This window comes from Nycticebus coucang, chromosome 16 (assembly GCF_027406575.1).
Source record: "Nycticebus coucang isolate mNycCou1 chromosome 16, mNycCou1.pri, whole genome shotgun sequence".
NCBI classification, from domain to species: Eukaryota; Metazoa; Chordata; class Mammalia; order Primates; family Lorisidae; genus Nycticebus; species Nycticebus coucang.
In genome coordinates this window covers 34831504-35408219 of record NC_069795.1, presented here as the reverse complement: position 1 = coordinate 35408219, position 576716 = coordinate 34831504, and the positions used below count along the sequence as shown (strand labels likewise).

Here is a 576716-nt window from a genome sequence, read left to right as displayed (position 1 = left end):
AATGGAAAGTCTCTGCAGCAAACCTGAGCCATATGAGGAGTGCGTTGAATTTCCAGAACCTCAATTCCATTTGTCCACTGAGAAAATCATGTGTATATTATTTGTACCAAACTTTATTAAGATCTAAGCAAGATTTCCTTTTCTTTATATGATCTTCATTAGTAAGATAGTCTCCCAATAACAAGATGTAATCTCCCTATAAAAGAACTTCTCAGAATAACATATTCATCAAATGATTGATCATTTTTACTTCAAGGCATTTCTGAAAAATGAAACTCTTAGTCTGCAGTTACCCAAACAAATATTCCACCACCACTTCTTTGCTATTTGTAAAGTCTTTTTGAAAGTGCTTTCAAATTATTTCCACCTTTACAATTTCCCAAACATCCAAGGCACTCGTTCTATATTATAAACAAATTGTCTAAAAATACCGAGTTGCATGATCAGTAATGAAAGCATTTTTCATTTATTGTCCAAAGTGCAAGAAAGCACCTAAAATCAGTGTAGGTAATAGAAGAATTCAACTGAAAAACTACTCTGACTCTCAGACGTTACATAAGCAAAGTAGGCAAGATATACTAATAATAGTTCCTACAGTAACCTCGTTTTTATTGATTAGTAGAGTAGTCTTACAAATCTTCAATAATCTGTGGACAAGTTAAGGTTAACCAGGGTAAAATTAAACTGTAAAAAGAAAATTAGTGACCAGTATTGTTAGAAGAAAGACACAAGTACTTCCATGAAGATTTAATTGCCTCATTTCGAGTACTAATCTAGAATTCATGATATTATAAATTTCACAGTAACATATTATTAAAGGCTGCTTAAATTCACAAACTGAGATTTTCCCCATTGTTTTTCATCCAAATGCATACATGCCTATGTTATTTTCTCATTTAAAAAAACAAAGAATTTTGATGGGATCAATGCCAAATCCCCAATTCAAAGTTTGCTATGCTAGCATATAGCTTTTGATCCAGTGATTGCTTTTCTTTGGTATAAATGGTCTGATCGGATTCTAACCTCCATATATAAAAACTACACATTTTATTACTTGTTAAAGTAATATTTAAACATAAACCAGTTAAAGAAGTTAATTATTTTACCCTTCATCCATGAGAGATTTAAAGGAAAGACTAAACTGTTAGGTAAATGAGGAAATTGCTCTTGGTGTTTTCTCTCAAGCACTATGGTATATTTTTAAGAACCCCCTTCATTTGTTGTATATATATGAAATATTCCCTTCACTCATATTGCCCAAACAATGTTCTCAAATCAACAGTTCTATCTTGCCTAAAAGTTACCCTTTCCACAAACCATCTCCAAGTTAGTTTTAATTCTCATTGTTTTTCAAAATTTTGCAATTATCTCCAGGATTGTATTTAATCTATTTGCAGCATCTTCTGAAGCAAAAAGAACAAAGCCTGAGTTCAATTCCCCTTCTACCACACCTCACACTCCTCGAATTCATGGCAATGTCAATGGTAATGATAAATCTAATTGCAAACACCCTTAAAGACTAAGAGGCCATTTACTAGTGTTACTATTTTACAATTTACACACACACACACCATGCAGTCAAAATTTAAAGCAGGTAATCATCTTCAGTAACCCTTTCAGGATACCTTAAATATGCACACACATGCACACGTATATGTACATGCACATACCCAAAAGGTTGTTATCGCTGAACTACATACAAAAGAAAAGTTCCAGAGTAAACAGACCAATCTCACTTAAAATGTCAGGAATTGGCCAGCCACAGTGGCCCATTCCTGTAATCCTAGTATTCTGGGAGGCCAAGGTAGGTGGATTGCCTTGGCTCACGAGTTTAGGACCAATCTGAGCAACAGTGAGACCCCCATCTCTAAAAAGAGCCATGTGTTGTGGCAGGTGCCTATAGTCCCAGCTACTAGGGAGCTGAGGCAGGAGGATTATTTGAGCCCAGGAGGTTGGGGTTGCTGTGCACTGTGACGCCATGGCACTCTATCCAGGGTGACTAGGAGTCTGTCTCAAACAGTAAATAAATAAATAAATAAAATGTCAGGCCCCCTTCCACTCTCACCACGTGTCTTCCTCCTGGTGGCTGCTTGCTTTCAGACTTTGGATCTCTAGGACAGCATAGGAGGGAACGAAGTTGGCTCAAAAGCGAAATTTACTTAAGTTTAAAGTTCAAATTTAACCCATTTGTCATGAGTACTTTGCATGACTAAATCTATTATCTAAACATTCAAAGAGTATTCAAACAGATGAAGCCAAAAGTCAGCAATATCTTTACCTAACAAAACTAAAAAGGTAGGAAATGTTTGTGCCCCTTACATAACATGGGCCAACAATGTGTATGAGTTATTTTCAATTTCTGTTAAGGAAACCAACTCTAAGTATTTAGTAGGCTAGACATTTTTGTCTATTTTCCAATATTAGCTATTGAAAGTCTTCTAAAGCATAAAACATAATAGAGTCCTACAATTCTCAGATTACCTACTTTATTTTTCCATAAATGTCTTCCCCAGATCTTTAGAAATGGGCTCATTTACATGCATGGTTCCTGACTCATTACCCTTTTCAAAATACCACTTAGAATTAGTTACTATTTATTGAATACTTGGTATGGATCAGGTGATTTACATTGAGTATCCCTTTACTTGTCAGAGAAGCATATAACCTTACTTTTGTTTATATCTGAGTAAACTGAGGCTTAGAAGTGTTGAGTTACTTAATTTTTTTGTGCATGGCCATTCAATGTTAAAACCTAGATCTTCTTGAGCCCAAAGCCAAGGCCCTTAATCTCTATGTTAAGAGTTCTCAAACTGCAGCTTGCATTACATGGCTTATAAAAATGTATTATAAAAATGTAGATTTTTGCACCTTATTCCTTGAGTTTCTGATTCAGGGCTTTTGCGTTTTTGACAGGTTCTCAGATAAGGCCCATGCTGTTGATCTTGGACCACACTTTTCAAACATTAAGGTGTTCTACGTTCCACCTCGCCCACAACATTGTATAGCAGTGGTCCTCGATCCCAGCTATATCTTTGAATCACCTAAAAAAGGTTGTCAAAAACATTTTTTTTTTAAAAAACCTCATACCTGAACCCCACAGCAGACACGTTACATCAAGGAATCTGGGGGTAGTACCTTGATTATCAGTTATTTTTAGAAGTTTCTAAGGAAAGTCTAATGCGTAGCTATGGTAGCGAGCCACCTAGAAATAGTGAAAAAAGCATAAAGTTCAAAATTTAATCCTGTGTACTTCCAAACTGTGTGACTTTGGGAATAGTATTAACATCTCAATTTCCCCTTCTGTTAAATCAGGGTGACAACTATCTGTTAATAGTATTGTAGGGGCGGCGCCTGTGGCTCAGTGAGTAGGGCACCAGCCCCATATGCTGAGGGTGGCGGGTTCAAACGCAGCCCCGGCCAAACTGCAATCAAAAAACAGCCGGGCGTTGTGGCGGGCGCCTGTAGTCCCAGCTGCTCGGGAGGCTGAGGCAAGAGAATCGAGTAAGCCCAAGAGTTAAGAGGTTGCTGTGAGCCGTGTGACACCATGGCACTCTACCTGAGGGCGGTACAGTGAGACTCAGTCTCTACAAAAAAAAAAAAAAAATAGCCAGGTGTTGTGGCAGGCGCCTGTAGTCCCACCTACTTGGGTGGCTGAGGCAAGAGAATCACTTAAGCCCAAGAGTTTGAGATTGCTGTGAGCTGTGATGGCACAGCACTCTACCAAGGTGATATAATGAGACTCTTGTCTCCAAAAAAAAAAAAAAATAGTATTGTAGAGATTAAATGCAAATAAGTAGATGATATAGTGGCTGGTCCAGAAGAAATACTTGATTGATATTTTGATACTATAAAGTTAAACACAAGACAAACAGATTATATTTACTGAAATATGCCCTTCTCGGCTCAGAGCCCATAGCACAGTGGCTATGGAACCAGCTACATACACTGAGGGTGGTGGGTTCAAGCCCGGCCCAGGTGAACTAAATAATTGCAACAAAAAAATAGCCAGGTGTTGTGGCGGGAGCCTGTAGTCCCAGCTACTTGGGAGGCTGAGGCAAACGAATCTCTTAAGCCCAAGACTTGGAGATTGCTGTGAGCTATGAGGCCACAGCACTTTACCCAGAGCTACATGTTGAGCCTCTGTTTCAAGAAAGAAAGAAAGAGAGAGAGAAAGAGAGAGAGAAAGAGAGAAAGAAAGGGAAAGAAAGGAAAGGAAAAGAAAAATGCCCTTCCCACCCACCCCCGTTTTTGTCTTGTTGGACTTAGAATAAGCCACATTTCCTGACCCAGGGATAATTGACTAATATCAGGACTCCTACATTTCCTTTCCCATATTTTATCATTGTCAGGATGTCCTGAATTCCTGAATAAAAATATGAGCCTGGTATATTCAGACTTGTAGCACTTAGGGCCTCCTCTTCTTTGTCCATCCTCTATAGTGTCTGATTCCAGAACATTGTACTAAGCACTTTTTCCTTTGTTTTACCTAAGCAGTCTGTCTTCCTGATTCTTTAGAATCCTATTCTAAAGCTCATTCTCTAGGACCCTACCTAGTTTATGTCAACCTCAGGAAGCCTCCATAATCCTTGTGTTCCTTTGAGCCACTGCTAAGGTCCTTCAGCAATGTCCCACTTCACTACTGAATTACCTTGGCAAGGCTCTGTCTGCTTCCCCACGTCAACTGCCAGTATCAACAACTTTGGGAATTAAGAATTGCAATGTTGCACTCCTTGTAATTTGGGCCAATGTCTGCCTCTTGAGCCTGCTTGGGCTAGTTTGCTGGCCTCTGCCACACGCTAGAGAGCTATAGAGAAAGGATTATTATATTTTGACACACCTTCTCTATCATTCCTAGGTTTTCAACATGCCAATGAATGAGACTAATGGTCTTACATATCATTAAATGTGAACTTGACTATTCTATAGGCTGGAATACATAGTGTGTTGACCGAGTGTGTTTTTCAGTAATTTAAATAAGTCATTTCAAACTTGCTAAATAAATCACTTATTTTTTTTATTCAATCATACATTCAGCAACTACTGAGCATGTGTATACTGTGGGCCAATGACTCTTCTAGGTGCTGAGGGGCATATCAGTGAAGAAAACAGACAAAAAGACTCTTCCCTTCACAGAGTGTATACTCTGGTAGAGAGAGACAGATAATGAGAATGAAACATGCACAGTTTATAAACTGTGATGAGTTCTCCTGGGAAAATAAATAGGGACAGCAGGAAAGAAGGGTTGGTGGCTGTTTTTTATGGGACTTTGAAGGAAGTTCTTACTGATAAAGTGGCATTTGTGTGATGATCAGAGGGAAATAAAGAACACATCAGGGTGGCACCTGTGGCTCAGTGAGTAGGGCGCCAGCCCCATATACCGAGGGTAGTGGGTTCAAACCCAGCCCCGCCTGAACTGCTACCAAAAAATAGCCGGGCGTTGTGGCGGGCGTCTGTAGTCCCAGCTGCTCAGGAAGCTGAGGCAGGAGAATCGCGGAAGCCCAAGAGCTAGAGGTTGCTGTGAGTCCTGTGACATCATGGCACTCTACCAAAGGCCGTAAAGTGAGACTCTGTCTCTACAAAAAAGAAAAAAAAAAAAGAACACATCAGGCTGTTCGGGGTCCTCAAACTACGGCTCGTGGGCCTCATGCTGCGGTGTGATTGTATTTGTTCCCGTTTTGTTTTTTTACTTCAAAATAAGATATGTGAGGTGTGCATAGAAATTTGTTCATAGTTTCTTTTTTTTTAATTATAGTCCAGCCCTCCAACGGTCTGAGGGACAGTGAACTGGCCCCCTGTTTAAAAAGTTTGAGGACCTCTGGAGGGTCATGGAGCATTTCAGGTTTGGCCTAAAAGAGAAGCAAGAATGCCCACGAGGCTACTCTTCATTGAAAAAGTGGAAGTGCACTGAGATTAAAGAGAGAGCGGGATTTCAGACCATACAGCCTTCTAGGAGGCATTTCAAACCCATGGGCTTTTCCTCTGACATAGGAAACCATTGGGGAGTTTGCACAGAGGAATGGCAGAATCACTCCTGTCACCACATGAAGAATAGATTATATTATAGAAACCCAAGTGTAGCAGCAGGAAAATTAGTTTAAGCTGCTTTAGCAATAATCCAAATGAGAGGTTACACTGATTTAGATGCTAATAGTGGAAGTGGTTAAAATTGGTTAGTTCCTAAATAGATCTTAAAGGTGGAGACGAGAGGATTTTCCTAGTCAATTCATTATGTGATGCAGAAGATGAAGAAACAAAGGCCACTTCCAAGAGTTTGGGCCGAAGCACCTGAAAAGATGAAGTCATCATTTATTAAGAAAGGAAAGACTTGCAGAGAAAGAGGCTGGAGGGGGAAAATCAGCCTTCAGTGTTGGACAGGTTAAATTGAGATGCCAATTAAGTTACCAAGTAAAAACTACCAGCAAGATGATACTGGTGTTCAAGGGGAAATCTCGGGGTATAAATATAAATGTATGTGCCACACTGGAGGAGACAAAATGAGATCATCTAGGGAGGGATGATGGAGAAGAAATTCTCAGCCTGAGCCCTAAGGCACTCCAGTGGTTAAGAAAGGGAGGAAAACAAAGGTAATATATTCTCCTAGAAGCCAAGGATGAAAAATGCTTTCAAGAGCCAATCATGCCAAATGCTGCAGAAATCACTGGCAAACACGCTAAAGAAATTTTTTGGAGAGCTAGGGGCAAAAGCCAAAGTTGGAGTGTGTTTTTACATTTTAAGTCAGATTAATAAAGTAATCCCAATTCTGTTTTTAATTCAACATTGTCCAAGTAGGCCGGCCAAGGTTTGGCACTGATGTGACAAACAAACAAGATCTGTCAAGGAGTTCATAATCCAAAGAAAAATATTTATTAATAAACATTTTTAAAACTGTTGGCTCAACAGGAAACTAGGAGGATAGATACAGTGTTATGAGTGCAATGAAAAGACAACACCCAGCTTTTTGCTATTTTTGATTTTTCAGGTAAGGATTTTCTTAAAATACACTGCTTTTGTGGGTGACATGGGGACAGCCTAACCTACCAGGGAGAAGCAGTCAGCATGGCACCTACTCTCCAGAAAGATATTTGATGCTAGCACAAATATTACATCTGCTTCTTCTCATTAGATTAAGGTTATACAGCTTAAATAATGTTTAAATATTGCCATCTCACCAGGTTTCAGCTCAAAATAAAACAATCTTCTTGGTTACGTCCAGTGCCGAACCTAAAACCACAGACAGAACACAGATCTGACCCAGGGCTGGCCTTGTTAGCCACCCGTCTCCTCCTCTTGATTGTTTGTTTTTCTCTCAGTCAACAGAGCTTTCCCTTTCAGCTCTTAAGAGGTTCTGAACTTAAGTGGAATCAGTGACTGGGATTTTCTTTCAAGTAAGTATTGCCCTTAGCAAGGGCGTCCCTCACAAGATCAGATCCTCCCTCTGTTGGAATTCCTCACTCTTCAACTCTCTAGCTGTCTTTCCTCTTAGGGGGCCAGGGGAAGGTTAATTGGCAATTTCTCTTTGAATATGAAGCCTATTTAGCTAATTACTTGGGTGTTTGATGTTATTTTTAGAAGGCTGGTTTAGAGAATTCTTTTTAAGAGGTTCTTTTCCTTCCCTTCACTTTCAGATGTATTTTTAAACATAAAGGCAAATAAAATCAGCCTGATTTGATTCCAAATAATTTAATTAAGTAGATAAGCCCATTTTAAGTCTGTAGAAATAAGATCCTCATTTTATAGAGGCAAACGAAATAACTCCCTTTATGTGAGGTTTGAGACTGAGAAACAGGAAACAAGCCTTAAAATATCAGCTCCTAGATATTCCTACCTCGTATCTAACAGAAGTTGAAGGGAACTCAACTAAATGTCACTGTCTCAAAGTCACCTTTCCCGATCACGCTTTCTGTATTATGCTGCCTCCTGTTATTCTATACCACGCTCCCTGATTCTTTCCCACGTATGCCTTATCATAGTGAAGTTATTTTTGGCTTCCTAAACTTGTTTATTATTTATCTCCTCCATCAGAATGTAGACTCCGTGAAATCAGGTGCTATGTTTTCATTATTTTCTTTGTAATTCAGATATTTTTCCCAATTCTTGGAGAATGTTAAGAATTTAATAAATATTGTTGAATAAATGAACTCAAGTAAGTAATGCTCAGGTTAAAATTATGCAACTCCCTAAAATATTTGCTAGTAACTTTTGGGCTCACAAAACACAATAAGTTAAGATATACCTTTTATTAGCATAATTTATTATTTTGTTTCAATTTTTTTCTTTTTCTTTTCTTTTTTTTTTTTTTTTGAGACAGAGCGTCACTTTCTTGCCCTCCGTAGAATGCCATGAGGTCACAGCTTACAGCACCCTCAAACTCTTGGGCCCAAGTGATTCTGTTGTCTCAGCCTCCCAAGTGGCTGGTACTACAGGCACCCACCACAACACCCAGCTATTTTTTTAGAGCAAGCTTTGCTCTTGGTCAGGCTGGTCTCTAACTCCTGAGCTCAGATAATCCACCTGCCTTGGCCTCCCAGAGTGCTAGGATTACAGGCGTGAACCACTGCACCCACCTTTCCATTATTTTATAAATTGTATTTGACTGGGATTTTCTTTGGGGTGCTTTTTTTTAGCTCATTCTCAGTTTTTCTTTCAATAGATTTATTATTTTAGATGATGGATTCCTTACATGACAAACAATTTATTTTATTTTTTATCTTATATCATATTTTTTATCTTACATTACTACATGTTTTCTTATTTTTGCTTGTTTAATTAAGTTACTATCTATTCTTCGTTTTCCTTTTAGGGATATGGAAGTCCTGGTATCCTCTTCCTTCCATTATTGTCTACCTTCAATCTTCACTAATACTTGAAAGCAAAAACTCATTCTCCTACCCTAAAGGCACACACTTTTCTCTACCAAGACACCCTATTTCTATCTGCTGTTTCCACATTATTCCCATAGAAAGTTTTAAAATACCACATATACTCCATTTTCTCTCAATTCCCAGAAGAGGCATTTGAAATAATTCTCCAGCCTTCCATAACCCTACTCACACTCTTAGCTTTTGTTGACATATTCTAGAACTAAAAATACCAAGACTATCAGAATTCCCTTTCCTGTGGGGGAAAAAAAATATTCTAGGCCTCTTAATTGAGTGAATAGACCCCATCGTGGCCAAGAGGACTCCAGAAGAATCATAAAAACTGAATTCTGGGCCATGATGGGATGAGAGATCAAACACCTTGTTATAGCCCTTCCCTCTCTAACCACCAGTAGGCTTCTCTCCTTAGGGTTAAACAGGAGCAGCACAGTTGAAGACTTGCTCCACCACTGATTTCAACTGACTTCATGATTGCTCCTCAGTTTGTGGTTTCTATACAACCACTGACCAGCATTTCTTCCTGATATAGTCTATGCACAGGGCACACGGATGGCCTTTGAGATCATGTTAATACTGCCAGTTTTTTGAACATGTGACCCATAAAGAGGCATGAAGCTTATTTGCACACGTGCACGTTTCCCCTCATAAATATCCATAACTCCTCCTATAGACTATTAAATATCTCTAATTGCCCACCCCACTCACCATAAATTACTGTCCCCTTGAACCCTTTCTCAAAATGTGTCTCTCATCTTTGCCGGAGGCTCCACTTCCAGCCTGTCAGAATGGCTAGCCTGCAAGCTGCAACATTTTATGAGAAATAAAGCTCTTCTTTCCAAATTTATGAGCCTCATAATCTTCAGTTGACAGTTATATGTCCCTTCTGTCTTAACTATACTTAATTAGCAGTTCATCACACATACTCTGAGTCTAGGTTCATCCATTTAAGTTCTGTGAAGCGACAATTACCAAACAGCATTTTCTGCCAATTCTATTCAATTTCGTTTATTTTAAATGCTTAGTCACAACATCCTAAATTAATTGCAAGCCTTACAAAAGGATGAAGCCCTGTGCTTCAGTCCCGGCAACTACATAATGCTGCCTCACTCTTGAGATTAGAAGGACCTCTGGGGACGTGTGCACTCACACCAAGATGTCTACGTAAACTCTGGGAGCAGCCGCTCACACCTCCGTTGCTGCAGGGCTGTTGAGAACACATACCAAGGTACATCTCCACCTCAGCGCCACCATGGTAATGCCAGATTTACCCCAGAAGGTGAATCCATGAGAGAATAAAAATAAAATGCTAAGCTTCTCACCTTCACAACTGACTGAAAGAATTCCTCTTAGACAAGAAGACCCCAGAAAACCTTTAGAAACTAAGTTTCTTGGCCATGAAAAGACAGGAAATCAGTCTGGCCTCAGTCTACCACCTTCCTCTCCAATCATCACCTGACACTTTTCCTAAGAGTTAAACAGAGACCTGCCCTGGGAAACAAAAAAATGGAAGACTTCTGTGCTGACTTCAGCCAACCTCCTGATGCTGTGGCAGGGCTCCCCTCCCTTTTTGTGATTTTGACATGACAGCTGACCAGTTTACACGGCACTCCTTTTGATAAATTACCACTGCCTGTGGACTGGCTCTGGACAGTTTATGGAGCCTGCATACAAAAAGCCTTTATATTGTTTGCTTCACCTTTTGACATATTAAGACTAATTTAACTACATTTTAATGTTACATCTCTAGCCCAAAGTGAACATAGAACGTATATAACATATATGATGTTTGTTTATGATGCATGCACAAGACCTCTTCATGAGTATTCATAGTACCCCTGCCCCAGAATTTTGTCAACCTCTATAAATTCTACCTCTTTGCAGTGGTTAAAAGGACTTTGTACTGTCCAAATTGATTTTAAGAATCATTCAAGAAGATATTATCTTCAATTATGCAATAATTCAGAAGCTTATGATTTTTTTAACAAAAAGGGTACAAATGAGTGGGTCTTATGTGCATATTCACCCTGCATCTTTGGCCATTTCTGCCCTCTTAAAAATATATAGATTTGTGTTAAATAAATACAGATTGCTGGGATCTTCTGTAGGAGCCTGAGCACCATGCTAATAGGAATGGTCTCTGGTTCTTAAGGGAGGCTCTGGGAATGAGACGATCTAAGCCTCAAGCAACATAGTGCTTTAACAAGATCAGATCAGTAGCTCCTTAGTAAGCAGGTGTTGGACCTTTAACATTTGTAATGCATCAGAGTGGGAGTCAAGCCCATGGAGAGGAGCACAGAGCTATCCTTAAGTACATAGTCCTTGTACCTGGGATGGCCCATACCTGTTGTGTAGTGTTTCAATAAATAGCTGCTGTGGAGGTAGCTCGGGGCTGTCCTGCACCTCTGGGGAGTCCGCCTCTGGCAAGCTTGTACTTTCAATCTGAGAACCGTCTGGTTCATTCTGGCAGTGCTGGCATGGCCACAGCGGGCACTGACAATCTTATATAAGAGTTTTCAACTTTGGCTGCACAGTAAAATCACCCCAGACTAAGTAATAATCTCTACGAGAGTAACCTCACCTGAGTAGTTTTGAAAGCTCCCCTAGGTGATGTGCAGCCAAGTTTGAGAACCACTGCTCTATACTACGAAATTAAAGAGAATTTTAAAGAATAAAGATGTGATGCTCGCATTGAGGGAGAAGGGAGAAGGAAAGTAGAAAAACAAAACAAAATAAAAAATCACTTTCAGGCAGAAACCAATTGATCACTTAAAGCCTCCTTGCTTAACCTCTAGGAAATTTTATTTAAATTCATAGACAAGGAAAACTACCTATAAGTGCAACACTGTCACGTACCCGGGTCAGAGAGGGACCTCTAGCGACCCAGTGCCAGGAGGGAGAGTTCACCTGAGTGAAAATGTAGGAAATGAAGAAGAGGGACACAGAGGAGAAGAAAACACAGGTGAGACGAGAGCTAGGAGGGCTCGGGAGGACTGACGCAGCTGATAGCTGCAGCCAGCGCCTGAACCTTGGAAACAGCTTTATTTATACAATGTCTTAACAAGGTTTCTTAAATCTCAGCACATGAGGCAGAGATCAACCTTCAAGATGAAAACCGGTGTGCTTGCTGACAACAAGGAAAATATGCATGAGCTACGTGACTTCTGGAAGGTGGAAACAATATTGTTAAAGGAGGAGAGTGGTTTGGGGGCTCTTCCTGAGCTTTTCTCAGGCTGTGGAGGCCCTGCTGGGCACAGCCCGCTCCCCTCAGCAACCCACTGGTGGCCCTCGACAGATAATATCAGTAGCTGCGTTGGAGGTAGAGTGGGTTGAAAGACTAATCCTTGGCAGAGTCTTGTCATTTTTAAGAGTTGTATTGGGTATCTTGGTAACCCCCTCACCCCGCCCAGTGAAGAAAAACAAGAACAAAAGCAATTTAATAGATTTTCCTCACTCAGGGTCAGATAAACTTGTAAGATCCCTTCCTTGCCTAGACTCCTGAGGCTACTAGGAGTTGTGAGGAGTTGTGAAGTTTTAAGTGAAGAGAGAAAGTCAAGTTGCTAGAAAGAAGCATTTTTAGGTAAGCATTTCCAATAAACAGCCTTAAAAGATCTGAGAAGAAAGTGATGTAATTTACCTTAACTAGTTCTCCCCTTCTAAATAAAATTTCACTTGCATACCTAATTTTGTATCACTAATTTTGCATGTTTTTCTTCGAAGGGAGTTCTTCATATCGATTAAGCTTCAGGCCCTGTAAAATCTGGATTCAGCCTCTCCCATAGTTGGCCTTACCTTCTACAAGAAAAATTATACAGGTGAGTAGAAAACTTAATCTTAGTTGCTTTCTTCTCACGTGTATTTTATATAAAGGAAATGTAATCAGTCAATGAGTGAATCGATAACCTTGAAAATTTCTCACAGGACTCTAAGAGGGAGTGGCTTTAAGTCTCACAGTAACTCTAAGGGGTTGCTTTATCTGTGGTCAACTTTTATATTTGAGAAAGAAAATAACTGATATTTGGTTAAAACTGAGTTATCAAAACAGTACGTAGAATTTCACAAGAAATTTTTCATAGTGAATGTTTATGTTTAAGATAAAACATTGGATATTTTGGAATGTTTATTAGGAGTTCCAAACCTCACAGCACCAGTAAGTGTACCTTAGGAGACACACTCGGACATCCTTTGATGTTTCTCACTCCGAGCCCTGGAGGAAAGTATCTCAGGCTCTTTTGTCAGTCCTATAGGCTGATGAGGAAAGTTAACTTCTAAAGAGGGGTTTTCCAATCCAATTTTTCTGCAACCTTCATGATCTTATTTATTTTTGCTTTAGAAAGAGGTTGGTGGATTACTAATAATTATCCTACAGTTTTATAAGAGAAAAGCATAGCTATGAACTCATCTGATGATTTTATTAACTATTTTAGGTTACATAAAATATATTTTTTATTTTTTTCAATAATTTTTTTGAGTGTGATGCTTCTTAAAGTGTCTTCAGCATGAAATCCAGGCTTCCTCTTGCATGTTTCACAGTAGAAGATGGTTTCTCTCCTTCCACTTTTCTCATTTCCTCTGTTGTAAACCATGCAATCCTTTGTTGATTGTCCATCATTTTGCATTATAAAGTGCACCTTCCCATTGTCAGAAGATAATGGTTTTCCATTCTCTCTTGAATTTTCATTCCATTGTTCACAAGCTGAGCAATGATATTTCTCCTGTAAGAAGGGCATGTCTGTGCTTTTTCTCCACTCTTCTCCTTATCTAATCAGTAAAGGATGTAACTATTCACAACTGTGGTTTCCCTCAGCCAGAATAATAATTTTTTCCACTATTTTTAGGACTTCCTTATAAATCTATAACACCCACTGTACCAATCAGCTCAATCAGCTCTTTCCACTCTTCTCATAAACTTTGAGTATTCTAAAATAACTGTCAGTTTTTCAAACTGAACAGGCTGTGTCTTTCTATAACCAGGGATCAACTGTTTTGAGGGCCAAAGAATGTCCTCAGCATCATCACTAACCTCTTGTCATGGAATGGGAGGCACTTCATTTTTATATCACATTGATAGGCACATAATTCACATTCCTGAAGTTTCTTCTTTGTCAGAACACTTGGAAAATATTTCCTAGTAGCCTTAACTGTTACTGTTCTATGTATTTTCATTTGATGCAGTTCCCAAGCAAGTTGAGGGCTTGTGTAGAACCTGTCAGTGTAGAGGTGAGAGCCTGAACCACTGACTTAGGTGTGCTTGTAAAACTTGCACCAAATGACTTTGAGATCTGAATGGCAAATCAGGAGGAATAAAACATTCTTTTGTTGTCTCGTCATAACAGGGAATGTGAGAAAACACATAACTATTTTCTGAATCATACAGGCAAAAAATTTGTAGGCCCCACTTTGTAGGCTTCTTCAGACTGTAGCACTAGAATTGAATCCTTCCTTTGAAAATTATTGTGCTCTCACCTACAGACACATTTCTTCCAAGGACATAAAGTTCTTTGCATTTATTGTCAATAGGCTCACAAACAGTCTTCACCTTGCTCCCTTGGGTATTCACACTCCCTTAAGCTGTGACAGGAGAAACTAAATGCAGCATCCAGAATATTTGGAAATAACAGACAAGAGAAAACATCCTTGAAGAATGGGTCTTAGTCTGGTCAATCTTGGGTAAAATAGTCAACTAATTACACCTTCAAGTTCAGAGCCATGTTCAGAATTACACCAAAGAGAGCGTTCATTTCTTCTGACAAAACATCCTTTCCCGAGTGCCACCCTGAGTATTTGGTTTGTGAAGCCACCCTCTGTGTTTTTTCTGATGTTTACGTATTTGGCATAGTCACAATTTTACCAGTAAGATCATCTAAGAAAAAGATCTGGAAATATGCAAATTCAGGTTTTGGCCCCTTTGAGGAGGAATGCGTCCCTGTTGTGTGGTAGAGTACGGGAACTTTATAAAGATCATCGTCACCATCGTGATAAACCTTCAGCTACTTGTTACAAATTGCATATTATCATCACTAGCTTCAGATTCACTGGAACTAATATTGCTGCATACAGGAAGTTTCTTCCTGCTCACTTTCACCACTAAACTCTCCTCAATCTCACTGTGTGCTCAAAAATCCATGTTGCAATGTCATCCTCACTTACATGCCTTCTCCCTGTCACTTTCCCACAATACACGATCACCTGTTCACATCAAATGTATGGCCTGCCGACAAGCAGAGAGAGTACCACCTGCACTACCTGTTGGCTAGACTCCATACCATATGAGGGAATGCATCACATCACAGAAATCTTTTAATTATTATAAAAATATTAAATGTTTTGAAAAATCACCTGTCTTATTTGCTCAGCTATAAAATCCAGAGTATTTTCTCTAGATTTAAGTAGTTTTTAATGAGAATAACTATTATCTTCAAAAAAAGTTTCATCATTTGAGAAAGGTAAAAATATCACAGTAATATATACAGAAATAAGGACATAATGAATACTGTGCTTTTAAATCATAGCTAACAAAAAAATTCATCATTATCTGCAGGAGAGGAGAACAATTAGAAAATTAAAAATTATTCTTCTGTATGTGCCCAGTTCTGAAAGTGAATTGCTTATTAAGAGGTTATGCCTTGATTATTGGCCATTATGGTGAGCAATAAGTGAAGCTATTCATAGGTTTCAAATACATTAGAATCTCACATCTTATAGTACATAGGAAGAGTCAAAGATCATCTATCACTTTAATACACTAAACTCAAAATTAAGACATAGGCTTTCTTTAAGTAAAATAGATTATGGAGTTCGATTACAAACAAATGAATAATTTGTTCATTTACTAATTGGTCCATCCTTCCTGTTCTGGCATAAAAACATTGGTCTTTAGGCATAGTTTACAACTTTATCAAACAAGGTCTGAATTATTACTATAAGAATCGGGAGAGATTGGCCCCAGCCCTAGCAGTCTTACATGATGGAACTAAAAACAGGAATTATAAGTGAGGCTTAAATATTTGAAAATATAAAACATGCAATGATTACATGTTTATAATAAATACAGTGGCATAAATACGAAATAAAGTAGAAAGTGTTGACATAATTGGTCATGAAGCCCAACACTAGAAATTTTTAGTGTAAGAAGTCAATTTTGAAAGTATATAGAACAAAAATGACAATTTCAGAATAAGAGTAAAATTTTAAATTAACTATATTTTTCAAAATAACATCATGAATTTCATAAAAATGACTAACAACTGTCATGCCTGCATAAAAGAGAATAAATGGGAAGAGTTCACTTCAGCTTTCTTTTATGATTCGTTTTGGCTGGAGTTATCAAAACACGTTAACAGAGTAGAGATCACATATTTGAAAACAGGCTAATTATTTTCACCTCTTAAAACTAAAAGAAAAAAATCTAACAGCTATAATCTTATTCCTATAAGTTATGCCCAAGACTTATTACTTTTGTATGAATGATGAATCATACCACAATTATCATCAAACAGTACAGTAATTAAAGATGCAGCCCCAGAAGCCACACTGGCGAGGCTGGAGTGCCAGCTCCAAGGCTTTCTGGCTGTGTGACCTTGAACAGGGTCAGTAACTTTTCTGTGCCACATATAAAATAGGTATAATAATATACGCACTTCATAGTGTTGTACTTGGGAGGATTAATAGAACAATTCCTGATACGTAAGTTCAAACAATATGACCTATAGTTTTACTGCTGCTACCACTGTTTGTACCACTATTAATGCTTCTGCTACAACCATGAGAAATCTATTAAGTTGCAAGTATTCCTGAGAATGGAACAGCAACATCTTTCTATTTAGTCCACTAATTGAAACATTTCTTTATAAAGTGAAAATATCAATAATTACTCTTCTTTTGGACCATTTCTAAGCAAGAAATCAATCAATAATTTGCAATCTATCCTCTTGATAAAGGATTGTCTATTCAGAGTTAAGAACTAAAGGGCAAAGAAACTGCCATAGCCATGGAATCTGGGTGATTTGTGGGAGGAGGGAGGGCATTGGGTAGGATCTTACCTAATGTGCACAATTGAGGGGTTTTCAGCACACCCTCCATGGGTGAGGGGCTCTCCTACAACTTGAACTTTACCTTGGAAAAGAGAACAATGTAAATTAAAAATTTGTTTCCTCATATTAATTTGAAATTAAGAAAAAGAAAGTGTAATTTTGAATCATATCTTTATTTCCCACTATTTAAGTTTTAAAACTCCAAGTAAAGAAACCTTTCCTATTTATGTAAGTGTTCACTGAGGTGCAGCTCATATGTTGGGGTCAACAACACTCAATCTGTCAGACGCTGGAGGTCAGTGGATTGGGCAAGGAGAAAGGAGACAGAGTATACTTCTCACACTCACCCACTCCCATCATGCCCAGAATCCTCCTTTAGATTAACAGCTATGAAAACATTTCCAGTTCAATTGCAAATCTTACTATCTGAGATGACTTTCAAAATCCTTATCTTGGCAATTCATGCCCCAGCCTGCCCTTTCAGCTTCATTTCCTGTTATGTAGTTTTCCACTTTTTACTATTTTCTAAACAGCTTTTTTTTCTTCTAGACAGATTTTTTGTTTTGTTTTGTTTTGTTTTTTTTTTTAGACAGAGTCTCACTTTGTTGCCCTTGGTAGAATGCTGTGGCGTCACAGCTCACAGCAACCTCAAACTCTTGGGCTTATGTGATTCTCTTGCCTCAGCCTCCAAAGTAGCTGGGACTACAGGTGCCCATCACAACACACGGCTATTTTTAGAGAGCCTTTGACTTAGGCTGGTCTCCAACCTATGAGCTCAGGCCGTCCACCCACCTTGGCCTCCCAGAGTGCTAGGATTACAGGCATGAGCCATCACAGCTGGCCTTCTTAAATGGCTTTGGTGCTGCTACACCTTCTTATTTCCATGTTGTTTCTCCCATATTTTTCTCTTCACTTAACATGTCCCCCTTTCCCCAGCTCTGACTATATGAGGCCCTTCCACCCTTTGAGACCTCAGTGAAACCCATGAATTCCATGATGTCTGCCCTGACCTAATCTTCCCCTTGCCCTTGTAATATGAAGTATTTCCTCCAACCACCAAGATACACCCCGACCCAAATTCCCAATGAATTTATTTCCTATCTTTTGGCATACATATGACTCATGATATAGTTTTGTTATTTGCTAGATCCTGCTTACCAAATCCAATAAGTATGGTATTATAAATACAGCAAGTCAGCATGGTGTCCTAAGAAATGACAAAATAAACAAATCCTTGGAAATCAGTTTGTGGCAGAAAACCTGGAAACCTATATGCCTGAAATTAGAAAGTGTAAATGCTATATATAGTCTGAATGTTTATGTCCCCCCACCACTAATTTCATACTTTGAAATCCTAACCTTCAAGGTCATGGTATAAGAAGGTGGGACTGTCTGGGGGGATGATTAAGTCACGAGGACAGAGCCCTCATGGGCTCAGTACCTTTATAAAAGAGGCACAAGGGAATTCTTCTACCACTTTCACTATGTGAAGATACAGCAAAAGTTTATTCTATGCCAAATGGAAACAATCTCTCTCCAGATGCTGAATCTGCTAGCACCTTGATCTTGGACTTACCAGCCTCCAGAACTATTAGTAGAAGTGTTAAGAAATACGTTTCTGTTGTTTACAAGCTATTCAGTGTACAGCATTTTGTTATAATAGCCTAAGTGAATTAAGATGATAGGAGTACTGCTATCTCTGCCAAATGAAATCAAAATACAGCCAGTAATCTTTACTCTTAGGTATAGATAATAAAACATTCACTAAGTCAGTAGTTTCATATGAGTTACCTGCTACTATACCGATTTGCTCCAATAAAAAGAATACATCTAGAATAGCAAGTGAAATGCAAATCGCTAGTGGTTATGTTTATGATAATCTACTATCATTCTCCAAAATCAGTTTGACATCTCTGTCAAATAGGCCAATTAACAGAAATGCATCCTTCCAGTCTTTTGTGGAAGCACAAATACACGCAATCTTACTTTGGACATTATATTTATTTTTGTTTTCTATTTGGGTATGGAGAGGAAGTTCCAGTGGCATTTTTTTTTTTTTTTTGGCACTCGCCATGTGATAATATTCTTCATGCCATTTTTCAGGGAATAAATATAGTTATTTTGCCAGTATTTGGCAAATGATGGACATTTAATATTAGGAGCTGACTTCTGGTATAGCCAGAACACAGAAGCAATACTAGGAATGGTGGTTTTGATTCACTCTTACTTCATTGAGGGATGTACTCTGGTATTACTATCCTAGACCATCCCCCCTTCCATATAACTTTTAAAAGCTGTTCCTTAAACACATTACAACATAATATTATTTATCTCTTAATTAGTGGAAAAGTTGTGTGAATGTATCAGTCCTTATTTATTCTGCGCATAATTTTTCGGTTTGGTTTCGTTTGGTTTGGGGTTTTTTGGATAGGAAATTTGAATAAGTTTATTATTATAGAAAAATACATAAAAGTGCCAAAGATTATAGACCTATATAAATTGTTTTAGATGAAAATTTTACCATAATGTTAAGGAAGAAATCATTCTAATGACATTTAAATTATTTGAATATCATGGTACAATAAATGAAGGAAATTTTCCAAATTACATTTGCAAAGCAGATATGCATTGTTTTAAAAGTCTGCCAAAGACAGAATAATAGGAGAAAAACTACAGACCAAACTCATCAAATGTCTTAGAGTAAAGCAAATGTATTCAAGTATACTGGCTTTGCTGGGTGCTTTAGGAAACATAATGATTGACAATTCATAGGGCCTGTCCTCAGGTAGCCTAAATTTAGGGGATCAAATATGAAAAATGACTTTATTACATAGCAAAGTATTGTAGGGTGATCCCTGTGTTACTGTGGAGGCTCAAAATATAAGGACATCTTGGAAGAGCTACTGTTTGAATTGGGTGATGAAGAATCATGGTCAAAAAATTCTTTAGTGCTGGTCTTGTTCTACCCGAGTCCAAATCCCCTCTCTGGGACTCAGTTGTCATGCATTAATTGCTTGTCCTGCATCAATGCTCATCTTTAACACTAGGGTGACCTGAAGAACACAGAGTCATACTAAGTTACTCTCACAGAGACTGAGTACCTTTCTTACATAAATGTAATAGTTTGCAAACATGGTCGCAACTCATTACAGCTCCTCTCTTCAAGGGGCACAGGCCATTTTCAGGTTGTTTGAAGTTAGGCTGGTTGTTTGGTTTGGTTTTACTTTTCTCAGAATATAGCATAGCAAAACAACACATACAGTAATGATGATGATAAAGTAATGTTTTTGATTGGGTTATTAAGAAATAGGCACTATGTTAAATATTTCAGATATGTGAGATCTGACCATTAAGTTCAAGAACTTGCCACTGTGTCCTTTCATTGGCAGCTCTGTGCAAATAACTCAGTAAAGTTTCAGAACTTCAACTTATTAGTGTCTCACAGCTGTGTTTGTGTCAACACGAAGTGGTGTCTTGCTGAGTGGTGTTCATCGTTGTTTCATGTTTTTGTGTGCTGTCATGTGACTGTGAGAGCTTGAATTAGAGCAAAGAGTGAACATTAAATCTCTTAATGTTCATGGCAAGAGTAGAAGTAAAATTAGGGATATGTTACTCATGAAGAAAATGGCAGGGAACAAATGTTTTTCTAAGGGGAGAGAAAGTGTTAATGATGAAGAGAGGTCAGGGGGCCAGTAATAACAATATTGACAAGAACATTGCAGGAATTCATCAAATTGTGCATCAATATCATCAGCTGACTGTGAGAAGCATTGTAGACCAAGGAAACATCTAGAGAAAAACAGGAAAATGTTTGGTGAAAATCATGGTATAAGAAAAGTGTGTGCAAAAATGGTACCAATGGAACTCACCAATGTACAAAAGCAAAGGAGAGTTGAAGTTTGCCAAGACCTTTTGGAGAGGCAAGATAATGATTTGGGCCATTTTAGCACTGCTGATGAAACAAGGGTGTACCAATACAACCCTGAAATGAAGTGTCAAAGTGTGCAATGGAAATCAACCAATTTTCCATGGCCAAAAAATTTCCATCAGTCTAAATCAAGGGTCAAAATGATGTTGTTAACCTTTTTTGATATAAGAAGGATTGTTTATTATGAATCTGTAACAACTGGACAAATAATTAACTGAGTTTATTGTTTGGAAGTGCTGAAAAGGCTTAGTGAAAAAGTTAAATGAAAACAACCTAAACTTTTCACCAACTCATGGCTCTTGCATCACAACAATGCACCAGTTCACACGCTCTGTCAGAGAGTTTTCAGCCAGGAACAAACAACTATATTGAAACACCCTCTCTACTCACCTGATCTGGCCTCCAGTGATTTTTTTTTTTTTTTTTTACCTGTAGATAAAGGAAATATTGAAAGGAAGATATTTTGATGATATTCAGGACATCAAGTGTAATACAACAACAGCTCTGATAGCCATTCCAGAAAATGAGCTCCAAAATTTCTTTGAAAGGTGGACTAGGCACTGGTGTCAGTGCATGGGTTCCCAAGGAAAGTACTTTAAAGTGACCATAGTGATATTTAGCAATGAGCTGTATAGCACTTTCTCTAGGATGAATTCACAAACTTAACTGTCAGATCTTGTAGTATATTATTATCTTATATATTTTGAGGGCTACTACTAATAATAGCTACCACTGATACAGTGTTTCCAGGTGCATGTACTATTACATATATTAACTTATTTAATTATAATAAATATTTGAAGTATATATACACTATTATTATCATTAGTTTATAAATTAAAAGTAATACATAATAAATACCTGAGAGAAAGTTCAAGCAACTTGCCTAAAGTCACTTGATTACTACTAATTGGCTAAATTGGGACTTAAACTGATTCAGTCTGGATAGAGGGGCAACACTGAAAACCAATACATTATATTGCCTCTGAATCCTACATCTAGTTTCCAAAAATATATTTCTGCTCTATTTATGTAACTATTAATGTATTTGCCATGAACTTCCCTACATGGTAATTGTTCTCTCTCTGTTTTCACTGATAAGTTCTTTGAGAACATGATATATAATGTTTAATTTTATATCCTTGCAATTAACACAATATCATTGTTATATTAAAGGCACTCAATAATTATTGTTTTTTAATTGATTATTCAGTTGTGCTCTTGTCCTCCTCCTCTTTGAAAATGAAATGCCACAGAGTGGGCGTTGGTGCTGGAATGGGTGTTCTTGACAAAAAAGGATCACATTATGGAGCAACCATCTCTGAAAGTTAGGCATTGCTAAAGATACACCAGCAAATCTCAATTTACCAACTGTAAAGTTCCAAAGAATTTTATAGATTAATAGATTTAACAATGTAACAGTGTCAGTTTTTAAACCAGAAAACAGTTGCATTATTTTTGTCATTATAGCCAAATTAGATTATTTTGGGATTCAATTTAATATTTGAACATTAATAATAATTTCTTTTCTAAAATTTCAGACTAATATGAGCGTACTAACAATTAGGTTACAATATTTGTGTTAGTTAGCTAAGGTCCCTGTCATACTTGTGTCTCTCACTCAGGAGATGTGCCATATACCCTTACGTTGTACCCAGTAGATGAAAGCACAGCAATCCTCCTCCCTCGTCGCCCTTCCCCATCCCCTTCCTTCTCCATACCAACTGGAAGCAAATTGAGTTTTTTCTAGTGTTGGCGTGTATCAGTTCACCTGCTGGCTTCATATTAGTATTGAATACATTGGATACTTGCTTTTCCACTCTTATGATACTTTACTAAAGAGAATGTGTTGTAACTCCATCCAAGTTAATAGAAAAGATGTAAAATCTCCATCTTTTTAAAGGCTGAACAGTATTTCATAGTATACATGTACCACAGTTTATTAACGCATTCCTGGGTTGATGGGCACTTGGGTTAATTCCACATTTTGTTGATTGCAAATTGAGCTGTGATAAACAATCTAGTGCAAATGTCCTTATGATAAAATTATTTTTTTTTCTTCTAGGGTAGATACCTAGTATGGGATTTTAAATGGCAATATTTGAATGAATATAGATGCAATAGAGGTTTTGATTCAGAGGCCTCGAAGGGCACAATTTTAAATTTATTTTATTTTTATAAATGCAACAGTTTATTAGTATAGATTTATTTTATAAGTTCACATTTATAGAGTTGATTTCAAATTTATTTAAATGCCTAGTATGTATGTTTTGCAGTATGTTTAACCCAAATTTCAAGTATGTAAACCTTTCTCCATAATTTTAGTTGTATTGGTATTTCTAATCTGATCTATTATTACTTAACCTTATCATATACATTTATTTCCAAAAATATCATCTATAATGTTTGATCTCAATCATCACCTACTCCAAAGAACTGAAATAAAGAATGTCAGTGGTATATCAGAGTCAGAGCAAATGTCAATGTCAGAGTCAAAGCATTCTATTATAGACATACTCTTATTTGACATGTGAATGTTACTTTCTTTGCACTATTATTATTATTGCTTAATATTTCAATGCAGCAATTGTCCAATCATTTTTTATAAGCCTTCTAAGGCTAATATGAGTATGGAAAATATAATCACTTAAACATTAATATTTGCATTAATCTTAATAGATCCCATGTAATATTTCCTAACTTGTAAATTGTACCACTTTTAAAAGTTCAAACTAAATAACATTCTTAGCATTGACATTAGCAGTTTATAACAGATCCAGAGGAACGAGACAGATGTCTATTTTCAGACAGATTTAAAAGTATGTCAGAAGCGTGTGTCGAATGAACCTCCTACACACACATCTTTTTTTTAAATACTATCTCAAAACAGAAATAATGCTTTTTATCCTTTGAAGTACAGAAATTTAACTCACAGATTCTCTAGACACTAATAAGTTGGCATAACCAAAATGATCTTTTGATCAGAATGAAGGAGGGGCTGTATTTTGGGTTTGACCATTGGCTGTAGAGTAAATTAAACAAAATCCTGAACATATAAGAGCTTTTATTTTCTCTGTCTGTAGATACAATTAGCAAGGCATGCTGAGAACCTTGAGTGAAAGGAACAAATAGGTGTTATTATTTTTATTGCCTGTGTTAGTTCATTTACAAGTGTAGTAAAATGGAAGGAAATTGATCTGGAAATCAGTAAACCTGTGTCCTATCTGGCTTTCTCCTTGAACTTGCCCTAATAACAAATTCTCTGAGAGTTAGTTTCTTAGGTATAAAACAAATTTATTACTCCTTGATCTGACTATCTTACAATTATTACCATTAGGATAAAAAAATTGGTAGTTCAGATTAAATTTTGCTAAATTAATTTTCTCCTTATATTAAAATAGTAATGATAAATATGTATTGTACATCTATATATTGCATATATATTCACACACAAATACATATATTTGTGCATACCTATATTTGTATGCATATGTGTATACATACACATACGTATTCATATATATATATATCATGAATTTTATAAAGGCATTTATAAACTCTCAAATGTTATATATTTATTTCATTTACTTCAATAAATATTTATTGGATGCATTATATAAGCCTTATTCTGTGTTAGGATTTAGCTACACAGAGAATAAAGACACTGGCCATAGCAGGTGCTAGTCTAGTTAAGTTACAACATTTAAAGAAATAAATAATAAAGACCAAAATGTTTCAAGGTCTATGATAGAATTATTTATAGGCAAAAAGAAAAAGAGCTAACTTCATCATTTGATAGGTCCATGCTGGACACCATCCAAGGCCTTGGTAAAACTGTAGTTATGAAAAGGACTTTGTAATAAGACTGTCTTATCTCTACGCAAACACACAGTATAGATTTTAAAAAGCTAAAGCTCTAGTTTACTAGAACTCACATATATTAAATTGTCCACTCACCCTTGTGATTTCTTCATTGAACCTGGAAACTACTTTTCATCTTACTTACCTATAGCATATATTTGTTTATATATTTATTTTTCCAAATTGTTTAGTAAGTTCCTAGAACATAGAGACTGTTTTATTTATTCTCCAAGCCTAGGAAAATAAATGAATGAATAAATAAATGAATGAATTTTATTTATGACTGTAGAAATCCAAACATGCAACCATAAAGGGAGGAATTTTAATTGTGAATGTTTGACAGAGATTAACGGAGCGAGAGAAGTCCCTGGTGCCTAAACTGCTCCTCAAATCGGAAAGACAATAAACATGTGGGGGAGTGGGGGTCTGGGTGTGTGTCACACATACTCTTCGATGCAAAAAGGGTGGGGTTAACTTTAATATAGTGAAGTGGAAAGAGTATCAGCTTTGAAATCCAGCAGACTGGGACTGGTGTCCACATAGTACAAAACCTTAGGTGAGCTCTCAAAACTTCACTTCCCCTCTGAAATTTAGTCTGAACTAAAGTGGCAATAAGAGGCCTTTGCTATTGCCTTACAAGGTTTAGCCATGACAGTTTAAGACTATTCAAATATTGTACATTATCATTTAAATAATTTATTTTTTATTTATTTTTGTAAATAGTGGCCTTTACCACTATTTTTCTACAAAGCAATTTTCTTTCTTTCTTTCTTTTTTTTTTTAAGACAGAATCTCATTTTGTCACTCTCAGTAGAGTGCTGTGGCGTCACAGTTCACAGCAACCTCCAGCTCTTGGGCTTAGGTGATTCTCTTGCCTCAGCTTTCGGAGTAGCTGGGACTATAGGTGCCCTCCACAACACCTGGCTATTTTTTTGTCAATACAAAGCAATTTTCTTCAAAGCAATTGACTTTGGGACTTCTCCACTTTCCAAAGCAGCAGGAACAGTACGTTTTTTTGTTTGTTTATTTGTTTGTTTTTTCTTGGGTAGAGTGCTGTGAAATCACAGCTCACAGCAACCTTAAAGTCTTGGGCTTAAGTGATTCTCTTGCCTCAGCCTCCCAAGTATGTGGGACTACAGGCGCCCGCCACAATGCCTGGCTGGGTTTTTTTGTTATTGCGATTATTGTTGTTGTTTTTAGTTGGCTCAGGCCAGGTTTGAACCCACCAGTTCTGGTGTAGGTGGCCGGCGCTCTACCCACCAAGCATGGGTGCTGCCCACGTAGTAAGTTTTATGGTAGTATATGCATGTTTCTAATTTGAGTTTTTTGTGATATGAAACTGCATTACAAAAATGAGCATTATTTCTTATAAAGCATGAATGTCCAATTTGAAAATAATCTAATTCTCAAAGTTACATTAGTGATCCATTCATGTATGCATACATGGACCTCAGAAAGCTCTCTCTTACAAGATTAAACAATGAGTTCAATATGTCCCTTTACCTTTTGCACAAGGGCATTCATAATCATTTTGTAACAAAAAATCTAGGCTAGGTACAGTGGCTCACACCTTTAATCCTAGCACACTGGGAGGCCAAAATGGGTGGATCGTTGAGCTCGCGAGTTTGAGACCAGCTTGAGCAAGAGTGAGACCCTCTCTCTACTAAAAATGAAAAACTGAGGCAAGAGGATCACTTAAGCCCAAGAGTTTGAGATTGCTGTTAGCTATAACTCTACGGCACTCTACCAAGGCCAAGAAAGTGAGATCTGTCTCAAAAACAAATAAATAGGGCAGCACCTATGGCTCAGTGAGTAGGGCTCCAGCCCCATACTGAAGGTGGCAGATTTGAACCCGGCCCCAGGCAAACTGCAACAAAAAAATCACCAGGCATTGTGGCAGGTGCCTGTAGTCCCAGCTACTCAGGAGGCTGAGGCAAGAGAATCAGCTAAGCCCAAGAGCTGGAGGTTGCTGTGAGCTGTGATGCCACAGACCTCTACCGAAGGTAACGAAGTGAGACTCTGTCTCTAAACAAACAAGGACAGAAAAAAAACCTACCTGTTTTATATATTAAAATAAAAAAGACTATCATTTAATTTCACTTAGATATCTACAAACTTCCTCACTAATGACATCTAACTAGTCACCTCTCCTTCTGAATTTTTCCAATATTTAATGTCCGTTTCACTCACTGAGGTGTTTCATACAGGAGCCTTGAGTATGTGGCCTCTCTTTGTAAATAGATTGTAAATTCTTTGAAAGTAAGTGCCACAAATATCCTATACCTAGGAGAGTGCTTACAGCCAAACATTTGTTGATTATCTTGGATCATTTTGAAAAAAAACAATCTCATGAATTTTCCTCTCAATTAGTTTCCTCTAAACTAAATTGGCCTTGGTATCCTCAAAGCACTACGCTATATGTTCAGAAGACCAAGAGATAGAGTGCGTGACAAAATCATAATTTAGTAGGAAGACAGAAAACGCCATAAAAAAGTACACTTACGGTGACATATAGTTGTCAAATGAGGGTTTAGAAAGAAAATTAAACCGAGAAAGAAAAATCTATATCAAAAAGATATGTGGAATTTAAGAATGTGAGCTTTTTTTATTATAACTTTGAAATTTGTGCACATGATATTCTAGTTTTACTGAATCCTTGGCTAAGAAAAGTACCTTGGTATCAAAATGGATGAAAAATTCCACACATTCAGGATGTAACAGAATTTTCAAAGACAAATGTTTTTAGAGACACCTACAGATACAGTAATTAGTCGTATTTTTATAACTCTCATTAGTATAGAATTCTCCATATATTTTATTCAAAATATATAAAGTAATCACATGTGATATCAGTAACTGAAATTGAGTTGTTTCATTGTGACTTTTTGACACTCCAGAAGTTTACATAATACTAGTAAAAAATACTAGTAAATTTCATGACTATGAAATTTAAATAATAAACCTATAATTTCCTGAGTTACCAACAATGATAATGACTTAATGCTATCACAGATATATAGCTTAAATTCTATTATTTCATCAGAATTGTAAACCATAAGACTGTCAATAACATAACAATGCCTAGGTAAGACAGTCTTGAAAACATATGAGAAAATTGAAGAATTTAAACTAGCCTTAGGTAAACTGTGATGTCCCAAAGTCGGTGGTTCTCCAGCTTCTCATACCTCCCTCCTAAGAAATTTGAATTATTTCCCTGTCAGAGGCAGATATACTGAAGAAGGAGCAAAAAAAGAGATAGGCTAGGACTCTAGATGTCAAATTGAGTGATCTGGATTTACTTTATTGCCCCAATAGTTCTTTAACTATAGTATCTTGATTCACTATTATATCAATCACTTGTTAATAATACAATCAATTGAAATTTGATTATACTTTTTAATAAATGACATCTAACATGCTTTTCAGTCCCCTGCATTTCAATGTTTTTTTGAATGAGCAGGAGGAAAAAAGCAGAGCCAACAGCTAATGACACTGAGGCTAAGTGTGTCCATGCAGGTTAGGCCGTCCCATGAATGTCGTCTACCCTGCTTGTTAAGGCAGAAAAAAAAAATCGTTAAGAAATAAATATTCCTTTAAGAAATGAAAAACCAACAATTTGTTTAAAACCAAAAAAAAAAAAAAATTTAACGGATTCACATTTAAAAATAATCTGTCAGTATAATGGAGGGCTCATTAAAGAGAGCAACCTGGAAGTTAGAGAAGTTAGGGAAAAAGAAGGTGTCAGTGAAAGATGAAAGGTGGAACCAGACAGTGTGAGAGAAGCTGAGAGATTCAAAACTGATTCATCTGTCATTCATTTTTCTGAGCTCTGGATCAATCCTGCAAATAAGTTCAAAAATAAAATAATACAAGTTTCATAAATAGCTGTTTGCACAGACTGTATCTATTAACTGAAGGTTGCTCAGAACCACTTTTTTGAAACTATTCTTTGGAGTTCAAATCTTATCTGTCTCTTTATTATCACTGTAATAATATCCTCTTTTGTCCTAGTCTTTGCTCTGTAAAACAAAGAATAAAAAGTCAGTTTTCTTATCGGAGTATGTAAAAATAATTTTTTTAACATAAAAAAGAAGGTAACTTAGTTTTCTAATGGGACAGGCAGCTAATTAGTGGAACCAAAGTTCTATTGCCCAAATTGATTTCAAAACATAAAATCCATTCAAGTCATCAAAAATTATTTCACCAGATCATGACAAAGAAGTCTCAGTTGACCTGAGTTCACAACCAAAACGGTATTTAAATTTCCATAAGTAGATGTCTCCTTATTCATGTCTACATTAAAGACTCAGACACATAAACAGAAATATGGAATGCCTTTAAATTTTGTTTTTATTTGGGAATAATTATTATGCAGGTACACACATTTTAGTTATACAGTTTTCCTTTGTAGGCTTTGAGTCAAAGATAAAAGGGTGCAACATTCTACCACAGAGACACTTGCACTTCAATGTTTATAGCAGCACAATTCACTATCCAAAGATGTGAAACATTTTTTAAAATGTCCATTCAGTCAACCTTCCCATGATGATTGTATATCTTCTACTCGAACCATTAGCGTATGGCTGCCAAGTCTCCATTTCTAATGGAAAATACCTTTTGTCTAACATTCTTAACAAATTGAATAAATCATACAATAGTTAGTGTCTATATATACATATATATATACACACACACGTACACATATGTATGCTACGATTTTTCTTTAAATTATTGGTATGATATTGAATAATTGGCCTTGGAGTTATAATTGTAAATAGATAAAGTGCTAGTTTAATATCTCTGAAAATAAGGCCTTGGTGAATTTTTAATTTAACTACTCTCTCTCCAAGTTTGAAACTTGTATTTTAACTTTTAGGGATAATTGTAAGTTTATGTTCAATGGTGATTAATTTGATTATATACAAAAAGGCAGATGTCCCATTTTTAATTACCTGCTTCATAGTTGCATGTTCTTTGGGAAAAAGATTGATATTTAGTTTCATTATTGCTATTTAATAATCTCAACTCATAGGGTCAACTGAAGACAAAAGTTTATGTTTTAACACACTTCATTTTGTCTTTTCTATTAGAAGTAGTTCTCCCTGAGAACTATATGAAACATTTGAAGGTTTTATAATACTTTTTTCAGTTTGAAGTAATTTAAGGTAGGACATTTGGTTCATGTCATAGCACAGTCTTGTCAGAAATTACACTGTTTCGTTCTTGAGTAATCAAAAGTCTGACCTTGACCTTTTCCCCTCATCAGCCATGACCTGGCTGCAGGGCTGTGCACTGGTTATTTCAGGGATGGAGGATAAAGGGAATTGGTATTTTTGTCTCACTCCTTTCCTCCTCTACTCCCCTGTTCCTGTAAATGCTGCTCCTGAATGAAAAGTGGAGGCCAAAATTGGGCAGGGAGTTCTTACTTAGACAGGTGCTATCACAAGATAGTTTTTAGGAACTTGGCCTTACTGATGTTTAAAGCTTTTGCAGACTCTAGAAGGTTAGTTTCCCTGTCTACAACAACTTGAATGTTTGTTCAATATTTTTCCTTGAGATGCCACCTTCCCCCTTTGTTCTCCTCCCCCAGGCATCCACTTTATATATAAACTGCAGCAGTTGGAGTCCTATTGCTTGTCCTGGAAGTCCTGCTAGGAATAAGTGGAAATGGCTCCGGAATGGCACTCCAACTCCTGGCACTCATGCCAGGTGCTCAGAAATCATGAATGTGGATTTTCTAACTTAATTTTTATTAGCTCATAACTGTATACACTTATGGGGTATAATGTGATGATTTGATATACAATGTGGAATGCTTAAATCAAACTGATTAATATAACCATCACCTCATTTATTTTTTGTGGTAAGACATTTATAATGTACTCTTAGTTGTTTCGAAATGTACCCTTGCATTGTGCACATTAGGTGACATCCCACCAAATACTCCCCCTCCACTCGCCCTCCCTCTCCCCTTGCCTCTCTCTGCTTTCCCCTCCTTTCCAGACAATATTTATGTTTTATCATTAGTGTGAATGCATAAGTGGTTCTATATTGGTTTTATAATAGTATTGTGTACATTAGATACTTTTTTCCCATTCTTGAGATACTTTACTAAGAAGAATATGTTCCAGCTCCATCCAGGTAAACATAAAAAATATAAAATCTCCATCTTTTTATGGCTTCATAGTATTCCATGGTGTGTGTGTATATATATATACACACACCACCATTTGTTAATCCATTCATGGGTTGATGGGAATCTGGGCTGCTTCCAAGACTTGGCAATTTTGAACTGGGCTGCAATAAATATTCTGGTGCAAATGTCTTTGTTGCAAAATGATTTTTGTTCATCTGGGTAGATACCTAGTAAAAGAATTGCAAGATTAAATGATATGTCAACTTTTAGTTCCTTGAGACTTCTCCATGCATTTTTCCAAAAAGTTTGTATTAGTTTTTAATCCCACCAGCAGGGTAGAAGTGTTCCCTTCGCTCCACATCCATGTCAACAACTGCAGTTTGGGGATTTTGTGATGTGGGTTAATCTTACTGGAGTTAGGTGATATCTCAAAGTGGTTTTGATTTGCATTTCTCTGATGATTAAAGATGATGAGCATTTTTTCATGTGTTGGTTGGCCATTCGCCTGTCATCTTCAGAGAAGTTTCTGTTCAAGTCTCTTACCCACAAAGAAATGGGGTTGTTGGTTCTTTTCTTATTGCTTAATTTGAGTTCTCTACAGATTCTAGTTATCAGACCTTTATCAGAATCATAACCTGCCAAAATCTCCCACTCTGAAAGCTGTCTGTTTGCTTTACATGCAGCGCTCTTACCTGTGCAGAAGCTTTTTAGCTTGCTCAGATCTCAGTAATATATTTTTGGTGTTGCTTCAATTGCCCCCAGGGGGTCCTCCTCATAAAATATTTTCCCAGGGCAATGTCTCAAAGATACATGGAACAGAATAGAGAATCTAGAGATGAACCCAGTCACACATCATCATTTGATCTTTGATAAGCCTAACAAGAACATACATTGGGAAAAAGATTCCCTATTTAACAAATAGTTCTGGGAAAACTGGCTAGTGACCTGTAGAAGACTGAAACTGGACCCTTACCTTTCACCACTAACAAAAATAGATCCTCACTGGATAAAAGATTTAAACTTAAGACACAAAATTGTAAAAGTGAATGTGGATTTTTTGTGTGTTGTTTTGCTCTTCTGCTAGTGGGAATGCAGTTATTAACATTGGCAAACACTGTTCTCCCTCTTGATGGTGCCACCTCAGAAAGTCTTTAGGCTTTCCCTAAAGAATGTCAGGGCATTTGTCAGATAGCAGACCAGAGATTCTCTAAATTAAGGGATCATATCCCAGTGAAGCTTTTTTTTCTAGATTTCAAGAAAAGGAAGGACTCCCACCCCTTGTGCTTGGGATGGGTAGTAAGACGTAGAGTCCAACACCAATTATTCTTGAGGAAATCTCCCACAAATACTCTCCTCTCCTCTTACTCCACCTTCTTTTTCAGTCTTTTGTTATGGGTACTAGAACCTTCTAAGTAGTAGCTTTTCTGAAATGATTTTTATGTTGGTCTGGATCTCATTTCGGGGCTTTCTATCTATAGAATCAAAATGCCTCTGTCTAATCTTTCAATTTTCACATGCTGTTGAAATAACATTGGTCATTTTAATAATCAAGCATGGTAGTGAAATTTCTAAAGAACCAATAAAAAATAAGATCTTCTCCTTACACAGGCAAACTGCTTCCCATTTGTACATGTATTGAAAGTCCTTTTGCAAAGAATCAATATGGAGATGGTAGATTTACAGTCTTACTTAGGATGGCAGATCAATAATGAACCCCATTGAAAAATGCTTGCCTGCAGGAGAAGGATATAAACTTTTACCTTAATCTCCATAAGACTTTGCTCCCAGGGCCAAGCACTTCTTGTTCACTGTTAATAGCACTCAGTTTTCTTACTGTTTTTGCATGTGAGAGCCACTCTTCAAATATGTACTTAATTAATCCTCTCTTTTAACAGAAGTGACCCTGTTCTCATCCCCCAGCCTCCTTTTCCTATGTCCTGTGTGGAGACTTGGAAGTCATGCAGGAGAGATGTGCAGGAATGAAGGAGATGAGAACAGAGCCAAGAGCGCTTGTAATGTACTTTTGATGGAAAAGAAGTTTAGATTAATTCAGCTATTCTGGCTACCCTCTATTTAGAATTCTTATAAGAGGAAATACTAAATTACAAAAACATAATGAGTCAGATTTTATATTAGCTCTGAAATTCCTGCCCTCTAAATGCATTTGTGAACATCCTATGGATTCCTAAAGATTTAGAACCCTGTCCATTTCCAGTTTTATAGGACTTATTTATTTTGTATCATGCCTGGACGCTTTAGGTTTATCTCTTATGATTGCCTCGACGTTCACAGCTGGAACTTGACTTATTAAAAGGTACCTATTTTTCTGAATACTTCTTCTTGGATTGATTCTTGGAAGGAAGTCCATGATCATTTGTAACTATGCATATTATCCATAATTACAATTTTGAAAATAGATGTTGATCATTTGAGAAAGTGTTTTCTAATGCTCACAATACAGAAGCAATTTCAGTAGTAGAATTGAATCAGATGTTGCTATACAGTGGCTGCCAAATAATTCATTTTAATTTCTTATCTCTGGTTATCTCAGTCATTTCCCAGAAAATTATTTTCTTAGATTGTTTATTGAAAAGATGCAGCAAACATATACAACATAAATAACATAATGCTCATAAGTTTCATAATTACAGTAACTTTTTCTTCATTGTATTCTTGTTCAGGCATGCTGAATCTTCTTTGAAACATTAAATTTCATTGATTGGTTCATGTTGTGTTATTGCAAATATCATTTTGAATTTTTCATGCACTGCAGACAGGATATAGAGGTAAAGTAAGATCCATACTGCATACTTGATTTCCAATTTACCTAAACTTATTAAAAGAAATGCTATAAAAGAGAGCTATATTTTTTTAAAATCCTTATGTTGTTTTCCAGGTCACAGACACTCTGCTCAGCAATGAAATTGCCCTTACTAGTCTGTACAAGATACTGATTACATTTCTTGTGATATTTTAATAGGTTTATCCTCAGAAGAGCTAAGGTTCAGAATTTTGGAGACTTTTATAGAAAAGCAGTTTATGTATTTCCAGTATTTTTTTCAGTGATTCCTAATATTCATTGTTTAAGAAGAACTTCAGATTATCTTTGCTAAGTTACTCTCTATGATATTTAATTATATTAGATTATTTGCCTAAACATCAGACCTCTTCAACCTTTTATTATTCAATCACTCCAGCTCTTTTTTGTAGACTCAATTAAAAGTGAAGTTGCAACAATTCGTGGGACTATATTAGCAAAAGGCAATTACTTCGTAATGCTACTACAAAACACAAAATTATACTTAATGGCACATGTATTTTGCATTGAAAATAATATAAATAAGCAATTCTACAGAACAAGATCCTTTATTTGAATCCATTTAAAAAAATAATCCTTTGCCAGCAGTTATGATACCTGCATACCTGATTCACATGACATCTAATACCAAACCAAATGAAGACCAGAGTTCTGAATATTTTAGCTAAGGCTCTCTATAGGAATACCAATTCCTTCGATTCTTATTTCTATATCATTGGCATTCTTTTTATTCTTATATAATTACTAGATAAATGCCATAACATGGTAACCAAAAATAAATGTAAAGATGCCAAAGTCTTGACTACTATCTGTTTGCCAAGAGCCTTCTTCTCTCAGCTTCCCAATAATCATCATGTCATTGTCATCTGGGCCTCAGCTAAATATGACTTTCTTAAAAAGGGGTTTAGAGGCATTCTATCTAAGATTCTTTCTCCCCTTTCACTTACTCTTTAATTTACCACCCTGTTTTCATTTTCTTCATAGTATTTATAAACACCTAAATATTTTTGTTCGCTTATTTGTTTGTTTGCTTATATGTTTTCTCTCTACGCCAATTGAAATACAGGTGCCACAGGGGCAGCAAACCTGCAGCTTGGTTCCTCCCTGAATTCTTAAATAATAGAATAATGCCTGACTCATAGTAAACTCAATAAACATTTGTTCATTCATTCGTTTAACACATATATATTGAATGAGTGCTTACATTATTAAGCAAACTTCATACCTGCCTATGTTAAGTCAGGCAGATGATTACCCATGCAACTTCTCAAAACCAAGTAGAATTGATAGATAATGTCAAGGTTGTGAAGACTGGTTAAGAATTAGTGTCTGGAACTGCTAAGGCAAATGAAGTAAAGGCCACAAAAAGCACCCAGGTTTTCTTTGGCTTTTATCTTTTAGCATCATTGTTGGAAAGCAGCACCACTAATGCTAAAACTCTTAATATCCAACAGATGGAATTTCCTTACATATTAAACCAGATAATTGTTAAATATCCTAAAATTTTCACTTCAAATGACCTTGAAATTATACTTAATAGTCAATACAAAGTAGATATTGTTTTTTGGGTTTTTTTTGCAGTTTTTGGCCGGGGCTGGGTTTGAACCCACCACCTCCGGCATATGGGGCCAGCGCCCTACCCTTTTGAGCCACAGGCACCACCCATAGATATTGTTTTTATATGGCCACTGCTTAAATGGATGCATCACCTTTAATATAATAGATTATGTTACATATACAATATGTAATATTACAGAAGTAGATAAAATTAGATTTGCTTATTTTCATTTTGTGGAAGAAAAATTGGCAACATCTAAAATAACAAGTTTGTTTTCATTCTGGTCCAGGGTGACTTCAAACCTTTGCTGGGTCCAACTGCATTATTGAGGGAGAAGACTAAGTTGTTCTAATAAAGATGTCCAAAATGTAGAGGTTTAAAATATAGCTTTAATTGTTTATGTCACAGATCCAAGTAAGCAGTCTAGGCAAGCAAGCAGCTCTGCCCTATGAGATTACTCAGAGAGTTAAGTTGCTTACATTTTGATTCCACCATCAGCAAAGTTACTCTCTTCTGGAAGGCCATAGCTAGATACCAGGAGTGCTCACATTACAGCTCAGGAGAAAGGGAAGGTAGAAAAGACTCACATGCCCAATCTCTTAGGACCCATAGTAGGAAGCATCACTTTCACTTCTAGTCATATTGTTTTAGCTAAAATGTAACCAAAGAACCACATCTCGATAGAAAGGAGTCTGAGAAAGATAGTTTCTAGCTAGGCAGCTGCAGACCAGCCACAAGTCTACTCCGGAAGAATGGAAGAAAAGTGTTTTGTTGGACAACTAGCTATTTCTACGATCGGGTAAGGAAAGCACAAGCAGGGTGGTTTCAAGGACTTGAATACTTGTATCCCCCAAATTCACCCTAACCCCAGTGTTGTAGTATTTGGAAGTTAATTAAGTTATAAGGGTACATCCCTCATGAATGGGATGAGTTTGCTTATGGAAGAGACCCCAGAGAGCTCTCTCTGCTACGCGAGGACACACAAGAAGTCAGTGCTTTGCAATAGAGAAGAGGGCCCTCATCAGAACCCGATCGGGGTGGCACCATTGGATTTCCACCTCTATAACTGTGAGAAATAAATTTCTGTTGTTTATTGTAGGAGAAACTCAGCCCTGATCTTTAGCATAAGACTTGCCTCCTACTTGAGAGACCTGGAGAATCACGAGAACAGCATGTTAGCTGTGTGCGTGCAGATCAGAAAACTGGCCTCCAAGAGAAGATGCATGTGTGAGGTGTGGCAATAACAGTCAATTCATGGGTCCTCAAACCACGGCCCGTGGGCCACATGAGGCGGTGTGATTGTATTTGTTCCTGTTTTTTGTTTTGTTTTGTTTTGTTTTTACTTCAAAATAAGATATGTGCAGTGTGCATAGGAATTTGTTCATAGTTTTTCTTTTTTAAACTATAGTTTGGCCCTCCAATGGTCTGAGGGACAGTGAACTGGCCGCCTGTTTAAAAAGTTTGAGGACCTCTGGGCAGCGCCTGTGGCTCAGTCGGTAAGGCGCCGGCCCCACATAGCGAGGGTGGCGGGTTCAAACCCAGCCCTGGCTGAACTGCAACCAAAAAAAAAGTTTGAGGACCTCTGTCAGATCCTCTGAATTCCACAGGTCTCTTGATGCTAGAGGCAGAGGTTGGGCTCAAGGTCTGTGATTCTGCAAAAACAAAGGCAGAGACGTTCTATCTGGCCTTCTCCATCCTCCCCATTCAGTGCTAATGCTGGCAGGCAGCTTTTGTCCACTCCTTCCCATTTTATGGTAATAAATAAGGACCTGAGGTTACTGGAGAGGGCTCCTCCCAGGGTTCCTCAGTCCCCTGACACGGACTCTGTGTCAAGCCTCTTCATTCTTCAAGTCAAAACCCCTCTTCTGGTGACCCAAAGTCCCTTCATCTTATAATCCACATGGTCTGAGGTACTTTGTTTTAACAGCCTTAACTGACTAAAACAGTGGTCTATGAAAAAAGTGCTAGGGATACAATCAAATATGAAAAAACAACGAAGAATGCACTTTCAGAAACAATGTCCTGCAGATGTCCATTTTATATTTAGTTTATATGAATAGTGAAATAGGAAGTTATGGAGTAGAGAAATCTTTTCATGAAGAACCATATTGAAAATCCCTGCCACAATGTCATGTACAAACACATCTTTGTTTGTTCTATATAAAGGAGGTGTGAGGCAAGGCATACGAGACCAAAAAGTCAACTCCCATATGTGAAGTGTGTTTCTTAATAAATACCATGTCATGAACTATCATGTCTACCATCCACTTCTAAATATAACTTTCTGTTACTCTATGAGTTCAGTAGCTTGATCTTTTCAAAAATGTAGCTGTCTAGCATCTTCTAACTTCTTGTGACCCTCTCCCTTTGTTCTCCTGTAAGGGGAACATTTATAAAATCCTAAGAAAAATACATTTTTAATGGATTTGATTTTGATTTGATTATGTATTCTTACTTTTATACTAATATATTAATTTTAAATTACTTGGAAGTACTACATTACAGCTTATATATGTCTACATTTTCCAGCTTACCATCTGCAAATATGATGCTGAGCACAGAGGATAAGAAAATGAATGATAAGAAAACTGCTTTTAGTCAAGAAGAGCATTTTAGTGAAGTCAAAATCATGTGTTTTAATGAAGAAGTAAGGTTTACATGGACTTCTATGCCAAATGAAGGAAGAGAAATTCACCAAAATAAATTGAGCTAACTTTGTTTAATTAAGTAGATGATCTCTGTTTAGTAATAAGTACTTTATTTATAAGTAGATGATCTCCATTTAGTAATACCAAATATACCTTATTTAAAGATACTAAAATTAGACTTTTTTGGTACTGATCATTTTTATTTTTTATTAACCAAGAATGCATTTTAATGTATACCTGTATTGTTTCCATTTCTGTATGCTAAGAATTTTAAAACTATACATAGTAAGCATTGAAGCTATTAAGAGTATACTAACTAGAAAGCTCCTAGGTGGCAGATGGATGAGGCATAAAGCAGAGAGTTAAAGTATACTAAAAGTTTATGATTTCATTGTGAAAAAGTTACAATTCTCCTATATTGGGAAATATAGGCCGTCATAGCAGGGAAGTTCATTCTGAAGTTTAAAAAGTCAATCCTCTTATATTCTTAACTTGAAAATAATTCTAGGGACAATTAAACTCTTTTCAAAAAGAAATATAAAAACTAAGAATCAATTTTGAGGAGTTCTATAGAAACTATCATCTTTAACCTCTGGACTTTAGGCAAGAGTTTAATTTAAAATATGATATATTCTGGTTGCTATCATATTTTTAACTATCTGGAGAGATACTGTTATAGACATTCATTTAAGGTTTTTCTGGCTTGAAATCATTCATATTCACATAGACAGCCTATTTTCCCCCTCAGCCTGTTTCTAGATACTCCTGATATGAGAGTTTTAAATCAGTCCAAAACTACCGCACACAAACACACTATGACATCATATGTTAATTCAAACTACCACACGCAAACACACTATGACATCATATGTTAATTCAAACTACCGCACACAAACACACTATGACATCATATGTTAATTCAGGAACACACAACTAACATGCTTGCTAGTGACAAAATTATCTCTAAAGAAAGATAACAACATGAGCTTGCTCCATTTTGTTCCAAAGTATTTCCGGAGGGTAAAAGGTTTTCTTAAAAAAATTGATTGTAGGCTCAGCGCCTGTAGTTCAGTGAGTAGGGCACCAGCCACATACACCAAGGCTGGCGGGTTGGAACCAAGCCCAGGCCTGCTAAACAACAATGACAACTGCAACCAAGAAAAAAAAAAAATAGGGTGTTGTGGCAGGCACCCGTAGTTCCAGCACTTAAGAGGCTGAGGCAAGAGAATCGCTTAAGCCCAAGAGTTGGAGGTTGCTGTGAGCTGTAACACCACGGCACTCTATCAAGGGTGACAGTGAGACTCCCCTGTCTCACTGTAAATCCAATAAAGATTTGACTGTAAATCCAATAAAACATAAAAAAAGCTATGCTTTAAAAGATCAACTTTGTTGTCTCTGAGTAAATTGTGGAACCTGGAAGAATATCCTAATAAGATTTTTGTTATTAACTGAATGAGAATGAACCTTCAAAGTTTCCAGTTGAATATTCTCTATGAAAAGTGGCTATCTAAATACAAAACCACATATAAAGGGCTACTTAGGCCCGGTGCAGTGGCTCATGCCTGTAATCCCAGCACTTTTGGGAGGTCGAGGCAGGTGGATTGCTGGAGCTTGCAAGTTTGAGACCAGCCTGAGCAAAAGCAAGACCCTTTTTCTACTAAAAATAGAAAAACTGAGGCAAGAGATTGCTTGAGCCCCAAAATTGGAGGTTGGTGTGAGCTATGACACAACAGCACTCTACCCTGGGTGACAGCTTGAGACTCTGTCTCAAAACAAACAAACAAATAAACAAATAGCTACTTACATTAAAAGGGAAATGTTCCAGCCAATTCAGTGATACAAATGTGAATGTGAATCCTCCTCAGTCACAAAAACTATCAGTGCAAACAACTGGCATTTTACAGATGATACAATCTTATTTCCACTTGGGAAAAGTTCTCTTAGCTATTTATAGACGCCTTCTTTTATAAGGTACTAAAATGTACCCTATTAAATAAGTTAACACACCTACCAAAATGCTTTTTTATTTCCGTGGAGGAAATTAAATCTCCTGCAGTTTGTGACTAAGAGTCTCATGCTTCATAAAGTATCATTATCTTTTTCTACTTCTAAGTATTTTTTTCTCATTCCCATTTCTTCCCCTCCCCCCAACAGTTAAGACTGCAAACTTGAAACACTATTATTTCCTGTCCCTCATCTTCGAAGACTATTTCTTTGCGCTAAGCTGATAGTTAAAAGTTTTCTGGTTGGCATGCTGGGTGATTAGTCCATTGAAATGTGTTTCTATAGTCCTCTTTTGTAGTTCTCGATTGCTATGCATCTTTTTTAATGTTTGTCTGAACTGAACTATATTTGCCATCTGCTATTTCAGGCTCTCAAATGATCTGAAACCTTTGAATTTTGTTAAGTCATTCCTCATTATTGCTTCTTTAGTAGTATCTATAAAGTCTGTCTTTTCCCCTACTCACTATTTCCTTATGTCTATCATTTACATACTCCATAGTCCCTTAGATATTAAGACACCAAACAACCAGTTTCAAATGCAAAATCCTCAGCTAAACTATAGCTGATCTTCTATTTTGAACCAAACTTTCCCCATCGCTTTGTCTCTATTACAAGTTTTTTTTCCCCCTAATTTATTCACTTAGTGCTGTTATAAAGCTCATCAATGAAATTTGAGAGTTTTAGTATGTAAGAACCGGTGGATTTATTTTACCTATTGTCTCAGAAGTTCTTCTCTCCCATGGTATTAAAATTTTACTTTTCATGTCTCTTCCTTTAAAAAGCTTTAGGCTTCCATACCTCAATTTTTCAAATAATATCAGTATTTGGTAGAAATGAAGGGTTTTAAAAAATGGGCATAATACTGCTCTAAATTAAGAGAAAAAGAGAAGTGTTCTGATCTAAATCTTTGGGGAGAAAGTCAACTATGCTCATTTTTTGCTCCCTCTTTTTCCCCCTTTTAGATATATATATATATATATATATTTTTTTTTTTTTTTTTAAGACAGAGTTTCGGGCTGCACCTGTGGCTCTGTGAGTAGGGCACTGGCCCCATATACCAGAGGTGGGGGGTTCAAACCCGGCCTTGGCCAAACTGCAACAAAAAAATAGCCAGGCATTGTGGCCGGTGCCTATAGTCCCAGCTACTTGGGAGACGAAGGCAAAAAAATCTCCTAAACCCAGGAGCTGAGATAATCCACCCACCTAGTGAAAGACTTGGGGCAGAACCCCCCACTCAGCCCGGAGCTCTGACCACCCCAATCAACCGCAAGAGTCGTCTCTTGATGCAAAAACGCAAGAGGATTTTTATTCCTGTACACGGGGACTTGATTCACAACTCTTTTAGGAGCCGAGAAATCAAGTCCCCCACAGCAGTTTTTTACAAGCTTATAAAGGCAAAAACTACAAAGTAGGCGGGAATAGCAGACATGCCAGGGACTCTGATAAAGGAGAAAGAGAGAATACACACACCTGGGATTCTAACTAGATAAGGAGAACTCTACTTCACTATTCAACTGTCTTAAGACAAGACTAACAGTCAAATATTTACTTAAGCTCCTGGGGCTATCTCCTGGAACAGTTACAAAAGGTCACATTCCTATGGTAGGGAGCGAGAAGTGGTCACATTCTCATGGTAATATTTTCTTTCACTAGGAGTATCAGAGTGCTGGGATTATAGATGTGACCCACCGGGCCAGGCCTTTTTCTCCCTCTTTTATCTCAACATGCACAAAAATGTAGAACTTTTCTGTGGCACCTTGGTGTCTGTAGGCAATCACAGGTGTCAGCCTCTAGTGTTACCTAAGAGAAGGATGAGGGAGGAAAGAGTAGGACCCCCAGTAATATCCAAAGTAATATAATAAAATGTGCCTCCCTTTACAGAAGCTTTTCTTCTAAACCTAGCCGGTCATTTCCTCCTTCTTTCTTTCATTCATTTGCAAGCCTTTCAGTCATCAATTACTGTATAATAAAATACCCCCAAATTAGTGACTTAAAACGTAACCATTTCTTATAATTCCGGTCACCTAGGATTAGAAAGGCTGTTTTGCTGTTCAATGTGACATTGGCAAGTGTCATTCAGGAAGCTGCATTCCATCAGGGGCTTTGCTGGAGCTACACCCTCCAGATGCTGGATTGATTGGAATGGCTTGAGAATGCTGAACTTCTCTTTCTAGAAGAATAGCCAGACATCTTATACAGTGGTTCCAGACTCCAAGAATGCAAACATTCTAGACTTGTTGAGGGGTTCGGTTCAAACCTGGTAAGGCCTTATTTCCCTTGCATTTTATTGATTTAAAAATGTCACAACATCAGTGTAACTGGCTTATTGTACCCTCAATGAATCCCCAACAATAAAAAAAAAAAAAATAAATAAATAAATAAATAAATAAATAAAATAAAAATAAAAATGTCACAAGGCCAGCCCAGACTCTAGAAGAGAGGAATAGACTCTACCTCTCAACAAGAAGAGTGGTACGCACGCCTAGGCTAGGAAGGAATTGTCTCCTGGCCATAATTCACATTCCTCCCATAAGCAAAATGCGTCTGTTTCCAAATAAGAACCCCAAAGTCTTATTTCCATATCACATTATGATTTGCTCTGGCTCAAAATGCAAGATCTCATCATGTAAATTAGGCTCAGATGTGGGTGAGGTTCATCAGATGCAACTCCTTTTAAACTAAAGACCTTTGAACTTAAGAATATCAATAATCTGACTCTTTTTTTTTTTTTTTTTTTTTTTTTTTTTTTTTTGAGACAGAGTTTCACTGTGTTGCTCTGGGTTGAGTACAATGGCATCATGGCTCACAGCAACCTCAAACTCTTGGGCTCAAGTGATTCTCTTGCCTCAGCCTCCTGAGTAGCTGGGACTACAGGTGCCTGCACAAGGCACAACTGATTTTTAAAGATGGTGTCTCGCTTTTGGTCAGGTTGGTTTTGAACTCATAGCTCAGGCAATCCACCTGCCTCAGCCACCCAGAGTGCTAGGTTTACAGAAGTGAGCCACGGTGCCCCGCCTGGTAATCTGACTCTTTTTTTTTTTTTTAATTAATTAATTTATTTTTATTAAATTATAGCTGTGTACATAAGTATGATCATGGGGCACCATACACTTGGTTCATAGATCGTTTGACACATTTTCATCACACTAGTTAACATAGCTTTTATAGCATTTTCTTAGTTATTTTGCTAAGACCTTTACATTCCACATTTACTAGGATTCACATATACCCTTGTAAGATGCACCGCAGGTGTAATCCCATTAGTCCCCCTCCCTTCACCTCTCTCCCCCCTCCCTCCCCTCCCTTTCCCCCTTCTCCCTATTCTTAGGTTGTAACTGGGTTATAGTTTTCATGTGAAGGTCCTACATTAGTTTCATAATAAGGGTGAGTACATTGGGTACTTTTTCTTCCATTCTTGAGACACTACTAAGAAGAATATGTTCCAGCTCCATCCATGTAAACATGAAAGAGGTAAAGTCTCCATCTTTTTTTAAGGCTGCATGATATTCCATGGTGTACATATACCACAATTTATTAATCCATTCGTGGATCGATGGGCACTTGGGCTTTTTCCATGACTTAGCAATTATGAATAGGGCTGCAATAAATATTCTGATACAAATACCTTTGTTATGGTGTGATTTTTGGTCTTCTAGGTATATGCCCAGTAGAGGGATTACAGGATTGAATGGCAGATCTATTTTTAGATCTCTAAGTGTTCTCCATATCTCTTTCCAAAAGGAATGTATTAATTTGCATTCCCACCAACAGTGCAAAAGTGTTCCCTTTTCTCCACATCCACGCCAACATCTCTGGTCTTGGGATTTTGTGATACAGGCTAGTCTCACTGGAGTTAGACGATATCTCAAAGTAGTTTTGATTTGCATTTCTCTGATGATTAAAGATGATGAGCATTTTTTCATGTTTGAAGGCCGTGTGCCTCTCTTCTTCAGAGAAGTTTCTCTTCAAGTCCCTTGCCCAGCCTGCGATGGGATCCCTTGTCTTTTCTTGCTAATGCGTTTGAGTTCTCTGTGGATTCTGGTTATTAAACCTTTGTCAGAGACATAACCTGCAAATATCTTCTCCCATTCTGAGGGTTGTTTGCTTGCTTTACTTACTGTGTTCTTGGCTGTGCAGAAGCTTTTTAGTTTGATCAAGTCCCAGTAGTGTATTTTTGAAGCAGCTTCAATTGCTCGGGGGATCCTTCTCATAAAAAACTCGCCCAACCCAATTTCTTCAAGGATTTTCCCTGCCCTCCCTTCTAGTATTTTTATAGTTTCATGTCTTAGGTTTAAATCTTTAATCCAGTGAGAGTCTATCCTGGTTAATGGTGAGAGGTGTGGGTCCAGTTTCAGTCTTCTACAGGTTGCCAGCCAGTTCACCCAGCACCACTTGTTAAATAGGGAATCTTTTCCCCACTCAATGTTTTTAATTGGCTTGTCAAAGATTATATAATGGTAATTAGCTGGATTCATCTTTTGGCTCTCTATTCTGTTCCAGACATCTACTTCTCTGTTTTTGTGCCAGTACCATGCTGTTTTGATCAGTATCGATTTGTGGTATAGTCTGAGGTCTGGTAGTGTGATTCCTCCTGCTTTGTTTTTATTTTTGAGTAATGTCTTGGCTATTCAAGGTTTTTTCTGATTCCATATAAAACGAAGTATTATTTTTCCAAGATCTTTAAAGTATGACAGTGGAGCTTTAATGGGGATTGCGTCAAAATTATATATTGCTTTGGGTAGTATGGACATTTTAACAATGTTGATTCTTCCCAACCATGAGCATGGTATATTTTTCCATTTGTTAACATTCTCAGCTATCTCTTTTCTTAGAGTTTCATAGTTCTCTTTATATAGATCTTTCACGTCCTTTGTTAGATAAACTCCCAAGTATTTCATCTTTTTTGGCACTACTGTGAATGGGATAGAGTCCTTAATTGTTTTTTCAATTTGACTATTTTTGGTATATATATTAAGGCTACCGATTTATGAATGTTGATTTTGTAACCTGAGACACTGCTGTATTCCTTGATCACTTCTAAGAGTTTTGTAGTAGAGTCCCTAGTATTTTCCAGATATACAATCATATCATCTGCAAAGAGCAAAAGTTTGATCTCTTCTGACCCTATGTGGATACCCTTGATCACCTTTTCTTCCCTAATTGCGGGGGCTAAAACTTCCATTACAATGTTAAAGAGCAATGGAGACAATGGGCAGCCTTGTCTGGTTCCTGATCTGAGTGGAAATGATTCCAGTTTAACTCCATTCAATATGATATTGGCTGTGGGTTTGCTGTAGATGGTCTCTGTCAGTTTAAGAAATGTCCCTTCTATACCAATTTTCTTAAGTGTTCTGATCATGAAGGGATGTTGGATGTTATCAAAAGCTTTTTCTGCATCGATTGAGAGAATCATATGGTCTTTGTTTTTTAATTTGTTTATGTGCTGAATTACATTTATAGATTTACATATATTGAACCAGCCTTGAGACCCTGGGATAAAACCGACTTGGTCATGATGTATGATTTGTTTGATGTGTTGCTGGATTCTGTTTGTTAGAATCTTGTTGAATATTTTTGCATCTATATTCATTAGTGATATTGGTCTATAATTTTCTTTTCTTGTTGGGTCTTTTCCTGGTTTGGGGATCAGTGTGATATTTGCTTCATAGAACGTGTTGGGTAGTCTTCCTTCTTTTTCTACCTTTTGGAACAGGTTGAGTAATATAGGTACTAATTCCTCTTTAAAGGTTTGGTAGAATTCTGACGTAAAATCATCTGGTCCCGGGCTTTTCTTTTTGGGGAGATTTTGTATGGTTGATGTTATTTCCGAACTTGATATGGGCCTGTTCAACATTTCCACTTGATTTTGGTTAAGTCTTGGAAGGTGACGTGCTTCCAAGTAACGGTCAATTTCCTTCAGATTTTCGTATTTCTGAGAGTAAAGTTTCTTGTAATATTCATTAAGGATTTTTTGGATTTCTGAGGAGTCTGTTGTTATTTTGTCTTTGTTATTTCTGATTGATGAGATTAGAGATTTTACTCTTTTTTTCCTGATTAGGTTGGCCAAAGGTTTATCTATTTTGTTGACCTTTTCAAAAAACCAGCTTTTTGATTTATTAATCTGTTGTATTATTCTTTTGTTTTCAATTTCATTTAGTTCTGCTCTGATTTTGGTTATTTCTTTTCTTCTACTGGATTTGGGGTTGGAGTGTTCTTCCATTTCCAGTCTCTTGAGATGTCCCATTAAGTTGCTTACTTCCTCTCTTTCTGTTCTCCTGAGGAAGGCTTGCAGTGCTATAAATTTCCCTCTTAGAACTGCCTTTGCGGTGTCCCAGACGTTCTGATAGTTCGTGTCTTTATTGTCGTCTTGTTCCAGAAATTTGGCGATTTCCTTCTTAATCTCATCTCTGACCCAGCTATCATTCAGCATAAGGTTATTTAACTTCCATGTTTTTGTATGTGTATGCAGATTCCTGTTGTTACTCATCTCAAGTTTTATTCCATGATGGTCCGAGGAGATGCATGGAATAATTTCTATTCCTTTAAATTTACTGAGGTTAGACTTGTGACCTAAGATGTGATCGATTCTGGAGTAAGTTCCGTGGGCTGATGAGAAGTATGTGTATTCAGTTTTGTTGGGATGAAATGTTCTGTAGATATCTGCTAAATCTAAATGCTGGATGGTTAGATTTAAATCTAGAATTTCTTTACTCAGCTTTTTGTTGGAGGATCGATCCATCACTGCCAAAGGAGTGTTAAAATCTCCAACTATTACAGAGTTGGAGGAAATCAAGTTGCTCATGTCTGTTAGAGTTTCTCTTATAAATTGAGGTGCATTCTGGTTGGGTGCATAAATATTAATAATTGAAATCTCATCATATTGAGTCTTACCCTTAACAAATATGAAGTGACCATTTTTGTCCTTCCTTACTTTTGTTGGTTTAAAGCCTGAGTCAAGAGAATCACTTAAGCCCAGGTGTTGGAGGTTGCTGTGAGCTGTGTGAGGCCATGGCACTCTACTGGGGGCCATAAAGTGAGACTCTGTCTCTACAAAAAAAAAAAAGCCTATTGTATCTGCAAATAAAATTGCAACTCCTTCTTTTTTTCTGGTTACCATTTGCTTGAAATATGGATGACCATCCTTTCACCCTGAGTCTGTATTTGTCTTTTAATTTAAGATGTGACTCTTGTATGCAACAAATGTCTGGCCTGAGTTTTTGTATCCAGTCAGCTAACCTATGTCTCTTTAGAGGGCAGTTTAGGCCATTCATATTAATGGAGAGTATTGATAAGTTTGGTGAAATTTGGGGTATTGAGTTTTTCGAAAGTCCAGTGGGCATTTTTAATCCTTTTGCCATTGTGGAAGTTGGAGTTTGATCAGAAGTTTCTGAGTGAGTTTACTTTTATAGTAGAGGATTGGGTTGGTTATTATGGAGGATAGGTCTGAGAATATCCTGAAGAGCTCTCTTCCCCATTGATGTATGGGGTTGTTGGTTTCTTTCTTGTCAATTAATTGAAGTTCTGTATAGATCCTTGTTATTAAGAGTTTGTCTGATTCGAAATATGCAAATATTCTTTCCCATTTGGTAGGTTGTCTGTTTGCTTTGGTTGTTGTCTCCTTGGCTGTACAGAAACTTTTCGATTTAATTAAATCCCATTTGTGTATTATTGTTGTTGTTGCTATTGCCATGGCGGTCTTCTTCATGAAGTCTTTCCCCAGGCCAATATCTTCCAGTGTTTTTCCTATTCTTTCTTTGAGGATTTTTATTGTTTCATGCCTTAAATTTAGGTCCTTTATCCATCTTAAATCAGTTTTTGTGAGTGGAGAAAGGTATGGGTCCAGTTTCAGTCTTTTACATGTGGATATCCAATTCTCCCAGCACCATTTATTGAATAGGGAGTCTTTCCCCCAGTGGACCCTCTTGTTTGGTTTATCGAAGATTAGGTGGTATAAGTTGTTGATTTCATTTCCTGGTTTTCTTCTTGATTCCAAATGTCTATGTCTCTATTTTTGTGCCAGTACCATGCTGTCTTGACCACTATGGCCTTGTAATACAGCCTAAAATCTGGTACGGTGATTCCCCTGGCTTTGTTTTTATTACTAAGAACTGCCTTAGCTATATGGGGGTTTTTCTGGTTCCATACAAAACACAGAATCGTTTTTTGCAAGTCTTGAAAATAGATTGTTGGTATTTTAATAGGGATGGCATTGAATCGGTAAATTGCTCTGGGAAGTATAGACATTTTAACAATGTTGATTCTTCCCAGCCATGAGCATGGTATGTTCTTCCATTTCCTAAGGTCCTCTGCTATTTCCTTTCTTAAGGTTACATAATTTTCTTTATAGAGGTCCTTCACCTCTTTTGTTAGGTATATTCCTAAGTATTTCATTTTCTTTGGGGCTATGGTGAAGGGAGTTGTGTCTTTAATTAACATCTCATCTTGGCTGTTGTTGACGTATACAAAAGCAACTGACTTGTGGACATTGATTTTATATCCTGAAACATTACTGTATTTTTTAATGACTTCCAAGAATCTTGTGGTTAAGTTTTTAGGGTTCTCTAAGTATAAGATCATATCATCAGCAAAGAGGGAGAGTTTGACCTCCTCTGCTCCGATTTGGATGACCTTTATTTCCTTGTCTTGTCTAATTGTATTGGCTAGAACTTCCAGCACTATGTTGGGGGGAATGGGGGAAGGGGAGAGCAGACAGAGAAGAAGGGAAGGGCTGAGGGAAAGGAAAAGAAGGAAAAAAAAAGAACAAGAAAAGAAAATAGTGACTAATCTTCACATAAATTGGTTTTAATTTTGACCAAAGTATATTACTTAAACATTAATTTTAACTCAACATGTTAATATGTTGTTTATATATGTTTAAATATCCTCATTTATAAGTGACATATGTTTGTAATTTATCCTTTATAATAATATATTTTCTCCAACTTTAATATCAGGGGTACCCAGATCAAGTAGAATGAATTTGATGTATTTCTTCTTTTTCTATTGTCTACAAGACTTAGCATGATCTGTTTTTTTGAAATTATCTTTTACTTTTATTATAAATATTGGTTGGCTATTTTTTGATACTTAAAAAAAATAAGACGTTAACTGATGACTCTATACTGAATCTCAGAGTCAAAGCATTCTATAATAGACACACTCTTATTTGACAATGTGAATGTTACTTTCTTTGCATTATTATTACTATTATTGCTTAATATTTCGATGTAGCAAATGTCTGATTCATTTTCTAAATGTATTTATGTTTGTTTGTCCTTTACAAGGTTTTTGTTTCTAATAAAAAAAAAAGAAAAGAAAAAGTAAAATAAAATAAAATATAGCTGGAAACATGTTTTAAGATTTTCCAACTTTACCAGAATAGAGAATGTTTCCTGATTAGGGCCCAGTACTACTCTCTGAGAGTAGTTCCCTACTCCATATTTTGATATCTCTGAGATTTTTCCTTTTTCTTAAAAAAAAAAGAAAATGAGCCATATTTTCACCTGAGGAGCTATCTCAGCCTGCCTCCTGTGTGTAGGAAATTGGGAATTCTTTTCAATTTGAGTTGTCTCCATCCTTTTGGGTCTAATTGCATGATGTGTTTTCTAGTAAAGTGTGGGAGGTAGACAGGGTGGTCTATCTGCTGGGGGCCCACCTCCATCCAGGGAAAAACATAACAGACCTGTCATCCCTGGGCTGTCATCCCAGGCTAATGAAGACCACAGAAGATAAAGGAGCCTGGAGGGCAGACAGGGCAAAGTCACTAAGAACATCCAGGCCCAGAGAATCAGCAGGCGATTGAACTAAATCCTTTCAACTCCTGATGGGTTGTTAAATTAGGGAACCTGGCTTGCTTGCCATTTGGGAATGAAACTTGTTTTCCCCTCCCCCTCCAACAGAAAGACCCTTAAAGGCCGCTGACTATCTCAGCCTAAGTCCCCACACGTCTCAAACGCCCCACTTGGGTTAATTCTGAGAACTGGTTTCAGGACTAGGAAGTTCCCTGAGTTCCCAAAAACTCCTAGCAACAGGTAAAACACCCTAGCGATGGCTAAACAATGGTGAAAAGCTTACTCAAGCAAAATTTCCCAAGCCAAGTTTGTCCCCATGCCAGCTGCCACGATGTAACCTCCTGAGCCAACTAGCCACTGACTGTAACCCCGCCCTGAGCTACCCAACCGCCATGTTCTGCTTCTGTGCTCACCAGCTTGCCTGCCAACACAGCACAAAAATGGTATAAAAGATAGCCTGCTTTTCTCTTCAGGGTCATTTGCCCTTTGGGGCAGTGACCTGCCTGCACAGGTGTAATAAATCACCATGGTCACCTGCGCAGGTGTAATAAATCACCATCTGATTTATACCTAAAGTGGGGTCTGAGTCGTTCTTCAGGTGGCATCAGTACAACACCCCCTTTTCTTACATTATTGGCAGTACTCACTGTGCTATATTCCCAATTACCCAATCTTCGTGGGGGCTTGGAATTCTTTTAATCCTATTAGAATTTTGGTATCTTTACGTTTTGTATATATGCTTCGTGTTAGAGATCAATAAAAGGTTTCTGAGAAGTCTGAAAGTGGCTGCATTGACTGAATTTGCCTCTGGGCTTGTGAGTCAATGTCCTCCTTCCCCAGGCTCTCAGGCTCTGTATTACGATGGTCTACAGTCTCAGGAATTTTTCCCAGCGTCCTCTTCCCTGTTGACTCCCAGCCCAGGTTGGGGTTCTCAGCAAACCCCAACAGTAAAGTACTCTTTAAATTGTTGTGAGATTTCTATGAATATTATTGAGGTGCACTCCTTGTCCCCAATGCCTCCTGGTTTAGGTTTCTGTTATGTTGACATCCAGTTCCAGGGACTGACTGATTTCTTACCACTCAGCACTTGGTAAAGAAAGCAGAACCATTATAAATATGGGATAGGGGATTTGTTACAGGAACTAGACTTGATGTAATTGTGGAAAGAACTGGGGTAGTGGAGACCCACAAGGGAAATTAGAAGAACCAGAAGGACCACCAGCTGGTCAATCTGAGATGCCAGGTACAAATAGCTGTTGAAATGAAACCATGGAAAGCTACCTAGCAGAGAAATCTGTGGGAAGCTCTAGCTCTCTTGCTCTCTGCATATCCATCCCAGCAACCGGTGATGATACTGGAGTCGCTGTTGGCCAGCAGAATCAATGGTCAGGAGGAAGAGCTAGATTCAAAGTGAAGGAGGGAGAAGGCAAGCAGGGGCCCACCACCACCATTCCGTGACAACCTACAGAGAATAATGTCTGCTGCTTCACTTCCACCCTCCAAATTTCCCACAAGTTTCTCTGTTGGACAATCTTATCTTAACATAAAAAGAGGAATTCTGTGATACAGTGTTCTGAATTTAAGCAAGCAAGTTGATTTAAAAGAACATCCAGCATAGACAGAAAGAGCAAGCATTGCTTTCAAAAACTACAGTGACTCTAGAAGGAGCCTCTTGAAGTTTCCATGATAAATCATCATCTGAATACTTTCACATCTTGATGTTTCCACATTCCAAATGATCACTGAGGCTCAAAACTCCAATTTTAAGATAAGATAGTCTAGATTTTATTTCTAGACCTGCCTCTTGGTAGTAGTGTGGTCTTGGGAAAATCATTTAATTTCTCTAACTTTCTCACTTAAAACATAGGAATAATAATAACAGTATTTGTACTATAACACAATGTGTCTAAAATAATTAACACCAGCTGGCACCTATTAGGTACCTGATTCCTCTTTGTTGATGTTATTATTCTTGATATCATAAAATATCTTCATCCTCTTAGAGTACACTAATTTCTTCAGTGTTTAGCATCAGTTACCAAAATACTTGAAGGTCTGAAAGAGTACATTTTTCCCCTGTGTTAACATGTTTTGCCATGTGACCTCTTGCCTTGATTGTTGACTCTTGTTTGTTTCAAGTTTCATAATCAGACTCATTGTAGACTTTGTACCTGCCTCTAATCAAAATCCTCTCACTAGAGCCTATAGGGAATACAACACGACTAGGCAGGCCAGCACAGGTTTTCATGCAAAACTCCTATCTGTGTGAACCTTAGCAACTCATTTAGTTATACTTAGGATCAATTTTCTCCTCTACAAATGGGAAAAACATAATGCTTGGCTTCTGTGATTAATCAAAATAGCATTTATATAGTATATCTGGCTCGCAAAACCTCATTAAAAGTTTTTCAAAATGATTAAATTTCACTATTCTCTCTTTTTTTTTTTGTTGAGACAGGGTCCCACCCTGTGCCCCTGAGCAGAGTGCAGTGGGCATGGTAGCTCACCACAACCTCAGACTCGGGCTGCGGGCACCCCGCTGCCTCAGCCTCTGGAAGCCGCTGGGATTACAGGCGCTCGCTGCGGTGCCTGGCTGGGTTTTTCCATTTTTTTCATGAGTCTGGGTCTCACTGTCACTCAGGCGAGTCTCGAACTCCTGAGCTCAAGCAATTCTCCCTCCTCAGCTTCCCACAGTGCTGGGATTACAGGCGTGGGCCACCGAGCCCAGTGGAATTTCACTATTCTCATAAGGAGTCAAAAGCCTATGGTTCTCAGAGCATCAACATAAATATTTCTAGAAAAATATTTTCTGATAAAATTCATGACCAAATTACTTTTCTTTTCTTTCTTTCTTCTTCTTCTTTCTTCTTCTTCTTTCTTTTATTTTTTATTTATTTATTTATTTTTTTTTTGAGACAGAGTCTGACTTGGTCACCCTTGTTTAGCTCACAGCAAACTCAAACTCTTGGCCTCAAGAGATTCTCTTGCCTCAGCCTCCCAAGTAGCTGGGACTGTAGGCACCCACCAAAACACCTGGCTATTTTTAGAGATGAGGTCTCACTCTGGCTTAGGCTGGTCTCCAACCTGTCAGCTCAGGCAATCCACCTTCCTTGGCCTCTCAAGTGGATTACAGGTGTGAGCCACTACGTCTGGCCCTATCATCACCAAATTTGACATCTGATCCCAGGCTCTGCTCTAGTGAGTGAGTACTCCTACTAAACATTGAATCCTCAGGATTCTAACTTAATTGGTCCTCCTTTGCCTCAGTGCCAAATGGGTCTGAAAGGATATCCTAGCTCTGGGGCTTTCATGAGACTCACTGGGGCTGGTGTTGGGATTGCTTCTTAATTCAACTCTTCTACCTAATCTTGCATCGCTCTCCAATAGCTCTGGAGAACCTTCCCCAGTAAACTCCTCTACATGGTTCCATATGTCATAATCTGTTTCTCAGAAAAGCCAGGCTGTGTCAGATGTTACTTTGAAAAATAAGAGTTTGGGGCAGGGAGGAGAGCAGGTCTTGGGGAGTCATCCAATGTCAAATAAGTTAAATAGGTTATCTACAGAATTTCTCAGAGAGCATTCAAGACAGAGATAAAGCTTGTAGCATTTACAGAATAGTTTGCTTGGAACAGTGTTTAGATTAGACTGGTCTATAGCAGAAATAGGTGTCATTAATAGAGATTGAAGACCAAGTAAATCCATTTCCTTTCGCTTGACATCTTGCAACACTACTTCACTTTTGCTTCCATTTGGACAGGAATCTGAATGGGCAGTGGCAAGTTAAGACAGAGATAACAATTTCAAACATATGATGACATTGACAGTGATTCCGGAATGATACTCATCAGCACCCTCACTAGTAACAGAAAATAATATTTGTACTGTTTTTTAATGTGCAGTTGACTGTTTAAAAATAAGGGGAGGCTGATTATGTAGTGAAATTAGTGTCTAGCCAGGAAGAAAAGCCACTATGCTGGGCTATATTTCTCTTTATAGAAAGAAAACACTATTATTATCTGAAATATCTGCCCCGGTGTTTGATTATTAGAAGCTTAAACAGCAATCTGCTGACACCTTTAGTAGCATAGAATCAACTGAAGGTGATTCTGTTTGAAATGAGGGGCAGGGTCTCTATGGCTGTCCAACATCAAGAAAGATGAAGGATTAAAATATCTTGACTACTTTGAGTAGTATCTCTATCCTTTGCTCACTCTTATTATTTTTAATGTACTGAGAAGCAGTGTGGTTTACACATTAGGGAATTATTGCTGTGACTCTCATAGGACTACCCTGGGAAAATCTCAGGCAGAAATACATATTTAAGCAATTTTTCAAACTATTATGTTTACATTTTAGAAATGACTCATCACATTCTATTGTGTAAATACATATTTAGACTAGTAAAAAACTCTTTATGAAGCTATGAATTAAAGCCAAATGTAAGTATTGGAGTTAATCTTTTTGCCTGCTTTAAGCACCATTTTGAATGAGTGGGGTGAAATTGGACATTGTGTATGTATAATGATGAAAAATGGTGGCCCACAATGAGAAATAATTCTTTTGATTTCCAGAGCATAATGGCCTATGAATTATGTTTAAAATTAATGAAAGAGAAGATAGAGAATGATTTGAATCTCATCAGTAGCTATTTTTCTCTTTCTCTGAGGCAGCAATGAGCCATTTTCTAAGGGATTTGAACTTTTGTGAGCAAGTTTCTCCAAGCTTCTAAAAGGTCTTAATTTGAAGCTTAACCTTTTTAATGATGATTTGTTTCACTTGAAAGAACAAACAAATAAGCAGTTGGACTTCCTGGGAGGTTTTCATTTTGAGAAGATAATTTCTTTGCAAATGAATATAAGTTTAAGTTTTTAACATTTGGGAGGACATGTACATACCAGTATATCCTCCTGCCTTGAAAGATCCTTCCTTCTTCCTTCAACTTTACAAACAGCTGTGAGAGGAGAGGTTCTTTTCCCATAGGAAGCAACTGGGATTTAAAAAGAGAAAAAGGGTGATTTGAGAACAATTTTGTTATTATTTCTAATTGCATTCTCCAACACTACGTAAAGAAAATGTATTTCTTGCAAATCTAGAGCTATTGCTTTATAGTATAGATTGACTTGCTTTGTCTTCTATTAGAATAGCTTTCACTTCTTGACCAGATAAAGGCACTATTCAAGAAGACATTTCTTCTAGCGGTGGTAGAAACTTATGTTATCAGAGATACAACTATACTAAATGGAATACAAAATTCTTGCAACATACCTGAAAAGAGAAAAGTTCCATCTTTCAGATTTCTGATGCTAATGTCCAAATTTCATGCTTTAGCATCAGAAGTCACTCAGTTCTTGCTTTTCAAAGATATATCCTTCCTACCTACAGTTCACATCAAGAACAAGCCAATTCAGCCATTCTGCTGCCAAACTATCGAATTTTCTTTCCTAAAACTCAACTCCTTTGCTATATGTCAAGAGTGGCTTCTGCTAGTCTTTCATTTCCCATAGTGTAGTACATGAATCATTGATTGTATAAAAGTCAATTTTCAGTAAAAGTTGATTTCAGTAACATGCAATATTCTCTTTTTTGGCACTAGTAGTTTCCTATTTATTTCATAGTTATCTTCTATTTAAAATTTTCTATTTATGATAGTAATACATAGTTCAAGTAAATTTAAAGAAAAGAATCAACTCAAAATATTAATTAAAACATGGTAATATTTATGAAGAAGCTTATTTAGAATACTACTCAAATAAAAATTTATGCTATTTGGCTTCTCACTCTTGGTATTTGGCATTGTAGATCTTTTTAAGATTTTCTTTTCTTTTTAAGATTCTGACCAGGGTAATTTATATTGGATCTATACTTTTCCCCTTGTGATTTTATCTGCTTTCATGCTTATGTTTTATCTTAACTACTACCACCTTTATGTAGATTGCTAAATGTTAATTGTTCCTTTATAACTTTCACTGGAATTCCTAAAAAGTGTCATACAATTTCGTTTGGCTGTTGCATTGTAATGTACCTGTTACTGACCACCTTGCTTTCAACCCACAACTGCCAATGTTCTCTTGTGAATCACAATTATTTCAGATCACTCAGGTGCAAAAAAAAATAATAATAATAATTGTTCCTGTTGTCCACAGTCTGTAACATATAAGATATTTTCCCCCATTCTCAGCTTACTCTAGATTTGTGAGTTCATCTCCGAACCCTCTATACCTTTGGCCCTGTCTTCTTCACTTCATTTTCACCATGGGCTCCATCTTTCTGTCATATATTATACTAGGTTGTTTCATATTACACAATCTCCTCTTTATTATTGTTTTATTATAATTATTTCTAGTTGTATTTATTAAATGAAACAGCCCTTTAAGAAATACCTTTTGATGTTTCTTATTCTGCTACAAAAGTTCTGGGTCCACGTATTTATAAATGATTTGGAGTTTTCTTTTATCCCTGGAAATATGAAGGATTATTTTTAAAATATTAAGATGGAAATTAATTTTTAAATGGTTTACTTATCTAAATGTTAAAAACTGTTATAAAATGGGCATATTGTAGAACCCACTCTCAGTTATTAATGTTCATATTATCTAGTTATGGAACAATTGATAATTTTTAGTGAATCACCTGAAAATATAAATAAATTTTAGTATTAATTTAACCAAAAATAGTTAGTTAAGGGTATGATATAAAATCAAAATCAAAACCAAACTCCATGCCATCCAGGACCCCCTTTGAGGACTTAACCTTAATTTATCCATGTTGTTAAGTAAAGAAGAACTAAAACTGAGAACATATTTGACCATTGTTCAGATCATTAAAGCACATAGTGGAAATATTATTTTCTGAGACTTGGACATAGTTACTATTAATAAAGTCTAATAATTTCTTTATATTTCTGAAAAATATGATTTTTTCATGGTTCTTTTTTGTTCATTGAAACCTTACAAAAATCTGGGTGGTAAGTAGGGAAATATGTATTTTTGGCCTTTTTATGTGTGTATAACTTAACTATTTTGGGGGGCCAGAGAAAAAGTAATGATATCCTAATCATTGGTAAGAATTATTCTATTGGGAATTAATAATTTTGTGTTAGGTTCTAGGTGCTAAAAGAAACAAAAAGGACACTTGAAGCAGGGTATGTGGGAGTATGAAGTTGCTCATAAAATTTTTTTTTACATTCTCTCTACTTTCTTTTTTTTAATTCTTTATTAAATCATAACTCTGTACATTAATGAATTTATGGGGTACAATGTGCTGATTTGATATACAAGGTGGGATGTTTATATCTAACTGATTATCATAACCATCTCCTCGCTTACTTATTTGTTGTGGTAAGACATTTATACTCTAAAGGAATGAATTTTGAGAGATTATAAAATGATCAAAGGAACTGCATAACATTTTTAGGTCAGATGAGAGATTATCCAGCACTTATGTGCTGGTGAATGTTCAACAACTGCCTTTCTGAAAAAAACAGAGAAAGGAAAGTACTAGCTATTAGCATTTGTTATTTTCCATGGTATAAATATTCTCACCATGACCAATTTCTAGCCTAAGTATGAATCACTGGATGCATAGTTGGGAAGAAATGTTCAGTAGGATAGTATATTAGCCCTTTCAGATTTCTATACAAAGCACCAAAGACTGAGTGGCTTATAAACAATAAAAATGTATTTCTCCACAGTTCTGATGACTGGCAAGTCTAAGATAAAGGTATCTGTTGATTCAGTTTCTGGTGAGGACCTTCTTTCTGGATTATAGAAGCACATCTTCTTACCATATCTTCATGTGCTGAAGGGGCAAATGAACTCTTTGGTGTCTCATTTATAAGGGCACTTATTCCACTCATGGGGTCCCTACCCTTATGCCTTCATCACTTCCCAAAGTCCTCACCTCCTAATGTGATCACTTTGGGGATTAGGTTTTCCAACTTACAAATTTGGGAGTGGTGTAAACATTCAGTCTGTAACATATAGCAATCATAATATTTGTATTATACAGATATACGTGTATATCTTGGATAATAGTAAAATGTAACGAATAATGAGTTGCAATTATCTTTGTTTTCAATATAATTTGTTCAACTGAAAATTTGTATAATTTAATTTTTTTATTGTTTCAAGTTAATTGAGCATACAAAGAATTAGGTTACAATGTTTGCATTCGTTAGGTAAAGTCCCTCTGATAATTGTGTCCTACACCCAAGAGGTGTGCCATATATCCCAACGGTGTGCCCCATAAGTGGGAGCACACCCATCTCTCTCTCTCTGTCTTCCCCTCTCCTCCCTCCCTCATTCCCTTGTCCCCTACCTTGAATTTTGATTTGAGTTTTTCTCTAATGTGGGTATTAGATCATCTACTGGCTTCATATTAGAATTGAGTACATTGGATTCTTAGCTTCACCATTCTTGTGATGCTTTACTAGGAAGAATGGGTTCCAACTCTACCCAAATTAATATAAAAAATGAAAAGTCTCTGTCTTTTTTAATGGCTGAATAGTATTCCATGGTACACATATACCACAGTTAGGTTGTTTCCACATTTTGGTGATTGTAAACTGAGCTGTGATAAACAGTATAGTGCAAATATCCTTACAGTAAAATGATTTCTTTTCCTTTGGGGTAATAGGATTGCAAATGCTGGCATGGATGTGGAGAGAAGGGAACACTTTTACAGTGTTGGCAGAGAACACAATACAATATAATACAATATTTTTGGAAGGAAGTATGAAGAATCCTCAAAGAATTCAAAGTATAATTTAATTTTTAATAATGGCTATTTCAACAAACAGCTTGCTGATTTCCTAAAAAAATCAAAATTGGTTGCCATAACCTGGTATTATTCAGCTCTAATAAACCCCCACTAGATTTTGTTTGTGTGATTTTATTTATTTTTATTTTTATTTTTTAAATTTATTGTTGGGGATTCATTGAGGGAATAAGAAACCAGGTTACACTGATTGCATTTGTTAGGTAAAGACCCTCTTACAATCATGTCTTGCCCCCAAAAGATGTGTTACACACCAAGACCCCACCCCCATTCCTCCTTCTTTTTTTCTCTGCTCTCCCCTTCCCCTACTATGTCATTAATTGTCATTAATTGTCCTCATATCAAAATTGAGTACATAGGATTCATGCTTCTCCATTCTTGTGATGCTTTACTAAGAATAATGTGTTTGACTTCCATTCAGGTTAATACAAAAGCTGTAAAGTCTCCATTTTTTTTTTAATGGCTGAATAGTATTCCATAGTGTACATATGCCACAGCTTGTTAATCCATTTCTGGGTTGGTGGGCATTTAGGCTATTTCCACATTTTGGCGATTGTAAATTGAGCTGCAATAAACAGTAGTGCAAATGTCCTTATGATAAAAGGATTTTTTTCCTTCTGGGTAGATGCCCAGTAATGGGATTGCAGGATCAAATAGCCTGAGTTCTTTGAGAGTTCTCAATACTTTCTTCCAAAAAGGTTATATTAGTTTGCAGTCCCACCAGCAGTGTAAAAGTGTTCCCTTCTCTCCACATCCAGGCCAGCATCTGCAGTTTTGAGATTTTGTGATATAGGCCATTCTCTCTGGGGTTAGATGGTATCTCAGGGTGGTTTTGATTTGCATTTCTCTAATCATTAGGGATGATAAGCATTTTTTCATATGTTTGTCAGCCATTCATCTGTCTTCTTTAGATGAGGTTACCTACCCATTGTGTAGGTAGTCGATTTGCTTTGGTTGTTTTCTCCTTAGCTGTACAGAAGCTTTTCAGTTTAATTAAGTCTCATTTGTTTATTTTTGTTGTTGTTGCAATTGCCACGGCAGTCTTCTTCATGAAATCCACTAGATTAATGGAAAATATGATCCTTTAAATATTTGAAGATACATCACAGAGGAGGATAAAGACTTTAGTATTTTATTCTGGAAGGCATTACCAGGACCATAGATATAAATACAAGATGGCAAATTTCAGATAATTTCAAGATCAGACCTTTAAATGGTGAAATTTGGGAATGGTGATTAGCTATTTGGGACAATAAATTTCTATTGAAAGTATTCAAAGAGACATTTTTTAACTGGAAATGTTCAAGAACAGGCTGAATGACCTTAGATAGGTGTTTTATGGAAGTAATTCAGAACTCCTGAGAAGAGTGAGCCTGTAGTCTGTACAATGTCTTCCAACTCTAAGGTTCAAATTATTATTTTGATTATCTGATGTTTATTTTCATAGGTTTTGGATTCATAATCTCATATTGAATGTTCTGAAATTCATTCATAAAATTTCTTTTACTGAGCACCATGGGAGCAGAGCTGCTTAAATATGAACTGGGAGATCACTATGCATCTCCATCTTTCTATTTACTGTCAAAGCTTAGAAATATCAATCCTGACACAGTCTCATATCCACCACAGGAATCAAAGGAAAGTCAGAGGTGAATATCATTTTTCCTACATGGTCTTCTGAAGAGAAGAGAAAAAAATAGGAGAAGCAAGAAAACTAACATGCCTTCTCTCTCCTCTGAGTCTGCTACTGGCCTTTGACTCAGGACTTAAAATGTTAAATATACTTGGTAGGCAAAGTGGTGTGAGGTTAAGAAAAAGGGGCATATTTACAGATTTGTCTATTTGCAGAGATCTCTAAAGTAGATGTCAGAAACGGAAAAGTTTAGCTAAATTCATATTATGTTTAGAAAGAAAACTGACAGGCATCCATAAAGGAAAATTAGCTAAAAACAAAACTGTTATTTCAATAATTTGGATATGCATACACATTATCTCCAACTTCTTCATGAGTTCCAAAGTATTTTAGTATCAAAGAGATTGAGCTATGAAAGCCTTCAGATGATGACTTAGAGGTTCACACACACACACACACACACACACACACACACACACACACACAAAAGGAGTATGGTTGCAATCAGAATAGAGATGTGAAGGCGTGGATCCTGGGGTGATAATCGACTATAGCTAGAATAATCTAATAAAGGTGCTAAGGACAATTTTGCATGCTTGACGTACTGTTGCAATTAACTTTCCATTATATGTTAGCATTTAATCTATCAAAACAAATAACCAACAAATACATGGTCATGAGGCTGATTTATGATTTCCTTTTATCAAATTTTTAAAACATCAAATTTTAGTATCCTAGTCTTAAAGCAAATTTTTAAATTAATTAACTACATAAATCCGTCACTACCATTAAAAACTGTTGTTACTTAAGTTTTAATAATAATCTGGGAAATAAAACCAGTATGTTTAATTTTAAAAATTAAGAGTGCAAGTGTTTTTTTGTTAAATGGATGAATTATATAACGTACTAAAGTAAGGGCTTTTAGTGTATCTGTCACTTGAATAGGAGATAGCATATTTGATTGGTAGGGTTTTTTTTGTTTTTTTTTTTTTTTTTTTGAGACACAGTCTAACTTTATCACCCTTGGTAGAGTGCTATAGCATCACAGCTCACAGCAATGTCCAACTCCTGGGCTTAGGCGATTCTCCTGCCTCAGCCTCCTGAGCAGCTGGGACCACAGGCGCCCGCCACAACGCCCGGATATTTTTTTTGTTGTTGCAGTTTGGCCTTGGCTGAGGCTGGGTTTGAAGCCACCACTCTAGGTATATGGGGCTGATGCCCTACTCACTGAACCACAGGAGCTGCCCCTGATTGGTAGGTTTTATCCCTCATCCTCCATCCTCCCTCCTTCTTAGTTTTGAATGTCCATATGACCATATATACCCCTTGCTTATCTCCCACTTATAAGTGAGAGCATGCAGTATTTTTTCTTCCATTTCTGAGATACTTCACTTAGGATAATAGTTTGTAGGTCTGTCCAAGTTACTGCAAAAAACATTAATTCATTTATTTTTACAGCTGAATATTACTCCATGGTGTGCAGGTGTGTGTGTGTGTACAAATAAAAATACATATACAGACATACACACACTATATTTTCTTTATTCACTCATCAGTTCATGGGCACTAGGCTTGATTCCATACCTTTGCAATTGTGAATTATGCTAAAAATGACTTATTTTCCTCCGGGTAGATACTCCATAGTGAGACTGCTGGATCAAATGGTAGGTCTACTTTTAGTTCTTTGAGGAACCTCTATACTGTTTTCCATAGAGGTTGTGCTAATTTGCATTCCCACCAACACTGTATAAGCATTCCAAAACCAGTATTTTAAATCAAATGTTTTCACCTACAGAAGAGCCTTGAGACCATTTCCACCAAAGTATAGAAGAAGAAAGGTAATAAGCACCCCTTAAGAGTCACTGGGAGGAGTAGTCCAAATCAGGCCAAAATTATTTTTAAGTTTCATGTCTTACTGTTTTAATGAAAGAAAAACCAGGTTTCTAGTCTATAGTACATCCATCTTTATTATAAAAAAATAAAAATGCATTTTCTCCGTTTTTTTCCTTAGGATTATTAACATGGTAGGAAGATAGACTATGTATATGCTACAGCTTCAAACATACCCTGGCATATCACTCCATGCCCTTGCTAGTTTGGAAAGCACAGATCTCTAGGATCAACAAGCCATCTCTTCATTTACATACTCATTTGCATATGCATAGCACAGTTTTCTGTCTATTTTGGCATTTTCACAAACATTTCACTAACTGGAGATAACTAGGCCAGAGCTGCTCTCAGATCAAAAGATTGAAAATGACATTGGAAGGCTAAGGCTACTTTGTCCAGTCTCTTGCCTTCAAGGATAACCACATTTAAATTATCATAGATATATAAGAACACAGATTGTTCCTCTGCAAGGAATTTTATCAACTATCTCGGAAACCCATTTTAATATCAAGAAGTTCTTTCCTCAATTTAGCCAAAATGCATTTTAGCTCCATATGTCCTGTGAGACCTGTAAGAAATAAATTCAGATAATTTAATCTAAAAATAGCTGCTTGCACTAAAGGCCTTAAGTTCTATCCTACATGATGGCAATGATTTTATTAGAGTGTCTCTAGAACACGCACAGCGTTGACAGTAAAATTAAAGCATCAGTTTAATTTTCTATTATATTCGAAGCTTGATATTTCACCTTAAATATTCTTCATTTTGGTTGCCAAGTTAGAATGAAGATTTTTTATCTTAACTACATTAAGCAATTTTTTTAACCCAAAGGTAAGCATATGCTTTGCTAATAAGTTAAATTAGCAGAAAGGTAAAGGCAGATCTACTCTTCTTGCAGCAAACAAAAAATAAACCCTTCTCTATGTTTGCAGAAGAGAGTGTAGTTCTGTCCTGGCAAGGCTGTATCTGTATTTCTTCATAATCTGGTATCTAGGAGGGGCTCAACAAGCATAGGATGAATAGATGAATGAAGGATGCCTCTTCAACTCTGAAGAGGAATTTATTGTGTTGAGGAGTTAAGCCAACGGAAAGCTGAGAAATGGAATTCTTTGGTGGTAGTAGGCATGTAAGTCTAAAAAGGGAAGTAAGAAGAAAGGTTATCATTGTACATAGCTATGTATAGATTTTAAGGGATGTTATCACAAGGTGACAACAGAAGTTATTTTAAGGTTTTCCAGCTGCAGATGAGTGACTGACTAGCACACACTTTACCTCTCCTTCTTCCTACAAAGAATCTCACTGGACAGAATGAAGCAGCAATTAGAAAATTAGAATAAATTCATAGCAGTATTGGCCATAAATTAAAAGAAATTTCGAATATATCAAACAGTAGAAACAAATGGAAAAATTTAACAGACCAAAATCACCTTCAGTGTCATAAAGGAAAAAGAAAGACTTTCTCTGAAGTGAAGAGTCCCAGTAGAACTCTGGAAAAATCCAGAGTTGATTTTTGAGGGAAGTTGAGGGAAATTGGTAGTATAAATTAGTTAAGAGGCAACAGAACAGCCATCCCAACCCCTTGCTCTGAGATCGGTCTGGGCACTCCCACTGCAGATACTAGAAAGGGTACTGATGTCTTAATTTAGGTGGCTAGTGGACAAACACTTGCGCTCCGAGGGCAACCTGTTTTCACATCTTTCTCTTTTTTTTCCTAGAGGCAGAGTCTCACTTTGTTGCCCTTGGTAGAGTGCTGTGGCATCACAGCTCACAGCAACTTCCAGCTCTTGGGCTTAGGCAATTCTCTTGCCTCAGCCTCTTGAGTAGCTGGGACTACAGGCGCCTGCCACAACGCCCAGCTATTTTTTTGTTGCAATTTGGCCGGGGCTGGGTTCAAACCCTCAGTATATGGGGCCAGCGCCCTGTTCACTGAGCCACAGGAGTGGCCCTGTTTTCACATCTTAAAACACCATAATCAGCTGTAAGTCTTCTCCTCCACAGCTTAGTTAACATCTCTGTAATCAGAACCAATGCTCACAATGATTTTCATGTGTGCCAATAATCACCATACCGATGGAGCAGATACTGAGAGTAGAAGAAAATGGTAATTCAAGGTGCAGACAATAATTTTAAAATGAGAATAATTAATATAGTCAGTATCATTCCTGAGACCCTCAGAAACATAAAATTAAAAGGTGGCAATGAGATTGTTTATATTTATTTTAAATACCTAGGAATAAATTTAACCAAAGAAGTAAAAGGTAGCTCTAAGGAAAACTATAAAACACTGAAAAAAAAATTACAAAGGACATAAAAAATGGAAAGATAAACCACGTTCACAGATTAGAAGAATATTGTTTAAACATCCATACTATCCAAGACCATCTACAGATTTAAAACAATCCCTATCAAAATACCAATGATATTTTCCATAAAAATAGAAAAGACAATCATATGGTTCATAAGCAACCATAAAAGACCCCAAATATGTAAAAGTAATCCTGAGCAAAAAAAAATAATATGGAAGTATCATTACCCGACTTCATACTACAAAGCTATAATAACCAAAACAGCATGATACTGGCATAAAAACAGACACATAGACCAATGGGACAGAATAAAGAACCCAGAAATAAATCCACACCTTTACAGCCAACTCATTCTCAACAAAAGTGCCAAGACCATATGTTGGGGAAAAGACAGTCGCTTTAATGAATGGTGCTAGAAAAACTGGATATCCCCATGCAGAAGAATGAAAGAGCCTGATCTCTCTCCATATACAAAATTCAACTCAAAATGTATTAAAAACATAAATGTAAGACCTGAAACTATGAAACTTCAAGAAGAAAATACTGGGGAAATGCTCCTGGACATTGTTCTGGGCAGAGATTTTTTGAGCAAGATTCCAAAACCATAGGCAAGCAAAGCAAAAATGGCCGGATAGGAGATCACATCGAGTTGAAAAGCATCTGCACAGCAAAGGGACCAATCAACTGGGTCAAGAGACAACTACAGAAAGGGATAAAATATTTGCAAACCATCTGACAAGGGGTTAATGACCAAAATACATAAGGAACTCAAACGACTTGACAGGGAAAGAAAATAAATAATTTGATTTTTTAAAAAAGGGCAAAAGACCTGAATAGACATTTCTCAAAAGAAGACATGCAAACTAAATGGTCAACAGTTGTATGAAAAAAATGCTCAATAGCACTAATCATCAGGGAAATGCAAATCAAAGCCACAATGAAATATGCTCTCCTCCTTGTTACTATGGCTAGTACGAAACAGTGAAAAAAAAAATAAATAGGGCAGCGCCTCTGGCTCAAAGGTGTAGGGCACCGGCCCCATAAACCGGAGGTGATGGGTTCAAACCTGGCCCTGGCCAAAAACTGAAAATAAATAAATAAATAAATAAAAAATGGATGCTGGTGAGAACATGGAAAAAAGAGGAATACTTGTATATTATTGTTAAGAAAGTAAAGTAGTACAGCCACTGTGGAGAACAGGACAGAGGCTTCTCAAAAATTCAAAAATACTATCCAGGAATCCCACAGGTGGGTATATTTCTAAAAGAAATGAAAGTATATCAAAGTGATATCTGCGCTCCCATGTCCATTATAGTACTACTCACAATAACCAAGATAGGCAATTCACCCATGTGTCTGTCAGTGGGTGAATATTTAAAGCAAATGTGGTATGTATGTATATAGACACAATGAAATGTCATTCAATCATAAAAAAGAATGAAATAGGGGCGGCGCCTGTGGCTCAGCTGGTAGGATGCCAGCCCCATATACCGAGGGCGGTGAGTTCAAACCCAGCCCCGGCCGAAATGCAACAAGAAAATAGCTGGGCGCTGTGGTGGGCACCTGTAGTCCCAGCTACTCAGAAGGCTGAGGCAAGAGAATCTCCTAAGCCGTTTGGAGGTTGCTGTGAGCTGTGACACCATACTGAGGGCAATAAAGTGAGACACTGTCTCTAAAAAAAAAAAAAAAAGAAAAAGAAATATTGTTACAGACAGTTATTAGGTTATTAGGTTATTAGGTTAAGGCAGAGAGAACAATACCATATATTCTGACTGACGTGAGAACTAACACTTGGATCTCATGGAGGTGGGGAGGAGAATGGTGATCATTAAAGGCTGGGAAGGGAAGAGAGGGGAGAAGATGAAGAAAAGTTGGTTAGTGGGTATAAAAATACAGTTAAATAGAAGATATAATTTCTAATATCTGATAGGACAATAGAAAGATAATAGTTAAAAATAATTTATTGTGTATCTTAAAATAGTTAAAAGAGAAGAATTGAAATGTTCCCAAAACATAGATAAGATAAAATGTTTGAGGTGAACGATATTTCAATTCCCTGAGTAGATCATTACACATTGTATCAATGTTTCAAAATGTCACATATTCCCACCAAATATGTACATATTACATATCGAATTTTTAAGTCAGAATTACCAAAATTTAAGTCCCAGTATAAAAGCTAAGCAATAATGAATGTGGAACAGGGCACAGAGAAGATTATGAACGAAATATTGGTGGAAAGACTCCCGTAAATACAGATGTGTAGCATAGATTAGGTCTTTGAGCTGTTTCTACTACTGGAATAGTTCGCAGGTGTTACTTAAAGGAATGCAATGCAAAAATACATTAAAATTTTCACAGAGTTTCAACTTAAGTTATGGTAATAAAATTCTAGAGTAAAAATTCTGTGAAGGAGGAAAAATAATATCTAGTTATCCTTTAAATATAGAGTTGAGAAGTATAGCTAGTGTTCTCAGAATCTATGAACACAAACACATTTTGTTTTCCTCTGCTTTTTATTTTTATTTTTGAGAAAGAGTCTAGCTGTATCGCCCTAGGTAGGGTACAGTGATGTCATCTTAGCTCAGTGTAACCTCAAACCCTTAGGCTCAAGCAATCCTGCATCAGCCTCCCAAGTCGCTGAGAACATAGGCAATGTGCCACAATACTTAGCTCATTTTTCTATTTTGAGTAAAGACAGGATTTCACTTTTGTTCAGGTTGACCTCAAGCAATCCTTCTGCCTAGGCCTCCAGGAGTGGTAAATGACAGGCGTGAGCCCTGCACCTGGCCTTATTTGTTTATATTTAAGTATTTGCCATATATTAAATATCATAATTGCTAACAAGTTTATTTTAAAATATTATATATGATGACTGTCTGGAATGTATCCAGCCATGTACGTCTTTACGGTTACATGGCTGGACACTTTCCAGACTGCCCTTGTATAATGAGTTGACTTTTACAATCAGAGAGGAAAGGAATTTTTTGAACTACAGTTTCATAGATATGGAAAAGGAACAAAGTTTCATATTTAAAACAACGAGAACAATGAAGTTAAACTTACCTATCACGACTCCAAAAAGAAAAATAGATTCATTTGGGGAGAAAAAAAGTCAAGATATTTCAGAACACAAATAAGTAAAATACAGGTCCCAGATAACTGTCTACTATTACGTCTCAGTTTAACAGCTTAACACTTTAACAGAACTTTAGAGTAATTTTTTCCAAAGTGTGTTCCACAGAATAGCTTTCCAACAAGAGTTCTGGCTGGGGACCCAATAGGTTTAGGAAACAGAGTCACATATGTCTTCTTGGAAAGTCATAAAAGATATGAGCATCTTAAAGACTAAGAAGTCTTTCACTTAAATATGAAGTTTGACAATATTTCTCCAATGAATGCAATCATGGAAACTTCTTTTTGGTAACATCTGTTAACATCCATCAGAAATAGTGTTGGAAAATATGAATTATCTTATTTAGCACACAAATTCTGTGAAAAAAAAAAAATACCTAACCTGCCTACAGCAGAAAAAGAATTTGCACTCAGGTCTTCAGCCTAAGTTCAGAGATCTTTTCTCTTTCCACTTGGCTACAGTTCTTTTTATCCCCACCAGCACAGTCATGCTCTGTTTATTTTTAACCCGTGTGTCCCATGCTGGAGGAAATTGCTTGTGCTACCACTTCATGTAGCACTTCAGGATTCTGTTCCAATTTTGAGAGAGAATTCTTGATAACAGAATTGCTGTGTTAAGTATTTGTTTAAAGCTAAAGCAGAAAATCACTCATGAGTAACACAGGCAGTTAAATGGTACCATCTGGAGCAAGAGGCATCTCTAAGTATCCTTATTTAAGAACCAGTTTACAAATAATAACAGACCCCTGGAATTAAGCAGTTAGCTCCTTTGTCATGAAAAACAGCATTCAAGGGAAATAGCTTGCTTCACTGCATCTGAATTGTCAGAGACAGAAATACCAGAATATTTTGGCTGTTTTGTTAGAAATACCGAGATGAGGACCTCTTAAATCAATAATATTGAGACTGACAGATAATCTAGTCAGTACTTTCTGGTTTCATAAGCAAGGAATAAAGTTTCATATTTAGAAGAAGAACAAGGAAATCAAACTGACCTAGATCACAGACCAAAAAAAAAAAAATTTCACTTTATAACAAATAGAAATACTGGTTAAATTAGACAAAATTTCTAGTTACTACTTATCACAAATTACATATTTATATTTTGCTTGCTGCATATCAGTCATCAAAATGATATTTTGATTATTTTGTTCAAGGCACGGCATATTGTATGTGCTCAAGAAATATTTGTAGAACAGATGTAGATAAAAAGAGAGAGAGAAAGACAGCCATATGAAAGAAAAACACAAGTAGAGTCTATCGAGGGGGTGGCGAGGAGGAGGGTGACTGGCAGGATCTCACCTAACATGCACAATGTGAGTGTGTTCAGCATGCCTACCTGGGTGAAGGGCTCAACTACCACTTGAGCTTTACCTTAGAAGGGAAAACAGTGTAAACTAGGGCTGGGCGCAGTGGCTCACTCCTATAATCATAGACCTCTGGGAGGCTGAGGTGGGCGGATCTCCTGAGTTCAGGGGTTTGAGACCAGCCTAAAGCCAGAGTGAGACCCCATCTCTAAAAATAGCCAGGCATTGTGGCAGGCGCCTATAGTCCCAGCTAATTGGGAGGATGAAGAAAAAGAATCACTTAAGCCCAAGAGTTGGAGGTTGCCATGAGCTATGACACCACAGCACTCTACTGAGGGTGACAAAGTAAGACTGTCTCAAAATAAATAAATAAATATTAAAAAAACAAGAAAAAAAACAATGTAAGCTAAACATTTGTACCCTCATATTAATCTTGAAAAAATTTTAAATATAAAAATTAAGTTAAAAAGTTAAAAAACGTAGATAAAACAGAGTATAATCAAAAACTATCTCTTTACTTAGAGAAAAACAAAAGAACTCTGAGGCCTATAACATCAGAGTTTCTTAGACCTACGTTTTCCTATCTTAAAATGGTCATATTTCTGCTGAACTCTGAGGTAAACAGGCAGACACTGCTGGACCAAACAAGACTGGGTCCAGCGGGACCTTTGACCGCCCAGAGGTTTGCAAGGCCACACCCTCCCCTGGCCTGTGAAGATCAATATCTCTGCATGTTCTGACCCCAAAGACTAAAATCTTCCTTCTTCAGTCTTCTCTGTCAATTGTATGGATGTCACTGAAAGCAGCTTTTTTTGGTATGAATTTATTTGTATATCTTGTTTCAGTTAACATTGAACGCATTGTGAAAGAAAAATAAAATTCTAAGGTCCCCTACAATTGAATGAACCACTTTTGGTAATGAAGACCCCAGAAAACCTTTCTAAAAGTTAAGTTTTCTGGCCTTGATGGGATGGGAGGTGGGCCACATCTCAGTATATTGTGTTCTGTACTGGTGCATACCAATCAGATTTCTTTCCTAAGGGTTGAACAGAAACCAGCTCTGGGAAAACAGAGCATGGAAGATTTGTTCCACTACTGACTTCAATGAGCCACCTGATGTGAACAGAATCCCCTCCATTTTTGTAGTTGTAACAAGACAGCTAACCAGTTTGACACTGCTATCCTTTCTGATAATGGTGCAGGTCCCCTTCATTTAGGGCTGAACACGGACCCCATTTTCCAGTCCCAAAAAACCTTATAAACCAGCTTCACCAAATGTTTCTTCTAAACCACCGCAGAAAGCCCCGAACAGGACTGCATTCCTATACGAGGGTGGTTTTAACATTAACTTCTGTCCACAGCCCTCTGTCACCAAATGGTTGTGACATATTTTAGACAGACATTCCATCTCCCAAATGCCCCCTGCCTGAAGTGTAGGAAAGGCTGCGTATAAATCCCTAGACAGAGAGCCCAGTCAGGCTACCTGATCAGGAACTCTCCCTCTGGTGTGCAAGAAGCTTTGTTTACCTTCTTGTCTTGTCTGTCAATAAAATCCGTCCTTTCACTCATTCATCATGGTTCATGAGTTCATTATCAAATGTCTGAGACCAAGGATACGGCAGAGAGATTTCAGTGACAATAAGTGACCACCACCCATGGACTTGTTCTGGTTGGATCATGGAGCCTGAACACAAAGCTACTTCATTTTTTCTGCTTCACTTTTTGATATATTGAGCCTAATTCTACTGCATTTTAGTGTTAAGCCTTCACCCCAAAGTGAACATGGAGGGTATGTAACATGCATGCTTGCTTACTATGCTTGTACGTTATCCCCTAATGAATAGCTTCTCCTATAACCCATTGAACATGCATATTTAGCCAACCCATTTAGCATAAAACTCTTCCCAGGCTGCAGGTTGCAACCTTTTATAAGAAATAAAATTCTGTTTTCAAAATATATAGATTTCATGATTATATGTTGACATGTATTAATATGATTGGTCCTACACCCACCCGTAGAAACCATAGAACATCTATAAATAGCATAATTTCATTCCCAAACTTTTTTTGTTTCTTTATAGATAAATTTAGGTTTTTCAGGCCAAATTACATTCAGCTATTTCTAATATCATTGTTAGCCTGAACTGAAATCTAACACACACACGCACACAAGTTGGTATGTAAAAAGAAAGTTTGAAGAAACTAAATTTAATTTCAGTAATTTGTTTTGGAATGTATATGTTTTATTGCCTCATCATTCCCAAGTATGTATATAATGTAACTCTCATGTCTGAGTTTGAATGTTTTTCTACTCATGCTTTTTTTCAAAAGAGGACCTCATTGGTATCTTTGAGAATTAAAGGAGGTGAAACAGTGAGGATGAGAGCTACTATGGGGATTTCAAGGAAGTATATACATACCAAGAAAAGTGCTGTAGAATAAATGATTAGACCACCAGGGAGGATAAGTGCATCACATTCATATACTGTGGAAAAACAATACTAAATGTTAGATTGTTCCTCAGTCTCCTTGCCTTCAGAGATAAATAACCCAAGCTTCTCTTGTTTTATTCTCCTAATAATTTACAATACTTACACATAAAAAATATCATAATAAATACAGTAGTTACTTAGCCAGATATGTACTTTTATTTTAATAGTAGCTATCTCGTATTACTTCTTAAATGTTTTCTGCTGTCCGTGTGTGTGTTGGAGGAGATACTGACCCTACCAAGGCACGTTGGGCTGGACAGCACTTTAGAATGGATAATCCAATCAAGGCCTTAACAAGTCCTCCTTTTTCTATTCAATTTTTTTTTTTTTATTTTCTAAAAATGCTGGCTAATTTAAGACTAGGTAAGGAGCTATAGAAACAATTTAGCTGGGTAAATGCCATGTTCTGTCCTCAGGTTCTGTTCCAACGCTGGGGTTTTATGCGGCTGGCATGAAGATAGGTTCTCTAGAATGAAGAGAATGGAGGAGAAAGACTGTGTATGTCACCAGTTGAATTATAGTGACAAAATAGTCTGGAATTTCTAAGCAACTGCAGCTTTGCCTCATTTCTTCTGCCCCATTTCTGATCTGATTACTGCTTTGTGCACCTTAAATGACCCCAGAGAATCTGAAATGCCAACAGTTAATTTGGAACATGAAAGTGTGGGATTGGGGAGTATTTCCCAAAGCCTGGTTGTATCAAACTATGCTTCATGTTCATACTGAGTAGTTGTGCTTCAATGATTAGGTACTCCTACATAATTTTTCCATGATATTCATACGGTGTGCCTTTGACTTTGTCAGAGTACCTTTGCATCTGGTGTGATTATACCATGTATTCTGCTTACCGTCGCAGAAACAAAAACTTTCTATCTTGGTAACATTTAAGGCTTCCTTTGTATATTGTGACACAATTTGGCAATTCAGGCAAAGAAAAAGAAAGCATTCACTGATACAGTGTATTTGCAAATAGGTACAGTAACCTAGCTTTGCATAATGCTACCAGGAATCAAAAGGTTTAATATACAGAATGAATGACTACATAATGTAGCTTTTAAGTAGAGGAAAAAAGCCCTCTAAAAATGAAAAACAACTTGGTCATCCTTTGTTCTTTTTTGCATAAATTCCTCACGAGCTTTTATAAACTTATTTTTCTTTTTAAAGATAATTGTGTTTAAATAAACCTGAAAAAACTAAAAAATTGGTCTGTATAGGCTTAAATGGAAATAACTTATACCCGTTCATTGTGGGGGGAGGAGGTTGTAAATACATGAATATAATTGAAGCATTCCTTATAGTTGGAAGTATGATGTTAATTAGGAGAGCATCTGAGGTTCATGGGATTTGCTTTTGTAGAACAATATAAAATTAAATTATTCAGTGGATGATTATAGGGGTTGTTTGATTTTGATTTGACATTTTTAGTTGTAACACTAACTCAAATTTTAGTATTAAGTTGTAAAATAGAGTTCTAAAATTGTAATGTGAAAATAAACTTTATCAAAATGAAAGTAATGTAATAACCACCGTTAGATTCCTCTAGAAACCATATGATTTCCACAGGAGCCATGGCATGTGCAAATACCTACCTATACATACACACACCTGCTTTAGAAATCTTTACATAACAGAGTGAGTGAGAAAGGGACTATGTCTGACCATTCAGTTTCTAAATGTTGTCTTATTGGGTCTATGCTTAGTGGTTATGGCACCAGCCACATACACCCAGGCAGGCAGGTTCAAACCCGGCCTGGGCCAGCTCAAGCAACAATGACAACTGCAACAACACCAAAAAAAATAGCCAGGCATTGTGGTAGGTGACTGTAGTCCCAGTTACTTGGGAGGCTGAGGCAAGAGAACCGCTTAAGCCCAAGAGTTTGAAGTTGCTGTGAGCTGTGACGCTACTGCACTCTACCAAGGGTGTCATAGTGAGACTCTGTCTCAAAAAATAATAAATAAATAAATAAAAATAAATGATGTCTTATTTAAGCTAAAATTAACATTTATTTGAAAACCCTGAGCCTTTTCAATTTACATGAAAAAGATAGATTTTTCTAATTTCTGTGAAGAAGGTACATTCCTATTCATTAATAGCTGTGCCAGCCTCTGCACTAAGCATTTTATGTGTAAAAAAATATGTAATTATTTCAATAAGTGACGAGATGTGTTATATAATCATTCCCATTTCAGAGATGAGGAAATGAAGGCACAGTATGTAAAGGATCAAACCTTGTCAGGCTTGCGGACCACACTCTGAACACTACACTCATCCTTCCATGTGCCTAAGTAGCACATCTTGTTAGCAGGAGTGTTTTATGCAGCTAAAAGATCGAAAACATGCGCTTGATCATTTCAGGCGTCCTCAAATTTTTTAAACAGAGGGCCAGTTCACTGTCGCTCAGACCATTGGAGGGCCGGACTATAGTTTTTAAAAAAACTGTGAACAAATTCCTATGCACACTGCACATATCTTATTTTGAAGTAAAAAAACAAAACAGAAACAAATACAATCACACTGCCTCATGTGGCCCACGGGCTGCAGTTTAAGGACCCCTAAGGTGGAACAGGCCAGGGTAGAATCTAAGAGGACTCTCTCTGTTGTTTCCTATTGTCAAGACCTAGAACAGTACTTTGAACAATATAGGGATTCAGTCAATTTCTGTGGACGTATAAATCCTACTGAATAATCAATAGTGTCTCTTGTTAAAAAGTCTCAGGTTTTTAGGCCAGGCGTGGTGGCTCAGGCCTGTAATCCTAGCACTCTGAGAGGCCAAGGCAGGTGGGATTGCTTGAGCTCACGAGTTTGAGACCAGCCTGAGCAAAAGCAAGATCTGGTCTCTAAAAATAGAAAAAATTAGTAGGATGTAGTGGCACACACTTACAGTCCCAGCTACTAGGGCGACTGAGGCAAGAGCATCTCTCAAGCCCAGCAGTTTGAGATTGCTCTGAGCTATGATGCCACAGCACTCTACCAAGGGCAACAGACTGAGACTTTGTCTCAAAAAAAAGAAAAGTTTCAGGATTTTAATCATGACCAACAATTTTTCCACTGGTGATAAAATTAGAAATTGTCAGTTTGTTTTATAATCATAAATACCTGAACCAACTAAACAAAAAAAATCCAGAAAGGACAAAGAAAAATTTCAAAGAATGTGATTTTGTCTAAATAAGCTAATCCCTCTAATTCTAAAATTTTAGAATTCTACGAGGAATAAAAAAGATGGGCTTCTCTCTCCATTTACTCTCTCTTCACCCTTTTATCTTCCATTTCCACCAGATGTGCTTTTGTTGGACTAAATATCTCCTATCAACATGTTACTCTCTTTGTTGTAGTTTTCACTAGCAGTAGAAAGCAATAGAAATTCCCGCCAACTGTGCTGTTTCTGTTTATTCAGACATGCAACAAATATCTGTTTCATCTTTCTTTGAACCTCCTACACCTTTACCCATAGCTCATCTTCAAACTAAACATTTCACTAAGGAAGTGGAGGCAATCAGACACAGTCATCTCATTTTTACAGATTCAGCAATGAACCTGCCAATGTCCCATGTATTTGGCCTCCTCTCTGCCTCTGCTTCTACTGAGGAGCAGCTTTCCTTGTGATTGGAATTCATCCCCTTTGCCCATTTAAAGACAATCGTCCTGCCATTATCCCTTTGATCGCCGCCACCATTAATTTCTCCCATACTCTAAGACCCTTCCCGTCAGCAAACATATATGCCTTAATGGTACTCCTTTTAAAAAGAAAAATCTTGCTTGACCCTAGATCTCTGCTCTTCCTCACAGCAAAACTTCTTGATTGAATATATCAAGTCTTAATTCTTTCACCTCCTGTTCTTACCTCACATTACTAACATGATGAAAACGTTTTAATGGCTTATAGTGGATTTAGAAAAAAGCTCAGATTCCTTACTGTTACCTATAATACTTTAAAGAACCCAGCCCTGTTTACCTCTTCCATCATTATCCTCTATGTCCTCATAATGTTCTTGGCATACTTAACATTTCTTCCATCGCTTGAAAAGCCACGCTTTCTTCTACATCAGAGCCATTCCTTTCTATTGATTATACCTGGAATAATTTATTCTTAAAGGTCAAATAGCTAATATCTACTTGTTCAGACCACATCAAATATCATCTTCTTGGAGAGTCTTTCTTGACCTCTCCATGTAAGAAACCCAGTATTTTTTACCTATAACAAGTTACCCCCAAACACGGTAGTTTAAAATATCAATGATCATGTGTTTATTTTTACCATTTCTGTCAGGTATCCAGAAAAGTCTTCTTTGGGTGTTGTAGCTCAAGATCTCTCAAGGAGGTCCATGAGCTGCCATCTGAAGGCCCAGCTACAACTGGAGGTTCACTTCCAATGCGCCTCATTCACACGGCTAGCAAGTTGAGGCAGGCAGGTTGGTTCTTCTCAAAATGGCTCTCTTTGAAGGACTGTTTGTGGGTCTTTCCAACATTATTCTCTCCCAGAACAATCTTTCCAAAAGATCAAGCCAGAAACTGGAAGGCCTTTTTATGACATGGCCTCAGAATTCATACGCCATATCCTATTGATCTCATCAACCAGAGTAAATGTGGAAGAGATGTATGTACAGAAAGTGTGACTACTGAGTGGTCAGGTCACTTGGAGTTTGGCCATCATTAAGCCCAATCTTAACTCCAGCCTCTGTCTATCCCATATATATATATATATATGTAATTTTTAAAATGTTCATAACACTTAAGATTCATAAAATGTGTTAATGTATTTGTCTGCATAGTCACTGTCTTCTCACATAGAACATAATCCAAATATTTTTGAAAAATTAATACAATTCATAAGCCCTAATAATGTGCCTAATACTATTCCCTATATGGAGCTAACATGTTGAATAAAATAGGCCTGTCTTCAGAGAGATCATAATATAATAGAGGAGAAAGAGAAGCAAAGAAACAGTAAAATCACAATGTAGTGAGTGCTGTGGAAAAGCTCTGCTACAGAGGACCGAAAAGGGATGTCATTAAACAGAAGATTATACCAGGAAGGCTTCTGGAAAGAAGATATAACATTTGCAAAGGTACAGGAACAATAAGCAATAAGAACAGTCAGTAATTGTATTCTTTGAAACACGGGGTGCATATGGAGGGAACTGGCAAAGAATGAGACCAGAGAGAGAGGCTGGGAGAGATTTCAAATGAGTTTATGCACCAAGTGAGGATCAGCAGCATCACTCTGGCTAGACTGCAGAGGATAAGCTAACAGATAGTGAACACCAGCAAGGAGGCTGCCTTAGTTAGGGGATGCTAGATGTCAGCCCACAGCTCACTGATTTGTCAAATAGAAGTTTCTTTTCTTTCACATAGAGTCCAAAATAGGCGTTCCTTATTGATTGTGGGTCTCCACCATGACTCAGGAATTCAGGCCTGGGCTGCATTTCCTAGCCTCTCTTGTTTTTGCATTATTTTGTTTTGTTTGTCTTTTTACTTAAATTTTGTCATCCTTTGCCCTACATGTAGTTTGAATAAGAATCCTTGGTGGTCTATTAAGCTCAGTAGAATGGCAACTATAGCCGAGGGTCTTGATCAGTACAGTACTTATTCCAATTCCTAGCATGTAGAAACCGGGAGATAAGGAAAAACAACATTTCCCAGCTTCCCTTGCAGCTGAGGGTCAAGATGTGAATGGTTTCCTGAACTAGGCACACTGACATAAACTCCTAATTTAGAACATGAAAAAAAAAACAGGCAATATAAGATTCATATTACTGACATGCCATATTACTGATATGTCAGGTTATTGTCATAAGCAACTCTTCTGGAGCACTCAGTTATAAGAACAGCTTCCTCATTCAGCAAATTTCTGATCACAGCAGAGGCGATAGCTCCCTGGGTGCTCTATCTCTGTGGAACAGTTCGGACAGGTGTAGCATTCACCCTCGAGTCTCTCTTTTTCAGCTTTCCCAATGATTTATGAGATACCATTATCTTTTAAAAAATCACTTTGTGCTTTCATTAGCTAGAGAGTATTCTGTTGTCTGTAACTACAGCCTTCTACCATTACAAGTTGCATTACCTATATCAGCCAAAATAATACCAAGGCAGTCTCAGATAGGCATGCATGCTTGTGCCTGTGTGCACGCGTATGCACACACACGCACACACACACTTACATATAAATGGCTATATGGCAACAGCTCATTGGGAAGACTCCTGCCTGCAGGAACTCTCCTCCCCTCTGTTCTCCTCTATTCTGGCTTTGGGATTTCTCTTCCAATTTCATTTCATTTTCTGCTCCACTCCACTAACGCTTTCTGTGATTGCTCTTGCCCCTACTGTTCTCCCCATAGGCACCCAATAATAGAGTTAACAGCATCAAGGCAGACAATGTCAACAACAGTGTCCATTGCACCTGGCCTGGTCCCACACTTCTCGAGCACAGTTCTTGCTGGGGAAGGGGTGACGTCCCAAACTCAGACACTTGCCCCACCTCTGCTTCCCTTTTGTTGTCCTCATTCCCTCATTCTTCTCCTTAACACACAGGATCTTTGCTTGGCCTCTAATAAAACTCCCAGGAAAGTTTCGGTCAGGTTTTGTTCTTCATTAGCATTTATATGTTCATAAATAGAACTAAATAGAGAAAAACAGACCTAAAACGTAGGTGTCTGTGTGTATCAGGGAGAGGGGCAAGTAGAAAGTAAAATATAAACAGAAAAGCAGAAAAACTTTCTACCCCAAAGTGCCACATGCTTTGTCCTTATATTACGCATTAAAAGCCCTAGAAAAGCTTGTGTAACCCACATGACATCAGACTATGTGAAAGAGTTAACAGGGTAACAGCTGGTTGACAGCCTCCTGGCATGGCTGTTCAACATGCTACAAAGAAAGGCCATGGCCTTCTTGTTTTTGCCCAGTGGAATAGCTGTTTTTAGTTGTTGTTGTTGTTTTTTTCCCCCACCAAAGAGACCTTAAAACACTGCTCCTATCGCCACAATGTGCATAGAGAACACAGACAAAGGCTTCTGGAGATGGAATGACAGAGAATTGCAGCATCACAGCTCTAGCCAGCACTTGGCAGAGCATAATGGAGAAGAGTAAAACCTCCCATAGAATTCTATTGGTAAAGACTCAGGACTTTAAGACTGCCTATAATAAAATACCAGTGTAATGGGGTGCCTGGAATGCCTGGTAAGGCAGGGCTTTAATTTGTTTTACTGAACAGAGTACCAGCTGCTTCTCTGTATAGGCAGAGGTAAAAAAGCCATCTTAGAGCCTATCTTCTCTAGTCTGTGCTATTATGCAGTTATGCAAATGTAAGGCATAAAGTCACTCCTAAGTGAACAAATCTTGTTAGATTTAGCAGATTGCACCTAATTCTTGGTAATCAGAGCCCGCAAAATGGGTGCACAAATTTGCGTAAGCAACTCTTAGCAAATGAAGGAGGCAAAATTTCAAGCACTTTCCCCGGAGATTGGAAATTAAGAAAAAACATTTAACAGAGAGAAATAGCCCTAACTAAATTCTGCTGACACCTAAGAGCTCTAAGGAGAATTCACTGAGTGGGAAGAGAAGGTGTGGTTGACCTGGGCTCCAAGGCATTACTAAGGAGAGAAGACTGTAATTGTCCTGGTCTATGATTGTAGAAACAGTGACAGAAAGCCATCATCTTGGGGCTGAAACGTGGAGCACCAGCATAGTCTGCACAGCAGCACAGTTTGCATCTGAATCATTAAATGAATCAGTATAGAGAACTAATGATGTTCAATAGTAACACTATAGTAGCAAAAACACAATGAACCCATTAGACTCTTCTGTATATGTTCTCCATCTGATTCCCTGTGGGCTGCACCAAGCCTTGCAGTTCCAAGGTCGGTTTGGCCTAGTTTGTACTTGTCTATATACTGCGTAGGATTACATCACTGAAATGCAATGGTACAAGTTCATGCTAATGAACTTGCTAATGGTAATCCAGCACACAGATCTAGGAGACATACAAATGAAGGGCTTTGGGGTCACCAGATGAAGGGGTTTTGACATGAGGAATGAAGAGGCTTGAAACAGAGTCCACGTCAGGGGACTGAGGAACTCTGGGAGGAGCCCTTCTGAGTGAACCTCGAATTCGTATTTATTATCATAAAATGGGAAGAAGTGGACAAAATTGTTTATCAGACATTAGCACTGATTTGGGAGGACTTGAAGAAGACCAGATAGAATGTCTCCACCTTTGTTTTTGTAAAACCACAGACCTTGAGCACAACCTTTGCCTGTAGAGCCAAGAGACATTTGGAATCCATAGAATCTTTACCGCCACACCTCACATACACATTCTCTCTTGGAGGTCAGTTTTCCACCCTCCTGCAAGTGCACAACTCACATGGCATTCCTGTGCCTCTTCAGATCACTCAAGCAGAAAGCGAGCCTACACCCAAGTTCAGGGCAACAATTTTCTCTACAACTAAAGACAATTTTAATAGTCATATAAAGTCATTATTTCAGAGTTGCAGCATGTGGTCAGGATTTTAAAAAATTGGTGTGATGAACCAACCCTAAGGAGACCTCGATGTTTCACGCCGTCTAGTGTCTCTTTTTGTCATAGCCTTTATTTAACGTCCTACTTGAGTGTATATGGGACCTGGACATTAAAATCAGTACTATTAGACCTTGCTGGCTTAATCAAGTAAGCAGACATGGTTGAAAAACTCTACATGGTAAGGAATTGAAGGTCACCTCTAGGTCTAGAACCCTTTGCTGGGTTCCAGATTATACCCAGCAAAGCCAGTATTAGTCAAACTGCTGCAAGGACATGAATTCTGCCAGTAAGAGCTTCCCAGCAGATTCTTTCCTAGTCAAGCCTCCAAATGAGAACACAACCCTGATGACACAAATGCTAAAGCAAAGACCCTATTAAAGCACATCCAGACTCCTGACTCACACACTGGGAGATAAGAACTATGCCTTTTTTAAAATTGGAAGTAATTTTTGACACAACAATAGAAAACTATTACTCTGTTACTCTTGATGAATACCCCTGGAGGATGTCCTCAGCCTGGCAGGCTCCACCTTGAATGGGGAGATGACCCTTTCTGGGATCCAAATATGTTTCCTGTGAGCAAATGGGTATCTCACAGATGGGACTTTCCTGAGCTCAATATTTTCCCAAATGTTTTGCTAAGAATGTATTCCTTGAGCTGATTGCATAACATATAATTCTGTAAGACACAATGTTCTGAGTGCTAATTTTCTTTCATTCTCCAAGCTCCAAGGAACTCATTCCTGTCCCTTCCTTTAGTGGCAGGGGACACATAGCTCCTGAAGTAATGGGGCAAAAGTAAAGGCCAAATTAAAGGAAACGACTGTTAAAATTGCAAAGGAGGGGGTGGCGCCTATGGCTCAGTGGGTAGGACACGGGCCCCATATACCAAGGGTAGTGGGTTTGAACCTGGCCCGGCCAAACTGCAAGAAAAAATTGCAGGGCGTTGTGGCGGGTGCCTGTACTCCCAGCTACTTGGAAGGCTGAGGCAAGAGAATCACTTAAGCCCAGGAGTTGGAGGTTGCTGTGAGCTGTGATGCCACAGCACTCTACCAAGGGCGATAAAGTGAGACTCTGTCTCTAAAAAAAAAAAAAAAAAAAGAAATTGCAAAGGAGGAATCATTTACTTAAGCTTCATTCTTACTTCCTGTGCTTATTTTCAGTTTAAAAATCTCTAGCAATCTTCAAAAGAGCGTTGTGCAAAAGCAATCTGCATAAAACTGAATGTGTACAAAGGAGACTCTGAGTGTAATGTCCTAAAAACCATGCTCACATTCACGAGGGCTCAGTAATGGACTGGGGATATCAGAGAAGCCCTTAGAGGCATTCCAGATATATATCCTTTATGGATAATTTACATATGATTAACTGTATGTAGTTTCATCATCATATCTTAATAACTTGCATTGTCTGTCACATGAATTCATTTCCCCACTACATCCTGGTATCACCCCATTAGAGATGTTGACTTATATCAAGAGCTCAGGGTGAAAACAGGTCTCAGATCTCTGTCATGCAATGAAAGCCCCATATCCTCATTGACTTCCTAAGCTTCTGAAAAAACTCCAGAAACACCTTTCTTCTCCCCCATTTGTCAGACTTCCCCTTTCACAGATTTAGGAATTAAAAAGAAAACAGCCCCTCAAAAAGCAGGGCAAGAATTGTCTTTTGGGGTCCTGACCACTTTAGCATTTGTCCCTACCATATAGATGTGGCCAAGAACTCCACAAGGCAAGGATTTCAGAATTCAGGATAAAAAACCCAGCAATCTGGAGACTGGGAGAAATGAGAAACTTCTCGCATTTTCCAAGTGCACACGGTAGGAACACAGCACTAATTAATATAAAACTGGTAAAATGTCTTGCCACTTCAAGTTAAATATCCCTTGATGTGTGCGTGTGAATACCTTCAGTGCTGGCATACACCTCACTATTACCATCAAGAATCTGGTACTCAGAACAGCAAAAACAGGTGAACATGGACACTCACATAATACGGTTCTGCCTAAACATGCCACAGTTGTAAATGCTTTAGGGAAAAACTGAAGAAGAAGATTGTTTTATTAGAAACCATAGGTAATGCTACAGAAGTAGAAACAGGCAGGTTAACCCTTGGAGCTGGGGGATAGAGGGGAACGGAACCATTTCACTCTCCCCCTTCCCAGGCTTCTACCCTAATCCGTAGTACAGAACAGATTTTGTGGCATTATTGGATTAAATCAACTTTATGGACTTGCCTTGGAAACCAGGACGCTATTTATAACATTTCTATGGGAAAAATGCATTTCAAGTTCGAAACCACCCAGATCTACAAAAATCTCATTAGTGAATCAGTTATGTCCCCCCACCCCTATTTTATTTATTTATTTATTTATTTTTGGCTTGACTGTCAGAGAAGCAGGTGCTCTCACTGGTGGGAACTTGCATTCTCTTAACTTACTTCTTTCCTCATGTGGAGTGCCTTTGTCTGTAAGTAACAGAAGACCCTGCTCAGAAGTGGCTTAAATGATATGGACATTTATTAAGACATTCAGCAAGAAGACCCGAGAGCCACAGATCTAAGAACTGGCCGCCTAGCAAGGCCGCAAAGTACTGAAGTGCTTTCTAGACGTGCAGCTTCCACGCTCAGTGATTATGGGTCTTCTCCGTCCCCACCCTGCGCAGCAGTAACTGTATCCAGCAGGTCCTCACAGCAGCATCCAGAGGCAGGGCATGAAAAAGGCGGAGGTGCTTTCTCCTCATGCATATTTCTTTTATTAGGAGGACATCTTCCCCGGAAGTTCTGCATCAGGCTTTCTCTGGGGTCCTTTTGCCCTGACTTCAGTCAAATGCAAACCTCAAGGGAATTTCTGGTGAAAGCAAAATAAGATCACGACGTGCAGCTCTCATGCTCCGTCCTGGGGGGAGAGCTCATCTTTGCTGAGTACACTTCTCCCAAATTTAACAAAATTAGGATTTTATTAGGAATGGTGACTGGTTGTTGGTAGGTAACACATAGCATATGTCACAGTAAAATTTTGCCCTTTTTATTTCCTCTTTTTGAGAGGTTTACTGGAGACTGGTAACATATGGTACTGGGCTGCAAAGATGAGACTTTAATGGGATACAAAGCACATTAGCAAAATGCGTGCTAAATTACGATGCTATGGTGGTGCGGCAAACCTGATGTGAAATTATACTCCTGATTAGACAGTATAAATTGAGCAATACCAGTTTGGATGTTAGAGTGATTTATTGAGCTTAAAGACATAAGGCCTAGAAAGCTCCCTAGTGCTGACAGCGCTCACTTTTCATTGACCTGTGTCCATTGAGACAAAAGATAACCCATGTGGAATTCACATAGAAACAAGAACGTTAGTTAATATGCCACTTGCTATACATTGAAATCACGGCAGCTTTTCAATAATTAGTGACACAGAAAACCTTTGTCCAGGGACCACTAGTTTAGTTTACTCTAAGCAATCTCCCTGAATTACAGCCAAATACAGCCAATAGCACATTCACCAAAAGCACTTTTCCTCAGTAACACTCTCAGTTATTCCGTTGAGTAAAGGTTATTACTCCTTTTGTAAGGATCCTATGCCTTATCACAAGAGGGTGTAAAAGTAATTCACAGCTTAGAAAGCATAGCTTGAGTCACTTCCTTTGTCTCAACAAGATATGATAATTCCCGCCACAAACCCTATAGAGGGAGCTGTGTGCCAGCACCAACCTAATTCCAGTGAAGTAATCAGAGGCTGGATTACAGACAAAGGCAATTATCTAAGTCTAAAACAAAGCCGTGACATTTAAATACATAGAATTCAAAGTCAATGGTCTACTAAGAATTTTCCTAAAAAAAACACAGGGGTCTGTAAAGAAAGGATGGTCCATCTCAGCTGTACTGCTATCAGGAACTTGATGAGAAGTCGGAGTCTAAGAGGTCACATCCCCTGTGTCACCTCTCTTCACTAAGTTTGAAATGTCATGGAGTAATGCTCACCAAGTGTCACTATGACTTAACTCTCTCTAATTCTAGGTGGGTCTAGAGGAGAAGTAGGCTGGAATTCCCAAAATTCAGCATTAAATTTCAATAGTGTCTTCCTTGCTAAATATTAGTTGGGAAATAGGAATCAAAAGATTGTCAAAAAAGGCAGAATCATTTCACTTCACAGGGTTCAAATGTGTGTCTGCAAGTGAAGAAACTAACTCTAAAGAGCATATAGTGTATCTTTTTCTTTCTGCACAAAACTGAAGGAAAAGAAGACGATAAAGAAAAGTACTTGGAACACATTTAAATGGAAAGAAATATTTTTTAACCACTGTGAAAATCGTCTTACAAAACTGTCAAATGTTAGCCGGTAAAGCAATCTTAAAATTAGAAATAAACAATGTTGAAGTGACCTAAACCTTTCCACATTGTGTCAAGCTGAACCCCTAACGACTATATTGTTTGCAATGAACATTTTAACATGGCATTGTCCTAGAGACTTGAATTATGATCTTAATAAATTAATCAATATGTATTTATTGAGTGTTCAGCATTAGGCTTGGCTCTGCGTTAATGAAAAGACAGACCATAAAATGTAAAGCCTTTTTCGAGAGGTTTACACCCTCATAAAGAGAAGACTATTATGCTTCAGTCTGGAGGCTACACAATGCAGGTACCATGTAAATTAAACAGTAAATTTACATGCAATCTAAAATGCACACACATTCATACGTTTTAAATATTTTATGTCTCATCTGTTTTCCCCTTTTGACTTTCTGTACATGCAGTTCCTCTCCATTACCTGGGCTATTGATCTTGTTAATGTGGGTAAAGCACCAGGCTTAATGTGCTGCAGGATTTGTCTAAAGTTGGTGTTTGTGACATTGTCTGACTGCCTTTGCAAAGCCCAAAATAAAACTCAGCTAACATGTTCCCAAACTTTTTATAATGTGAATAACTTTCTGCTTGCTTTAGAATTGTTTGGAAAGACTTCTCAGGAAAGAACAGACGTTGGTAAATCTGAAGAATTAATTGGGCTTTCCACAGTTCTGTCAATACATGGGAAAGCTTCTGTCTATCGGGATACCTGCCAAAAAAATAACAAAAGGTTTTCACCACCACGCAAAGCAAGAGTTCATTTAATTTTTCAGAATTCTGTTTTTCACCTCTATGTACGTTAGTTGAGTTTGTCTTCTTTGTCCTTAATTATGCTGTTTTATGTGCTGCAAGCTTTACATTTTAAAAACATATATAATTAATTACTAAATGAAATAAATATCTGTGCTTAATTGGAGGATGGCTAGAATAGCTTACCATGATCCTGAAAAAGAAAAGTCAAAATAACTAAGATGTTTAAAAATCCAAGAAGCGATACATGCTTAAAAAGTGAAAAATCTAGATATAATGATTTCCTTTTCTGTTCATAAATTAGCCAGTTAACTAAATACAGCATTTTTAAATTAATTCCACATCATACCTAAACTTTAATGTGGAAATCTTACCAAACAAAAATTTTCCATAGATAAACTGTTCAAAATATTTTCAAAAATATTTTCTTTCTGAAACTGAGAAATTTGAATTAGAGAGGTATAGCAATGAAATGTTGATTTGAAAAGTCTATTATGCCACTGACAGAGAAATATGTAGAAGTGGTTTTAGTTTCATGGAAAGGAAATTGTCTTAGCATCCCTTATTTCTTCCCATCTTGTTGTTAAATAATATTTTCTGAGGCTAATTGTTCAACAATTGCTATCTTATCTATAAAAGGAAATTGCTTTTCTACAAAAGTAGGCCAAATAAAATAGGCCAACTTGTTTATGAAGCAAAATATTTTCATCCACTTACTTATAACTGTTGGCTTTTGACAAGATGTTTCTGACATCTGAAATGGAAATATTCACTGTATAATTGTACAAGTTAAAAAATATATATGTTATATATATGTACTGATACTAAAAGAAAATTTTAGATGAGTCTATTCAAATAGTATAGGCTGTCCATTAAAAGTGAAGGATTTATTCAGTAGGATCTGTGATTCCTAAACATATCCTCAGATGACATTGAACATTTCTCCCACTAAGCATTTATATATAGTTTTAAGTCATGAAACTTTTTTATATAGTTACATCTTTCAGTTACTATTCTAAACAAATGACCTGTAGAATTGTGGTCACCAACTGCCAGGCCACAGACTTCTAAGGTCTATGACCTGTGAGGGACCCGGCTGCACATGAGGAAGTGCGTGGCCAGAAAGCTGGCAAAGCTTCATCCATATTCACAGCCCCTCCCTATTGCTCACATCACCAGAGCTCCACCTCCTGTCAGATCAGAGCAGGCATTAGATTTCATAGGAGAGTGACCTCTACTGTAAACTGCACATGCGAGGGATCTAGGTTGTGTGCTCCTTCTGAGAATATCATGCTTGATGATCTGATGTGAAGCTGAGATAGTGATTCTAGCACTGGGGAGTGGCTGCAAATATGGATTATCATTAGCAGAGAAGTTTGGCTGGCCAGAAACCATAATAAATCAATTGCTTATAGACTCATATCAAAATCTTTTTTCCCCACCCCGTCCACAGAAAAATTGTGAACCATGAAACTGGTCCCCAGTGCGAAAGTGTTGGGGACCACTGCTATAGAATAAAGGTAATTAATACCTTGCATTATGGTCCCCAATAATTACCTTATTAAGAAATTACAATGTACAAATGATTAATTATTTAAACAGATAAGCAATTTTTATTTATTTTTTTCTTTTCTTTTTTTTGAAACAAGAGTCTTACTTTGTTACCTCAAACTCTTGGGCTCAAGCGACTCTCTTTCTCAGTCTCCCAAGCAGCTGGGACTATAGGCACCCACCACAACACCAGGCTATTTTTAGAGATGGGGTCTTGCTCTTGCTCAGGTTGGTCTCGAAACTGTGAGCTCTGGTGTTCCACCTACCTCAGCCTTCCAAGTGCTGGGATTACAAGTGTGAGCCACCATGCTCGGCTATTTATTTTTAATTTGTATAGATTTATGGAGTACAGGTGTAATTTCATAATATAGATAGATTATGTATCAACGACATCAGGGCTTTTAGGGTATCCATCACCTGAATCAATATATTGTACCCATTAAGTAATTTCTAAATATCCATCCCCCGCTTACCTCTCCACTGTTTTGAGTCTCAATTGTGTATCATTCCACACTGTATGTCCTCATTATTTAGCTCCTACTTATAAGTGAGAATATTCAGTACTTGACTTTTTGTGACTGATTTGTGTCACTTAGGTAATGACTTCCAGTTCTATCCATGTTGCTGCAAAGATATTTTATTGTTTATAGCTAGACAGTGTCTCATTGTTTATATATACATCATATTTTTCTTTATCCAATCACCTTAGATAGACTTCATTAGATAAGCAATTTTTAATGCTATTATTTAAGATAACACAAGAAAATAAGTAAAATGTTATTTTGAAGAGTAGAAATTTTCAAATGAATTCAAATTTGCCTACATAAAACTATGCAGCCTGAATCCTTTTTCAATTCAAACTTCCTGATATGCCTCATAAGACTAAAGATTGTTTGCAAGGATGCCTACAAAATCTTATCATTATTATTCAGTTACATTTATATTGGGACATGTAATTAACTTTAATTTATTAAAACAAATCTCATAGTCTTAACACTCTGTTCTTTATGTATTACCATTATTGAGGAAACTTACAGCTATCAAAACAATATAAAATAATATGTTTATTAGTCAATGATAGCTAAAATTATGATAGATAATAAGTAACCCACAAAATCTCAATGGATTACAAAAACTAACATTTTTTTTCTCATTCATCAATCTGTAAGGTGGCTACAAATCCTCTAATCTCAGCTGAGCTCACCAGGGCTCGGCTAGGCTTGACTGGACTCTAGCCCTGGGATTGGGTTCAAATCTGCTCCATCTGTCTTCATCACTCTGGGATCAGACATATTCTACTCATGGTGGATAGCAGAAACACAAGAGCTCAAGACTAATCACACTGGCACATTGAAAACCGTGCTTATGCTCTAGCTGCTTACATTGGGTAAAGCAGGTCATATGGCCAAGCCCAATATCAATGCAGTGGGAAAATATACCTACCCTAGCAGGAAGGAAATAATATAAAATCACTTGGCAAAGGACTGAGGTGTACAAATCTATAACAGAAAAGAAATGAGGAACTGGGAATAACAATTTTATATAACATTTTCATAATACGTTAATACACACATTTATTATTGAAAATACTTGCACACCGTGAAGAATAAACTATTGATTATTAAGGCAAAATATTCTACTAGTAATAATAATTTAAAGTTTAAAACTTAGCCAGAATTTCTGACAGTTTATATTAAGACTTTAGATTAAACACACATTTACCATTGAATTGGATTGTTAACAAATGAGTACATTCAGATTATATCTCCTAGAGCAAACAAAACCAATATGATAACATTTGAAAAATTAAGTTATTTAATGATGACATTGTTTAAAGAATGTGCCTTTCCTTTTGATGACTGGAAATAATATTTTCTTTCAGCATAACTTAGGGCAAGTAGCAACCCAGTAATAAAAATCTAACATTTTTCTTATGTGTTAAGGAAAAATACTTTTCTAATATGATTTATATGATGCTCTACTGTAAAATTGTGTTATAGTTTTATAGGCCTGCTTTTTTAATGATAGTAAATATAATGTCAATAGAAACTCAAATACTTTGGAATATGATGTCTGTAACACTATTTCAGCCCCATCACCAAGTACAACTACTTCCCTGAGTGCCCCTCTCTAGGTTTAAATGAGGACCATAAATAATCCATTTGATTCTTGACATTGTTGCCCAGAGTGAGGAGAAATGAAAAGGCTGATATAGCTTTTTGCTTTTGATTTCGTCTTTGTTTTTGGTGTGTGCTTTTAGTGCATGAATTTTTAAACGTTGAATTGTGTTATTTAAGAATCACCCAAAGTCATATTAAAGTATAATGGCTTTGAGAAAAAGCAAAGATTTTATGTAGTACTTCTCCTACTTAAAAATCACCAATGACTCCCAAGTTACCTACAGAATGAAGCACTTTTTTAGTCACTTAGCTTTCTAATTTTATATACCACTATTCCCCTATCCTCCACCCAAACTAAGCCATTCCTTGTTTCCAATATTTGCCTTACACTTGCCCACCTTTGTTACTTTTCTCTGGCTGTTTCCTCTTTAAGAAACTTGCTTTCCTATTATCTATAACTTCACTGACTTTCCAACATTCATTCCTATAAAGAACTTAAGTTCAAGGTCCAAATGCAACTTACTTTGCAAAATTTTTGATAACTGTAAGACATGCAGTTTCCGTTGTTTCCTGTTTTTGTTTTTTTTTAATATGTCTGTTAGTACTTCTCATAGTCTACCTTCTGTGTTATGTGATTTGCCAACAATGATTTACTGAGTTCTTGCACACATCAGGAGCTTTTGCATGTTTGTTGTGTTTTAGCAAAGAGTAAGCTCTCTGAGATCAAAGACTGCCTTCTTCATTTTATCTTCCCTGTGGGGACCTAGCATGTTCTATTTCACATAGGAGGTGTTAAAAAGTATTCAAATTAAGAAAAGAATAATTGGGAAAAAGTCTCAATAATTTTTATTTATATTTTCCATGAGTTCTCACAAAATGATATAAAATTTGACCTCACAGATACTCAGTAAACTGTAACAGGGTCATTAGAAGTAACTGGATCTATTTGAGCCAGGAAAAGACTGTGCTGTTTGTTTTAAGGTAGTTATTTTTTTGAAATTTTATATTCAGTTGGCAAAAACTAATTATATGTAGTTATGGATTACAATGTGATGTTTTTATATATATAATTATTAAAAATATTTAAAATCAAATATAGAACCTCATTTGTATGAGGTGGTTTTGAGTGTGGATTTGCATAACAGTTGTGACCCTTCTAAACTATTATGGTTCCATATCAAAGATTTTCATCATCTAAACAGTAAATAATAGGCTGAGAAAAATTAGAATCTAGACATTCTAACATGTAACACTTTATATGATTATAGATCTTTGCATAAATTAGCTACTTTTACTTGCATAAAAGAATAAAGCTGCTAAAATTTACATTTTTAATGTTTTTTATTCTCTTTGATCTTTTTCCTATCTTTGTTAAGTACAGCTTTCATATGTCACTAATTGCTCAAAACCATAAAGTATCCCATTATTTCTTTATAAGCATAGAATTTTAAAGCTAAAAGAGACTAGAAATCATTGAGTATTATCTGTTAATTTTACTCAGTAGCAACGGAGGCCCATAAAATCATAATTGGAGTCTCATAACCTATCAGAAATCAAACTGCATCCTCACTCCCGACATAATGCTCTTTTGACCCTTCCATCCTACACATTAACACCTATTTTTCAAGATCTTTAACACAATAATTCTTTATTATAATCACTTGAACTTATTTCCTAACTGTACCCCAACACAAATATTCACTAAAGTTTATTGTCTTCTATTATATATACTTTTGTCATAAAACGTGTTTTTTTTTTAATTCCTTCTGCCAAAACTCAAAGACTGTTCTCCTTTATGAAATACATCTGCTGTGCCAACTCACAATGGTATCTCAAGCTTTCACAAAGAAGTATTCTATATTGCGTGTACAAAACTCTACTAGCTGAGGTGCCAGATGTAAAAACTGCTCTCAACTTGCTTATAATTTTGTTGGGTGAATAAACATGTTAATAAATAAACAGGGCAAAAGTTTATGAGTATTGTAAGATGTCTCCAGTGGGCTGTAGAATCACAAAAAAAAAGAGATCACTTTCGTTAAGAACATCAAAGAAGGCTTACCACGTAGATGGCATCTGTATCTAAAGATGGTAACAATTCTAGAAAAAAGGACAATCCAAAACAAAAGCATTGCACAAAGACCTGAACTGGAAAGTGCAGAGGGAAAATCAGCAAGTGTCCAATCAGGCAGGGCCTCAGGGGTTGTTAAGCTGCATAGTGAGGACTAAGACTAGAAAAGTCAGGATAAGGCTTGGTCACAGAAAATAGCAATTTCCAAGAAAAGATGCTTGGGATTCATTTTCTAAGAAATGTGGATGACCGAGAGTATTTCAGCATGGCAATTTCACACTCAGAGCTCTGCTTAGGGAGATTAAACTAGATTAAGTTTATAGAATGAATTGAAGAAGGACAGATAGGCTAGTTGGGAATGGAATGCTATAGTCCAGGGCAAAAAATTAATGACGGCCTGGGCTATATCAGGAAGTGGAAAAGAAATTATGGGTCAACTATTTAATATACTATAGGCTCGGTGCCTGTAGCTCAGTGGTTAGGGCACTAGCCACATACACTGGGAATGGCGGGTTTGAACACAGCCCAGGCCTGCTAAACTATAATGACAATGACAACAACATCAACAACAAATAGCCGGGCATTGTCGCTGGTACCTGTAGACCCAGCTACTTGGGAGTCTGAGGCAGGAGAATCGCCAAAGCCCAAGAATTTGAGGGTGCTGTGAGCTGGGATGCCACTCTACCTAGGGTGACAAAGTGAGACTCTGTCTCAAAATAAATAAATAAATAAATAAAAAACACCATAATAGAGATGATAGGAATTGATCGATACCTGATTGGATATAGGGGATAAAGAGTGGAGAAGAAATTAGCAGAGATGTCCATAAACAGAAAGAGTGAAGATAAGAAAGTATTGTGGAGAAAATTATTAAGATATTTTTTAAATATACAGAGTTCTAAATAAAATTCACAACCTGCTCTCTGTAATATGTGCCATGATTCAACATGTACATTTAGATACAGTAGCAATTTAATGCTTACTTACACACTGACATACATGTATTATTCATTAATTGTTTCAACTCCTTCCATCTTGTTTCTTCAATGATACCAGATACCAGAAGGAGGGAAAAAAAAGGGGGAGGAAAGAACTGACAGTAGAAAACTCTTCTTATATTCTATATTCAGGCACAATGCAATTACTGCTATTTTCATTTTTCAAGAAAGAAAACTAAAGCTTAGAACGATCAGGTAGTTTGTGTACATTGCTAGAGACGCACTGACAGAAATGCATTGACTCAGAATTTAAGAAATCTTTTACCCTCTATCCGTGGGTAGAGGTTCAGAGAAACAGATTTTGGCTAAACATAGGAATCAAAGCTGGTCAACAATTACATCTGTGAAACTCACGAAGAATACTGAGACGGACTTGGAAGTTTTAATGTGTTATGTAGGTAAGCAATCGATCTGTAAGAAAAGGAAATCATCAAAAGTTTTTGTCCCAAATAATCCCAGGATAACAAGTGATAACGTGAGCAAGGTACACAGAATCAAATTTAAATATTACAGTTTTTCCTTTTTCTTTGTGCTAATATATACAGTTTTAGTTTTTATTTTCTTTGATTTTATTAAATCATAACTGTGTACGTCGATGCATTTATGGGGTTCAGAGTACTGATTTGATATACAATGTGAAATGCTTACATTGAACTGATTAAAATATCCATCACCTCACTTACTTATTTGTTGTGGTAAGACAATTATACTCTTTTCTTAGTAGTTTTGAAATGTACCATTGCATCATGCACATTGGGTGAGATCTCCCCAAATACCCTCTCTCCTCCCGCCTCCCATCCCCCAGTTTCAGTTTTTAAATAGCTGCTTTGTGCTTTTTTTCAGAATTAACCAGTAGATTTTTTCCCACAATTTTGCTTGAATTCAATGTATATGTGTGGCTATGCCTGTTGTAGTAAACCTACGTTTTTTGTTTTTTTTTAATGTAAAAGCAATGATAAAATCCAAGAATTAATTTCTAATTAAGACTTCCGAAAATAATTCCATTGTCAAAGTACATATGTTACTGTCACACACTATTAGTGGAATGAACAAATGAAAATATGTTCCGTCAAGAAACAAGAAAGTAAAAAACAAAAGTTTTTTGACGTTAAGGAGCAAGCTCCATTGCACACATGACTTCTCCACGAGCAAGTGAACTAACATTTCAGCTTTAAAACTGTAGCATGAATTTGTCTCACCCTTTTACATAACCACATCCCATTTGTGAAGAATTCTCTCTCACACACAGGCAGACCAACCTGAGTGCAAATGTTAAGACCTGGACAAAATGAGAAAAGAACACAACACAATGCCACAAGAAATTCCACTACACCTTCTCATCAAAGTTGTCGCTTGATTTTTTCCTCCGCTCTTTTTGTTGAGGAAAGAGTAGTTTTCTTTTTAAAAAATTAACATTTATTTAGCTTATTTATTTATTTATTTATTTTTTTTGATACAGAGCCTCTAGCTGTCGCCCTGGGTGGAGTGCCGTGGCATCACATTCACAGCAACCTCCAACTCCTGGGCTCAAGCAATTCTCCTGCCTCCGCCTCCCAAGCAGCTGGGACTACAGGTGCCCACCACAACGCCCGGCTAATTTTTGTTTGCAGCCGTCATTGTTGTTTGGTGGGCCTGGGCTGGATTCAAACCCACTAACTCAGATGAATGTGGCTGGCACCTTAGCTGTTTGAGCCACAGGCGCCTAACCAGCTTCATTATTGTCTATAAAAATATTGTGTGAACTGGTTGTGATTTCTACGTGATGCCCCTTTGCTGTGGATTCTGTCCAGATTGTAATAACTTGAGATATAGAAACATCTTACTTACTACAAGATAAAATGGTATCCAGTGCAAAATAAGGGAAAGTGTTTTTGTCAGTAGCCCTGGGCATTTCAACAGCTAACTCCCTTCCTAAAACACACAGCAAGGTGAGATGAGATAGAAGAAATTAAAGGATAAAATAAAACTTTTTAGAGGTTTAGAGGCCAACAAGTTGTTGACCAACATGTTGTTAGTCCTAGAGTAGATCTTAAATACTCTAAGATTCTACTAGATTATGTCTTTACATTTTTTTGTTTTTAAAGATATGAATCTCGCTATATTGGCCAAGCAGGTCTCAAATTCCTGGCCTCAAGTAATCCTTCCTACCTGGTGAGCTGGGATTATAAGTGTGAATCAACATGCTGGACTTTTACCAGATTCCTTTCTGGAAAAACCTGTCTAAGAATCACCTGGCTCCTGAAATTTATTACCGTAATAGCTCAATCAGGGCAAACTGGTGATAGGAAGTTCTGGACCCTGTATCTTCACAGAACTATATATTCTATATCCTACATCTTCATAGAACTCCTATGCCGGGGTTCATAGCAAGTGGGACCAAGGCCAAAGGCCTTAAAGGATTGGATCTGGTGTTGACAGCTGGCTTTGGGAAAACATACAGACAGCGGGAGGGAGACATATCATTTTAGCTATTCAGGGGTCTTCATAGAGAAAGACTGGTATGTAAATGTGTGAGATGAATGCTGCCCAATAGTATATCCTATTTTTTCAGAGGGAGAAACTGAGGCTGGAAGAAGCTAAGAAATATCCCCAACATTATGTAGAGTGAGTAAGGCAAACATTTGTATTCAGGTTCCAAAGTTCATAACCTCTTCACTAGGGCGGTGCCTGTGGCTCAGTCGGTAAGGCGCCGGCCCCATATACCGAGGGTGGCGGGTTCAAACCCGGCCCCAGCTTAACTGCAACCAAAAAATAGCCGGGCGTTGTGGCGGGCGCCTGTAGTCCCAGCTACTTGGGAGGCTGAGGCAAGAGAATCGCTGAAGCCCAGGAGTTGGAGGTTGCTGTGAGCTGTGTGAGGCCACGGCACTCTACTGAGGGCCATAAAGTGAGACTCTGTCTCTACAAAAAAAAAAAAAAAAAGTTGTCATACTCCCTAGGTAGGTCAAAGTGTTTTTAAAAATTTGTTTTGAAATTAGAATTCATCTGTAAATTTCTGATTAGGTTTACTATTTAAGTGATGACAAAGGTCATAAACTAAGCTTATCCTATGACTTGAATTTAGTCTTTATTTTCGTTTCCTTGGATATCTCTGCCTAAAAGGAGACAAAATAATCCCTAACAGTAATTCAGCAACTTTTCTCTTTTTTCTAAAATCTCAACAGTAGTTTAACTTTTTAAATTCTAATAAACTCTATTTTTTTGAATAGAATTCAAAAGTAAAAAAATTCAAGTAAAAAAAATTGAATCAATTCAGCAAAACTATTTACACTTTGACATGAACAGCCCAATACATACCAAGAGGAATATGGAAGAGTCCTCACATATTAGGCAAGAAAACTGCAGAATAGAGAGATTAAAATAACAACATTTATTTAAAATATTTGTTTTAAAAATTATACTTGGTTGAATATTGCTAGACAAATGAAGATCTGAGGAGATATTTTGAATTTAGACAGCATTCTTCTGATCATTTCCAAGACACACACCAGAAGTAGGAAGGGCACATTTGGTCTGAAGCTATCTGGTCAACTGTGATTAGAGTACAATTATTTAGAAAAAGTCCTGTCTGAACCTCAGACTATTAACCTGAAAGATACATACAAACACACGCCTAGAAATACATACATAAATATCAAATATGAATTATTATCCATACGAAGATAGCCATTCAAAATCTTATGAGCATGTAATTCTGTATCTGTATAACTTAGAGAATGACATATGAGGTATCAGAAAATTTAAATTCTAAATTGAACTTCACCTCTTAACTAATAGGGTGACTGGAGAGGTTAGTAGCAACTCTGTGCCTCAGTTTTCTTATCTGTTAAGTAAAGGATAATTTCAAAAGTCATTTCAAGCTATGTAATTACAAATGATTCTGAGACAAGTGGGATGAGAAAATGTACCTAGCTGAATTGAATTGCCTTTGTCTTTGGTCCCAAACAGCACTGAACTTGAGGGCTGATTCATTATGGACAGGAGGGAACATTTCCATTTCAGTTTCTGAGATAATCATGGCCAACTTTAACCCTTTCAGATTAAATGCTAATTTTCTTAGTTTTCTTAGGCCTCTATATTTGTTATCCCAGGTCTTTCTTGTAATTAGATGTCACTTTTTTGATTAATTCTATATTTGCTTCAGGAAAGTACCTAATTTTAGCCTCTAGATTATTTCTGTGTGCATGTCCTGCCCTATCTATGCTTGTTCTTGTTTTTATGCCCTTTCCTTGCACTTAAGTAATAATTTACTTTAGCTGATAATTCTCTTTAAGAGTTTTATTTTGCCCTTCAAAATTCACCAATTCTGCCCCAAAACATGCCGAATGAGGCATTCGTGGCTTTTTCTATTTTTGTTTTAGGCTAGAAACATTTTATGTCAAATACAGAAAATGTTCTTGTTATTGCACATTCTTGTTTTCAAACGTCTATTAATTTTCCTTAAAATAATGGGGATTAGAATTTCCATCATAAAATATGTTCCAAAGTTTTAATTACCAGATGGACAAGAGTAGACATGCTCTACTTACATAATTTAACTTCTAATTTGAGTTATGTCATATGCCATAACTCAAATTAGAAAAGTATAGTCAATTATTTGCTGTACACATTCGAATCGTTTAAGATAAAATGTAAATTCAGTTGTGAGATAACTTAAAAGGTTCAAGTGGCTGACCCAACTGTTAATATACTAACATTGTTTTTACCACTTAACAATATAATTAATACAAAACAATTAATATCAGATATTGTTTTAATCAGTAAAAGGAACATACAAACAAGAAAAAATACTTTTTCTTTCTTGGTTTATCATCGAGAAGTTTTCTGTAGCCATAAAGAAAAAAATGTGGCTGATAGCAAGTCCTAATAATATAAAAACTTAAGTAGGAAATAATTATCCGAAGTAACTGACTTTCTCCATTGATTCGATCTTAATGGTCTATCTAACTCTACCTTTAATTAACTCCATAATGACTAAGGCAGGGTTTCAAGCTGCTGATGCTGGGCCAGTACTCAGGATGAGAATAAAGGCTAGGAATGTGGCTCTTTCTGGAAACACTTAAAGAAACTAAGCCGTACAATAAGCACATAAACACCAATGGTTGCCGGGACAGAGGAACAAAACTGCATCATTTTGTTTCTATTTTCCAGGCACAGTTCTGCAGAAGTGCTTTTAGTTCTTTTCTGCGCTTCCTTACCGTTCAAGCCATTTTATAGGAAGTCTACTAGAGATACAAGGAAAAATGTTAACATCCTCAGACTCTCCAGAGTCTCCGAAATGAAGCCTCTGATGAAGGTCTGAATATTAGACTCCTCAGTTGTTAACTTCATAAAAGTTGTTCCAAATTTTAGTGTTTTTATAGACCCTACTGAATATCTATTTCTACTTGCTATATGAGGAAGTGAGGGCAGATTATAAGCTTACTTTCCTGGACAGCTTTTAAGAGTGATACAAACAATCAATCTTAACTGCCTCCGCAGACTTCTTTACACAAATCGTCAGTTGTATAATTTATGCTTGCATTGTGGAATATATATTTACTATGATTAGCAATAGTTTACAGTATATTACATTTATAAGGTGGCGTTGTGATTTGTACTATGCATATATAGCTTATTGCACACTGAGTTCTTTTTAATAATTACTGTGTTTAGTAAGTATATTCATAACCATATTATCCCTTTCACAATTAAATTACATTTTAGATTTTTCTAGTTTCATGTGTCTCAAGTGTTATACATGAATTTTTTTATTCACATATTGAGAGTCTGGTAGATTCCAGTGCTGGTGATACAGCAACGAACAGATCTCAGTTTAACATTTATCTTTGAGGACTAATATCCACACTTCATGTTTGAAATAGTTACACACACACTTCATGTTTGAAATAGTTTTCTTTAATATGGTGTGTAAGAAGGCACTACAATAAAACAGTGAATTTTTGTAGTTTAATTATGGTACAGCAATTTTTTAAATAGACAATCCATTACTAATGCTAAACATTCTCATGACCAATTACCTTCCTATCATCTAGTCAGTTAGCTGCGTTGAAAATCCGGTTTCCTCATTACTAATAATGCTTTAATTTTATGGCTGTAATTTTATGCATGATGGCAAGGGAAAATTCTACCCAAGTTGTTGAATCTTGTAGTTCCACAAGATGGTTCGTCTTTCTGCTCTCCTGTGGCTGAATAATCACCTCTCTGTACATGATGTGCTTGTTTCTTGGCTCATCGCTTTGTATTTCATTCTCTCGCCCCCCCTTACATTTGCTACTACTCTTAACCTTCCACCCCTTAATACCTTTCCTGGCAGACCCAATTTCAGGGTCCTTTTTTGCCACTCTGAAAAAAAAAAAAGAGCAGTTTGTGAAATACATTTTAATAGCATGCCTTGCTGCTATGTAAAGATACACTACAGATAAAATAATGCTGAATTTTTCTGTGATATATTATCTCATGGTGACATCATTGACAAGAGTCTATATTATATTGTTCAGTGTTCCTCAAATAAAACAGCTAACATTATATTTTCCTATGAGAATACCCACTAGAAAGATGGTTATTATTCTCAATGATCTGGCAATTTTTCTATTATTAAGTACAGACAGTATATGACCAACTATATTTTTCCTTGACAGACCAGAAGCCAATCAAAACTTAATGAAATCTGAAGTCTATACAATGTTGGGAGCCCTGTTTACAAAAACAGGAATTCGAAATTATTAATACAAATTATTGTTTAAGGCTGTAGTAGAGCCTCATCAAAGCTCAAGGCCATGAAGCAAAAGTTGTATGATATACCCACTTCTGTTTGAAAATAAGTTTTATTCCCAACTGGTATTTTTCCCTCTACTATCATTTCCTTTTCTTTCTTTCTTTTTTTTTTTTTTTTTATTTGAGGCGGAGTCTCACTTTTTCACCCTCAGGAGATGGCCATAGCCTCGTAGCTCACAGCAACCTCAAACTCTTGGGCTTAAGTGATCCTCTTGCCTCGGTTTTTCATTTTTAGTAAAGACAGGGTCTCACTCTTGCTCAGGCTAGTCTTGGACTCACCCATGAGCTCAAGGGAACAGTCTGCCTCAGCCTCCCAGAGTGCTAGAATTACAGACATAAGCCACCACGCCCAGCCCACTATCATTTCTTAATGCACTGGATACCCTCTTGTCCTTACACAATTGGGACACAATATATACACAAACAAGCATTATTTTTAAATATAAAAGTATTTATTTATTTACAATCTTTTCCTTCATATTTAATCATTTTTCTGTAGGTAGGGAATTAAGTAGAAGTTAGTTAATACAAAATTTTCTGCTTAATTTCCCATCCTCACCTTTTAGATTTGATTTTTATCTGTTAATTTGGGTTAATGGTTTTGCATTTCTTGTTCCTATGCTAGAGTTATAAGTAGCCTCAAAATCATTTTAAAAAAGTGGATTAATGACCACTTTGTGACTATTTGTCCACAAATTCTCTGCTTGTAGATTACCAATGTGAATATTGTATGCTTGTTGATTATCTTAGTCCTTTCTGAATGGCTTCATTTTGTCATATTTGGAATATGCTATACAAATGAAGAAATTTAACTTCACTTTACTAAACAAATATGATAAAGTTGTTATTTTAAATAATTTTGGACTATGTTGCTTCAACTTTCTGAAATCCTAGTTAATATCTGAATATATATTAGTCATTTCTTGTACATGTGGATTATTTTAGTACACTCAAAAATAACAGAGGTGAGTAGATGTGACTTTTTTTAATCAGCAGGTAAAAGTAGAAATGAGTCAGCATTTCAACATAATACTTCACAATCATGTTGAAGTTGCATATGCTTTTAAATTTGCTTAGGAGGGTGGTGCCTATAGCTCAAAGGAGTAGGGTGCTGGCCCAATATACCGGAGGTGGTGGGTTCAAACCTGGCCCCGGCCAAAAAAAAAAAAAACACAAAAAACTGTAAATTTGCTTAGGAAAAAATTGTAGCTATATTAGCGACTGCCAGTCTGTTTTTGTTACACAATAATGAGCAACAGATAGAAATTGGTATTTTCATCTGACCTTATAGAATGGAGTTTTGAGAACCTGCATTAGTGCACAGATGTGTACTATCCTTTGAAATCTGTGTCTAATCTTCTGGCCTTGGTGTGTGAATCTAGTGCTATCATTTAAAACAAAAATAGTTGTTCTTTCATCTGTGCAGCATAACAGGAGAATTTCAATCAAAGCGAGACACCTATATTGGAGGAAATCATTGTCTATTGTTCCAGGAAAAAACTAAATCTTAATACTGACTCCAAATTTCAGTTGTTAAATAAATTAATTTCACTTGATTTATATTGAGTCATCCAAGATAGAGTGATTTTTGTTTCCTAACAGCATCATTGCCTTGTATACACCTTGCTACGAGTTATAAAAATTTGTGAAACCCATTAATAAAAGAAAGGTGACTTTATACTATTTTGCAGGCAAAAATACCATTTAGCATGGATGAGAAAGAATTATTAAGTACTTTAAAATAGTTTCTTAGAGTATTAGTCTAATTAATTATGAAAATACTGCCTAAACTATAAATCTTCTAAAACTATAAAATTAACGATCATGAGTTCTTTTAAACTTAACAATCATAGGTTCTTTTCTGGATACAACATAATTGTGTGTCATTATAAGCCATAATTTCTGAAACGTGGTCATTGTTTACATTTTTATTTCCTTTTTTTGAGACAGAGTCTCACTTGGTCACCCTTGGTAGAGTGCCCCGTGGCATCTTAGCTCACAGCAACCTTAAACACTTGGATTCAAGTGATTCTCTTGCCTTAACCTCCCAGATAGTTGGGACTACAGGAACCCACCACAATGCCTGGCTATTTTTTAGAGATGTGGGGGGGGTCTCGCTCTTGCTCAGGTTGATCTTGAACTCATGAGCTCAGCCAATCCAACGGCCTTGGCCTCCACAATGCTGGGATTACAGGCGTGAGCCACCGCACTTGGATGGTCATTGTTTACTTTTTGAATGGGTGACAGCACAAAATTAGAGAAGTACCTAAGAAGAATAATGAAAATAATGGGCAACGAGGGGTGGCTTAAGTTATGAAACAAATGTTTATGTTCTTTCAAATTCATGTGTTGAAGCGCTAATCCCCACTGTCATGGTAATTACCTTGGAGGTAATTAGGCCATGAAGGTGGGACCCTTCCTAAGAGATTAATGCACATATAAAAAGACACAAAAGAGACGCTCTCTTTCTCTCTGCCATGTGAAAATACAAGACGTTTTCAGACAAGGAAAAGAATTGTAACCAGAAACTGAATTAGTTTATACCTTGATTTTAGACTTCCCAGCTTCCAGAACTATAAGAAATAAATGTTTATTACCCAAGCAACCCAGCCTATGGTATTTACAATAGCAGCTTGAACTGACTGAGACATCATAATTTAATTAAGTGGCAAAGAATATTTGTGTTCTTAGGCCTGGAAAGTCTAAAATTAAGTGGAAATAGTTTGAAATGCATTAAATATGGGAGATATTGATAGGCTCCACTGGCTCTTCCCCACTAGTTGCAGAGTTAGAAGATAGAAAAGGAAATTAAGAAACATTTTTAAAGCTTTTCATAGTTAAGTTTCAGACGTACCTGACTCATCATCCTTAATAGGTAGCATTTAGTAAAAATTCAAAACAACGCATGCAAGATTTAGATACGTGATGAATGATAGTACATGAATGGACTATCACGGAAAATGAAGAAGTTTGAGGGAAGTTTATTTCTGATCAAATCAAGGAAAGAAACCATAAAACTTGGTGGCCCTGTCAGAAATAGAATACTGTATAGATGTATGGTAAATTTTTCCTAATTATTATGTTTTATTTTTATTATGACAATACAATAGTTTTCACAACTTAATGTATCATGAAGAATGAATAAACTGAAGAAATATTTTGAATGAACATAAGTTATAACTGACTTACAGAGCAACTCACACAAGGGGGTGTAGTATAAATCAGTGGTAGAGCATTTGCACAAAACAACTCACACCAGTTCTTCTCTCTAATAAAGAAATTGTGCTAGTTATAATCACATGTGTATTTAAAATAAAGCTTACAATATTGCAAATATTCATTGTGAGTACTTGCTTTACAGTGACTACTCAGGTATTGACTTCTTGAATCATGAATCAAATTTTAAAATCTAAGTTTCTATGAAACAAAATTGACAGCCTATTGCCAATAAAAATAAGTGTGCCATTGAACACTATAATACTAATTTTTTAAAAAAATGTTAGCTTACCCTTTCTAGTTTATTCTTCAGATGGTCACAAATTTTCATCTGTAATTCTGTGTGTGCATCAGTCCAGGTTAGGGGTGGTTGTGCTATGGAAACAACACGAAAAGTCTCAATGGACAACACACATTTTTATTGTTTTGCACACTCTGTATTTCCAGCGCAGTTATCTTGACAGTTTTGCTCTTCATTGTTTTTCAGAAGCCAGGCTGATGGATGGTGTGGTCATGATCTAAAATGCTGCCAATCACTGTGGCCACAGGAAAGACAGTTCATGAGGGTCTTACTTGGACAATTAAATGCTCTGACCCAGAAGTGACCCATATTACTTCTGTTCATGACACCATGGGCCAGAACTACACACAGAGACTCTCTTAAGATAAGCAAGAAAAAAATGAAACCAAGAAGGAAAATCCCAATATGTAGCCAGGGATCAGAAATATTTGGCGAACAGCCCTAAGGATTTCTACACTGCGCTATAGCACTGACCCTTACTATTTTAAAAGCAACTACTACTGATTGAATAATTCACTAAGTATTGAATTCTTTGAAATACAACTATTCCGGAAAAATAATATTAACAGGCCATTTTTCCTGGACTAGCAGAATAAAAGAAACCTTCCTAAGAGTTGCCTTCTACGGAATGTCTTGCTAACATTTCTATGCCCTTCAGAAGAATGCTACTAATTATAAGCTTGGATTAAAAGTGGTTTTTTGAGAGGCTGAGTTATGTCAGTTACAGAAACATTTCTACAAGAGTGGTCAGCCGTTGGCAAGCAATCTGTTTCACTGAGAAACAAAGGCTTGGAGAAAGAAATAATACTTACTTTCTGTTATTTCTGTTATAAGTTGAGAATGATTTTGGCCTTAAAAGATGTTCTGGCAAGGTGTGGCTGAAAAGTCAGCCATTTCAGCGACAGATGTCCTGCTAAAATGCATTTTGTCTGGCTTCTACTAGATAATTAATCTAATAATTAACTAATTACTAGGTATAATTAATCTACTAGACATAATTAATACATTAAGAAACAAATTTTAAATACTGTAACAATTTTTTCAGCCTATTAAGAATATGAAAGAAAAAGACTTGGTGGATTGTTTGAAAAATATAGTATTATCTAAATTTCTGAATATTATCTGCATGGAAGGAACAAATAAAACATAGTTGCACAGGATTCCTTATATTTAACTTATTTTCTCTAGGATGATGAACATTTTGAAATGAGATAATGTTTTGAGGATTGCATGGGAAAGTTTAATGGATGTTGCTTTTAATATGTCTTCATCTGTGACATGATGATTTTATATAATAGGTCATATAGCGGAAATATTAAATAATATTTTGCATAAATATTTCAAAGTTTGCAATATTAAAGTATTTGGTAGTCAGAATAAAAGGAACATTTTATATTGATTATAGTTTTAGTGCTTTGTAATGGAAAAATAAGATAAAAATATCAAATAAAGGTCACTACCTTTTGAAATACAACCTAATAATGTTTATTATTAACCAAAAATAATAATGTCTAATGTTCCTTGTATGTTTACCATGTGCCAGGCACTAGCAGTATAAATATTTACATATATTGACTAATTTTATTCTCACAACAAACTATTTTTGTAGGTCAGGGGTGAGGAACCCTGCAATCTTTTTTTTTTTTTTTTTGAGACAGAGTCTCACTATGTCACTCTCGGGACATCACAGCTCACAGCAATCTTAAAGTTGTGGTCTTAAGCAATTATCTTGCCTCAGCTTCCCAAGTCGCTGGGACTACAGGCACCCACCACAATGCCTGACTATTTTTTTGTTGCAGTTGTCATTGTTGATTTTCGCAACAATGGAAACCGTGGTAGGGTAGGGAACCCCAGGTAGGGTTCCAACCCACCAGCCTCCGTGTATGTGGTGGGCGCCCTGCATACTGAGCTATGAGTGCTGCCAGGAACATGCAATCTTCAGCCTGCATGTAGTCTTCTAGGTCCTCATGTGAGGCCTTTTGACTGAATCCAATTTTTACAGATTAAATATTTTCAATTGCATTAACATATTTTAGTTCATCTTTTATACTTTTATTTTTAAAACTAACATACTTAAAATACCAAAGGATGAAATAATTATCAAGAAAATAATTCCCGGGTGGCACCTGTGGCTCAAAGGAGTAGGGTGCCGGCTCCATATACTGGAGGTGGTGGGTTCAAACCCAGCCCTGGCCAAAAAAAAAGAAAGAAAAGAAAAGAAAAGAATTCCCCCAGATTGATCAGCACAATTAAAACATTACTAAACCACAAGGGCTAAATTGACGACTGCTATGCCAATGATTTAGCTCCAACTTCCCCTGCCTGGCTGGAGTCACAGCTGCAGGAGGCTGGTTGGTGAGAGTTGATGGTAGTGGAGTACGCCAGTTTGTAATCAGCTTTTGACAGTGGTACACTGAAGAAAACAGATTTTATATGAGGATTGGGAATGACAATAGTATCTTGTTTCTGCTAAGTATAAGATGATTTGCTTGCTTTGTGATACTGTAATAACATTAAAGAAATTCAGTGTTCATCAGCATTATAACACTCATAAGATTCACAAATATTTTAATTACAGGGACGGGTGCAAAAGGTTGCACTATAGAAATTAAAAAATGTAAAACAAAAGCAAACACAGTTCTTCCAAGCAGAAATTAGAACTAGAAAAAAGCCACTAAGCACTTATAGAATGGTTTTCATACTCTGGAAATAAAAGGAAGCCATTCAGTGATGTAGAAATTGTGAAATAATGCATTGTTGAACTTGTAGGATGCTTAGACTCTGATGACATTTCATTTTTTTTCTTTCTTTCTTTCTTTACTTTTTTTATTAAGTCTTTTGTACATAGATCATAAATACATTTATGCCCATTTCAGTGTGTTATTTGTACATATTGGAGTGCTTACATGATACTAATCAGCATAGCTTTCATGTCATTTACCCATTATAGCCTTAGGACATTTGTGTTCTACACATGATAGATCCAACTTGTACTTGCAATGTGCTCCATAGTTGTGGTCCCCTTACTATCCCTCCCACCCCCTCCCCATCCTTCACCCTCCCCTTCCCTCCTTCATCATAGCCTAAAGTTGTGTTTCATTTTTCATATGCAAGTGTGAGTGATTATAAATTGGTTTCATAGTAGTACTGAGTACATCGGATACTTTTTTCCATTCCTGAGATGTTTTACTAAGAAGAATATTTTCCAGCTCCATCCATGTAAAGGAGGTAAAGTCTCCATTGTTTTTACTGCTGCATATTTCATGGTACACATATACCACAATTTATTAATCCATCCATGGGTCGATGGGCACTTGGGCTTCTTCCATGACTTGGCAATTATGAATTGAGCTGCAATGAACAATCTGGGGCAAATATCTTTATTGCCAAATGATTTTTGGTCTTTTGGATATACACCTAGAAGAGGAATTGCAGGATCAAATGGCAGGTCTACATTTAGATCCCTGAGTGTTCTCCAAACTTCCTTCTAAAAGGAACGTACTAGTGGGAATGCAAGCACAGATAAAACAAAAAAAGTATTAACAGATCCAGATGCTGTTGTATGTTTTCTTTGTATTCATATCAGGAAAATCCTTTTGCTAAAGCTACTATTTTAAGTGATAAGCTTTGCAACAAGTTGTAAGTACCATTAACTATATTCCTGCAAATGCAACACAGTATCTTCAGTTGTGTGCCATGCTAAAGTTGAATGACAAAGTATTCAGTGTAAATTTGTCATAAAGTGTGTTGGCTATTTCAGGGACTATTATTTGCCAAAATTTTCTCTCTGATAGAATAGTTAAATTTTATGAAGAACAGAGTTAGCAATGTGAATTATTGAAAGAAGATTTTTATAGGAGTGTAGCCTTTCTCTGTAATATCATGTCAAATCAAATCCATTTGAATATTTCTTTGTAAGGTGAAACTAAGTCTATATGTGTTATATGGCAAAAAATCCAAGCATTTCAAAAAGAGCTATCTTTTTTCAAAATATCTTTTCAAAAGAATATTTCAGAGGAACATTTTCCACAATTAACAAAGGCCATTGATAAACAGGATGATATATGCAAATTATTTGAAGAATACACAGCTGTTATAGACCTATTGATTGGAGAATACATGAAAGTTTCCCTGATTTTGAGAATCATGACATCATACTCAATTAGCATTTCAGACTCACCTGGTTGATATCCCCAAGACACCTAAGGATTTACAGATAGAATTGATTGAGCTCTCAGTAGGTGACATTTTGAAGTCATTGTTTGATGCTAAGAAAGATGCATTTGAAATATGGAAAAATGCGGAATACACACAGCGTTAGCAAAGCCCCCAAAATGCTTTCTTGCTTTTCAATCACTTATTGCATTATTAATATGAATCTACATTCTCCTACATAACCCAAATCTAGATGTTCTTAAGATTACAAATGACTGAGACCCATAAGTGGTTCAACTGAAATTGCAAACCTTCAGGCTGCAAGCAAATATTCAAATGCTTTCCAACAAAAAGCAGACACAAGAAAATCATTCAATGTTTAGTTAACTTTTAACAAGTAGTTTCCATTTCTGGAATTATTAAGTACATAATAGTTTATTACAAAATAATATACATTTTTAAGTATGTCTAATTGAAGTTTTTTGAATGTGGCCTTATTTGATTATAGCTAACTTAATGCAGCCTTCCAGCAGGAAAAGGTTCCCCATCCCTAGTGTAGGTGTCGTTGTTATTAGCATTTCACAAATGAAGACGTAAAGACATAGTCTAATGCCAAAACCTTTATACTGACATTCTTTTGAGGATATGGACTTTGGAGACAAAGAAACTGAGAACCAAATCTCACTCTGCCATTTACTAAAAGTGGCAGCCACTTTGACAAATTACTAAATCTCTGTAATTTTTTCAGTTGCAAAATTCACAAGCTTTTGGTGAGAAAAGTACAACTAGTAATGGAAATTATTTTGCACAATGTTAATCCCCTATTAAGTGTCCAAAATACATCAGCTAATATTCTTCTTATTATTATTGATATTTTTATAGGTAGATACAAAGTAAAACCTGTAGCACAATCTCAGGAATGTAGTAGATGGTTAATAAATAGTAGCTTTCCTTTTTGTACATTTTTCAAAAGTCTTTATAGATAAAAGAATAGATAAAAGATTACCCCATGGACCTGAAATGGAATACAACTAGGACAGAATCCCACAAGATTTTGAGACTATGTCTGTGAGTGACCTTGAAATGAAAACCCAGGTACTATTTTGATCCTGTTTCTAAATTTAACTGCAACATAGTCTCATATTAATTCTCTCATTGCCAGGGAGTTTGGTGTTCATTTAACATACACCGGGAACATTTCTCAGCATTATCAGCTTTCAAATCTTGGCAGTGAAAGAGTTTCAATGACTATTCAGATTTCCCCCATAGTAGAATTTAATAAAAGACGTATGGATTGAAGAGGGAGAGTGGGTAGACTGAAAGATGTGACAGTTCTGATAGATTTCTTTCCTTCTTTCAAATGCAAAAATCACAAAGCCCTTTTAAATTACTGAGAACATCACAACTGAATGCTAATACTCTTTAAAATCCAAGCATCATCCATGACTATTAAAATGAATGTAGTGCTAAAGTATATTGGAAATTCAGTGCTGTAAGAAAAAGTTCACTGGCAACCAAAAGTTGTTCTTATACTGTCTGATTAAGACTACTTGCCTGAAAAACTAAACGATGCATCAACACTGCAAGCTCAAATCAATTTAATTGATTTGTGTATATCATCATCCTATCTGTTATGTTTATGCTTTTAATTGTCAAAAGCAGAATCTGCCAGTTAAGAGCTGTGTTGCGTACACAGTAGTTTGGGAATACAGCGTTCACTCATTGATCTATGTCATACACAGCTGGCCAAGAGCACTAGTCTTCAAAAATAGGAAAGTAACAGTTCAATGAATAGTTTTGCTGATTCATTATTAGTTCAGCAAATGTTGGAGGCTAATGTAGAGGTGATACTACGCTCAAAAGACCAGGCTGGTTTCCAGAGCTGTCAAGTGGAAATTCTAAAAGATGCTTGAATGTAAACTTGGCCCTATGATTTTAACCTAGCAATTTGAAAAGTGATGTCACAGAAGTTCTATTTTAATTAACTAACATTATTGGCTAATATTTACCATTAGAACTAATTTTTCAAGAAAGTGGAAGGTATGTATAATCTTGCTTATTTCTAATAAAAATAAGCCAGTCATATTAAATCATTTTGGTTTAACATTTGTGCTAAGTTTTTGTTAGAACAAAAAAAAAATCATAAAATTTAACGTTGATATTTAATTCCTTTATTTTTGGTGATAGCAGAATTGGGATTCAACACTTCCATCTATAAAGGGGATTTTAGAACTTTTAGTTTGGTGTTACTTCATTCATGAAAATGAGGAAAGGAGAACATATATACTAAGCTGGTATGGATGAGAGGCATTTTGATTTAAAAAACAAAAGACAAAGTAACAACCTTGTGTTGTTTGGCAAATGCTAATGATAAAAAAATATTTCCTAGTGTTCCTAAACTGGATTCACTGTGCAAAATAAGTCAATTGAGGCAACAAATAAAATTAAAGGTTTCACTTCCAGCAAATGCTGCTTAGGAGTAAGCAAGCCAGTGAGAAGTAATCCTCTCCTGTTTTCCATTTCTTATATAAAATGTTTTGGGAAATAAGTCTGTGAGGAGAAGCTCAGTCTTCTAACGAGAAAAATTAGGTTACAATTTTATACAAAAATTGAATCCTGCTCTCTTGGTCATACAGGATGATCTACTCTTTTGAAAAATAGGAAAAAGAAAATGAACTTCAGGCAAGCAGCAGATCCATGGTTCAAAGGGGTCGTGGCCAGCAAAGCGATGACCAGCTTCGTCCACCGTGAGGCAGAACCAGTTCTTGAGAGTGTCACGCATGGGAACCGAGGACAGAACAGTAGAGATGATGCCACTCTCTTCTTGCTGCCCTGTGTCCCTAACAGGGTCTCTTTAAGGCTTGTGGTCACTGCTTAATGTGATCTGGTTGGTGAAAACAGAGGAGTTACTCATTCCTCTGCCTTAACTTTGGTGCTTTCTGCAATAAGCGAGAACAAATACTTACAGAATCTTTCTACATTTTCAGGGAAACTATACACAAATAATTCATCATCTACTGATGTAAGCCATTTGTCAGTTATAGCATACTGAAAGTCACTTTTGGTTAATCGCGATTTGTAAAATAATGTACTGCATGACAAGGAAAATTTGTAATGAGGCAATGTGGAATTTCTTTGTGAATATTTCTTGTTTTCTTTCATTAAAGATTAGTTTTTTGTTTGTTTTTAGCATAAAGCTCTTCTTCCTTCCTCTGCAATTCTTGAGCACCACTGAATATATTGTGATTATTTTGGGTGCCACCAGTTTGATAGTCTTCTTTCTTTGGTTACCATTCACTGACATACACTCCTTGACAAGAAAAAAGAATCTGTAAGAATTTCCAGGGAAGGCGTTCACATGCAGCACGCGTTAGGGTTTCCATTTTCATTTGGCATTTTCCAACTCAACTAATTATGTTATCACTCAGTGTAAACTTTAAAGAAGAATGTCCTCAGTTAAAAAGAAAAAAAACTTGAAATTCTTCTGCTTAACTTTAGATGCTCCTGTCACCTTTAAATAGAAGAAAATTAATTTGTGCTTTTACATATCTGCAAATCAGGTGCCTCTCTGTCTCTCTTACACCGCCCCATAGCTCAACCTCTATCTATCAGTCTCTACTTCTTTAATGTCTTCTTTCTCTAAAATACAAGAGTTTTAGTAACCCACACAATGGTAATGATTGCTCCAGGTTTTATTGTCCTTTTCTGAGTTATCTGTAGAGATTTTGGCATGCTATAACTCTTCAACAAATATATCTATTCCATAAGTTTCTCATCTCTTTTTCAGGTTATAACTTATACAGAAACTCTGCCGAACATAAAAATGAAGTGGACAATTGGAACATGAATTGAAATGTGGTAATGAACAGATGCTATCAGTATATATTTATAAGCAAATATTGTATTTCATCAATCTTATGATGCCATCAGTTGTAAGGCACACCATGATAGGTACCACTAAGAAATAAAACATATTTTCAATTAAACTTGACATATCATGAATTTTAGAATGCATTCCAATTTTATAAATGAAAAATATGGAGAAGGGAAGGTACCAGAGTATTGATGAAATGTGCCTTTTCTCCTTGTTCTACTTTTAGTGTAACTATAAAGCACATTATATTTACTTAACTGACTTCTTTCTCTCTGTTTTTCAAATCAATTTTATGTGCAAGTAATTTTGCTAATTCTGCCTTAATTTTAGAATGCAGTTTAAGGCCTGTTTTTGGGTTTCCTCCAATCTATGTCATGGAACTTGGCACCGTTCACATCTGTGGAGTTAATTTCATTTATTCTGCCTTCAGCTGGCCCGTGGCACAGAATCACAGGTATCAGAGACAACTGGCACATGGGCCCAATACTCTGGCACCACTCTGTTATCCCGGATTAAAAGGATTACTCCAAAAGTACATGTCAATTTTAAAAGCATTTGGACTCGTTCTACAAAATCCGGAGGGAGGAAAGTTAGTCTTCAGTGTCATCCTTCTTTTTAATGACCAGTTTTCATACTTAAATGTTCCAAAACGTAAAGGCTAGAGGGTGCCCTATTATTTTTCTCTAAGTTAAGTTCACAGTCCCTAATAATAACTGTGTTTCCCTCATCTCCTCAGGGATAGCAGTTTAGCAATTAGCAGATCTCATAATATGTATAATCCCTCCAATTGGCTAAATAAAGAAAAGGAAGACTCTGCCCCCACAAAAAATAATAAGCCTTTAACACTGGTCTTTTGAAAATCATTAATAATGATTGTCCTTTAATTAGAGATTCCAAGTGAATGTGGTTAAAGGCAGGGGAGTTTTAGAACAAAAAGCAAGAAACAGAAGTTATGGATCAAGATGGCCAGTTAGACACAGGTAGCGTGTACCTTCCCTGCAGAGGGGAACCCAAGGGTAAGCAGATTTTCACATACCAAACAGATGGTCTAGGAGCCAGTGCTAGAGAGGTGATGGAACACACCGGAAGCAGGTCTACCTTAGGGATTGCAGACACGCTGCTGCAGAAAGGGAACCCATATGGAATTCCACAGGTGTCCAAGGTCAGAGCAACCTGAGCCAGGTGCCAGAGTTTAGATAACGGAGATGCAGGTGCATGCGGCCCCAGCACAGCTCTGAGGAGGAACAGGGGGATCTACTGCTCCACCGCACCCCTGGGAAGGCCACCTCTGGGCTGCTTTTGAGACTGAGACGTAAGTGGACGTCATTTTCCAAGTTCTCACCAGCACTGTTTTCTTGCGTGAGGCCCCTGCCTTTCAGGTCATGGGTTCAAGGCACCATTTGGAGAGTTTAACACGAGGCTGTGCCTCACCCTTGGGCTCAGTTTGGGCTCAGCAGCCACCACCTGGCTGGAGAGGGCCAAGAAAAGTAGGCTTCCCAGCACACATCTGGGCCGCTGTGGGACCAAGCATCAGGGCAACTGCATTCTCCACGGGTTTCCTTCAGCACAGCCTGCCTGAAAGGCTCCACTCTATCTGTCACGGTTCCAAGGTACCATTTTGGAAATTTCAAGCTGGGTAGCTCCTCATTCTCAAGCTGAGTTTGGGCTGACTCAGCTGCAGCCCTGCCCAGCTGAGGAAGAGCAAGGGAGCCCAAACTCTCTTACACATACCTAGGACGATTCCCACCACCCCGCTGCAGGTTTGTGAGGAGCAGATGCTATCGGGCTGCACTCCCCTCAGTTTCTTACCCAAGCCTCTTGCCTGAAAGGGATCCTGCCCTCTTTAATTGCGAGCCCACAACTAGGTGGTGCCATTGGAAGCTTAACACTGGGCTGTGCCCCACCCTCAGGCTGAGTTCAAGGTGATAGGCTATAGCCCCTCTCTGGCTGGAAAGAAATAGGGGATACTAAGTTTTCCTAAGCGCACTTAGGACAATATGCATCACATTGTTACAGGCACCTGTGGGAATTACAACTGGCCTGCCTAATCCGTTTCAGCTACCAGTCACGCCAAGCTGGACCACATTGGTCCTAGTGGGTGGCTCCAACATCACCACTGTCACCTCCTATATCACTCCAACTGCTCAGGGACCTTCTAGCCCACCCACACACCTGGCCCCCTGCTCCAATAACTAACTCCTGAGCAAGCCACCTAAAGGGCCAGAACTTGGCCCCCAAGACACCATTGTTAACCAGTGTTAACCACTGGTAGCATAAGCTTCTCTGAGACCAAAACTCAGTCATGCTCAGCCCCCTGCTTTTACTGCTGGGTCCCAAAGACTGGCTTTGCAGGTATTCAAGTCCCCAGGAAAACATTGCCACAGCCTCAACTAATAACTGTTCCTTAATCACCATTGAAATAAAAAAATATCACTAACCCTGTGTACTGCCTAAGACACCTAAAACCAAAGTCGAAGTGTCCTACTCACCAACTATATGTATATTTGTGTGTGTGTATATATATATATATATATATATATATATATAATTTTCAGGAAAAAAGTCTCTCTTCCAAAAGTAATTTCACAAAAATCAGAACAAGTTACTGCTACATAGATGTGCAGACATCAATGAAAACAGTCTAACTGGAAAATATAGAATGGATTTTAGAGAAGGGAGCAGTTGAAGGCAGGAGATCTCTAGAAGCTCATTGCAGTTATCCTTGTGGGAATGTGATGCTGGGAATCAGAGTGAGGTGATTGGTGGTGGAGCTGGGGAAAAGTGGATAAACCTGAGAGACTCAATAAGACTTATGTGGGCAGTGAAGAGACACAGTTAGGGATGACTGAATGATGTCTGACAGTTAAATTCCTTATAGTCAGAGAACACATGTTAGAATTTTAATCCATTTAAAGTTATCAAGACTTTTTTAATGGTACAGAATATAATCTATCTTGGTAAATTTCGAACACTAAAGGAGTATGCATTCTACTTCTGTTGCATGGACTGTTTTGGCAATGTCAATTAGGTTGAGTTGACAATGTTGTTCAAACCTTGTATGTTTGCTTGTTCTATTATTGATTGAGAAATAGATATTGAAACCTCTAGTTATCATAGAAAGTTTGTTTACTTCTTCAATTCTATCACTTTTTGCTGTATGTATTTTAAAAATCAGTTATTAGATGCATAAAGATTTGGATTGTTGTATCTTTTCAATAAATAGATTTCTTTATTATTATGAAATGATATTCTTTATCCATGGTGATGTAACTTGCTTTAAAATCTACTTTGTCTAACAGTGTGATAGCTACTCCAGCTTCCTTTTGAATAGTGTTAGCATAGCATCTTTTTTGTTATCTTTATATTAAAATATTTATTATAGGTAGTATTGACAATACTATGCCTTTTAATGGAATGTTTGGACCTATTGTATTTTATATGATTATTAATAGGAGAGGTTTAAGTCTATCATCTTTCATTTTCTATTTGTCTCGGGTGTCTTTGTTCTGCTTTTCTTCTTTCCCTGCCTTCTTTTATTGAGTTATTTTCAATGATTACGTGTTATAATTAAATAATTAGTTTAAACAAAAATTTAAAATATAAGAAAAAATATATTATTTTTTTAATATCAAAATGACTATTCTTTCCTAATGCTCTTCCTTCTTTAAATGCTTATTTTCAGCATTTAAATGCCAATTCAACTTGGCAATTTTCCTTTACAATTTCTTATAGTTTAGGTCTCCTCAAAATAAAAATTTTAGGCGTTCATATGCCTAATTTATCTTTATTTTGCATTTATTTTTGAACAACATGCTCACTGAGTATTAAACTCGATATCGATTTTTTCTTTCACAACTTTAAAGATGTTGTTCCCCTGTCTTCTTGCTTGAGGTTTTGCAAAGAGCAATCTGCCGTCTTCTTACCTTCTTTTGTCTCCACACACTCTGTCTCTCCTCCCTCCCACCAACTGCTTTTCAGTTTTTCCTTCATTACAAAAGTTTTGAGTATCTTCATTACAAAATACGTTGGTGTAGTTGCCGTCCAGATTTTTGTGTTTAGGGCTCATTCACCCTTCTTGGAATGTGGATGTTTAATTTTCACAAAATTTGCAGAATTTTGGCCATCATGTCTCAGAAAGCACTCTGTGTGTCGTCTCTCTTTCCTTTCCTTCATAGACCCACATATGTGAACATTAGGCTGCTTCAAGTGGTTTAGAGCTCCCTGAGGTTCTTTGCATTCTTAAAAAATTTTTTTCTTTTTATGTTTTAAATTTTGGATAGTTTCTAATGCTATTTCCTCAACACTTTACATCCTAATTTTAGACACTGTAGCTTTCATCTCTAGAAGTTTGTTTACTTTTCAATATTTCAACTTCTTTTTAGACATGATGAATTCAGTTATAATAATTGTCTTTATGTCCTTAGGTCTACAAATTCTTACAACTCTATCAGTTTTTTTTTTAATGTCAAATTAATATGACAGTGCAAATTGCTAGGTTACATTGTTCTCACTTCCAGAGTAAAGTTGCAGTTGTAAACTAGCCCCTCACCCAGGCACCGTGTTATACACCCTCACAATGTGCACATTAGGTGAGATCCCACCTCATGCCCTCCCTCCTTCTGCCAATCATCCTCCCCCTCCCTCTTTCCCTTCCCACCTCCCTCTGCACCTGTACTAGACTATCTATGTGTTTTATTGTTTATATGAGGATGTGATTGTTTATATATTGGTTTCATATCAGTATGGAGTACATTGGATATTTATTTTTCCATTTTTGCAATACTTCTCTAACAAGAATATTTCAACTTCAGTTAAATGTAAAAGATGTAAAGTCTCCATCTTTTTTGTTTTTTTTTAATTGTTGGGGATTCATTGAGGGTACAATATGCCAGGTTACATTCATTGCAATTGTTAGGCAAAGTCCCTCTTGCAATCATGTCTTGCCCCAATAAAGTGTGACACACCCCAAGGCCCCACCCCCCTCCCTCCTCCCCTCTTTCTGCTTTTCCTCCGCACCATAACCTTAATTGTCATTAATTGTCCTCATATCAAAATTGAGTACATAGGATTCATGCTTCTCCATTCTTGTGATGCTTTACTAAGAATAATGTCTTTCACTTCCATCCAGGTTAATACGAAGGATGTAAAGTCTCCATTTTTTTTAATAGCTGAATAGTATTCCATGGTATACATATACCACAGCTTGTTAATCCATTCCTGGGTTGGTGGGCATTTAGGCTCTTTCCACATTTTGGTGATTGTAAATTGAGCTGCAATAAACAGTCTAGTACAAGTGTCCTTATGATAAAAGGATTTCTTTCCTTCTGGGTAGATGCCCACTAATGGGATTGCAGAATCAAATGGGAGGTCTAGCTTGAGTGCTTTGAGGTTTCTCCATACTTCCTTCCAGAAAGGTTGTACTAGTTTGCAGTCCCACCAGCAGTTAAAAAGTGTTCCCTTCTCTCCACCTCCACGCCAGCATCTGCAGTTTTGAGATTTTGTGATGTGGGCCATTCTCACTGGGGTTAGATGATATCTCAGGGTTGTTTTGATTTGCATTTCTCTAATACATAGAGATGATGAACATTTTTTCATGTGTTTGTTAGCCATTCGTCTGTCATCTTTAGAGAAGGTTCTTTTTTTTTTTTTTTTTTTTTTTTATTGTTGGGGATTCATTGAGGGTACAATAAGCCAGGTTACACTGATTGCAATTGTTAGGTAAAGTTCCTCTTGCATACATGTCTCTTGCCCATTGATATATGGGATTGTTGACTTTTTTCATGTGGATTAATTTGAGTTCACTATAGATCCTAGTTATCAAGCTTTTGTCTGATTGAAAATATGCAAATATCCTTTCCCATTGTGTAGGTTGTCTCTTTGCTTTGGTTGTTGTCGCCTTAGCTGTACAGAAGCTTTTCAGTTGAATGAAGTCCCATTTGTTTATTTTTGTTGTTGATGCAATTGCCATGGAGTCTTCTTCATAAAGTCTTTCCCCAGGCCAATATCTTCCAGTGTTTTTCCTATGCTTTCTTGGAGGATTTTTATTGTTTCATGCCTTAAATTTAAGTCCTTTATCCATCTGGAATCAATTTTTGTGAGTGGGGAAAGGTGTGGGTCCAGTTTCAGTCTTTTACATGTAGACATCCAGTTCTCCCAACACCATTTATTGAATAGGGAGTCTTTCCCCCAAGGTATGTTCTTGTTTGGTTTATCAAAGATTAGGTGGTTGTAAGATGTTAGTTTCATTTCTTGGTTTTCAATTCGATTCCAAGTGTCTATTTCTCTGTTTTTGTGCCAGTACCAAGCTGTCTTGACCACTATGGCTTTGTAGTACAGACTAAAATCTGGTATACTGATGCCCCCAGCTTTATTTTTATTACTAAGAGCTGCCGTAGCTATACGGGGGTTTTTCCAGTTCCATACAAAATGCAGAATCATTTTCTCCAAATCTTGAAAGTATGATGTTGGTATTTTGATAGGAATGGCATTGAATAGGTAGATTGCTTTGGAAAGTATAGACATTTTAACAATGTTGATTCTTCCCATCCATGAACATGGTATGTTCTTCCATTTGTTAATATCCTCTGCTATTTCCTTTCTGAGGATTTCATAATTTTCTTTATAGAGGTCCTTCACCTCCTTCATTAGGTATATTGCTAGGTATTTCATTTTCTTTGAAACTATGGTGAAGGGAGTTGTGTCCTTAATTAGCTTCTCATCTTGACTGTTATTGGTGTATACAAAGGCTACTGACTTGTGGACATTGATTTTATATCCTGAAACATTACTGTATTTTTTGATGACCTCTAGGAGTCCTGTGGTTGAGTCTTTGGGGTTCTCTAAGTATAAGATCATGTCGTCAGCAAGGAGGGAGAGTTTGACCTCCTCTGCTCCCATTTGGATTCCCTTTATTTCCTTGTCTTGCCTAATTGTATTGGATAGAACTTCCAGCACTACGTTGAATAGTAAAGGTGACAGAGGACAACCTTGTCTGGTTCCAGTTCTAAGGGGAAAAGCTTTCAGTTTTACTCCATTCAGTAAAATATTGGCTGTGGGTTTGTCATAGATAGCTTCAATCAGTTTTAGAAATGTGCCAACTATGCCTATACTCATCAGTGTTCTAATTAGACAAGGATGCTGGATTTTATCAAATGCTTTTTCTGCATCTATTGAGAGGATCATGTGATCTTTATTTTTGCCTCTGTTAATATGGTGGATAATGTTTATGGACTTGTGTATGTTAAATCAGCCTTGCATCCCTGGGATGAAGCCTACTTGATCATGATGAATGACTTTTTGATGATAAGCTGTAATCTATTGTCTAGGATTTTGTTGAGAATTTTTGCATTTATATTCATGAGTGAGATTGGTCTGAAATTCTCCTTTTTGTTTGGGTCTTTTCCTGGTTTTGGTATCAGGGTGATGTTTGCTTCATAGAATGTGTTGGGGAAGATTCCTTCTTCCTCAGTTTTTTGAAATAATTTCTGCAGTGCAGGAATAAGCTCTTCCTTGAAGGTTTGATAGAATTCTGGAGTGAAGCCATCTGGACCAGGGCATTTTTTGGTTGGAAGCTTTTTTTATTGTTTCTTTGATCTCAGTGCTTGAAATTTGTCTGTTCAGGAGCTCTATTTCTTTCTGGATGAGTATAGGGAGAGGGTGTGATTCCAAATATTGATCCATTTCCTTCACATTGTCAAATTTCTGGGCATAGAGTTTCTGGTAGTATTCACAGATGATCTCTTGTATCTCTGTGGGATCAGTTGTTATTTCCCCTTTATCATTTCTGATTGAGGTTACTAGAGATTTTACTTTTCTATTCCTCGTTAGTCTGGCCAATGGTTTATCTATTTTATTTATTTTTTCAAAAAACCAACTCCTTGTTTCATTAATTTTCTGAATGATTCTTTTGTTTTCAATTTCATTGATCTCTGATTTGATTTTGGATATTTCTTTTCTTCTACTGAGTTTAGGCTTAGATTGTTCTTCTTTTTCCAATTCCATAAGATGGATTGTGAGATTATTGATGTGCTCTCTTTCTGTTTTTTGAATGTAGGCATCTAAAGCGATGACTTTCCTCTGAAAACTGCTTTTGCAGTATCCCACAGGTTTTGGTAGCTTGTGTCTTCATTGTTGTTATGCTCAAGGAAGTAATGATTTCCTGTTTTATTTCTTCCTCCACCCATCTGTTATTCAACAGAAGATTGTTTAGTTTCCATGCCTTTGGGTGGGGTCGAGCATTATTGTTAGAGTTGAGTTCCACCTTTAGTGCCTTATGGTCTGAGAAGATACAAGGTAAAATTTCAATTCTTTTGATTCTGTTGACATTTGTTTTGTGTCCCAGGATATAATCAATTTTGGAGAATGTCCCATGGGGTGATGAGAAGAATGTATATTCTTTATCTTTGGGATGGAGTGTTCTAATGCGTCTATCAAGCACAGTTGTTCTAGGGTCTCATTTATATCTCTTATATCTGTTTAATTTCTGTTTTTCAGGATCTGTCCAGCTCTGTAAGAGGAGTGTTAAATTCCCCTGTTATTATGGTATTATAGAATATCAAATTGCTCAGACTGAGTAAGGTCTGTTTCAAGAATCTGGGAGCATTTAAATTGGGTTCATAAATATTTAGAATTGAAATGTCTTCTTGTTGTATTTTTCCCTTGACCAATATGAAGTGACCATCTTTGTCTTTTTTGACTTTAGTTGCTTTAAATCCACATGTATCTGAAAATAAGATCGCAGCTCCTCTTTTTTTCTGAATTCCATTTGCCTGAAAAATTGTCTTCCAACCCTTGACTCGGAGCTTTAATTTGTCTTTTGAAGCCAGGTGTGTTTCTTGCAGACAGCAAATGGATGGCTTGTGTTTTTTAATCCAGTCAGCCAATCTATGTCTCTTCAGTGGGGAATTCAAGCCATTAACATTTATTGAGATAATTGATAAGTGTGGTAGTATTCTATTCGTCTTATTTTGTGAGAGTCCATTGCTTAGTTTTATCTTTTGCATCAGTGTGGAGGTTAGGTTCTGTCCTTTAATTTCTGAGTTCTTACTTTGCTGCTGATCCCTCGTGGTGGTCAATGGGTAGAACAGGTTGAAGTATTTCCTGTAGAGCTCATCCTGTTGTGGCGAATTTCCTCAATGTTTGTATATGCGTAAATGATTTGATTTCTCCATTAATTTTTAAGTTTAGCTTAGCAGGGTACAGAATTCTGTGCTGGAAATTGTTCTGTTTAAGTAGATTAAAGGTAGATGACCATTGTCTTCTTGCTTGGAAAGTTTCATTAGAGAAGTCTGCGGTCACTCTGATGGATTTTCCCCTTTAGGTCAACTGGTCCTTACTTCTGGCAGCTTGCAGAATCTTTTTTTTTCTCTTGACTTTGGACAGGTTCATCACAATGTGTCTTGGAGAAGCTCGGTTAGAGTTGAGGCGACCTGGGGTCCAATATCCCTCTGAAAGCAGTGTGTCAGAATCTTTGGTGATATTTGGGAAATTTTCTTTTATAATATTCTCTAGTATGGCTTCCATTCCTCTGGGGCATTCTTCTTCCCCTTCTGGGATTCCTATAACTCGTATGTTGGAACATACGAGTCCCGTAATTCTGACAGTGAACGTTTCACTTTCTCTCTCTTGTTTTCTGCCTCTTTTACTATCTGAGTTATCTCAAGAACTTAGTCTTCTACCTCTGAAATTCTTTCTTCTGCATGGTCTAACCTGTTGCTGATACTTTCCATTGCATCTTTAAGTTCCCTAATTGACTGTTTTAGTTCCTTCAGCTCTGCTATATCCTTTTTATATTCTTCATACCATTAATCTCTTATTTGATTCTGTTTTTGGATTTCCTTTTGGTTATTTTCCACTTCATTAGCAGTTTGCTTCATTGTTTCCATCATTTTCTTCAGTGTTTTCATCATTTGTATTCTAAATTCCCTTTCTGTCATTCCTAACATTTCTTTACAGGTGGAATCCTCTGCAGTAGCTACCTCATGCTCCCTTGGCGGGGTTGTTCTGGACTGGTTCTTCATGTTGCCTGGAGTTTTCTGCTGATTCTTCCTCATGAGTGATTTCTTTTATCTGTTTCCTCGCCCTAATTTTCCTTTCAGTTCCTCTTGCTCTTTAAGTTCTCATGCCTGTGGACTAAGGGTTTGATGAGTCCTTTTGGTACAGGACCATAAGGAGGAGAAGGTTGAAGAGCAAGAAAGGGATGAAAGAAAGGAGGACCGAGTGAATAGAAAAAAAAAAATAGAGAAAGTAGAGGGGGTGGGTAAAGGAATATTGACAAAAAGAAGAGAAGCACAGAAAGAGGGAGACAGAGCAATATAGGTGTACAGTTGGGTACTTTGACAGAACCTTAAAAAAAGCCCACCTTCTGGGGGTGCACAGTTGGGTGGTTCCCTTGAGGTTAGCAGCTCTTTGCTAACCTGATCAGACACAGTACCCCACCTCCACCAAGTAGAGAGGAAAGACAAAAATGCTATAAATCAAACAAAAACAAGCAGACAGAAAACTTTACGGGATAAAATTTTGTTTAAAACCAAGTAATATCGGTAGAAACTCTAGCAAAAATGAAGTTTTAGTTATTGAAAAAGGCAACAATGGGAAATTATAATTAAACTAGAAAAATTGAGAAAGAAAAAAGATCTGTACGGAAAAAGTTGAAATTAAAAATCAAAACAACATCAGAACATCAAAATAAATAAACAAAAAAAAACAAACAAGAACAATAAAACAAAACACAACTAATAACAAAGCAGTATTTATATGTTGTTGAATATTGTCTGGGCAACACGTGGTCTTCTGGGGTATGAGATGTTTATCACAGTTCTGATACGACTGGAGGCTGCTGATTTCTCAAACCCCAGCAGGTAGACACCCTAAATCTCTCTTCAGCCCACTTAAAAGGCACTTTGAACTTGTAAACTTGCCAAGAAGAAGCTTTCCCCGGAAAGTGCTTGTCGCTGGAATCACTGCTGAAGTGGCTATCCACTTACCCAGTGTGCCAAAACCGGTCTCACTCTGCCCCTGAGGGTTAAGTATGCAAGGCAGCTCAGACCCCACCCTTAGGCTACTCAGTCGCTATGTTACCGGCTCCCACCCAATTCTAGTTTTGCGACCCTGAGGGCGGAGCTTGCAGGGGCAGATCACTCACAATGGCTCCTTATGGCCCAAAGCCAAACACTATTAGCTCTGTCTGGCTCAGTGGCTCAGACTGGGGCCATAGACAATGGCCAAAGTTCTCCACACTCCTGCTCAGGCTCTCCCCAAGGCAGTTCAACTGAGTGCCAAGTCCAAAGACACCAAAACAGTTCACCAGTAAGGCATTTCCGGTTTGCAGTCTCGCTGCTACTGAACTTACAGTTGCGGGCGGGTTTAGACCGATTGAACACACGCGACCACTTGCCGTTTTTCCACTGTTTTAGGCCTCCTCTTGGCTGGAAGTCTCAGAAGTCTCTCGCTAACTCCCTGTATCCTCACGGGGGTGATGATAGGCAGATTCCACCAGCCAGAGATGCCTGGAGTCCTATCTCCCCAGACTCACGGTGCCCAGATGCAAGGAAGCTGTTACTCGGCCGCCATCTTGCTCTCCTCCCAGTCTTCATCTTTTTTAATGGCTGAATAGTATATATCCATGGTATGCATACAGTTTGTTGATCCATTCAATTGGGTCCTATCTCTCTGTTTCATTGCATTTGCAAATCTTTGATAAAATGCCAGACCTTGTGGATTTTATTTGTTGAATAGACATTTTCATATTCCTGTAAATGCATGTTTTCTTAAGCTTTGCACTTGTAAGTTGTTAAATTACTTGAATCCTTCAGAGGTTTACTTTTCTAACATGTTAGGTAGGTCCAGAAAAAGTGCGTAGTCTAAGGTTAATATTTTCAACTACTGAGAACTCTGCACAATGCTACATAAAATATAAGTTTTTCCAGTCTGGCTATAGATAAGGAACGGGTACTTTTCCCAGCCCTGTGTAAATGTTAAACATATTCCCTACAATTCTTTTAGATGGTTAATTTACAGCTTCTGACAGTTTCCTCAAATGCATGCACAAATCAGTACCTTTGTAGAATACTCAGTGGTGACCTTCTACCTATGTTCGTTTTCCTTGAACTGTGTCTTGAAAATTTTTTCACAGTAGTAAGCTAAGACTTTTCAGGGCTCACCTCATTTGTTTCCTATCTCTCAGAAATCACTATTTTGTTGCCTGATGCCTAGTATCTTGATTCAATATTTTTGTTGTTGCTGTTCATACAGGAGGGTCAAATTCTGCCCTTTTCACCCTATATTGGTGCAAAGCTGAATTCCCAGCTAACCTAATAATAGAAATGGGCCACAGGAAGATTGAGAATGTTATATATAGTTCTTCTGTAGAAAATCCAGCTTATGGTAAAACATTGAATCAAAGTTTCTCTCTACATACATATACCTATGTATATCTTTTTAATTTAAACTATATTCCCCTACTCTGGAGAAGTATCAATTTTAATAAGCAAAAAATTCAATTCTAAATACTGTTCACCAAAGAAAAAAAGAAAGGAAGGAAAGAAAGAAAAAGGAAGAAGAAAAACAAACCCAGACACTGCAAGCGTATCTGTCATTAAATTAGTGATAATGTCACAGAAGTGTGTACCTTAAATCCAGCCTCTGCAATAGTTATATATTAGAGTTATTCTTAGATATTAAAGAATTGCGTGACTTCCTTCCTACTGAGGAAAAGTTTCAACCTTTCTCTGAAGTACAGTATAACTGATAGAATACTGAGTTAGTTGAAATAATAAACTCTTTCATGAAATAATTTATTATGGTTTGCCTCAGAAATATCACCTTCCCAAATGAGAATTAATTCAGTAGGTGTTAATGAAGGTGAGGTATGCAGAAATATCTGCAAAATTATTTATTTTTAAAAATGCTTTCAAAAAGTTTTATTATAGGTAAGTTTATATCTATATTGTCAATTTTATGTAATAAACATAAACTTTGCAAAAAAATTTAATATTTAATCAACATCAAGTTCAAGAACCTAGGATGCATTGCATTCTTTATTGAGCACAATGACTTTTTCAAGTTTAAAAAGAATTTTTGTCACAATAGTTAATTTAAAAAATCTTGATACATGGGAAACGTTTCTAGAAAAGATGAAAACTTATGAATGAAAATAGATGAAAGCAAACAGTGGAAGAATTCATTCTAATTGGAAAGTAATTTCAAACTGTTAATGGCTTAAATGATTCAATGTTTTGAAAATTTTGTATTAACTACTAAAATGAAATAATATAACTGTTTTAAAAGATAGGTTAATTAATTAATTAAGAATGAAACAGTCTAAGGGATACAACTTCAAATTTGAAAAATAAATTCATAGGTCTTAGGTCATTTACCTGTAATTTCCTATTTCTTGCGGTTGTATGCTTTAAACTTTTTGATATGTCACTTAGAGACAGTCACTTTTTTTTTTTCACGAAGATCAAGTTATCCGCAAAGTACAAAATGGTAATTAAAAAATTCTAGTTTAGTACCAGGCATACATTGTTCTTTTAATGAATCAGATTATCCCAACTTTGTAAGGATTAATTAGGTACTTGTAGCAGTTCCTTTAAATTTCTTAGAACACCGTGCCACCGGATAACTAAGTGGCAGCCTTGTAAACCTCAAAGAGTTAACAGAAGCTCAGAAAATCCTTTACACTTAATTCTACTAGAAGATAATTTTCGATTAACTATAACATTATTAAAATATTATCATACAGTTTTTAATTTTAGTATTAACTAAGGTTTATGTAAGAACTGAATATCATTAAAAAAGGGTACTAAATATTGCAGTATCTTTTTTTAGAATACATATAGAAAATTGCATAGAATAATATTTTTTGAAACTTTCACATATTTTTCATTAAAATCAATAAATATCATGATTTTATCATTGTTAATGTAACAGGTTAAAATATGTATTTTGGAATAATTTTATATTTACTGAACAGTTGACAAGATAGTATGAAGAGTTCCCACATGTGATTCCTCTCACTTCCTTTAAAGCTAGCACATTAAACAACATTTATCCAAACCAAGGAATTAGCATTAATATCATACTGTTAACTAAAATACTAATTTTATTTATACTTTACTACTACTATTCTTCTTCTCTTCCCAGGTTTGTTCCAGGATGCCACTTCACCTTTAGTCATCATGTGTCCTCAGTCTCCTCCACTAGGGGACATTTTCTCAGTCCTTCCTTGTATTTTAACTTATGAACTTGATAGTTTTTGAGAGTAATAATCAGGTATTTTTTTACAATGTCCCTCAATCTGGTTTTGCCTGATATTTTCCTCATGATTGAAATTACCAATGGACTTTGGGGGAAGACGATCTCAGAGACCAAGTGTGTTTCTCACTACATCACATCATTGGGGTATGTCGTATCAACATGTGTTGTCCCTGGTGCTGCTCATCTTGATCATTTGGTTAAGGTCAGTCTGACAGCTTTCTCCCCTGTAAAGTTAGTATTTTTCTCTTCCGTGCTCTATTGCGTGGAAGCTCGAGACTAAGTCTAGCTCACAGTCAAGTCAAGGAGAGTTTTAAGCTACACTTCCTGGAGAGGGGAGGCTCTGTATAAAATTATTTGAAATAATTTTCCTCTTTCTCTCCCATTTCTTCATTTGTTTAATCCATTATTTATATTAGGATGTACCCGTAGACACTTACTTTATTCTTCAGGTTATAATGCTATACTACTGTTATTTATTTTGTTGCTCAAATGATTGCTGCTTAGACCACTGGGGACTCTTTGGAGTTGACCCCTATGTTCTTTTGGTGTGCCTGCCATGTATATGTACACACACACACACACACACACACACACATATAAAGGGCTAAAAAATGTTTTCTAGAAAGTATCCAGCAACCTACCATGAAGGATAGAAACATACATGGTTGCATACTTTGAGGACAACCACCCCCCCCCACACACACACACATACATGTTTATGTGTGTTGTTGTTAACACTTCTTACTTTCTGGCTCTATAAAACCCAGACTCATATTTCATTTTCCTTACGCAGACAAGAATCACCCATTTCTTTTTAATGGTGAATAATGTTTAGAAACTAAGATCTGGGTCCTGGGTATACTTGTTGTTACTGAGGTGTCACTACTTTCTTACTATCGCCACAGACAGAGCTAAGAAGATTTGTATTACACACACCTGCGTATAATCCCTCCCAATTCTCTGTTTGTGTTAGTGTGAATTCATGCAGCTATCTCTGATTCTAATTCAGCAATATAGGGTTTATTCTACTCTTCTCTCATTGTTTATTTGTAACTCCTATCTCTGGCAGTGAGAAATCCAGCCCCCAATATGTAAAATGTATTCATTTGTGTTGTTGTTGTTGAACTGTAATATACTTTCAGAGTAGCTTTAGAATCCCTAGCCCATACCCCTATGAAAAATAAATTTACCAGATAGAGTATAGGGTTTATGTATAGTTCTTTTGGTTTTGAGTCTTAAAGTGTCCAGTCCAAACATTGTTTTCCAAAGTTAACTTAGGTCATCACTTTTTTTTCTCCATCAGTTAATGTAGTTTTAAAGTGAATTCTTTTGAGCAAAAAACACAACCATAGGCTATAAGGAATTTAGAAATATAAGATTTCAAAGGTTTGTTTTGAAGATGACTATGACTTATTTAGCACAGAAGCAGTATTATGAGGGATTTTGATATAATATATATGATCATAATATATATGATAATAATATATATGATCATATAATTTGATCATAATTATAACTTCAATATTATCAGAGCTATTTGTCCATTGAGTGGGACAATTAGAACCCTGAACTGCATCCTCCTATTGGGGTGAAGCAAGATTTAGGCAAGTTTACCTGCTGTGACTTTTGTTAGATACAGATATAAGAAGGCAACTTTGCTTTTCCCTCCTAAATTCATTTAGTTGCTTTAAGCTGGTACCCTTGCAATTATGGTCTTGCAATCATTGAGAACTCATTTTGCAAAGACTGAATAAATGTGGTAGTTTTCTGAGGCTACCAAAGCAGATTACCACAAACCAGGTGGTTTAAAACAAGAAATGCATTATGTCATAGTTCTGGAGGCCAGAAGTTGGAGATTAAAGGACTGTCAGTGTCAACCATCCTCTGGAGGCTTTAAGGGAGAGTCTCTTTGCCTCTGTCTGCTGCTGTGGGCATTTCTGACTTGTGGTCACATCATTTGAGTCTCTGATTTCATGATCACATTGCCTTCTTCTCCTCTGTGTCTGTATCCTCTGTCTGTCTCTTCTCTTACCAATGGATTTGGACCTGCCAGGAAGAGCTCCTCATTTCAAGATCATTAATTATATCTTTACTGCAAACACTCACTTGTTCTTGGAATTAGAATGTAGATATATCTTTTGGGGGACTATCATTCAAGCTACTACAATAGGTGATGGCAATTGGAAGTGTCTTCATATGAGTACATTGCATAAGGGCTTTGTGATTTAAGTTTTCTATGATAGGGCTGGGCCTGGTGGTTGACAACCTGTAATCCTAGCACTTGAGGAGACTGAGGTGGGAGGATTGCTTGAGACTGTGAGTTTGAGACCAGCCTAGAGAATATGTTTCTATTTAAAAAATAGAAAAATTAGCTAGGCATGGTGGTGTGTGCCTTTACTCCCAGCTACTTGGGAGACTGAGGCAGGAGAATCACTTGAGCACAGGAGTTTGAAGTTGCAGTGAGTTATGAACACACTACTGCACTGTAGCCAAGGTAAAAGAGTGAGGCCCTGTTCAAAGAAATAAAATTAAAGAATAAATAAGTTTTCTTTTTTTTTTTTTTGTAGAGACAGAGTCTCACCTGATTGCCCTTGGTAGAGTGCCATGGTGTGACACAGCTCACAGAAACCTCCAAATCCTTGGGCTTAGGTGATTCTCTTGACTCAGCCTCCCAAGTAGCTGGGACTACAGGCGCCAGCCACAACGCCCGGCTATTTTTTTGTTGCAGTTTGGCTGGGGCTGGGTTTGAACCCACCACCCTCAGCATATGGGGCCGGTGCCCTGCCCGCTGAGCCACAGGCACCACCCAGAATAAATAAATTTTCTATGATAAAAAGTCCACCCTGCCACCATTTTCTGGCTCTTTGTTTTGTTCTGCATTAGTCGAGTGCCAATTAGCTGGGTTTCATTCGGGTAAAGTTGATAGATGCACAATCTTTTAAATTTTGTTTGTTTTATTTTTGTCTTAAGTTATTTAAAGGGAAAAAAAGCCATTATCCTTTATGTTGACACTCCTAATAGTCAGTACACAAGATAGTTCTTCAGAGTATGGACTCTGCAAAAGGTCTGCCTAGGTTCGAATCCTGGCTCCTGCTGGATATATGACCTCATGCAATTGTCTCGTCTTTATGTTCATTTTCCATAGGGTTACTAAGGACTTTATAAACACACACTTACACACATTTATATACATATCTATGTATATATACCTGTTAAAATATATAGACACAAATACACACAAATGATTGAAATAGTACCCAGACTGTAAAAAGCACTGTGTTTTATTACTAGCTAATATTCTGAAGGATCACTGACTGTAGTCATTTTTAATACAACCCCTTATTGATAAGCTCAGTTATCTAGCCTATTATTACAGACTTTATGGCTAAAATGTTTGCAAATATTTCAAATAAGAAACAATCAAGGAGTACTGACAATGTCAGATATAAAAAAATCATTAGAGATCAATTTGAGGAAAATAAAAATTGCCATGTTGTCTGGGTAGATTTGAGCTTCAGAGAAATTGTTTCTAATGGAGAGGATCAGATCTGTGATAAAACTTAGAGCCTTTCACCTTGAGGTCACTAGTATACTTTCAACTTATGACAAAAGTAACTGAAAATCCTTACGGTTTAAAAACTATTCAGTACCATCTCAGGAACGAGTTGTTTGCTTTACTCTGGTTTCAGGGTGGCAAATATTCTCTCATATTGAACATTTATCACTTGACCATCTAAGTGGAGAGGTTAGCTGGTATATGGGTCTCAAATTTTTAGAATAAATAGTCTCTTGCCCCAGGATTCTCCGAGAGGCTCAGTGAGTACTAGAGGGGAAGGTTAGCTGGCCACTACCTCTGCTGAATTTAGAAATACATGGCTAGCTGGAGATGGGGAACAGACACCAGCAAGGCATTATATTCACTTTTCAATGGAGATTCTGACTTAACATTTAAAAAATAGCTTTATGACAGATAATTCTTATACCATAAAATTCACCTATTTTAAATTCAATTATTTTTAGTACATTTATAGAATTATGCAATCATTGCCTCATCCAGTTTTAGACCTTTTTATGGAGCAATATAAGGTACAAAAACCCAATGAAGTTCCCTTATTTTGAAGAAGATAATACCTAAGGGAGAGAGCAAGAAAGAGTGAAAGAGAATGAGAGAAAGAAATAATGATATTTTAAAATATGCTTAAATTTTAAAATGTAATTATAATTGTGTAAAATTTTAAACTATCATTATTTAAACTTTCACCTACAAATTGTGAATACCTTAGAAGATCAAATGAAAGGTGTTTATATCATCTTAAAACAAAGATGTGGGAAATGTTTTATTTATTTTTTTTTTATGAAATCATAGCTATGTACATTAATGTGATCATGGGGCACCATACACTGGTTTTATTTACCATTTGACATATTTTGATCACACTGGTAAACATAGCCTTCCCGGCATTTTCTTAGTTATTGTGTTAAGACATTTATATTCTACATTTAGTAAGTTTCATATGTACCCTTGAAAGATGCACCATAGGTGTAATCCCACCAATCACCCTCCCTCCGCCCATCCTCCTCCCTCCCCTTCCTCTCCCCCTTCCCCATATTCTTAGGTTATAATGGGGTTATAAAGCTATAACATAAATTAGTTTGATAGTAGGGCTGAGTACATTGGATACTTTTTCTTCCATTCTTGAGATACTTTACTAAGAATATGTTACAGCTCCATCCATGTAAACATGAAAGAGGTAAAGTCTCCATATTTCTTTAAAGCTGCATAATATTCCACGGTGTACACATACCACAATTTATTAATCCATTCATGGATTGATAGGCACTTGGGCTTTTTCCATGACTTAGCAATTATGAATTGGGCTGCAATAAACATTCTAGTACAAATATCTTCGTTATAATGTGATTTTTGATCGTCTGGGTATATACCTAGTAGAGGAATTGTAGCATCGAATGGCAAGTCTATTTTTAGATCTCTAAGTGTTCTCCAAACATCTTTCCAAAAGAAATGTATTAATTTGCATTCCTACCAGCAGTGTAGAAGTGTTCCCTTTTCTCCACATCCACGCCAACATCTCTGGTCTTGGGATTTTGTGATATGGGCTAATCTTACTGGAGTTAGATGATATCTCAAAGTAGTTTTGATTTGCATTTCTCTGATGATTAAGGATGATGAGCATTTTTTCATATGTCTATATGCCATGCACCTGTCTTCTTCAGAGAAGTTTCTCTTCAAGTCCCTTGCCCAGCCTGAGATGGGATCACTTCTTTTCTTGCTTATATGTTTGAGTTCTCTGTGGATTCTGGTTATTAAACCTTTGTCAGAGACATAACCTGCAAATATCTTCTCCCATTCTGATGGCTGTCTGCTTGCTTTACTTACTGTTTTTGGCTGTGCAGAAGCTTTTTAGTTTGATCAGGTCCCAGTAGTGTATGGTGTCATCATAGCTCAGCATGACCTCAAAACTCCTAAGCTCAATTTATCCTTCTGCTTCAACCTCCCAAGTAGGTGGGACTATAGATGCCTGCCATCATGCCTGGCTAATTTTTTCTATTTTTAGTAGAGATTGGGTCTCACTCTTGCTCAGGCTGGTCTGGAACTCCTAACCTCAAACGATCCTATTGCCTCAGCGTCCCAGAGTGCTAGGATTACAGGCATGAACCTCTGTGCCAGGACGAAAATCTTTTTAAAAATAGCTTTATTAAGATGTAATTCACATGCCATACAATTCTTCCATTGAGAGTATACTATTCATCAGTGGGAAATGTTCTGTTTCTGGAAATTAAAAAGAAAATTTAAAAAAAGGTATGCTACTCAATAGTTTTTAATGTATACACAAATCTGTGTAATCATGACCATAATTGACTTTAGAAAATTTTTTTTTTTTTTTTTCCAGTTTTTGGCTGGGGCTGGGTTTGAACCTGCCACTTCCAGCATATGGGGCCAGCGCCCTACTCCTTTGAGCCACAGAAATTTTTCATTATCCCAAGAAGAAACTCTATAACCATCAGTAGTCACTCGCCATTTCCCCAGCCCTAGGAAACTAATATTCTACTTTCTGTCTTGTATATTTATATATTCTGAACATTTTGTATACACAGAATCATACAATGTGCAGTCTTTTGTGAGAGGCTGCTTCTACTTGCCATAACGTTTTCCAGGATCATCTGTATTGCAGCATGTATCACTAACTTTTGGTTTTGCAATGCAAACTACTTAAAAGCAAACTTGGACATGGTGTTTTTGGCTTGTGAGAATTCATAAAAGATGCCCTATAGGAAGGTATGACAGGTATTACTTCTACATGGCATGAAGCTCGAGCATGAAGAAAGAAGCAGTTTTGAAGTTATTTACTGAGCATCCATTTGCCGCTATTAACTATTAACCACTCACGGATGACTCTCTAATTGCTATCTTCATTCCTAAATGATCAGTTAGGTGCCAAAATTGCATTTCCAATTACACATATTCACTTGAGTATCCAGGAGGTGGCACCTTGAGCTCAATTCTCACCCAGGTTCAGTGGCCCAATCTTTAACTCTTCTTTTTGCTTCCATAGTCAATTGCCAAATGTTACAAATTACATTTTCAAAATATTTCTTCTGTTTTGGCATTCTCAAATGTTAGGGGTTGAATCTTATTTCTTCACAAAAAGATACATGGAAGTCCCAACCCCCAGCACCTCAGAAAATGATCTTATTTGGAAATACAATCATTACAGATATAATTAGTTAAGGTGAGGTCATACTGGAACAGGTAGGTCCCTCATCCAATACATCTGTGACCTTACAAAAAGAACACCATGTAAAGAGACGTGGGCACAGGAGAATGCTGGGTGCAAATGGCAGCAGATATCAGACTGATACATCTACACGTCAAGAATGTCAAAGATTGCAGACTGTCACCAGAAACTAGGAGAGACATGAACTGATTTCCCTTCAAAGTTTCTAGACACTAAACCTGCTGACACCTTGACTTGTAGCTCCTAGAACTAAGGTGAGGTGATAAATTTTTGTTGTTTGCAGCAGCAGGTTTGTGGTACTTTTATTTCTGTAGCCTTAGGAAACTAACACAAATACTGAATGACTTCATGGAGTTTAGACATTCATGATATCATTTATTCCAAATCTTATTTCATCTTTTTCTCTATTGCCCTAGACTAAGCCATCATCACTTAGGCACAACACATATTAATGGACTCCTCATTGTCTCTCTGCTTCCACTCTTTTATCCTTATAATCTATTCGGCTTGGAAAGAATATTTTAACAATGTAAATCAGATCGTATCAATTTTATGGTCAAAATTCTCCAATAATATCCCTGAAGTGGACACTTAAAGAGCTGTGTTGATGAAAAGTGCTGTTTAGCTCTGACACCTCACTTCCTGGTACTCTCCTCCATCTCACTATATACTTTTCTTTTTTATTGGATGAATTCAGTTCCCCCATTGCACAAACTCTTTGCCTGAAATGCTTTTCCTCTTATGGTTCATTCCTTTTTGTCATTGTACTTCAGTATAAACGTCAGTTATGAATGGTCTTCCTTGAATACCAGAACTAAAACATATATATTTGATCAATTTTAATTCTTGATACACACATATATATATATATATATATTTCATTTGGTAATGTGTCTCCCCTTCTTTCTATGCTCAACAGAATCTGAGCTTAAGTGGGACTTGTCTTTTTCATCATTTCTCTGCAGTACCTGGGAAATTGGGTGTCACATGAGACTTCAATAAATACATGCTCAAAAATACATGCTCACATGAGACTTCAATAAATACTTCAATAAATACATGCTCAATTGTGAACCAGATAAAACTATGTTCTTCTTCTAAAGGGGGCAATCAAAAAATAAGAGAAAAACAAAAACTTAAATTTTGGTAACTCTTGCATGGAAGAGAACAAACAGATAAAGGATGAGGAATCTACAACAAAGAGCATTCTCAGAGATGAGCCTTCATTTATGCTGAGAGCTGAATGAAGGCTGGTAAGGAACTAGCCTCACAGACCGTAGGGAAGAGAATTTCTAACAGAAATAATAGTATTATAGTTTTAGAGGCAACAAAGAGTTCAGTGACTTCCAAAAAACGTCAGTGTGACTATAGCATAGAGACACTGTAGAATGATGAGTAGTGACTAGAAAGGTTATCAGGGTCCAGACTATACAAAGCTTCCTAGAGAACAGAATGTTTATATTTTACTCTAAGTGAAATGATACGGAATTTATGTTGCTGATACATCATCTGATTTACTGTGGAGAGCCTAACTATCCAAACTGTGCTTGAGCCCAGGACCATGGGAATCATCTCTGTGCTTGTTAAAAACCACAATCTGAGATACTACTGCAGAACTGAGTATGATCCCCAGGTGATTCACAGGTACAATACAGTTAGAGAAATACTGGTATTGAGAATGGATCAGGGTGAAATGGAATAGGGGAAACTAGTTAGATTAGAGATTCTCTATGGTCCAAGTGAAAGATGATGGTGGTCTGTGAGTGATAGTACCTGAGTACAAAGGTTTACATCTGTAATCCCAATGACTTGAGAAGCTAACCAGAGGACCCCTTGAGCCAGGAGTTTCAGGGATCCTAAGTGACAGAGAAAGATCCCAGCTCTAGAAAAAAAAGAAAAAAAGTGGTAGTAGGAGGGATGAGAAGACTGACTTTAGATTATATTGTAAAGATAGTTGGCTTAGGTGTCTTAGCCAGATAAAGGGAGATTTCAGAAGGTAGGAAGTGGTATGAACATGGATTTCACAGGAAAGTTTGAAGATATATATCTTTGGGTCTACTGGGTGTCATACTTTTTCCTAGAGCTTCATATTTCACACGTTTGTACGTTCTTTGTCATCTTCATGGAATAAAAGGCATGCTTTGCCTTAAAGCTGTCCAGGTCCTTCACTTTCTTCACATTAAAGACTATAAATCTACACTTTTCATGTTTTTATTAAATACAGAAAACTTTCCTTTTGAATGTTTTAAAATTTAAAGCCCAAGGTTGAGCAATATTGTTCTCCCTAGTCCCTAAAATTCTCCACTCCTTGGTTTTAACAGAAAAAGAAAATATCCTCAAATTAGAAACTGGGTATTCTTGAGTTTCTAGGTGCAAAGCAGCTTAGACCCTACCAGGCTGGTGGTCTCATTTTTCTTGGTGTTCAATTCTGTATTCTTAAAAAGAAATCACTGAACTAGTAGGTAGTAAATTAATAGGAATAAAAATAAGAACTTCCCAAGCCCAGAGGAAGAGAGTTATCTTGCCTTACCACTGTTACTAAGTGGCAGTGGAATTCCAATTCAATGATCTCTTTATCATTTGTCATCAAATACAGATTAATGGTCGAAAATCTAGTTACACCTATAAACACAGGCAAATGCCCTTTTCTCTTTGGCAGTACAGAGACTGGGAAAAATTCTTGCCATTATTTTAATTCTTTGACGTTGGTAGTCTAGTGAATGGTACCAGAACACCAGTGGTATTCCACTGTCTCTTGGTTAAATTCACGAGACATGGCGAAATCTGGAGAGCCCCGTTAGTAAATGACATCAACAGATTCAACAGTATTAGTGTTCCCTTCTTTAATGAATTTATCTGAAATACAGCCCCAACCAAAAATTCACATAACTTTTGGTAAGTAAAGTCCCTTCCAAGAAACCATACTTCCAATTTGAAGGGGGCGCCACCAGTAAGGACAACGGAGAGAGCTTCAGAGCCGAGAATGGGTCAGGGTGACGGAGGACGAGGCTGAGCCAGGTCTGCCCGGGGCTCGCCTCCTGGGGCGGCCTCAGTCGCGGGGAAAATAGGTTGCGGGGGAGGAAGGGCAGGTCCGTGAGGCCTCCGGGTGCCAGCCGCGTGAGTGGGCGGAGAGGCCCCGGTTCCTGCTAGCGGCCCAGGACGGCGTCCAGGGATCACCCTAGGTCCCGCTCCTCCCCGCCGGCAGGGGGAGAGGGGGAAGAAGGCCGCTCTCACCGGCTATAAAAGCGCCCTGGGCCGCCGCGGCTCGCTCAGGCTCGCCTCGACACGCCTAGGCGTCCTCCGGCTCCGCCCTTGCCGCCCGGCTCCCAGCTCGAGCTCCAGTTCCCGCTCAGGCCCCACTCGACCCTCTCGGGCCTCAGCTACTCGGGCTGCGGTGGAAGATGGCGGCTTCGGCAACACCCGCTGCTCAGGCCCCCGACTCCGAGGCGGCGTTGGCGGCCGCCCTGGCGGACGTGCCCGAACTGGCCCGACTCCTGGAGGTCGACCCGTATCTAAAGCCTTTCGCCGTGGACTTCCAGCGCAGGTACGGCCCAACTCCGTCCAGTCCCCCACAGCTGCGCAGTGCGCCTTCCGCGAGCGGGGTCGGGACTCCGGCCGCCCCCCGCCCTCGCGCGCGCCGCCCCGCCCCCGGCGGGGGAGGAACCTGGTGGGCGGGGCGTCGGGCTGGCTCGGGCGAGTGGGGGTCGCTGGCTTCCGAAGTTGTGACCCCCAGAGTCTGAATAAACTTTCCTTATCCCCCCCACTGTCCCTTCTAATCAGCAGTCTTGCGCCATTGGGTACGTGCTTTGGTTCTCAACGCCCGTTTCCTTTGGTGCTGCTGGAGTGACGCAACACCGTTGCAGTTTTTCTGACATTTGCTCGCTCCAGCGTGGTCCTTTGAATGAGAGAGGGCATGATACCGGCATGTGTAATTGCGCATTTAAATTTTCTAGTTTGTTTCGTAGCAAATATTGTGATTTTTTTTTTTAATTTAATAGGATTCCTTCAGGCAGACACTCTATCCTAAATGTAGTTCTTTCCTTGCTAGTTATTTCCCCTCTCGGGACGGTTAAGCTTAGCTTAGTCAATTTTTACTCCCCAGTGCCAACATTTATGAGTTAAATATGCAGCAACATTCGTTCATTTGTGACCTTGCAATCATGAAGAGGGAGAAAGGCAAGGAAAGCCAAACTTTTAAAAGCAAAGTAGGATGCTTTAGTATTAGCTTTGATTATGGTGTACCATTGATTCACCATAATTTAGTTACGGGGCTAAGGATGCCACTAACCAGCTCAACTAAAAAGGAATCGTTTTGCAAATTGAAAGAGCTGTTATGCTAGTTATAATAGTACATTTGTGAGGTAAGCTCACTATGATTTAATAGATTCTGTCCTTTTAGGAGAGCCACTGCAGAATAAAAACTACTCTGTTAATAGAATATACATAGACAAGTTTTAAATAGAAAACTTTCAGCTAGTTGCTGGCATGAAATAGCTGAGTTGATTTGGAGGTCTTTTTTTTTTAAGCAACTTAAGTTTGTGTCCTGGCTTAGCACAATATTCAATTAAGTAAACATGTATTAAGCAACTCCTGTGAACACTGCTCCAGGGATTGTAAGAAGTTGTGTATGTCTTCTTCTAGAACTTGTATATACTAATGAATGAACCCTCACCAAAAGTAGTGGCCTTGAGCTGCTGCTTACTTAATCGGATGATGATACTCTTATAGAAACCACTTGGGGAGCAACCTTGTGAAATTGCTTTCAGAAGTTGCAGTATATACTTTCAGAGAAGCTTGTAGTTCAAGATCGGATTTGATTTACCATTAGTCAAACGTTTTGGAGCCAAAGGTTGTGATTAAATGTAATGGTCAGATTTTTTCTTGATGTGTTGTAATGATGACATTAATTCCTGTCTGCTTTGTAAAATGGTCCTTAAGACATTATATTTTTAAAAGAAGAGTTGTGGAACTGTTTTGTCTATGTCCCACACCAGACAAACATTCTTTGTAAGTGCTCCCCCAGGATGATTCTGTCATGGTTTGTCAAAACTAATGAAGGAGACAAAGGCCAGGATAAAGAAGTAGGGGGGGATTCCAGTGTTCTCTGTGAATAGTCTGGTTTAGTGGGACTGTGTGCCTCACTCTGACCTGGTTTCTACTTCTGGCCTTGGTTATGAGTAATTGCCATTTTCCAGCACACATGTTCCATTTAGACATATCAAATAGTATTTTGACATTTGGCTTTGGTAATTTTTACTGTTAACACTTGAATAATAAAAAATTCCTCCTTCTTGCATTCTGGGCTTGGTTCCACGTTCTATTTTTTTTAAATTCTTAATAACCTACTTGGGCAGTATGTCTTTGGCTTAACACACATACATAGTCAGCTATTGGAGTACAAAGTACACTTATTAAAGGAGAAAAGAAAGTTTAGGTACAAGGAACAATATATGTGAATGGTGGTTTCTTCTCATTGATAGACTCTCTCATCCTTCTCCAAGAGATGTCTCTTCTTTTGAAATTTGTTCATATGTTTGTTGTAATTTGGATCAAATGTGGGGGGGTTACTGAGTTATTCTGTGTATAAAGTGAAAATTAGTATATTAGTGTGGGGGATCACTTCATGATGTCTCATTGACTACTTTCCAAGATGGCATTTTCTACTTGGCACGTCCTCTCTTTTTAAATATATATGTATTTATATTTATGTATGATATATATATTTTAACCTGTGATTTGTTGTAATCATCATTCCAATATCTTAGGGCTTTAAAGCAACAATATTTAATTGTCCTCAAATTATAAGCCAGTGTGCATCAGCCATATAGGCCATACAGTCAGCACTCAGTGATCTAAACTTTGAAGAGCATGTTTTAAAGCATGCTTCCACAATGGTAGTTTCTGGGAATAGAGAATACACTGAACTATGCACTGTTTCTTTTAGCTTCTGCTCAGTAGTAAGACCCTTCTGCTAGCTAATATTATATTGCTAATGTTATATTGGCCATTGCTTGTCATCTTGCTGTGTGAATGGAACAGAGAACCCACATTTGTGAACCACTGCTCAAAGCACCGTAGTTGCAGTCTGTATAATTAGTCTATGATTGATATGGTTCTTTCAGACTTATTGTGGTATTTTATTTAAAACTTATAACTAAAACACAAAGTAGGAAGGGTAGGACATTTTCCTGTTTTACAGATAATGAAGCTAAGATTTGATAAAGTGACTGACTTGAGTTCCTGTGGCTAATAAGTACTGCAACTGAGATTAAGCTTTCTTTACTAAAACTGCTGTCAACAAGTTCATGAACAACTTCAAATTGTAAGGGTACCTCATTCTTCTTCTTTATCTCTGGCATTGTATACATGGGTTGTTACAAAAGTTTTGAGATACAGAAAAATGGAGAAACATAAAATCCATGTGGACAGAAACAAATGAAGCCCTCCTAGCAATGCTGACAAGTCCAAACTTGCACAGGTGAATCAGAAAGGATGCTGGGGACTGTGTTTCTTCCAAGTAAAATAATGAACCATGACACAGTCTGTGTCAAAACTTTCTTAGTGATCCACACACTTTGTATTGTTTCTTGACTCCTTGGAGCCACAATCTTGCTTTTTTTCCATTTTCTAAGCTTCTTCCTGATCATTTAATATAAAAGATTCTTGAGGCTTTTCCCCAGGGCCTTTTATATATTTCTTCTTTGTATTCCATTCCTAGATGTTCTCATCCAGTCCATGGATTCCACCTGTCTACTGACGTTGCTCACATCTTTCCTCACCCCAGCTCTTTCACGTGATCTTAGACGTAGTTTTAAATATCTTTATTTTGATGTTATATAAGTAATATGAAGCTCCACATGTTTGAAATGGAACTTGACAGATTTTTGTTACAAACCTGTTTGTTCCTTTATACCAGGGGTCCTCAAACTTTTTAAACAGGGGGCCAGTTCACTGTCCCTCAGACTGTTGGAGGGCCGGACTATAGTTTAAAAAAAAAAAAAAACAAAAACTATGAACAAATGCCTATGCATACTTCACATATTTTATTTTGAAGTAAAAAAACAAAATGGGAACAAATACAATATTTAAAATGAAGAACAAGTAAAGTTAAATCAACAAACTTATCAGTATTTCAATGGGAACTATGGGCCTGCTTTTGGCTAATGAGATGGTCAATGTCCAGTTCCATATTTGTCACTGCTAGTCGTAACAAGTGATGCAAGTGTGCATCAGTTAGTCTAGATCTGGTTGGCGATTTCAGATGTTTCATTCTGGAAAAAGTCTGTTCACAGATGTAAGTGCTGCCAAAGATGGTTGCCATTTTGAGTGCGTGGTTCCTGAGATTAGGATATGTCTCATAGGGAAGAGATGCATAGAAATTAGGAAGGCCACTTGACTTGAATGCGTCTTTTAGAGAGTCACAATTCTGCAGTTCAGCCAGTTCCATTTGGTAGATCGTATCCACATTTTTAATGTCAATAGAAAATGGGTTACAGAAAAGCTGTATGTCCTATTCATGGAGATGAAGCTCTTTAAATCTACATTGGAACTCCTTTTGCAACTTTTCCTGTGAATCCACACATGTTTTATTTGGGAATGCAACCAATGGATTTTCCGCTAACAGATTTTGAGTTGTGGGGAGATGGCAGAAATTTTCCTCCTTTACTTGTTTGATGAGGAGGCCTAATTTTACTTCAAATGCTTTCACATGTGATTGCATATCACAGATGAACTTCCCCTTTCCTTGAAGTTGCACGTTGAAACTGTTGAGTAGTTCTGTTACATCTGTCAGAAAGGCAAGGTGCCATTTTCATTCTGCATCATTGAGCTCTGGTACTTCATTGTTTTTTGAAAGCAGAAAAGCTGTAATCTGTGGAAGTAAGTCACAGAACTGCTTCAAAACACTCCCTCGACTCAGCCAATGGACTTCTGTGTGGTACGGAACATTTTCATAGGCAACATTTAGCTCAGACAGAAATTCCTGAAATTGTCTGTGGTTTAGTGCATTACCTCTAATGAAGTTAACACAAGATACCACAAGATACCACAAAAGACAGTACAGATTCCACTGTAGGAAAAAAGAAGGCACATATGCCTTTTTTCTTCTGAATCCAATGCATATGGCTGAACTTGCACTGCTCAGAGATTGCAACAGTGTGAACCAGGGCTTACACAGCACACAACATACAACATCATACACAATTTGACCATTTGAGAGTCCCACTTCAGTGATTTACTACACAGTGATTGTTGGTGGATGAGGCAGTTTATGGTTATTGGATGAGAATGGTTATGTTTGTCCATCTCTTGGTTAATGTGAGCAATTACTCCTTTCTTAGACCCCACCATGCTAGGAGCACCTTCAGTTGTCACACTGGCTAGTTTTGCCCAGTCCAGCTCCAAACTATTCACAGTTTGGCAAACCTTTTCATAGATATCCTCTCCTGTAGTTGTTCCTTTGATGCTTTGCAGTGCAGCAAGCTCTTCTGTGACTTTGATATAGTCATTCTCCCACGAATAAAAATTAGAAGTTGTGCGGAATCACGAACATCATTACTTTGGTCGAGTGCCAAGGAAAAATAGGAAAGTTTTTTTTGTGGAGTTTTGCAAATGCTGATGCAAATTGTCTCCCATTTCCTCAATCCTTCATGTAACTGAGGGTCCTGAAAGACTCACTGTACTAAATAAATTGGCCACATTGTGTCCATTTCTCTGGACACATCTCTTTGGTAACAGAAAGAAGGCATTCTTTAACAAATTCTCCCTCCACGAATGGTCTGCCAGTGCACGCTATTAGCTTGGCATCTTGAAAACTTGCTCACAGTAATGAAATATTTAGCTGTTTCTGCTTCACAAAAGTATTTTGCTGAGTTGTCAATGTATATATCAGTTTTAATATTTTATCTTTTCTCACTTCTTCGACCAAACAATCATATTTATCTTTAAGTTGAGTTTGATAGTGTCGATGCAAATTGTATTCTTTGAACACAGACACTATATTCTGGCATATCAAACACACAGCTCTTTCCTTGTACTGCATGAAAAAGTAATCATAAGTCCACTGTTGTTTGAATATCCTACAGTCCGAGTCAATTTTTCTCTTTCTTGATATCATTGTTTCCTAGGGATTCCAAATTGCTATTAGTAAAATACATGCATATATATATATATATATACACACACACATATATATCACTCCAAAAACAATATACCAGCAATAACTTTGCTCACACAGAGACATATAGACTGCACTGCCCATCAATGCAGTCTGCTCAGTGTCCATCACTGCAGCCTTGCCAGTCCATATCATTTCAGCCTCACCAGTGCCCATATGGTGGAACTCTGCTTTTACCTCGGGCTCACACTGGTGCTGTGCGGGAACAGGCACGATTACAGAGCCAGTTCCTCTACCACCTTTCCAGTTCACACTACCCTGTGCGAACTGCACTACGATCTATGAACTCACACAGGAATCTGATCACATGGATGAGAAGACAGTACAGATTCTACTGCAGGAAAAAAGAAGGCACATATGCCTTTTTTCTTCTGAATCCAATGCGAGTTCAGCTATACAAGCATATGGCTGAACTTGCACTGCTCAGAGATTTCAACAGTGTGAACCAGGGCTTATACAGCACACAACATACAACATCATACACAACTGAATAGCAATCAGAATATAAATGCACTTACTGTCAATTAAATTGGGTTTCCTACTCCTCGGCTGTCTACAGAGCCAGATTAAGTTCTCATGGGGCCCTAGGCAGATTACCAGTTTGGGGCTCCCATGCGATAACACTGAGCACTGTCCATTTGCATTAACACTGACTGCTGACCATTTGCGATAACACCGAGCACTGACCATTTGCATTAACACTGCTGACCATTTGCATTAATACTAAGCGCTAACAATTTGCATTAACACTGAGCACTTACAATTATCATTACCACTGAGCTCTGACTATTTGCATTACCTCTGAGCACTGACAATTTGCATTAGCACTGAGCACTATTTGCATTATCTCTGCGATGCAACCCCCCTAGAAACCACCCCAACCAACTGACCAACTTAAAAAAAAAGGCTCTCCTACCTTCAAAAAAAGAGGCTCTTCTAACTTCAAAAAAAAGTGCCTCCACCTGCAAAAAAAAAAAAAAGACCTCCTAACTTCAGAAAAAAGGCCCCCCTTAACCACAAAAAAAGCCCTACTAACTGCAAAAAAAAAAAAAAAAAGACCTCCTAACTTAAAAAAAAAAAAAAAATCCTAACTTGTTCTTACCTCTGTCCTTAGGCAGCAGCAGGCTCTGCACAGGCAACCTGGCGACTCCTCCAATTACACCAGAGACTGAGAGGAGGAGTCGAGAGACAGAGAGAAGGAGGGGAGTCAGAGAGTAGGAGGGGAGTAGGAGAGTGTGGGGCACATTCCACACATGTGCACTGTGGGGCTACTAAGCAGGATGGCAGAAACACCAGTGGGAAGAGACAGAGAGAAGGAGTGGAGTCGGAGAATTGGTGCACATTCCACACATGCGCACTGCGGCCAGGGGCAAGTCAGCTGCTAAGCAGGACAGACAGGCAGCTGTGCAAAAAAACCTGGTGGGCCAGATAAATGTCCTTGGTGGGCCGCACGTGGCCCGCGGGCCGTAGTTTGAGGATGCCTGCTTTATACCCTATCTCAGTCATCTACCACTGCTCAAGCCTGAAACTTAAGGTTTATTCTTATTTACTCCTCTTTCCTTTCCTTATATCCCTGAGTTTAATTGATTGTAGCTCCTCGCTCTCCAGTATGCATCACATGGTATTCCTTACAGCCGTCATCCTATTTCATGTTGCTAGCATGTTTAGCAGGGTTTTTAAAAGCAGCCTAATAGCTTCTCCCCCTTTGGCAGTCTTCACCTCACTCTACTTCCTCTATGCCTTTACTTGGAAACCAAGAAAAAGAATGGACTTGGAAGTAAAATCTGATGGTGATACTTCTCTTCTCAAACACTTTCACTCTCTTTTTCGATACAGGGTCTTACCCTGTTGACTGGGCTGGAATGCAGTGATGTCCTCATAGCTCACTGCAATTTCAAACTTGTAACCTCAAGCAATCTTTCTACTTCAGCCTCCCAAAGTTCTAGGATTACAGGGGCGACCCACGGTGCCTGGCCTCATTTCTCTTCAGTTACGGTACAGAGTCCTCATGACCTACAAGAGTCTACATTATCTGGTCTCTGTGACTTTCCAGCCTCATTTTGGCACCCTCCCTCTCTTTCTGTACCATCAAACTTGAGGGGCTTAAAGGGAGAAAGGCAGTTAGGATGTCTGGAGCCATTCTGTAAGGATACTAGAATATGGGTAAAATAAATCAGAAGCATGATATCTCTTTTCCACCTATGACCATTTGTTCTTGAAATTGAAGATTTTCATTTCTTATTTTGCTTATAAACAAAGGAAGTTAGTAGGTCTGGAAAAATCACCAAATAAAAGACAAGATAGGTCAAGAATTAGAAAAATTTTTGATCTTAAAAAGAAGAGTGAATCTGTTTTTAGTTTAGTAGGAGTGAATTAATAAGTGAATCTTTTTCTGTATTTAATTTTTATTCATAAAATTATTTCTCTATCCCATAAAAGATGTCTTTAACAAATGTTTAAAGAGCATCACCTTGGAGGTGGGCCATCATGCCACATATTTTGATCTAGCCCTGAGTTCCATCTGTGCTTTTTTACAAGCTATCATTTTTGCTTGCTGCATTCTTTGCTTCTGTCTTATGATGAGCTCCTATCCATATTTTAGGATACAGCTAAGAGCTAGAATGTTGCCTTTCCTGACTCCTCCTCATCCTTAAACCTTCCTCTGTGCTGGATGAGCAGCTCCTCCTCTTGAGCCATCCCTATTCTAAGGAGGATCTTACATTCTACCCTGTTTCCTCGAAAATAAGACAGTGTCTTATTTTAAGGTGTGCTCCCAAAGATGTGCTAGGTCTTATTTTCAGGGGACGTCTTATTTTTCCTGTAAGTAGGTCTTATTTTTGGAGGATGTCTTATTTTTGGGGAAACAGGGTAGTATGGTTGTCTTTCTACTTTTTGTATCCCCCACTAGATTGTCTATTCCCGTAGTTGCACACTATGTCTATATTGTTTATTCCTGTTGTAATCTCAGTCTATAGGACTGGACCTACCTCCTAGTAAATGCTTAGTGTAATATTTAAACAAAAAGATTGAATGTCTTTGGACATTATTTTTCCTTTTTGCTAGGCCAGTGAGTATGAGGTTAAGTTACCTTAAGCTAAAAATATCTGGAGTTCCGGGAAGGATGGACAGAGAACAGGAGTAGTTATTAGGAAGTTTTATGTGATAATCTGGGGAAAGAGAATATATGCTGAATAAAGGAGCAAAAGATAACCTGAACAAATCAAGACAATAGTTCTTAATTAGATATTTCCACCATCTGCTGACATTAAAGTTTTAATCTCTGAAAGAATATTCGGTTTGGGAGAATCTTTTTTATCAAGTCGTGTGCCCAAAAGTGAGAGAAGGGGTTTTACGAGCCCAAGTGTGTTACGTGTTATAGAGTGAAGATCTCTACTTCTTTAGAAATAATTTTTACTTCGGTATCTAATCAGAATTGGAAAGTAGTTTGGATGTAGTTTATCAGCAACCACACCAAAAATTAGTTCGCACAGCATGGAACTTTTACATCATAGCTGAATTGCACCCTTTTTTCTCAGTGCCTGACCAAGTTGGGGGTTCTGAAGAAAGTCAAATGTCAGCGATTTTAGAAGGCAGAGAAGAATCTGAAGATTATGACATGTGCACGACCTGCTCTTCTGTGCTAGGAGATTTGTTTGCCCTTTGCAACTGAGAGCTGTACTAACTCTAGAGTTGGTCCTGAATTCTCTACAGTGATGGTCAAGAGGCTCTAACCTCTTCTTATTTTTCAAAAAGTGACTTAAAAGGACTTGATGGAGCATTTTGGTTTGGTTTAAGCTCAGGTATTGCTGCACCCTCCTGAGAAATGACTCTTTATGTGGTAGCTTCTTATAGGATTCCTTTTAGGTCTCACCCAATGGAGCCCTAGTAAGCCAGTGAGATGGTAGTACATACCCTGTGAAATGAGCTATAGTTTTAGACTGATACGTACATCATGCTGCTGTTATTCGAAAGCGCACATTAAATTTTGATTACACGTTTATAGGTATTAAAGGAAAACATGAAAGTATGTTCTTTAGAGAATTGCTATTCCCAGGAACCTTTCATACTAAAGTCAGCTTATTTTTTACCGGAGAGTAGATTCTCCTCTTGGGTTGGTGTCTGCTCATCAGTATACAGTCACCACTGTTTTGAATCCAGGGTTCTTTTGTGTTTAATATCCAAAAGAAGCCCCATTCTGTTTTATGTTTAGGGAAACAGGAACCTGGTACCTTGACAAAAGGCAAAACTTCACATTAAACATATGTTATAATACTGCTTACATTCATTGATTTATTACACAATTCCATTGCAGTTTATTTGACATTGAGTTATGGTGACTGGCTTGTAAAACTTGGCTGATTTTTTGATGTTTAAACTATTAGAATAATTTAGATTCTAAATTTGTTCTTTTGTCACATGTAAAATGGGAATACATGTATAAAAATGCTGCTGAGTCTTCCAAGGTACAAGAGTAAGACAGGGCTTGAATTTTAGCACTCATAACTATTAAATAGCTTTGAGTTCTAGGGCAAATTAATCAACCTCTGTGAATGTGTTTCTTTCTCTGTAAAGGATAGGTAGAGTCCAGTCTGTAGAGTGTCATGACAACTAGAGATTTATGTAAAGATGCTCAGTAAATAAATAATAATCTGATGGTGATAAGATTAGCAAGCTAACTTTCCAACTTAAATATTTACTAGAATATTATTTTCAGAAGATTTTATTATTGTGAGCTTCTTTAAGGCTATATTCTGAAATCAACGATCAGATAAATACCATGACTAGAAATTCCCATCAACTCTTTGTTTTACTGGTTAATTGTGTCTTAACTTTGGGTGGGAGATTCCTTCTTTTTTCTAGTAGAAATGATTGTGTGAATGACATGAAGCAGGGAGTAATTTTAATCATAATCTAAGAGAGAAGGGAAAGAATATGTTTAAGCTTTGATCCTTAATTTAGAGAGGAAACGATAAGGCAATTGCCAGTTTACTCAAAGCTCAAGGCAAGATGAGTCCTGGGATATAATGAGCACAAAGTTCCTTTTATGGAGAGAGGTAAATGCTAGCCTGCAGAAATTCAAAATCATTCTTTTCTCCATCTTCCTTTTCTGCCCTTCCTCTTCTTTCATCTGACTGCTAAGTGTTCATATTCTTGGGCATCAAACAGCTGCAGGCAGTTTCTTCTTCTTGAACTCAGATGGCTAAAGGAATGGTCATACTGAGTTTACTAATAGCAGGAATAACTTTGAAAATAACACTAATGTGGAAGAAGCAAAAATATAGCAGCAGCTCAAAAGTTTGAAAATGAAGGAATTATTCTAGAGTTATCTGAACATAGGATATTACTAAGAAAAAATTTTGAATCATTTGTTCTACCTTCTTGTTTTTTCCTTTTTCTCTCTTTGATGTTTGATGATTGCAATTATTTTTAATAGACTTGATTTTGCATAAGATGTATAAAATAAAGGAATGGAATCGGCATATGTATTTTAGCAGAACCATTGAATGATAATTACAATGAGACACAATTTCCTGATATATATACTAGTTCTACAATCCAAAATATGACAACCAGAAACCAAGTTAAAAAATACACTTTTTCCATAGGTAAACTTGTAGTTTTCTAAATATTAGCAAGTGAAAATTAACTATTTGTTTTACCAATGATATCATATGTTATTCAATATCATCAATCTAATTTGTTTTCACCTAGCCATAGGTTATATTTAATTATTAGTAACTATGATACAGATCTTCAGGTTACCACAGAAACATAATAAAATTAGTGATGTATATAGGTGCTTATGAAATAAAATCCAACACACTCTTAATTAACAGAAAAGCCTACGAAAAGTGAATTATAGAGGTTTGTATTTCTTGCTTATGAAGAAAGTGAAGGTGGGTGGTTTGGGCCTCAGCATGGATTCATCCTTCTTTATCTTTCTCCTCTTTTATCCTCAGCATGTGGTTGCTGTTCTTATGCTTAGAAGATGATTGGGCACAGGTCCTGGTTTACTATATCTATTTTAGCCAAGCATATGTTAAACTCTAGTGAACTTCATCTAGTTCTTTTCATTTATCAGAACTGTCCTATGATTATCCTCAGCTAAAAGTGAGCCTGTATCATCAAGGCTTTCGGTCACACACACATCTTCCTGAAAAATGTCTTTTGTCTCCTTCCTCACACCTTTCTGAGGCTCTTTTCCTTTTTCCAAAGAGGAACCTACATCTGGCAAAGGTGAAAAGCCTTGGAAGATCGTGTTGTAGTCCTCTAGCAACACATGTAGGTGCAGAACCTTCTTAGGAAAGTTTCTCTCTTCCTGAGAGAAGTCTGCAGTCACATCCCTTAATCTTAGTTCTTAGGTCATGGCTTTTAGTTTGCTAGACTTGATCTTTGTTTTTCTGGATTCCTTTTTTTAATGGAAATACAGAGACTTTTTAGCTGCTCTAACCCAAAATCAGCTGATGCAGTTTCTTCAGTCACTTAGCTCTGATGAAGGAGCTCTACTCCCTTCTCTATCTTTTTCACAAATAGTTTACTCGTAAAAAATATAAGAATGTTGTGAGATGAAATCAGCTTGTGAATTACTAATAATTTTTCCGTGTTATCTTGGGCTCATGAAAAAGTGGTCAGTTTTTTCTTTAAGTTACTTGGAGAATAGGATATTTGTGGGATTAGAAAGAAAGGGAGAACTAAATTAAAGATGTCAATTAATTTGTGCCCAGTCTTTAAAATATGAATTGTTTTGTCATCTACCTACATGTTAATGAGTTTTGTAACATTATACCTTTCAATGCTTTTAAACATTTTTTTGTAAATAATAAGATGTATAATGTGAACAAAATTCTCTGAAAAGGAATTTGGAAGAAACAAACTTTATTCTAGTGAACAGTTTGCAAACTGGGGAGATGCAGTCTTCGGTGTAAAGTGTTCCAGAGAACAAAGCGAAGGCTCAAGTGTTATAACAAAACATGTGCCAGGTTCCCAAGCATATGTTTATGGAAATGAAGGATTGAAACTTCCTTAGTTCTGGTTGGTTGAGACAGCTGAGCACTGATTGATTGAATTAAACACCGGAAGTTGTAAAAGGAATGCAAAGAAGGCCCCAGCACCCTTCACCAAGCGTGCTCCAGTGGTACCATCTTGCATAACTGTAGTGTGGTATCAAAACCAGAAAATTCCCATTGCTACAAGCTACAGACTTTATTCAGACTTTTCAGGTTTTTGCATGAGCTTATTTGTGTGTGTGTTCTACACTTTCTTAAAATTTTATTACATGTATTATCGTAACTGGCACCACAATGGTGTGCATGTTCCATTACCACAAAGAAAGTCCCCTTCGCCACCTCTTTATACTCACCCTATGATTCTTGCCCTGCCCATTGCTAACTTTCAGCAACCATTGATCTGTTTTCTATCTCCATACTTTTTTTCATTTTGACGGTGTTGTGTAAGTTAAATAATAAGTGAGCTTTTAAGATGGAATGTTTTTTCGCCCAGCCTAATGCCATTGAGACCTACTCATGTTGCATGTATCAGTTGCATGTATTGTTACTTTTTGTCATTGTCACTGGGTAGTATTCCATTGCATGGATGTGCAGTCCCTCCAGTTTGTTTAACAGTTCACTTTTGGAAAGACAGTTGGCTTGTTTCCAGTTTTTGGCTATTACAAATATTACAATAAAGCTATAATATGAATATTTATGTATAGGTTCATTTCTCTGGGATAAATGCCCAGAAATGTGATGGCTGGGTCACATGGCAAGCATTTGTTTAGTGTTATAAAAAACAGCCAAACTATTTTCCACAGTAGTTATACTATTTTGCATTCCACTAACAGTGTTTTAGGTAGCCAGTTTATTTTTGGAAATAGTCAAAGAATATAATAGCTAAGACATGAATGAAGATATGTGAACTTGTATACATCTTTTCCTACTTAAAGTCAAAGTTTACTTGCAAAAGTGGTTCGGTTGCAAAACGTGCTTGTGTAAGAATTGCCAAATTGGGGCTAGGTGCGGTGGCTCACGGCTGTAATGCTAGCATTCTTGGAGGCTGAGGTGGTGGATTGCCTGAGCTCACAAGTTTGAGATCTGCCTGAGCTCACAGGTTTGAGACCAGCCTGAGCAAGAGCAAGACCCCCATCTCTAAAAATAGCTGGGCATTATGGTGGGCACCTATAGTCCCAGCTACTCAGGAGGCTGAGGTACGAGAATTGCTGGAGCCCAAGGGTTTGAGGTTGCTGTGAGCTATGATGCAACAGCACTCCACTAGGGGCAAGAAAGTGAGACTCTGTGGTAAAACAAACAACCCCTTCCCCTCCCAAACAAACAAACAACAACAACAATAACAAAAACAAGAATTGCCACATTGTGTAAAAAGTGGAGCCTCTAAAGGGCAGCACCTGTGGCTCAAAGGGGTAGGGCGCTGGCCCCATATGCTGGAGGTGGCAGGTTCAAATCCAGCCCCGGCCAAAAACTACAAACAAACAAACAAACAAACAAAAAAACGAAAAGTGGAGCCTCTAAAATAGTTTGTAAATCATATATGAAAACACACCAACATGTTTCTTTATAACAAGTAAGCTCATTTTGGAAGGAATAGTAGGCTATTTTTAGAGGCACTGAGGAAAGGCCTAAGTGAGTTAGGGGGGCCTGTTCCTGAGTGAGTCAGGGGGATGTTATAATGTATATTGCCTGATGGGAAGGGTAAAAGCAAATGGGCAATGAGTCCTGAATGCCTATTCCTGATCCCACTCGCTTGGCTTAGCACTATTCAATAGAAATATACATATGCTATGTATAATTTAAAATTCTCTAAAAAAAAAAAAAATAATTTTTTTTCTAGTAGCCACATTAAAAATGATAAAAAGCAGCAGGTATAATTAATTTTTATAACGTACACTATTTAAGCCAGCATTTAAAAACAATATCTCAGTATGTAATTAAAAATTTTGAGGCAATATAAGTTTTTTTTAACATCATGTTTTTGAAGTCTGATGTGTATTTTACACTATGGCACGTCTCAGTTGCGACTAGCCATATTTCAAGTGCTCAATGACAGTGTGTGGCTGGTGGCTACCGTATTAGACAGTGCAGGTTTAGATTATGTATTTGAAGGAGGAGTTTTTAGATTAAGAATTGGGATGACTTCATGGAGACTGAAAGACAACATTGAGGAGGGAGAAATATTCTGTCATCTCTGTGTTCATAAAAGAGGTAATTTGACCCATAGAGTTTCTGACTTTGCCTAAGATAAGGTGTCAGCAATTATTGATGGGTTACATTTTTTATTCTGGATGAGAAATAAATGGATGGTGTATCTTAAATGTAAACATGGAGATAATGCTACATATTTAGTTAACAGGAGCTGAGTAGATGGCCATGTTTTCCCTAGGTGATTTGGAGTGGCCATTCTACAGTGACCTTTTCATGTAGGTGATTCTTGTATATGTCATACTTTCTTACGCCAAGTGCATTATATCTGTCACATAAAGCAAAAACACAAACACCACAAAATAAAAAAAAAAACACGGGTTAGTTAAAATAAATCTGTTCCTTCTTGATAAAGTGAATGAGGTCTGGTGAATGAATAGTCTGTGCCCTAATAGCTTTAGATATTTCTGGATGTGCCAGCTTCACTTGAAACCAGCCCAAATAGCAGCTGTTCCTAACTTTGTTGTCCTAAGAATATTGCTTATGTCTGGTGACTCATTATGACTTGCATTATTCCTGAGCTGGTCTCTGCTTACAAGAGAAGAGGTTTGCAGGGACTGTTTCTCGATCACGCTTAAAAATAGTGATATTTTGTGGGTGTGTCTATGCATGAACACACGTGTGCCCTGTGACCTTTTATGTCCTTTTCCTCATGATTTGCTTTTCTTGTTTCCTATAGATGATATTTCCTTCAAAGTTTATACTTTTTATTTAGTTTGCACATACTCACTTTGAATACTTAATAGTTAACCTAATCATAGTGGAAACATTGCCCTTAATAAGAGTATTTGCCATCATGGGTGATCAATGGGTTCTTTCAATGGAATACCGTTTTCTTGTTCTCTTTAGTTTTCTATTTTCCACACTGCAGTTGCTCAGTACATGCTGACTCACTGAGCATCTCTGGGATGCTGGATGTATGTTTCAAACTTAAGAAGAGAAAAATATATATTAGGGAACACATTATTGTCTTTTCATGTTTTCTGTGGAACTTAGAATAGAGGTTTGTACTCAAGGGGGGTTTTGCAAATATATACTGACAAGGGGTCTGGTCCAGCTTGTTCTGTAATATTAGAAGTCTAGAAATATTTATTATTGTACTTGTTGGAGGGTCCCTAGAAACAGTTGAGAGCAATTCTTTTATCATGTAGTGGCCTGTGGTGGGCAAAACCTCTCTCACATACAGCTTAACCTTTCTCGTGTCTAATACTACTCATGAAGAAGATTGTAATTTGTGCATTGTGCTTTTATCAGGTTGCTGTTCCCAATGCAGTTAGTGTAATTTTTCATTTCCTAACAGTCCTCGGGCAATTCTGTTTAACATGCTTTCTATTTCAGAACATTCTCCTATTTAAAAAACTTCTTTCGCCTCAGGCCCAAAATACTTTTCTAGACAGGCCAATAGTAATTTCTGTCCTTGCTAGCTTCATTCACTTTCACTGTTAAAATTCTGTGTGGATTCCCTAGGAATGTTTTCCTTTTGTGTTTATGGTATAGCAAATGTTGGGATAGTTTGCCTTGTATTTGTTGATATTACTCTTGTTCACAAAAATATTAGTCGTTATTATTACCAGGTGAATATATGACTAATATTTATTTTTATTTCAAATCTGCTTAATTTTGTATATTATAAACCATACTTTGTTTTCTTAATAAATAGAATTTTAATTTTCTATTTTTAAATAGAACTTTTAAAGTTGTATACAGAATTTTCCTGAACAACAGTATTCACGCTAGAAGGGACTGATTTAGTGATTTCTTTTTCTTTCTTTTTTTTTTTTTTTTTAAAGCATTCAAGTTTATTTAATTAGCAAGTTCTCTTTTTAAGGTGGTATCTTAAAACTGTTACCTGGATTGCCATCCCAGATGTCAGGTGGGATTGTGTTTTAAGATGAGAAGTGTGATTGTAGCATTCTAAGTTGAGGCTCTTGAAGCGGGATGTGAATTTGGTAATAATGACATACTGGGGCGGCGTCTGTGGCTCAAAGGAGTAGGGCACTGGCCCCATATACCGGAGGTGGCGAGTTCAAACCTGGCCCCGGCCAAAAACTGCAAAAAAAAAAAAAAAAAAAAGACATACTGAAGGAATTTAGGTTTCTTACGGGGAAAGTCTGTAGTTAGGATTCCATGGGCTTTGTGGTAGGATGCGGAGGGTCTGTGCAACAAAGAAAACCTTTGTTCTCTTATCATAAGGCACTTCTGGCTTACACTGAGGTAAATTTTGAAACATCAATTATAATGTCAAGGTTCTCAAGGGAATGAATGTGTGTTGTTGTGCACACATACCACACACAAATCAAATTAACATGTCTGATATATAAGCGGCTTTTAAAACATGCATTTTGTTAAATGGAATAACTGTGTTCTTACTCACTATACCGATTTCTGTATATAAACATGGGAGAAAATTGGGATTTTCCTCTCTTTGGGGATATTCATCATCGTGTTAAGGAGAAAAAAAAGAGCACTTTTTTGGGTTATAGTTTGCCTTTTAAATTTCATTGCTGCTCCTCTCAACTTCTATCTGTGTTGACATTTGGGAATTTTGTGGTTGCTGTTTCTCAAGTAGAGTGGAAATGCTTAAAAGAGAATTTACACTTTTAAATACAACCAAGGCTCTATCACATTTTGATTCACTCCAGGTCTAATACTTTTTCTCTGATTTAAAAAAAAAAAAAATCACACATGTTGTTGAACTAAATATTTCTCAAGCTTATAATGCCACTGATTATTAAACATTATTAATAAGCATTTATGGCAAATTCTGGTTGAAAATACAATGGTAAGTATTAAAGTTTTAGACACTCAATATTTTATGGCATCAAAGAAATGTTTTTATACAGATGCTTGACAGTTAATTGCTATTTGTTAATTACATTGTGGTTTTATTTTATTTCCATTTTTAATTAAGTTTCAGTTACAACCTGGAAATAACACAGATATGAATAAGCCACAAATAGCTCAGTTTGGTGCTGTATGACTTAATGTTGGTTCTCTGCTTTATTTGTTCTTAACCTTTTAAGTCCCAGTCCGTTGGCATTTTTGTTTATGTGTGTGTGTGAGAAAGAGAGAGAGAGAAAGAGACACACACATTGACTTTTTGCTTGGACCTCAGTTGGATTGCTGACAAATTTTCTGGATGATTCCCTAAGACTCTTTTTAGCCCACAGTGTTTTTGATGGATTCTTTTATATAAAATTAGATTTTAGATTTTAAACAAATGTGTGTATGTGTTTCTGATACTGTTTAGCAATAGGGAGGAAGCTTGTTGTAATATCCTAATGTGTCCATGGATACAGGTGATGCAGAAGCACGTTCTTAGTTATTAGTAGAGAGAGAGAAAGCAAAATCTAATAATGGCTTTAGCTATCTCAGACTTGCCATTTTCAATTCTGCACCTTATGGAGTGACCTTTGGCTCCTTACTGTAGCAATTTCTCTCAATTATAGTTCTCTTCTGCCCAGTATATTTATAAGAAAAAGAATAGTTAGAAGTTAGGTGGTCCATAGCACATGACCACGTAGTTCATGATTATTTGCTTTTATTTTTGTTTGTTTTGTTTTGGCTTTTCCAAGGGTCAGCACTAGTTAAAAAATAAGAAATCCACCCATGCACAGTTTAAACTCATTTTAAAATTTAGGAGTGAGACAAAAAATAGAAAAAGAGAAATGAAATAAAAGCACTGTGGTATGTATCGGTAAGTTTTTATTTTTAATTGCTTATTATAGGCTTGTAGAAAGGGCTTGTAGGAAAAACCATACCATATTTGTATGTTTGGATATGTGTGTATGGTTAAAAATAATAATAGGAAAATTAGCAGAAATACTTTCTAAAGGAAAAGAACATATGTCATTTTTCTTTTCTTTTCTTTTTTTTTTTTTTTTATTGTTGGGGATTCATTGAGGGTACAATAAGCCAGGTTACACCGATTGCATTTGTTAGGTAAAGTCCCTCTTGCAATCAGGGTGATAAGTCAAGGTGAAATTGGCTTACCCAGCTTTGGAAGCCTTGTGAAAAACTTAAGTCAACAACGAAAACTCTCAATAAAATCCAGTCAGCTGGAGAATCAGCGTGACCACATTATTGTGTTGCCTAAGCTGATGGATGGGGTAAACTATTTCCTTTGTTTATTAAGAAAAGGTAGATTCTTAGATTTGAATTCTCCTGAGACAGGCATCAACTCACTCAATATTTGCTCGGTACTATATTATGTTCTAGAAGGTATGCCTCTGTCTTTTGTTCTTGACTAATTTACTGGTTAGTTGGAGGTATTAAGAAAAATCCAGTAATAAATGTTAGTATGTAAAGTTTTGAAAACTAAGATGTTATACATCCAAAATAAATTCCTGAGTCTAAAGATCATATACTCAGAGGTTTTGATGAACTTCAAATGAAATATTTTGCTTAAAATATACAAAATCACTGATGGGTAAGCTGACAGTGTATGCTGCAGTGTTAAAAGCTGAGGCTTGTGTCAGTTGACCTGGGTTTAAATCCTAGGTCCTTATTAGCCGTGTGGGATGGTCAGAATGTTTGTATCTTCCTCAAGTTCATGTGTTGAAATCTTAACCCCTAAGGTGATGGATGGTATTAAGAGATGAGGCCTATGAGAGGTGATGAGGTCATGAAGGCTCTACTTTCATGAATGGTTAGTGGCTTTATAAAAGAGGATTAAGGGAGCTCATGTACACACGCCTTCTGCCATGTGAAGAAGCATCAACAAGGGACCAATTAGGAGACAGAGAGCCCCCACCAGACACCAAACCTGCTGATGCTTTGACTTTGGACTCCCCAGTCTTTGGATCTATGAGCAATACATTTATCTTGCTTATAAATTAGCCAGTTGAAAGTATTTTGTTATATCGGCTTGAATGAACTAAGATACTATGTGACATCGACATTTAAAATTGTTAACTCTTAATTTTGTAATCTACAACATTAGGATAATACTAGCAGTTTGTTATTTTTTTTGAGTCTCAGTTTGTTACCCCCTGTAGAGTGCTGTGGTCTCACATAGCTCACAGCAACCTCATACTCTTGCCCTCAAGTGATTCTCTTGCCTCAGCCTCCCAAGTAGCTGGGACTACAGGTGCCCGTCACAACACCCGGCTATTTTTATATATGGGGTCTCACTTTTGCTTAGGCTGGTCTCGAATCTATGAGCTCAGGCCATCCCCTTGCCTCAGTCTCCCAAGTGCTGGGATTACAGGCGTGAGCCACCACACCTGACAAAAGTCCCAGTTTTATCAAGATTTTGTGAGAGTTAAACGGGATAGTCCATTTACTGGCAAGAAGAATGTGCTTTGTAAGTGTTATTAATGGTGATAAGGAAATATGGACAATAAAGTGATTTACAGAATTACATTCCAGGATATGTAATTCTTGTGATGCTCTAAGCTGATGAGGATGAGGGCAAAATACATAATCTTCCCCAATTCCTAAAAACTAGAATTTTTCCCCAGATTTTTCTCCCCAAGTGATTACATTCATTATCATGGCTTTAAATCAGGGCTTTACAATCTATGAAGCGTTAGTCTTTCTTAATTTTTTTTTTATCTGCCAGATAAAAAATTATAAAATTCAAGAAAAAAGAGTTACTAGAAAAATTAAATTTAAAAAGGCAAGTAAAATAAAAGCAACAGTTCTTAAATTGCAGTCAACAGATATAAAAATACTCTTTATAATTACTTAGAAGTTTCTAAATGCTTACTTGCAATTTCAGTGCTTATTTCATCTTGGAGCAGTGATAAGAGGTTGGTAGCTCAGCACTGGTCCATGGGTCACACATGGTAGTATTCCATGTCCTTTATTAAGGGAAAGCAGCCTCTCCTCTAATGAAGGGGCTCCAAGATCTTCCTATATTAGCAAGTCAAGTTTCTGCTCAACATACCTTGGTTATAGAGATCAAGTAAAAAATTAGTAAATTGCCTATTTATTGTACTCCTAAGCATATTATAATAAAATAGCCCACCACTACTGAAGAAAGCATTTTAAATCACTGACTGCCAGTCCATGCTTGAAGCCTATTTTGAAAATTACACCTGCCTGACCCATAAAGCTTAAGAACTGCCAAGAAAGCCCTTTGTCACTCCAGAATCTTATGATACCCACTGAAATCAGTGCATCTAGGGGCAGCATACTCCCAGACTAGAGCTACCACAGAGGTCTGCTCCCCTCCCCAATACATTTCTTGATCACTAATCAGTTGTGTGTCCTCTGGAATGTCACAATGGTTAGAGTGAAGAGGGAGGAAAAATAAACATGTCTTAATGTGTTCTTGAGCCTTGAACATCTCTAGCTGTGAAGAAAGAAGGAAGACGCAGGAAGGTGAGACTGGGGCGGCAGGTTTACTGTGTGTATTTACAGCTGCTCCCCCTTGTGTTCATCCCCACTGGAGCTCCACCTCCTGTCGCATCTGCAGGGGCATTAGGTTTTCACAAGAGCGCAAATCCTGCTGTAAACTACACATGCAACGGATGTAGGTTGTACACTCCTTATGAGAATTTAAGCCCTACCCATGGAAAAATTGAAGAATTTAATCACCTCCCACCACTGGCCCTTTTACTATCATGAAAATTCCATCAAAAGGACCTCCTGCTGGATTGATATAGGAGAAAAAGAAGAATCAAGGATGACTGCAAGATTTTTGTTTTGATTAGGTTTCTTCGGATTTCCTTTACTGAGACTAAGTAGGGTCCCAGTATATTCCTTGATTCTAAACAGTCCTTCTAGCCTCCATTGTGAAATTACTACTCAGTTTTTATTTCTTTCACAAAATGGTCACAGAGTGGCCTTAGTTTCCAACAAATTGAAAATCTGAGTATGGTCCTTGGAAGAATTCCCCTCTTTGAGCATAAAGACCTCCAAATTCACCAACTGTAGAAGAGGGATATAAGGCAAAATCGCCCAGTATCTTATCAATCAGTTATACCAGTGAGAGGGGCTAGTTTCATCTCCTCCATGTGATTCCCAGACCCACGTTCTGCTTATGGACAGAGAACACTGTATATTCGTTGCTGGTTTGCAGCATATACTGTATCTTACAGGACGGAACTTCAGTCCCCCATTTGCTTACCAAATGGCGTTATAACTGAGCCTTCCCCGGCCCTTCTACTATTTTACTTATTTATTTATTTTTAGTTCCAAACTGAGATTTATTTCCACACCTGAGCTGAAAGTCCTGTATTGACACATGTCTGCAACTTGGTGGCCTTCTTATAAATTAGTGCCTGTTGCCATCAAGGTGTGAATGCTGATGAGAGCAGGTGGCTTTCAGTAGCAGAGCAGGCTCTGGATCATGGTTGAAATCAAACTCCAGGATGCAGCTGGATCCCAAGCAATTCACTCATTCCAGGCTGACCTTCCCTCCCCCCCATTTACCCCTGGGAGAAGGGGCTTCTTCCCAAGGTCTCTGAGACAGAGCGGTTTCCTTCCCCACTTCCTCATTCTCCTCTTCCCACACTCCTTCCTGAGTTGAGATCTTTGGTAAAGCAGAAAAAAAGAGTCACTTTGGTAGGATTACAACACCCTCAGGCTTCTTGTAGGAGGCTGTGGCTAATAGGAAAGCAAACGTTTTTGGTCTTACAGCTGTTTTTTTTTTTTAATCGATTATTTATTGGATAAATTTTTATAGAGCAAATATAAATGTTAACAGTAATAGGCCACTGCCTATTACACTCTGGTAGTAAGTATTACAGGCCTATAATAAAAATAATAAGGGTTTGAAAATTTGGAAGGGCTATTTTTTTTGCATATACATGTGTTTATTAGGTTTCCTTTTTTTGCCTTCACAAAATTAAAAAGGCTTAAAATTTAATAACAATATCAATGTTTAAGATAAGGACTAGAAACAAAAACCTCGTAAAGGACAAACAAATACGTTCAGAAAAGGAATCAGACAATTGCTACATCAAAATATTAAGCAATAATAATAATAATAATGATGCAAAGAAAGTAACGTTCACGTTGTCAAATAAGAGTATGTCTATTATAGAATGCTTTGACTCTGAGATTTGGTATGGAGTCATCAGTCCTTATTTTTTTAAGTATCAAAAATAGACAACTAATATTTATAAATAAAAGTAAAAGATAATTTCAAAAAACAGATCATGCCAAATCTTATAGACAATAGAAAAAGAAGAAATACTTCAAAATCATACTACTTGATCTGGGTACACTTGATATTAAAATTGGAGAAAATATATTATTATAAAGGGGAAATTACAAACATATGTCGCTTATAAATGAGGATACAATATCCTAAACAACATATCCCTTCTACTGTTTTATAAAGCCAGCTGTTTTTTTTTTTTTTTTTTTTTTTTTTTTGTGGTTTTTGGCCGGGGCTAGGTTTGAACCGCCACCTCCGGCAATATGGGACCAGCACCCTACTCCTTGAGCCACAGGCGCCGCCCTATAAAGCCAGCTGTTAAAGGGTGGTGGAGTACATTGCCTGACTTGCCTGAATGTCAGCTCGTTATCTATACAGTATGTCCGCAGTCACACAGCAATTGATAAAGGATAAGTCCTTTAATGATGATGCTGTTGGAAATACTGCAGGCAACAAAGACAAATCTACACCCAGCATCTGTGTTTATCTGCATGAGGACAAAAATTCTGCCTTTCTTTAATGTGAAAGGGCCAGTGTAATCAACTTGCTGCTAGATCAGTTTATGGAATGGTAAAATTCTCAGGGATTGTGGGGGCTATTCTAATATATGGCAGCCAGACTAGCCTTGGCTAGGGGCAGACTATGATCCCATATATAGCATTTATTAATGTCACCCTGGCTACTTGGTACATGAGTGATCAAGGGCTGTACTGGCTGGGAAACTGACTTCTACTGAATGGGTCTCAGGGTTCACCTGTTGTATAAGAGTCTTTTCCTTCCTGCATGTTCTATGATGGGTATGTATATAGGGTAGGGAAATTATCCTATTTTGTACCATTTCTGGAGGTCAATCTCTGTCACTGGTTTTTAAATTTATTTCTTTCCAAGTTTATGTTCTGCTGGCCAGAACTTACTAACTTCAAAGTTAAGTTGTAGAACTGTATTTCTAGTTACTTCTTATTTCAATGTAAAAAGTCACATGTGCAACCTAGTTCTACTCTGTGGGAAGCCTACTGATGAGGGGCCTTGCAGTTCACGTCTGGTTTATAATGCACAGGTGCTGCTGCTCTGCAGGCTTACACATTTTCGCTTTTCTGGTTTGTAGCCATTGGGACTCCCCATGATACTAAACTGTGGGTTAAGGGAGAGAGAGCAATGTAGGAATAAGTGCCCTGGGGTCCGGCATGGTAGCTCACGCCTGTAATCCCAGCACTCTGGGAGGCCGAGGTGGGTGGATTGCTTGAGCTCAGGAGTTTGAGACCAGCAAGAGTGAGATCCTGTCTCTCCTACAAATAGAAAAATTAGTGGGTGTTGTGATGGGTACTTGGAGTCCCAGCTATTCAGGAGGCTGAGGCCGGAGGATAGCCCTAGCTCAGGAGTTTGAGATTGCTGTGAGCTATGATATCATGGCACTGTACTGAAGGTGACAGAATAAGACTGTCTCAAAACAAAACAAAATATAGAAAAGTGACTTGCAATTATTCAGTCTCTTATTTGGTAGTTTAGTTTACTTTTGCCTTCTTGACCTGCTTTAGTTTTGTCTTGTATATACCCTTTCCATTTTATAATGGGATTTCATTATACACATCCATTTTTCAGGTTTGACAGCTCAGATAATACTCATTTCCATATAGGCAGTTCAAATTCACTTGATGTTTAACGGGCAGGTTGTTAATCTCTACAAGTACGTAGTAGTAAGCTGGGAACTTCTTTTCAAAAGGAGAGTAGTTGTACACAGAGAAAAGCCTGGGTTCCCTTGATGCAGACACTACGTAACGTACCAGCTTCTTGAGGCAGATTGCAGAGTACTGGGCGTTAGATGGTGAATTTGGAGGGGCAAATGGAAGAAATCTGATACATGTATAGGTTGAACACTTTGGAGAATTTTAATGATAAAATTAAATTAGCTTTTTGGTTGTCATACATCTTTTGTAAAAAAAGGCATCTGTAATGATTTGATCTAGGATTAGATTTTAGACTTAATTTTGCAGTAATGATTTTTCTCACTGTACTTTTTTCTTTGTCAGGTACATTTATTTCTTCTTCCTTCTTTTCTTTACCTCCCCACTTCCATCAATTCTTTCAGATGATGATTAGCATGTTTCCTTTTGTGTATTTCATTGCAACATATGGTTAAACTGAAGGTTCAGCTCCAGACTAGACTAGACTGGCTATTCATTGCTGGCCCTTTACTGTTAATATCTGCCTCTCACTGCTCTTAGGGGAAAAATTGGATGATGGCATTTTTGTATTAGTTCTATTATTTATCTCTGTTAGAGTAGATCTATGAGCAGGGTCCTTAGAAAGCATATGACTATAATTTGAATAAGTCAATTTCTCTTGCATTATTATAGTTTCTCCTGATGCCAATCTATAGAGTTCCTACTTCAGAAATTACTGAATTTTTATATCTCTTTTTTTTTGCAGAGTTTAAATTATATTCAATACATTTAATTATTTTTAAGATGACGGGATTTTTGATTTTATAATAAGTATCTGAGGCAGATTCTCGTTCAGGGAGACATTTTAAATTCAGAAAATCTGACATTATCTTTTCTTCCCTCAGTATTATTGTATCTTTTGGTTTATTTTCTAATATTTTATAACATTCACGATTTAACTACTAGTCTATATACAAATGAAATGGGTACTGCTAGGAACATAATGTTCATTAACTCAGTGGTAATTTGGAGGATTAATTGATAATTCTGTATAATTTGATAATATGATTCTACATAATCATTATATAAGCATCTTTAAAAATAATCTTTTGCCTTGACAATTCTGGCTGGGTGTCAGTTCTGGTGAAAAAAGTCCACATTTAAGAATCTGTTACACTGGAGGCCATCAGGACAGGCTGGAATTATGAGAAACCAAATGTCACTTCAATTTATTCAGAATAGATTTATCTTCCAAAAGAAGCTTAAAAATATACTGCCTACTTTTTTCCTATTTTTGCTGGGAGATTCATTTTATAATGACGTTCATATTCTCTTTGGTACTTTAGCTTGAAAAGTTTTTAAAGTTTCTCATAATTTGAAAATAGCATTAGAGACATTTGGCTTTATCTTACGCAATGAATGCTAGATGACAGCTAATTTAAAAATTGCTTATTTATAAACATTTAAATGTAGAACTTCAACATGTCTGGACTGATAACACTTCTTAAAAATGCATATTTTTGTTCTGGGAATGCCTTGGTCAAATTCCCATTTATGGGCTTAAAATCCTCTGACACTATTTAATTAATGATTTTTTTTCTCTTTCCTCTAGTAATTTAGTAATTTATGACTCTTATTTGCTCTCAATTAATGATAAGATCTGTGGGTCTCTTTTAGGAGGATGTTACAAATATTACATCAAGGGAAGAGTATGTGTGACATTTGCATAACTCCTTTTTCAAGGGAATTTTGCCCAGGAGTTTAAATCTGTTTGCATTTTCATATATGAAATTCTTATTAAAAAATACTAAGTATTCTGGACATTGATCTGTCTCAGTTTGGAAATTTGGTTGGTCAAACATTACTATGGCCATCATTTCTGCCTTAGGGAAGAGAATAAAAGGAATCCAGATCCTCTTCTCCCTTCACTCCTCCCTGCTAACTTTGAATCAGTGACCAAGGCATAGCCACATAGTCTAGTTGGGCAACACGGTTTTCTTTGGTGTTAAAAGCCAGCGAGCATCATCAGTTCTAGGGAATGACCTCTGGGACATTTGGAACAATCCCTCTGTTGGCACAACATTGAAACAGCTCATGGGATGCCCCAGTGTTGCTTGGTGCTCCTGTGTACGGTCATGCATTGCATAATGATATTTCAGTTAATTGCAGACTGTATATAGGACCGCTGTCTTGTAAGATTATAATGGAGCTGAAAAATTCCTATTACCTAATGATGTAGCTGCCTTGACATCACAGCACAAAGTAAAATATTATTCATGTGTTTGTGGTGATGCTGGTATAAACAAATCTACTGTGTTGCCTGTTGTATAAAAGTGTAGCACATACAATTATGTACACTCCATAATACTTGATAATGATAATAAATGACTACATTACTTGTTTATTTATTTACTATGTTTTTTATTATTTTAGAGTATACTTCTTCTACTTATACATATAAAAAAGTTAACTGTAAAACAGCCTGAGACAGACCCTTCAGGAGTTATTCCAGAATAAGGCATTATTACCATTAGAGATGGCAGCTCTGTGCGTGTCATTGCTTCTGAAGACTTTCAAGTGGGACACCTGCAGAGGGACGACAGTGACATTGATGGCCCTAGCCTGACCCTGTGTAGGCTAAGACTAATATCGTGTGTGTCTTAGTTTATAACAAAAAAAAGTTTACAAAGTTAAATAAAATTAAAAGTAGAAAAAGCTTATGAGTAAGGATATAAAAAAGAATATTTTTATATGGCTTTATAGTGTGTTTGTGTTGTAAGCTAAGTATTGCTACAGAAGAGTAAAAAGGTAAGAAAAGTTAAGATGTTTATAAAGTACAAAAGTTACACTAAGTTAAACTTAATATTATTGAAAGAAATTTCTTTTTTCTTAAATAAACTTAGTATATCCAGGTGCAATGGCTCATGCCTGTAATCCCAGCACTTTGGGTAGCTGAGATAGGGGGACTGCTTGAGGTCAGATGTTTGATACAAGCCTGGGCAGCATAGAGACCCTATCTCTATAAAACATAAAAAATAAAATCAGCCATGTTTGGTGGCACATGCCTATAGTCTCAGTGACTTCAGGGACTGAGTTGGGAAGATCACTTGAGCCGAGCAGTTTGAAGTTACAGTGAGCTGTGATCACGCCACTGCACTCCAGTCTGAGCAGCAGAGTCAGATCCTATCTCAAAATAAAAATAAAAACAGAAACAATAAAACATTTACTGTGGCTTAATTATACAATATTTATAAAGTCTGCACTAGTGTACTGAGTAATATCCTAGGTCTTTGGATTCCCTCACCACTCAGTGACTCACCCAGAACAACTTTCAGTCCTGCTCCATTTATGGTAAGTGCCCTAGACAGTTACAACTACGCCATTTTTCTTTAATTTTTTTATACTATATTTTTACTATACCTTTTCTATGTTTAACTGTGTTTTCATACACAAATACTTACTGCTGATTTACAGCTGGCTGCAGTGTTCAGCACAGTAACATACTGTCCTGATGTGCAGTCTAGGAGCAGCGTGGTGTCCACATAGCCCAGATGTATAGTTGGCTGTGTAACATCTGGGTTATGAAGTACATTCTCTGATGTCCACACAACAGTGCAGTCACCTAATGCCTCCTTTCTCAGAACATAGTCTTATTGTTAAGAGATGCAGGACTGTATAACTCTTCTATATCTAACTTTGAGTGATTTGTCCATCTTTCTGTCCAAAAATGAGCATCTTATTGTTGTTAAAAAGAAAACAAAAGCCCTACTTTAGAGAAGGGACATTTCATAGATAGTCTCAATACTGATAGGTCTCAGGAGAGCCTTGAGGTTCCTTGTAGTACAAAAATATCCCCCATAGGGTGGGGAAGGGATGTATTGCTAGAGACTATAATTCTGAATGGAAAAATAGAATCCTATGAAAAATAAATATATTTGAATTTTATCAAAGTTAGAACACCAGATAAAATTGATTATTTTGATGTGGTTCATCTTATTGCTTTAAAAATATGAAAAAGTTTTATTCCATTATGGTCTGAGAAGATGCATGGTATAATTTTTATTTTTAAAAATTTATTGAGACATGTTTTGTGGACTAGGATGTAATCAATCTACAGAATGTTCCATGAGCTGATGAGAAGAACATATATTCAGTGTTTTTTAGGTAGCATGTTTTATAAATGCCTGTTAGGTCAATTTGTTCTAGAGGTCTATTTAAGTTCTTTGTTTCTTTGTTTATTTTCTGTTCAGAAGATCTGTTTTGATCTGTTAGAGGGGTGTTGAAGTGTCCAGGTATTATGGTGCTGCTGTTTATAATTTTGATTAGATCAGGTAGGATTTGCTTTATGAATCTGGGTACACCTGTGTTAGGTGTGTAGACATGAAGAATTATTATGTCTTTTTGCTGAATTGTTCCCTTTACTATTATATAATGGCCATCTTTAAAAAAAATTCACATTAATATGGGGATACAGTTGATTAGATTACATAGTTTGATTTTATAAGGTTAAAGTCCAGGTTGTAGTTGTTTCCTTAACCCAGGAAGTGTACAGTATACCTGTGTGACGTACCCAGTGAGTGGAAATTTACCCAATCTCTTCCTCCCCGTCTCCTTACTTTAATTTAATTGAGGTTTTCTTTCACATGAGCATGTAGTTGTTAATCTAGTGGTTTTAATTAAGTACTGAGCATGTGTGGTGCTTGTTTTTCTGTTCTTTGATACTTTGCTTAGGAGAATGTTCTTTAAATCCATGCAGATTGTTATAAGAGATACGAAATCTCCATTTTTTTATGGCTGAATAGTAGTATCTCATGGTATACATACATTACAGCTTATTAATCCATTCATGTGTTGAAGCATACCTGGGTTGTTTCCCCATCTTTGCAATTGTGCTGCTATAAATATTTGAGTGCAGATGCCCTTATGGTAAAATGACTTTTTTTCTTTTGGGTACATACTTTATAATGGGACTGCGGGATCGAATGGTAGGTCTACCTTTTGTTCTTTGAGGAATGTCCATACTTCTTGCCACAGAGGCTGTACTATTATAGCTTATAGTCCTACCAATAGTGCATGAGTATTCCCTTCTTCCTGCACCCACATCAGCACCTATTGCTTTGGGACCTTGTGATATGGGCCATTCTCACAGGGGTTAGGTGATATCACAAAGTGGTTTGGATTTGCATTTCTCTGATGATTAGGGATGATGAGCATTTTTTTTTTTCATGTGTTTGTTGGCCATTCATCTGTCCCCATGAGAAAAGTTTCTGTTCATGTCTCTTGCCCAATTGTTAATGGGGTGGGTTGATCATTTCTTATTGATTTGCTTGTGCTTTTTGTAGATTCTGGCTATTAGCCCTTTGTCAGATTGTATAATGCAAATATCTTCTCCCATTCTGTAGGTTGTCTTTTTGACAAAGCAAACAAAAGCAGATGCTGGGGAAAAGAATCCCTATTCAATAAATGGTTCTGAGAGAACTGGTTAGCCACATGTAAAAGACTGAAACTGGACCCGCACTTTTACCACTTACAAAAATTAACTCATGTTGGAAAAATATTTAAATCTAGCACATGAAACTACAAAAACTCTAACAGAAAGTATGGGGAAAAAAAATCTCTTAATCTTATTGCCTAGGGAAAGAATCTATGAAGAAGATTCCACTGGCAATTGCAGCAACAACAAAAAAAATAAATAAATGGGACCTGATCTAGTTAAAAAGCTTCTGTCTATCTATAATGGATATCTTCATCCTTCTTTATTTTTGTTCATTTGAAGTCCGTGTTGTCTGACATATATGGGCAAGAGACATGAATATAAACTTAGAAAATGAAGATATACTACTGGCCAACAAATACATAAAAAATGCTCAGTGTCTCTAATCATCAGGGAAAAGCAAAGCAAAACCGCAATGAGGTATCACCCAACTTCAGTGAGAATGGCTCTTATTAAAAAGTCCCAGAACAACAGATGTTTTCATGGATGTGGAGAGAAAGAAAACTCTTACACACCATTATTGGGACTGCAAACTAGTAGAATCTTTGTGGAAAGTAGTATGGAGACCACTTCAAAGAACTAAAAGTAGGCCTATGACTTGATCCAGCAACTCCATTACTTGGTATTTACCCAAAGGGGAAAAAAAAATTCTATAAAAAAGACACTCATATGCAAATCTTTATAGCAGCATAATTCACAATTGCCAAGATGTGGAAACAACCCGAGTGGTCACCAATACATGAGTGGTTTAATAAAGTGTGGTATGTGTATACCATGGAGTACTACTCAGCCATGAAAAGGCAATCTAGTATCTTTTGTAACAACTTGGATAGAACTGGAGACCATTCCTCTAAGTGAAGTGTCCCAAGAATGGAAAAATAAATACTATGTGTACTCAATACTAAAGTGCAGCCAAAATGGAAATCAATCAGGGGGGTGGTGGATGGGATGGGTAAATTTACACCTAAAGGGTGCAAGGCACAGTACACGAGTGAAGGATCTGCTCATAACTTTGACTCATAAGGCACAAAAGGACTGTATGTAACCAAAATGTTTGTAGCCCCACATTATTCTGAAATTAAAAAAAAGGTAGAGGGTGGTGCCTGTGGCTCAAAGGAGTAGGGCGCCGGCCCCATCTCCCAGAGGTGGTGGGTTCAAACCCAGCCTCAGCCAAAAACTGCAAAAAAAAAAAGGTAGAGAAGACTTCTTGATTATCAGTTCAAGTAAACTTTATTAAAAGCAATGCATCCTTCAAAGGATATTTAAAACAATTGGATATATACGGTGGAGATATGAAAAAGTTTTTGTTTATATGCATATTTTTTCAGCCTTATCTTCAGAAATTGAATCCACCAGCAAATTTTGGCAAGCATTTCAGAAATTTTGATTTAGTTAGGCTCCACAGTTGGGTCAGATTTATATGCAGAACAATTACGAAATACACTTTTGGGACTAGTATGTAAGTTTAAAAGCAGTCATTGGCTTTAGAAAATTTATGTGATTAAGTATTTAGACTTAGCATGAGTATTAGGTTTTAGAATGTTTGGGTATAATGGCATTTTCACTTTTTTTAAATTTTAGATTTTCATTTAAAAAATTAATTTTTTCTTATGAATGAGATTTTTTTTTCCTTCAGTGGAGGTATCACATTTTTAGACATAAAGATGAAATCATTAAATCAATGTTTGCTAACCTAAGTTATTATCATTACAAAGGGCTTAGGAATTGTGTGAATGTACTATGGAAGTTGGAGACATTTTGAAATATCATTTTATTATTAGTTGAAGCTTTTACTTTTTTTCCTGGAGAAAATATCTTTTTTTTTTTTTTTGTCCTGGAAAATCTATGGTTCTTCTTATTGAGAGAAAGATTTTTGGAGAGTGGATGACTTTGCTTAGGATTATAATTTTAATAGACATTAAATACCACAGAGTTGTAGGAAATAATTAATGAACACTATTTTGATGCACTTATTATCATACTTGGAAGCATTTTCATCTTTTAAATGTAGAACGTTAATAAGAAAACACTGGCAAATACTATTTTAAATGTGGATTCGGAAACAAATCTAGCTCCACTTTAGTGAGTTTATAAAATAATTTTAAAATTTACATATATATTTCATGTAGAATGAAAATTGTGTTGCATTTGGTCTTTTCTCAATTATAGCCATGTTCATTGAACCAGTGCAGGAACTGAAAATGGAGTCTTGTGGAGACAAATGTCAAATATACTTTTCTCAGCAGTTGTTGAGCTGCCCAGTTCTTGATGGGGTACAATTATTGTTTAGGTGTTGATTCTAGCAGCAAGTTAAATGAAGGGGATTTGAAACCTACTGTTTTCCAAGGATTAGAAATGAAAACAAAGAAAGCGAAACAAGCAAACACACACTGCCAGAGCCCAGGCTTTGATTTTGGAGTTAATTTTGTGAGACCCCATGACTAATGCTTTTCTAGTACTGCACACTGGCTATAAGCAGGAGGTAGACCAGAGACAGTAGCTGCTGGTACATAATGACAGGGCTGCCTCTGTTTCTCAGGGAGTTTTTAAACAGAAATAATGTTACTCTTGAGGGTGCAGAGCTGGACTTTTGTGCTTTGGTGGCAACCAGTCTTCGAAGAGAATAAGTATGTCATGCTTCAGTGCCACTGCGTTTAGTATTTATTGTTTGTAAGCGTGATTTTGAGAATGTTGCTGGAAGTAAGAAGAAAGAAAGGAAATAGGTATTGAAACAAACAATAATAAACTAGATCTATCACGGGAACTCTTTGTGTACAGCAGCGAAGTAATTTAAGATGTATTGCACTTTTTCTTTTTCTCTTTAAGGAAAAAATACAAGGTGAAAAAAACAAAATGTTTTCTTTTATTGTCCTGTGCACAATAGTTTTTATTTAAGTTTGGCACATTTTATTACAGTCTTCTTTTAAAAAATTAGTTTTATTTAATACCAAGGATGTGTGTCAGTTTCTGGCATGGGGTGGAGTTGACATTTTGAGAATGTGTGAGGAATATCAGTGAGCTTTCGATATGTTATATCCTTGAGGAAATGAAGCTCTGAGCAAATAACAGTAGAAGCCCAACCAAAGTGTAATTTCTCGAAGACAGGCACCGAGTTGTATACATTTTTCTGTACTTCCAAAGGTATTTTACCCAGGAATGCCCATTAGGGGTGGAGAACCTGTGGCCTTGGGGCCACATGTGGCTTTCTGAATCCTTGAGTGTGGCCTTTCGTCTGAATCCAAATTTTGCAGAGCTCATACTTTTAATAAATGGATTTGTTCTGTAAAGTTTGGTTTGGTTGTAGGGCTGCACTTGAGGATCTGGAGGGCCACAGGTGGCCTTGAGGCCGCAGGTTCCCCACCCCAGTGAGGATTTGAGCCTTAAAGGGCCTTATACATTTCATTTTGATGGAGTAGTCAGTGTTAGTGGCCACATTATTGATTTAGGACATTTATGACTTCTGTTACAGCGATCTGAGCAGTAGAATTGCTAATGAGATGTAAGCTTGCATTTTCTGGTTGTCCTCTACATCCCTTTCTCATCTGCTTTTCAACGCGCATCCTTTCAAACTTGGATTAAAATAAATTGGATTTAATGTACTTTACCTTAAATCTTTTAAGTTATTTTTAAAACCAAAAATTCTAAAATGATATTATAGAATATCATATCTACTTTAATTTACTTCATATTCTGTTATATTTTCATGTCTATAGTAGAAACGTATTGGAAAATAGAGACAAAAGTAAAGAAAAATCGTTCAGCACCTCAAGAGAGATCTCTTATCAGGAGATCTTGGTTATATTTGTATATGTAGTTAGCTTTCAGATAATTTTTCCATATGAGTATACATCCATAGTTAAATAAGGAATTAAAAACCTCTTAAACGTGATTCTTTCTTATTAGCAGTGTATTATGAACATCTTTTTACATCACTAAATTTTGATCCAACACTTCCTAATATTCCATGTATGGGATATCACATATATTCAATAAAATCATATCTGTGATATGTAGCATGCATAGACAATGCTTAATAATTTGAGGATATCAGGTATGAGTATAAATCCTAACAGCTAAGTTTTCACAGAAGATTTTGAGAATTCTTTTTATTTGACACAGAGTCTTCTTATATTGCCCTTGGTAGAGTGCCGTGACGTCACAGCTCACAGCAACCTCAAACTCTTGGGCTTAAGCGATTTTCTTGCCTCTGCCTCCAAAGTAGCTGGGACTACAGGCACCCGCCATAATACCCAGCTAAGGAATTTTGAGAATTCTTAAAAGAGATTTGAAATTGAGTTGAATTAAACATCCTTAGAAGTCATTATTATGATGGTGACTCTTTTTAAGTGTATTTTAACATAAAGTTAAAGAGATTTTTTTAAAATTCTGGTTCTGCCAATAACTGCTGAGTGATGTTCGTCAAGTAACTTTTCTGATTCTTGGGTTTTTTGTTTGTGCAATGAGGACAGAATTCTTAACACACAGAATTGAGAGAATTAAACGAGATATTATTTATAAAGCACTTAGCACAATACTAGGTATATAGGAAATGCTTAATAATAGTAGCAATTATTGAAATCACCCCAAATTGTTAAGCAGTTTTCTCACCCTATAAGTATCTTCTAGTAAAATAAATTGAGAGAATCATTTGTTTCATCTTCGTTTCTTAAGGGACATTGTACAAGATGCTGAGGACATAAAATTAAACAAAATAGTCTCCTTAACTTTATGGCACCTATAATCAGGTAGGGAAATTATCTTAGAAGAGAAATTTATAACACTCTTATGATTATACCATTTGGGAAGTTTTGCCCACTTGAAAAACATTGACCCATAAGTAACGAGGAGCCTTATGTGAGTTCACAGTTTCACTAGTTTTGGTTTTGAATAGGTGGAAGCATTAATTACCTGTTCCAGTAGGTATTCTGGTCAAAGCACTCTGGAAACAGAGAAAAGGGGAAACTATTGCCCGTACTCAATATAAGGCCTAGGTGGATTGAAAGTTTTCATTTTACCAATCCTGAATAAGCTACTAAATTAAACATCAGTATGACTTTATTAGCAAACAGATCTAGTTGTACTAGAATGGAGTTAACTGTGGGTTTTCTTTTAAATCTGTTTATAGCATTATGGTCTTGGATAGTTTAATTTGGTGAGGGGACTTGATAATATGGTAAGTGAAATTTATGAATATTATTTTGCATCCATACATCATTATAAACCTATACGATAATGTTTCTCAGTACATTAAATACCTTATCTCAATGTTTCACAGTACATTAAATACCTTATCTCAATCCTAATTTGGGTAAATATTTAAAAGAATAATACATACAATTTTACATACCGTACATACAAGAATAATACATACAATAATACATACATACAATAATACATTAAATACCTTATGTCAATGTTTCTCAGTACATTAAATACCTTATCTCAATCCTAATTTGGGTAAATATTTAAAAGAATAATACATACAATTTTGGAGAAATTATAAACAGAGACATGCAAACAATATGGAAGACCATTGTATTTTCCAAACTGTACCTGTGTTTTCAGACCTGGTTTTTTTTTTTTTTTTGGTCTAAGTTAGGTCATTGGCTATAAAAAGAAACTCATGGATATGTGTATACATAGTATAATATATATATAGTGTGCGTGTGTAATCATGTATGATATAAGATGATTTAGATATGTGTATATTTATATGGGTAGATAGATATAGACACAAACATTGGATTTTTATAAACTTAAAAGGGATCTCACCAATATGTTGGGAATCACTATGAAAGGTTTTTGATTTTTGTAGTTTTGTGGCCAACAGAATTCAAAAACTTTGACTCTCTCACAAAGAGTGTTTGACAGACCTTTGAAATTTCACTGCTATTTAGTCCAAATATGAGGGTGTTTTTTATCTATCTGCTTAGATTCTTTGACATATGTTAATATAGTTTGTCCTATGCCATTGTCAAAGTAGAAATTGATTCATTTATCCTGTTTCTTTTCTTTTTTTTTTTTAGAATATAAAAGTATAAGTTCATTTTATATTAGAGAGGTAGGAAATAGTGGTGGGAATGAGAGAGGGGAAGATGGGGGTGGGGGGAGAGAAAAGGAGCCAGAGAACAGTGCCTGCCACCTCCCAAAGAAAGGAAGAGTGTCCATTCATCCCATTTCTAACATAACAACATTCACAACTGGCTAGCTATATTTAATACATTCATAAGTATATTAGTTTGTTGATTTGTAGGTGCCAATTTGAATGTTTTCTGACCTTTGATGAAAATTAGTTAGTGTTTATCTAACACTGGATATAATAACCATCTAGTTTGGAACTGTATATAAGAGATTTAACTAGTACTTCTTATAACTCCGATATATAGTTTCAAATTGTCAAAATAGTACTTCATACTATATTATAAACTGTGAATTTAAAGTAGTTCATGCTTCCAGATCTTGCTTTATCTCAATTAATTTAAATTCATTGTCATAGGTGCACCTGCTTCCAAATAAAAATTCATGTGGTTTTTGCTCCTTGTTAGATTTAAAAAATAAAATAGAAAAAAGGTAAAATGCTTCGTGACTTTGTTAGTTACTATAAATGATACACTTTAATGTTTTTCAAGTGAGTGTTTTTGTGGTTTGATTTTTGGACTATTTGTGTCACTCTTGCCTATGGCAGATTTTTTTTTTTTCTCCTGTTCCTCTTAGTAAAATTATTTAAGAAATACTAAGTAACAGATCATTTAAATTTAGTATCAAAGTTCAAGTCAGAAACTGTAAACACACTGGGTTATATTTTGAAGAATGAAGTTTACATTCAACCTTTATCTACATACAAGCTGTGTGATCCTGAGCAAGATTGCTTTGCTTCCTCATTTTATTCATAGGTGCAGTGGTAATAATAGTAATAATCCAAGAACCCATTTTGGCTTATTATGAGAGCTTAATATTTGTCTTCCCTTTAGAACAATGCCTGGAACATACTAAAAATTTAGTCAAGGTGTTAGTCATTATAATTCACAATTTGTGTATTTACAAATTCTTATTTTTCTATTGAGTGAATACTTCTTCTGTTTTATTTGCTGTATCTTTTACATTTCATAGATGGCTTATGATCAGCATTTAAAAAAAAAGATATAGATCCTTTGGGAGGTTGAGGTGGGTAGATTGCTTGTGCCCAGGAGTTCGAGACCAGCTTGAGCAAGAATGAGACCCTGTCTCTACTAAAAATATAAAAAAGTAGCCAGGCATTGTGGTGGGCACCTGGAGTCCCAGCTACTCAGGATATTGAGGCAAGAGGATCACTTGAGTCCAGGAGTTTGAGGTTGCTGTGAGCTATGATGGCACGGAACTCTACCCAGGGTGACAGAGTGAGAGTCTGTCTCAAAAGAAAAAAAAAGATGTACATAAAATTATGTTACTTATATATGGTAAAATATACACTTTTTGGTGTGTGTGAGTATTGTCTAAAATGACCTTTGTATTAAATGAATATTTTCTTTCTGGATTGGGACAATTTAGCACTCAATTAAGAACGAAGGAAGTTTAATGTTTAGATTATAAGTTCTTACACCTGGGATGGGACCTTTTGGTTTAGCTTCTTCATTTTACGGAAGAGGAGCCTAAAACTTTGTAGTTTGTCTCCTCAAAGGTCATATGGTGAATACGTTCAGGTTGGGTCTGGAAAGTGTTATCTTTGACTCATTAACCTCCCTTTCTATTTTCTTCCCCCTGTGGTGAGTATGAAATTTTTGACAGTCTTTGAGTAATAGTGACATTCGTATCAAGAGTAGAAAAGACATAAGCACCACAGCTCTTGAGTATTCACTGGTAAAATGATTCTAGTGGGCTGGAATCGCTTCTCAGCAAGTTAGTTGACCCCACGTTCTCAGGAACACACTACCGTGCAGATTATAGTCCTTTTACAGAAGATCTAAAGCTTCCATCTCTCTGGTCCATCCCTCTGGTCTTTGACATGTAATTTTTCCAAAAAGAGAAACCTGAATACAGAAGAGCAGAGTGTTATTTGAGCCAAGAGCTGTTGGAACATTAAGTCAGAATTCTTCCTAGAAATCAGCAGACTAAGACTGTGTTAGCTCATGTTTCATATTACACAAGAGAAAATAAACTGAAAGGTCAGTTGAACAGTTACAGCATTGCCCTTTTCCAAGGTAATCAGCAGAGCATGTAGCAAAGACCTGAACAGGAGCGTGACTGGAAAGAGAGAGGCTGATAAAGAGGCTGGCCGCTTAAAGTGCTTGGGACAATACTTGACACTTCTAGGCCTGACCAGATGGGCCATCTCACAGGGTTTACCTTCAGTAATTCTGATTTATTGCATTTAGATCAATTTTTTTTTTTAGTTAGGCAGTCAGGTTTTCACTTTGCCAGAAGACCTCTAGAAATTTTAATATTGACCATTAATTATACCTCTGTAAATTGCAAGGGCAATATATTATTAATTTGCTTGTAACCAAGAGACAAGGCACAGTGATTAAAATTAATTTCTAGGTACATTTTGTTAATTTATTATAATTAATTAATCTGTGAAGAAGTCAAAATATGTTAGCATTAATGACTGTAGAGTAGGTTTTAGGTTGTGTCATTAGGCATTATAGTACACGCCGTCCTCAGGTTACGAATGAGATAGGTTCTGTAGGTTTGTTCTTAAGTTGAATCTAAGTTGGAACAGGTACATTTACTTATCACTGGAATAGCCTCCATTCATAAGTGTGAGTTGTACATAAGTCAGGTGTTTGTAACTCAGGAACTACCTGTATTTCCATTATTCTAAATGTAGAATTCTAGAAATAAAAATTACTTAAGCAAAATAAGGGATTATATAAGGCTTTCTAAGTGATACCACTAAGTAAGTGGGCTGTGTCCAATTTTTTTGGTTTATTGAACATTTTATTTTATATTTTTGATTGTTAAATTTAGGTCTAGAATGATCTTAGCAATAATCTCCCCAGACTCCCTGCACCAGAATTAAGAAAGAATATTTAATAAATAACAGCTACCATTTATTTTCAAGATACTATTTTAAGTACTAGCAACTATAACTTTTAAAAGATAACCATTTTGAATTGGCTTCATTTTCTCCACACTAAAAGGAAAGATTTAATTATATCTATGTAATCATAATTTGTATATATACAAGTATTAGAGACTGAAAGTAGCAGATTTCCCTTGCATTTAACTTTAGACTAAGTAAGGACAAAACTATTAAATAGCTTTTATTCCTTAACATCAGAAAATAAGAGACCAACTATTTGTTTTTTTTTTTTTTTTTTTTTTTTTTTTTTTTTTTTTTTTTTTTTTTGGCTGGGGCTGGGTTTGAACCCTCCACCTCCGGCATATGGGACCGTCGCCCTACTCCTTGAGCCACAGGCGCCACCCAACTATTTGTTTTTAAATATGGTCTGAGAATGTGTTTATTAGATAGGTCACAATGCATTTGATTGTGTTTTAGAGATGGTACAATATGAATAAGGTTTTAAAAAATATTAAAATTAGTAACACACTTAACATTTGCTTATAATCAAATTAATGTTTAGATCTTATTGTAGTTTTATTAGCATGGTAAAAATAGTCCAATTTTTTTAAGTTTTTAAATTTTTTTTTGCTACTCAGAAATCTCTTCATATTTTATTTAAAAGGAAAAATGAGACATACAATAAAATAATTTGTCTTCTATGGGCTACTTATATATGTGTATAAGCACAACCACCCTGACATCAATTACATTATTGTTCTTATTTTGTTTTATAAATGAGTAAGCTCAAATTCTGATGTTATTTACTTAGAAATCTAAGGTCAGTTGAGCCTATCCATAGAACCTAGTCTTTTCTTTCTAAATCTGTTCCTTCTTGCATGTCACCATGCTTGGGACATAATTCCACATATGAAACAACTCCCAAATCTCATGAACACAGGAATTGATAAGGATCATGACAGTGAAAATCTGCTTGAGTGAAAACCACAGACCTTCATGACCCTCTCACTTTGAGGAGAAATGAAATGATGGGAATTAACTGAGGAGAAATGAAATGATGGGAATGAAATGAAATAATGGGAATGAAATGAAATGATGGGAATTAACTGTCTACCATTCACTTTTAATCAGTTCTCCAAGGTAGACCTAGAGTTCAAAGTAGTTTGCATTCACCTTGAACAGCAATGACTGCTGAGAGTGATGTGTTTTGACTCCTGGCAATGGATGGGATGGTATCCCCACTGGGTCATCACATCCTCAGTTTGTTATTTACCTAAACAGATCTATGTATGTGATCTTGATATACACTCTAGTTGATGAATTGAATGAGATAATATATTTCCTTGTATAACCAGTTGCTTGGTCGCTCAAGACCTTCAGAAGGAAGAGAGGAATTTTCTAAGGACTCTTTTGTGCTTTCTATTTCTTATTGATTCACTGTCCCGTGGATCTTTATTTCTCTATACATCCATGTTTTAAAGCTATAACTGAATGTTTGTAGCCCCTTAAATTTCGAAACCCTAATTCCTAATATGATGCTATTTAGAGATAAGGCCCTTGGAAGACAATGGATTAGGTTGTGAGAGTGAAGCTCTCATGGTGGGATTGGACTTGATGAGAAGGGACAGTGGAGAGCTTGCTTTCTCCTCCAGCATGGGAGGATATAATAAGAAGAAGGCTGTCTGAAAACCAGCGTAGTGCCTGCCCCTCCCTGGACGTCACATCTACTGGTTCTCCGACTTAGACTTAACAGCCTCCAAAACTGTGAGAAAACAATGCTTCTTGCGGGAACCACCTAGGGCATAGTAATTTGTTATAGCAGCTCAAACTGACCAAGACCTGCAGTGTCTGACCTCTTCAAGTAGCTGCTTGCAGGCCACAACATCCATATGCCAGTTAAGCAAGGCACAAGACCCGGAGGGCCAGAGGGGACTAGTGAATGAGGGAAGCACAGAAACTATAGGTCTAGTAGAGTTAGTGAATTACATCGGTTTCATATTTGAATAGGCTGTTGATTTTCTGTTTATTTCAAGTCTTACAATCTTATTGAATGTTTATTAATTTAATATACTGTGTTTATTCATTATTTCATGCAAAAGGTATTGTACTGAGCATTTTAGGTACATTATTTCATGTGATTCTCGAAGCAACCTCATGAAGTAGGTTCCATTATTATTCCCATTGTGCATTAGGAAATTTAGTTTTAGTTACAGTTGGTGATAGGTAGGGTTAGGATTCAAATTCAAGCAATCCTAATCCTGCATCTAACTCTAACCATTGTATCACCATTGCCTAGAACAAATCGAGCAAATAATAGGTACTCACTAAATATGTGTTCGTTTATTGAGTATTTTTAAGGTGCTTGGAATACATAAGGGTACAAACCAGATCATTTTTCTTGCTTTTGTGGAATTTACCTTTTAGCTACTTTGTCTTCTGATTATAAATCTTTGTCAATACTGTATATGTATTTGTATCACATACAGTATTACATATGTATGTAAATGCTTTCATACTCTTTGCTTTCTGCTCCACTATCTTCCACCCTGAAGAAAGAAGATCTTTTTTTTTTTTTTTTTTTTTTTTTAAGAAAGAAGATCTTGAAGGTGCAGACTCCCTGATGCCTTTCATCTCTGTTTCTCATGAATAGACAGCACACACATACAGTAACGTTTGTGTGACAAGCAGATGAACTCACTACTCCTTGTTTGTCACTTTTACTCAAATGGCCCTGTTTTTTACTGTTTCCTGATAGGCCAGTCAAGAGTCTTTACTAAGTTGAATACAGATTGGAAATGCTACTGGAATTTTAAAGGGAATTTTGAAAATCTGTGCATTTACTTTGGTGGTTGATGGTGTTTAAACATAAGGAACAGCTTTCAAAAATAAGAAATCAGGTGCACAATGATGTCATTTTAGACATTTTTTTACTTGCTTAACCTTGTTTAAGAACAGGGGCTGTAAATTGTACTTAGTGGTCTATTTAATAAAGATCTTGTTAATTTATGGGCTTTACCTTCTGAAAGACATCCTTCAAAGTGCTTCCTTTAAAGCATGTTTCTGAGCATATCACTTATTTCCTCTATAAAGTCTTTAAAAGTTTTTAAGTTTTTCTCAATTTATTATCTGATTGAAAACTATCTTTTTTTTTCCTGATTGGCCATGGTATTTATTCTTCTGCCTTCTTCTGGTCTGACTGTACACAACTAGTCATCATGTCAGCAAGAACCATCCAGTTCTTACACACGTAAAGCCCTTCTTTGCCTTTTTCCCAGCTGTCAAAATATACTATTCATCCTTCATGACACAGCACAAATGCTGGGTACTCCCTAAAGCCTTCTGTGATCTCCTCTTCTCCCAGTCAGAACCACTAGTTTTTTCCTGTGGTCTTGCTTATTCTATTGTTAACATTTGCTTATCTCAGCATTATTTAAGATCCTAAGAGAAGGATCTTGTTTTATGTAATGGGATTATAAGCACATAATAAATAGCTTTATCCTACAATTGATATGTCGTTTTTTTTTTTTTTTTTTTTTTTGTTGTCGTTGTTGAATAATTTCCCCAATTTAAGAACATAAAATAAAATACATGTGTTAAGGTCTTAAAGCCTAACCTTCATTGCACAGCCTTAGTATATGGATAATTTTATATATTCTGGATGTTTTTCACCTAAGGAAGAATGTTTCTGACAGACATCTGAAGTTTTTTAAAGAATGATTTGAAAAGCTATTTTTTTCTTTCAAAAACCCTCTACCCTCCCCTCCTTTATACATACGTTACTGGCTCTTTACCTATTGAAATTCCTCTTAACTGTTATTTCTGTGCTTTTTCTTGCTTCTACTCCATGTCTCACACAGGAAGCAGATGATAAAATAAAATCTCAAAAATTAAACAAAGGAAGGAATTTTCCTTAGGGGTTCCTTGGGTTCCCCACTTTAGAATGGATTCTATATCCATGACATTTCCAGACCAGGGATAATCCCTCTCCCCTGACATATCTCTTGTGTTTATAACTTTGTCTGAAATTAGAGCTTTAGTGCTGATACAGGATGAACCATTTATCTGTCTTCCAGGAGAGCAATGGTTATAGCCTGTTTCATAATTTTTTTCATACCTATCTCCCGTTACCTCTTTATAGCAAATTTCTGTCCCCTGTCCATCTAATCTACTTAATTTTCTTTCTTTCTTCTTTTTTTTTTTTTTTTGTAGAGACAGAGTCTCACTTTATGGCCCTCAGTAGAGTGCCGTGGCATCACACAGCTCACAGCAACCTCCAACTCCTGGGCTTAAGCGATTCTCTTGTCTCAGCCTCCCGAGTAGCTGGGACTACAGGCGCCCGCCACAACGCCCGGCTATTTTTTTTTTGGTTGCAGTTCAGCCAAGGCTGGGTTTGAACCCGCCACCCTTGGTATATGGGGCCAGCGCCTTACCGACTGAGCCACAGGCGCCACCCCTACTTAATTTCTTTCAAACTTTCCATAATCCATACATTCAAATCGATTTGGAGTACCCAATTACTTGTGGGAACTTGTTAGTTGCTTTTGTAGTTGTGTCCCACCGGCACTAAGTAATTTTTTTATAGCATGAAAGAAATGGAAAGGATACCCAAATACTTTTGGGATCTGAGGGAAAGAACTTAACATTGCTAATAGGTACTATGTCCATTAAAATCTAAATGAGAGTTATAGGTAAAATAAAATTGGTAAACTAAAAAGCGAACAGAAGTGATGCCACTTTCAGGTATAGAAAAATTCTGGCCAACATATATTGAACACTAGCCTATAACTCTTTATTTTCTTTTGTAGAAATGAAGTCTCACTTTATTGCCCTGGGTAGAGTGCCACACAGCTCCAACTGCTGGGCTTAGGCGATTCTCTTGCCTCAACCTCCCGAGTAGCTGGGACTATAGGCACCTGCCAAAACGCCTGGCTATTTTTTTGTTGCAGTTTGGCTGAGGCCAGGTTTGAACCCATCACCCTCGGTATATGGGGCTGGCGCCCTACCCCCTGAGCTACAGGCATTGCCCTAAGCCTATAAATCTTGTTTACATTTTAATATATATGGTAATTATTAGCAATGTTAATATTCTTTCCCTCAGATTCCAAAAGTATTTTAGTATCTGTTCCATTTCTTTCATGGTATAAAAAAATTACTTTGTGCAGGTGGGACACAACTAAGAGTTAGACCCAAGCCAGAAAAGAGAATGAAATCCTGCCATTTGCAACAATATAGAGGGAACTGGAGTACACAGTGTTAAATCTAATAAGCCAAGCACAGAAAGACAAATCTTGTATGTTCTCACTCACATGTAGGAGCTAAATATCGATCTCATGGAGACAGAGTAGAATGGTGATTACCAGAAGCCGGGCAGGGCAGCATAATGTGGGGACGGTCACTAGGTGCAAAAATATTGTTAGATAGAGTGAATGGTATTTGATAGCACAAAAAAGTGACTACAGTCAGTTAGGATATACTTTAAAATAACTAAAGGAGTTGAATTATAATGTTCATAACACAAAGAAATGATGAATGCCTGAGGTGATGGATACCCCAATTATCATGATTTGATTAATTTACATTGTATACCTGTATCAAAACATCACAGGTACCCTATAAAGATATATAATTATTATGTGCAAATAATAATTGAAATATATATATATAAAAGATTTGAATGTTAAAGTCATTATAGAAGTTTAATAATATATTTCATGAACAAAAGAAAGTCTTAGAAGTACAAGAAAAGGAAAAGCAGATTTGATACTAGTATCAGTCTCTAGAAGGACTGCACACCATCTCCCCATCTGTGGTTGAAAACCCAAGGGAGAAAGATAAAGGGCTTGAATAATTTGGAAAAGCCCAAAGTAGCCATCTTTGTGGGGAAGGCTCCAGGGTTTATATACTTCATGTTCATTGATCAGTCCTCCAACTTGTTTCTTTCCCTTTAGGCAAAAAGAGTTAGACCCAAGGTATGAATGGAAGCTATTTAAAAATGCCAATACCTACGTATATAAACTCAATTCAGTTCAAGATGGGAGGGGGAGGTGGGAGGGAAAGAGGAGAAGAGGGAGGAGGATTGAAGTGCTCCCACTTATTGGGCACAAGGTAAGGGTATATGACACACCTCTTCTGAGTGGATGGGACACAACTACAATAGTAACTTTACCTAACAAATGAAAACACTATAACCTAATTGTTTGTATCCTTGTATTAATCTGGAATTAAAGAAATACATAAATAAAAAGAAACAAGGAAATGTTTTATAGTACAGTTGGCTTTCTATAAATTAATAAAATCAGTTGATGTATGTTAGAAAAAATTTTAATAACCTTATCAGTAAAACAATAAAGGATTTTCATCAAAACTAAACTGATTTTTAATTTAAAATTTTACTTGAAGTATATGTTTTATGATTAGTTTACCTATCGCTGTTACCTTCTTGACCTCGGATAACTTATAAATTTATAAGGGGATTATAAACATCTAAGTAGGGATCAAGTCTGACTATATTTATAGTAGTTCTTTATATCTGTATAAAACGCTAGTTCTTATACTAACTTCATTTTATATTTTTGGTTATCAAAAATTTGACCTAGTTCTTAAATATCTTATAAATTCATAGCAAAATATTAAGTGAGAGCACTGTAGTAGAAAGGGGCACAGGCAGGATGAGCTTGCTGTATCCTCAGGCGTTTTCTTTTTTGAGCCACAATGATTTCAAAGTGGAAGTGTATTTCTGCATCAGAACCTAGAGGGCTGAGCTTGAAGGAAGGCAGGATATTTAGTTAGAGTACTATAATGCTATAATCCTATTTCCATTGAAATGTTAGCAAATGGGCATTAAATATCCTATACAACTTTTTGAAAATGTAATTTTTTAAACTTAAACTTTAAAAAATTCTAAAATGTGTTTTTAAGATATTGTGCCAAAATTGACAATAAAATTATTAACCCATTTATTTAACCTCTCAAAGTTTATATCTTTTTTAAAAATCAATTTTTCTGTTGTTATGTTGATATGCATGTATATTTTTTGCTATAAGTCCAACATTTTTGTTGGTAGTTCCATATGTTTGATCATTTTATTTTATATTTTTACTTATATCATTTAATAAGGATTAGAGTTTCTGAATACTGAGAAGCATAATTGACTGATGGCTAGAAGAGATTAAAAAATTTTTTTTCCCTCTTATTATATAGTTTGTATATGGTATCCTATAAGATCTGATTTGTGTGTTCAGTTCAGTATTTTAAGTATTTTGAAGCAGTTGAATTAGTAAGAGTTTATAAAAAATCTGGACATTTTTGTTCTTCAGTAATTACCTGATTGGGAAAAACATCCTTGGTAACAATGAGTTGTAGCTATTACATAGAAGCTGTTGCTTTCAGATTTCTGCCCCTCAGCAGATTCTGTCCTACATTGTTTCCATAATCCAAAGCTAATCTCCTTGGTTATTCTTTTACCATCAGTTTTGGACCTTTATGATTCTTATGTGGGGACAAGCTAGTCATATTTATGATGATTCCCTGATTTCTGTGAGGGGTTCAGTTTGCGTCCCCTGGCATCAGGATTGCCCGTGAGACCGGTATTGATCTTGGGCATGATTCTGCATCAGCACATAGTCTACAACATTTTTCTTAATGGATCTCCTGTAATTTATTGCTTGGATATTCTAAAGTTTTTTCACCTCCTTCCCCTCTGCAGAATAGGCGTATTATTTTCTATGGTTTGGTATTAAAAATAATATCATAATGAATAAATATCTTTGTATACAAAGATGTCTTTCCTTTTTTTGTGTAATGTATATCCAAAGGACAATTTTCTAAAAATGGAATTACTTAGTTGAGAAGTGTGATTTAGAAATTTTCATAGATGATGCTAAATTGTTCTCTAATTTACACTTCAACAAAGAGCCTTTTGTGACCTAAGATGTGATCGATTTTGGAGTAAGTTCCGTGGGCTGATGAGAAGTATGTGTATTTAGTTTTGTTAGGATGAAATGTTCTGTAGATGTCTGCTAGATCTAAATGCTGGATGGTTAGATTTAAATCTAAAATTTCTTTACCCAGCTTTTTGTTGGAGGATCGATCCCTCACTGCCAAAGGAGTGTTAAAATCTCCGACTATTATGGAGCTGGAGGAAATCAAGTTGCTCATGTCTGTTAGAGTTTCTCTTATGAATTGAGGTGCATTGTGATTGGGTGCATAGATATTAATAATTGAAATCTCATATTGAGTATTACCCTTAACAAATATGAAGTGACCATTCTTGTCCTTCCTTACTTTTGTTGGTTTAAAGCCTATTGTGTCTGCAAATAAAATTGCAACACCTGCTTTTTTCTGTTTACCATTTGCTTGAAATATGGATGACCATCCTTTTACCCTGAGTCTGTATTTGTCTTTTAAGTTGAGATGTGACTCTTGTAAGCAACAGATATCTGGTCTGCGTTTTTGTATCCAGTCAGCTAACCTATGTCTCTTTAGAGGACAGTTTAAGCCATTCACATTAATGGAGGTTATTGATAAGTTTGGTGGAATTTTGGGTATCGAGTTTTTCAAAAGTCCAGTGGACAATTTTAATCTTTTCGCCATTGTAGAAGTTGGAGTTTGATCAGAAGTTTCTGAGTGAGTTTACGTTTGTAGTAGAGGATTGGGTTGGTCATTATGGAGGATAGGTCTGAGAATATACTGAAGAGCTGGTTTGGTTGTGGCAAATTTCTTCAACATATGAATGTTGTTAAAGTATTTAATTTCTCCATCATAGATGAAACTCAGTTTAGCTGGGTACAAGATCTGGGTTTGAAAGTTATTTTGCTTTAGGAGATTAAAAGTCGATGACCACCCTCTTCTGGCTTGAAAAGTTTCAGCAGAGAGATCTACAGTCATTCTAATGTTCTTACCTTTGTAGGTAATGGCTTTCTTTCGCCTGATGACCTTGAGAATTTTCTCCTTCATGTTGACTTTAGTGAAGCTAATTATGATATGTCTGGGGGATGACTTATTGGGGTTGAATCATGCTGGAGTTCTGAAACTGTCTGCTATCTGAATTTCAGAATCTCTAGGCATGTCTGGAAAATTCTCTTTCATAATTTCATGCAGAAGGGTCTCTGTGCCCATCGATGCCACGTCATCGTTTTCCAGAACTCCTATTATTCGTGTATTTGCCTTCTTCGAATTATCCCAGCGCTCTCTAAGAGAATGATCCGTTTTTGCTCTCCATTTCTCTTCTCTTTGAGAGTTTGGGAGCGTTCGAAGGCTTTATCTTCGATGTCAGAAGTCCTTTCTTCTGCTTGGTCCATTCTGTTGCTGAGGGATTCTACTGTATTTTTCATATCTTTAAGGGCTGCAAATTCTTGCTTCAGTGTGTCTAAGTCTTTGGTGGTTTTGTCTTTAAATTCGTTAAATTCTTGAGACAACTTTTGAATTTCTCCTCGGATTCCTAATTCCATTTTATCAATCTTGTATGCAATCCAAATTCTGAATTCAATTTCTGACATGTCTGCCAGTTGTTTATGAATGGGATCTTCAATTACGTCGCCATTTCTTTCCTTGGGGGGGGTTGATCTATTCTGGTTATTCATGTTACCGGAGATTTTCCACTGATTCCGCCCCATGGTTGTTTTACTCCCTTTGATTTTTCCCCTAGGGTTTGTTGAGGGCCCGTTCAGTGTTGTAGCCTGAGAGACTGGGGCCCTGTCTGGTGTGGTGGGGCTGAGTGGTTCTGACTTATTGTCAGCTGGCTTCTGTTTGACCCCAGTGAAGCACTTACTCTGGGTTGAAGTCTCAGTTCTCTGAGTCGGCCCTACCCTGGATGTTTCCGGGGTCTGTGAGTCACCTCAGGCAAATCCTGTACTCAGGGGTGGCCTCCTCTGGTTGCCCAGGGAGGCAGGGGGTATGGCTTCAGCCACCTCAGGGAACTGCCACTCTGATGTGGGTCTTCCCAGCCTCACTCCTGTGTCCCCGAGTCAGGACCAACCAGCCGCAGTTTGGGCACTGTCCACGCCCCGACAAATCCCTCAAGAATCTGGACTCCTGGGGGACAGGCCTGCAGATACCAGAGTGGGGATGGGGTGGGGCGCTGGGTGCTCAGAGCTGCCGGCAGCAAGCTCACTCAATTCCTCCCAATCTTTGGCTCCACCACACCACCGCAGTCCAAGCCTCCAGGCTTCAGAGTGAGGGTGGGGTGGGGGGAGCGGCTGGAGCCCAGAACTGCCGGGCAGCGAACAGACTCAGCTCCACCCAGTTTCTTGCCCAGCCACACAGCATGCGCTCTCCAGACCACAGAGCGAGGGTGGGGGGTAGCGCGGGGAGCTCAGAGCCAGCAGGGGCTCCGAGCCGCAGGGAGCCCTGTCGACAGCGAGCAAATTCACTTCCTCCCAGTCTCTCGCCCGGTTGTACCGTCGCAGCACAAACCTTCAGGCTTCAGAGTGGGGGTGGGGTGGGGGGAGCGGCTGGAGTCCAGAACCGCCGGGCAGCGAAAAACAGACTCAGCTCCACCCAGCTCCCTGCCCGGTCACACGGCAGGCGCTCAGGTCTCCGGACCACAGAGTGAGGGTGGGGGGAGTGCCAGGAGCTCAGAGCAGCAGGGAGCTCAGAGCAGCTGGTAGCGAGGTCCACACAGTTCGACTCAGTTATATTGGTTGTATATAATATAACAATATATAATAATAATATATATTATAATATAATAATATATTATATTATATTATATTATATTATATTATATTATATTATATTATAAGCCTGGTTGTATTGTTGCCCAAGGAGGGCTGCTGCACCTCGCCTCGGGGAAGCGCCGCCCTGGTGAGGGTCTCCCTCTGCTGACTGTCCTCACCTCTCTCCCGTGCCCAGAATCAGCGCTGACCAGCCACAGCTTGGGGACTATCCTCTCCCCTTTAGGAGTCACCCAAGAATCTGAACTCCTGGGGGACAGACTTTCAGACATCAGAGAGAGTGGAGGGAAGTGCTGGGAGCTCAGAGTTGCCGGCAAAGGATATTTACAGATTTATACAGTTTTATGTCTGGCAGGAGAACGCCTAGGCATCCTAGTAAGGGAGGTAGGTCCAGTTTGTAGTAGGTCTCTCCCGTGAAGTGTAGTGGGAGGGCCTTTGATTTCTGCCCTTTTGTTTGTGGGGCCCTTAAGCCGATCAGGTGGGGGAGGGGGGACTCCCGTCCACTTAGTGATGGGTTTTGTACCTTTTGTTGGCTTCCTTGTGGTTGCAGCTCTCCCCAGCAGGGTTGATGTGCGTTCTTCAACTTTCTTGCTTGGTATTGCTCGAATCCATCAGGTTACTTGCTAAATTTTCATCCTCTAACTCTCCTTCAGGACGGGAGCCTCTGTGGAAAGCTGGCTTCAGTCCGCCATCTTCCCATCCCAACAAAGAGCCTTTTAAAATGCCTCTTCCCCTAACCTCCCTGCCCCTCACCCCCAAGTATAGAACTATACTCCAGCTGCACAGACTGTCTTATGTTTTCTGGTCCTTTAGGTGGAAAATTGAATTTTGAAGTTTAGGTTCATACTTCTCTAGTTAGTGTAAGTTTGAGCATCTTTTCTAATGCTTATTGGCCATTTGTATTTTTTTTCCCCTGGATTTTCTTACTTAAAAAACAAATAAGGCTTACCATTCTGATCTCTCTGGAAGTTATTTAGTTTTAGAGATCCACTTTTGTAATGACAGACTTAGAGATTCAATATTTTATTGAATAAGCCATTCTTTCCTTAGTGATTTGAACTATCCTTTTATTTTGTATTTAATTTCTATATAGGTGCTTAAGTGTTTCAGAAACTTAATTTTATACCATAGATTAATTTTAAATGGTTTCACTTTCCTAAATTTTATAAACAGTTTTATATACCTTGTAAAATATCAATATATTATATGGTTAAGTATTTTACTGTTTAAATAATGTAAAAAATGATATAGTTTTAGAAAAACTGTATATTTGTTAAAATAGGGCTTGTCATATATAATTAGAACAATGCAAGGGAGAAAGTAAAAGGAAATCTCACCAAAAAAATCTTCACTAACATTAAGAGAATATTATCCTTTATGTTTTTATATGATTATCTGTAAGTAGAAGGATAGAGAAAAAGCTTGATAGAAAAAATATAACAAAAATGAGTAAAATAAATGTGTTAAATTTAATTTTAAACAATGAATATGAAGCAAAATGAAAAGAATTATTGAAATTCATATGCAGCTTTCTTAACCTTAATAAATATTAGTTCCTAAATGTCTATTTAAGATAAATAAGGAAATTAAAAAGCACAATGATGGTAACTTTAAATTTTAGTCTTGTATTGAGTGATTGTCTGCTATAAAATTTCATCCTCCTTTCATTCACCTGGATCCATTTTTTGTGATCACATTTGTTCATTTCTGTAATTGTCTATTTGTGATTCTATATTTAAAGACTCAGTGCTATCTATGCTCCTGTAACAACTATCTACTCCCATGTCTATCTGTTTTTAAAGTTTCAATTGCCAATTTTTTTTATGGAAAGTACTTTATTTTTCTTCAGTAATAGTTCTTAGTGTTGCAACTTAAAATCATTTTCAATTAGACAATATTTTAAAAATCCCTTAGATTCAAGTAGAACTTGTCTAGAATATTCTTAGATTACTAGTTTTTCTTCTTAGAATTGTGTGGGGTTGGCCTTATTTTTTGGCCTTTCGTATAATGTTGCCTTTTTCTGGCTAGTTGTCTACAGAAATATTTATCTTTAGAACTTCAGTTGCTTGAACTGGGATATGTTGTGTCCATGTTTGTGTGTGTGTGTGTGTTTCCCAAAGTTTCCTTGAAACACAGCATGCTCTTTTTAATATGAAGACTTAATTCTTTACTTTAGAAAAAATTTCCAGTTTTATATCTGCAATATCCATTTTATTTAGTTTTATTTTTTAGAATCAACACCTATCTATGTTTGGATAAGTTTTTATATGTTTTGTCTATCTCTAAGTTTCTCTTAATATATTTAATAGTTTTGTTTTTTCTTTTCTATTTCATTATTGAAATCTCTATTTATTTAACTAATAATTTGCTATTTTTGCTATATGGCCATTTTTTTTCCTTGTGGATTCTAATTTATTCATTATTTTCCAGTGGTATATATTGTTCATCCATTTATTTTCTTAGATCTACAGTCTCTTTTTACTTCTCATTTTGTTGTTTCGTTAGGTGTTATTTTTTGATTTTTTTTTTTTTTTTTTTTTTTTTTTGAGACAGAGTCTCAAGCTGTCAGCCTGGGTAGAGTGCTGTGGCATCATAGCTCACAGCAACCTTAAACTCTTCGGCTTAAGCAATTCTCTTGCCTCAGCCTCCCAAGTGGCGGAGACTACAGGAGCCCGCCACAAGCCCGGCTATTTTTTGGTTGTAGTTGTCATTTGGCGGCTCAGGATAGATTCGAATACGCCAGCTCTGGTGTATGTGGTTGGCGCCCCAGCCGCTTTAGGTACAGGCACTGAACCATTGAGTTCATTTTTAATTAAGATGCTATATAGTGTCAATCATTTGTTAAAAGGTTCATTTTGTTCTAGCTAAATAGGATTGTTCGTTATTATTCAGGTTCTCAAATTTGGCATATTCTCTTTGTGTCCTTTACCTGGATTCATACTATCTTTCTGGGAATTTCTTGCTCATCCCTCAGGGTTTGGGAAGATGTGAAGAAGCTTGTTGGTATTGCCCAATTCATGTGTAGTTCTGGAAACTTGGCCTCAGACAAAAAGTACCTGCCATAAGGTTTACTTCTCCAGTTTTCCCCGTGTCTCCATAGTTTGCTTCTCTCCAGTTACAGGGGTGTTAATAAAAATAGGCAATACTTTTTGGTGTACCTGTCGAGAATCCAGGGGAACTGGGAGAAGGCTGGAGGCAGGCATGTATATTCTGGGTCCTGCTTGGGAATCTAGGTATGCTCTCCTGGCCGCTGGCTTTTGTAGTTTGATGTGATCTGTGTTCTTGTCATGTTTAGTTGCTATAGGGAAGGACTGGGCAAAGTAAAGCCTGCAGCCCAAATCTGGCTTGCCATTTGTTTCTGTAAATAAGATGTTATTGGAATACAGCCACACCCACTCATGAACATATTGTCTGTGGCTCTTTCTTGCTTCAAAGATACAGTTAGTTGAGTAGCTGTGACAGAGACCATAGGGCTGATAAAACCTAAAATATCTGCTGTCTGCCTCTTCACAGGAAGTTTGCCAAATCCGGCTGTAGGGTAATTTTATGTTTTTTGCTAAATTTTGACTATTTTACTTTCATTTTCTTAGGAGTCAGGAGAAAGATATCAAGATTTTCTTTCATTGTGTTATCTTGATATGGACGTTGCTATGATGCTGGTTTAAAAAAGTTCATGGAACCTCTTTCATGTTTACATGGATGGAGCTGGAACATATTTTTCTTAGTAAAGTATCTCAAGAATGGAAGAAAAAGTATCCATTGTACTCAGCCCTACTATAAAACCAATTTATAGCTTTCACATGAAAGCTATAACCCAGTTATAACCTAAGAATAGGGGGAAGGGGGAAAGGGAGAGGAGGGAGGGGGAAGGTGGGCGGAGGGAGGGTGATTGGTGGGATTACGCCTGCGGTGCATGTTACAAGGGTGTATGTGAAACTTATTAAATGTAGAATGTAAATGTCTTAACACAATAACTAAGAAAATGCCAGGAAGGCTATGTTAACCAGTATGATGAAAATGTGTCAAATAGTCTATAAAACCAGTGTATGGTGCCCCATGATCTCATTAATGTACACAGCTATGATTTAATTAAAAAAAATAAAAATAAAAAAATTCATGGAAGAGCGTAATCAGTATATATCTTCTCTCTTAGAGAAATGCTTGAAATTATAAAAAAATATTAGTTGGAATATTTTGGTTTATTTGAAATTATAATGATTGTATGTTTCCATGTAAACTCTACCAATAAATGAAATTATTCATATTATTCCTCCTTAATGAAGTTTTTTCCCTCAGACTAAAGCAGGTACTTAATTACAGTAGCTTTTCTAGAGCACTAATTTTCTAATTTATTTCCTTTTGCACTTTCTCAAAGGTATAAGCAGTTTTGCCAGATTTTGAGGAACATTGGAGAGAACGAAGGTGGTATTGATAAGTTTTCCAGAGGTTATGAATCATTTGGCGTCCACAGATGTGCTGATGGTGGTTTATACTGCAAAGAATGGGCCCCTGGAGCAGAAGGCGTTTTTCTTACTGGAGACTTTAGTAAGTATTCAAATACATTGAAGTCAGTAATTATATTTGGTTTATCCATTTAAAACATGGATTTCTTATATTTCATGTATTTAACTATATGAAGATTAATGCTTACAAATACTTATCAGGCTTTTCAGGTAAAGCCATAGAATTTATTGAGTTTTTACCTTCCAGAGGTCCAGCTGTTTCTGCTACAATATAACATATGTACTTCTGAAACAATTTATATTCTATAAAATCACATACCAGAAATAACAGGGCTGTGAGAAAAACAGTATTAGGAAGACTACTTCAGGGCTGGGTGCTGTGGCTCACACCTGTAATCCTAGCACTCTGGGAGGCCAAGGCAGGTGGATTACTCGGAGGTCACCGGTTTGAGACCAGCCTGAGCAAGAGTGAGAACCCCATTTCTAAAAATAGCCAGTTGTTAGGGTGGGTGCCTGTACTCCCAGCTACTTGGGAAGCTGATGCAGGAGGATCAGTTGAGTCCAGGATTCTGAGGTTTCTGTGACTCATGATGCCACGGCATTCTAGCAAGGGTGACAAAGTGATACTCTGTCTCAAAAAAAAAAAAAGGAAAAAAAGAAAGACTACTTCAAGTTTACCCAAGTTTTAAGCAACCTTTGACAAAACCAATCTGGGTAAAAATACTGGCATAGTTGAATTTCCACCAGCATTTGTAACTGGCTAGAAGGCTTTGTTGTTTTTGGATCCTTTACACCTTATCTCCTTTTTGGCGTCTTCAATAAAAACAGATGTCTAATTCGGAGAGTAAAATTCATCACTCAATTCTTCCTTTTTCCCTCTCTTGCTTTATAACACAATGGGAAACAATTTTCTCAATATTGTCATCTGCACGGTTAACGAACTTTCTGGACACTCTGTATATTATCAGAGGCACCTCTGTGCAGTGGAAAAAAATACAAGTCACTTTTGTAATTCAGAATTTTTAGTAACAATATTAAAAAGTGAAGGAATGGTTTAATGAATGTAATAATAACAAATTTTATTTACTCAATATAAAAATTATTTTAACATGTAATTAATATAAAATTCATTAGTGAGATATTTTCATTTGATTATAGTAAGTTTTCATTCAGATGGTAAATTTTCATTGGAAATATAGTCATCCCTCAGTATTTATGGGGGATTGGTTATAGGACCTCCTGCAAATACCAAAATCCTAGGACACTCATTTCTCTTATATAAAATGGTGTAGTATTTGCATATAACTTATGTATATATTCCTATATATTTTAAATTATCTCTAGATTACTAATAACAACTAATATAATGTAAATGCTATGTAATAGTTGCTATATTTTATTATGTAGAGAATAATGACAAGGAAAAATGTCTGTATGCGTTTAGTACAGATACAATCATTCATTTTTTTTTCTAAATATTTTACATCCATATTGTTTGAATTCATGGATATTGAACCCATGGTTTTTGAGGGCTGACTGTACTTGATCTACATTTATTTTTATTTTATTTAAAAAAATTTCTTTTTTGAGACTAAGTCTCACTACGTTGCCCTCGATAGAGTGCTTGTGGTATCACAGCTCAAAGCAACTTCAATTAAGCAATTGAAGCAATTAAGCAATTCTCTTGCCTTAGCCTCCTGAGTGGCTGGGACTACAGGCACCTGCCACAATGCCCAGCCATTTTTTGTTGCAGTTGTCATTGTTGTTTTAGCTGGCCTGTGCCAGGTTCAAACCTGCCACCCTCGGTGTATGTGCCTGGCGCTGGAATCACTGTGCTATAGGCACTGAGCCTTGATCTACATTTGGATTTAGTAAAATTTTCAGTTATATATACCCAGGTTTTTTCAAACATATCCTACATGTTCCAGCTCCATCCTTGCAAGCATGAAAGAGGTAAAGTCTTCATTTTTCTTTAAGGCTGCAGATAATATTCCATGGTATACATGTACCACAATTTGCTAGTCCATTTGCTAGTCCATTCATGGTATACATGTACCACAATTTGCTAGTCCATTCAAAGTGTCGATGGGCACTTGGGGTTCTTCCATGACTTAGCAATTATGAATTGGGTTGCAATAAACATTCTGGTACAGATGTCTTTGTTATACTGTGATTTTTTTGTCTTCTGGGTATAAACCTAGTAAAGGAATTATATGATCGAATGGCAGGTCTATTTTTAGATCTCTAAGTATTCTCCAAACATCGTTCCAAAAGGAACGTATTAGTGTGCATTCCTACCAGCAGTGTAGAAGTGTGCCTTTTTCTGCACATCCACGCCAACATCTCTGGTTTGGGGATTTTGTTATGTGGGCTACTCTTACTGGGGTTAGGTGATATCTCAAAGTAGTTTTGATCTGCATTTCTCTTGATGATTAAGGATGATGAGCTTTTTTTCATGTGTCTGTAGATCGTGCATCTGTCTTCTTTGGAGAAGTTTCTCTTCAAGTCCTTTGCCCACCCTGAGATGGGATCACTTGTTATTTTCTTGCTAATACGTTTGAGTTCTCTGTGGATTCTGGATATTAGACCTTTATCGGAGGTATAACCTGCAAATATTTTCTCCCATTCTGAGGGCTGTCTGCTTGCTTTACTTATTATGTTCTTGGCTGTGCAGAAGCTTTTTAGTTTGATCAGGATCCGGTAATGTATTTTTGATACTGCTTCAATTGCCTGGGGAGTCCTCCTCACAAAATATTCACCCAGGCCGATTCCTTAAAGAGTTTTCCCTGCACTTTCTTCAGGTATTTTTATAGTTTCATGTCTTAAGTTTAAATCTGTATCCAGTGAGAGTCTATCTTAGTTAATGGTGAAAGATGTGGGTCCAGTTTCAATCTTCTACAGGTTGCCAGCCATTTCACCCAGCACAATTTGTTAAATAGGGAATCTTTTCCCCACTGAATGTTTTTAATTGGCTTGTCAAAGATCAAATAACGGTAAGTAGCTGGATCCATCTCTTGGTTCTCTATTCTGTTCCAGTTATCTACTTCTCTGTTTTTGTGCCAGTACCATGCTGTTTTGATCACTATCGATTTATAGTACAGTCTCAGGTCTGGTAGCGTGATTCCTCCTGCTTTGTTTTTATTGCTGAGTAATGTTTTGGCTCTTCTAGGTTTTTTCTGATTCCATATAAAATGAAGTATTATTTTTTCAAGATCTTTAAAATATGACAATGGAGCTTTGGTAGGAATTGCATTAAAATTATATATTACTTTGGGTAGTATAGAAATTTTAATGATGTTGATTTTTCCCAGCCATGAGCATGGTATATTTTTCCATTTGTTAACATCTTCAGCTATTTCTTTTCTTAAAGTTTCACAGTTCTCTTTATAGAGATCTTTCACGTCCTTTGTTAGATAAACTCCCAAATATTTCATCTTCTTTGGCACTACTGTGAAAGGGATAGAGTCCTTGACTGTTTTTTTGGCTTGGTTATTGTTGGTATATATAAAGGCTACAGATTTATGTGTGTTGATTTTGTAGCCTGAGACATTGCTCTATTCCTTGATCACTTCTAAAAGTTTTGTAGTGAATCCCTAGTGTTTTCCAGATATACGATCATGTCATCTGCAAAGAGTGAAAGTTTGATCTCTTCTGACCCTATGTGGATACCCTTGATCACCTTTTCTTCCCTAATTGCAATGGCTAAAACTTCCATTACAATGTTCCCATGGAGACAATGGGAAACCTTGCCTGGTTCCTGATATAAGTGGAAATGATTTCAATTTAACTCCATTCAATACGATATTGGCTGTGGGTTTGCTATAGATGACCTCTGTTAGTTTAAAAAATTTTCTGTACCAATTTTCTTAAGTGTTCTGATCATGAAGGGATGCTGGATATCATGAAAAGCTTTTTCTGCATCAGTTGAGAGAATCATATGGTCTTTAGTTTTTAGTTTGTTTTTGTGCTGAATTATGTTTATAGATTTACATACATTGAACTAATCTTGAGAGCCTGGGATAAATCTCACTTGGTCATGTTGTATAATTTTTTTGATGTGTTGTTGGATTCTGTTTGTTAGGATCTTATTGAGTATTTTAGCATCAATATTCATTGGTGATATTGGTCTATACTTTTCTTTTCTTGTTTGGTCTTTCCCTGGTTTAGGGATCAAGGTGATGTTTGCTTCGTAGAATGTGTTGGGTAGTATTCCTTCTTCTTCTATATTTTGGAAGAGGTTTAGTAATATAGGCACTCATTCTTCTTTAAATGTTTGGGAGATATCTGATGTAAAGCCATCTGGTCCTGGGCTTTTCTTTTTAGGGACATTTTGTATAGTTGATGCTATTTCAGAACTTGATATAGGCCTGTTCAACATTTCCACTTCATTCTGGCTAAGTCTTGGTAGGTGGTGTACTTCCAAGTATTGGTCGATTTCTTTCAGCTTTTCATATTTCTGAGAGTAAAGTTTCTTGTAATATTCGTTAAGGATTTTTTGAATTTCTGAGGGGTCAGTTGTTATTTCATCTTTACCATTTCTCATTGATGAGATTAGAGATTTTACTCTTTTTTTCCTGGTTAGGTTGTCCAAAGGTTTCTCTATTTTATTGACCTTTTCAAACACCAAGTTTTGGATTTATTGATCTGTTGTATAGTTCTTTTGTTTTCAATTTCATTTAATTCTGCTCTGATTTTGGTTATTTCTTTTCTTCTGCTGCGTTTGGGGTTGAAGTGTTCTTCTTTCTCCAGTTGCTTGAGATGTTCCATTAAGTTACTTCCTCTCTTTCCGTTTTCTTGAGGAAGGCTTGCAGTGCTATAAATTTCCCTCTTAAGACTGCCTTTGCAGTATCCCAGAGGTTCTGGTAGTTCGTGTCTTGATTGTTGTTTTGTTCCAAAAATATGGTGATTTCCTTCTTAATCTCGTCTATAACCCATGTATCCTTCAGCATAAGGTTGTTTAGCTTCCATGTTTTTGTATGGGTATGCAGGTTCCTGTTGTTATTGAGTTCAACTTTTATTCCATGATGGTCTGAGAAGAAGCAAGGAATAATTTCTATTTTTTTAAATTTGCTGAGGTTAGATTTGTAGCCTAGGATGTGGTCAATTTTGGAGTTATGTTCGGTGGACTGATGAGAAGAATGTGTATTCAGTTTTGTTGGGATGAAGTGTTCTGTAGATGTCTGTTAAGTCCAGATGTCGAATAGTTAAGTTTAAATCTAAGATTTCTTTGCTTATCTTCTTTCTGGAGGATCTATCCAGCACTGCTAAAGGGGTGTTAAAATCTCTAACTACTAGGGCGGTGCCTGTGGCTCAGTGAGTAGGGCGCCGGCCCCATATGCCGAGGGTGGCGGGTTCAAACCCAGCCCCGGCCAAACCGCAACAAAAAAAAAAATAGCCGGGCGTTGTGGTGGGCGCCTGTAGTCCCAGCTACTCGGGAGGCTGAGGCAAGAGAATCGTGTAAGCCCAGGAGTTGGGGGTTGCTGTGAGCCGTGTGACACCACGGCACTCTACCCAAGGGCGGTACAGTGAGACTCTGTCTCTACAAAAAAACAAACAAACAAACAAAAAAAAATCTCTACTATGGAACTGGAGTAAAAGAAGTTGCTCGTGTCTGTTACAGTTTCTTTTATAAATTGAGGTGCATTCTGGTTGGGTGCATAAATATTAATCATTGAAATCTCATCATATTGAGTATTACCTTTAACAAATATGAAGTGTCCATCCTTTTCCTTCCTTATTTTGGTTGGTTTAAAGCCTATTGCATCTGCGAATAGGATTGCAACGTCTGCTTTTTTCTGCTTTCCATTTGCGTGGAGTGTAGATGACCATCCCTTCACCTTGAGGCTATATTTTTCTTTTAATGTAAGATGAGATTCTTGTATGCAGCAGATATCTGGCTTGAGTTTTTGTATGCAGTCAGCCTACCTGTGCCTCTTTAGAGGACAATTTAAACCATTCACATTAATTGAGAATATTGATAAGCCTTTTGAGAGTCCGGTGGACATTTTTTGTGACTGTGGAAGTTGAAATTTGATCAAAAATTTTTGGGTGGGTTTACTTTTGTGGTGGAGGATTATGCTGGTATTTATGGAGGATATGTCTGAGAATATCCTGGAGAGCTGGTTTAGCTGTGGGAAATTTCTTCAACATGTGAATATCATTAAAGTATTTAATTGCTCCATCATAAATGAAAGTAAGTTTAGTTGGGTACAGGATCCTGGGTTGAAAGTTATTTTGTTTTAGGAGATTAAAAGTCGATGACCATCCTCTTCTAACTTGAAAGGTTTCAGCAGAGAGATCTGCAGTTATTCTAATATTCTTCCCCTTGTAGGTAATGGTTTTCTTTCGTCTGGCTGCTTTCAGAATTTTCTCCTTCATATTAACTTTAGTGAAATTGATTATGATGTGTCTTGGGGATGTCTTATTTGGATAGAGTCTTGTCTTATTCTGAAACTGTCAGCTATGTGAAATTCAGAATTTCTGTGCATGTCTGGAAAGTTATCTTTCTTAATCTCATGGAGAAGAGACTCTGTGCCTTGTGAAGGAAGGCACTTTGTCACTTTTGGGGATCCCTATAAGACAAATATTGGTTTTCTTAGAATTATTCCAGAGTTCTCTGAGAGAGTGATCTGTTTTGCCCTTCATTTCTCTTCCTCTCTGAGAGTTTGGGAGCGTTTGAAATCTTTGTCTTCAATGTCAGAAATTCTTTCTTCTGCTTGCTCCATTCTGTTACTGAGGGAGTCTACTATGTTTCTCAGATCTTTGAGGGCTGCAACTTCTTGTCTCAATGTGTCAAAATCTTTGGTTGTTTGGTCTTTGAATTTGTTGAATTCTTGAGACATCTTTTGGGTTACTGCTTGGAATTCTAATTCGATCTTATTTGTTATCCAGATTCTGAATTCGATTTCTGACATCTCAGCTATTTGTTTGTGTATGGATCTTGTGCTGTGACTGCCCCATTGTTTCTTGGGGGAGTTGATCTACTCTGATTATTCATATTGCTAGAGTTTTTCCTTTGATTTCATCTCATGATTGTTTTTCACTGTTGCCTCTGGCCGTCCTCAGAATTGGGGCCGTTTCTCTCTGAGATTAGACCCTGTGAGGATCACTCTGTTGTTGGTGGATCTTTGTAGGGTGTGTAGCTCTTCTGGGGCTGCCCCAGCCAGGGAGTTCTGGTTGTGGGAGTAGCTCTGGAGTGTGACACCCCCGGATCTAGCAACAGGGCGGGGGTGGTGCACATGGTTCTGGGAGTGTCTGCCACCCAGTAACTTTGGCACAGAGGGCCCAACACTCTGGCGGTCTCTGGCCAGGAGAAGGGCTCTGGAGGGCACTCAGCTACCACAGTCCTTGTCCAGACCAGGGAGGCAGGGATGTTAGAGGAGGGAGGATGCGGGGTTGCAGGGATCCCGGAGTTTCTGGTCAGGGCCTGGAGAGGCCCCTGGGAGGGTAGCGGGTTCGTCGCAGCTCTTACAGAGGTCCAGGAGGGTGTCGATCACAGGTCCCAGGGCAGCACTTCCAGAGGTCTGGGAGGGTCCTGGTGCAGCCCTTACCGGGGTCCCGGAGGGTGCTGATCATGGTCTGGCGCAGCTCTTCCAGAGGTGAGAGGCTGCTGATCGCTCGTTCTGGAGCAGCTCTTCCAGAGGTCCAGGAGGGTGCTGACCCATTCTCATGAAACCCAAATTTTGAGCAAATAATACATTTAAAAAGAAGGTTTCTATAGGAAAAAAATGTATATGTGAATATTAAGATTACTATGACTCTGGAGAACATGAAATTTTCATGATGATTACCACCTAGTTGAAAATATACCTGAACTAACCATACTTTCTTTAAAAAACATGTTAGGGATTCTGTATTTTATTTTATCCTTATTTACATATAATTTACATAAAATTCATTTTTCCTCTAAGAATATTTGAGCAAGAAAAAAGTTACATGTTGAGCTTTTTCTCAGGATCAAATGGGTTAGAAAATTTTGTCATATGTCTTATGATGTCTAAATTTGTACTAAACTGAAGGAAGAGAAAACTCATGTTAATTAGCTCAAACATTACAATAGATATTTTCATTTGAAAATACAAACGATGATTAATTAAAATGTTGTTCTAGTTGGTTTTGCTGGTTATATTAAAATGTTCTTAAAAGTATTTAAGTCTATTCTTATGACCTCATATTTATCAAGTGATGAACTGAAAGAGCAATAAACTTAAAACATTATATAGCTTGGTCTCTGCTGGTAGCAGGTAAAAAGAATGATTCTATAGAATTAATCTTTAACCTTAATACCAATCTTTTTAAAGAATTCTACCCCTTTTTGTCATTAATATAATAGTAAGTTTAACATAGGAATGTGTACATGTACTTGAAATATCACCTAATGAAACAATTGATTCCCTATTTATTGGTAGGGATTTAAAAAGTAACATAATTTTACTTATGTTTTTATCATAGAAATGTTTATATAATTTAATAATTTTGAATTTTTTTTAATTTTATAATTTAAAGCATTGCTTTTATACTCACCCCATCTCCCAACCTCTAACAATCTCGTTAGGTAGGGAAGAGGCTAAACCGGTGGCAAGGCAGGTAAAGGAAGTGGATGAGGGAAGAGAGTGGGAATAAATCAAAATGCAAAAAAGAAACCACAATATCAGATGCTTGTGGTTAGAGGCTTCCTGGGTTGGAGTATGCTGACCTGGGGCCCATTACCATATAATTAGCATTAGAGTTTTGACCCCCAGTGGGATTTTCATGAAGGGTTCTGGAAGACACACATGTAGAAAGGAAACTGTTATATAATCCCAACCTGTTATGCAGCTTGTCATATAATCTGTTATATAACTCCAACCTGTCAATCACCCAAAAGTGGGAAATGGCAAGCAATCCCATCTAGGATAAAGGAGGGACAAAAACTGTGTCTTCTCTATTCATGGAAAGTGACCCTTCTTCCCTCTTACACATACTTCTGCTTTGCAATAAATGCTACATGTGTAGTATGTGAACATGTGAAATTGCTTTGTAGTTGTGGTCATTCTGTCATTGGCTTGACTCAGTACCAGTATTTACGCCTGACACTGAAACGGAGGACCAAGGAACATTGAGACAGGCCCTAACAAGATTAAAAAATAGACCTTAAAAGACCAGCAACAAAAATCTTATTTCTGCTAATAGATAAATTGACTATTACTTATATTTACTTGAAAAAAATTTTTTCTTAATTTTATGTAAGTAATTAGCCATTGTTTGTGATATCTTTTTAGAAGAAATAAAAATTAAAGAATATGTAGACTTTAATTATGTATTTTGGAAAAACATATTTGTAATCAAAATACTTTAGCATATTGTCATGTTTTTCCCTTTTTCTAATCAGTTTGAAATTGACTATGCTGAGTATGTGTTTTCCTCAAGGCTTACTCATAATATTACTGGTAGTTTTATTGTTCTAGTGTGTTTGTATAGATGTATTTGCCCTCAGATCTGAGAATATTTTAAGTACCAGTGCTTAGAATAATCAAATATAAATGAAATAGTGTGTAAAAATAAAAAGGTTTGGGATTTAGAGTTTGAAAACACAGTTGCACTCTCTAAACAACTGCTTTTCATTTGGCTTATTGGGGAGAAAGTTGGTAACACTTATCATAGCTGCCTAACTTAGTTGCTCTGGGTAATATAGATTGTAAGCATGAGAAATTTTATATCTTTATTCAGTGCTACAGAAATATTAATTAGGAAGATTGAAAATGTGCTCACATTTGCAAAAGTCTTTTTTTTAATTAAAAAAATTGCCAGTTATTTCAAAAGGCAGTTGAAAGTAAGATAGTCTGTGTTTTGCTGAAATTGAGGCAGATCTGGTTTTTGTCATCTACATGTTCAAAGTACTTAGAAACTGAAAGTTGACCTTCCATTTGATCATGCAATTCCATTACTAGGTATCCACCCAGAAGAACAAAAATCATTTCATAACAAAGACATTTGCACTGGAATGTTTATTGCAGCCCAATTCATAATTGCCAAGTTGTTGAAGCAGCCCAAATGCCCATCAACCCATGAATGGATCAACAGATTGTGGTATATGTATACCATGGAGTACTATTCAGCCATAAAAATCTCTTTTGTGTCTTTTATGTTTACCTGGGTGGAGTTAGAACATATTCCTCTTAGTAAAGTATCTCAAGAATGGAAAAAAAAGTATCCAATGTATTCAATACGATTGTGAAAACAATATATAAACACTTATAGTCTTATAGGAATGATAAAGCACAAATATAGTCTAACAAGGAGTAGGGGAGAGTAGCAGAGGGGAGGGGAAGGGAGAAGGTGATTGGTGGGAGGAGTGAGAACATTTGGTGGGATCTCACTTAATGTGCACAATGCAATGTAAGTGAACAAATAATGAATAGGATTTGTAAAGAAGGTTAAGATATTTTGTTTTGAAAGCGGGTTGTGGATCTGCAGCCACCTGGTACTAAGGCATACAACTTGAATATAAAATCCTCAAAGGAACAGATGATGTTGCATTAACCTGAGAATTTTAAATTTACAAATGGAAATAAAGAAAAATCACAGCTGGTAGTAAAAAAAAAAATGTGCACAATGCAAGTGTGTATTTCAAAATAACTAATAGTAAATTATAAATGTCTTACCACAAAAAATAAATGAGATGATGGTTATGTTAATCAGTGTGATTTAAGCATTCCACATTGTATATCAAATCAACATACTGATCCCTATACATGTATGCAGTTGTTATTTAATTAAAAATTAAATTGAAAAAAAAGAGTGCTTAGAAAACACCTTCATTTTAAATATAGTACATACATTTTTTTTATTTGAGAGAAAATAAAACAATCATTTCTTTTTCTTTCAGTATTTTTAAACAATTAGTTTTTTAAGCAGCTAGCAGCTGCTGCAGCAACCCAGGAGGATAGTGTATACATCATGACATTCATCAGGATTGAAATCTTACCACCCAGAAAGGATTTCTGGGAAAACCAGAGCTACTTTACAAATTTCTAAAACTTTGAATCATCTGCAATGCAGCAATGACTCATTCTTTAGGAAATTAAATGAAATTTAAAATATACTCGGAGTTTTGATTCTAAATCGTATTTTTGCAGATTGCTAAATAATTGAAGAGAACTAGCTGCTTTCCAGTATCTAGATAATAATAAGAGAGAAAGGCAGTACACTACATATGTCAATATAAAATAATTGGGTTCCTATTCGCTATAACAGAAAACATTTCATTTAAAATTACTAAGTCTGGGAGCTAGGCACTTTTCAAATAACATAATGTCTATCATTGATAGGCTGAAAAAAAGGAAAAAAAAAAAAAACCTTGACTTTGGTGCCTATGGAAAAAGGAAATACTGATATTTTTGCAGAGTAGGGAAGATGCCAAGGAGAATATTACCTGTTTTCTAGACCAAGATTGTCTGAAATTTTTTTTCCAGTTATACAATTGCTTAGAAATGTACAGGGTTACCAAAGACTTTATATTTCTTAAGCTCACATGTTCTGAAACAGTGCTACTCAGTGTGAACCAGTGAGATTCTGTGCACAGTAAGCAGTTTGCAATGATCTTGTTAGAAATTGGGAGCAAACATTTAGAAACTTTGATAGCAATTTGACAGGATAATTTTATTTCTGTTGAATGTACTAATGATAATACAAAAACTAGGGCTTGCATTTTGAACTCTTTTTTCTTTTGATTTTCAAATAATTCATTTTATAATTTTATATAAATATTGTTTCTATAATAGAGTTGAAGTTTTAATAAAAGGCAATTGGTCCATTATCGCAGATAGTTTGAGAAGGACTGATCTGAAAATTAGTGATCTATTATTTATTGGTTTAAAAGTTCTTTATGCTTTGAAGGTATAGTTCTATATCCAGCATTCTTTGCCTTCTCTTCTTCCAACTAATTCATGGCGGCTGTATTAGTCAGCTTTCACTGTAGTGTGGCATGTTACAAACAACTCCAACATTTCAATGGCTTCTTTCTTGCTCATGTTGGCTGCAATTGTCAGCTGTGACCCTGCCCCAACTGTCAAATTCTTCCCCAAATCTAGAATAATGGAACAGCTCCAAGGTGAGACATCCTGATCTCCTGAGAGAAAGAAAGAATAATGGAGGGAACCTGTTGATGGCTGTAAAAGTTTCAGATTAGACGTTTTAAATGTGATCTATGCTTCTCTTTCATTCACCAGATAAAAATATGGCCAAACCTAATGTCAGTGGTAAGCAGAATCCTCTTTTATGGAGGCTTGTGAAAAATTGGGCATCATAATACATGACTGCAGTGGCAAATAGCTTTATAATGTAAAATGTAAACTTTCTAGATGTTTTGATTTTGTAAATTTAGTCTTTGTGGGAACAGAGTTGTTTAGGCAGGGTAGTTCTCTAGAATTAGATTATTGAGAAGGTTTCAAATTTCTACTGGCTTGTGTATTCCAGCAGAGTTTCAAGGAGTCTTTTGTCAGGGGATATTGTCAATGCCTTGTGGGTCCTCTGAGAAGGCATTTTCGTTATGTTGCGTCCCTTCAGTTTGATTTATTGGAAATTCTGATGTTTCTAGAAAGCAAGTTTCTGGAAGACTCTTGGTATTGTTTTTTTTATTAAGTCATAAACCCATAGATCATGTGTACATTGATGCCTTTATGGGGTACAATGTGCTGATTTTATATACAATTAGGAATGCTTACATCAAACTAATATAGCCTCCACCTCATTTACTTAATTATTGTGTTAAGACATTTTTACTCTATACTTAATAGCTTTAACATGTACCTTTGCAATATGAACCTTAGGAAGGGTCCCACCATTTACCCTCCTTTGGCAGGGAGGTGGCAAACTATATGGCAGAAGTAGACGACTTTGGGCTACTAACCAATCTGGTAGTGATACTGAGAAATGGCCTCTTTGGTGTATGTGAAGCTAAAGTAAGTAATGAGGAAAGAGATGCTTTGTAAAAAGTTTTCACTACTTCCTCCAGCTTTCCAACCTGATGTTGGTTCTTCCAATACTTTCAATGGAATCGAAGTACAGTAGAGGTTTACTAAACCAATCTCCATCTACTAGACATACTGAATTTGCTTCTGCCTAACAGGTTTCATTTTAAATGATACTAACTGGTTCCCACAGGATACTGAACACTGGTAGTAGTAAAGGATGGTCTACGACAGGCATATAGTTCTTATTTTTCTAGTTAAACGTATGCATGTAGAGAGCCAGTTCCACCTCCCGCCACCCCAGCTTGTGAATGCTAATTTTTCTCATTGTCTTTCTGTAACATACATTAATTGATGAACTAGGACCATGATGGAAAATAAACTTCTTGAGTACTGAGAAAATGTCAGGGGGTTATGTTGAAAAAAATATTTTGAATTCAGGAAGAACAAGTGAACAGAAAAGTAAAAATAGAAACCTAACCAAATTTTGCATGCAGATTATTTTACATGTACCTTTTAGCTTTCATTCATTTAGTCCAAAGGGAACTGAGAATTATAAATATTACATTGGAGCTGTATGTTCATACATGCTACAAAATCCTTATCAAAGAATTTAAACTCAAAGACATAGCTGTAGTCTTACGTTAGGAGATGGGTGAATGTGTGTTTTTATATATGTTTTTAAGTTGAACCAAAATGTTTAACATTTGTATGTATATATTTTTATCATTACGTGTTTTAACCAGTATTTTCGATGTATATTTCAACTTCTGGCCCCAATTATGCTAGATCAGAAAGCTTTGTTATAATTCCTAATGGGATTATTTTAGTAAAACATCTTTACCTTCTGGGATTTTAGGAGATGGTTGTTTGAGACCTTCCTGCTAGAATGTTGATTTTGAACTGTGACACAAGTGGTAATTTCTAGCTTATTGCTTTTATATAAATGTCCTTTTAAAATTTATGCTGTGTTGATAATATAACGCTATTTGTAAGGTTTGAGTTTTGATATTTTACTTGTCATTAATGTCTGTAAAATTATTTTGTTTATGGCTGTTCTTTAATGTCTTTTGAAAGTTTGATAATTTCATCCATTAAATTGACTTTATTAAGCTCACCATCTACTTACACAAAGGAGGCACCCTATCAATATTGTTCTCTTATCAAGTTAGATGTTTTCTTACAGGAGAGATGTTTTATTTTGTGACAGTCACATCTAGCCCCAAGTGTGACTGATTACAACATATATCAACATTTTCTGTATCTTGAGCACAATGAAACTATTCATTGTAAGTTCAAATTGCATTATTCTAAGGAGCTGTCACTTATGATAGACGTTAAGGCAACTTCAATTTAATTTGTTGATATTTTCTTTCATATGCCACAGATAGCCTATCTGAAGATCATTTTGCATTGTGGAGAGGCTCATAGAAAAGTGGCAAATCTGTCAAAGATGTACAGCATTGTTTGTTCTGCTCATCCTGGCAGTTGTTTCAAGCAGGTCAATTGGAATCCACTGATTAGTTTTGAAGCTTTGTCTGGTTTCTTGTCCAGCTTTGAATCTGTAGCTCTCTCCTCTTCTCAAACACTTTCCCTCTTTTCTCTATGACTGGCATGTGTTCTTTATAATTTCAATCCCTGCCCAGCTCTTTTCTTATTAGAAAAATGTAGAGGTGCTTTTAAGCTTGACTAGATCTTGAGGGAAAAAAAAAAAGAAAACTTTAGCTTCTTTGTAACTTGGCAGTTTTTCATGTGAAACTATGAAAGTATTCGTTTGAATTTTCACTGCCAGAGACCCACCTCTCATTATGGATTCTTGAAAAAAAAAATGACTTAGCCATCTTACTTGCTTATAAATTAGTGGCAGAATTACTTCAAATGTGTTATTTAAAGATTAAGAAGCTGAAAATAATGCCAAATTTTCTCAGCAGGAATGAATGACCTTCAATATTGATGCCATTGTCTCCTGACAACCACACAGAGACGTGAGGTTTTGATCCAAATCTTGAAGGCCTAATATAGTCTCAGTTCTTGTATTCATTTTCTTTTTTTCTTTTTCATTTTTATGTTTTAAAAGTTGAGATATATTTGTATAATACAAAATTCACCATTTTAAACGAACTGTACACTTTAGCGGCTCTTTGTATACTTACTGTGTTGTACACCCATTACCATTGTCTATTTCCAGACTGTTTTCATCATCCCCAGAAGAAAGCCCATACCTGTTAGCAGTGAGTCTCAATTCTCCCTTCCCTCTAACCAGTGTCAACCGCAAATCCGTCCCTGTGGATTTCCCTGTTCTGGACATTTTATACAAATGGAAACATACAACATGTGAGCTTTTGTGTTTGGCTTTTTTCATTTAACATCATGTTTTCAGGGTTCATCCATTTTGTAGCAGGTAACAGGACTTTATTCCTTTTTTGGATGAAAAGTATTTCACTGTGCAGATGTACTGCAGTTTGTATATTTATTCCTCAGTACAAAGACCTTTGGGTTGTTTCTACTTTTTGCCTATTATGAATAATTTTACTTGGATGATTTGTGTACATGTTTTTATGTGAAGATATGTTTTTGATTCCCTTGGATTTTTTTGGTAATTGATATTCTTCTTTTTTTTTTTTTTTTTGTAGAGACAGAGTCTCACTTTTATGGCCCTCAGTAGAGTGCCGTGGCATCACACAGCTCACAGCAACATCTAACTCCTGGGCTTAAGCGATTCTCTTGCCTCAGCCTCCCAAGTAGCTGGGACTACAGGCGCCTGCCACAACGCCCAGCTATTTTTTGGTTGCAGTTCAGCTAGGGCCGGGTTTGAACCCGCCACCCTCGGTATATGGGGCCGGCGCCTTACTGACTGAGCCACAGGCGCCGCCCGGTAATTGATATTCTTAACTCCCTCAGATATTTTATTGTGCTGGTCATTTCTTTGCCCCAAGGTCATTTCACTCTCCCGTCTCTGCTTTGCTCTGCACATTTCCCAGGCTCCTGTGGCCTTTGCTTCTGTGGACTTGGTTTAGTGGTGGCTCTGGTGGGAACCTGGAGGATGGGAGCAGGGCGGAAGCCAGGAGGGTCTCCCCTACTCCCTCGCCCACTCTTGCCATCTAAAGTGAGGCCGTATCTCTTGCAGCAGCTCTGTCTTAACAGCTCTTGTTGCTTTTCGTCTGTGAGTAAGTGGGCTACGTGGCACACAGCCGTGAGAGGAGGGGAAGTTTTAATTAGACCAAACATGACAGGGGACACCTAGGTTTCAAATAATTTATATCAGGCCTTAAAACGGGCACCAAGGCAATAATTATATTTAACATATTTGTGACAGCCTCTAGGTTCCTGAGCATGTCTCAGTAACTCAGAGATCTCAAGGTGATTTCAACCAGGGGTTAATGCAAAGGAACAAGCATCGAAGCCAGGTTTCACTGTAGCATGTTTAAGGTAATACAAATCACCAGACACCAGAGCCATTTCTGATTTTATTTTCAACTAAATGACCCCTATTTTTAAAAAAATAGCTAATCTGTATGCAGCTGTACGTACCTTCCCTTTCAAAGAGGAAGAGAATGTTTTGGTGCACCAGTTCCTCCTCTCTCGTCTCTCTTCTTTCTCCCCCACTTTTTCTTCTTCCTTCTCTTCCTCCCGTTCACTTCTTTTTCTTTTCTTTTTTTTTTGGCCAGGGCTGGGTTTGAACTCGCCACTTCTGGCATATGGGGCCGGCGCCCTACTCCTCTGAGCCACAGGCGCCTCCCATCTCACGTTTACTTTCTTTCTTTCCCTCTTCCCTCCTTCTTTCCCTTCCTTTCCTCTTTCCTTCCTTTTGCTTAGATATGTCTTTGATCTTCTCAATCCTTGGTAAGCCTGGTAACTAATATTAAAAAGTAAAAGAGGAAGACATGATTGCAAGAGGGACTTTACCTAACAATTGCAATCAGTGTAACCTGGCTTATTGTACCCTCAATGAATCCCCAACCTTAAAAAAAAAAGAGGGTCTGTGTTCTTAGGGAAAAGAACATAGTATTTAATTTCTTAATTCACATAAAGCAAGCAATTAAATTTGTGGTAATTTATAAAAGGTTTCTAAAATATCATAAAATAATTTTTACATGATTATTAATACATCTAAACTCTTGACAAGTACTATTAAAGTTTTTCTTTTTTTCCTGGAGTTAATAGAATATAATCTTAAAATAAGATACTTTATTAAAGCTGTAATAACCCCCAAATAATGTTATTAGCAGCTCATTCTGTACATGCATTGCTGTATGTGGGTATATGGCAATGTGCTTTGCAAATTAGGTTCTTTTAAAAGATCTGTTAGGAGTTTTTGATGTTTGAACAGCATGTCCGAGGTCTATAATTTAAATTTAATAGCCTCTCCTTCAACTCTCCCTCCCTTTCATTCTTTACGTGGCAATATTCATTAAATATTTTCTATGTGCCAGAGACTGTGCTAAATAAGTCCTGGAAATTCAGACATGCAAAAGAAAGACTATACCTTTCTCATCTGGTAGGGGAAATAGATGATTTCATCCTAACTAGCAGGCATTGTTTCATCTCCTATATCAGTAAAGTTAAAATGAAATTTTTATGTTATTTTAAATATTTGTCGTCATTGGCAGATGACCTTTTAGGCAAAAATTAAATTATTAAAAATGAAATTTTGTAAAGATATTTTAGGAAGTAATTATGTGAAGATAATTTCTTAAGTGCTTCTTCAAGCAAAAGATCTCAGAATATAATTTAATGATGATTTTGAACAATATATTCTTTCAAGATACTGTTTTTTGAGGGTTTATTTTTGCTTGATTATTTATTCTGGTGATATTGTATGTGTTTATTTCTAAACCAAAAGTGTTGAACTAAAACTTTCAAGGTATATTTCTGGAGAATCCATAATTGATTTAAATGATACATGAGACTTTTTTTTGTCAAACTGAACTGAGCTAGAAAAAAAAAGTCTCTTAGAATAGCTTCAGTTAGGTTTTAATGAAACTGGGCAGAAAGGAGACTAAAGTGAATTTCCTTTTTAGTCTTTTAAATGAAAAAGTGCATCATTTGTCCTATATATCTCATTCATCATCAGTCATAGCAAAGCATTCATTCCCACGAGAGAGATAATGGAGTCAGAGAGCAGAGCGGAATGGAAGATTGTCATTCAATGCAGATGAGCTCTGGTCATATTCTTATCAGGAAAAATTGGGTTGCAAAACCTGAAGATTTGGAATTAAGTTGCCATAGATATATTTAATTAAAAGTAGATTGCCTTTACCTTTCTTTAAGTTAGAAATAGTTTTAAAACCTTAAATTAAATTTATAGTTAGTTTGTATTTAACTTGTATTCAGGACTTGCCTTTAATAGAGATTCTTTATGAAGTTTAGCCCCCAAAAGGTACATTTTAATTGAATTATTACATCGAACATATAAAGTTTCTGAAAGAATTTTATAACCTCACATATCGGTTTATTTTTAAAATATGGTTTACTTTTTTCCTTTTGGAGAAAGTAATTAAACTTAGCAAACCAAACTAAAAAACTAAGAACAAGAAGGGGGGTTGTCTCCTCAATTTCTCTAAAACATCATGAATAAAATTATTCATTATAGTATTTTAATGAATAATTTTAAGAACCTGATGTGTTCTTATTCATAATATTGTTCAATGGATATTACTCTTATTAAAGTAGATGAAGAATGAAAAAAGTCATTAAAGTGGAAAAGCAAAATGTAAATGAGACTACATATTGTGCACATCCGATGACCTGATTACAAACTTGGCTATTACAGAATCAGTTTTTGGTCAATTTGGGAAAATTAGAATGTTCTGAACTTATTCTGTGACCTTTCTAACTGTGCATTCTTGACCAGAGGCATTTAAATAAAAAAAACTATGGCAAATACAGAAGGATGTGTAGTGAACTACCATTTCTCACCAAACCTGCCTCCAGCCCTGGTTTCAGCATGTCGGGTTCCTTGTTCAGAGCAGATAACTGAGATTTGGGCTGTGTGAGTCATGCCAGTTTTCCCACCTCAGAAAAGCCAGAGGAGTAGCGATGGGTGATAAGCCTGACACCTATTGCTGCTCTATCTGTGATCAGGCCCTTGACTCCTTGTCAATCCTTTTCTCTAAAGATTATAAGTCAGAAGTGGGGTTTTGTCTTTTGCTGGCTTACTTTCTCCTAAGACCACTAATATGAGTAGTAATAGTTTAGATACTTTATCCAACTTCAGAATGAAAACTTCATTATTATTTTTTTAATGGGTAGGACATGCTGACTGGTACAAAAGTATCTCAGGTTAATTGTACATATTAAATCAAAATAAACTCTGTCAAAAGCTAAGTCTATTCACTATAATTTTCATTTCATTTTTCAGGAAAAATCTTCTGTAGAAAGTGGTCCATATTTGTTCTCTTTTTTTTTTCCTCACCACAGGGTGAGGAATCACAAACTGAAATCTTCTGTAAATACACCATCATTACCCAGAAGGAAATTGCTGCATTTTAGAGTTGTTATTCTTTTCTCAATGAAGATGGAGATTCATTCACTCTCAGAGGCTTAGTAAGAAAGCATGTCATGTTAGGCATACAGAAATTTGGAATTCATTATTGTTGCAAGCAGATGGATTATCCTCATATGAACTTTGTTTTGTTTTAAACCTTCATCATCAGTGTGTGGGAAGAACTTTCCATATACAATGCCCTAGAGGAAGTGAGAGCAATTTTGAAATTTTGTATGCCAGAGCTTTTAGCATAGTTCCTAATATGTGCTGTATTCACAGTAAATGTCTCTTCAATGATTCATTATTGCTTTTGACTGGCAAAAGCAAAATTTAAATGGATATTGTGAAAGTTATCATCTATCTTGTTAAAGCATTCCCTTTCTGGATTACCTTTGGAGGGTATTGACCTTCATTGGTAATGTTGTCTCAAAAGCATGCTAAAGATTTTCCATGAATAAGTGGATTGGTAAAGCCCACTTTTAAGTTTCTTCAGGATAAAATATTTCTTCGTAATAGGATTTGGGTTTCTTCTTTCACCAATTATTTGTATTCATTATTTTTTACTAGACAGTAGAATAGTGTTAGTAGACAGGTGAACCATGAAAGTGCACATGTAGAGGCGTAAGATGATGAGGAAGTGGTGAAGGCCTACAAAAAGAAACAGCATTAGGGAAAGAAGCACATGTCCCATCATGAAGCAGAAAGAGGAGGGGTTTTTTCAAGGAAGAGATTGATATCTGTAAAATGTAGTTCACACTTACGATGCAATAAGTGCTTGATGTAGATTGTTTCACCAAATCTTTTTGATAGCGCAGTGAGGAAGGTGATATTATTGTCCTCATTTTCTAGGTGAGCAAATTGAGTCTTAGAGTATGGAACTCATACTTGACCAGTGGCAGAGTCAAAATGACCTTCAAGGAATTTTCGCTCTGCTCTGTAAGCACTGAGGTGTGGAAGCTTTGAGGACCACGAGCTCTGAGGAAAGTGAGTTCCAGTGGCAGATTCTCTGCAGTTCTAAATCTTCCCTTTACAGAGAAGTATTCGTTAATAGTGGATTGTTTTCAGTATTTTCCAGACATGGAAATTCAAATTCGAGAAGGTATATAACATTTCTAAAGTCACAAATCTATCTAGTAAATAGCAGTTGAAAGTTTTAACTACAGGTATTCTATACACATTTATTCTATTAAGGCCCTGTTTACCAAGGACATCCCTATTTTGTATTTTTGTGTGATATGTAACTCCTAAGATGTACATCGCAAGTTCAAGCCTATGTCTCTAGAAGCTCATTTATACTTCCAGGCTAATTTTATATCTTATGCAATAAGACATCAGTGTTGATGTGTGTATAATAGACCTATACATAATAAAATATTTCATAATTCTTTAACTTTGAGTTGTGAGACAATAAAATTTGAGGAAGTGGTCTTACTTGAAAGAAGACTCATATACGTATTTACTTTCCTTTCTTAATCTGTAGTCTCTGAAGAATCCAAATTTATTTCATTAAGACATTTGTTTTTAACCTTGGCTGCCATTTTTCAAATTTATATTTACTTGGCCTTATCTACTGCACACAGTTTCACTGGATTGTTTGTATTGCAAGAATTTGTCCTTTTAAGGTGATTTGAAACTAATCTTTAAGGAAGCATCAACAAATTTATTTGCTTATTGAGTAATATCACCTGATGATGAACCGAATAATATGGGCAGATCATAGGTAGGAATCACGTTGCAGCATATAACGTTCAGTGTCATCTCATTTATTTAGAAACATACATAAGCATACCCAATATGTAAAACTTTGTGTTGCTGTAAAGGAAAATCAATATAGAGAAGCATGTGTATGAGTACACATGTGCAAATTGAAGTAAGTATTAAAGAAGGAACCACTTGGCTTTTGATCTTATCTCAGGGAAGAGAAGAGTTTTTTTGTAGGCGATTGAGTTGTGTTTATAGGACTAAATCACTCTTCCAGACAAAACTTGTAATGTGTAGCACAGGAAAAAATGTAGCGAGACAGTAAAAGAGAATCATACATAAGATAACAGGATAATAAAGAGAAAAATAGGAATCTAATAAGGAGAATAAAAATAAAATAAAATAAAATAGGAAGACTTTAAAGAGAATCATGAATGGCTTGCATGGTTAAGTTTTTTTTTTTGTTAACCAGGATTTATGGCATTTTAATTTACATTTCACAGTTATGCTCCTGTTGAGGACTGGTTTGCAAGTTTTCTTTCTGTTAGGGTAAATGCTATTGATAATACAATGGTTGATTAGCATAATGCCTAGTATATACTTTATGCTATGAACAACTCACTCCTGTAGCTTTAAACATGAATATTCCATGTAACTACAAAGTAATGAGTAGTGCTGGTAACTATTGAGTGCATACACCTTGATTACCTGTTGTGTGTCTGCTCCGGTATTGGAGCTGAGGGACATCTATCTTACTACTTTTTGGTTGCTATTCTGTATCTAGCTGCTTCTGTGTATTTGACGGATAGTGCTACAACTGAGATAGTTGGTTCATTTTACTGGGAACCTTAATAAGAGGAATTTAGAGAAAAGCTATGCACACACAGTGTTAGGACTGAGGGGATGTGTGCGTGACCATGGGTGGTGTTGAATGTCCTCGCTGGTGTCAGAAAAGTTAAGTCCACATAGTCCCAGGGGGATAGCAGTCACTATAGCTTGGAGATGTCACTTTACCTAGTAGAGATCAGGGCCAGACATAGAGAAGGCAAATAGTTCTCTGTCTCTAGAGTATTGGATTTATAACATTTTTATGATGGACATATGCCAAATGGACAAGAGGCTGGAAGAAACTTAGTCTGTTTAAAAGGTGGTAGGGTGGCCTGGTTGTCTGGTGATACGGTGCTGTGTGAAAGGATAAGGCAGAGCCCCACAGGCTGAGTTAGGCTGTTAAAAATGACAAGAACGTTTTAATGATTTTGTGTCAAATTTAAGAGTTTTTGAATCTAATCAGTAGTATAATTAAGAAAAACATGCCTGAGTGGTGCCTGTGGCTCAAGGAGTAGGGCGCTGGTCCCATATGCCGGAGGTGGTGGGTTCAAACCCAGCCCCGGCCAAAAAAAAAAAACCACAAAAAAAAAAAAGAAAAAGAAAAACATGACTATTCATTTTTTTTGACTTTAAATAAATGGCTATTAAGTTAGAAGCCAGAAAACATGATAATCAGAGGTGGTTTCAATGTTCCTTATTTTAGTGGAATTGCCTTAATGGCAGTTAGATTTATTCTTGATCATATGAAGCTTCCATATAACTTGCCAGTATTTTCCTGAAAGTGGGTCTCTGATTTCTGAAATGGGAGTGGGAAAAGATATGAAAATTGATGGCCTCAAGCTTTTTAAAATCCAAATTGAAACTTGTACTACAAAGAGAGAATTTTAACCTGAGAGTTTATGCCTATATCAGCATGACGTAGAGTAGCAATTGAAGTTTTCTTACACCCTACAGATTTAATAAGCACATTGGTTCATTTAAAAGTGATTCCATTTTCTTGGATTTTGGATTTCAGGGAAAAAAGGAACATAGCCTAATGAATTGTGTCCTATAGGTGTTATAAATGTAGAAATCACATACAGAGATCTGTTTTAGATGCTGCTAGTGGTCAGATATGGATAATTAGGCATTTTGTGAATCTTGAGATCAATAGCCTATTGAGCATTTTGAATGATCCCCTTTTTGAGTGGTGATATTTAGTATATTTAGTGTATATAGTTCATATATAATAATTGCATGTAGAATTTACATATACTATTAGTGATATGTACTACATATAGTCTTTTTAGAGTTTAGGAAATAGAGAAAATTAAGGTCTATCTTAAAATAAAAGTAAATATATTCATTCCACTCAATTTTTAATAATTATTATAATTTTTCTTTTAATGCTATGTCTATATAAGTTGGTTAGTGATTCATAGTAATTGGGAAGATTAAAAAAAAAGAAACTACTTAATTTTTTGTGCTTTTTAATAAGTTGTATTATTTGCTAAATATAGAGATAATTTTTATGATCTTAGTGTGTAATGGGGTTTTAATAAAAGAATGCTATTTATGTTCACTTGCAAAACTTAAAGGACTTTTTTCGGCTAATTCTGTTCTTCATTAAATTTTCAGTTGCCAAGTTAGCATAATATTGATTTGGCATAAAAAGTTGAAAATTCGTAAATACTTGGTGAGTGTTTATCATGTGGGCGGTTTTGTGCCATGCTTTGAAGTACAAAGTGAATAAACCTTGATTTCCTACCTTCAAAAAGCTCTTGGTCAAAGCAGGGAAAAAGAAATAAATATAGACACATGCCATGAGTGCCACTATAGATGTAGGTTTAGATGACTTCTGGGGAGTTCAGAGGGATGCTTATCACTCTACTTGGTGCACAACTCAGCTCCATGTGTAATAATAGTAAGTATTTTTTACCACTCGTTCGTCTTTGAATCTGCCTGAGTGGCACTGCTTTTTAGAGGTCATGATATGCTTAGGGAAGGTGATGGAGTAACAGTTAAGACTTTTTTGGTGGGGGATGAAGCTGATGTTGAGCAACAGGAAGCAAGGAGTTGGAAAACAGGATCAATCTCTATTATGTAAATCTGGAAACAGATTTCCTGATTCCAGATACTACAGACTGAATGAGACACGGAGACCTACAATATTTTGTGACTTGACTGCTCTTCTTGAAGCTGCTCCAGACCTTTGCTAACTTTTTGAACGTTTCATCTCTTTTGAGCTTCGAGTTTCTATCATGCTTACTCTGTAAATCAGTAATGTTGGGCACATCACATCATCTAATTTCTCTGCTTTGCACATCCTGTGGGTACCAGGAGGAAAAATCACACAGCTACAAACTGCTGCTTCTACAGGATCGTGGCTATCAACACTCCACAGAAATCAAGAGAGAGTCAGCTCTTTCTTACATTCTTCACAATCGCTATTTTAGTTTCACCACTCCCTTCAGAATCCCTTGCTTTATTACCTCCTTGTTCTCCGTTCACATAGCACTTGCCCTGACTTTTTAGAGAAAATAGAAGCCAGCAGAAAGGACAATTTTCAACTTCTAAATCATTTCCTAAAAGATCTCTTTGTCTATATTTATCCTGTCCAGGTGCTTTTGAATGTTAATAGAAGAAATTGATGTCATGAATCCCTGGACTTTGAATCTCATCCCCTTCTCCCGCTTCCTCAACATTTACTTCCTCTTTCTCCTGTCAGCCTCTCCCTCTGTTGCTTCCTTTATGTCTTCATGTAAACTTGCTGTAACTCTCCTTCTTTAAGTATATTGGAAAATGAAAAACAGTCCCTCTTTTAATTCTCTGTCAAATTTTTAGGATGCAATTGTAGGCCATTGGTTACCAAACCTGTATGTGCATAGCAAAAAATAGGAAGCTTTACAGAAGTACAGATCTACCCCTAGATCTAATTCAAGAATCTGGAGTGGTGTCTATTGTTTTTTTAACTTTCAAAAGTAGCCAAGTTGGGGCTCAGCACCCATAGCTCAGTGAGTGTGGTGCCAGCCACATACACCAATGCTGGCGGGTTCGAGCCCAGCCCAGGCCAGCTAAACAACAATGGTAACTGCACCCCCAAAATAGCCAAGCATTGTGGTGGGCACCTGTAGTCCTAGCTATTCGGGAGGCTGAGGCAAAAGAATCACTTAACCCTAAGAATTTGAGGTTGCCCTGAGCTGTGACACCATGATACTTTACCTAGGCAACATAATGAGATTCTGTCTCAAAAAAAAAAAATAAATAAAAATAAATAAATAAATAAAAAATAAGGTAGCCAGGTTGGGGAACTACTGTAGTAAATGAATATGAATAGATATGGGTGATGCTGACCCTGTAGTATGCGATAAAAGGTTATAAAATTGTGATTTAAAAAATATGTATGGATATACTTTTACTATATATTTTATATTATATAATCATATATGTATGTGCATATAAATACTTATGTACTAGAAAAATGAAAAGATTTTATACTAAGGCATTCATAATGTAGAGAGGCATGGGGTTTAATGTCTTGAAATAATTATCTTAATTTATTCTACACAGAACATACGTATCTTTTGTGATAAGAAACAAAAACAGTGGTACACAGTAGTACCCTCATGCACTTGAATTTTCCATTAAACTTGTCCTTCCCTCGATATTGATATCTTTTCTTACTTGATCTTTTTGCAGTAACAGATGCTATTGACTATTTCCAGTTTCTTAAAATTCTTTTCTCTATTACTTCTGTATTATCTATCCCGTTTAAGGAACCACCCAAGTGAGAAATTACTTCTCTCTGCTATCCCTAATAACCAAACATTCTCCTTATCAAATTTAACTCTGAAATAACTTTCAACCGTGCAGTCTTTTTTCATCCCCATTTCACTGTTGTAGTTTTAGAGAGTCTGCGAAGGGTGTCGCTGAAGCCCAAGGAGTGATGAGGAGGGCCAGTGCTACAGAAAACTTATATAAATTGAAGTTTGAAGAGGATAGTTGGGAATGGCAATTTGGAGGTCCCTGATGATCTTTGCAAGAGTATTTCAGAATCATTTTAGGGGTTAAATATATATGAGGAAGTAGAAACAGGAGTTAGGAAATTGGGCTACAATGGCAAGGTAACTAGAGGGTGATTTGATCAAAAGAGAGGTTTTCATCATTCTTACTGATTTTTTTCAGCAAATATACACCAATATATCATATTTTAATGCTGAGACTAAAGAGCCTGAAAAGAGGGCAGCGCCTGTGACTCAGTGAGCAGGGCACCGGCCCCATATACTGAGGGTGGTGGTCTCGAGCCCGGCCCTGGCCAAACTGCAATAAAGAGATAGCCAGGCATTGTGGTGGGCACCTGTAGTCCCAGCTACTCTGGAGGCTGAGGCAAGAGAATTGCCTATGTCCAAGCGCTGGAGGTTGCTGTGAGCTGTGATAATACGGCACGCTACTGAGGGCGACAAAGAAAGACTGTCTCTGAAAAAAAATAAATAAATAAAAGAGCCTGAAAAGAGAGAAACTTTGAAAACATTGAAACATTGGAAACCAATTGAAAGAAGGTGAAGGAATGGAATCAAGGAATTAGCTTTGAATGAGAGAAAAACCTCCTCTCCTTCATAAACTATAATGAAAGGTGTAAAGATGGCCACTCCAGTAAGTTGGCAGGGTTGAAAGCAGAAAGCAGAGAGGGTTCTTGTCTGATGGCTCCATTTTTCTATGAAATGGAAACCTGCCGTGTGCCCCAAGGAAGCGAGTACATAAACTTATCTCTCTGTGGAGATCTTGGAAACTACTTGGTAAAGGCAAGTTTAGTTTAATCTCGCACCCTCTCTCTTTCTCACTCTTTCTCTCTGTGTCTTGCTGTCACTCTCTTTTGCTTTTGTTGTCATCCACCCTAAGGCCATATGCCAAGGTTGAGGCCAGACATATTGTAAGCATAAACAAAACTTATTGACATTTAATGTTGAGCAGCCTGAATCACAGAATCACATGCTCCATCACTTACCTGTCCGTGAATGGTGAATTTTCCTAGTAGTGTGGTTGAAGGAGCCCTGTGGGTTTTTTTTTTTTTTGTTGTTGTTGTTGTTATTGTTGTTTTTAGTTTGTTTGTTTTCATTCTCGCTCTGTCACCTGGACTAAGTGCTGTGGCCTTAGCCCAGCTCACACCAACCCCAAACTCTTAGCCTTAAGTAGTCTTCCTGCTGTAGCTGGAACTACAGGTGTGTTCTACCTCCCAGCTATTTTTGGTAGAGACAGTGGCTCCCTTTGCTCAGGCTGGTTTTGACCTCCTCACCTCAGGTGATCCTCCCATCTCTGCCTCTCAGAGTACTAAGATTATTGGCAAAAGCCACTCCAATAGAGCCCCGTGTTTTCAACACCCTTTCTCTGGTGTTGCTGCCAAATTGTTTCTGCAGGCATAAGATCCCTGAAGAATAGCTATAATTGATAGTGCAATCCCAGCAATTTGGAAGGCCAAGGAGGGTGGATTGCTTGAGTTCAGGAGTTTGAGCCCAGCCTGAGCAAAAGTGACACCCTGTCTCTAAAAATAGCTGGGCATTGTGGTGGGTTCCTATAGTCCCAGCTACCCAAGAGGCTGAGGCAAGAGGATTGCTTGAGCCCAAGAGTTTGAGGTTGTTGTGGGCTATGATGCCATGGGACTCTACTGAGGGCAACTGAGTGAGACTCTGTCTCAAAAAAAAAAAAAATAGTGCAAACACCAAGTCCCATTAAGAACCCGCTGTATACTGAGTATATTGCCCCCAAATACATATTTTGCAGCCTTAATCCCCAATGTGATGGTATTTGGAGATAGCACTTTTGATACGTAATTACATCATGAGAGGAGTTCCCTCATGAATGGAATTAGCGCCCTTATAAGAAGAAATAGATGAGATGATTTCTCTCCTGACTATGTGAGAATACAACATGAAGACAGCCCGCTGAAGTTGGGAGGGGAGACCTCATCAAGAACTTGGCCACACAGCAACCTTGATATTAGACTTCCAGACTCCAGACCTGTGAAAGATTAATGTGTATTGTTTAAGTGATCTGGTCTGTGGTTGTTTGTTCTAGCAGCCTGAGTTGACCTTGGTGTGTGTCACACTTTATGGGGGCAAGACATGATTGCAAGAGGGACTTTACCTAACAATTGCAATCAGTGTAACCTGGCTTATTGTACCCTCAATGAATCCCCAACAATAAAAAACAACAACAACAACAAAAAAAACCAGTTACTATCCACATCTCTAATGTAGATAGATGCTGGACTGGATCTAGACATTTTTACATATGTCCTAGAACGTAAGAACATACACAGATAGACGTAGGAATCAGACTGACACGACTCAATACTGGCTCTGGGATTTTGGCTTGGTCACTCTCCTTCTTTGAGCCCGTTTCTTCATCAAATAAAACTTGTAATACTTTATAGGACTTTGGATTTTTGAATATCCAATTTTGAATTGGATATTGAATGTCAAATGCTAAGCACCATCTGTGACTGCTGTTGCTGCCGTGACTGTCACCAAGTCAGCCATTTATTTTTGTTATTGTAATGATTTTATTACTTTTTCTATCACAGTAAGACTCTTTATTCCTGTATCATTAGTTTTGAAACAGCCTCTGCTCAAATCATTTTCTTTGAAAGGCAATGTATTGTTTGACATAAAGTTGCTCACAACTTCCCTTCCTTGAATGTATTAGAAATACATTGGAAAATGAGAGACAATTTCATCTTCATATCTCTGTCAGATTTCTGGAATGATATCACAGACAATTGGTTACCAAATTCAAGCGTGCATAGCAAAAAATTAGGGAGTTTTAGAAAAGTTTAAAATTTTTTTCCCCATAGGACTCTGCAGATTCCAAGATACCATAAGTTCTTACATTGTTATTAGCTTGACATGCTTGTGTTGGTAATCACTTATAATGCTGCTGCTAACATGGGCTCCAGAGGAGAAGAGACCTATTTCTGTCTGCTTAAAAGCCTGTTTCTGTTTATTTTTATTTATTTATTTTAGCTTCTAACATGGTCATATTGTTCTACCTTTGCAAAGCTTTGAAACTTTTAATCATTTTCTTTTCAAAGTGTCTTCAGCTATCCAACTTGACTTTTTATTCTACTTATTGAACAAGCTCTCTTTTCAGCATTAAATTTTTATGTGTCTCCCTATGTGGTCTTTTCCTTTATAATACCTCCAAAAGAATCTGATTTTAGTCTACTGCAAAAGCTCAATCGAAGTGATTGAAAAAAGGCTACTTGACTTTTAAAAACTTTTTTTTTTCAAGACAGAATCTCATTATCTTACCTTGGGTAGAGTTCTTTGGTGTTATCATAGCTCATAGCAACCTCAAACTGTTGGGCTCAAGTAATCTCCCTGGCTCAGCCTTCTGAGTAGCTGGGACTATAGGCACCCACCATGATGCCTGGATAGTTTTTCTATTTTTAGTAAAGATGGACTCTCACTCTTGAAGGCTGGTCTCAAACTTCTGAGCTCAAGAAATCCACCTGCCTCAGCCTCCTGGAGTGCTAGGATTATAGATGTGAGCCACCATATTCAGCAAAAACTTTTTATTTTTTAACAGCTTTATTGAGATATATAAATCACGTAGCATACAACTTACCCATTTAAACTGTACAATTTGATGGTTTTTAGTATATTAAAAGAGTTGTGCAACCATCACCAGAATTCATTTGAGATCATTTTTTTGTTGTTGTTGTTGAGACAGGGTCCCACCCTATGCCCCTGAGCAGAGTGCAGTCGGTGTGGTAGCTCACCACAACCTCAGACTCGGGCTGTGGGCACCCCACTGCCTCAGCCTCCGGAAGCCGCTGGGATTACAGGTGCTCGCCGTGGCGCCCGGCTGGGTTTTTCCATTTTTTTCATGAGTCGGGGTCTCACTGTTGCTCCTCAAAGGAAAGCCCATGCCATTAGCTATCATCCTACAATTTCTCAGCTCTAGGAAACCACAACTCTGCTTTGTGTCTTTGTAAGTTTACCTGTTCTCAGTGCTTCATGTAATGGTTTTATGTGTGATCTTTTGTGATTAGGTTCTTTCCCTTAGCATATTGTTTGCAAGTATCCATCTTGTAGCATGTTATTAGTACTTCATTCCTTTTTATGGCCAAATAATATTCCTTTGTATAATATGAACATGCATTTTGTTTATCCATTCATTACTTGATGGGCATTTAGTTTGTTTTCACCTTTTAGCTATTGCTAATGCTTCTATGAATACTTAGATGCAAGTTTTTGTGTGGACATATGTTTTATTTCAGTTGGGTATATAAGTAGGTATGGAAGTTTTGAGTCTAATAGTAACTCTCTCTGGCTTTTGAGGAACTTGGTTGCACTGTGTTGTCTTCCTGCTAGTAGTGTATGAAGCTTCCATTTTCTCCACCTCTTCACTAATACTTGTTATCTATCTTTTTGAGTATAGACATCCTTGCGTTCACGAAGTAGTACCATCTTGCTGTTTTTCTGATTTGCATTATCCTAATGACCAATGATACTAAACAGTCTTTTGTGTACTTATGCGTGTTTCTACATTTTAGTAGAAATGTCCATTCAGATCCTTTGCTTATTTTAAAACTTGTTTTTTTCTTTTTTTTAAAATTTTATTTAAAACTTGTTTTATCTTTTTATAATAGAATTATAAATGTTCTTTTTATAGCCTAGGTTCAAGTCCCTTATTTGATACATAATCTGCAAATATTTTCTCCCATTCTGTGTTTTCTCCACTTTTTTGATAGTGTCCTTTGATATAAAATTTTTTTTAAGTTTTGAGGACACTTGATCTGTTAGTTTTACTTTTGTTACATATACTTTTGATATCATATTAAAAGGCTGAGGACACAAAGATTTGGCCTCTGTTTTTCTGTTTTATAGTTTTAGCTCTAACATTTAGCTTTCTGAACCATTTTGAGTTAGTTTCATGTATGTTTTGATATAGGAATCCAAATTTATTCTTTTGTATATGGAGATCCAGTTGTTCCAGAACTGTTGTTTAAAAAGGCTGTTCTTTTCTCTACTGAGTGGTCTTAGTTATTCTTGAAAATGCATTGATCATTGGCTTATGATCTGTTAAATTTATCAGATAATGATGTTAACTGTTACATATCATTTAACATTATCATTTCTTGGCCTTTTGGCTAAGATCAGGTATAATAATATTGTATAAAATAATATTAGAAAACATTGGTTTAGCTTTGTTGGTATATATTTTTAAGTGTCTGTGGGGTTCAGAGGGAGAGCTACACAATTGCTTTTCTGGTTACTATAAGCTCCTATGATCCCCCACCATGGATTGGTTCAGGCAGAACATCTTAAGATGGAAAACTATGTTTTAGTGAATAAAGTAGGGATTCTAAACTTAAATCCACGCAGTAGGCAAGGAAGTCGAAATGGGCGTGTACCCGTGAACTGCAGTGTGTGCCTTGTCTAAGGAGAGTCCCTACTGACTGCACATGCTTGTTAATGTGGAGAGGTACATGTTAGTGTCCCGGTCAGGGAAAACACACATGAGAACCATTTTGGCCCATAGGATGACTATTGCTTCCTCTAATTATAGGCTGTATTACATTTGCACCTCTCTCCTATTCCTTCTCCTTTTGACTTTCTCTTTTTCTTTGTTCTTCTAAGGAAATCACGTGTCTCTCCCTAGCATTAACCATTAATTTTCCTCTGCTTTACTGTAACTGAAAGATGAAAAAATAAAAGGATAGTCAAATTCAGACCAAAAACCCATGTCTTAGTCAGTCTGGGTTACAATAACAAAGTACCAAAAATTTTATATATTGCAGTTCTGGAGTCTGGAAGCTTGAGATCAGGGTTCTATCATGGTAGGTTTCTGGTGAGGCCTCGGGGCCTCTGTTCTGGGTTGCAGACTATTGATATCTCACAGTGTATCTTTACATGGTGAGGGAAAAAAAGGGAGTTCTCTGGGGTACCTTTCATAAGGGCACTAGTTCCTTTTATGAGCGCTCCACCCTAATGGCCTAATATGAGAGTTATGATTTGAACATAGGAATTTAGAAGTACACAAACATCCATGCCATAACACCAGGTAAAAAGGCACAAAAATCAATAATGTAAATCAAAGCAAAGATAAGTGTCATTATCCTTAAGTCATAAATGATAATCGCTTTTTGCCATGTATAGTTAGCAAGAATTATTCAAAATTGGATAAACTTTCAAACTCAATTGTCATGATAGAATTTAACACACTCAGAGTGTTAAATAGATAAAATAAACTAAAAATAAATGGAGAATCTGAATAAAGTAAAATTACATATTTTGAAGGGTCTCTGGAACGTCTACAAAGATAGATCATACATTAGAGTACTTTTTAGAACTGAGTTCCAGGAGGCCCAGCCAGATAGACACTTTGCATTTAAAACAGAATATGTCTGCTTTTACGTGTTTTGCATAGTTCTTACTTTGGAGTTCTTCATAAAATCCATTTTGAGATTTCTTCTGCTAAAAGTGAATAGAGGGGTAGGTAAAGAAATGATTTGATTGGCCCTGTATTGAGCCAGGAAGTAATCTACCTTATTAACTTCATTTCCACAAAATTAAAAATTAATAAGAAAAATTTTAAAGAAAATATCCACCACACAGTTTCTCCCGAATAACACTAGTATTAAAGAGAAGGATCAGAGTTACAATTACTTGAAAACAAATGGAAACACTGTCACATAAACTGTAGGTTACAGCTAGAGCAATAATGAATGGCAGCTTCTCTCCAGCCCGTTCTCCACCTGATTTGTAGAACACAGAAAATTATTTGAACGCCTATTTTCCAAATTCTCCCAGGGACTAAATATAACAAGCACTATTCCGGATGCATTGAAGAGAAATTAATTTATTGCATACAGTGGATCCTCAGAGCATTAGGGTTTAATTCTCTTAGTGAACCCTGGTTGAGCAAGGCAGACGTGTCTTGTTATTAAAATGATAATCCCCTGTGTTGATGAGGATAATGGGTAGTTGAACATTCTCATATGCTGCTAGAGGGAGTATGAATTGAAACTGTCTATTCTGTAGGTAGTTTGTTAATCTGTATTTAGAGCCATAAATACATTAAACCGTATACTTGTTGCTTGATAATATCTCTTTTTATAGTTGATAGCAGGAAAAGAGATTTGGGCACATATTTGTGCACAGAGACCTTATGAAGTTTTGTTTTTAAGTTTTTATTACAGGAATTTTCCAATCTATGGAAAAATAGGGGTAAGGGTCTATATTCTTATCGCCCAGCTTTGACAATTATCAATACTTTGGCAATCTTGTTTCATTGTTCCCTGCCTTATGTACATTTAATTTTTTTTTCATATTTTAAAGCAAACTTAAGACAGTGTTACATTTCATCATTAATCCTTTCTTTATGCTATCCTACGATCAGACATTTTTGGTAATGTAATAACTTTTATTATCATACTAAAAATTAATAATACTTTTTATATTCAGTCTAGATCCAGATTTGCTAGATATAACACTATTGTATGCAGTTAGATTCATTTATTTCAGTTTTCATGCATTTTAATGGATTTTCCTTTCTTTTCTGCTTTTTGATATATTAAATTTCCTAATTTTTGAATTGTTTTCCTGGATCTATAGTCAAAATATAATGAGATACAGTCCTAGATGACTACTAATTTATGCTGTCTCTTCCCAAACGAATAACCATTTCTATTAATCCTTTGTCATACTTTCATGCATTTTGAAATTTAAATGAGTTATACTTATTTATGACTTCCTGTCTTACATAAAAGCACCATGTTATAAATATTATTTCTGTAAGAAACATGGTTAATTTTATTTAAAATCACAAGCAACTACATATATCACCTCCTTTCTTTCATTAAAAGTGTCATAATGTAAGTATTACTTCTGTAGTAAAGAAACAGTAGTTTTTATTTAAAGTCATACTTGTTTGGATCATGGATCCCTTTCCTCCCCTGTGTGCCTTAACATTACAGTTTTGTAAGTGAAGCTTTTGATCACATGTGCCATGTAACATTTCAGTTAGTGATGCACCAAGCCTGCAGTGATGGTCCTATATGATTCGAAAACTATATTTTGACTGTACTTTTAAATGCATTTAGATACACAAATATTTACTGTGGTCATAAAGTTGCCTATAATGTTCAGTACAGCAACTTGTTGTACAGGTTTGTAGTGTAGGAGCAGTAAGCTAAATCATATAGCCTATGTGTGTGGTAGACTATACCCTGCACAAAATTGCCTAACAACACAATTCTCAGAATGTATTCCCATCATTAAATGATAGGCACACAACTGTACCTGATTTATTTCTATTTTCTCTAGAAAGTTATATATCACAGGACTGAACTCTATGGTTCTTTAAAATAATGAGGAATTAGTATACCATTGATTCTAAATTTAGCGCCACTTTAATATACTCTGGATTGTTTTTGAAAAGCTCATCTGGGGGCTGGCTGTGATAGCTCATGGGAGGCCAAGGAGGGTGGATTGCATGAGCTCAGGAGTTTGGCACCAGCCTGAGTGAGAGTGAGACCAGGTATTTACTAAAAATAGAAGAAACAAGGGATGGCACCTGTGGCTCAGTGACTGGGGCACTGGCCTCATATACCAAGGGTGGCCCAGCTCCGGCCAAAGTGTGACAAAAAAAATAGCTGGGCATTGTGGTGGGTGCCTGTGGTCCCAGCTACTTGGGAGGCTGAGGCAGGAGAGTCGCCTAAGCCCAAGAACTGGAGGTTGCTATGAGCTGTGACACTAGGTCACTCTATAGAGGGCGACAAAGTGAGACTCTGTCTCTAAAAAAAAAAAAATAAATAAAATAGAAAAAGCAAGCTGAGCATCTGACTGGTGCCTGTGGTCCCAGCTACTCTGGAGGCTGAGGGAAAGAGGATCACCTGAGCCCAAAAGTTTGAAGTTGCTGTGAGCTATGATGATGCTATTGCACTCGACCCAGGGTGACAGAGTGAGACTGTCTCTCAAAAGAAGAAAAAAAAAAAAAAAAGAAAGAAAAGCACATCTGACCTAATCTAATGTATGTAAAAAAGCAGTGTTCCCTAAAAAGTAATGCTGGAGATAGAGGTCTTAATAAGGTCATTTTCTGGGTACCTACCTGTTACCAGCAGAAGTTGAAAAAGGATAACTCCATTGTACCTAAATGAGAGGAAGAATTATTTGGAGGAGAAAAGGGAAGGTAAAAAAATCACAGGGTGTAAGTCAGAAAGGATTACTGTCTTCCCCTCCCTAAACACCATACAGTGTTTACTTGTAATCCTCGGTAAGGGCAATACTGTAGGAAATTCCAGTGCTGGGCCCTATGACGAGACTCCTTCTTGACACGTTGTAAAGTCCTGAAACTTCCGTCTTTACAAGCAGCATTAGAATTGTCATTTCTCATAAATTCTGCATGATATGAAGCTTGACATAATTAAATAACATCATATGGTGAGAAAGGCTGTCTACTTGCCTCAAAGAGGTGATATTCCAAATTGTTAACAACTGGTGTAACATGATGACATTTTTTCAGATGGGATGAGAGGTCTGCTGCGTAAGCCAGTACTGGCTTTGTATCAGCATCTGCTCTCACTGCCTCTGAGGCCTGGGGGTGGCAGGGGTTTGCACACTGGGGTCTTCATGAGAGGCGGAAGGCACTGTCTGGTAAGTTGGAGCTATTTCAACCATGTATAAGGAAAATTTTTATTAAACTCAAAAGCTCTGCAGAAATGAGTAGCTAAGTGCTGATGAGAATGAAAGACTTTGGAATATTTGAAGGGGCTGACATTTAAAAATTTTATGTGGGGATTATTACATTAGAAGAAGAAAGGTGGTTGGGTATGAGATAAACATAGAGTTTATGTGCCCGACGCAGTGACCTTAGTTAATGTTTGCTCGCCTGTGCTTAACATGTGTTTGCAGTTCGTATTAAACCGTGCATCACACTTCATTTCTTGTCCATATCTCGATTTAAATTTTGTCCCTGCTTTCGAGTATATGGACAAATAGAATCTTTTGCATTATCAAATGTGGTGATGAATTTAGCCTGTGAATAAAATACCTATTAAAATGCTTGTTTTAGAAGTAGGTCAGGTTATCCTTACTTGGTAAACGTTAAACATCTTACAAAATATTGCAAAAAATAATTTATGCGAGGAAGAAACAGGTTTTTAAGATTTTTTTTTTTTTTTTTACCAAAACTAGAATAACAAATACACATTGTTTTGGGGATACCTAACATTGAACATAGCACTATATGTTAGGAAATGAGGGTTGCAGAAAGAAATTTAAATATTACAAAATTGATTCATATTTTTTTTAAGAATATAAAAGTATACGTTTATTTTACATTAGAGAATGGGAAGAGAGTAGAGGGAAGAGATGAGAAAGAGGGAGAGAGAAGAGAGCAGGGAGCAAGAGGGGAAGGGGGAGAGAAGGGGTGGGAGAATAGCATGGTATCCCAAAGGAGGGAGGAATGCCAGCAAACATCTAAAAACTTTCCTATCACGTTTGTAGCTAAAACATCCTCAAATTTTTATTCCTTTGGTGATCATTGGCCTACATTCTTTAACCAAGCGATCATTTGATGAGAACATTTTAGAAAACATTATCTTTGGGCACTAATAACAGAATATTGTGCAGTGATCTTAACATAGGTTATGTTTCTGTGTTCTATAAATTTTCAGCTTTTGTTCCCTCACACTAATACGTTCAGCTCTCAGATTTGTTCTATAATCCGTATCTCAGTAGTCATTTTCCTGGGCTTTATAATTCTAGTCAATCCTAAATCTTAAATCCTAACCTTCGTGTAATATTTGCCTTGAAGAATTATTTGGGATATTTTCTGTTTCAGAATTTCCATGAGCTGTTGATTTAGGATACTATTTAATAGTTATTAAGTTTAATTTTGTCTAGAAAATCACTTACAGAACTGTAAGTTGATAGCACCTAAACATACCAGTTTGCTTCGGGAGATTATTTCTGTATTGTGGTCCCTATGCTAGCGTCATCAACATCTCCTGGGAACTTTATAGAAATGCAAATCATTAGGCTCTACCTTGGGTCTGAATCTAAAACTCTATAACCAAGTGGGACTCAGCAATCTATGTTTTAGCAACACAAGTGATCCCAAAATGGGCTATGGTTTGCAAAGCATTGAACAAGAGACTTCTCTAGTTCCAGATGTAGTTCTGTGCTTCGTAGAGAAGCAAATCATTATCATGTTGGGTTCTATCCTCAGGCCTACATACTGAGACAAACTATTTGGATGAAGGACTTTTTAAAATTAAATCTATCTCATATACTCAGGACAAGTCATGAAGGATTAAAGTGAAGAATAATTTGAGTAGTCAGGTTCTCAAGTTTTCTCTTTAGATAGGCTCCGAGATAGCTTTAGAACCATTTATCCTTATAATTTAAATAATTGCTTTATTTTCAATTATGTTTAGGAATAAAGTCACACGGCTTATTTCACAGGACATGCATTTCCCTAAAATGTATTTATCAACTTATTTTATCTTCTATGTTTTTCTAAATAAAATTTGATTTAAGAAGAATGAAATCAATTTTATTCAATATTTTTATAGCAATCATTTGGTGTTTAATTTTATACATTTATTTTTAACTGTGTACTCGGTAATTGTTTCCTGTAATCATACGTAGGTATACCTTTTTTTTTTTTTTTTTTTGTAGAGACGGAGTCTCACTTTATGGCCCTCGGTAGAGTGCCGTGGCCTCACACAGCTCACAGCAACCTTCAACTCCTACGCTTAAGCCATTCTCTTGCCTCAGCCTCCTGAGCAGCTGGGACTACAGGTGCCCGCCACAACGCCCGGCTATTTTTTGGTTGTAGTTTGGCTGGGCTGGGTTTGAACCCACCACCCTCGGCATATGGGGCCCGCGCCTTACCGACTGAGCCACAGGCGCCGCCCTATGTAGGTATACCTTAATGATAGTTTCCTCTTTTAAAACTAAGTGTTTAATGTTAGCTTTTTTTACATTTAATTTTTTAAAAAAAGTTTTAATATATTTGGAGGCATGCAAATTGAATTTCATTACATGTGTATAGTGTGTGGTGGTGAAGCCTGGGCTTTTAGTGTACTTACCACCAGAATGCTGTACATTGTACCCCATAGGTAATTACTTTTCCCCTCTTTTGAGTTTCTAATGTTCCAGGCCGCTCTGGTTATGTCCTCTTGTGTGGCCATAATTAAACTCCCTCTTAGAACTGAGAACAGGTAGCATTTGTTCTTCTGTTCCTGAGTTACTTCACTTAGAATAATGGCCTCCAGTTCCATCCAAGTTTCTGAAAAAAAAGACCTCTAAGTGTTTAATGTTCAGATTATAAGAGTAGATCTAAATCCGATAATTTTCTGATTATTTTGTTTCTGGAGCTTGAGATATGTGTATCCTATGGAGAAAGCTCCCTTTTTAATTAGATATTTTAAGAAATCCATGTTAGGGAGGAGGTTGTTTTATTGGAAAAAAAAAAATCTTTCATGTGGCTGCCCTACGATAGAAGTGGGTGTTTTGGTTGGTGCCGGGTTTTAAATGGAAAGAGGAAACACTCGTGAAGTATTGTGAGGGAGGAGCATTCGAGACTGAACAGTGATTGAAAGTCAAGAGTTTGACAAGAAAAATGTACTGAGTTCCCATGAGGTCAAGGGTGTTAATGAAATGAAACTCTTAAAGGATTTAAAGATGTTAGAAAACTTTTCGTTCACAGTGTAAACTTACACATACTAAACATTTAGAGTTGTAGGTTATTAGCCTATAATAAAAGGAAAACATGATACAGTGAAAGTATTTTTCTTTGCACAAGTACTAATTCTTATTTAAATCGATCTTAAAACTCAAATGACAACAAGTTATAGAACTAGGTCAACTGATAGTAAAAAACCGATGTTCAAATACATTTTCACAGTGCTGAAAACAGCCCTTTTAAATAGATCTGCATACATAAATTTCACATATCATTGAAGTTTCACCTTCAAAGTGGTAAAGTCATCTCAATAGTTGAATTTTTATATAACTATTTATTTTGGTGTACTCTTAACTCAGTTTAACCTTTTATAGATGAGATGTGATTTAATCTGAACGTGAATTTCAGTTTGGCCTTGATCAGGACTTACATTAAGCATGCAATACATATTTAATGAAAGAATTCACGAAATAATGAACTGTACCCTTTACTTTAGAGCAAACTAACTAGGAAAAGGCCTACTATTTCTTAAAGTTCAATTAGCTTATAACGAAATTCAGTAATCATATGGTGTATTTATACCTGGTTAGTTCTGCTTCAACCTTTTATTTTTCTTTTTTCTCTAATTATGGACTAAACTTTCTCTTTGGTAATGGAATGCTATTATACAGGGGAGATGGATTTGCGGTTGTAGGGGCAGAGGACTGTAATAACACCAAGCTTGTTGAACTGTTAGATATTTTCAGGTTGTCGTATAATGGGAAGTAGGCAAATGTGTAGACAAACTTTTATTTAAATATTGTTTCTTACTCCCATCCTATCCCTAATGTTGATACTGGATGAAAGTGAAGATCCTTAGAGCTCATGGCGTGAAAGAGTTGAGGGATGAAGAGGAAAGCACAGCATAGATAAGTGTCCTGATGCTTTAATATCTCCTTGGTCGAGAATCAACAGTTGTAGAAGATGCTGTGTGCCTGAAGACTGCTCTTTTTTAAATTTTATTTAATGTTATTAAATAAAACATTTTTGACATTAAAAAATAGCAATGACTGTTGTAAGCATGTAATGTAATGTGAGTGAGTACACCACTGACCTTAAGAAATAAACAATTACAGGTATTATTGAAGCTTCTTGTGTTTCCTTTCCTCTGTGTAGAGAAAATCACCACAGAATGTGACGTTTCACAATCCTTTTTCTGTTTTTACTACATATATATGAATCAATACATGTTACATAATACTGTTTTGCATAGCTCTTGAACTTGATATAAATGGTATTCTTCTGTACCCCTTTAAAATTAACTTTTAAGTTTCAGATACTTATGTATATGGATACATTGACTGTAATTCATTCATTTTACTACCACTCTATAGCATCCTGTAGGTTAATTATACCACGAAGTGTTGTCTAGTCTGTGGCTGATTTAAATGGTGATGGCTTCCAGTTTTTTGCTGTTGTTAACAAGTCTTCAGTGAGTATTCTTAAATGTGTTCTTGAGCATTTCTCCTGTTTCCCAGGAGAATTGTCGGGCCATAGGGTTAATCTATCTCCAACTTTACTGTAAGATGCCAAGTTGTTTTTACCGATTATAGACTCAGCAGCTGTTTGGATTTATGTCCTTGCTGCCTACTTGATAACTTTCAATCTTTTAATTTTGCCCATCTAATGACTGGGAAATGGCATTTTATTGTTTTTTTTTTTTTTTTTTTTTTTTTAATTTGGCCGGGGCTGGGTTTGAACCCGCCACCTCCGGCATATGGGACCGGCGCCCTACCCGCTGAGCCACAGGCGCTGCCCGGCATTTTATTGTTTTAATTTGTGATTCCCTGATCATGAATGAGCCTGGATGTCATTATATATGTTTATTGGCCAGTCAAGTGTCCTCCCGTGAGTATGTTCTTCATCTGATTTTCTGTTGGTGTGCTTTCTTTTTCTCATTGACCTATAATGTGCTTTGTGTATTTTTGGATGCTCTCTTTAGTGATAGTTACATTATAAATGTATTCTCTCATTTGGGAGACTCTTTTGTCATTCTGTCCATTTATTTGTCTAAGAAGATCAGTTTATAGTTTTAATGGTCAAATTTATCAGTCTTTTCCTTCAGGGTTTATAAGGTTTTTTTAAACAAGTCTTATTTAAAAATCTTTTATAAATTCTAAGATTGTAAATAAGGTTCTCTGAATTTTCTTCTCAGCATTTTATAATTTTGTCTATCATGCTATTAATACATTAACTATTAATACACGTTCAAATGACTTGGGGGCTTGTAATCCATTTCATGTTTTCCTTAAGGATCAAATTGTCCCAGCACCACTTATTATAAATGTTTCCTTTTCTCCCTGATCTTTAATGCTTCCTCTGTGTTATGTTGGACTCCATGTGTTTGAAGGTCTGCTGCTGTTCACTTTTGCTTTCTTCCAAGATCTGCACTCACTTGTTCTTTTCGTCCGATAGTCCATATATTTTCGGTACCTTTCCTGCATGATGTATTTTTTTTTTGTTATCTCTGTCACAGTCTTATGAAATTGGATAAATAGTTTATTATATGATTTTAATTGTTTTTCCTCTTTCATTGCTTCCATGGATGCATATTATTTGATTGTCTAGAATGCATTTCCGTGTCTTTATATTATCTCTTTGTTGATGGTGTTTTTTTCCCCCCAAAAAACTCATTTTCTTTTATATTCTGTTTATTGACAGAAGAATTAGAGTTGAAATTATCATTGAAAATATTATAATCTTTATTTAATTTTAAGATGCAAATGGCATTTCTCATAAATAAATTAAGAATAACCTACTTTTTCTAAACTACCAGTCTTTTAACATATTAGAAAGCAACTCTACAAGTAAACAATATATTAAGGTTTTGAAATTAACTAGTCTTCTTTCTTTTTTTCTAGATGGTTGGAATCCATTTTCTCACCCATATAAAAAGATGGATTTTGGAAAATGGGAGCTATATCTCCCACCAAAGCAGGATAAATCTGTGGTGGTGCCTCATGGATCCAAATTAAAGGTACGTTTTTCTCTTTTATTTTTACTTGAACTTATAATTTTCTTTTTATCCTGTGTGCCAAATTTGATTGAAAATATTAGAATTTGCAACTGATAAGTGATAATTAGGCATTAGGTGTTTAAATGTCCAAACAGAGGAACGTTTAAGAAGGAACAGAAAAAAATGGACTAAGTAGATTAGAACTAATTATCTGGTGAGATACCAAACCTAGTTGTATTCTTGTCACAAATTTAGAAACTTTATACAAGAAGTGATACATAAAAAGTGATATTGATTAATTACTAAAGTCTAGCATGGAGAACAGGAAATTTAATAGAAAAATGAAAACTCTCTCCAAATCAGCTTAGGTAGAAAAGATTTTTATCCTTAAAGAGAGCCTTAATAAGATAGATTTTGTGACATGCCCCCTGAAGGACACAGGGGGTACTACACTGCAGGCTCATGCATTTGGCAGACTTGCCTTTCCTGTTTTCTTTATCTTTCTGGCCTGGGTGATAGGCTTGTGTAGGGTCTTGTTTCTCCTGTTCTGTGATAAGGCTACCTGGATTTGCCTGGGGGCCTCTTGTTAGAAGTACACTGAGCATCTTCTGTTTTCCCTCTGGTTTGGTGGGCTGTGTGGCTCTGCGTTCAAGATCTGCAGAGTAGATGCCGCTAGTCTCTCCTGTCTCCTCGTGAGATTACAGATTTAATGCATTATAAAGGAAGCTGACTAAAGGCTTTCTTAGTTACTTGATTTTAGCCTGTGCTCATGTAATGATACAATATTTCCATGCCTCTTGTGTCTCTTTCCCTTCCTTAGACATTTATCATGTTAAATCCTATGATTGAATAGTGGTTATGTTTTTATTGACATTTGTTATTTAACAGTATCAATTCAAAATAATTTAAAATACATGTAAAATTAAAACATGTAGTATGTTTTACAGGGTTTTAGAATTTTTTATGAATAATGTAATTATGTGTATGTGAAAATGACTAAAATATTGTTACATATAATATTGTAAGCAGAGAAGCATTCTGTATGAAAAAAAGGAGACATTTTAACAGGAGACGGCAGCCTATGTGTGTTTTTCTTTTCTTAATCTGTCATTAAAAAGAAAAAGAGAGAGAGAAACAAGATATAGTATACAATAAAATAACAAGGTTTAAAATTTGATATAATAATCCATTTTCCATGTCCGTGAAAGCTCCACATGAGCATGGCTTTTGCTATATTGTTTGCTATTTCTGGATATTTCTCAATTCTTAGAGATTCTCAATTCTCAATATTCTCAATTCTCAGGGCACAGTAGGTCCTCAGTAAATATTTATTGAATGTTAAAGCTGTTTTTAGGCTCAGTCTTTGAAGGAGTACACCAAATAGTTCGATTCTTTGATGGCTTATTAGATCTAATTTTATAGAACCTCATGAAGCAATACAACTATTATCTTACTGGTTTCGTTTCTGTCTTTGGTCTTGTGGCCATTTTCTGTTTTAAAGAATTGAATTTACTACTTTTTAAAAATGTTGCAGAACTTTTTTAATGCATGTTTCAATTAGAAAATTTTATGAGCTCTGACATTTTACTTTTTAAACTAAATGTTGAACGGATTAATTTCAATGTTTTGTTTCTACACTTGGGAAAAAAATAATTGAATATTAGGAATGAATGATTATTGACATATTCTAGGAATTATGTAGGCAATTACTTTTCCCATTTAACTCCAGAATCTTTCATATGTTCTACACTATGCTACATACTGTATTATGCTCTTTCAAAAATTTGCTTTATCTTGATGAAGTGAAACAATGTGATAATCAAAAATGGCTTTTATATTGTCACCCAGCATTAAAAATCTATATTTAACAGCAAATAAATGTTCGACAAGTGTGAGGTAAACTATCATGTAATCCTTCTTAACTACTATTTTCTAAAAATTTTAGTGAGGATAATTAACTAGAAATTTATGCTTAAAATATTATTCATCTTCTTTAGTTATTTCAAATGTTGAGGAAACATAGTCATGTGTTGCTTAACTATAAGGATATGTTCTGAGAAATGCATTCTTAGGTGATTTTATTGTTACACGAATATCATAGAGTATGTTTATGCAAACCTGGATGGTATCCCTCCTGCACACCTAGGCTATTTGGTGCATCCTGCTGTTCTTAGGCTACAAACCTATATAGCATGTTCCTGTACTGAATATTGTAGGCTATTTTAATACAATGTGTATTTGTGTATCGAAACATACCTAAGTATAGAAAAGGAAATTAAAACATGATACAAAAGATTAAGAGATGGTACAGCTATATAGGGCACTTAACAAAATGGAAATTTTAGAATTGGAATTGCTATGGGTGAGTCAATGAGTGAGTGGCGAGTCAGTGTGAATGCGTAAGATATTACTCTACACAACTGTAGATTTTATAAAGACTGTACTCTTAGGCTACACTAAATTTATAGAAATTTTCCTTTCTTCAATAATAGAGAACTCTTACTGCAATGTTTGTACTTTATTAACTTTTCTTTTTGAGACACAGTCTCACTCCCTTGCCCAGGCTGGAGTGCTGTGGTATCAGTGTGGGTCACAAGAGACCTCAAACTCCTGGGTTCAAGCATTCCACCTATCCCAGCCTCCCCAGTAACTGGGACTACAGGTGCTTGTCATGGTGCTTGGCTAATTTTTCTATTTTTAGTAGAGACAGGGTTCTGCTCTTGCTCAGGTTGGTCTGGAACTCCTGAGCTCAAGGGAGCCACCCCCACTTGGACTCCCAGAGGCCTAGGATTACAAGTGGGAGCCACTGTGCCTGCCCGACTTTTTAACGTTTTGACTCTTTTGTAATAACACTGAAGGTACAAACTTGAAGTCTATAAATACATTGTGCCGCTGTAAAAATTTTTTTCTATTTTTATTCTATAAGATATTTTTCTGTTTAAAAAAATTTTTTTTTAACCTTTAAACATATTCATTAAAAACTAAAACCCAAACATCATGCACGTTAGTCTAGGCCTACACAGCCTAGACCCTAGTCTAGGCCTAGACCCTACACAGGGTCAGGATCATCAAGATCACTGTCTTCTACGTCCACATCTTGTCACACTGGAAGGTCTTTTTTTTTTTTTGGTTATTGGCCGGGGCTGGGTTTGAACCCTCCACCTCTGGCATATGGGACCAGTACCCTACTCCTTGAGCCACAGCCGCCGTCCCACACTGGAAGGTCTTTATGGGCAATAACACACAGTGGAGCTGTCATCTCCTGTGATAACAGAGCCTTTTTCAGGAATGCCTCTTAGTACACTAGAAAATACTACGTATAGTATAGTAAGTACATAAACCAGCAGCATAGTCATTTATTATCAATACTATTTTGTACTCTACATAATTGTATGTGCTATACTTTTATGTGACCAGGAGGACAATAGGTTTGTTTACACCAAAATCCCCACAAACTTGTGAGTAGTGGTTGTGCTACAATGTTATGATGGCTACAAAGTCACTAGGTAATAGAAAATTTTCAACTCCCTTATAATTTTCCCATGGGACCACTGTCATGTATGTGGTCCATCGGTGACTGAAATGTCCTTATGTGGTGCATGATGGATATAGTTACTCACTTATGGGAAATGATTTATCATATTTTCTTTAGAGGAGGGGTTAAATTTTTTATAAAAATCAGCTAACTCGAGGTTTTTGGCCTTTCAATCTGAAGTTGTCTCTAGGTAGTCTATCTTATTAATTAAAAATCTTCTTTTAGATTGAACTCAGAAATTTATTTCATTCTGCAAGGGATTGACCTTTATAATTCACCTGAGAATGTCTCCTTATGAATTATCTGGTAACCATTAACAAAAATGAAGTGTTGTCTGCCATTGAAATAATAGCTTTGTTTTCTCTGTGAAACTTGATCTTTTCAAATGAACACTCTGACAAAATATATCTAACTGCATGCATGGCATGTTAATGTCCCTTTTTATGTTTTTAAGTGAATTTGTCAACATAAAATATTTTATTTTTATTTATTTATTTTTTTAATTTTTTTATTAAATCATAACTGTATACAATGATATGATTATGGGGCATCATACACTCACTTCATAAACCATTTGACACATTTTTATCACAGTGGTTAACATAGCCTTTCCGGCGTTATCTCAGTTACTGTGCCAAAACATTTACATTCTACATTTACCAAGTTTCGCAAATACCCCTATAATATGCACCACAGGTGTGATCCCACCGATTGCCCTCCCTCTACCCACCCCCCCCCCTTTCCCACTTCCCCCTATTGTTAAGTTGTAGCTGGGTTATAGCTTTCATGTGAGAGTCCCAAATTAGTTTCATAGTAGGGCTGTGTACATTGGGTATTTTTTCTTCCATTCTTGGGATACTTTACTAAGAAGAATATGTTCCAGCTCCATCCATGTAAACATGAAAGAGGTAAAGTCTCCATCTTTCTTTAAGGCTGCATAGTATTCCATGGTATACATATACCACAATTTATTAATCCATTCGTGGATCGATGGACACTTGGGCTTTTTCCATGACTTAGCTATTATGAATTGGGCTGCAATAAACATTCTGGTACAAATATCTTTGTTATGTTGTGATTTTTGGTCTTCTGGGTATATGCCCAGCAGAGGAATTACAGGATTGAATGGCAGATCTATTTTTAGATCTCTGAGTGTTCTCCATATATCTTTCCAAAAGGAATGTATTAATTTGCATTTCCACCAACAGTGCAGAAGTGTTCCCTTTTCTCCGCATCCACGCCAACATCTCTGGTCTTGAGATTTTGTGGTATAGGCTAGTCTCATTGGAGTTAGATGATATCTCAAAGTAGTTTTGATTTGCATTTCTCTGATGATTAAAGATGATGAGCATTTTTTCATATGTCTGAAGGCCGTGCGCCTGTCTTCTTCAGAGAAGTTTCTCTTCAAATCCCTTGCCCAGCCTGCGATGGGATCCCTTGTTTTTTTCTTGCTGATGCGTTTGAGTTCTCTGTGGATTCTTGTTATTAAACCTTTGTCAGAGTTATACCCTGCAAATATCTTCTCCCATTCTGAGGGCTGTCTGCTTGCTCTGCTTACTGTGTTCTTAGCTGTGCAGAAGCTTTTTAGTTTGATCAAGTCCCAGTAGGGTATTTTTGAAGCTGCTTCAATTGCCCGGGGGGTTCTCCTCATGAAATACTCACCCAGACCAATTTCTTCAAGGGTTTTCCCTGCATTCTCCTCTAGTATTTTTATAGTTTCATGTCTTAAGTTTAAATCTTTAATCCAATGAGAGTCTATCTTAGTTAATGGTGAAAGGTGTGGGTCCAATTTCAGTCTTCTGCAGGTTGCCAGCCAGTTCACCCAGCACCATTTGTTAAATAGGGAATCTTTTCCCCACTGAATGTTTTTAATTGGCTTGTCAAAAATCAAATAGCGGTAAGTAGCTGGATTCATCTCTTGGTTCTCTATTCTATTCCAGGTATCTACTTCTCTGTTTTTGTGCCAATACCATGCTGTTTTGATCACTATCGATTTGTAGTAAAGTCTGAGGTCTGGGTTGTACATAGTAGGAGGTCAGATCGGCTAAAGCAAAAGTAATTATTGTGAACTGGAATAAGTAGATGCCCCTGAGAAGCTTTGGGTAAAGGGGTGATGTATTGAAACATTAATGTCTAAATATTTGTATAAGAAGGGTGACCTTCTAAATGCTTTATCCTTCATTTCTGAATTTTTTCCATTGTATCTGCTGATTTCCTCCTCTGCATCTTCTTTGTTCATTGTTGAAGGATTTCTAATATTTGTATATCGAATGTTTGTTTTTTAAAATCTTTTTCTCTCAAGATGTCTATCATTTTTGCTTTCTCTTCCCCTTGAAAGATTATCTTACAATTTCTTTTAGTAATTGTTTTTTTAAAGATTCTCAAGATGTATTTTTTCTCCCACTTTTTTCATAGATTTTGTCCTTGTTAAATGACCAAAGATCCTTTTCTTTTTTGAGAATGTTAATTATTTTTTTTTTTTGAGAATGTTAATTATAGATGTTTTCATTTCTTTCTCAAGTTTTCTCCTTATCCACCCTCTCCCTACTCCCTTTCTTTCAGATTTTATTTCCTGTGTTTGTTTTAGTCTTTGACCTTCATGTTATGGACTGTCCTCAATGCCTAGTGATTTATGATTATAGAGACCTATTTTTAAATGAGGTGGAAAAAGACAATTGAAAACTGTGCACAGGGCTCGGACTTGGTTTCTGGTGAGATGCATTGTTGGGTAGTCAGGAAGCAAGTCAGTGTCCATACTGATGGTGATAGACGCAGGTGTTTCTTTGGGATCCTTTCCTTCCTTCCAGGGTAGAATCTTCTAGTCTTCCACAGGGGTGGTGGAGTGGAAGGAGGTGGAGTGGAGGGCCTTCTTCTTGTCTACTGTCTTTCTTGGATAAGGGTATGAAATCTGAGTGAGGGTCCAATCGTTCCTTGCGACACTTAATTCCTTTGCTTTCAACCATGTTTTCTCCTCTGTCACCTGCTGTACTCATTGTTTCTTGGTCTGGATCTTCCTAGTTCAGTGTTTTCCAGGGAATAAATCTCAGATCTTCTGCTTGAGAAGTGGGAGGTAGCATGGTGGAGGGATATATATTTATCTGTGTTGTTTAGGGGAAAGGCTTTGCTCCATAGCCTATCGTCCCCTGTGTTTTTACACTGGACCTTACCATCTTCTATAGTGCTAGGAGCCTCCACACCCTGAGTCTTTCAGGAGGGTTGTGAGGCAAATTGGCTGGCTGTCTTCAGATTCTTCTGCCACAGTATCAGATTATAATTTTTGACTTTCTATTTCTTACCCCTCCAACTACTTTCCATTTTCCACAAATTTGTTGAGCTTTATGATCTCTTCTCTTCTTTCCTGTTCTTCTGTTAATACCTTTTGCATTCACTGATGTTATTTATATCAACAGAGGTTTGGTGGGGTGTGAAAAGAACTTCTGGGGAAGTTTGTCATTTTAATTTGAACTCCAAATCACCCTATTTTAAGTGGAAGAAGAAAAATGTACATCCCCTAGATAAAAGAATGTTTTAGAATTCTGATGCTTCATGAGGTCACTACATTTTTGTTGTATACAATGATTATAAGATTATGGTCAAGCTGATTATTTTTCGCTGTGATGTCTTTACATATTATTATATGTGATAAGGATTTTCTTTTCTGTGACCTACAGAAAATCATTTACTCACTCCATTTGTTACCTGGTTCAACTTAATCAACCTTTAAGACCCAGAAACATCTTATTTGTGGAGAATGCATGCTTAGAATTAGATGCACTTTTCTTTACCACAGACATTATAATTCTTTGTGTTTGCAAAATACAATGTGAATGTTAATGAATCTAAATAACATATTAGGAAATGGACTTCCTCTGTAGATGAGAAGAAAGCCTTGTTAATTGATTCATTTTTCTTTTCTTTCCGTTTTTTCTTTTTGGAGCTCCTTAGAATGTTGATAGGAAACACAAAATGAATGTGTAAATTCCCAAAGTAATGTGTTTGCCCGTCTTTTGAGTTTGTCTAGATGGGTTGGGTAAGAGAGAAAGTGGAAGTTGTTTTCTTCTATTTTGAGCTTGCTTTGTATTAATTTTTATCCAGTTTTGCTTTTTTTCTTAATAACTTATTTAACAAGTATTTGTATTTTCTGCATTCACAGCATTGAGCTATCTGCCCTGGATGTATGTGAAGAAAGAAAAGATAATTTTTTTCCCAACCCTTTTATTTTGGATTTACAGGCTACTCCAAGAAAACTCTCTATAAATATATAAGTTGCTTGAGCATTATGTAGATGGTAAGGGGGTAGGGGAAGAAGCTGTTTATGTTTTGAGAAGTTTGTGACAGAAAATCAGGATTCAGTAAATGGAACATAGGGTTGTTTTTTTTATTTGTTAGTGATTTAGATTTCTTGATTTTTGGCTAAATATTGATGAGCCCAAGAAGACTGCTAAGAGAGAAGAGGACATGGATAAGAGACTCTTGAGGAAGTAAAAAGAAAGAGAAATATAAAGGCCACAAATTGAATCATCATTTAGGGAAGTTCTATGGGAAAAGATAGATTTTAAGCTTTGTGTCCAAGGAGTTGTTAGATATTGATTAATGAAAAGTTGTCAGGATCAATTAAGAGGCAAACCCAAGCAAGGTCATACAGGTACTAACCTATTATAGGGTGAGACAATGGTCAGTTGACCTGTACTGACTTATCCTGATGTCACATGTATAAGGAAACTAAATGAAATAGAGAATCTTTTTTAGGAAATTTTACTCTAAGGAATATACAAGACAACGTAATTGAGTCTTTTTAAAAAAATCCTATGTTTTTAAAACCCCAATAATTCTTAATAATGATTGCTATGATTTGAATGTATCCTCCAAAGTTAATGGGTTGGAAACTTAATCCTTAATGCAATAAAGTTGAGTGCTAGGAGCTTTAAGGTCATCAGGACTCTGGCTACATGAATGGATCAATGCTGTTATCACTGGAGTGGGTTACTTATCCAAAGAGTGGGCTCCTGATGAGAGAATTAATTTGGCCTCTTTGCCCCTGTTCTAACACAAGATATCCTCTGTCCTTCTGCCATGGGATGAAGCAAAAAGAAGGCCTTTCCCAGATGCTGATACCTTGACATTGGCTTTCCTGGTACCAGAGGTGTCAGAACTACATCTGTCTTCTTTTTTTTTTTTTTTTTTATTAAATCATAGCTGTGTACATTGATATCATCATGGGGCATCATTCACTAGCTTTACATTCACATATACCCCAGCCTGGGGAATTTTGTCATAGCAACATAAAAGAGACTAAGTTAATGACCATTTTATTCTTTAACCTGTGCTTTCATTTTTATTCAGAGTCTTGACTCTTAATGGACTCCTTTCTAAAACAGTATTTATACCCTCTCTTCTAGAGCATGTAAAAGTACTGAAGTGATTTTATTTTCAGTTGACAAAAATTAGCCACTGCGAATGGTTTGTAAATGCCTTTTCTTCTTTTCTTATGTGGTAAAGATTCCTAGAAAGAAAAAAAAGTGCTACTATCAAGTACATTTGTACTTCCCCTATCTTCAATTCCTATTCACTGGTTTCTGTCCTTCTCTACTCTGATTTAATAATAAAAATAAAATAAAGTAGTATAAATAACTAGGCAAAGATAATTTAAATCCAAAACCTACGGATGATGTAGTATAAATCTGTTTACCATTATGAATCATTTGGAATCACATATTCATATTAGTGTTAGAATAAATGAGTTCCACTGTGTTGTGGGCTATGACAGGGTCTCAATCTTCTGCAGTTCTTGAGTAATTATTTCTAGTTATACCACCGGAGATAAAAATATTACCTTTTGCTACCTACTGCCTGCCAGTTCAAACTTGTCATAAATCATTATTTGTGCAGCTTAAAGTTAATATTTTCGTTTTCTATGGCACATTCTATAGAAATTCTTTTAGACATGGCTAGAAGTCTTATGCATTTCCCATTTAGTCTAGAATTAAATTTTATGTGTTATGGAAATCTAGATTTAAAAATGTTTACTCTCGGCATCTTGAAGTTAATGGTAAGTTTCTTCCCTCATATCTAGTGTTGCTATTAAAAATCCTATTTTGATAGTTTGATTCCCATTTTTTTCATGTAATTGAAATTTTTTCTTGGTAGTCACTTGAATTTCATCTTTATCCTTAATGTTCTAAAAAACTGACTACCACCTGTCCTAACCCAGGATTTCATTTCTCACTCTTTTCCTGAAATGCCCATATAAATCTTCATAACCGACCTTCTTTCTTGGTTCTGATCCCCACCTCCCTGTTTGTATTATAGCCAGAGCCATCATTCTGAGATTTAAAATGTGCTCATGTTATCCTTCTTCTTTAAACCCTTTGTGATGAACTTCCCCTCTCTCATTTCCTTATTATACCTCGGGTTTTCAAGCCTTGTGACAAAGAAGCTGACTTAGTCCGTTTTCAGATCCTTTTTCTGTTGGATAATTTGATTCCCATACATTATTATGTCACGGTAAAGATTTCTCTGTTTTAAAAGAAGTTTGAACGGCACTGGCCCATAGGATGAATTCCATACCTTTTGACTTGCTGTACGAAGCCCTTCATGCTCCGGCCTCTGAGTTTCTCTCCAGCTTTGTTTTTATCTTCTATAACATTCATGCTGAATTACTTGTGGTTTCATGAACACTATTCTGGTCAAGCCTCAGCAAACGCAAGGGCACCATCCCTTTTACTTGGAAGGGCTTTCTTCTGTATTGGTGATCCGACAGACTTCTAGTCGTTGATTTAGCACTCACATGCTATTTACTTTTGGTGAAGATTTCTATAATTCCAAACTCTACTTTCCCATTGCCAACTATCACTGTCTACTCTTACCACTTAGAGCCTGTTTCCTCTCTACTCACTGTGATCACTATGTATGTCAATAATAGAACAATCTATAATTATGCTTGTAATTGAACAATTAGGTTCACTTTTTAGACTTTGAACTCTTTGATGGTGGAGTCAGCATCTTAGTCATCGTATTGTCCCTGGAGCATGGTAATGTCTGATTCACAGAAGCTGCTGCAAATTACTTACTGGCTACATGAATGGAAAAGATAGAGACCATCATGTAAGTGTAACTCACTATTGGAAATATTGTTGTGTATGTATATTATCCAGAATATAAGAGAATTTTTCACGTTAGTAATTTTAAATTAGGTCTTTGAGTGTAGGCGTCTTAGATGTATAGAATTTATAGGAGGAGTACAAACCCTGGTTTGGGAACCACAGCTTCTCTTAATAAATCTTTAGCATTTTCTGTGTTTCTTGTACAAAGACCCTTGTGAGTCACTGAGAGCTGAATATTAGAATAAAGTTTACCTTTTCTTTTGAAGATATGAAATATTTTTTTTTCCCCTCAGGTCCTCCTTTTGCTTATCTGTCAGAAAACTTAAAATTAGTAAATCGTACAACTGCAATAACGATCCTACCCCCAAAGCCCATGCCATTATCTCGTCTCTTTGCCTTCCTTGTTTATTTTACTTTTAAACATCACATTACATTATTTTTTACCAGATACCTTTTTTCAAGTGAAAAGAATATGAGTTAAATGTATACAAATCTGCGAGTAACAGCTTGAAATTATTTTACGTGCAGCCCTAATTTTGTTTCAATAGCTCTCTAAATCACCTACATATGAATGGATGGCGCCTAATTCTTTTTTTGTGTAGCTTTGAGTCAGTTAGTTATGAGGCTATAAAATGGATTTGCCATGGATGTGCCGGAGGGCAGAATGTTTAGTCATTTAGATTAATACTATGAGCAAAGAAAGTCCAATTATGGGATGATGTCATTCTTCTCTCAAATTAATAATTAGATGTTATTTTTCTCAGGGTAAAGTACATAACATTTCTATTTCAGACATTTTTCTTATTGAAACCTTTCCCAAACGTTGAAAAATATTTGCTTTGACACACTTAAATGGAATTCTGGAATGTGCTGTTACCACCTCTATGTCTATTTTTAACTTAAATGATTGTGAAAGATTAAAGAAAAAGTTCAATTGTCTCTGTTAATATATGGTTCAAATCTTGTTATGGCATGTTTAGATTAAACCTGGTTTCTGTGCTTTGGAGTTTTTCATGGCAAGGCTCACAATAAGGAGTGACTTGTATTAGTGAGTTTTGTTTTTCCCTTTTCATTTTCACCTCAAGGCCTGCAGAGAGTAGGAAGTTGTCAGTGAGATATCAATGGTTGTGTAGGGATTGGTTTCTGAAGTCATTATGAATTAACAGCTAATGGGCAGCTTTCTTTGATAGCTCGTTTATAATTGAATGCCGATAGATGAGAATCAAACACAAAGGGAACTCAGTTTTATCATTAATTTTGATTTTGTTTAATGGATGATTTCTGGGCACCACAGCAGCCTTCCTAATTTGTCTGCGTATGATGAAGAAACTAATCACACACAGCTCAGAGAACAAATAACATACGTTTCTCCAGAAAGGTCACCTTCAGAGAAAAGCTTGAAGAAAAACCCCACAAACCTGTTGATTCCTTCCTTTTCTCCTGTTTCTTTGTTTTCCTTCTAGAAAATGCATTTGGTAAGATAATTAATTCAAAATTTCAATTATTTAATGATTGGCAATCTAGAGTGTATCGCTTATAAGTAGGTTTTTTCCTTGTGAAACTCTCCGCCCTCCTCACTTTCATCTTATAACACTTACCCAATATCAAATACTATTTTAAACACCCTATGAGTATTAACTAAGTTAGTCCACGAAATAGCCCAGTGAGGAAGGTAGTATTATCATCTTCCCCATTGTTCAAATGAGGAAACGGAGGCACAGAGGGATTGTGTAACTTGTTCATCATTACTGTGTTGCTGGAGCTGAAATTCAAACCCAGGAAATAATGGCTATAGAAGTTATGTTTTTAACCCTGATGCTAGGTTGCTATAATTTACTAGATTAATTGCAATTTCTGTGATGTTTGATAACTATATTTAAGAATACTATCAATCAAGCTCTTGGCTAAAATAATAAACCTTTGCAAATCATTTTTTTTTATTTTTAGAGACAGAGTCTCACATTGTTGCCCTTGGTAGAGTGCCATGGTGTCACAGCTCATAGCAACCTCCAGCTTTTGGGCTTAGGCGATGATTCTCTTGCCCTAACCTCCCGAGTAGCTGGGACTATAGGCGCCAACCACAATGCCCGGCTATTTTTGTTGTTGTTGCAGTTAAGCCATCTCTCTGTCCATGTTTCCTGCAGAAAGAGGAAAGGAAAAATAGGAAGATGTAAACATGTCATTTCTATAATTTCTATCCTTTTGGCCAGATCTTAGTCACATTGACCATCCTAGCTGTAAGTAATGTTGAGAAATATGGTCTTAGCTTAGGGACCATTGTCCACCTAAAATTAAGTGAGTTGTATCTTTTTAAAAGAAAAAATAGAGAGGGTTAATTTTGAAATATAATTAACATTTATTTCCATAGCCACTTAAAAGGAACTTCTTAGGGAATAAAAGAACTTTGTTTAGGAAAGTTTGTTTTACACTTCTCACATAATTGTAAGTAATATATTCTTATTTTATTTCTACCCCCTTTTCCCGAAAATAAGACATCCTCCGAAAATAAGACCTACTTACAGGAAAGATAAGATGTCCCCTGAAAATAAGACCTAGTGCATCTTTGGGAGCACACCTTAAAATAAGACACTGTCTTATTTTTGGGGAAACAGGGTATGCTATATAAAACATATTCTTTAAAAACATCTTATAAATTAATTTATTTCAACTTAGAAAGAGTGTAGTATTCCTATTAATAAAAAAGGAAATTTTAGAAATATGTCTGATGTTAATAATATTTGTTTAAGGATATAGCTGGTATTATAATATGCAATCATAATGGCATAATTTAGATCATTTTAAATTCTAGTAGTAAACAAATAAAATGAAGGTAACATTCAAATGCAATGTGGAATTTACTAGATGTTATAACATGAAGCTTAAAATTTTGCCACTTTTTAAAAGACGTCCAAATTATCTTGAAATGCTAGTCTCACTTTCAGTACCATTTTTAGTTTGACATCAGTCTCTACATAAATAAGAGTAGAATTTCAATGAAAACACTGTATGTAAATATAGCAGTGTGGGAATGGAAGTGTATTGAGCAGAGATCTGCATCTGACAGCAACCAGGTGCTAACCTGATTTTCTTGAACAGCAAAATTGAGCATGTAAACCAACTGCCTCAAAAACAGAGCTTGCAGGGGACAGGGAGGTGGATACATTTGAGATACCTAAAATTTAAGTTAGCGTTACAGGAAGAATGATTTTCCTGATCTTCTTAGCTAAGCTAAGTATAGAAGTATAGAAGGTATTAGGGATAATCTTTTTTTTTTTTTTTTTGGTGGTAGCAAGCATTTCTTAAAATGCTACTTCACTCTTTGGAAGATCAGATCAGAAAGAAAGTAACAGCCAAGACTTATCTATAAGGTTATAATAATTAATGAAAGGAGTATTTTTTAATATTCTGCATACTATTAGAAAGGCTTTAGAATGAAGACTGCTTTTAAACATCTTTAGGGAAAATATAACAAATCTGAATCTTCCTAAAATAAGAATTACAATAGATTCTGTGTAAGTTGAGGAACTGTGACAAACCAGTTAACATAAGGAAGTAGGCCCACCGTATTCATAGGTATAGGTGGGGCATGTCTAGTCTATGAAAATTAGGTCAACTTAAGGAGGGAAGTTAACAATGACGGTTCCTCTGTATATTCTAAAATTTGCCTCTTCCGAAAGATATATTAGGGTAAGATTATAAAATAATTAATAAAATATGGGAATGACAAAAGGGCCTTAAAGTGTTTCCATTTTATTTTTGGAAGAATATTAAAAACACATTCTTGGTGATTTCAGAATCCATGCAGCAGGCCCTCTACCACCAGGGCCTCGAAGTTTCTTGGCTTCATCTGCTCCAGAGACCTTGGATTTTACCCATGTCAGCCATCCATTGTCACGATCATATTATAAACATTGTCTTTACTTACAAACTGTCTTCATTCAGCATGTTTGTACAGTCCACATTGTTGAGGAGGTGCAAGTTTGCCTCACTCCCCTTAGGTTTTTCATTGAGGTGCTTCGATAAACAGATTAACAAGGGAAAAAACAGTTTATTAATGTATACTGTGTACATCATGTGGGAGAAACCTCACTCAAAGTGGAATAAACTTAGAAATGACGGGACAAACAACAGCGCTTTTAGGCTTCCAAGGGCCAGACACTGTGCAAAGGTAAATATATGAGAGGAAACTAATGGGGTAAGGTTTGGTTACAGATTGCTCTGGTTTTCTCATTGTGCTGATGAAAGTCTAGAATTTCCTCTAGTAAAGGAGAATTTATGTCCTGCCTATAGGCAGAAGATGGGGAAGGTAGAGAGAGCTCTTCCTTCATTTACTACTTCTTGATTGCCTTTATCTCAAAATAATTTTTATGTCACTGAGGTGTATTTTGGGGTGACATTCTGATTTCTTTCAACATACACGTTTATAAAAACTGGTGCAACAGTACCAAAAGCATTGGTTCTCAAACTCCAGTATGTATCCAAAGCACCTGTAGGCTTGTTAAAAGACACATTCTAGGCTTTCTGATTCAATAGGTCTGGGGTGGCCTGAGAATTTGCATATAACAAATGTCCAGGAGATGCTGCTGCTGCTGGTATAAGGACCACACTTTTGAGCTGCTAGTCATTAACACATACCACTGTTAACACATACCACATACCACTGTTAGTCATTAACACATACCACTAAATGATGATGATGCTTTGAAAAACAGACCCATTTCCTCAAGTGTTATTTCCTTTTCTCCCCCTTCCCATTTTTTTTTTTTTTTTTTTGAGACAGAGTCTTTGTCATCCTCCATGGAGTGCCATGGCATCCCATAGCTCACAGCAACCTCAAACTCTTGGGCTTGAGCAATCCTCTTGCTTCAGCCTCCCAAGTACATGGGACTACAAGCATCTACCACAATGCCCAGTTAGTTTTTCTATTTTTGGTAGAGACAGGGTCTTGCTCTTGCTTAGGCTGGTCTCAAACTCCTAAGCTCAAGTAATCCATCCACCTCAGCTTCCCTAAGTGCTAAGATTACTGGATGTGAGCCATGGCACCTGGTTCTTTCCTTTTTTTTTTTTTTTTTTTAATTACAGAACTCAATGTCCCTTGCAAAAGTTTTATTTTGATTAGCTATATATAGTTGTTTTAATTGTAGTAAGAAAGAATATAGGCCACAAAATATTATTTTTTGAACATAGAAATGAATTTGGCCCAGGAAAAGTCTTTATTAAAGATTTTCTTTTGTTACCACTCAAGTATACTATTATTTCTCCACTCTGGACAACCCATAACAGTAAACATAAGCCATCACAGTTTCAGAGCTTAAACGTCCTGGAAACACTCTTCAGCCCCTGTCCCTCAACATAAGATTGGCTAGATGAACTCATGTGGTCACATTATACTGTTAAGCCAATGGGAGGAATCCTATGCCATTTTCTTGAAGACAAAGCCTCAGAGAAGAAGTTGAAAGAAACTAAATTAATGTGTACTATTTTTAGAGTCCATCTTGTTAGCTGAGTGCCATGCATCATTTTGTATACTGAAATGCATTTTAAAAAGAGTTTGGAATGTGTATTATCGTTGTTTGCCATTTATAAGTTATATGGTTTTGAGCAAGTTACACATCTGAGCCTCTTGACCCTTCCTACTTTGTATTAAAACATCATAATGAATAGGTTTAGAAAACTTTCGAAGAAACAACATAAGTAAATTTCAATTTTCTGACTTTCATATTTATAGTAAATAAGAACTACAGTGATTGATTTTATTCTCTCAAGGTACGCGTTACACTAAAGTTTTGTTCTCCTGTAATATACCTGATAAAGCAAATCATCTCTGCTATGTTTACCGCTCAGTAACATTATTTAATGCAGTATCATGTCTCACCTTGATATGTAATAGACGCTTCACAGCTTGTGACATAGTATTACTCCTGTGCACTCCGCTTGATAAAGCTTTGACTTCTACCCTTTTTCCTGAAAATAAGACATCCTCCAAAAATAAGACCTGCTTACAGGAAAGGTGAGACTTCCCCTGAAAATAAGACCTAGTGCATCTTTGGGAGCACACCTTAAAATAAGACACTGTCTTATTTTCGGGAGAACAGGGTATTAGTGCCAATATTATGTATATTTCCGAGGATACGTATCTCTGTATTAATAGCATGTTGTATACAGATGTGAACCCTAGGCAGACTGCCTATGTTTACTTACTGGCACTGTGAACTTTGAAAAGTCACTGTGTTATCTCAGTTGCTTCATCTGTAAAGTGGGAATAATTATAGTGCTTACACATAAGAATTGACAAGAGGGTAAAGGCGTTTAAAATACTGCTCCCTGAGTGTTACCTGTTTTGTTTACATGTATATGCCTAGAAGCTATGTTTTTTATACTCAGTAGTAACATCCTCATAGAATTTGTGAGTATAGACCAAACATTTTATAAATTTGTATAAGGCAGTATTTGATAATTAAATATAAATCAGCTATATTTTTCTTCCTACAAAATCCTGAGAGTCACTTGATGTGGTGTTCACGGGACCATTCCCAGCAATGACTGAAAATTCAAAGGAGCATTTAGAGAAATTGCATTTTGCCTAGCCCTTATTTATGTGCAGAATCTTTTGTGTTACTCATGTTTTTACATTAAAGGTTTACATTTTTGTGCAACTCTAAAGGAAGTATTAATGAAATGCTATGGGAGAGATCAAGGAGACTATGAGACCAAAATGAAGTTACCATAGTGAGGATGGATAGAGAATCCTTAATGAAGGAAGGAATTATTGGAAATGGGAAAAGTTTTTTTTTTTTTTTTTGACACTAATCAAATACAGGGACTGAATGTGAATTATCAATAAGATCTAATCAATGTGAAAAAGCATGTCATAGGAAATGCATTGTAGCTATGAGCGCTGGAATGAACTTGAATACTGTTCTCATACTGCATACACATTTTTGTCCATCCAGTAGCCAAGTGAACCTTCTTTATTTTGTGGTGAAGAGAGTTGCCATCTTTTATCTGTGATCTCTAATTAAAAGTCCCAAGTACGAATTTCACTATCTCTGCTTGTAACTCCTAAAGCCTGTCAATTACAGATTGTGTTATCATAGTACAATTTTGTGTTTTATGTAATTGCTCAAGCATACTACATTGAAATTTGCCTAAAATAAAAAAGCGGAGCAAATATGAGCAAGCAGAGTTGCTTTTCTTAGACTAGATGCTTTATATTATTTACAAATCATTTTTCCTTGTATACAAGGAAAGGAATTCTATTAGACTTTCTTGAGAATAATAACTTAAATTAGACCAAACTTTGAAAGGAGCAGTTATTTGAAAATAAGGTGGTAGTTAGACTTATTAGATAACTGTGTTTTTCCAGCTAATTAGTTTAAAATAATTTTTTTTTTCCTGGAAGAGGAAATATATAGTGTAATGTCTTATACTATACATTGGGTTTATAAGACATTACACTATATATTGGGTTTCAATAATGCATGTATTCTGTGGGCGTGGATGGGATGGAAGATGGTAAACTTATACATAAACATATATTTATACACATACACTTACATATCATATATAGTTTGTATGTTGCTTAAATTTAACAGAAAAAACATCTAAACATATTGTAAAAATAATAATCTTTTCGTTATATATACAAATCAAAACTAACTGTGGTATATTTGAGATTCAAGCTTACAATTGACATTTAGCATGAAAAAACAAGCTCCTATTTTACTCATAAATCAGTATAGTCTTCCAGTTTACTACTCTCACAGGATCTGCTATCCTCTTGGTCTCCCAAAACTATAAACTTGTAGTTATTTTACCTGTTGTCTTTTTTTTTTTTTACTGTCACAATCAGTCAAGAAATTTGGCTGATTCTGCCTCTCTAGGATTTCTTGAATATTGTTCTTTTCATTTTTAACTCAGACCTTTATTGCTTTTTGTCAGAATTACTCCAGTTGCTTCCTCTTTTCACTGCAGAAGACCTTGGGGATAGATGCCTATTTTGAACATTATGCTCCTTGTGAGAAGCCTTTCTGTACCATGTTCACAGAGGCAATGGTCTCTGTATTTGTATGCAGTTCCTGATGGTTTTGATGTGTGACTAGGCTGGGAACTACTGGCTCTATAGACATAACGCTGGGCAAGAGATCAGGTGCTTTGAGTTATTGTTTGACCATTAGTAATTAGCTATTTGATTTTTACATCTCGATTCCTCAATTTACTTATGTATCACAAGTCCTGCCTGGTGATTTGTGAAAATACCTTTAGAAGCTAAAAGTGATCCAATGGTATATCCTTATTTTTACCTTGTACTATCGCTCAAGCATTTAGTGGTGAGCACATTCTTAGTTGTTCTTAATCCTAAACTCTTTGGTGTGCCATTTCCTTTTTTTCATTACTTGTTACTGTTTTTCAAAATTCCTTTCATTCAACTTGCCCATTTCTTACAGGAGGCTCTCTTTCCTATATTCCTCGAAACTTTTTTTTTTTTTTCATTTATGTATTTCTACCTCTGAATATCTACTTTATTTCACCATTTCACAAAATGGCCTATTTTCAGGTTTTATTCTTCTCCAAATCCATTTCCTTCTTCAAAATGGCTTAAAAGTCCCTTCCTTATTGAAATACTACTGGATTAAACATGTATTTCCTGTAGCCTCAGGACTTGCATATCTTTTTTATAGTTCTCTTATTATTCTGTCCTCCTCTGGCTTCCCTTCCATATACACTGGTATACACACTTCTACTTATGTATATATACACATATACATATATATTTAAATATACATATGTAAATATATACAAATACAAACACACGCACATATATGTAAACACACACATACCTATATTTAAATATACACACAAATATACGTCTATATATATATATATACCCATTACATATATATGTAAATATATATATCCTATATTATTTTCTCTTCATAAAGAGCATTCTAAAGTTTGCAACTTTAAAGGAACCTTAGAGATCATCTTTGACCAGTACTTGTATTTTAGAGTTAAGAAACCTGAATTTCAGAGAAGCTATAACTTGCCCAAGATATTGCATCTCTTTTTAGTAGTTGAGGTAGAGTCTGCAAAGTACCAGCTCACGCTCATTGCAAAATACATTATCAGTACTTGCTTAATGTATAAATGAGAAAATATTATCAGCAGAGATGTTTTTATTTGCATTATTTTTTAAGACTACCCATATTTCTCGGTTACTGTTCTCCTTTTATGTGTTTAAATTGCTAGAGTATTTTAGTTTGGGCTTTAAAAATGTTATTTTGAGTATTTAGTATGATAGTGGCATTTTTAAAAGCATTTTATATGCTGAACAGCTTGTTTTCTTTTAACCCTTTCTTAGAAATCCGATGAGGTATAGATACTACAATTATTTCCAGTTTTAACTGAAAATATCGTATCTTGGCTAGATTAGGTATCCTGTCCAGAGACATAAGTAGCTGAAAAACCCTCAAACTGAGGTGTTTACCTTCTACCCTGTCCTCTGCCCTAGACTGACTTCATGCTGATGCTGGGAAAACTGTGGTAATCACCTGCTGCAAACCCTGTTTTAAATGTGTGGAAACTTGATAACTTTTGCCCACATGCTGATTGAGAGAAACACACTGTTTCTAACTGTGATTATATAGAAAGTGGATAAAATAGTTGTTAAATAGCATCCTGCATGAGTAAGTGCCCTGTTTTCAATTATTTTTGCTTACTTGCATTTTATTTTTAAATGTACATATGAGAATGTCTAACTTTCAGTTTTGCATTCTTTTTAGAATGTATTCCCAGAGAGGGTTGTCATTGCTTTTATCAAGTTTAGTTACTATCTTGATTTGATGCTAATATTTCTATCGTCATTAGCGTGTCTTCTGTGGTCACAATGCTTTCTAGCTCCAGTGTTTCCTTTGCTTTGAGCTCAGTAATTCATTGGTCATATTCTTGCATTTCCCCCCGAAAAGATGTAGTACATTTTTTAAGGTTTGAGTTAACTTATAAAGTAAATTTTCTGAATATTATTCTCAGTAGGAAAAATAATTTTCCCATTTAATTTTTAAAATTTTAATAATCATTGCAAGAAATGGGTAGCATTCTGTCTCTAGTTCTGTATAATACCAAATTTTTATTTTCAAATAATAAACAGAAACCATAAATTATAGTAACTGTAACATCTGTAGTCTCTGGGTTTATGTTTTTTTAAAAAATCTAAGCACTATAATTCTTCTATCATATTTTTATTCTACAATTGAGAGCTCTGTAAGAGAGTTGGAGCAGCTTCCATTTTATTATTGCAGATCATGATATTTTTCATAGATTTAACTGTGCTCTTTAGGCAATTAAAATCATAAGGCTAAAATAAACACATAATTTAGAGTTTTTCCCGAAAATTATTTTCTCAATAAATTATGTGTTTGACTACATCATTTTCTGTATCGAATTGGTACCTTTGTGGAAGTGGAGTTATGTCTCCCTCTTTTGGAAAGCCAAGGCATGGCAATTTGATGGAGATTAAATTGTTCTTTGCACATTTTCGGCATACATAATTTCCTAAACATGCAGATGTAAAAAGGATACTTTTCTCTGGGTTATTTTTTATTTGGGAATCAGTAATATTAATAAAAAGTTAAGCCTTAATGTACATATACATGTATGTTTCTTTAGATGTGTGGAGAATTACAGGCCATTTGATATGTGTTCCGACCTAGGCAAAGTTTTGGATACTTGAAATGCCATTATTTAAATTTAAAGAAAGTCAGTTTCATTTTTTTATAATTATTAAAAATTATTCATAACATCCATTTAAGAAACAAAAGTTAAAAGAACAAATAAAGAAAAAAAAAAAAAAGGTAGCTCTTCTCATAATCCTTACTGGCCTGGCCATCTTCTCATTATTCACTGGGGCATATTTTTCCTGATGTGTTTCTAGGCATTTGTAAACTGTCTCTGCTCTTTTATGTATGCTTATTTTAACAGATGCTTCTTGTTATCATAAAAATATGATTATCCAATGCCTATTAGACTCTTATTTGCTCTGCCCCTCCGTCTACTATATCATTCAAATCTCAAAAGATACATATGATTTTACATTCTTGAATCAATTCTCTAGTTCTGCCTGTGGGGTGGAAACTAAGGTTTACTATGGCTAAGTACTCTACTTTGGCATGAATGACTATTATAAAAAGAGAGTTTGTCAATATACTTATTGTATATCACTCAAGTCTGTTTCTTTTAATAGCTAAAGTAATATCATAACAATTTTATGCTTTTCTGAGATAATAACAACCCTTCACCTTCACTACCATCTCTTAAATTTTTTTTTTCTTTTTCTACTCTCCTTGATGCCTGCATGTGGGCCTTGTAAGTGCTCTGAATTTACCCTACAAATCGTTCAGTTATGTTGAGTGTTTTGCTGAAATGATTTTGTTTTTATTGTGTACTCCTTTGTAACTCTGCCTATAAAATATAAAGCATTGCTTCAGATTTAAGTATTTCAAATTAACCATTAGCATCTCCCAAGATGACCACTTACATGTAATGTAAAAGGAAAATGTTTGCTGGAGTCAACAGTAGGTCATTTTATTTTAACAAGTCTCATGTCTAACATCAATCTGGTTTCGTTTGTTTAATTTTCATAAATTACTTTAAGAACTTAATTATTTAATCCGTGTTCCTAAAAGATTGAAAACACTACTCAGCCTACAGAAACTAAATGATGTAAAACAAAAATGATATATGTAAATATGTGTTGTATGTAAATATGAAATGATACTCTGAAGCAAGGCCCTGAACTTCTCTCAGAATAGGCTTTATTTCAAATACAAATTATAATGTAACAAAATGGTATAAATTAAGGACTATACAGGTAACTGCTTTTGTTTATTGCCTTGTAAATAGTAATGTCATTGACATTTGCCTGTTTATATTAAACTTTTTTTTTTATTAAATCATAGCTGTGTACATTGATATGATCATGGGGCATCATTCACTAGCTTCACACACCGTTTGACACACTTTCATCACACTGGCTAACATAGCCTTCCTGGCAGTCTCTCAGTTACCGTGCCAAGACACTTACATTCCACATTTACCAAATTTCACATATACCCTTGTAAGATGCACCGCTGGTGTAATCCCACCAATCTCCTTCCCTCTACCCACCTCCCCCCTCCCTCCCCTCCCTTTCCCCCTTCCTCCTATTCTTAGGTTGTAACTGTGTTATAGCTTTCATGAGAAAACCCTAAATTAGTCTCATAGTAGGGCTGAGTACTTTGGGTACTTTCTCTTCCATTCTTGAGATACTTTACTAAGAAGAATATGTTCCAGCTCCATCCATGTAAACATGAAAGAGGTAAAGTCTCCATCTTTCTTTAAGGCTGCATAATATTCCATGGTGTACATATACCACAATTTATTAATCCATTAGTGGATCGATGGGCACCTGGGCTTCTTCCATGACTTAGCAATTATGAATTGAGCTGCAATAAACATTCTGGTACAAATATCTTTGTTATGACATGATTTTTGGTCTTCTGGGTATATGCCCAGTAGAGGAATTACAGGATTGAATGGCAGATCTATTTTTAGATCTCTAAGTGTTCCCCATATCTCTTTCCAAAAGGAATGTATGTATTTGCATTCCCACCAGCAGTGCAAAAGTGTTCCCTTTTCTCCACATCCGTGCAAACATCTCTGGTCTTGGGATTTTGTGATATAGACTAGTCTCCCTGGAGTTAGATGGTATCTCAAAGTAGTTTTGATTTGCATTTCTCTGATGATTAAAGATGATGAGCATTTTTTCATATGTCTGAAGGCCGCACGCCTGTCTTCTTCAGAGAAGTTTCTTTTCAAATCCCTTGCCCAGCGTGTGATGGGATCCCTTGTTCTATTCTTGCTAATGCGTTTGAGTTCTCTGTGGATTCTGGTTATTAAACCTTTGTCGGAGACATAACCTGCAAATATCTTCTCCCATTCTGAGGGCTGTTTGCTTGCTTTACTTACTGTGTTCTTGGCTGTGCAGAAGCTTTTTAGTTTGATCAAGTCCCAGTAGGGTATTTTTGAAGGTGCTTCAATTGCCTGGGGGGTCCTCCTCACACAATACTCGCCCATCTCGATTTCTTCAAGGGTTTTCCCTGCACTCTCCTCTAGTATTTTTATAGTTTCATGTCTTAAGTTTAAATCTTTGATCCAGTGAGAGTCTATCTTACTTAATGGTGAAAGGTGTGGGTCCACTTTCAGTCTTTTACAGGTTGCCAGCCAGTTCACCCAGCACCATTTGTTAAATAGGGAATCTTTTCCCCACTGAATGTTTTTAATTGGCTTGTCAAAGATTAAGTAACGGTAAGTAGCTGGATTCATCTCTTGATTCTCTATTCTATTCCAGACATCTACCTCTCTGTTTTTGTGCCAATACCATGCTGTTTTGATCACTATTGATTTGTAGTATAGTCTGAGGTCTGGTAGCATAATTCCTCCTGCTTTGTTTTTATTTCTGAGTAATGTCTTGGCTATTTGAGGTTTTTTCTGATTCCATATAAAACGAAGTATTGTTTTTTCCAGATCTTTAAAGTATGACAGTGGAGCTTTAATAGGGATTGCATTGAAATTATATATTGCTTTGGGTAGTATAGACATTTTAACTATGTTGATTCTTCCCAGCCATGAGCATGGTATGTTTTTCCATTTGTTAATATTTTCAGCTATTTCTTTTCTTAGAGTTTCATAGTTCTCTTTATAGAGATCTTTCACGTCCTTTGTTAGATAAATTCCCAAATATTTCATCTTCTTTGGCACTACTGTGAATGGGATAGAGTCCTTAACTGTTTTTTCAACTTGACTGTTGTTGGTATATATAAAGGCTACCTATTTATGAATGTTGATTTTGTAACCTGAGACGCTGCTGTATTCCTTGATCACTTCTAAGAGTTTTGTAGTAGAGTCCCTAGTGTTTTCCAGATATACTATCATATCATCCGCGAAGAGTGAAAGTTTGATCTCTTCTGACCCTATATACTCAATCATCATGCTAAATACTTTGTGATGACCAATTCATTCTGTGTTCTTGACTGAAGAATTCATATTTACAGTCATGTCGATGGTTTGAAGTGATGATAATAGTGAAATAGTAATCTGTGATATTTTGTACTGGTAAACACAAGGAGTGATTTTTGCAAATCTCTATTTATCTGAGTACTTTCACCATTCTTTTAAATGAACCTGTATGTCAAACATAAAAATAATTTCTTTTGGGCAAATTTTATCATGGACAGTTTTAATAAACATTCGCTTGATGATTGAAGCGATTGTAAACTGTTTTCTGTTAAAGTAACTACTGTAAGGCTTTTCATGAACATATTGTTTCTCAGCTGAGCATCAACTGCTTCCATGTGTTCCTGAGACCTGAACTCATTTTTTAATTAATAATTATGTAAAAAGTAATTTTAACATCTGAAGAAATTCTGTATTTGTCTTTTCAAAATGTTTTAGGCGTATTGGTCCATCAGTTTTGCGGGTTTGGAGATACCTATACTGTATGTTTTCATAGCCCTGGCCCTTGTTTTCTTTGACACATTCAAGTTTTCTATTCTTACCCATGCAATTTTGAAAGCTGCCTCATTTGCTTACAATGCTGTCAGTCTCCAACCCAGGTTCTACCTCCAGCTTTTCCTCAGTCATATAAATCCATATTCTACCTCTTCTCTCAAGCTTACTTTGGCTCAGGACCTTTTCATATTCTAGATTTGGTGTGTGCTTCTAAAATGATGCCTAGATCCAGTCAAAGTATCTTCCTCTTATTTTTCATGAAAAGAGTACTGCTTTGAATCCAAGGTTAGATGCAAATCCCCTTTCTCACTACCCTCTTTTGTACCCTAAGAATTCCCCATATTGAGAACTTCTGTTTCTTGTTGCATGATAGTTATATAAAACTATTCTGTTTAAGGCATCTGTGTTTGTTCAGGAATTTATTCATTTAGGTCCAGAGCATATATATGAATGTCCTTCAACTCACATCATTTACTTACCAAAAATTGGGTAAATTTGTCACTTGTCAATATACAAGTAAAAATATACAAAAATTGGGTAAATTTGTCACTTGTCAATATACAAGTAAAATATACCAAAAATTGGGTAAATTTGTCACTTGTCAATATGCAATAGTAAATATACTATTTCACTATTATCATCACTTCAGTTTTAAAATTGAAACAATATGGGTGGTGCCTGTGGCTCAGTGAGTAGGGTGCTGGCCCCATATACTGAGGGTGGTGGGTTCAAACCCGGCCCCAGCCAAACTGCAACAAAAAAATAGCTGGGCATTGTGGTGGGCACCTGTAGTCCCAGCTACTTGGGAGGCTGAGGCAAGAGAATCGTTTAAGCCCAGGAGCTCAAGTTTGCTGTGAGCTGTGATGCTACAGCACTCTATTGAGAGCAACAACGTGAGACTCTGTCTCTAAAAAATAAATAAATAAATAAAATTGAAATAATAAAATAAAATGTAGGGAGAAAATAATTTTTCCCATGCTAACCCCCTTTTATGATTAAATCTCTTGAAAAAGCTGATTCTGTATGTATACAGAATTACGTATAGGGAGACATGTGGAAATAGTGAGTGTTGTGAACATATGATAGATAACATTTGAGTTGTTGACTTTTTCACTTTGTTGCTAATGGCATTTTATTAGATTAAGCTTCACTCAGAGTTCTTAGGCAAAACAGATCTCAGTACAATCTACCTCATATACTTGTTCCTTTCTTCTAGATCTTGCACAAGTGTATTGACCATGTAGAAACCTAGTTGCCAGAGAGTGAGGAAAATTTGACTTTAAATTTTCCATGCTGTCTAATCTAGCATAAGGAAGGAATGAATACCAGCAGGAAGCTTGACTGACTCAAGAGCCAATATCTGCTACAACCTTGAAATAAAGATTACAAATTTAAATTTTAAGGACATGTGGTTTTAGTAATGGCATTTATAACCTTTGTTGATTTTTTCAAAATGTTTTGCAAAATGATTTATGCATGCACAGTACAGAAATCGTGAAATTTTCTAAAGTTGATGGGTTAGAACTACAGGGTAAGATCAGAAACTTGAATAGATTTGCAATACCCTTTTATGACAGCTCCCTCAGGTATAATAGAAAAGTTTTGGTAAGTAAATGATGTGAGTTTAAGGACATTCGTATACATGCTCTGGACCACAAATGAATAAATTTCTGAGCAAACATAGATGCCTTCCATGATTTCAGTGACATTAAGTTTATGAAATGATTTTACTCTTTATTGTCTGACAAATAAATTAAAAAGGCCAAGTAGAGGTTGAGATAAATTTTATTCCAAAACGCTTTTTATCCTTTGCAAAGGTATATATTGTTATCACGTTTTTAGAAGATATGTTCTCTGTAACTGGTGTTAGTTTTCATTCGTCCATTATCATTTATTTATTTTTAAACAGAATCTATCCTTTTGTGACTTACACACCAGTACCTATAGCTGCTTCGTCTTTTGCTTTCTCAGGTCTAGCTTTTATCTCTTACGGCACCAACCTGCAGACCAAAGCCTCTGCATCCAGGGCAGCAGGCAGGGTGTAGCCGTGGTTAGAAATAGGGCTCAGGCATCTTGATTTTAAGATGCTCTTGGGGTGGATCGCATTGCTTATCTAGGGCTGAAACTGCTGCTGTGAACACATGCAAAGTCTAACACAGTAGAACCTTCATAGTTTCTAGCCTCCCTACAATGACCACCTCCTTAAGTTGACCTCATTTTCACAAACCGGACATGCACCGCATGCATATGTCAGTAGAGTAGGCCTAGTTCTTTATGTCGATCACGTCCCTATGCTGATCTGTTACTCCCTTAGGTGGTCAACTTATAAAGGTTCTGCTGTATTTTCTTATTGAATTCAGGGGGAAAATGTTTATGTTCCAAACATGTCGGTATATAGAAATCAATCTCACCAAGTTAATTTTCTCTGTTAAGGCCACAAGTGAATGCTAATACATTTTAGAAAATTAACCGTAAAAAATTATTATTTTCTTCTTTCTGTTTTAGTGTTTATAGAAGTGAATCATAGTTATCTGGAAAACGAGGCTGTCTACAAAGATCTGTTTTCTGTTCCCCTAACATGAACATTGATTGTAGAAATACTTCAAATGTATAAGCAGACTTTCTTTTTCTCATATCCATGTACTTGAAAAGTCTTGCACTTATTTTTTTAATCTTCTATTCTTTCATTCTTCAGTGTGAGCATAATAGATTTTAAATATGATTATAAAGTCTGGAGCATTGAAAACTTTCATTTTTTCTTTAGAAATGTGTTATTTTTTTAAATAAAAGTGTTTCACACTTTTTTCTTTTAAATTATATAGGGACCTAATTCTTTCAAGACAGTTTTTATTTAGTATTTGATCTTTTAAAGCTGTGCCAGAAAAAGGAAGACAATTACATTTTTGTGACTGTTAGGTGGGTATTTGTTTAATAAAAGTATTTGCACTTTAGCCAAGTATGCCTTCACATAATAATGAATAAATGTATGCCTACAGGAAATAACCTTTTTCTTATGATAAAGTACATTCTGTGCAGTCTTTTTTATGATTTAAATATTTACATTTAAGCTGAGTTCTTTTCTTGAGTACTACAGTTAAGTGTATGTTAAATGTCAAAATTAATGTTTAACTCTCTTCAATTTAAAGTTCTTTTTTTTTTTTTCTCAACCCTTTGGTCTGTTCATCTTTACACATTCTGATATCCAGTAGCAGTAGTTTTCCCAATGTGACTTGTGCCCAAACTAAAAAAGTCTATTAGACATGTGATTTGTTTTGAACAGTGAACAACAGGTCACTGCATCTCTTCATATGAATATTCCTCTTGGTTCTTCCCTGACCTGTGTTTTGCTGACTGCATTATACTTAGCAGTTTATTACTGTTCACCAGTCTTCTCATGTTTCTGGACCTTTGTTGCATTGAGCAATCAAAAGCCAAGATTGCTACCGGGTGCCTTTGCTTTCTATCCACATAAAATGGAGGCATCCATGTTTAGTGAGTTAAATGCACCTAGAAAGGTTTAAAGTGCCTCTGTTGTGAAAACTCCTATTATTTACCACTATGTCTTTCATCATCAGTGTTTCCATCTCTGGTCCCTGAATCTTTTGTTAGCCAAAGGGTCACTCCCATACTTGACCATCTTTTATAAAAATAAATTGGTAAGAGGATATACAAATGCTTATTTGTACCTGTGTTACATCTCACACGTAGTCATTCTCCAGTTCTCTTATATAGCCTATTTCATCACTTTCTCATTTCTTGATGAATGTACTTATTTCTGTCATTTTTATAATATCTATTTCTAGTTCTCTTTCCTCTAATAATACCCTTCCCTGGCAAAATACAAGTCTTTTTCTAGTAAAAAACAAACAAAAGAGCAATGGTGTTACAATGTATGAGACCTTAATTTGTGAAGAATATTTAAGTATTCAGGAAGAATTCTTCTCATCATTAACTGTTTATGTAATAGCCATTAATTATATTCTTGGAGATATTAGTGTCAATGTACATTAAATATATAATTGTATATTTTAGAATTATGTATTCTGTATATAGTCTTTGGAATTCCCCTAGATTTTTTTCTAGGGATTAATTTATTTTTTTCTGCTATACTTCATATTTTTCTTCATAGTAGCACTTGGAATGATTGCTAACGAATACTATTTCCTTCAAATGATTCAATTTTTCACTAGATAGACTTTTGTAATTATACTTAATAAAATATTTTAAAAAGAGTTTCAACTGATCTTATGATAGTGCCTCACCTATCCTATCACTTCTGAAAATGATTCTTAGATATTTTTTACTGGATTTATACCAGATTATAACTCTGTTTACTTAATAGAATTCTAGCCTTCACTGCACATGGATGAGTCTCTTTGAAGCACGCTTTTTCAGTAATGAAAACTCACTGATTTTTTTTTTCCGTTTTCATAGCTTTTTTCTTTTATTAGTATATTGATCTTTCAATATCTTAGATGTTTAAATTCGGTATTTTTTTTTTTTACCATGTGTAATTCATTTGTTTTCTAGTCTAAGGCACCTAATCAATCTTTACCCAATTACAACATCTCAGCATTATTCCTATTCGTTTCACTTAGGAGTATTCTCACTTGCTCAGGGATATCATTTTCAATGCCTGCTTCCTAAATCTCACATAATCCCTTCGGATTTTGCCTTTTTGTAGTGACCTCACTTTATAAGGTTTTTGTTCAGGTAATGTACTTGAAATGAAGCAAACACTTTATCAGTTCTACTTAGTTGTTTCTTTATTTCTTTAAAGATTTGTCTCAGTAGGCAAGAGAGACAGAAAAAAATATTACGATCATGATACTTTTAAACTAGGCTAGAAGATTGGGGAACTAGAGGGTAAACTGTGGCGGATAATCCTACTTTTTATAAGTACAGAAGCATCCGTCTCTTTAAATTATTCTAAATAAGAACCTACTTCTGAAGGAAGCAAACTGCTGGTCTTTATTAATTTACTTTTAACAGTATTCGGTAGTTTCTTCTCTCCCATGTGTAAGAATTACAGAAATGAGTGTTTACATCTCTGTAATTTTTTAGTTGATTTTAACTAAAAAAGTAACTGTGAGCATTATCCCTTAAAATTAGTCTTTAATTGTTCGATGTGATCGTGGCCTTTATGCCAAAGTTTGGTACAATTTGATCTGCTATTTACACATCACATTACAGATAATAGGGTTAGTTATTCTTCTTCACTAATATGCTCAGTCTTTAAGGAATTTTTTTTTTTTTTTTTTTTTGTAGAGACAGAGTCTCACTTTATGGCCCTCGGTAGAGTGCCGTGGCCTCACATGGCTCACAGCAACCTCCAACTCCTGGGCTCAAGCGATTCTCTTGCCTCAGCCTCCCGAGTAGCTGGGATTACAGGCGCCCGCCACAACGCCCGGCTATTTTTTGGTTGCAGTTTGGCCGGGGCCGGGTTTGAACCCGCCACCCTCGGTATATGGGGCCGGCGCCTTACCGACTGAGCCACATTTGCTGCCCCGGAATTTTTTTTTTTTTTAATAATAGCTTTATTTCTGTTAGAGAAACACTTTATTCTTACTCAAGCCATAACTATGGATTCAACCTTGGAAAGGTTTCTCCTTTCTTATTAAGGAACAATAGCTGAATTGGGATAGCATGTTTAAAAATCAGAAATCTCCTGTAAAAGCAAAGTAGTAAGACTAATTAAAATTCATCAATAGGTTATTACTTTTGAAGTTGAACTGATCCCCATCTTTTCTTAGTTAAGATCCTAGCAAGGATATCTTGTCTTTTGTATAGTACCCAGTGTTGCATAACAGGAGAGTGGAGGGCAACGTTAATCTAATCATTTGATCTCTTTTCTGCCCCTCTCAATCCCTGAATATTGTAGATGTAAGGGGCATCACAAGGTTGATTTTACATTCATGTGGCCATACAAGGTTATATGGTTAATTGAAAATTGTAAACCAAATAATGAAACAAAAAAGGATATCTCTAAAACGTATAAACTTTAGTATCCACATAATAGACAAAATAATTTCGATATTAACAGTTATGCTTACTTGTTTCTCATAACAGGTACAATATATAAACAATGGTATTATCAATTTATGTTGAACTGTAAACCTAATTTATATAATTTTATCAATCAACTCTATGCAGTTTTATAAAAATTTCTCTAGAACATTAGAAATTTTCAAATGCAATTTCTTCAATAAGCATTTTCTATTGTCCACTGATCATTATTATTTAAATAATCTCAAATCTGTTTAAGGGAATAAATATGTCAGGTGTTGGGTAGAAAAAAATAGCCTCTTAACTTTCCAAATGGGAAATTTGGGTCCTTCACTTGTACCATGTAGTTTTTGATTAGTATTTTATTTTATTTTATTTCATTTTATTTTTATTTTTATTTTTTTTTTAGGAACAGAGTCTTACTCTGTCACCCTCAGTAGAGTGCTGTAACATCACAGCTCACAGTAACATCCAGCTCTTGGGCTTAAGCGATTGTCTTGCCTCAGCCTCCTGAGAAGCTGGGACCATAGGCGCCTGCCACAACGCCCAGCTATTTTTTTGTTGCAGTTTGGCCCGTTTGGGGTTTGAACCCGCCACCCTCGGTATACGGGGCTGGTGCCCTACTCACTGAGCTACAGGCGCCACCCTTGATTAATATTTTAAAACAATTATGTGAGAAGGATAGTTATAACAATTGTACATTACAAATTTACCTTTTTGAAGGTTCTTCTACCAATTCTGGAACTAGCGATGCTTACTTTGAACAAGTTTGCTTTGCCTGGGAGTTTTCAAGGAGACTTGCCTTGTTTGGTGAAGATCACTACTTTAGTGAAGATACCTACTTTTTGGGAATAGGAAATGAATATAAGACAAATTATATTATTTAGACTAATCAAGATAACTTTATTTTTTAACTCTTTCTGGCACTGATAGATTTAACTAAATATATGCACATTCCATTTTATTCTTAGAAGAAAAAAAGAAAAGTGATTGTCTCCATATTTTTCCTTGAAGGCTGTATTAGTTTTCTGTAAGTGTTCTTGTTTGTTATTAAAGAAAACCAATACTTGCTTTAAAAACATTTTATTTTTCATATATTTCTGTGAATGTTACATACACTTGGTGACTATATGTAACAGAAATTTGTTCTCTCATAGCTGTGAAGCCAGCAGCTAAAATCAGTATCACTGGACTGAAATTCAGGGATTGTCAGAGCCACATGCCCTCCGAAGGGTCTAGGGGAGAATCTGTTCCCTGACACTTCCAGCTTCTGGTAGCTGCTGGCCTTCCTCAGCCAGCGTCCCCCTCACTCCAATCTGTCTCTTCTTGGTCACATTGTCTGCTCCTCTTGTATGTGTAAAATTGCCCTCCATGATTTCCCTCTTGGATAATCTGGGTATTCTTCCCAGATCCTTACCTTATGCATGCTTGCAGAGAACCTCCTTTTTGTCATGTAAGACGTCATTCATAGACTCTAGGGAATAGGGATGTGGTATCTTTTGGGAGGTCATTTTCAGCCTCCTGCAATGTCAAAGAGATTTCTTTCTTACATAATCTTACTGAATATTAATTTAGTCCAGCAGGAATAACAATCAAAACTGTGATAAAAATAATACAAATAGGTTCTTTCCTTTAACAAAAAGGATAAGGCTTAAACTTTTAGTTGAATTAAAATAGGATTTAGAACTTCATTTTAAATTACATGAAGCTGTTTTAAAATTAGATATTGTAAATTCTATCTATGCTATATTTTAAAGTAACTTTTATACTGTATTATTTGTGAATATTAAAAACATTTATTTCTAGGGTGGTGCCTGTAGCTCAAAGGAGTAGAGCACCAGCCCCATATACCAGAGGTGGCGGGTTCAAACCAGGCCCTGGCCAAAAATTGCGAAGAAAACAAAACAAAACTTTTATTTCTTGGTGATTCAGGTTATTTGGTAGAATCGTCATACTCTCCTCTGGATTATCACTTATTTTCCTACTTAATCATGAACTTTTGATTACTTTTTCTCATAATTTATCTGTTTTTATGCCATACACTACTAAAAGTTACCTAAATTACAATATGCATTGCGTACGTATGTGTGTATAGCTCTCTTTCTCCGTCTCTCCTGTGTGTGTGAGACGGTGTTGTTCAGTCACCTTGGAAGCACACATATCCACACACACCAAGTCAGCATGTGGACTAGCGTGCCTGTTGGCAAATGGCCAATGACCCAGGCCTTCATAGTACCATCCTTCCCATCTTAATGTTCCAGAACTCAGCTCTTTAAAAAAACTTTATTGAAATGAATATGAGGGTACAAGTTTTCGGTTACATTGTTCGTACTTCCAGGGTAAATTTCCATTTGTAGAAGAGCCCCTCAGCCAGGGGGCCTGTATACACCCTCACAATGTGCACATTAGGTGAGATCCCACCTCATGTCCTCCCTCCTCCTGCTATACGTCCTCCCCCCTCCCCCCTTCCCTCTACCCCTGAACTGGACTATAATAGTGTTTTATTATTCTTAGGAGCGTGTAATTGTTTATATATTGATTTCATATTAGTATGGAGTGCATTGGATATTTTTTCATTCTTGAGATACTTTAATAAGAAGAATGTGTTTCATCTCCATCCAGGTAAATGTAAAAGATGTAAAGTCTTCATCTTTTTAATGGCTGAATAATATTCCATGGTATACATATACCAAGTTTGTTGATCCATTCATGGGTTGATGGGCACTTAGCTTGCTTCCATGACTTGGCAATTATGAATTGAGCTGCAATAAACATTCCAGTGCAAAAGTCTTTGTGGTAAAATGATTTTTGTTCTTCTAGGTAGATACTTAGTAATGGGATTGCAGGGTCAAATGGGAGGTCTACATTTAGATATTTGAGGATTCTCCATACTTCTCTCCAAAAGGGCTGTCCCACCAGTAGTGTAGAAGTGTTCCCTTCTCTCTGCATCCATGCCAACATCTGGTGTTCTGGGACTTTGTGATGTAGGCTAATCTTGCTGGGGTTAGGTGATACCTTAGAGTGGTTTTTATATAACTCAGCTTTTACAGGGATAACAGCTGGTAAATTAAGGGCATGCATACTGTGGCCATGATTTCATCTAATCAGTGGGCACATAATGTGCATATTGTTAAAATATATTGTGTTTATGTATGTGTATATCAAAGCATCATGTTGTAATCTGACTATATGCAATACTTGTCAATTATAGCTCAAGAAAGCTGAATTTAAAAGGTCAAAAGATATTTAGCATTGTTTGTTTCTTTTTTCATTATATTTTTCATTTTTAATTATCATGGGTACATAATGGTTGTTTATCTTTGTAGGGTACATATGATGTTTCTATACAGACATATAATGTAAATTGATCAAATTAGGGTAATAGGGGTATCCATTACTTCAGGCATTTAACATTTTTTTTGCGTTAAGAACATGCCAGTTCCACTTCTTAAGTTATTTTAAAATATACTCTAACACAGCGGTTCTCAACTTGTGGGGTTCTCAACTTGTGGGTTGTGACCTATAGGAACTGTATTAAAGGGCCATGGCATTAGGAAGGTTGAGAACCACTAACCTAACATAATGTTGACTACAGTCACTTTGTTTTGCTATTACATACTGTTCATTCTATCTTAATGATTTTTGCGCACATCAACTATTTCCACTTTATCTCCCCCTTCTTCTTACCCTTCCCAACCTTGGGTGACCATTATTCAACTCTTTGTCTCCATGAGATAAAGTATTTTAATGTTTACCTTTCACATATGAGTGAGAACATGCAACATCTATCTTTTTGTGTTTGACTTATTTTACTTAAGTTATGTTCTCCATTTCTATCTATGTTGTTGCAAATGGCAGGATTTTATTCCTTTTTGTGGTTATATACTATTTTATTGCCTGTATGTACCACAGTTTTTTTTATCTGTTCATTTGCTGATGGATTCCTAGTTGATAGTCAATTAACAATCTTGGCCTTTGTGAATAGTGCTGCAATAAACATAACAGTTATCTTTTTGATATTCTGAATTCCCCTCCTTTGTATATATATCAGCAGTGGGATTGCTGAATCGTGTGGTAGTTCTATTTTTATTTTTGTGAGGAACCTCCATACTGTTCTCCAGACTGCACTAATTTATATTCCTATTCCCAGTGAATGAGGGTTCCTCTTTGTCCACATCTTCACCAGCATTTGTTATTTTTTGATAAAAGCCATTTTAATTAGGATGAAATGATATCTCATTGTAGTTTTGACTTACATTTCCCTCATGATTAATGATGTGGAATGTTTTTCATATACTTTTTGGCCATTGGGTAGGTTGATGGGTAGGTTGCAAATATTTTCTCCCATTCTATGGGTGTCTCTTCCTTTTGTTGATCATTTCTGTTGATGTGCAAAAGCTCTTTAACCTGCTGTGATCCTGTTCATCCAATTTTGCTTCAGTTGCCTGTGCTTTGGGATATTACTCAAGAAGTCTCTGCCCAGACCAATGCCTGAAGAATTTTCCCAATACTTTCTTTTAGTACTTTCCTACTTTCAGGGCTTAGATTTTAGTCTTTAATTTATTTTGATTTGATTTTTTATATGTGGCAGTAGATACAGATTTAGTTTTATTCTTTTGCATATGAGTATCCAGTTTTCCCAGCACAATTTATTGAAGAGATTGCCCTTTCTCCACTTTGTCCTTGATACCAAGAACAATGTTTTATAAATTAGAAATGACTTTGTTTTTTTGTTTTGTTTTTTTGAGACAGAGTCTCACTTCGTTGCCCTTGGTAGAGTGCCCTGGTGTCACAGCAATCTTAAACTCTTGGGCTCAAGAGATTCTCTTGCCTCAGCCTTCCCAGTAGCTAGGAGTACAGGGGCCCACCAGAATACCTGGCTAGTTTTTAGAGGCAGGGTCTCGCTGTTGCTCAGACCGGTCTGGAACTCCTGAGCTGAGGTGATCCACCCACCTTGGCCTCCCAGAGTACTATGATTATGGGCATGAGTCACTGTGCCTCACCGACTTTAATGTGTATCTATCATGTCAAATAATTATTTTGATCAATATCTTTCTTACACTGCTTTCAGTAATTTTTTTTTTTAAAGAAAAGGTTTTCTTTATAGCATGGAGAGTCTGATATTAATATTTGGGCAATTTGAATTATATTATTCAATATGTGTGTTTTTTTTTCTGTTACTTTGCTATACATTCAATCATGAAACCTAGAGTTACATTCATTACCATCTTCCAAAGTATGCTGACACTTAGTTCTAACCAGCTGAACACATCTAATGTTTTTTACATAAAATTGTTGGCTACCTGAAGAGCCTCTTATCTCAGTAATTTTCAAGTGCATGGAGAAATATTTTTCTGCAAGAAGTATTTTAAAAGACCTTCCCAACAGGAATAAACATACTGCACATGTTTTGTCATTTACTGTTTTTATATGTATATTTGAATTCTAAGTGATCACCCTAAATAAAATTTGACTTTGAGCAATTTACTTAAGTAGGTTTGACTTTTACATAGGTAGAAGTTTCTTTTATTCAGTTCCTTATTCTGTCTAATAATTGTCTTGACGGTAACCTCCCATAAGCCAAATAGATAATTTGACTCATTAAAGGGATGTGTTAAAACAAAATTTTAAAAATTGCATAAATTGTTATAATTGTACAAAATGTCTATTTGGTCTATAAAAATTTATAAAAGTATTATTTTCATTACTATGTTTCTTATTTGATGTATGTTTTTAAGTTCTATTGTTTTATGTTTTATAAGTATATCTAACCTATACAGGATATATAATTTGAGTAACATAGCTCTAATCTACAGATGTGGGGGGGGTGTAATTTACGTGATTCATATATTTGTAATCCTTATTAAAACATCTAGAAGCTGAGAGGCGGAGCAAGATGGCAGCCGAGTAACAGCTTTCTTGCATCTGGGCACCGTGAGTCTGGGGAGATAGGACTCCAGGCATCTCTGGCTGGTGGGATCTGCCTATCATCACCCCTGAGAGGATACAGGGAGTCAGCGAGAGACTTCTGGACCCCAAGAGGAGGACTAAAACAGTCGAAAACCGGCAAGTGGTCACGTGTGTTCAACCCGTCTAAACCCGCCCGCAACTTCCACAGGCACGAGAACTTAAAGAGCAAGAGGAAGTGAAAGGAAAATTAGGGCAAGGAAACAGATAAAAGAAATCACTCATGAGGAAGAATCAGCAGAAAACTCCAGGCAACATGAAGAACCAGTCCAGAACAACCCCGCCAAGGGACCATGAGGTAGCTACTGCAGAGGATTCCACCTATACAGAAATGTTAGGAATGACATAAAGGGAATTTAGAATACACCTGTTGAAAACAACGAAAGAAATGATGGAAACAATGAAGGACACTGCTAATAAAGTGGAAAATAATCAAAAGGAAATTCAAAAACAGAATCAAACAAGATATGAACGATATGAAGACTATAAAAAGGATATAGCAGAGCTGAAGGAAATGAAACAATCAGGGAACTTAAAGATGCAATGGAAAGTATCAACAACAGGTTAAACCATGCAGAAGAAAGAATTTCAGAGGTAGAAGACAAAGTTTTTGAGATAACACAGATAGTAAAAGAGGCAGAAAAGAAGAGAGAGAAAGCAGAACGTTCACTGTCAGAATTATGGGACTTTATGAAGCGTTCCAACATACGAGTTATAGGAATTCCAGAAGGGGAAGAAGAATGCCCCAGAGGAATGGAAGCCATACTAGAGAATATTATAAAAGAAAATTTCCCAAATATCACCAAAGATTCTGACACACTGCTTTCAGAGGGCTATCGGACCCCAGGTCGCCTCAACTCTAACCAAGCTTCTCCAAGACACATTGTGATGAACCTGTCCAAAGTCAAGACAAAAGAAAAGATTCTGCAAACTGCCAGGAGTAAGCGCCAGTTTACCTACAGGGGCAAATCCATCAGAGTGACCGCAGACTTCTCTAATGAAACTTTCCAAGCAAGAAGACAATGGTCATCTATCTTTAATCTACTTAAACAGAACAATTTCCAGCCCAGAATTCTATACCCTGCTAAGCTAAGCTTCAAAATTGACGGAGAAATCAAATCATTTACGGATATACAAACATTGAGGAAATTCGCCACAACAAGACCAGCTCTACAGGAAATACTTCAACCTGTTCTGCACACTGACCACCACAATGGATCAGCAGCAAAGTAAGAACTCAGAAATTAAAGGACAGAACCAAACCTCCACACTGATGCAAAAGATAAAGCTAAGCAATGGACTCTCACAAAATAAGATGAACAGAATACTACCACACTTATCAATTATCTCAATAAATGTTAATGGCTTGAATTCCCCACTGAAGAGACATAGATTGGTTGACTGGATTAAAAAACACAAGCCATCCATTTGCTGTCTGCAAGAAACACACCTGGCTTCAAAAGACAAATTAAAGCTCCAAGTCAAGGGTTGGAAGACAATTTTTCAGGCAAATGGCATTCAGAAGAAAAGAGGAGTTGCAATCTTCTTTTCAGATACATGTGCATTTAAAGCAACTAAAGTCAAAAAAGACAAAGATGGTCACTTTATATTGGTCAAGGGAAATATACAACAAGAAGACATTTCACTTCTAAATATCTAGGCACCCAATTTAAATGCTCCCAGATTCTTGAAACAGACCTTACTCAGTCTGAGCAATATGATATCTGCTAATACCATAATAACAGGGGACCTTAACACTCCTCTTACAGAGCTGGACAGATCCTCTAAACAGAAATTAAACAAGGATATAAGAGATTTAAATGAGACCCTAGAACAACTGTGCTTGATAGACGCATATAGAACACTCCATCCCAAAGATAAAGAATATACATTCTTCTCATCACCCCATGGAACATTCTCCAAAATTGATCATATCCTGGGACATAAAACAAATATCAACAGAATCAAAAGAATTGAAATTTTACCTTGTATCTTCTCAGACCATAAGGCACTAAAGGTGGAACTCAACTCTAACAAAAATGCTTGACCCCACCCAAAGGCATGGAAATTAAACAATCTTCTGTTGAATAACAGATGGGTGCAAGAAGAAATAAAACAGGAAATCATTAACTTCCTTGAGCATAACAACAATGAAGACACAAGCTACCAAAATCTGTGGGATACTGCAAAAGCAGTTTTGAGAGGAAAATTCATCGCTTTAGATGCCTACATTCGAAAAACAGAAAGAGAGCACATCAACAATCTCACAAGAGATCTTATGGAATTGCAAAAAGAAGAACAATCTAAGCCTCAACTCAGTAGAAGAAAAGAAATATCCAAAATCAAATCAGAGATCAATGAAATTGAAAACAAAAGAATCATTCAGAAAATTAATGAAACAAGGAGTTGGTTTTTTGAAAAAATAAATAAAATAGATAAACCATTGGCCAGACTAACGAGGAATAGAAAAGTAAAATATCTAGTAACCTCAATCAGAAATGATAAAGGGGAAATAACAACTGATCCCACACAGATACAAGAGATCATCTCTGAATACTACCAGAAACTCTATGCCCAGAAACTTGACAATGTGAAGGAAATGGATAAATATTTGGAATCACACCCTCTCCCTAGACTCAGCCAGGAAGAAATAGCGCTCCTGAACAGACCAATTTCAAGCACCGAGATCAAAGAAACAATAAAAAATCTTCCAACCAAAAAATGCCCTGGTCCAGATGGCTTCACTCCAGAATTCTATCAAACCTTCAAGGAACAGCTTATTCCTGTACTGCAGAAATTATTCCAAAAAATTGAGGAAGAAGGAATCTTCCCCAACACATTCTATGAAGCAAACATCACCCTGATACCAAAACCCGGAAAAGACCCAAACAAAAAGGAGAATTTCAGACCAATCTCACTCATGAATATAGATGCAAAAATTCTCAACAAAATCCTGGCCAATAGATTACAGCTTATCATCAAAAAAGTCATCATGATCACGTAGGCTTCATCCCAGGGATGCAAGGCTGGTTTAACATACGCAAGTCCATAAACATTATCCACCATATTAACAGAGGCAAAAATAAAGATCACATGATCCTCTCAATAGATGCAGAAAAAGCATTTGATAAAATCCAGCATCCTTTTCTAATTAGAACACTGAAGAGGGCGGCACCTGTGGCTCAGTGAGTAGGGTGCCGGCCCCATATGCGGAGGGTGGTGGGTTCAAACTCAGCCCCGGCCAAACTGCAACAAAAAAATAGCCGGGCGTATGTGGCGGGTGCCTGTAGTCCCAGCTGCTCGGGAGGCTGAGGCAAGAGAATCGCTTAAGCCCAGGAGTTGGAGGTTGCTGTGAGCCGTGTGATGCCACGGCACTCTACCCAAGGGCGGTACAGTGAGACTCTGTCTCTAGAAAAAAATAAAAATAAAAAAAAAGAACACTGAAGAGTATAGGCATAGGTGGCACATTTCTAAAACTGATTGAAGCTATCTATGACAAACCCACAGGCAATATTTTACTGAATGGAGTAAAACTGAAAGCTTTTCCTCTTAGAACTGGAACCAGACAAGGTTGTCCTCTGTCACCTTTACTATTCAACGTAGTGCTGGAAGTTCTAGCCAATACAGTTAGGCAAGACAAGGAAATCAAGGGAATCCAAATGGGAGCAGAGGAGGTCAAACTCTCCCTCTTTGCTGACGACATGATCTTATACTTAGAGAACCCCAAAGACTCAACCACAAGACTCCTAGAAGTCATCAAAAAATACAGTAATGTTTCAGGATATAAAATCAATGTCCACAAGTCAGTAGCCTTTGTGTACACCAATAACAGTCAAGATGAGAAGCTAATTAAGGACACAACTCCCTTGACCATAGTTTCAAAGAAAATGAAATACCTAGGAGTATACCTAACGAAGGAGGTGAAGGACCTCTATAAAGAAAGCTATGAAATCCTCAGAAAGGAAATAGCAGAGGATATTAACAAATGGAAGAACATACCATGCTCATGGATGGGAAGAATCAACATTGTTAAAATGTCTATACTTCCCAAAGCAATCTACCTATTCAATGCCATTCCTATCAAAATACCAACATCGTACTTTCAAGATTTGGAAAAAATGATTCTGCGTTTTGTATGGAACCGGAAAAAACCCCGTATAGCTAAGGCAGTTCTCTGTAACAAAAATAAAGCTGGGGGCATCAGCATACCAGATTTTAGTCTGTACTACAAAGCCATAGTGCTCAAGACAGCATGGTACTGGCACAAAAACAGAGACATAGACACTTGGAATCGAATTGAAAACCAAGAAATGAGACTAACATTTTACAACCACCTAATCTTTGATAAACCAAACAAGAACATACCTTGGGGGAAAGACTCCCCATTCAATAAATGGTGTTGGGAGAACTGGATGTCTACATGTAAAAGACTGAAACTGGACCCACACCTTTCCCCACTCACAAAAATTGATTCAAGATGGATAAAGGAGTTAAACTTAAGTCATGAAACAATAAAAAACCTCCAAGAAAGCATAGGAAAAGCACTGGAAGTTATTGGTTTGGTGAAAGACTTCATGAAGAAGACTGCCATGGCAATTGCAACAACAACAAAAATAAACAAATGGGACTTCATTAAACTGAAAAGCTTCTGTACAGCTAAGGAGACAATAACCAAAGCAAAGAGACAACCTACACAATGGGAAAGGATATTTGCATATTTTCAATCAGACAAAAGCTTGATAACTAGGATCTATAGAGAACTCAAATTAATCCACATGAAAAAAGCCAACAATCCCTTATATCAATGGACAAGAGATATGAATAGAACTTTCTCTAAAGACGACATACAAATGGCTAACAAACACATGAAAAAATGTTCATCATCTCTATATATTAGAGAAATGCAAATCAAAACAACCCTGAGATATCATCTAACCCCAGTGAGAATGGCCCACATCACAAAATCTCAACACTGCAGATGCTGGGGTGGATGTGGAGAGAAGGGAACACTTTTACACTGCTGGTGGGACTGCAAACTAGTACAACCTTTCTGGAAGGAAGTATGGAGAAACCTCAAAGCACTCAAGCTAGACCTCCCATTTGATCCTGCAATCCCATTACTGGGCATCTACCCAGAAGGAAAGAAATCCTTTTATCATAAGGACACTTGTACTAGACTGTTTATTGCAGCTCAATGTACAATCGCCAAAATGTGGAAACAGCCTAAATGCCCACCAACCCAGGAATGGATTAACAAGCTGTGGTATATGTATACCATGGAATACTATTCAGCCATTAAAAAAAAAGGAGACTTTACATCCTTCGTATTAACCTGGATGGACGTGGAAGACATTATTCTTAGTAAAGCATCACAAGAATGGAGAAGCATGAATCCTATGTACTCAATTTTGATATGAGGACAATTAATGACAATTATGGTTATGGGGGGGCAAACAGAAAGAGGGAAGGTGGGAGGTGGGTGGGGCCTTGGTGTGTGTTACACTTTATGGGGGTAAGACATGATTGCAAGAGGGACTTACCTAACAATCGCATTCAGGGTAACCTGGCTTATTGTACCCTCAATGAATCCCCAACAATAAAAAAAAAAAAAAAAAAGAAAAGAAGCCAGACAGAAAAGCGAACCCATTGAATTATTCCATTTATTTAGAATTCACAAACAGGACAAGCAAGCCTGGAGCGTTAAGAGTGTTAGTTACATGTGGAGAGGTTCCAGTGGCTGGACGAAGACCACAGGGAGTCCTGTTTGGTGCTAGTAATAAATAATTCTGTTTCTTGACTTGCGGGCTGGTTACTTGGGCGTATTCATGTCGTGAAAATTTATCTAGCTGTATACTTACAACTGTGCACTTTACTGTGTGTATATGTTATACTTCAACAAATATTAAACATTTTTTTAAAAGACATGAAAAAAATTTCTTTATTGCTTAAGGTTTATCAAAAATTGCAAAACTGTGATCAACCTACTATCATGATGAGACAAATAAGAAGGTTGAAAGAGAATTCTTATGAATTTACAAATTCTGTAGCTTGTGTATCAGTTAAACTATACTGTGAAACTGTAAAACCATAAAACCTCCTCCTTTGGAAAAGTCTTCTGATCCTTGTGTCCATAGTTAATTTTTGAGCTGTCTGAGTAGTAACTGTTCATTTACATATGTGGTAAAAAGGACAGTGTATAATAATATCAGATAGATTTTGAAAACAATGAGATAATAGTTTTTTCCCCCTGATGTTAGATTATACATGTATTAGAACATTCTTTTGGCAGTTGTTATACTATAGCTTTTTCCAGTTCAGAAGAAAATGCTCTAGGAAACAAAATTTCATTAATAAACATAAATGCATCTTGGTAGTTTTGCATATATATTTTTTCATTTAAAAATATTTTATTTACATGTGCCTTTTACAAGAAACTGATTAAACTGAAAAAACAATGAAGTAAATGTTTACAGCTCAAAATCATCTTTACATGCTGCAATAAATTTAAAGATACTAGGTGCTAATGTAAAAATATTTACCCTGTCCTAATTTATGGCAGCATATTTTTATCCAAAGCCATCAGATATATTTTTAAACACATATGGAAATTACATGACTTAATGTAAGGGGAAAGGGAGGGTAAGGGTAAGGGTAAGATGGGCAGAGGGAGGGTAATTGGCGGGACCACACCTACGGGTGCATCTAAAAGGGTACATGTGAAACTTACTAAAAGTAGAATATAAATGTCTTAACACAATAACTAAGAAAATGGCAGGAATGCTATGCTAACCAGTGTGATGAAAATATTTCAAATTGTATGTAAAACCAGCACATTGTACCCCATGACTGCATTAATGTATATAGCTATGATTCAATAAAAAAAAATAATACTTCAATTAAAAAAAAAAAACCATCTAGAAGCTATTAAAGTGACATGAAGTAATAATGTAGAAAAATACCTGGAATACAAAGATTGCTGACAATTCTCTCACTCATAGTTAACCATATCAATATTTTTCTATTTTTTTCTATCTTTTTGTGTAGAGTAGGTTATGAGATTGTGTGCATTTACATTAGATATAATATAACCCTTTTCATAAGTTTGAAGAAATTTTTACAACCTTCATTAGGATTCAAAAGTATCATTTTTAACAATTGTACATTTTTCAATCATTCAGTTTTTGCTAATAGAAGTAACAGTAACAATATTAAAAATATTCCTCCTTATTTTTGTGAGGAGATCTATTTTTTGGTTACATCACTGATTACATCCATGGAGCATACTTCTATAATTAGTATTGCTGAGTCATTGGAGTTACTTTTCTTTGAATTTATGGTGCATATTTCCAAATTGCTGTTTAGAGATTTTATAAAATACTGTTTAATACTCACACTAGCAGTGTATGAGATTTTCCCATTTGACAGTATCGAGTGAACTTCTTTACCTATCAGCTACTATTGGACTTACTGATGCAAAATAAATTCAGCCAGCTATTTTTCTTTCAATTTAGTATATAGCATGCTGCTATATTTTTCTGATTTTTTTAAATTTAATTTTAGATTAATATGAGGGTATAGATGATTAGGTTACATTGGTTGCATTTGTTAGGTAGATTCAAGTTGTAGTTCTGTCCCTCACCCAGGAGGTGCGCCATATACCCTTACATTGTGCCTATTAAGTGAGTAGTATGCTGCTATTTTAAGGTTGTGAATCAAATGATATAAAGTCTTGTCTCATCTTAAATATTTCCATGTAGAACCTGAACTCATAAGGAAAACATAAAACGTACCCTCCTTTCACCCACTCCTAAAGTTTCATAGGCAAAGTATAGTAGACAAAGGTTATATTCTTTATTCATTGGAATGTCTCTCAGGTTAGATTTATTTAGGTTTGTTATAATATTCTTATTTGGCTACAAAAATAACAACAGTTTAGGAATAGAAAGTTGAGAGCAAGTTCAAGTGGCTACCACAGACAAATGTGTAAGTGGGAAAAGCCTAAATTATAGTAACAAAGGTATTTCCAAAATTTAGGACCCCAAAGAATAGACAAATTTATTACGTAACAATTACAGTTATGTGTTCCAGATTTGGTGGAAAGCTTTTTTCTATATATTATTTAATCTATAATTCTATTACTAAGAAAGAGAAAGGAAATGGGAAAATTAAAAGTCTCTACCCCAGCAAGCAACCCTAATTGTAATGGCTTTAGAGAAGGTAAAAAAAATGGAACCATTGGAAACTAAAATACTAAAGTTCATTCAGTGATTGAGCAAATATTTCTTCATCAGGTGTGTGATTTGATTTTACTTTACCTACAAGCTTAGAAGTTAATCTTTTAACACTTCATATTTAACAGATTCTGGCAGAAAGCACAGGACACCTTAAATTAGAGACAAATGATTTTATTACTCCTAGCACAGTGGTTGGTATGGGCATCTTGTTTGCACTGATTCCCCTTGTCTTCCAAACCCCATAGAGATGGGGCTGTGCTGCCCAGATGGCTGCTCTTCACAGACGGGCTTTGTATTATATCTGGGGAATATTGAGTCTGGAAAATCCATTCTTTTGTAGCAGGTAGTAAGCAAGCCAGCTCTGTTGTCTTTAAGGGAGACATTATTTCATCCCTCAAGGTTGCTGACTACAAAAATATATCCATGAGAAATGGCCCTGTTAACAATGGTCAGGGCTTTGCATTCTTGGCATACCCAGAAAAAGATGTAGAAGCATCAGAAACTCAAGGAGGGACCTTCCTTCCAATATGCATCCTCAGTAGCCTCTGAAGACATTTGTATATACAGCAAAATATCGAATTAATGTTGCAGAGCTGTAAGAATAAAATTCAGCATGAAGTAGACTCTTCCTGTTCTTAAAGTTTCAAACACTTTCTCTGCCAACACATATTTTTAAAAAGATCATATTTTTATGATCTACCCTTGAAGATACAGATCTATTAGTAAAACAAAGAAAAGATAGATGAATGAATTTGATGGAGCACTAGTCATCGAAAATTAATTTATAGTATTGTGTTTCTTCATAGCCTGTTCTGGGTTGATGAGCAAGCAAACCACTTTGTCTCCAACAGTTTACTTTTGGGATAAAATATCTTAAAGTGGGTTGGTCCTATCGATTCATGCTTTTGTGATAAGTTTTGAATAATAGGAATACTTGGCTGTAATCAGCTTTAATAAGTGGGAGGGATAATGAAGAAGGAGAAAGAACTGTATGCACATAAATTAGACTTTCACTACTCACCTGCCTCCTACATCATAAACCATGATTTATACATTTTGGGCATCTGTAGGATTCTGTGGAATCCTGTTTAGAGAAAGCAAGTAAGTATTAGCAGCTCTGTCTCTCTGCTACTTGGTGACTTGAGGATTTTTAAGAAGTCAATCTTAATATTTGAGTCATAAAGATTTTCTGGAATCAAGTGAGACATAAATGTGAAAGTCCTTTCTAAACTATAAAGCATTATACAAATATTTAATTACCAAGAATTATGAGTACTTAAGGTTTTTCTCTGCCAACGAAGTTTGAAGAATATGTTCTTTCTCAATGTTGAGAGCATAATATAGCTCCTAATGAGAACATTTTTTATCAGATGCTACCTGCTTTTAGAAAGTTGAATAAAAAAAGGTAACTTAATAAAAATGTTACCAATTTCGATCCCTTGGAAGCTCTGTTTTTATGGCTGGATAAATTCAAAATTTTTTATTCAGTACTAACTCTAAAATGGTGGATTCAGTAAAATTATATTTGCCTTTCTATTGTTATTTTCTATTATTGGAAACAATAGTGATACTGTTGGCAAATATGGGAATGGATAGTTAAAGGGGACAATGTTTTGTCTTATATGGGACGAAACACATGAAATAGGATATAAAAGAAGTTGAGAAGAGGTGGAAATTTTGTGTATATGCACACTCTCACAGGGGTTAGACTCACTTTTCTCCTTTAGCTTCCCGAAGATGTTATTAATTGCTATGAAAAGGAAAAGAAAAACAATGATGATATAATTCACTTATCTTTTTTTAATAGAATAGGATTGTTCCTTATGTTGAAGCAACTTTCAAGTAATGTCCTTATCTTTTTAGTATCTACTATATGTTTAACCACTCTACTGATGGAAATTGACAGAATCATAAAACTTCCAAGCTAGAAATGACTTTAAGGATCATATAGTAATAGCAGATGAGGAAAGCAATGTCTTTAGAATTAAAATATGTTTCTGAGGGTCACACGTCTATATGATGGTCTAGAACCTTAAGCTCATTTCTCCTTTCTTACTAGTAGCAGTGCTCATAAACTGTTATGTATTATCTTAGAGTTTTGAAAGTATCTTAAAGCAAAAACTTGTCATTCTCTTCTTAGGTAGTTATTACTAGTAAAAGTGGAGAGATCTTGTATCGTATTTCACCGTGGGCGAAGTATGTGGTTCGTGAAGGTGATAATGTGAATTATGATTGGCTACACTGGGATCCAGAATACTCTTATAAGGTGAGAACAACAAATCTTTAAAAAAATGCCTGTTCCAATATTTCTAGGAAAATTAATTTTTACTTTTATATCTTTTATAGTAATGTTCCACACCTCTGTTTACCTCTGGTTTAGTATTTCATGTCATAGTGCTCCTCTTAGCTGTACATACATCCGAGTCCATTTTGTGTAGCCAATAAAATATGGACAAGTTTTTTTTTTTTTTTTTTTTTTTTTTTTTTGGTAGAGACAGAGTCTCACTTTATGGCCCTCGGTAGAGTGCTGTGGCCTCACACAGCTCACAGCAACCTCCAACTCCTGGGCTTAAGCAATTCTCTTGCCTCAGCCTCCCGAGTAGCTGGGACTACAGGCGCCCGCCACAACGCCTGGCTATTTTTTGGTTGCAGTTTGGCTGGGGCCGGGTTTGAACCCGCCACCCTCGGTATATGGGGCCGGCGCCCTACCGACTGAGCCATAGGCGCCGCCTGACAAGTTTTTGTTTTATTCTATGCTTTTGAGGTTAAAGGGGAAGAAAAGAATACTGTCACTACTTAATCCCCAATCTGTAAGGGATACAATTTTTTTTTTTTAAGCTAGAATATCTGATTTACTAAAGATTGTTCTGTGGTATAATGTTTCTCAAGGCCGTGGGTTTAAGCAGGATCAATGTCTGTAGGAGCAAGACAGAGAGATACTTACCTCGTGGATGTTTAATTAGGATAATTTTTACTGCTTTATTATTTACACGTGTCATATGTATCTTTGAACTTATTTGTCCTTTACATTTTTGGAGTTTGTTGATAAATTCTTTGGGTTTGATAATCCTCTCTGCATTTCTTGGCTCTTACATTTTCTCTAAGGCTTAGGCTCAAAAAAAAAAATTCACTCAATAATATGGCATAAGCCATTACATAATCCCTCTTTTAAAATAGGTGTATCATAAAAAGGGTATTTCTCCCTTTCCCCGAAATTTAGTGAATGTAGCCATTGTCTTTTCTATGTGAAAATAGTTTCAAATGTTTGACAAAGTTTATTCACCATTCATTTTAACATATGTGATCAGTTAGCGTCATACCTGAATTCCTGGTTTCATTTTACATGCAATTTTATGTTCTCTAGTTTAAGCATTCCAGACCAAAGAAGCCACGAAGTCTGAGAATTTATGAATCTCATGTGGGAATTTCTTCCCATGAAGGAAAAGTAGCTTCTTATAAACATTTTACATGCAATGTACTACCAAGAATCAAAGACCTTGGTAAGTAATAACTGATTTTCATTCAGATAAAATTTTAATGAGTCTGTTCTCTTATTAGAAAAGCTAATTACAACTGTCTCCTTTTTTGTGTTAAGAGATTAAATATGTAATAGAAATGCATTTTATTTTAGGCTTCTCAAATTGCCCTGTAATAGCGATAGCATAGAAAAGAGAAATGGAATAAGATAGCACATAAGAATGGAAGATAGTATTCCACTTTCAATTTTAAGTAATGTGAACCTGGTGGCTTTTAAAATTGTGGATAAATATGTAAGCATAATTACTTTTCTACAGGAGAAACTGTTTATCAATTTAAGTCGTCATTCATCATAACCTGTTCATTTTATTTGTTAGGCAAAAAATCTTTTATGTGTAAGGTACCTACAACACATTCATGTCAGAGTCATTGCGTACAGCCCCTATATGGATAACTTAGTGAACAAACATTCATGGAGCATCTTCTAGGAGAAGCACATTGTGCTAGATATTCTTATAGTGGACTGTAGTGACACAGACCCTATCTTCATGGGAACAACCAAGAAAATGTATTGTATACTGGAGAATGATTGAGTATGCTTTATTTAAATCTGGTATTTTCCAATTTATAAGTAATACTTAAAAAAAACATAATTTCATAGCATGCTTAGCATCTAATCCAATGTTTAGGCAAGACAATAAGGTACATTTAATTATAATGTTTCTGCTTGTAGTCCAAATTTTGGCTAGAGGAAAGGTTTTTAATTCATGGTTCTAGTTTTCGGTTATCTACTGATTATCTTTAGTGGTGAAGTCATGTCGCATCCAACATAATTAACTAGGTGTATGGATAATTTGGCCTTAACTATATTTAATAGGTATTTTGTTAAAATTGCTGTATTTGAGTTATTCTTTTATATAATAGAGTAATACATTATGATTCATTTCTTATAGAAGTTTCAGTAGCACAAAGATTCTCTTGCTCGTCCTCGTATCTGAATTGCCTAGCATAGTACTTTGAAATTAAATAAATTCAGGAATGATTAATGCCTTAAAAATTAATAATAATTAATAATTAAGATGTTGCTTGATTATGACATAATATTTATTACATAGTAGAGAAATAAAATATAGACTCTATGTTTGTTATAAGATACACAGTAATTGATTTATGTTATCTGAGCAGAGGTTTATATGCATATTTCTATCAGGAATTCTATTCATAACTATTCATAGAGTTATTTTATTTTTTACAATAGATTAACCAATAGTAACTTTTCAGAAGATTATGAAATCATAGAGAAGTGTATGCCCTTCTTAAAATGTATACATTTCTAATACCAAATGTGAATTTGTAATTGTTTCAGTATGGATAATGTACTGAAACATGTACATGGAGAACTACAAGATCAACCAAGAAAACGAAATTAATTTGCTACTTGTTTGTTTACAAGTGTTTACAAGTAAAGTCATATAATTAAATGAACTGGCTTTCAATATAAATTTATATAAACTGTTATGAAATTGGAAAACTTATGTGAACTGTATAAGAAATATTCCATGTAAATTACAGAATTGTAACCTTGAAAGTAATCAAATCATATTTGAAAATTTTTCTAAATTATACTTTGAAGAAGAAAAAACTTTCTTAGCTTTTTATATTTCCTCAGAAACCAAGAGTTCCTTTTCTCTGATTATTTGCTTATATTAAAAATACATTAGTAAATGTTGTTAATGTTATAGATTTTTAAAGTACAATACCTACTATCTGGGTTGCTTCATTTATTGTTAATGCAAAACATATTGGAATGGAAAGGAAGGTGGCGTGCGTGTGTGTGCACATGCATGCTCATACGCATGTTTGTAGTAAATTTATATTGCAAAAAATAGTGGAAACACAGAAGCATTAATTATGCCTACTTAAAAGCTACCTTTTTGATAAAATAGATCTGGTAGTATTTCTTATGTTACATGGTAAAAATGACTGAAATATATAGAAAAAGGCAAAATTAAAAAGTCTGTGTCAGGCCGTAACTTTTATTTAGCTTTCGTAATCTTGGATATGAATATTACAAGTGCAGCAGAAGTTTAGCATATGTAGATTGACATCTTTAATATCCTAAAACCAAATTAAGCGTAAATTTGCATATCATTTATTGCTTGTTAAAATGAAGACATTTCCAGTAGCTAGAATATAACTCTAAGAAATTAACTGTCCGATTTTGTGTTAGAAGGTCAGACAAGCAAAAAATGTTAAAGTGGAATTTTCAAGATGATTAGAGTTATAGATCGTATGTAAAACTTACTGTCTTTAGAACAAGGACGCCTGTTTTTCAATACTTTCCTTAAAACGTGGCCTTCAGTTTCCACTTGACCTTTGCTCATCTAGGATACAACTGCATTCAGCTGATGGCAATCATGGAGCATGCCTACTACGCCAGTTTTGGTTATCAAGTCACAAGCTTCTTTGCAGCTTCAAGGTAAAATGAAAGACTTCTATTCATTTTTGTTTTCAGACAAAAATTAAAAATGAATTTTTTATACTTTATTTAACATTTCATAACTTGTTTGGGGATTAATAGAGTTAATAAAAGCTGAATATTATCTTTGACAAAAGGTCACGTAGACTCTCTTCCCATCTAGCCTTAGAGACTGACTCTGATTTAATGTTGCTTTTCATGGAATGAATTCTAGTAAATAATGTCCAGTTACTTGCTAAAATTGTTACAAGTTTGAAGGCCCAAGCTTTAATCAGAAGATAGTGTTCTATGGAGGTCATTGTTGGCAGGGGTCCTAAAACTTTTTAAAAAGGGGGCCAGTTCACTGTCCCTCAGACGGTTGGAGGGCCAGACTATAGTTTAAAAAAACCCAAAAAACTATGAACCAATTCCTATGCACACTGCACATATCTTATTTTGAAGTAAAAAAACAAAACGGGAACAAATACAATCACACTGCCTCATGTGGCCCGCAGGCTGCAGTTTGAGGACCCCTGTAAGGGGCTCACATCCTTTCTGGAAAAAGATTAACTCTTGTAGAAAGATCACTAGAAGAGGTCCTTGGTAGGACATATACTACTGACAAAAGGCCTGCCCTTCCTGTCAACTGAAATCCAAGGAATGTGGCTGTCTGAGCAGAAAGTCACCAAAGGGTCCTAAGACAGTGAGGAGCTGCTGGCCTAAATGACCACACATTGAACGAGTCCAATATTGCTCTGCTTCGTGGAGTTTACCATGTGGTGGCATGTAGACATTAATGCAATGATCACATATATTGAGATTTCTACTTATAATAAAATCTAAGAAGAATATGACAGGCTGCTGGAAGAGCATACAAGTTTGTAATAGATCTGAATCGATTTTGGAACTGAGACCTACAACATGATTAAGAGTTAACTGGGAGAAGAATTGAATTCATAGTAGGTAGATAACATTCTAGACATAGAAAAACAAACTACTGATCCAGGATGACTTCTCTTTATAGTAGTTCTCCATGAATAAGTTATCTGTATTTACTATCTCTGCTCATTCCTTCCTGTTGAGTACAGTGGTCATTTCTTAGATGACTTGAATTGTCAGCACCATTTGGCACAACTGGTTACCTTATTTTCCCCCTTGGCTTCTAGAATATTATAACCTCCTATTGTTTTCCCCACCACTTTTGTGTCTACTTCTTTATTTCCTTTGCTCTTTCCTTCCTTTTTATCTTTATGACCATTAAAGATTGGGCCCATCAGGACTCTGCCCTTGATTCCATTGTACATCTATATGAATACCGTAGGGCTCCCATCAAATCTCATCTTTTGTTGTGGCTTGAATAAAATATGTGGTGTGTGCCAACTTCCAAAGTTATGTCTCCTTCACTGACCTCTCTTATGAACTTTAAACAGTGTTTATTTGACACTGTGATATTCTCTTTTTTTTTTTTTTTTTTTTGAGACAGAGTCTTACTATGTTACCCTTGGTAGAGTACCATGGCATCATAGCTCATAGCAATCTCAAACTCTTGGGCTTAAGTGATTCTCTGGCCTTAGCCTCCCAAGTACCTGGGACTATAGGTGCCCGCCACAACACCCAGCTGTTTTTTTTGTTGCAGTTGTCATTGCTGTTTAGCTGGCTCGGGCCAGGTTTGAACCCGGCAGCCTGGGTGCATGTGGCTGGCATCCTACCCACTGAGCTATGGGCGTGGCCCGACACTGTGATATTCTAATGCACATCTCACACTTAATGTGTCTAAAATTAAATTCGTGTTCTTATCTTTGAACCTATTCCTCCTGCAATCTTCTGTAATTCAACAAATGATGTTTTTTCATCTTCCAATTGTTCAAGATAAAAGAAACTTGTTATTATACTGTACTTTTCCCTTTCTGTTCTTCACTGCACCCAAACGATTAAAAAAAAACCTAGTCATATGTAAAAACAGTATCCAAAATCTGGCTGCCTTATCTACCCTTACTGCTGCCCCACTAGTTCACACTGCTGTTAGCTTTTACCTGGATTATTTCCAGAGCTTGTTCACTGGTCACTGTGTTTTCTCTGGTCCTCTTTCCCTTCTTTAACCTTCTCTCTCCCAATTCACATGTCTGTTTCCTGCACAGTGCCCAGAGTAATCACTTTAAAATGAAAGTCAGATTATGTCACTCTCTTGTTCAGAACCTTCAAATGACTAACTCTTTCAGAATAAAAGCCAGAGACCTTACATTGATCTACTAGGCCCTAGTTGATGCGAGGCTGGGCTGACTCTTTGCGTTCATTCTTTCTTGATTATTCTGCTTTAGCCATACTAGCATATTTTTTCTTCTTTAAATGCTCCTACCTCACTCCTACCTCAGTTCCCTGCACCTGCTATGTCTTTCTTTTGGAACATTCTTCCCCTACGTATGTTCATACTTTATTCCTTATTTGTTCTTCTTCAAATATGGCCTTCTTCATGAAACTCTCACTGATAACACTACTTAAAATAGCAAACCTGCCATTCCCATCAGAACTTTTTCTTCATTTTTCTTTGGAATACTTATTACTATCTGATATTCCATGTATTTTGCTTATTTATTATCTCCCAACTAGAATGTAAATTCCATAAGGGCAGTGATGTTTGTTTTGTTCACTGTTGTATCCTTAAGTATAGAAAATTTTATGGCCTGAAGTAAATAATTCAGTAAGTATTTGTCAAACAAAGTAATGAATGAATGAATGAAACTTTAGTGCTGTTCATTTATTGAACATTCTGTCCAATGAGTGTACAAAAGGCTAGGTGCTTAGGATAAGGAGTAGAAGGGGTGGATGCCAGAATATAATCTAATGTTTTTGGAAGGAGCCATATTAGGCAGTATAGTGAGGCCATGATATTGGCAGTGTTCTTGATCCTGCGGACAGTAGCACAAGCATGGTTTTAAGTATTATCAAATTTGCACTTTTAAAAGATAGTTCTTGTTGCCCAGTGGATCAGGCTATTAGAAGACTTACTATGTACTAAGCACTGTATTGTATAATTAAAACAAGTTGATCACAGCCTCTGCTCTTAAGAAGCATATAGTCTAGTAAAAAAGAAAGAGACAATTAATGATGAGGAAGTTATTTATCCAAAGGCAAAGTTGAGGCTACAAGAGGCAAGAGGCTGTAGTATTGAAATAACATAGAGATTAAGAAAGGCCTTACTCTGGGAGTGATTTTTGTTTTCTATTTTATACCAACAAAGAGACTGCTTTTTTTTTTTTTGAGACAAAAGTCTCAAGCTGTCACCCTCGGTAGAGTGCTGTGGTGTCACAGCTCACAGCAACCTCAAACTCTTGGGCTTACACAATTCTCTTGCCTCAGCCTCCCAAGTAGCTGGGACTAGAGGCGCTCACCACAACACCGACTGTTTTTCTGTTGCAGTTGTCGTTGTTTGTTTAGATGGCTGGGGCCAGGTTCGAACCCACTGAGCTGCAGCACTGCCAAAGAGGCTGCTTTTAGCATGAGCACACATGCATGGGAACTACACATTATTTCTGCCGGGTAGTGAAGGCACGACACAGGGACATTGGTCCTTTGGTTCTAGAGGGCATTGGAGTTTGGGAATAAGTATGGTTGGGGGAGAGGATGTCCTCAATCAGGGCACCATAGATGTTCAAAGAAAGACTCAAAGAGCCTCATCCTCAAATGTACATACTCAAAGGGATGGGCAGGCATGTGACCAAGAGTGACCATGGCTAGCTAGGCTAGGAGAGAGAAATCAGAAGCTAGGAAGATCAAGAGGCAGAGTTGTACCATTTACATTCTCAAAAGGTAATTTTTGGTTGGGATATAAATAAATGTACATTTAATAGCTTGATTTTAATTAGTTTTTTATTTAATTGTTTTAAATTTGCTTCATAACAAATATTTGAAAATTTGAGTTATATCTAAGTATCATGTCACGCTGAATTTGAGTATTTAAAGTATCTAGTGCTGTTCTGGTGACATAATTGATGCACAGTTGGCTGTTTGCTGTAAATATGATATAATCTTATTCTTGCCATGTTCTTTACCTTCAGTCGTTTTGGAACACCTGAAGAGCTAAAAGAGTTGGTCGATACAGCTCATTCAATGGGAATTATAGTCCTCTTAGATTTGGTACACAGCCATGCTTCAAAAAATTCAGAAGACGGATTGAATATGTTTGATGGGACAGATTCCTGTTATTTTCATTCTGGACCGAGAGGGACTCATGATCTCTGGGACAGTAGACTGTTTGCCTACTCTGGGTAGGTACATACAATTTGAAAATGTTTTCTTTGGTTAAAATTAATGTCAAGGGGTGTTACTAAAGTCATTGTATGTGTACTCTCTCGCTGGTACTTAAGGTTCTTAATTTAATTTTTTTAATTGTATGAAGAATTTTACCTTGTGTTCTGTAGCACATATATGTTGTATTAAGTTTCAGTTTTATAAATATTATTGCCATTAACATATGTGGGTTATATTGTCATTTAAAGTTGTAATGTGACAATATATTAAAAAGAACACTTTATCAGGTTGATCTAACCATAGTAAATCATTTAATAGAGAAACACACATTGCTTTAAGTAAGCTATTTAAAAAAATCATATTTCATATTTTGATAGCTTAAATTAATTAGCTGTTTTTTATTTCAGCTAATTGTTAACTTAGAACTATCTACAATATAACTAACATTTATTGGTGTACAATGTATCAGTTATGGTGTCTTTTTCGATATATTAGCTATACATTTCATCTCTTTTGGTCTGTACATTAACCTCTACCTATACATGGTAAGTACTGTTGGGTTATGTTCATCTTACAGATAAGTAAACTAAGGCTTAATGTTGAAATAGTTTGTGAATGTTAAACACATCTCTGATCTCTTCTACAATCTTAGAAGGGTTCTTTTAGGTAATTAAACCTAAATTGTGTAATATGGCAAAAATTAAAAAAGAAAATCCCAAATACCATTAAATTATATCTGTTATTTCTCATAAGTGAGAACATGATGTAAGGCATATTAAAAGTATGAAGTAATGTATAATTTTTGTAATACATTTGAAAATATTTAACTTTCATTCAAATGTTGTATTATATATAAACATACTAGAAAAATAGCATAGAAAAATGCTTCAGCAAATATTTTTATAAATTGAAGATTTCTCATTTCAAAATAAATGAGATGATTTTTTTTTAGAAGAAATTGTTTTGCTTCACTCTTTCCTTAATATCATATATTATTTTATATTTCATAGCCACATAGGAATCGCTCATGCCAAATGAGACTGCATAATAGGTGAGAAAAGAAACCAGAAAGTGGCAGGGTCCTGGGCCTTGCTTTATTCTGGTACAAACTGATGAGTCATTCTTATTCTCAGGCTTCTCATTTTAAGAGAAGGTAAAGTTTTGGGGCTGACATAATTCCTTCCATGAAGGTATTTTCTGTTTGTGTCACCTTTCTGCATGTTGCTTTTTATGCTATAGACTGAGAGCCAATGAAAAGGACTGAACTTGTATTAATTACTTGATACAACCTCACTAATTACAGTATTGAGTAAATCTTATAACAGTTGAATATGCACAAGAAATACAATTAGTTCAACACTCTGGTTTGTATTTGGATTCATGAAGGTTTACTCTGCTTTATAGAACTCTGCCTTACGAAGGAAATATATTGAATGGTTAGTTTTTTCAAAATAATTTTTCTGTAGAACTTTACCCTAAAAAGAAATACACTGAGTGAATTTTTTATGTTATAAAGTAGTTCTTTATTTTATTAAAAGATTTATCATAGTGTATTTTTCTAAAGCATGAGCTCTCTGAGTACATTTAAACTTAGCCAATTATATACATTGGCTAAGAAAAGGGATCATATACACTGTTTTCAAAAACATTTCTGTTATAGAAATTGAAATAAGTTTGACATTCTTATTTAAAATTTGGGTATTTTTAATTTGAATTAACTATTAGTCTTTCTCAGGTGCACATTTTCAATAAATAATGCATAGTTTAATTTTAGCTTAGTGTTATTATTTTTATTAGAACCTTCTTTTATTTTTATTATGTCTTATATTAGTTATCTGTAAACATAGTTTTATTAAAATATGGTTCTATTCTGTATGTTCTATTTGACTAATTTCTAAATTTGCCAGTTTTATTTGAGAATTCATAATTTTTTTTTTCTTTTTTCTTTTCTCTTTTTTTTTTTTTTTTTTTAATTCAGGTTTTCACTTTCACCAGGTTGGTCTCAAACTCCTGGCCTTAGGTTCCTGGGTACCTGGGATTACAGTCATGAGCCACCATCCCTGGCTTGAATTAGTATTTTTTTATATAGGTTTATACTACTAGTTATGACATCATAACAATATAGATAAAATCCTACAAAGGCAGTGTATATAACCACATTTAAACATGTACTTCTTTAGCCACAGCTAAGCTCCTAGGTGACAGCCAGCACTGTCAGTCAGGTGAGTGAACTCCCAGGGTGTTCCACCCCCTCCCGGAGCCACACCAGCACACACACCATAAAGAAGAGCTTTTCCCACGGAGCTCTGCTCACAGTGAAAATTTGGTAACAAAATAAACAACTGCTATAATCTTCTATTATAAACCTAAGTAATTAGGTTTTCAACACATAAAATAGTAAAGGTTCTACAACTTTTTGAGTTATTATCTCCATACTTCTGTGCAACTTATTAGAAACTTTATTGATAAAATTCACATTACCCCAGTGAAATGCAGGCTTTTTCTTTTTTTGTTTTTGTTTTATTTTATTATTTTTAAGGCTTTTTGTTTTGTAGTTACCTCCTTTTATTCTTACTACTTACTGCATATGTAATTTAACAAAGCTTTAGTATGTAATGGTAAGGCTCTTTTTATAATCTTAGCATCCATGATTAAAATCCTCCTCTGCTCTTTTGGTTGTCTATTGCTCCTTAACAAACCATCTTAACATTCAGTGACTGAAGATTATAGCAGTTGTTTATTTTGTTACTAAATTTTCACTGTGAGCAGAGCTCCGTGGGAAAAGCTCTTCTTTATGGTGTGTGTGCCGGAGTGGCTCCGGGAGGGGGTGGAACACCTGTTTCCTGGGAGTTCGCTCACCTGACTGACAGTGCTGGCTGTCACCCAGGAGCTTAGCTGTGGCTACGGTTTAGAGGGTTCCTCTCCTTCCATCCCACTTCACAGACAACATGGGCCTTCTCACAATAGTAACAGCCCCCAAAGACACGGCATGCAGGCTTCTATTTCATATGATGTGGGAAACTGTCACAGTGTCATTTCAGCTGTAGTCTATTGGTCAAACACTCATAGATTCAAGGAACATGCATTTCACCTTTCAAAGGGATGAGCATTAAAGAATTTTGGTGGGGAGCGGATAAAGAGTATATGGCTAATGGGTACAAACATACAGTTAGAATGAGTAAGATCTAGTAGTTGTAGCACAATAGGGTTAACAACAATATTGTATATTTTAAAATAGCTTAGAGTGGAATTAGAATATTCCTAACACAAAGAAATGATAATTGTTTTCGGCGTTGGATACCCTAATTACCTTGACACTGGATCTCTGTATCAAAACACCACATGTATGCTGTAAATATATATAATTGTTATGTATCGATAATAACTAAAAATTACAAATTTTATTTTTTTTATTTTTTATTTAATCATAGCTGTGTACATTGATATAATCATGGGGCATCATTCACTAGCTTCACAGACCGTTTACCAAGTTTCACATATACCCTTGTAAGATGCACCGCTGGTGTAATCCCACCAATCCCCTTCCCTCTACCCACCTCCCCCCTCCCTCCCCCAAAATGTCCCATACCTAACAAGATGTGACCACAAAAATGAATATGCTAGATTCATTTCTCATTCTCTTTTGAATCTATTTTTTGATAGATTCAAAGAGATGTATGGAACTACTTGTGCATGTGACAATTTTATTATTTTCTCAGTTGTATTTCTATTATAGAGAATTATGTTTGAAATAGGCAATTAAGAAAACACCTTTTTATTATAAAATAATTCCCTTGTTGATAGTTAAAAAAAATGTAAAAAGACATGCAAAATTCAAAATAAAAGTCATTTTTTATAAATGTAAACAATATGCTTTTATTTAGCTGTATGTGAATTCATTTAATGCCTATTCCTTCCATGTGTATAAGTATAAAAATATCCAAATCCTTCACTTTATTCTCTTTATATGATTTTTACTCTGCCTGTAATTTTGAGTTTATTCCTTATCCAGATGAAATAAGAAACTATAATGTATATTTCATATTTAAAATAGAAATTGTTTCTACCTCTTATTTTTGAAAAGTTGATTAATATTAATATTAGAGTCCATTGACAAATAGACATTAACATGGTACATGATTTGCTTGAGGCTTAAGCCTCTTGAAAACTTTTGCAACACTCCCATCCAGTGAACAAGTAAACACATTTTTTTCAGAAATCTTTTCCATCAAGTTTGCTACTCCAACCCCCCAAAAAGAAAAAAATAAAACTTATGCTTTGAAATTATTATATGTACTGTTTGAAATAATTAATATTATAGAATTGCTTCTGTAGAGATATGCTGCTGATGTTCATTTTCATTCTATCTATATGTCACAACCTGTCACCATTTATAACCTCTGATTCAAGTGCCATCATCAAAGTGATCAGCATTACACCTCTCACTATGAGTAACGCCAGAGATCCTGACTGTGCTATTTCATTACCTGCTTTGAATAAATTTCCAATCAGGAGCTGCCCGTGTTTTAATTTTCTGTCTACTTGGCTGAACTGTCTTCTAGTTTTGCTAAATTACTAATGACAGTTCATAACAGAGATTGGGTTGTCCTTTCTTTAGTTGGTAAAGAGAACTTTCTGACAATTTTGTCACCCATAAGTTTCAGGAGTTTCTAGAAAGAACAATAATGGATATAATTTAGTAGTCTCAGCTTTAAATTCTGTTTGCATATTTCTCTGGCACTATATAAATGCACTTCAGAGAACAATGAGACAAGTACAGATTTGTTGAGCTTAATTAACTATTATGCTTTAACCAATGCTAAATCTTCAAGTGAGTATCTACCCTTTGTTGAATATTTCTTTCAAAGTTAAGATATTGAATCGCAAAGGAAATAGCATAGTAGAGCTGCAGCTCATTTTTCCCCCTTACATTTATATTTGGGCATAAAATTAGTATAATCGTATTTCATCAGATGGGCCCATAATGTGAAAATTATTGGACTGAAAGATATTTTGTTCTTATCTTGAATTACTAAAATTCCTTTCAGAAACAAAGGTGAATCCAGTTGGAATTTAAGGTCATAACTGTGGAATAAAATACCCCTTTGTACAGACACTGTTGTATTTGAGGTTTCGTAACTGTCCTAGGCCTTTTTCATAAGTTAGAATGTGCAAAGACATTTAGGGAGTCTTCCCTGCTCAGAGTTTATTTTTGCACATTAAGTAGTGCATCATAAGTACTTAGTCTATGATATCTTACTAAATTAAACATTGGTCGATTTTGAATGTTACCTCAATCTTGCATAGCTGACGTATGCTCTCATGAGCATAGACGCAAGTATTCTAAACAAAATTTTAGCATATTAGTTGCCCAGAGGCAACTGCTATCCAAAAATATTAAATGAAAAATTCCAGAAATAAACATTTGTAAGTTCTAAATTAGTTTTCAATCATAACCTAATGCTAAGTCACAATGCTTTTGTCATTCACTTCACTTCACCTCATCACGTAGGCATTTTATTATCTCATGTCATCATAGGAAGAAGGGTGAGGTACAGTATAATAGGACATTTTTGATAGAGAGGAAAAGATCACATTTATATAACTTTTGTTACAGTACATTATTATAATTGTTCTATTGTAGTGTTAGTTGTTATTGCTAATCTCTTACTGTGCCTAATTTATAAATTAAAATTTATTATAGGTGTGCGTGTAGAGGGAAAAACAATATAGAGTTCAGTAATATCTGCTGTTTCAGGCATCCATTGGGAGTCTTTTACTGAGGATAAGGGAGGAGTCCTATATTTGTTTTTAATTTCAGTGGATAGATTTCAAAACATGGAATTTTTAAAAAAATGAATACAGTATCTTAGACACATGACAACCTATCCTAATTTTCATTATAAAAAGCAAATTATAGACCATTAAAAGATAATTTTGGACATAGTTTTAGGAAAGTATTCCAAAGATAGACAATAAAAACCAACTTATAGAGAGTTCTTTATTAAGAATATTAGAACCTCACACTGCACTTGTTAATGGCTTTGGAAAATATAGAATGTCCCATAAAATTTCTTCCTTTTTTCTTCCCTAATGGCATTTTTTTTTCTTTCAGTATTTTTCCTTTGTTTAAACCAGAGCCATATTTCAGCTTGATTAAGGAGAACAGTTAAATCTACTATTTCAAAGAAAGTAGAGTTAGCTTCAAAATTCAGACAGACTAATTCTCTTTTGTAAAAGAGATTAAGAAAGTCGCTATATCAATCTAATCTGTCTGGATTTGAGTTTGAATAGTAGAAATGTAACTTCTCTCACAGGGTTTATGAGATTATTCAGTCTAGCAGAAAGGTTTCTATTGATGCCCGCTGCAGCACAGGGGTTAGGATTTACTGTCTTTGTATAAACTTTGTTCCTGGTATTATCTACCTCGTTTATTCTCCACCAGTATAAAATGTAGGTGCACAGGGATATTATGAAAGTATCTTGAGTATTTGAGTCTTACTCACCTATAACGTTCACCTTTTCAAATACAAACTCACTGAAATAGGACAGTTCTACTGAGTAATTTATCTTTGAAAATCCTGCCCTTTGCTCTCAAAGCAGTTTCTTTCTCTTAAGATGATGGTAGGTACATGCTTGTGAAAATGGTCTTACAGTCTCTATTCAAGTGGTTTATCCATTTACGTCTGGGAATTATGCAGAGTATAATAATAATGATATCTGGGTTTTGTGTATGACCTTTTTAAACAAGCAGGTAAAAAAATAAAAAAAAAAGTCATTTTTTCTGTTTTTCTCTGTGTGTAACAAAACAGCTTGTTTAAGCATATCCATTTTCTACAGAATGGACTAGGAGTTTTGAAGTTATGAAGAGATATTTCATGGTTTTCTAGTTGAATCATTTCCTTAGTGCTTTGCTGTAGATAAATAACCCACATTACATTGAGCTAGTTATTTTCAGAAATATAGGTATTTTTAAAAGACACCTACTTATAAGTAATATAAAATTATTACTTTTACAGGCTTTTTTCTCATTAGTCCAGATTAGCAATTAGGTGTATTTTTTCTAACTTCTGAATTTCCCATCCACATTTCATAATGTTGGGTTATATCTTGGATCTTTACCCTTCCTTCTGTTTCTTTCAGCATTTGTAAGAGAAGTTGCCAGCCTCAAGATTTATTTTATTTTCTCCTTTCAGGTTAAAATGTCTCCCCAATAGCAAACCTTTGTCTATTCTGTCTCTTGAAAGCATCAGTAAAACTTGGGGACAGACACAGTTGACATTTTCTCACAGTGCTTTTGGAAACAAGACAGCGTAATAGCCACCTTTTCTGAGACTGAAGCCTTGTACTGGGCACGGTGTTAATGGTGGCAAAGGCAGCCAGCTAGATGTCCAGGTGGGTTCAGTTGGTCTTTGTGCGGTGTGGATAATCATGATGATAATTAAAGTCAGACCTTTATCTATTCAGGTTTCAGGAATTAGGTGTTTTACTTATTTTTCAGACCACCCGATACAAAATAATTCATCCAATTCGCCGCATTCCATAGAGCCTGTTCCTTTATTATCATCCATTACTTTTTCTCACATTGTCCTGACCACCATACATACTTGTTCATTTTTATGTGACATACTTGGTTTATTATTACAGGTGACAGTAAAGTTAATAATTTATTATTTTGTATAGAGAATATTTCACTTAACGTAAAACATCTCTCTCTCTCTCCAGATTGCTCTCTCTTACAAACTTTTCACCATCATGCTTGCCATGGAGGTGACATTGCAAAGTACTTTGGTTGGGATTCCTATTCTTTAGGACTGAATTCAGTGAAGAAAGTCACACAAGATCCTTCTATCCAAAATAATAATAATAATAAAATAGCAATATATGCTATCTAGAGTTAAGACAGTCAAGATAAAATATAAAGTAGGTGGTTTTGGAATCAGACGACCTTTATCTTTCCCATCTTGAATGAAGTGGCTTACATTTGAATCTTGGGTTTTAGGTACAAAAGTTCATAATGATAATATTCTTTATGAGCCACAGGACAAGTAGTTAGTTCAGGTTATACAAAATAACATAATTGAAATGGTGTGAGCAACTAAAATTTAGAATATTATGGAAAGTTTGGACTTTTGCTTTTATATTTTTAATAGAGGATGAAAGTAGGATTTACAGCCCAGGTAGGTAACTACAGGAAGCAGGCCAGATGATGGCTGCTGGTAACCTGCAGCAATCAGGTCCTGTCTGAGGTGGCTGCCACGCGCAAACTCCTGCCACTTGTTTCCATGTGAGGATGTTGACCCAGGTAGCTGCATCTTCCAAGAGTTCACATTTTATACAAAATCTCCCCATTTAAAATTTCATGCAATTAATTTGAAATTTGAAATCGCTGTGTAGGACCAAGCAAGACACATGGGGGTCTAGATATAAATCTTGGGTCACTAGGACTTTCTCTGGACCCCAAAATGTACCTTGGGTTGACAGTGTCAGATTCTACCAAACTTTCAAAGAAGTTAAGTACCCTGTTTTCCCGAAAATAAGACATCCTCTGAAAATAAGACCTACTTACAGGAAAGATAGACGTCCCCTGAAAATAAGACCTAGCGCATCTTTGGGAGCACACCTTAAAATAAGACACTGTCTTATTTTCAGGAAAACAGGGTAGTAAGTCAAAGTTGATCTGGATGATACTTTTATAGCTTAAACACAATATTGCAACTCAATTTCCTTTGTATTAGCAATGGGATTTTATAATGCTAAACTATTAGTATGATATGATCACTTAACAGAATCATGTAATACCTTCTTGATTTAAGTCATAAATGGAAAAAAACAAATAATTTCAGTGAGCATATTGAAATAGATATTGTCAAAATTAATTAATGTTTGTTTCATTTAATATTTTGCATCTGAGTTGTAAGTGATTTATCTTACATTTATCTTACATCTTTAAATACAAAGACTGACTTCGTAGGCCATATAGAGAATAGGTGTGGGCCTGGGTTCTTGGAGTCAATCTAGGCTCAAATACTTGTCCACCACTTACTAACCTATAAGCACAGCCAGATGAGTTAATCTTCCTAAGTATAATTATCCCCTCTATGAAATTTATACAATTATAAATAATTGTATAATTATAATTTCATACAATTGTGATGATTCAGTGACACACTTATTTCAGTGTCTAACTTATAGTGTGATTATCATTGTCACCATCATAATGTCACTGTCATAATTATGTCTTGTGAGCAGACCTACTAGTCAGCCTAGTGCTTTGAAACATAACTAGAGGCATGAAAATCAGTCATAACATTTTTTTTCCACAAACCAGAACATATACCGTACCAGCTGTGGATCTTTGTTCATTGTCATCTCACACTGTTTTTCAGAAGCTGGTCAAGCTATGTTTGGTAGAAGCACCAAATTAGGAACAGTTGTGTAAATGACCGATCATGATCAACATCTAACAGTTATTGGGAAGTCACAGCTCAAAGCAGTGGTAGAAAGAGAAAACCCATTAAGGTCAGAAACCAGAGCTAAAAGCGCAGCACTGTGAGGCCACTTAGGTACAGCGGCAAACAGTTCTGCATGCTGTAATTGGCCCTCTGGGCATCATTAGACTGCAGTATAGTGTAATAATTGATCATAATGAACCCAAGTCATTAAAATAACTTCAAGTCATGTTCAAAAATTTCTTTTTAAGCCACCAGGAAAAAGTGAAATGTAATTTCAAAGTATTTCTGTTAAAAATGTTAAAGTTTTAAATGTTGTGTTAAGGATTAAGTTAAAGTTATCTGTCAACCTTGTTTTAATGAGGGATTACTGTGAAGATTTTATTTATGTGGACTACTTTGCTCCCCTGCTATGTGCAATAAGTGAAGCATTCCTGTACTTCTTATGCTTTCAGTTTTCAAGTGCCAAAGACATTTTATTAATCAGTAACTGAATTAACTACCCTGCTTACTTTGCATTTTAAATCAGGGAACATCTTATATATTTTTTAGGATTCTATTTTCCGAGGGGAAAACAGATTTGTATTCTTAGAACATTTACTCTAAATCAAAATTTTTAATCTTTCCCAATAATGGAGTTAGGTGACAAATTTTTTAGTGTAATCACTAACCTATTTTCTGTAATACTATCTGGTTTAATTCAGGCAAGAAAGGCCTGCTTAGTTCTCCCAGCCTCCCCCTCCCCGTGCTTTGTGTGGCCCCTGACGTGGCCATGGTTACGAAGGGGGAGATCATATCCTTGTGGTCACTGTGCTGATGCCCTGTCTGGTCTAACATTCACCCCTGATGTTTTTCTGTTTTGACAAAGAGTTATTATGGATGGTTGCTATAAGGTAAGCTAGCATGGGTTTGGCAGGCCTCTAGTTTGTCTTCCTAGCTTTTGCCATGGGCTAATCTATTTGTGTGGTTTCATAAAAGACTGTCAGAAATAGCCCATCTCTGTTTTTCCTACCTTTTCTGGCAATAAACCTTACAAGGAGAGGATCCGGGGAGCTTAGTGATAAAATGTAGTGTGCTCAGAAACAGAGGATGAATAGAACACACACTGTCAGCTCACGGGGCTGGTGAGAGAGGCGCCCGTGCTGCTGGCCACTTGGTTTAGGAGACAGTTATGCAGCCAGGCTGCTGATCACGGGTCAGAGAGAAGAATGGGAAGTTGTAGGTGAGGTGTGCGTGAAATAGAGACCCAATGGTCCTGCTCAGGTAAGCAGAGCAGCCTGTCCAGGACAAATATCATGTAAGTCACGTATGTAATTTTAAATATTTTAGTAGCCATATTAAAAAATACAAAATGAAACAGTTAAAATAAATTTTAATATATTTAACTTAACTATATATATCCAAAGTATTATTTTGACACATAGTGTCGAAAATAGAAAAATATTTAAAAAATAAAAAAAATAGAGAATATAAAAGTCAGTTAAAAACAAGATATTTTACATTTGGGGATGGTAAATCTGGTGTATATATTGCACTTATGGCACATATCAATGCTGCTATTAAATTTTCATCAGAAATACTTAATAGGCATTTAAAGTTCATAAATTTACACGAAAAAGTAGATTCACATGCCCAAGTTGTTCCAAACGTGTTTAAGTTTTGCAATAAAGGAACTGAGTGTCAGTTTTTAAATTTAAATTTACATCAATATAAAATACAATTAAGAATCCAGGTCTGCAGTTTCCTTAGCCTCATTTCCAAGGCTCAATAGCCGTCCGTGGACTGTATTGAATGACACGTTGAATGACACAGGTATAACAAGTAGACTGAATTCTCTTGCCATTATGGCTTTGTAATTCATTACATCAGGTGAATCTACATCAATTTATTGAGTTGGCTGAAATGCCATTTTGTTTTTCAATAAACCCTTGTGGTAGCAATGAGCTCCAAAGTATATGTTTTATGAAAAGCACTAAATTTCTGTTTGTCAAAAAATTGATGATGAACATGTAACTTTAACAAAATGACATTTATCATCCACTAGCCTAGAACTGTTTTATACAACTATCAGTGTAATAAACACTAATTTGTCAGTCAATAAACACATAAATAATTATCTTGACATTATTTTTCTCTCTCATAAATGACCCCGGCATAATAACTTTGAATGATTTAATTATCCTGGGATTAAGATGAAATAAATAATATAGCAGCATACCCTGTTGCAAACAATATGCATGTAACTTTTTTCTCTTTTATATTTTAAGAGATAGATTATTTGTTTAAATGATACGTAGCATATATTTATATACATATATATAATGAAGTAGATTGTTCAACTAAAAAGAAATTTTGTTATGATTTCCAAAGCAGTTTTTTAATTTATTTAGATTTTGTAAACATGGCAGAATCATTTAAGTAGAAACAATGTTTGTTTGTTTGTTTTTTTGTAGAGACAGAGTTTCACTTTATTGTCCTCAGTAGAGTGCCGTGGCGTCACACAGCTCACAGCAACCTCCAACTCCTGGGCTTAGGCGATTCTCCTGCCTCAGCCTCCCGAGTAGCTGGGACTACAGGCGCCCGCCACAACGCCCGGCTATTTTTTTTTGTTGTTGTTGTTGTTGCAGTTTGGCCGGGGCTGGGTTTGAACCCGCCACCCTCGCCACAGGCGCCGCCTGAAACAATGTTTGTTAACAGTTAATGAAGTAACGCTTTCTAGCTCTTTGACATTTTGCCTAAGTTTGGACAGTGTTTCTGTTTTCTGTCACTTGCCATTCTTTCATTGTGACCACATGAATAAACTAGTTTTGAAATTTTCCAGAGCTCATGCCTTCAGTGTTGGAGTCCACACGGGTCCATCTGTCCATCTAGGGTTTCCTTCACATTCCTCTCTGCATGCTTTACTGAGTTCTCTCTTCCATGCCCATGACATTCCTTTAAGTACCATTTTTGTTGTAGAGTCTGTGCTAGACCTTGTCATCTTGAAGAATAGCAAAGACATGGCTCCTATTTTCAGGAAACAAAAAGTCTAATGAGGATAATATGCAATACAGAAGCTAATGCAACACAGGGTGACATATTAATGGTGAAAAACACGGTAAGAGGGCCACCTGAAGCTCAGTGGGGAATGGAATTGTCATGGAATTCTTTGGAAGAAATGGCCCTTTCCTGTACCTAATTTGAGGTGGGCAAGTAACACCAACTCTCTGTGTCTCAGACTTTTCATCTTTAAAATGCTGATTAAAAAGATGATGCCCTCATGGAGATGTAATGACATTTAAAATGTACTGATCTGTAAAGTTTTCAGAATATCCTGGCATATAGTAAGAATTAGTATCATCTCCTTCAACTGTTATGGTTTGTTCTAAAATCAAACGTTCTTGTTGCGCTTAAATTTATATGTTATGCCAACTCATTTAGTCCTTAAAATTCCACTGATTTTACTTCCCAATTATTTTTCAATTTCAGGTTCTTTTTCCTACCCACCTCCATTCTCTGCCACCTCATACATTTAATATGTGTTTTATTATACCAATTCTTAGATTGCATTATTATTGTATTAAGTTTACCTTTCTTCCTTACTTCAAGCAAGAATGTAAGTTTAAACAGGGCAAAGACTATGCTTGTTTTGTTCCCTTCTCTGTCCCTCAGAACCAGAATGGTGCTTGACTTATTAAACACAGGTTTGTTGAATGAATAAATAAACGAATACCTTTATGCTTTTCACAATTAGACTGTAAGTCCTGTTGCTTAGAAAGTACCTAAGAGTACTTTCATTTCCACCAAGTAGAAATGCAATTCATTATCTCTATGAAGTAATACTTTTTGAATAGTTGGGTCCTTTTATTATACGCAGTTATAGAAAATGACGTTTCAGTTCACTCATGAAGTAACCATGGCATCCAGGTTTATCGCAGTTCTTTGTTTCATGTAACTAATTTCAGAAAATGGGAACTGATCCATCAAGGACAGTTTGGTAAGTGTGTCATACAAAGGGGGTTTAGTGCTTAAAAAGATTTGGAAAACCTTAAATTAAATCAGCTTCCACACATTTCTTTATAATTGAAGTTCTTAGACTCTTTAATTAGCTAACGTGCATTTTGAATCTTCAAGGAAGTGCTATTCAATAATACTTTATTTCTCAAATTTCTTTGCCTTTGAAGCACTTTAATTCATACTTAGAGGAGGTTTAACAGAGCGTCCAGATGTGGCTCGTGGGGTTTTGAGGCATCTGGCTCTGGTCTCCTGTTGACGTCTTTTTCCTCTCACTGACCTCTGGCCATTCTGGGGCTTTTCCTGAGCTGGGCCTCTGTGCGCTATTCCTTCCGCTTGGAGTGTTCCTCTGATTGGGTCTTTTTGTGTTTACTTTCATTTCCGGTCCTCAGTGTAAAGTCTCTTCACCTTAACTTCCTCCTGGAATGCTTGTTCCTGGCTTTCTCATTTTATCCTTCATTTATTTGTCATAATCTGTAGTTAAAACCTGCGATTGTATTCGTGTCTGGTATTTTGCAGTATTCACAAATTACCTCTTTTCTTTTGATATTTCCTTTAGAAGACATTCCACTGTATAAACAATCTAGACTAGCGACATTGTTAATGGTCACGTCACTTTTTTGTTTTTTTGTAAAAGTATCCTGTTTGGACCTTATGTCCTTGAAAGAAAATAAAATATTTTACCGCTGCTTTAACCAACACAGGTGTAGTGATAATAGTGTGAGGTGGAGAGGGGATGGAATTAGAAAGATGTGCTTTGGCAGCCAGGCCCTGCTGTTTCCAAGGTATGGGCTGTTTCTTACAAAATGTTATTATCTTTAAGTTGTTTACTTCATTGAAATCTTCATTTTCGTCTCTTTTTTACTACTATTAAACTCACATCAACATGTAGTTCTATTTATTTATAGTGTGTAGTTTGTAAAAAATGAAGTTTCTTTACTGTTATTTCCTCAAGCAGAAAATAATAACACAGCCTGCTTCAGTATTTACACTTTTTAAATCAAACACTGTATCGGCTTTTTCTAATGCCCCCCCTTCCCCTCCCCACCAGGTTTGTCTGGCTGCCTTTTTTCTTTTCCTATTTCTCCTTGTAGTCTCTCTTCTCTCACTCTCTCTCTCAATCTCTCTCCTCCCCCCCATTCTTTCTTTTTCCAGGTTTTTTTTTTGTTTGTTTTTTTTAGCTGGGGCTGGGTTTGAACCCACCACCTCCAGAATATGGGGCCAGCACCCCCGTTGAGCCACAGGCGCCCCATTCTAATAGATCTCAGCTATACATATGGCGATTAAGGTTTCCAACAGTTGAAAGAATGCAGCCCCAAAACAGGAATAAAAAGTGAATGATTTTATTTTTTATTTGTTCTCATCAATTTCAGGGAAGATAGAAGAATATCTATGTTCTTTTGAAAAGTTGTAATGTTATAAAGGATGATGGCCACAAGCAATCAAGGTGTTTCTTTTTTTCTTCCTCTCTCTCTCTCTCTCTTTTTAGAACACAAGGAAGGGCAGTATTCTGAGGCAGGGAAGGATTGGGGTATGTTCCAGGAAAAGCGTAGCTGTGATTTTTCTCTTAGGATCCTCTGCTTTGTCCTCCCTATAGCTGGCTTTTCCCGCTGTGTTGATTATTTTAGCATATAGAAAAAATTGGCTGCAGCTAGAAAGTTGCCTTAAGAAATGTGAGCCTTTGAGGCTATTTGAGAATAAACCTATTCAGTTCACAGATACTGGGAACAAATCAGAGAGACACTTGGTCCTTTAGCCACTATTTAGCTAACGTCTAATAGGATGCATTAACGTCTCATAGGAAGTAGAAATCTGACTGTGGTATTGTGTGTGTTTTTAAATTACATTACTGTATAGCTGTGGACTAGTTCATATGAATATCCAACTAGGTTGTTTCCTTGTGTTTCTTTTCAATTATATACCGGTTTATGTATATGTGTGTGTATATCACATCTAAAATCTGAAAGCTTATGTATGTTAATCATAGATTATTCAATATTTTGGATTCTTGCTGATAATTACACTTTATAATCTAAAAACACCTAAACTTTTTGATCATAGGATAAGAATATACATTTCTAGACAGTGCGTGTAGGTAGTTTTTCTTTAAAAATGGATATAAAATACTGTTTCTGTATTAGAAATATCTGTAAAATATCTTTAGAAGACATCTTTGCATGTCTGTATGTATAAAACTTCTGAGTAGTATTCCTTTTAAGATGAATATTACATGTTAGGAGCAGGAGGCTTTATGAACAAATGGTGATGCTTCTGTACTCTGCTTGTGAGATAATATATTAAAAATCAGTCTGGCACACAACAGATGCTTAACTAACTAATTAACTAATTTAACAAACGCTGGAGTACTTACAGGGTACCAAGCATTCCTGAACCCTGGAAATGAAGCTTTGAAAAAGGCAGATAAGGCACCAGCCCGCAGAGCCCGCTGCCCTGGTGGGGAAGATAGATAATACAAAGTAAATTTCCAGGTAGTAATAAGTGCCATGAAGAAAAACACAGCCGGCTAGAAATATTCAGTACTGTTACACTGTGCTGCAGCAGTCTGCTAATGCAGTCAAGATAAGCATTTCTGAAGCGGTGACGTTTAAGCAGAGACGTGAATGAAGTGAGATGCAATATCAAATCCCGGGGAAAGCACAAACAGTGAGGAAAAAGGCAATTGTCAAGTCCCTGTGGGGGGAATGAGCCTGGTGTGTTCAAAAGTAGACCAGGGAGATGTAGATTGGTGAACAAGGGGAAACCGCAGGGACTTGGGCTGTTGTCAGATCATGTAAAGCCTCATAGGCCCTTGTAAGGAGATCGGATTTTCTTCTATTTTATTCTGTGTTTGGTGGGAAGCTGTTTTAACAACCTTTTAAAGGCTTGGATCCGGGGAATGGTATGACATTACTGAAAAGATCGTTCTGCCTACTCTGTGATAAACTAGGCAGAGCGGGATGTTGGGCAAGTGTGAAATTGGTGGGTAGATTTCAGAAACATTTGCACTGCAGTAGTCCAGTGAGAAATTGTCTTGGATCAGAGTGGGAGCATCGAGGGCTGTAAGAATTAGTTGAATTGGAAGCATAGTCAATTCATAACATTTTGAAGTTAGAACTGACAAAACTTGCTGAGTAAGTTGTACATGAGGGAAAGAAAGAAATTAACCATAAGTTTTTTAGCTAAGAGTAAACAGGCCTCTGAAAATAGTATCTGTAGGCCTTCTGGCATAAGGTAAATGGTAGCCATACAGAACTGTGGGAGGAGAGGGATACTTTATGGGTAGTATTTGATATCTTACATTTGCCAATAAATAGAGATATCCAGTGGGCAGTTAAGTGTAGGAGCCTGGAATTCAGTGGAGTCAGAAATCATCTGTTTGTAGAAGACGTTTAAAGCAGTGAGATTGTATCAGAACACCTGAAGAGTGAGGGTGGAGAGAGATGTGGTCTGGCTACTGAGCTCCGAGTTGCTCTAACATGAAAAGATCAGAAAGAAAATCAGAAGCCAGTTAACGTTATAGGAAAGTATGAGGGGTATGAAATAAAGAGGTTTCAAGAATGCAGTAGGGCTCAAAATGCCAGCCGCATCTACGGAGTTCTGAGTTCGATGAGGAATGAGAATTAGCCATTGATTTAGTCTGATGGTCACTTATTTGGACTAGAAAGGGCTTTGTGGGGACTGTTGGACTCATATTCTAATTCAGGTAGATAAGAAGAGAATGGGGAGTGAGACAGCAAAGGCAGCAAGGGTAGATAAATAACTGTTCTTAGAGCCAGTCTCTCTGTCACCCCGGCTAGACTACCAAGGTGCCAGCCCAGCTTACAGCAACCTCAAACTCCTGGCTTCAAGCAATTCTCCTGCCTCAGCCCCCTGAGTATCTGGGGGCTGTGACCATGCACCAGCACACCTGGCTAACTTTTTTAATTTTAGTAGAGGTGGGGTCTCACTTTGCTCAGGCTGGTCTCAAATTCCTGAGCTCAAGTAATCTACTTGTTTCTGCCTGCTAGAGTGCTAGGATTACAGGTGTGAGCCACCGCGACTGGCCTAGAATCTTTTCTAAAATAAACATATACATCCTTAGACAGTACTCTATAAATTGTATGACAGATTTTAAAGCAAAAAGCTTAGCCATTTCCTTTGACTTTTGTTAATAAAGCCAGTTTCTATTCCAAAATATTTTCATCTTTCTTTCATATGTTGCCATATATTACAGCCTTTTAAATTACTACATTTTATATCACTGATTTAATTTCTTTTGATTGTTTGCGATTTATTGAGGGTACAAAGAATTAGGTTACACTGATTGTGGTTGTTAGTAAAGTCTCTCTTGTAATTGTGTCCCGCCATCAAGAGGTGTGCCATACACTGTGACCTCCCCATCGCCCTCCTGCCTCCCCTCTCCCCGAACTCTCATCCCCCTACCCCACCCCCTCGTATCATAGCTCCTCTGTTACTGCCTTTGTACTAAATTGAGTACATAGGAGTCTTGCTTCTCCATTCTTGTGATGCTTTACTAAGAATAATGTGTTCCAGTTCTGTCCTGGTTAATACAAAAGATGTAAAGTCTCCATCTTTTTAAATGGCTGAATAGTATTCCATGGTATACATTAACCACAGGTTGTTAATCCTTTCATGGTTGGTGGGTGTTTACGTTGTTTCCATGTTTTGGTGATTGTAAATTGAGCTGTGATGAACAGTCTAGTGCAAATGTCCTATGATAAAATGATTTATTTTTTCTTCTGGGTAGTTGGCTAATAATGAGATTCCAGGATCAAATAGGAGGTCTAATTGAATTCTTTGAGGATTCTCCATACTTTCATCCAAAAAGGTTGTATTAGTTTTCAATCCCACCAGCAGTGTAAAAGTGTTCACTTCTCTCCACATCCACACCAGCATCTGTAGCTTTGAGACTTGTGGGCTCTTCTCACTGCAATTAGGTGATATCTCAGGGTGGCTTTGATTTGCATTTCTCTGATGATCAGGTATAATGAGCATTTTTTTCAAATATTTGTTAGCCCTTCATCTGTCTTCATCAGAGAAGGTTCTGTTCATATCTCTTGCTCAGAGGTACATGGGATTGTTTACTCTTTTACTGTTGATGAATTTGAGCTCTCTGTAGATTCTAGTTATGAACTCTTTGTCAGATGGATACCCAGCAAATATCTTTTCCCATTCTGAAGGTTGTCTTTTTGATTTACTTGTTGTGTTCTTAGCTGTGCAGAAGCTTTTCAGCTTAATTAAATCCCATTTGTCAATTTTTGTTATTGTGATGGCTGCTGAAGTCTTTGTCATAAAATCTTCCACCAGTCCAACATCATTAAGAGTTTTTCCCACACTTTCTTCTAAGATTTTTATTGTTTCATATCTTAGATTTAAGTTTCTTATCCATCTTGAGTCAATTTTTGTAAGGGATGAAAGGTGTGAGTCGAGTTTCAATCTTTTCCTTGTGATTATCCAGTTCTCCCTGTACCATTTGTTGAATAGGGATTCTTATCCCTACTGTGTGCTTTTGTTTGGATTGTCAAAGATCAGATGGCAAGTAGAGACTGGTTTCATCTCTTGGTTTTCTATTGTATTCTTTATGTCTATATCTCTATTTTTGTGCCAATGACATGCCGTTTTGATTACTGTGGACTTGTAATATGGCCTGTAGTCTGGTAGGGTGATGCTTCTGATTTTGTTTTTATTACTAAGAATAGCCTTAGCTATACTTTTTTTTTTTTTTATGGTTCCATACAAAATGAAGTACTATTTTTTTCCAGTTTTTCAAAATATGATGTTGGTATTTTAATGGGGATTGCATTGAATCTGTAGATGGATTTGGATAGAATAGACATTTTGTCAATGTTGATTCTTCCCAGCCAAAAGCATAGCATGTTCTTCCATTTGTTAGTGTCTTCTGCAATTCCTTTTCTTAGGGTTTCAATAATTCTCTTTGACAAAATCTTTCTGTTAGGTGTATTCCTAAGTATTTCATTTTCTTTGAAGCTACTGTAAAGAGAATTGTGTCCTTGATTTGCTTCTCAACTTGGCTGTTATTGGCATATACAAAGGCTACTGATTTGTGGACATTAATTTTATACCCTGAGACATTACTGTATTTCCTGATCACTTCAGGGAATACGCTTTCTGGAGTTTTCTAAGTTTAAGATTATATCTTCAGCAAAGAGGAAGAATTCGACTTCTTCTGCCCCCATTTGGATGTCCTTTATATCCTTCTCTTGCCTGATTGCCTTGTCTAGAACTTACAGAAGTATATGATCCTTTCAATAGATGCAGAAAAATCATTTGACAAAATTAAGCATCCTTTTCTAACAAGAACACTTAAGAAAATAGGGATAGGTGGCACATTTCTTAAGCTGATTGAAGCCAGCTATGACAAACTCACAGCTAACATCACACTGAATGGAGTAAAGCTGAAAGCTTTTCCACTTAGAACTGGAACGGACAATGTCCACTATCACCACTATTTTCAACATTGATTTAAATTTATTTGCATCCTGAGTAATTTAAAAAAGCAATATTTTTTAAAAAATAAAAGAATTATGATTCATTTTAAAATATATTTTTGTATAAATCCCATTTCTTTCCAAGCATGGGATATTTTTGTTTATAATTTAGCTATTAACAGTGATAACATTGTAATACTATGTTCTTTAACTTATTATTAAAAAATTTTATTCTGAGAAATCTACTGAAAGAAAGTATAAAGAAAAACTTTATTTTAAATAGAAAATGATGTTTTGTTTTCTCACTTTAAAATGTCAAAATAAATGTGAGAAGCCAAAATTAAATCTCTTGATCAAATTTTTGAGAAGTGATTAGTCTTTCTATTTTAATTAAGTCTCTAAAGAATTTTTAAATGTGAATTTATCTAACCTAGAGGATAGCTTTAGAACAATTATGTATAAATTATTTGCATTATAATTTCCCTCCATCTCACATAGTCGCAATTTCAAGTTTTTATCTTATCTACTTCCCATGAAATTATGTGTTACATGTTAAATAATTTACAGCTTGACGTCCATTTCCTCATTGGTCAATATAATTAACTTTCATCATTATTTTGATTAATAATCTGTTTATATAAATATGAAATATTGAAATATGCACTCAAATAAATATATGAGTGCAATTTGTCAATTTTATTTATTTAGCATATTAGTCTGTAATTATAAACACAATATCTGTGAAATACAGGTTTCTCTTTATTCTGATTTCAACATGGGCAGATAGAGCAGAGATTAAAAACCCATTGTCCTCAGTCTATGTTTCAGTGGAAAAATTGTAGATTCTCTTAACATATATGTATGTATAGATTGATTCATAAGGTAACTTTGGGTTATATTCTTATAGCCTTGGACAATGTGAAGGATGCATTTATTTTTTAATTTCAAATGAATATGAGGGTACAAATTTTTAGGTTATATTTTTCTCACTTCCAAGGTAAAGTTCAAGTGTAGTAGAGCCCTTCACCCAGAGGGCATGCTGAATGCCCTGCTGAATGCACAGCACCTTATGCTGTGCACATTAGGTGAGGTCCTGCCTAAAGCTCTCCCTATTCTGGACGGTCACCCTTCTTCCTCCTCACCCTACCCCCTCCACTCCCCTCTGCTTTGCTAAACTATATTTATTTTTTATCATTCATGTTGATGTAATTGTCTATGCATTGGTTTCTTATTGGTACTGAGTACATTTTTTTCCATTCTTGAGAAGTATGTATTTTATAAAATTAATGCTATAGGTGTAGTTTAGCCATGTGCTATGTGCATAACATTTGTTATTTGTTATACTTCTTCTTACAGGGTAGAGACAAATGCTTAATATATCAACAATATTAATGATTCATAATTAACAATTTAAGAGATCTCTTTTAAAAATAAATAAAAGAGATACATGCTCCTTGCAATAGATGACGAAATGATAAATATAATTTTCTGCATGTTGTATTATTTTGATATAATATAAACATCATCTTTTAAAAAGTATCTAGTACACAAATCAAGACATGAGTATAATAGGTATAATATTTCTGTCTAGAATGTGCAGGCCCACAAAACGCCTGACAAGTAGATTGAGAAAGAGCAAATATACCAATACATTTGTCTTTAGTCCTAACTTTTCCACTAAGTATGTAAGAAACTCATTCTCCTTCATCAAGGACTTACTCTACCTGTGTAAAATGAAGATTCACCTATACTCACTCCTACCCTTTTTATGCAAAGAAAAATTCAGTATAGGACGTACACCATCAGTGAAATTACTGAGCTGTGAGAGGGAAGAACTGAACCAAAACTGCTGAGGTGAAGCAGAGGGGCGGAAACAGGCGCGGAGTTAGAATGTCAAACACAAAAGAAACTTCTCACTGCTATTTAAAGTTTATGTTTCTGTGTCCTTTCTAAAACTTAACATGATAAATGATCCTCCTCAGTGGTATCATATGGAATCATGGAGTGCAGATTCAGAAGGGTTTTTGGGGTCAACTAGCTCATCCTTTCTCTAAGAGTAAGAATCACTTCTCTGCACTATTTTTCATCGTGTCTAATTTTTTGCAAGCCTTTTGGAAAATAATTTTTCAGTTCTTAGTTTGAAAAGTGTTATCGCATGATCACCAAAGTAAGGAAATTTATACTAACGCTGTAAGCCTACTGTATGTTAAAATATTTTGTGCATTAAAATATTGCTTGCAAGCTTACTAATTAGAAACCAGTGGAAATATCCATCTGGAATGATGAGCAATTAAGAAATTCCCTGATGAAGGAAAACAAAGACAATTCATTGCCAGAAGGCCTATCATAGAAGAATGGCTCAGGGAAATTATCTGAACAGAAAAGAGATGATAAAATAAGGAACACTACATTGTTAGGAAGGACAGGACTGACCCAGTGTGAAATAGATAACTTCACTGTCCTGTGACTATTAATGAAATTTAACTTATAATTTAAAAGCACCTAAATAAGAAATACAAGGACAGATGTTTCTATTTCAAGATATTTCTTTTTTTTATTTTTATTTTTTATTTATTTATTTATTTATATTTTTATTAAATCATAGCTGTGTACATTAATATTAACTAAGAAAATGCCACGAAAGCTATGTTAACTAGTGTGATGAGAATGTGTCAAACGGTCTGAACCAAGTGTATGGTGCCCCATGATCAAGATATTTCTTGCTAATTTCATAAAATCGCTTCCAGAAAATAGAAAAAGAAGGAACACTTCTTAATTCATTTTATAAATCCTGTATTGTCCTGATACCAGAATCAGATAAAAATAGTAATAAAAGGATTACTACAGACCCGTATCCCTTGTGATTATACATAGGACATTCTTACCAAGATATTTAGCAATGCATAGAAAGAATTTTGTATCATAGTCAAGTAGAGTTTATTCCAGAGACGTGAGCCTTGTTAAAATCACTTCATGCAATCTGGCATGTTACGTATTTCTACCAAAGAACAAGAGAAATACCATATTAGTTGATCCACAAAGTATTTTACAAAATTCAACATACATTTAAAGTAAAATGGCTGAGAATAATAGAAATGGAGAAAGAATTTCCTAAATTTGATAAAGAACATTTACTAAAATAATAAATCTAACAATACACTTAATAGCTAAAGACTAATTCTTTTCTCCCAAGTTTCAGAACAAGGCAAAGATGTCTATTTACCATTACTATTTGATAGGAAAGAAAAGACATGGGGATCAGAAGATAAGAACCTTCTCTTCTTTGTGAATGACATAATTGGCTATATAGAAAATCCTAAGAAATCTAAACAAACAACCCCCTCCAAATTTATAATGAATTAATCAAGTTAGTAGTGTAGGAGAGAAATATTCAAAAAGCAATTATAATGAACATGTGGTCATTAAGAGAAAAATATACAATTTATGAATGCTTTTTCTTTCCCTCCTTCATCTTTTTCCTCCTTTTTTTCCTCCCTTTTTCCTGCCCTTCTTCCATGTCTTCTTTCTCAAAAGAAATATTTAGGTATAAATATAATAAAATATGTATATACCTCTATTCTGAAAAGTACAAAATACTGATAATATATAAAGGTAAATAAAGAGACGCATACCATTCTCATAGATTATATGGTTCAAAATATTAAAGATGTCATTTCCCTTCAAATGAAAAGCAGTTTAAGATAATTCCTATCAAAATCTCAGCAGGTTTTTACAGACATAGAGTAGATTATTCTAAAATTATAAGGCAAGTAACTAGAAGAGCGAAACCAACCTTGTAAATGAGGAATAAAGTAGGGGGAATCAATGTCTTCAATTTTAAAACTTCATTATAGCTACAGTGATCAAGGCTGTGGCATCAGGAGAACAGACACAGAAAATGATAGAATAGAGAACCTTGAAGTAAACCTACACAAAAATGCCATCTACTTTTTGACCAAAGTACAAAGACATTTTAGTGGAGGAAGGTTTGACTTTTCAACAGGCCCAACTAGCAAATGGCCTGAAGACAGGATATATATTAAAAGAGGGACAATAAGCAGATGAAAATATACAATGCATTATCACTACATATATAATAGAATCACTAAAATAAAAAACAATGACTTCACCAAATGCTGGTGTAGATTCTGGAAGACTGGATCGTTCCTGGAGGGCATGTAAAATGTTACAATCACTCTGCAAAACAGTGTGGTAGCTTCTTATGAAACTAAACGTGCAACTACCATGCAGCCCCGCTATTGCATTCCTGGGTATTTAAACCAAATAAATTAAAGCTTTTTTTTTTTTCACTCAAAGGTATCTACATGAATGCTCATAGCAATTTTATTCATAATATCCAATACCAGAAAACAAACCTGGAATTCTTTGGTGGATGAATGGGTAAACAGAATGTGTCATAGCCATACCATGGAATATAACTTGATTAAAAAGCAATAATTAGTTGATACATGTAACAACTTGGATAAAAGTCTAGAGGATTATCCTGAATAGATGAAGCCTGTCCCAAAAGGAGACATATATACTGTTTGATCCCATTTACATATCACTTTTTTAGTTACAAAATGAAGAAATGGAGAACAAATTAGTGGTTGTCAGAGCTTAAGGCTAGTGGTGAGAGGGCAGGAAGCACTGTGACAGTGAAGGGGCAGGAAGGAGGCTCTTTCTGGCCATGTGGTTGTTCTGTATCTTGAATGCATCAATGCCAGTATCCTCGCTGTGATCTTATACAATAGTTTTCTAAATGTTATCATTTGGGGAAACTTGGTAAAGTATACACAAGATCTGTCTGCATTCTTTCTTTCTTTTTTTTTTATTGTTAAATCATAGCTGTGTACGTTAGTGCAATCAAGGGGTACAATGTGCTGGTTTCATATACAATCTGAAATATTCTCATCAAACTCAATCAATGTAGCCTTCATGGCATTTTCTTAAAAGTTTAAGAAAAAATAACCTTTTTGCTTAAGAATTATAAAGTGGCTGGAAGAAAATATACCAAACACTAATAATTATTTAATTATTTGCTGTCGAGGGTATTTGGCTATATCCTTCATTTTCAAAAATATACTGACATTGGTAATATAGTTCAAATAGATTCTAAAAAAGTAACTTGTATTTAAATTTAAGCAAATCAGGGACTTCTTATGCTTGCTCAGTCATTTAGAACCTTGATGTCAAATAAGATCATTTTGGTTGAGACCAAATTCTCAACCTTCAGAGTTCAGAAATTGTGAAAATTTCCTCTTAGATTATGTTGAGCTATAGGGGATGTCAGGGACAAACACTAAACTTGTAAGAGTAAGATAAAAAAAATGTTGATTTAATATTATAAGATGAATCAGATATTTACAAAGGAATGGACTCCTTGTGTTAACTAAGTAACTTACCTTTGTTTTGTTACAGAGTTTGTGAATACACTAAGTAATAATAAAAGTTGTTAAATGAGCATGGAATTAACATTGTAAGAGTTACATGGTTCCTGTCTCTCACCATATATACAATTTTAAAAATGGGTTAAAGACTTAAATCTAAGACCTGAAACTCTGAAACTATTAGAAGAAAACATTGGGGAAAGGTTCTAGGACATTGGCCAATAGAAAAAGATTTCTTGAGTAATACCTCAAAAACACAGGCAACCAAAGCAAAAATGTACAAATGGGATCCTATCAAGCTATCGAACTTATGCACCACAAAAGATCAATAAAGTGAAGAGATAACCCTAAAAATGGGAGAAAATATTTATAAACTACCCATGTGACAGGGAATTAATAACTAGAATATGTAAGGAACTGAAACAAATCAATGGGGAAAAAAATCAAATCTAATTAAAAATGGGAAAAAGTTCTAAATAGATAAATCTCAAAAGAATACATACATATAGTCAACAGGTGTATGAAAAATTGCTTACAAACATGAGTCATTAGAGAAATGCAAATCAAAACTATTAATACAATGAGATGTCATCCCACCTCTGTTAAAATGGCTTTTATGCAAAAGACAAACAATCATGAATGCTGGTGAGGATGTGGAGGAAAGGGAAACCTCAGACACTATTGGTGGGATTGTGAATTAGTGCAACCACGATGGAGAACAATAGGGAGGTAGCTCAAAATACTGAAAATAGAACTACCGTACGACTCAGCAATCCCACTGCCGGGTGTGTGTCAAAATGACGGAAATGAAGTATATTGAAAGACATCTACAGTTTCATGTTTATTGCAACACTATTCACCAGCCAAGATTTGGAATCACCCAAATTCCAACAGTGACTGAATGAATAAAGAAAATGTGGTACATATATACAATCAAATATTATTTAGCCATAAAAAAGGAGAGGGATCCTGTCATTCATAACAATCTGGATGAAACTGGAGAACATCACGTTAGGTGAAACAAACAAAGAACAGAAAGGCAAATGCCACATGTTCTCATTTGTGAGAGCTATAAATTAAAACTATTAATCTCATGGGAAGAGTAGAATGATTGTTTCCAGAGGATAGGAAGGGGATTAGGGATGAGGGGAGTAAAAAGGGTTGGTTAATGGATGAAAAAATATAGTTAGATAAAGTAAGCAAGATCTCATGTTTGATGCACAACAGGGTTACTATAGTCCAAAGTAGGTTATTTTATATTTTAAAATAACTAAAAAAAGTGGAATTGGAAGGTTCCCAACAGAAAGAAATGATATGCTTTGGGTGATGGATATTCCAGTTACCCTGATTTGATTAAAACACATTATATTCCTGTATCAAAACATCACATGTACTCCATAATATACACAACTGTTTTATTCCCATAATAATTAAAACTAAAATTTAACGGAATAAATATAGTTTTGGTAAAGTAAATGTCTTATGAACCCTTCCTAACAAGTGCTATTACCCTTATAATTGGCAAGTTTCGGTTCATAAAGTAAGGTTTCGTTCTTCTCACTACTGCTAGGTTAATACTGACCTAGTGCATGTTAACTATTACTAATCTTAATAATATACACTAGTCAGCATTTAAGATTAGTAATAGTGTTTGCTTTTCTCAAACATAAGGCAGATCTTTTTTTTTTTTTCTTTTTTCCCAACATGTTATTTTTCTTGATATTTTTTTCCTATTTCTTCGGTACATCCTGGTTTGGATAATTCAACCTGGTCATGTGATTTGGGTACTCCCTAACTCTCCATCAGAAAAGCTTTTATAAACTATGCTTGAGTTGTATTTATTTCTGCTACCAGCAATGCTATCTGCTCTATGCTGGTATTTATTTTACTGAGTTGCTGTCTTTATCAGTCTAGAAGCTGTCTCATTGTAGACAATTCTTATCCTAGAAAATTAAGACTCAAGGCTCTAAAAAGGCCTCAGTATCATAGTTTAATCTTCAGTATTTCCTTTGTCATTCCTAATTCACCTTGTCCTTGAATGTCTTTAGTAGTTTGAAACTCATCTACTGAGGTAGCCCATTCCATTAGATGTTTTTTTTTTTTTATATATATATTGAGTTAAAAATCATGTTCCAATTTGTAACCCATGGAATCTCACAAAGCAGATCCAATCACTTTTCTATGCAGCCAGCGCACCTTTGAGTGTTATATCCCGGGGCTGCTTTTATTTCCAGAGTATGTATTTCCATTTCTCCCCAATTGGTTTTCCTATTGCATTACATGGTTTTGAATTCTTATTTATTAACAAACTTGAATTCATCTGTACCTGTATATTCAGAATGTGGCATTCTGAACTGAATGTAATATACCAGATGTGTCCTGACTTTTCATATTGTATTTTAGTCAAAAATTTCTTAGCCAGGGCCTGCTGTAGGAATGCATTTACCACATTGCTTGCTATTTTATACTTGAAAAGTACAATTGAATCAAAATACCCGTGTGTTAAAATTTGGTGTTATTCTACCTTCCAGACTCAAATAATTTGTATACAAGGTAACAAGGGAAAAAAAAAAAAATCACTCTTCAGTAAATTTTTTTAACCCGATATAATCTTGATAGAGACTACTATAAAGATTGTTATTTTTTTTTAAGCCTCAGTATTTATCTGGTCAAAATCTTAAAATCAATCATTTAGTTTAAATTAGGTTTCAAAAGAAGGTCACTAGATGAAATCTCCTGCTGTAGTTAGTGAATGAAGGTTTATGTTAAAGGAGGGAAAGCAGACTACTTTTATGTTTTTAACAGGCTAAATTGGGAACTTGTCAGTGCTCACAATCCAGTTCTTCAAAATTATAAAACTGAACTTGAAAGCACCCTGGTCACCTCTGACCCACTGTGGAACACAGTGCCCACCACTGAAGAGGAAAGTGGTATGGTTCTTTTCAAGTAGAGCCACCTGCTGTCACTGGTGTTATCCACAGGCCTTGGAGCTTCAGAAAGCTATTGTATTTTTGTTTCCGCCTGCCATTGTGATGATAGGGCTTCTGAGGTTTCTGGGCCACATTCAAACCTTTGTTTCTCAAAAGCCATATTAGAAATATATGTGCCACCCCCCATTAATCACAATCACTTTTTTCCCCTTTCTTGTGTTAATAACATTATAAACTTCAAAGAGGTCTTGCCTCATAAAATGTTTATAAAAAATAAATGTAGGCCTTTTCATCTATCAACGACAAAATTTTATTCACAAGAACACATTGTCTTCAACTACTTATAGGCCTCTTTCATCTGAAAAAGAGATGCTTTCAGTTTATTTTAAAACTATTGCTCAAAACTAACAAATGTCTATAAAACAAAGGACCTTTGAAATGATTCTTTCATTAACTTGCTATATCAAAGGTCAAGGAATTCTGTTCTTCTGTGGGGTGGGGAGAGGTGGAAGCATGAAGCACAGGCAGACACGCTTTTGCTGGCTTAGGGCTGCTGCTGTTGCTCTAGAGAAAAAGAAGGCAAAATTTGAACTGAGAGTCCAGATGTGTAACCTGTAACGTCATAATAGTTGGAAAAAGTCACTGAATTATCAGAAGGGTTTATGCTTCAGAGCAATACTAATAGTTGTGCATATTCATTATTTTCCTGGTATTTTCACCTGTTATATGACTGTTTCATTCACATTTATATCTTTACTAATTTTTAATATCCTTTTTCTCCTTTTTCCTCATTTATTACCTAGGTAACTGAGTGTGAATGCATTTGAATCACATTTTTTATGTTAGTAATAATATAAATTTTTATAATATTTATAATTTCTTATAATCTTTAATACCATTTTCTCTTTTTTCCTCATTGATTCCCCATGTAACTGTCTATGAATGCATTTGAATCCCATTTTTCTGTTAGTAATAAGTTAGAGTGCCAAATGGGAGCTATTTGAAGTTCTCTTGTGGACAGTTTAGATCTTTACAGTCACTAACATCTGCTTTAAAATATCCTAATGCTACAGTTAAATTCCAAAGTAGCTTTGACCATTAGCAATCAACATTATCAACAGTTAAATACATTGTGATGGTAATAAATAAATTAATAGAAAGCATTTGTGAGCAAGAGGGCCCTAGAAAAGCAAATTTAGGGAGATTGCTTCAAGGTCCATGAGCTGCCTGTGATGATAGACAAAGATTTATCAGCTTCACTAATATATCCATAATAAGCTAAATAAGAAGAGAAAGCAAAAAACAAACAAAACAACTAAGAAGAAAATACTAGAAAATAAGATTTTAGAGGTAGTGAAGGGTGTGGGCTATACTCATGATTATATTTACTATGTCTGAGAATAAAATCTGACTTTAAAGTTGTTTTGACTTTGAGCAGTGTTTGGAGGGCGGAAAGATAGACAGACATAGACCAGTCTATAGACCAGTGTCCTGAACTTTTATTTATTTGGCCAAGAGATTTTGGGAAGAAACTTTTTTTTTTCCATTTTAGAGACAGAGTCTTACTCTGTTGCCCTGGGTAGAGTGCTGCGTGGTCAGTGTTTACAGCAACCTCAAAACTCCTGGGTTCAGGTGATTTCCCTGCCTCAACCTCCTAAGTAGCTAGGACTACAGGTGCCTACCATGACACCCAGCTATATATATTTTTTCTAGTTTTAATAGGGGTGTGGTTTCCCTCTTGCTCAGGTTGGTCTCAAACTCCTGAGCTCAAGCAATCCACCTGCCTCAGCCTCCGAGTGCTAGGATTGCAGGCGTGAGCCACCACGCCCGGCCGGAAAGAAATATTCTTATCGCCAGAGACAAAATAAAAGAATTCTGTAGAAACGGCCTTTGTTAAAAATAACCTTTATCTTTCTTTAGCCATTTATTTTAGTTGCTTTTCCACGATTGCCATTCTTTGTTCAACCCAGCATATAAGCACTTAGGTTTTGCCACTTCTTTGGGTCTTTATTTCCTTATATAGACTTCATGTCACATAAAATTTACAATAAACTTTTAATGTTCTTTTCATGTTACTCTTATGTCAATTTAATTTTCATACATAGCTGGAGCCCCTAAAAAGGCAAGGTAAAAATTTTGCCTTCCCTGTACTCTACCATAAATATAATGAGAAAATTAAGTGTGAGAATAGGAATGAAGCTTTTTGACACATTTTGAATGCTCAGTAAAGAGTAGTTTTCTGTTCTTTCTTTATCCCAGCATGTGCACCTCCAGCATCCAAAGAGCAGTGGAAATCACCTTGAGGAATTACAGATCTAGGGTGTCTTTCAGTTACTATCTCATGTTGTCCATTGTTTTATTGGGGGGGAGTCAATGAGTAATGTTGTGAGAAATGTTCACGATGACATGTCAATGAAATAGCAAATATCACAACCCTTTTTGGTGACCTTTAGTGAAGGTTGAAAAAAGTTTGAAAATGAAATTTGGGAGGGCTTTTCTGAAAGGCAGAAAGATAGTATTACCCAAATAAGCAGCTTTCCTAAATGCCTGATTTAATCAAATAATAACATTCAGAGTTTATATTTCTTAAATAAAATGTCTCTCAAGAAGGGTTTTCAGTTGAAGAATCATAGTGGATTTACTAGATACTGCTTTCCTTTCCTTTCCTTCCTTGTGCAAAGGCACTTGATTGATACATAGCACACGCCATAACCGGTGATTAAGGAGGAGGAGTCTTAGTGGAAATCACTGGCTTGGGACTGGAAAGTTGAGCGCTGGTGGTGTATGAATAGTGACGTGCTGATATTCTGAAAGAAGATCTGAGAGTCAGTGAGCATCCGATTTAGTGCTTTTTAAGAATAATAATTATTTTTGGTAAAAGTAGATATTGTTCTGAAGGACTTGAAGGGATAATACAAAATTAGTCATAGAGGGAAGGGAGTTTAACATTCCTTGCCTAAGATACAGGCTTTTCTTATATATGACTCTGCTTGTCTGTGCTTTTTCATACTGCCTTGCAATAAACTTAAAAATGACAACAAATGAATGGTGTATAACTGCTATGTAGAAAATAAAAGAGAAAAAATTAAAATAAACCAGTAATAAAAAAAAATCATAACATCACGCAAGTGGGAAGCAAAACATAAAATAGAGTGACATGGTTGATAGAATAACTGGTGTCCAGAGAAATTCTTTAAGAGATCATATTTACTGAAATATATTTGACATTGGAGCTGGGGATCTACTCAGGCAGAAAATTCTAGGCAGAGGGGATCCTTGGTATGGAGTACCTATGGCTGAGGTGAGCTTGACTGTGCTTCAGGAACAGAAAAATGGCCACTGTCACTGGTGCTCGGTGGGCAGTTAGAATATTAGACTGGGATCAGATCATGCTGGACTTAGAACCAGGAGTGTAGACTGAATTTTATTCCAAGAGAGATGAGACTTTACTTACTAGGCTGGGGTTATACTGATTGCATTTCTTAGGTAAAGTCCCTCTTATAATCATGTCCCGCCCCCAAGAGGTGTGCCAAACACCAAGAAAGTTTACTTTAAAGTGTAGGTTAAATTCCCCTCCCATTTTCACCAGGTGTCTTGATACTCTAGAGAGCTTTAGGATCTGCATCTCGAGCATTGTAAGTGCAAAGTTTCTTCTAATGTTTTATGTTTTACAGACATATCAATTTGCCTTTCATCCCGGAATGTATTTGTTTATTTTACTATAAAATAGATCATTAAATTGCTAGTCATCGCAGATATGCATAGTAGTCAGCAACTTTGCTCTGCTGTAGGAGATCTGAGTTTAAATTCTGAGCTCATCACTGGCCACCTGTGTGGCCAAGTCAAAGTACATAGGTACACTAGTAAAAATGTGAATTTTAACTGCAAAGGTCAGCAGACTATTTGGTTTATGGAGAGGGGGGATGTGCACATGTGGCTGCTGCCTGTTTTTGTGAATAAAGTTTTATTGAAATGTAGCCACATTCATCCCTTTATATACTGTCCGTGCAATCTTCCTCCCTTCCAGAGCAGCGTTGAGTCACTATAGCATAGATGAGGACCTTATATGGTACACAAAGCCTAAATTTTTTAATTTGTTTCTAGCCCTGTACTAAAAAAGTTTGCTGACCTTTATTATAGTGTATACATTTCAGGGTTATTATGGGAATTGGATGGAAATGGATGGAATAATTCATGCAAAGCACTCATTACAAGGTCTGGCGTTTAATAAGCATACAGTATATATTTGTAATCTTTAGAATTTTCTTTTCTTATTATATCATAGCCATGCACATTAATGCAATCTTGAGGTACAATGTGCTGGTTTTATATACAATTTGAAATACTTTCATCAAATTGGTTAACATAGCCTTCACCACATTTTCTTAGTTCTTGTGTTAAGATATTTATATTCTACCCTTAGTAGATTTAACATGTACCCTTGTAAAATGCACCATAGGTGTGGTCCCACCAATTACCCTCCCTCTACCCATCTTCCCCTTTCCCCTCCTCTCTCTCTCCTCTTTCCCCTTCATCTTGGGGTATAGATGGGTTATAGCTTTCATATGGAAGTGTGGGTGCTTATAAATTAAGTTTCATAGTAGGCCTGAGTACACTGGATACTTTTTCTTCCGTTCTTGACATACTTTGCTAAGAAGAATATGTTCCAGCTCCATCCATGTAAACATGAAAGAGGTAAAGTCTCTATCTTTTTTTTAAGGCTGCATAATAGTCCATGGCATACATGTACCAAAATTTATTAATCCATTCATGGATCGATGGGAGCTTGGACTTCTTCCATGACTTAGCAATTATGAATTGGGCTGCAATAAACATTCTAGTACAAATATCTTTGTTATAAACTGATTTTTGGTCCTCTGGATATATACCTAGTAGAGGAATTGAAGGATAGAATGGCAGGTCTATTTTTAGATCCCTAAGTGATGTCCAAACATCTTTCCAAAAGGAACGTATTTGCTTGCATTCCCACCAGCAGTGCAGAAGTGTTCCCTTTTCTCCACATCCACACCAGCATCTTTGGTTTTGGGATTTCGTGATGTGGGCTAATCTTACTGGAGTTAGATAATAATCTCAAAGTGGTTTTGATTTGCATTTCTCTGATGATTAAGGATGATGAGCATTTTTTTCATATGACTGTAGGCTGTGCACCTGTCTTCTTCAGAGAAGTTTCTCTTCAAGTCCCTTGCCCAACCTGAGATGGGATCACTTGTTCTTTTCTTGCTAATACGTTTGAGTTCTCTGTGAATTCTGGTTATTAAACCTTTGTCAGAGTTATAACCTGCAATGGATTTCTTCTCCCAGAAATCCATTGTATTACTTTCAAGTAAGCAAGTCTTACTGACTCTTATAAATATGCACTAATTTTTTGTGTACGTTCTTATATCCTTAGGGGTAAAACACCCAAGCTAGAGAAATATGTTTTAGAGTAGTCAATTTTTGGTGATACTTTCTGATTTCTGTGTTAATCACATGCCTGAGTGTTGTAAGTTCTATTTTGCCTACTCATCTATCCTTGATACAGATACTATAAATTATATATATGTGAAAGTTTTTGACTATATTACAGCAATATGGGTAGATTGTTAAATTAATCATTGCAGAGCCTTTGAAATCTAGGCAGCAATGTGTAAATGCAAAATTTATAACTGGAGCAAACAAAAAGAAGTTGATGATTCCTTAAGGATGCTGATGTTTTTGTGGTTTCTTCCTTTTGTTTTTGTCACCAGAGATTTATATAACATTTGGGGAAATTTTCAATATTTAATCATAAGCAATTTTTCCAATGTAGGCTATACATTAAGGGCAATCTGACTTTACTGGAGGCTGGATATATTGTTTTTGAAATTTTAAAAATGGAGGTATATGTTTGCATGAATGCCCATGTGTGTTAAAACATCTGATAAGCAAATTTGTGCATTAATAAGGAAAAATAGGATTAGTGAAGAGTTGAATCATTTTTACTTATCATAGTGGTAAACATGTCATAAAAGATCCCTAAACAGGAATTTTAAACTGACTGGGGGTGGGGGGGGCGAGGGAAAGGATATATTTATTCGAGTGTTCTAACTAAATATTTTCAAATTTATTTTCTTCGTGAAAATACACCTTTGATACGTATCCAGAGTATCATAATCATTGCTTATGTTACATTTATTTTATTGAAGTAAAGAGTTTTGTTGTTTCTAATTTCCAGTTCTTAATGATTCTGAAAATGATATTCTTAAATAATATATATTAGCTTAATTTGTTTATTTTTACTGCTTCAGAATTCAATATTGGATTAAAAACTAAGTGTAATTTTCTTAGCTTTCTATGTATGTTTTAATTCAGTTTATGTTAATTAGTTTAAAATTAATAAGGAAAAGATGGAGAATCATAGATATTTATGGTTAAGTTGGAAAAACAGGACTTAGTTGCATGACCCAGTTTATTTCCCGTTATCTCTCACGTGACTTTAATGTAAGAAATATTCAGGAAAATTTTGTGAACCTTGGTTTGGGCTTTCAAGAATAAAAGGAATCTGGATAGGACAGAAAGCAGGTACTTAAGAAATGTATGTTGAATGTACAAATAAGTAAATACCAAATACCATACTACTCAAAAAAATGTTTTAAAAAAAGGCTTATTTTGTTTTGATATTAACCCAAACTTGCTTATCATTATGAATATTTATTTCAATATGAAATGTTGCTATTATTATAACACTGATATATTATTACCAGGAATATAGTGTGTGTTCAAACAAATATTTAAGATTTGTTTGTCATTTAAGAGAGACTGCCTTTGATTGATCTTTGTATATCAAACACTGATAAACACATTATACATATTATTCCATTTAATCCCCTTTTAGCAGGATGTGGAAATTATCTTGTGTTTTACAAAAAGGAAAACTGTGGCTTAGGAATTAAAATTACTGGCCCAAATTCATACAACTAATATGATCATGTATTAGAGTTATGGATATGTGGGATTTGCTGGCAGTTCTAAACATGAGTTTTTGCTTCATGGTTTTATGATGTACTTTTTAATAGCCATTCAGCTTCAAAAACTATGTTATAGGTAAGAGGAACATATTATTTTTTTCTTCATATTTTTGATATATAACCCCTGCTTAGTAATGCTTCCAATTTATTAATATACAATTTAGTAAGTTTGGTAACATTCAATGATCTAAGTTGTTTATTTTGAAAATCTCAGAGGCTATTCCAGACAAAAAATAAATAGACCCTTAGACAAAATAGACTTGGATTACAAAATGTAACTTCATTAAATAAATGTCATTATATCTCATTTTATTTGCTTGCCAAGGACATTTGGGTATGTTTTATTTCATTATAAAAGTTTATTCGCACAATATAAGACAATCAATAATTTTTTATTTTAGGTATTTTTCTAAAAACGTTAATATTGCAATTATCTATGTATTACAAAATTTCCTTAGTAAATCTTCATTACTTGATTACAGGTTAAATATTTCAGACATCTAAAGCAATTTGAGTCCTGATTATTTTGATTGCCAGAAATCTTTAAATGTATATATTATCTATCAATGTATTCAGTTTCTATATTAGACACCTGTGATTTTAGCAGTTTATGATTCACAAAAAATTAGCTGCATTTTATTATTTTTCTGAATTTGAGAGATACTGTTTCTGCTTCATAAAAATAAAATGGAGCTAATCAATTGACTGTTGGCAATGTGGATGGCATCGTATTAGTTTCTAATTTATGTGTCAATTAACTTAGGATATAAAGCTAATAACTAAAATAGGTTACTTCTCATATACATTGATTGTGACCATTGAGGTATATGTTTTTTTGGCATTGCTTTCTATACTGTCGAGCTCCTTCAATTCTTCAGAAATGATGCTGTTTCCTAGGGGTTTATAAGGACAGGCTTTAAAACCCTATGTCAATACAATAATCTTAAAATCTAAGTCCTGACTTGTCTGTTGGAATGTACCAAAGTATAACTGTACTCTTAAATTCTGCTTTATGTTTTTATGAGACCCTAATCAACTGGATATATCAATTGTGTTATGGGCTGTCTGATGACATTTTGAGGTAGAAAAGGTAAATTGCCTTTTTTATTGTACCCTTTTCCAGATATTTTCATACTCTGAGTCAAGGCAAACTGTTCAACTGAAGTGATTCAGTTCATTTATTACTAGAGAGCGTACCAAGCAATATTTCTAATCCAGGCACAGTCTGGAATGTGTCAAAACTCCTTTCTCTCAACTCCCCCAAAGATGGAAAATTGGAATTTATGGGTGCTGAATTTGAAAATTATGGGAATAAGATTAGTATTGAACATCTTTCAGAAATCAGTATTTTCACTGTTGGGTTACTCCTTAAACTCATTCTGGTGTTCTATTTAAAAGTCAGATCTTAGATGTAGTGAACTGGATTGTTCACTTGTAAGATTAACATCTTCCTTGTCCTCCTTACTGCTGGAGGGTAAGGTGCATAATAGCCTCAGCTGGGTATCTTATATATTTATATTTTTAATATATATTTAAGAATTTTCTACCTGATATTGAGGTCTGGATGTCTCTGAAGTAAAGTTATTATACTTGGGGACATATTTTTCTCCAGAAACCTCTACTAAGTATTTTAAAATTATGTAATAAAAGTTATGTTCTGGTTTTGGGGGGGGGGGAGAAGACAGCGTGACTAAGACTGCTATCCTTAGAAATGCCTCCCTGTAATATTGGCTCTTGATTAGTAGCTGGGATTTAGATTTCAAGAAGGTTCTTGACATTCCTAGAATTAATAACAGTGGTTTATGGTGCCCAAATTCATTGTAAAAGAAATGTAATTACCTGCTTCTTCTGACAGTTTGGATTTTGACATGTACCAAGGCAAAGGGTGGTCCTGGTCACCAGCCTCCAATAAAACCCTGGGGATAAAGTTTCTAATGAACATCCCCAGAAGATGACATTTTACAAGTGTTGTGACAAATTGTTGCTGGAGGAATGAGTGTATCCTGTGTAACATTACCAGGCGAGGACTCTTAGAAGTTTGTACCTACATTCCTCCGAATTTAAATCACTTTTATCTCTTCCCTTGCTTATTTTGCTTTACATCCTCTGGCTGTGACCATTCTTAGCCATCAGTACAGACTATCTACTGAGTCCTGTAAGCACTGTAGTTAATTACTGAACTTGGAGGTGGACTTGAGGATCCCTGAACAACTTTCCTCTTGTAGTTTGAGGTCAGTGATATGAGAGAATTGTGTTTGTGTAATAATTTATCCATCTATATCAAGTTGTATGTTTACATATTGTAAGAAAAATAAAATAAGCTAAACTTTTTTTCCAGTGACACAGGAACATTCTACGATCTACTGTTTTTCAGTTTTAAGTTCTGGTTGTGACATGGGGGATTTTGGCTGGCTCACTCCTGACAGCTGTTCCCTGTGCTCTGTTCTAAGAAACCCAGCTGCCTGGAACACTGGTCAATGGGCAAAGAATGCTCCAGTCCCAGTGCCATGGACACAATGTGGGATATGGTTATTTGATAGTCTCAGACCTCAGTCTTTCTGGTTCTTTGTCTTGTCAGATCTCCAAAGCCCTAGTTTACTGACCTCTTTACCCTCAAGCTATGTTTTAAAATTAGATTCATCAGGCCACTGACTTTACAAAGAGTGAATTAGTTTGTCTCCATTTATCATAGTAAAATGGTAACCAACACAAATTTTGGACCACAGAAATGTTAGGAAAAATTTATGAATCTGTCTTTCCCTATTTCCTGCACTGATAGTTCATTTTTTCTTATATAATAAAGATGAGTTGTTTATAAAATGTTACCTTATAAGGCAAGTTATTTTTGGTTAACTTTTTTCTAGAAATTAGTTTTAGAAAATATAGTTAACAAATGGATCAATATTTTTAACTTTTGCTTTTGACATCCACAGAATTTCAGTTCTTTTCTTTTCTTTTTGTTTTTCTATTTTTTCCAGAATTTATGTATTCATATTTTGTTACAGTTAAAACTATCCAGATTTTGGTTCTTTCCTAATTTTGTTCTCCTGTAAAATTTTGTTTATTTTGTTTCATTAGTGATTCTCAAACTATAATAAAAGAAATCATTTTGAAAGCACTAGAAATTAGATTTATTCTTATCAATTTATTTATTTATTTATTTTTTGTAGAGACAGAGTTTCACTTTATTGCCCACAGTCGAGTGCTATGGTGTCACATAGCTCACAGCAACCTCCAACTTCCAACTCCTGGGCTTAGGCAATTCCCTTGCCTTAGCCTCCCGAGTAGCTGGGACTACAGGTGCCTGCCACAATGCCTGTCTATTTGTTGTTGTTGTTGTTGCAGTTTGGCTGGGGCCAGGTTTGAACCTGCCACCCTCCGTATGTGGGACCGGTGCCCTTCCCACTGAGCCACAGGCACTGCCCATATTCCTATCAATTTAATTTTTTGATTTTTTTTTAGGTTTATATATTGTTTTAGATAATGTCTTAATTTGAATATTTCAGAGATTAAAAGAATAGCATTTAATATTTTTAACCCGTTAGATCAGCGGTTCTGAACCTGTGTGTCACTACCCCCAGGAACTATATTGAAGGGCCGCAGCATTAGGAAGGTTGAGAACCACTGCGTCAGATCATTTTAATTAGATGTCTGTTGTCACTTTTGTTTCTTTTCTGACGTTATAACAAGAGATAGGTTTTTGTTCCTCCATGCCAAGAATCTATCTACTCACATAGATACACCCAAATTGGTCTTTGGCTCTTAATGTCTTAAACACAGTTTTAAAGTAAATTAAATATTGTAGTAACAGGAATCAATAAGATGGTTATTAACTTTTTTTTTAATGAAATCTGTGAACCCACACAATGCATTTTTTTAATGATTTACTTCACACCATCTCTCTATTCTGTTTTTCATTGAATTGCTGTATTCTTGGCTCTTTTACTTTCCTTTTCATTTTTGGTAGATATTTGTGCTAGAGGCTGATAGTTGATGTCCACAGCTCCAACTTGGTCTTATAAATGAGTAAATAGGATCAGAGTAAGGAAATGTGAGAGTGACTAGGAGTAGGACGAGCTCGAAAGATCGCCGAAATATTCAAATTAAGACATTATCTAAAACAATATATAAACCCAACTTAAAATGTTCTGTAAGCCCAATAAAACAGTAGTGGATGTAGGGTAAGGTCCAGGGACAGTTTGTGATCTCTGGTTGGCATGGTCATATCTTTATCAAAGTCTTTAGTATTTAAATAAGTTTTATTCCTATTTTGGGTAACAATATCTTTCAATTTACTTTTCAAAAATAAAACATACTTTATGAGTCAAATGGCCAAATGAGAAAAATTTTTATGTCCTGAATCAAGACATTGTTTTCAAAAGATTATTAATGTGCAATTTCATTTATGTCTTCTCTCTGAAATTTTCAGGTAGCAAACTTATTATTATTATTTTTTAAAAGATGTATGAGGCAGGGGTATATGGGAACTCTTTGTACCTTCCTTTCAATTTCTTTTTCTCTAACTTTTTAAAAAGCATAGTAATGGGCTGAGCGACAGAGCTCATGCCTGTAATCCTAGCACTCTGGGAGGCCGAAGCAGGTGGATTGCTTGAGCTCAGAAGTTCTAGACTAGCCCAAGCACGAGCTAAACCCCATATTTTAAAATAACCAGATGTTGTGGTGGGCGCCTGTAGTCCCACCTACTCAGGAGACTGAGGGAAGAGGATAACTAGAGCCCAGGAGTTTGAGGTTGCTGTGAGCTATGACACCATGGCACTCTACCGAGGGTGAAAAAGTGAGACTGTCTCAAAAAAAAAAAAAAAAAAAAAAGCACGAATCCTATGTACTCAATTTTGATATGAGGACAATTAAGGTTATGGGGGGGGGAAGCAGAAAGAGGGATGAAGGGAGGGGAGTGGGGACTTGGTGTGTGTCACACTTTATGGGGGCAAGACATGATTGCAAGAGGGACTTTACCTAACAATTGCAATCAGTGTAACCTGGCTTATTGTACCCTCAATGAATCCCCAACAATAAAAAAAAAAAAGAGTGTTGTAATATAAAATTCCTATACAAAATGAGTAATTTTTATTTCGTGCAGTTATCGAATACTTATTTCTTTTCATTAAACAGAACTTTCCCCCTTAAACCATAAATGGATGTGCATTAATAGAAACATGACCAAATTCTACCTTTTCTATTGCTTTAATCTAAAAATCTTGAACTTCCTACCTCCCTTTTATGTATTGCTTGAATTTTTGTTAACTTTACATAAGTTTTTAAAACTCAAAGTAACATATTGAAGACAGTTAAATACCAACAACCCTCATCTTTCCCCAAAGTTTGGATTTACAATTTCAAAGTTGATTGTGATGATTTAATCTTCACTTACGTCAGATTGTTCTTTAATATATGGAAGGTTTAAAAAAATACATAAATTTCAACTGGGTTAAAGATTTGTGTACACTCTTACAGCTTTGTCATTAAACTAAATGAGGTATTAAAGCCTTAAAACCACAGTTATAATAAGATAGAGAACTCAACCATAACTGTATGACTAAAGGAAATACTAATTGATGATGCTCTCTTTTCAATTGTCCGAAATAGTCTTGTTTCGTGTGGTGTTTTTAATTGAGTAATACAGTTCTTTGTTTTCCTTCTGTTTTTATGGGTATAGAGCTCTTCAACTTGTAAAACTTTCTACTTTATTAAATGTCTCTTTTGGTAATTAGGGTTGTTTTTTTTTTTTACAATTAGGTTGTTTTTTACACAAAAATAAATGTAATATTGCTTACCATGTGGTTAATTTTGAAGCCTTTTATTTTGTCTTTCACTTTTTTTTTTTTATTGTTGGGGATTGATTGAGGGTACCAAGAACCAGGTTACATTGATTGCATTTGTTAGGTAAAGTCCCTCTTACCATTGCATCATTCTGTTTGTATCTGTTTGACATTGTAGAATAAAAATATTTTAAGTAGACCACTATTGAAGCTGTTTTCTACTGACACTGAAAATGTATTTTCTGAAAGGAAAAAGAAATCATATACCTCTGGTGATATCATATGAAAAATCTGATGAAAATTCAGAATATTTAACAGATTGGTTTGACACTATTATTTGACTCTGTGTTTTATACTATTGTGTAAAAAGTACTTCTGGTTGCCTTGGACATGACATTAAATAAGACAGAGCCCCAGCTTGGGGAGTCCATCTTACATATTTTTTCCCTCAATATTTTTGGCTAGAAATTTAGTATTTTTCTTTCTTTTACAATGTGTTTTATCAAAGGAATGAGATATTTGTTATTAGTTTTTTTGGTTTTATATGTTTCTTTCCTGAACATTACTACTCATGAGATAAAGGTTTCGAATTTAACTAAAGCCCTTAACAAACCATCTATAACAATTAAGGAAAACACTATGTACATTGTGTTTAAATTCGTGTTTCTCTAATATTGTAGCTGGGAAGTTTTAAGATTCCTTCTGTCAAACATAAGATGGTGGCTGGAAGAATATGGCTTTGACGGCTTCCGTTTTGATGGTGTCACATCCATGCTCTATCATCACCATGGAATGGGTAGGTGATGTGATAAGTCACAGGTGTAACTAATGATTTTATTATTTATTTATGTATTTACTTATTTTACTGGAAGATGACAACAACCAGATTTCGGGTTCAGTAGTTACAGAAGCTGCAATGACCATTACTGGAGGTTTGATTTTCATTAACCATTGCATATGTTCTTTCTGTAGCCATTTCTTATCCCTTTCTGGCAAGAGGAAAAATATAAGTACATTTTATAAGTAAACGAGAGATTATCATTTCCTTTTCGATATATCTATGTAATATACTTTCATTGATATATACCTTTTAGAAATTATTTTGAGGAAACCATTCATTATAATACCCTCAGGATATGAACATCACAGCATTTGTAATGAAAATTTATCAAAAACCGTAAGTGAGGACATTTGTGAATGCATGGATTTCTGTATTATTTTTCATGGTAGAAAAGAGACATTTTACATCTAGATTTACTTAGTTGAAATTTATTAATAAATTAAAAATATTTATATGATTTTTAGTTCTCAAGTTGTGCAAAGAAATGGAATCACAGAATACTAATACCTTAATAGTTAACATGGGAGCAATTATTAGTTTTTGATGCCCAAATATTCACTAATAGCAATCAAGCAAGAGAGAAAAATGTTAGACTGTAAATCTTGAAAAGTGGCTGCCTAGGAAAGAAGCTAAAGATTACGAGTATGTCACTACTTAGTATTAATCATTATAGGGCCCTCATGAAATGTTTATGGGAGAAAAGTTGCATCTGTAAAACAAAACATGTTTCATTGATATCCATTCTCTAGTCTGAGGAGAAACTGATCTATGGAATGCAAAGGCAAGCATGGCAAAAGTCAAGGAAGACCCTCTCCTAGATTTAAACCCTTGTGTGTGCAAACTCCCCCTGTGAGGGTGGAGTATGTTCCAGGAAATTCGTGATGTTGGGAAAATGAACTAAAGTTTATAAATTTGAGAAATACATTTTGTGAGTACAGTCCAATAAATGGTAGAGGAAAACACTCTGAGTAAATAACATTCCTCCCCACCCCAAATAACAAAAAAATAAAAAGAAACTGAAACTTCACAGCTAAAGAGCACATCCTATATCAAATAAATTGAGGTAAAATGATTATCATGAAGGCACAGTGTTTAATTTGTAAATTCAGTGATAAAAATAATTTCATCACATAAAATGCAGGAAGAAAAAGCACTTTATCTGCATAGATTAAAAAAAATGATTAGACTCATGCTATTCTATTATCAGAAGCAATGTCTATAAAATTCTTAGGGAAACAAAAGGAAACTCAAGAATATGCTACTTGAATGGTGTGGATGCCAGGGGCTGAGGGATGGAAGAAAAACGTTGGACGGCATCTAATGTTCAGCATGTTGACCATAGTAAATACTACTGTATTGTTTACTCGCAATTTGATGAGAGCAGATTGTAAGTGTACGCACCCTGCTACCTACACAATTGGTAACTATGAGTGGTGATGGATGTGTTAATTTAGCGCAGTAACCAGTACATAGTGTATAGCTATATCAAATCACCTTGTACTCCTTGAGTATATACAACCATTGTCAATTACACATTTTAAAATAAAAAGGAATGACAATATCAAAAAAAAATTAAACTTAGTTGAATTGCTATTGAAGTATGAACATGGAAGATCTTGAGGAATGAAGTTTCCTTAATTATATGTGAAAATATCCCTCAATGATAAAATCCAACGAAAGAAAAAAGAATATAAATAAAAGAACTTAAATATAGGGAAATAGAGGGTGATGTTGAGCACAAATTTGATTTAATTATAAAAATAAATTACTGAATTACTAGAAAGTAAGTGGTATAGCTCCAATAAATGACATATACTATAAAGAACTGAAATTAGGATTTCAGAGGGAAATCCTAGAGGGAAAAGCGAAGGTAGGAGGCAGTTTGAGGATGTTATAATCTCTTTATCATAGTAACTCCATATTGCATAAGTTGAAGCACATGTTTAAAAGAATACTATAGAAAAATGACTCAATTTTATGATGGTTTTCATTTTTATTTACCTCGAAAGAATCTAATAGAAGCTGTTATTAATATCTTCTTGATAGGACATAAAATATTGAAAATTTGAAATTTTGAATTCCTTTCAGTGTCATTTCACTTTATTTTATATTTTAGCTGTAAAGTTTAATTTGAATTAAATATTTAAATTAACATGGCTTTTGGGGTCCAATAAAGACTGATTTTCAAGATTGTTGTCTGAATGGTGACTTTTCACTTTGCTACAGTAACAAAATTCATACCAACAAAATAATTTATAGGTACACTTGTGCAGTGTTAAAACTTGCCTGTTAACATACTATGTCCATATTGATTTTCTGTTCTTTAGGTCAAGGTTTTTCAGGTGATTACAATGAATATTTTGGACTACAAGTTGATGAAGATGCGTTGATTTATCTCATGTTAGCCAATCATTTGATTCACACGTTGTATCCAGATTCTATAACAATAGCCGAGGTAAAGCTGTAATGATGTCTTGCCCTCTGACCCCCTTTAATATAGAACATTTTGTCAGCATACACTATTTGAATAATTAATCTCATGTTGTCAATGATTGCATAAATGGAATTATACCCAGACTACAGTGCAGCTATCTTGTATGGGTGGCACATTATTTAGAATTCACTGTTTCCTGTTAGGAGATAATGTACACTAATTACTTGTCACCATTTTATTGTTAATAAGAAAATGTCAGTGTTAAGAGAGTAAAATATTCTAATCAATGGACCAGTCCTTCTGCCATGAGACCTTCAGCAGAGAAAATAATTGAATATTAATGTGCGTCTGTCCATTTATTTATTATTTTTTTCTTTTCTGGTTACATCATTGGAGATGGCATAGATTGCTGCCTGCGAACTTCTCTGAGGCCTTTCTTGTTCTGATGCGATTACCTTGCTTGTTTCTGTTACTGTTCTTAGATTGCCACATGGTCACTAGTTATTCATGATTACTGAAGGTTCATGATAAATTGTCCCAAAGCTGCACTGTAATGATATAATTCAGTATGTGCATAATTGACAATTCCCTTCTTGATGATAAATGTGATAAATTAGGAAGTTTGTTAAATGCTTATGCTAATTTAGATTTAGTTCTAAAATCCCCCTGGTTTTCTGAGTCCTCCAACTAGAAATTATTATTAAAATTGAATTTAGCATGTTAAAACTATTTTACACAAAGTATAGAGATAGGCATATAAAAATAGTATGACTATTGTTAAAAGGAGTCATAATTAAGGTCTATTTTCACATTGTTGGTGTTCAGTTCATTGATAAGAAATTCAGGAATGAGTCTCCTTCCTGTAGTATTTATTATAGCCTTTTCTCTATTCATCATTTCTTAAAAATAAAAGTCTCCAAGTTGGAGACATGATTTTTTTGTCTCTGGATGAAGGAGAATAGTTTTACCCCCTTCAAGCCTTTTGCCTTTTAAGTATCTATTGGGAATAGAGCAGTGACCCTAAATTTCTGAAATAAAAAGCAATCAAAGAGGAAATCATCATACAGTTTAGATACCCGGTATTATTGCATGCTCTCTGCCTACCCACATTAGATCATAGCACATAAGTCATGCTAGTACTTGTGCTAATACTTTATGTGCTGTATGCTTAACATCAATCAGAATGTATTTTAAATTTTTATTTTGCCTTTTATATATTAAAATTCTATCTGACAAACATCAAAAATTTAATTATTTTGTCAATTATATTTATGACAGTCCAGACATATCATATATGACAAATTACTACAAACAATTAATGATAGCACAAATCAAAAGTGGGTACTGAAGGAAAAGAAGCAATTATTTAATACATGGAACTTAAAATTGTTACATTGATCTTTCCATTCATCTCAATAGTTTCATCATCCAGGGAGCTCTTTTCTGATTATCAGTGTTTCTACCAATGAAACTTTGAGACTTTAACCTACTTTATATTACTTGGTTTTAGATTTTTTTTTTTTTTTAAAGTCGTGTCTGCAATTTATTCTACTTAAATGGAAAACTACTCAATTTCAATGCATCGCCTGTCTAGTGGGAGTCTCTTCAAAATGTGGAATTGATCCTCAGGATTTTTTTTTTTCCTAAGAAAAGAAACATGGTGTAACAAATGAGTAATGTAGTTTTAAATAAATTCCTATAGTAGAAATAAGAATTTATTTGTAATGACAGTTATCAAAATAGAAACCTATTTTGCAAGAATATGTTCACCTTTCTGCCTGTTTATATTTGCTATACAAATTGAAAATATTTTTGGTGGCGATGTTCTCCGATCTTAAAAAATTAGAACTATTTTAATTCTATCCAAAATATGTGGAATCGTTTTCATGTGCTTTATGTGTATCAGTAGATATCAAATATTTTATACTTAAGTATATTTATTTTAGTGACCTTTATATTTACATTTTTTTAATTTATATTTAAAAACTATAAGAGGGTACAGTGTTTTTATTACTTCGATGAATTGTATAATACGGAGATCAGGGTTTTTATTGTGCCCATCACCAGAATAGTGTACACTGTACCTGACACACTTCTCACACATCCTCTCCCCTTCTTAGTTTCCAGTGTCCTTTTGCCACTTTATGACTGTGTGTACCCACTCTTTAACTCCAAAGTATTAGTGAGAACATGTGTTTGTTTTTTTCATTTCTGAGGTACTTCACATAGAATAATAGTTGACAGTTCCATTCAAGTTGCTTCAAATGACAGTATTTCATTCCTTTTTATGACTGAGTAGTATTCCATGTTGTATGTATGTCTGTGCATGTGCGTGTGTGTATACCTGTGCACTACATATATATGCACTGTACATGTGTGTGTATATATATATATACACACACACAAACACACATATACACTGTATTTTCTTTATTTGCTTTTCAACAACAGACACGTAATTGATTCCATATCTTTGCAATTGTGAATTGTTATGTTGGGTACAGGTGTCTATTTTTTTGTTTATTATTATTATTTTATATATTTTTTTTTTTTTTTTGGAGACAGAATCTCACTTTCATGCCTTCGGTAGAGTTCTGTGGTGTCAAAGCTCACTGTAACCTCAAACTCTGGGCTCAAGCAGTTCTCTTGCCTCAGCCTCCCAAGTACCTGGGACTATAGTAAATATAGCTTTTTAACTAGGTTATTTTCTGTTGACCATTTTTTCCCCTTTATAAACTATAAAGAACAATGAAAAAAAAAGACATTTAGACAAACGTTTTATTATTTCTTGATTGTATTACACCATGTACTATATTTACTTATAACTTTCTTTCATAGGAAAACAAAAAATTATATTGGGAGTCCAGAGAGATCATATACTTTTGTTTTCCAGCTTTTCTGTAGGGAGAGCATAGGGGTGGTATTATAGAAGAAGCAGCATTGAGCTAAATCTCAGCCTATACTATGTGATAGTTTTTTAGAGAAAGTAAGGATAAATAATCCAAGAAAATGATGTGCAGTGACACACACAAAAATGTAAATATTTCAAAGCAGCCAAAGCATTTATTACTTGAAATGAAATAGTAGGAATTAGTGGTAGAAAGGTGTCTCTCCATTTTACTTTCTTTTTTGAGACAAAGCCTCAAGCTCTCAACCTGGGTTGAGTGCTGCGGCATCACAGGTCACAGCAACCTCTAACTCCTGGGCTCAAGCGATTCTCCTGCCTCCGCCTCCCAAGTAGCTGAGACTACAGGTGCCCACCACAATGCCTGGCTTTTTTTTTTTTTTTTTGGTTGCAGCAGTCATTGTTGTTTGGCAGACAGGCTTGGGCTAGATTCGAACCCGACAGCTCAGATGTATGTGGCTGGCACCTTAGCCGCTTGAGCCACAGGTGCCAAGCCACTCCATTGTACTTTCAGTGAACTTAATTATCATAAGTGCATTGCATTGGCATTTCATGTGTGCATATTCACTTAGGTCCTAGTTTGAATCTCTGAAAGTCAGATGTTGTGTCTTATTTTTAAATCCTTCAGAGCAACTCACTTTTTCACTAGTAAATATGTACTGACTACCTGCTTTGTGCCAGGTCGTATTCTACTATAGTAGGTTTGGGGAGCATATCAGTGAATACCTCAAATAATACAGTACAATACATCCCTAACCTCATGGATGTTATATTTTAATAACAAATGGGGATGTAGATAATTGAATAGTAAAGTATATAATAAATGTTCAACGATACTTCTAAAATCTTAAAGAATTTTTTAATTATTGGCTATTGAAATTATTGAAGGGCAGTATAGGAGTAGATTGTCTCATAAAATTTTAATTTGGCAATAGTTAATATAAAGTGACATTCAACAAAGAGAACTCTATCAGAAAGATAAAATCTAAGCAAGCAGTAATGAAGATTCAGTGATGATATTGCTGCTATGGAAATGGAGCAAAGAGAAAGGTTTTATTTCAAATATATTACATAGTTAGAATTATTTAGATCATGTTTTGGTGAATTATTTAGATCATGTTTTGGTATAGTTGTTTTAATAATATCTTTTGTTGTATTGGGTCCTAATAACCAATTTTTTAAAGCCATGTATCTGTTTATTTAATTTTGTTTGATTACTTATTTGATTATTAATAATCTGATAGCACTACAAAGTAGAAAGACGTTCTGTTAAAAGGCTTGATATCTGAGTCCCAGCTTTCCCAGTAAAAAAAGATACCTTTAGAGATCTCTTCACCTCAGTAAGACTCTGTTTCTGTATCTCCTAAACGAAAGGCCCCACCAGCCTAATCTCAAAGATCCCTTCTTCCAAAAGTGACCTACCAGAGTGAAAGACATCTTTTTGCTTCACTTTTAATGCACTTACTCTGCTTTGCATCTCATCAAAAGCTAGTGCTCACACAAATACGCTTTATATTAGGGTTACATATGGAGAGAACAAATATGCCAGATATTTGCCACCTGGTATTTGGTGAAAGCAATAAATAATAAAAATGTTTTATGATAGTTCAAGACTAAGTCTAAGAAACTATGTTTTAGCAATAGTAGTTTTACTATTTTGAGTTCTCTAGGTGATACTGAGGAAAAGAAAAAATAGCCTCATGAAATAGAAGTTGACCTGGAGTGAAAATATTAAACAAAGTCTTACTGAGAAATGTGCTGTGCTACCAGAATTTTACCCAATCTTACAATTATATTAACAAAATTTTTACCAAATGTATGCCACCAATATTGTTTTCCTTTACTGACCTGAACTTTCATGTGAGAATATTTACTAAAAGCTTGATCAATGTGAACTGTCCTTTGTTTTAGGATGTATCAGGAATGCCAGCTCTGTGTTCTCCAATTTCCCAGGGAGGGGTTGGTTTTGACTATCGATTAGCCATGGCAATTCCAGATAAATGGATCCAGGTAAGATTTTATGTAAATATTTTTTTTGTTTCTGCAGATACTATGTTGTTTCATTTATCTTCAGTTTCTTTGTGGTGATGGTTAGTTACAGATTATAGTTGAAGTATTAAATTCTTCCATGAGTGCATCTATTCTTGGGCTTTTTAATAAGGTACTTCTCAAAATTTTTAAAGTTCTAATTTAAATTACATTTATATTATTCAGGCAAGGGAAAATATGATTAATATAATGTTAGCTACATAAATGGGATTTTGCATCATCAATGCAATTATATGAAACTTCAGTGCTCTATATTTAATACACATTAAACTTCATCAAAGCATTCATTTCTGCCTACAAATCATGCATTAATGTAGAAGCTACTCCGTAATTCCCAGTACTCGCTTAATGGTTGAATTGGATTCATCCATTCCTTTCTTCACCATTTAGAAGTCCTTACCATGTATCAGAGGAATGAATAATTATGCACAGCACTTTGCACATCATTTCTCAATTCAGTTTTATTAAATGTAATGACAGTTCAAGTGATTTGGATTTATTTTTATTTAATGTTTGCCTAAAGGACCAAAGTCATAGTATAGACTTAGGTTTGATATAGAACATTTTTGAGTGGCCACGTCTGTAATTATGGGCTCAATACGTATAATGAATCTGATATGTATCCAAAAAATAATAACTTTCGGATGAGCCCGTTAGTATAGACATGAACTGGAACCACAGTGGCAGAAGTGCTTAAGTTTGGATAGAAAAACCATACAGCCTACTCTGAAGGAAGGGGTTACTGTAATCACCGTGGAATTTGCATATTGCATCCCTGTGACATTAAACCTCTCCCGCCATGATTTCTCCTCCATTTATAATTATTTCTTAACCTTACCAGATCCACAAAGCATATAGTTTAATAAAGACTACTTGAATTAGAAATCAAGCAAATAAATAAGCATTCAAGCTTTCATACATGGAAATGTAGCCTTATTATATATTATTTTATGTAAAATGCTAAGCTTGTAGAAAGTCCTTTATCAGCCCCCATCTCCTACTATTTCTAATCTGTAGTCATCTTCACAGCAAAATTCTCTGGAGAACTATCCAAGTTGTTGCATGTAGCAGTAGTGAATTCCTTTTAATTGCTAAATTATCTTCCATGGTAAGGGTTTATTACAACGTATTTAAACATTCTGTAATTAAAAAACATCTGAGTTTTTCCCAGGTTGTGGCCATTATGACTAAAGCTGCTGTTAGCATTTGCGTACAGGTTTTTGTATAAACATAAGTTTTATTGCTGTGGGAAATGCATAACAATGCCTTTACTAGAACACATAGTAGTTGAATGTTTAATTTTTTAACTAACTGCTAAATTGTTTTACAGAATAACGATACCATTTTATATTTCCCCTACTGTTTCTGTACATCCTCACCAGCATTTGGTGATGTTACTTCTTTTTTTTTAGTTTAGCTATTCTATAATAATAGGTATATACTGATATCTCATTGTGGTTTTAATTTTAAAAAATTATTATGGGTACAGTATACCTTGCATATTTTCAGAGGGTACGTGTAATATTTTGATTCAGGCATACAATGTGAATGAATCAAATCAGTGTAATTGGTGTATCTGTAACCTCAGGCATTTAATGTCCAGCTATTTTTTTTTTTTTTTTCTGTTTTCTTTGTAGAGACAAAGTCCCACTATTTTACCCAGGCTGGTCTCAAACTCTTGGGCTCAACTGATGCTCCCACTTCGGCCTCCCAAATATCTGGGATTATAGGCATGAGCCACTGTACTCAGTCAGAAGTTTTTTATATATTTTATATTCAATTCCTTTGTTGGAAATGTGGTTGATAAACATTTTCTCCCAATCTGAAGCTTGTTCTTTCAACCTCTTCACATTGGTTTCACAGAGCAAAAAGTGTAGTTTCTTTTTTCTTAATTTTAATTTTCTTAAAATTTTAATCAAAGGCAATTTATAATTGTTTTCTTTGTATAGGTCTCTATTTCAGTATCCAATTTAAGAACTCTTTGACTTTACTATGTTTTCTACTAAAGGTTTTATATTAATAATTTTTTGATTTAAGTTCATAGTATATTTTAAGCGAACTTTTGTGTAAGAAGTAAGACTTTGCTAATCTTTTTTATTTTGCCTATGGATGTCCAAATCTTCTAACATCATTTGTTGAAAAGTCTGTTTTCCTTTGATTGAATTGCTTTTATGCTTTTGTCAAAAATTAGACATATTTGTGTAGGTCTATACATTAGTTCCCCATCATTGCCATATGTAATTACCACACCTTTGGCTTAAAACAGCACAAATTTACTATGTTACAGTTTTGTACGTTACACATCTGAAAAAGATCTTATTAGGCTAAAAACAAGATGTTGGCAGGGCTGCATTCCTTCTGAAGGCTCAGAGGAGAATTCATAGTCATCTCCTTGTCTTTTCTACCTTCTAAAAGCATCCTATGTTCCTTGGTTTATGGCTACTTTCTCTGTCTTTAAAACCAGCAGGACAGCATCTTCAGGTCTCTAACACTCATGCTGCCTTTTTAGAAGATTCTTGTAATTACATTGGGCCCATCCAGTTAAGAGGGCCATCCTAGAGTTCTGCCCATCACAAAGTACAGTTGACACTTTGGACAGAGAAACAAATCCCTTCAGAAAGAGCACTCTGAATAAAAGATTGAGCCTGTGTTTAGGACGTAATCCTAGGGAACATCAGCTTTTATAGGATAGAAAGAGGAAAATAATTTACAGTATGAGGAGAGTGGTGGTAAAAAACACAGTAATATAAAATGTGAGTTTTATAGCGGAAGAGTAAGAAAGGAATAAATTCATGGGAAGGAGATAGTGTCAGTAGTGTCAACATGCCCAGCAAGTATTTACCTAAGAAAGCAATTACTGACCTGAGAGAGGACTGTTTGAAATCTCAGCAAGATCAGTTACATAAAAGAGGTGTTACAAGGACAGAGCCAGATTAGAGATTGAATGGAAAACGATATGGAGACACATGAAGTGTGGTCTGTTAGGGTATTATTTTATGATAATTAGCCTTTAAACTTTGAAATCATTGTTTTAATTTTTATTTTTTTAAATGAAGCAAAATACTCTCTTTTATTTAAACCTACAAAATGTAGCAAGTATAGCTCTCCTTTATGAATGTTATAAAAGATGTATAGCACAACATATTGCGTCACCATTCATCAAGAGGTAGCAGTTATGACAGAAAACAAAAGGTTGCAAAGATCCTAAAATGTAATGCTTAAGCCATCTGCACAACAGCACACACACACACACACACACACACACACACACACACACACACACTCTGTCATTTAGATCCTCTGTATAAAAGTTGTGATTTCCGTAAGAGTTTTAGACAATGATACTTTTGCTATGTAGATGTGCTTATATCTGCATGCCAAACATTTAGACTGATAGGATGTCTACATTCAGATTGAGTAAGATTTCTTTACTTTCTTAAAGTGAGAAAAATAATAGTTTACTCAGAAGCTCATTGTTCTTTCTTGTATCCAGTTACTGAAAGAATTTAAAGATGAAGATTGGAATATGGGCAATATAGTATTCACCCTCACGAACAGACGCTACCTTGAAAAATGCATTGCTTATGCGGAGAGCCATGATCAGGTAAATGAATACATGTATAAATTCATTTTCCTCTTTCTTTCCCCGTTTTGCTGTATTCAATAAAATATCTAAATATAAATTTTTAATATACTTAATATAGCCCATTATATATGTATATATATTTTTATGTGCAAACTTCTCATAGTAGAAAAACATTTTGAAAATTATATTGTAGATCTAGAAATTTCAGCTTTAAACTGCAGTATTATGTTTATCCTACCAAACTGTAATTAATAGATAGTATATTGCAGCTGCAAATGTTCTCTTCTACATTCTCCTTTGTCATAATGAAGAATATTGGTGCTGATCAAGGGGTATTTTAGCTTTCCTTTTAGTCTGCCTTCTGGAGTTTTTCTTTTAAGCCTTTGGCAAACTTTGGTCATTTTCCCCTCAATCACTGAAATGTCTTGCTAATTGATCACCATGACGATGACCCCTGTTCCTCCCAGCTTGGTTGTCTTTAAAACAGCCTGAGGTATTTTCCAAAAAGCAAAGCTCATCTTGTCAACCTAGGTCCACTGGAAGTTTGTCTTTTAAGTCCACTCCTATCTTGGCCCGTGGCAAAGTTTCCAGTTTTGTTCTCTGTCCAACTCTCCAGCCCTTCTATTTCTCAATATTTTGAAATTCCTACCCAATTCAAATAGGTCAACCCTTTGCACCTGAATCTACCTTCCTGCTTCATCTATGAATCTCCTACTCAGACCTAGTCACTTGGCTCAGATTTACATTCTCTATGAAGCCTTCCCTGACTCATAGAGGGAAAGATAGTTGCCTTCTTCTCCTAGTTTCCATCAAGAAATGTGGAAAAGAGCCACTTAATTATTCAAAATCATACCAATCTTCATAAACATCAGCATAAAAATTCACTTTTTATAGATAAAAATAATGAGAGCAGCTAGATCTGAGAATATACTTCATCTGTGAACCTAAGCAAAATTATTTGAAGTACCTGCACTAAGAAAATTGAAACTAAAATGAGTTTCTCTCTGTAATTACAGCAGAAATTGGTCATTAGAAATAATGTGGTTTTTTTTTTGAGGCGTCTCCTCTAATTTTTAATAAAGCGTAAGTACACTAGGGTTTGGCTAACTAAGTTCCGTGGGCCAAATCCTACCTGCTACTTATTTTTGTAAATAGGTATAGTTGGGACTGAGGGACACAGCCGTACTCATTCACTTAGGTATTATTTTTGTGCCATAATGGCAAATTTGATTAATTGAGACAGAAAAAGTGGCCCACAAGGCCCGAAACATTTACTGTTTGGCCTTTCAATAAATTGGCTGAACCCTGAAGTAGACACATGTTAAGTTTCACGTCTTACAAATTGGGGAAGTGCTTTCTTATCACCATAAATTAATAGTATCCTTGACCACAGAGCAGATCAAATAAATACCTATGTGAGTACTAGACCCCATTCTAGAGAACAATACTTTTAGTAAAGAGCCAGGGATGAAGATCGAGAAAGGGAACCTCTCACCAAATAAATAACTATGCGAAAATTAAAATACATGCATAAATTGTATCTTTCCATTACAAACTTCTAGAAGTTATAGCACAATTTCCCAGCACATGTTTATTTTGTATGAATGCATGAAAGAATAAATGAGTGGAATAAAAAAATTGAGTATGAAAACTGATAGTTTTTGCCCATAACTTTCTACCCAGTCTATAAAGAAACATAGAGTTACCAAGATTTATTTCATGCTTTAAAGACTGAGATAATTTTGCCTGGTGTTGTCAGGTTGCAGAAGTGATGTGAGTTGCCTGGTTATGTCTAAAAGCAAATGTTCTTGGATTTTTAAGTCTGATAAAAAATATAAATGCATGTAAGTACATTTGTAAAATGAATAGTAAAAAGTACATACATCATAGTTAATATGTAGATGTTATTTTAAAATTTTTAGGTAACTCCTTAAACAACAATTAAATTTGTAAAATAGGCTGAATTTTTCCAATATCTCAACAGGATTTTGGAAGAGAGCAACTAGACACATAATATACTTCATTTGTGAACCTAAGTAAAAGTTACCAAAATAATCTTATGGTAGAATCAGAGATCATAGAAATAAATAGTTATACATAAGAATAATTAATTAAACAAAAATAGGTAAGATGAATTATTTAAGAACTAGTGCTATAGATGTTCTTGTAACAGTATTTTAAAGATAAGTTATTTTAATTAAATAGGTTCAAGATAGGGTTGTAAGCAAAATCGTTTTTCTAAAATTGAAAATAATTATAATAGAGTACTGAAATCACGAGTTAATTTCTATTGTACACTTTACCATGTGTCATTGTTTTGCCCCTAACGAACATTTTGCATTAGGTATTATTAGCAGTGAATAATTTAGATTGTTAGAAGCTTGTTTTTTGCTACCCAGGGCATTTCACAATTATCTGCCCCAATTGTCAATTATCATCTTTTCAGATAAAACAATCTAAATTTAGGTTAAATGCCAAACACAATGACAAAGCAAATTTACATTTAAATAGAAGTTTCAACCTATTTTCTCTGCTGGGGAGGGAGGGACTATTGTAATATATTCATATATATGTATATTATATATATGAGGTATTCATCTTATATACAGCTTATATAAATGATTTTTCAGAAACTCTTATAGTTTTTTGAAGCAAATGAAATCATGGTATACAAATATTTTAAAAATCAATTTACCATTTTCAATACTATAATAAATATTTGCACCAGAAAATTTAAAACATCAGCTTCCATCATGAGATTTTTTTCTCCAGGCTTTTTAAAAACAAAAATAGTGCTGAAAAGAAATGTGTTGATATCTAATGTGTTTTACCAGCTCATCTTCAGCGTAGAAAGTAAGCATCAGAAAAATACAAAGTTCATACTAATCTACACACCTCTTCTACATTATTCTCCACCCTGTATAACCATGTGTCATTCTCGTGTAAATCACAACTGCTTAGTGCTTACACTGCTCATTTATCTCAGTGACCTTTCTTTCTGTAGGCCTTGGTTGGTGATAAGACGCTGGCATTTTGGTTGATGGATGCTGAAATGTATACAAACATGAGTGTTTTGGCTCCTTTTACTCCAGTTATTGATCGTGGAATACAGCTTCATAAAATGATTCGACTCATTACTCATGGGCTTGGTGGAGAAGGCTATCTCAATTTCATGGGTAAGTGTGAGTTAAACACATATCCAATCTGTGTTTAAAATATTAAGTTACATATGATGTAGGTCATGTAGAATAGATTGACCTTGTCTTTCATATTTTTAATATAAAATGGCCACTTTATATCTTTAATATGCTGCCATGTGTAAAGTACAAAATTAAATTAAACCACTGTAAGATTATTTGTTATATTAATGTATGATACAAAAGTATGGTCTAAAAGCTGGAATTTTTATTGACTCTTGCTGTCAATAAGTGGGCTTAACTATCTTAGAATTCTTATTTTCTATTATTATATTATTATACCTAGAATTATTATTTTCTGAATGTAATCATTTAATTTATTTTATTATTGTAGTATTTACACGATAAATATAAGACATAACTGGTAACTATCATATCATAAGATATTAAACTTTTATTATTGGTGTTCTTTGAGATAATTCTGTACTAATAATCTGTTATAAGTATGAAAACTCAGGCTCAGGGATATTGTGATGGGGAAAAATGACTTATTTGGGGAAATAAAAAAATGTGAATATTCAAATATCGTTATCTGAAGGCTCTTGAATGATAAAATATAGAAATTGGTTATTCTATTGGTGAAAAATGAACATTTAAAGTTTTGTGTTTTAGGTGATTTCACCAGCTTTTAAGCTAAGAGTGACAGAAAAACAGAAATACATACAGGATGCTGATGTATTTTTTTTTAATAATATAAGCATGAGAGCTTTGGAGTACTTTATTTCTATTTGGAAGTTTTTAATGGAAATCTGAAGTTGGAATTTAAAATCTTTTGCTAAGTAGAGGTTAGAAAGTCAAGTCTAAGTAAGCACACACTAGACTTCACCTCACTACCTTTGGGTATATTGCTTATTTCTCAGGGTTACCAAAATTTGTTAACATTTATAACCTGCCAAGAAATGACCTTTCTGACAATTAAATTTTTTTGTTACTTTTTAAACTTCTTGGTTAAAAGCTAAGTCACAAACACACACATTACCCTAGGCCTATTCAAGTTCAAGACGTAAATATTACTGTCTTTCACCTCCTCACTGCCTCACTGGAAGGTCTTCAGGGGCAATAACGATATGTAGTTTTCATCCCCTGTGATAAATAAAAATAAATAAACATTAAAACATTTTTATAGTTTTTTAGTTAAAAAGCATGTTTACATAAATTTGTCAGATACTGTGATATGTATTCCATTTAACAACAATCATTAAGAGCAATGTGGATTTTCTTGGAACACACCAGTGTAGCTAATTTATTTTGTTTGTTTCTGTCTTATGTATTCCTAATATTCCTAATTTTGAGTTGCAAAAAATTCTTTCATTCTAGTTAAAACTGGGAAATACTATGCACTTTTAAAAATTTTCTAGATTGTTCTAATTGGTTTTAAAAATAAATGTATACTCTTATGAAAGAATCAGATATAGAAGGGTAATCAGGGATTACTAAATTATTTTTGTATATTTTTATATACAAATGGTATATTTTTGTACCATTGATTGTAAGTTATCTACAGTTAATAAATATCAATAAAAGTGATTAATGTTGGCATAGAATTTTATACTTTCTAAAATATTTTTATATAGATCATCTAACTTAATATGAAATTAAAGTTTTTTAACATCAAGTCTTAGTTAAAAAAAAAAAACAAAACTGGAACAAAAGTTAGATGACTATTAAGGTATGCCAGATAGAGGTTGCAAGTTGAATTTGTTATACCCCATCCTGCAGCTTGGGGAGGTAAAGGGACATGCTTCAGGTTGTACAAGTAGAATGAAAATTTGTGAAAATTAAAATAAAATTATTCTTAGGTTAATGTCTAGATTAGCCACAAATATATGGCTTATAAATATCTTTCAGTGAGAAGATAGAACATAATGGCTAATTTACACTAGTGGGTTGGAATCCAAGCTTGTTCCTTTTTCAGCTGTGTGACTGGGGTAGGATGAATCTTTACTGTGTGCCTTCCATGCTCAGACCCGTAAGATACAGTAGTGCTTGCCTGGTAGGATGGTTTGGAGGGTAAAATGATTTGATACTTACACAAACACAGAGTATTTCCAGACATGTAGTTTATAGCTTAAATTTACTGGTACTATTTTTAATATTATCAGTTATTCTGTTGAATATATGGCTCCTGCATGCTGATGTTTCTATTTAATCTGAATGTTTCTTTAGAAAGTTATCTGATGGTACATTCTATAATGTGAAAGCTTTTTATTAAATGTTAAATAATATAAAGCATCATGAAAAGTGATAATTCCTTGTTAAAATCAATGACATTATCCCAATTTATATTATGTGACAAATTAAGCCTTTTCTACAGTGAATCTCACCAACATTAAATATTACTTTTTATTTTTTCATTCATACTGATCTCTAATTAATGTTGCTTCTCAAACCTTAACTTGCATGTCTGAGAAGATCTGAGGGTTTCTAGGATAAGTCAATACTATACTGATCACTTAACATTTATTATGTACCTATTGTGTAATTTTTTATGTGCATATATAATTGTGTTGTGTTCATACCTATGTGTCTATACACATATGGATATACACACTGGTAAAATTTAATACGTTTTTCTTGCATGCTGGTGCATGGAATTTCTACATACAGACATGCAGAGAGAGAGAGAGGGAGAGAGAGAAGGCAAATGGACTTAAACAAGTTCAATTTCAAAAGTAAATTTGAGATATATATTAAACCATAAATGTAATATATTCATAACAATTCTGGAATTATTTTAATACAATTTATAAAGTTACTTCATGCTTCAGACATTTATATGTATCTCTTATGTGTGTGTACCAGTTATTAGTAAGTGGTGGATATTCAGAGCCGAAAATCAGTTCTTGCCCTCAAGGACTCAAAACCCAAAGAGGAATGCAGAGAAGTGACAAACAAGTATCTTTGTACTAAGACCTGTATTAGGTACTATGATAGATGTGAGTAGAGAATGCCAGGTAAATATGTAAGAAACTGGCTTAGGAAATGGTTGGTGGAATTTACAAGATGCTTGAGGCAGAACAAATTGGAAGACGAAGGCACCAGAAAGCCAGGCATGGAAACCAGTAAAAGGCTAAGTTAGACTAGAATTGAAGCAATGGAGTGATAATTTAAGATTAAAGCCAATTGGGAATATTAAACTCCAAATAAATAAAAAAACTGGAGCCTACCAAAATTAATTTAGAGCTCACTCATTGGCAAGTTTAATGAAAAGACGATTTTCAGTTATTTTTAAATATTGTGAACTGGTCAGTGAAAAGATCTAGTACTAATGATTGAGTGGCTTTAGGATTTGTTTTTTCTCTTTATAATATACTAAAAGGATGTGGTTTAAAATAAAGCATGTGATGATTGATAACCTACATGAATATGTCTTTGCTACTTTTTAATAATCTTTGCCTAAGTATGTTTGATTGTTAAAGATAAATATAAAATGAAAAACTTCAACTTTATGCATAGGATGACTGCAATGGAATAGATGTTAATTGCATTTAGATAAACTAATAAAGCAATTGAAAAGAGAAAAACATGAAGATAGAGATATATTTTGTCCAGCTTTGTAGTGATTATCTGGTTATTATGGAAAAGCTTTCCGTTTCTAATGCAGTCAGCAAAACCAGAGGGATTTGAGTCACATCATATGACTCTTCAGGAATTGCTACAAAGAGTTTGGTTATACAGGCAAAATGCCTGCTGTCTAGTGATCACCATACTAGGGAAATAAAATACCAAGACTAATACTGTGCTATTAATCCCATATAATATCAAAATGTCATTGATAAAACTTTTTATTAAGGACTATTTGGAATCCTGAAATACAACAGAAGAAATTAAACATTTAATTAATTTTTATGCAAACATGAAAAAACATTTAAAATATCAAGTAAAGTATAAACTAAAATATAAGCATTAGGCATATATCTTGCTTACTTAAAATATTGACAAAGTAGAATGTAAAATTAAGAATCAGGTACCTAAATAAAATGTATAAAATTTAATTGTAAATTAAAAATGAAATAATATTGTCTAATAGTTTTTTAAATGTGAACTTCAAAAATAAGTTATATAAAACTGTTGTCATTATTCAGCAGATAGTAGTTTTTTGCAAATGCGTATATTCTGGTTTCTTAGAAAGTGCTTTGTAACTCTGCTAGCCTGGGCTAATAGTAAGTAGAAAGTTATACTGAACATCTATCTCCAAATATGGCCCTCATTTTCAAATGATAAAGTTCCTTACCTAATAAGTTTAAGACATAAAAAAGAAACTTTTGCGTTTTTTGTAGGAATTGCATTTTTTTAAAAATCAATAGCTTTTGCCAGTTTTGTTTCAAAGGAAGTTGCCTTGTTTTTCCCCATAGTTTGACATCTTTCTTACGTTCATCATGTACGTGTATAGGTGGAGATTCAACTGAAGAATAAGATAAATCACTTTCAATTCAGTCAGGTTAATATTTCACTTGTTCAAAAAAAATGGTTGACCTAAAGTAAGAATTATTCTTTAAACAGAAGGTTTTTCTCAATTGTCATTTTCCTCTTCTTCTTGGGGATTAATAGTGTTATAAAAGAGCACTTTTTAATATGAGTACTTCATTCAGTTTGAAATTTCAATGGTTTGTATAACTCTCTGGGTATATCTGAAAACATAAATAATTCAAATTTCTTATTGAAAAAATGCTGAACTAGTGGTATTCAATCAGTGAAACGAGCAACATTTCACTGCTATAAAGTAGCACTCTGGAATTTGAAAACTCGTGTCATTATAAAACACATATTCTTCATGACATCAGTTCCTGATATATAAGCTGAACTCTGGAATCAACTGAACTCATTGATTTATTCCTTCCTTCATTCAAATTAATTCATTTTTCCATGTCTAATGTTTTCCTCTTCAGTGGAGAAGTGAAAAAAGAGGAAACAAATAAACAGGTGTACGAGGAGTCGTGCATACAGACAACACTAAGGGAAAAGATGTAGGAAGTCAGACTCCGAAAATTCTCTTTTCCTGTCTTCCCACTTTGAATCCACATTTTTTCCTTCATTTTTTTGTTTCAGAGCAATATAGTTAAAGAAGACTTTAGAACCTACGTGTTTATTATCTTGACTTAAAAATACGACTCCTAGCATTAAAAGCAATTGTGTTGTTCATCTTTTATGTAGAGTATGGTAAAAGATCAAAATAGATGAATATTTTCATTTTACACATGTACATCCACATTTACACACAGACTTTTCTTTGGTTATTATAGACTCTTTAGAAACCCATACCTTCTTTTATTCTAACTGAATTCAGAAAATTAAAAAGCAGTGTTGTTCCAGTTCACACTTCAAACTTTTAAAGACATATTGTATAGACAAAAGTATTGAACTTATAATGCCATTGACATTCTTTTGTCAAGGTTTATAAGTTATAAAATCCTTTATGATCTAACTCCTGCTTACCTTTTCAACCAAATATCTCTGCCCTCTATTTCTTAAGCACCGAATTATAATTACACCAATCTTATTGTCCTTCCCTTATACATCGGAAGTAAAAAGTAGCCAGGAGTTACATCATAAATGATGTTATACATATACATTTTGAAAGCACGTTTAACAACTTTATGCAACTTTACTTTGAATGAGCCCCACATAGTCTTTTTCATCTTCTCCCTTTTTAGATTTGGGAATATCATGCCTGGTTGGGGATTCATGTCTTGCTCATAATTATGGGAGGGACAACTGTGATTTTAGTACAAAAATCATAGCCTGAGAGTTAATAGACCAGCTATGAATTCTGATTGCACTGGCAATCAGGATACTTTGAACAAGCTGAATAAATTCTCCATACCATACATTTCTTTAAAATAAGAGTCTGTTATATATTTTTAAGATTTCTTTCTAATCTAATACCTTATTACTTAATCAGAATTTGGCACTATAAGAAAAATACCTAGTCAGTCATATATTTTAGTCTGAAAGTTAATATTGGTTTTGGGCTTATAAAAGTTAGAAAGCAAAGAAAATGGCAATTATTTTCTTTATAATAAATGAATTTTGAAGCAGTTTTTCAGTTAAGTATTTATTAATGCAGTACATTTGAATGCTCTTTTATAGCTGTGACCATAACTGCTAGTTTTTTCCATTAACATTTTTCCTCCAAATTTTAACTGGGCACATAGATAGCCAGAATAAGTACATCCTGCAGGTTCTCTTGAAGCCTGATGAAGCTATGGCCAGCAGAACGTATTAATGACAGTAATGTGTATGTAAGTCACAGTCATGCTCTTAAATGTCAGGGCCATGAGCATCTCTGCTTTGTTGTGCCATCTCCTCCTGGCTACTGGCTGAAACACCATGTCATTTTATATATAAAATATTTAATATATAAAATATATATATATTTTATTTTACCACCAAAAAATTATTATTTAATTCGTCTTGGCTATGTCCTGGACCTAGAAAAAAGAGTTTTAAAAATATTCCCAGGTAATTCTTAAAGCTAGGAATAAAGAGAGAATTCTAAGAAGATGTAAAAGATATAGGAAAGTTCTCTTATTATAAAACAGAAATCGTAGCGTGCATAGCAGGAGAATTTGGGAGAAAGGGAAGGGAGGAGAAGGGAAGTTCAGACAGATGATGGTCTGTGGTAAGTTCAACTATCAAGGAATGGCAAGAGGCTGGACTTGTACTTCCCATAACAAATGAGGCAAACTTGAGTGGGGGCTGGTGCTCGGTGTTACTGAAGAGGTTTCCAAAATATATTTATATCAATACGTGAAATTTAAATCAGGAGCCTTTTCTGTTTTTCCTATATTGTTTGTGTATATGTAGGTTTGTATATAAATATGTACCAAAATGTATATAAATAGGTTTATATACAAACTAAAATCATGACAATAGAGAACAAACTGGTTTTTTGTTTATAATGTGGGTCATTTGACAGGTGTACATGTATTTTTACTGCTTTTGTGTTTAGGAATCTCATTTTCATGATGTTATGCTCATTTCTGTAATGAGTGATACCTGTGGAGAGAGAAGCATAATTATAAAATGACAATTTTCTCTCTCAGCAGTATTATGAAATTTGTATTACTAAATTTGAAAGAGTTTCTCAATATGATTATATTGTATTTTGACATTTGAAAATTCTGTGGGACATTCTTTAATGAATATGTTACATTCTTCCCAAAGCCACGGGGCAAGTTGGATGGATTTTGTCCTGAGTGGCAGCCTGCATTTATTAACAGCTATGTTAGAGTTCAGTATAAAATGTGTGATCTTACTTCAAATCCTCCATCTGTGGTTGTTTAGTGTCAAACTTGTAAATTCTTCTCTTTTTTTCCCTGATAGATAGGAATACAATAAAAATTTAAATGTCTTCCTGCTAAGTGCTGAAATTGAAACAGTTACAGGGAGACAAAATATACTCTTCTGAACAGTAGGAGTGCTAATTTTTGGCATTTTCTCTTAGCTTGTTGAGGCAAGTTTATTGAATGTAACATGACTCATAGAAGTCTATAAAACTGAGCTGTGAAAAACTGCAAAATTCTCAATATGAACAGTTGTAAATGGCTTGAAGCTCTGTTAAAATGCTCAGAGACACAAATAGCATATATTCTGAATGGCAGAGACTTAAAAAGTAATGAGCCTGATTTGATTCATGGCACACTGATAACCAATTTCAACTGGCACTCAATGAGAACATACCATGACATTGTGCTCAGAGTTAAGGAGGTGGTGTTGCAATTACCTGAGGAGCTTTAACATTGTGAAGCCCAAGAGCTCCACCCGAGCCATTCGAACCAGAATCACTGAATGTGACACTCTGGCAGGAGTAAGTAGTTCTGGAAAATCACACTGAATGATTTTAATTTGTGGAGATACGACATAAAGATCAACTGATAGACGGGAAATGCAAAAATGAAGGTCAGGCCAGAGACAGCCCTGGACTGTGCCAAAATCACATGAAGCCAATGATAGAATCTCTTTCCTCCGCCTTCCCATATAATTTAAATGCTCAGTACCACAGATGCTCCTGGTGCCAGGTTAGTTTTGACAAATAAGATTTTATCACCAGCAACAGCTGGTGATCATAGCTTTTGAGAAGAGTCACTTTGGAGGAACTTTATCTTAATCTATTAGAGAACGTTTGTTTATATAATTCACCTACATTTTCTCTACCCACCCACAGTGACCAACTTGGATACAACAAATCCTTTATAAACATAAAAGTTATTATACCAATAATTTGGAGAAGAAAAAAGAAACAACTGATCCTAACTATCCCTAATTCCTTCACTCGTGGTCTCAGGGTAGAATATTCTGGAAATACCACTGCATTTCTTCCTTTGGGATACCTGAGATTGTTAAAGGATGTGGTATTTATTCCTCCTGAACTATTCAGTTGGGCTGTACTCCTGCTGAGAACCCAAAGTAAAAGAGCAATAGGATTAAACCCACTGCAGTACCCAGGCCTGACCAGGGTACTGAGCAATGTCTACTGCCGTGGTCCATGCTTCTACGCCCTTTACTTTGGAAACAAAAATCCTCTCTCTTAGGTTTATTTCTAGAAAAGCCAACTAAGAGAATAGAGATATTATTATTATTGGCACAATAGTTTATTTTTAATAAAGAGATTTCTTGGGAAAAATTTTTTTATATAAGACATGCATATCAGAGCAATATTATTCCTCATTTGTTATGGATTTTAAACTAAAATGTACTATACAGACCTTTTATCTCTCAGCTAGAGAAGGGATATCTATCATTTGGAAGAAAATTTTTCATCCAAAGGGAAGTTCCATGCACATGCTTTGCTTTCATCTCCATCTCTTCATAGTGAGATCATCACAAATAAGAATTTCAAATTGCAAGTTGCATAAATTTCCTAATCCAACAAAACAATAAAATAATCATAGAACTTAGAATAAACCTCAGTGGAAAAGCACAGTTCCTTCTAAAATTAGCATCTGTGATGTTTCCCCATACCTGTGTGTACATATTTTTGTGTATACATGCTTGTACAGTGTGTGCATATATAACATATAGGATTAGCTTAGTCCTTTTGTGGTGCTGCTATGTGAAAATACCACAGGCTGCGTAATTCATTAATATAAACAACAGAAATTTATTTCTTAAGGTTCTGGAGGCTGGGAAGTCCAAGATCAAGGTGCTAGCAGGATTGCTGTCTGGTGATGGCTACTTCATACTTTTAAGATGGTACCTTGTTCCTGCATCTTTGGCAGGGTACAGGTGTTGTGTCCTCTCAAGGCAGAAGGGACAGAAGTACAAGAGAGTGTTCATTTAAGCTTTAAGCTTTTTTATTAAGGTGTTAGTCCCATTCATGAGGGTAGAGTGCTCCTGTTTTAATCACCCACCAAAGGCCACACCTCTCAGTATTGTTGTGTTTCAGTATGAATTTTGGAGAGAGCACCGTCATTTAAACCATAGTGTGAGTGTGTGTGTGTGTATAAAATCATATTTTCCCCAATCGTGTTGACTATCCATACAGCCCCTAGGTTAGAAGGAGACCTACCATATATAAACCTCTCCAGAAGACTTAGCCCTTAGCCTTTAGCTCAAGAAGCCCACTGTCCAAAGAGGATACAAAGCAAGAATGATGTAGGAGTGTTAGGTAATGAATGTTACCATCAAGATCTATGCAAAAGAACACGAATACTCAAAGGAAGAATGTAGAACTGTTTACTTAGGCAAGGAAATGATGGGCTATCAAGGAAGGTTACTTGACTAAAAGGGGTTAAGTTTAAAGTATCCCTTTCCCCTTTCCCCTGATTTTCTGCGTGTACCATCACTGGAATGGTGACTATGCAAAGTGAAGAAGGTGAACATAATGAGGGATACATTAATTTAAAATGTGAATGATGAATGATAAGGCTGAACATAGAAGCAGAGGGCAAGTCTTAAAGGGCTGTTGAGGAGGTTTATGGGAGATTGACATAGATGCACAGTTTGGATATGTTCTTGATTGAAAATGTGAAAGATAGATTTGAAGAGGCAGTCACCTCTAACTAAATATAGTGCTGCGAGGTCTTTTGCCACCGAAATTCTTATAAATTGGTTTAAAATTGTATGTCTAAATTCTTTCTACACCATTCACATCAGTCAATGAATGGTATATACACCCACTCTAGATGAGTTCAAAATCATCTACTTCATTTCTTTTAAATAAGATTTTTCTGAAGATTATGAAGGAAATAAAGTTTCTGTTTTCCAGAGTCACATTAATGCTAGGACACCCCCCCCCCCGATTATTAACTCAAATGAAAGAGTCATTTAATTGTTAACTCTGCCATCTTGTGCTGGACAAGGTTGAAATGCCATTATATCACTTTATATAAATTATTTTAACTGCATACTTATATCCTAAATAATCAAATACTTGAATACTGCTTTGGTCTGTGTGATAAAAGCTGTGTTTCTTTGTAAGTACAAGCTTTGTGTTTTACTTCATAACCCCAAACTGACACAGATACTTGATTTAAGCAGTTTTAAAAATATAATGTGATATACGTACAACTCACATCGTATAGCGACTTGTCATTTGGAAAAAATTTTCTTTAATTTGGAATTTGTAAAGTGGATAATTATAGATGTAATTGAAAAAAAAATTATTTTTAGCAATTTTCTGCTATAGCAAGGAATTACCACCTTATTTATCTTTCATAAAAACATTTTCATATAATTACATTGCTTAAAGTAAGTTGTATCCACAGAACTATAAATTACGAATGTAATTGTAATGAATGATACTACAACTTTTAAAAGCATAAACAGTATTGCATGCTTACAGTGTAATACTTATCTGCCCTTTAATAATACATTTTGGAAATCTGTCTATAATTAGCTGAAAAGATGATTCTGTTAACCCTTTTGTACAGGAATATTATAGCTTGGGAGAAACAACCCAGAAACATCTTTTTAACTTCATTTGTACATTATTATCTCAGAGACTCTTATGAATTAATTTTAAAACAGCCAAATGTGGTAGGTTTTAGAGCATCAGCACACACAAAACCACCGTCATTCAGAGGAACCTTTCTGAGATGTGCCGAGAAGATCATGTTGAGATGAAAAGACCAGATGACTATAACCTAGATGGTCCACGTGCTTTCAGTATTTTAATCATTTATACATGATGTTTTTATCCATGGCATATTTAATAACAAATTGATAAAGGTGGGCAAATTAATTTATTATGAAATTGTTATGCTGAGTTATTCACAATAACTTCCCATCACAATAGTCAGCCATAAAACACGTTAATACAAACAAGAAGAATTGGATTATCTTGGATTATTCCAAGATATTTTTTGTAGTTTAGTAAGAAATATTAATTGTTCTACATAGTTAAAAAGATCACTTAAAAGTACTGTAATTCACTCTACATTTCGTATTTTCTTTCCTTTACTTTTTTGTTATAATATAAAAATGCTGTGCAAGCTTGTTTTATGCCTACCTATAGACTTAAAAATGATGAAAATTTAATTATTATATATTGAACAAATAAACATTCATAAGCCCGGTACATTTTGAGAAATCTATTTATTGATTTTTTAGAAGACATTTTATTTATTAAGGCAGGAGTCTTCTGAAGGCTATGTGAACTGACAGGAGGAATCTCTCTGTTTCTCTCTGAATTAGAGGATTTTAAAATCATTTATATATGGACTCAACTAGAAATGAGGCCAAATAGATGTTGGGAGAATAAATTAGAATAGTTGAGCATGTTATTTTGCTTGAAAGTTGGACAGCTATTATGATGATGCTTGTTAGCCATTCCCAATATCTATCTTTAGACCATCCTTTCCTGATAGTTCCTAAAGAGAGTTTGATGGTATGCTCCCTATATATTTTCTTTAAAGAGGTGTATTTAAACAATTACATGACTCTCTGATACAGGCAGAGTACCCCCTGTATACATAAAACAGAGTGAACCCACTCAACATGTTTCATGAACATGCTGCATCTCAACATTCTCAATGGGGGTGATAACACCCTCAGTAGGAGCAAAATTTGATTCTTGATGGAGGATAAAAAAAAATCTTAGATGTTGCAATAGTTGGTGGCCCTCTAGAGTACCACATTATATAAACAGATGTGAGATGGCCGGGCGTTGTGGCGGGCGCCTGTAGTCCCAGCTACTTGGGAGGCTGAGGCAAGAGAATCGCTTAAGCCCAGGAGTTGGAGGTTGCTGTGAGCTGGGTGAGGCCACGGCACTCTACCGAGGGCCACAAAGTGAGACTCTGCCTCTACAAAAAAAAAAAAAAAAAAAAAAACAACAGATGTGAGAGATAATTAGTATTAAAATTCATGGGATGGGAGCAATTAGGAAAAAAATGTCTAAAAGAGGTCCTGAAGCGTGTGTGAGGGAAGGGTAAGCAGGATGCCTCATGGAAAAACTGCATTATTCACTGTCACCTCTGGGCCTTTTCCTCAAGGACAGCCTTCTAGATTCTGCTTATCTCAAAATAGTTCCCAGAGCGTAATTGTGAAAGTCTTCTGGTTTGATGTGTAAACTCTACTTTTAGAACAGAAGGGTAAGATTTTTGTCCTGGCATGGCCATTTTCATGTTACTCACTGTTCTATTGTGTAAAATAAAACAAAGACTGTGCATATTCTTTCTTACATTGGTATTGATGAAAGTACTTATTCTCTTGAAAATATTTCTCTAAGTAGTTAAAAGATAAAAGTTTTACTATTTTGAAAATGGAAAAAAGCCTTCAATGACCGCCAGTCTACTTCCAACTTAATTTTTATTCTTTCTGACTTTTTCTCCTTTCCTTGGCAATATATGCTGCTCCCAACTAAATGAGGGCAAGCGGTGCCTGACCAAATATAACATCAAAGGCCAGACAGCTTAAGATAAAGAACTGATACTTTTAAATTCTAATTTTTCTTCCTATAGACAACCAGAATTCTTTGAGTAAAAGACATGGAAATCTGCTCATTTTTAATCAGTTGACTCTACGGTTGCATGTTTAAATTGGAAAAATGTCTAATATCTCTATATTATTATATGTACACTATGAAAATTATTTTTTGCTGAAGAAAATAATTTATTATACACATTAACATTTCACAAATTGAAATCCATTTGTGTAAGCATGTTTCTTTTTCTTCCTAAAATAATTTTCTATCTATATAACCTTGTATATACAAAAGACTTGTTTTCTTAGGAATAAAGACTGTTTTCTTAAGTGATTTTTTCTTTTTGTCTTGAAAAGATTAATTGGAGAAGCAGATATGATTATTATGGCTTACAGAAAGAAGAACTGAATTTTCTACTAATTCTACTAATTAGCAGAAATTTTGTTGTTTTTGGACCCTTAGCACAAAGCATTTTATAACAAAACAATTTCCTCTGCAACATGATGATATATATATATGTGTGTATACACACACACACACACACACATAAATGATACTTACGTTTTTAAAAAATTGTATTTAAATGAAACAGTAAATATCTCCTTTTTAGTGTGGCTGAAATACACAATCTCAATCTCAGCAGGAAGCATTGGCTGGTCCTCTTCACCACGATTCTGATACATATATATGCTTTAATTAATTTGATAGGTAAAATAAAAGAACTAGGAAATGAGCCTGAGAAACTACCAAAATAATTTAAAACACATTTTACAAATCAAGAAAACTTGATTCTAACTTGTCAAACCAATTATTATACTATTTTATGTTTTCCTTATTTGCCAGTCTCCAAGGTGTAGCTATGTGTGCTGACCCTTCTTTCTTATACTGTATTCACCTCTCAAACCCTGTACTTTCTAATTTTCAAGGTCATTGTGACTGTTAGATCACTGCACCCATGACCAGAACTCTCCTACGGTGTGATTCCTCAAGTTTTCCCCTTTTCCTTTGCTCTATTAACCATGGTTCCTGGGTCTCCTTCAGATCGCCTTTCCCCCTCATTTTGTACATTCCAGGTGACATCCTGGAATTCTTTTACTGATTCTCTATCTTTTCTCTCTCAGAAAGCTCATCTGCTTTATGTTTTGACCATTTCTTTAATGTAGATAATTCCCCGATCAGTATCTCAAGATCTAACCTTTTGTTCTAAACTGCAAACATAAATATTGAAGTTGCCTGCCTGATATCTCTGGGTATGTTGCTGGCTCATTTAAGTCACCGAATCTCAAACTGAAACTGAAACCATCCCTCTGCGCATCTTGATGCCCTTTCATCATCATGGCATGATCACTGACATCATTACTTTTACAGTAATCAACCAGTGAAATCTGAGTCATTTTCATTGTTTCTTCCTTTTCCTTGGTCTTGACATTCAGCCTGTAGCCAAATCACAGCATCTTTATTCTTCATGACTACTCCCCTGTACAGACTCCCACATAATTGTGTGCATATATTGCATTTGTTTGGACTTTTACAATTTAGAAAGCATGTTTGCAAGTATAATTTCACTTTTTACAACCAACATGCAAGGCCAGTATTCTTTTCATACTTTTTAATTTGAGAAAGTATCAGTTAGTGCCTGAGTCAGGTTTGGAACTAGTCTGTCTGCATTCTGATTCTGGTAGCTTAACTTCCTACCTGTATCATCTTTGGTATGTTACTTAATCTTCCTGGGCCCTGCTTTCCTCATCTGAAAAGGGGGAATTATAATGGTTCCTATCTGACTGGACACTTGTAAGACTTAAAATATTTCGTGATGTTAAACATTTAGTTTGAGGCCTTGTATTTAATAAGTGTTTGGTAAGTGAAAACTTACACAACTTTAGCTTATGTGAGGTAAGTGACAAAACATCTTACATATTATGTCAATCCTAAAATTCACATCTTTTGTAACCATATTTCATGTTTCACCCACTTTAATGACACATAATTTTGCCTTTTTAAAAAGTTTCTCGGGCGGCGCCTGTGGCTCAAGGAGTAGGGCACTGGTCCCACATGCCAGAGGTGGCAGGTTCAAACCCAGCCCTGGCCAAAAACCACAAAAAAAAAAAAAAAAAAAAAAGTTTCTCTAGAAATAATTTTTCTTTATTTAACTGGAAACTGAACTAATTTATAATCAGAAATTTATTTGAAAGCATAAAACTGTGTAATAGAATTTGTAGTTAAGTAAGTCAAACCAAATAGGGTTTACTTTCTTACACCCTGTGTTCCTGTCATTCCTATAAGATTTTTTAAAATTATTATTTCAATATATCTCAGGAATAATATTTAAGTAAATATGTATATATTCCTGATGGTAGGCTAACATATCTGACAAGGTTTGAGTATTTAGATGTTCATGAGTCTTGACATCTGTCAGTGAGAATGTCAAAGATTTATTATTACCCCCCCCAATACATGACACATGTAATTAACTCTTATAAAGTTTCCTGAATTTTGGAGAAAACAATAAAGTGTATATATACATATACATGTATTTTTTCAGTTTGTGAGGGACTCCAATACCCATTATGTCATAATGTTGAATTCTTATTTTAATCTTCTTTATTGAATTAGAATCTGTTAGGTATCTCTTTACTCTTTAGGCAAGCTATTACATTTTTGCATAGCATTCTTTGTATTGTTTAAAATTCAGTATATTTGTTTGACATTAAGCAAACATCAAAAGTAAATTTTATGATATTCTATGATAATAGTATGTTTCATTTTAAGCCTCCCTCTGTACGATACAGGTAATTGCTCACTTGAAGAGTGGAAGTTTTCATAGATGTTTATCCTACCTTTAAAATTTCGGGCACAAGTACATTAATTTTGCCTAGCTTGACATCCACATGCACAAAACATTTCACTATACAAAATGAAGGACACGGTGCAACAGACTCCCCTCCTACATAGTCCAAATCAAAGTTCCAAACCACAGGGAGGAAGGAAGAGGAGTAAAAAGCAACTGTCTACCACTGAAGTTAGCTCCCTTTGAAAGAATTTTCACATAGCAATGCGAATCACTGAACAAAAACACGGAACCATAAGGGGAAGTTAAGAAGTGTCTGTTTTCTAAGAAGTGATTTATTATGCAAAAATATATTTTTGACTGAAAGATATGTCTCAATACTAGAGAGTGGTATTTAACTTGATTATTTAAAAAAATGGACAGAATTTCTAGAGGCAAAATTAGGCTTTGCAAATGAAAGAATGAACTGAGAAGGCATAAAAGCAGAAAACTTGGGTCATGATCAGATTACCACCTGTCATCTGGTTTTACTGATGACTGCAGTTTCTGCAAACTGGGAGATAAAACTTAAAAGATAATAAAGAAACTCTACTAATTCAGGCATGAAGAGTACAAATGAGCATTTATAAATGGCATAACCTAAGTAATGAAGTGGTGCTATATGACAAAGTTAAATGCAACACCCCTTACATCACTAATTATATTGCTTCATGTGCTTTTCTTTTTCTCGTTGCCAAACTATTTCTCTCATTGAGAAATTTATCTTTGTGGAAGTGCAGAGATTGATTTAGCAGTATGAGAGATTTTATGGTATACCCCTATGGAAGGTCATGTTGTTTGTTATTTGTATTGTGTCAAACCTTTTTAGAAGATTTGCATATAATATTTTAAATGTTGTAATTTTTAAAATATTAAACCCATTTATGTGATTTTAAGGCCTCCCTTTTAATTGCCTTCAAACTTAGTTGATAGGTCTATTCAGAACTTTGTATTCTTTTTTTTTTTTTTTTTTTTATTCAAAATCAGTATTACCCAGAGTGTGAAGGAAGAGGCCTGGAGCAAGCAAGAATAAAAACTGAGAACCTTTTTTTCTTATTGGAGAAAGAAGTTCATAGTGTTTTCCAAAAGGTGTCATGCTGCTATGGAACTTTTTTTCTCATTTCTCTGGCACCGGCAGCCCAAAAGGAAGCAAGAGCTGATAGCTGGGAAGCAGACGAGGATAACTGGCTGTTGGCAGGAACATGGATCAGTGAAAGCATCATCCAAAGGCAACTGATACTGGCTCTTTGATTGAGTTATAGGAAGGTAGTTAAGTCTCTCTACTTGAACGCTTAGAGCTGCTGACTACTGAAGGAAGGCTGCGGGAGATGGAAGTCTGGAAGAGCTGCAGCCAGCTATGCCTAGAATGAGCTTTGTATTCTTAGAGACACACTTCTCTAGCCTGGGGATGATACCAGGATAAAAATAAACTGATGTCAGTTATCAAGTGCAGAGTATTTAAGCGAACATTTTCCTTCCAATCTTTTTATTTCTGTGGTTATGTACTTCCCTTTTAAATTTCTATGCTTAGCTTTTAATAATGAACAAGGGAATTTGTTAATCTCTATCACTATTTGTGTTTGATGTGACCACAGGGAACTGACCATGAGTCAGGGTAGCATATGCTAATTATAGGCAGATTTTAGGCACAAATAAAATAGCACAATCTGACTTCATCCCTAAACTTTTCCTTTAAATCTAAAAATTACAATAGCCACAAAACCAGATGTGTATGATCAGTTTTATAATCAGCTGATTTACTATTTGTTTTCTTATTCTTGTTTTCCTGCCTTGTATTTTTTATCACTTAAAAAGATATGGAGTCTTTCAGTTGGTATCCTATTCGCATGTGAAGTATTTATACTTTTTTATAATGTTGTCCAGTAGCTAATGGTTTTTAAGATATTTCTAATTTATTTGCAAAAAAGACTGAATTCAGATAGGATTTTATAAAAGAATCCATTTTTCCCACCATCATTAATTTCACGTGGTTTGTTTTCCCCAAAAGAGTATTTTGAGTTCTCTGCTTCATGCAACATCAGAATGACTTCTGAATGAATGAGAAAAGTCCATCACTGTTACTATCAATCTTCCTATTAAGAAAATAATATCCAGGCCAGGTATAGTGGCTCACTCCTGTAATCCTAGCACTTTGGGAGACTGAGGCAGGAGGATTGCTTGAGGCTAGGAGTTTGAGAACAGCCTGAGCAAGAGTAAGACCCCATCTCTACCAAAATATAGAAAAGTTAGCTGGGAATAGTGGGCATACCTGTAGTCTCAGCTAACCTAGAAGCTGAAGCAGGATTGTTTGAGCGAGGGGTTCAAGGCTACAGTGAGCTATGGTGAGGCCACTCACAACAACCTGGGCAACAAAGTGAGATCTCATCTTAAAAAAAAAGAAAAAGAAGAAGAAGAAAAAGAAAGAGAGGGATGGGGAAGGAAGTAATATCGAATTCTTACAACATTGTTTGCATAGAAATAACACTCATACTCATTATAATTCCATTTGCTTTGTTCATCTTATTTTTGCTTATATTATACTTTTATGATTTATTTCAAATAAAAAATGTACCAAGAATGTCATGTAGGTCAAAGTATACATATCAACAGGAACCTTGAAATTTCTATCTGCCATTGGTATGGATTCAGAATAGACTGGCTCTCCAAAATAGAGGACTTAAGTGATTTATCTGCTCTCTTCTGATTCACATCTTCCCCTCTTTGATAGCTCAGATATGTTCCTTGTTATCTATCCCCTTTCCATGCCATTGTTTTTTTGCCTTTTTTTTTTTTTTATTGTGGCCCTCTTAAGAAGCAATTCGCCATCGGTAATGAAACATTTTTTAGATGTGTTCTTTTTCTTTTATTTCTTATAAGTGTTTGTGTGTGTATGTGCATTTATTTATTTCAGCATGTATTAATTTGTTTTATTTCAGAATATTACAGGGATAAAAACATTTTGATTACATAAGTTACTTTTGTACTATTTAAGTCAATGTTATAAATAAGCCCATCGCCCAGCCAGTGTGCACTGTATCCCTTAGGTGTGAATTTTCCCCTCCCCTGCTGTCCCCCACCTATTGTAATTTGATAAGTGTGATTTCCATGTGCATACGTTTGTCTATTTCAACCTAGGTGTTCAAAGAGAATGATAGACACTGTCCATGGGGAATATATAGTCTACCAAGAGAAGTAGACATGTGTTAGTTCATTTTTTTCTTTCAACATTTATTTAATATATCTTTGAGTGTGTCCTAGATGGTTGCTATCACACGAATCTGTCCCCTGCCTAATAGAAAGACAGGCTTAAACAAAACACACACACACACACACACACACATATTACACTATTTAAATAATTACTTTAATAGAGAAAAATATGTAACCAAGTGCAAGTAGAAGCACAACAGGGCATTAAAACTTTATTTAGGAGATTAAAAAAGGTCCTCACAGAGACTCAACAGCCATGGCCCGAGGTCCTACCAGCAATAGTAGCAGAACACACACAGTACAAAGGAGGCCAGGTCAGTAGTAAATGCAGTTCATTCCTCCACTTGATAGTAGAACTGAAAATACCCTCTGACACCTCTTTTTATAGCTCCTTTATTATCTTCCCTAATGCCTGCACATTTCATAAGAGGTTCCCAGTTATTGTCCTTTGAGTCAAGTGCCGAGTGTTGGATACAATGGAAAGAACATAGATGGGTCTAAGTTTAAACACCAGATTTGATTTTTGTACCTGTATAATCTTAGAAAGTCACATTACTTCCCTGATCTATTATCTGAAAATGTGAATAATGTTCTCTCCCACATCATAAGATTTTTGTGAAGATTATTTGAAATAACTGCTAATTGTAGCACACAGCCCATCTATATAAGAGGCTCTCAAGACATAATTATTACTTTTACTTTAATATTGGTTATGATTATTTTACATGTCATTAATTTAAAATATTCTTCCATTTTCCTGTTTTAAATAAAAGCATTTAGTTTGAAGCTTTTGTACATAAAAGATGTAAAATTATCTTTCAATATGTAGTACTAAGTCTTCAGCATTTCAAACAAAACTGGCTTGTCCATGAGTCTGCATTCATTCTGCCGCATCTATGTGGAATATAAATCTGGGTTTTTTTAATTATAGACATTGGTAGTAAAGAGTGATTTTTGTTTGTTTCATTTTGATAATATTTGTTATTAAAACACTTGACCTAAGCATTTACGTCATCCTGTGCTTAATTAATGAGAACTTACTACCCAAAGCACCTCTAATCATGTAAATGCATAAAGGGATTGATGGGTTTGGCAACGTACAAGCAAAGTTCAAGTTGAAAATTATTTTCCAATTGTCCATAGCTCATTTGGCTGTTGCCTCAATAGCATAATTCGTCAGTATGCATAATTCGTCGAGGAGAGGACTAGGTGAGCAGAGCAGAGTGAAGTTAAGGACCAGCCTTGCTACTATAGTTCTGGCATTCAGCACCACGTTCTTGGTTCTTTGCAGCTCTCTAAGTCTCAGGAACATTGAAATTAGTCAGTGTGCTATTAGGCAGAACAAGAAAGCAGATGTGATATTTATCTTATACCATCACTCTCTTTATCTAGGGAATGAAGGACTGTAATTTATCATGTATTTGAATATATATATCATGTATTTGAATATATATATATATATATATAAAGGGATTGATGGGTTTGAATATATATTTGAATATATATATATATATTCAAATAGTTTGAAATAGTTTGGACATTTGTTGTGGGAATTTTAAGGAAGCTAATAATATGCTAGTCTCTTTTTTGATGTCTTAGATTAGGGGCACATCTGTACTATGTAATACCAAAATTAAAAAAATTATAAATACAAAGCTATAGTTAAGAATGACCATTTTCCTCTCAGATGGTTAAATTCTCCCTGTTTGAGTATCTGTTGAACAAACAAATGGAAAAATTACAGCATCTTTTGCCCTGTACAGTTCTCAATTACTTGGCCTTATCTTGGGACACCATCGCCATGGCTCTTTCCATCCATTAACATCCTTTGCTGTTAATCATTTCAGTACTTCTGTGTTTTCTCCTGGGGGCGCTCCTTCCCTGGGTTCTCTTCTGCCTCTGCACACATAGAAGTGTGAGGGCTTCTCAGACTCTGTCTTCTTATACCCTCTTTCTGCTGGTCTTACCTACAAGCTGCTCCAGGCAGTTCCATCTCTGCGCATAGGGTCAATTCCGTGTATGTTTCTCAAAGCCGGGCAATGCCTAGTACACCAACGTGGTTTTTGTTTCTTAATACCAAAGGTAGTTTTCAGGAATTTGAAAAGTAGTCATTACGACTGAGTCTTCCTCCTCTCCCTGTGTGTTGACATGGTTTCATATTTGTCTTTATTTAACTTGCTATGTTGTCTTCTCAGACTCTTTGCATTTGCTCTTTGGGTAGGGGAGGGTATGGCATTCTGTACTTTTTTTTGTTTTAACTCTTACTGATTTTTTAACCCCTTTTTTTCCATCCCTGTCTCCCACTTCACCCCATCCCATGTTCAGGAAATATATATTTTTATAGTTACTTCTCTATCTCTTCCCTATTAAATTTTAACCTCTGTGAGAAAAGGGATCATGCTAATATATTAAACGTATTATCAATATATAAGATACACTTCAGTAGTCTTAAAATTGTATTCCTGTCTTAGAGTTGAAAATATGCTACTGTAATGAGCCACAAGGTTTAGAATATATTCTTTGACTTATACCATTTCAAGGAAGTGTGTATGTGAAAGACTCCATGGAAGAACCAAAAGACCAAAGCATTTGTTTTTAAAATAATGAATCTTCAGTACAATTAAGAAGAAGGGGAGGTAAATTTCTTTTCTATTTCTTAATTTCATTGGAACTGTCCCCTGTACTAGAGATGTGTTTATGTATTTAAAGTTTGTATGTGTGTTTGTGTGAACACAACAGACCCCCTTAGTTACCAGGGATATGTTCCCAGACTCCGAGTGGATGCCTGAAACCTCAGACAGTGCCAAAGCCTCCATCTACAATGCTTTCTGCCACGCACACATAACCATGATGAAGTTTTATTTACAAGTTAGGCACAGTAAGAGATTAACAACCGTAACTGATGATGAAATAGAAGAATTACAGCAGCACTGCCAGCATTACTCCACTTGTGCTGTGGGGCCGTTGTGAAGTAACGTAAAGGGCACTTTGAGCATACGCACACTGACACCAGGATAACTGCCCTGATGCCCAAGACACTATTCAGTGAATAATAGGCATGTGGTATAGACAATGTGGAGACAGCAGAAAGGGACTGACTCATGTCCTGGGCCAGATGGAGTGGGACAGCTCAAGGTTTCATCACACCACTCAGAAGAGCACTCAAATTAAATCATAAATTTTTATTTCTGAAATTTTTCATTTAATATTTTTTGACCACAGTTAGCATGGATGAGGGAGGACTACTGGAATACCTTACACACAGACACACACATACGTACACGCATGCTTGATATCAACAAACAGCTACATCCCATCCACACTCTGGAGACAGCAGGGGGCCTTCATAGTCTCAAACCACGAATCCCAATCTGCTGAGTGCCAAGTTCTGCTCAGTTTGCCTTGTCTAGCAAGCCATCCTTTATCTTATCCTCTGGATTTGATCATTTTTATATTATCTTCTGGATCTGGTCATTTTATTTTGCCTATGTGCCACAAAAGAAATTATATCAGATCTTTAACAATTATAGAGGGAAACATCTAAACCTAACAAATATTTCAGGAGGCCCTATGGCAGGTGCAGTTCATTTCAGTGGAGAATGAAAGAGAAACATTCAACGTGGCCCCTGCCCAAAACCAGACTGATCAGAGCAAAGGTGGTGACTTAAGTTTATTTTTCTCAAAAGGAAAAGCACAGGTTCTAGTATGGAAAACTACTTGGTGCTGCACCCCAGCCCTTGGGGAGTTAAGTCCTCACTGAAAGATCTGAGGAAAACCTAACCATTTGATTGTGGAATAGATACTTCCATTTCAAAGTTAGTCTTCCATACAGTTAAGAGAACTAGGAGCTAAAGTTGTTATGTTCTCATTAGAATTATGCATTATTTTCATGTATACATAGACGTGAGAACAGCAACAAATTATATGACACCCACAGCATGGAGCCTGTGATAGACTTTAATTAATTCCTAGGTAAAATTAGTATGCATTACTGTTTAGAGAAACAAAACACACAAACCTGCTAATCAAAATGTTCCGCTAACAGATCTGTGGCTTTTTCATTAGTTATATTGTCCTGAATTCCATCACTGTACCAGCTGGCTTCTTGTCAATTTGTAGTTTGGACCTTTACATCAAACGGCAAAAAATTAATTACAGTGAAAGAAGTCCCAATAGACACTTTGTGCTTAGAGGTTTTTCACAATTAACCAGACACAAATGGCATTGTGTAAAGAGGAACTGGAAAGAGAGAACGAACTTGGTAGAATTTTCTAGAATCATTAACTGTAGCAGGGATAGTCACCTGCTTGCCTGATATTGTTTTAAATTTGTTGAGCTGAGGTTTCCAGCCTTCTCATCTGTGGAAGCACCCAGTTCTGTCGAATACATTGAATCATAGCATGAACTGTGAATTCTCTTATAAAATGTCCCAAGCGACAGCTGAAAAACAACACTCTCCTCCCTTGATTTTGAATTACGTATCATTCTGTGTATTACATTACTGATCATGATCATAATTTAGTGAGCAAGAAGATCACGTTTTGATGGTTAGTGCCAGTTTAGTTGTAATGCATATTTTGGACTCAGAAATATTGTTCTCAAGTGTCATGGTCATTGCCTCCGGGCACTAGGCTTAGTTTCAATATGATTTTTCTAAGCCTCTTGTCTACTGAATAAACCAAGCAGAGGTTTTCATAATGCATCCTTCAATTTGTTTCTACTTTTTTTCTCCCTTTTTTTATATTGCTTTGAAGCCCTTACTTGTGACTTATTCTTTTAGTTCCCTCTATTCTAATACTGTGAGTAGTTCTTTCAGAAATATGTTTAAACCTCAGATGTTTGGAGAATCTGAAGAAACTGTTTTTCTCCTTAGAAAAATACACATATGAACATACATGTGACATACTGCATAAAGTATCAGGGAATCACAAGGAAGGCATGAACCTCAGGCCGTGAATGCCTGTTGCATTCATAGAAGAACAATAAATACGTATACATGTGTACCTAACACGTATATAAATTTAGAAATATAACACACACACACATATATATATATATTTGGTTAAATTCAAATCGTGTTATTTCTATTCCATCAACTTATCTATACTAAAACAAATCAATTACCTTTGTCACCACCTGAATCAGTTTAGATTTCTTATCTATCTTTATATACAGCAGCCCTTAGTTATAAGCTCATTTAGGTGGCCATATTTCACTGTACTGTCTCAAATGCTGCCACATTTCCTAAGTAATTTGTAGACCATAGCTGAGAAGAACATTCTTAACTTGTTTTAATGACAGTATTTTTCTTCATTAAGTTTGTGAGCTGTGAGCTAGTGTAAGATACTAACAGGCATTTTCCAGTTTTCTCTGCTCAGCCTGAGAATGGTTCACTATTATTCCAAGGTCACTTTGAAAGTCTTGCTGTGATTTGCTTCCATTTATTTTATGCTCATGTTTACGGTTTTGAACCAAATATGAAATTTAATGTTGCGTTTGTCTACATTAAACTTAATTTGCCCCTTGTCAGCTCGTTTACAACAGAGATAACATTCAAAAGCCACCCTGTAGAATGTTCTGTCTATAATCACTGATACAATTTTTCTATCTTCTTTTTTGTTGTTGTTACATGCAACTTTCTATTTCTTTAAATTTAAAAAAGAGGCCTCTCTACAGGAGGATTTTCAGAAAATCTAAATGAGTCTAATAGAGATTAATAAATGTTTCTCTAATAGAATAGAGTCTTTACTATGTCTGGAAATTTTTTTTAAAAGCTCTATTTCCTAACTTAGAAATTTTCATATTGTATAATATGTTCACTGGGATGTCTTAAAAGTAGTGAATTTAAACCTAAAAAAGATAAGTGGAGTAAAAGTTAAAATATATACAAAATCCTAAATTGGACCAAACATTTTCCATGTTTTCATCTTTTTTTATATTTTTACAAGTGCTTAAATTGACTTCAGGTAATAATTTTTTTAAAGGTTATTAATATTTTAGATACAATACTGAAAAGGTAAATGGATATTTTAAATTGACTTATCTTAGCACTAAAATGAATTCTTAAATTTAAATGATGAAAGATAATTAAAAACTAGAATCCTAACCATGTGAATTAAAGAATATATTGAATTTTACTTTCGGGAGCAATTTGCTAACTTGTGCCTGCATTTTCAACCAATTAGTAATATTCAAAATTTCAAAAATGTTTGATCATAGAATCATATCTGCTGTTCATCTTTTGAGCAGATATTCTGCTTATTGAGTTTATGTTAAGGAAATAATAGACAAGCATACAGAGATACATTTATAAAATTGGTCATTTTTAATAATACTGAAAAATACTAGAAAAAGCCAAAATGCTCAGCATGAGGTGCTTTGTTAAATAAAATTGCATTAAATGCAAATGGAATACCATGTTGAAGCTGTATACTTTACTGACATGGAAAATGCTTATACTAAAATTCAGAATAGCACAAAGTCTGAATCCATCTTTGTAGGTAGGTAGGTAAATAATAGGTGGATATGGACATAAGTATCAATATGTAGAGAAAAATGGTAAATATATAGCTATATATATAAATCAATCAAATATTTACTAAAATTGAAGCAGTGATTATTTGGTAAGATTTCACATTGTACGTGTATAGGTTTGTATTTCAGATTGTACATGTATAGGTTTGTATTTAATTATGAATTTTAAAAATACTGTCTATGAGCATATTACCAGTGTAATAAAAATAACAAATTAAAGAAAAGTAAAAGAGTATAATATTAGGGGTCAGTATTAATTGAGTACATACTGTGTGTCTTGTATGCTTTGAATGAATTTGCATTCATTACCTCTTTTTATTACAATTATGCTACTCTTCAATCTTTATTTTATCTATTCAGACTGTTATACAAATCACCAGAGACTGGCTTAAACAACAAATATTATTCTTCACTATCTAGAGGCTAGGAAGTTCTTAAATGTGGCAGTGACAGATTCATTGTCTGGTGAGGATACACTTCCTGGGCCATAAATGGCTGTCTTCTCTCTATGCCCCCTGTGGCAGCAGAAACAAGGGGCTTCTTCTTTAAGAATGCTAATCTTATTCATGAGGCTTCTACCCTCACGATGTGATCACCTTCCAAAGGCCCCACAACCTACTAACATCATATTCAACATATGTATTTTAGGGGACACAGTCTTTTAGTTCAACACTTGTTTATGCTATAGATTATAAGCATGAAAATTTCCACCCTAGAATGTTTGAAATAAATGGTAATTTAATTTTATGCTGGATTTTTTTTTAAGAAGTTCGTGAACCCTTTGGGGTTGTATCATGTGTGTGTGTGTGTGTGTGTCCTTCTGAGGAACAGTTACTTCTAATCAGATTATGGGGTAGGTCAATACAACTGTCTGATAGTTTTTAGTAAAACTCAGTTTCATTTTGTACTGATGCAAACTATACCACCAAGACAGGATAATAAGAGCAAGATAAACTGTGCGGTGAAGATGAATTTGTTGTTTTCATCTCATTAATCTACCTGAGGTAGCTGGGAAAGAAGGCAAGCAAGAAGAGCTGTGACTTGGGTCACATTTTCAAAAGTGCTGGGAAGAAACTACCCTGTTTCCCCGAAAATAAGGTATCCTCCGAAAATAAGAACTACTTTCAGGAAAGATAAGACGTCCCCTGAAAATAAGACCTAGCGCATCTTTGGGAGCACACCTTAAAATAAGACACTGTCTTATTTTCGGAGAAACAGGGTAGGAGATGAGAGGCCAGCAAGTGCCAGGAGTGTTCTGTTCAGAACAGAATTCTACTTTTAGAAGATGCCTAAACGGTTAATTTTAAGTGGAATAGAACCCACTGTCAGCTATGCTACGTGTATAAATCATTCTTGAGAGCTTGCTCAAAGGCTTTCCAGGAGGAACAATGTAGAATAATGAAGCATCCATGAGAATTAAAGATTCCCAGCATCATCACCTGATTTATCTTATCAATCGGGGTGTCTTGTAGTAAGATCATGTTGTACCATGATCACCTGATTTACCCTATCAATCTAGGCATCTTATAGCAAAATTATTTTCATATTCATCTCTATCTTTAAAGACCTCAAACAGTAGGTGTACCAAAGCACATTGCTACCTGGCTTTGGGGAATATGCTATGTCATCACTGCTCCATCAAAGGAGTGGCAAGATAGCAAGTTCTTCTTATTCATTGGTGTGTATGTTTTTAAGCATTTGATACTACTGACCAGCCTCCTTAAAACATTTCTTAGCCTTCTGTATTTTCTTCTAATGCCCCTTTTACTTTGCTAACCATTGCTCCTCAGTCTTCCCAAAGAGGTCTCCTTCCTGTCTGCAGTTCTTTGGGGTGCTGCCTGTGGCTCTTTCTCTTCCAGTGACTGTCATCATCTTTGCTCATTGAGGCCTTACAAATTATTCGTACTTCCCACCTGCAATTCTCTCCTGAATTTCAGTACCTTATTTTTATCACACTCATTCTAAATCCATGGTTGCCTGTATATCCTTCAGGTCCTAAATTTAGCAGGCATAAAATTGAACTCATTATCTTCACCTCAAACTTTTTCTGTCACCATTTTCCCCTCGTGCAATTAATGCTGTCACTACTCAAACTCCTGAACTTGGAACTTCAAATTGCATTCAGACTTCCCTTTTCCTCACTATCCATACAGTCATACAAATCTTGTTTCCATCTCAGAAATGCCATTAGAACTGATCATTCTTTTCTCTGTTCCCATTGCTTGTTATCTTATACTTGGATTCCATACTCATTTTTTCACCATTCAGCTTTCCCCAATATCCAGTCTCTTTTCCACATTCTACAACAGATATTTCAATAATAAAAATATTTGCTTGTCTGTTATCTAAAACACAGTCTCTATTTTATGAAGTCCATCCCAATCCAATCTCTTCCTATTTGTCCTTCCTTTACTCTTCACCAAACTCTTATTTTGTGGCCACACTTAACCCCTCAGTGCGACTCGCCTTCTCGCTAATGTATCTGTGCATGTCATTCCGTTAGCTTGCAATCTCTGTCCACACGTGAGGACTTGGCCATCCTTGGCTGTGTATTTCCATAACATTTAGTTCTGAACAATACAGGGTAGAGTAATCAAGAGTCAGGGTGCTGGAACCTGACTGTGTGAGTTTATAGGCCCTGTTACTTGTCACTGTGCGCCCTCTCTGTGCTTCAGTTTTCCCTGTGTAATTGGGACAGTAACAGTGCCTACCTCGTAGGGTTATTAAAGTGCCCACAGTAGTGCTTGGTACATAGTAAGTAGCTGGTAAGCATTTGCTGCTGCTTCCTCTGAGGTTATGATGATAATGTTGTAACAGTCTGCCTTGGCAGAGGGGTAATTATTTAATTGTTTATTAATACTGGAATCAACTCAGAGAAACATGGCCATTCCAAAATAAAAGGATTTTGCCTATAGAAAGCCTAGATCCAGTTTGTAGGCTAATCTACCTCAGCTACCTCATGGATTTCTAGTCTCTCCCAAGTTATCCACTAGTTAAAATCCCACTAGTATTTGGTTGGTACATGCACATGTACTTGTCCCCAAACTTGCAGTCCCTTCCTTATCAGTAAGGAACATGCCCTGGCTACAAATCTGGAGGTTCACTTTGTCATTTGCATGGCCAATGGCGCTATCCATGCCATGGGTGCACCTTGCGGTGACGTGAACCAGACTCTACCAGTGGTTCTCAACCTTCCTGATGCTGTGACCCTTTAATACAGTTCCTCATGTTGTGGTGACTCCAAACCACAAAATTATTTTCGTTGCTACTTCATAACTGTAATTTTACTACTATTATGAATCATGATGTAAATATCTGATATGCAGGAGACCCCCAAAGGGGTCGTGACCCACAGGTTGAGAACCGCTACTCCAGACAAAGGTAGGCCTCCTAAGTGTAGCAGAGGGAAGTTCCTGTGTCAACGTAAAGCTTTCTAATGTAAATACAGAGTCAGACATCTGGTTATCTGATTCTTCCTTCTGTCATGTTCTGGGTAACATCATAAGAAATATTATGATTTAAACCAAAATTAGAATTTAGCAAAATGTTTACAGGCCCTTTAATTTCTGCGAAACTGCTACAGACTCATTTATTTGGATGTTATTTTTTATTTTGATGACTGTGGTCCTTAAAAAATAAATGTAGATTACAGGGTTTCTTAGAAGAGTTTACTTTTTAAAGCTACTCTACAGTAAATCATTTTGAATTGCATCCCAGTTTATCAGTTTTTATTTATTAGAATGTTAATATACTAGTGTCTTCAAAGTAGAGAACACTTGTATTGGCTATGGGAAATTACAACACATTGGAGAAAATCTTATCTTAGAAAATTGCAGCATTAATTAATTGTCAATGAAAGTAAATTTTGAAAAGTAATTTTAATTTTTAGAGAAAACAAACAACAACAACAAAAAACCCTTAAGGTAGAAATCCAACTTGAGGAATAAAAGACAAGCCAACCTATTAGATGGCTAATATCTAAATTTGGCCATGAAAATTTCAGAATGAAAACTATGTATTTGTTATTGTTCTATTTTATTTTTTAAGTTTATTGGGTTTCTGGTTCTCATCCGTATAATGAGAAATAACATCTAAATGGATTTCTAACCAAATGTCATAGCTGCCTATACAAATACAGACATAAGCATACATGCACACTTGAAATTATAGAAACACATATAATGGTAAAAATGTAGATCTGAAAAAGAAAGGTAAATTAATAACAAAAGTAATGACTTGGCTTTCTGTAGAACCTAGAGTTTACATCATACTTAACCTAATGTGATGTGGTAGAAAAAGTTTGAATTTTATTCTCTGTGTGAGAAAACCTCTATGTTGTCAAAGTAGTTTCTCTATGACAGCATCATCATTTACATAAAAAAGTTAAAACAATTAAGATGTGTTCATCTTAATTGGATTTTAATCGAACTTTGGATTTTATTCTCTGTGTGAGGTTGGGAAAATCCATTAACTGCCCAGAGCTTTAGACTTCTCATCTGTAAATAGAACATAATAGAGAGTTTCTTCAAGGATCAATAAATAATGTACATAGAAAGCCTTTGCCAACTGTAAAATATAGTACAGGTTTCAGAGATTACAGAAATAGAGATTTCAGAAATTACTCAGCGATCTCAGAGATTATTTCAGATATGAAATGAGTGTGACAGATATCATTGTCCTGTGTGGGTGTGGAAACCAAGACGTGTAGCAAGTGATGAGTGGCCAAACTAAAGCGGGACTGTGGGCTTTAGCCCAGGTCGGGTATTTCTGCACGTTCCACATGCTGTTTCTGAACAAGGCCTGCAGATCATTCATAGGACACAGCTATTATAAATCAAAGCCTAACCTGATTTTAAGACTTCAAAAACATTTAATGATGGTTATCTTAGTGAGAGAGGTGGCTTGCTCAGGAGTCAAGACTAGCCTGAGCAAAAGCGAGACCCTGTGTCTACTAAAATTAGAAAAAACTAGCTGGGCCTTGTGGTGGGTGGTTGTAGTTTCAGGTTCTCAGGAGGCTGAGGCAAGGGGATCTCTTATGCCTTAGAGTTTGAGGTTGCTGTGACCTAGGACACCTCGGCACTCTACCCAGGGCACAGAAAGAGACTCTGTCTCAAAAAAAAAAAAAAAAAAAAGAGAGAGAGAGAGAAAGAAATGGTAATATTATTAAGTAATATTTATATTTGTCTTTTAATGCAGGTAATGAATTTGGGCATCCTGAATGGTTAGACTTCCCAAGAAAAGGAAATAATGAGAGTTACCATTATGCCAGAAGACAGTTTCACCTAACTGATGATGACCTTCTGCGCTATAAGTTCCTAAACAATTTTGACAGGGATATGAATAGATTGGAAGAAAGATGTGGTTGGCTTTCAGCTCCACAGGTAAGCTCTTTCCTCTAAATGTTATGTTTCAGTCACCAATGCTATGCATGCTTAGAATGGCAATAGATTTAAATCTATATGAAGAGCTTTTAAAAAGCACGTTATTATTCAGTGTGTAGTGGCCTGCAACACTTAGGTTGTCAAAACATGTCACTGAATCTCTTCCATAGATAATGAAATCTTAAACATAATGCCCGGCTTACTTTTCTGGTTAGTGCGTTGTTGTTATTTAAATTTAGTAAATTTTTATTTTCATTGACTAAACTAAATGACAAAAGCTCTGCATGAAACCCATTTCAGAAATTACTGTGGAAACATCTTAATTGTTTTAACTTTTTTGTTGTGTAAATGATTATGCTGTCATAAAGAAGCTACTTTGACAACATGTAGATTTCTTTATTCCCTTTTTTCTCTCCTGGTCTCTAACCTGTCATTTCACTAGCTGTCATTATACCTGCATGCTGTTTTGTATTTTTCATGAGCCTGTCTCTCCTCCGGAATTAAAGTCTCCATTTTCAATAAGTTTTAGAAAACATAATTAATAGGTATGAATTTTATACAGGTTTTTTTTTTCCTTGCAAAAATTAGCATATAGTATGTGTTTGTTATAATCCATTTATTTACTTTATACTGGGGCTGTTTGAAATTACTGTTGATGTGTTTTTACTTTGGTGTCTATGATTCTTTTTTAAAATGGCTGAACAGAGGGACTTACATATTCAGTAAGATTGGCTGCATGCCCTAATCACGTTTATTAGTAATCTTATTTCTAGAAGAGAGAGCAAAATGATGCTTCTTTTCAATAGGAGCAGTGTTGAATACCAAAGGCATGCTGTTTACTCTAGAGCTTAGTTCACATTTCTAAATTACCAAGAGTGGGGCTGCTGATGTGCATGGCAATAAGTTCTTTTAAGGCTGGGGCTGGGAAAGGCTGGTATTGAAAAAGCACAAGCTTTTTACGGCCAACTGTAAATACCTGATGAGTAAAAGAAGAGTTTGCAGATGTAATTTATTTGCAGACTTTCTCTTTTTATTAAAAAAAAAAAAAAAGCTCAACATATTATAATGGACTTTAGATTGCTATTGAATCTGACAAATTTGTGTAAAAATGTAAAATTTTTAAGATAATTATAGTTTCAGAAACTAGATATAACAATATTACCTTAAATTTTATAAAGTAATTTTATGTATCTTACCTCATTAATATGGAGACCAGAAAAAAAGTCTTAAAGAAAATTGATTTATAAATAGATCTAATTTGTACATACACTTTATATATAAATATCATTTTTTTTTTTTGGCAGTTTTTGGCCAGGGCCAGGTTTGAACCTACCACCTCTGGTATATGGGGCCGGCACCCTACTCCTTGAGCCACAGGCACAGCCCAAATATGTTTTGACTTAAAACCTAAGCCACAACACTATTCCTCTATTTGTGCTTTGTTGTTACAAATGGCTGGTGAGATTGTTATATTCTAAATCATTTTTGAAGCTGTTGTTTGCTTAGTGTTCAGTATAGCAAAATTGTGAAATGTTCAAAAAAATAAAATGTTCTGGAATTTTCATTTTTTGCAACAAGACGATTATGAAAGATAAGAACAACTTTTTTATAATTAGTGCAGTACACTATTTAAATGGTATTAATTAAATGTGACATATGTCTTAATTCTTGCAGGCCTTTGTGAGTGAAAAGCATGAAGACAATAAGATCATCATTTTTGAGAGAGCAGGTCTTATTTTTATTTTCAACTTCCATCCAAGCAAGAGCTACACTGATTACCGAGTTGGAACAGCATTGCCAGGGAAATATCCTTTTTTGTTGCCTGTGAATACGAATGTGTACATGCAATTTTTATTTTAACTCAGAATTATAGAAAAGACTACTGCTGATCTTGGTGACAGTGGCTTTTAGTCTTCTCATCTGAAAAGTGAGGAATTGAAATAGTTGATTGATAAATCTTGGCTCAGCTCAGTTATACTGATTATTCTTAACCATTGTTTTGGCTCTAAAAAGTAAGATTCTAAACATATTTTAAAATAATATGTTGTTCCAATAAGAAATATAAGAGACAATTGTAGTTTTTCTTCTAAGAAATATTGGGTAAGTTGCCTCTCAAAATTGTTTCCTTTATCATTCTTGTAGGAATGAATAGATAATAGTTGTGTATACAACTTCCTTCCCTTTTGTCTAATCAATCCTTCTCCTAATATTCAGGACATAGCTCACTGTTGTAGGCCTGAATTGGTAAGGAGGCTAGATAGGGAGGTGTGAGCAATGGAAATAGCCGTAAGGGTACTGTTGATGTTTTTTGTGTATTTGTTTACTCACGCTTTCATTCATTTCACAGTTTACTGAGTACTTGTTTACTGAATACCAACTCTGTGCTATATACTGTAAAGAGAAGCATTTCCTGGAAGAGATAGCCACTGCCTTTAGGGCCTACAAAAAGAAAAATGACAGATTCAGGACCTAGCAACAAATCAGCACAATATTTCAGACAAGCAACAGAAAGAACATGCTTCTCTGAAGCCCTGGCAGTAATTAACATCTGCCCCCTGAGCAAGATGCCTGTGCAACATGAAGTCCTATGCACTAGGGCGCCTTCAGCTACAAAGAGAGAAACGCCCTGTTCAACTGGCTCAGACCATAAGGAAATGTATTTGTCACAAAATAAAAGTCTGCAGGTAGAGTTAGACCCGAACTTTGACAATATCAAAGTTCCCTGGCTCATTCTTTCTGCCTTCCAACTTCTGGGAAGTTGGATATCAAAAAGACATCCCCTGTTAGAAGACAAGAGCCATGGTTCTAAGAGTCACCCAATTAACATGGTAGGGTTACCAACACTAAAAATGTTCTTCAGACACAAAGAAAATGCAAACAAATTTTACTTTTTTTTTTTTTTTAGTGGTATCAGTATTTTTTTTTACAAATTTTATGTCATAGTTATATAATTTTTTAAATTAAACATGAAATTGTAAAATGTTTGCTTATCCTTCCTCATCGTTGAAATCTCTATTTACTCCATTTAGCTTGGAATTTTTTTTTTAATTAAATAATAACTGTGTACATTAATCCATTTATGGGGTACAATGTGCTGATTTGTTACACAATTTGGAATGCTTACATTAAATTGGTTACCATAACCTTCACCTCACTTATTTGTTGTGCTAAGACATTTATACTCTTCTCTTAACAGTGTTGACATGTACCCTTGCTTTGTGCACATTAGGTGAGGTCCCACAAAATACCCTCCCTCCTCCCAACCTTCCCCCTGCCCTCCCCTCTTCCTCTTCTTCCCTCATTCTTTCTGGACTCTAGATGTGTTTTAGCATTCATATGAAACTGTAGGTAATTATATACTGGTTTCATAATAGTATTGAATACATTGGATACTTTTTCTTCCATTATTTTGTCTCTTTTCAAGATAGAAGTCACATATCTAGCATTTTTTTTTTTTCATATTCCATTGAGCAGACTTGGATCTCACATCCCCAAAGACATTTTTAGGAAGAATGATATCACCATGAGAGGCTTAATCAGGAATAGTCACAGGAAGAGGACTTCTTGGGGAAGAAAGCACCCAGACAAACTGTTACCCTGCCACTAAGAAGGAAAGGGCTAGCGCTGTCCAGTAAGTAACCTGTAGTGTGTGCCACTGCCTTGTGCTGCCCAGTGACATGGAGGGTGGAGAGAGGTGCCTAGGCAATTGCTGTCACACATGACATCAGAGTTTAGGAGAGGAGGATGTAGCTATGACTGCTAGCCCAGATGTACCGTTGACACAGAGAATAGTCTATGTCATCTGTATCTTTATATGTAGAAAGAAACTAACATGATAGGGTTACCTACACTAAAGAAATGATGTTCCATTGGGGAGGAACAAATGTTCTCACCATCTCAGTGAAAAAATGCAAACAAATCTTAGATGGTAAGCAATTTGTGTATGACTTTTCTTATCTCCAGATTGCTAAAGTGATGTCCATAAAGCTAAGCCCTTCTATTCTTGATAATATAATGCATCAAACCAAAATGCACTTACAAAATACTTGGTTTCTGCTGTAGTCTTTGATGGTATGTTTGCAGTACTGTCTTTGATCCTAAGTGAGAGAGAAGAGATATTTAAAGCCAAACTATGATGCAAGGTATAGTGCAATAAATGGAAAGGGGGCAAGAATGTTCCATAGGAGGACAGAGAACAAGGAAAAGAAAAGAATGAATAAATGAGTGTAAACAGCAGAAAGAGAATATAGAAAAGATTGTTATGACTAGATCTTGAAATGGATACAATTATAGTAGAAAATAATTGAGTAAAGCTATTTCCACTGTTGAAAGCATAGACTACCTTTAATAATTAGTGGACAATACATGTACAGTGGACTAATTAGAGAATGATGGCTATAAAACAAAGTACTTAAGATAAAGCTGAAAACACAGATTGAGATCGTATAGCAGAAAATTTTAATGCCATATTAATTAACTTTTTTTTGTTTTTTTGAAACAGAAGTCTTACTCTGTTTCCAGGGCTAGAGTGCCATTGTGTCAGCCTAGCTCACAGCAACTTCAAACTCCTGGACTCAAGCCATCCTCCTGCCTGACTGACTACAGGTACCTGTCACAACACCTGGTTATTATTATTTTTTTTTTTTCTATTTTTAGTAGACGGGATCTCACTCTTGCTCAGGCTGGTCTCAAACTGCTGAGCTCAAGGTATCCTCCTGGTCAGCCTCCCGGAGTGCTACGATTACGGGCATGAGCCACCATGCTTGACCAGTTTAAGTTTTTTTCTATGATTTAATAATGAGTTGCTGAAGATTTTTGACTAGGGAGCTATTTGATAAGAATGTATGCTTTAATAAAAGTGTGTAAAAGAAGAGAGAGATTGGAAGTACAGATATTAATTATGAGAAATTGGAGTGCACCCAGAAGATAACTAGGGCTTGAACTTAAGTAATGGGAAATAGAATAGAAAAAGCAGTGAGAGATAGCTCTTTCTTGTAGTGAAAGGACATAGCCTCTGTTTGGACATGGAGCCTAGAAAGGGAAATATAAAGTTTCCCTTTGAATAATTAGAAGAATATTGGTAGTGTTATTCCTGAGGATGCAAAGCAAGGAGAATTAACCAGTTGGAGTAATATAAAATATGAATTTAATTTAGGATTCAAAGCAGAAATACATGGAATTTTCAGTGATGACATTTAAGAGAAAAGTCTTGGCTCAAGCTACAGTGATCTATCCTAAACTATTAACTTTGATGAACAAATATTACAGAATAGAAACATATATAATAATTTAGTATTTTTGAGTATGATCTACCTAAAAGTTGGTGTGTTTTTACTAATATAGAATCATACAGGGCCAACTGTGGTGGCTCACACCTGAATCCTAGCACTCTGGGAGGCCAAGAAGGGTGGATTGTCATAGCTCACAGGTTTGAGACCAGCCTGAGCCAGAGCGAGACCTTGTCTCTTTATAAAACTAACCAGGCATTGTGGTGGGCACATATAGTCCCAGATATTCTGGAAGCTGAAGCAAGGGAATTGCTTGAGCCCAAGAGTTTGAGGTTGCTGTGAGCTGTGAGCTCACAGACTCTACCAAGGGTTATAATGTGAGACTCTGTCTCAAAAAAAAAAAAAAAAAAAAGAATTATACAGAATAGAAAAGCCTGCTTTGGTTTTTGATAAACTTTGAAATTGAGTCCTCTGAAATTTAGTGATCTGTTCAAATGTCTATAGTTACCTGTCACAAAGAAATTTTGTATTTTAATAAATAAATATTGAATGTTTTACATTAGTGACCTCTTTCAGAAGCCATACTAATTATAGTTTGTAATGACATAGACACTTTGGAAAATTGGGCCATGTCTTTATGGAAGTGATATTCAATGATTGTCCATCCATTGCGTCTCCAAGGGAACCTTGAAGAAATATTGTTGGCCAATTCTCTTCATTTTGTTTTCTACAAATTTATGCCCACTTGGCCCACTTGGGCCTTATTTATTCTTACTACTAATATATTTCTCATTCTTGTCTGTCAACAAGCAGTAACTAATTTACACATGATATTGCTTCCTCCGAGGACCTGTGCATTTTAATAAGTCTCATAATGCTCAAAAATTATTCAAGATTTAATGGCCCAGATATGTAATTGAAGAATTTTATTACACTGCAGATTTTGTGTGTGTGTGTGTGTGTGTGTTAATAATGCTAGCCCTAACTCTGAGATCGAAATCACAAAATTATCTGGATTTTGAGAGATCCTACACTCTACCCTTACAGTTCATCGTGAACTTCTTATCCACAAATTCCTTTGAAAATAATAACTATTATTAAACTATTTCTCAGTGCTAAGAATCCCACTATTTCACACAGTAAATATTTCATTTTTTAATTATCAAAAATGATGTCTCAAATGTTAATGCCTTAGTTTTCTACTTTGGGGCTAACACCTGTTCTACCTGCCTGCTATTTAAATCAGAAAAGAGTTGAATGTGCTTCTTATAATACCACCTCTCCTAGTCTTCCCACTTTCAGACCAAATTAGTCTATTTTTTTAAATATAAATTCAGTGAGTACAAGTGTAATTTTGTTAATACATTGTGTAGTAGTTTACTACAAGGCTTGGCATGTCATGCCTTTGGCTTTGTTTTTTTTTTTTTTCATTTAGAATTGCTTTGACTATTCGTGTTCTTTTTTGGTTCCATATGAATTTTAGAATTTTTTTTCTAATTATGTATAAACTGATATTGGTATGTGGATAGGGACTACATTGATCTGCAGATTGCTTTGGGCAGTAGAGTGATTTTTTTTTTATTTTTTTTTTATTGTTGGGGATTCATTGAGGGTACAATAAGCCAGGTTACACTGATTGCAATTGTTAGGTAAAGTCCCTCTTGCAATCATGTCTTGCCCCCATAAAGTGTGACACACACCAAGGCCCCACCCCCCTCCCTCCGTTACCGGTGAACCTGAGATGCTTTCTCCATTTGTGTTTGTGTCCTCTGTGATTTCTTCCATCAGTATTTTGAGTTTCTCTTGTAGCCGTCTCTGTGACAACTTGGTTAGATTATATTTGATATATTCCTAAGTTGTTTTCTTTTCTTTTCGTTTCTTTTTTTGGAGTGATAGTAAATGGGATTGCCGCCTTGATTTGGCTTGATCATGAGTAGCGTATAGAAATGTTACTAACTTTTGCATCTTGATTTTATATCCTGAAGCCTTACTGAATTCATCTAACAAGTCAAAGACTTTTTTTGGTTGGGTCTTTAGGGTTTTCTAGATATAAAGTCGTATTGGCAACAAGTGGAGATAATCTGACTTCCTCTTTTACAGTTTTGATTTCTTTTTATTCTATTGCCTGATTGCTTTTTCTAGGACTTCCAGTACTCTATTGAATGGAAGAAGTGAAAGTGGGCATCCTTATCTAGTTTCAGTTCTTAAGGCAAAAGCATTCAACTTTTCTCTATTCAGTACAGTGTTGGCTGAGACTATCATATATGATCTTTATTATTTTGAGGCATATTCCTTCTATGGGTAGTTTATTGAGGGTTTTTTTTTTTAATCATAAAGGGATGCTGGATTTTATCTAAAGCTTTTTCTGTATCTATTACGATCATATGGTTTTTATCCTTAATTCTGTTTATGTGATACATCACATTTATATATCTGTATATGTCTGTATATAATGTCTGTATAATATATAATTATATATATATAATCTGTATATATATATAAAATATATATATATGTAAGGAAGTTCAGCAGTTATATATATTTGTGTGTGTTTGTGTGTGGAACCAACCTTGCATCCATTGAATAAACTCATTTGATCATGATGTATTATCTTTTTGATATGCTGTTGGATTCAGTTTGTTAATATTTGGTTGAGGATTTTTACATCTGTGTTAATTAGAAATATTTGTCAGTAGTTTTTTTGTTTGTGTATCCTTGTCTGGTTTGGGTATCAAAGTGATACTGGCTTCATAGAATGAAGTAGGGAGAATTCCCTCCTCCTCGATTTATTGGTACAGTTTCATGAAGATTGTTACCAGTTCTTCTTTATACCTTTGGAAGAATTCAGCTGTGAATCCATCTGTCCAGGCCTTTTTTTGTTGAGAGATTTTTGATTACTGATTCAATCTCACTACTTAGTGATCTTTTCAGGACTTCTGTTTCTTCCTCGTTCAATTGTAGAGTTTTAAAATAAATTCTCATGGTACGTCCCAGACCTCTTACCTTTATATCTCCATTATCAAAATGCACCCAACATCATTCATATTCCTCTTACACTAACAGCAAAGTATTCCGGAAATAGTCTTGTAAGTATAACAAAAAGTGTCCCATTACCTTCCTGTATCTTAAGGCTATTCTCTTATTAATATAATCATATTATATTAATGGCAGCCATCACGTCTTTGCTACTATTTTTGTATTTAAATAAAAAAGCTGCTTAAGTTTTTCTTTCTATGTCCCAGTATTATGTCATATTCCTTAGTTGGCAGTTTTCACCCACAATCCCAAATTTAACATTGAATATGAAAAATTATTATATTAAGTTTCACCTTCTAACCTATTAATAGAGAAGATAAAAGAATATTACACTACAGTTCTCTGTTATTAATCTGTTATGATTGTACCATCTTCTGTAAGCCCCAGATAGAACTCTTCTTTCAACTTCTTGTTCCAAGTTTAGCTCATGAGTCATTTTTATTATACTTTGCATTTTACTAGTCTCATTTTTTTTGGCCTTTCATCTTTCTGAATTTATTATTTTACCTTTAAACTATATTGTAACTCAGCATTATAGAATGATTTCAGATATACAAAAATATTAAAAATAGAATTTTAATGCTCTATTTACTGACTTTACCAAACAGTTCTGTGCTAGTTGGCATTTCCAACCACTGAGCAAGGGAATTGAGTACAGATTTTCACTATGAAGAATCTCCAGTGACAAAATTGGATGTATTAATTAGGTAAGGGCATTCAGCAAACTTTTAATAATTCCTGGGAAGCAGAATTTGGTGGCAGAACAGATGTAAAGTTTATAAAGAAGTCATGTGAACTTCCTCTGTTACCACTATGAAATAGTGATAAAACTGCTATTGGTAACATGTCTGAATTCTTGAGCAGTTTCCTTTTATTTATTTATTTTTATACCTGTATATCTTGTGTATCAGGGAAGACATCAACTTCCACTCACTTCTGTGTAGAATAGATGGTGATTGTCTTTTCAAGAAACCATTGGAAGTGGGAGTCTATTGGGGGGGTCATGCCAGGCAAGGTGAAAAGAAACACCATAGGGATATTTCTACTGATCCTGTCAAAATAAGGTGATACATTTGGAAAACCAAAAAGTGAGTCTGATTTGTATCTGTACGGTTTTAAACGTGGTCTTCATGGTGACTATGAAAGGACATAGTATTTTAAAACCTTTGCCTGTATGCTGTTTCCATTTGTCTTTTTAGTTGCTAATCTTCAGTGTCATAGTCACCACCATTCTTTAATACAGCAGACAACAATCTACTGAGCTGAGGCCTAAATTCCCTTGGTAAATAGGTAGGTTTCACATTTTATGCCTAGGAAGATAAATTCACCTGATATGCCCTAGTTGCTTATATTTTCACATTCTTAAGCTCTACAGAAAGACACATTATGATGTTTATAGTATCAGAATCATTATGGCATTTTTAGTTGCATTTCTTCACCTAGAATATTATCAAATCAGAGTCAGAAGGAAAACCACTAAGCCCGTGAGGGCAAACTGCTCTCTAACCCATTGTGAATGATGCAAACCATGATGCCATATTTTAAATGATGTGGGCAAGAATGTGGACATCTTTGGGGGGCCTTTTGTTTTATAGTCATTTTTATTAATTATTTAATATAGCATAATAATGAAAAAAGTTTGAAATATTGCAAGAATGATAAAAATGCGTCATGGAGACACAAAGTGAATGCATGCCGTTATCAATGGCACTGATGGTGTCACTCAGCACAGACTTGCCTGTGAAATACAGTTAAGCATAATTACGTGAGATATGCCTAAATCCTGGGCCTCACTATAAGGTAGTCGTGGAGACTGAGGCCTGGCCCCAGCCTGTGTCTGGGAAAGGCAAGCAGTACATTACAAAACCCACATCCTTTCCATTGCACTAAGGGGCCTTTTCTGTCAATACTTGGGCATGTATACAAGGGGTTGGGGATGGCAGCACTGGTGGCATTATTGGTGATGATTTCTCCTGGTAATGTTCAAAGTGATTTTGATATAGTTATGAGAAAAGTAGGTTACATTAGATAATTAGACATAAACTCATTGCACTTGCAGACTTCTCTCTGGTCAGCTAATCTCTCTCACTGCCTCACCAACACCCCCAGAAATTCTTCCTAGGAATCTGTTATCATCTTACACAAGAAGAAAAACAAAATTTTTTAATGATTGACCTGTATACTCAGATCAATTATTGTGGTTTTTCTGTATTCTAAGGTAGAATATAAATGTGTTATGGCTCTATGTTTGAAGTTAAACCTCTTTGATGCATTACACCAATTTTGGTTTACTATATGATATTCCACATAAATTTTTAAACTCCACAGTTTATTTATAAGGTATATATCTTGATATACACAGTTTAATATTCTGAGAGCATCAACAACACAAGTATCAAATATTTTAAATGTATTTGTCAGCATGCTGTTGGAGTAGGGGTAGAAATGATAGTGTAACAGCAGCCCCCTTTCCAAATGACATTTCAAACTGTTACAATATCAAGATATTAAGAGAAGAGATCATGAAGTATGTCTTGGGAAGAATATATGAATCCAGGCCAAAAATATTTAAAGCCAAAGGAACAGATAAGTAAGTAGTTGAAGTTGACCTGAGATCATTGAAATATTTTCATTAAACTACTGCAAGATGTGCTTTTTAAAACGTAAATTCAGATTCTGACATTTGCAACCCGTATACAGAGTTTCTAATGAGCAAATAAGGTCACTTGAATGATTTACTGGAGTGTGATTGCTAAAGGCAGAGATGTTGCTGTGAGTTGCTTAGGTTACAGAAACCTTTGAAGTGTGGTTATGTAACTCTCGTGTTTTTTATAATCTCTGCTTTATGTAACAAATAAAAACAAAGGACTTAATTTAGGATTAGCTAAATGCCACTTATCATGATTATATATGTAAAGGTCAGTTTCTGAACTAAGGAAATGGAACATTTCAAAGTTCTGCTTTTGAGATTATAGCTGTTATGGTAAAAAGAAAAAGAAAGGAAATACAAAGTTTTCTCATGACAGATCCCTACACAGTGACTTAGAACAGATGCAAGCGTGTTTCTTTGTGTGTGTGCTTTTACATTATGCTGCATTTATCTGATGTTATTCTTTATGTGAGCACAGACAGATAATTCTACTAACAATTGCTCTCACTTTTGGTTTGGTCAGCCTTCTTCAGTTTCCAGGTGAAAGTAATACTTTTCAATGTTACTTAGAGGTATTTTTGATCATTTCTCTTTGTTAAACCCTGCCTAACAATCCCTGTAATTTAATGACAATGACAGACAAGCACCCTCTCCTCCCCTGGTAATAAAAAGCCTATGGTTTAGCTCAAATTTTTACCCAGGAATTTAAGATGAATCATAAAGTAATAAAAATACTTGCATGATTAAAATACTGCAGCTGCTGTAACACTTTTAGATTAGTTTAACAATTATTCATGAGGTTACAGGTAATACTGAATAATAAGCCCTCAGTGCACACAAATATTTTTAGTTGTTTTTGGAGGTGGAAGAGGAAGGTCATGGGGCTATGAAATATTTAACAGCATTTCTTTTTTTTTTTAAATCTCATAGCTCAGAAGTGCAGTGATGGTCTTCAGGCTTCAGAAAGTCACCTATTGATAGCTTGGTCAAGATTTCTGTATTTTCTATCTTTTGGGAGAGAAATTAGAAATATTATTGTAACCTTTTAAAAGCAGTACACATGCAGATGGTAATAGTATCACTAATGGTATGTGTGTGAAGATAGGGGACGTTTGTACCCTGGGTGAACATTTTCACCAATTGGTAAAAGGAGGTACGATTACATTTTAATTGACTCTGAGATAAATAGTAAGATAAAGCATTAGTCAGATATAAGCAAAGATAGCTCTACTAAGAATACATTGGGTATTGGCAACATATAGCTATATATATATATATATATATATTTTTTTTTTTTTTTTTTTTTTTTTTTTTCAGTTTTTGGCCAGGGCTAGATTTGAACCCAGCATATGGGGCTGTCGCCTTACCCCTTTGAGCCACAGGCGCCACAGATAGAGCTACATTTTTGATAGATGATGGAAGGATGGATGGATGGTGAATTGACAGACAGATGTATAGATAAATGGAGGATATAACCTGAAATATTTTAAGTTAAAACAAAAGATTACTATAGTGATTGCTTCTCCTTTGAAACAGCACTTAATAGTAGGAAAGAAAATTGATGTGATAATATTGATAAAATATGCTATAATTTTGTAGAATTTCAAATTGATATAGTAATACCTACTTTCAGTTAGAATACTTGCTGAACAGACTTGTACAGTAAGATCCACCATCTACTAGAAACTTATTATCTGTCATACATTCTGCACACACTTTTTACTCACTACCAAATGTAGACAACCTTTCTTTTTCTAGAGAACAACACAGCCAAAGTTGAAGAAGGAACTCTAAGGCATACCTTGGAAACACTGTGGGTTCAATGCCAGACCACTGCAATAAGGCAAATCTTGTAATACTGCAAGTCACATGAATTTTTGGTTTCCCAGTGTATGTAAAAGTTATGTTTACCCAGTACAGAAGTGTATTCAGTGTTCAAGAGCATCATTTCTAAAAAACAATGTATATCCCTTAATTCAAAACATTTTACTGTTAAAAAATGCTAACAATCATCAGAGTTTTCTGAACATCCTCATCTTTTGCTTTGTGGAGGTCTTGCCTCAGTGTTGACGGCACCGACTGATCAGGGTCGTGGTTACTGAATGCTGGTGTGGCTGAGTCAATTTCTTAAAATAAGACAAGGAAAGTTTGACACATCGATTGACTTTTCCTTTCTCAAAATATTTCTCTGTAATGTGCAGTAGTGTTTGACAGCATTTGAGCCACCATAGAACTATTTCTTTTTTTTTTTTAAGTGTGAAAGTTTTACAGAGCCTTTCAGGGAAAGATACATTCACCATAGATAAGGAACAGGCTCCCTTGTCATGACCAAAAGGGCCCCACAGTAGAACTCTTAAAATTGGTATCATTGCTCTGAAATCCTGCCACTGCTTTATCGCCAAGCTCATGTAATACTCTCTTTCTTTCTTTTTTTTTTGCCTTTCTACAATGTTTACAGCATCTTCCCTGGGAGTATTTGTATATTCCATCTCAAGAAACCACTTTTTCTGCTCCTCCATAAGAAGCAACTCTTTATCCATTAAAGTTTAATCACGAGATTACAGCAATTCAGTCACATCTCCAGGCTTCACTTCTAATTCTGTACCACTCTGCAGTTCCTTTCTCCACTGAAGTTTTGAACCTCTCAAAGTCATCCACAAGGATTGGAATCAACTTATTCCAAACTCCTATTAATATTGCTATTTTTACCTCCTCCTGTGAATCGTGACTGTTCTAAAATGGCATCCAGAGGGGTGAATTCTTCCTAGAATGTTTTTAATTTACTTTACCCAGATTTATAAGAGGAATCACTATCTATGGTAGCTATCATCTTAAAAATGTATTTCTTGGCCGGAGGGAGACAAGATGGCGGACTGAAGCCAGCTTTCAACAAAGGCTCCCGTCCAGAAGGAGAGTTAAGGGACAGGAATTTAGTAAGTATCCTGGTGGACTTGAGCCTCACCAAGAGAGAAGGCTGAAGAACGCACATCAACACCGCTGAGGCAAGTTGTGATCACAAGGACGCAAACAAAAGGTACAAAATCCACCACCAAGCGGACGGGAGTCCCCCTCCCCCATGAGACCGGCTCTGGAGCCCCACAATTTAACAAGCGGGCAGAAATTAAAGGCCCTCCCACTACACTCCACGGGAAAGACCTTCTAAAAACTGGACCTACCTCCCCTACTGGGGTGCCGTGGCGTTCTCCTGCCGGACATAGGGCTGAATAAAACTTTGGGAATCCTTTGCCGGCAACCCTGAATCCCCGGCGCTCCCCCTCCCCCCCACTGAGGTCTGGAGGCCTGTCCCCCAGGACTTCGGATCCTTGGGTGATTTCTCAAGGGGAGTGGACAGTCCCCGAGTTGCGACTGGTAGCATTGACTCTGAGGCCCGCGAGTAAGGAGAGGGCACCGGGCTGAGGGGGAGTCACGCCTCGCGGCACTTCCCTGCGGTGCAGTGCACCAACTCTCCCCGGGCATACGGGGCCCAAGACTGAATAAGACTCTGGCCTCCCCGCTGAGAGCTGAGAACCCCTACTCTCACTCGGGGTCTGAGGGCCTATCCCCCAGGAGTTCGGCTCCTTGGGTGATTTCTCGAGGGGAGTGCACAGTGCCTGAGCTGCGTCAGGTCAGCGCTGACTCTGGGATACGTGAGCGAGGAGAGGGCACTCCGCTGAGGGGAAATCAAGCCTTGGCGGCACTTCCCTGCGGTGCAGTGCAGGAGCCCTCCCCGGGCACAAGACTGAATAAGACTCTGGCCTCCCCGCTGAGAGCTGAGAGCCCCTACTCTCACTCGGGGTCTGAGGGCCTATCCCTCCGGAGTTCGGCTCCTTGGGTGATTTCTCGAGGGGAGTGCACAGTGCCTGAGCTGCGTCAGGTCAGCGCTGACTCTGGGACACGTGAGCAAGGAGAGGGCACTCCGCTGAGGGGAAATCAAGCCTTGGCGGCACTTCCCTGCCGTGCAGTGCAGGAGCCCTCCCCGGACCGTAGTATTGCGTGAAACTGAATGAAACTCTAGCTTCCCCCCGCCCCACTCCCAATCCGGGTCTGGGGGCCCATCCCCCAAGAGTTCTGATTCTTGGGGGATCTCTTAAGGGGTGTGGACCCAGCACAAACTGCAGCCGCTCAGTGCTGACTCTGGTGCGCGGGACAGAGGAGAAAAGGGTCGCCTGAGTGCCCACACCAGAGCAGCAGTTCCCTGGAGGTAGATCAACAGCCGTTTTTTCTTTAACGGCAGAACGCTCACTTCTGGATATTCTGAGGCCACACCCCCTGTCTCCCTGGGCAACCAGAGGAGGCCACCGGTGTCACGGCTCACAAACCCAGAAGCCTCCAGGGCGGGGCCGACCCAGAGAGGTGTTCAGACGCAATTCTCCAGCAGCAAAGACGTTTGAACTCAAAACAGCCCGTCTCCTGTAGGCGATGACAGGAACAGAGACAGAACCTCACAAAGTTGTCTGTTCTGTTCTGTTCTGTTAGCAGCATCCATCAGGGACGGGGCTAAGCCTGAGTGAACACCTCCTTCCCAACACCTGCATCAAACACTCAAAGATGTCAGGCCCCATCTCCTCCTGCTAGATAGCGGCAGTCTGCGGGGGCCTGGCAGACTTCCTCGCGATTCAGGCAGGTGCAAACCCCTGGAGTGTCTGTTCACTGCAGGCAACTGGGTTAGCCATCTGCAGAGATACCAGTGACTGGGTCCGACGGAGGGGCAAAGTGGGGAAGGAGACGTCAACCTTCCCAGACTGCTCTGTTTGCGGGGTGGCTCCTCCTGACTCCACGCTGCACTGGGGTGAGCTGTCTCAGAGGAGTCACCAGGCCCCTGTGATCCAGTTCCCAGAGACCTCTTGAACCCTTCCACCCGAGACAAGTGCCGATTGAGACAGTTGATTCGGACCTTTTGAACTGGGCTAATAGACTGAGGACTTTTCAGGTGGTGCCCTGGGTGTGCGATTGTAGGAAGGTTTGATTCTCCTTTTCCAACTGGGGCCAGAGGTGGGCAGGCGGGGTGACTTAATTGCTGATTTTTTCACACAGCTGAGACTTCAAGCCAGAGTAGAAGTTGCAATAGGATCGAACAGAAACCAGCTGAAAACAAGACAGAACCACTTTGCTCCACCACACCAGACAGGGCCCCAGTTTCTCAGGCCACAACACTGTACGGGCCCTCGATAAAACCCCAGGGGAAAAACCAAAGGGAGTAAACCATGGGGCGGAATCAGCGGAAAAACTCTGGTAACATGAATAACCAGAATAGATCAACCCCCCCAAGAAAAGATACGGCAGATGTGATTGAAGATCCCATTCATAAACAACTGGCTGAGATGTCAGAAGTCGAATTCAGAATTTGGTTTGCAGACAAGATTAATAAAATGGAATTAGGAATTCGAGGAGAAATTCAAAAGTTGTCTCAAGAATTTAACGAATTTAAAGACAAAACCACCAAAGACTTAGACACACTGAAACAAGAACTTACAGCCCTCAAAGATATGAAAAATACAGTAGAATCCCTCAGTAACAGAATGGAGCAAGCAGAAGAAAGGATTTCTGACATTGAAGATAAAGTCTTCGAACGCTCCCAATCTCTCAAAGAGGAAGAGAAATGGAGAGCAAAAACGGATCACTCACTCAGAGAGCTCTCAGATAATTCGAAAAAACATAACATAAGGGTTATAGGAATTTCGGAGGCTGATGATGTGGCAGCCAAGGGCACAGAGGCCCTTCTACATGAAATTATGAAAGAAAATTTTCCAGACATGCCTAGAGAATCTGAAATTCAGATAGCAGACAGCTTCAGAACCCCAGCACGATTCAACCCCAAAAAGCCATCTCCCAGACATATCATAATTAGCTTCACTAAAGTTAACATGAAAGAGAAGATTCTCAAAGCAGCCCGGCGAAAGAAAACTATAACGTACAAAGGTAAGAATATTAGAATAACTGCAGATCTCTCTGCTGAAACTTTTCAAGCAAGAAGAGGCTGGTCATCAACTTTTAATCTCCTAAAGCAAAAAAACTTTCAACCCAGGATCTTGTATCCAGCTAAACTGAGTTTCATCTATGATGGAGAAATTAAATACTTCAATGACATTCATATGTTGAAAAAATTTGCCATAAGTAAACCAGCTCTTCAGGATGTTCTCAGACCTATCCTCCACAATGACCAACCCAATCCTATACCACAAAAGTAAACTCACTCAGAAACTTCGGATCAAACTCCAACTTCCACACTGGCGAAAGGATTAAAAATGTCCACTGGACCTTTGAAAAACTCGATACCCAAAATTCCACCAGACTTATCCTTACTCTCCATCAATGTGAATGGCTTAAACTGTCCTCTAAAGAGGCATAGGTTAGCTGACTGGATACAAAAACTTAAGCCAGATATTTGTTGCATACAAGAGTCACATCTCAACTTAAAAGACAAATACAGACTCAGGGTGAAAGGATGGTCATCCATATTTCAGGCAAATGGTAATCAGAAAAAAGCAGGTGTTGCAATTTTATTTGCAGATACAGTAGGCTTTAAACCATCAAAAGTAAGGAAGGACAAGAATGGTCACTTCATATTTGTTAAGGGTAATACTCAATATGACGAGATCTCAATTATTAATATCTATGCACCCAACCAGAATGCACCTCAATTTATAAGAGAAACTCTAACAGACATGAGTAACTTGATTTCCTCCAGCTCCATAATCGTTGGAGATTTCAACACTCCCTTGGCAGTGTTGGATCGATCCTCCAGAAAGAAGCTGAGCAAAGAAATCTTAGATTTAAACCTAACCATCCAGTATTTAGATTTAGCAGACATCTACAGAACATTTCATCCCAACAAAACTGAATACACATACTTCTCATCAGCCCACGGAACTTACTCCAAAATTGATCACATTTTAGGTCACAAGTCTAACCTCAGTAAATTTAAAGGAATAGAAATTATTCCATGCATCTTCTCGGACCATCATGGAATAAAACTTGAATTGAGTAACAACAGGAATCTGCATACCCATACAAAAACATGGAAGTTAAATAACCTTATGCTGAATGATAGCTGGGTCAGAGATGAGATTAAGAAAGAAATCACCAATTTTTTGGAACAAAATGACAATGAAGACACAAGCTATCAGAACCTCTGGGACACTGCAAAGGCAGTTCTAAGAGGGAAATTTATAGCACTGCAAGCCTTCCTCAAGAGAACGGAAAGAGAGGAAGTTAACAACTTAATGGGACATCTCACGCAACTGGAAAAGGAAGAACATTCCAACCCCAAACCCAGTAGAAGAAAAGAAATAACCAAAATTAGAGCAGAATTAAATGAAATTGAAAACAAAAGAATAATACAACAGATCAATAAATCAAAAAGCTGGTTTTTTGAAAAGGTCAATAAAATAGATAAACCTCTGGCCAACCTAATCAGGAAAAAAAGAGTAAAATCTCTAATATCATCAATCAGAAACAACAAAGACAAAATAACCACAGACTCATCAGAAATCCAAAAAATCCTTAATGAATATTACAAGAAACTTTATTCTCAGAAATATGAAAATCTGAAGGAAATAGACCGATACTTGGAAGCACGCCACCTTCCAAGACTTAACCAGAATCAAGTGGAAATGTTGAACAGACCCATAACAAGTTCAGAAATAGCATCAACTATACAAAACCTCCCTAAAAAGAAAAGCCCGGGACCAGATGGTTTCACGTCAGAATTCTACCAAACCTTTAAAGAGGAATTAGTACCTATATTACTCAACCTGTTCCAAAATGTAGAAAAAGAAGGAAGACTACCCAACACGTTCTATGAAGCAAATATCACCCTGATCCCCAAACCAGGAAAAGACCCAACAAGAAAAGAAAATTATAGACCAATATCACTAATGAATATAGATGCAAAAATATTCAACAAGATCCTAACAAACAGAATCCAGCAACACATCAAACAAATTATACATCATGACCAAGTTGGTTTTATCCCAGGGTCTCAAGGCTGGTTCAATATACGTAAATCTATAAATGTAATTCAGCACATAAACAAATTAAAAAACAAAGACCATATGATTCTCTCAATTGATGCAGAAAAAGCTTTCGATAATATCCAGCATCCCTTCATGATCAGAACACTCAAGAAAATTGGTCTAGAAGGGACTTTTCTTAAACTGATAGAGGCTATCTACAGCAAACCCACAGCCAATATCATATTGAATGGAGTTAAATTGGAATCATTTCCACTCAGATCAGGAACCAGACAAGGCTGCCCATTGTCTCCATTGCTTTTCAACATTGTAATGGAAGTTTTAGCCACCGCAATTAGGGAAGAAAAGGCGATCAAGGGTATCCATATAGGGTCAGAAGAGATCAAACTCTCGCTCTTCGCAGATGATATGATTGTGTATCTGGAAAACACTAGGGACTCTACTACAAAACTCCTAGAAGTGATCAAGGAATACAGCAGTGTCTCAGGTTACAAAATCAACATTCATAAATCGGTAGCCTTTATATACACCAACAACAGTCAAATTGAAAAAGCAGTTAAGGACTCTATCCCATTCACAGTAGTGCCAAAGAAGATGAAATATTTGGGAATTTACCTAACAAAAGACGTGAAAGATCTCTATAAAGAGAACTATGAAACTCTAAGAAAAGAAATAGCTGAAAATGTTAACAAATGGAAAAACATACCATGCTCATGGCTAGGAAGAATCAACATTATCAAAATGTCCATACTACCCAAAGCAATATATACTTTCAATGCACTCCCTATTAAAGCTCCACTGTCATATTTTAAAGATCTTGAAAAAACATTACTTCGTTTTATATGGAATCAGAAAAAACCTCGAATAGCCAAGACATTACTCAGAAATAAAAACAAAACAGGAGGAATCACACTACCAGACCTCAGACTTTACTACAAATCGATAGTGATCAAAACAGCATGGTATTGGCACAAAAACAGAGAAGTAGATATCTGGAATAGAATAGAGAACCAAGAGATGAATCCAGCTACTTACCGCTATTTGATTTTTGACAAGCCAATTAAAAACATTCAGTGGGGAAAAGATTCCCTATTTAACAAATGGTGCTGGGTGAACTGGCTGGCAACCTGCAGAAGACTGAAATTGGACCCACACCTTTCACCATTAACTAAGATAGACTCTCATTGGATTAAAGATTTAAACTTAAGACATGAAACTATAAAAATACTAGAGGAGAATGCAGGGAAAACCCTTGAAGAAATTGGTCTGGGTGAGTATTTCATGAGGAGAACCCCCCGGGCAATTGAAGCAGCTTCAAAAATACACTACTGGGACTTGATCAAACTAAAAAGCTTCTGCACAGCTAAGAACACAGTAAGCAGAGCAAGCAGACAGCCCTCAGAATGGGAGAAAATATTTGCAGGGTATAACTCTGACAAAGGTTTAATAACCAGAATCCACAGAGAACTCAAACGCATCAGCAAGAAAAAAACAAGGGATCCCATCGCAGGCTGGGCAAGGGATTTGAAGAGAAACTTCTCTGAAGAAGACAGGCGCACGGCCTTCAGACATATGAAAAAATGCTCATCATCTTTAATCATCAGAGAAATGCAAATCAAAACTACTTTGAGATATCATCTAACTCCAATGAGACTAGCCTATATCACAAAATCTCAAGACCAGAGATGTTGGCGTGGATGCGGAGAAAAGGGAACACTTCTGCACTGCTGGTGGGAATGCAAATTAATAAATTCCTTTTGGAGGGATATATGGAGAACACTCAGAGATCTAAAAATAGATCTGCCATTCAATCCTGTAATTCCTCTGCTGGGCATATACCCAGAAGACCAAAAATCACAACATAACAAAGATATTTGTACCAGAATGTTTATTGCAGCCCAATTCATAATTGCTAAGTCATGGAAAAAGCCGAAGTGCCCATCGATCCACGAATGGATTAATAAATTGTGGTATATGTATACCATGGAATACTATGCAGCCTTAAAGAAAGATGGAGACTTTACCTCTTTCATGTTTACATGGATGGAGCTGGAACATATTCTTCTTAGTAAAGTATCCCAAGAATGGAAGAAAAAATATCCAATGTACACAGCCCTACTATGAAACTAATTTGGGACTCTCACATGAAAGCTATAACCCAACTACAACTTAACAATAGGGGGAAGTGGGAAAGGGGGGGGTGGGTAGAGGGAGGGGAATCGGTGGGATCACACCTGTGGTGCATATTACAGGGGTATTTGCGAAACTTGGTAAATGTAGAATATAAATGTTTTGGCACAGTAACTGAGACAACGCCGGAAAGGCTATGTTAACCACTGTGATAAAAATGTGTCAAATGGTTTATGAAGTGAGTGTATGATGCCCCATAATCATATCATTGTATACACTTATGATTTAATAAAAAAATTAAAAAAAAAAAAAAAAAAAAAAAAAAATGTATTTCTTGAGTAAAAAGACTTGAGAGGCAAAATTAACCCCTACGAAGAGAGTCAGCCTGTCTCTCATAAGCCTCATAAAGCTTTCAAGCCAGGAATTGACTTCTCTCTGGCTATGAAAGTTGTAGATGGGATCTTCTGAGAAGGCTGTTTAATGTGGCCTCCTTCAGCAAGTATCTCAGTTGGATTTTCTAAACAATTTGCTGCAGCTTCTCCATTAGCACTTGCTGCTTCACCTCGCAGTTTATGTTATGAAATAGCCTCATTCCTTAAACCTCACAAACAAAAGTCTTCTAGCATCAGAGTTTTCTTATGACGCTTCAGAGATTAAAGAGAGTCAGCACCTTGCTTTGAAATAGGTTTTGCTGAAGGGCGTGTTGTGGATGGTTTGAACTTCTCTCCAGACCACTAACACTTCTTCGTATCAGCACGAGGGCTGGTTCGCTTTCTCATTTACGTGTTCATGAAGTAGCACTTCTAATTTCCTTTAAGAACTTTTCTTTTGCATTCACAAAATGCCTAACTATTTGGCTAGAAAAGCCAAGCTTTCATATCTCAACTTTTGACATACCTTCCCCACTAACCTTGATCATTTCTATCTTCTTCTTTTACTTCTTTTTTTGTTTGTTTGTTTTTTTTGTTTTTTGAGACAGTCTCTTTCTGTTGTTCCGACTAGAATTCTGTGGCATCATAGCTCACAGCAACCTCAAATTCTTGGGCTCGGGTGATCCTCTTTCCTCAGTCTCCCAAGTAGCTGGCACTATAGGTGCCTTCTGTAATCAGTTCTACTTTTTGATTTAAGGGAGAGATGTGTGACTGTTCATTTGAACACTTAGAGGCCATTGTTGGGTTAATCATTAGCCTAATTTCCATATCATTGTGTCTCTTGGAATAGAGAAACCCAAGAATAGAGAGAGAGATGGAATAAGAGCTGATCAGTGGAGCAGTTAACACACTTCACATTCATCAATTACATTGGCCTTCTTACATGGGTGTGATTTGTGGCACCCCCAAACAATTATAGTAGTAATGACAGAGATGATCACAGATAATCATAATATATAATAATAACATAGAAAATATAGGGTGGCGCCTGTGACTCTGTGAGTAGGGCACCAGCCCCATATACTGAGGGTGGCAGGTTCAAACCCGACCCTAGCCAAACTGCAACAAACAATAGCCAGGTGTTGTGGCAGGCGCCTATAGTCCCAGCTACTTGGGAGGCTGAGGCACCTAAGCCCAAGAGCTGGAGGTTGCTGTGAGCTGTGACGCAATGGCACTCTATCAAGGGCGATAAAATGAGATTCTGTCTCTAAAAAACAAAACAAAAGAAAACATAGACAATATAATAATTAAGAATAACATATGAATATATAATAATAATGAAAAATGTGAAGTGTTATAAGAATTACCAAAATGTGACACAGAGACACAAAGTGAGCACATGCGTTTGGAAAACGGCCCCAGTAGATTTGCTTGGTGCGGGATTGCCACAAACATTCAATTTGTAAAAAAACACCGCAATACCTGCAACGTTCAATACGGCAAAGCACAATGAAAAATTTATGCCTTCACAGTGATAAAATTGGCCTGAAACATTTCACGTCTAACCTTTCCTTTTAATGTAGTTATTTATATAATTCATCTAAAATAGATCGTTTTCTTCTATTTAAAAAATAATTGTATTTGTCACCTTAATATCGGATGCCAGTGTTTTTTATATAACATTCTGTGTCTAAACTAAATTTCTAATGTGAATGTTAAATTACTTTTTTCTTCTGGGTATCAGTAGAAAGCAGCCTTTTTCAATGAATATCTCCTGCCTGACATAAAGCTGGTTAAATCTTGTGTAAGTGAAATACGATTTGCATTTCTGACATTTTGGGGTAAGCTATTCTAATTCAGAATCTCACAGTATCAGGTTAAATGATTAGTGTTTTATATGTGAAAATGTTACTCGCATACCAAAAAATGTTTTCTAAAATTAGGGCATGAGTAATTACTGGATCGCTATAATTATTTAAGGGCTCCTAAGCATTTATGGATATTACAACTGAAAAAAGAGTTTCCACTTCTCCCCCCAAAAGAGAAAATTTTAGAGACTTAAACAATGTGCTCTTAGAAGCACGTGGCTTCAGTTATAATCATGTATAAGAACATCTCTAGTTCTATTATGTGGTTTTACTTGGCCTAATGTTTGTAAAACCCTCCATTCTTAATTTGTGAAATTAGTTGTGGGTTTTCTTTTGTAGTTGTGTGGTATCACCTATTGAATAAGGAAAGTGTTCAGAAATTACCAAGTAAAATTATTAAATTAACATATTACTTAATGAAGGGTAATCATATTACCTATCTTATATCGGCAGACAAGCATTTTAGTTCAGGAATATTAATTGAAAAAGAAAATTTTACTTGCTTATAAAATTGTAAACATTCCCATTATTGTTTTTTTGCTCTCATGACTTCTTTATTATTTAGGGAGAGAGAACCAGTGTTTACTTTATAGACTTCTCTGTCAACATTTGCCCTTTTTGCCCAGCTAAAGAAAACAAAAGAAAAATAATTTTCTATGTCAATAGCATTTTTCCCCTAATCCTAAAACATTATTTTCTTCAGTTTGTTGTCTTACCTGGCATTTTTGTCTTCCAAGGGCTCATGTAACTTGTATGGCCTTCAGAAGTCATAAGAATGTGCTGTTGTAATATATGTGAACATAGAGAAATTTGCTCTCGTGGCTAGGAAAGTGATTAGGATGATGAGCTCTAGAATGAGATCATCTCAGGGTCCAAGTTCCATCTCTACCCTGTGTTTGGGTCGTGAAAGTAACCTCTTCGTTCCTCAGTTTCTTCATTTCTATCCACACTCCACTTCATCTCAATACCTACTCCTAGAATTTTTGTCAGAATTAAATGAGTTAATGCGAGTGAAAGGTCTAGCAACAAAGCTGCCCATGTATTGTGGGCTCAGCAAGTGTTAGCTTTTGTTATCATTACTATAATTATCAATATTCTTAAAGTATACTAGAAATTTGATAATAAAAGGAAGGAAATAAAAGGACATTAGAAGTAGCTGCCAATCCTCTGTTTGCATTTCCTTGTCCTACTTCTTTTTTCATGTCGTAGTCCCTATTTCACCACCACACAATGATTCCTTTCAAAGTGTCTTCATAGAATTAAAAGTCTTCTGCTCCTTGCCAAATCCCTTCCTCACTCTTTATTTATTTATTTAATTTTTTATTAAGTCATATACACATATCATGCATCCATTTATGCATATGTGGGGTACAATGTGTTGATTTTTTTATACACTCTGACGTGCTCACATCAAACCAATCAATATAGCTTTTGCCTCATTTACTTGATTATTGTGTTAAGACATTTATGTTCCACACCTGACAGATTTGACCTGTACCCTTACAATATACTCCATAGGTGTGGTCCCGCCTTTTACCCTCCCTCTATCAAACTTACCCTCTCCCCTCCCTTCCCACTCCGTTTCTCTCCATCCTGGGGTATAGTGGTGTTGTACCTTTCATAAGAAAGTGTGAGTAAATATAAGTTGGTTTCATAGAAGTACTGAGTACATTGGATACTTTTTCCTCCATTCTTGAGATATTTTACTCAGGTGAATACATTCCAGGTCCCTCCGTGTAAACGTGGAGAGGTAAAGTCTCCATCTTTTTTAAGGCTGCATAGTATTCCGAGGTATACAGATACCACAATTTTTTAATCCATTCATGGGTCAATGGGCACTTGGGCTTATTCCATGACTTGGCTATTACAAATTGAGCTGAAATGCATAATCTGGCTCAAATATCTTTTTTTCAAAGTGATTTTTGGTCTTTTGGATATACTTCTAGTAGAGGAATTGCAGGATCCAATGGCAGGTCATGCCTTCCTCACTTTTGTACTATTTCCTTTCCTTTCCTTGATTTCCTTTGCTTTCCACCCATTCTTTGTGTTACCTTTGTTTTTTTCAGATCTAAACCAAATCATTTATTCTCCTTCCTTGTACTCTTCCTTTGAAAAATCCATAGATTCTCATAGCTTCATCTATGAGCTCTACGAAGATGTTTACTAATCACCCCTCCTACCTTGTGCAATTTTGTGATGTTTAATGATTTTAGACAATACTGGGCAACACAGAATCATAGATTTTTTGAACAGCAAAGAACTCTAGAATAACATGGTCCAGCCCTTTCAAATTAAATAACATTACTTGGTTTAGGAGATCTGTAAGCTTGTTGTAGAAGATTATTTCAGACTTAGTAACCAAAAGTTAAATTTGCATAACACTTCACAGTGTATGCTTTTATTTACATTAAACCATGTGATCCTCCCATCATGCTGGTCAGACAAATTTTTTTTTTTTTTTTTTTTTTTGCAGTTTTTGGCTGGGGCTGGGTTTGAACCCGCCACCTCCAGTATATGGGGCCAGCACCCTACTCTTTTGAGCCACAGGCGCAGCCGCAGACAAATATTTTTACCTTCAATCTACATAATAGGATCAGAAAGAATTATAACTTTCACAAGGTCATATTCCTAGTAAATAAATGTGATTTAAATCTTGTTTCTCTAACTTTTGTGTAGTTTTGCATTTGGGAACCAGATAGCTCATCTTTTAGCTACCCCATAGAAATGCCATAAAAATACGTGAAGTGTGTCTCACTAATTAGAATTATCATTTAATTTTTTTCTACTTATATTTGTAGAAGTTAACGGTGCCTCTGACTAAATGTTGGGGTTTTTTGCACTGTTATTATCATCCTAATTTCTGACACTCAGAAGGAGGGATCAATGTAAGTAGAAACATTTTTCAGCCTTATTGAAATTTGCATACATTGTTTATATTCAATGTGTGCAATGTGACGTTTGATAGGCATTGTGAAAATTTTATTACAATCAAGTTAACTAACATATCCATCAGTTCACCTAGTTACCAGTTTTTGTGGAGTTAGAACACTGAAGATCAACTCTCTTAGCAAATTTCAAATATATAGTAGATTGTTATTAACTACAGTCACTATGTTGTACGTTACATTTCTGGAACTTATTCATTTTACAAATAAAAGTTTGTGCCCTTTGACTAAAAGCCTCCTGTTTCCTCTCTCCCAACCCATGACAATCATCGTTCTACTGTCTGTTTCTATGAGTCCAACTTGTTTAGATTCCATGTATAAGTCAGGTCATACAGTATTTGTTTTTCTGTGTGTCGGCTTATTTCACTTAGCATAATGTCTTCCAGGTTCATCAGTATTATTACAGAATAGCTGAGTGGATGTAAAAAGACCAACTATATCCTGTCTACAAGAAACTATCTTTAACTTCACTTACTTGTAAAGAAACAGGTAGGCTAAAAGTGAAGGGATGGAATAAGATACTCCATACAAATGGAAATCAGTAGAGAGCAGAAATAACCTGTCAGCTCTACTATTTCCTTGTAGGATTCTTTAACACTTCTACCTGGTCAAATTAAACCAGTATGGTTGTTTTAAACAATCAAAACTAACGTATAAATTTGTTATACCCCTGAAAAATATATGTATTAGCAATCACAAGGGTGTATTTGTGCATGCATGTGTGTTTAAAACTCTCTTACTCATGTTTTGGAATGTGTATAGAAAAAGGTTTAATTTGAATCTTCCTACTCACAATAATAAATCTGATATAGTGTTTGGGCTGTGTTCTCAGAAGTGCTCAGGAATGACTACAGTGAGGATGCATCTGGGTGTGTTTGCACGCGCGCACACACACACACACACACACCTACAAACTTTATAATTTTTTATAGGACATAATCTCTACGCATTTGGCTTTCTAAAGCACTGAGTGAGACCCATACTAATATGATTTTCTATGCAGTCTTACAAATCAAAAAAGAGGAAGATACCTTAACTATGTGTGACCCCACGTAAGTTATGACTTCAGATAAACAAAAAAAGATGTTTCTACTGCCACAGCTAAAATAATCAGCTGTCCAATTTTTAAGTAAATTAATGTTTATGCTCTTTATCTGGAAGATGGCAGCAGAGTATTGTAAAAGATTATAACTGGGCGGCACCTGTGGCTCAATGGAGTAGGGCGCCGCCCCATATGCAGGAGGTGGCAAGTTCAAACCCAGCCCTGGCCAAAAACTGCAAAAAAAAAAAAAAAAAAAAGATTATAACTAAGTCCACGTGCCAGCCCTGCAAAATTATTATATATATGATTTTGACAAGCTATCTGATGTTTGTTCTTAAATTTACTCATTGTGTAGAAAAGGATAACCAGTCAAGTAGGTAATGATGGTCTCACTCAGTGCTGACGTTACTAAACTTATAATCATTTTCCATATCAACTAAGAATTATATAAAATATCTATCTCCAAGACGCATACCAATCAAAATTATTGAGAATTAATTGCCTTAAACTAACATGTGTTTATTTTACTATAGTGAGTTATCTAAAATGAAGGACATTTTTCTTTTACAGATACCATATTATAAATCTACTTACTTACAAAAGATATGAAAGCTTTTAAAATGTCTAAGTTAAACATCATAGATAATGAAATGGTAACATAGTTGAAGTTAAATTTGAACAGATTTAAAATGTTAACTCTATAAAAACAGAGGAGGATAACCAAGGTTGGTCTTTTGTGACCAAAGTAGTATTAAGTTAATTTTTAAAGGTAAACCAAAACATGTCCAGATTAAAAATCGAACCTCAGGTAAAAAACTACAGTGCACTCAATGAAGACGTCAATCTGGATCCTAGGTGGCAAAGGAAGAAGACACAGACATCTTTTCTACAGATTGTCTTTTAATGAAGAGACATGAAGTATAATATTTATGTGCATAGAGTATTAAAAATTGATAATGCTATGGTGAATAAGCAGGGAAACTGTGGGGAGGTATTTAATTTCCAGTTAGGGTGTAGTCAGGATATACTTCACCCAAAAGACTCTCAATATTTCTAAGAAGTTGAAAAAGGAAAAGCCCTTTAAATTAAAAATAGCATCTCATCCTCAAAGAGTTCTATTTACTGTCTGATTAAATTTTAATGTTAAAATTGTAAAATAACAGGAAAAGTGTTAGATTACAGTGAGAACAAAGACAGAGGGAGCCGGGAATAGGAATGAAGATCACAGGGAAGAGGCCGAGTTGAGTACAAAAAAATAACATACAGAATTAGTAGATCCACTTTTACATTTTCCATCTCTCAAGACAGCAGTTTAACTGGGTCAAGGTCTATTATGATAATAGCCACAAAAGCTAATAGTTGGAGCATTTTCCCCAGTGCTAGACACTGTCTGAAGCACTCAGTAAGGATTGTTTCAGTTCATCCCCTCATCAGCCCTCTGCTGTATTGCCTCTGTTTACAAATAAGAGACTGAGACTTAAGTAATTTGCTCAGAGGCACACAGCTAATTGGCAGAACTGGAGGCACCCACCATATTTCATTGTTTTAGGATGCTGTCTCTCTCTCTTTTTATTTTTTTTGTAAACAGAGGATGCTGTCTCTTATCCCTGTCTGTTCACAATGACTCAGGTGATGATTCCTTCCTACTTATAATTGTCTTTATTTTTCAGTGACTTTCAAGTTTCCCTTCCATTTCAATATATTGCATTGTTAAAGGCTGTCCTCAGATTCATTTTGTTTGGTGGAAAGTGTTTCTTTATAGCTCATATCAAAATTACTTTGAGTTCAAAAGCACCATATTTTTTTTCAATGTTGAGTCTGTGTGGTTTAAACTCATTTTGATAACAAAGTATGGGGTTAAAAGGTGAATTAAAATCTGTTATATGTTTTTTCTTTTATAGTTCTAAATAATTGCTACTGCTTCATCAGATAATTGAATTTATAAGTTCTTTGAATAATCCTAATGACACAGACAAAGAGCAACAGTTTTAGGGGGAGGTTAGTGTAGAAGTCTGGGTATATTTTCTATTTTCTTCTTTCTTGAGCTATTAAAAAACAATGACATTTTTTAGTAAAGTTATATAATCTTCTAGGATTAAACAAAATTTCCTAAGTAGGTTAGCCAGAAGTATTCTGTAAAGTGTTTAGAATAATTTTTCTATTTGCATAGAGAAATATATGGCACTCACTATTTTGTATTATCACTTGATTTGCTATTTACTGATGTGTGTCATTAAGCATGCTTAAGAATAAACTAATAATTTGCATGAAAATACATTTCAAAAAGCATGGAAATCTATTAATTAACCCAGTAGATAATGACATTTGCGCCCCTTATCCTTTCCACTTATTAAATCACTACTTTGCATTTTGTAATTTCTAAAGATTTTTGTCCAAGGAAGAAAACTTGCAGGGATTGGAGTTTATTTTGTGTTCCAAAGTCAGAAACCTTTTGTTGATGACATGAGTGCATCCTAGACTACAATAGTCCTTTTTGCACTTCAATTAAAATGTGTGGTTGCCATTTGAACTTTTAAAATTCATAAATGTGGATGCATATGTAGCTCATTCATGAAGATCTTGCTTTGATTCAAGGACATCAAAATTTTAATGTGAACTAATAAGAGTAAAAATAAACATATCTTGGCCAGGTGTTGTGGCTCATGCCTAGAATCCTAGCACTTTCAGGCATGGAAGGATCACTTGAGGCCAGAAATTCAAGACCAGCCTCAGCAAGAGTGAGACCCTGACTCAGCAAAAAATAGAAAAAGTATCTGGCCATAATGGCAGGTGCCTATAGACCCAGCTACTTGGGAGGCTGAGGCAGAAGAATCATGTAAGCCTAGGGGTTTGAGGTTGCCATGAGCTATGACACCATTACACTCCAGCCCTAGCAACAGAGACTCTGTCTCCAAAAAAATATGTATGTATGTGCATACACACACACACACACGTATACATCCATATGTGTATATATGTGAATATGAATACATACATACACATACGAAAGAGTCCTTGTAAAGAGAAATTGCATTTGGCATTTATTACATTTTAAAATTTGCTTTGACTACATTCTATGGTAATTCTTCTATCACTTTTACATTATTCTTTTTTTTATTTTATTTAAAAATACAGGAGTATTTTTTAAACTGAAGTCAAGAAGAGAAAAAATTAAATGGATATCTTCAATCCAAAGTACTATAATCATAAATGTCATATTGCTGTAATTTGTTTTGAAAAATAATGAAAATATCTTTACTGTGATATCTAGTGATGAATTTCTAAGTTCAGTTGTATATTCTAGGTCACAGAAGTAAAGATAGAAATGCCTACATCACACACACACACACAGTCCTCCCACACACTAACAGACATATTCACTGATAAAATACATAGCGACACATCACAAGTCTTTGCTACTCTTGCATTTGGAGGGAGACCAAAGAGAGCAACTAAAAGTTGTAATTTAGGGCCTTTTCTGTGATTCAGGACAATAAACTAGGCATAATTTCGCTGTGTTTATAAAATGAAGGGGCAGATTTATTTGAGATCTGATGCAGCTATAATCTTAGGTTTTGTGGATCATAGCTGGCAATAAATAAAATTCAATACAGGACACATAAAAGGGAAGGATTATGCTAGAACACTGTGGCAAGCCTTGTGCAAGATAGTTATCTTGATACTGATAAAATTATAAAACTCCCCCTTTTTCCAGCAACTGTTCTTACCCAATGAGATGTTTGTTCATACTTACTTCGATTAGAATATTCTTAGAATTTCATAATTTAATGTTTTCTGCTTTTGGTCTATATTATCTCTCTTAGGATCACTCAGCACCTCGAAGTTATCAAAGTCATGATGATTACTGAATGAGTTGATTAAAGAACTATACATAAAAATAACATTAATTTATATTCTAAGATGTATTTTTTCACATTTTAGCATGTTCTACAATTGGGATATGTCTGGTATGATAGTGGGATTTTTTTCTCTTTATTAGGCATATATAAAATAAGTAACTCATCTTACAATTGATGAATCTTAGATTTCAAGATATGTGATAGCTTACCAGCTTTGCTGTCTTTTTTTTTTTGTTTAGCTCATTAGCATTCTTTTTTTTTATTAATATTAAATCATAGCCGTGTACATTAATGCGATCATGGGGCACCATACATTGGTTTTATAAACATTTTGACACATTTTCATCACACTGGTTAACATAGCCTTCCTGGCATTTTCTTAGTTAGTGTGTTAAGACATTTATATTCTACATTTACTAAGTTTCACATGTACCCTTGTAAGATGCACTGCAGGTGTAGTCCCACCAATCACCCTCCCTCCGCCCATCCTCCCCCCTCCTTCCTCTCCCTCTCCCCATTCCCCATATTCTTAGGTTATAACTGGGTTATAGCTTTCATATGAAAGCCAAAAATTAGTTTCATAGTAGGGCTGAGTACATTGGATACTTTATCTTCCATTCTTGAGATACTTTACTAAGACGAATATGTTCCAGCTTCATCCATGTAAACATGAACAAGGTAAAGTTTCCATCTTTCTTTAAGGCTGCATAATATTCCATGGTGTACATATACCACAGTTTATTAATCCATTCATGGATTGATGGGCACTTGGGCTTTTTCCGTGACTTAGCAATTGTGAATTGGGCTGCAGTAAACATTCTGGTGCAAATATCTTTGTTGTAATGTGAGTTTTGGTCTTCTGGGTATATACCTAGTAGAAGAATTACAGGATTGAATGGCAGGTCTATTTTTAGATCTCTAAGTGTTCTCCAAACATCTTTCCAAAAGGAATATATTAATTTGCATTCCCACCAGCAGTGCAGAAGTGTTCCCTTTTCTCCAAATCCACACCACCATCTCTGTTCTTGGGATTTTATGATATGGGATAATCTTGTGATATGAGATAGGTGGTATCTCAAGGTAGTTTTGATTTGCATTTCTCTTATGATTAAAGATGATGAGCATTTTTTTCATATGTCTGCAGGCCATGTGCCTGTCTTCTTCAGAGAAGTTTCTCTTCAAGTCCCTTGCCCAGCCTGCGATGGGATCACTTGTTCTTCTCTTACTTATACATTTGAGTTCTCTGTGGATACTGGTTGTTAAACCTTTATCAGAGACATAACCTGCAAATATCTTCTCCCATTCTGAGAGCTGTCTGCTTGCTTTACTTACTGTGTTCTTGGCTGTGCAAAAGCTTTTTAGTTTGATCAGGTCCCAGTAGTGTATTTTTGAAGCTGCTTCAATTGCCCGGGGGATCCTCTTCATAAAATACTCGCCCAGACTGATTTTTTCAAGGGTTTTCCCTGCACTCTCTTCTATTCTTCTAGTATTTCATAGTCTCATGTCTTAAGTTTAAATCTTTAATCCAGTGAGAGTCTATCTTAGTTAATGGTGAAAGGTGTGGGTCCAGATTCAGTCTTCTACAGGTTGCCAGCCAGTTCGATTAAAACAGCATGGTACTGGCACAAAAACAGAGAAGTAGATGTCCGGAACAGAATAGAGAACCAAGAGATGAATCCAGCTACTTACCGTTATCTGATCTTTGACAAGCCAGTTAAAAACATTCAGTGGGGAAAAGATTCCCTATTTAACAGCTTTGCTGTCTTTATGGTCAACTAGTCATTGGAAAACCCTTCTTTTTGTCACTCAATTTGAAAACTCAAGGGCTGTACCTTACAATAAATTTCTTTAGCTTCATCAGTGGAAGTGAAGTGAGTTTAGTGCAGAATGATATAAATGATAGTACTTCTTACATCAAAATCCTTACACTTTGAACAGACAGTTTATCAAGTGGCTGAGCAAACACAGCAGCCTTTGAAGTATTTGAAGAGCCATTGAATTTAAGAGTCTCCATGCCTTCACAGTTCTTTAATCTTATTAGTGCAGGCCTCCTTCAGAACTTGGCTCTTCTTTGGTTCAAATTTAAGGGCATAGATTATAAAATAACACTTATAACATCTTATCTACTTCAACCTGTTGATAGATCTATCAAATACTTAGGAAGCTCTTGAATTTAAAATAAGAAATCATAATATTATAAAATGCTGTTCAAATTGATAGGGACTTATTTGATCTCCTTTTAAAAAAGATCTCTATTAAAAATTTCTGTCATTCTCTCCCTACTATATATTTTGAAACTGAACAGATAGATTTTTTGGTTTAGTATTTTGTATTAGCCAACAAAAAGATCAAATGAATTGAATAAATAAGAAATGGACTACAGCAAATGTAGTGAAGCTCAAATAGACTCCAAAATGATTGTTAAGAATACCAAGCTTTTAAATTTAATTGTATTAATAAATTAGATGGATAGCACTTTATCTGATTTTCCTATTTTTATTCTTCTCATGCCATCCTCATTCTGGCTTCTTTATGCTTGGAATATCAACTATAGATTTAAATAAGAAACTGCAGATAAATGGTTTTGCCTGATTCTTGGCATAAAATAAATGTCCACATGTAGAGAACAAGATAATCAGATGTACGTCAGATTTGTGTGTACATCCCTTTTCTACTACTTAGATAGTTGTCGTTTGTCTCTGGGTGCAACTTCTCTCCACTTAAATTCCTGCTTCCCCAGATTAAACTTGGGTTTTCTTATTTTGAGTACTATCACTTGTCCATCTAAAATCTCCATCTGTGTATATCTGTTACCACTGTCAGAATTTGCCCCTACTTAATTACCATTGGGCTCTTGTTAGACTCCTGACTGGTCTTTCTGTGTTAGTCTTTCCTCTGTTCCTCATACTTGGCCTGCAACCTCCAGGTACTTTGTTTTGATTTTCATACTTTTTCCCAAGAGTTTTCAATGTTATCATACTTAACTAACAAAGCTTAACAGCCTAGCTTTCAAAACTCGAGAATTGTCAATACTACCTTTTCCCTTTGACTCTCTCTCTCATTACATACTGCTTTTGCTCTATGTGGACATTCATATACATGCCTGATCTCCCTAGAGAGGATGTAAATTGCATGTAAACAAGACCATTTTCTAGTTTTCTTTGTATGTTGTACAGTGCCTTGCACATTATATATACTTAGTAAATGAGTGGGGGAATAAAGATAATTTATTCTACTTGCCTCTAATATAAAAAAGTAATATATTTAATTTGGCCTGTCTTAGTGAATCAGACTTCTGATTCACTTAGTGAATCAGAATTCTGCCTATTAGTTTCAAAGATATATTGGGAACCTATTATGGGAAGGCCCTCTGCTAAATGTAGGGAATTAGCTGTGACAGTAGATAACCTGTTGAGGTTTCCTGCTAAATTTGTTCTATGTGGTATGTAATTGGAAACCTTAAATTGGCTCTCATTTTCAGTGATATGTTCTCTGGTGGAAAAAGGATGATGTAAGAATTTTGGTGCCATGTGGACATATGTACATTTTAATAACCAAAAACATGTACATTCTCTGAAAAAGTATCAGGCTGGGCACTGTGGCATGCCTGTAACCCCAGCTACATAGTTGGCTGAGGCAGGAGGATCACATAGAAAAGGAAAATAAAATAAAGTAAAAAACAACCTACAGAAGGGGAGAAAATATTTGCCAGCTATTCGTCCAACAGGAGATTAATATTCAAAATATGCAAGGTGCTCAAATATCTCAGCAGCAAAAAAGAAAGAAAGATAGAAAGAGAGAGAAAGCAAGCAAGAAAGAAAGAGCAATCCAAGTTAAAAATAGGTAAATGTTCTGAACAAACTTTTTTAAAGAAGACAAAAATGGCCAACAATGTATGAAAAAATAGTCAACATTACTAATCATCATGAAAATTAAAATCAAAACCATAATGAGGTATCATCTCACCCCAGTTAGGGTGGCTATTATCAAAGTCCAAAATAAATAAATAAATAAATAAATAAATAAATAAATAAATAAATAAAGGAATACATAACAAATGCTGGTTAGGATGTGGAAAAAAGGGAACTCTTATACACTGTTGGTGGGAATGTAAACTAGTACAGCCACTATGGAGAACAATATGAAATTTCCTCAAAAAAACTACAAATAGGACTGCCATAATATCTAGCAGTCCCACTACTGGCCTTTTATCCGAAGGAAAGGAATTCAGGATATCAAAGAGACATCTGTATGCCCATGTTTATTGCAGCACCATTCAAATTAGCTAAAGTTTTAGTAGTTCTTTTTATTCCATGGTGTTCTTTTATTTGTTGTGTCTTCAGTTATTTATTTTTATTAGCCATATTTCTACATCAAATATATTGGTGTGCACATGTACACACATTACTGAGTGACTTTAGTATGTTCTTAATACCCAGTAGTCATCACTTGAATCTCAGTCCCTCTCTCTAGCTCTGTCTCTCTCAACACACTCATGTTCTGATTATCAGTTTCAGTTTGAGTTGGAGCAGACTGACCTGGATTGACTAAGATCGGTCACCACTATTAGCAAAAGTTTCTGTGGCATTTCCATTTGCATCTCTGACCCAGACAGAGGTTTTCAAGTGATAAAAATGGTGGATCATTGCCTATAATTCACATGTACTGTTAATGTGATAATTTTTACTGTAATAAAAAAATATACTAATGTTTCTCTGATTAAAGATTTTATCAGAGTAAAGGATACCTTTATTTAGGTAAAGGGGAAAAGGCACTTAAACCTATCTGGATCCCTTCTTAGCCTAGAAGAAACTCACTATTTCTAAGTACCAATGTATATTTGTGAATTTTCATATCAATTACCATTTCTAAATATCTTGAGCATCATAAATTTGAACATAATAATGATTTTTTTCCTATTTTGTTATAAATACAGTAATGCTAACATGCTTAATAACTCACTATGAAAAATCACAAAAATTGACTTTTTAAAATATTTTTTATCCAAAGTTATTTAAATCCACAGATGTGGAACCCATGGATATAGAAGGCTGACTTCATGTATTTAGTAATATATTTAGAGGACACATGGAGATAGCATAGGTATTTTATATTTGAAAGGTCACTACAAACTGAACTTATTCTTTATGATGTTTCTAGTTAGAAAAAGTCCCAAGAAGTCAAATTTCTATTCACTATGGAAAACGATTTCTTGCGAGTGAAACGGCAAGTTCTCTACTCATAGGTATGTTCAGTCCCCAGCTGAATGATCAGTTGATGAGGCATGATAGAAAGACAGGAGCCTAATGGGAGTGTGGAGTAGACAGCCTATAAAGCCCCCTTCAAATATGAGAATCTCTTTTTTTTTTTGTAGAGACAGAGTCTCACTTTATGGCCCTCGGTAGAGTGCCGTGGCCTCACACAGCTCACAGCAACCTCCAACTCCTGGGCTTAAGCGATTCTCTTGCCTCAGCCTCTGGAGTAGCTGGGACTACAGGCGCCCGCCACAACGCCCGGCTATTTTTTGGTTGCAGTTTGGCCGGGGCCGGGTTTGAACCCAACACCCTCGGTATATGGGGCCGGCGCCTTACCGACTGAGCCACAAATATGAGAATCTCTGAAATATTATAGAAAAAATTAATACCTAGCACAAATCATGATTTAACCCTATTCAGAATACCTTTAAGTTGTTCTCTCAGAAAGTATTTTACATTGTCTCATTCAACTGCTGAAACATTGTGAATTCCTTAAGATCTGTACATTCAAGATTGTGCTGGACTCAGATGCGCCAGAATACGGAGGGCACAAGAGACTGGACCACAGCACCGATTTCTTCTCGGAGGCTTTTGAACATAATGGGCGCCCCCACTCTCTTTTGGTAAGTAAAGTTCCTCAGATATTTTCATTCTGTTTTAACCTAATCCTTTATTTTTATAGTGATGTTTTTGCTCAGAGAAACAACTTTTCAAATAAGCAACATGAAAAAAGTGGGGGGAGTGGTAGAGAAAGAGAATTATGCTCCAAAAATAATGTGTGGCATTAGACTAAATTGGGTTTTGGAAAATTAATATGGAAGGATATTTAGGGGACAATCGGGGGGATTTGAATATTAATAGGATTAAAAGCTATTTCTCATAAGTTTAAGGCATAAGTTTAAGGCATTAAAAAGCTATTTCTCAAAAAGAGAGGAAGATAGTTTTGTATTTGTCTTCTAATTATGAACTTTTTTAATCTTCACACAATTCGCATTTCTTCTTTCTCTATAATGTTTTGCAATAAGCAGATTTCTACATTATTGACTATCTAGTGAAGTTTAATTTAAAGCACCTAATACAATAAAAGAAAATATGTCTTTTTTCCTTCATGTAGTAAATTGAAGATTGAATTCATTCTAGTTGTCAGGTTCTCTGGTTTTCTCATATTACTGAGGAAAGTATTATATTATAATACATACCTAATTTTTACATTATAGTGTTGACACTGATCATAGGATGTCGCTTTAGACTACTAGATTTAAGTCTTTTAAAAATCTTTTCAAAGATGTGGAGTTGAAATGACTCTGTAGATTTGGAGGAAATCTTCATTTAGTTTATGGCCATAAAATATGTTGAAGGCCACAGCTACACTGTGTTATCTTTTTTTTGTACTTTTTCTGATTGGCTCCTCTCACTGTCTCTCTTTCTGTCTCAGACCTGCATTTTATTTTATTTATCTTATCTTACTTATCTCATTTTAATTTTTACTGTGGGAGGTATTGCGTTAAGATATGTTTCACATTCCTGACACCAAGAGCTATTTAATAAATGTATGGTTTTACCATACTTGATAAAGCTCCGATTTCAATAAATTATCTCACTTTTCAAAAGTGTCTAAGTCAGATATGAGAATGTGCATGGCATCCCTGGAGCCACCATTTTTCTACTGTGTTCTCACTTCCAGAGTGATGCCAGCACTTAACTTTGTAAGCTGGCATATTATATAAAGAACTGATATGCTAACACCATGACATAAAATAAATGAAAAGACCAGGGATTACAAAAATTGAGTTGTTGGAGTGTAGTCTGTGAGGAAAGTGCAAAGTCCGTAAGAGACTTCGATGTTGCTGTAAATGTATGTCTCTCTATATGCAGGTGTGTGTTAATGATGAGAATGATACAGCTCTATACACACTCCCACACATGCAGAGATTGATATATATATATTGTTTTTTAGGGAAAGGTATCAAAGGGGCTATAAAATTCTTTCTTCGAAGAATTATTGCTATGGTCTGTCAGAATATTCTATTTGGATATGTAAAATAAGATTGATAAAAATAGTTTCAAAAGTGAATAAGAAAATTATATTAAAGTTCTGAAATAAGTAAAAGATTTAGAGGCCCCACGGGTTAAAACAGATGATTCAGCTCACAAAGAGGAATCATGGAGAAGCAGCACCTAATTTATTATAATTATAATAAAACTTGGCCTACGAAACCAATTATAGCCCAAGAAGAAAGGGAAAGGGAAGCGGGAGGGGAGAGGAGGAGAGAATGGGCGGAGGGAGGGTAATTGGTGGGATCACACCTACAGTACATCTTACAAGGGTACATGTGAAACTTACTAAATGTAGACTATAAATGTCTTAACACAATAACTAAGAAAATGCCAGGAAGGCTATGTTAACCAGTTAGATGGAAATTTTTCAAACTGTATATAAAACCAGTACATTGTACCCCATGATTGCATTAATGTACACAGCTATGATTTAATTAAAAAAAAAAAAAACTGGGCTTTAACCCATCGAACTAGACTAAGAGGGTTTGGAAAGATTTTTAGACAGCAAAACAATAAAAGTTGATAATCAGTCAACTTTCCTAAATGTTCGTGGATCCCAACAGGGTTCTATTACGGAGAGAGGACTGTTGGTATGAAAAGATCTCAAAATGTTGTGTCAGAAGGCCTGAGATAAAGCCCTCAGTTTGCCGTTTACTAGCAATGAAAACTTGAGTAACTGAACTTGGTTGTGCCTCAGTTTCCCTTATGTGTAAAATGAGGATTAATAATAGTATCTACCCCATAGCAAGAGATTCTTAGGAAGCATAAACTCATTAATCCATATTGCCAGCTTTGTGGAAACTACAAATCGCTATTGCACATATATTTGAAAGTTCTTATTGTCATGGCTAGTCAATAATTATTTAGTATTTTAAACATGTCAGGATGTGCTTTGAGAACTCACAAGAATATCTTCTCCCAAGTTTGGGGAAACAGTCATCTTCGATGAGGGCTCACCATCTTTGGGAGTGGGCAGAAAATGTCTTGTCCTCCTTTCAGTTCTGCGAGAGCAAAGGTTTCTGTCATAATTAGAGCAAGTCAGCTATTCAGTGCAGCAGCAGTCTGCAGATTACTTTGCAGGCGCTAATTAAATTGATCTTGCAAATATGGAACAAGCAATTCTAAATTAACAGATAGAATGAAGACTATCTCATGAGTCTCAGTAATGCATAGAGGAATACAGCACAGCCAGGACATGAGACGCAGAGAGAGCTTCACCACTTCCTGTGAGAGAATCCCCATCCAGCCGGGGCCATAAAATCAGTATTAGCCCTGTCTGCCCAGGAGCTGTGTCTTGTTTCTGATGGCCACAGGTGCTTCAGGAATTACTCATTTAAATCAATCTTTAGGTTCCAGTTGAAATGAACATGAGCCAGTAAAATCTAGAAAATCCAAGCAAACATGTTTCCTTTGTGCCAGTTACTCTGCAAATAGCCAGAGAAAAAGTCACATATTAATAAATGTACCTGTTACAAGAATGCCTCAGTGTAATTGTAACTCTTCATTAAACTGATTCCCATGTGCTGCGATCCAATCAAGTTGCTTACACATAACTGTCGTGCAGTGGTTCTCACCCCACTTCCAGCCAGATCACTTTTGCCTCCCATACTCCTAGATTAAAGGGGGAGTGGGTAAAGGGAGGACGATGTAACTTTTCCCTCTTCCATGAAATTTCTGCCCATCATAACCAGTACACAGCATTTGCTGAAGCCTAATTTGCAAGCTCAATAATCCAAAGGATCTGCTGAATAAGTGTCAAATCTGCTTTCAAAGATAGCAACAAACAGAGCTCGAAGGAATCTTGAAATAGCCAGGCATGCTGCATCAGCAGGCACCTCTCCAGCACTGTCTTTGGGCACTTGGTCCCTGGCAAGTGTGAAGCCAGGGATAGCTGGACGTGTACTACTGTTGAAATATATTTGCTAAGGTCAGAGTACCTCACAAATGCTGAAAAGCACTTGGGTGCAAATTCCCAGGTCTGCTTTACTAGTGCTGATTGGAAATTCCATTTTAGCAGAATTGTTTCTCTATATTTTGGTTCCTGATACAGGAATTTATATATTAACTTATGTGTTAATCAGTACACTAGAGACAGGACTTCCTTTGTTTTCTCCCTGGTTCATAAATTTAAATTCTGTGACACAAATAGGAGGGTAGTCCACCCTTCAAAGCAATTTTGGAACTCTTTTTCTTAAATGTTCATCAGAGCTCTTGTCAAACAGCACACAAAGAGAACAGCACCAGCAAGACACTGCCACATGTTGACACAGCTGTGAGACACTGATATGCCAAGGTTATAAAACTTCCCAAGCTGTTGGCACACCAGCATAAGCACATGGTGGCAAGTTCACAAGCTCAGCTGTCACAACAGCTCTAATGGCCAGTCCAGAAAAATAGTTCCAAAATCACTTTGAAGGGTAGACTGGGTGCTGGCGTTGGAGCATAGCTGCACCAGGAGAGTAAAAGGTGACCATAGTGACGCTCAGCAATGAGGTGTCTAACACTTTTTATAGGATGACTTTGCAAACTGAATTGTCAGACTCTGTATGTTCTTAATGTGATCCTAGTTATAAAATGTTAAAGGCTTAAAGACTAATAAAGGGGATAGCAGATATATTTATCAGGATGTATATTATCTGTAACATACATAATAAATGGTTTCTAGGTACATATACTTAAATATAGATTATATTCACATATATTTAAATATTTAAATCTACATAAATTATGTTAATGTTTATTTTCTTTTGCTGAATGAATCAAAACTATTTTTGAATTAAAGTGAGAATTAAGAGCCAATACTTAGCATTAAATTTTAGGGACCCCAAATTATTCATGTCTGTAGTTGTCTCATCATAAGAGTTAGCTCTGATTATCTTAAGTCCTTGAGTATAATTGGTAGTTATTTCCTAACTACTAAGAAAATGGATTTAAATACTCATAACCCTAATAAAAAAGAAAACTCAAATTCCATAAATAGACATAGTTAAGAAAAATCATTTGCTCGAAGAAATTCTTTTATGTTGCCTATTCTGCAAGGGCTCTAAAGCAACATAAACACATTCTGGTAATTAACACTGCAGCAAAAAAAAAAAAAAATGTAATTACACAATATTCCTATTAATGATATTTTATAATTATCAACTGAAGGGTTTTGAGCTGGTAGTATTAAGAGGTCTCTAAGTGTGACTGGAATTGTATCATAAAGCTGCTCACACAAAAAGACAAGCATCATTTAATGAGAGTTCTTGGAGCAATTTTTATCCATTAAATGCAAAAACAGGAAACTCAACACATATATTGCAAACCTTGACCTTCTTATGACAGTTTTTTAATAACTCACAAATTTACGTTCGATAAAATACCAAAAGATCAAAGAGAATAAGACTTTCCAAATTATCAGTATATAGTTATTATTTATATTCCATTAGTGAAATCATGATGAGGATATGAATCAAACAGAGTAGCTACCACAATTGCATAGGGTGCAAACGTAGATCACTATACCACACACGAAGAGGGCCTATACTGTTTGTCCCTGGCCTGACTTGGACTTATCGGTGTTTTTTTTTGTTTTTTTGTTTTTCTTTCTTTCTTTCTTTCTTTTTTTTTTTTTTTTTTACCAGCATTATAGCATGAAATCCTATCAGAGAAACATTTCAATGTAGAAGGAACTGAGATTCTTTTATCCAGTTCTTAATGCTACTGAGAAGTTTAGATTAGTCTTTTCTTTAGCTTGCTCGTGGCAGAACAATTCAGAACCATCCTAATAATAACCTTCTGTCCCACTGATTAGTTACTGTGATACCCGAAACTATGTACATAGACTAGACCCTTTAATAAATGCAGGGGAAACTCTGTTAGAAGGAGAGATTATTACTAGCATGATTTGTGCCTATTTGGATAAGACAGGAAGAGAGAATGGGTCGAATCCCATTAGCGGTTTCTTTTATTTTTCTTCTTTTGCTTTGGTCTTTCTGTGGCTTCATTATGCAAATACATCATCCTTGGAACTGGAGTTGCCTGGATCCTTGGTACTGGTCCTACATGATCACGGATACCTCCAGCTCACTTTTGATAAACCAATACCATAAGATTTTCCTATCACAGTCAAAGAGACACATTGCATAGAAGGGACCTCATTAGCAGTTATATTCTGATGTAAGACATTAAATACAATGTGTAAATTATAGAGAAACACATTTTGGTGTTGAAATACATGGTTACCATACTTAATGTCTGCAAGAGTGTAAAATTTATCTTTCTGGAAATACTGGATTGCAAGGCAGACCAGGAGACATTGAGCTACACAGTGACTTAGCATTCACAACATTTTTCTTAGATGATTATCACTTCCTAAATCACTGTTACTTTTAATTGAAGAGTAGAAAAAGTATTCTCTAGCCATTATATCCAGAATATAAATTTCTATAAATGCTACCATTTTAAAGTTTTAACTGCAAACTTTAATCTTTGATGCTGAAAGCTGATCCACCTGTATTGGTGTGTCTAATTTTGTTCTAAAAGTAGTGAGAGTTCTTCATTACATAAACCTTAAGGGAAAACATGGTGTTCATTTACAAAGTTGAGATGCATGGGACACACAAGTCTCATCCAATGAAAATCAACCATTTTATTCTTTAATTTTTTTCCCCTAGAACTATGTTTGCTTTGTATCTTTTATTCTGGTTCTGAACTATAAAAGCTTTTTTCATTTTTAACCATAAGTTAAGCTTTCACTTAGAGAAAAAGTAACTGAAAGTAGTAAAACATTAGCAACGTAAGAAAAGAGAGATTGTCACTATGACAAAAATATCTCTACCACTATTTTTACTGCTTGCTTTGTTAACAGTTAAATATGAGATAGTACATAAATAAGCATCAAGCTGTTTACATCCCATCTCAACTTTATAAAAATTTTCAGATGTAATTCTATTCGGAGAATGCCTTGCTAAATATGCACCTGTTGATTTAGTATTATTTCTTTGTCCATTGTTTATTCTTTTATTCCGTCATCACTGACACTTGCTCTTTTCCAGCCACACCTAAGAAAGTTAGAAATAAAAAGGCGAGATATCTGACCTCATAAATCTTACAGTCCAGATAGTAAACTTGAAAAAAATATCACAAGTGTTCAGAAAGAAACAAAAAGCTGCTATGATTGAAAACAAAGCCAACAACCAGTCATGTCTAGGGTGGTCAAGGACAGCTGCTCTCCAAAGCCAGGTGTTTCTCATGGTCCAGGAGATAAGGACCAGCAAGGTCAAGGGTATTCAAGGGAGAAGGCAGACCTTAGGCAAAGGTCCCGAAGAAGGGAAGAGTCTGAAGTATGCAAGGAACTGCAGGTCCGCTATGGCTGGAGCCCAGTGGAGGAGACGCAGGTGCCTGCGCTGAGCAGAGACAGGCAGGAAGGAGCGGAGCCCGGGCTGGGCGGGGAAAGCATGTATTCCAAGCACAATGGCAAACTTTGTCATCAGTTAAAATTAAGGAGGAGCCTAAAATACACTTAGAATCCCTTATATCACGTTTCAGTTTTAGTTTTAATTATACAGGAAAACAAAAAGGAATTACGAATAAAAGTGACGAGACACAGCGAGGTGAGATCTCAGCAGCGCTGTCAGCCTCAGGGCAGTCTCTGTTCACCACCGGAAGGGCCACTGCGATCTGTAAAGAGTTTGCAGCTCTCGGGTGGGGATTGTTCCCAAGAGGCTTCCGCAGCTTTCAGAACTCCAGGAACTGCAGAATTGAGCGTTGTCAGAGCCCATAGAATTGTAAAGATTCAGTTTAGGCAAATGTGACACCATGCCTGGTCCCTTTGACATGAGGACAGCACGTTTGGGGTTTCTTTCCATCGCACTGACATGACTGTGTTGACCCAGGTGTACATTCCGAGCCGAGTGGCCCTCGTCCTTCAGAACGCCGATCTGCCCAACTGAAGAGGCCTGATTTCAGCTCCACTAGACGCAGCTGGGTGTTTCCTTTGCTGGTTCTCGTTGTCACGCGCTGTAACGTGTAAGCTTTCAAAATGCCCTTGCCTGGCCCAGACGTCAAATGTCTGAAATTCAGTAGTGGTATATACAACTGTATTGAGCTTTTCTTAAAGAAGTAGATGGAGGAGAATGTTTAAATTTTTAGGAATCCTAGACCATATTTTCAAGTTATCTTAGCAACTACGATTATCTTAAAAACATTTTAATGTCCAGGCCAGTGGCGTCATCCTTTTAAGTTCCAACCAGAATCATCTGTCACATACGATTATTTCTGTTGAATGTGTACAGTATTTTTTTAAGATGGATATTTGGTGGCCTTATTTGTCCTACTATCTCTTGGTCTAAATTATGAGGAACCAAGATTGTATCTTTTTTTTTTTTTTTTCCAAATTGTGTTTTAAAATACTGTAATAAAAATGTAGTAAAAATATAAACTTAAGAATTATATCAAAGATAATATAAAAGCCATTACCTGTGAACTCATTTTGCATAAGTTTTCTTGTGATTTCTCGTTCACTTAGTATTTTGGTAGATGCTGGTATCTCAGTCTTTCTGAAGGTCTTAAATGGTCATTGTAGCATTTCAGAAATGTCTTTCATTTCAATCAATAAAAGTAAAAATTGAAAAATTGCCTTTGCTAATGTTTATTTGCTGTACTATTATAGAGATTGTTTTGGGATGGATATTAACATGCCTTATCTCTACTCCAGTACTTTCCCCACGTTTAGTCATGTGTACATGTGGACTGGGAAGCATCAAGATAAACATTTTTTTTCTTAAGATATCATTTGTAACTTGAAATTATACTAATATATTCAGATATCTAAGCTACTCTTCAGCTGTAAACCTGAGCACTTTTGAAGCGGAATTAACCCATCTCAACTCAGTGGGAAACTCCTTCATAAAATTGCCCTTCAGTAAATTAAATAGTAGGCTATAGGTCTAAATCATTGATATATAGTTCACTCATAACTAAAAAATTATGATGCACTTAAGGGACATAAAGTATCTGCCACTTTTTTAAAATATCTCATTTTTTTCCTTTAATACTGACTGATTTTCATTTTAGCCTGATTATTCATGATTAATTAAGAGTACTTGGGGAAATTTTTTGCTAAAAATTCAGTCATGGAATAGATGAGCAACAGAGACTTACTTTTTTTTATTTTATTTTATTTTATTTTATTTTTTGCAGTTTGGCCAGGGCCAGGTTTGAACCCACCACTTCTGGCATATGGGGCTAGTGCCCTACTCTTTGAGCCACAAGTGTCGCACCAGAGACTTACTTTTATAGTTAAAACTGTACTGTATATAAACCATCATCCTTAAACTTTTTTTGAGTCAAGCCTTGAATACTAGGTCTGAAAAGTATTGTCTATTTTGCCTTTTAAGTAGAATGGCAGTTTGTTTAATTTCCTGAAAGAATCAGCCACACCAGTAAGTAGATGGGGACGCAGGCAGGGAAACATTACTGAAAGTCGTCCGGGATGGTTTTCACGTTACATAGACGTTGTTGGTATTTGTGTTCTGTACCTGTTACTGATGACAACATGTCCAGTCACGATGTTTCATGTTTTAGTTTATAATTTCTCAACCTTGCATTTGTTACTTATGAAGAGATATGCTATTTCTCTATCTGTGATATTTTAAAACTATAGGAAATTACTTAGCACCTAGAACTCAGTTACTTTTCCTTTTGAGCTCTATGGCAAAATTAAAAAGACCAGGATCCAAGATTATGTCTTTGCTTTTTTCCAAATTGTGTTTAAAAACACTGTAATGAAAATGTAGTAAAAATAGAAAGTTCAGAGTTAAAGACAATATAAAAGCCATTACCTATGAACTTATCTGTAAATAATTACTGTATACTATGTTTTGATTATATTGATTGACTTTGCTATTATGTTCCATAGATTTTAAAGTCTAAGGTTAAAACCCAACAATGTAATGTAAGTTAATTACCCTTGTCCGGTACCCACTTCCTCTACTTGGAAGAGCAATAAACGCATGGTTGCCAGATAGGAATTATAAATGTACATGTAACAAATAAAATATTAATAGTCTAAACTAGAATATAGTTTTTTTTTTTCTATCACAGCCTAGACAGCCTTTAAAGAACGTTCTAATGTGCAGTATATTTCACTATAGGACTTTTCGTTTTTACATTAGTAATGTTCCCATTGATAATGTCATTCTGTAGGAAGTTCTTTATTGACTAAACGCTTTCAGTAATCTCAGCAGAGAGATGCAAAATCTTACTCTTTGAGTGGTGGTATTTTCTCTGACATGTTTATTACCTATGTCAGAAATGAGATTGTAACCAATCTTTATTGACTTTTTGAAATAAATATTTTTGCTGTTTTAATTTTGATGTTCTGGAAAACATAGATGACTACAGATTTCTTTGTAGCATTTTCTAACATTACCAAGTAAGTACTGTGAATAGCTCTGTTACCTAAAGTACGATTTATCCCTAATGCTGGTGATAGTTAAAATTTTTTAGTTTATATTAGCCTACTCTGATCCAATACCATAGTTTATAATAGCCAAAAATCAAATTATAAACATTTTTCTTGCAATGTCTCTCATTTTATATCACTTGAACGCTGAGGGTCAAGTCTTCTCGTATTTTCTTTCCTATAAATCTGATGTTCCTCACTTTTCCCTGATGTATTCTTCTCTAACTTAAAATGAGGGACCTAGCCACCGTCTTCCTCAAGTTCAAAAAGTAACTGGTGACAATAAATTGACTTTTCTCATGACAGCAGTAAAAGAACGCAAGTATTTTTTTCCCTGTCTCAAGCACTCCTCTTAGCAATATCAATTCAACGTTTGTCACCCATCAGGTTATAGCCATTGCTATGTGGGAGCATATAGGACGTTGTCTGAATAAGAAGCCTGTTCTTCAAATAATACGGAAGAGCGTGCAGACAGATCTGGAGGAAAGTGATGAAGGGTAATGTGTTTTCCTCTCCTGTTCAGCTTTCAGCTTCAGGTCAAATATCTTTTCACTGTCTTTGGTCCCACAGCCATTGAATCCAGTGATGAAAGCAACATGAAATAGCTTCTCTGTTGCTCTTCCTGCTTAGAATAAGCTAGAGCAGACAAACCTTACAGAAACAAAAAAAAGGAAGCTGCTTTCTGGCTGGCCTTGCCCTTCTCAGATTTTCTTTTGGCGTATTGAGCTGTGCTTTGAACTTGGGATCTTTAGAGTAGTGGGTTTCACTTATCTATTCCTTATAAGAGGATAAGCACAGAGCTTTGCTAGTAAGAATATTCTGATGAAAGAAAATAGTATAGCAATGTCATGTCCTTTACACAGTAGAGTTCATTTATCATTCAAAATGTGTTAGAATAGAAATATAGATAAACTTTCTCACTAAAGCTGGCCTTGGGGGGGAAACAAACAAATGAACTCTCTACTAATTTTTCTGGTCTATTATCTTATTAATGGTGATTTGTAGAGAACTACAGAGAAACATTTATACTTTAGGGCAGAATTTCTTAATTGGTAGTGTGAGAAATTATGATACAGTAAGCTATAAGTGTTTCGGTCTCAATAATTTAAAATGTTACATCTGGATTTTAACTATTGGCAAAAACTACAGAGAAAGCAGTGTTTATGTATATAAAATTGTATTTTGACATACATAGGCTAAAGGGTGTGTCATTCAGAAGTTTACTTATGACTCACACAACTGTTCTTGTCATTTCTGCTGACCTTGAGAAAGACGTTTGGCCCTCAATGTGCTGCTTCTGTTTTATCCAGAAGGTTCCACTATATTTTGAAAGAATAGTATAATATAGTGGTAGTCTGAAAACCTGGGTTTAAGTTTCAGCTTTTTATTCTTGGTGACTCACTATAGAAAGGAAAAGTGACTGGTAGTTCTTATCCAGAGTTACAAGACAATTAAAGTGAAAGTGGGGGAGACAGAAGCATTATCATTGTTTTAATGAAAGCTATTGTTTGATCTATAGCTGCATGGATGCTGAATCAGTTGGTTGTCAGGGACACCCCTGGCTGTCTCTCCTGGCTTTGCATAAGTTATCTGCACTTTCAGGCATGGAAGTGTGAGCTCCTTTACAGAGAAGGGGTTTTGCATTTTTCCACAACCACTGCCAATGGAGCAAAACACCTATCCTCTCCTGCTGCTTTTATTTGCTCAGGTTTATTTTCTCTGAGCACACAAGGAGGTGTCAGTGAATTCTTTTCCCTGGTTGTCAGTGTGGTGACCCGTTAGTGTTTCAGCTACTCTCAGACTTACACAACCCAGCCTTGTGAGTGACAGTGAACAAACTCTTTGAGGTACCCACTAAGGCAGTGCAACTGTGTTACTGTATACCAAGTCTAAGAGCCACAGATGCCCCAAACTGAGCACAGCAACCAGATGTTGAGTGCCATTATTCTTTCTTCCCTCTGCTCACAGCCTAGGAGACGCTGCTAGCAGGAGAAACAAATGACAGAGGAAACATAAGCCTTGCAAGAGAACTCATGCTTGGCGATAGTTTGGTTCATCATTTTTTTATTGAAAGTCAATTATCAGAAATATATATTTCATTAAATGTTTTCACAATTGTATATTAATTTCTTGAAGATGGGGAGAAACATACAACTATTGATCTGAAATTTCCACAGTTGTCTACCATTGACAGTAAAGCAATATAAAGCAGAAAACCAACCAAAAAGCTATCACACCATATTACTTTGCCACACAAGGGGAAAAATTAAAAGAGGTTGAGTGTTCAAATTGTTTGTGCATACTTGCCTACGATAATACAGGAAATAGAAATCTGAAAATGTGTGAATAAACTTATCCAAACGATATGAATTTGTGAATACAAATCTACATATATAATTTGTAAGTCAACTGAAAACACACGAAGTTCACTGACCCCAGCGTTTGTTTTAAACTAATGAATCATTTGATCTCGGTGTGGGATTCTCATATTTAATTTTGGGTATTTTGGGGGGTTGTATTACGTATATCAAATCTAAATCAGTGATTCTATTTGGATTCAAAGAAGTTTCCAGATCTGTGCTGTGAAATACAGTATATGTGTTTCACATCCTTTAGAGAATTTCTCACCTCAAACTATGTAGCGATCAGTCTTTTATTTTTGCTCTAGAAAGAAAGGAGAAGGAAATGAAATAGTTTTATTATGTCTTGATTTATGTGCACTAGGGATTCTTTTTAACTGGGTTTGTAGTGTCACTTTCCATTCACTCCAGTAACATAAATGCTGAAAACCACTACATGTAATTTCATTACATGCATGCCCCTGGCCACATTGTCAATTATTTATTAAGACTGATTATATGATATAAAGCCCCCCACATACTCCCACATATGCTCACAGAATTGCTCTTTAACCCCACTGTGTGTCTTTTTATAATAATAATTTGGATGTTTCTATATAGAAAAAGATGTCAAATATATAATTCTTTATTAAACAGATTTTTAAATACATACCATATTAGTTGTTACATTTTGAGTGCTTTCTTGTTACTGTGCCTTATGCTGAGCACTTTGTACACATTTTCAGTCTTAAGCTGTGAAAAATGATTGTTGCTAACCCCCTTAAGTCTAGCTGTACTCATCCTAACTCTGCCATCTTTTGGGTCATTTGCACAATGGATCATCAGAGATCTCTAGCTTGGGGTCCCACCGGGCTCTCTCCTTTGTGTTGTTTGTCTTTAAGTAAACCTGAATGTCTTCAGCTGGGGGAGAGGGGCAAGCGAAGCCAAATGGACAATGCCGTGCCCCCACTTTGTTGTGAGATGTGAGCCCTGAGACTGCAGGACTGCTCTCTGTCACCCCTTGGAGCTGGGCTGAGAGCCCAGGCCGGGGGCACCATCTGCCTGCATTTCTTCATCATCTTCCAGTCTTTCTCTCTTTTTGCCTTGTTTGGATGTCTTGCCTCTTGGTGATAATATTCTGTTGTCTGACTCTTGAGCACATCACTCATTTTCTTTACTATCTCAGCCACGACAAGAGCTGGGAATGATTGTTTATATTTCTAATTCACCCTTACCAGAGTTTTAAAATTTTTGAGGATTCTACCCCTATCTTGTCTTTATTCCTTTACTTAAATTTCCCATGCTCCTCACTTAGAAAGACAGATAGTGCTGCATGCTCACGCCTGCATGTGGGGACTGAAAGGTTGAACATAGAGGAGAGGAGAGTACAGTGATGGTTTCTGGGGACTGGGCTGGAGGTAGTGGGGGTGGGAGATTTCAGTTGAAGTGTCAGTTAGCCAGGAGGAGTAAGTTCTGGTCATCTATTGTACAGCACGGTGACTGTGGTTAATAACAGTGTATTGCACACTAAAAATTGCTAAGAGAGTAGATCTTAAATCCTCTCACCACCAAAAAAAGAATGTTTGTGAAGTTTGTCACTTCACTTGATTTAATCGTTTCACAATGGGTACATATCAAACATTATCTTATACATTATAAATATGCATGCAGCCTTTGCTTATTTGTCAATTATACCTTAATGCAGCTTCCTTTTACTGAAGAGAACTGTTGAGGTAGTACATTAAACTAGCATTGTAATTTTTCGATCTGTAGCATCAAAGTTGGGTCTTATTTTTTGATTTATCAGTCCGAGGCTCTGAGATAAAAGATTATTTCAATCCAAGTTTAGGCATTCTAGTTTTCTGATCATGCCTTGAGCTAAGAATTTAAAATCCTGAGCATTTTTATTTTAAAAAAAAATTTCAGTGTAGGCATCTTCCCCCGCAGTCTTGTGCTCATCGCTTCCTTGTCATTCTTTTCCAAAAATTACTTGCCCTCTCCACATTTGCTTTCATTAGGCTCTCTACTCCAGGCAACCACAGGTGACAGTTTAAGCAACTGTTTTGCCACTGTGTTTCATGGACCGCCATCTCATTTTCCACTGGTAATGAAATCACTACTGCTTTCAGATCTCTCTAGGTGAAATAATACAAAGTCTTATTTTTTGATGCTTCTTGACATAGAAAGTGTTTCTGGTGCTAAATAATCTATCAGTCAGGAAAATATCACTAGAGGTATTACAAATACAAAGTGATTTATTATAAGGGCGTAGAGACAAATGATGGAAGAGCTGGCACATCAATGGTTGGGAAGTTACTTCTGACTTCCATAATTCCCAGAAATTCTAGAACTACAGAAAAACCACTGCTAATAATGTTAGTTCTCTGCAACACCAAAGTCAGTGGTACTCAGGAGGATGCCATAAAGCCACTGGAAAATCTCGCCTCTGCCATATGCTGATGTCCTTTCTCAAGAAGAATCAGGAAGGTCCTGAGAAAGAACACCCAGCAGACAGCGCTGGACACCTATGAAGACTGGTGAACCTGAGTGGGCGGTACACCCAGGCTTCACTTTGCAGCGTATTGAGGAGTCATCAAAGTAACTGTGCAAACCACAGTCTCACAAAATGACCTTAAATATAGAAAATACAAATTATAATTGTTTTACAAGATTTAAAAACTTTTTTTCAGAGTGTTAAAAAATGCCAGTTAAAATCCTATAGGAATATGAAAAAAGGGGGGCTACACTAACACTAATTGAGTACACAACAATTTAAAATGTTAGAAACACTGACAATTAACTTTTTTTATTTCTTTGTAGAAATTATATCAAGAATAGTTTGAATAGTGCTTACTTTTATATCATATAACTTTCTACCTGGAGAGAACATCTTTTCTATGTCTCGATATGTTGCCATGTTCCTTTCTAAGTTTGGATCAGCTTCCAACTTTTTATGCATGTATTACATACTTTGAAATTTCAGTGCTGTGAAGTATCTCTGAGAATTCCTTTAATGTGAAGTTTTTTTACCAAGATTACTATCTGTGGAATACCCTCATCCTTTTTTGTCACAACCAACCTTGCCTTCAGCAAACTAGGAATATCTATTTACATATCTAAAGTCTCTTAATGTTGGCTATATCCACAATCCATGGTAGCTGTTTCTTCTATAACATCAGTTAACTTTGATTTGATTCCTTTCAACCATTCCTACTTATCATTTTTCTTTACTGCACATTCATCTTTGTTGGCCATTTTTCTCTTCCAATTATCTATTTTTGTAAATTGGCATGTGGGTTTCTCATGAGAAATGAGGAGTCAACACAACTTCCCACAGTCTGTGCATGAATGGAATATCATACACATGAGGAACAACATATTTTCACAGAAGCATTGTTATTATCATGATAGTCACAGCTGTTATTTACATAATGATTTATGGACTCAAGAGCTAGCAACAAGGTTATTTCTACATGCATTTGCTCAATTACGACAAAAGATGCTAAAAAATGTACACACATTTTAAGAAAGGAAAAAAACTATTAAAATTATAATACTCAAGTCACATTTGGCTTCTGCAATTACAAGAGGTGCTCAATGTGACTTGTATTCATCTTTTATTGTTGGTATATATTGAGTATTATAATTTTAATACATTGTTCTCCTTTCTTAAAATATGTATACAAATATTGGCACCGTCTGTTTATCATGGTAACTGAAATTTGAAGTGCATTGTTTGAGACTGGTATTATTTAACTAAAACATAGGAACCGTATCCTTGCAAATTGGAACTGTGCAAAGCAAGGACTATCTGGATTAACAACCAGTAGAGTTCTGTACTGGTGGGAGGTATAATAATTGAGAGGAAAATAAAAATCAATGATACCTTTAAAATTTATAGATGAAAAACAGCTATGCCAATAATTGAAACAGAAACAAATAGTGGAAAAGTTGAGGAACAATGAGGAAACTGATGTGAACCATTGGAATTTTAGGTGCATGAGGCAAATTCATGTGGAAATATTCAGCAGGCTGTTAAACTTTCATCTGTCTCTCAGAAGACTGAGGCAGCAGGGGTATAAATCTGGATACCATCCACAGAGATGTTAAATGAGAATAGGAGATAAATTGCTGCACTCAGACCCTTCCAAGAACTCCCAAGTATTTGGGGTGGAGAAGATAATAAACCAAGAGACTGGTAGATGGTAGCATTTGAAGAGACATAAAAAAATCTAGAAAATTCAACATTATGTAACAAAGGGCAGTGAGTTTTTAGAACAATAGTAGCTACCACAATAACAAAAGGAAGGCGGTGATAAGAAATATTGCTGAGATGTAGGGCAAGTCCTAAATAAAAAACCATTAGATCTCCTATCTAGAATGTCTGTGATGAGTCTTTAAGAGAGAACTGGCAACAAAATCAGGGAAATGGGAGGAGAAGGAAGCTGGAAACATTTGTTAAGTGAATGATCAGTGACTAGTCAACAGGGCTGTATTTTCGAAGTTTTATAGGAAAAGAAAGGAGGGCTTTATAACATAATTTAAGAAAAAACAAATCATAGTGTCTTTTCTTAGCAAAAGAGAGTATATATTTACTGCAAGGAAAGAGCTTGCAGAGCTTAGGGAGATAAATATTGAAGATGATAGTTCAGAAGAAGTGGTGGCCAGGGTAGGATTCAAAGAACAAATTGAGAATGATTTGGACATGAGGAACGGTAGGTGTTCCAGAGAGACAGCTCAGATTTGTAGGTGATGAGGAGGGAAACTATCTGATAGAGGCTTCATCAGTGGCTGTCCTCACCTTGAAGGATGGTGAAGAGGTCACTGCCCTGAGAGGAGAAGGGAGCATGCAGCGGAGAACTTGTGTTTCTTTTTTTTTTCTTTTTTTTTTTTTACAAATGCATTTTGTTTTATTATCTCACAGCACCATTTACCAGGCACAAAGAACTATTTTGACTCCAGCAAAAGGCTAAAATTTTCTTATCCTTCTATCCTTCTGCTATTCTTACTTAAAAAGTGGGTAATTGCTTTAAGGACAATGTAAAGTTTTAGAAAAAGGAAGATTTAAGTTGAAGTTCACCTGTCTGAGGCCTAAGTTAAGAACTTATGTTTCTTACTGGTTTTACCTTCCTGTGGTTCCCATTAGGACTTGATAAAACATGCCTGCAAGGATAGTGTAGCAGTTGTTTTATCTCATCTGGGAAGTACGATCACATGAATGTGACCCATAATTAGGCTGAATTTGTGTGATTTTCTTTTTCTACTACAGTTCTTAGCTAAGAACATTCCTGAGAGTTGGAATGGAGGAACAGAATGACAGCATTTCTAGAAAGAGGCGATATAGCAGGTGGTAAGGCAAGAATGTGATCTTTAAGTGTTACAAAAAAGCATGTCTGAGTGAGAAGAATAAAAAACCAGATTAAAAGAATTGAGAACATATAGAGACTGTAGGACAGGGTGAGGGCAAACACCAAGTTTATTGAAGAGTGCCAGTAATTTTTTGTTAAAAAAAAAGAATTTGTCTTTCTAGGTAGTCAGTGAATACTCTTCATTGTCAAATGCTTCATTTTTAAGTTCACATATGTAATTATATTCATACAATTCCAGTGTGCCTCTTCAGCTCTGCATGTGTTTACCCTCTTTCTTAGAATTGTCAGACAGCTCAATCTTCTGCTTTTGTTCCTGAAAAGCTTCCCTCCCCACACCCCACTGTGGGCTCATTTTTTTGACATTATTTAGTGTAATTTCATTTCTATTTCTTTTCCACTAAACAGATTTTCCCAGAGCTTAAAAAAAAAAAAAAATTATTGTGGAGACAAAGGAGAGTTTGCCTCTTTTTTTCCCCTTAAAGAAATAAAATGCAATAGGTTGGTGCTTTATGGTGAGTGAGCCGGAACAAGTTACAAGTATCTTTCAACATAATTATTTCCATTTGGGCATAAGGTTCTTGATAAACAATGAATGGGTGTAAGTCTTGTTTGAATGTACATACGTAAATTATATCAATTAATCCACCATTATTCTATTGAAACCACTTGGGGAAAATATTTGATTAAAGAAAAGAAATCTAACTTGGATTAAATTCTAAGGCACATAAATATAATTTAATTCTTTTACATATGGGATCATAATCCTAAACTACAGATTGATCAACACTATTTACTTACCTTATATAAGAATCAATGGGCAAGAGACACGAATAGAACCTTCTCTAAAGACGACAGATGAATGGCTAACAAACACACATGAAAAAATGTTCATCATACCTATATTAGAGAAATGCAAATCAAAACCACCTTGAGATACCATCTAACCCCAGAGAGAATGGCCCACATCACAAAATCTCAAAACTGCAGATGCTGGCGTGGATGTGGAGAGAAGGGAACACTTTTACACTGCTGGTGGGACTGCAAACTAGTACAACCTTTCTGGAAGGAAGTATGGAGAAACCTCAAAGCACTCAAGCTAGACCTCCCATTTGATCCTGCAATCCCATTACTGAGCATCTACCCAGAAGGAAAAAAATCCTTTTATCATAAGGACACTTGTACTAGACTGTTTATTGCAGCTCAATTTACAATCACCAAGATGTGGAAATAGCCTAAATGCCCACCAACCCAGGAATGGATTAACAAGCTGTGGTATATGTATACCATGGAATACTATTCAGCTATTAAAAAAAATGGAGACTTTACATCCTTCGTATTAACCTGGATGGAAGAGGAAGACCTTATTCTTAGTAAAGCATCACAAGAATGGAGAAGCATGAATCCTGTGTACTCAATTTTGATATGAGGACAATTAATGACAATTAAGGTTATGGGGGGGAGGAAAAGCTGAGAGAGGGGTGGGGGGGTGGGGCCTTGGTGTGTGCAACACCTGGGGGCAAGACATGATTGCAAGAGGGACTTTACCTAACAATTGCAATCAGTGTAACCTGGCTTATTGTACCCTCAATGAATCCCCAACAATAAAAAAAAGAACTAATTATTAGAGATTAAGAACTGGACACTTGATATATTCTAAAAAGCTGTAAATAAAGAGCTAATCAACCTGAGGACACTGCATGGTGGTTGAAGTTGTTGTAACAATCATTTTTTATATAATTACTGTTTCCAGAATATAATCTTTGGTTTATGAATGGGGAAATACTGTCTATAGCACAATGAGGTGGCAGTGAGAGAGGACCAAAAAGAGAATAATGGGCATCAAAGAGGCTTGGCATGAAGAAGAACTGGCTGAAGTGAAGGGCAAGAGGTAACTTTACATGTGAACATGTACACAGAACATACCTATTTAGGCACAGCCCCGAACCTCTCCATGTTCACTCCTGGGGTATGTAGCCATTTACCAGTAGTCAAAAGTTTGGTTAAAAAATGCTTTGGATGTGGTGGTTGTCATTTATGTGCTGAATAAAGCTGCAAGGAAAACACACTTCCTCTATGATGCTTTCGAAACCCGAACAGGTATCTTTAAACAGCAAAGCAAATGAGCTGATGAACAGACCTTAGGGGGACAAAATTTGGCTGCACTGCAGGGATTGGTAATAATTAAGTTTTCACTTTCTCTTCCCAGTTAATTTCCAGATCCCCCTTATTTCCAAGCTTCTCTTTGCTCTTCCTGACCCACCTGTGGTCTGTTAATCACCATTGCAGACCTCAGATTTTTATCCCCTTTTATGCTAGAAGTCTCTCTGCTCAAAGCCCACTTTAAATTTCCTTAAAGGAGAGAAGAAAAGCATCTAGTATACATTAGCATGTATTAGGTTTCCACATAATAGCCAACATGAATTTTATCTCTTGACCCACAGATTTCCCCTCCCCCTGAACTCAGAGTGTATAATCTTTCCCAGTGACTTATCTCTAATATTGTTGCATTGTTACCAACACTTCATATTTATGTGTTTTGTGTCCCAACTATATTATTATAAAACCTTCAAGCTCAATTCCTTGTATTTTTACAGCTTGGTTTCTTTTTTCACAGCACAAAGCAATGCATACATGGTTATACATAGAACATGTTCAACAAATTTTTCGTGTGAACGAATAACTTTTCCCACAGAAGAATTTGAACCCGAACATACAGTTAACCCCTTGATATTTTACCTATTTACTTTACAAAACTAAAGTTCACTGACTCCAACATATGGAGATGATAATCAAATTTTTGTTCGGTAGTGGCTCACACTGGAAGGGCTGATCGGATTTATTTCATTTTGCAGGAGAAGAAACAGGTACATTTATTCTGATAACTTTAACTTACTAAAGATAAGAAAGGAGAACAAAGCAGTCACCTGGGCAAAGGCTACACAAAATTAAGGGGGTTGCCTTCTCCCCTAAAATGTGTGGTTGCCTGACTTTCTTTCCTATGACTATAGCAATTTAGTTTGTCCAAATTTTCTACAGTAGAAGTTTGAGCCATAGGAATAATTTCATTACTTTTGAACCTAAGTCACTTTCACACTTAATTCCTCATAAAAATGTTTTCCAGTGTATGAAAAGAATTAGAATTTCTTATGTTTGGACTGTCTTATGGTAAAGAGGTGGAAAATAGAATTAACTGCAACGAAATGGTATGTTATGCATCACTTTAAAAATTATTCATTTTTTATTTCTTTTATTGAGCTGGCGTTTTTCCTCATGAGTGACCTTCAGATGATTCTGAATATTACTTTCCACCACAGAACTGAGTAGACTAACACCTGGCCTTTCTAAGTTATGAAACTACAAATTGAATTGACTTTCCCTAGGCTTGAAGCTGAGGTCACTAGGATGTCTTTTAATGGAGACGTTGCAAATGGAATAGTCAAAACTTGCTGTATGAAAGTTAACATCCACCTGTAATCAACATCCATTTGTGCTCTGACCTTGATAATTTTAGTGATGGCTTTATTACAAACTGATTTCAACAGGTGACTATTCCAGAAGGGGCAATACTTTTGTCAAATACTGATATGGAAAAGAATTGAGCAACATAAAAACTATAATCCTAAGAAGTCAACATTTGATGAAATTTCTTAAAAAATATCCAATCTTTCAAGAAATGTGTTATGTTTTTAATGGCATAGTAAGAACACGACATCAGCTATTACTAGTTGCCAATATATCACCCATCTCATGTCCCTTAGCACAATAGACGCGGATTAAGGAAGGAAGATGTCACCTTTCCTCAAATACCTTAAAATCTATTTGGAAACACACACACAAAAATGATTCTGTGCATAAAATTAAGAGAAGGGAGAGGTCACAGTAGGTGGGAATATTTCAAATCATTTTTCCTTTTTTTTGAGACAAGGTTATAATTTGGTAGTAAAGCAGGGCAGAATTTGGATTTGTTGATGGGAAAAGCAAGGTCAACAGAAGCAATGACAGAGCATTGGGCGAGGCTGAGTGTGAGCATGAACCTCGCATGCCAGAGGACAGAGAGAGCATCAGCAGAGGACAGCAGATCAGGCTTGAGTCGGGATGGTAGAGAAGAAGGCTGAGGCACAGATTTATGAAGGGCTTAATAGAACTGAATAGTTTACCCAGTGGAGAATCAATACTGTGCATATTCTTGAGCCATGGAATTAGATGATGACATCATTCTTCTCAAAAGATTAATCATGTTGATGCATAAAAATGATGTGGAGGGGAGAAAGAGAAGAGTTGAAGAAAACAGTTACAGATTTCCAACTGAACTATTGCTGAGAAAAAGGGAGTGAAGAAGAATGTAAACACATGAGACATGTTAAAGGAAGACTCCATCGAGCATTATGACTTAGCCGAAGAAAACAGAAGTGAAAACACACCCAGATGCCCACCTTACAAATGACCAAATATCTCTAATGAGTAATAAAATGCTCAGTGAGTTTACTTAGCTCTGCCACCTCGACTGTTCGATGAATTTCTTCATTAAAAGGTAATGTATCAATGTCAAGCCAACATGTGGGAGGCTAGCAAACAACAGGAAAATGGCCTCACCTGACACACCTGCAAAACAGAAGTTAATCATTTTCACTATGCTGTAAAGACTGCAGTCTCCCAACATTTTTTCTTTTGCCCTTGTGAAAAATCCGTTCTTTCCTTCTATTGCTCTCAGAAACTTTTAAAGCATTGATACGTTAGTCACTGCTGTGGGCCAAGATCCAACATTATGTCATTCTTTCAGTCTCTCTCTTACCTACCTTCTTCTGAGGCCAGTAGTTTCTCAGTGACCGTTAGCTTTTTTTTTGCCTTCATCCAAAAAACGTATTCCCTTACCTCCCTTGCAAACCTCCTATGATGCCAATAAAGAAGAACTCCAGAATGTAAACCAGAATCTGCCATGTCTTTTTACCCATTTGAGATACAGTACGAGAATACTTGTGATTGTTAACCTGGTCACGTGCCTCAAATTTGAAAACAGATTTTGAGAAGAAAATAAAAATGTCTTTCACGTTTGGTATTTCCGCCCACTGTCTGAAAACCCGCAAACGCCCAGTGGGCCACAGTGTCTCTAACTACTCCGTGTGTGCGTGTTCATGTGCATACAAGTGTGTTGTGTTTTTTGCCAGAGAAGAATAAACTTTAAATGGAAGGGGAATTAAATTGCTTATTTTAGGGTAAAGTCACTTCACAGTCCACTCTGTCCAATTTCCCATAACAACTAGTTTCTTGAGTAAACCTCTAGTCTATGCAATATCTGGTCCTTTTCCTCCTAGAATAAAAGCCTCTCAAGGCATTCCAAATTAAGTATTGCTACGTTAGGCAGGTAGTTAGGAACAGGTCTCCTAGAAAGGAGGGCTGAGTCTCAGGGCCACCCACTTTAATTCTGTCCCAAGTGATTCCTTATACCTGGGAGGAGGGACCACCCTACCAATCTACCAATCAGAACTTGGCATGCCAACTGCAAGAGGATGAGCAGACTGTCTAGCCCAGCATAGGGTACAGGGAGTCTTGATGTAGAACAGCTTTAAGACTAATTATCATACAGTCCACACCCCCAAAGGGGTCTCGGAAAGCCTCAAAGGAGGTCTGCATCTACCATACGACTCTTAGTTCAGCGGCCTCTGAACTAAGACGGAGGCCTGACCCAGATGGTATAAAAGAGCATCGCAGGCCGTAGCCACGGCCTCTTTGCCTACTCGCCCTGTCAATGGAAGGCCATTCGCTGCTGACGGCAAATGTATTCTGCTTTATAAACTTTCTTACTCTGTAAACCTATCCTTCTCTTCCTTGATAAACTTGGATTTCATGCTTGCCTTATTTTGTGGTGTCTGTTCATTTTTCATGAGGACTCAAGTCACTGACTGAAACCCTGACATTTTAGGGCACAGGCAACTTCCTTGAAACCTAATTGTAGTACAATCATTACAAAGAGATTTAGGACTGAAAAAATTTGCTCCTTCTTTAAAAAATACTAGGTAAATGAAAAAATTAAGGATAAGTGTTAAGCTCATGTGTGTATATGTTTGTAAATTATACATGTTTATACCCCTAAAACAAATAAAAATAAGAAAGAAACATTAAATTAAATGTACCATCATATTTGCACACTTGTCTGTTATTCTGAGAATTACAATATTCTTTTACTTTAAAAAGCCAAAGTTCCAACATGGTGCCAAGATTCTCTCATCAGAAGGGATTAGCATACAAGTTTTCTTGACCTTAAAAGTAACCTTTAGCTGATAAATGCATGTAAGGAAATGAAAAACAGCAATATGTCTACTCTTACCCATTTCTTCTAGTCTCTTCTGATGTAAAAATGTTTCGGCTTTCAAAAAACTATTGTTTCATATCTGCATATGTTAAGGAAAGCTTTAAATAATTAAGGTGCTTGTCTGAAGTGAGCATACATATAAATTTAAAATTTAAGGCTAAAAAATAAAGTATTCTCTTTGAATTAAAGCAAACTTGCTGAAATGATTCATTAAATCCTTAAAAATAATTCAAACTGCAAGAATATACTAATGAATATTTCCTATCTAGCTTGCAAATTAAGTCAAAAAAAATCTACAAAGACATAGCTATCAATATAGGAATTCTGATAAATCATACAGATTCATGATTTTACTATAAAAGTTCATTAAAACATGACATTTACAAGGCTGTATACATTTCAAGTATATAATTAGGAGCTTCACAAAACCAATGATTTCACACAAGTAGATTTTCCATTTCTCTAAGCGTACTCCTAAATCCCCAAAGATATAAATTTATTGCAGCAAAATGTTATGAAAGGAAGCAAAGAGGATATAAAAATTGTGCAAAAGTAACTGGTACCAAAATAGAGTCACTTATGTCAAATCCTAACAAAGTGGAGTTGGGAGGACAGCTGTCATGCATATATTCCTGTTAGAGGACTTAGAAGTACTAGACAAGTCTTCACCTCGACTAGTTATGTGAGTTTTCACAAGAACTTCATGACTGCAGATTCCAGCTAGCCACCTGCACAGGGACACCTATCTAGTAGTGGTGTCTCCATCTTAGAACAAATGCCAAGGCCTACAGTGAGCTTCCATGACCCACGGACTTTGTTTTAAGCAGCTTATGTAGACTTCTCTTTGTCTTTAAACATATCCCTTTTGCCCCCGCCCCTTTGGGTAATGTGTATGATCCATACAGCACCTATATCTCAGATTGCAACCCTCTGCTATTTCCAAATAAATTCATTTTTTCTGGGGAGTCTATTTGTCTGAGTTTCTTTCTAGATTGACAATTGGAATGATTTTCTTGGCAATACCAAAGTCCCATGTAGATTTGTCACCTTGTACTTGACTTAATGGTACCAGCCAAATAAAGTCAGACTCATGAGTGGTTCAAAGAACAATTGAAAAATATCAAGAAGTACTATTTGCTTATTTATTCTTTAAGTGCTAATTTATAAAAATAAGAGCCAGCTGGGTGTGTTAGCTCATGCCTATAATCCAGCACTTCAGGGCGCTGAAGTGGGAGGATCTCTTGTGAGTAGGATTTCAAGACCAACCTGGGAAACATAGTGAGACCTTGTCTCTACAAAACATAGAAAAATTAGCCAGGCCTCGTGGCACCCACATTACCCCAGCCACCTGCGCAACTAAGGTAGGATCACTTGAGCCCAGAAGTCTGAGGTTACAGTAAGCCATGATGATGCCGCTGCACTCTAGCCTGGGCTAAGACAGAGTAAGACTCTGTCTTCAAAAAATAAAAAAAAGGAAAAGATCCACTTCTTTGCATAGATATAAATTATTCACTTTTAATTTGATTAAGATATAATAATGTTTAAAAATCTGAAGATATTAAACATTATCAAAAATGAGATTTTAAAGAGAGATTTAAATCTCTTAGGAAAAATTAAGATGATGTACAGAGAGGTAGGTATTATGAGGTCCCTAGATAAAACAATTTGTGGTTAAATTAGAAATAAAATAGATCTTTACCTTCCAGGAAAAAAGGAAGAGATATTAATTAAATGCTAGGTTTTTAAATGGACACTGGCTAGGCATTAATATGCCCATTTTTATAATGAAAGTGCCTGCAGCTCAGGTAAGTGTCCAAAAATTATAGGGTTTGTAAGCAGGAAGAAGTCATTTAGGTTTGCCTGACCCCAAAGGCTATGTATTTTCTTTTAGGAGATTTCCTTTTCCAACACTACTTTCCTGTGATGCTCTTCCAAGTATCCATTATGTAATCTTTTAAATAACACATACTGTATATACTAATTTATGACGAATGATGTCAGTAACAGTATAAGTTAGTAGAAAATTTTGGGAAAGCAAATTGATAATACGTAACCAATAGTTATGGAAGTAACTAGGGATGAACATTCTACCAGAAACTGTCTATGCAAACAAATGGGAAAGGTCAAAATGTTGCTGGGGACAACCAGAATCAGATGCTAGGATGTCTTGAAAATTCTTTTGTTCCATCTTTCTGCTATTCTTCGAGTTCTGCCTTTAGCTCTGAAAATTGTTTCCTTCATAGGGTGAAACCATAACCAATACTAACTTCGACCATACACAGTTTTTCAAGATGAAACAAAATCATTTTTCAATGCCCCACATCCAACTCCCACACTCCAAAACCCTTTGGAAAGTGGCCAAATTTGTCTTGGGTCTCATAACTATCCCCTGGACCAATCACAATCTAGGCAGGGACATAGGGAACTATAATTGGCTGAGCTTGCAATGAATGCTCACCCTTCCACCATTCCTTGCTAGAAAAGTAAGTGCATGTAAAAAATAGAAATAAGGCTGTTCCCATTAATAACATTTTCTCAGGAAGGAGGAAGGATGCTGTTCTGGAAAAAAAGTAAACAAATAAAAAAACAATAAATAACTATATATGTTCAAACATTTTCTCATTTGCTTAAACGATCCAAATGGATTCTGGTCATTGTTAGCCAAAAGCTTTAAATCAAAATATTTGTATTATGGATGGCAAATTATACTAAAGAATCCAAAGGAATGGAAGGTTCTAAACAGACAATGCCCATTTTAATGCAACGATGTTTATTTCCACACAGCCTTCCCTTTGCCCTTCATCTTCATAATAACCCAGTTTTCATGTAGCTGTTGACTTCTCCAGAGTCATCTCACCCATCCAACCTCTGAGGTGGGCTCCGTTACCAGAGGGAATCCTATACCATTTAACATCTTGAATAGTTCTGTGGCCCAGACCTAAGCCAATCAGTGAATGGCACTCTGCTGGCCAGGTTTAAGAATTACTGTAAGTCATGACAGTGAAATGGAAGGGAATGTTCTTGAGGATGACAGAAGAAAGATCTGAGTATGAGAGAGAATCAAGAGAAAAGATGTTCTCTGGTCTGCTACACATCTTGATTTTTGGTCACATTAGCCTGGAGCTGCTAAAGGCATTTTGTAACCATGAAGGCAATCATTCCTGCCTGGAATTAAACCAATGCCCCTGAAAAGACACAGGTAAGGAATTACAGAGAAATGAGGCAAACACTACTGCATCAAGAGAATGGGCTGAGGGCCGTGGCTCTCAGCTGTAATCCCAGCACTTAGGGAGGCTGAAGCAGGAGGATCACTTGAGCCAAGGTGTTCAAGACCCACCTCAGCAGCATAGCAAGACCCACCTTTACAAAAGTAATAAATTACCCTGATATGGTGTTGCACACTGTTAGCACCAGCTACGTGGGAGACTGAGGTGGGAGGATTGCTTGAGCCCAGAAGTTTGAGGTTGCACTGAGCTATGCTCATGCTGCTGCTACTACATTTTAGCCTGGGCAATGGAACAATACCTTGTCCCCAGAAAAATAAAAAAAAAAACAAAAAACAAAAACAGCAGAAGCTATCTATAGAAATATATATCATTCTGATTAAAGTTATTTCTGGTCTTTACTTATTTACACTACTAAACATCCAAAACACGTACTTTTCATTAGACTATCACTGGAAACAATGTAAATGATGAACCAGAGGGGAGAGGAAATTAAATTTTCAAATATCCAAAGAAATATTTTAAAGATATTAAACAGTACAATCATAGTAGTATGTTACTTTTAAGCTTACAAATACATGATCTGTTTTCTCTTTTGTTTCCTGACCTGTCAGTCAGCATCTGGCCATCACAGGGAGTCCTTTATATTTTAGCGTTAGCATAGTTAGGTCTCCCGGGTCTGACATCATTGGGAATGAGACATTTTACTAAATGGACTACATGGATTATTGATTCTTTGAAAAATAAGCTAAGTATTTTCGTGGGAATATTTCTCGGTTGTGTTACGCACTTTCTGCCTTACTGAAGAAGGTTATATATGTGCATAATTTAATGTTTTCCTGATTACCTGGGGTCATAATTGTGCATATCAATTGTACAGCATATAGTAAAGTAATTATTGGGGGAGAAATTTGTTTCAAGCTGCCATGCTTTTGAAAGTCTTGGGTCAGTTTGTTGTGTTTACTGTTTACAATGAGTTTGTGCATTTTACGGTTCCCTTGCCTCGCCCCCTCTGTCAGGCTGTCAGCTGTCATTTCTTGCTGCTCTTTGATGGCCTGTCAGTATGGTCATGCCCCTTCTAATTTTCTGCCTCTAAATTGTTCTGGATTAGAAAGTCAAATAAGCATGCGTTTTAGAACTTCATTTAAAAAAAGTTTTTAGCAAGGGTGTTTTTCTAATATACTAAGTTCTAGAAGTAGGATTTTGAGTTATTTCATTTGTGCAATCCAAATACTTCAGGATAATGTTTACCATTTGTAAATTATGAAATAAAAAGACAACTTGAGTATGAAAGGAATCGTAGATCTGATAAATCTCTTAAAATAAAGAATTGTTTTGAGCAATATTTACACTGAGTTACTTGGATTTTTGCCTTGAAGGTTTGTTGTCAAATGATATGTAAATTGTAGATCTGTGATGAGCCTTAAAACTAGAAAAGGGCATTAGCCAAGATCTCATATGCTGGTTCAGCTCCCCCACAGCACCCAGATACGGTTTCGGTGGTTTTCTCTAATTGACCCAGCTAAAGACGGAGCTTGTCTCTTACCAGCGTACAGTGTTCATGCTGTCCAGGTCTCACGTGTGAACATAGCTAAGTGAGCTCGCTCCTTTTCTTTAAAATCATACATTTTTTCAAATGAATGGATTTTTTTAAGGTTACTTATTGATCAAATAGTCTTTGAATTGGTGGTAGCTTACATTGATATTTTTGGGCTGAAATTATTTTGACTCTCCAAGGATATTGCTTAATATGACATCAACTTGAAACTCCCAAGTAGGCCATAAGGAAATGATGCCTCAAAATGATACTTGATGCTTTAAACACAATTATTTTTATAGTTATCTTTTATGTGTCCACTTTAATAGCAGCCTTAATCATCATTCTTTGCCAATAAGGCATATGTGTTGTCTCACATAAAAAGCACCATTAGAAGCAAAACCTTTAATATCTAATTTACTAATTCTAATTTTGCAGTTTTATTTCAATCTGAAATGCAGATTTCAGAAAAAATCTGCACAGAAGAAATATTTTACTTAGAGAAAGTTTTACAGGACACTTTCAAAAAATAATGTTTTCCTTTTTAAAGAAGGATGAAATTTCGATTGCTTTGAGAAGTCTTAATGGAGTTAGATCCTCTAAACAAAGAAAGTACAGGGAGTATTCTAGAATTCTCTAGTTTATAAGGAAGGTATTTGCTTCATGGGACATATCCCTCAAACTTAGTCCACGTGGAATATCTTTTAAACAGTTTTCATCAGTTTTGCCTTGCTGCCTTTGATTGAAATGAACCTAACCCTTGCATGTTGCTGAATTTATAGCTCTAGTAGAACAAACTCTTCTGACATTCCCTACACACAATTGGGTTTCATAACTGCTTGAAAGATTTGAGCTATAGTAGTTTGCTTCATTATTAAAGACATATGATGCCTGTTGTACAGATTTCCCCTGGGGCGACAGAGCTGATAAAAGAATAAAAAATTTCAAGAATCTGTATCTGTAAAATAAGTCCCAAGGTGTCTTTCTGTCATATTTTTAAGTTGGAAGAAAGCTTGCAAAACAATTTCCATTTTTATTTAGCTTTGTACTTATTGTCAAACTGGGGGAGAACACAGCATTTACCGGATGAAATTGTGTGCCACATGAAAAAAACATGCGCGATTTGTGCGATTTTAACTTTTGGCCCACTTTTGCTAGCGTTTATGAGACCTTCCTAAAAATAGGAATCTTGAGTCAATCCTTATCAGAAGTTGTATAATTCCAAAGGGAGAAAATACGTTTTTTCTCCTGAATGTTTCAAACCCTTCTCTTCAGTACTTTTTTTATCCCAGGTAAATTTTTTGGGTGGTCAGTTGTGGAGTGTTTTAATGGTTACATGTTACATCCATCCCGATGCATTAATGTCAGTCCTGTGGTTCTGTGACCTGAAAGTCATTGTATTAAACCTACGCAACTGCCTGGCTCCTTACAAGCAATTCTGAAGCAGAGTGTGCAAGCTGCAATGAGGGGTTTGGTGTCTGCAGGAACAGGAAATGCTAATCCAAGTGTGTTCCCATCTACTGGGCTACCTGGCTTTCCACAGGCATGTTGCATGGCTGAGAGACTTCTTATGTTAATGAAAAGAACAGCAGCAGAAGTAAAGAGGAGGAATTCACAAAGGTAGGGCATCTGTTAGAAATCAGCCCAGAGGCAGGAGCTGGAAGCATTCCAGAAGCAGTTTTTCAGCTGCTGCAGAGGCAGCCACCGGCAGATGGACTTCTATCCAAACGTTACCAGGGAGAAAAACACATCCTGGAATAGCATGTAGTTCCTGGAGCAGCCTAAGATGATGGTGCTAGAGCTATACAAAATGCTACTGCTACACAGATAAGAAGCTGTAGTTACTGCTTTATTGAGAAATTATTAATAAATGCAGAAACTTACTAGAGATATTATCCCCCAAATTTGCAGTAATCCCTTTGTGTTGTAGTGTTGAGCCTAGTCTTTTATGAAAAGCCTTCCTCGGACTAAGTCTTCAGTAAATAATTGTTAAATGTAACAACCCTGAACTATTGTTTAATTTGTTTTGCCCAAGTCTGTTGCCCACGTGGCTATGGAAAACGCATTTCTTTAACTTGGTCTTTGCCTCAAAATTTCTCCTTTAATTATTTCAGCTTTATAACCCTTTTCTGACTGCAAAACTATTAAAGGAACAAAATTATGGGAAGTTTAAGGCTGAAGTAGACACCAGAGAGAAAATATACCCCTTTAATTATCTAGATGAGGAAATTGTAGCCTATTGAGGAAGAGTATTTTGGTAAGAGTCAAAAAGTTAGCTGGCTGCAAAAGCTGGAACTGAAAATTAGGTTTTCTAAGTCCCAAGATTGTGCTTTCCATTTTTTAGATAATTAAAATTCTTATTTCTTAATGTGCTATGAAAAGAGAGAATAACGTAGTGTATATTATTCTGAAAACAAACATTTATTGAGCACTTATTGGATAGACATTATTTTTGTATAAATTATTTCAATAAATCTTCACAACAATCCTATAAGTAACTTATTACAATTTTACATAAATCATACTACTTATATAATATTTTTGTTTATTGCTAAATACAAATCTTCTTACCTATTTGTCTAATTATCCCACCTACCTATTATCCATTTGTTTCTGTGGCCACAGAAAATAAGTGATGCAGAACTGTTAAAACTTAGCTACAGGATAAGATATGTAAAAAGATTTTACTCTACGAGGTGCTCACCCGTAAAGCCACCATACACAGCAAAAATGGAAAATGCTAGGTAAATGTACCTTTATTTACAAAATTTTACAAAGTATTTACAAAATATTCTCTTTGGGTTGGCCACCTCTTCGTAAAATTTTATATTTCACTCAAAAAGCTGGCACAAATACCTAGACATTAAGAAAAGAACAATCAAAATGCTAGAATTAAACCATAGTACCTGAGAAAGAACATGCAACACTTTAATTTCAAAAATAATCAAATAATACACATAAACACAAGTAACTTTAATGCATACTTATTTCAGCAAACATGCACACATTTCAGAAGATTATTAGGGATTTTCATTGTGCTGAAACTGTTGTTGATTTTTTTAATTAAAAAGTTAAATCATAGTAGTCCATGTACAACCACAATAGAGCAATATTTACAGAGGCTCAGAGATATAAACAGCAAATATATTGAATCAAACACTGTAGTACACACATATATACCTCCATTTGGTGGCTAGGGGTGGAGTGTTGGTGGGAGTAACAGAAGAACAGACGATTTATTCATTCATGATCAGAACAGGCAGGCAGCAGATTCTATCATTAGATTGTGAGTAGTCTGAACTCAGTGGGGTAAAAACAGGGGTGGAAAAAGACAATTTGTTCTGGAATCTCTGTTTAAACCTGCCTGTCAAATCTTCCCCCCCATCCTTTCCAGTTACTTTCACTTAGAAGAAAAAGTTAATTATGACTACTTGCAGGTATTATTTCCAGACAACTCCAACTGAAGCCCTCTGAGTTATTTCTCATTCAAAATTTCCCTTCTCCCTTAAGCTCCTGTTGTCCCAGGCTTGGCTCAGAGACCTACAAGGGTTAAGAGGTTGGAAGATCTGTCCTTTCGCTCTTTCCTCAATCCTCCTTTCCTGGAACCTCTGAAGGAGGAGTAAGGTGCTCAGGGAAAAGGTGGCATCAGTTTTATGTCGTCGGTGCTTTTCTTATTCAGCCACTGGTATCTTCTGTGTGGCAGGCATTCACAGGTCGGCTTTCTTGAGAATCACATTAGTGGCCCTTTTGGAGGGTCTGTGGGATTCTCCAACGCACACCATTGCTTGAAATGAGAAATACACCGTCTGGTGTCATCTCATGTCCCAAGCCCCTCGCCTAATCCTCATCTTGCAACATATATTTGTTTTGCTTTGGGAGAGTCCTTTCCCACACCCCTCTAACCTGCTCAGTGGGACTGGATGTGCCTGGTACACAACAGCCATTCTGATACCTTCCTTGTCTCCTTTCCTTGATCCCGTGTGGGATCTCCTGTGCCTGAGACCACGCCTCCTGAATCCTTCACCTACTTTTTTCTTTGCCTGAAGCACATCCTCAAAGACCTTCCTAAAAGAAGGCTTATCAGAGCTAACATTTTTTGAGTTCTTCCATGTCTGAAAACGTTTCTGGTCTAACCACTCATTTTATTAATTGGATTGCTAAGCATAAATTTTAGCTTAGCAGCCCTTTTATGTCAGAAGCTTGAATGTGGAGCTTCACCATCTTTTACAGCAGGAAGTTCACAGAAGAATGGACATAGGATTCAAAATCTGGTGTCCTGGGTTTGAATCTTATATTTAGCTTCCTGCCATGCCAGGACTAACTATTTTTCACAGAGAATTCACTTTTTTAACCCTATAAATCTCAGATTACCTGATTTGCAGGCATAACAGATTACCAGCCACAAACAGCAACTTCTGTATGGTCTTAAGATCTGTAATTTGCTTTCATTCATTTTTCCTCACACTTAAAAAGAATACTGTTAAGCATTCCAATTTTCATTTTTTTACCTGTACCAATTTCTGAAATGTAACCTTTAAGTTGTGACAAAATCTCCTTGTAAACTTGCTTAAAATAATAATAATTCTAAATGCAAAGAGTTATTAATTTATAAAATGGAAAAAAAAAACAAGAGTAAAAGAGCCACTTTAAGGAAGTTCTACATCCAAAGAATGCCAGCAGTACCTCACCAGCCTTCCATGAGCTCTTTTGTTCTCTGCACTGGCTCTATTCTCCGGTGGGTTCTCACTGTACAGAGACCCTTGGATGCTCTCAGCTCAGAAAGTAAGCTTCTCTTTCCAATAACTTCTAAAAGTTATTGACCAGTCTCACCAGTCTGTTTGACTGGGTGCAGGCTACTTTCCACCCCATAGAACAAGGCAGTTTAAGGCCAGATTCATTGGAATTATTTTTGCAAAGAAAAATGGAGTTTTATTTCCCAGGAAAAGAAAATGCATGATGCTGAGTGGAAGAAGAAACCCAATAATAACAACAAGAACACAGATTATTTTTGCAGTCTGAAGATATCAAGGGGTTAAAATAGATAATTATATTGAAGTGCTTACTTTTAAAAGAAGTTATTAGAGTGGTGTAGGGACTTGAAGTAGTTCCCAAATAATTGAAAAACAAAAAGTAAAATTTTATCAAGAAAAAGAAAGTTGACTAACAACTTGTGCAGCAAGCCAGGCCCTGTCCTAGTAACTGCAGGCTCCACTGAAACAGCAGTTTAGGGTTTTATACACAACTTTGAGGAATATCTGCTGATTCCTGGAAGTCTCTCAGGGTCTTAGTTAGCTCTGTTCCCAAGGAAACCCACTTGTAAGGTCTTGAAAACAACCTACCTGAAAGATCTTAATCATTCTCGTTCCCATAATAGACCAGGTCAGCCTGACCCAAACCAATCCAAATAGCCTAACCACATCCTTCATCCTCCCTACTGCCCAACAAAGCATTATCCACATATTTCTTCTTCTGTATTCTTCTTTGCCTTCTGTCCAGAACAAGAAGATAGCAGGGTTTTGTTGGGGGTAAGGCTTTCAACATAATTCAAGTAGTCTCTAGTATAAAATGAATCCTTAGTGTCTATTTGAAAACACTGACTCTGCTGTCTTCTCAAAATGTCTGACACATGTGATAGAATATGAAACGATGGTTATGTTTTGATTTTTCTTTTCAATAATGTTTCCTGGACACTAATGATAGAGCCATGAATACAATGCCATGTTATAATCAGTTTTAGGCTGAGGTTTGGTGGTTTATAATGTAATTTTTCTGAAAGAAATTTTATTTTATTTTATTTTATTTTTTTATTAAATCATAGCTGTGTACATTAATGCGATCGTGGGGCACCATACACTAGTTTCATAGACCGTTTGACATATTTTCATCACCCTGGTTAATATAGCCTTCCTGGCATTTTCTTAGTTATTGTGCTAAGACATTTATATTCCACATTTACTAAGTTTCACATCAAGTAATTGGCATTCTGATCTCTGCAGTATAATTCATTATTTATTTATTTTTTATAATTAAATCATAGCTGTGTACATTAAGCATAATTCATTTTTATAGTGATTAAAAAACTCCATTGAGCTTATTTGTAAGCCTTGTAAGAACTTGCTGTTAGAGACTCATCAGAGTTCCTTTGAGAAAGGTCATTTCATATGGGTAAAGAGAATGAGAGTTTAAATCTTTTTGAAGTTATTTTTTAGTTTCTGGTGGAAATCACCCAATGTCCAGATATAAATGAACTCCAGCATCACCTCAAGGTTAAGCAAGCCTGTCTTACCGTCACCTCCTGCTCTCTAGACAAGATGGCTTTATGTTTCTGTGGCTCAGTGTAAGTGCCGGGATGCATCACTGCCACTATGATAATCTAAGTGTTATCTTTCAATAACATTGGTTTATAATAGTATGCTGGAAAATGAAACTTTTTGCACTCTAATAACCAACTTTATTTAGTTTTGAGAATTTACTTTCCTGATTCCATAGTCAGGGCCTGAGAAAAAATTGGACACCATTCCAGAGAGTGTATTAAACGATCCATTCTACTTGGCCAGCATCTAGCTCACAGACTAGGAAAACTCTGTTATTCTTTCCTTTCTTGTGGAGTTATTTCACCTTAGACTCTTTTAACGCCAGAACACATAGTGATGTAATGGAACTCTCTAAAACATTTCTTTCGCTCGTGGCCGTTAGCATCTCTGTTTTCAAATTCCGCCTTGCTCAGCCTCAGCACCTGCTTGCAGCCCTTCTGCCCTTTCATAGAAACCGATTAAATTACAAAGAGCCCTTTGCCTCTCCTCTGTTGTTTGAGAGTCCTTTCCACTCACTCACCCACTCCTTTATTTTTATTATATTAAGTATAGTTCTAAATATTAAAAACAACTGAAAAACACCTTTTTCAATGAGATGTTTTTGAGATGAATAGTTAACGTGATGTGAGCTCTTTTTCTGTCTTCCTCTAGTTACCTCTGTACTAACCTTTGCAGATTGTAACATTTGAAGGAGCATTCTACATTGACACTGCTCCTTAACACAACATCTGTTTATCTGTCAGAATAAAATAAGAGCAAGGGATGTTAGTAGAAAACTGGAGACCCTTATACTCCCAATGCAAAGGGCTGCTTCAAGGGGAAGAGTTCCTTCTAGGTGAAGGGCAGAGCAGGCACATTCTCACTGGCCTCTTGGGACCTACAAGGACCTCTTGGCTCTCCTGCATTCGTTTTGGGGTTTTCCAGGCTCTGACACAAAGGTTACAAAAATATCTCCTTTATGTTGTTTCTTCGTTAGCATCCTGGGCTCCCTAGATGTACCACTAACAGGTGTCCTCACCCCTTCCTCTTCTTCCAGTATTGCTTTCTTGTGCCCAGAGCTCTCAGAATCTCAGACTACTTGTCAAAAATCTAACAGAAACTGTTTTTGCTTCTTCATAATGCCATATTTTCTTATTCTTCTGTGACGGCATTTCCTCTACCTTACTTGTAAACTTGGTCACTTCTCTACTATGTGTCATTATCTATAGAAGCAGTAGAGAGCAGTGGGCTAAGAGCATAACCTTGGTAACACAATTTCTAAGATCAAGTCCTATCTCCAGCCCTTATCAGCTGCATGACCTTAGAGAAACTACTTTAACCCCTCTGTGATTCAGTCTCCCAACCACAAAATAAATACAATTATGGTAGTAAATCAAAGGTTATTAAAAGGATTTAGAGTCTATAACCCTCTCCAAAACCCCTGAGATTAGATATATTTTAGAATTAAGACTTATAAGGAAGATATGAGGGTGTACAATATATTATGTAATTCCCTGTTACAGAGTTTAGGAAACATCTCACTGTCAAACACATCAACAATTCTGCAGGAAAAACATACAGATATTCCAACTAACCTGGATAAATAAAGACTTGAAATAAACACACAGCAATTCAGGTCAAGTTCTGGCATCAGACAAGTTCAGCTGAAATCAGGTTTCATTGCCAACTGAGTTATGAAAAGCATTAGGTCTGAGTGGAAACTACATGAGTCTATAGTGTTTAGCCAAGTATGTGGCACGGAGTATGTTCTCCCAAAAATACGGTCTGTTCTTACTAATATTATTGTCCAGTGAAAACATTTATTTGGTTTGTAACACATGTTATTTATCTTGATATACATTAGTGTTTTACCAAACCCCTTGATTAAGGTTCAAGACCCTCATTTCTTCTCATCAAGCTCTGATGAATATTTTCTTTTCGTACGATTGTGAATGAAGCTTTCAGAACCTCAGGAGACAGGTGCCAGTCAGAAGAATTTTTTCCAACAACAAAATTCCTTTCTTTTCTCCTCTGGGTAACTCTAATCCTCAGATATGATCCACTTCGATTTCTAACCCCCTCATTGTAGAGGCTCCAATCAGAACTGGGAATGGCTGCCCATCTCATCTCAGTCCTTCACAACACCTCCCAGCCCCTGCTCCATGAAAAGTGGTTCATATGCTCTCAAGTCCCTACACCACATCTGTTCTCTGCTCGGGAGGCGACCCACTTGCCTCTTGGCAGCGTGGATATCCAATAACAGCATTTTTCTTCCTAATGGACCCACTAAGATATGGGTGGCCCATGTCTTGTACTAGATATTACATAGTAACAAGTATGCAAAAATACAAGTTATGAGATAAACACATTGTAGAACATCCCTTGCTCTTATTTTCTCCCCTACCTCCTTAAATTATGCCTTGGGGCTACAACAGATGAAGACAGGATCCCATCCATGGCTGAGGACAGTTCATTGAATCCACACATTCACACATGAAAGGAGCCCTATTCTAAGTCAACTGGCTTGAGACATTGACCTCGTATATTTGAAACCCAAAGTAATTCAACATCTTGCTTGAATGATAGGAAAAGTCATCATAATTTTCTGTAGGAAAATTTCTGTGAATAATTTGAACCCTAGTTTAACATTCACTATTTGATGATTATAACCAAACTTTAAAAATTCTATAATTTTTGATATAAATGGACGGGGCCCTGTTTTTCAATTTTTTATTGTTAAATATTCAAGTGGTATATATAACAAGTTGTATACACATATATAAGTTTCTATATTCAATCTATAATACATACATGCACTCATATTGTAGGATTTGATAGATATCCTACAGTATATATAGATAACAGATACTTCCTATAAAAACGCTATAAAGACTTTTTCCCCCCAAAAAAACCTTTCTTCCACACACATCTCCTCTATACACTCACTGAAATGTGAAATTCACTCAGGAGACCACTTGATTTCCAGCTGAAAATTCCCAATGTTCCAAACATTTAATATTGTGCCCTTTAGGATAACTGCCAGTTGAACCTAAATTCTGTAGCCATTACTCCACAAAGTACATCAGGCTGTGAAATAAGCTCTTAAAGGAAAGTAGTTTTTCAAGCTGCATTATGGTGCTTTTAAAGGGAATAAAATCCTTAATGAGAAAATGAGTCTCCTGAAGCTTCTGGCTCTAAGGTCAGCTCTTTACAATTGCCCTCTTGGTTGGCAGAGTATCTGTTAAGGGACATTTCTGGGAGCCCATTCTGTAAAAGGCCCAGGATAAAATAGGATGGCAGGTGATTCTCTGGAGCTTCAGTTGGGCAACTTTATAATTCCCTGAAAGATTTCCTCTGAAGCAGTTTCCACACAGCAATACCCAAGTAACCAGCCTTTCCCTTGCTACACACCAACCACAGAAGGAGGAACTGGGTTGCTAAGGAACATGTTGTAATAACAGCTGATGGAACTAACATTTGTCAACTAATAACAGTTTAGTGTGAATGCATTTATCAGAATCTTCCCAAGTGGCTTAATACATTGTCAGCTTCTGGAGGACTTAGGCCCTATTTTTATTTATCTTTATTTCTATTCGCATTTAGCACAGTGCTAAATAAATGTTTGTGGACTGTCAGTTGTGGTCACACTATGGTAACGTACTGCTCTAGGCTGGCTCTTCCACGTTGGGAGGGAGGAGGAGAAAGGGGATCTTTTCTTAGTTGTGTAAGTCTACGCTGGACACAGAACAAAGCAGCAGGAGACCCAGAGGGTGCCAGAACTTACCTGGACCTTTGGTGAGTGATGATTCGGTGAGACGGGAGGAAATGATACTTCAGATTCAGAATCATTCACCAGCTGCTGAGATTGCTATTGTGAATTTTGCTGTGTAAAAGGTAATGGAATCTTTCTAAAAATTACCGTCCATAAGATTTTTGGAGTCTCCATAGGTGGTCTCCATGAGTTAGTGGTGTAATTTAAGTGGGACTGCCCTGCCTCTAGGAGAGTGATTAGATGGTGCCTTGATGATAGCACATAGAAATCAGAATGGGCATCATTTTGTCCACTCTGACTTCCCATACACCCACATCTGAGGCTTTTGGTAAGCTACAATTAATACTTCAGCATCATGAAAAATGAAGATGACACTAAATGTAATTATATTTAATTTATGAAATACAGAACAATAACATCCTGTATACTAAAACAAGTAAGAAAATGGAAAAATCTCATCTGGTTTGCTAAGCCTCTTCCCTCTCCACCTCTGTAGTATTAACCAAGGCTCACTGTAACACGTGTTAGAAGGAGATGAATTCACCAGTGTGGCTCTTTGGTATTTTACCTTCACCCAGAAATGTAATTAAAAAGCAAATGATATTACCTGATGATAAAGACTAAGTACGTCAGAAATGGCATTATTACTCCAAAATTACAGCAAACAGACTCCACTCCCACTTCTAATTTATCACAATAGTGATAAAAGGTCTAACTGCTCCTAAACAGTGAAATTGAATGCGAGTTGTCAGCATTGTGTTACTGATGAGCAGAACTAATTTGTTTTTATCCTGATGGCATTAATTATATTATTTGTGATGTATCTTCACTGCTTTTGAGGGTAGTAGTGTAAGTAGTGCCAACAACATTTGCTGTTCCACTTGGAAGAACTTTTTTTTGGAAGCTCTGATAGGCTTCTGAATTCACAGGAGAAACTTATAAGTCATACCTGCAGTGTTTCTGATTAAGAAAATGAGATACAAGCTCAAAGGTTTATGAACTTTATGCAGTTCAAGTTTATGCAGCATTACCCAGGGAGAAAGAAAGCAAAAAAAAAAAAAAAATACCATCCACTTAATTTCATACATCTCCTCAGCCCGAACCTCTGAGACATGATAAAATCACTGGCGTACACTTTCTTACTCTGATGAGATCTTCTATGAGAATTGCCCTTTTTGTTCTTTTTCAAGCTAGCCCCAGACACCGACATCTGCCTGGCACTGGCTTCAAGCTTATACTTAACTTCTTCTCTGCTCCTTTCTTTCCTGCCAGCCCACCCAGAGGGTGCCTCAAATGCCTCCCAGGCTCAGAGCTCTGGAAATAAACCAAGACTCCAGCAGTGACCCTCTGATCAGCTGAGGGAAATTTATCACCTGACATATTCCTTTTAGGTGCTTTCATCTTGTTAGAGCTGCCGTGATCATTTTATGAGGCCATTCTCCCTTCACATATTGTTGTCCCAGGGGGTCTCTTTCCTCTTTAAAGATTTTCTAATATCATGCTTTCTTCTCAACCCTTGCCCTAGCACTTCAGTACAGCTACCTGGTCCTTCCAGGATCTTTATGGCAAGAGAGGAAAAAGGAAGAACCTTTCTCTTTTAGCGTAACAGCAAGAAGAAAGGCTCATAGCTAAGAGTGACATCCAGACTGAATATGTTGAATTTCACGCTACCCTTGTGATCCTGGAAAACAGCAAATGTTAAAGAAACCCGCCTTCCTTAGTGTGCTAGGAAATACTGCAAAGAATCACCCTTCTGCATTTGACTCAGGTAGGACTCACAGATGTCCCCTCTTCACCTATGACAAGGCCAGAGGCCACTCTCCAAATTTCCATTCTTTGCCCCATAAATGATTAGCTAAATCATTTGTTCTCACTAGTTAATTACCCAAACTTGTTCAATTTCTCTCTTTCCCCTGGTCCCTGAGCTTTGATGCATCCCCAGTCCCAGCCAGCATGAGACCCCTCCTTAAAAGTCCCTGTCAAGTACTTTTCCAAGGTAAAACATTTTTTATCTACTATCCTACCTGGCCACCCTCTGTCCCACTTGCCAAAACCTGGTTGCTTCTAGCTTTGTTTGCTCCTCTCTATAAAAGAAAAGCCCTTTGCTCCCTAATGTCTGAGATATTACAGATCTGGTGATCTGAATATTCTCTCTAACTCAACATTCCCTTTCTGCCATCTTACCATTTAGTGGTATCTTAGGCCAAATTAAATACCTAGACATTACTTCCTCAAAAAGTCAGTCTCTCTGTCTCCCTCACTCCCCTCCAGAAAGACTCCACTATGGCTATTCATGTTTCTGTAATAAAAGAACTGTTGTGGTGATTGGTGAACTACTAATAAGTAGTTTGCCATCGAAAGCAAATTTTTCTTTATATTTGAATTTCTATCTACGCTTGATCTTCCCTCAGATTGCCTGGCAATCTCAAACCCCTTATTAAGGTGTTGGTTTTATATAGATATTTTTTCAAAACCCATTGGTAAAGCCCACAGTTTAATTAAGAAGAAAAACGAGCTTAGAAAACATAAGCAATCCCTGTTTTAGTTGTTTCAGCGGTTTCCTTCCTCCTCAGTAAACAAAAGCATATATTTGCTAAAAAAGCATATATTTCCCGTCCATGAGCATGGTATGTTCTTCCATTTGTTAATATCCTCTGCTATTTCCTTTCTGAGGAGTTCATAGTTTTCTTTATAGAGGTCCTTCACCTCCTTCGTTAGGTATATTCCTAGGTATTTCATTTTCTTTGAAACTATGGTGAAGGGAGTTGTGTCCTTAATTAGCTTCTCATCTTGACTGTTATTGGTGTATACAAAGGCTACTGACTTGTGGACATTGATTTTATATCCTGAAACATTACTGTATTTTTTGATGACTTCTAGGAGTCTTGTGGTTGAGTCTTTGGGGTTCTCTAAGTATAAGATCATGTTGTCAGCAAAGAGGGAGAGTTTGACCTCCTCTGCTCCCATTTGGATTCCCTTGATTTCCTTGTCTTACTTAATTGTATTGGCTAGAACTTCTAGCACTATGTTGACAGTAAAGTGACAGAGAACAACCTTGTCTGGTTCCAGTTCTAAGAGGAAAAGCTTTCAGTTTTACTCCATTCAGTAAAATATTGGCTGTGGGTTTGTCATAGATAGCTTCAATCAGTTTTAGAAATGTGCCACCTATGCCTATACTCTTCAGTGTTCTAATTAGAAAAGGATGCTGGATTTTGTCGGTGTCGCTCGGCCGCTAACCAGCAGGGACGAACACACCAACGCAGACAGCTTTCAGCAAGTTTATTATCGGGGGCAAGCAGCTTGTCCAGGGAGAGCAGGATGGAAAAGCCCTAACCTTGTCCGGGGAGAGCAGGATGGAAAAGCTCTAACCTTGTCCGAGGAGAGCAGGATGGAAAAGCTCTCTAACCTTGTTTACAGCACTCTGTATATATACTCTAGGACACATCCTGTTATTGCGGTTTCTTGACCTAGATATCTCTCCAATGAGCGCAAAGGGCACGGGCAGCAAGGTTGTTGCCAGGGCGCAGCCTGCAAGCAGGTTTCCTAAAGTACGCCTCCGCCATCCTGTTTTTGTGCCTGATTGATACATTGTATAAGGGCCCTCCACATCTCCCCCTTTTTATTTATTTATTGCGAGTTGTGACCATGCCTGTCTTAGGTTGTCCCCCTGTCCGAGTATAGTCTTACCCGTCATGGAGGGTACAGGCAGCGGTGGCCTGTCCTCTGTCTTAGGTTGATCTACATGGGGGGAGGGGGATCTTACCCGTCATTGGCTACTGGTCCAGCATGCTAATACAGATTTGGGGGGAACCTCCTGCTTGGAGGGCGAGGAGGGCCTGCTGGACGATGACATGGTCTCGTTGTTGTCTTTGGCGGAGGGTAAGGAGAAGTTTGATGCAAAAGACTATGGCAACTAGAAGTATAATACTTAAAGCCGTGGTGCCGGCCCAATTGCGGGCATGGGAGAGCAAACTAGTTACTTTTCCTAGAATATCGCGAGCGGTAATTACTTGTATTCGAGTGCTATTGATACTAACAATATGATTCAACATTTGGCGGGTGAGGTTTTCAAATTATGCATCCCAGCTCCCCAGAAGGTAATGGGACAGTTGCAAGGAAGCATTACGCAGGGCACCATTAGGTTCAAAAATTGTGGGGGTAACACACAAGGAACTAAACAACCAAAGGAGAGGCATCTCTCCACATCATCCACCCGCTGCTGCAAAATGTCCACTCCCTAATCGACCAACAACAGTCCAGCGCGAAGGCGTCCGGCTGCGGCCGCCCGGGTGCGCAGGGCCTCCGCAACTGAGGCGGACAATTGGTTGACAGCAGTAGCGGTGGGGACCGCGGTGGCAAGGGCTGCAGTCACGGTGGCGGTGGCTGCGAGGGCTGCGGCAATGGCCGTGACAAGGGCCGCGGTGACTCCGAAGTCGCGCTTCGATGTGGCTCCATGGGCGTGGCTTCATCGTGTGAGGGGTTCACTGGACGGGTGAGTCTTTCCGGGACCCACACCGGGGAGCTCTGGTCCTGTGGAGAAACACAAACTGCACCTCGGTTCCAGATGAGAACCGGGTCTGGGCCACGCCATTGGCCGGTAAGGACATCCTTCCAGCGCACTTGCACTGGGGAGCTGGTTTGGCGACCAAGGCAGTGGCGGTCTGCTGCTATTTGCCCTTTGGCATCCAAAGTTAAAAAATTAAAAATGAAGAAGATTGTGTTGAACGAGGACAGGCAACGAACTGCTGTTCTCACTCAGACTCAAGACAGATACAACAAAAGGGGTCACGAACACCAGACAGTACACACACTTAACAAAAGACTAACACCCGCCACTATGGTCGTGGCCAATGACCCGTGTACACAATCCCCCGCTCTGATCGCGGGCCCTCGCTTTTGTCGTGAGCTGGATCCCTTTTCCTCCCCAACTCTGATCGCGGGCCCTCGCTTTTGTCGCAAGCTGGATCCCTTTTCCTGGATCCCTTTTCCTCCCCCGCTTTGAACGCGGGCCCTCGCTTTTGTCGCGAGCCGGATCCCTTCTCCTCCCTTGCAAGCTCTGCGGCTACCGCAGAAGTCTCCCCCACCACTTATCTACCTGGTGGGGCTACCCGGACAAACCCAGCACGGGGGGGCGGCTTACCTGTCAGCTGAAAGCAGTCTCGAGAGGGGATCCTGAAGTTCCCGGGTTTCGGCACCAGTTGTCTGTGTCGCTCGGCCGCCGACCAGCAGGGAGGAACACACCAACGCAGACAGCTTTCAGCAAGTTTATTATCGGGGGCAAGCAGCTTGTCCGGGGAGAGCAGGATGGAAAAGCTCTAACCTTGTCCGGGGAGAGCAGGATGGAAAAGCTCTCTAACCTTGTTTACAGCACTCTGTATATATACTCTAGGACACATCCTGTTATTGCGGTTTCTTGACCTAGATATCTCTCCAATGAGCGCAAAGGGCACGGGCGGCAAGGTTGTTGCCAGGGCGCTGCCTGCAAGCAGGTTTCCTAAAGTACGCCTCCGCCATCCTGTTTTTGTGCCTGATTGATACATTGTATAAGGGCCCTCCACAGATTTTATCAAATGCTTTTTCTGCATCTATTGAGAGGATCATGTGATCTTTATTTTTGCCTCTGTTAATATGGTGGATAACGTTTATGGACTTGCGTATGTTAAACCAGCCTTGCATCCCTGGGACGAAGCCTACTTGATCATGATGAATGACTTTTTTGATGATAAGCTGTAATCTATTGGCCAGGATTTTGTTGAGAATTTTTGCATCTATATTCATGAGTGAGATTGGTCTGAAATTCTCCTTTTTGTTTGGGTCTTTTTCTGGTTTTGGTATCAGGGTGATGTTTGCTTCATAGAATGTGTTGGGGAAGATTCCTTCTTCCTCAATTTTTTGGAATAATTTCTGCAGTACAGGAATAAGCTCTTCCTTGAAGGTTTGATAGAATTCTGGAGTGAAGACATCTGGACCAGGGCATTTTTTGGTTGGAAGATTTTTTATTGTTTCTTTGATCTCGGTGCTTGAAATTGGTCTGTTCAGGAGCTCTATTTCTTCCTGGCTGAGACTAGGGAGAGGGTGTGATTCCAAATATTTATCCATTTCCTTCACATTGTCAAGTTTCTGGGCATAGAGTTTCTGGTAGTATTCAGAGATGATCTCTTGTAACTCTGTGGGATCAGTTGTTATTTCCCCTTTATCATTTCTGATTGAGGTTACTAGAGATTTTACTTTTCTATTCCTCGTTAGTCTGGCCAATGGTTTATCTATTTTATTTATTTTTTCAAAAAACCAACTCCTTGTTTCATTAATTTTCTGAATGATTCTTTTGTTTTCAGTTTCATTGATCTCTGATTTGATTCTGGATATTTCTTTTCTTCTACTGAGTTTTGGCTTAGATTGTTCCTTTTTTTCCAATTCCATAAGATCTCTTGTGAGATTGTTGATGTGCTCTCTTTCTGTTTTTTGAATGTAGGCATCTAAAGCGATGAATTTTCCTCTCAAAACTGCTTTTGCAGTATCCCACAGGTTTTGGTAGCTTGTGTCTTCATTGCTGTTATGCTCAAGGAAGTTAATGATTTCCTGTTTTATTTCTTCCTTCACTCATCTGTTATTCAACAGAAGATTGTTTAATTTCCATGCCTTTGGGTGGGGTCAAGCGTTTTTGTTAGAGTTGAGTTCCACCTCTAGTGCCTTATGGTCTGAGAAGATACAAGGTAAAATTTCAATTCTTTTGATTCTGTTGATATTTGTTTTGTGTCCCAGGATATGATCAATTTTGGAGAATGTTCCATGGGGTGATGAGAAGAATGTATATTCTTTATCTTTGGGGTGGAGTGTTCTATATGCGTCTATCAAGCACAGTTGTTCTAGGGTCTCATTTAAATCTCTTATATCTTTGTTTGCCATTCCTATCAAAATACCAACATCATATTTTCAAGATTTGGAGAAAATGATTCTGCGTTTTGTATGGAACCAGAAAAAAACCCATATAGCTAAGGCAGTTCTTAGTAATAAAAATAAAGCTGGGGGCATCAGCATACCAGATTTTAGTCTGTACTACAAAGCCATAGTGCTCAAAACAGCATGGTACTGGCACAAAAACAGAGACATAGACACTTGGAATCCAATTGAAAACCAAGAAATGAAACTAACATCTTACAATCACCTAATCTTCGATAAACCAAACAAGAACATACCTTGGGGGAAAGACTCCCTATTCAATAAATGGTGTTGGGAGAACTGGATGTCTACATGTAAAAGACTGAAACTGGACCCACACCTTTCCCCACTCACAAAAATTGATTCAAGATGGATAAAGGACTTAAATTTAAGGCATGAAACAATAAAAATCCTCCAAGAAAGCATAGGAAAAACACTGGAAGATATTGGCCTGGGGAAAGACTTTATGAAGAAGACTGCCATGGCAATTGCAACAACAAAAATAAACAAATGGGACTTCATTAAACTGAAAAGCTTCTGTACAGCTAAGGAGACAATAACCAAAGCAAAGAGACAACCTACACAATGGGAAAGGATATTTGCATATTTTCAATCAGACAAAAGCTTGATAACTAGGATCTATAGAGAACTCAAATCAATCCACATGAAAAAAGCCAACAATCCCATATATCAATGGGCAAGAGACATGAATAGAACTTTCTCTAAAGACGACAGACGAATGGCTAACAAACACATGAAAAAATGTTCATCATCTCTATATATTAGAGAAATGCAAATCAAAACAACCCTGAGATATCACCTAACCCCCGTGAGAATCACCCACATCACAAAATCTCAAAACTGCAGATGCTGGCGTGGATGTGGAGAGAAGGGAACACTTTTACACTGCTGGTGGGACTGCAAACTAGTACAACCTTTCTGGAAGGAAGTATGGAGAAACCTCAAAGCACTCAACCTAGACCTCCCATTCGATCCTGCAATCCCATTACTGGGCATCTACCCAGAAGGAAAAAAATCCTTTTATCATAAGGACACTTGTACTAGACTGTTTATTGCAGCTCAATTTACAATCGCCAAAATGTGGAAACAGCCTAAATGCCCACCAACCCAGGAATGGATTAACAAGCTGTGGTATATGTATACCATGGAATACTATTCAGCCATTAAAAAAAATGGAGACTTTACATCCTTCATATTAACCTGGATGGACGTGGAAGACATTATTCTTAGTAAAGCATCACAAAAATGGAGAAGCATGAATCCTATGTACTCAATTTTGATATGAGGACAATTAATGACAATTATGGTTATGGGGGGGAACAGAAAAAGGGAAGGGGGTGGGGCCTTGGTGTGTGTCACACTTTATGGGGGCAAGACATGATTGCAAGAGGGACTTTACCTAACAATTGCAATCAGTGTAACCTGGCTTATTGTACCCTCAATGAATCCCCAATAATAAAAAGAAAAAGAAGGAAAAAAAAATCCAACCACAAAAACTGTCAAATTGCTGTATTTTGACTGAATAAATTTCGAGAACTTTCTATAGAATAAATAATGCTTATCTAAAATAGTATTGTTGTGGGGGGGTTGTTGCTGTTAAGGAAGAAGATTAATTTTGTATTTTAAGCTAAAAAATAGTATTTATTTTCTTTAGCACACATTACTAGCTAGGACCTCTATAGTCTTTCAAAGTTTAAATCTTTTCAAATGAAATCTGAAGGGCCACTATTCTTTCCTCTCAGAGTAAAACACGTTCTAAATCCTAATAAATCTATCGCTTTAATATGCCACTTGAAGTATGATAGGGCAAACACAAACACATAATGGGTTCCTCTTGAGAGAAAGGAAAATGTATTCACTTCTGATGAAAGATCTTTTGATAATTCACTCTTGGCTTCCCCACTTGATTTATATCATCTTCCCACATTAATTTGTTTTTAATTTTTTCTGCATTCTCAGGTTTTTCTCATTTCACTAGCATATACGTGACAGATGAGGTTGATGAACTACAGAAGGAAAAGATTGTAACTCAGATGAGGAGCTTAAATTGCTCCACAGTCTCAGAGAATCCATGCAAGAAACGGAGAAGTCTGGATTTCCAGGGGCTTGATCAGAGTATTTTTAACCAGTGATGAAGTCAACAACAACAGAAAAACATTCAAACCTAGTGCATTTCTTTAGTCAATACAGAATGGCTCCCTGGATGTATTTTTTTTTCCCAGTCTTCACGCAGTTTAACTGTATACTCCAGAAGTGATGGTGAGGTTATAGAATTGCTATAAAATCCATTCTTCCTTATAGATCTTGATTTCAAAGAATTTTCCCTTTATAAACTTGATTTAGGAAAAAGTAAACAAATTATTTAACTGTCTTCAGTTAAGAAAGGAGGCAGAATAGATGACATTGTTTCAGGGTGAAACTCATTTTTTTTTTTTCAAGCATTCGCTGCTTTATTTTTTTATTTTTATTTTTGCAGTTTTGGGCCAGGGCTGGGTTATGAACCCACCACCTCCGGCATATGGGGCTGGCACCCTACTCCTTTGAGCCACAGGTGCCGCCCAAAGCTGTCTTTAAAAATAATGCCTAATACCTTTACAAGTACAGCCTGTGTATGTCCCTTCACTTGAAAGCTCAACTACTTCATTTCTATTCTATTTTCCACCAAAGTTAGAAACTACTAATTGTATCATTGTTTTCTATTTTGTCTCAGTAATGGAAAATACATTCAGTAATCCTTTTTCTCCATGATTAAATGGCTTTAATATATTTCATGTACTTTCTCAATTGTCCTTTAATTTCAAGGTATACCCTCTACAAAGATGAATGATTTGAGGGTAGGGTCCTAGTTAGAATCCTGGCATCCCAGCTCCACCTTCTGGGTAAGTAAGAGTTATTATGTATCAGTTTCCTTATCTGCAAAATGGAATTCTAATGCAGATGAAATCAAGTCATATATTTAAAGCATCTAATGCTGGGGAATCATTCATTTATTTTTCCACATTTGGTAGTAAGTTATTTTCTTTCCCCAAAGTAGCTGCTAGAAAAGTCTTGGTGCTGTTTTTGAAGTAAGTTCACCTCATAAAACAGGAAACCAAGGCAATTCATTTTCTTTACCTTGAGGATATACTCTTTCTTATGCTTTCCCCTGCAGACATTCAAAGGAATTTTATTCTAATACAATACTTTGGGGGGAAGCAAATTACTCAGGAATTATTCAGGTAGGAATAGGAATACTTTGAGTGGTAAAATCTGTTGGGAGCCTGGCATCCTGGTTTCCCGAACCGGTTGACCAATTTGATAACTCTCAGCTGGTCTAGAAAGTTCAATCCAGGCACTGAGGAAGGAATCAAAGTGAAAGTAGGCGGAAACCGAAAGTAAAACTTAAAACTGGAGCAGACAGGCAGTGTGAACAGAAGCAAAAGTAGCCTGTACAAGTTTCAATAAAGCAAAAAGAAATGTTATTTAACCACAAAGAGAAAGCTTTGAGCACTTCCAAAGAGAGTCAGCAGTGGGTCTGTCTCATGAATGAGAAGAGGGGCAGGGAGAGGGAGATGTAAAGCAGCACAGAGGTATAAATACCCTCTTTGTCTCTGTTTGAAATTGGCTGCAACTCTTTCATTGGCCTCCCTGCACCTGTGGGCATAATTGTCTTTTTCTGTTGGTCATTGATTACCTAGGTTACCTGGTGCCCACATTCTTTACTCCTTTTTGACAAGAACTGCTGAGAACTGATGACAGTGTTCCCAAGACATTTCTATATGTCCTTCAGACCTTCTTGTCCCGCAGGCCAGGCTTCCCGCCCATCTACCTTGAATCTCCTTCCTTTGTGTCCCTTCTCAAAATCCTCCGGAATAAATCAGTTTAGTTAATTTGGTAAATACCATCACTGGAACAGTTCTTGCGTTCAGATATCTGAACTAGAAGCTTTGGGCTTTTTTGCTTAAATGGAAGGATCTTGAAGTAACAACTACAGCCAGGTATGGCAAATACTGTTCCCATTAGATGTCAGCGTCCTCTCAGCCTTGTCATGGGCGTTTCTGTCAAGCAGAAGTCATTTGAGATTCAGGACGATCTGTAACATTACGGACCATAGTCTTCAAAGTGTGTGCTCCGGGCTGGATTTGACCACCTAATTCTTGTAATTTAATTTCTACATGGCCTCATGTTTCAAAGCTTTCAGATAAGAACAGCATTCCTTAGCAACCCTCCCACACAACTGACTTATTTAGATGTGTTCTATGAAATTGCATGTGAATATGTTTCTTGAGAAGCTTTTATTTTATATATATATATTTTTTTTACTCACCGAGATCTGATATTTTTACCACTGAAAAATGACCTGCTAATTAATGACTATCAGTGTGAATTTGGACGACGCTATTTACAAATACTGTTTTAGTTTTATATATCAGTAATTTAATAGACTGTTTCAATAAGAGACATTCACCATGTTTTGCTGCATGGGTGTTTTAAAAATCTGGATCTCATATTTTTATAATTCATTGGTTAATCATCTGTGCTTTTGAAATGTGCTTTTTAATTCATTTATGTGTCATAATTACCAGGATTCTTTTTTTTTTATTCAAAAAAAAAAGTGTGGTAATATATTGACCCAAGTAGAATGCTCTAGCTGTCATATTTATATTAGGTACTACTATTCATATGTTTTCATTAATTCCCATGACAACCTTGCAAAGAAATTCATTTTGTGAAACAAAAAATGGGAGCTAGAGAGTATCACTTGCACAAGTTACACCACCAGTCACCATTAACTCTGAACCCCTAACCCAGTCATCCCTAATTCCAACACTCACCCTTGCTCTTTATCTTGTTTCTTTATATACACACAAATGCTATGTATTTGTTGTAATTACATCGTTTCTGGCAAAAAGCCTCAAGTAGTATTTGTGGAAAGAATAACGAATAGTAAATACTTGATAGATACATACAGGGATAGGGATACATTACATCTCTATATTGTATTTTGTATTTTTATGTTAATATTTTCCATACAGGGATAGGGATACATTACATCTCTATATTGTATTTTATATTTTTATGTTAATATTTTCATTTTAAAAAGGCAAATGGCCAGACTAATCCTACATGGGGAAGAATTTATCACATCATATTCATAATGTAATAGTCGTAGCAGGTGTGGGGTTGGCTGTTGTCCATTGCACTATAACTAGGACAAATTTCAGACTTGGAAGGGAAGATACATTGTGTGGTTTTGAAGATGTACCATTTCGAAGCACCCACCCCCTCCTTGCCATGATCAGGGTCCAGCCCTTGTGGTTGCATCTGTTGGCATTTTGGTTAGTGCCCTTCTGCTGCCTTGGTTTGGGAAGCAGCAGCTTTTCTCCCAACCTACTCACACACTAGAATCCATCTCACTGCTATAGCTAACATGATCTGGTAGGTAGGAGACTTGTTCACCACCACAGCACCCTACACCCATGATGTGTCATAAACACTTGCATATTGCAAGTTTCCATGAAACTTTATAGGAGACCAACATGCAGAAAATGAGTTTGAATATATTTATGTACACTATTGTTTGTATCATTATTTTTATGTGTTCATAAAACTTGCCATCGATAACATTTCTCCTCATATCATCTGTTTAATACCTCTTTTGAGTTCATTTTTTAAAACTTTTTTTTAAAATCTATTTTGGGGCAAATGTATAAGATTTCAAAGAATAAGAAGAAGATTCACGAGGGAGAATAGCAATGATAATGATTACAATTATAAACCAGAATTAGTATTGAAATTACCTTTGCTTAATACTATATTTTTGTGCCACACAAAGCCTAAATTCATTAAGAAAGAGACAATGAACAGTCACCTACCTGGTATGATGTGAGAGTATCAGGGAAACAACTTTGTTCTTCAAACGCTCCCTTTTCCATTGACTACGCTTTGCAAAATCCTAAAGTAAAAGTTTGTTCTTTTTAATTAAAGGCTTAAAATGACATTTCTCCTGGGAGGGCTTACAGTGAGCAACTGTCAATCCCTTTTATGTAAAAGAGTTTCTGAAAAGTTAATAAGAAAAGGAATTTAGAGGGGCCAGTGGCAAGAAGAGCCTCTCTAAAGTGACTGCAGAATTGAACAGGATGAGGAGAGGAGCCATTCAGTAGGAAAAGGCAGATGATGTCAGTAAGGACCCACTGCCTGTTCCTGTTCTACGCCTAGAGCTGTTCTCACCTATGGCTTGTCCAGTGGCAGTTTCTTATTCCATTTATAAATTTTACATATGTTCAACATCTGGATAATCATTGAAAAATTCAATCAGAGCCTCCATGTATATGGGTGTTTGGAAATAAATGGCTAATCAACTATTGTTTTTTTAACCTTCTTTCCAGATGGAAAGAATCACAATCTCAAATGATATGCCAAGATCACCCAGAGCACTTTAACTTAATCTATTTAAGGGAAGAATAAACACGGAAATGATAAATGAATAACTTTTACTCTAAACTGAATATCACAGGTAAAAATATGGAGCTATTTTGTTCAGCTGAGATTACATATGATTTTAGTACTGCTATGTACCCCAGGGGAATATGAAGGCAGCATATAAATTGATTTATATTCTATTGCTTTTCCCTCAATGGAGTCAATGAGTAAAAATGTGGTATGATAGAAATGTTGTATACATTTTGCTGAACAATTTAGTGCCTTTTCTTACTTGGCCGTAGGCTCCTTTCTGTTTTGTTTTTTTTTTTTAAGTGTTAATCATTTGCTTAGATATAATAAAATTCACTCATAATTACCTCGGTGAAACCTGCAGTGATCTTGGTGTATCTCATGAAATCCAAGGACAATTGCCAGGCTCTGCAAGAAACTAAATCTAAGAACAATCAAACCAAGATAGTCAAGACAACAAGCCAGAAACCAAGGCAATCAATTTATCCACATTCCTCCTCTTTTGCATCAGTGTAGGCTTTTAATTCTGTTTCCCTCTGCACCTCAGTCTTCTTATGCTTTCCTCACTTGCTCAACAACCCTGGAAAATAGCCAAGGTTGGTTCAGTTCTAATTTTATGTGTTAGACAGAGTCCAGCATCCTAAGCAAATTGGAATTGGTTGCAATTTAAAATTCTTGAAAAAGTTGGACCAACCTGGATTGGGCTTTATGCATTTGTAATCTCATCTTTTTAACATCACTTGAGCCCATTTTTAAATTATCAAGACATTTTACAAGTTGTCTCATCTTTATATTTATGTCATCCTGATAATCTAAGGACCATTGGTATTTGTTCATATTAGTATTTATCCAATATTTATAGGTGCAATCTATATTTATATTGCAATCTCTTCAGAACAATCACTTCATGTCTTTTCAAAGTTATTTGTCAATGACTTATTTATAATAATACTCATGAAATTGTGAGATAAAGTCTCAAAATTAAATCTCCAATTTTTTTGTGGCACCAATTTACTTTGTTCTAATAATTTTACCAGATTCAATCTGGTCTTTTCTGTGTAAAAATGAAATATTAAAAAAACTCTACAATATTCCTACTCATAAGATTTAGTCCAGTTATCACGCTGAAGCAAGTTCATTGTGTACTGGTGACCAATGTATTTGAGTCTGGTGAGACAGAACACCTGTGCACGCAAGTTGTATGAAGTGGGTTTATTACTTAAAGATAGGCAGCAAAGGATGACAGAAGTCTAGGATTCTTTTCAAGCCAGTTCCCTAAAGCTTTGGAAAGTTGTCCAGGGCAGATGGAGTCTTATCTGTACATGCCCCACTTACACGGCAACTGAGGGACCCTGAAAAGCAGCTCACTCTGGGTTTTATATCTTGGGTCCCAGTACATCATTGAACTAAATCATCGAAGGACATCCTATTTTCATAGGTGGGGGTTAGGAATCTGGAAAAGGTCTGGGTTTTTCTGTCTAGTCCATCTCTATTTTATAATGTTTCATTCCCAACATATTCTACAATACTTCTCCCTCTCTCTCTCCTTCTCCCCCTCCACCCCCCCTCCTCCTCCTCCTTCTTTTTTGTTTTTGGATAGAGTCTTACTCTGTTGCTCAGGCTAAAGTGCCATGGCATCAGCCTAGCTCATGGCAACCTCAAAGTCCTGGTCTCAAGTGTTCCTCCTGCTTCAGCCTGCTGAGTAGATGGGACTACAGACATCCACCACAATGCCCTGCAAAGTTTTTGTAGAGATGGGATCTCACTGTTGCTCAGGCTGGTCTCAAACTCCTTAGCTAAAGGGATCCACCTGCCTCAGTGTCCCAGAGTGCTAGGATTACAGATGTGAGCCACTGTACCCATCTTTCTACAATTATTCTTGACAACTGCAAGTGAGAAAGAAACTGGGTTGTTCCAATACCACCTCGAGAATTCTTCTTCAATGAGCTCTTTGTGAAGATACTACCCCACAATTTCCCCTATGCAGACCCCTAGCACAACAGAAAAAGACCCTCCATCCTACTCCAGAGCACATGAGATATGTCACAGATTGGATTGCATATTAATGTTTTTGTAACTGATTAATTTTCTTTCTTGGCTTAAGCAATCAGCTCTGAAAGGACAGAAATTCCATCCTATTCAATTTATATTCTCAGAGCCTACTTAACACAATAATAAGTACACAGTACAGTAAAAATTAAGAGTCATTTAGAAATAGTGAAATGTAGCACAAATGGCTGGAGTATTATATTATGATACTTTGTGGTCCGAGGGAGTTCATTCTATTCATAGTTACAAATTTACCCAAGAATTACTCACTATTTTTCTCAGATTTAGTCTTTGGTGTACATTTTTATTTGTGTGTGTGTGTGTGTGTGTGTGTGTGTGTGTGTGTTTGAGACAGAGTCTCACTACCAAGTCATCATTGGTAGAGTGTCATGGCTTCACAGCTCACAGCAACCTCAAATTCTTGGGCTAAGCAATTCTCTTGCCTCAGCCTCCCAAGTAGCTGGGACTAAAGGGGATCACCACAATACCTGGCTGTTTTTTGTTGCAATTGTCATTTTTGTTTAGCTGGCCTGGACTGGGTTCGAACCTGCCACCCTCAGTGTATGTGGCTGGTGCTGTAACCACTGTGCTATGGGCACCAAGCCTCTTTTCACATACTTTAAAAGACTTCAGATATGTAAAAACTAAAATACTATAGTAGTTTTTATATGAAAAAGTACAAATAACTATTTTATAAAATAGACCTGTGTAAAAATTTGCTTGACAGTTGAGATATTGATATTTGTTATAGATTAATCTATATTATCATCTTTGTAGTGAAGAGAAGGTAAGGAGTTAACTAGTTGGTTTCAAAAATATTAGCACAAGAATCACATTGTTTTTGACCCGAACATCCTATGAGAACCCATGTTATATTTGTAGAAGTCACCTTATAATTTTCTTAAGTTGTAATGATAGGTCAGAATATTTTAATGGAAAGTGAACACAAAAAGAAAAGTGAAGTATAACAGTGTCACATTTTAAGTCACACAGTTGTCAATTAAATACATTGCAGCGTATTCCAGTTTAACAACAATTCTTTTCTGCCTTTCTCAATACCTTTGGGGTGAATATTGAGGCTTACTGGCTTTGTTGCCACTCCTACTCCTATTTCTGTCACTACATGATGTTTGGGCATGTTGGGAACATACGTGACCTTGTGTTGTTCCGATCAGGTGAGGTGTGATAGACGGTGTTGCTACTGGAGGCCTTGACATCCGTCCTAGTTCCATCTTTTGTAAAGTGTATAAATGTCCTCTCTCTGCCTAAGGAAATTCCTAGAGGTCTGGTGATCTCCTCTTTCAAGGACATACACCTTGATTATTTCTAGGATTCCTGACCCTCGGATATCAAAGTCTCTGGCTGCCTCACACCCACTAAGCTGTCACATGGAAGCTTCTGGATTTCTTTCATATTTTCCTCAGGCTGTGGAGAATGAGTAAGCCTCCTCCCTGGGATCTGCTATCTGTCTGACCACAGCATGCCGTCATTGGTACTTTGTGGTAGCCACCTGGGATTCTCAGGCGGCTCCTTTAAGGGGGTTTGAAATTTTACAATCTATAAAATGCAAATGAGAAAACATTTCTTCATTTATATTGATGCTCCTAACAACCTCTCCTCAAATTTTGATTCTTAGGCAAAAATGGTACTCACTACCTTTTGCTCCCACTTTCTTTGTGTCTGCCCAGAAGGCCCTCTCCAGTTGGAAAGGTGTTGCATCACATTATGCTATGGACGGAAGGATATCAGCCCCCAGAAAGTCACGATGAACCCTAACCCACAATTTGATGGCATTTGGAAATGAGTCTTTGAGGAGATAAATACATTTAGATGAATTTATGAAAGTGGTACCCTCATGATAAAATTGTGCACTTATAAAAGAGACAGCAGGGAACTTGCACATAAGCAGCGGGTCTCATTCCTTCTTTCTCTGTCCCACTGTCCTGTGAGGACACAGTAAGGGAAGGCCCTCTGCCAGCTAGGAGGTGGGCCTCACCAGAACCTGACCAAGCTTCCCCCCTGCTCTCAGACTCCAGCCTTTAAACTGTGAAAAGTAAATTTCTGCTATTCAATTTTGTTCGTGGTATTTTGTTATGGTAGCCCATGATGACTAAGGGACACTATATTATTATTCTTCATGCTACACAGCTTAATCTTAATTAGGTTTGTTGGGGGACCAGTGCAATTTACCAAAGTGGCAAAATATACTGGAAATATGTAAAAACTATTATCACTGTTATAGGTAAAAGAACACAAAGATCTCAAATTTAGAGGTCATGTAAAATCAAGAAATCAAATATGCAATATTTTTCAAATTGTCAGTTACAACCTATTTAGGGCTGTGAAAAAATTCTGGAGATCATGGTCAGCCCTTTAATTAGTGATTTAGAATAGAACAAAACAATAGAAGACGATAGAGTTTGCTTCGTGAGAATTTTTATTATTTAGGTGTATGCATGAGAACATTTGCTTCGTGTGTGTGCTAGTTAATATAAAATGTATTTTTTTTTTTTGAGACATGAGGATAACATCCAGCAGGTTCAAAGAGACGAGGATAAATGTAAATTCTTTCTTTCTAAGTCCCCATGGCCTTCAGTAAAGAGAAAATGGCAAAAAAATGCCTTCTGAAAAAGATCATAACCTTCTCAGAAAACAGCATGGGGGTTTTGTCTTTACAGTTTGTTTCCTCTCCATGATACACACCTTGAGTTAATCCGTATTGGATTGTGACATTAATGATGACATTTCTGTGGGCACCATTTTTATTTCAGTTCTTTGATGTTTTAATATATTTTTCCTAAAATTACTTACCCCATTTTCCCAATCTAGTTCTGACTCCTTTGGTATTCACTGGACAAGTCCATTTTATTTCTCTGAGAACCATTTTCCTTAATTGGAAAGTAAAGGGGTTGGATTTGTTTTTACTTAGTGTCCATTCCAGCCCTAAAGATGCTGCTATTTTGCTTTCCTTGTGTATAAAGGACTGCACCTCTGAAAGTGTTCCTCAACTCGATATTTTATGACCAACTTTTCAGAATCTGAGGATATGTTCTCAAAGATAATAAAACTTTAAAATTTATTGCTAAAACTGTGCGTGTTTCCTTGGCCTTGGGAACCCACACACCCTCTTCTGGATGAGCAGCTTATCAAAGGTCAGGAACTTCTTGTTGCTTAGCGTAGTTGGAGTATATTATATTATTTGCTAAGTAGATGGGAGACATATGTGGTAGAAGAGAATAGAATGAATTAAATGAGAGAACAAAATCAAGTTATTTCAGAGACACTGACAGAATTTAGAACAGATTGGAGGTGACAAAAACCCAGGTCTAGTCAGAAAAGCTTTAGTGTTATCTAAGTGAAGAGTGATACTTGCCTGTATTAAGGCTCGATGGACAGTTGGGAAAGAGATCAACAGAAAAATTGGAGAGATATTTTGCAGGTATTCAATAGGAATTGACATGGACCAAATTTGGAGGACTACTTTGGTATCTAGGTAACTGATGATGAACTGGCCATCTTATGGGAGTATGTCAGGAAATGGTGGACTACGAGGTAGGGAGATAATGGAAAAGGTATTGTGAAAAACAGCAGAGAAATCTATTTGGCATCATCAAGCCATGAGGAGGGCTAGTTTGGAGTAAAACATGTATTTGTACACATTTTCTTCAGAAGCCTACAACAGCCAGTGGAAGCTAAGTAGTTTTATTTACTTAGAATTAGACAGAATGCAAAATATAGACCCAAATTTGGATGGTATTCTAGAGATGTTGAAAACCATTAAAATGTTAGCTAGGTGTATTAAGTAGAGCAGTCTTGGTCTCACAGCACCAACAGGATCAGCACCTTTTGGAGGGAGAATGGGCACAGGATTGAACAGAAGAAACTGTTGAAATGCTGTATGATGGTAACAAATGACTCAGCCAGTCACTAGAACTTCTAGAGCTGAGATGGCCCTTAAGATTCGTCCCTTTCCAAGGAGACCTGCTTGGGATAGGAGGGGAGGTGTCAATTCTTTTTAAGTTAGGGTGGTGGTTCCCAGTTGTGGTTCCCAGAGCTGCAATGGCAGTAGCACCTTGGCGATGGTTACAATGGCAGAACATGGGGCCCCAGCCCAGATCTGTTAAATCAGAAGTCGGGGGCACAGCTATCTGTGCTTTAACTTCTCTTAATAGACATTGAAGTTTGATGCCACTGGCTTCATGAAATTTGAGGGAGTTAGTTGTAAGTTGACAGCAATAATACTCTCAGCAACTGGGGAATGAGTTTCTCATTACTGTAGAAGAAAAAATGGGATGACACCACTGCATCAAAAGATAATGTCATGAAGTCCAAAGAAGTGCAAACGGCTTTTGTTCTGAGTTAGGAATATTGACAGCAGTTTTAGCAAGGAAGGACAGAAGAAAAATTAAAGAATTTGAATATGATGAGAATATACAGACAGGCATTATTTTTCATTTATTGATGTTTTCTTTACCTCAAGTATTCATCTAATATACAAAATTAAGTATTCTTTACTATCAATTTGTTGTAATCAACTATGATTACAACAAATACTTACAGATAAGGAGTTTTATGTTGTGATTAAGCAATAGAATATATTACTAGTTCAAATAGTTAACCATAACTTACAGGATGTATTTTCCCTTTATTATATACAAGCTTGTAATCATTAAAAGAGAAGCTCTTGAAAGTAAATTAAGTTCCATTATCTGGAAATATTAATCTAAAGCAAATATATCTTTTCTTAGTTGTTTAGCATACAAGTCAAGTTTTTGTTAGACTAAATAACTCACAATTCATTAAAGCACTGTTAAGATTATATAAAACTTTATTTTAAGCCCATGTGCAAGCAATTCTTTTCCTAGGTTGTTGGTTATATGTACACTTTATTGCTAAGCTTCTGCATCTTAAATCCTTATAACACCAACCTTGACTAGAGAAATATTCATTAACAAATCACAATTTATTTAATGCATAGAACAGTTTGATGGTTCAGTTCATTGAAGTCCAGATGCTGTGAGATGGACATCTTGAAATTTCCCTACTGGTCAGGGTGGGTGGTACCTAGGAAAAGGAGGAGACCTGTCAAGTTCCTTTGCCTTGATTTTAGATTACATGTACAAGAATTTTCTCCTGCAGACACCAGTAAAATTTCTGCACCACCTGAAATAGAATAAATGCTTCCTAGAGAACAGAAACAAATAAAAATATAACAGGTTTAAAGAGGGGTGGGGGGGATTCAGACTTTTAGTTTAGTCACTATCGAAAGGTAATAAGTAGCTCTTTAGAAAAAAATTAAGGTGTACCTCTCTCAATAGAGTTAACATAAAACAAGTCAAAATATAGAAGTAACACTTAAAAGACAAAAGGTCACAATGCAGAAATATGTGTATGTCTCAAATTATGTGTGATACTTGCTTTCTGGTTTTTAAGTGACCAGATCCTTCTCACTGGATTGCAAACTTGACCCTGGACTTGGGTTCATCATTTGCTCTGAACTGGTGATGTTTTAGTGTTCCTTCTGGATCCTGTGTTTATTATTTTACTGTTATAGAGAGTATGACGCCAAAAGATAATAAGAAATCTGTGAATTCTTAGAAAATAAAGGGGAAGCTGGACTTAGCAGCTTGTAATTGTTTTGGATCAGCAGTGGTTTGATGGGCTGTCCCTAAAGGCAAAGGGAGATAACTATGGAGTTCTGCTGTGGGTGAAGGTGTGTATCAATGATCTTTTAAAATTAGATTAAGGATATTTTTTTCCTTTTGTGATTGAAAACTCTATTAAAATTATTTTCTTTGTGGGACCTATTTATATAGCCCAAATAAATTATGGTGAATAGAATTTTCAGATATTTTATTTTATTAACTGACAAAAGTTGTATGTATTTATTTTGTGCATCATGTTTTGAAATTCATATATACATTATCAAATGGCTCAATTGAGTAATTAACATATGAATTACCTCACACACACATACATCATTTTTTGCAGTGAGAAAACATAAAATCTATGCTTTTAGCAATTTTCAAAATCCAGTCCATTGTTATTAACTATAGTCGCCATGTTGTACAATAGCTCTCTTGAATATATTCTTCCTATCTGACTAAAATTGTCCTTTGATCAGGTCTCCCCACCCCCACCTCTCACTCCACATCAGCCCTTGGTAACCACCGTTTCACTCTCTACTTCTATGAATGTAACTTTTTTCGATTTCACATGTAAGTGAGATCATGCGGTATTTGTCCTTCTATGTCTTGTTTATTTCACTTCATCTCCAGTTCATCCGTGTTGTCAAAAACAACAGCATTTCCTTGTTTTTAAGGCTAACTCATATTTTATAGTGTGTTTGTGTGTATCACAAATACTTTATCCACTCATTCACTGATGGACATAGTTCTATTTTTAATTTCTTGAGAAACCTACATACTGTTTTCTATAATAGCTATATTTATATTTCCACCAACAATCTATAAGGGTCTCCTTTTTTCTTCATCCTTACTAGCCCTTGTCATCTTACATCTTTTGGATAACAGCCATTTTAATGGTATGAAGTGATATCTCCATGTGGTTTTAATTTATATTTCTCTGATGATTAGTGATACTGAGATTTTTTGTATATATCTGTCCCCATTTGTATGTCTTCTTTTGAGGAATATCTATTTAGAATCTTGTGTGCATTTTTTAATCAGTTTGTTTTCTTACTTTCTATTGAATGTTTGAGTTCCTTGTATATTTTGTGTATTAATTCCTTTTCAAATGTATAGTATGTAAACATTTTATTCTGTTCTATAAATTGTCTTTTTAGTCTGCTGATTGTTTCCTTTATTATAAAGGAACTGTTCATTTTATATAATCCCATTTGTCTATTTATATTTGTGTTGTTTGTGCTTTTGGAGTCATATAAAAAAAAAATATTGCCCAAACTAATGTCTTGAAATTTTCTTCTCTGTTTTCTTCTAGCAGTTTTACAGTTTCAGGTCTTATGTTTAAATCTATAATCCGCTTTGTTAATTTTTGTATGTGGTTTGAGATAAGGGTCTAACTTTCTTCTTCTGTAAGTAGATAACTGGTTTTTCTAACACCACTTATTAAAAATATAGTCCTTTCTCTAGTTTATGTTCTTGGCTATTCTGTCAAAAATCATGTGATAAAAGCATGGGTTTGTTTCTATGCAAAAAATGATTTCTAATACATACGTTTGATGTGAAACCAGAGTATAAATCAGTTTTTTACTCTCAAAAATTCTTCTCTTTCTCTTGATTTTAATCACTTCTTCCTTACTCCTGTGACAACCATGTGCCCCTAGAAGTTTGCACAAATGTCAGGTACAGTGTCCACAGGTGGGCCCGTGGTGTAGCTGGTTCAGTTTGAATAAATCTCAGAGCATTTATTTGGTAACTGTGGTAGAAATGCTCTGCTCTGCTGGATAGAAATGTGGAAGTATGATTTCTTGGGAACCACTCTCATCCATCTTGATTCATTAGAGAGAAACCTCCAATGAACAAAGTAAACACCCAAGAAGAGAAGTTGAGAAATGCTAAAAGAATAAAGACAAATCCTGCTAACACCTTTTGTGCTATGGTTAAACCACCACCTGAAAGAATTTTTAGTCACAAAAATAGTAAACTATCTTTATTATTTAAGTTCTTTGGAGTTGTTTCTACTACTTGCAAACAAAAGCATTCTGGCAAACATGGTAATCCTTTATTCTCCAATCCCCTATCTCAGAGGTAAAACAATATAAAAGAAAACAAAAAGAATGACAAAGTAGCAATATTTCTACACAGCTATAAAATTTTTCTGACTTCGTTTTATATATCATAGGTACATGCAATTTTCTGCATGTTTTTTTTTATTTTAAAGATAACCGTAATATTTATTCACTTCAATGATTTTTTCAACATTTTGCAGCTTTTTGGCTTTGTATCAGAATAATTTATACACTATACTGTAAAAAATTACCAGCAAGACTGAAGTGATGTATTAACAGAAGTTACCAGAGAACAAAAAGTGGTAAAGACTATGTTCACCTCACACAAGCTTAGAGAAAGGAAAGAAGAGAAGAAGAGAGTGTTGAGCAGCCAGCCAGCCCGGAGGGGGGCAGGTAGAAAAATCTGAGATATGGAGCTACCAAATCTTATCTAATATTTAAGATGATAGTATTTGAAGTTCTGATTTTTTATTATTTAGTTTGTGACTAAATGATTTTCTTTTGGAATATATTTGTAGTCTTGTTAAAGTTTATGTGTACATATGCTGGTCACAGCAAGCAGATGAAATGCCCTCATCATTTTGCAAACTATTCTCTACTGGAAAAAGATGAGGAACTATTATTTTCCTCTATTGCTTCCTGTTGCAGATGTCAATGTTAACGAGTTAAGAGTGCCCATTAGTGTATTTTGATGAGTGCATGACAAGTGTTTGTTGGTTTGTATATTTGGGGAGAGTAAGAAAAAGAAGAAAGATTCCCCAATTACATGAATCACACTATTTGTGTTCCAACACTAACAGGGAGAAACAGTGACATTCAAACAAAATGTGCAGCAGAAGGTTATTTTTTTGACCCAAAGGACCTGAATTCAGTGGGCATGTTCTTTTAAGTTCCTTTTATTGTGGGTAGTTCAAGATACGGTCATTTCTCAGTCCTTAATTCTCCAAGTCTAGATGTATAAATTAACAATGTGGATCTTGGGGCGGCGCCTGTGGCTCAAGGAGTAGGGCGCTGGTCCCATATGCTGGAGGTGGCAGGTTCAAACCTAGCCCCGGCCAAAAAAAAAAAAAAAAAAAACAATGTGGATCTTATTGAGAAATTGGGGAAATAATTTCCACCTCAATTTAAATGATAACCAAAACATGCTTTTTGCATCAAAGAAATGATTCAGAAAGGCTGTGCCATGTTCCAAAGACAAAACAAATTAACAATAATGTAAACAGGATCAATAATGTACCACTGCCAAGACTTTGCCAACATTGGGGCTTCAGAGATGCTGTCCTGTGAAGTGGACTTCCATTTACCTGGTTTCTCTTCGCCTTTTGGAAGAAGTCTTCTTCTGAAATGGTCACGCATCATTCCACATGGACCACCAGACCTTGATCACTGAGGCTAATATCCCTGTAATCATCTCTACTACCTTTATTCTCTCACTGTCTTGAAGCTCTTGTTTTTTTCTCTTGAGCTTCCTAGCCTTTCCACTAGCATCTACTCCACCATGAATGCATACTTCCCCTGGAAACATAATTGTTTTGGAGTTAAGATTCGCTGAACTGGTTCACAGTCATCAAAACCCACAAACCTTAAATTCGGAAGCTTTCCCCCAAGATCCTTGATATTTATGTGAAATTCCACAACATTTACAAAACTGATGAGGTATTCTTTCAGTTCATTTTCATAAATACCAATTGGCAAGTTACCAACAAACAGTTGATGGCTATCTAGATAATGAGCTATTCTATAGCAGTCAGAGTCACTCTGTTTCATATCTTCTCTGCCTGGTCTTGATCCTCTGGAAGGATCATTCTCTGGCCATTGTTCACACCCTCCAGATGGCTGAGACTGAACTTCTGCTTTAGCTTCAACTCTCGGCTTTGGTGGTTCTTGTGGCAGAGAAACACATTCTGCAGGAGGAGGCAGAGGAGGAGGAGACTGCCCTACTTCTTCTAAGTTCATCTCCCCAACTTGTGGTTTCAGCTCTTCAGTTTTATTTCAGATTCTGGCTTAGGTTCAGGTTCATGAGAGGGTTCTTTCAAGGGTTGCTCTTTGCTGTTGGTCACAGGCGAGCTCCATAGTGGCCATCATTGGCATTTTCTTGCCTGGGTTCAGAAGACAGTTACCTTTCTTCTTGCTCCTCTTCTGCTTCATCTTCTGATTCTTCATCAGGTGTGGTTCAGAATCACCAAATACTTCATCTTTGTAATGAAACATATCATTGTGAATGTAAAATGTATTTGGAACAGATTGTTCAGAAACCAGAACAAAGGTTTGCATGAACTTCCTCTCTGGTTGTCCTCTGTTAGACAGCAAACTTGCGACCTGGATAATTACTCTATCACTTGAGGTTGCATGAGCATGCATCTGATAAGTTTTAGCATGAAATTCACTGAAGTGCAGAGATAATACTTTGTGGTGCATAATGTTTTATTTACAAAGAGCTTCCTAGGCTTTCCACTAGCATCTACTCCACCATGAACACAGGAAGAATTCCCATTATAAAGCTGTGTAATATTCTGGAACGTTAGTCACTAAAGTATAATATTGCTTCATAAAACAAGCCCATCCTGCAAGCAGCAGACGGAATTTCTCCATAACCATGTCTTTGGTTAACAATATTAAATACTTCAGCAACAGCAGTGGCAGTGGGTAAGTGACACAGAGATCAGCAGGAGAGCCACCCGGCTTCAGCTGCAGCTGCTTCTTGCTCACTCACTGCCCTTAGACAAATCCAGCGCTAGAGAGATGTGAGCTCCTTACTCTTCACAGTTACCTCTTCCTGAGGCTAACAACAAGGACCTTCTGCATGATTTATATATAATGGATTCATGCAATACTTTATTTTATTTGCTTATCTTCATTCAAGATAGTTGAAGCCACATATAGCTCATATCAGTAGGCAATTTAGAGATGAATTATTTCCTTTTCCTTCATTTGTTGCAAAAATAGTAGGCATAATATAATCAAAGACTTACTTATGAGTGGGGAAGTTTTCTTAGCATTAACAGAAGACAGTCATCTGTAAACAAAAATCATGTTTTATTCAAATATTTTGCTCACGGTAATAAAGAACACGAGAAAAAAGAATGTGACATCAGAGGACAAACAAATTTTTTTTTCCTACTTCAAACATTAACATGCCCTTTACCATATAATTAGAAAGATGCATTACTTGAAGCTAAAATTTCCAATGTATTAAAAGCAGGTTTTCATGACTACATTGACCTAGACAATGTAGAGAAAACACATGTGCTTTTATTGTAGGTCAAAACTCACCAGTATTGCTCCATCATCAAATAAGCAAAAGTATCTATTTTTTTTTCTTTTATTTGACTGGATATGTATGTTTGTATAACAGTTGTTGACTGTGCATTCCAATATCCTTGTTTTTAAATATTAAGGAGTTACAATAAGGAGCCTGCTAGGAATGTTGTCCATGAAGGAAATAGTTGGCTGTCTTGGAGATAAATGATAAAATCAATGTTAAATTATAGCTCGTCAGACTAATGACTGACCAGATGGCTTGTGGTTGAGGTATTAACATATTTAAAGACCAAGGGCATCAGTCTATAATGGAAACACAGGAGAGTGGTACTAGTATTTGGGGAAATGGTAACAATACCAGAATGAAGAGGGTAACTTCATCACTGGACATCAAGTTATTTATGTTCTACCAGCAAGAACGGATCTCGTATTTGGAGCCGGGAGGCCTCAAGTGTTTCTTATCTGTATGGAAAGCCTAGCCCTATTAGGAGAGATAAAAAGATCAGATATGATATCCTTGCTTGTTGCAATTAAACATTCAATTTCTTTACCTAGTATTGTTTCGATTCCATGCTTACCAAGAAATCTGATTCCCATGTCTGCTCCCTTCTGTTTTGCAGTCTTTGTCACTATAATAACTCACAAAAATTAATAAAACAAGCTTTGATTATGATCATTGCATGGCCACATATTTTGGTCACTGGGAGTCAATATGCCAACTTAGCTGACTCAAATATTTATGGTTTGTATAAACATTACTTTGCTCAGTACATACAAATAACTGAACCTTTAGTATTTATCTTACCTGTTGTTTACTAGTAGGTGTGAACCAGTCATTTAAAGTCTGATGCCATTCAGAGACATCAAAAATAATGTCTCTGGGGACTTCAAAATGAAGGGTAGTTACAGAATTGCCTTAGTTATAATACCATTTACTTACCTGTATATTATATTCTAAAGCTGGGGTGTCCACCTTGCAGCCTTTGGGCCACATGCTTACTTTATAAGGACTTTTTCTTGCTTACCTGTGGTGTTGGATATCATGAAAAGCCTTCATGGACTTTTTTTTTTTTTTTTCTCTAATCAGCTGTTGTTAGTATTTTATATTTCATGTGTGGTCCCAAACAACTCTTAGTCTTCCAATATGTGGCAGAGGGAAAAACTAAAAAAGATTAGACACCCCTGAAGAGTATTCATTAGAAAATTGTTAGGCATTGTTTTCACTTTTGATACAAAGTTTGATAATTTTCTTAAAATCTTTCATAGCCTCCTATTGTCTTTATGATACATTTTTTGCTATTTAGGGTGAAACACAGATCCTTTTATGATCTGACTTTTACATCTTCATCTGTTGACATCTGCTGCATGTAATGGTTGCTTTAGGCACATCTGCTATTCTCAATCTCTTATCTAAACCACCTACACTTCAGGATTCATCCCAAACTTTGTCTTAGGGAATGTATCTTATCTCTTTATCTTTTCTCTAGCTTAAATACCACCTTTCTTTGGAGGGCTACTCTTTGCTTTCACTCATAGCAAAATAAGGTGTATTGTAATTATCCATTTGTTTATCTTACCCATAACATTATTAGCCTTTTTGAAGGACCAACTCTTATACTCTCAATTTTATCTTGGTATACCCTTAGATGTAAGGACAGTGTTTATATATAAGGCTGAAGGGAGTTGAATGAAAGAGGAGAGGAGAGGAGAGGAGAGGAGAGGAGAAGAGAAGAAGAGAAGAGAAGAGAAGAGAAGAGAAGAGAAGAGAAGAGAAGAGAAGAGAAGAGAAGAGAAGAGAAGAGAAGAGAAGAGAAGAGAAGAGAAGAGAAGAGAAGAGGAGAGGAGAGGAGAGGATGTGGCTGGGTACCCATAGCTCAATGATTAGAGTGACAGCCCTATGCACTGGGGGTGGTAGGTTTGAACCTGGCCAGGGCCTGCTAAACAAAAGAAAGAAAGAATGAAAGAGAGAGATGGAGAGAGAGAGAGAGAGAAAGAAAGAAAGAGAAAGAAAGAATGAATTTGGCTTCCAACCCAACTCATTTTCCTTGTAACTACTTTTAGTAGACTCAAATAATTATCCAATCCTTTACCTCTTCCAGTATCCATCCCATTGCCATATACATTTGGTAGGGCCCTCCAACTCTGACTCTTGAGCTCTACCATGTGGTGTGCATTATTAGGTCAATGGGATGGTGGTAAACAAAATGCAAGAAGAGAATGGCAGAGAGACATATTCGTAGGAAGCAGCCCCCCCTCTGCAGAAGAATGAATAAGCTCAGCCAAGGCAGCCATGCTCAGCACAGATCAGCTGAATCCCACTGATGCATAGTAAAAACTCCTTGTTATTCAAATGCTTTGAAGGGTGGGCTAAGCACTGGCATTGGCTCAGAGCTTCCCAAAGGGAATACTTTGAAGATGACTGTAGTGATATTCAGCAATAGGAAATGTGGCACATTTTCTAGAATGAGTTTGCAAACTTAATTTTCTGACTCCTATGACGTTGAAGTTGTGGGAAGTCAGTTGTGAAGATTTATTGTCCTGATATATAACTGATAACATTTATGATCACTCATGATCTTAATCCAGTGATACACCTGATAAAAGCAAAACAATTATTAGTGTTAAGCATAGGCAGTGTAGGATAAGGATTAAGATAGCATTCTCTAAAGCTAGACTGCTTACTTTTAAGCTTGTAATGAGAGTATTGACCTTAATCAAAGCACTGATTTATAATGTGGCTCAGTTTTCTGATCTGTAAAATGTGGAAAATAATAGCCTGTGTCTCCTAAGTTTCGTCATAGGTATTAAATGTGTAAATACATGGAGAAAACATAGAACTGTGCCTGAAATTGAATACTCGAGAAATGTTAGTTATTGTTTTTAATGTGTAAATAAAACTTTGTTTAATGAGCTTCCTCATTACTCTTTTCTTGATGAACATTACACTTTGTTCATCTTAGTCATGGTATATGTTTATACATACTTATGAATAACTTTAAATTATTAATATCAGATCACTTTTTGTTTAATAATGTGTCTCTTTTAATCTCAAAATTGGGTATAATCCTCGATTGCAAAGCACATTTAGATAACTATACAAGAGGAAATGACAGGGATTTTGTGAGGTAGACATCTGATAGCCTACAAAATATGGAAAATTAGGAGCTGAGAATGTAAAGTCTATTTCAGACAAATCTAATGTCTTAACTCTAAAATCTTCTTGCTCAGGTTCACCTCCTTTCAAAGCTATCCAGGGAAAAGCTCCCCATAGGAAGATTAGCCCTGACAGCCATACTGGAATTTTCTTGTCAGTCCTTGGTGTGAGGAATGGGAGAATGAATTCATGGACTGCAAGGAAGTGAAAGCAAGAGAATTTATTGAGAAAAAAGGAAAGAAGAAAGTCAAGTCTCTGGCACAGCGAAGGGGGCCTGGAACTGGTTTACCACTTTTGGCTCTTTGTCTATGGAGTTTTAAGGCTTAACTGTTTATGTGATTATTTGCGGCACTTTCTGGTTGGGTGTTTCAAATTAAAATGCTAAAGGTAGTGGCTCCCTGTTCATGGTGACAGGCTTCCTTCCTCCAGTCCCCTTGGGGGGTCTTACTTCCTGGCAGGTCCCACCCAGATAGCTATTGACTGATGGCTGCACATGTCACGTGAGCTCTCCAGGCTTGTTATGAAACTTCTTGCTGGGGCTTCCCTAGCCCTGTTGGCTGTGCCCAACCCCCTCTCCAGACCCTCCTTCTTCTCTGGACCCCATTTCCCTGTTTCTGCCTAAAAGCCTCTGACTCCCATCAATGGATTTTCGTGGGTTAAGGGACCTCAGAGTAACCTTAAAACCTGCCACATTTTTGCAATTTCTGTTTTTTGCTGATTTCCACTCACCTCTTTTGGGCTGCTATTAGTTGGCACTGTGGACTATTGTATGGATCAAGTGACAGAAAGGGCACTTCTACCCTATTTATCATGAAAGTCTTTGGAGAAGGAATTCTTTGTGGTAATAATTTATCAGTCTCTAAAGTCTTCTACTATTATGCACGAGGCTCTCTATTACACAGAAAGCTCAAAAAGTTGCTAAGAATAATACTCACCTTTGACAGAAGTTGACACAGAAGGTAGAATAAAAAATAGGAATGCCCTTGGACTTTACCATGTTCTTGCCAAGGATTTCTGAACAAGGTGGAGCTTCTTAGACATCTGTGAGCTTTTCCTCCTTAGAGCACTGGTAATGTGTGTCAGAATGCAAGAAGACCGTCATTACCATCGGGGAACAAGGGACTGAAATTGCTGACTGCAGCAGTTGCCAGGACTTTTTATCTCCCTCCAGCACTGGCACAATCCCTGAATGAGCTGCTTCCACTCAGTTACTGAGCACTGCTACATAAGTGTTTCAGAGCCATCTAGTTTTTTACCTGCTGTAGCCGTAAGAACAGTGTCTTGCTAGGAGTGAAATACAAAGAATAATATGAGTGGTCTGGACCTCAGAACTTTGCACTGATGTCTTTTCAGTTACTAGCAGGTCAGAATTGTGGTGCTTCTAAACAGATATGGATGCAGATAGAATTAATTATGATTCAAAAGAAGCACATGAGGACATGGCCTTGGGGGTGACAACTTAAGAGCTGTGTTAGAGGCATTTCCCGTTACTAATGGGCTAGAAGTATGAATAACTTGGAGATTTGGCTTCAGCAACATCTTTTCCACAAGGCGAGGTGAGAAATGACAGTTAATGTTATTAGAATATAATTTGGCCTCTGGGAAAGCTCATTTAGCTCAAAACATGATGGGCATCTTTACAACTTTTGGTAACCATTCTGCTTGCATGATAACTCCCTAGAAGTGTGGAGCCAGCAGGATACACCAGAGATATATGGCCGAAATGAAGACTGAAATAACAGTACCTCCTTACAGCATGATGACCATTCACAAGGCTAAGGATACTCTTTTGAGACACAGCTATCTGTACGTGGTACGTTCTGCTGGCTTTCTGACAAATGATTGATAGTAATAGATGACAATAGAAGCCCTACCTGGGTGTGAGGATGCTGAAATGGCTTGAAAATCCACTGGGGTTAGTAAGCATTACTCCCTTTTCTAAGTCCATCCTTCAAAGTGGTGAAAAGTGAGTCAGTTGAACAGGTCATGCATACAGACTTTTCACTCTGGGTACACTTGGGGAGGAAATCCAGGGTGGGACTAGGTCACGAATCTCCCTCAAGCCTTTTTACCAGGACTCACAGGCTCCATCTATATTTTATGGAAACTTCAGAGCTCTGTTTACCTGAAAAGGACATCAAGTGCCACAACATTCACTAAAAATGAAATCCTACAGCTTGGCCTGTCAGCCAGCCTGGAAAGAGCACAGATACAGTGAGCTTCACCAGGCACGCCACACACAAGGAAGGGAGACAGCAAGAGGCCAAAATAGCTTATGGACCATATGAGGAAGGGGGCAGACTGAGAATGGCAGGCAACAAAACCGGAAAAGACTCACAAGAGAGAAATCTTTGGCTTAGCTCTCTAGAAGCAGACAGTCGGAAAGAGAATAACAGAGAGGCCACGTTGGGTGTGCAAGGGCAGGGCCAGACCCTGAGGTAAGACCTGGGCAGGAAGCCTGCAGCTCTGAAGGAAAGGTTACATCCATTTGAACCCAGGGCTGAGAGGGACCCTGGCTTATATATCAAACTTGACAGCTGTTTTTGATACTCTCATCTTTGTCATTGTTGAACGTAAAGGGCAAGAAACTAAAGAGTTCCAGAGGCATCTTAAATATTAAAGCTATACAAATGACATTCTCAACATGAGATCACAGCCATAAACATTTCAGAAAAGGTTATTTAAATGCTCTACGTATCTGTGGTTGTTATATACACTGCCACCTTCATGTAGGCCATAAAAAATGAGAAAACGTATTTAAACTGAGGTTGGCGTCTTCCCTATTACTGTATGAACTTATTGTCAGTGATTCCCACATTGCTGAAAGACTGAACACTTAGAGCACACATGAAGGGCGTGAGAGTGTGTCTATAGGCTGTACATATACATACCCTCATTTTCTACCGTCTGAGCTCATTTAAACCTCCCAGAATTTGCCTTGCTTTTCAAAAGGCCAGAGATAGTACTTAATCTCTATTCATGTGAAACAAGAAGCAGTGTCCTCCTTATTTATTCTGAAGCTATCTTTAATGCCAAAGATGAATCTAGATATGCAGGAAGTTGACATTTATTCAGAATTATTATTCAATCAAAGTTCTATTTTCTTCTTATGATGATTTCATTTTTCAGAGTAGTTTTAATATGAAGCTTGTGATCAGGATTTTTTTCTTAAACAATTGGTGCCACCATCTGTGTCACCTGAGGCTTCTTTTTGCAGATTATTGTACACTGTAGCCTCTTGTAATGTGACACAATGAAGATATAAATAATTCGAGTCTTGTTCTGCTGGGAGAGAATGTTCCAGACAGTTATGTGGTGCCAGAATACCAATTCCAGAGCACACAAGGCGAGTCATATTCATCCCACAAAACATGCCACTTTTTTTTCATCCTTTCTCTTCTCCACAATTCTTTGTTTAGTTTGATTGGAGAGCCACATCAGAGACATTTTCAGGGCATGGGACCTGCATGTCTGGGAACTTCCCACTGTGCTGATGAAGCACCGTTCACCCAGGCTGAGCAGTTGGAGTTCAGAACAACCCTAGGGCATTTTTTGTTTTCTGTTTTATATCTCGTTTTTTTCTCTCTTTTTGTTCTCTTCCATTGAGAGAAAGGTGTGTGCAATGCCAACTTGTTAGAAATATGCTCAGCAGGAGGAGGATGTGAGCTGTTTGGGTTCTTTAAAATAGTCCTGGGGCATTTGCCCAGTGCCTTAAATAACAATTAGAGGACAGACTTTCCCTAATTGCAGGGCCCACTCCTCAGCTATTTCATGTTGGTAATTGTGTTGCTCAGCCACCTATGGACTTTGATAGCTTGCCCTCTCTGGGAGTTACCTCTTAGCTTCCTCTACTCATGGCCAGTAGAAATGATTTTGGGCTCTTTCTTCTGCAACAAAGCTGTCTTCAAGAAAACCAGGTGCCCTGGAAAATGACACTGACCTGTTATGTTTGGAGGATGCTGGATTCCATCATGAGTTGTATTTTCTGCACTGTTGTCATAGTAGGTGTTTTATGGCCTTTACTTCTTGGAATATCCTCAAAACAAAAGGGAGTGATAAGTCAAACTAATATTCAGGTAGAGTTTTTTAACTTTATTTTCAGAATACATCATCAGGAGAGGAATGACAATAAATTAACCTCCTCTTAAGAAATTCTAACTTCTGGAGTTTTGGATCAAAGTTCATATTTAGCGTATTGACCAATATAACTTCCAGGTTAGCTGCTTCTGATCGGTAATTTTTGTGTTCACATGTTTGTGCTCTCATTAGAGTCTTCTGAGATGCAGAAAGAATATAGCAACAAAAGGAAGGGAACCCTTCTAATGCCCTCGTATGCTAGGCAAATGCTCCTGAGCTATTTATTCTCCTTCATTTATTTCTCCTTTCATATTCATAAAAGCCACATTTGAAATAGTAGGGCTTAGGACAAAGGACCAATGAACACCAGGGATTTTGACTTTCTACTTTCTTATTACGCAGAAAGGTTGATTAACTATCTTTTACTCAATTAACCACAGATGAGCTCTTGTGCACCACTAGGTTGTAATTTCCCTAATTGATTCTGAGGCATGATCTTTGCTCAGAGTCAAGTCAGATGTAGGCTTTGTTAGTGATTTTGAAAGAATGACCTCAAGAAGCTCCATTTCTACAGCTTTGAAATGAAAAAGTCCAAGAAGCTTGCACAGGCATCTCTGCTTACTTAATTATTTTGATAATTTATTTTACTAATTGACTTCTAGCCAGGCCAGGTTATGTTTAATCTTGATAGGGTTGCCCAGACTCATCAAGTGAGGAGAAAATGTCCTAGCTCATTATCTTCTATTCTTGCTTTATCAGACCTGTTTTCTGGAATTATGTGCAAATTATGATTCCTGTTGAAAACCATTCCTTTCTTTCATTCCCTTTTTCTGAATAATTTTATTAGCATAGGGTGAATTATCTGTTTCCTGCCTTCTAATAACTGATGCTAGAGATTTCAGCCTCATGTACTCATTTTGCTATTGTAAACGCTGCCTTTCCAACTCTATCCAAAACCCATTGTTATTTTGGTAAAGTAAGGCCTTAAATAGAAGAGTATGTTAAGAGAAAGCTCTAATAGATATAGCAATTATATTAAGTTAGAATTCTCAATTGACTGTTAGCACTTTACTAACAAAGCAGCCTAGTATAAATCATTTGGACACAGTTTTTTTTTTTTTTTTTTTTTTTTTTTGCAGTTTTTGGTCGGGGCTAGGTTTGAATCCACCACCTCTGGCATATGGGGCCAGTGCCCTACCTCTTTGAGCCACAGGCGCCGCCCTGGACACAGTTTTTTATTCCTAGTACTATTTTTTAAATTAGTCTCAGCAGCTGAACTTCCTCTTCTCTGCTTCTGGAAGGAAGACAATAGTTGAAGGTCAAAGGTCAAAGTAAATAAGGATATGGTAAGTTTTCTGCCATGAAGCAGAGTAAGTACCAGAGCAGCAGTTCTCAACCTGTGGGTCACAGCCCACAGGAACTGTATTAAAGGACCGTGGCATTAGGAAGGTAGAGAACCACTGGACTAGAGATAGAAATTAAAATAAGTGATAGAAGAAGAAAGTTTTCTATTTTATTTGATTATTAAACACCTAACTTGGTGGGCTATGAGACCCAATCCTCTATAGTATTTCTATTATAGTCTGTCTCAGAGTTGTCCTTAGAAGAGTTGGTTTCAGGGTTTCATCTTCTCATAGCTTACACAGGCATTCATTCTAGAATGTAGATAACTCTGGGAATTGGAAATAAAATGTCCTTTCTCTACTCTCATACCTTTCCTGATATAGATCTTGCAGAGAGAAAAAATAAAGATGTTGGAACGCAGATAGCATTCATAATGTGTGTCATCTATTGATGGGCAGATAAATACTCTAGGTATGTGTTTCTTGAGTAGAGGGTGTGGGTTTAGAGTGAGAGGGGAAGAAATGGTCTTGAAGACAAGTTTTATGTATTACATAATTTCACCTAGAGTTTTAGACTTTCCATTTTTCCTCAGTCCATTTAGCAAGGAATTTATAGTCTATGGTCAGTAAATATTTTTATGCAGACTTTTTTATATTTACTTTTTAAATTTTTGCCATCTCAAACCTTGCTTTAGTAGTCTGTGGAAATTGTTACTAGAGTAAAATGTCAGAACACACAGATATGTGGGGATTGTAAAACCGTAGTGATGGCACTTTGTAAGCTGGAGGCCAGAAGTTCAAGGCAATCGTGTGCTACTAAGATGCCTGTGAATAGCCACCGTGCTCCAGCCCCGCAACTTAGTTTTAATCCAACCATTAGAATATAATCAGTTATTTTCTCTTAGGTTCAGTTTTATAAACTCTAATCATCAATTTAAAAAAAAAATAGGGTCAATCACGCACCTCACTTGCATTATTTAGGATGCTTTCGGTTATAAGTTAAATGCAATTAAATTAAAACTGTTTTAAACACCAAAAGGTAATATAAAAATTCATCTATATGTTATGTTTACCATTAACTGTAATCTAGTGACTCAAACTAATCATCAAAGACCCAGTTGAGTTTATTTCTCTACCCTGTTTCTAAGGTATTATCTTCTACCCTGTCATTGTTTTCTCCATTGTCACATAAAAGATGCCAGCAGATCTCTGGGCCAAATGCTTACAACAGGAGAAAATGGACCTTTGCCCCAGAATTCCCAGAAAATGTCCTGATGGATCCTTTATTTGGTCCAGAGCAACTTTCTGATTTTTGCACAATTAGTCCAGCTTCTGTTGTCTGTCTGTTCTTGAAGCAGTTTCTATGTGCAATACATTTAATAAATAATTGGGTTTAATGGAGGTTGTGTCCTTTACCCCTGGATAATTCCAGCTTCAAATTTAGCTTCACCTGAAAAAACCTGGGCCAAGAACAGGGTTGGAGGACTCCCTCAAATCATAATTGTTTCCTCTTGTCTCTAGGAGAGACAAGAAAGATAGAAAACAATCATTGACAATTTTATTTTTGGATGATCACTGGTTGAGAAATCATGTATGTATCTTATACAGATGGATATAAGGCAAATTAACACATTAATTGCCATGTGAGTTATGAACTATTTTTCAAGTTTTCACATTACATTTTACATTAATAATTTTCAAGTTTTTATGTTACATTTTTATTGATACATGTTTTAAGATCCTTTCGTTTTCCATGTTTTTATTTCATTTTCATAATAGAACACCAAGGCCCCAAGGAAAAAGTTTTCTTTTTTTGGGGAGGGAGGGTGTGATCACCAATGTGTTAAAATATATGCAATATACATGCATGTGCACACATGTTTGTGTATCTATAGATGTGTGCATATCCATATCTAACAAAGGTGATGAAGAACTTGAAATGGTAGCCTTTTATCTAAAGAAAAATAGAACTGAAGGAATATTGTAAAGTAGAACAGGTTTTGAAACAGAGTCATGTGGACTTAGTTTTAAAGAATCTCAGGATCGAACACAGAAAAAAATTAGAAGACTCTAGTTTTTAAAACCTCCTTTCTTACACGGAGCTGAAATCCTCCTTTCTAAATTTCACCAAATTATTTTTCCCGTTTCTTTCCTTTGAAACCACTCATAAAGAGAAAATAAAACATTCTTCCTCTAACATTCGGAGTTAGTAGTAAACAATAACCACAGTAAACACTGTCTTATATTTGGGTAGTGCTTTCATGTTTTCAAACTCCTGTTACACTCATATTTTATCTCTAAAAAGTATATAACATAGAGAAATCAATAAGAGTAGAAATTTTTTTGGCAGCACATCCTAGCTCCCAATTTCAAAGATGAGGCATAAAAGGGAGCACGTCTGGCTGGTGATTCCAGCGAAAAGTTGGATAACTAAGTACCGGGTCTTGCAAGAGCTAGCTGAACTCAGAATGACTAGAGTATTAGAACAACGTGACCGACTATTTAGCTGTATCTCTCTGTTCATCAGAGTCTTTCTGATAGCAGGCTGCCTTTCTTGGTTTGGCAATAGCTATCATCAGTTACAGCTTCATAGCTATCATCTGCCAGCTTTGGCTGTTGAAAATCATCTGACCTCTCTGGTTTCAGAGCCCAGTGAAGGGCCTGAAGGACTAACCAGCATCACACTCTTTCACCTCAGCAACCACGTGTAGGTAGAAGTAGTGTTGCAGCTCCCATGTGGACGGTGGGTAGTTTCTAGAAACGCTGGTGGAGAAACAGTCACGGAGCTGTCTATTATTGCTATCAATCTGATTTTCTGGGTGAAGAAGTGGAGACTTAGAGATACCAGGCAATTTATGCAAGACATTATCTCTTGCAATTGATAGGTCAAGAACTTAAGTGCAGGTCTCCGACACCATGTCTTTTGTGTCTTTTCCCAGAAGTTTGTCTTTTTTAATCAATTTTTAGGTAAGTACCCTTAATATCTTTCAATTACACTTTTCTGTAAGTGTTCAATCTATGAATATTTTGGTACCTATAATTTAGCACATTAAGTGCAAGGAAAACCAAGGAAAAACAGTCCAAGTATTATGTATTCTCCTTAATGTTATTAATGTATATTTCAGTTAAGTCACACTAATTGTTCTAGATATCTTTGCTGTAATCTAAAACTCCTCCATATTTTTCACTCAGAGAGTGATTAGACAGGACCGACTAATTTTGTGTTTAAAAAGATAAAGTCCTTTGATATTTTATGTTTTATGTTTCGATCTACTTTAAGGTTCTCAAAATTTCTGAAAGCCTTATGCTGTCAGTCACTACATGTCAAAACCATATTTTGAATACAAACATCCGTGTAGGTGATCTGGGGAAGTTTGTGCCGCTTCTATGTATGTGATTCTCTCTAAACATGAACATATTATGGTTTCCTATACAAATTGGAAATGATTGAACAAAGAAAAGTAGTTTCCCTCTTACCCTCTTTACGATTCCACCCCTTGGAGGCGTGAAAAGTCAGAAATCTCACTGCGCAAAATGAATCAGAAGGTTGGGTTTGACTCTGTGCTTTGGGAGACCACTTTGTTTCCTAAGGAAACCATGTTCAAGCTGACCTGGGGGCAATGGGAAATTGCTAAATAATGTAAATGTAAACACAATGGCGGAACTGATTTGAGTGGGGCCATGTACCCTAGTGATGCCTCCCGACACGGCCTCTCTCCTCACCTTCATTTCTCCTCTCCATGACTTTATTTTCAGGCAGGTGTTATCCATACTGCACTGCTTCAGGAGCCTCGAGTGGAAACCATCTGCGTTTGTCACCTTTCAAAATTAAAAAAAAATAAATTCCACAAGCATCTAACAACCATTTGCAAAGCAAATATCATGCTTTTGTGTTGAAAAAGAGGAAGTCTATTGCCAGAGAAGACTATGACCCTGAGTTATGAGAAATTTAAGAAGGTTTATCCAGCTGAGCTGAAGCCAGGATCCATATTTATACCTCATTTTAGTTTCATGCACTAATTTATCTTAGAAGATATTAAAAATATCTTCTAAGAGCTATAAAGTGGCTAAAACATACAGGTACTCACTCCCAAACTTTTTTATATTTATAATTGTAAATGAGATAAAATCATATAAATCATATAAACTTTATTCATTTGGGTTCTCCTTATAATTCTATGGTAACAGAATTTGTTGTTTGTTTGTTTGTTTGGTATGAAAATCTCCTAAGTTAAGTGTCTTATTTTATTTATTGCCCATGAGCAATAAATGATGGGCTTGGTTTGTGTAAGAGGGTATGTGCCTTGCTCCTGTCATATTTTAAAAGAAATGAGAGGAACACCCTCTCAGTTAATATTTGCATAACTATGAATTAAAAACATAAAAATTTAGGGTCTAAATGTTTTTCCTTCAAAATACAACTACAAAAGAGCAGAGATAATTAAAGAATCTATTGGTTTCAGGTGTTCAAAATAGAACTTAAGTTTAAATGAATAGGCAACAATGAATGGCTTCTAGGCTGTCTCAGAGATGGGGAAGATTAAGAACTTTATATATTAATCTGTTATAGCTTCAGCCACTGGAGAGATAATTGTTCTCTTTTTTTGCAGTTTTATAACTGTTAGGGTAAGATTTTTATTAATTTATTTTGGGGCAGAGACTCATCCTGGTGACCAGAAGTTAGAATTTGCAAAGAACGTTGTTCCTGTTTTTGTCAGATGTTTATACCAATTCCATCAGAGGCCAGTTGTGGTCAGTAGTTAGTATTACATTGTACTAAAACATGGTATTGTTTCTATAGTTGCCATGTATTCAAGGGAGGAACTGTCTTTCAGAAAAGAGGGTTGTACATTATCCAGTACACTAAATAATGGATTTTATCATAGTTAGTGCTAATGTTAGGCTGCTGTTCAAGTCCTCTTTAAAATTTCAACGTATCTGCACTGTAACTGAATTTTAGTCTTTAACATTATTGCAAATCATCAGCTCTCTTACTATTTTTTTTCTGTTTTTCAATGGCAATTCTTCACTATAGTTAGCACTGAAAAGAAATACTTTTTAACTTGACCAAAGGAATAGTAGTCATCATAAAATTAAACAAATATGCATGATACGTTACAAAAACATGCATGCTTTGGAAATTGGTCATGTTAGATATTTGTTTTGTAAAGGAAATGCTTGAGGAAAGGATTCTAATGACAGACTCATATGCGTATCTTCTATTTTATATTCTCGAAGGACGTTAGTTATTATCCTTTGAGATCTATAAAATTCCTATAACAAAAGCTGTAAAAAATGTTTACAATTATAAAGGAATAGTTCACTTTAGAAGCCGTTTGAAATCAGTTATTAGTTAAAACTTTTCCAGAACATTCAGCACTCTGAAGAGACACCTGCTAGAAGACACTGGAACACCATCTCATTACAATTAGGTCATCACAAAGAAAAAGATTAAGTTTTAGGGAAAAAAATGCAATTTGTTTTTTTAATGCATTATTCCATAAGAGCACAAATACATCTGAGTAGCTTGTTAAACTGAAAATCATTTCAATAAGTAGATTAGTCAGTCAGAATTGGTAAGAAACAGTGAATTCAGGCCAGTCATAAAACTTTACTAAAGCTTGCCATCTAGAGGTTTACGAGGGCATATTTGGAAAGCACTTTCAAACACATTTTCTCTCATCTGAAGTCCTCATATTTGTTTTTAAAGCATTAAATAAAATGAAAACTAAGGAAAAGAACATTTTTTTATTTGTGAATCTACACATAACACTTTTAATTTTGGACATTGAAGTGAATGTCTTAAGTGAATGCAAGTTGGCTTCTATTGTTTACTTACACGATCATTTTGGTAAATACATTATAAGAAATCTTTTAGGCAATCTGGCATACAAATTTCTTTACACTATCTGAGAGAAAGAAAAACAGTACATTAGAAGTTGGTAAATGTACCATGGTACAATTAATGATTAACATTTTCTTGACTATCAAGACTGACTGAGAATTATTTGCATTCCTGGTACGTACTGCTATTTGATAGATGGAAAAAGAAAGTTGTTCATGTTAAATAACTTTAGGACTAGGGAAAACAAAATTCCCTGATAATAAAACAAAAAGGCATCCATATAAAACTGAGTTTTAAGGCTCAGTACATATATTTGTGTGTATGTTTATGTAAACAATGTAAATTTTTTTTTTTTTTTTTTGCTTCAAGAAGTAGTTGTAATGCTTTGATCATTGTTACAATAGATTACACAGTGGAAGCATTTATCAAGACTGCTTTTTTTGTTTTCACAAATGTTTTACGGTTGCCAGCTCCTCAAGGCTAAAACAGAAGATAATGAGTTTTAAAATGTAGGTTATGGGACCCCAATAGCATCTACTTCCGAAGAAAACTTTCCAATCAACTGAGTTGAAGGTTAGGAACTTTTAATTCTTACTATGTCACAGAGTGATGGTTTTGGCAGCAAGACGGACAAGATGTTATGGTTTCTGCCATTATTCTTGCTTTACTTTGTCAGGAGGAAGTGGTGAACATTCCATGTGATCTGGACAAACATGTTCAACTTTAACCACAGTAGAAACAACTGAAAGAGAATTAATTTTTTTTTCATTATTTCTATGCCAGACAAATATTAGATCATTTCACTTCTCCCTTTGGCCTTCCTGTTCAAGATATGCCTTGAAATTAAAATGAAGGCAATTAAAATCATCTCCTTAAATGTACATGTTTATGTGTGATTTGGGGACATGAAGATACATTCTAGTATCAGAATTCCTTCAGGTGAGAAAAAAAGTTTCTTAGAAGTGATAAATTGCTATAATAAAAATAATAATGAGTAAAATAAAACAAAAATATATCTAGCACAAATAATTAAGTATCTTAGGTAAGGGTGTAATGTACTCAGTGTCCTTACACTGACCTCCAGGAAAAGAGGGTCTAAACATTGCAATTTATTAGCATTTGTTTTTTAAAATAGTTTCTATGAAATGCAATGCATTCTATTGATAAAATATCAAAGGCAATTTACTGACGAATGTTACGCCAGCAGCAGTGAGGTTTGTCCTCTTCACGCCAAACACCTCTTATATCTTGAAATCAACTTAAAAACAGCATAAGGTTTTAGGGGATAGCTCAAACTCTGCGTTCATCAGGGGACTACTTGAACCATGGCTACCCGAGGCGGTTTGTTCATTATGCACCATTCACAGCCCACTAATAATGACAAACATTTTATGTTAACAGTAAGAGGATCTTATGATGAGGAAAGCTGGTTGTGAGTTTCGCCTGAAGGAAAGACACTTCTTGAACCTAAAATAACTCCTCTTGGTCAAAACACGCAGTTTATTACAGCAAAAATTCCTCTCTGCTGGTAAGCTGATAAGCATCATAATGAAGTGCAATGGAGTGCGAGATCTTTTTGACTACGGAGTAACTCTCACCACTGTGATTGTAATTATGCACACATAGGTTTTTGCACCTGTGTGTGTGCATAAGTAGGGGTATAAACAGGTTCCATAGTTTGCATTTGTAAGACGTGTCAGACACCCAGCTAGTATGCTATATAACTGCACAAACCTCCCCCCCTTGAATTTCATTGAGTTTTTCTCTCATATGAGCAAGTAGGTGCCTAAAAGATTTTCTCTGCCTAGCATAGCTGTAAATCACGTGGCTCTGGAGTTGCACCATTTACGTTTACACTCCAGATCCTCTATCTGACTAGCTCTGGGTATGTCACCTGAAATCTTTCTGTGGTATAATTTTCTGTGATGTGTATAGGGGTAATAATTGTACATATCCTTTAGGATTATTGTGAGAAAAGAATGACTAAAACCTTATAAGAGGTCAATAAATGTTCATTATTAGAGAGATATTTATTCAGGCTGGGCGCGGTGGCTCATGCCTGTAATCCTAGCACTCTGGGAGGCCGAGACATGTGGATAGCTTGACAGGTTCGAGACCAGCCTGAGCCAGAGCAAGACCTAGTCTCTAAAAAAACAAAATAGCCAGATGTTATGGCAGGAGCCTATAGTCCCAACTACTACTCAGGAGGCTGAGGCAAGAGAATTGCTTGAGCCCAGGATTTGGAGGTTGCTGTGAGCTATGCCAGTACAGCATTCTACTGAGGGTGACAAAGTGAGACTGTCTCAAAAAAAAAAAAAAAAAAGAATGATGTTTATTCATCAGTTAATACCCTTGAAACCTACCATTGTAGTTTGTTTTCTGCATCAACAAAATCTCCATTACTTTTTCTGAAAAAAGACTCTTAGGTGATAATCAACACTTTCCTTTTGTAAGATTTTGAGGCCTTTGACTATAAGAGGCAAGCTAAGTTTCAATGTGACAGTTTTCTACAGTAATTTTTAAAATGTATCATTTTCTAAAGATCTAAATAAGATCTTAAATAAGAAGCCTAGTATTGGAGAATAACAAAAGGCAGCGTAGTGCTACAACAGTGGTCATTGACATCCTACCTGAATTACAAGTACAAGTCTGTCCCCTTTGTCAAAATTTTTCTGTCTCGCACTCATCTATAATTTTGGGTAATATTATTGACTTAATTAGGACTGTTGTTAGGGTTAAGAGAGATTATATAGTTAAATACTGTAAATAAGAGCTAATAAGTAGTATTTTTGTTTTTGCTTTATTAATAAGCAGAGGTGACTGGACAGACAATGGCTTGATGTGGAAGCATTGCTCCCATGCTTACCAGTTTCTGGTTTTCTCCATCTATGTCTGTATAAACAATACCTTTTGTCTTCTTCACTTTTTTATTTCACTAAATTCTTCTCTTATTTACTGTATACGATTTCACTGTTCTTTTCCTTTTTTTATCTGCTGTTATTTTCCATTGAACTTGAAGTATTTGTGGATTTTGGCAGTAATATGTTTTTACATTTGCTAGAAAGGGATTCATGTTTATAATAGCTCATGAAATAGAATGTAACATGGCCAGCATGCATTGTTCTGCACAGGGGTGGGTCTCTATGTCTCTCTCTCTCTCTCTCTCTGTCTATATATATATATATATGTACATATATATATCCTTTGTGTGTGTGTGTACATATATATATCCTATATATCTACCATCAATGATCAGATATTCTTTGAGCCAAGAGTTGGCAAAAATTTCAGTAAAGGGCCAGATAGTAAATAAGTCATACTTTGTGGACCATATGGCTTATGTTGCAATCATTCAACTCGACTATTGTAGTGTGAAATCAGCCATAGATAAAATATAAATGAATGAGTATGGCTGTGTGCCAAATCACTTTATTTATGGACACTGAAATTTGAATTTTGTAATATTTTCACTTATCACAAAGTACTATTCTTCTTTTAATTTTTTTCCCCTGGCCTATAGGGCGTGCTATAAAAACAGATGATAAGTCAGATTTGGTCCAGAGGCCATAGTTTATGACCCCTGCTGTGATATAATTTAGGCTATTTTAAAGGATTTATGTATTCACATTTTCAGCTACTTAAAAACAGGTCAGAAGGGACTGAAATATGAGATTGGGTAGTGGGAACAGGTTATGGGAAACTTAGAATAATAAGAAGAATCATTTTGATAGATGATATTATCACTTGCTTGCCTTATTTTAAAGCAGGAGAATTAAGTGATAAAAGCAGTGTTTGAAGAAGATTCACCTCAAGTGCTGTGCAGAGTGGACAGCAAAAGACACAAGCGATGAGATGGATACTGCACACACTGGTGTCCTCCAGATGGACGGTCTTGACTTGGGTGTAGCTCTGAGAACTGTGAAGGAGATGAAAAAGAATCAACAAAACTTGATAAACATTGGATTTAAGGGCTAAAGTAGAGAAAGTAGCTATATATGACAGTGATTTTATTAATGTCACAACTGGGATGAGAAAGGAAAGTAAGAATGGAAAAGAGAAGTCACAGTCTGAGTCACAGGCAGTCCAGGATTACAAACAAAACGTTGAATGTATTTGAAAGTCAGAAACTGGTACATGTACATATTACCTGTAATAGCCTCTGTTCATAAGTGCAAGTTGTATTTTTGCAACCTGGGGGTTCCCTGTACATATCTTTTCCAGGCCAAATGACTAAGTATACTAGGTCTTCTAGCTTTTGCAAAAAGATCCTTGGGAGAAAACCTTCCAAAGATTTTTCTTCACCTTTGGCTTTGTTTTAGTTTGTTGTTTTTTAAACTTTTATATTGTAATCGAGTAAGAAGTCCGTTAAGTCCACTAATGATTGGGGACAGAATGGGCCATTAAGCAGCTGGTATGTGAGTAAAAGAAGAAAATGTTCTCATAAAAATTCCACCCACAAAACTGAATTCATGGTAGTTTAATATAGCATAGAACATATAAACACAATTGTTTTACTTTGTTCTTTTAGCAGATTGTGGTAGAAAAATGGTTTAGTTCAGAATCCATTTCATGAACATTTTTATATAACATTGTGTATCTCAAGTAAAAATACTTCCCAGTCTCCTGAATCACTGAGACGCAAATAACCCAACATTTTCAATGAAAAACTCAATTCTGGAACTTTCCTATCTCATTTCTTTCCAGGGACATGCAACCCCACTCATGGCTCTGCTCAGTCTACTTTTTATCCATCAGCTGAAGAAAAGTGTTATGACTCTAAGAAGTAGTCACAAAACAGACGTTGAGGCTCTGAAGTGCTTATTTCTTATTTTTCCCAAAAAAACTGCTGTTTTAAATGAAGTATTCTATTCCCTTAAGCACAGACGGCATTAAAATAACATATTTAGTGTTTTCTTGGAGATGAGAGGTATTATGTGTCATGTTAAACACATTAGTTTCTATAGGGCAGTTGACATAATTACATGTGTGAAGTAGTTTTGGTTTTTGTGGGTTGTCTTTTTCTAATTTGAATGATCATCTTCCATTGTCTTTTTAAAGCAAGAAGCAAATGCATTTTCTTCTGTTTTGAAGTAATAAAACAATATCCATCCATATAAGCTGTTGATATGTAACATCTTTAAGTCCTATGTGCTTATTTGGGATTATACAATGTGGCTAGAAGAACAAAAAGACTTCTATCCTATGAAAGTGGGATAACCAGTAATTTGATTAAACTTAATGTGAGAAATTATAATGAAATTATAATTCATTTATAATTATATATGGTTAATGTGAGGAATTATAATAAAAAAAAACTGTTATATGCCCACTTTAAAGATTTTCTGTTAACCTAGAACCTATAACTACTTGTTAATTACCTGCTCCCTTTTTTATATATAAAACCAAAGGTGTTTTGGACGCCAGATATGATCTGTGGACATGAGATATTATATATGAACATCAGATTTGCTATATCATATAGCAAATAGAAAATGTTCACCTGATGACACATTTAAGTGGTGGTTGCATGGCATCTGTATTGAATTTTTCAATTACTCCCTTAATTTTCTTTTGCAAATTTTGAAATATTTAGAGAATAATTTTAGGGGAGAGGTCCTAATTATGACTGTATGACTAGTACCTACCACAGTGCCTGACATATTTAAATAAGGATTCAATTATTTTTTTGAATGGATGAGTTAATAGATGGTTGAATGAATATCTATGTACTCCAAAGAGGAAAAGGATAATATACTGACTTCTACATGGTTTCACAGAATATGAATCTATATTACGAAGTTAATTCCACCATGAAAATGTATTCACTTCTATGTTACCATGCGGAATGTTTGCTTTGCACATTATATAATAACACATAGACAGAGCCCATCTTCGGTATGAATTTATTCTGTCCTAGACTAGCTCAGTAAACAGATCTCACAATTTGTAATTTGATTTCCGCTCTCAACAGAATTGAAGTAACTTGGGCATAAGAGTGATAATCTAAACACCTAATTACATACTTTCTGCAGACTGAATTGGGCAGATTCTGTGGGTATCTGGTCATCTATATGTATTTCTTAATATGTTACTCCTTCCCTCCCAAATATATATACTTTCCAAAGTGTAAAACTTTCAGGGCATCAGCAGGCTGAATTGCCTTTGGGTAGTCTGATTCTCTTCCTTCTGTATTTTATAATACATCCACTTTTCCTCATAAAAATAGTAACCACAAATTCCAATATAGCATGTGGACTTCTTATTCCTACATCAAGAATGACTTTCCCCTGTGGTTTAATTGTGATAGATGGTATAAATTTCCTAACTTCTAGAAGTGTTAATAATGATATATATTTTTTGAAAACATCAAGGTTATAAAGTCATAGATAAGTGCAGAATTATCTAATGTGCTATATAAAATGATATCATTATGTGAACATCACCATAATAGACTGAAATAGCTTGAAATAAACACCTTCTTTTCACCATTCATAAAGTTATTGCCATACTAATTTTTTTAACTTTTGTTTATTTTATATGTTTTTAGATGGAATCTTGCTCTGTCATGCAGTGGTGTGGTTATAGCTCATTGCAACCTCAAACTCCTGGGCTTAACGTGACTCTCCTGCTTCATTCTCCCATGAAACTGGGCCTTATAGGCATGTGCCCGGTTAATTTTTCTATTATTTTGTAGAAATGAGGTCTTGCTCTTTCTCACTGTGGCCTCAAACTCTTGACCTCAAATACTCCTCCCTTCTCTGCTTCCCCTGGTGCTAGGACTACAGCCTGGCCTCCTATTACTTTTTTATGAAGTCTGTTCTGTGATATGTGTAAGTATAGGGCGGTGTGGGAAGACAAATTCCTTCTGATAAGCTCACTTCCATTCTGCCACAAAGAATAAACCTGTGACCACAGCAGTGACAAATGTAATAGCTCTTTCTCAGTTCTTTGTTAATTTTTTTGAGACAAGTTTTCTCTCTGTTACCCAGGCCAGAGTGCAGTGGTGTTGTCATGGCTCATTGCAACCTCTTCTGTGTACGAGAGGTCCTCCTGCCTCTGCAAACCGAGTAACCGGGACTATAGGCATGCACCACAACACCCAGCATATTTTTCTCTTTTTGGCACAGACAGGGTCTCCTTCTTGCTCAAGCTGGTCTCAAACTCCTGAGTTCAACCTATCCACCCACCTCCACCTCCCAGAGTGCTGGATTACAGGTGTCAGCCACCCTGTCCAACCTCTCAGTTCTTCTCCATCTTTCTCCTCTCTTTTTTATTTTTACATGAAATCCTGACAATAAGCTTTCCTGATTCTCTTTCTAAATTTTTCTCAATTTTCTGTTCTCACATTTTCCTTCTTGCTCCTAAATAAATGTGTTCCTTAGGTTTCCTTTGTTGGAGCAATTCTCACCTCTATACGTACAGTTACCATGGCTCTCAGATCTCTTTCTAAAGTCCCAGCCTCCATTTTAATTCTGATTTTATATATGAAAACATTGGCCAGAGCTTCCTCTGCTTGGACATAGGGCTGTCATCAAAACTAAAAATACCAACTAATCCTGTTCTTCCTAAACAACTTAGATAACTTTATTCAGGGAGTCCGTAATTCTGTGCTCTCTCCAGCCAGTCCTTGAAACTTAAATCCTAGAGATTACCTTGACTTCTCATTTTTTCTCATTTCCTATATTCAAGGAAGAATACTTTTTAGTGACTACGATGTGCCAGGTACCATGCGGGGACTTAGGGACTAAACCTTGCTGCGTTATTGTTCCTCATCTAGAGAAACTTAAGGATTTCTCTAGATCAGGAACAATAACTCAGCAAGGTCAAAAGGAAAAATGCCATAGGAAGAGAACAATTAAAAGGAAAAATGGAAAATTAGTAGTCAATTTGCAATTTGTACAAGACTTTAAATAAAGGGTAGAATTTTGAGAAAGAACAAACTAGACCCTGGTATTTCCATTCTGTGGCCATTGGCTCATGCTATTCTTCCTTTCCACAATTGCCCCTCTCCTTCGTATCTACCTGTCAAATCTCACTTGGGCCCAGGATCTGTACTCATCATCTTGCTCACCATTTGTTGCACAATTGATTACAAAGGTGTGAGAGGAGGTGCGTGGCAGCGGTAAACTCTATCTTGTTTCATTAACTATCCTATCTCCTGGTAGCAGTAGCAGGGTATTTGGGACTTAGTAGGTTTTCAAAATACATTTACTAAATCAACGACTGCCTAGATGAGAGATGTGCTACTTAGGACGGCAAAAATACAGGTTATGCACTGAGCTTCAGACTTTTTCTGTTACAGTCACATATGCATCAGAAGCTGATATTGGAATTCTAATGGTGGAGTGCAATGTAAATACACATATTCTGATGCCTAGCCAGAAATAATCAGTCTTTTTACATATGGAAATAGCTGCAATGAATGTTATAACCTATTATTCTAGTATGTTATCAGTTATGAAGTTGGTTTTCATCGCAAATGAAAATTGAATTATAGTGAATAACAGTATCTGAATCTTCAATTTTCTAATTTTCTCTTCTATGGTTTTCAAACTGTGCTCTGCAGTCAAAATTAGAAAAAAAGTTAATCCTTACTGATTCATTGCACTATTTTGTGTCTGTAGAAATAAAAATAATGACATTTAATATTTATTGAGTGCTTATAATATGGTACTTAATTTTTATACCACTTTGTGAATTATTCATCCCATTTTATGAGTAGAATCTATGGGTCAGATTGATAAAGTAATTGCCTGAGTTTATAGTTCTATGAGGTAAGGGCGGTCTACTTGGGAACGAGGTCTAGCATCAAACCCAACTATTATCATTACAAACATTTTCCCGAGCCCCTTAAATGAAGGGGACATACAGGGGACACAATGCTGAATGGGTTACTGCTTGTATATGTAAGACTATACATAATTATTAACTGAGAAAAGTTATTTATTTTATGCACTGTATACTATGGGCAAACATCCGAATTTATTTTATTACTCACATTTAGATAAATTGTAACACTCTCTAAACTCTAGCTCTAGTCTTTCAAAAAAGAGAACTGGGTTAGATAAATTTCATAGGTCCTTCGATCTCTAATGACTAAATCTTTATTGTGACTATTTCAAAGGACCGTGCTTAGGAAAAGAATAAATGTTTCCTCTTAGAAATCAAGATCCATATCAGTTCAGATACTTAAGAAAAGATGAATGCTCTTCTTTTCCAGATAATGTTCTATCAGTCATGGTTTTGATTAACCTGATGTGAACAAAACAACCAGGTGGAAACTCCACCGTGAAAAAAGTCAACTGGTGGTTTGGGTTGTCTTTTGGCAATAACTAAGGCATAATTCTTTTTGTTCTCTTCTTCTTATTGAATTACTTTGGGTTTTCACTTTCTATAAACACATTCACTGCCAAGCCTAGAGCTACTCAGATGAGTCAGTCACCCCCCTCTCAAGCACAGTGGCTTAAAAGAAACTTTTGTTGAAAATTTCCTTTCTTCCTCTTCCTTTTATCTTCTTGGAGTGCTATATGTCTAAGTGACAGGAGTCTTACAAATATTTGGGAAGATAGACATTCGGCCTCTGTTCAGTGCAACAGAAGGAGTTATACATCATTTGCAAATCCCCCTTCTCACGTGTCTGGCGCAGGGAAGGACAATACCCCCGTGTGGCCTCACTCCCTCATGGCTGACTGCTCTCTAGGACCTCGTTGCTGGTGATTTGGTCTTATCTTTGGTTTATAGATACTACAGGGGATGCTGCTCCCAAAGTGGGGTTTCTGCAGCAAGGCCAAGATTCATTATATATTACTATTCACCTGAAAGATGATGAAGACTGTGTGAAGATTCAGTATAGCTTCTGAAAATAACTTTCAAAGAAATATAAATGTAAACACTTTCTGTACAATTTCCACTTTAAAATTAAATGGAGCGTCACCATTTTATGATTAATTCTTAGTATTTTAAATATTTTTAATGGTCAACTTTCAAAATGGCAATCAAGTCTTCTTTCATTATGATATGCAAATCTAGAAAATATAAACCTGTAACACTTCTGATTAAAATGTGAAGCATCCGAGAGATCATTTGTCCCTGTTTTCATGGGAAACCAAATTAGCTATCTTTTCTTTCTTCTCAGTGAATTGATCAATGTGGGACTAAATTATTTGCTTGAGTAGTATATGTGCATTATGTACACTATGCAGGGATTGTCATTCATGGCTAATTTTTCAGGAGGTTGAATGCACTTGTGCTTTGTGGATCTATTTTCTGTTTTTAACCGTCTTTCACATTTAGTAGGACAGTAGGCTGCCATTGCCAAAATCGTTTACCTGAATAGCATCAGTTATGGGATTGGAGAAGGGCTACAGGAAAACATTTCACTTAAAATCAGGGGCCCACTGTGGCCTCAGTGACTGAGCAGTGACCCGATCCACAATAGGTATTTTACCTTCTCCCAAACTTCTGATCCTGAGCTCTAACTGTTATGATTTTTTACGTAAGGAGAGAAAGCACAGGTCACTATCATTGACTTTCAAGGGTAACCATGGCACATAGTCCTCCTTCTGTCTGTGAACCGTCTGCTAACTGTGGGCTGTGCTTCTTGTGTCTATTTTATCCTTAAGAGATCATCTCTGTGATCCAGAGATTATTTTGCACTTACTTGGCAAAGGGAGCGTTCCCCCAGGCTCACTGGTGCATCTCTGAGTAAGGAACAATCACCTTTCCATGACAGCTTTTCCTCTTCAAATACATTCTATATTAAAACCTTGCTTTACACAACCTTTGCATGGCTCTGCATATGAAATACTAAAACATCATCAGTTTTAATGAAATAGTCAACCTAGTACTTGAAGAATTTATATTTATGGCCCACAGACTAGCTACCCTTCAACATGAGCTAGGTGATGCATTTCTAGGAACTTCAAATTAATCCTTTTCATTACAGGAGTAGGAACCCATGAAAATGAATAGAATTGCTGATCTCATTAAAGGCTGAATTGAAATCAATTCTTATGGTGGCAGTAGCTACAACCTGTGATAATTTTCCAGCTGCTATATGAGTTAAGTCCTATAATTACTTTTAAAAAATTCTAAATAGTGTAATTTTAGGTTATATTGTATTTTTTATATGTATATTTGTGTGTGTGCTGGAGAACTGGGCATAGAGAGAGATTTAAATAAGCTTGAATTTTAATTGGGTTGGCTTGGTTTTTATATTCATAAGGTTTTATATATATATATATATATATATATCTTTCTACAGACACAACTTTTCCCTCTAATTCTTTTGATTCTTATTCTCATTTTGAGAGTCTGATTCAGAGATTATGATTCTTGTTATAAATGCTTACTATGCTAGAGGGTTATTTTTATCCTCACAGGCTCGAATCATTCTGAGATTTTAATTTCTCTTCTATAGTTTGAAATGAATTTTTAAATTTAAAAAGATGAAAATACTGTCCTTGCCCTAGGGCCCTGATTTAAGGTTAGACAGAAGGTTAAATATCAGAACTTTAATATAAATCAGGTGCTTGCATTTCTGAGTAAAGGTCTGGCACCATCTGCACATGGCGTCAATCCCTCCAGCTAGAGGGCTGGAGAGTGTGTTTACAAAAGAATATGCCATTTAGACAGAACCGGTGCCCTTCTATCAAATAGAAGAGAAGAGTCATGTTCATTTGTCATTACAAGCACACCATTTCCTTTTTGGTACGTTAATGCCCATCCTTAAAAGGAGATTAGTCTTGTAAAGTTTCAAAATTGGAGCTGGCAGGCAGTGTGCAGGAAAAGATACAGATTCGGAATTCTTTAAAAGCCTCTGAGTTCAGACGCATTCAGCATCTCTTAAAAGATCACCGAAGAATTCACCCACCAGGATTATTTCAAAAGTATGATCACATAACTTTCACAATAATCTGTATGCAAATAAATATCATATCTCATCATAACTATGGAAACTTGTTGGTTAATGCAGCAAGAACACGAGGACAAGATATTTATTAGTCATAAGATATGACAGGAAGGGTCATTCTTCGATTTTTGCTAACATCTGTCCTCTACAGGAAGATGACTCCAGTTTCTTTAATAACTTATCTTCAAAATTAGATGCAACGAGCAATTATCCTGGTAGACAATTTAAATTTAGGCTTTGATTCCTTTCATAGCAAATCTCATACTATGAACATAAGGATAATAATAGACCAAGGAACATTTAAATATTTATGCATTTCCTACTTCAATTTATATTTGGAAACATTGCAACCCTGGTAGAAAGAACATTTCTCTCCTTACAGCCTGTTATAATTTTTAGGACTTTAAAAGTAAATGTGTTAGTGCAGGGAAGGAACCCAGTGACCCTGTAGCTTTGAACAAAGACAATTCTATTAAATTTTCCTTTATAAGTCATAATCAGAGAAATGGCTGAGAATAACAATATGCATCATAAATAAATTGAAATGGTTCCAGGTATTATAATGTAATAAAATATGCATAACACTGATACCATTTTAAAGATATCTTAATATTTTCTTAATGGCACAGAAACCACTTAGGAAACTGGTATTAATTTAGGATTTTCATTAACAGCATTGCATTCTTGGGGGAAAAATAGGCATTTAAGTTTCTGACTAATAATTTAGGACAAAAGCCTGATTATTAGGTTATATTGTTTTATATCTTTAAAGGTTTTAAACTTTCGGTGAATTAGTCTGAGGTTTATTATAGCAACAATGATACTACTGCCTTTGTTTTTAACAATAGTTTTGATGGAAAAACAATAAGGAGTGAAGTCTAGGAATGCATAGGCTTATTGATGGGAAAGCAGTGAAGAAAAAGAAAGCAATTTGAAAGGGTGCAGTGTAATAAGAATAAAAGAAAAAAAAAAAAAAAGAAAGCAAGCACTCCGTTAGACCTAGTTCAATCCTGTTCTTCATACAAGCCAGCTGAGTGATCTGGAGCCCCTGGCTCTGAGAGTCATACTTTCTTCATCCATCAAATGTAAAACAATACACTTTGCATTTTGTTGTTGTAAGAGTTAGGAAAGATGGTATATGTATACGTGAAGAGTGTGGAGCATAATTCTCACTGTCTGTTTCTACTCTCACTATCCTTCTAGGTGCACAAAGGTCAAGATGCAACAATTCTTCCCCTTCCTTGCTGCCTTTCAAGGCCTCAGAAGAAAGCGATCTCTCCATTTTTCATTTTCTGGGGCTTCCTTCCAGGCAGAGATGCCAATCGAGAGGCCAGGCAGAACTTCATGGATACGCAATCTGATGGTTTATTATGTACTGCTATGACCAGTTGGCAAAGAAAATGGTATGTAGTACCCTGGAGCTCTGTTGGACTTGCAGATGCATTTAGCTTTCCTATACTTAACTCAAATTCTTTTCATCATGACCTTTAAGTTTTGTATACAACACAAATCCCCACTAAAACTATTTCAAAATCCAACCCCCCTAAGGTGGATCTAAATAGACCTCATGAGATTCAGCCTGTACGATACACTGAATTTTGAAGCACTATTAAAAAAGTCTTATCACACAGGCAGGTACCACTGCTATAGTAAAAGCTGGTGGAGACCACACCAGGCAGTCTTTACTGAAAATGTTACCAAACACGTTCCAATTTCTGCACTTTGTAATTGTGAGGACTTGCAGCTGCACGCAGCCTCTTGCTGTTTCCTTCTTTGATTTGTATTGTTCTTGCTACATGTTTCGTATTGTTGTTACTAACCTTTACAGTGCCTCGCGTACTTAAGTTTTAAATATTTTTGTAATGAATTTTGTGGATTTTTTTTTTTTTTTTTTTTTTTTGTAGAGACTGAGTCTCACTTTATGGCCCTCGGTAGAGTGCCGTGGCCTCACACAGCTCACAGCAACCTCCAACTCCTGGGCTTAAGCAATTCTTTTGCCTCAGCCTCCCGTGGAGCTGGGACTACAGGCGCCCATCACAACGCCCGGCTATTTTTGGTTTGCAGTTCAGCGGGGGCCGGATTTTTTTTTTTTTTTTTTTTTTTGGCCGGGGCTGGGTTTGAACCTGCCACCTCTGGCATATGGGACTGGCGCCCTAACAAGGCGCCGCCCTGTAATGAATTTTAGTTCTTTTTTGACTCTTGCTCCAACCCAATAGATTTCTGCTGTGAATCTTCCCCACTAACCCCTACTACCCATCCCACACACATGATAGACATCCAGTAAGCTGCTACTGAAAGGCACTGTATAAAAAATATGGTCGTGATTCAAGCACATAATTCTTAGCCTTGTTCTAAGCAAAGGAAAAGACCAGCCACTAAAAAAAAAAAAAAGTCAAAATCTATTAATTTGTGGAATGTACACAATGGAAATGCAGTTGTAGATAGCTGCACTCGTATGTTCATTTTGGCACTATTCACGATAGCCGAGACACATTCTGGAAACTCCCTAAATATCTGTTAAAAGAAGACCCGATACAGCAATTCTGGTCTAGACACATACATATATACAACAGATGTTATCCAGCTTTCAATGGGCTACCCTGCCATTCGTGGCAATGTGGAGGAACCAGAACATAAGTGTGGAGGAACACTTATACCAAGTGAAATAGGCCAGATACAGAAAAAGAAGCATTACGATCTCTCTCATAGGCAGAATCTAAAAAAAAAAATTAAAAATTAAAAAGTGGAGTATGTAGGAACAAAGAATAGAATGGTGGTTACCAAAGATAGGGTCAGCGGGGGTGGTGGTGAAGGAAGTGGGGGTGGGAATGGGGAGCTGTAGGCGTAAGGGTACAAATGTGCAGTAAGGAAGGGTGAATGCCTTTGGACATCTGAAGCACAACACGAGGATTATAGTAAATAATATTTTCTTGCATCCTGCAAATATTTTAAAAGAGTATATTTTAGGCAGTTTTACTATATGTGAGATATGTTAAATCGCTTACCTTACTACTCATTTCCCTATATATGCATATTAAAAGATCTTGTACACCTTAAATTTATGCAATAAAAAACATATGTAAAAAAATAAAGACTTAGGCCAGGTGCAGTGGCTCACGCCTGTAGTCTTAGCACTCTAGAGGCAAAGGTGGGAGGATGATTCAAGCTCAGGAGTTTGAGATCAGTGCGTAAGCTTTCTTCTCCGCATTCACACCAGCATCTATCGTTTTGGGACTTCTTATTTTGGTTTTAAAATCTGCAAGCATCAGGTACCAAGGAAACAGCAGCACAGGTCTCAGGAGGTATGTCAGACAATGGGTATTATCAATGGACCACTGAGGAAACTCAGTAAAAGTAACATTTAGTGACTTAAGCCCAGTGGGAAATGAATTTTTGAGAATATTAAAAAATAAGGGTATGAGTCTGAGTTTGTATTCTGGTTGAGGAGTGTCACTCTCATTAGTAGAGAATACTAGATATCTGCCCTTTGAAGACATTAATTTTCTCCCTCCATTCCAGCAATGATTAATGAGTTCGATGAAAAATTATAAATGTAACAAGTTTTCATTGCTCACTGCTTTAGGAAATAAAAAAAAATAACTGGTATCTGATGGTAATTTATGAAAGTGAAAATAAATAGCTTTCTCCACACAAGCAACTCCTGGAGTGGTTTAGGATTAGGTAACTGTTTTATTACCTAAACATTTTTTTTTTGCCTAAATAGCCAGTGCTCATTAGCCTCTAGAGAGTATCCAGTCCTGATGTAAGCAGAGGGATTTACCAAATAACCTTATGGTACCTTATGTGCTAAACATCTATGATTCAAATGGAAAAGTGAATGAATTTAAATTAGTGTTTGGAATGATCATAATTCCTAGCCCAAACCAAGTATTCAATAAATCCTTTCTTGATATTTTTATTGTGTTCCCAGTTTAAAAACATTTTCCTTTTAGCGTTTAGGATATTAGTGCTATTTTTTTTCCTAGCGTTTCTTTAGGGTCATATTTTGTATATGCGGACATTTCTTTCTGTACTCCACTCTGAACTGACTCCTTCCGGTGAATACTTGTGTTCTACCACTCACTTTCTTCATATCCTCCATCAAAAGGTAATGATCTCAGTTTCTCAAAATGGTAAAACTACAAAACAAGAAACACACATTGCTTGATTCATTTTAAAGTGATTTCAGAGGTTGTCAAGATAAATGAATTAGCTGTTGTAAACAAAGAAATATTATCAGGTCAAGAAGTCATAACTGAAGCACAGAAATGAAAATATTGATCTGATAAAAATGGTTTAATCATTTTATAATGAATAATTTCTAGGCCTGACTATATAATATAATTGCATTTTATAACTTTTTAGAGAATTCTCCCTAATATGGCTGTTTGGAGCATTTATTTTCATAGATTTATATGTGTTATAATGGAGCTATGTATTTTACACTAACTTCATGCTGAGAATTTTAAAATCATTAAAAAAGGTAAGGATTGGGCAGCACCTGTGGCTCAAGGAGAAGGGCGCCGGTCCCATATGCCAGAGGTGGCGGGTTCAAACCCACCCCCGGCCAAAAACCACAAAAAAAAAAAAAAAAAAAAAGGTAAGGATTGAGTAACATCCTATATATAGGCTTAATCCTATATATAGGCTATAAGTATAGTTAATCTCTTTTTAGCAATTTAAAAAAATGAATCTCCTAAAGGTTAAATAAATTGCCCAATTCCACATAACTAATAAACATCAGAGCTGGCATTTAGGGCCAAGTCCAAAGAATTCCAGAGTCTATGGCTATTAGTGTTGATCCAACAACTTCTTTTTCAAATACTAAATGGAAAATATACTGAAAATTATCACTTCTTTTCTTGAAAAATTTTCAGCCCACTTCTTCAGACAGATCTACTGTGCATTAGTTTATAATCACAAAATCTCAGAGGGTCCTTTATCTAACATTTATTTCATTTGAGTCAGGAATCCTCACTACAATATCAGTAATAAATAGGTTTGTTGCTTCTTCGTAACATTTTCTTCAGTAGAGAACTTCCAGTCTTGTAAGACACATGTGTCTTCACCAAAGACTACTGTAATTTTCTTTTTAGTTTTTATATATTCAGTTATTGGGCAGATTTTTCCTTCATTGATACCTATTGATTCTAATTCTGCAACACTCAGAATAAGTCAAAAAAGTCAAACTTCATTTTACACAGAGACGCGAGACTGAAAAGGAAGGGCGCAAAACTAAAATTAGGTGTATAGTTCTTCCAAACACAAATAGGAATAAATTTATGAGAATATTCCATTTAGAGTGGTTGAGAAAATGATTTTATTTTCTTGCCTTAAAAAATTTATCGTCTGGAATGCTATCTAGGGCGCATTATTATTTTAACGCAATGGCATTGTAGCAACAGAACCATGTAATACTATGATAATCCTGTAGAAAATGTGGAGAATTGCTGTGAGTCAGATGTAGCCAAGGTTATCCAGTGAGGAAATCATTTTAAATCGGATGCCGGGGTACCTAACTGCAAAAAACATTAATCTTTCAAAACATTCCATGTGACACTGGAGAATAAAAAACTTTGAAAAGATATTTCAGGTACAAACAGTGCTGATAGTGTAGGGACAGAAAGAGTGTAATACCTTTCCTCATACTTCTTATGAGGGTCATGGCCAACCCTCCTATAACGAAGACAACTTAACAAGAGAAAAGCATAATCTATTTAATTAAAGTTTTATATGATAAGGGAGTCAAATGAAGAGCTAACAATATAGGGAAATCTATCCATTTTTTTATGCATAGGTTTAATGAAAAATGCACAGCCATGTAGCAATATGACTGGGAAAAAAGTGTATGATATAATGGTAGTAAAATTAGTGGAGAAAACCAGCAAGGCCTGTCTGATCAGATTCTTTCTGGCCTCTCCATCGCAGCATTTTTTTTTTTTTTGTCCCAGAGAAGGGGAAGAACTGTTCTGGAATGAAGATCTTATGATCTACTATTAAACAAGGGTAGATCACAGGATTTATTTATGTCTAGCTCCTAGCCAGAAACCTGGGGGAGTAATAATTCTAGTATTTATTGCTGGCATTTGGAGAGAAGCGTTCTAGTTTCTGTGACCTGTCACAGGGAAGAACAATTCTGGTTTCTATCACCTGTTTCGGGGGAGAACGAGGAACAGAATATGGGAGGGCAGAGGGTCCTTGCTTCTGATGCTGTTTCTGAGGTCTTCCAAAATCTTTTGGTTCAAGGCACTTGGCATGCTAAAGTGCATACTGTGGGGCATCATTTTTTGAACTCTAACAATGGAACGACCAAGAAATTGAACTTACAGCATAATGTTCCATATTATCATTATTCTTGTTCAGAATCGTTAGTATCTTTTGGACAATGTGTGTAGCTCATGAAACCAAACATTTACTCACAAGTCAACCATAATATCTATTTTATAGGATTGAAACATTTCTTGAAAGGAATTCAGGTGTGTTTGAAGTAGACTGGCTAACAAATTGCGAGACTGTACTCCCTACTTGGAATAGATTGAAGGATTAGCAGTTTTTCAGGGTCCTGCATGAAAAGTGTAATAGAAAAGAACTGAACGCAGAAATAAGCCACGGACGGTTTACCTGAAGCAGCTGTTCACGTCTGTTTAGTGAAAGTGCCTCATCTCATATAGATAATTCCAATCAAGTGCCCGAACGACACCCCTGTCCTGTGGAGCGTTTAGCCCCTTTCCCTTGTTTTTCTAGTACTTCTTATGCTTTTCATTTATTTTACCTTGCCCATGACATGTGTTGAGTCTTCCTCTCCTAACATCTTTTCTTTATTTTTATTTGTACATTGTCACCAGAATCATTCTCACCAAAATCATCAACATTCTTAGCAAGCCAGTGGGAGGGTTTAAGTGCAAGTCCTTTGGATACATGTTATAATTGCAGGACACAAGGACTGCCTCTGTTAGTTTAAGAATGTGATCTTGGGAAATAATATGCATCTTTGGGCTTCAATAAAACTTATTTATTAAATAATACTGATTCTTAGTATCTTGGTTGAGGACCATATCATATACCTGAAATGTATTTTGCAGTGTAATATGTACTCACATATACATAAACTGGGAGAGATTTTACCAGTATCCTTTGTACAAAAATAACAATGACTGGTGTTTATGAAATCCTTCCTGTATACTAATACTATTCTAATTATTTCCATGCATTAACGCTTTACCCATCTTGATAATCTATGAAGGTAGTTTGTGCTACTATCTTCACTTTATAGATTAATTAAAGAATTTGCTTAAGGTTACACAGCTGGTAATTAGAAAAATTAAGAATCACTCCCAGAAAATCTGACTCTGGAGTCCAGCAACCTTAACCATTACACTGTATCACCGATGTGATGTTGCCTACATGCTGTGACTTTGGATCTTAATACTGTTCAGCTTTAACTGGAAGGGGAATGAAATTTTATATGCTCAAATCTGCATTCCAAGAAACTGTACAATTCCAAATAACACATTATCTAACCTTGTAAGAATAGTCAAAGGAAAATATAGATAATGTAATAACTAATCTGTTGTGTTATCAAGAGTGTTCTGTTTGCAAAAAGGGAATTCTATTTTTGCTTTGGTTTCATTTTGTTTTTCATTCAATATCAGGAGTCATTTTTGGATCTTTGTCTACGATTCCTTATGAACTTATTCCCTCTAGAAAAGGGAACAGATAATGTAAAGTGGGTAGCAGATAATGTCTATCAGAAAACCATCACTGATGTTGGAACTCCCTGGTCATATGCAGTGGGGTAATGGAATGGATCGTATTTTGGACTCCCATCTTACCATGGGATTTCATCATTTATAATAATTCTTTTTTTTTTTTCAATTTCATTGATCTCTGATTTGATTTTGGATATTTCTTTTCTTCTACTGAGTTTAGGCTTCGATTGTTCTCCTTTTTCCAATTCCATAAGATGGCTTGTGAGATAGTTGATGCGCTCCCTTTCTGTTTTTCGAATGTAGGCATCTAAAGCAATGAATTTTCCTCTCAAAACTGCTTTTACAGTATCCCACAGGTTTTGGTAGCTTGTGTCTTCATTGTTGTTATGCTCAAGGAAGTTAATGATTTCCTGTTTTATTTCTTCCCGCACCCATCTGTTATTCAACAGAAGATTGTTTAATTTCCATGCCTTTGTGTGGGGTCGAGCGTTTTTGTTAGAGTTGAGTTCCACCTTTAGTGCCTTATGGTCTGAGAAGATACAAGGTAAAATTTCAATTCTTTTGATTCTGTTGATATTTGTTTTGTGTCCCAGGATATGATCAATTTTGGAGAATGTTCCATGGGGTGATGAGAAGAATGTATATTCTTTATCTTTAGGATGGAGTGTTCTATATGTGTCTATCAAGCACAGTTGTTCTAGGGTCTCATTTAAATCTCTTATATCTTTGTTTAATTTCTGTTTAGAGGATCTGTCCAGCTCTGTAAGAGGAGTGTTAAAGTCTCCTGTTATTATGGTATTATCAGATATCATATTGCTCAGACTGAGGAAGGTCTGTTTCAAGAATCTGGGAGCATTTAAATTGGGTGCATAAATATTTAGAATTGAAACATCTTCTTGTTGTATTTTTCCCTTGACCAATATAAAGTGACCATCTTTGTCTTTTTTGACTTTAGTTGCTTTAAATCCACATGAATCTGAAAATAAGATTGCAACTCCTCTTTTCTTCTGAATTCCATTTGCCTGAAAAATTGTCTTCCAACCCTTGACTCGGAGCTTTAATTTGTCTTTTGAAGCCAGGTGTGTTTCTTGCAGGCAGCAAATGGATGGCTTGTGTTTTTTAATCCAGTCAGCCAATCTATGTGTCTTCAGTGGGGAATTCAAGCCATTAACATTTATTGAGATAATTGATAAGTGTGGTAGTATTCTATTCATCTTATTTGGTGAGAGTCCATTGCTTAGTTTTATCTTTTGCATCAGTGTTAGGTTCTGTCCTTTAATTTCTGAGTTCTTACTTTGCTGCTGATCCATTGTGGTGGTCAGTGTGCAGAACAGGTTGAAGTATTTCCTTTAGAGCTAGTCTTGTTGTGGCGAATTTCCTCAATGTTTGTATATCTGTAAATGATTTGATTTCTCCGTCAATTTTGAAGCTTAGCTTAGCAGGGTACAGAATTCTGGACTGGAAATTGTTCTGTTTAAGTAGATTAAAGGTAGATGACCATTGTCTTCTTGCTTGGAAAGTTTCATTAGAGAAGTCTGCGGTCACTCTGATGGATTTGCCCCTGTAGGTCAACTGGCGCTTACTCCTGGCAGCTTGCAGAATCTTTTCTTTTGTCTTGACTTTGGACAGGTTCATCACAATGTGTCTTGGAGAAGCTCGGTTAGAGTTGAGGTGACCTGGGGTCCGATATCCCTCTGAAAGCAGTGTGTCAGAATGTTTGGTGATATTTGGGAAATTTTCTTTTATAATATTCTCTAGTATGGCTTCCATTCCTCTGGGGCATTCTTCTTCCCCTTCTGGGATTCCTATAACTCGTATGTTGGAACGCTTCATAAAGTCCCATAATTCTGACAGTGAATGTTCTGCTTTCTCTCTCTTCTTTTCTGCCTCTTTTATTATCTGAGTTATCTCAAGAACTTTGTCTTCTACTTCTGAAATTCTTTCTTCTGCATGGTCTAACCTGTTGCTGATACTTTCCATTGCATCTTTAAGTTCCCTGATTGACTGTTTCAGTTCCTTCAGCTCTGCTATATCCTTTTTATATTCTTTATATCGTTCATCTCTTATTTGATTCTGTTTTTGGATTTCCTTTTGGTTATTTTCCACTTTATTAGCAGTTTTCTTCTTTATTTCCATTATTTCTTTCACTCTTTTCATCATGTGTATTCTAAATTCCCTTTCTGTCATTCCTAAGATTTCTTTACAGGTGGAATCCTCTGCAGTAGCTACCTCATGGTCCCTTGCCGGGGTTGTTCTGGACTGGTTCTTTATGTTGCCTGGAGTTTTCTGCTGATTCTTCCTCATGAGTGATTTCTTTTATCTATTTCCTTGCTCTAATTTTCCTTTCACTTCCTCTTGCTCTTTAAGTTCTCGTGCCTGTGGACGGTTTTCCACTGTTTTAGTCCTCCTCTTGGGGTCCAGAAGTCTCTCGCTGACTCTCTGTATCCTCACAGGGGTGATGAGATCCTACCAGCCAGAGATGCCTGGAGTCCTATCTCCCCGGACTCACGGTGCCCAGATGCAAGGAAGCTATTACTCGGCTGCCATCTTGCTCTCCTCCTTTTTTTTTTTTTTTATTGATGGAGATTCATTGAGGGTACAATAAGCCAGGTTACACTGATTGCATTTGTTAGGTAAAGTCCCTCTTGCAATCATGTCTTGCCCCCAGAAGGTGTGGCACACACCAAGGCCCCACCCCTCTGTAACTGGTTTCTCTATCTTGTTATATTTATCAATATTGTTATGTTAAATTTGTTAATACTTTGAAAACATTCCATGAGATGTTGAAGAATATAAAACATTAAAGGAGATATGCCTGGCATGAAGAGATAGTGTAAGAGAATAAAGGGCGTGATGTGTTTCTTCACTCCTCATGAGGGTCAGAGCTGACACTCCTATAACATGAAAGACAGATGAACAAGAGAAAAGTGTTCTATAAGAGACACATCGTGGTTATGATAGTCATAAGACCCACTCAAACGTCTCCCAGCGCCTATGCTATACTTCATTTAGCAGGATGATGTAACCTGATCTGGGGATGTCCAACTCTGGCCCTGGGGGTTACTGAGGTGCTGTAACAACAGGACCTAAAATCCCTTGTTGCCTATAGACAAGGTCGCCGCAGCATACATGCAAGTTTCATGAACCTTAAAACAAAGATTACCCTTATAAGAATAGCTTAGATTTCTCTTTGTGAAAGAAATACCTGGTAGTAACCGACACAGACTGAATACAGATATAGGAAAAACAAAAGAATCCCCCAAACCCTGAGAATGATCTCCGGATGGAGAACTTCCCAGTCTGCGGTCACCAGCCTCCTGACTGTCTCTGGCCTATGCCACCAGCTTTGCTTCTGCAATTTGTCTTGTAAGGGTGCTGCCAGAATAAACTGAAGACCGTGCCTGAGACTCACTGTGGGCATGAATTGGACCAAGTAAGCTGGTTAACTAGGACCATCAGAGACTCCCCAATGTGACGCTTACTGTACCTTTGATTAATCTGATTCAGTTTGGTTTCTTCAATGAATCTTTTGATTTCTGAATAACTGGCATATCTCAAGAGATGTTTATAGAAAAATTTCTAATTTGATATCTACAGAGAGGTAGCATGTTGCTTCTCTGTAATGCTTATGGAAGATGCTGCTAGTGGGTCTCCATACAGGCCTTCTTTTATAGAGATTAGTCTTTTATTTTTATAGTGGATGCTTCTGGAACTCTGAGGAAGAATATGAGTGAAATGCTTATATGCTATTCAAACAGGTTGCTGAAAATAACTCTGACTAGTTTCAGGATCCCCCAGAAGATATTCCCATCCCTATCCTTTTTTGCTTTTTGTTCAGAGTGTCCTTCTCAGCCATATTGTATAAACCTACCAGGAGCATATTTGTGGTTACGGCTGGTTTAGACAATGCAGTGTTTGCTGTCCAGGCTGTTGAAGGGACAGTGACAAATCTAGAGAAAACATGTTGCCCAGCACTTATGGTGATCTCACTTAGCATGCCTTCATGACTATGAACCTGTTTTCATTTTTCCAATTAAGTCCCCAGACTTATTATTAGCTTATTATGATCTACAAAACAGTGGATTGTTTTAATGACAACACAGAGAAAGCAAAACCCATTTGTCCATCCCAAGAGGTCTGAGAGCACATTAGAAGCACAGGGCGGTCAGAATAAAAACTGATCTGAGTACGTACATTTAGAGTGTTTCTAATTGAAGAAAATATCCAATGAGAGCCAAAAGGCTGAGAAAAAACTGTTTATCACAGTACATCATTCTCAGAAATATAGTTATTTGAGACATTTGAACTCTATTTAAGGAAATAAACGGTGATGTGGGCTTCACAAGGAACAGTAGACAGCTGGCTGGCTTTAAATCTTAGTGGCAACCACGCTGGCGGCTGCCAGGGCTTCTACTGTTCCATTTTAGCTAAAGGCAGTATTATTAAAGCTGCATTATACCCTCCATCTCATTTTCAGCTCTATTGCACCAATTATGCTGCATTGAGGCTTATAGGGGCTTACATTGAGTTTCAGATAGATGGAAGAAGCCAGTCTATATTCTTTGTGATAAAAATAGTCATTAATTACTGAGACTTGTAAACCGCTTAGCATCCTTCTTAATGTAGCCCATCAGGTGATTCTCCTCATTCTATAGCTAATCAGCAAAAGAGGAGAAAATCCTCAGGAAGAAGATGATCTTTTTTGGCTTAAAAAGAAAGCCAAGGTTAAAAATAAATCTTAAATGCTCTGTAAACCTAAGCCAATATTCACTCAATGGTAAAACACTGCTTTTATTTTTTTTTTTTCAATCAAAGTTGATTAAAGAAATATTTCTCACATTATTCCTTGGGGAAATTATCAAGATAAGATGTTCCCCTCCCCCATCTGATAAAGAACAGTGTGTTTAGATGCCTATTACAAAAATATAACACATTTTGAGACGTGGAAGCATGAAAACCCATTTGCAAATAGCTCCAATGGAGTTAGATAATTATCTAAGTAAGGAACAGTGAACAGTCATAGGAATCCACAAAGTAATTGAGTAGAGAGGTAACCCGGCAAGTGAAAGATCTGCTGAAAGGCAACAATGGATAGTTTCACCTTTGAATGGATGGCTTTGATTTGATGGTGGGATTCCAGGTTAGGGTATTTTGGAATTGACTGGCATATTCAGTATTTTAATTGTTAACAATAACCTTATGTTTAATTGGCAAAAATGCCCATGATGTTAATTCATTAAGGCAACCAGAATCATGGGGTAGCAAATGTCAGTATGGGGAATTGAAACAGCCTTCACGCGGTAGACAAAACATGGTTGAAGGCTTTTGTCTGTGAACGTACGCCACAGGCTGGAGAAGACAGAGAGGATGCCTCTGTGGAGTATAAACATGCACTGAGGGCTTCTTTCCTTAACATCCATATTTCATAAGTAAAAACCACGCTTTCAGGAATGCCGTTAAACCACATTTCATGCATTTTGATATGACAAATTCTCGTGAATGGGAGTACAGTTTTTCAAAGAAATGGGCAAAGAAAATTGGAGTGATAGTATATTGGCTAAGTTGATTTTTACAAAAGCTTCATAGAGAGCTTTAAAAATGAACAGCATGTGCAGGGGGGAAAAAACAACTATGAAAGAAATTACAAGTGTGTTTCACTACATTATAAGCTTGAGATTGCTTATTAAATACATCACTCGTTTTTCTGCTATACTAGTCATTTTACATAAATGTGTGATTTGGCTTCCATGTATAACGTGTGACTGCAGCATGCTTCAACAGTGTCACAGGGAATACTTGTTATGGTTTGAATATTTGGTTAAAATCTTTGGAAAAATTCCAAAAGCAGTTACATAATCATGGAAGCTTTGGGTAAGCACTTTTATTTATTTGTAGTTCTCTTCTTGGCAAGTGGGGTAAAAATACAGCTGCTCTCTAGACAGGGTGGACGATATATCCCCATTGTCTTTCTTCCCACTCCAGGATTTTATGAATTGGTAGTATCTGAGATAGGCTTCCACTGCTCCATGGGAAGAAAGCAGCTGCTTTAAAATCTGTAAAGTGTTGATCTATTAATGTATATTATATTGATGCTATTTTAATCGTAAATAATTATTGTAGTTAAAACTTGAAACCAGCAATAAAATATTGACTTCTCAGTATGGCCTCTAGATAAATTCCCATCGCACAGCAATTCTGAAGAGCAGGGAGTGGTGGAGAGGAAATGTTATAGCAGATGCATGAGAAGAAACGTGCCCAGGACGTAGAGAAGTGGGTCCTTCAGAAGCTACACTAAGTGTAGATTCTACCACAGATTTGATGATGGGCAACTGGAGAGTGTAAAAAAAATGAAAACTGCAACAGGTATTTTTCTTTCCTTTAAGGCTTTACCAGAAAGAATGACAAATACAGCCTTTAGATGTAGTACTTGATTATACAAGAAGCAAAGTCAACCCCAAAGGGAGCCAGAAATGGGAGTCAAGGCTGAAAAAGACTGGAGAAGAAACACTTAAACGTGTTCCAGAACTGTTCCTTTTCTAGCTGCTTTGGTATGTTTTGCACAATTTGAAAGGCTTTGTGGGAACAATCTGTTAGCAGAGGGAAAACAATCTTATTTTAATTTTTGTTTTTTTTTTTACAAAAACGAATGCACACGGAGACTGGTAGATGATACAAAACATTCTTTCCTTTTCACAATGGTGCCTTTTCCCAAAGTGCCTAGGTAAGACGGGCACTTTGAAACCATCTCCTTCTCTGATACCCCCTCTTCCCCTCTACCAACTCCCTGCCCCTTAGGCCTCAGTTTCTTCTACATCTTTTCCAATGGTTTGTGTTCTCTTCACCAGAATCTTAGGGCCTAGCTTCCTCCTGACAGGGAGCTTCAAAATCAAGGTCATGAAAAAAATGCTGGGTAATTTCAAGTTTAACCTTAGAACTGATAGACACCATTTCTTATGTCTGATAGGAGTAGGCCTCAGTCTTAAAAAATATTCAGAGGTGCTGTATCAAATGACCTTCTCGTCATCAGAGTTAAGAAGTGAAGGAAGAAGAGGGGCAGAAACTCCTTCATGTTGCTCTCGCCCCTAGTGGCCTTTGAGACAGCCCTGTTTGTCTCCTCAGCAAGTTTGTCTTTGGAGTTGGCAGTAACATAACCTATAAAAACCGTATACCAGACAGCACTAGCCAACAGTGGGGCTGGGGGATGACTCTCTCGGGCATATGCCAGTTATGCACAAAACTTAAAAACTGATTCAAGCAAAGTAAGTAAAAAAGGAACATATTTGACTATCATAATTTAATGGATCTGGGTACAATTTGGTGTGAGGCAGACTGAAACATTTTCATAAAGGCATAAACCTTTTCACGAGGGTCTTTCTTTTTACGTTTATTTTTTTTTTAACTTCTTTTTTACTTGGTTTTGTTTTTCCTCTTCAGGTACAAATGCCACATGGTGCCTGTCAACATTTCCAGAGTAAAACCACAGCTCTATAAAATACGCTAGTCTCTGGGGTAAACATCACGTACCTTGAGAAAAACCCTTGACTAGCTGCTAAAAGAAAGATGCTGCTTCTTTCTTGCTGTTTGAAACTATGAATCTTCCTCCTGAACATTTTACCCATCTACCTTCCTTATCCAGGGTAGCACAAGGAGCAAAGATAAATGGAGGGCTGTGAAATCACAGCTTTTGTGATTTACAGGATGAGAAAGGCCCGGCTGCCAGGCACACCTTCTTCTGTAGGGGAGATGGCCCTATCTGTGGGAGATAGCTGAAAACCCATCTCCACATTTCTTATCGGTGTCAGTTGAAGACTAGGCCACAGAAGATCTGCATTGCTATTTTTAAATCTTGATTGACAAGGAATTATAAAATTAGAGAATATAAAACCATTTTCCTAGGGCTTTCCCTGTGGGTCCAATTTAGCACTGGCAAAAAAACTAGGGAAGAGTGCTATTTTCAATTAATTCATGTTCCAGAGACATGATATTCTTTTTTTTTTTTTTGCAGTTTTTGGCCACTGCCAGGTTTGATCCCACCACCTCTGGTATATGGGGCCAGTGCCATACTCCTTTGAGCCACAGGTGCCGCCCAACATGCTATTCTTTGAATGTGTCCTCAGAAAAGCAGAAACTTAATTTTCATTCAATACAGCAGTGTTGGAAGGTGGGGCCTAACAGTAGTTATTTACGTCATGAGGACTCTACCCTCACTAATGGGCTAATGCTAATTATAAAAGGGGTTGAAGCTGTGCGTTCAATTTCTTTCTTTTTTCTCTCTGTCTGTTGTTGAGACATAGTCTCAACAAGTAGAGTGCTGTGGCATCATCATAGCTCATAGCAACCTCAAACTCTTGGGTTGGAGAGATCCTCTTGCCTCAGCCTCATAGCTGAGACTACAGGCACCTGCCACAAGACCTGGCTAGTTTTTTTATATTTATTAGAGACCAGGTCTCACTCTTGCTCAGGCTGGTGCTCAAGCGATCTACCTTCCTCAACCTCCCAGAGAGCTAGGATTACAGGTGTGACCTACCCCACTGGGCCTGCACCTGTGGGTTCAATTTCAGTTCTTGCTCTCGCCCTCACCTTGTTGACCTTCCACTTTTTGCCATGGGATGATACAGCAGAAAGGCCCTTATCAGATGTGGCTCCCTTGACCTTATCCTTTGCAGTCTCCAGGAGTGCAAAAAGTAAGTCTCTGTTCTTTATAAATTACCCAGTTTCTGGTATTCTGTAATAGGAACACAAAAATAAGACAGATACCCTCTATACATATTTCTTGCTGATCAAATCAAAGCTAAAACTCATTAAATAAATGCGTTATCTGTTCTTGTTGCCATGTAGGCATTAGCCAATAAAGTCCACAGATTTCCCATATAATAGAACAGCCAAATATTCCAAGGTTGATTTTCCTGAATGTCTAATTGATGACTTTGCCACGAAAGTGTCCATAATCTAGAGGCCTGTCTCCTGCTCACATGAAGTAGCTCCGGGAAGATTCCTCTAATGCAGTGATGACAGGTTGTAGAATATCAGTGTAACCTTTGATAGTTTAACTATACTGACCACTGAACCCAAAAATGTGTTTAGCCCTTTAAAATTGGTTGTTTATAGCACATTTTGCTATCTAAGAATTGTGGGGGGGAAAAGGCATAGGTTAGCATTCTATTTCAACCAGTGGATGGGAAATAACTCATCTAATAGAACAGGCTTGAATAGAGAAGGAAGGGAATTCATGGTAAAGTCCACAAATTATTTATTAAGGACCACCTATGTAACAACAAGCATAGTAGAAATATATTCCCTGATGTTATGCATGATATGGATATTTTGAGGTCCTTTAGTTTGCTTAAGAATTTTTTCTTTGTTTCTGAATCTTTCTGAAGTTTATTGAGGACAAATTCTACCAGAGGGAGAAAAAGACTCGCCACTCCATAGGAGAAACCACTATCAGTTATGTGGAAACGTGGCTAATCTTCAGTCAGAAATAATTGCCAACACCAGTTAGTATGGGAGGACCAGAGCAAACCTTGAGTAGGAAGAGCAGACCAAGGAAGGCTGATCAAGCACAAGGATCTTTGGGCAGATCACAACACAGGTGCTGGTATTTTAGCCACAATCTATTCTTCTGGGTTGCCACCAGAAAATCACAGGCACATGGGGGTTGATACATAATATAGAATTTTGCTTAAATATCTTAAGAACTTAGTAGTTAGCACTTAAAATAGTCTGTTAATGAAAACGTTTATTGTTTTGTTGAAGTTGATTATTTCAGATTTTCTGAAATATTCTCTGTGGAAAAGGTTTAAGAAAGATTGTTGACTATCATGCTGGGCTTGTTGAGTCTGATGAAGTGAAGAGACTCTGATAATCATTTTAAATTATAGAATATCAGATTGCATGGAAAAACGTGTATCAGACCCTGGAGTGATAAAGAAAAAGTTTAGAATCCTCATTAGTGGTCAAGGTGAAAAATTTCTTTAGTGAATCCAGGTAGAAGACATCTCAGTAGCTACTTTTTGAGCTCCTGTACTGAACATTACAGTTGCTGTCCCCAAGGAATTTGAATTTCCTAAGGAAGACTGGATTTATTTCTTCATTATCAAGTACCCAACATGCGTCAGGCACTGCTCTTGGTTCTGGGAAACAAGAATGATTCTTTGCTCTCTGCCCTCGTGTAGTCTAGACCCATGTCAGGGAGTGGAAAGAAGTAGTATTAAATAATCCCACGATGCAAATCCAGCTGGGATAACTGGTGTCAGAAAAGACTCGTAGTTTTGAAGCAAGAAGGCTGGGGGATTTGATCTAATTGGAAAAAGTGGGAACTGATTTTTGAGGACATGAGATTTAGCTGAGCTTAAAGAACGCTTAAGGTTTAATTAGAAATGGTGTGGAGGAGACCACAACATGTGTAGAGGTAGGGACAGCTCTTTCTCAGATGTGAAATGCAGTGTGGATGGACTATGAACATTATGCATAGTAAGGAGCTGAGTGACAGGTGTCAGCTTGAAGAACGCCTAAAGATGTTGAACATTGTCCTAAGGCCTCTGGAAGCTACAGAAGTGCTTAAAGTGGAACTTGAGACAGTGAAATGTAAATCCTTATTGCATTAAGATGGTTCTGGTGGTCACATTTGAAGAGTGGTTTGAAAAGTATTTAAGACATTAAGACCAGAATTATCTGGCAGCTCTTATGGTGTCTCAGGAGAGAAATGACCATTATCCGAAGCAGTATGATGGAGATAGAATCCTCGTATAGATCTGAGAAATGTTTAGAAGTTTAATTATTAAGGCTTAGTGAGATATTGGATAAAGGCAGGGAAAGGGAGGAGGTGTTAAGGATAATTCTCCGGTACTTGGTATTTGTACCATTTATTGATGAATTTCACCAAGAATAGAAGCCAAGGAAAATAATCTATTTGCTACTGTAATGGTATGCACAAATTGCAAAAGACGTTGAAGAAAGTGGCCTAAATGTAGCACCGTGTTTAAGAGCTTGTATTGAGATTTCTCATACACAACCAGGCATGTACACATGCACATATGTGCTCATGGGGGCTATAATAGAATGATCAGTGTTGAGGCTAATTACCATCCTGTGTATCAGATTTGGGATTTTTTATTATAAACAACAAAACAACTCTGATTAGATTAAGTAAGAGGGAATTTATTAGGAAAATTATATAGAGGATTACAGAATTCATGAGGACCTAGGTATTACCATAGGTCTTGGAAGCGAGTAGGTCAGGTAGAGCCAGAGGCTGACAATCCAGGTAGTTTGTGGCTGTCGGAATGGGATTCCAATCCTTTCTGGTCTCTGTCCATTTGCTCAGGAGGGAGCATCTGACTGGCTTAGATTAGATCATATGTCATCCCTGGATGTGCCAACAACAGAACATACTAGAGAAGGTAATTCCTCAAAAGACTATCAGGATTCTATTACAAGAGAAAATTACATCTGAAATGACTAAAACAAATTTCTGCTTCACCTTGGAAGGCACTCACCTTCCTATCTGTTAAGTCTTCACTAGAACAGTGCAGAAATGAAGTAATCCTTTCAAATAGTTGTTTGCTTACACATGTTAGGAAAAAGGCACCTGCTGGTGGTTGACAGTGACTGTGACAATGAATAAGTAATTGAGATGGCCCCTCTCTCTGCATTCACCTTCCCCTCCTTTTCACCTCACATGTTGTAAGGCTGACCAGGGGGCCAGATCTAGTCATCTTGGTTTTTGCAGCTATTGAATATGTTGCATTATAGAAGGATGCTAGGTTAGTGAGGGGGGAGAAGATGCAGAGGGGGAGAACTTTCCTCTCTCATACAAATAGAAGCTCGTTAAAACTGCAGATAAACTCTCCAGCATGGAAAAACGAACACCACGTGTACTCATTGTTACATTGGAACTAACCAGTGAGCACAAATGCGTACAGAGGGACGTGAAACTCAGCGGAAATCAAGCAGGGCAGAGGCGGCAAGAGCGAAGTGTACTGAATGGGTGCGATGAAGACTGTTTGGTGGATAGGCACACCCATAGCTGTGACTCAGGGGTTACAAAATGGATCCACGGAACCAAAAAATTTGCACTCCCTTAATATTTTGAAATATAAAAAAATACACTCAACTTCCGTGAAGTATTTTTACACAGATTAGTCATAAGTCAAATTAAATTCTAAAAAGGATTGCATCCTGATTCCTAGAGTCAAAAATATACTTTTGTGTGCTGCAGTTTTCTCTCCATGCAATAAGCGTTTTCCTATTCCTGTTCCTGAAGTATTTCCTACTTCAGCCCTAACTGTTCTATCGTTACATACTTTAAAGACAGAACAGTCATATCCCTGTTGATTTACATGTATTTCATAATACTTCCCCACCTCCTACAAAGGCAATTCAAAGATATTCATCAGCACTTACACGATTGCTTATGGAGCCATGTTTATAAGGGTTTTGTTTTTGTCTGTCACCTTCCTGTCAGTACAATTCTCCTCACTCCTCTCAGGAAAACACGTCTCTCTTTGCGAACACAATTTTAGTTCCCAACTGTGTCAAGTAATTTATCTCCAGTTGTTGTCCCAAATCCTGCATCAAATTACCTAAAATGTCAGTCAGGTTTCCACATACTGATTCAGCAATCGCAGCCTTGTGTCCTGCCCAACTCCAGCAGAGAGTTGATTGCTTTCCTCCAAAATCCTTTGAAAAGTTAAATTGTTAACAATACAAATTCACTGGAAATTGGGATAACTCTTCCCCTTACCTTCGAGCTCTTCACCTGGAGCCCTGGGTGTTTAGAACTCATCTTCTGGCTAAGTAAGTGATCATGCAGTTACTGCCAGGAGCCAAAGGAGCAGTGATGTGGGTACTTACTCTGGCAGTGTGTGCAGCTGATGACTCTAGGCAGCTCCATACCTCCCAATGTAAAGGGACATGCCTGGGGTCAACTAACACCTGGATTGCCCACTCCAAAAAAGGATATTTTTCTTGGGGCCTGCAGTGTTTTATTAGGTCAAGCATGTTAGCTGCCATGTCAGTTGTCTTTAACTCGCACTAGTTTTGAGCCAGGGGCCTTGTGAAGCATATGTAACTCACACATCTCTTGACCTAATAAAACATTATGACCCCAAAGAAAACATTATTTTTCTAGTGTTGCAGTAAATGTGTAAGAGACTTATGAGTTACATAGTCTTCCAGAAGCCCTGGACTCAAAACTAGCATAAGTTAAATACAATTCATGTGGTAGTTAATGTGTTAAATGCAACCTGCATTTGGGGCCGCTGCATATTCCTGGCCAAATAACCCCCAAGAGACAAAAATAAATGCGTGCAGAGGTAAGGGAACTATTTACTTTAACCTAAACCCATGCTCAGATTCAGCTCTTTAACCAAAGAGACACCTTTTTTTCTAATACCAATTAGCAACATTGTTCTGTGAATTATTTCCATAATAGCTAATGAAAACCATATCAGATTGCAAATACTATACCTTTCTAAGAAGGCACTAAAGTCTTAAATAGCCTTGAGTGCCTTTTACTTAATGTTCGATTTGTAGCTAATATACTTTAGGAGTTAAGTGCTAGTATTTAACCTGTTAAGAGACTGTTAAGTTAACTTGGGTGTTTAACAATGAGCTGTTTTAGAGAATATTACAAGTGAGCAGGTGTTTAAAAGAGTGGATCATAATTTAAAGTACTTGACTGAAAAATAGGAATCTTTCAAAATGACATTTTTGTATCGAAGTCTTTTGTAAAAAGTCTATATGGAAAATAAAATAATTGACCTTGCAAGACAAAATAGTGCAAATGTATTGCTGTTCTTCATATGATCATGATGCTGGCTCTTGAAGTTGAAAGGGAGTCTAGAGTTGACTTATTGACCCTTTTAGCTATATATTTTTTCTTTTTTTCTTTCTTTTTTTTTTGGGGGGGGGACAGAATATTGCTCTGTTGTCCTGGCTAAAGTGCAGTGGTGGCGTCGCCATAGCTCCCTGCAACCGTCAAATTCTCAAATTCCTAGATCGAGATCCTCCTCCTTGAGCCCCCTCAGTAGCTGAGACTACAGGCATGAATCACCATACCTGGATGTCTTTTTGTTTTTTGTTTTTTTGGAGAGAGGAGTCTCTCTTGGCGTGGTACCCAGGGTGGTCTAGAACTCCTAGCCTTAAGCAATCCTCTTGCATTGGCCTCCCAAAGTATTAGGAGGGCACCCAGCCTTCACCCATCTTTTCAAAAAAAGAGTTTTCCTATTTTATTTTCCACACCTTTTCTTTTCTTTTTTTTTTTTATTAAATCATAACTGCATACATTGATATGATCATGGGGCATCATACACTCGCTTCATAAACCATTTGACAGATTTTTATCACAGTGGTTAACATAGCCTTTCTGGCGTTATCTCAGTTACTGTGCCAAAACATTTACATTCTACATTTACCAAGTTTCGCAAATACCCCTGTAATATGCACCACAGGTGTGATCCCACCGATCCCCCTCCCTCTACCCACCACCCCCCCCTTCCCCACTTCCCCCTATTGTTAAGTTGTAGCAGGGTTACAGCTTTCATGTGAGAGTCCCAAATTAGTTTCATAGTAGGGCTGAGTACATTGGGTACTTTTTCTTCCATTCTTGAGATACTTTACTAAGAAGAATATGTTCCAGCTCCATCCATGTAAACATGAAAGAGGTAAAGTCTCCATCTTTCTTAAAGGCTGCATAGTATTCCATGGTATACATATACCACAATTTATTAATCCATTCGTGGATCGATGGGCACTTGGGCTTTTTCCATGACTTAGCTATTATGAATTGGGCGGCAATAAACATTCTGGTACAAATATCTTTGTTATGTTGTGATTTTTGGTCTTCTGGGTATATGCCCAGCAGAGGAATTACAGGATTGAATGGCAGATCTATTTTTAGATCTCTGAGTGTTTTCCATATATCTTTCCAAAAGGAATGTATTAATTTGCATTCCCACCAGCAGTGCAGAAGTGTTCCCTTTTCTCCGCATCCACGCCAACATCTCTGGTCTTGAGATTTTGTGATACAGGCTAGTCTCACTGGAGTTAGATGATATCTCAAAATAGTTTTGATTTGCATTTCTCTGATGATTAAAGATGATGAGCATTTTTTCATATGTCTGAAGGCCGTGCGCCTGTCTTCTTCAGAGAAGTTTCTCTTCAAATCCCTTGCCCAGCCTGCCATGGGATCCCTTGTTTTTTTCTTGCTGATGCGTTTGAGTTCTCTGTGGATTCTGGTTATTAAACCTTTGTCAGAGATATACCCTGCAAATATCTTCTCCCATTCTGAGGGCTGTCTGCTTGCTTTGCTTACTGTGTTCTTAGCTGTGCAGAAGCTTTTTAGTTTGATCAAGTCCCAGTAGTGTATTTTTGAAGCTGCTTCAATTGCCCGGGGGGTTCTCCTCATGAAATACTCACCCAGACCAATTTCTTCAAGGGTTTTCCCTGCATTCTCCTCTAGTATTTTTATAGTTTCATGTTTTAAGTTTAAATCTTTAATCCAATGAGAGTCTATCTTAGTTAATGGTGAAAGGTGTGGGTCCAATTTCAGTCTTCTGCAGGTTGCCAGCCAGTTCACCCAGCACCATTTATTAAATAGGGAATCTTTTCCCCACTGAATGTTTTTAATTGGCTTGTCAAAAATCAAATAGCGGTAAGTAGCTGGATTCATCTCTTGGTTCTCTATTCTGTTCCAGATATCTACTTCTCTGTTTTTGTGCCAATACCATGCTGTTTTGATCACTATCGATTTGTAGTAAAGTCTGAGGTCTGGTAGTGTGATTCCTCCTGTTTTGTTTTTATTTCTGAGTAATGTCTTGGCTATTTGAGGTTTTTTCTGATTCCATATAAAATGAAGTAATGTTTTTTCAAGATTTTTAAAATATGACAGTGGAGCTTTAATAGGGAGTGCGTTGAAATTATATATTGCTTTGGGTAGTATGGACATTTTGATAATGTTGATTCTTCCCAGCCATGAGCATGGTATGTTTTTCCATTTGTTAACATTTTCAGCTATTTCTTTTCTTAGAGTTTCATAGTTCTCTTTATAGAGATCTTTCACGTCTTTTGTTAGGTAAATTCCCAAATATTTCATCTTCTTTGGCACTACTGTGAATGGGATAGAGTCCTTAACTGCTTTTTCAATTTGACTGTTGTTGGTGTATATAAAGGCTACCGATTTATGAATGTTGATTTTGTAACCTGAGACGCTGCTGTATTCCTTGATCACTTCTAGGAGTTTTGTAGTAGAGTCCCTAGAGTTTTCCAGATACACAATCATATCATCTGCAAAGAGCGAGAGTTTGATCTCTTCTGACCCTATATGGATACCCTTGATCGCCTTTTCTTCCCTAATTGTGGTGGCTAAAACTTCCATTACAATGTTGAAAAGCAATGGAGACAATGGGCAGCCTTGTCTGGTTCCTGATCTGAGTGGAAATGATTCCAATTTAACTCCATTCAATATGATATTGGCTGTGGGTTTGCTGTAGATAGCCTCTATCACTTTAAGAAAAGTCCCTTCTAGACCAATTTTCTTGAGTGTTCTGATCATGAAGGGATGCTGGATATTATCGAAAGCTTTTTCTGCATCAATTGAGAGAATCATATGGTCTTTGTTTTTTAATTTGTTTATGTGCTGAATTACATTTATAGATTTACGTATATTGAACCAGCCTTGAGACCCTGGGATAAAACCAACTTGGTCATGATGTATAATTTGTTTGATGTGTTGCTGGATTCTGTTTGTTAGGATCTTGTTGAATATTTTTGCATCTATATTCATTAGTGATATTGGTCTATAATTTTCTTTTCTTGTTGGGTCTTTTCCTGGTTTGGGGATCAGGGTGATGTTTGCTTCATAGAACGTGTTGGGTAGTCTTCCTTCTTTTTCTACATTTTGGAACAGGTTGAGTAATATAGGTACTAATTCCTCTTTAAAGGTTTGGTAGAATTCTGACGTGAAACCGTCTGGTCCCGGGCTTTTCTTTTTAGGGAGGTTTTGTATAGTTGATGCTATTTCTGAACTTGATATGGGTCTGTTCAACATTTCCACTTGATTCTGGTTAAGTCTTGGAAGGTGGCGTGCTTCCAAGTATCGGTCTATTTCCTTCAGATTTTCATATTTCTGAGAATAAAGTTTCTTGTAATATTCATTAAGGATTTTTTGGATTTCTGATGAGTCTGTGGTTATTTCGTCTTTGTTGTTTCTGATTGATGATATTAGAGATTTTACTCTTTTTTTCCTGATTAGGTTGGCCAGAGGTTTATCTATTTTATTGACCTTTTCAAAAAACCAGCTTTTTGATTTATTGATCTGTTGTATTATTCTTTTGTTTTCAATTTCATTTAATTCTGCTCTAATTTTGGTTATTTCTTTTCTTCTACTGGGTTTGGGGTTGGAATGTTCTTCCTTTTCCAGTTGCGTGAGATGTCCCATTAAGTTGTTAACTTCCTCTCTTTCCGTTCTCTTGAGGAAGGCTTGCAGTGCTATAAATTTCCCTCTTAGAACTGCCTTTGCGGTGTCCCAGAGGTTCTGATAGTTTGTGTCTTCATTGTCATTTTTTTCCAAAAAATTGGCGATTTCTTTCTTAATCTCATCTCTGACCCAGCTATCATTCAGCATAAGGTTATTTAACTTCCATGTTTTTGTATGGGTATGCAGATTCCTGTTGTTACTCAATTCAAGTTTTATTCCATGATGGTCTGAGAAGATGCATGGAATAATTTCTATTCCTTTAAATTTACTGAGGTTAGACTTGTGACCTAAAATGTGGTCAATTTTGGAGTAAGTTCCGTGGGCTGATGAGAAGTATGTGTATTCAGTTTTGTTGGGATGAAATGTTCTGTAGATGTCTGCTAAATCTAAATATTGGATGGTTAGGTTTAAATCTAACATTTCTTTGCTCAGCTTCTTTCTGGAGGATCGATCCAACACTGCCAAGGGAGTGTTGAAATCTCCGACGATTATGGAGCTGGAGGAAATGAAGTTACTCATGTCTGTTAGAGTTTCTCTTATAAATTGAGGTGCATTCTGGTTGGGTGCATAGATATTAATAATTGAGATCTCATCATATTGAGTATTACCCTTAACAAATATGAAGTGACCATTCTTGTCCTTCCTTACTTTTGATGGTTTAAAGCCTACTGTATCTCCAAATAAAATTGCAACACCTGCTTTTTTCTGATTACCATTTGCCTGAAATATGGATGACCATCCTTTCACCCTGAGTCTGTATTTGTCTTTTAAGTTGAGATGTGACTCTTGTATGCAACAAATATCTGGCTTGAGTTTTTGTATCCAGTCAGCTAACCTATGCCTCTTTAGAGGACAGTTTAAGCCATTCACATTCATGGGGAGTATTGATAAGTCTGGTGGAATTTGGGGTATCGAGTTTTTCAAAGGTCCAGTGGACATTTTTAATCCTTTCACCAGTGTGGAAGTTGGGGTTTGATCCGAATTTTCTGAGTGAGTTTACTTTTGTGGTATAGGATTGGGTTGGTCATTGTGGAGGATAGGTCTGAGAATATCCTGAAGAGCTGGTTTACTTATGGCAATTTTTTTCAACATATGAATGTCATTGAAGTATTTAATTTCTCCATCATAGATGAAACTCAGTTTAGCTGGATACAAGATCCTGGGTTGAAAGTTTTTTTGCTTTAGGAGATTAAAAGTTGATGACCAGCCTCTTCTGGCTTGAAAAGTTTCAGCAGAGAGATCCGCAGTTATTCTAATATTCTTACCTTTGTACGTTATAGTTTTCTTTCGCCGGGCTGCTTTGAGAATCTTCTCTTTCATGTTAACTTTAGTGAAGCTAATTATGATATGTCTGGGGGATGACTTATTGGGGTTGAATCGTGCTGGGGTTCTGAAGCTGTCTGCTATCTGAATTTCAGATTCTCTAGGCATGTCTGGAAAATTTTCTTTCATAATTTCATGCAGAAGGGCCTCTGTGCCCCTGGAGGCCACTTTATCGTTCTCAGAAATCCCTATAATTCTTATGTTGCTTTTTTTCGAATTATCTGAGAGTTCTCTGAGTGAGTGATCCGTTTTTGCTCTCCATTTCTCTTCCTCTTTGAGAGATTGGGAGCGTTCGAAGACTTTATCTTCAATGTCAGAAATCCTTTCTTCTGCTTGCTCCATTCTGTTACTGAGGAATTCTACTGTATTTTTCATATCTTTGAGGGCTGTAAGTTCTTGCTTCAGTGTGTCTAAGTCTTTGGTGGTTTTGTCTTTAAATTCGTTAAATTCTTGAGACAATTTTTGAATTTCTCCTCGAATTCCTAATTCCATTTTATTAATCTTGTCTGCAATCCAAATTCTGAATTCGATTTCTGACATCTCAGCCAGTTGTTTATGAATGGGATCTTCAATCACATCTGCCGTATCTTTTCTTGGTGTGGTTGATCTATTCTGGTTATTCATGTTACCAGAGTTTTTCCGCTGATTCCGCCCCATGGTTATTTTACTCCCTTTGGTATTTCCCCTGGGGTTTTATCGAGGGCCCGTGCAGTGTTGTGGCCTGAGAAACTGGGGCCCTGTCTGGTGTGGTGGAGCAAAGTGGTTCTGTCTTGTTTTCAGCTGGTTTCTGTTTGATCTCATTGCAACTTCTACTCTGGCTTGAAGTCTCAGCTGTGTGGAAAAATCAGCAATTAAGTCACCCCGCCTGCCCACCTCTGGCCCCAGTTGGAAAAGGAGAATCAAACCTTCCTACAACCGCACACCCAGGGCACCACCTGAAAAGTCCTCAGTCTATTAGTCCAGTTCAAAAGGTCCAAATCAACTGTCTCAATCGGCACCTGTCTCGGGTGGGAGAGTTCAAGAGGTCTCTGGGAACTGGATCACAGGGGCCTGGTGACTCCTCTGACACGGCTCACCCCAGTGCAGCGTGGAGTCAGGAGGAGCCACCCAGCAAACAGAGCAGTCTAAGAAGGTTGACGTCTCCTTCCCCACTTTGCCCCTCCGTCGGACCCAGTCACTGGTATCTCTGCAGATGGCTAACCCAGTTGCCTGCAGTGAACTGACACTCCAGGGGTTTGCACCTGCCCGAATCGCAAGGAAGTCTGCCAGGCCCCCGCAGACTGCCGCTATCTAGCAGGAGGAGATGGGGCCTGACATCTTTGAGTGCTTGATGCAGGTGATGGGAAGGAGGTGTTCGCTCAGGCTTAGCCCCGTCCCTGATGGATGCTGCTAACAGAACAGACAACTTTGCGGGGTTCTGTCTCTGTTCCTGTTGAAATCGCCTACAGAAGAAGGGCTGTTTTGAGTTCAAACGTCTTTGCTGTTGGAGGTTTGCGTCCGATCACCTCTCTGGGTCGCCCCACCCTGGAAGCTTCCTGGGTTTGTGAGCAGTGTCAGGAAATCCCCCGCTCACTGGTGGCCTCCTCTGGTTGCCCAGGGAGACAGGGGGTGTGGCCTCAGAATATCCAGAAGTGAGCGTTCTGCCATTAAAGAAAAAACGGCTGTTGATCTACCTCCAGGGAACTGCTGCTCTGGTGTGGGCACTCAGGCGACCCTTTTCTCCTCTGTCCCGCGCCCCAGAGTCAGCACTGAGCGGCCGCAGTTTGTGCTGGGTCCACACCCCTCGAGATCCCCCAAGAATCAGAAATCTTGGGGGATAGGCCCCCCAGACCCCGATTGGGAGTGGGGGCGGGGGAAGCTAGAGTTTCATTCAGTTTTACGCAACAATACAGCCCGGGGAGGGCTCCTGCACTACACCACAGGGAAGTGCCGCCAAGGCTTGATTTCCCCTCAGCAGAGTGCCCTCTCCTCGCTCACGTGTCCCAGAGTCAGCGCTGACCTGACACAGCTCAGGCACTGTGCACTCCCCTCGAGAAATCACCCAAGGATCCGAACTCCTGGGGGATAGGCCCTCAGACCCCGAGTGAGAGTAGGGGCTCTCAGCTCTCAGTGGGGAAGCTAGAGTCTTATTCAGTCTTGTGCCCCGTAATGTCGCCCGGGGAGGGTTGCAGTACTGCACTGCAGGAAAGTGCCGCGAGGCGTGACTCCCCCTCAGCCCAGTGCCCTCTCCTCACTCGCATGCCTCAGAGTCAATGCTGACCAGTCGCAACTCGGGGACTGTCCACTGCCCTTGAGAAATCACCCAAGGATCCGAACTCCTGGGGGACAGGCCTCCACACCTCAGTGGGTGGGAGGGGAGCGCTGGGAGGGTTGCCGGCGAAGGATTCCCAAAGTTTTATTCAGTTTTATGCCTGGCAGGAGAATGCCACGGCACCCCAGTAGGGGAGGTAGGTCCAGTTTTTAGAAGGTCTCTCCCGTGGAGTGTAGTGGGAGGGGCTTTAATTTCTGTCCGCTTGTTTAATTGTGGGGCTCTTGAGCCGGTCTCATGGGGGAGGGGGACTCCTGTCCTCTTGGTGTTGGATTTTGTACCTTTTGTTTGTGTCCTTGTGATCACAGCTTGCCTCAGCGGTGTTGATGTGCGTTCTTCAACCTTCTCTCTTGGTGAGGCTCAAGTCCACCAGGATACTTACTAAATTACTGTCCCTTAACTCTCCTTCTGGACGGGAGCCTCTGTTGAAAGCTGGCTTCTGTCCGCCATCTTGTCTCCCTCCCTCCACACCTTTTCCATTTCTTTGTCCTTTTATAACCAAAATCCTAAAGAGATTTTTTTATAAATGCTTTAACTTCTCTTATCTACTCTAAACAATAAATTAATTGCACTACACCATAAAAATGCTCAGTCCAGGGCCACTGATAACCTCTACATTGCAAACTCCAATTCCTAGTTGTAATTCTCATTTTAGTTGATGTCTCAGGGGATTTCACTGACTGACCATTCCTTTCTTTGTGAAGCATTTTGTTTACTTGTCTTATGACATATGTCTTTATTGATTCTTCCTTTCCATACGCGCTTCTGACTCTTCTTTATTTCTCTGACATTTTAATGTTACAAGTTTACGGACTTCTCTTTTTCTTCTACACACATTCCTTTGTGATACTGTCCAACTTTATGGCTTCCTTTATTGAATTCTAGTAAGATATTTAGAGCTTATGCCTATGAATAATAGTAATTGTTATTATAAATACGCTTTATTAAGCAATGCTGCATCTCAGTAAATTCATATGCATTATCTACTAAAAAAACATGAAGTTTGGCCCACTTAGTGCAGGTATAGTAGAATCCATATATTGTACTGATTTTTAGGCTAAAAATGAACAGCATATTAAGCTTGAAACAAAGACACAGCAATGCTCTAAGGGATAATTGAAATGGAAGATTAAAGTACAAAATTTTGCTTTGGCACTTGAAAGAAGTAGATAATTTTGAGTGGCATCTGTGGCTCAAAGGGATGGGGCACCGGCCCCATATGCCAGAGGAGGTGGTGGGTTCAAACCCAGCCCCAGCCAAAAACTGCAAAAAAAAAAAAAGAAAAAGGTAAAGAAGTGGATAATTTTTATGGATGAAAAAAAATCTTAGCCATGCAAAAAGTCATCTCAAATATTTCCTATCAAATATTTTATTAACTATAATGTATGGGAAACAAAACAAAACAAGATCTTCAAATGGCTTATTAATCCTTTCACTATAGTTTTATTTTTTAACTATTTGAGTGGTTGTTTGGTAGCTTCAGAAGCAGCTGTTGGAGTTTGGAGTTCAAGGCAAGTGTTGAACAAACACCTGTGAAAGGAAAGAAACAGAGACTGGCTTGGGCACAGGAAACGGGGGGCGGGGGGGGCAGACCTCTGACAAAACTTTCAGCAATCCAGCAGGTGGCTACGAAGCAAATTTAGAGTGCTTTACATCAGGCTGCACTGTCCAAAGTTTATATGCCCTCCTCACTTAGTAAAGGAGGGTGGACTGCCCTGGGAAGTGCGTGACCTCAGGCCAACTTATTCTCTATAGTTGACATCACTCCTGAAGAGGATGACAGCTGGCAGGTGTCTGCTGAGCACGCCCCCCACAGCAGGTCTGGGTGGTACATCTTCACACCGCCTACAGTGCACATCTTTGTTCAGATAGCAGCTCCATTTCACATGTAATGGCCCAAAGTTTTCATAATTGGAGCCCTGATTATGGCAAGATGGACTTACCTTTGTTGGGCATTTAGCCACTTAACCTATTAAGTCCTGTACATAGTTCCTGGCTTTTTCTGCCCTGCTTCCACAGGAGACAAGAGCTTCTTTATAGACATCTAAAGAGGCCTCTGGCTTTCGGTTGCTTGTTGCTTTAGCTTGTTATCTTTCCAAATAGAACATCAGTGGCCCTTAGTATGGCCAGCTCTTCCTACTATTTTTACATCTACTAGTTCTTTCTAAATTGTGATGTCTAATCTTTGCATGTGCTAATTTCCCCCCTTTCCCTAGTACACCTTCCCAATTCACTACTGGCAAAGCAATGCCATTTTGTTGAATGACTATTCTTGACACACTACCAGTGATAATGTCCTCATTGGCAGCTCACACTGAATAACGCTGCCTCAGTGTCTCATCTTGTGGCCCACTTTCTTCAGATGCTGAAACAGATCTTGGAATGCAAGGTATTTATTGAGAATCATCCTGTGTAAAAATAAGAGGAGGAGGCAAAACTTGTCCACGGATGTAGCTACACTGCAATGCAGGCCCCATAAAGCCCCAGACAACTTGGCAGGGGGCCCTGGAGTGAGCAATGGCCATTGCATTACATGAGGCTAAAATTCTTGGAACTTTATACCTTGTTCTTGCTCAGTCACTGAATTTGGGCTCAGAAACAGTGTAAATTTTGCAATTAAGGCAGACCCTGAAGAATCTGAGGGCTGAAGGCCATCTGCTGAGTAGGTGGCAGCTTAGCAACAGGCCTGTTCCTGAGGGGATGCCTCTGGGTACATATTTCTGCAGCCAGCACAGAATTCTTACCATTCGTTGGCCCATAAATGCATTTGTTAGGATATATGTAGATCTTTGATGTTTATATTAGTCATTTCAACTTTTGGAAATTCTGCTCATTTCTGCTATCTTAATCAAATGTGTCATTTCCCAAACCCTCTTTGGTCTCCTAAATTAATCCTTCTGATTTGTACTTTCACAGCATTGCCACTGTCTTCCTCTACCACACTGGTAATGCAATTATGAGTCTAACAGGGGTGATACTTAGGAGAAATGTCTGGAAAGGTTGTGCTCACCAGAAAGAAGTGTTTGTTCTCCCTGAAAGCTCTCCATAATCAGGGTGAAAGTATGTGACTTTAACTCCCCCAGCAGAAACATAAAAACAATGTATCATAGGGTACATATCTGCTAACATAAAATAGTATCACAATGCCCCTTTTCTCCAGAGAAGGATGGGAATGTTGAGTGTTTGGTTGAGGAAAAGCAAAAAAAAAAAAAAAAAAAACAGGAAAGGGTTATTGTTCTACTTTCCTATTTGAAAGTCTAAAAGGAGAATCCAACGTGGGGCGGCTGTATCAGAGTAGAAATGGGTGTGTGCTTTCTTTCTGCAAGAAGGGAGAGGGAGGGAATGAAAGCCCATGCTCTAGCACTGAGGCACTGTGTGTATTTCAGGGGCATCCAGAGGCATCCTTCCATGATTTTGTAAAGATGCAAATGATTGACCTTGTTGGCTGATGAGCTTGAATTGGGAGGGCAGGAAGGGAGAGGGTTGATCTGGTCAGGCAAAGTACACACATGGTTGAGCATGAGGCCATGAGTACACAGACTAAACACAAATGGCAGCAAGAATCAAAGTGGCTGTGAGACAGCAATGGAAAACTGAGTTCGCTGAGCCCACAGCAGGAGAGATGGGATCCAGAGGACAGGAGGCAGGCTGGACAGGGTGTCCAAGTCCAGTAAGTCCCATAAGCTCCACTTCTGCATACATGCATTGATTTCTTGCCGGGAAAAAGATGGAAACAAGAAAAATAACAAAAATGGGGGTTAAACTTTGAATTAACTGAATAATTAATAAATTAAAATGAGAATATCAAACTTGGGGAACCAGGCTCATTATTGCTACACGTCATGGTGGAGGCTTACGCCAAGAACAGACCCAGCATGAAAGTGACTGTCTTGCATTTTCTTGCCCTCTCTGAAAAGTAGAGTATAAATTGCAACGGTTTGTTTATATATCCCCAGAGGATTTGGGGCCCTTCCAGTCAGACATGACTCCCTTCATCTTTTCAATTTTGGGGCCTGGCATTTACTTGTTATCAATGAACATACCTTAAGTATGGGGCTTGTATTATTTTCCTATATTCCTTATTAATGCCAAGAACTGAGTTTTGCAAATGGAGGTCCTTGTAAAGATACTTTTTATGTTAAATTGTATAGTTTCATAGTCAGTTACAATTTCCTTTTCTGTGTACATATACTATTTGTGGAAAAAGTATACTAAAAGCATTCTGACCACTTTTAGAATTAAATTTACCTATCATCGTTTATTTCTATGTATTATAAAGTATTTGTGTCATTATTTTTCATTTCACCTAAAATTATCACAAGGTTTTAATTTTAATAGTGGGCTTTGGTGGTGCTAATTGATTTTTCCTTGCTTATATACTTAAACATATATCTCTAAAACTGCTGAGAAAGAAAATTGGCCCAATACAAAGTATTTATTGCTAATTCACTTAATACTTAATATTTCTGTACCAGATTTTTAAATATGAATGACACCATTTACTGGAACAGAAAATTTCACAAGGTTTTTACATTAATTCTTCCTTTAATTCTTGCCAATTTGCTGCAACAATGTAATTGCATTGCCTACATTATGGTTAACAGGAAAGATTAGGTATGTAGCGTTTTATTGTCTTTGACAGCTTGATGAATTGTGACTTGAAGTGAGCAAGTGCCTTTGTTCTAATTGTCTCTTTTTCATTAAAGCTGAGAACTATACTTGGGCATTGGGGGACTGACTACTCTTCCTTGCTGCTTTTAAGTCAGAACTGTTCACACTGATGAATGTTCTCCACCTAAATTGTGGAGGCAGCTCTTTGTTTATATACTACCCTTTTTATCATTTCAAGGCTAAAACTGATGAAGATCAATCAATACTAGAGACTGAAAAAGACTGTGGAGGAAAGGGATTTCAGAAAACAGAATGCATTTTACTACTTCCCAAAGAAGTAGGTAAGATGAAAGAATCCTTGATTTTATGCCATTTTACCAGGGATAAGTATCTTGTAGGGCGACTCTGTGGTTCATTAACGCAGTGGTCCAGCCTAGTTAACGCAGGTGAACATCATTACTTGGATCCCTTTCGGTGTATTTTGGTATTTCTCTTCTCAGAGCTATAAGTTTTTTTTCAATTAGTGTTCTATAGTCATTTATCCACTCATTCATTTAAATGAATTTCACTCATCTGGCACTCTTTGTTGGTGTCAACCCTGAGCCAGGCTTTATTCTATAGGCAGTGTGGAGATCAAAGATGAATGCCCCATATCCAGTTCCCAATGAGGTTACATTCTGCTCATAAGAAAGATCAGATGAAAGACATTGATTATAATAGTGAATGCTCCATCTCTTTGCTTCAAATAATAATATTATAACAGTTCATGATTAAGTTCATTTGTAGAGTAAGAGGTCAGCTTCAGTCAGGGAATGGTTGGGAGGAATATGTCAGCCATTTTCACTCTAAAGCACAATTGTAGGGAGCACCTTTCAGGTGTCCATGGGTACATGCCTTCCCACTGCTATGAAATGGGGAAGAAGAACAACTTGGGGGTTATGTTTTCCTTTTTGCTAGGTAAGGAGTTTTGTGTGACTAAAGCCAGTCACATTTTTAAGAAAGTGACATGATTATTTCTGAGGATTGACAAGCTAAATGGTAGCATTTAGCATGAATTGAAATCGTTGTGTTTTATCATTTGTATGAAAGTGTGGGTGATTATATATTGGTTTCATTATAGTACTGAGTAGATTGGATACTTTTTCCCCCCATTATTGAGATACTTTACTAGGAAGAATATGCTCCAGCTCCATCCATGTAAACATAAAAGACGTAAAGTCTCCATATTTTTATGGCTCCATAATATTCCATGGTGTACATGAGTTATTGGTGGGACCTCACATATTGTGCACAATGCAAGGGTACATGTCAAATCTATTAAGAATGGAGTATACATGTTTTAACACAACAAATAAGTGAGGTGAAGGCTATGTTAACTAGTTTGATCTAAGCATTCCAAATTATATATAAAGCCAGCACTTTGTATACCATAAATGCATTAATGTACACAGTTTTGATTTAATAAAAAAATAGATAAAATGTGGTCTATGCAAAAACAATTCAAAAAATAAAGGAGGAATCATGGTTATTTCAATGTTCCATTTTAGAAAAGATGAAACTAAGTATTTCCAATACACTTGTGGCTGCGATAAATGGCAAATGTTGTCAACTGATTTACCTGGCAACACAAGCAGGTAGGAGGAGAGCGAGGGGGCGGCTGGTCTCCCTCCCTTTCTGCTTGGCTCCAGGTGTCTGTGTGTCCATCTGCTACTTTTGGTTTCCTGGTAAATTCAGCTTTTTCATCCAAATGCCTCATTGACTCGCGCTTCACTTCTGGATGGCCTAATTGAAGATGTTGGTCAGGATGAACCTGAAGAATCAGTTCTAGTATGTTTCAAAGTGCTTTTCCGGTCAAGAATACTCCAGTCAAAGGGAATGTAGCTGTTGGGTGCCTGGGTCACTTTATCCCTGGGAAGAGAAACTATATGGATACCAGGATCTTTAAAGATGAATGTCCTCGGTAAAGGAGTCCACAGCTGGCTGAAGGACATAATGTCCTCAGGAGCGGTCACGTGGATATTTGGATCCCTTGCCTGACTCACATTCCATTTTCAAAGAAGGTGACGTTTGGATCCCCTACTCCACCTTTACTTTTCCCTCATATTTTTCCTTATGTGCCATGTGTCTCTCATCCATGGATAATGTCTCTCTGAATAATAGACGCTTACTTGAATAGTTCAGAGCAGAGCTAGTCTTTCATTCATTGCTCTCAAGTCAGTGATTGTTAGTTCCAGGAAGAGTGTCTGGTTATTACAAAGTTTTTAACTTACCTTTAACAAGTTTCTTCTTAACTCTAGGCCCTGGAGCATTTCTTAGAGCATTTTCTTTAGAAACTTGTAAATTCTTTTTGTGCTCCTTTGAGATATAAATCTTTTGAAAGCTTCTTGGCATTTTTACAGCCCAGCAATGTCTTTCTCAAGGATCTGGGAGCCACCCCTTTGAAATGTAATCATCAAAGAAGACAGAGCTTCCATCTCCCAGTCTCTGCTTGAGAGAAGGAGCCTAACTTAGGCAGGATACCTTGTTCCAAGACATAAAACTACCTGTTATGAAGATATGAGAAAGTTTACTTTTCCTTTGGGCAAAGCCAATCAAACACCCGCCTTCAATTTTCCCACCCCATTTATCTCACTGCCTTTAAGTTTCTTCAGAAAACCTTTTTATCTTCCATTTGCATAGTAATAGCCAACCGTGCAGGGATGAACATCACTCCATTCTGGGCTTTCTGGGTTTAGAAATAGCGCACAGTGGCTATGCTTGTAGCTTAGAGGGCAGGACACTGGCCACTTACACCAAGGCAGGAGGGCTCGAACCCAGCCCAGGCCTGCTAAAGAACAATGACAGCTGCAACAAAAAATATAGCAGGGTGGGTGCCTGTAGTCCCAGTGCTCAGGAGGCTGAGGCAAGAGAATCACTTAAGCCCAAGAGTTAGACGTTGCTGTGAGCTGTGACACCAAGGCACTCTACCAAGGGCACCATAGTGAGACTCTTTTTTATTTTTTTAAGACAGAGAGAAATAGCATACAGTTCAGCAATATTCCCTTCTGGGGAAAGGATAGTGGAAGGGCTAGTCATTGAACATTCTACAGACTCAGATTCAGTGAGGTATCCATGGTGTCTCCCAAGCTCCAACATGAATAGTTTCTCTTTAGTGTCTGTTCAGAGGTATGCAGCGGTTGGGGAGGTGGCAGCAAAAGCCATGTTCTGAAGTCTTCAGAGGAAGGATTTGCTAGAAAAGGTAAAGTGATAAGGCTATCAGAACTAATGGGAGGAGGGAGGCATGCTCAGGAGAGTTGGGATGGTGGGGTGGAGGGTGAGTAGGCTGGAGAGAGGAAAGTATCCCATTTAGTGTAAATGAGCTAAAGCCAGAAAGCTCATACAATGATAGAGATTTGGTGTAAACGGGCTAAAGCCAGAGAGCTCATACAATGATAGAGATTTGGTGTAAACGGGCTAAAGCCAGAGAGCTCATATAATTATAGAGAGGAGCTCTGCTGAGGGCAGTGGGGTTCTCTGAGGATGAGGGGATCTACAAGAGATTTAGGAATATTACAGAGATTAGCAACACTTGGGTGGAGGGAAAGTGGACACTACTAGAGAATAAAAATAAGAGGAATAAGCCCAGAAAAGGGCTGCTCAGAAAGGCATCCAGACCGACGGCCTGACATGGAGACTTGGAATGTATTTGGCTGCTCAGGCAGCGAAATGTGCAGACTACCCAATGCATTGATGTGAAACTCTGTATTGTTAGATTTAAGGGAACTTTATGTAAATCACATTCCTACTGGCTGTTAATCATTTTGTTGGGGAAGTATTCTGGAAGTGGAGAGGGCTCGGACGGTGCTTGTTCTTCTGTATTATCCTGCTTTTTGATGAATATGGATGTTTTAAGTGCCTAGATACATGGGCTACTTGTCACTGTGACTCCTGTGTGTGGCTTCTCTGCTAGATGTCTGGCGCAGAACTGTGGAAAGCTTAAAGCTTGTTGGTCGTTGTAACATTGCAACAATATCATCTCTTAGAAAAAAAAAATACTCTCCTTATTCGAGCATCACTGGAAGCAGGGGTACTATAAAACAATCTCCTATTCTGGCCAGAGAAAAGTCATTAAAAGTCTCTGGAACTTGAATACTCACTGAGGACTACTGAGGCTTATAAAGAAGGGACTGTTATTCTTGTAATGCAGCATTTCATTACAGTGACTGAGCAGATAGCTGTCACCATGATATTTTATATGCAACCTTGGGCATTGTTAATGCCCTTTTTTCCATGCCCCTTTAATAAAGGTTCTTGTATCAGTTTGTCTTTCCTTGACAAGTAATGCAATATGTTTTGACTCTCCCACTCTCCCTAGCTTCCCTGGGAAGTGTCATTAGGAATTAGATAAACCCAAGCATGATGTGGACTAATAGATGAGGTCTAAACTTTCCAGGCTACTAATGATATTTTGATAGTGGTCCCCACGGAAAAAAATCTCTTCTAATTATATTACATGGCGTCTAACCCCAAGTGACTAAATATGAAAGGGATTTTAAATGCGAAGAGACACCAGAGTTCTGCCACACAACTAACCTTGGGAGCTAACTAGACTGCAATCCTCAGAGACCTTTTAAGGTTTATTAAGTACAATTTGCTAGACTTTCCACCTCCTACTGGAAATAAAAAGGCCCACCAATGGGTTGACCTCTGGATATTGGTGGAAATGCAGTCTAGGCTTGGGCATTTTACTAAAATCTCTATCCCAAGGCACCAGATTAGGGCCTAAACTTGAGTAGCAGGCCACAATCCTGAAATACTTTCCAAATCTGTAAAAGATGCCCTATTCTTGGGCCATCAATTACATAAGGCCAATGTTATAGCTGTTTAGAGCCTTAGCAAAAACAAAAAGAACAAAACAAACAAAAACTCCACTGATATTCAGTGGTTTCTGGGTTTGAACATGAGAGTTTTATTCTGATATTTGGCAATACCTGGTAGTTTGCGCTTGGACCCTAATGAAGGAAATTTTTTAAAAAATAAGAATCATGACCTTTCTAGCAAAGCATTCTTCTTGAACCATAAGTCCCATAAGAAAAGGTAATCCTGAAAGTACATTGAAGAATGTACATATTTTAACCATCCGACAGCTGGGCTTGGTGTCTGAATCTTAGTCAGCGATATGAACAGACAACTCCCTACTCATTCCTCAGAAGGTGGCTTATTGGCACCTTTACCCTCACTGCTAGCACAGTAGGGGTTTTGTCAGCAAGATTTTTTACCTTTGTAAAGGGCACAAGTCACTGATAAAAACCATCTCTTCAAGTTGGGTAAATCCTATGAAATGCCATAGCCCTCTGCCAAACAGGGTGATGGTATGTTGTTGGTAACCCACAGGATTGGTGGTTCTTCACAATGAATCAGACTGTAGTCCACTTGACCATGAGGCCGTCCATTTGAAATTGACTGAAATAAACATCTACATAGATGCATGGTACATTATTATGGCTTAAATACCCATGGGTAGATTACAAAAGGCAAAAAAAGCACTGGATTTGACAGCCACTTCCCATTGAAACAGAGCAAGTTAATCATGAACTCTGTGTTCCATATGTGTACATGCTGGTGCAGGGTGACCAGGTTTAGAAGAAACCATTTGTGCTGAGAAACACAGCCAGGCGTACGTGGCCGTCATCTCTGTTACTGCTTGCAGTCGCCATAGGAATAGAGTCAGTATAATTGACCACGATGCCCGGTAGGAGAAATCCTGATGTTAATAAAATCCTCTATGTACTACCCATTCTAGCCTCTCAATTAACTACATTGATAAGATTGGCTGGACTGGATGGCTGCTGCTCTTTAAAATCTGTATACTGTTCTGTCTCCACTATCTTGGCTAAATAATAGTGCATGCAAAAATCATAAGGTAGTAAGCCATAGAGTAGTAAGATCAAGGAAAACTTGAGGATAAAGTTTCATGAACTTAATTGAATAAGTTTCATGAACTTAATTGTAAGGCCTATTATGGATTGGAAATGTATGACTTTGTTCAGTGGAGGGGCAGTGTGTGTCCCGGGTGGGTGGATGTATAGTGTGTGTTGCTCACATTGAGAACACCTACGGAGATAGGAATCTAGATAGTGATGTTCCCCCTTAAGGTGGTACAGCAACCTTCTTTACCCATAAGTTGCTTTCGGTAACAAAAGATGTAATTTCTGAGTCCTGGCAGAACTTTTTTTCTTAAAAGTGTATATACAGCCTGGCTTTTAAACCTCAGAGGAATGATAGACCTCAGCTAGGCACACATACCTCTGACCCCAGAAAACAGAGTGGTGTGGATTCCCCATTTCAGATATGAATGAAAAGGCCAAAATAATCTTTCACATTTGTTTCAAGCAGTGACTTCCTATCTATCCCAGATACAGGAGACCTCTCGGGAAAATAGGCAAAGGTCACTGCACTCTGACCCCCCCCCCCAAAGAAAAAATGAAAAAAAGAAAGGAAAAACAGAAAATAGAAGAATCACTCTGACCCAGGATCCATGAGAGCTTGTAGAAAGACTCATACTTAATGAACCATAAAGGGCCAGGGTAGGAACTGAGGAGAAATAACTTTGGATGGCTCTGAAGCTTACCTCCTACTCCCAGGTCTTTTCGTAGCTTAGCAAGTAGCTGACACAGCAGTTTGGATTTAATAAAACAGCCTGATGCTAGAGGCTAAGGTCAGAGGCTCTGCAGCTGTGCTCTGTGCAAGCTATACCTCTCTCCTAAGCCCCAATACAATGGAGGAGTCGTGCACTCTGCTGCAACCTGGCTGGAGTTTCCCCAGCAAACCTCATTTTGTTTTACATCAATGCCTATATTGTCATGGAATATGTGTGCCCATGTATGATGAATGCGAAAAGAATGTAAAGGTTGACATTATTTCCAACCATGGACCTCTAAATCCTGCCTTTAAATCCTGATAGGAAGAGGTTCTATTAAGGACCCAAGAGGAACCACAAGATTTGTCCACATTATTTCAAGTAGTTGCAGATAATTGAAAACCTATGAATATGTAATGCATAATTTAAAAGGTTTCAAATGTAAGAAATAAAAACATTGTAATAGGCCTATGCCTCAGAAGACAGAGGAAAATATTACCAAGCCTTTAGTGCATGTTGATAACTCTGCTTCTATTACCATTAGATTGTAACTGTAAAATCCATATATGAAGTACAATAAATCACAGCACACAGAGTTTCAGCTGGGTGAACGATGTTTCAAATAAAACCTATCTTACATACTGGGGAAGAATACACATGAGTTTTCTTTCCAGTGGGATTTCCATAAAGATAACACACTTACTACAGATCATCCAAGCTCACTGCAACAGCTATAAATCTCATTTTGTGTGGTTATTCTGAGAACAATAATGAAATTGGTGTTTCATATGGCATTGCATGGAACATCTAAGACTTCAATGTGATTCAATTAGTTATGATAGTTTGATTTTTGGTTACAGGAGATTAGGCATCACAGTAAATAAAGAATAGATTGTGTTGACTCTGAACTTTTGCATATACTAGAATGTCTCGCAACATCAAATCCAGGGAAGCAGTTGTACAGAAATTTGCATCAGTGGTGAAAATTCTGCTGCAGAGAACAGGCAGGGGGACTTAGTGAAATTGAAAGATGGAATACAGAAAATTTTCTGGGGGTAAAAGAGAAGGGAATGTGTTAGAAGTTGCTAGCAGCTGAGCCCTAATCAGGTAAAGAACTCTAAGTTTTAGAGACAGTTGTGACAGACACAGCCGCTATTCACTTTAGACACTTTGAAAGAACTGAAATTGTAATACTCTTCACCATTGAACTTATTAAAAATACATTGGGAGAAAAATGATTACTCCTAATATGGAAAATCAGAAATAGTTACAGATAATGTGACTCATGAATCTTCAGGAAGAAACAGAGTAAAGACGATAGCTGGAGTTTTATTTTAGAAAAAAAGAGCACTTCTCCTATCTTATAAAAATTACTAAAAATTTTCGTGGCATAACTTCAGAAATGATTAATGGCAAGCTCAGAGGAGCAATGCCCATTGTCCTTTGAGAGAAACAGAATTGAACCTGAAGCAAAGTTTCAAATATGATGATGAGCTTGCCTGTCCATTGTTGAAGACTGAGCAAATCAGAAAATCATGACATTTCTTTGACTTGATGTGGCATTTAATAATAATATTCTTGTTCAGTTTTCATGAATGCTACCTTGGTACATGTTCTGTAAATTGTAGTTATAAGTTGGGAGGATGGCCAAGGTCTCCACAAATGAAACATACATTTGAATTTATATATTATAAGGAAACAGTCCTAAAAACCGTGTATCACACAGAAATGGAAAGCTCTTTGGAAATTAGTGAAGCTACCAATGGGATATTTTGGGAGTTAAAAGCATTATATTTCTATAAACTATTTTTAAAGCATTTTTACTTTTGGGAGGTACATCAAATACTTAAAATTTATATGCAATGAAGTTGACATGTATCAGTATGGGATTCGGTGAGTCTGGACAAACGCACAAAGCAACACACCAGCAACACAAGTAAGACACACAACAGGAAGTTTCATCAATCCCAAGAAGTTTCTCAGGCTGAACATTTGTAAACAAATCTTTCTTCCGTCTTCCAACCCAATAACTATAGATCTGTTCTCCAACTCTATAAAATACACAGAACATAAAATTTCCCATTTTAACAATTTTAAGTGTACAATTCAAAGGCATTAATTCCATATAGTATATTGTGTAGCTATCACCACTATTTACAAAACGTTTTCATCAGTTCATAGGTAAGTCATTGCTTATCTGTTAAGCAATAACTCTCTCTTTACCTCTCTCCCCAGCTCTGGCTAATTCTAATCTACTTTCTATTGCTAAGAATTTGCCTGTTACAGGTAATTCATAAATATGGAATCATAATGATATTTGTCCTTTTGCATCTGGACTATTTTACTTGGCGTGTTTTCAGGACTCAACTATGTTGTAATATGTATCAGAATTTCATTCCTTTTGTGGTTGAATAATATTACATTGCATGTATTTATCACATGTTTTTCATTAATTGTCTGTTGATTGACGCTTTGATACTTTTTAACTTTTTGGCTATTATGAGTATCTTTTTTAGAAACCAGAAAACTATTTTCTATGGTGGCTATTCAATATTACAATCTTTTCTTTTATAGTGGTAAGAACACTTAACATAAGTTTTATTCACTTAACAAATTTTAAGAGTACAAGCAATGCACAAGGACCCAATTTCTGTATATTTCATTAATGCTTATTTTCTGTTTATTTGTTTGTAATTATAGCTGTCCTGGTAGGTGTGAAGTGATGTCTCATTATGGTTTTGATTAATATTTCCATAATGACTAAAGATGTTAAGCATTTTTTTCTTTTTTTTTTTTTGAGACAGAGCCTCAAGCTATAGCCCTAGGTAGAGTGCTATGGCGTCACAGCTCACAGCAACCTCAAACTCCTGGACTTAAGCAATTCTCTTGCCTCAGCCTCCTGAGTAGCTGGGACTACAGGTGTCCACCACAACATCTGGCTATTTTTAGGTTGTAGTTGTCATTGTTTGGCAGACCCGGGCCAGATTCATACACCACCAGCTCTGGTGTATGTGGCTGTTGCCTTAGCCACTTGAGCTACAGGCACCACCCAATGTTAAGCATTTTTCAATGCATTTATTGGACATTTATATATCTTCTTTGGAGAAATATCTATTTAGGTTCTTTTCTCATACTTTCATTTATTGTTATTTTTTTAAGGGAAGATTTCTTTAATTGCAACATAAAAGCATTTTAACCATATATATATATATATATATATATATATATATAAAGTTTTTCATTTCTGAAGATGTAGCCATTTTATTCTTTCATTTATTTTATTTCAGAATATTAAAGAGATACACGTTTGGCTACATAATTTGCTTTTGTACATTTTAAGTCAAAGTTATAAGTGTGCTCTTTACCCAGAATATGTGCATTGTACCAGTTAAGTGTGAATTAACCCAACTCCCCCTGCCCATATACACACACCTGTATGATTCCCATTTAGTTTTACTTCACTATATGCACATAAGTGTTGATTGACTAGCCCCAATTTAGGATTGAGTGATGCTTGTTTTTCCATTTTTGTGATACTTCACTTAGGAGAATGGTATTCAGTTCCATCCAGGTTGTTACAAAAGGTATAGTTCACCATTTTCTTTTATGGGTTAGTAGTACTCCATAGGATACATATGCGATATTTTATTAATCCACTCATGTATTGATGGGCACTTGGGTTTTTCCCATGTCTTTTTTTATTTTTTTGAGACAGGGTCTTACTCTGTCATCCTGGGTAGAGGGCCGTGGTGACATCACAGCTCACAGCAACCTTACACCCTTGGACTCAAGCAATCCTCTTGCCTCAGCCTCCTAAGTAGCTGGGACTACAGGTGCCCATCACAACTCCAGACAGTTTTTCTATTTTTAATAGAGATAAGGTCTTGCTCTTGTTCAGGCTGATGTCAAACTCCCAGGCTCAAGCAATCCATTATCCTCAGCCTCCTAGAGTGCTAACATTACAGGTGTGAGCCACCATACACGGCTGTTTTCACATCTTTGCAATTGTGAGTTGTGCTGGTCTAAACATTCCAGTGCAAGTATCTTTTTGATAAAATGACATTTTTTTTTCCTTTGAGTAAATATCTAGTAGTGGGATTTCTGGATCAAATGGAGGTATTTCTAGACTACTTTCCATAGAGGTTGTACTAGTTTGCAGTCCCCACCAACAGTGTATAAGTGTTTCTTTCTCTCTGCATTTGTTTTTTGGGGGGAATAATTAATAAGAGCCCGTTTTACTGGAGTTAGGTGATATCTCACGGTTTTGAGTTGCATTTCCCTGGTGATTAGAGATGTTGTCATTGCCCATATTTTAATCGGGTGTTTTTTGTTTGTTTTATTGTTGTTGCTTATGTTTTGGTGGCCTAAAAATCCATTGCCAAATCAATCCTGAGTCATAAAGATGTTCCCTCCTGTTTTCTTCTAATATTTTTTTCATTTTTAGCTTTTGTGCTTACATTATTGATCCATTTTTACTTTGTGTGTATGTTCTGCTACAGGGACCCACATTTATTCTTTTGCATGTAGGAATCCAGTTGCCCTAGCACCATGAATGGCAACTTTCTAAAACTCAATTATCCATAGTAGAGACATTATAGTTAACAATTTTTTGTATAGTTCAAAATAGCTAGAAGAAAAGAATCATAATGTTCCTAATATGAAAAAAGGATATTTAAATTGATGGATATACCTGTTACACTGATTCGATCATTACACATTGTACAAATGAATAAAAATATCATATGTACTCCCAAATTTCTACAATCATGTGTATTAATAAAATACCAAACCACTGATTTTCTGCTATAAGTAAATCAAAATCTGAATAGAATAAAGACTAAAGGGAGAAGAGGGAATTTCACCCCTAAAAGGCTATCTGAGTCCTTTCTGCCAAAGACCTGAGCTGCTAGTGGAAGCATTTGGAGGAGATTCTAGCACAGAAAAGTTGACTTGGCTGAAGTCATATATCTGCTCAGCCTATCTTGAGACACCAAAGAACCTGCAGTGTAGATACATCTCTGCTTGCTTCAGCTGCATCAATCTCCTCCAGAAGGAGCCACATGGGAGGGTTTATTGTGTTCCTTCTGTTAGATGTTCCCTCAGAAAAATGACCTTAGGCCCCATGGATAGATGGGGAAGCTGGGTTTCATTATCAAGGAACTGGAGCCCCACCTGCAAGCTAGTCAACAAATGAACCCAAGGGTGTAGAAGCTCTAAGTGGATATGACCTTGGATGCTGATGTGGCCAACAAGTTTTTTCATTATTTCTGATGACCTCAGGAGTGTCCCATGTAGGCGTATTATATAGAATCAGCAAGAGCTTGCTGAGAGATTTGCCTTTTTGTCCTGGGTTCCCCTCACTTCACCTCAGGCCACTATTACTGGTGGGTATACATTAGAGCAAGAAAAGAATGGGACCTGGGAGTTTGTGAAGAATCTGTCCACTAACTAGGAAAGGTGAAGCTCTTTCTAGAACATGGATTCTGGACTGTGAGATTGAGGGGTGGAGGCTACTTTTTTCCCATCAAAAGGTCTCAAATTGCCCTCTGCATGGAGCATAACTTATAGAAAGTGGGGAATTTCTTTGAGTATGGGCTTGGGAGAAATGACCTTCTCCTATGTTGAAGATGGATGCTGTATCCTTACATTTGTGAGAGTTTCTGCTGAGGAATTACTGCACCCAGTTTTTGTTCATTCAGCTCTCCTGTAGTAGGATGTCCTAAGTATCTCTCCTATGTTGAACCCAGGTACTGCCAATTCTCCAGTCCCTTCTGAGGAGCATAAATAAACACCCCTTGCAAGGAAATATACATCTGAAAGTATTTGGGGGTTAGATCTAGGAACGTTTTTCTTGGTATAAATATTATAAAAAATCATTGCAGAAAAATATGGAACATCCCGTAATGAAATTAACCTAATAGATTCATTAGAATGTGAATTGAGTTTTAAGTATTTATTTTTGTCAGCATCAAATTTGTTGAGTTTTCCTTTTTGTATTTTATTTCCTGTAGATATATATGTGTTCCTGGATCAATGTCCAAATGTTTGCTTTTTATTATAATAAATTAAAATTAATGTATTATGAACATTATGAATTAAATGAACATTTGGATATAAAAAGGTTAATTAGTCATAGATATATGGGTTTATTTCTGGACTCTCAATTGTATTTCTTTCGTTTATATGTTTATCCTTATGTCTGTACCATACTGTTTTGATTATTGAGGCTTCATAGTAAGTTTTCAATTAGGGATGCATGTGACCTCCAACTTTGTTCTTCTTTTTCAAGATTGTTTCACCTATCCAGGGCCCTTGAAATTCCATATAAATTTGAGGATTGGCTAGTAATAAGTATAATAGACATCAAATAGGAGATACTGATTTTCACATTGAATCAAATATTGCATACATGTTGTCACAAGAACACAGCTTCAAATACAATGTTAAAGATAGATTAAATGTTAGGCCATAACATAAGTCTCAATGTGTTATTTAAAATATTAAAATCATGCAAACTGTGTTTTCTGACTGCAGTTGAATTCAGTTAGAAATAATAACAGTACAAAAACTGGAAAATTCACAGATATGTGGGGATTAAAAAACACAGTCTTAACCAATGATTCAAAGAAGAAATTGCAAGAAAATATTCAGAGACAAATAAAAATGAAAACACAACTACTCAAATTTATGAAATGTAGCTAAGGCAATGATCAGAATGAAATTATACCTATCTAGACTGGATTTCTCTCAGAGCTTTTTTTGTTTTATTCTGGTTTTGCTTTTTATTTTAAGATGATTATACTTTTTCATGCAGGTATAGAAATAATAGAATTTACACATACTTTTTATTTAGTTTTCCCAATAAGTGACATTTTGCATAACTATTGATGCAATCTACCAACCTTATTCAGATTTTACCAGTTTTACATGCACTAGTTTGTGTGTGTATTTAGTTCTCTGTGTAGATTTGTTTGACTCCCATAACATGCAAGTCAAAGCAATTCCACCATAAGGATCTGTCATCTATTTTTTAACAATCAGAGCCACCTTTGCCAACTCCTTTTTCCTGATTTCTAATCTTTCCAATTATTAGTCGTTCTGGTGTTATTTAAGAAATATTTCATAAATGGAATCACAGTGTGTGATGTTTCTGGCTTTTTCACTCAGCGTATTTCCCTTGAGATCCATCCAGGCTGTTGCATTTATCAGTACTTTCCCCTTTATGTTACTGAGTTACATTCTTGAATGGATGTACCATAGTTTTTCTGTTGTGAGGTATTTTGGGCTATTATGAACAAAGCTACTATGAATGTACCTGTATACTTTTTTTTAAATGAACATATGTTTTAATTTCTTTGGCATAATTACCCAAGAATGAAAACATTGAGTTCTGTGGCAAGTAAATATTTAGTTTTTTAAGAAGCCCTACTGTTTTCCAGGGGGGTTTCCATTTTACATTCCTGCCAGCAATGTAAAGGGATACACTTCTTTTAAGGTTTTAGGTGCCTGTGCTGCTATAACAGATCAACTGGGGCTGAACTCAAAGCAGGTTCAGGTGAGAAACAAAAACCAAAAATAACTCACTAGCTTTTTCCTGCATTCTTTAGCTGAGAAATTTTATTTCCCAGTCCTTTTGCTTTAAAAATAGTTTCCTTAAGAGATTTTGCTGTCCAAGCCCACTGCGCAGTTCTGGAGTTCAGCTTGCTCTCTGATCAGATGTAAAGATAAAGGAAGGTTAAAAATCCTACTAACTTACCACCATGCTGTTCTTCCTTCCATCTTTGACTTTTCTCTCCAATCTGTTATTGTCTATTTTTTAGTCTTTACATCATTTCCCTTTGTATTTTATCTAGAGTTTTAGTTATTTTTCACGGCAAGCTATAGGCTATAGTGAGCCTACTTCATCTTGGCCACTACTGAAATCATTTCACACTACTTTATGAATTGTCAAACTGTTGGTACATTTTCAAATACATTGTTGCTCCTGCACTTTTTTTTTTTTCCAGATCTCTTAGATCACTTTCTTTTAGCCAGCTGGAAAATGTATTTGTAATTGTTCTAAAATGAAAAAGGACGGAAGGATGATTGACTTCTGAGCAGTAAGTATTATCTATTTGACGATGTAACAGAACACAACTTCTAAGAGTAAAAAGGATACATAATGTGAGATGTAGGGTATGTCTTCAAACCAGGGCTTATTTAGAATTCCTTGAGCATGACTCCCATTACAGAACCTTAGGCGTTTTATATTCTTCAATGGGTGATAACCACATACAATATTTGCAAACTAAGTCCTTTTGTTTAAAAAATGGTAAATCCAGTTTCTCTTTTGGTTTCCTCTGGTATTCTTCCATTTAGTTCATTTAGTTTATCTTTGGGTAGAGAAAATCATTGTAGTTTCAGAAGGGAGAGATTTACTCCATGACAGGTTAGAGTATGCAAATCCTTCTGGGATTCTAGTCTTTCCCCAGGGGAGATAATTAACCTTTGAAAGTATTCCCTTACACAGTTTCACCTGGTGGGTTAAGATATGGAATCAGAAAAAATCTTGAATAGCCAAAACATTACTCAGCAATAAAAACAAAGCAAGAGGAATCACGCTACCAGACCTGAGACTGTACTATCAATTGATAGTGATCAAAACAGTATGGTACTGGCACAAAAACAGAGAAATAGATGTCTGGAACAGAACAGAGAACCAAGAGATGAATCTAGCTACTTACCATTATTTGATCTTTGACAAGCCAATTAAAAACATTCAGTGGGGAAAAGACTCCCTATTTAACAAATGGTGCTGGGTAAACTGGCTGGCAACTTGTAGAAGATTGAAACTGGACCCACACCTTTTACCATTAACTAAGATAGACTCTCACTGGATAAAAGATTTAAACTTAAGATGTGAAACTATAAAAATACTTGAAGAAAGTACAGGGAAAACTCTTGAAGGAATCGGCCTGGGTAAGTATTTTATGAGGAGGACTCCCCAGGCAATTGAAGCAGTATCAAAAATACACTACTGGGACCTGATCAAACTAAAAAGCTTCTGCACAGCCAAGAACATAGTAAGTAAAGCAAGCAGACAGCCCTCAGAATAGGAGAAAATATTTGCAGGCTATACCTCCAATAAAGGTCTAATAACCAGAATCCACAGAGAACTCAAACGTATTAGCTAGAAAAGAACAAGCGATCCCATCTCAGGGTGGGCAAGGGACTTGAAGAGAAACTTTTCTAAAGAACACTGATGCACAATCTACAAACACATGAAAAAAAGCACATCATCCTTAATCATGAGAGAAATGCAAATCAAAACTACTTTGTGATATCACCTAACCCCAGTAAGAGTAGCCCACATAACAAAATCCCAAAGCCAGAGATGTTGGCATGGATGTGGAGAAAAGGGCACACTTCTACACTGCTGGTGGGAATGCACACTAATATGTTCCTTCTGGAAGGATGTTTGGAGAATACTTAGAGACCTAAAAATAGACCTGCCATTTGATCCTGTAATTCCTTTACTAGGTTTATACCCAAAAGACCAAAAATCACAATATAACAAAGACATCTGTACCAGAATGTTTATTGCAGCCCAATTCATAATTGCTAAGTCATGGAAGAACCCCAAGTGCCCATCAACTCACGAATGGACTAGCAAATTGTGGTACATGTATACCATGGAATATTATGCAGCCTTAAAGAAAGATGGAGACTTTACCTCTTTCATGTTTACATGGATGGAACTGGAACATATTCTTCTTAGCAAAGTATCTCAGGAATGGAAGAAAAAGTATCCAATGTACTCAGCCCTACTATGAAGCTAAATTATAGCTTTCACATAAAGGCTATAACCCAACTATAGCACAAGACTATGGGGAAAGGGCCAAGGAAGGGGAAGGAAGGGGGGAGGTTAGGGCGGAGGGAGGGTAATGGGTGGGGCCACACCTACAGTGCATCTTAGTATGGGTACAGGCGAAACTTACTAAAGGCAGAATACAAATGTCTACATACAATAACTAAGAAAATGCCATGAAGGCTACATTGAACAGTTCGATGAGAATATTTCAGATTGTATATGAAACCAGCACATTGTACCCCTTGATTGCTCTAATATGCACAGCTATGATTTAACAATAAAAAAATAAAAAAAGAATAGATTTATATTATTGTGACAGTATCAATCACAACAAATTGATCCACCTCATTTACCTTTGTATGTAATTACTCTAGACTGCAGCCGTGATTGATGAGGATATAGAAAAAGGTGGTCCTCACAGAGGTATGTCAGCAGTGAGAAACCCTAAATATTGTACTTTAGCGTTCGATATTTAACTCTATGGCAGAAATATTCTCAGTTTCCTCTTTGTATCAACATATCTCTTAAAATAATCATTCTATTTCTCCTTCATTGGCATACCAGAAAGTGCACAGAATTTCAAGTCTAAGGGACTAACTTTGCATCCCAGTCTACCATTTACTAAATTATGTTACTTTAGATAATTTATTATTACTGAGCCTTCGATTCCTCATCTACAGTTGTGGTTAATAATAAAAATTACAAAGAATTTTGTTTTGAGTCCTAAACTTTATATTCACACACTTCATCCCCTATATTTGTGGACTCCACATCTGTAGACTCAACCATCCACAAAGATAGAATATATGTAAAATAATTAGTGAAAAATAGGAATATAACAATAAAATAATCAAATAAAAATCTACTTATATAACATTTACATTGTATTAGATATAAGTAATCTAGAGATGACTTAAAGTATGTAGTTTATCTGCAAATACTGAATACACCATTTTATATAAGGAACTTGGGCATCTGAGGATTTTGGTGTCTAAGGGGGTCTTGGAAGCAATTCCGCATGGATACTGAGGGATGACTGTGTGTGTATGTATGTGTGTGTGTTTGTAAAATGTATTCTAAAGAGCACACAAAATAAAGGAGTCTTATTTTTATATAAATAATTTATGCTTGAGCAATTATTTCTTTCTTAGTAGGAAATGGGAGCTTAAATACATGAATTCCTAGGAGTAGTTATTAGAATATTCATAATATTCTATGCTATATTTCTACTTAGTAATATCTCTGAGTAGATTGCAGACACTGAAGATACTTTCTATTCCAGTCTATAATTATATTTTGCAGGCTCTTTGAGGTTCTGGGTCTTTGTACTCACCATTTTGGAATCTACATATAAATTGCTGTGTACTGTCAATTTTAGTATAGTCAAATACATTTCAAAGCCAAACATCGTGATGTTTAAAAAGGGACAGAGAACAATTATATTTGACAAACAATTTCTACATGACCTGAAAATGTCTTAGGATTAAAAACGATCCTTTTATACTCTGATTTGCTTGGAAGTGTTTGTTTAGTTGAAACTTGTGGAATGATTTCACTTTACTTTATGGGCTGATTGAAAAAGTTGGAAAAGCCTCAATCCAGGTTTTGAATTTTGCCTGTTTGCCAACTGGGATGAGAGCTCGCAGAGGCGGAATCACCAAGTGTGTATTAAACATGGTAGGAATTGTTACAAATAATATATTAATCATTTATGCAATTTTCATGAATACCCAGGACATGGTAGTACTTTTCAATTTTGGAGGGAGTACAGATTTATTGCTGAAAACATTTGACATAACTGTGAGGGGACATCAAGTATTGAAAATATAACATATATTATTATCTTTTTGTTGCATTTACCATAAAACAGAAGCATTCATTTTTCTTTTTAATAGTTTTAAATTAAGAAGGTGAAAATTTCTGTGTCATTCGAAGGACAAAAAATAATTTACACACTAAAAATGAGTTTCCCTAAAGCCTGGGAAATTTCTTAAAACATGGTTTTCAGTTGATTGTATTTAAACGTATCTTTTAAAAAATTTTTTTGTTATATTCATTTTTCAATAAAAACTTACAAGCTGATAAAAGGTTAAATAACTAAATGTTGACAGGTCAGTAAAGTTTTAATTGCACCATCTTCTCCCTTGTCTTTCTGATTGCCTCGTTTGGAGCTTCCTTTCATGGCCCGACACACCGCCACCCAATCTTCATTTTTTTTCAAAGAGAATATTTAGAACTTAATTCTTTAAAGTTTTTAAGAATGATTCAGAAGATTAAAGTAATTTTGGCAGATTGGCTCTCAAAATAAAACACATAAAAGAAGCACTTTTTATGAAAAGAATTGGAGCAGTTTTGATGTTCTCTTCCTGAGAATAAATAACTTGTGAAGACAGGGCAGTACCTTCAAAGCCTCTGTTTCTTTAACAGAGGTCCCATAACATAACAACCTCTGTTCTTTCAAGTGAAAGGTTTTACCAGGTTTGAATTAATTCATAAGCGCTCTTGGAGATTAGTAAAAAGGGCACCTCTCACCCCTGTAAGGGAAAGAGAGAAAAATTGTTTTTTCTCCCAAGCTTAGAAAAGATGAAGAATAGGCTCTTAAATCCATAAGTAGAGTTCGATGTTTGATTTTCTAAACCTGGTGGATAAGGGTCAGGTTATTGTTATAATGCTACACACACACACACACACACAGACATATACGCTCATACACAAATATTTTTTAACCCGATTTTCTACGAGAAGTCATCAAACAGACTCACTTGGCTAGTATTATTACTTATATGTTGTCTAAAAAATTAGTAGTACTATAGCATGATAGTTAAAAGTATAGGCATGAAGATGTTCTTTATTAATTCACGATCGTTTGTTTAAATCCTGGTTATAAAATCAACTGGCTATATGACTCTGAACATCTGGCTTAACCTCTTTGTGCCTGAGTTTTTTCTTTACCAAGAAAAAAAAGACATAATTGTATGCAACGTACTAGGTTATTAGAAGAAAGAAATGAATTAACATGTGAGATAGTGGTATGGTTGCCCCACACCACCGATTCCAGGGACTTGGTTTCATGAAACCTCACACATACCAAAATATGCCAGTGCTCAATCCCTCATAAAAAACATAGTATTTGCATATAAAGTGTGCACATCCTCCCTAGATTACTTATAGTAGCTAATGTACTGTAAATACAATGTAAACAGTTGCTAAACTGTATAATGACAAGAAGTTTTTACATGTTTAGTAGAGAAGCAATTTTTTTGAAAATATTTTCAATCTGTGGTTGTTTGACTCCTCAGACACAGAGCCTAGGGGTATGAAAAGTTGGCTATATATGTTTAACTTGCAGACTTTAGATGTTTTTACTATTATCTTTACCATTTTAAAAATTGTTAGAATGTTATTATTACTAGCATAATCATCATTATTACATTATGAAATTTTGATTTACTGGATTCTATACACCTTTTATCTGCATAGATTACTTTTAGTCTTACAGAGTGAGTTGTGTTGATTTGTATATTGCATAAATATACAAATACTTAATAGTTTGCTTTTCAGATCTTCAGAAGGTGAAACATAGATTAAAATAAGTTAAATGTTTTATATTGTTCCTCTTGCTAATAATACATTTACATTTAGGTAATTTCTTTAAAAATCACTCAAAATACTTTAAGAAATATTGTATTTTAAGGATGTAAATTTTGAAAGTCGGTGAGGTTCTTAGCAGATTTAAGCATCTCTTTGAATTCCAGTAGTCCAGCTTATTGTGTCAAGTTTACTTTCTATTAAATGTAAATGGAGGTTTGTACCTTTCCAGTACGTGGCCAAATGAGAGGCTGAAAGGAGCAAGGAAAAAAAAAAAAAGAGGAGAGAAATCCAATGTTGTAGGCTAATTCCATGTTCATTTCAGTACCATGAAAGCAATTATCTTTCTTCTGAGAAAATGGTAATGGCACTTTTATCCCTGGTGCCATGATATTAAAGGTCATATGACTCTACATCTCTCTCCTAGTGGAAAAAATCCAGAAGTAACCCTCCCTCTAGCGGGAGGTGGGGAATGAGGGAGAGATGCAGGGATAAAATCAAGAACTTAATCAAATGATGAGCTATGCCATGTTTATGGATCTGAAGAATAAATATTGTTAAGATGTCTACCATCAAATTTAATTTAATATAATCATAATTAAAATCTTTGCATACTTTCTTTGTGTGTGAAAGCTGACAAATTTATTCTGAAATGAATGTGTAAATGCACAGGACCAAGATTAGAGAATGCAATGTTAAAGGGAAAGTTTAAGAATTTAAACCTCAGAATATCAAACCTTATTATAAAACTACTAAAATTAATCCAGCATGATACTACTGTTAGAAAAGACAAAGAAGTAGAGATTAGATATTAGACTAACCCTGCGTGTATAATAATCACTTGATTTATGACAAAGATGCTCATATAATCAGCGGAGAAAGAATTTTTTAGTAAATGATTCTCTATCAATTAAATTTCCATGTGCAAAAAATCTGAACAATGGCATATCACAGACAAAAATAAATTCTAGATGAATTTTACATCTACATGTGAAAGAGAAATGACAAAGCTTGTAGAAATTATTAGGTATGGGCGGTACCTGTGGCTCAAAGGAGTAGGGCACCAGCCCCATATGCTGGAGGGTGGTGGTTTCAAACCCAGCCCCAGCCAAAAACTGAAAAAAAAAAAAAAAAAAAAAAGAAATTATTAGGTATATCTTCATGATCTTTTGTAGACAAGGCTTTCTGGAAAGGACAATAAAATCGCTATTCATAAAGGTAACGTATACCTTACTATTTTCAAAATTCCAAAATTCTGTTCTTCCAAAGAAATTGTTGGAAGAGTGAAATAGCAAACCAAAAGCCTCACATAGTTATGGAGGCTGACAACTCCTATGATCCGCTTCTGCAAATTGGAGGACAAGGAAAGCTGGAAGTATAATTTGGCTGATTGTGAAGTCCTGACAATCACAGGACCTCTGGCATAAGTTATGGTCTCTTTAAAGGATCAAGATCCAGGAGCTCCAGTGTTTGAAGACATGAGAAGATATCTGAGCTCAAGTAGAGAGAGTGAATTTTCCCTTCCTTGCCTTTGTTTTCTATTTAAGTCTTCAGTCATTTGGGTAATGGCTACCCAAGTTGGGGGGGGGCTATCTGATTTACTCAGTTCACCAGTTAAAATGCTAATTTCTTTAAGAGCTATCATCATGGTTACAGCCAAAAATAATGTTTGACTGACTGTCTGGTCATCTCTTAGCCCAGTCAAGTTGACACGCAAAAATTATCACAGAAAGAGATAGATAACGCAAAATAAAAGTGAGCAAAAGTCATGAACAGGCACATCACAAAAGATGTCAAATAGCCAATAAACGTAAGAAAGCACTGTCATTAGTCATAACAGAAATGCAAGTTATAAACACAAAGTTATACCATATAAACCCACCAGGATAGTTAAATCAAATGAAGGTTAGCACCAATGATAGAATAAATGTGGACCATGTAGAATACTGATATTTTGCTGATGGAAATATAGACTGAAACAGCACCTTTGGAGCCCTATTTATCTGTATCTACAAATCCAAGCTTTATTTGCTGCTTCTGTCATGGCAATTTCACTCCTGGGCATACATCAAATAAAAATGAATTTTGTATGTACCGATAAACATGTATGGAAATATTTATTGTAAAAGTATTCATATAGCTTCCAAATAGAAACAATTTATAATTTCATCATAAGTAGAATGGTTAAAATGTAGTATATCGGGTGGTGCCTGTGGATCAGTGATTAGGGCACCAGCCCCATATACTGGAGGTCACGGATTCAAACCCGGTCCCAGCCAAAAACTACAAAAAAAAATAAAAAAAAATATATAAATCATATATATATAATTGTATATGTATAAATCATATAATTTATATAATATAAATATACTATATATATAAAATATATAAATATACTATATGTAAATTATATATATATATAGTATACCCACACAATGTTGCATATATGGCAACAAAAAAAGAATAAATTTCCAATACATACGCAACATTGATGATTTTAAATATATAATATTGGGTTATAAAAGAAGCCAGATGCAAAAAATACATATTGTGTGTTTCCAGTTATAAGCAATTAAAACTTACATAAGATAACAGAATTATAATACTGTACTTATTACATTTTGGGAAATCAATTGGGGTATCTGGATGCTGAAAATGATCGGTGCGTGAGTGCAAAAATTCAATCACTGAGATGTATGTTAAAGGTTGGTACACTCCGTCTCTTTACTGTGTGCATTACATTTCTCATTGGGACAGGGGAAGAGAAAGTAGTGGGGGGGACAGAGAAAAAATGCCTATTTCAGCATAAGTAAAGTTTCTATTTTTATATCTTATTTCAACCTCCTCCTTGTGTCCTAGGACTTTTGTATTTCTTTAATTTTACTTTTGTGAACTTGAGAATGAGTTTTCCTGATTAGTCTGACTTGTCTGATTAATCTTGTTATATCCTGAATTCTTTTGAAAAGAAATGAAATCTGATCTATATTTTGATTCATTGCCCATGATAGAACTATACATACAATTATATACCTGACACAGGGCAAAACCTGGCACAAACAAACCCATTTGACATTGTATCACATTATTCTTGGCTCTTATTGTATATCCTGACTTCTTAGAATGTCATTTTAAGCAAAGATTTATTTTCAGGTAAATACATTCTCCGGATATGAATGACATTTTATTGCCTGGCATAAATACAGACACTGGTGCTCTCGAATCCTTAACTTTTGCTACCTAGTCATATTAAGCTATGCTAAGGCCTTCTTGCTGTCCTTATATTTCTTCCATGAGACAGTGGAATTCAGATTCTTCTTATCATAATTTTATCAGTTTCCGAATTTCTTTTTAGTCACAGCCTTTTAAAAGCCCTGTTACCCGGTATCTTTTGTATTCTCTGGCTCAGCAGTTTATCTTCCACTCTTTAACTTTCATTGTCTACACATTTGTCAGAGGACGGATATGCCTGAGATTCAGGCTGCACAGAATCAAAGAGAAATGTTCTGAACCCAAATTGGAGAGCATCCCCAAATATTTCAGCTCAGTCTGGAATCTCAAATGAATACATAAATTGATACTGCTGAGAAAGAGGCTCAAGAGGCCCCTGGCAAACCCCTGCACCTTTATAGCCTCTAATTATCGTATGCGCATACTTAGATAGATGTTAATGTAAGTTTGGAGTTTCACAGGATTCACTCTGTTTCCTCAGAATGTAACTTTCTTTTGCAAGAGAGGAGTTTTGACTTCCAAGGTAGCACAGGATTATTAAATCCATCTTAGATCATCACTATTTTATAACATGCCTGATCCTTTGGTAATTTATTTTATTTCGGATCTTTTTTCTGTTGCATGTTGTTCCGGATAGTTCTGACAATTGTGCAAAGAAAGACATCAAGAAAAACAGAAGAATTGGTTTCTTTTGCTAAGTAGCTAACACTCTTAACTGTTCTGCTTAGCTCCTCTTAGCCAATGACTGCTCTTAAGAGATGATGACAACCCAGCTCGTAACTGATGTGCCTGAGTTCTAAAGTAGCAGGCTGAAGATACCCTCCTGGGATATTATCTGCAATCGCACCATTTATTAGCTTCTTCACTCTTCCATGTTCCTTCTAATTCAGTTACTGCCTCCTGCCCACCCTGAGTGATCTCTCATGGAAATACTTTTTGAATACATCATCACAAAATAATTCTCTTCATCGGATCTGTTTCTAGGGAACCCAAGCCTTACAAACTGTAAGCCAAATGACTAACTTTTATAGCACACATCCACAGTAAATTTCTAAGGAGCGTTTTATTCTTGTTCATAAAATGTTGCAATATTTATAAGACTTTTTAAGTTTTTGCCTTACCGATATTGTTTTAGCTAGCTGCCTTCCTAAAACTATGACTGATATTTTACATACTAAGAATAATTCTATTACTTTCTTCTGACTACAATGAATGAATTTACATCCTTCTGAAAACATGTCAACCTGAATGTAACTGTCTTCTTTCACTTGCTATTTGATAGTGCAATGGTACTGCCCACTTTGAGGAGTACCAAGTATTTTTTTTTTAAATGTTAGGATATGCAAGATATTAACTTTTGTATATTTTTGATACGATCTTTTGAATATGGTAATGGTTCACTACTAGGCAAACAGGATCAAAAGGACATGATAGCACTTGTTTATAGCAGAACTGAGTTAATACAAACACAGAGCTGGGGTCTGTGGACAGAAAGCTGCCAGCAGGGAGCAGAGAAACTTGCTTCAGAGTTGTCAGTGGACTGAGCTGGCCCATATCATGGTCCATGGGGTTCTGGAGACCAGCCAGAGAGTGACACTCCCCACCCCCGCATACACGTGTACTGAAAGCTGGACCATAAGAACTGTCTGAACCAGAAGATAAGCTCATCCTGTTTTGATCTTCAGCATCCCTCTAGCACCCTCTACTGACAAAGCTTAACATTGTGCCAAGTGTCACAGGGGACATATTCCAGAATCCAGCTTTAACATCACAAAAGGAGTTAAGTATGAATTGAGAGCCAAGAGGAAAAAGATTGAAATCACACACACTTTCTGTTTGTCTTACACTTAAATGGTGCATATTGCAAGGGTACATGTCAGATCTATTAAGTGTAGAGTATAAATGTCTTAACACAATAATTAAGTAAATGAGGTGAGGGATGTATTAACCAGTACGATGTAAGCATTCCAAATTGTATACGAAATCAGCACATTGTACCCCATACGTGCATTAATGTATACATGATCTACCTCTTTATGATTTAACTAAAAAAATGAGAAATAAATAATTTGATGTGTAAAATATGCCTGACACATCTTAAATATTAAATACTTGTTAGTTTTTGTTTAAAAATAAATAAATAAAATAAAATCAAGCAAATACTCCAGTTGTGATGATTAGCTCTATTTTAGAAAGCATAGAGTAGCTTTCTAGATTTTTTGATATAAAAGCAAAGTGAATAAGTTTGTTACACAGAAACATAGAGTACAGTACTTAGGAAATTAGAAATTAGTAATGGGGCACAATACTCAAAAATTCAAATACTCTTTTTTATTGTTTACTATTTATTTTTATTGCCACTGACCTATACCCTTCCATTTCTGCTGTGGCAGTATATAAATGAGAAAAGGAGGGTTGAAATAAATACATTTATTCAGCTCAGGGCTTAATTTTAAGAGTTGGTAAAATTTATCCTCAGCGTCAACACAAGAAGTGCTAATCATTGGTGCACGAATCAGCCTTACTCTTTGTTCGTCTCCAGTGAAAGTTATATTTTAAAATATTTTTCTCTTATTTGTCGTCAGTTTGAGTCACAGAGCTAAACATGGCGTTACGTGTCACATGGCAGCACCTCTTGTTTCACACATGAGAAGTTCAAGGTCTAAACCAAGGTCACCATGCTTGCTTGTGACAAAGCTCCGTGCACGAGGAGTAGGTGTCCCAGGACCCAGGCGTGAAGTCATATGGTAGAAATGCAGGTATTTTATGAGTTAGCTATTGTTGTGTGATAAGTCACATCACTATTCGGTAATTTACAACAATAAATATTTAGCTCACCATTTTTCAGTTTGGCAATTTAGGTGAGGCTTCGCTGGGTAGTTCTGGTTTTGACTGATTTGCATCACTCATCTGGGTCTTCCTCTGGTTGGGTAAGCAGCTTTACCCATCTCAGTTGGGCACCTTTATCTGTGGGCCTCAGCAATGGCAATCAGGTTGACTTAAAACCATTATTCTGTCGATCAGAGGTGGTTAGAAGTTTAACATCTCATGTGAAATACTGGCATTCCCCATATCCCATCCCTTCTATCAGGCCATATTGTTTGTCTTAGCTAGTTTCATGGGAGGAAAAAAGTTTGAAAGATGGAAATGGTAGAATAGAAGGAGCACAGCAAAGCTGGAAGGGGTAACAGATGCTTTTGGTCCACCCCATGTCACAATGGCCTCCTCCAGACTTCATCTGCAATGGAACAGGAAAGGCCAAAGTCCGTTTTGCAAGTGAGGGTGGCCATAGAAGCAAAACTGTTAGTTAAAAACATTATTTCCAGGAGAATGCCTATTGAAAAAGACTGGATCTACGCAGGATTTATAGCGGTTCTCACAAAAATGTGACAAGCCAATATAGGAAGTGAGAAAAGGCTTAAAGGAGCGTGGGTTGGAGAGAGGGGTCATGACAAGGCAAGAAGAGGCTTGTTGTGTTTGTGGCAGTGGTGGAGAAGAAGCTGTTCAAGAATGACAGTCTGAATTTGGGGATATGTCCTGGGGGTCGAGGGTCCCAGTTCCACATAGCTCGTTTGATTACTTGGCTGAGTTAGAAAGTACAGTGGCGGCATGGCAGTCTCGAAAAGCAAAAATGAATGGAAACTGAAAATACAACTGGAGCTAGACGGCAAAAGTAACCTGCACAAGTTTCGGGGTAACAGAGATTTTATTTGGAAAGAACAAAGAGAAAGTTTAGAGCACTTACAGAGAGAGTTGAAAGTGGGTCCCTCTCATGAAGGGAGAGAAGGGACAGCGATCCAGACACAAAGACTTCCAGGGGTATAAATACTCTCTCTGGCTGACCGGCTGCAAGTCTTTCTTTGGCCTCTCTGCACCTCCAGGCAGCATTACCATTCTTTCTATTGGTCCTTGGTTACCTAGGTTACTACACACCCACATTTCTGCGGCCCTTCAGACTTCCTGGTTCAGCAGGCCAGATTTTCCTCCCCTGCACCTTCAAACCCCTTTCTAAGTGTCCCTTCTCAGATGGAAAGAGCTATTTCCTAGGTAAATGAAGAGATTCTAGAATGTAGGTGTAATTAATGGAACTTCTAGACTGTAGGTGTAATTAATGAAACAAAAAGTTAACCATTGTACCCTCCATTCATAGGAATGTGTGAATACTGATTGGATCCCTAATTTGCCATCCATCATTTTGTAATTCAATCATTTTTCCTTCCAGCCTTCGATGCTTATCTGTAGTTGTAGTGCAGCTGGAGATGTATGCTTCTCTTCACACGAGCTTGCTGGCGTAAATTTTCTTCCACTTGTACCTGTGGCTTAAGCATTGGTTTCAGTGTCATTCAAGGAAGTGACTGTTTCTTCTTGCCAACTTATGAGCTTGAATGAAAGGTTTGTAAGAAGCCTAAAAGCACTAAAATAAAAATAAATAAATAAAAAATGAAAAGCACTAATAGCTATATTTTGCCTTCTGTCTGTTTACTGGTGGGATACCTTTTAATTTTCTAATACCAGAACATCATTGTAAAAAAGAAAAAAAGAAAAAATTAACAAGCTTATTTGATACTGCTGTTTGAGAACAAATAAACCAAAGTATTGGAGGAAGAAAAACTTGGAATTTGATTAAGAAGTGAAGGGCTTTAAGTGACACTCCGGTGCCTTGGGCTGGAGTTTCAAAAAGTTGGCAAGGGAATTGAATCCCCTAGTGCTTAGGCTTATGATGGCAAGAATAAAGCTATTTTTATTCTCTAGGCAACAGCTTTCCTCTGCCAAATTTCCCAACACTCATACAATGAGCGCATCCATCCCAAAACGATTAATGCAAATTTAGTAATTGTGCACATGGATCATTTCTTTGTCACCCATTTTATCCATAAAATGTGGCTTTCTCTCCATGTATGCCGTGCTCATGTTTTGTGCCATTCACCTGTTGCTGGGGGCATTGAACAAATTACCTCTTTGTGTGAGACTGTAGGAAGAAGGAATTATCACATTTGTGGCTGGCACCCACTCCCAAACCAAGCATGTGATTATTTGAGTCAGAATGATTGTATGCACAAAGTCAGATTTATCTCGAATATCAGAAGAATAGCCTATGAGGTCTGATCCACAGCTGGACAATTTCCCAAAGGGAGGATGGGTGGGCAGATACAGCCTTCTGTTAAAGAAGATAAATTTTTGGCAGAAAAGACAAATTTCAGTAGAAGCCAATGAGACCTCAGGGGTCCTGGCTTTTGTAAAATTTTAAGTGAAGTGAGTGCAAGTGCAAGGTTTTGAGTTGAGAGCCCCGGGGAAGTTAATCACAGAAAAGTATTGTGTTGTCAGGCTCACAGTGTGGACTCCCCCAAAGCACTTCACACAAGAACCTCAAACTTAATCAACCAACAGGGCTCAGAGGAGTAAGCTAGAAAGCCCCTCAGGCCGGCGATATCCCTTTCAAGTTTGCAGGAAGCATTGATGCCTGCCTAATAGGGCCTTTCTAGAAAGGACTGGCTCCTATTCACAGGGCACCAATCAACCCTAAGCTGTGTTCAGTCAGAGCTTTAAATTGTCAGCATAAGGGAGAGGAGCCACAGTAAGGTGTGGGCCACCTCCTCAGGAGCCCTTTGCGGGTTAAACATCCCACTGCTTGCTGACCCTCCCATTTGCTAACGGGGAGGCTCCAAGCTCCTTCTACACTTCACTGCTGTAGTGTAACTAAGTGCCTGTAAAATGTTGCTTCTATTCCACAGGCATCAAGCAGATTTTCTGAAACAAACATGATCTTTTAAGTGCCAGGCACTGGTGGTAGATTAAACACAAATGGATTTTCTATATGGAGACGTGTAAGAAACCTACACCGAAAGCATGTGGCTACTTATAACTGTCATGGAAAGGTGTTAGGCACAGAGGGCCAGGTGACTTAACGTGACTGTTTCTCTAATGTCTTGCATCAGAGCTTTCTGAAAAGCAGTTGAATGGAAACCCCACTTTTGGGGAAGAAGCTCAACTGTCCCTTCCTCTTCCTTTAGGATACATCCAGAGACGAAGAACAACAAGAACTCAGCACACAACATACAAAAATAGAGAATTCCAGTTGACAGGATGGTAGGGAGAATTTGTGAAGGGCATCGCAAGGGAGAAAAGGCAAAGATTACTGAGTGACCTTTGTAGCACACCTTTCATGGCGATTTGAGCCATTTGATTCTATTTGGTCCTGCTCCTTTCATCATCTTTGAGCTATTTAGTAACACAAATAATTCTTGTTCATATAAATGAAAATGAATTTTGCCTAGTAGAATGCAACTGATGATTGCCATGTGGGATATTCATCAGATTTACATCTATTTGCAAATTCATTTTAACATGTTTGAATTGTCTAATACTTGTGAATAGTTTGAATTATCTTTTGAACCAGTTGTAACATCTTACTGGTTCTCTCACTAATGAATTAAATAAAATAGTTGGCACATATTCATTTTACATTTCTATGCAAGTATGATATTAACTTTTAAAATATATATCCTTTATTAATAAGCATCAATTCAAAAGCTATTTTTTGCTCTGTTTTTCTACAGGTTCTAAATAATATTTGTGCTGTCTCTCCTTCAAATTCATTGTAGGTTGAGGACATGGCTTTGAGATGAAGACTGAAACTAGTGGGTAGCAAAAATACAGGATTAGATTGTTTTCCCCTTTAATCCTTTAGGATGTAAAAAGTAGCTTAGACAGGAAACTCCAAGATTGCTTCTAATCACGTCTTCTATTTGTATCCTTTGATGCAACTTCACTGTAATGAATGTTGTCATAGTTAGAACAAAAGAAAAACAAATGAATTTAGAAGATCATTGAATTGGCTCATTAGAATATGTCTGCTTCATTGTAACTTGCATATCCTCCAACCGCTATTTTTGACTAAGAGTTAAGCAAAGACTTGAGTTCAGTTAAGTTTATACCATACCAGAGTATTCACTTAAATGAGATTTATGCTAAGGACTTCAACTTTTAAGACACGAATGTTTGGGAATCTGGCTTTCCAAAGGTTTCTCTTCTTCCCTTTTGGTAACATTCTTTTTAATCAATCCAATATAATGCATCTTAATAAACCAGAATGAATCTTTCCAGGACAAAATTATAAGCCCCTTTTTTACAAACGTAATAAATTATTCTTTAGGAATAAGGAAGAAGAGGAATGGGAGCTATGTTCCTCTGATATGAAAAAGTAATGAGATGACTTGAACTTATATTAAAAAACATTTTCTCAGATATTTAGTGAAGCTTGGATTTGCAGTAACATCTTTTCTCAAATTATTGGCTTTATAAGGAAATAAACCAGAATATAACATGCCATTTGGCATTGGTTATTCCTTCTAACTTCATGAAAAAGTGGATAGGAACAAATTATTATTAGTTAGAATTGTATATCTAAAAAGAAAAAGTTATAACCAGAACTAGCTCATTGTCTACCTACATTATAGGTCTTATTTTTTAATGATAACGTTTTCTTGCCTAAAGATCAGGAAATTTCTTTGGGGCTCTTTGCTAACTAAGCCAATGGTCCCCAACCATTTTGATTCCAGAGATCAGTTTCATGGTAGGCGATTTTTCCACTGACTTGTGGAGGGGGTAGGGAAGAGAATGATGGTTTCTTTATGAGTCTATAAGCAATTGATTTATTATGGTCTCTATGCATCAAACTTCTCTGCGAATGATAACCTGTATTTGTCGCACTCCCTAGCACTGACATTGCTGCCTCAGCTCCACCTCAGATCATCAGGCATTAGATTCCCATAAGGAGCACATAACCCAGGCCCCTCACAGGTGCAGTTTACAGTAGGGTTCACGCTCCTCTGAGAATGCCACCCCTCATCTGACAGGAGGTGGAGCTCAGGCAGTGATGTGAGTGGCGGGAAGTGGCTGTTGGGACAGATGAACCTTCCTCGTGTACATGCCACTCACCTCCTGCTGTGCAGCCCGGTTCCTAGAAGGCCACAGACGCCTACTGGTATGCAGCTCAGCTCAGGGGTGGGGGACCACAGAATTAAACTGTGGCTTTCAAAACTTCCTAGTTACAACCTCAAGTTAATTTACAGCCTTCTCTACCTTTAAACTTTTATACCTACTGTACTTCAATGAAACTAGTTTACTTTCTTTTCCTAGAACATGTTCAAAGCTTAGCCTTGCAAAAACCTTGGAATGCCCTCCGTGTTGATGCAGACATGCTATCCATCCTCTAACACAGTGCTTCTAAAACTCCCTGCGGTGAAGAACCAGTTTTTTTTTGTTTTTTTTTTTTTAAGTTCTTGTTTAGTCATGGTTTAACATAGCAAAAAAAAAAATTGCTACAAATACGAAATGAATATAAAAGGGCTTATAAAAATACAAGCCCCAATTTGTTATAGTATTCAAAACACAATACATTTTTAAATTGTTACAAAAGTTTCTAAGCCTTTGAATCTGTGTACTTATGTCTTCACAGGCGAGGGACAAACATTTCTACTGACTAAAGGCAGTAGACTATTGTTGGGGAAGCAGTGGAGCATAAATTTCCTCATATATGCTATTTGCTTCAATTACGTTTTTCTATATATCTCCAAGTAAAAATGTTATAACCTTATTTGAAAGCAATGGTTCAAAGCACTACTTTTCTTACAATAATTGACTTAAATTCCTGTTGTTTTAGAGTTCTTGAATAATTATAATTTCTCTTTCAGGGAAACTCCAGCCCAAACGCTAGCACTCAATCTTCAAGTAAATACACATTGGATTGTAAGTTCCTTAAATTCTTGATTTGAAATAGATTTATTGATGTTGAATGCCTATTTTTTGTCCCCCCTTTATCTGTAATGATTAGTTTTAACAGAAAAGTGTGCCTGAAAGTCAGAGCCTGTGCGAGTCCTTCTACTAGAATGATAATTCTCTCTATAAAATGAATCAAACATTAGAGTTTTAATGCCTATAATTGACAATATTCTTAAATTTACTAAACTCCTGCAACACTCCTGCTGTGCCTACCCACTTGACATTGAACTTATATAGACATGGGTTTTACTACATGAAGTGATTATTTTACATTTTCCTCATCATATAAGTTGGGCGCACTTAAGGCCTCACAGCCTTCCTTTACCTCTTCTTGTCCTCATTACGCGTCCCGTAAGTTATTCTGTATTCCTTTTCTCCCTTCTCTCACATCTGCCTTTTACCTTCCATCTCCATGGGCCCTTTGCTCCATCTCCATCTGGGGCCCTTTGCTAATTAAGCCAGTGGTCCCTAACCATTTTGGTGCCAGGGATCAGTTTCATGGTAGGCAATTTTTCCGCTGACTTTGGGGGGCAGGGAAGAGAATGATTTCAAACCTAGGGTTGTACAATAGTCTTTATCTATTTTGTTTTATTATAGAACATGTGCCAGAATTTGCCTTTCTTTGGGGTGCTCTTTTTCACCAAGAGTTAATTTTTAATTACTTATGAGAATTCCAGAATTAGTTCAACACTAATAAAGTAAAGTTTATGTAATAATAAGCTCAAAATCTCAAGGGGTAAAATAATTGTGTATACTGGGTGAGTTAATTCTAGCATAAAAAGTGAACTATCTGTACTAGCCCTTCAGGTTAAATTTTATTTGTTTCTTTTGTTTAATAAACAACATTTTCACTATTATGTACATTTATGGTAAAATTGGTGCCAAAATAAGGGTATCAATGTCTCTTATAAATAACTCTTAGGAAAAAATACTTTCACATATAAGATCCTGAATTCATGAACATTTTATAAATGTAAGATTACTCATAGTGTAGAGAAGAAAAGATTTCTCACCCATTGCAAGGTTCATGGCTGAGGCCCCTATACTAAATGGCAGATTAACAAGAGAGAAGCAGACACACTTATTTAATTACAAGTTTGTTGTGACACAGGGGATTTCAGAAATAAAAACGTAAAGAAACTTGGGAAATAATAGTATTTTTTGATGCTTAGGTTTAATGAAGAATAGATGGTTGTGCAGAGATATGATTAGGCAAAAGGGAATAAAAATTAATGATAATGAAATGGAGGGGGAACTTAGCAGAGCCTGTTTCTCGGCTTCTTTGTGTATCTGAAAACCCCTTCTGGGTATAGGAAATGTAACATCTGGAATGAAGATTTTCTTCAAAGAAGGGTCAGGAAATTCTTTTATGGTGTGCAACAAGGGAGAAGGGTGGGGAGAGGAGAGAGTAACCTTCTGTTTCTGCTGTTTCCTTAAATGCCAAGATACGTATTTTGGGGTAGCATGTCTCGAATACCATTGTTAGCAATAGTCTTTGTGGTCACAGACTGTTGAATTTAAGAAACAGTCAATTTTCTGCTTCTTCATGCTGATGTTGAAAACACTGAAATCACTGTACAAAATAAGTTTCAAGGTATGAAGTATTTCCTGTTTTAGAAGAATGGGATGGAAATAAACCATATCACACGTAATCATTTTGATAGTGACACCAGCTATGAGAACTTGTGCGTGGCCTGTTCATGAAAGTGATTGATAAGCCATGAAAGTTTCCTGCAAATTAAGAATTTTATAGATTTGTAGACCATGATTATTAGGAACCCGTTTCAAATTATGGATGTCAGCTTTTGGATCCAGCTAGCCTTGTTTGCAGGATGCTTTGTGAAAGTTGTTAGAGTAGTTGGGGAAGGTGCTAAAGGTTACTGTGCTGACAGCTATCAGTAAGATATGTTAGCCCGAGGATGACATTTTTCTTTCGAGAATAAAGCAAAGCTAATGAGATACCAAAGTCCATTATCTGATCAGAAGTAAACAAGTGACAATATCATAGCTGTCAAAATGAAATATAGTCCTGTGAGAGGGTTGTCTAAGAAAATGAAGAAAAGTGAATATAAAGAAAATCTCTGAAACAAGATGAAAGAACTAGCTTCTTCCTTTGGTCATTACAATGGGTCTTTTTTTTTTTTTTTTAATCCAAGTATGTTAGGGAAAGAAATGTTTGGGAGCTATAGAATAAGAGTGAGAAATAACTAGTATGTTAATATATTCTAAAATGGAAGCTCTAGATAATATTTTAATATGCATAATGAGTGAATAAGTAATGGAATCCACACTTTGGTACTTATTTTAAAATATACTGTTTCCTGGACCTTGAACTTTAAAAATCTAAACTATATTTAAAATAGAATATAAGTTGGTCTTTTTTAGAGTATGGGTCAAGCTGCTATAGAAAGTTTTCAAACTGCAAGAACTCACAGAAACAGGTATTTATTTATCTCCGAGACAATAGTTCCAAGAGAAGGAGATAAAATGTAGATAGCTCAGCTCCACAAAGTCCTGTCCCCTCGGTGCTATACCCATCTGCATGGCCAAAGCTGGCTAAAGTCCATCTCAGGACCTGCTGGAAAAGCAAAAGATGAGGAAGTATAAGGCAAGCAGTTTTATTTATTTATCTTTATTTTTCATTTATTTATTCAGTTAGTCTATTCAATAAATATTTATTTTTCTTTTTTATTGTTTGGGATTCATTGAGGGTACATATAATTAAGTTACACCGATTGCATTTGTTAGGTACAGTCCCTCTTATAATTGTGTCCCACCCCTAAGAGGTGGGCCATACACCATAATCTCCCATTCCCCTCCCTTCTCCTCTCTCCCCATTCCCTCTTTTCCCTACCCTCCACCTTGTATTAGATCATCTGCAGGCAAGAAGTTTTACTATAAGGAAATACCCAGGAAATTTCTGCTCATTTTTCATTGTAAGCATTTAGTTGTGTAGCCCTACTTAGTTGTAGGAGAGGCTGAGAAATACAGTCCCTGGCTGGGCTGCTATGAGCTTTGGCTGGAAATAGGCAGATGGGAAAGAAGAAGGAGATAATAAATACTGGGGGATAGTGATCAGCTTCACACAAATATATGACTAAAATTAAATAGAAGAATTCAAAATAAAAACTAATTCTACTTTTTTTCTTTCCTTTAGTCCTACTGCTAATTTCTGTGTGCTTTTCAGATGTTTTTTTATGCTCACAGAAGTTACAGTATATAAATAATTTACAGTATAGTACAGGTTATAGTATTTCCTCCTTTTAAAAAAGTATACCCTACTATACATGTGGTTTTGTGTTCTGTTACTTATATGTCTTAGAAAATATTTGTATATCAGTATATGTGTGTGTATGTATTTTTTTATATAGGTCATTTTTCTCTCTTTTAATAGCTGTATATTGTTGGATTGAATGACCAAACTGGAACTTATTCAAATTTGCTTTTGGATATTTTTTTTTATTTTTATTTATTTATTTATTTATTTATTTATTAAATCATAACTGTATACATTGATATGATCATGGGGCATCATACACTCGCTTCATAGACCATTTGACACATTTTTATCACAATGGTTAACATAGCCTTTCCGGCGTTATCTCAGTTACTGTGCCAAAACATTTACATTCTACATTTACCAAGTTTCCCAAATACCCCTGTAAGATGCACCACAGGTGTGATCCCACCGATCCCCCTCCCTCTACCCACCACCCCTCCCCTTTCCCACTTCCCCCTATTGTTAGGTTGTAACTGGGTTATAGCTTTCATGTGAGAGCCCCAAATTAGTTTCATAGTAGGGCTGAGTACATTGGGTACTTTTTCTTCCATTCTTGAGATACTTTACTAAGAAGAATATGTTCCAGCTCCATCCATGTAAACATGAAAGAGGTAAAGTCTCCATCTTTCTTTAAGGCTGCATAGTATTCCATGGTGTACATATTGATATATTCAAAGTTTTGTTTTGTTTTTCTTCCTCTCTTATGATCAGTTCTACAGTGGAATTCCTTGTATACTTACCCCTGCAAAGGTGTATGCATATATCTACATAAGTTTCTTTTTTTAGTCTTTATAGAATATAATACATATTTCATAAAATACATTCATTCAAAGTATACAGTTTAATGAGTTTTAGTAATGTATTATGTATAGTTAACACAATATGACAATCCAGTTTTTGAACATCTTTATCACCTCTAAGAAGTTCCCTTATGTCCCTTTACAGTAAATTTCTACTCTCCTCCAGCCTCACACTACTGTCTATTTGCTTTTTGTTTCTATAGATTTTACTTTATAAATAAGTTTCTTATAAAAGAACTATATTGTATAATGCTTTTTTAGTCTGACTTCTGTCATTCAGCATAATTCTTATTTTTAAAACTTTTTATTTTGACATAATTTCAGGCTCACAGAAAAGTAATAAAATAGTGGAGAATTGACATTATTTCTCCTAATATTAACAACTTTATACAACAGTAGAATTATGAAAACCAGGGAATTAATGACCTCATAATGTTTTAATTTCATGCATTTTGTATTAAATAGAAAGAACCAAAACTAAGTCAATACTCAGAATGTATTTATGTGTAATTATAGCATATGGTCTTATAGAAAATTAATAAATGATTGTTTTAACAGTGGAATAATAAACAGAATGTTACTTCATGAACTCCACTTATCATTTTTTTCTCCCTGCCAATGTATTGCTTTCTTGAATCATAGCACACATAATTTTGAAGAGACTTAGGTAGCAACACTACTCACATCAACTCTAACGGACATGTCGGTTTTGTTTCAGATCCCCCAGTCTAGCTCAGCAGTATATAACATTCTCTTCTCATTATGAGAAAATCTGTGCAATGAGATGGTTTATTTCTAGAGATGGGAAACTTGAATATTTGTCATCTTCAGTAAAACTCCTAGATGACTTCCTTTTAAATACACCTTTGGTTGGTGATCTGTAAATTGGCAAATCAGGCTGAGGAGCATAATGATCAGTGTAATTATTTGGGGTTTCATTCATATCACATGTATTATTAGTTCCTATTTTACTGCTGAGTATTTTTATTGTATAGATATACCACAATTTTGTCAACATGAAAAGTAATAAGAAATAAACTTTGCCTAAAATCTTTTGAATTTATATCCTTTGAGATAATTTTCTGTCTATACATCAACTTATGAATAGTTAGTACTGTCCCTCCAAACACAATCATGTTACACAGGCCTTCGTAACCTGGTTTTCCATTTAAGAATATATCATGAAAAATTTTATTTAAATGAGTTTATATCTATCTCATATTTTAAATATTTAACAGGTGCTTAATAATAATTTTCAATTCATTACTATTAAAAATGCCATTGTAAAGATCTTTGTAAATGTAATATTTCAATTTTCCAGATTATTGTCTAAATGTTATTTTCTGATTCACTATGATTGTAGTGTTTATTAGCCTTTATTAAATATAAAAAAGAATCAGAGTAAGTCTTATTGCTAGCCTACTGGGGATCAAGGGCTCATGTTAATAACAAAGTACCTGTTGTTGCCTTATGTCTATTTTTAGCAGTAAAGATTGAGGGAAGAGACAGGTGCCCACTCTGGGGCACATGCACACACCTGAAAATCCTTTATGAATATTTAAAAGTTCAATTCCTTTACATTTTCTATTTTAGAAAAAAAAAATTCACTCTAAGTCTACTCCCTGTTAACCACAGCTAATGGAAGCTGACACCAGCGAAGCTTAGGACAAATCCCTTGGGCAAGAAGCGATAGCTCTATAGAAGACCAAGAAACTAAGTCACTTCTCAGTCAGGGGCAATAACAGTGACACCTAAGAGAAATAGTGTTAAAGTTGCTTGACAGGTGGAATCCAGGAAAGAATTATCAAAAAACGCTGTATTCTGGGTTCATGCCTAAGGCAGATGACCTGGTTGACAAACTTCCCCAAGCTAACTATATTAATGCTTCAGATCAGTGTAAGAGGAACTAGCAGCAGTTCTCCTTAACTAATCATGTTAAAATTGTTGACAGATTTTACGCCTGCTTGTCAGCTACATAACTATTCGTCAGTGGAGTGAGGAGAGAAGTTCATGCAAATTGATTAGAATATGTGCATCTTCTTTCTTTTGGCATTGTAAGAATATGTGAACTTTCTCCTTTTTTTCTTCTTTTTTTTTTTTTTTTGTAGAGACAGAGTCTCACTTTATGGCCCTCGGTAGAGTGCCGTGGCGTCACACAGCTCACAGCAACCTCCAACTCCAGGGCCCAGGCAATTCTCCTGCCTCAGCCTCCCGAGTAGCTGGGACCACAGGCACCAGCCACAACGCCCGGCTATTTTTTTGTTGCAGTTTGGCCGGGGCCGGGTTTGAACCCGCCACCCTCGGTATATGGGGCCGGCGCCCTACTCACTGAGCCACAGGCGCCGCCCTTTTCTTCTTTTTTTCTTTTCAGTTTGCTAGTCCTTCTTCCAGTAAGTAAAACTTTCTGACAACAGCTTGTCTTTTATATTTAAAAAGAAAATATCAAATTACATAATGTATCTGTCAGTTCTAAGGGTTGTGCTGTGTGAGTTATAAACTACATATCGGGGTCACATACTTATGTCAGGAGAACAGAACGTTTAGTCAAAATTTAGCGAGTCAAATGTTGTTAGAATGTACTCAATATAAACACTTAGCCAATAGTTGGGTCCTAGGTTCAAAACTGTGCCTATTAATTAAGTTTATGTTTAATGTTGATTAAGTACTTTTTTATCTCTTATGGAAAAGTATTCCAATCATTTCTGCTTCTGGGAGTAATTGGATTTTTGAATATTCTATAAATTTCTTTAAAAGCTGGTTTTCAACCCCCCTAAAACACGTGTCTGTGCATGATTTTGCTATACTAGGACTTGGTTTTACTTCCCGACTTCTCAGGAAAATGATAAATATTTTCAAATTTTTTGAAAATATTTAAAGAATAGGTTTTATTCTTTATTCTTTTATTTTCAAAAGTGAAAATGATACTCAAAAATTAGAAGTAACTTGCATGATGCAAATTAGTATTATACCACATTCCTCTTTGGACAGTACTTGGATTGACTTTTATGAAAAACAACAGCAATAATCCTACTGAAGTCTAACCACCTGATTCTCCGTTTCACTCGAACTCATGTCTGGAGATAACTTCGTGTTTGAAATACTACCATCTCTTCTTGAAACTTGAAACTGTCACTACAGCTCCTTACCCAGTCATTTCTACAGTTTTTCTAGGCAGGTGCATCTGAGTTTGCTGCCCCCCCACACAGGGTGTCGTCCTGCTATTTTCTTTTTATCCACTAGGTGACACAATAGATGCAGCTTTTCAGGATCTTGTCAAGGCACACGTGTAAGTGTCGGTAGAGCAATGGCCCTTGAGGGTTTATTCCTGCTCACTTCAGGGTGTATACTTTGCATCTTGAAACATCTACAAAAATATAATGATTGACCAAGAAAATACTGATTTTCATATTGCTCTACAGCTTAACAGTGATTCTAATGAGAAAAACACTCTACAAGAAAAACACCACTGATGTTTGTTTAAAAATGTGTTTTTGAGTGCCAATAATCTGCCTTGGCAAGATTGATTGAAACATAAAAGCAAAATATAAAGAAGACCAGCAAATGTTACCACAGATTCCCTCAGGGTTTCCTTTGGGATGGGACTTAAATCATTCTTAGTCTCTTGCTACTCTTTAAATAAAACCTATTCTTTAAAATCACTGCAATGTGAGTGCGGAAACACTTATTAATCTGTAATAGTCCCTCTTATTTTTAATTATAGCTTAATAAGGTTATGATTCAAAGCAATATAAAGAAAAATCATATTTTGAAATAACTGGAAAATGTTTAAGTCTATCTTATTCTTGTTGATTAAATGAAAGAATTCTTCAAATGAGAAACATAGGCAAAGAAAAGTTCACAGACCACAGGCCCAACTTACCTTTTACAAATTCTGCTAGTCTTTATGTCCAACTTCCTTTTAGAACATGGCCAAGTTTAATTTTGTGTGACTTTCACATGTCAATCAAGATGCTTCTGAATTACCCCATAACAGGGCAATCTAAACCTGTTTTGGAAGAGGATGATCTGATGTGCACATTTATATATTTCTTATCATAAAGGAATGCCTGGCAGCTAAATCTCCATGAAAACCTTTTCTATATGTAGTGTTTCATTCTAGGAATGTTGCTTTTTATTTTTGACTGTATTCTGAACTTTGTATAATCTGTGACATATAAAATCAATTACAAGGATAGTAACATATTTTGATCAGATTTGATGCTATGGTTTCTAGTAGTTACTAACTCTATGGCAATTATAAATGAAAAGTGCATATAGAGCAGAATCCTGAATAATGGTAACAGCTAACATTAATTAAAGGCTTAATATTGAGTTAAGTCCATTGTAAATGTTTGAGAATATTCTTGTTCGCAATTCCTTTAAGCACAGTTCAATGCAGCTATTATATGTTTCTCACTCATTCTTATAAATTTGAATATCATAAATTCCAATTTATATCTCCAACTTGGAGCTCTGCTCTGAGCTCCAGATTCCTGTATTGATTTCTATACTTAGATATCCTGGATGCTCAAGCAAACCCTTGATCTTCAAAACTAATTTCTTCCCTGATTCTCCATCTTAGTTACTGGAAACTATTCTTGCCTTATCTCAGGTCAAAAATCTTGGGTTAGAGTGGTTAGAGTGCCAGCCACATACACCGGAGCTGGTGGGTTTGAACCCAGCCTGGGCCTGATAAACAACAATGACAACAACAACAAAATAAAACAATGACAACAACAAAAAAGATAGCTAGACGTTATGGCGGAAGCCTGTGGTCCAGCTACTTGGGAGGCTGAGGCAAGAGGATTGCTTTAGTCCAAGAGTTTGAGGTTGCTGTGAGCTGTGATGCCATGAACTCTACTGAAAACAACATAGTGACACTCTGTCTCAAAAAACAAAAAGAAAGAAAAAATTCTTGGGATCAACTTTGGTTTTTCCCTTTGGTGGTGTCACACACCAAATTGAATCATCAATAGAGCCAGCCATTGTTTGCCACCTGTACTGCCACAGTCTTGGTGGAATGATAAAAATATCTCAAGCTCATCTTTCATTCAGCTAATTGCCATAGCATCCTAACTGTTCTTCTTGTCTGTTAAAAACATGTCAAATCACATGAAATCAGCTCAAAATACCTCGATAGCTTCCCACTTCACTCTAATTGAAAGTCAGTCCTTAGAATGATCTAGAAAGTTCTCCAAGGTACTACAAGGTAAGGTTAACAAGGCACTCTACTATCAATCAGTTCACTCCCTGCCCCTGTGTTCATCTGTCTCTTATCTCTCCCACCATGATTCTCCTTGATCTCCTTGATATTTTGCCCCAAGTGATTCCCAGGCTTTGCTCTCTTACCTAAGTCAGATGTTTGCTCAGCTGACATGTTTATATACACAGAGTATAATTCCTTGGCCCCCCTACTTCCATTGTTCTCGTATTCCCTTATTCAATCTCCTTGGTTATTTTCTCTCCACTGTATTTATTAGCATCTAACATACTATATGTTTTACATTCTTATTTTGTCAACTATCACCTTCCATTAGAATTTAAATGCATGAAAATATAGTTTTTGTGTTTATTTCCATCACCTGAAACAGTGATTAGTACTTTATAGACTCTTAGTAAAATTCCATGAACTAGGTAATATAGTACTGTAGGGTAGGGAGGCTAAAACTAGTTTGTTTTGTTTTGTCTGTTTTCTTATAAGCTGTCTGTTTCCTGTTTCCATGAGATCATCGCTGGGTACGAGCAGGGACATTCTTGCATGTTCTGTGATACGCAGCCAGAATGTGGAGAACACTTGATACATGGGAGCTGCATGAATAACACGTTTCACTTTGTTAACAAGGAGACTTGGGGATTATAATAGTTAATTTCAAATATTTGAAATAATTTTCATGTAACTAATGCCAATTTTAGGAGAAAACACTTATTTGCCTGTGATCTATGTTGTTGCACGTGGAAGAAGGGATTTATCCTGTTGTTTGCAG

General features: G+C 36.4%; 1 protein-coding gene, 1 long non-coding RNA gene and 1 pseudogene across 2 annotated transcripts; 1 reads left to right on the top strand and 2 right to left on the bottom strand.

Annotated features, from left to right (window-relative positions):
• Positions 1–128737: 128737 nt before the first annotated feature.
• LOC128567207 (uncharacterized) lies at positions 128738–134248 on the bottom strand. The gene is made up of 3 exons (XR_008374820.1): positions 134113–134248; positions 132652–132760; positions 128738–129911 (listed from the first exon to the last, which is right to left on the bottom strand). It is a non-coding gene; the product is annotated as an uncharacterized LOC128567207 (long non-coding RNA).
• GBE1 (1,4-alpha-glucan branching enzyme 1) lies at positions 133717–417740 on the top strand. Its single transcript, XM_053564216.1, has 16 exons — positions 133717–134422; positions 188580–188749; positions 230208–230323; positions 277832–277957; positions 279056–279191; positions 281557–281647; positions 285682–285891; positions 327556–327671; positions 330044–330171; positions 334967–335065; positions 338598–338708; positions 341695–341866; positions 372520–372704; positions 374379–374511; positions 409570–409685; positions 417000–417740. The coding sequence occupies exons 1-16, from the start codon at positions 134280–134282 to the stop codon at positions 417054–417056; spliced, it is 2109 nt and encodes a 702-aa protein (XP_053420191.1). The 5' UTR covers positions 133717–134279; the 3' UTR covers positions 417057–417740.
• A 51155-nt stretch (positions 417741–468895) lies between these two features.
• LOC128567393 (ras GTPase-activating protein-binding protein 2-like) lies at positions 468896–536977 on the bottom strand (annotated as a pseudogene).
• Positions 536978–576716: the final 39739 nt, after the last annotated feature.

What these genes read in the sequence shown, in the direction of transcription:
- GBE1 (XM_053564216.1), top strand. Translation starts at nt 134,280, where the DNA reads ATGGCGGCTTCGGCAACACCCGCTGCTCAGGCCCCCGACTCCGAGGCG. An exon ending in TTTTCTTACTGGAGACTTTA is followed by an intron (nt 188,750 to 230,207) that starts GTAAGTATTCAA and finishes CTTTTTTTCTAG; the next exon opens with ATGGTTGGAATCCATTTTCT. An exon ending in GGCGCCCCCACTCTCTTTTG is followed by an intron (nt 409,686 to 416,999) that starts GTAAGTAAAGTT and finishes GTGTTGACCCAG; the next exon opens with GTGTACATTCCGAGCCGAGT.